General features: G+C 39.3%; 2 protein-coding genes, 2 non-coding genes and 1 pseudogene across 8 annotated transcripts; 3 read left to right on the top strand and 2 right to left on the bottom strand.

Annotated features, from left to right (window-relative positions):
• Positions 1 to 22,081: 22,081 nt before the first annotated feature.
• LOC134213695 (probable G-protein coupled receptor Mth-like 1) lies at positions 22,082 to 423,211 on the top strand. Of its 5 annotated transcripts, none has more exons than XM_062692977.1 (8): positions 22,082 to 22,362; positions 48,697 to 50,198; positions 68,867 to 69,083; positions 319,715 to 319,793; positions 398,268 to 398,443; positions 399,725 to 399,863; positions 410,782 to 410,953; positions 421,279 to 423,211. In XM_062692977.1, the coding sequence occupies exons 2-8, from the start codon at positions 49,383 to 49,385 to the stop codon at positions 421,477 to 421,479; spliced, it is 1,800 nt and encodes a 599-aa protein (XP_062548961.1). In that variant the 5' UTR covers positions 22,082 to 22,362; positions 48,697 to 49,382; the 3' UTR covers positions 421,480 to 423,211. The 5 variants fall into 5 exon arrangements, with proteins under 5 accessions (XP_062548961.1, XP_062548957.1, XP_062548959.1 ...); XM_062692973.1 differs by having other exon boundaries at positions 410,752 to 410,953; XM_062692975.1 differs by lacking the exon at positions 22,082 to 22,362 and adding an exon at positions 22,443 to 22,464 and having other exon boundaries at positions 410,752 to 410,953.
• Trnat-agu (transfer RNA threonine (anticodon AGU)) lies at positions 323,383 to 323,456 on the top strand. The gene has a single exon. It is a non-coding gene; the product is annotated as a tRNA-Thr (tRNA).
• LOC134213698 (tyrosine 3-monooxygenase-like) lies at positions 340,354 to 341,654 on the top strand (annotated as a pseudogene).
• Trnat-agu (transfer RNA threonine (anticodon AGU)) lies at positions 357,052 to 357,125 on the bottom strand. The gene has a single exon. It is a non-coding gene; the product is annotated as a tRNA-Thr (tRNA).
• Positions 423,212 to 447,794: 24,583 nt separating the features above from the next.
• Positions 447,795 to 448,868, bottom strand: LOC134210422 (uncharacterized). Its single transcript, XM_062686471.1, has one exon. It carries the CDS (start codon positions 448,866 to 448,868, stop codon positions 447,795 to 447,797), a length of 1,074 nt encoding a protein of 357 aa, XP_062542455.1.
• Positions 448,869 to 492,190: the final 43,322 nt, after the last annotated feature.

The raw sequence follows: 492,190 nt of genomic DNA, 5'->3' as shown, positions 1-492,190 counted from the left end.
AAATATTTTGAGGTATGGTATTTGTCATTATTTGCATGGTTATTCGTTTAATTGGGTTATTTTTGGTACACATGGTTGAGCATGTTTGATCGTTTGCAAAACTTAGAGCTTGCTGCCAATTAATCATTCTTCTCTTTCAAGCGCACGTGGAGCATATAATTTGTTTTCATCGGGAAACGCTTTGGAAGCGTTGACTCGAGTCAAGTACGAGGCACCGAAGACGGCCTCACAGTCGAGGTCGAAATACGTATTTGCAAAGATAACAAAACGTGGTGTAATTAAATGTAAAGTACTAAACTCGTCTTAGGCAGTTGAAACAAATTGAATTGCTCACATATCCATTGAAATTAAAATTGTCTTGTTAAATTAATCTCGTCCAACTGACTATTCATACAGGGGATGGACAAAATAATTAGGATAGGCAAATTTTAGGTAAAATTAGATGTGTTGTAACTACCTTAGTTATTATCCGATTTTGACAATTCAGGCATGCCTGAACTAGAAAACTAATGCAGTTTGATGGTATGCCCATGGAACCGACTATGGCCACCGGATTCCGGAGATATTCCGGGTTTCTCGGAGGTAGGTTCAAAACCGTAAATTTGAGGTGGATATTAGGAGAAGTTGTAGTTGAAAATTGAATAATATTAGTAACCACAAATGAAGTAGGGCTCTTGCTGATTGGAACCATATATTGAGATTTGGAATCGGACCAGAATCAAGTGAGATATGGCCATTTCTTTAAAATCGGTTCCGATCGATATTTATCAAAGGGGTCAGGCCACAACTTCATTTGAATCTCGCTTTTTGATAGATCGTCCACTATGATTTTATTCTAGAAGGCCTCTAATGTGTCCAGAATGACAAACCAATTGAATAAACGGATCCTGGAGTCACTGAGATGTCCCCGGGGAACCTGTGAATGGGGACATTAAAGTTTTAGCACCAAAATCAGTCATTCGACGGCTCTTTTTTCATGGTTTTCGATCAGGAAGCGAAGTATGAATATAAAATGGTCCATTGGCGGCTCTGACCGCTTCCAGGATCTACGGATTGGCCCCGGGGAACCTGTGGAAGGGGACATTTTAGTTTTACCACCAAAACCAGTCATTCGACGGCTCTTTTCATGGTTTTCGATCAGGAAGCGAAGTATGAATAGAAAATGGTCCACTGACGGCTCTGACCGCTTCCAGGATCTACGGATTGGCCCCAGGGAACCTGTGGAAGGGACATTTAATTTTACCAAAAAACAGTCGTTCGAAGGCTTTTTTTCATGGTTTTCGATCAGGAAGCGAAGTATGAATATAAAATGGTCCATTGATGGCTCTGACCGCTTCCAGGATCTACGGATTGGCCCCAGGGAACCTGTGGAAGGAGTCATTTTAGTTTTAGCACCAAAACCAGTCATTCGAAGGCTCTTTTTTCATGGTTTTCGATCAGGAAGCGAAGCATGAATATAAAATAATCCATTGACGGTCATTGACCAGCCGCTCTCAAGACCTACGGATTGGCGCCGGGGAACCTGTGGAAGGGGACATTTAAGTTTTGCCACCAAAATCAGTCATTCGACGGCTCTTTTTCATGGTTTTCGATCAGGAAGCGAAGTATGAATATAAAGTGGTCCATTGACGGCTCTGATTGCTTCCAGGACCTACGGATTGGCCCCGGGGAGCCTGTTGAAGGGGACATTTTAGTTTTAGTATCAAACCCAGTCATTCGAAGGCTATCTGTTCATGGATTTCGTGTTTAGCAGGGAGGGAGATATGAATTAAAAATGACCATTGACGGCTCTGACCGCTTCCAGGACCTACTGATTGCCTTCGAGGATTCTATGAATTAGGACATTTAGCTCTAAAACCAGTCATTCGATTTTTGATCAGGAAGCGAAGTATGAATATAAAATGGTCCATTGACGGCTCTGACCGCTTCCAAGGCCCACGGATTGCTCCTGGATAATCTGTGTAAGGGGACATCTTATTTTAAGCATCATAACCAGTCATTCGACGTCTCTTTTCTAGTGGTTTCGATTAGGAATCGAGTAATGAATATAAAAGGGACCATTGAGGGCTCTGACCGCTTTCTGGACCTACAGATTGGCCCAGGAAACCTGTGGAAGGAGACATTTTAGTTTTAGCACCAAAACTAGTCATACAACGGCTCTGTTTTCTCAGGGCTTTGGATCAGGAAGCGAAGTATGAAGTAGGCAGGTTCCCCGTGAGCTATCCGTAGGTCTAGAAAACGGTCAGAGCCGTCAATGGTCCATTTCTTGTTCATACTTCACATTCTGATTGAAATCCATGAAAAAAGAGCCGTCCAATGATTGGTTTTTGTGCTAAAACTAAAATGTCCCCTTCCACAGTTCTCCCTGGGCAATCCGTAAGTCTTGGAAGCGGTCAGATCCATTAATGGTCCAATTTATACTCAATATTGGTTTTTGTGCTAAAACTAAAATGTCCCCTTCCACAGTTCTCCGGGGGCAATCCGTAAGTCCTGGAAGCGGTCAGATCCATTAACGCTTCGCTTTCTGATCAAAAATCACGAAAAAAAAGCCGTCGAGATATTGGTTTTGGTGCTGCAACTTAAATGTTCCTTTCCACTGGTTTTCCGGGGAGAATCTGTAGGTCCTGAGTGCGGTCAGAGTCATCAATGGTCAATTTTATATTAATACTTTGCTTATATTAAAGAAGAGCTGTCGAATGATTGATTTTGGTGTAAAAACTAAAATGTCCCCTTCCACAGGTTCCTCGGGGGCAATAAGTAGGTCCTGGAAGCGGTCAAAGCTGTCAATGGTCCTTTTATATTTATACTTTCCTTCCTGATCGAAAACCTATAAAAAGAGCCGTCGAATAACTGATTTTAGTGCTAAAACTTATATGTTCCTTTCCACAGGTTCCCCGGGGGCAATCCTTGGGTCCTGGAAGCGGTAAGAGCCGTCAATGATCCATTTTATTTTCGTACTTCGCTTCCTGATCGATTACCATGAATGAAGAGCTGTCGAATGGCTGGTTTTGGTGCTAAAACTAAAATGTCCCCTTCCACAGGTTCCTCAGAGCCAATCCGTAGATCCTGGAATCGGTCAGAGCCGTCAATGGACCATTTTATATTCATACTTCGCTTCCTGATCGAAAACCATGAAAAAAGAGCCGTCGACGACCGGTTTTGGTGGTAAAACTAAAATGTCCCCTTCCACAGGTTCCTCGGGGGCATTCCTTGGATCATGGAAGCGGTCAGAGCCGTCTATGATCCATTTTATTTTCGTATTTCGCTTCCTGATCGATAACCATGAATGAAGAGCTGTCGAATGGCTGGTTTTGGTTCTAAAACTAAAATGTCCCCTTCCACAGGTTCCTCGGGGCCAATCCGTAGATCCTGGAATCGGTTAGAGCCGTCAATGGACCATTTTATATTCATACTTCGCTTCCTGATCGAAAACCATGAAAAAAGAGCCGTCGAACGACCGGTTTTGGTGGTAAAACTAAAATGTCCCCTTCCACAGGTTCTTCGGAGCCAATCCGTAGATCCTGGAAGCGGTCAGAGCCGCCAATGGACCATTTCATATTCATACTTCGTTTCCTGATCGAAAACCATGAAAAAAGAACCGTCGAACGACTGGTTTTGGTGCTAAAACTAAAATGTCCCCTTCCACAGGTTCCCCGGGGCCAATCCGTAGATCCTGAAAGCGGTCAGAGCCGACAATGGACCATTTTATATTCATACTTCGCTTCCTGATCGAAAACCACGAAAAAGAAGCCGACGAACGACTGGTTTTGGTGGTAAAATAAAATGTCCCCTTCCACAGGTTCCCGGGGCCAATCCGTAGGTCCTGAAAGCGGTCAGAACCGTAAATTGACCATTTTATATTCACACTTCGCTTCCTGATCGAAAACCATGAAAAAAGAGCCGTCGAACGACTTGTTTTGGTGGTAAAACTAAAATGTCCCCTTCAACAGGTTCCCCGGGGCCAATCCGTAGAGCCTGTAAGCGGTCAGAACCGTCAATGGACCATTTTATATTCATACTTCGCTTCCTGATCGAAAACCATGAAAAAAGAGCCGTCGAATGACAGATTTTGGTGCTAAAACTTTAATGTCCCCATTCACAGGTTCCCCGGGGACATCCCAGCGACTCCAGGATCCGTTTATTCAATTGGTTTTTCATTCTGGACACACTAGAGCCCTTCTAGAATAAAATCAAAGTGGCCGATCTATCAAAAAGCGAGATTCAAATGAAGTTGTGGCCTGACCCCTTTGATAAGTATCGATCGGAACCGATTTTTAAAGAAATGGCCATATCTGACTTGATTCTGGTCCGATTCCAAATCTCAATATATGGTTCCAATCAGCAAGAGCCCTACTTCATTTGTGGTTACTAATATTATTCAATTTTTAACCACAACTTCTCCTAATATCCACCTCAAATTTACGGTTTTGAACCTACCTCCGAAAAACCCGGAATATCTCCGGAATCCGGTGGCCATAGTCGGTTCCATGGACATACCGTCAAACTGCATTAATTTTCTAGTTCGGGCATGCCTGAATTGTCAAAATCGGATGATAACTAAGATAGTTACAACACATCTAATTTTACCCAAAATTTGCCTATCCTAATTATTTTGTCCATCCCCTGTACATCCCCTACACGGACATCAGTTTGATGTAAGTTACGGGTATTTTGGTCCACCATTTCTTTTTCTTTGTGAAGTGTTTTTTCTCGTTCGATCGCTGTTTACGTTTTCGCTTCTTCGCGTCTTACCGCACGGCTAAGGAGGGAGTAAAGGTGATGCCTGCTAATCAAGATCACCACAAATGTATCGTGGAGTTCCTACAGGTCCACAAGTATAAGTTTTACACTTATGACCTCCGAGGAACGAAGCCGCTCAAGGCTTTGTTGCGAGGGCTACAGGATATGAAGTAGGAAGTCCTTATCATCGAGCTTGAAAGCAGTGGACTCAAGCCTATCGCCGTGCACAAAATCGCTCGCCACGACAAGGCCAGAAGGTACCGAGATCAGCTTTACCTGGTCATCACTGTCGTCGGCTGGGAGCGATACCGGCCCGTGCACCGGGACGCAGTGCCCCAAATGTTTCAACTTCGGGCATGGCACCCGAAATGGCCACATGGCCGCGCGCTGCAACAAGTGTGTGTGGCGAACTGCACCCGACGGATGAGTGCGACAACATGGAGGTGACCGATCCAAAATCCACCGACTATGGCGAAAAACATCGGGCCACTACGAAAGGCTGTCTGAAACGCGTGGAGTTTCTGGAAATCCGAAGGAAAGCATCAACCAAGGACCACCCGAAGAGGAACCGTGTTCCAGTGATCGACGAGGTGAACCTGCCTGCCATCCCGGCTCTCCGACGAGTGCTTCCACCGTTGCGGCCGCACAAGCGACTGGCCGCAGCAGCTGCATCCATTCAAGCCCCAGCACCACCTGTTCCATCGTCCAGCAAATGGCCCCCCGCTTCCTCCTCCTGGATTCCGTTGGCAGCCGGGGAAATAAACTGTCCCGCCGGATGAATCTGCACCGCTCTACTCCCCGGAGCAGCTTATGCCAATCTTCTCCCAGCTCTCCACTCGGCTGCATGGCTGCAAAACCCGATTCGACCAGGTCTTCACTCTTGGCATGTTCATCATTGAAAGTGGCTGCTAGGGTGAGCCTGGCCAACTGGAACGCTTGCTCGCTAAAGAGAAAAACAATTGAGCTGAAGGATTTCCTTGAGGAGAAGGAAATAGACGTGGCGTTCATCACCGAAACACGCCTAAAACCGGAGGTCAACATCCCGGACTTTCACATCGTGCGACTCGACCGGCCGACCAGGGGAGGTGCTGTGGCCATCGCTATTCGCCACAACATCAACTGTCGTCTGCTTCAATGCTTCCAGCTCAGTGTCATCGAGGCCAGCTGTGTCGGAATCACCACTTCTGTAGGTACAATCGCGCTCGTCGCGGCGTACTGCCCAACACAAGCCAAAGTCGGCTCATCGGCCGCCCTTCGGAGGGACATCGTCATGCTAATGCGGAGACAAGGTCAGTATATCATTGCCGGAGACCTGAATGCCAAGCATCAAGCCTGGGGCAACAGTCGCGACAATCGAAACGGCGCCATCTGCAGCGACGACATGGAGGAAGGCCACTACACGATCCTGAGCCCGGATTCCCCTACTCGGCTGAGTCGGTTCGGAGTCCATGCAACGATAGATCTGTAGATAACCAACATGAACGACCACATCTCCCAGCTGGTGTACCAGGAGTCCAGCTCGGATCACTATCCCGTGGTGGCGGAAGTGGGCTCATCGGTTAATCGGCATCAGCTGTCCCGGTGAAATTATCATCAAGTCGACTGGGGCCGGTTCCAAAGGTGCGTGGACGACGGCATATACTACGAATCGCGTCCGGAGACGCCGGAAAGTATCAACCGCCAGCTGTACGCTATTGAAGAGGCAATCTTGGTGGCCAGAGAGCAGCATGTTCCAACGGTTCGGCAGGTAAGCAACACCCTAACCATTGATACACTCACCAAAGATTTGATCCGTTTACGAAATGTCACGCGAAAGCAGTACCAGCGTACTGGGCCTTAAAATCATCCAGGCCAGAATGGACCTCAGAAATAGTGATTACACCAATAAGATCCGCGCTCTCCAGACTGTGCTAAGCCGTTCTGAAAATTGACCAAAATTCACTTGATCGCTTGATAACTCCTGCAGAGAAGGTCGCCGAAATAGGTCGTCACTTTGTCAGCTCACACAATCTTGGACAGAATTTCGTCAGTCCACATGAAGCAGATGTTAACGACATCTCGGAGGAGTTGGAGATCTCAGCTGGCGAATTGACGGCCTATATCAAATTATTGAAAAACATGAAGGCCCCAGGCTTCGACAGCAAGCTGAATCTCGAACTCAAACATATGAGTACTCCGTTCTTCGTGCACCTTTCGCTGATCTTTAATCATCGTCTTCAGCTCAGCTACTCTCCATCGTCCTGGAAGTCAGCGAAAGTCATCCCCATCCATAAGTTATCGTCCCAACCCAAGTAACATTTTAAGTTTTATTCCGCTCTAAGAATGGTTTTCAAGATCAATTTATAAGATCTAATAATAAAACCGAGTAATACACGGCAACCTTCTGATGACCACTATAAGAGTAAGATATTGCCAAGTGGCCCTTTCCAGATAACCACTATAAACCTATTATAAGAGCATTTAGAAACCCTTTTTAAACCACCCGCAAAAAAAAAGGAATTTGGCTGCGGCAGCTGTCAAAATGTTGCTTTAAAAAAAGAGAAACAAATCTTTGCAGAAAAATAATAACAAAATGGATTGTTGATGAAAATTATGATCATGACAACAAAATAATATTTTATTTCAGCTTGTTTTTTCGATTCAGTACCATTGAAAAGAAGTGCGCTTTCGATTGTATGGTCAAATGTTGTGAAAAAAATAAGGTTGGACACCACGCGCCGGCCATACAACGTAGTTCAGGGAAATAAATCGAAAATATTGATTGCCACAACATATAGGATGGCCACTAAATCGATTAGTATTTTTGCCCAAACTATTAATTAATAAAATTATTTATCGGAAAAAGTAGCGGTTAAAATTTCGTTAAATCATGCATTTCAGTGATATATTTCACTGACTGCGAAATGCTTTTCCGTTTTCAATATGGCCATCATGGAATTTGATCAGAAAAATGTTGCTTTTAAAAAACACCGTCATAAACTCTTGGCAATACAAACATTTCTATGGGGGTAATTCATTTGACCACATTATGACCAAAAATTGTAGCTTTATTCGAGCGTTGAAAATTGGATTTATTACGCTCTTCATCACTACCATAGATCTGTTCATATGGTCAATAGGCATTTGACGTTTGAAGCTTTTTTCAGCAGATTTATGGGAAGTTTAGTGATAGCAATTAGAGCGCCAATAAAACTGAGCAATCAGCTTGGTGATTGCTGTCATAAATCCGCAATAAGAATTAGATAAATCCAAGAAGCATGGAAATTGTTACTTGGGAATAGCCTTCTCTCAGGTTAAGTTCAATCCAAGTTAATTGCCTATATTCCGGGGATTAAACCACCCGACATTTACAATGTTCTGAAAACTCATAGGGACACGAAAGGTATTTCCGTCCATCGTCATAGGGGCTAAAATCAATGAAAGCAACGTCATTTTGCTAGAACTCCACTATAGCAGAACGTTTCGCCTAAGCTTTCGATTGGGTACGGATGAATTTGGCAAAAAAGCTTCTATTTCATTGATATTTGAGACTATGATGATAAGACGAAAATGCCTGCCTTAACGCTATGTACATTATTTGGAAGATAATGATTTGAAAAATGTATAAAAATGTATTGGAGGTAATCACTTTCCCTTCGATGGAACCCTCGACCCTCAGTACTGACGAAGATAAACTGATAATTGCCCATAAGTATCATTGCCCCCAAAAATGACTCCATGCAAAATTTGAGCTCAATTGAGTTCTCCAAAGCCAGAATCACCAACACTAATGGTACTGTGTAGGATGTATAAAATGAAAGTGGGTGGTAATCCAGTTGCAGCAAAACTATCACACACACTTTGAGAGGAATACAGCGGAATCACACATACTTATATGCATTTGGAAAAGTCAATTGGACATGATTTAGGGGTGCCTAAAATTCATCAAAGTTTTGAAATTTTTACCCATGAAAATTTTCCCAAGGGGGGACCAAAGGAAAAGTCGAAAATCGAATTTTAGCTTAATCGTACATGATTTATGGGTGTCTAAAATTCATCAAAGTTTTGTAATTTTTAGCCATGAAAATGCAAGAAGTGTAAACCGAAGAACAAGTTGGAGTTGATGCCAAAGGATAAAAAAAAATGTACCCTTTGATTAATTTTGAGCACCCCTAAAGCATGTCCGATTTAGCTCAAATTTTGCATGGGGGAATATTTTTGGCTACGAAAACGTTTGCGAGGACACTGTCGTAGACCAATTGAACTAAATCTAGTACAATTTGGAGAGCCTAGAACATCTGCATCAAACTAATTTGAACTGCACATTATACGTGAGGTATCTAGGAACTTGTGTAGACATGCTGGTTTGATTCCGATTGGATACCAGGCGTAATTGACCTTGTAGACCAATTGATCGAAATTCGAGACCATTTTAGAGAATCTAGAACACCTGCATCAAACTAATTTGGACTGCATATAATACGCAAGGTCTCTAGGGACTTGTATGGGTATGGATATGCTGAGTTGCAATTAGGTTCAGGATACCCATAATATAAGTTCCGTGCAAATGCTTGCACACTTGTCATTTATTTATTGAAACGGATGTGACGATTGTGTGGCGGCGAAGAATGAACCATGAGCTCGCCCAACTCTACGGCGAACCCAGTATCCAGAAGGTAGCTAAAGCCGGAAGGGTACGATGGGCAGGACATGTTGCAAGAATGCCGGACAGTAACCCTGCAAAGATGGTGTTCGCTTCCGATCCGGCAGGTACGACACGGCGTGGAGTGCAGCGAGCGAGATGGGCAGACCAGGTGCAGAACGACTTGGCGAGCGTGGGGCGTATCCGAGGATGGAGAGATGCTGCCTTGAACCGTGCATTGTGGCGTCAAATTGTTGATTCAGTGTTATCTGTTTAGATGTTAACTAAATAAATGAAATGAAATGGATGGGACGATTTGCATAAAAAGTTTAGTCACAATATAAATCATCGCACAAATATAGGATAACGACTCTATTTTGGACCGGGCTCATATTTTGGACCACCTAGATGAATTTTGCATTTATATCACACAAAACTAAATAAAACATGCAACATTTAAATTTTATTGCAAAAAGAAACTATCCATAAGGTATCTCCTACATTTGTTTCTTATAAAATATAGCAATTATTAAGAATATTTTCACGCATTTACCCATTCCGGCTGGATTAGACCAAAACCAAGACGACATTGTAAAATTGAAGTCAACTTTCAAAAGCTGTAAGTTTATTTGTACATAGATTTAAAACATGTGAATGATGTTGTTGACTTATTAAAACCTAATTGAAGCAGTTTCATATCTCGAGCAAAACATTGTAAGTTTAAAAACAGTATTCTGAGGCATGTCCAAAATAGGTTCATTTTTTATTAAACCGAACATATTTTCGACATATCTTCTTTTTAAGTTCTAGATCTCTTAAACTTTTGCCCTTTTGCTATCAGAGGTGAGCCAGCCAAGGGCTGAAAGCCTCTTAAATACAAACAATAATAATAATTATAACTTTTGTTTTTACCAACAATTTGTTTCTCTAGTATCAAACCATTCATAAATTACTGTTCATACTGCATTTATAAATTACCGTTCATTGATGTTAGCCCTGGAAACATGTCTATAAACCCACATGTACTCTGTTTTCAATATTTCCATACAAAAATAGTTAAGAAAGCTCCATGACAAGCACCATTCTTCACTAGAGCTCTCCGTCCGTGCTGCTTGTCATTGCCACAGAGTTCCGCGTTCTACGTTTATGTTTCGTTTGGAAAAAGAATGTAAGGAGCAAGGAAGAACCGGGCAACCCACTACTATCAATGACGCAAATAGAACAGATCTGGGAAACTACTTAAAAAATATGGCAGGTGCATACATCACGGCCGTGGGTCGCACGTTTGTTTTGCTTTGATGATGCTATACCAAATGGTACTGACATTTATATTAGTTTCAATACCCAGCTAGTAGGTATTGTTCTAAGCTTTTGAGTGCTTATTAAAATGTATTGCTTAACAAGGACTTTAAGGATAAAAAACGCCGAAAATGTTGAAGATCACTAATTCAATCTAATACCTAGTAACATAACATTGCAAGCAATGCAAAATTATTCGAGTGGTCCAAAATATGTTCAATAGGTGGTCCAAAATAAAAACAGGTGGTCCAAAATTAAATCTTATGATAGAACTTATGATAGTTTGGTTCTTTCAGTGGGATTTACAACATTTTTGCCTACAAATCCTACCTAGCGTTCGCCACTTTTTAGTTTCATAGGGAATTGATCAAGCATTATTACAAAATCTAACTTTTATTCGAAAAATTATTCGGCCATCTCCTAAAGTGGTCCAAAATACCTCCCTTACCCTACCATGCGTCTCTATATTCTTTTATGCTGCTGAACAGTTTTTAAAATCCCTACCTATCGTTCCCCTTGGGAGGCCCAGTTTTGTCAGAAAAACACTCAGTCGTTCAGATATCGTAAGAATTTAGATTATCATAATAACTTAGTGTTTTAACATATTTGAGTATGCAATCATGCAAACATGCAAGTGACTTTAACGCCGTTAAAGCAATGATGTCTTCCTACTTTGTGACCAAATAATCTCGGGATTTTCCCAATCAAAAAACAAACTCCAGTAACGAGTCGATTTTAGAAATCGTGAAATATAAATGCAACACATAACACATAAGCGACAAATCGCCATTGTTGATTTTTTTCTCAATAGTTCGTCAGGAGACCTTAACCAGTTGGCTGCGGAAATGGAAGAAAAATGAGATATGGGAAGCAAATGTTGGGTAATGCGTATCTGAAGAAATAAAATAGACCCGATTTCGTGGTCCTTAGCTTTTTACCCAGCAACTCCTATCCCAACCTCCTCGTGGCGCAGACCAGCACGAGGTGTTGTCTTCATGGTGATCGGGAAGTAGATGAAGCGTGTTACCCGGTGGAAATATATCTACGAAGCTGTGACTACAAGGGGGGGCCTCGTAGCGTAGTTGGCTACACGTTCGCCTTACAACCGGATGGTCATGGGTTCGATTCCCAGCCCCTCCACCACCCTCGTCAGTCGCCGAATGCGCAGCCCGTACGGTAGCGTATTGGGGAACGCGTCATACCGTACGGCTGCCTGATGACAACTGAAAAATTGTTCTTCTCGGAGGCATTACTCCAACGGACCCGGCTTAATGGCAATTCAACAATGCAAACGATCATTGGATGCACGACATGGACAAGCGGACACAATGGACTCACTATGAGATGGACTGGAAACGACAACAATAATGAGCAATGGAAATCTAAATATAGATTCTGTGTGGATTCTGTACGGCAGAATACCACATTAGATCTCGGCACAGTAGCGGTTAAGTAACACAGAGTGCCTAACAAATAAAGGAAGGAATAAAAAAAGCTGTGACTACAACAGCACAATAAGTGTTAAGCACTGCACAGCGACGCCAATGAAATGGTTGGTTTGATGAGGAGTGCTAACAAGTGACGGAGGATGCTGCTAGGAGTCGAATGCTAGAGGCCCGTACCCGTTCCAACAGAGAGCGGTACAGTGTAGCAAGGGCAGAAGAGAAACGAATCCACCGAAGACTAAAAAGGCAACTCGAACAGAGTGTGATAGCAGGAGAACATGAATAGAAACGATATGCGGAGGTTTCACGCAACTGTTAATGGCACGCGGCATAAGACTGTCATGCGCAATGTCTGAGAGGGGAATTTGCTGATAGACAACACTATGGTGGCAGCCAGGTGGAAGGAGCACTTCGAAGATTTGTTGAACGGTGAAAATGAAGGTGTATTAAGGAGCAGGATGGGCACATTTGGGGACGGTTAAGCTGTGGAACCACCAACGCTGGACGAGGTAAACAAGTCTTTAAACGTATCTGTCAAAGGTACAATAAAGTAGTGAAATTAAATGGAATAGAATACAAACTCATCGTATGACAAGTGAAGGTGGACGGGCAGGCACAAAACGACTTGGTAAGCGTACATGGGCGCAACCGACGATGGATTGTGCACTATTGCGTCAAATTATTCATTCCGTATAATCGGTTTAAATAGAAGAGAAATAAAAAAAAAACCCAGATTAATCCACCTAGCGGTGATGGCACCTTTCTCGCGGAAATAGGTAATAAATGTAGCCTTTACGCTTACACCTCGATGATGTACAAGAAAGGCAAAACAGTTACACCGTCTAATGTTATGATAGAAAATTTACACTAGTAGACGACAGATGGCGCTGCCAAAAGTTTCTCGAATTTCCTATGTTCGAATTTTGACGTTCGAACAATTTCATAGTACTATGAAACTCAACGAAGAGCATTCTTAAGAGCTGAGCAGAATGGATACGTTTGCGTGCGTTTTGACAGTTTTGCCATGGGAAAACTGTCAAAACGCACGCAAACGTATTCATTCTGCTCCGCTCTTTACGCCTAAATGCGTGGAACACGAGCATCTTTATAGTACGATGAAACTCTTGTTGGTAGCAAGCCACGGACAAACTTTAAAAATATTCATAGATGCAAGGCATTTTTCATAACACATTATTGTTCTATGTGACTATGTCTCATCACTATTTTAATATTATCTATTTTTTGCAATTTGCAATTATTATGAAATTCAATAGTGATCAACAGCGTTTTAGTCTCTGTCGGATGCAACTTGTTGCAAGAAAATCGGTTGAGAGTTTCTATGTGAAAATTTGGCTAATGTTTTTTATGGAATTTGTGCACACACACACGCACACACATACACACACACACGCACACACGGACAGACAGACATTTGTTCAGCTCATCGAGCTGAGTCGAATGGTATATAACACTATGGGTCTCCGGGACTTCTATCAAAAGTTCGAATTTGGAGTGAAATGATAGCCTTTCGGTACAACTTAGTTGTACGAGAAAGGCAAAAACGTATGTAGGTAATCCGATTCGGCTCATTTGTAAAAACCATTTAAATAGGATTTTTCTTAACTATCAAAGGTTAAGGACATGTAAGTTTAGTTTGTACTGCGCATTCTGATTATAGATAACAATGGCCATTGGATCTGACCTATTTTCAATAGAAAATAGTCAAGCATTTTCCACCGAATGACTTGCGAGCAAATCGGTTGAAGATAAGTGCCAAAAATGAGTAACATTTGTTGCAAACACAGAGACATTGATCAATTCGACGAACTCAATCAATTGCAACAAAATGTTTGTTTTTGAACATATAGCCTTTACGTAGGTACATTAAGTTGAGGAAAATGGCAAAAAGGCCAAACACAAAAGTTAGTAAAAGTTAGTAAAAGGCTTACCATCGTTTTCCGATCAAATTCCGAAGCACATACTGCTGTGCTATTTGAAAATATGGGGTAGATATTTTAGTAGACCAACCCCTTCCAATTCTCATCAGCACTCTAATCATTTGAAAACTCCTGCCCATTGATTGCGCCAACAAGTTCGAAGGCGACCAATATTGTTTCCACTCGGCTGTTTGCTGCTTATAGTAATGATGAAGCACATACCCAATCGCCTCCGGCATTGCTATTGTTTTGCGCGTTTTCCGGCGTACGGATTAGAATGCAATGCTTTAATCTCGTCACTACTGTATATTACCCTAATGGCAGATCCTCAATTAAACGCACATGCAACGAAATTGAAATAATACTAAACTGTTTTTATTGTTGAATATTGTTCTACAAGAGAGAGTGATTCAAAACGCACCAAATAGTTCACACATAATTTCATTATTAATATATCATTTTGCAATTACTGAACAAATTTTAGTATATAATCGGTCCTTTTAATATTTAATATTTTATTTATTTTAATATTTTAATATTCAATGTTTTGAACTTAAAATTACCTTTGTTCAGGATTAGAGCATCCATAAGCAGACGAGCACGATTATTCGAATCCCCTTAAAAATGATTGAAAGTTTATCAAATTTTGCGTCGATTTTACCGTTGGATCATTGTGCAATAGTGTCCCCTACGTGTAGGTAACGAACAAATGAGCGCCACTTATACCGGAGCAAACGAATAAAGTGCACTCGGTTTAAAGGCGTCTAGTGCTATTTCACATTTCACCAGATTTCTCTGTCCCTGGGGGAGAACAAACTGGAAAATTCAAAAAATGCAACCTCCGACTAGGGGACGACAGACATTTTTACCCTGTAATTGAGTTAGATAAATTACTGGAGCGGCTGTTCTCCGCCCGGAGGCTGCCCTGATGCAGTGCAGTGACTTTATGCGTGATAGACCGTATTCCGACAGACAGGCGCGTAAATTTTGAGGTAACGACCGTTTCGATTGCCACATGATCTCCCTACAAATTCGTACCATTTAGATTTAGGGCTGCTGACCTGGCGCAATGGTTTAGAGGAGCAGGAGCTGTTATTGAGTGAGAACGCAGGTCGATTCTTGGGGCGTACGAGGGTACAGCCGGTGCAGTTAAAGTCAGATCAGATTTCTGATTCACACACGTTTGAAATCATTTTCCCAGAGCTATGGGAAGGGATTCTATCGGATCGGAGCTGGTAGGAGGTACGATTGGTGCATAGTGGTTGCAGGCGAGGCGTGTTACGCCGTCGTCGGTCGAAAAGTCCGTCAAAATATAGAGGGGGAGCAGAAATACAGGTCTGGCTAGAGTGCCGCACAGCAGCGTTGACAGTCGTTTCCATTATCATCACTCGAGCATTATTTGTTCATAAACATCGTTACAAGAGATTATTTTCCGGAGGGAGTTTTTAAAAGACGATAAACACGTTCATAATATGTGAGTTGGCGAGGAAAAAAGGAGGATTAACGGAACAAGTAGAATATTTCTGCCTAATTCTTCCAAACTTGTAACCTCCGTGACATGGTCTTTTATTCACCGTCCACCGAACTACCCTGGATACATTGTTAAGGGAACTATTTGATCTATACATTGAATTTACTATAAAATAATGATGTTATATCTGTATACAGAAGAGTTTCTAAATTTATTAAGAATTACACACTCTGATTTAAACAAAAATAATAATTATTATAATAAATATCTCGTAATTTTACACCACACTCCTTTTATTGTCGATTTTATAGTATTAAAGTAGGTTTTTTACTCCTACCCCATTTTTCAAAATTGACTTTAAATCGTACAGTAATTAAATTATTTATTTCTTAAGTATTTAAATTATTTAATTCTTAAGTAATAAAATTATTTAATTCTTAAGTAATTAAATTATTTAATTCTCAAGTAATTAAATTATTTAATGGCTTTCAAATTCGTTGATTTCGGTAATTGCTCTCGACTATCCTCGACTACTCACGTCGTAGAGCCCTCCTACGTAATCTTACACCACTGCACTGATGGAAGCAGCGAATCCTCTTCTTTCATAAAATGGCGCTGGATTGTGTGGGCCTGCACAAATAAGCTCAACAGCAGTTTCGTCCTTTCGAAATGTTGGTGTCGAATCATCTAAGAAATTACGTAGGGAAACGGTTCGGCACTCATAGCTTCTATTTCCATCCCATCAAAAACAAAGCAATGAAAAGGAATTTGGTATGTTTCTTATTTTTGTGTTTTTTCACCAGTGAGCACGAGTGTTAGCAAAAAGAAGCGATGAGATTGGTGCTATATTTCTTTTTTCAGTTGGGAAGTGGCCAATCCAGCCCTAGTAACATTTTGGTTTTATACTAGTTTTATAACACTCTTGTAGAGTAAATAATGATCTTCAAGAGCATTATAAAACTTGAAATGATACTTGGGAAGGCCCGCTTAAAAAAACTCCTGCAGGGTCATGTAATGAATCATAAAAGCCCAACCATCACGAATGTAAAATGTACAATTATGTACGAAACCTTTCGTTCGGTAATGTAAGCGTGAGGCAAAAGGAAAACGCTTGCCTTTTTCCAAGCTTACAATCGAAGCTTACACAAACCGTTTCTGCACTTTTCGTCAAAAAGCTTACCAACCAAGCGTTAGCGGTTGAATGAGAACAGACGCTAACGCTAGCCTGACTAAACACGCTGAAATTTACTGTCTCAATGAGTCAGCTTGAACGAATTTTACCAGTCCCAATAAAGGCAAATAAAGGAATCCCAAATTCTCATCGCGCCCGGCCGGGGTGTCACGTTTTAATGCTGAGATTTTTGCCAGTTCATTATTGCACCGGGTTATCCCGGGTGGACCGAATACACGCACATTGATGTTCGAATAGAAACTTCAAACTGAAAAACCAAGCAAATAACACTTATTGTCAGATTTTCTGGATATGATACACTGCGCGGCGTTTGTAATGTTCTCAAATGGGTACTTGCACAAAACTTCACGCGGCGAATGACTGTCAATAGGTACGGCCGCGCCAAACGATACACCGCAATGCCATTCACCCATAAGAATCAAGTATACGGGGTGCAAAAAGCGCGGCGGTACCTTTCATGAAGGGTTCGCCGCGTGCAATTTTGAGAAAATTAGGCAATATTGATTCACCTAGCGACGATGATTCCTTACTCGTGCATTTAAAAATGACATTTATTTACACTTCAATGTAAATTATAAAGCAATCCTGAAATTTTCCGTAAAAAATCGGTGTTACGGAAGTTTTTTTTCTTCGTTAATTCTTCTTAGGGAATGCCTAAAACAAAAAGTGCTCAAATTCCTTTTTTTTTCATTGAACTTCCCGTCTGATTTTTGATTTTTTTGTGATTTTTTTTTAATTATTGAGAGTGCTGCACTGTAGAACTTCTCCAGGAATTCTTCCAAGCAATTCTTCCGGGAATTCCTCCATCAATCCATCCAAGAACTCTTCCAGGAATTCCTCCGCAAATTCTTCCAGTATTTCTTCCGGGAATGCTTCAGAGTTTTTTCTTCGTTAATTCTTCTCAGGGAATGCCTAAAACGAAAAGTGCTCAAATTCCTTTTTTTTTTCATTGAACTTCCCGTCTGATTTTTGATTTTTTTGTGATTTTTTTTTAATTATTGAGAGTGCTGCACTGTAGAACTTCTCCAGGAATTCTTCCAAGCAATTCTTCCGGGAATTCCTCCATCAATCCCTCCAAGAACTCTTCCGGGAATACCTCCAAAAATTTCCCCAAATCCTTCGTGCTTTTCGAAAGTATTCCTGGATGAATTTCCGGAGGAATTCCTGGAAAAATTTCCGGAAGAATTCATGGAAGAATTTCCGGAGGAATTACTGAAAGAATTCGCGGCAGAATTCCTGGAGGAATGCCCAGCGGAATTCTTGGTGGAATGCCTGGAGGAATTCCTGCAAGATTTTTCGAAGGAATTCCTGGAAGAAACTCCGGAAGAATTCCTTGAGGAATTCCCGGAGGAGCTCCTGGAGCAATTCCCAGAGGAATTTCGGGAGTAATTCCCGGATGAATTTCTGGAGGAATTTCCGGAGAAATTCTTGTAAGGAATTCTCGGAGGAGTTCCCGGAGGAATTCCTGGAGGAATTTCCAGAGGAATTCCTTGAGGGATTCTCGGAGGAATTCCTGAAGGTATGCCCAGAGGAATTCCTGAAGGTATTCCCAGAGGAATTCCTGGAGGAAATCTCGGAGGAATTCCTGGAGTAAATCTCGGAGAAATTCCCAGAGGAATTCCTTGACGAATAACTGGAAGCATTCCCGGAAGAAATACTGGAAGAATTTGCGGAGGAATTCCTGGAAGAATTCATTAAGGAATTCTCGGAAGAATTCATTAGGGAAATCCCGGAGGAGATCGTCGGGGAGATCCTGGAGGAATTCTTGGATGGATTCCTGGGTCGATCCCCAGAGGTATTATTGGAGGAATGTTCGGCGGAATTCCTGGAGGAATTGCTGTATTAATTCTAAGAGGTATTGTTGGAAAAGTTCCTGGAAGGATTGCTGGAGGAGCTCCCTTGGAGATTGCTGGAGGAATTGCCAGAGGGATACGAGTCGAAATTTCCGGATGGATTGCTAGAGGAACTTTCGGAGGGTTCCCGAAGGGATTGCTGAACAAATTCCCGGAGTGATTGCTGGAGGAATTTCCAAAGAAATTTCTGGGAAAATTTCTAGAAGAATTCTCGAAAAAAAATCCTGCAGGGATCTCTAGAAGAAATCCCTAAGAACATCTCGTCGAAATCTTTGAAGGATTTGTCGAGTCAAGTACGAGACACTGATGACGGCCTTACTGTAGAGGTCAAAATACCTATCTGTCAAAGGTATAATAAAGTAGTGGAATCAAATGGAATTGTACAAACTCATCTTATGACAAGTTTTTATTTCTGCTTGATGAGATTTTTCTTGGAAGTCTGTTATTGGTTATCATAGATATTATCAATAATTCTTTCTGTGACAGTGAAGGTAAAAGTATTCCTCATTTCTTTCCTCCTGGAATTGCGCAGTAAGGAGATTTCAGAAGATTTCTTGGAGGACATTTCGGAGTTTTTCCTTGGGGATTGTGGTTACCGTTTGATAACAATACGCTTGAAAGTCTGTTAATGAAAGTCGTTATCAATAATTTGTTCTGCAACCGTGAAGCAAGAATGGTTGGCTGGAGGAATTTTTGGATGGATTCCTTGAAAGTCCTGGAGAAATTCCCAGAACGGTTTCTGAACGAAATCCTGGAAGAATTCGTGGATAAGGTTTTGGAACAATTCCTCCGGGAATTCCTTAAAGAGTTTTTTCATGAAGTACTCAGCTTTTCCTGAAACTGCTGCGGGAAAAAATTGCTTTGAAGTGCAAAATTTGAATTGATTTCTTTTTCGTAATCAAGAAATCAGAAAAATGCCTCTGTTAGCATTGTTGAAAATACCGGAAGCTCATGACGAAACGAGTACGACCGGAGTGGCCAAGGACCCAGGACGGTATACATCCGAGAAGGTCACCAAGAACAACATAAAATCTGTTTCTAAGCTGCTACATCATGCGATCAACAAAAATTTGTTCAGTGGCATATGAAACAAAACCAGTGATTATATTAGCTTGTCATAAAACGAGTTAAATGGAATAGTATAAGCTCGTCTTATGACAAGTGTATACATTCCACTAAAAGCTTAAAATAATTTTCGTATTGATTACATTAGATCATTTAAGAACAAAAAAAAATTTTTTCGGATGTTTTGCTGATGCTGGAGTGAAAATGAAAACAAAGACAAACTGTCAAATGTTTGAAAAGCTTTCGTTGTTCACGCATACATTCATTAGCAAAAAATATGCTGCCTGCCGGGCTGCAACCGGAGAAACAACATATCGTCGGAAAGAAATTTGCATGACATCCCCGGTGTCGCCCGCTGGTTCGATATGACCAAATACAAGCAATCAATTGAAAACATAACCCGACCGGGACCCCGACTCGGCGCAATAAGAATAGCGCTTAAAGCCTAGTACGCTGCTCTTACGGAATGCGCTTACGGAATATTTGATCAAATTACCACGGTAAATTTGACAGCTGATTCAGTATGGGAGAAATGTCACTTTTCCGTACGGAATATTTTTCCGTAAGGAAAAGTGACAGCTCCATTTACTTTACTTAGCAGACATTATCAGCGTTACGAAATTTTTTCTACTTATCAGCTCCGTACTGCTCACGGAATTTCAGAGCGGAATCGTTCCGTGAGCATTTCATATCCTATCTATTTGCACAGTACTTTTCAGCAGCGTACTAGCCTTGCACACGAAAAAAAATATAATCTAAATAGATTACACTTTAATCTAAAATCGTATTCAGTCTATCCACTCATTCGAATGATTATTTGTTAGGTAAGCTTTCCAATGCTTAAATTTCCTTTAATCCTTCGTAATGCTTATCCCCTTTTTAGGGTTTGTCTCATCTGGAGAATTAAACTTAAAAGTGACAGTTCGAAAATTAGCAAATAACCCGGTCATAAGAATGACTGGTGCTTCCAATAAGACATCGATGCAAAATGATTCTATATCTGTCAAAAGAAATCTTGCTCTGCCAGCATCAGCAGGGTTATCCGATAATTATTGAAGTGTCACTTTTAAGTTTAATTTCAGTTTAATTCTCCAAATGAGACAGACCCTTAATATTTGCAAGGGTTCTCTTTTGACAGGCTCTTTATTCCGATAGAAAACAAAAACAAAAAATTAGAATTAGTGGAGTTCAGAAAATAATAATTGCATTATTACACATTTATTAGCAAAATACAAGAAAAAGAACATGGGCTTTTAAAACATTTACTTTCCGATAAGTGGGCTAAATGTTCAGGCAAAACATCGCTTCTTTTTGAGCAGCAGATTCGCCTCCTGAAACCAAGGCAAATGTAAGTATTTGTTGCAAATTCCGATGCTTCCATTTCAACCCATGGTAGCAAGCAAAAACGGAAGCTGCAAATACCGATATTTAAGATCCAGTGGATTTGATGCTGATCACTCTTTGTGTGTCTTTTTATTTGAGTATTTTTTTTTTCATTTTCTTCCGCTTTCTTCTGGTTCGAACTAGGGGATAGGGGATCTAAATGTCAATGAAGGAAAAATACATACGATTTGACAGTTAGGTACCACACATGTTTCGGACAGCAGAGAGCGACAATCTTTATCTGGTAACTAAAATATCTTTTGTTCGAGCAGATGTTGTCCGGAATCGGCCGTTGCGTATCATGATCTATAGAAACAATTAATTGGTAAAAGAAATCATATTTTATTGTTTAAACATTATCATTCAAACTTACTCTTTATGTTGCACATTATTGTCACAAAATTTGCAATAACCACTAGCTCAGCGGTTTCAATCTACAATAAACAAATGAACAAGTCCAAATTTGACACATAGAGATTAACCAAAAAATGATTATTTTATCGATAATCTTAACCTATCTTAACTAGTCTAGAAACTAATATTCCAGTGCTTAGCACCATTCGATTTATCGTGGATTTTGCCTAAGGAAAGGTATTTTTCAAGAGCAGCAAGTAGCCGCAATAAATAGGTGCCTTTTTGGGTCAGTTGTCCCAACTGTGCACCGCTAGAATAGAAGAACAAACTCCCGTCATAATTTATTTTTTTGGACCACCCTACTTGTCTATCGATGTGCAGCATGGAGCATATGATTTTCGCAACATAAAAATAACAAAACACAAACGGAGACCGGTTTGTTTCCCATCGTCTGTCCGTACGTCGCGACGTCTCAGCATCTAGCCGCCCGCAACGACCACGGCGAGAATGTGTTTGTGGCAGCGTGATCCCTATTCAGCCGCCTGACCGTGTCGCTATTCGTTTGTTTACGTTCCGTTCGGGCCCGGTGGGGTGATAGTGTGCGTGACAGGATGGTCAATCGGCAAGCGTTCGGTTCAACTGGAAGCCGCCGCCGGCTGCCGGTTGACATCGACGTCGCGCGCGTGTATTGTTGGCGCGTCGTTGCTTTCCTGTTTTACTTCCCAGATCAGTTGCGCTCGCCTGCTTCGCCGTCGCGGATGTGCGTGTGTTTTTCGAACTGTAGGGGTGGTTTGTTTTCAAGCGTGTCGATCGTATTTTTTATAATTCGAAGCCGTCTGACGCTCACTCAGTCAACGGTAAAAGTGGTGGAATTTGTTGACAGTTTCATGCGTGCGGAATTTACAATGTCGACGGTTTTCTGCAAAAGTACATAAATAGTACGGACTGTAAACTAGCGTTGTTTTGGGATTGAATTAAAGAATTACCAGTTGGGTTTCACAGGTGAGGTTTTCCGTTGAGCGAATGTGTGACAGTGTATCGTGTGAGCATTAGAAAGCAGTTGAAATAAAATGTTTCAGTGATGAAAGTTCTGATCAGAAAAAGGTGGCTGATAATCAACGATTTAGTTAGTGAATAAAGAACGATAGAACGACCGAAGGGGCTCAAAGCAGATCAAAATCATTAGCCTTCGGAGGAAACATGAAGAAACTGTGTAGTGTGATCTGATTTTCTGATCATTGTGGGTCTTTTTCTTGGTGTTGTTTGCTGCCGGTTTTTGCCTGAGGCCCACCAATCTGGTGATCGGTTTCTTTCCTCTTGCTTCTGTCATCATCGTGATGCAACCGTAGTCGTAGTCGCCTCCACCTCAGGTACCGGCTGAGAAGCCATCCACAAACTCGATCCTCCAACCGGACACCGCACATTGATACACAGACGGAAAAAGGTGGAAATAAGTAGCCCGAAATATCACTGCGACCTTTTGTAAACAATGTGGGCATGAGTCGTCCGGACATGATACTTGTAAACTTTTAATATAGATTTTTATTAATGGATAAACATATCCGGGATGCTTGAGATATAGCCGTAAAATTCAATTTTCTTTAGAATGTGAACGTTTTTCTCCAAAAATAAAAAAATAAAACTAAGAGAGCTCTTGTTTTGGCAAGAACTTGCTTTCAGTAAACTAATAAATCTTATCTGAATAAAAGGTGTGATTTAAAACAATAACGAACGCCATGAGGATTTTGGCTTTTTATGCAAGTCGACTTAAAGTTTAACCGAATCATAGACATTTCACTATAAAAGCTCTACTTTTTATATGGTTCTATTTGCAATAAGATGGAACGAGTAACTAATTGAAAATTTTCAGGATTGATTTTAATGGTGGACAAAGCTGATAACATTTGTTCATAAATCACTTACTCCTTAGTACTTACTGCTCTGGGATCGTTGATATGAAAACAAAAAAAAATGCACTTTTCTCCGGTGTCCTACGAAATATGGATATCCGTAAAAACATCAATTTACCATAAAAAATTAATCATTTCTGATAAATATAAAAATAAATAACAAAATAATACATCCAGAAAATAATGACCGGATATTCGTGTTGGTAGTCTAAAATTAAATCTTCCATCAAGAAGTAAATTTGTAATCCGACCTCCAATGGACATTCCGTAATCTCCGGACTTAACATGTTGGGGCCTTGCGTGGATTTAATTTTGGGTAAAATCATTAAAAAATGAATTGCTAGATCTAAACACGTTTATAATCAAGTTTATAAATTGCTGTTCTATGTCTGTGCTATGTTTTGTCGACCGTAGCCTTTATTTTCTACAGAAAAATGTTGGTAATAATAAAATTCACGTAGGCTATGCTTACACAATGTTTCAGAAATGTCCATGCTCTTAGGGACATGCACAAATTACGTAACACTTAGGGACACTTCACTTTTGAAGCAAAACGATTTTCCCTTGATGCTTTCTTTGATATAGAGGTAGCTTTTGACAACACTTCTCATATTTCCATAAAAAAGGCAATGTCGAATCGTGGTTTAGATAAATGCATTGCAGATTGGATTAAAGAAATATTAACAAAACGAGAAATTTCCCTAAAGGAGGCTATTATCACCTTTACTGTGGTCTTTAATAGTATATGATCTTCTCAAATACCTGATAGCCCTTCAAAGTACAGTACTGACCCGATTTTGTCACTCCCCGATTTTGTCTACCCCCGATTTTGTCTACCCCCGATTTTATCACGTTTTCGACCCGATTTTATCACGTCCCGATTTTGTCACGTTTTCGACCCGATTTTGTCACCCCAAAAAAAATTGTCATTCTTTTTATTTTCGTAAATAATACCAAAAACAACATTGATTTTCATGAAATAACTTTCACCGCCTGTAGTTTATTACGAACGACTTCTGAGTACCTGGGAAATATTCTGTAAGCAATTTCGACAAGAAATAACGGGTACCGTTCACGCATTTTACCTTTCCAAGGCATAAAATGATTCATATTTGTGGAATGAATTAAAAAAAATGAAAATATTTTTTTTCCAATTTTGTCACATACCCTGTTTTATCACCCCAAAATTCACCAGGGGGGTGACAAAATCGGGATATTACTGTAATTGATTTCACTGACGATATTGTCATAATAGTACGATGCAAATACAATGACATTATCGCCAACAAAATGCAAACTGCTTTGAGCTATGTCTCCACGTGGTACTATAGAGAAGGATTGAGTGTAAACCACTATTGTGCCTTTACTGCCTTTTACACGTAGGTGAAAATTCTCACTAAACAACATCAATGTAAACGTTTGGAACCTTCAAATACAGTCAAATACCTTGGCGTCTTGGCGTAGTTCTTGATAGTGAACTTAAGTGGAACAAGCATTTAGAACATGAACTTGGATATATTCGAAAATGATTCATTGGATATATTCAGCGATAGTAAAACCAAGGAGGCCCTCCTTAGCCGTGCGGTAAGACGCGCGGTTACAAAGCAAGACCATGCTGAGGGTGGCTGGGTTCGATTCCCGGTGCCGGTCTAGGCAATTTTCGGATTCGAAATTGTCTCGACTTCCCTGGGCATAAAAGTATCATCGTGTTAGCCTCACGATATACGAATGCAAAAATGGTAACTTGGCTTAGAAACATCGCAGTTAATAACTGTGCTTAATGAACACTAAGGTGCGAGGCGGCTCTGTCCCAGTGTGGGGATGTAATGCCAATAAGAAGAAGAAGAAGAAGTAAAACCAAGAGTTACCTATGGTTCGTTGTCCTGGTGGCCAAAGACGAAAGAGAAGAATGTTCAGATGAAGCTCAAAAAACTTCAACGATTAACAACCATCTCAATTACAGGTGCAATGAGTAGTACACCATCAAGTGCACTTAATGCTTTACTGTAAATGCTTCCTCTGCATCCGATTGCAAAATTAGAAGCTGAAAAGAGTGCTTTGAGGATCAGAAGATCCGAAAACTTCTTGGGAAGTGCACACTGCACTGCATACAAATCCCGGACAAAATCTGAGATTGCGTTCAAAACCTCACCAAAGAGTAATTTTGAAACGTTGAATTCATTTTGAGGTTAAAATGGTTATCCGACATACTTTATGTTATCCAAGGGCTTCCGCAAGCACAGGCCCTAGGATCTAGAACAAAGACAGCCTCCTCATTCTAACATTGCACTGCATTGCAGTCCATTTTCCGCTTTGACGCAGCTATGCGCAATTTACCACACTAACCACCGGAAAGTAGACAAAAAATAGATTTTAATACATAATACCAGATCTTTCCGAATCTTTCCCAAAAAAGTTTAGCCAAATTTAATTTTCCCATACATATTTGTTCGGGAGACACTTTACGGAATGAACTTCAACAAGACACCAAAAATTTAATATACAAGCTGCAATGGAAATTTTGGAACTAGCTCATTTAATATATGGGTTGAATTGAAAAAATATGGGCTTCACGAAAATCACGAAAAAAAATTTGAGGTTTTGTCCGGATTTCCGCCACTGTGAGGTGATCTTAGGAGTCATCTTAGCATTCTAAAAGTTTAGTATAAAATCCCTAGTACTAAACAATGAAGACTGGATGGAAAAAAAAGAACAATTTAAATCGACTATTCAAAGTAATGCCCAGGATGATGGGCGCAATACATGGTACAATAGAGGACCGAAACTTCGCTCAGGATCAATTACGTTTAACACTGACGGTTCAAAAATGAACAATCAAGTGGGAGAAGTAGTTACTGGCCCTGGGATAGATATATCGATTCCCGTGGGAAGTTGGCCATCCGTATTCCAAGCGGAAGTTCACATGTTTGCGTAGAAACTACAGACACTTAAATAAATGCATAATATTCGACAGTCAAGCAGTTTTGAATGCTCTAAAGTCGGCAACATGCACTTCAAAACAAGTTTGGGAATGCATTCAGTCCCTCCAGAAATTGTCTTGTCGCAACCAAGTAAATCTATATTGGGTTCCAGGACACTGTGGAATAGATGCTGATGAAAAGCCGATATGCTGGCGAGATTCGGATCATCAAGTCGGTTTACAGGACCGGAACCTTTTTGTAGCTTGCCAACTTCTGCTCTTCGTATGGAGCTGAAGGTATGGGAATCTATGAAAATAGAAACCAATTTTAGGAACACAACCAATATCAGGAGATCAAAACGCTTTATCACTCCAAATGTTTCCATGACTCGCAATCTTAATTTTAGAATTATCTAAAAGAGACCTATGCACTTATACGGGTCTCATTACCGGTCATTGTATGAGTCAACAGCATTGTGTTGCTTCTGTGACACAGAAAAAGAAGATTCGGAGCATTTGCTATGCCGTTGTTCGGCATTTTTTTTTCGAACAGGACGAAAGTTCTTTACCAAGAGGCTTATAGAACCACTTGAGGTTGCTAGAACAAATCCCTATTCAGTGATGCATTTTATTCGAAAAGCTGAGCAGCCCTAGTAACATTTTGGTTTTATGCTGGTTTTATAATACTCTTGAAGAGCAAATTATGGTCTTCAAGAGCGTTATAAAACTTAAAATGTTACTTGGGAGTGTTAGGAAGAATTTGGCAGTCAAACAATGTCGCTCACTTCCAACAGCGATACTCCAAAATGACATAGCTAGAAATTGTTTTCCTTGCCTGGATTTTTTTTTATCACTGTGACCTTTTTTTATCTATTGGAATATATTGGAATATGAGAAAAATTCCCGGCAAGGAAAACAATTTCTAAGAGGACTAAAAAGTGTCTAAGATTCTCATAGGCATAGATTCTCCGGACACTACACATCCAAACTCTGACTTAGAGAGAGTTGGAAGACTTTCCTCCAGCGGCACTTGATTTCCGGTGTTGAACTACTCAAAAAAAGTGTCTTATTCCCAGCGCGAGATCAATCTGCAAAAGATTTGGTCCGTCAATCCAACACCAGACAGTCGGTTGATTCGCCGTAACTTTTGGGAGCAACAGGAATTCCATCCTTCATGAGAATCCTGTAGCTCGCGATTTTCTGGTTACTGTGGCCTTCTGGTTCACCTTCATATTTGCTTCTTCAATTCCGCATATTTCTACAACCGCCCTTTGTCTTTGGAAATTCTATTCTTGAGCTATTTATTAAAAGGGCTCTAATCAACAGAATTCCATCTTTCCCTCCCACTAGAACGAAGGCCGTTGCAAGGAGTATCGACGATGCTTTTATTCTGGTGTTCCCCCTTGATGTAATCGACCTTTCAGATTGGATACTATTGTTTACTGCAGGAGTTCCGAGCTTTGGCGATCTGCTTATGCATTAGGGTGATAATGGAATTTCTCCAAATTTCTCCAAAGTAAAAAGTCGAAAACCGAATTTTTGATTTTGATGCCAAATGACTTAAAAATGCATGAAACGTCAAGATCTGATGTTATTTAAAAAAAATGTTTTTGGAAAAAATCGATTTTTTCTCTTAACATTTTTGGGAAATTTTTTCAGATGATGAAATTTTTTTTCATAGAATTTTAACACCGGACGATACGTAAACGTTTTCGAAGCCAAAAATATCCCCTTTTGCAAAATTTGAGGTAAATCGGACATGATTTAGGGGTGCTCAATATTAATCAAAACTTTTTTTTCTCACGAGGGGGAAATGTTTTTGTTTTTGACTCAAAATGCATGAAACTGAGAATAATTTTTTTGAAAAAAAACTCAAAGGTGCAGCCCAATCGGGTTGTACGCAAAGGTGACGTAGGACTACGTAGCTATTCGAAATTGATGGTATTTGCCATAATAATTTGTGTCGTTTTATTAACATTGAGCAAACTGCTCGGACGCCAACTGAAGCAAGAACTTGGATAGTTTTCCCCAGTTGGATGGACTTTGAGTCTCTAACCGTGGAATTAACATGACTCATCGGCCGCTGAAGCCACTCGACTGGCTTTCAGTCGGGGACATCACAATCCTTACTTTGCCACGTACGCTTACTTCGCGGGCGAAAACCAAATGTTGCAAATAAATATATCTGCATTTGGTTTCACGTCACTTCTGATTCTGCTTTTTTCCCCTTATTTTAAGCCATTTTTGAGGAAGGTGTCCACCAATTAGGTCTTTATACAAAAGAAGGTTGATCTGACAATCCGATATGAACTTTCTACAAAGTACAAAACTCAATCGTAATTAGCAAATTTGGTAGCGCGGCGGAGGGAGATGATGCAATTAGTTTGAACGGGTGGAATCACCAACAGTAACCAAGCTACCACGCTAAACCCGATTCCGCCGAAACAATCCATTTTCGCAATTAACTCTTTCTTTCCATAAAATGCTGGTCCTGAGAAGAACCAATTTTCTTTTCTCAATGCATCTTTCCAATAACTAACTGCATCCAAACGCTTGTCAGCACCTTGGGTTGAAATTGTGCGACCGCCACTTGATGGTTTTTCGCTAAGCCTCCACTATTTTTTCAGCATTGCCACTGTTACCCACGCCTTCGTGCTGCTGTGCCCGGCGCTGCATCAAATTTTGTCGAACCGCTCATTCCGCTCTTTCCGCGGAATCCCAATCAAAATGGCTCGCGCGCGCCGAAAGCAGCTTTCTTGTATTCAATAAATTAGGCCCGTTAGCCCCGCCCCTTTGTGATCTGTATGGGTGTAAATATAATGTGCACTCATAACGATTAATGAAGGGGCGGGGCTAATGGAATTACTTCAATAGATATAAGAAAGCTGCTTTTCGGCGCGCTCCAGCCATTTTGATCGGAATTCCGAAGCAGACAACGGACCGTTCGGAGAATGACAAATTCTAAGAATCCTATGAAATTTTCTCGCAAGATTCTGAATTTGGTTATGAGATGTTATTCATCTTAGATGCGTATTGTTGCGAGGAATAACAATAGAAATTTGACTCAAGACGAAGTTTCTTCATATTACAAAACATTATCTCTTGGCATCTGTATGTCCGAGCGACGTTTACCGATGGGTGGTTGCTGTAGATAGTTTCCACTGAGGTGGCGTCTTCATTGATTTTATACAAAAGAATGTTGATCCGATTATCCGAAATAATCTTTCTTCAAAGTACAAATAGCGAATTTGATAGCACGTCGGAGGGAGATGATGCAGTAAATTTGAATGGATGGGATCACTAACAGCAACCAAGCTACCACGCCAAACCCGATGCCACCGAAACAGTCCATTTTCGCAATTAAACTTTTCTATTCAGAAAATGCTAGTCCTGAGAAGAATCAATTTTCTTTCCCCAATGCGCTTTCCAAATAATGTAATAAAAGCATCGCCACTGGCGGGACGGAATCACAACAGTGCTATTTTTATAGTCAACCCTTTCTTCATATTAAATGCTGGTTCGTTGAGGTTTAATGATCTGCAGCAACACACCGAGGACCACCACCAATGCGTTGAATTTCCGTTGAAAATGTTACCAGCGCCTCCGTGATGCTGTGTCCGCTCCGCTGTGATCGCTTTGATGCGTCTACTCTGCATGAAACCTTATTCAAACTGAGGATTAGATCCAAACCCGCAAGTGATTGATTTTTGATGTCTGTGCTAGTGATGCATGTACGTGATTGGTTGGTTTACCTATTTCTAAACTTTTTATCAATTAACGATAATAAATAGTTAAAAATCAATATTTTCAAATAAATACAAAGAAGCGTTGACTCATCCTTGATCGAATGGTCCAAAAAAATTGAAAATCCATTGAGAAACGGCTGAGATATTAAAGTTTAAAGTCTATCATATTTTCGTGACGGTCCCCGATTTTCGCAATCGTAAAGTGTACCCCAATATAGAAAAGACAGACGTAGTCCTACGTCAAAAAACGACTGTTTTGGGACTTCGAAAAAATGTCTTATAGCGAAAACAATTTTTCATCGAATTTAAAAACCGGACGTTACGCAAACATTTCCTTAACCTCAAAATATGCCCCTATGCAAAATTTGAGCTCCATCGGACATGATTTAGGGGTGCTCAAAATCATGCCATCAAAATTTTGAATTGTTTGTAACTTTGAAAACTTTTGAAATCAGATTTACGGAGAAAATTATCAGATTGCTAGGCAATGTTTATTACACTGAGGCTTATTTTTACGCGATTATTATATCGCGGTACCGCATAAGTTTAAAACACAACGTGTAAAGATCAAGCTACAAAAAATTCAAAATTTTGATAGCAAGATTTTGAGCACCCCCAAATCATGTCCGATGGAGTTCAAATTTTGCATAGGGGCATACACTGGATTCTGTTTTCACACGATTTACATTTTCTCTTTTTTGCATTCATCGTAAATGTTTCATGCTTTAAGTCATTTGACATCAAAAAACAAAAATTCGATTTTCGACTTTTCCTTTGGTGGGCTTGGGAAAATTTTCATGGGTAAAAATTTCAAAACTTTGATGAATTTTAGGCACCTCTAAATCATGTCCGATTGAGCTCAAATTTTGCATGGGGTCATATTTTGGGTTAATGAAAGTTGTGAGCAATGTCGTTTTTTGAAATTCGAAAATGTAATTTTCATTGGCACCCTATTCTGCGTCCATCGGATAGTAACTATCAACACTTCATTTGAATAAAAGTGACAAGCAGAGGATTTCTTTGCAGTTTATCACCTCAGAATGCAAGTTCGCATTCTTTTCTATCGTTCTGAGGTGATAAACCACAAAGAAATCAGCTGGTTGTCACTTTTATTTAAAAGAGGGGAAGTCGACGAAGAGAATCCTCTCTTGCGACATTCGCTCTTATTCCAGATAGAGCTTGAGTTTTTGGAAGCATACCAATGTGTGGTGCTAACCTTTACAATTCCGACAGAGCGCTTGGTTTCGAAACAATTTGTCACGATCGGATATTGACACCCGTTGGAATCTTGTTAATTGGTATAAGAAATGGCCTTCTTGGTTTCTATTCCAGCCATTCCATCCTGGGGACAGGGGATTGGGTACTCCAGATTAATCCACCTTGTGGCGATGATGCCTTTCTCGTGCAATGTATTCTAAAATCACATTAGCGAGGTCAAAAAATGCTTGTTTTTGCTTCAATTAATATGCATTGGCACCATCCTTGAAATTTTTTTCTCAACTTTTTTTTTTCAATGGGAAAAAACAATGATTTCAAGCTCTATCTAGAATAAGGGCGAATGTCGCAAGAGAGGATTCTCTTCGTCGACTTCCCCTCTTGATAAACAGCAAAGAAATCATTTGCTTGTCACTTTTATTTAAAGAGGGGAAGTCGACGAAGAGAATTCTCTCTTGCGACATTCGCCCTTTTACCAGATAGAGCTTGATTTTCAAATAGTTGTTCAAAAATACAATGTTCAATCGGGACAATTTTCAATAGCAAGGAGTGGGACTGCAATCCCCGTCGAATGCAACTTAATGCGAGCGAATCGGATAATGCTGAGCTCGATAGTTTATTTTTATTTTTAATAAAATTCTCTGTCTCATTTGGAGAATTTTTCGTATATCATTTTTCTATTCTCTGTTTTATTTTTTTTTGTCTCGTTTTTCCCGTTTTTTCTTCATCCTTTTTTTCCCTTCTTTTCTTCTATTTTTGGGTGAAGGGTGAAGATTAGCAAGAGAAGTTTTTGTTTCACGTTGACCAAAGAAAGTGTTGCTGTGTTGCAATAATATAATCCAGAGGCGTCGCGTGATCAATTCTTCAACCTGTGCACTATTTTAATATTTCGAGAAAAACACATAAACGGTACCTGAAATGATAAACGAGTTATGTTCCAGCGCGTTTCTCAATAAGTTTTGCTTATTTTGTTGCATCTAACTGGTTCTTAGCTACTTCTTATTTTCTGAATTCACTCAAACTAAACTAAGCTTTTAAGATAGTTCGTAAAATTTAAAATTACTATCACCAGAATCGTTTTCAATGTGAAAAATAAGACATACATCTATTCGGAAATTATTGAGCTGGCACTTTCAATTTTAATTTGAGTTATTTCGTAAAATAAGACAAAGTTTTAAATAGAGAAAATAAAAATAAAGTCTATACAATAAACAATGAAGTTCATAGCCTTAACTCTTCTCAATTAATAATTATTTAATTTACAATTTATTTCTCTGATCAATATTCTGGACTGGACAGATGCCGAACAATTTTCCGTCCATCAGCATGGACATTTCCCCATTGAAATTTGATGTACCCCCCTTCCTAACTAAATATATTGGATTTCTCGAAAAAAAAACCTTCAGAAATAAATTTCTTCGAAAATGTCGCGCTAATATTATCGGCTAAGCTAATGTCGCGCTAGTATTATCGAACAGTACATTGTCGCCAGGATTAGTGGATATGTCAAATATCAAAAGCGTTTTTGCTTCGCGGTGCTTATTCAACGCGGAACTTTCGTTATGAAACGCTTTGAGGAAGCAGAAATGCTCGCGCTTTACTCTTCTCTTTCGATTTTGTTCCGTTCGCGCTCTCTTCACCGAATCGCGCATGCGCCCTTTGAAGCGGTTCTCGATAGGCATCAAACCGTGCACTGCCTGCGAGGAACGCTTTGACTACCTATACATCGCCGATTGCGGTTAGAGCAGATGAACCACACATACAAAATAATGCGTGTATGATGCATGACAAAGCGTTTTCGGCTGAAAGTTCCGTGTTGAATCAACATGTGGTGTCGGTGGGTCGGTTCGGTATCGTAAAGAAAAATATAACGCGCCCCCATCGCAGCATTTGGTTGCCTCACATCACATGCCGCCTTAAAAAATCATGCATATTTTCCGTTTATGTATCTAATAGTCAAATTTGCATGAAACGTCTATCAAATGCACATAATTCAAATATATGTTTGGATTAGAAAAACAAGAAATCTATCGAGAGTTCAAATGTTGGGGATAGAATTGCTACATGTGCAGTGCACAGGTTGCACATGCGGACGCGACGCCTCTGATATAATCGGAAACGTCATTACGAGGCCAATCTGAAACAACATTACGAGAACAGTGGATTACCAAACATGGGATCAGAAAACGGGCTAGTTAGTGATGTTTTGGAAAGACGGATGAATCCTTTCTAGGACAGCGAACTTCTTAAGGAATGCATAATATGCATTGCATATCGACAGTTGTTGACATCGTGTGCCCTAAGGGAAAAGCCTTTTTCAGAAGCATTAGTTTGTCGCGGGACACGGTGATGAATAAAAGCTCTCGCAGCAGGCTTGAAAACTACTCTACGTGAAAATGCAGCCTACTTCAGATGCAACTATCTAGCAATCGATGAGAATGTGAAACACATGGCAAGGGTAGCCTTTTTAATTTTATTTATATGTAACTTCGTAAGGGAAATTGATGGTCATCTTCAAATCAAAGAGGAAATGGCAGATTCGATTGGCCATCTTACGGATGTTTCGGATCTTCTGGAGGACCATTTATGGGGCATTTGTAGGACACAGAAGGCTTTAACTATTTGTTGTACCCACGATTTGCCAGAATTAATGATTATAAAAAAATGGCGAAGTTCTGGGCGAACTTTTGGAATTGGCCATTTTACGGATGTTCCGGATCTTCCGGAGAACCATTTCTGGGGCATTTGAAGGTCACAGAAGACATTTACTATTGATTGCACCCACAATTTGCAAGAATGAATATTTAAGAAAAAATCGCGAAGCCCTGGGATTAATTTTTAGAATTGGCCATTTTACGGATGTTGTGGATCTTCTGGAGAACCATTTTTGGGGCATTTGGAGGTCACAGAAGATATTCACTATTGATTTCACCCACAATTTGCCAGAATGAATGATTACCAAAAAATCGCGAAGCCCTGGGATTAACTTTTAGAATTGGCCACTTTTACGAGAGTTCCGGACCTTTCAGAGGGCTTTCCGATGACCGCTAGAGGGATAAATTTCCCCAGAAATAGCATATACAATATGGGAAATATAGTTGGGATCATCAGAGCACATAATTTACAAGCAATTTTATGTTTCATAACACGAAACTCGAAAATTTGGTGCTCAGAGAGAGAAGCTCAAACAGTACCTCTTAGTACAGGTTCCCCCGGGACTAGAGAGGTCAATTTTAAATGAATCGTCCCATGGGCTTATTCTAGGAACCTACAGCTTTCGTTTGATCGAAAATCGGTTGAAATTTGAGTTTTTGTGATCGTGATGAAATCTTGGGTCCAAATGGACCCTAATGCACAATCTGTCACTTTTTTTGTGGCGCCTCTCTTGGATGTAGCTGGAAGCTGATTTTCTCAGGGATCTTAGTTTCCGAATGTTAGGAAAAGTCATAATTTTTCAGATTTTTATCTCTTTGCGTTACAAAGTTACAGCGGTGTTTTGGGTGTGCTTGAGATGCACTAGGAAGGTTAAGACAATCAGCTTTAGCATCCCGATGGTACTCAACCAATCGAAGCCCTTGAGCAGACATTTTCAAGCGCATTGGCTGATTTTCGAGAATACAGTAATGAAATTTCTTATTTCTCCACTGATGTAAAAATGTACCTGATATGTTTCAAATGTAGATTATTGATCACCTTGCACGACAAGCTAAAATCTAATTGTCAGAGAGAGGCATTTCTTATATGTTCTCTCTTCGGAAGCACAAATATGTGTGAACACCTCTTTTCATTAGTTTCGTAAAAAGAAAACGAATGTACACTAATAAGTTGGTTTGAAATAAATTCATGTTTAGTTTGTTTTTGTTTTTAATTCTGAACATTCTGAACAAAAACCATGATTATTTTGAAAATATTTTCCAAATATGACATTTTTTTTTGAAAATTGCCCCGAAGCTTGGATGAACCTGCTCTAAAATATAAATCCTTTTAACCTTTTTTCGGATTAAATATCCCACCATGCATTGTCGGCTCAACTCAGCTGACTGCTGCTGTGGACTGTGGAGACATATCCACCAGTACCGGACACCGGCTTGGCGCGGCGGTCTGTTGCTGTTGCCTTGTCGGTCAATCTTTGGGGTGATCATGATGCAGGCAAGCGACACTGCTGATATTATTGCAACGTTTTTTTTGTTTTCCCATGCTCTGCTGAATGGCGACGATCGAGAAGCAGAGAAAAAGAGGGGTGCACCGGCACAAGGGTAGCAATGCATTTAATTGATCGACATTCATCATTTCAGGAGAAAAAATGAAGTTTGTTCTTAAATACGTTCTAACCGCATAAAGCTGCGCGTTGCAGATAGATTACTCAAGTTTTTATAATCCGACGACCTGGTAATTACTTTTGTAGAATAGCACACCTTAGATTTGATACATGAATCGTTTTCTGCTTTGAAGTTTTTTTCAACATTCATTTAAACATTTTTTATTGAGATAGGCTCAAAGCAGAAGTACTCATTCTTGCAACGAAATTATTGTTTATGACTGGCAAAAAGGAAGGGTTTGAATTTTGGCAGGTAATAAACTGCTCTATCGGCTCCATGGAAACTAGGTTGGATCGTTTAGCATAATATTTCCTTTCGCATTTTTTTCCTCTTGTCTGCAGTTTTATGGATGGTGCAATAAGTTGGACTAATTTGTTCAGATTTTGTCATTTCGTGAGAACGTCTTTTGAAAACTGAATACAATGAGCACAGATGTGAGGCTGTTTTTCCAGATGTCTTGTTACTTTGTAATTTATTTCTCAACGAAGTTAATTGCGTGACCTTGGCTAAAATATCCATCTTCTGAATGAAATTGCTTCTGGCATTTTATGGTGAAGTAACTTTATGATCACCCAGTCAAAAATAGACTCGTACTTGCACAGCTAATAAACCAGCTCCGAAAAAGAATAGAACTGTAAATTGCGTACCGTGAGAGAATAAATCATCTCAATACCTAGAAAAAACTGTCTGAAGAAACGAATTCTCTAATTCTGTCGAAATTGCTGAGTGTCCAAACAAACTTCCTCTTTCGTATCCGGCAGCAGCAGAGTGTGCCAACTGTGATTATAAAATAAACACTCGCACGTAACAACTAAACAGCCAGCGGTTGCTTACAAACACGCGCGCCACTGGTGCTGCTGGTGGCGATGAGTAATCGCGATCGATTACCTCCCACCCTACCTGTCTAAATCCGAATCGGTTGGCAGACGCTAGCTGTACGGCACACAAAAAGGTTATTGTCACTATATTTTAGTAGCGTGTGTCCGGTCGGTCCACCATACTCGACCATCACCACGATCACCATATGTTGTATGTTTGATCGTTAGTGTGGTAGTTGGCTAGCGATCGCCCGTCGTCGACGCTGCGCTGGCTGTGTGATCGATCACCCCGGTTTCTCTGTTAGCTCGAGCACATAATTCAATTAATTAGTATCACGCACAGTCGCGAAGTTTCTCCCTTCCCCGTACTGCAAGCTCAGCCCCCCGTACGAGGCTTGCTGGTTATGTTTTGCCAAATGTCCCGCGAGTCTCAGTTAGAAGGTCGTGTGCGTTTAAAATATGCTTCGCCAGCAACAAACTGAAGCCGAACGAAAGTAAACATGTGTTTCTGTCTTCCACAATCCACGCATCATGCTACTGAACCAACCGACTGGTGCGGTGTCGGTGCGATCGTGATGTTAGCAGGGGCTCGGTCTCATCTAGTAAAAGGGAGATGTTTGCGATGGCCTACAGACTAGGTCGGAAAATACGCAACGCACTGCGCGCGGTGGTTTCCTATTTATTAGATGCAGAGCCCCAACGTACACAAAGGCGGCGCGAAGCAAAGTAGTTTGGTCAGTATTCGGGACCGATCACGGTTTGAGACAAGGGTAACGCAAACTGTGTTTTGATAGTTATTTATTTGTGCTGAATCTACGATCGCTTGGAGTTTATTGCCTTTCCTCATTCCAGGGGTGAGTGTCGTGTTTACTTGAATAAATGCTCTTTCTGAAATCAATTGGTTTGTTTTTGGTTTGATAAGGTGTAGGTTTTCACTGACGTTTGATTTAAACGTCGTACTGCAAGAAATAAAAATAATTGCGATCAGGGTTTGCAGAAATTGATCTCAATAGATAACGAACAACGATAAAAGAGTGGCAAAAACCTCTTCGAATGATAACAAGCCATGAAAACGAAACTATCGCACTTGTATTCAAGTTGGAAAAAAATTGATTCGGATAGGCGGCATCCAGCGATATGGGGTTTGATAAAACGCTTGGTTCTCGCTTATTTTATGTTGGGGACCATATTTTTTTCGCATAGCTATGTAAAACAAGTTGAAATGCAAAATCAGAACCGGTGCCCCCCGCAATTGGGGCTTATTGACAGAAATTTATCATGGGCTGTATCCCCCGAATCATTATCGTAACAGCTACCGAAAAACGTCTCTCACGGTATGCTACCTATCGAGAGTGTATAGAGACATGATAAGTGAGAGATTCTCTTGTTCTCCTTTGAATTCAAACCCTGATTGCGATACCACAATAATTAGGATTTGCTACTTTAACCAAAAATTTGTATCAGAAAAGACTTCTTCTATACGCCTGGACAATTTCCACGGAAGCAGTAAGCTTTTCATAGAAATCACAGAAATCTTGGTAGGTATACAGGGTGTTCAATAAGTTCGAATACACTTTCAAAAAATGTTTAAAAATTGAGATTAAATTATTTCTTTTCCCGGTTGCATTTCATTGGAAGTATTGTTTATAAGGAACGTTTGTAACATTTCTTTAGGAATGACTTCTATTTTGTACTTCTTCACGAGCTTCAAACGTTTCTAAAACCCATCGCAAGCGGCACGCACGGTCTGCATGGGCATTTCGTTCCAGATTTTGAGAATTACGTCTTGAACTGGTCCAAGTTACTGACCTTGTATTCGTACAGCTTTAACATAATAAAGGACCAAACAAAAAAGTTAAGAGGGTTCAAATCCGGGAAGCTGGGAAGTCGCAATGTTTTGTCCAAAAAGTCGATGAAATTATCCCCATATTAGGCTAAAATCGTAATTTCCGCGTATAAAGGGTTATCATCCTATTGGAATACGTAGGGCTTATCTCCGTCTTATAACCGGGCCAAGCGCGGGGGGAAACATACATTTTCAGTGCAAAACGTAAACAAACGAGCATAAATTCCATACAAAAATCCAAGATGGCTGAGTTGGGGATATTGACAAGTCGGATAACCCAGGGGCGTCTCGTGGACTTTTGCTACACCTGTTCTACCATGCTGATAAAAAACATATTCATCAAGCTGTGTGGTTTTGAATGAAAGTTGTACATTTAATCTAATATTACAACCTTTTCTTGTACAACTTAACCAAATATTAGAAGAAAAAAAAACAATTTAAATAGAAAGGATTTACAAAACAATAATTAGGTTATTAATCTCTTTTGTTTCAAAAATGTTTTCAATTTAGATGCACTTAAAATTTTAAACTCTCGCAAATCGTCCAAAATCTAACTTGGTGACAGTTGGCAATAACTGGATATTGCTCAGAATAGAGATCTTTCAAATCGGCTCATTCCACCATTCGGGGTATACGGGTCCCATCGCCGCTAATATTTAAACTCTCACATATTTTTTTGCTATGAAAGAAATGTTATTAACCATTATTAGTATAATAATTATAGTATATAATCAGTATATAATTACGTGACGACCAATGAGTCACATTTAGAAGCTGAAATGTGTTCCAGTTATTTAATTCTTCAAATTTAGTGAAAACTATACCTTTTTCTCTATGTTGATTGATTTTGAGTATTCATAAAAAAGCATTATTTAATGTCTCTTTTTAAAACGCAAACATTAATTTAATATTGTTCTTGATGCATTGCATATTCATCAGGAGAAAAAAGAAAAACAAACTGTTTCCAATCATCGAAGTATGAACGAAAGCATGCGCGATCTAGGTTATCAAATTTTTTATTGTAAATATTAGTGTACATAGTAGTTAGGTTATCAAATTAAAAAAAAACACACCAGCGCCTCCTAAAGGCCGTCATTATATATCATATTAACACTTAAATAACAATGTAAACATAAAAATTTAAAATTGAAGTTGGAGGGCCAAGCCGGCCGAGCACTGTACATGTAGAAAAATAATAATTGTAGAACAGAAAATGATTAAATAAAGAAGAATTTTACTACTACTACGCATGCACGGTGCGCCTTTCGGCAAAGCACAGCCCGACACTACGATGGAGTTTAACCGAAGGTGCGTCGCGTCGTTGATTGTTCTCGCAGCGCGTCGAACGGGTTTGACTCCTGCTACTGCTGCGCGCATAGCAGAACTTGCATCTAAACGTGCTTGCTTCGCATGCGAAAGAGGATGATGTGAGGAAACGGAGAAAGCTGGCAACGCTCACGCTGGTTCTCTTCGCGCGGAGAACGAGTGAACATACCAAGGAGGAAATTAGGGACGATTCAAATATGACTTCCACTACTTTTTGAGATTTCTAGACCCCCCCTCCCCCCCCTGTCACGCTTTTTTGTATACCTAGTATATGCAGTGTCACAAAATCTTAGACCCCCTCCCCCCCTAAAACCTGTGACATCATTGTTGAACGACCCCTTATTTCAAATCATTTGTCATGGCTATTTCAAATTTGACTTCTGGCAGCGCTGCTGTTGGTTCTTCATTATGGATCGTACGACTGGCAAAAGCTTTCTATGTGATTGGGTGTGGTGTGTCGGGGAAACAAACATTTAGCTGCAATTTGACTATACGCCAAGCATGTGGCGTTTACTTGATCTGCCTACGAAATATTTTGTTTGTTTAGATGTTAAAATCATTGGAAATATTACGTGAAACTTTGTTTAAAAAATTTACTGAGTAAATTATTTGCCCTAATAATTAATTGACAAGACATTAATTTCCTACTTCTGACCTAAAAATGGTTACCTGTTCCATGAACAGGTAGAACGTATGGACGAGTCGCCTCTGGGATAACCTGTACATAAAAAAATCTTGATTGAAACGTCGATTTGACGAATCTGAAAGCACTCCCACGCAAACCAACACCATCAACACGTAGGTGAAAGCTACTGCTATCTGTATTGACCTCAAGCTCAATTTTTGCGTTTCTCGTATACTAAGTATACATGTAAAGGCTAAAGGATCACTCAAAACCGTATTTTTGATAGTAGGTTCGGACACACATAGTGTTTTATACCAATCGACTCAGCTCGAGGTGATCGACTCAGCTTGAGGTGATATATCTGTATGTGTGCACGGTGTAAAAAATGGATTATTATCGATGTTTCATGAACCTCTCATTTGATTAGGCAAGGTCATCTGGAAACGGGGTATTTTAAAATATTTTATCGGCGATTTTTTGATAAAAGTGATTTTTATTGTTTTCTTCTCCAATATTCGGTATAAAAAGTCAATTGATAACTCAGCAATAGATGAATCATAGTAATTTACCCTCAAAATTAGAAATATACACATTTGTAACATTTCTTCATAGAAATCCAATTTTTACGGATCAAAAATATTGCAGAATTATTAATTTTTGTATTTAATATGATACTGATAAATGATAAATTATCTGAAATATGAACAAGTTTTAAATGAGTAAAGTAGTTTATCACATAGAATTAAATCCGATTTTCATCCACGAGGCACTTTCAACGGTAAACATCAATATAAACAATGCTAATTATGATAAGAAAATTATTTTGAGCTTTTTAGTGGAATGTCTTCACTTGTCATAAGACGAGTTTATACAATCCCATTGAATTCCACCACTTAATTGTATCTTGACAGATACGTATTTCGACCTCAACAGTAAGGCCGTCTTCAGTGTCTCGTACTTGACTCGACTTCGAGTCGAAGTCGAATCAAGTACGAGACACTGAAAACGGCCTTACTGTTGAGCAGGGTTGTGTTGAATCATTCTCACATGATAATGATTGGAGTTATCATTTGATAACATCTCAGGTGTGAAAAGTAGGCGAGTTTTCCTTGGCGATAACTTTTCAAATTTTGGAATCAATTGATAATAAACACAAAATTATCAATTGAATTTAAACCTTTCCAATACAAGTTTAATGTCAACAATGAAGGTCATTCTGATGCTTGGCATTGTGTTTTATTGTTAGGTAGAGAAATAAGTTCAAAAAGTAACGGTAAGTGCTTAAATCGAGATACAATTGTCGAACGATTCTCACTCGCTAGCGAGTTTTTATCAATTGATAATTTGGATTTGTGATCGCATGAGAGTGTTGCTCATCCTCGATTATTTGAAAATTTGATTTTTCCCATGCCTGCTGTTGAGGTCGAAATACGTATCTGTCAAGATACAATTAAGTGGTGGAATTCAATGGGATTGTATAAACTCGTCTTATGACAAGTGAATGCTAATTATGGTTTTTCCTGCACATAGTAAGCACATTCAGTGACAGCCGAATGAATGAGTTGGTGGAGTAGTCTGACTATGTCATTCTATGTTTTGAATAATCATGCGATGTTTGTCAAAATTCGGACTGAAATTTCTTCATGAAGATGAATATTTTATGCTCTGGTTTTAGAAGTATTTTTTGTGTAATATTTTTATTTATGCATAAATCACAATCTTTTTCCAGCAATTATCATCTTTTTCCAGTTTCCACCCTTCATGCAGTTCTCTACTCAATTTTGTATTTGCTTTTTTTCTTCCAACTTTCGTACTAGATAGCAAGCCCATTGTCAGTCTGCCATATTTTAAAGGATTCATAATATTTTCTCTCTTGATACTGTATCATAGTTTCTGTGGTACACATCACATTTTGCTTGAAAACCACAAAAGTTTTTCATAATTTCCATGTTTCATTTCCGAACATGGCTACCGGATGAACTAAAGTTTTATACAGAGCGAATTGTAACTGAGGGGCGAATATTCTGACTATTAATCAATTCGTTGTTTAAAAAAAAGCTTTTTCTCTTTTCAACTTTCGTAGCCCTACGCAAAACCTTGCGGTTTAGATATTTGCTATAAAGTAACCTGAGGAATTTAGATTTATTATTAATTTGAAGAATCTATAATTTTTGGATGCATATTCGGGAATCCGAAATTGTATACTACGCTCCGCAACGCCACAAATCAGAATGTTGGATGTGGCTGGATGCGATTCCCTATCCGGGCTTGAACACTTGAAATTTTAGTAATAGTTTTTGAATGACTACTGAATCTTTTTCTCACAAAAATTGTTGTGGATTCATCCATGGAACCAGTATTTCTTCCTGGAAAACCATCCACAGATTTTTACCAGAATTTATAGTTTTTTTTTTGAATTCAGTACGTTATAAGCTTCTCAATATTTTCTCCAAAACATGCTATAATAAGTGATTAATATCTCTACTTTTTTACGATAACTTTTTTTGGATTAATTTGGGGTCGGAAATAAAAATTTCTCTGCAAGTTTTTTCCAGAAATTGTTAAAAATGCTTTTAAGGTCTGAGGGAAGCTCTCTCGCGGTAGAGCGTTTTTTTTTTCATACTAAAATGTCTATAACTCGAAATTTGGAACGAATTTCGCTTATCCCAACTGACAATCTCTTTGGAGTATATCAAGGAATGTTTCTAGAAATTTTTTGGACCTACTATTTCCCAAATTTGAATTAAGCTCTACATACTAAACTATTGGGCAGCAAAATAAAATTTCCATAAAAAAATAATAATTAAATAATTAAATAATTAAAAATAAAAAATTAAAAAAAATAAATAAATATAAAACAATGAGTCATAAATAAATATAAAATTTCCACAAATAAAACAAAATTTCCATAAACAATTAAGAATTTTCCACACAACAAAAATGAATAAGTACTTTTAAAAGCAAAAATAGCAATTTATAAAGAAAGATTTTTTTATAAAGAAATCAAAATGTTAAACGAAAAAAAAAATCAAAATTTCCATAAATAAATCAATATTAGCAATAAACAATTACAAAATTTCCCACAACATAATTTTTTTTCCATAAAAATTAAAAATTTAACACAAATTATAAATATAGAGCAATAAAAAAATAAGAAAATTTCTATAAAAAAGTACAATAAAGCAATAAAGCTGATGAAATTTTACATGAACTTTAAACAGTTTTAAAGAAGGGGTCATCTATGGAAAAAAAGCTTGGAAGCTTACTTCAACCAAGTTTTCCAGATTCCATACAAAAATTGCCATTTCGGGAGAGTAGTCAACACCATATTTTCTTGTCGCGCATGGCAGAAAAGGAGTGATGAGAGCGATAGAAAGTCCATCAACTTTGTGTGTAGCGTGGCACTAGAAAAAAAGCAGAATCCCATTTATAAACACGGAGATACCAAATAAATAAATAGTAATCAAATGTTCTTCCAAGAATTCCTGCGGAAGTTGCTACAGGAATTCCTTCGGAAGTTCCTCCAGGGATTCCTCCAGGAAGTTCCTCTAGGGATTCCTCCAGGAAGTTCCTCCAGGAAGTTCCTCCGGAAATTTGTCCGGAAGTTCCACCAGGAATTCTTTCGGAAGTTCCTCCAGGAAGGAACTTTCGCAGGAATTCCTGGAGGAACTTCCGCAGGAATTCTTGGAGGAACTTCCGCAAGAATTCCTGGAAGAACATCCTGGAGGAACTTCCGCAGGAATTCGTGGAGGAACTTCCGCAGGAATTCCTGGAGGAACTTCCTCAGGAATTCCTGGAGGAACTTCCTCGGGAAGTCCTGGAGGAACTTCCGCAGGAATTCCTGGAGAAACTTCCACAGGAATTCCTGGAGGAACTTCCTCCAGGAATTCCTCCAGGAATTCTGGAGGAATTTCCGCAGGATTTTATGGAGGAACTTGAGCAGGAATTCCTGGAATTTGTGGAGGAACTTCCGCAGGAATTCATGGAGGAACTTTTGCAGGAATTCCTGGAGGAACTCCCGCAGGAATTCCTGGAGGAACTTCCGCAGGAATTCCTGGAGAAACTTCCGCAGGAATACCTGAAGGAACTTCCGCAGGAATTTCTGGAGGATTTTCGCAGGATTCCATGGAGGAACTTGAGCAGGAATTCCTGGAGGAACTTCCGAAGGAAATCTTGGAGGAACTTCCGAAGAAATTCTTGGAAGAACTTGCTTCATTTGTCTTCTTTGTCTTATCTATCTCAGGGTTCTTATATCAGGGTTCACTCACTTCGACTGTAGATGGGAGAGACTAGCGCGGGGGTGAAAAATTCATTTTCAGTGCAAAACATAAACAAACTCGGTGGCTGCCCCATATAAAAATCCAAGATGGCTTAATCATGAAATTGGCATACTGCTACACCTGTTTGTATTCACCTTGATCTATCTTATTTGTCTCATTTGTCTTATTTGTTTTATTTGCCTAATTTATCTTATTTTTCTTATTTGTCTCATTTGTCCTAATGTTGTTCTAGAAACAACTCATGCTTTCATTTTCCAAAACCAGCTGGAGTTTGTTTACTTTGATCTCCTCATTGCGTGATTGGTCGGCGCTGCTGCTATTCTCTCGCCGAACCACTGCATGAGTGATAAATTTCTTCCCCATTGTTGCCAATTCCTTTTGTTCTCCGTTTACGGCAAATTCTAAAGCAATTGAAAACTGCATAATGAAGAAATAATTTTGGAGACACTGACTGCGTCATTCTGGCGGGCTGATTTGGGCAATTTTCTCTTTCAGAGAGTGCTACCACGGAAAACCCTTCCCTCAGACCTTAAACCTGCACAAATGTTTTCGAAGTGCTGGCTTAAAACTATTTTAAGGCTTTTTGAGACTAACTGTTCTTACTCATGAAGCTGAACCTTATTTCAAGTTAAGACAAACTTGAAATGTATATTAAAGTAAGTAACGATCCTTTAGATTCTGTGTCCCATATGATAGACGATGGTTACGAATTTCAGTTGATTTGGTGACTGAAGCATACATCAAGATTCTCTTACCTGAACTTAATCTAGAATTAAAAAAACACCTAAATAAAGAATAAAAAAAAAAAAAAAAGATTCTCTTACCTGACTATGTTCTGAGGTATTATTCGGTAAAAGTTCCGCCGTTACCCACTACTATATAGCTACTATTACTAAAATGAACAGTGTAGAGAAAACATTCAAAATGCAACACTAGTTTAGCAAAACGAAGTTTTTCACAATCAAGCACCTCTCGTAGCGCGAACGAACGACACCTGAAGCTATGAGGAGGAAGGCTTTTGCCTGTTTGGGTAATTAATAGAACGAGTTTTATGCCTCTTTTTCAAAAATGCAAATCACCAGTTCTTCAGAGGTTGGCATTTAGGGTGAAGACACCTTGACCTTGAACATTTCGCTTTCGAAGGTGTCATCGCACTTTTAAGCAACCGCATACCGCGGCCTTTGACACATGAACACATGATAAATCGATTACCTGCGCGAACTCGGCCATACAATGGGCCATTTGGAGAGTGTTGGATGTTTTATGGTGGCATCACACCGCGGTGATCGAGCGAGATGCTTTACAAATCACCATACAAGGTGTTCTGCTTATTACACCGGGCGTCGTTTATTAATGAGTTTTCAGGTTCTGCAGGTCTGCTTTTCGGCGCCGTATATACAGTTTAGTGATAAAGTGACTGCTTTTTATGGTCGGGACAGTATCGGTTATTTATGGTAGCGCGAGCAGGTTTTGCATGTGTTAAAATAATGCGACCATTGATTGAAAAATTCCAAATTTAGAAACTTGTTGTGACCTGAAATGGATGACAAAAATACTGATGGATTTTGTTCAACTTTTGACCAGAATGGTTTCTGCACCTATTATGGTGCGGACATACTGAGGAAAATGGCGGGTTTATGTCCAAGGATATTTTTAAAGAATGTTATTGAAAAAAATACTTCTTCTTTCTTTTGTGGAAACTTACATTTCCGCAGCTAATTATTGAACAGCCTGAATTTGCGTGTGACAGGGGATGAAAAACTGTTTCTCACCAGTTGCTTTGCTGTGGTTAATCAACATTTTCTCTATTTCGGTTTGAAATAGTAATATTAATATAAACATGGGCTACTAGTTCCCTCTAATAATATTCTAAAAATGTTCGTTGACGCAACATTATAAATAACAGAGGAGTTTTTGACCAACTGTACACAGATAAAAATATGTTGTGATTTTAAATGTATTTTCATGCACATATTTGGAGCATGCAAATGAACGTAACATTCAATCGATCTCACTATACTTTCAAATCGAAATAAATGTGAACGGTGCTTGCTTGTAAAATTCAATCAAATTTAATAGAATATCGAATATTAATTCGTTTGATGGGATAAACTGCGATTTTACTCGTCGTTGAATTTTCAAAATTATTTGCTGTGTATACAAATAGCTGGGCAAAGCACATAATCCTGACATAGTAGCTTGAATTACAATTTATTCGAATAGTAATTGAATACGTGATCATTTAATAGAGAGAATATATGCATGCATTATTTGAAACATAGGAACTATTAGTATCCATGGTGCAGGTCATTCAGCGTTTTCCAGTGCACAACGAATTGTTTCGTTAAGAATGCTTTTGGAGACTTGATGAGGCGGGCTCGATTCCTCGATCCGGTCGAGGGGATTTTTCGGGTTGGAAATTTTTCGACTTCTCTAGGCATAGAATATTATTGTACTTGGTAGACAATATATAACATTCATGCTGTTGTGAGTCGGCTATAACTTAAATGCCATAGGCAATGAGCTTGCAAATAGCTTACGAGAAGATGAACCATTTCTGAAAAGCAACACTTGAGATAATCATCGTTCTATGGCTCATCCCAAAAAGTTCTACTTTATTTGCTCATCCATTCCATGCATGTCTGCATGCCAAAAACTTATCCGTCAATTTATTCTCGAGAACACTATCACTTCATCAGCCTTCATTCCATCGTCGTTATTCCATCACTAAACTAGAGCAAACAACACCTTCCCTCTGTCCAAAACCGAATGAACAGAAGAGCCAAGTGCCAGAAGTGGCTGTGCCAGAATGCATGGCAACGTCCTTATGCATCATCGCTGTTGTTTGTTCTGTCCCTGCAGCAGCGCCTTTGATGAAAAGTAGTTTATTCATCATCCGAACATCATCGGTTCGCTCGGGCCCCGGATGTTTCGGCAAACACAAAACAAGAACCTGCGCATGACCATCGCTACCGGGAACACTCGCCATACATGCTGCCAGGATCGACCAGGATGCATACACTGCACTGATTGCAGCAGCACGGACGAATTTTTGGGACATAGACTCATGTGCATGCCGAACCACCGGGGCTTGTTGTTTCGGTGACGTTGGGCCGCTTATAAAATGCAATTATTTGTGCAACCGGCGCTTCTGTTCTAGCACACTAGTCGATCGGTTAACATACTGCGCGCCCACGTTGGACGCTCGATTTTCGTTTGTTATGCTGTAATCGTCCGTTGGAACGTTCCGGTTTTTACGAGTGAGCAACACTGGTAAACAAGAGTGGAATTTATTACGACTTTTGTAATACATGGCTAGTGATGATTAGTACTGTCGAATTGAAAAGTGGTTTTAGTGCCTATGTGGATTGAAATAATGATCAATTGTATAGAGGGTATCGTAAAAAAACGTTTGAAAAAGTGGGTCAGAGGTCTTTGAACAGCCTTGGTTTGTGATTTTAACATGGTTGTGTCCAGTTACCTAAAGAGTCAACTCCGAGACATCACGTTCGATTCTCGATTATTCCGAGGACCTTTTCGAATACAAACGATTCTTGATTTCCTGAATATAGTGTCACTATTTTTATTCTAAATACACCTCTTTCGACACGACTTTTCAAGGCAGAGATTAGGGTTTTGTTCCCCACCTACATAATCATGATCAGACGTTTGCTCAAACCGTATGGTAGCTCATATTTAGAGTCAATAATTGTATTTAACTATCCGAGGAAGGCATTTATACCTTAATTTTGTCTTTTGTTGGGTAAAATTCGGCCAATCCAATTTATGGATACTGTTTATTCTAAGATGTATATATCAAATATAAGGATTGTCCAACTTAAGCAGTTGTCAGGTCAAATTTGGTTAGGCAATAATGGTTCTATATCAAAAGGTCTGACATAGGTTACAATGTCTTCCTGCTAGGATCCAATTAAACCCTTGATTGCAGATTTCATTTTCGCTCTTACACATGTTGCGGTATATCCACCTTCACCTTCGCTCTTATGAAGCGAAACTACTTCGTAAAAAGTTTTTAATTAGCTATTTCAATGTAGAAGCCCTTCCCTCAAAGAAATAAAACGTACATAGCTGATAGCTCAAAGACGGATCCAAAAGCAATTCGCAAGTGAGCCGTTCAATAAATTATTTCACTTCGTTCCAGTCATGTCAAGAAATCGCGTTCGCTAGTAGTTCTAACACATCGTGATTAGATCTTTTTTTAATTGCCACAGTTTCCGACAGAGCATCACACTACACTCGTGCTATAACCACTCGGAATCGCTTTTGAATAGATAATTAAAATCAAGCTTTCTTCATTCTTTTCTCCCCAGTTTCATCAAGTTTTTTGCCGCACGAGAGAACCCAAGACTGACCACACAATTTAAACTTGCACTTGGCGAATGGCAAATGTCTAACGGGGGAGACTGGCCACATCGTCGTCGACGCCGTTGTCGTCGTCTTCTGGAATGCACCAAGAAGCCGTACATGGTTGGGCAGCTGATTTATTGTGTTTAATTATCGCCGCTGGATTGCCGCTGCCTAGTTGGCGGAACGTGACGTAGCCGAACCGTCGTCGGGACGGGAGCGAGCCAAGAATCACGATTTCCTTCGGAAGAAAACAACTCTGCAATGGTTGAGAAGAAACCGGCAAAATATTTGCGGCGAGTGCTTGTTTCCGTTTGAGGTGTGTTGTCTAGCGATAGAAGAAAAAAAAGCGGGGAAAATAAGCTACAAGAAGCAATAAGCGTGGCAATGTAGAAAGTAGAAAATGATCAACAAGTGCATTATGGTGAAGGGAATTCTGAAGAAACAGGTGGAAGTCGTGCGGTAACGAGACCGAATGAAGTGTATGGAAGTAAGCAATAAAAGGCTGTAAAACAAAGCAAAAAAGTGCGTATATAGTGAATTAAATGTAGTTAATGAGCGCTGAACAGAAGGGAAGAAAAAAAAGTGCACGAGTAAAAGAAGTCAAGTACGAGAAAGTCTGTCAAACACAACTAAAGGAGTCACAAACGAGATGAAAGAGAAAAGATTGCACTTGTCGATCGTTGTTGCATCGCCAAAAATGCATGCCCTACTTTTGTCGATGGTGGCACTTGTGTGCTTTTTGCCGATCGAAGCCGCTCAACGGCAACCGGTCTACATCAACAAGTGCTGCCGGGTTGGCGAGTATTACGACAATTCTGCGCAACTGTGCGTGGTCGGAGGTATAGAGAAGTGGGTCCCGAAGGTGTTTCTGCCGGCAAAGAATCAACTTTACACCGACGTGGGTAACGCTCCAGTTCACATGAAATTCCTGGAAAACAAAAGGCCCGAGGGCTGTAAAGTGACTGCGTACACCAGCGACCAGATTCTGCTGATGGGCAATGGGTCGCTGTTCCTGAGTCAGAAACATTCGCTCATATCGTCACCGGAGTATTGCGTGGACGAGAAAGTGGCACTGGTTTGCGCCCGAGACAATGGAATGGACTCACTGCAAGCGCCGGAGAAAACGAGTACGGTTTGGCGCTGTTGCGGTCCGAATTTTGCCTACGACCGGGTGAATCAGACCTGCGTCAAGCTGGATCAGTCACACATGAGCTACAGTGCGAAAATTGTTGCATCGACGCATGTGGATCTGAGCTTTCGCTTTCCGGACTGCAAAGAGCACGTGATAGCCGGGATTTTCAAACCAGATAACCTGCAGGAAGATACCGGATCGGTGACGATTGATTCGGGCAAGATTTTTGCGTCGCATGAGTACTGCTTGGAGCAAGCGCTGGATGGGAAAACGGTTTACGTGTTTTCCTGCTCGGAGCACTTGCAGCCGGATTCGGTGCCGATCAAGAATCAGGTAAAGTCAGTTTCTTACCTTAAACAGTTATTAATTATTTCGTGTAATATGTTCAATAGGATTTATTTATATATTTTTATTTGTTTAACATAACAAAGATTCATGGTTTAAAAGACGCTCGCAAATAATTATTAATAACAAAGATTGACCAGAAGGGAGCGAATAGGTAATAAAACATTGTAGATCACTAATGGCTAGTAAATGAAGAAAAACGATCTTACCAACTTTATGTAGCAACTGTAGTGCGTACAAAATGGCTATCACTCTTCAGATGTTTTTCTTTGTCGAAAAGCGATTAAACTCCGAAAACTTTCGTGAGTGACCATCCCGTGCTTCTGAGATTAGTGAGGGTTACTATAACTCGCTGCTGCTGGCAAAGCAATTCTATCCCCAGCCGAGAACTTTTCCAATTCTGCAATTGATCGTCGTTTACCTGATTTCGGACGAAACAGAACAGTCAATGGAAGGATGCAGGTAAACAGCATCTACCCGCAAAAAGTCGTCAGCTGGAACATTTTCGATGCCAGGAATGTGGACCAGGGGCCTCATTGCGCATCTTCTTTCGACAACTCTTTCGTATGACAGTTTACCTGCTTTGTTCGTTTCGATTCGAGATGTGCAATGCCACCCCAGGTTCGTTATGTATGGGCCGATGAAACTCAAGAGTCGTTGCTGTCATGGAGTACATACGTTAACGGCTTATGATCGGTGAAAATTACGGGGTTACATTCATTGGCGTAAGGGGGGCTATACTTCCGTGAATCGCATATTTGTCCCATATGCATAGGAAACCCAGCAAAGATGGGACAGATATGCGATTCACGGCAGTATAGCCCCTCCATATATTTTCTCTATTTTAAGCTGCTTTTAAAAAAATCTCAAACATCTTACTGCCCATGATCGGATATTTGTAACATTTGCATTTTGATTGATTTTGTAAATCGTTTGTTAATCCTCCCCACAAACTCAACCATTTCCATCTTACCACAGATTAGCAAGATAGTAAAGCCTATTTCACTATTGTGGGATGCAGTAAATTGAACTTTCTGAACGATTCACAGGCTTTTTACAAAATGAACAAAAATGCGAGTGTTACAAGTATGCGATCATGGGTAGCTTACCACTCTTATTTTAACGAATGAATCAATCTGAAATTAAACTCGTTTTGATAACCGTGACGGACAATAGTCGCTTTGCTGAAAACCGCTTCTGTAGTTGAGCTCGATGCTGATACTTTATCTCCTACTGTAGACATTCGCAAATTAGGGTTTCTTATGCCCGTTTTTTAATTGGGCCAAAATCCGATATTTGCTAGTTTGTTTGAGGCCATGCTTCAATTAGCAAACGATTGTTGTACTCGTTATCGTTAACGTTAGTACTATCTGCAACGTTATTATTATTAGCAAGTTGGCATGAAGTACTTTTCCATGCTGTGGTTGTTTGTGTTATTGCAATTTCGCTACTAATCGGTATAATAATGTCCAATAAAGCTGTAGCGCGGATTCCTGGCGCCCTTAGCGAAATCTTATTTGGACGCCACTCTCATACTAAAGGAACATGTGGAATATTTTGCATTCCCGTAAAAAATTTCAATCTCAACGTAAGATAAAAAAGTAAGATAAAATTTAGTGGATTGAAGATTCTTCAAATAACAAGCTGTATTGTGCGATTATGGACCAGACAAGTTTTGTAATTTTGTGATATTTCTTTATTTTTTGCAAAATATGGCAACATGTGAAAGGAACTTTGCAAAGTCGAGGGCATTACTGGATTTTTACTTATGATTTCTTTCTGCCCATACAGTCTATACCGGCAATTTCTTGCACTCAATTGAATGGTTTACTTTAAAGTACTTCCACCAGCAATACGCACCATATAGGTTACTGCAACTCATATGTGACCAGATTCAGTTACAATCAAGTTTGCTGATCGGGTCACAGGGAAGGAAGAACTGAAAATCATTACAAATCATAGACAAACTGCAGATAATTGAGACAAGAAAATTCAACTCTGAAGTGGAATGGTCGTTGAGCAAGTGAAGTGGAATGGTCGATCGGATTTCGGATCAAGAAAATTCCACATTTAAAATAGGTCTGTCAAAGGCACTGCTGTAGGACTTTGCTGGGTCAGTTTGGTTTGTTTGGGAAGTTTGGGACAGAGACCCTTGAAGAGGGCATACAACGTATACAACACGTACATAGCCCAAGAGCTAATCAAACGCTTCACCCAACACTTAGATATTGGAATAGCTGGATCAGGACCAATAAAGTCTTGTGATGCTCCAGTGCGAGCTAACTCATCAGCCAATTCGTTTCCAGCTATGGAAGAATGGTCAGGTACCCATATAAGGTGTAAAGTATTAACTGAATTCAATTCCTCAATTTGAGTTCGACATGCGATTACTAACTTCGACCTTGAGTTGGCCGAAGCGAGAGCTTTGATAGCTGTTTTGCCATCTGAACAGATGTATATAACTTTGCCCATTATGTGTTTTTGCAGTGCGGATTGCACTCCACACATAATGGCAAATATTTCCGCTTGAAAGACAGTGCAGTGTCTACCCAGTAAGTGGGACTGTTCCAATCTCAGCTCACGCGAGTACATACATGCACCCGCTCTACCTTCGAAGAGGGAGCCGTCAGTGTAACAAACAATGCTGCCTGACATACTTCTTTCCAAATAGCCAGATGTCCACTCATCCCGCGAGGGGAATTGTGTTGAAAATGTCCTATAAGGAAAACTACTAGCGAGTGTGAGATCACTTGGAGCGAGGACAGTTCTGTCCCAATCAACCATGAGCTGTAACAACGAAGTGTGTGTAGAACTGCGGTTTACAGGATTCTCTTCCATGAAACCGAGAACCCATAATCGGTAAGTACAAGAAAGTGCTTCTTGTTTGAGATGTATGTGTAGTGGGGCCACGTTGAAGAGAACCTCGAGAGCAGCCGTGGGAGTCGAAGAGAACGCACCAGTCATTGCCATTAGGCACATCCTTTGAAGATGGCCTAATTTAGACTGAATTGTCCTCACTTCACCCTTTTGCCATCCATAAGCCAAAATTGGTCGTACAACTGTTGTGTAAACCTATTTCATATATTTGGGCTTAAGACCCCAAGTTTTACCAAAAGTTCGTCGGCATTGGCCGGGGTTCAGGAGAGCTTGGAATCAAGAATTAGTCCCACATACTTTACCTGATCCGTTACATTGATTTCAGAGTCAAAAGATGTAATGGGCGAATACCACTACGGTTACGTTTTCCGTGAAAAGTACAATAGATGTTTTATTCGGATTAACCGAAAGGCAATATTGGCGGCACCTTTTTTCGACTACCTGAAGAGCGTTTTGCATCAGGTCGAATTTCCTAATCGTTGCTTGACGTAATGTCGAGTAGAGATATCGGTTTTTAAGCATCTGGTGAATCCATTTGGTTATTATATTAGACAAGAAAGACACGTTGTCAAAAGCACCCTTAATATCTAAGAACGCACCCAAGCATGATTGCTTTTGAGCAAATGCTTTCTCGATGTCGTAGACAACCTTGTGTAGAAGAGTCACGGTGGACTTTCCAGATTGGTAAGCATGTTGATTAACAAACAGTCATCACGAATGTGGCGATCGATAATACGTTCTAAGCATTTCAGAAGAAATGAGGTCAGACTGATGGGTCTAAAACTCCTCCTTTTGGGATAAACTTTACAGTGATATCCCGCCAGGATATGGGAATATACCCAGTAGCAAAACTGCATACTAAAAGTTTTTGCAATGTTTGCAATGTTTGCACATGTTTGATATGCTCAAAACCCCTCTGAAGAAGAACGGGATAGATCCCATCTTCCCCTGGAGATTTGTAAGGAGCAAAACTGTTAAGAGCCCAATAAAATGCTTTGGAATAGGCATCGGAAGCAGGTGGGCCACGTGTTGAAGTGAGGCGATGAATGTTTTAAAAGCACATACTGTTTTTAGTACGGAATAATTTTGCTAATCTACTTGAAAAATGATAAGCAAAGCATTTTAGCAAGATGTATATTCCCGTTGAACTCATACCTCCGAGTTTCCGATTTGCTGAAATCGGAAATTCTGCCAGGTCACAATGGAAACAATCCGATCCATAGTTTTCAAATAAATTTTTAAATATAATATTTTAAGACTTTCTCTTGGCTACTTGTAACCGGTTCCGGTTCAGAAACCATTTCGGTCAAAGCAGTCAAAACTAAGAGTAAACCATTCGACATGTTTATTTTAGTTGAAAGATGTTTTATCTGTTTGATCTAGGATATTCAAAATATCCTCACCATAGACCTTTGAACTTTGTAGCCGATTTCTCATTTTGGCTAGTCCTTGTAACTAACCTGCCACCACCCCCTGAGGGCTGGCATCCTCAGCGAGAGCAACCCAGCCAACAGTAATCTACGGCCCTGTGTGCTGGACATGTTCATGTTTTGAAAACCGTCTATATGTTTTCAGATACTTCGGATGAGTTTCCCGGCAAACGTCTTTTCCGAATGGGACGAAGGACGATGTACGCTTTTTGAGCCTCATTTGCAGCATTTGTACCCCGTTTGAAATGCCGAGGAAGTAATGTTCCTCACAACAGACTTGTAGTATGAGGAAGAGCAGAATGATCGTGCACTCGATCGTCATTGCTTTCTAATCCTTGTCCACCAGGGAACTTTACCAATTTCTCATTACTGATAAAAATTCAGTTTTTATACTACTACCAACAGAATTTTCAGAGGAGTTCCGAACAACTTTTGGAGGAAATTCGTAAATTTTTTCAAGAAAACTTAGAAAAAAGTTCCAAGGGATTTATGCAGAATTTTTCGAGTTAATTGTGAAGAGATGTTAAAGAATTCCTCGACGAAATTTCGTAGAATATGCAGAAGAAAATATAAAGGTTTTTTGGTTTTTTTTGAAGAAATTTATAAGAAAATTTGAGAGAACTTCCCTTAGAAATTCCGGGGAGTTTTTCGCTAAAATGCCAGAGAATTATCGAAGAAAGAGAGAAGAATTTCTGGATAATTTTCCCGAAGAATCTTCGTAAAATATTGAGAAAATTTTGAAGAATTTTCCTAAGAATTACTTAAATTCCCTTGAATATTCTGAAAAGTTTCTCGAAAAAATTCAGAAAAAATACCGCCGCTGAGTAAAATTGCGACAAACATCGTCGCTCAGCGCACACCTCTAGCCCTTTCATCTTTCATTCATTTCGTTTTGATAGAAAGAATATGGAAGACAACTCTTTTGTCTTCAAACTTTTTCAGTAATTCAAAATACTGCCAATTACTTTTCAAATCCTAGGGGGGCTAATTTTGTTTTAGGGAGGACTTAGCCCCCCTCCCTATTTTCGCCAATGGTTACATCCTTCGATGATTTCGATTCTAAATGATTGACGCCATGGAAAACTGTAAGTAGCTCTCTGTCGTATGTTGAATATCGTTGTTCGCGGTCCCTAAACTTTACAATGAAGTATCCGATAAGCGGCTGTGGAACCATTCAGATTCTTGTAGTCGCCGACGAGTCTGTATTTAACTTAACCATTCTGAGTAGTAATTTATGAATACAGGTATGCGCCGTCAACAGTTTTTAGCATTATTATGGATACTGTTTTGTGAAAATTTTAATGATTTCCTTGAATTTTCTGTTGAAATTTCAAAAGTCTTTGTAAAAACTAAGAAAAACTTCCAATGAAAATCACGAAGAATTTTCTGTTGTTATCCAAGAAATTTTCTTCAGGAAGTCATTTAGTCTAAAGCCACAGGTCGACATATTTTTTTGCCCAATTACTTGTTATTGACCTACAAACCATTAGGTCGAAACCTTTTGGCCGAAGTGGATATACGATCAAAAATGTCGTTTGGCCAAACAGGTGAAAACGCCAAAAAAGTCGTCTAGCCGAATAAGTCATTTGAGTGAAAATAAAGTTTGACCGAAATGGCCGTTCTGCAGAAAGGACCATGTGCCCGTATGTCCTTACGGCCAAAAGTGACGTTTCATCGAACTAGTTATATTGTTGAAAAAGTCGTTAGACCGAATAGGCTATTTAGCCGAAAATGCCATTTGGTCAAAATGATTGTTTAACAAAAAAAAAAGCCAGTCGCCAGGAAGAGTCGACATTTTTGTCCATATGACCAGTTCAGTAAGTGACCTATTCGACTAAACGAAATTTTCGGCTTAATGACCTGTTCGACCAAATGATAAGTTCTGCCGGTTGTACCTTTTGGCCGTTTTTCGCTTTCAGCAAAATGACATTTTTGTTCAAACCATATTCCAGCTAATGATCGTCTTGGCCAAACGATTCGGCCAATTCGGCCAAATAGAATTCGCCTAGAAGACTTTTGGCTTAACGTGTTATTTGGCCAAGTAGCATACGAAAAAATTGCTTGGCGTCGAATTGCAAACAAACCTCCTGCCTTGTAGCAAACGGCCTTTTTTATCGTTCGGCGAATATGTAATTTGGCCTTTAGGATGATTAAGCCACATGGTCTAAATGGACTGGTCATTCGGCCAAAAAAAACGTTCGGCTGAAATGATCGAAAGGGCAATTTGGACGAAAATGTTATTTGTTCTAAATGAGCATACTGCCGGATGTGTCGTTCGGCCAAACTGGTCCTTTGGCCGAAAAGATCATTTGGCCGAGAGAGACATTTTGCCAAACGGGGCGACTTTTCATCCATATCACCCTTCCAGCAAAGGACATTTTTGGCCGTATAATCCGTTCAAATGAAAAACATTTTCAGTCAAATGACCCTCTCTGCCTTACGACAATTTCGGCTAAATGGTTTTTGTCCACTTGACCTATGTGGCCAAACGACCAAACGAGCTGCTAGGGCGAACGGATTTTCTAGCCAAATTCTCTGTTCGGTCCTATATAGGGTTGTGGTACCAGTAGTCTTCTTCTTCTGCTTCAATTGCTCTACAATCCAACTGGAATTTTACTTGTTTTTCAACTTAGTATTATTTTAGCATTTCCTCAGTTACTAATTGAAAGCTTATCCTTGGCCCCATTGCATGAGTATGTATCTTGTGTGGCAAGTACAATGGATAAACTATGCCCAGGGTGTCGAGAGAGTGTCCTGTTCGAATACATCCTAGACCGGACCGAGAATCGAACTCGCCAGCTCCGGATTGGCAATCCTACTCCTTTGCTCGCAAGGCTACGTTGATTGGTGCGTTGATTTACAGAACTGTAAATGCCGGTGCTGAATGCCAATGAGAACTGATAGTTTCTGTACTATTAAAGCAATACAATTTATTTTATTTTGAAAAAAAATGAAGTATAGAGGAAGATGGAAATAAATTCTTAAAAATGACAAATATAGTGTGAAACTACATCACCGTTACGAACTATGTATTTTAGAGCTCTCGGGTATAGTTATTAGAAGTACCGTACAATTTGAACAAAATAATTTGATTTAACCCTCAAACTGCCAGGATGATGGAGCTGGATAACTTAAAACTGTTCGTTCTTGGTAAATTTTCAACTAAAATGGTTTCAACTGTGAACAATGGGAATAGTAATTCCAGGAAGTAGATGGGTAAAATGCTCTTGATGACCCTCCTTCTTTTAGAGGTGGAAATTTTGAAGTGTGGCATAAGTCATTTTTTGTGCAAATGTTCAATATTTTCAAATTTTTAGCATCATAAACAGGTGTTTAAGCATTAGTAATTAATGGTCAATGTGGATGATTGACTACAATAGCAAAATAGACCAAAATTGACCTCCGGAAGACCACCGAACAGTTCCGGAAACCCGAAATATCAGATATAAAAGGCCAACATAGAACCACGGAATAAATCGGTCTTCCGACACCTCAAACTTCTCATAATTTCATGAGTTGCTATGAAAACGCCTTACTTTCTTTGTAGGATAAAATTGGCCATGCGATGACCACGGAATAGGTTCCAGAAACCCGGAACTTCTGATGCAAAAGGCCAACATAAAACTACAATTCGAGTCAATCTTCCGACACTTAGTTTCTTGGTAGGGTAAAACTGGCCGTGCGATGACCACGGAACAGGCTCCGGAAACTTCGAATTTCCTATGCAAAAGGCCAACATAGAACTACAATTCGAGTCAACATAGAACTACAATTCGAGAATCTCATAAGTAACTAGGAAAAAGCCCTCGGTTATTTATAGGGTTGTTAAGATTCGTCCCGGCAGTTTGAGTGTTAACAAAGAAAGATAAGTCTAGGAACTAATCCGGAGACGAGCCAGCCTCGGGCTGAAAGTCTCCTTAATAAAGACAAAAAAAAAAAAAAAAATAGTCTAGGAACTTTTTTCAAGTGGGCGTAATTGATTTTGTCCGCACATAATCTCGGGCATTTGAAGCCTTTTATTTCCTTTGGCGGAAGTGGCTGTGGCCCTGAAAAGAGTTGTTTTGGAGTACCTTTCCGTTCGTCGTCGTTCGTGTTCAGCTGGAGCTGGTCTACATGGTGACAGCTTTGATCCCTTCGTGGCTGACCAACTTATTCGGCAGCAAGAGGCGGTCGCGGATTTGAATCTTGCTTGCAAAAATGCTTTTAATTCGCTTATATGTTTTAAATGGGTAAAATATTGGCCCTTGTTACATTTTTAACTGAGTTGATAACTAATAGGAAGACAAAAATCTGTGATATGGCCGTTTCCGAGAATGTAGTGGGTTGTATGGAAATATTCGATCCGAAATCTAGTGAAATATAATATATTTTTAATTATTTTTTTTTTGCATTTTTCCTGGATATCAAGACATTAAAGGAAGAATCATTTGAATTTCGCATGAAAAATTAAAAAAAAAATGGGAAATATTTTCGGATTTTCCATGGGAACTGCATTGAAGATTCGATACATCTTTGGAATTACCAAGAGAAGCTTTTTAAAATTCCCAATTAAGATTGTTTGGAGTATCAGCAGAAAATTCGTCGTAATTTACGTCGCATTTACTTCAGAATTTTTACGAAAAATTTTTCTCAACTTCTACAGGAAAATCTTCGGAAATTCACGGAAAGTTTCTGTTGAGTATTCTTAGAAAATTGTATTCATAATTGCAGGAGAGTGTGGCTGGTAGAATGGTTGTTTTAGCGTTGACTTCCTCAGTCTAGAATAATTATTAGTTTGGCATGGCCAACGATAAAACAGTAAATTCTTACAAGTTTCCGCGGGAGGCTCTAAGGAGTTTTCAAGGAAAATTCTCTGGAATTTTTACGAGAACTTCTCCGTAAGTTTAACGGAAACTTTAGAATTTCCGCAGAGGATTGTTCAAAATGTAGATTTCAATATAAAAACTCAGATTAATCCACCTAGCGTTGGTGGTGCCTTTCTCGCATTTAGTTGAGACACCAACCTTATATGGAGTATATATGGTCCGATGTACCATTTTCTTCATAACTTTCAAACGCAATGACTGATCGTTATAAAATTCAATAGTGATCAACAAGCTTTGTCCCCTGTCGAATGAAACTTGTTGCGAGAAAATCGGTTAAGGATTACTATACGAAAAGTTGTCTAATGTTTTTCATAGCTTTTGTGCACACACATACGCACACACATACACACACACATACACACGGACAGACAGACATGTGCTCAGCTCGTCGAACTGAGTCGACTGGTATATAATACTATGGGTCTTAGAGGCTTCTATCAAAAGTTCGTTTTCGGAGTGAAATGATAGCCTTTCGGTACAACTTAGTTGTACGAGAAAGGCAAAAATCTTTAGATTTCAACGGAAAATTGTTCCAAATTATTGGAATTCTACCGAAAATTCATTCAAGTCATTCAACTGCAAAATACAATAAACTTACATTGATATATCATAAAATTACAATACACTTTATTGATGAACATTCAATTCTATTGTTCTTCTATTGTATCAATTAAATTGCCTTATTGTTATTCCAACAAACGTACAATAAAATCTATTGATATAAAAATGTTGACAATAGAATTCAATAAATTTTATAGTAATGGCAAAAATTTATTCGAGAAAAAAAGCATTTTTTATTGTTGCGGTAACTAACTACCCCTATTTTCTATTGTAAAACTGCTCTTTACAATAGGATTTATGGTGGAAAACAATATTCTTAATTGTTATTCTATTGTGAGCAATAATCAATAAACAATAGAGTTTATTGTAATTATAATTAAATTTATCGTATTGTTACAATAATTTCTATTGTAATTCTATTGGACTTTTTTATTCGGGAGGCTTTTAACTGCAATTCGATAGTTACATCAGTTTTACAGTTATCGGACAGCTGAACTTCAAAACGATGTCAAGGTCGATGAACTGCATTGTGCTGCACAATCAGGTGCACTTGTATTGCATCTGACGTCGTCTGGCAATCGTTTGACGTCTAGAATGCGTCGCAGTTATCGAACGGCATTCGCCAACTGAAACGAAAACATGTTGCAGTTATTGAACGACTAGTGTATTGTCCAAAAGAAATTCTTGGGAAATTCCATTGGCCGAAAGCGACGTACGGCCAAACTGGTAAATTATCTGCCTCGTCGGCTCGTCGAGTCAAATACAAGACACATAATTGAGGTCGAAATACGTATCTGCAAAGATAACAAAACGTAGTGGAATTAAAAGGAGTGTACTAAACTTGTCTTCTTCTTCTTAGGGGCCCTCCTTAGCTGTGCGGTAAGACAGTTACATCAGTTTTACAGTTATCGGACAGTTGAACTTCAAAACGATGTCAAGGTCGAAACTTGTCTTAGACAGTCGAAAAATTCGTTTGCCCTAATAGGTCGTTTGAACGAATAGGTTATCAGCCCGAAAATACCGTTTGGCTTAAATGGTCGGTTGACAGAATGGGTCATTTGGCCGAAAATATCGTTTGGGCCAACAGGCCATACGGCCAAATACCAATAACTGAACAGGGAATTTGCAGTTGTTAAACACCCATCATACTTAACAAAGAGCAATCAATTTTTTTCTCTGAAGAAGTCACCGATGTAGAAACGTTGGACAAAACTTTAAAATTTGTTCTAATAAATCAGACTGCATAGCCGAAAAATCTCAAAAATGAACGGGTAATTTAGTCAAAAATATCCATCCGTTTGGCCTAATGACATTTACGTTGAAAAGACCTTTTTGTCAAACGAGCATTTAACCGAAATTTCGTAACCTCTACTTTTCAAGTCGATACTAGCCTTTAAGTCAAAAGTCATCTACCCAAATCCCATTTACTCGATTTGAACGTTTATCCGAAACGGTTATCATGTCGAAAATGGTTTGACCAAAAATGTAATTTGACCGAAAGCGATATACGGCCAAAATGGACATTCAGCTGAACTGTTATTTGGCCGAAAAAATCGTTTAACCGAATAGATCATTTAACCGAAAATGTTGTTTGGTAGGAATGATCATTTGGACCGAAAATATCTTTTCTGCAAAACAACCCTTCCGGCCAAACGGAATTTTCTGTCAAATGACCTATTCGGCTGATCGTCTTTTTGGGAAAATGATCAATTGAGCCGAACGACACTTTTCAAAGAAAGTTGCAGAAAGGCAAACGGCTTTTTCTATCAAATGACAATTTTTACCAACCGACATTTTTGGACGAACGTTTTGTTCAGCCGAACTGCATTTTCAGCCAAATGACCTGTTAGGGCAAACAACTTTTTACAAGTCCGGACAAATTTTGCTTTTATCCAAACTACATTTTCGGTCAAACCAGTTTCCGTTAAACGTTTAGTTTTGCTAAATGGTACTTGGCTAGATGTCTTTTGGCCTAAGGATCAGTATCGACTTAAACATAAAGAGGCTACGGGATTTTGTTCAATGGTCAATTGACAAAAAGTCTATTTTGCCAAACGAGTGGCCATTTTTGACCATATTACCCGTTCAGTCCGAGGATCAGTCATTGATATTTGGCCGTTTGACCCGTTGGACTAAATGGCATTTTCGTCCAAATGGACCATTCTGTCAAAAAACCATTTCGGCTAAACGGCATTTTTGGCCAACGATCGTTTTGGCCAGACGACCTGCTAGGGCATACGGCTTTTTTGGCCAAATTACCAGTTCGGCCGTTTGTCGCTTTCGGTCAATGGAATTTCCCAAGAATTTCTTATCGAACGAAAATAAAAAGGATTTTTTTGAAGAAATCCAAAAAAAAAACTCAATAAATCTAAGCATTTTTCCGTTGTTTTAAAGTTGGCTATGCCAAACTAGTCGTTTAGTGATGAACTTCTCCCTACGAAAAAATCACTCTTATAAAGGATAAAAAGAACTAGCCGTCTTAAATATTCTAGATGTCCCTTTTACCAGTCACAATTTTCTGTATAAATTTTAAAGAATACTCAACAGAAACTCAAAAAGAAGTTTCCGTGAATTTTCCGAACATTTTCCTGTAGGAAATTCTCTGAAGGATTTTCCTTGGTAAACCCTAAGAGCTACTCTTGGTAATTCCAAAGATGAGTACTCTCCATTTAATTCCACCAATTAATTTTCGTTATCTTTGCAGATACGTATTTCGACCACAAATGTGTGGTCGAAATACGTATCTAAAGATAACGAAAATTAACGATTAAATGGGAGAAATACTCAATCGTCTTAGACAGTTGAATACATTCCACTATAAAAGAGCTTTATATATATTTTTCTGAATTCCAAAGAGTTATCAAAAGTAGTTCCTGTGGAAAATCTAAAAAAAAAAACAAATGTATATTCTGGAAAAACTAGAAGAATTTTCTAAGAAAGTTCATTAATTTTTTGAGGCGAAACACAAAAGATTTCCCGCATAATGAATAACAGTCTACAGTGCGGTTGATATGATACATGTGAATTAAGGAGTAATGTCACAATCCATGCTATCATCAATTTATAATTTGACTACATAATTTTATTGAATTTATATTATAAACAATTATATATTCAAGTTTCCACATGTAATTAATATACAACAGATCGTCTCTGTACAATATTTATTACTTCATAATAGGTTCTACTTGATCAAAAAACGTTAGTTAACTGAAACAAAACTATAACGGGGATAAACACGTTATGGTCTACCGTTTTTTCATAATTGTGTATCGTTTACGGTAATCATAAATACATCGCGATATCACACGCACATCTCAATATTATACGGTTTCAAGCTAAAAGTAAGATATTTTTTTCAGTTCAGTGACAAATGTGAGTGTGGAAAAAAAAGGCTGCTCTTCGCCATTTGAACGGCAGGCATGTAGAATAGGACACAAGTTTTAATTTATCGGAGAGGAAGATTCGTGTATTAAATTGTTTAGGAAAAAGGGTAAGTATATAAACAAATACCTAATCGATAAAGTCCCAAATTGACTTCAAAATAAAAACTGTGTTGAATATCTAGTTGCAGATCCAGTTAGCAGAACCAGAAAAATTATTTTCTTCATTTTCCAAATGTCAGCAATCACGCGGTCATACACTGTGCACAGGTACGTACTTCTTGAATATTGATTAAACCAAGGATCAAACCCTAATTTTATTCTATCATGTACGCATCCATCATCGAATTTCAGAAAAATGGGCAACAGCCTGCTCAAGTGATTAAATGAATGATAACGATGTGTGGGTGCGAATCTAAACATTTCGGCAAATTCCACTGAAACAAAAAAAACTAAAATGCTTGAATAAAACAGTACTATAAAATGAAAAAAATGTATAATATAATATTTATTTTCGTTCTCCTCTGCTTTGCCCACCACACCTAGAAAAAATCAAAACATCAATGGTAACAGTACAACGGATTCAAAATATATGGTCACATTATATGCGTATGGTATCCCGTATAGTTTTCTCATGGAACATAGATTATTTAACAACCGCATGACATGCTGTACGCCGAAAAAATGTACTGGAAAACGACAAGTTTTAAATGGTAATTATACTTGACCGCCCATTACCCAAATAATTATTTGGTCGATTACATCATACAGCACTGTTGAAACAGTTTATAAAATGGGTAGCTTATCATTTCAGCATTCAGTATACAGAAGAGTGGTGATATCGTTATTTATCATCATGAATGATCTGATTTGTCTTCCGGATATAGTTCAGGATTATGACCAATTCAGCCGAACGACATTCTCGACCGAATGTCCATTTCGGTCAAAGAGCATATTCGACTATTAAGCTAATCTGCCAACCGATTTTTCAGTCAAAGGAACTATTCGACCAAATGACATTCTCGGCCAAATAACATATTTCTATTTTGACATCAAATTGATTCATAATTTGTTTTCAAATATGAATCATCATGGTTGATTACATATTTTGCTGTAGATTACTGAAGCTGTGAACCAATCCACCGATTCGTTTAACTTTTAGTCAAATTTTGACAGTTAAATGATTATTTCTTCGTGGTTAAAAATAATTCTGCTCCGAATCATGGTTAGATTTGACAGTTGGAAAGTTAAACTTTGTTAGCGAGAAAATTGGCGCCAAATAAATTTTGTTTCAAATAACTACCAATCTGTCAAAACTCAAATGGGTCGGCTTCGGGGTAAATTTTTTACCACGATTTGGAAATGACCATCGAACTGCCAAATTTTAACTAAAAGTTAAACGAATCTGTGGAATGGTTCACAGCCTAAATTCTCACCCCCTAGATCCATTGTCACCCCCGATGACGGTACGTTTTGTTCTTTGAACCATTAAAACGATCAAAAAGATACCAAATTAAGTAACCATAATTATTTCACAACATTAAAAAAGTTATTGATTTGCTCTCAAGCTTTGCTCGGGTAGGTTTCTACCAATTTTCATGGAAACCATTGGTATCTTCACGGAACATTTTATGGAGTTTCAACGTGATGTAGAGATCTATAAGGAAATCATATAGAAATTCCACTTAATCTTATAAATTTCCACTGAAAATATTGTGAGTTCAGTGCGTGATCTCTCATGTTTCGGACAGCAGAACGATCGCGCGGTCGGCCGAATTATTGTGTTCTGCATTGCGCGGCCGGTAATAAAATTAATCAGTTCAGTGCGTGATCTCTCATGTTTCGGACAGCAGAACGATCGCGCGGTGGGCCGAATTATTGTGTTCTGCATTGCGCGGCCGGTAATAAAATTAATCAGTTCAGTGCGTGATCTCTCATGTTTCCGGACAGCAGAACGATCGCGCGGTGGGCCAATTATTGTGTTCTGTATTGCGCGGCTGGTAATAAAATTAATCAGTTCAGTGCGTGGTCTCTCTTGTTTCGAAGCGGGCTTTGTAGTCATATGGCTACTACTTCTGCCTCATACGCAGGAGGTCGTGAATTCAATCCCAGGTCCGTTCCATTCTCCTACTTTGTATCTTTCTCTTTATTTCTCATGTTCTAGCAATCGCTAGAACTGGAAATGGACTTCCATACCGTTTCCATTACTATTCCTATACCTTCAACTTGAGTATTCTAACAGTAATCTGCTAGAATTGGAAATGAACTATAGAGCTCGTTTCCTACATCCAATTAGAAATTCCATCAGTTACCTTCTCCTATCTATCACATTGGCAGCTCGTTAACCAAGACGGACCCCTGCCTCAACCTAACCCAGAAATTCCAACAAATTCCGCATGAACTCGTGGCAGAGTGCAGATTATATTGCAGTGGGCGAGTGATTGCATCATCATTTCCTCCCTACATTGACTTGCATTCTGACGTGGCAGGCGCCAGTATGACCTAACAAATCACCAGTACTTGTACATTGAAGATGTGTAGTCCCAAGCAAACATCTGTTGGTTCCTGATGCAAGAACAGCTGATCTGGTCATAATGGAGTAGCAACTACGAGCAGTCAATTTCAAAAAAAGCTAAATTTCCACTGAAAATATTGCGAACTTCTTCAAAATCGGCGTGAAAATTATAGATCAGCGGCGTGACAAATCTTAAACAAATTCGATGCAAAAATGTCGGCGTGCAAAATTCCAAAACTGTCGGCGGCGCAGATCTCTAAGTGAAAACGATTCCTTTTGGCTATTTTTCACATAAGTGCATTTTGGACCATTCTCCAATACCCAAAAACCCCTTCTCTTCACTCCCTTCTACTCAGTCTGAATGTGATTTATAGATAATTCCGGTTTTACTGTCAACCGAATCATTTTAGGTTGAAATTTATTTAAATTGGTAGTTTAATATACCCCCAATGGGAGTGTCATTGGACCAAAATGTGGTATGCTCCAAATAAATGTTACAAAGCTCTAGTAGTTAAAATTGGAATCAAGTTTTAATTAGTTTGGTACAAGCTTGAACAATGAATTTACCACTGTGTGGGAAGAAAATAATAAATGAGGGAAACTCTTCAAAGTTATATGTTGTTTAAAATTGGCCCATTCTCACCTCTCCCAGGGGGTGACATTGGGCCAGGTAAAATAAAGTTCAGCGGTGACGATGCAACGATTCAATCTTTCATCAAAAATAATTGCCTACATTACGGCTCTCACCAACTATGTAAGGCAAATCAACCAAAGGCTTGGCCCAATCTCACCCCTTTTCAGCGTGCATTGCTCGTTGCTACCAAAAACCAGAACCGCTATATAAATATTGATAAAATTCGATAAAACAACAACAGATTATCGTGACATGATAACCAGGTATCCATCGATCTAAAAACTAGTTATGTAATAGATTTGTGGGGCATTACTGACACTATTTTAATACGGGTTCATTCGATCAATCGTTTTACATTCAAATTCCAAGCATTATGGTACGAGCACAATTAGTTCTTGGAATTTGTTTTGTGATTTCCTAGACGTGAATTTTACTATAATTTCGAACCGTTTGAAGTTTCGATCAAAATTCGTAACAGTTTCTGAGATATTAGGAGTTGAAACATTTTTCGTTTTTGGCCTAATCTTACCCCCTAGGCCCAATGTCACCCCTAACGACGGTACCCCCATAGTTACATGTTTTTCGAATCACACCTAAATCAAGAAAAAAAACTATTACACATCATCCAGTACAACTTCATAAGAAATAAAATAAACGATGTAAATGATATTTTGAACCATTTACTCAAAGTTTTTATGCCATTAACTTAAGTTAAAAGTCACATTGCCGTGACAAGGTTACATAAAACTAGCATTTTGGGAGAGCGCGCAGAATATGTCTAAAATCTCGCTGTTAATAGCTGTTTCATGAAATAAAATAGGTCAGAGAGCATGGCATGCTTAAAATTATGGTGTAGCATGAAAAATAATACGAGAAACCCATAGATATGAGATAAACAAGCCGTTGAACACTTTCCGTTACATAATCTCGTGACGTGACGTATCCCAATTTTAGATTCTAATTTGACGCCCAGTAATTTCATTGACGTTGTCCAATGTCAAAATCACAATCGTCTTTGTGAGTTTAATAATACATTGTACAATTGTGAAGACGAGTTCGTACTATCCCATTTAATTCCACCACCTTTGACAGATACGTATTTCGACCTCAACAGTAAGGCCGTTTTCAATGTCTCGTACTTGACTCGACGATTACATTGATTACGGTGATACGTTTTTATTGGGATCGAACATGTGAACAATTTGATCTTGACTGAGTTGAACATAGGTTTTCTCTAACATGGTCGAATATAGCAAAGCAGTTATTTAGTTTGGCTGCGCACCTCAAAATCCTTGTGATAAATTTCATAGATTTTCTAAGCGTCCTTCATTTCTTGTAACATTGATAACAGTTTCAGTGTGTTTCTTTGATTGTGTGACTTGCACTTTTTCTGCTTCAGCTAATTGCCATTGGGCTCCCGAATTGGGTACGGAAGCCCGTTGACATTCTTCCAAAACTGCTGACGCCATTATGCCAATCTAAACAGCTCCCAAGCTAACAATTTGTCGTCCTAACAAAAGCTTCCACAATACGATTTCTCTTCGCTGATCATCGTCTCCAACAATAGCCGGATCTGCTCCAATTGTTGATTTTCTTCGCTTAGCCGCTCGAACCGTGAAGTCACTCGCTCGTGAAATCTCCCAAGTGGATTATGAATGCAAACTGGATCAAATTACCAGATTTTATGCCTCCCGGCCGCGAGCCGCACTTCTCTGTGTCGCTGTCCTGTTTCCGCTAAATTGAACCTTTTAAATATTTTACAGAAATCAATTTCAATTATGGCACCCCTCACTCATCGCGCTCCGTTTTATATGATTACTCCCGTCAACGAGTCCAATGCAACGGGGAGGACAACCGGGGCGCGGCCCGACGAGGAGGTAATGTTTTCTGTTTGTGTCTGGTTTGCAGCGGGAACTCATCCTCAATCATCTGGCACGTCACTCCACGAGAATGAACAACGACGACGATGGATGACGACGGATGGTTCGGTCGGGCAAAACGGTTTGGCGTTTGAAAGTCAACACTTCGACATGATGTTATCTGGGCTCTTACCCGGTCTTTGTTCCGGTTGGATGACGGGATAGGATGGGTTGGAATGGGAACCGCGCGCTCGAACACCCTCGAGGGGTGTCGGGTCTGCTTCTGCTACTGTCGATTTGACATGAGCGGAGATAAATTGAATTAATTTTCTGCACCTTCCAAACATTAATGGAACGATTGGGGGACAGTACTCTCTAGGGATGGTTCTGTTTTGGAATTGTTTATTGCGGAATATGTGTTGTACTTGAACATTTTATTTTCCTCTATTTATACAAATTTTATGAATGTTTATCGGCCTTAAGAGCCAGTTGAGTAGTTTATTAACACGAGTTTTTTTCTTACCATTCACAGGACGTACGATTCGCACTATATGCGGCCGGGTTACTCGTTTCGGTGATTTTTCTTGGAGCGACCCTCGCCACCGGTTACTTGGTCACTTCGCAGCATCACGTTCTGCACTGGCGCTGTCAGACGCACTACGTTGCGTGTCTGCTGATTGGTGATCTTTTCCTGGCCATCGTCCAGCTGTCCGGAAACACGATAACCGGTCCGGCGTGCACAATGATAGGTAAGTGTCTCCGCAAACTTCTTTTTTTAATAATCATGCTTCATGGCTTCGGTTTTCTCAGCAAACCACGGCTCAGAATCGCCAGTGGTAATTATCTATAATTAAGATCTTATTATGGAACATTTCGCATAGCTAAGATGCTTTTGGTGGTCCGCTTGAGGGAAAATCTCGAACCGCTCGCACAGTGGATACATTTTTCAGAATCAAGAACCTCGCAGATAAGTAAATGTTTCGACATTTTCAACCCATTGCATTGCTTACTGAATCGCATTGAGCGGTTCGCTTTTCTACAGTATCTCCTCCTTCCCAGAACCAGTTTAGCTAATTTATAGTTCGAAAAACTGGGCACAACAATCGCTACGAGTTGAACTAAAAAACGAAAAAAAAACCTTACTACGAGTACCGTGCTGCAATAATAGGCTTTTGTCTGCCGAGAAGTAGACCCATAAATTGGGCACCCCGAAGAAAACGAGTTTACCGAGAGTCATTCAAGTGCGAATGGAGATTTGGGCGGGAATCGGAGGAGCAGGCGGGTTGAAGGACCGGACGGTCTTAGTACGGTTGGACGGTAATAATAGGCTTTTCCGAGCCAATTCAGCACGACCGAATAGAGTGTGGTTTGCATCGGGCTTTTCTGGTATAGGCATGCAATCAGGGGCAGATTTAGAGAACAGGGAAATTAGGGAAAGTATGTTTGATGATGGAATATTTGTTACAATTACGGTGTCAGTTTATACAAACGTTATTTCTTAATTTCCTTCAACAAAGTGATTTGTCAAAATTATTGGGAGTTCATCATTAACAATTGTTAGCTTTACGGGGAATGAAAAGTTGGGGTTTAGTATTTTTATCAAACGATCCTCGAAACCGTCACTGTATTGTGGCTCAAGTTGGCGCAAATCCGAACAAGACATAGGCTTCCGTTTTGAATTTAGAACTGCTATTTGATGGGTTTATTTGGAGACTGAAGCATTTCAGTCTTATGGTTTAGTGCATAGTTTTCCCATACTTTGCACTGCAAGACAGACTGAACCAATGAAACGCTTTTTAGTTTACGTCGGTTCGGCTCCAAAAGTGACCATCAAAGTCATGCAAATGCAGGAAATGGTTCGATTTTTCCCCAATTGACCGAGTTACTTTTTAAAGTATTGTACGTGCTGCCGTTAGTTCACTTGGACCTTCTCATCCCCGTAAAACATGAGAATCAGTGCTCGCATGCAGAAAGATGCAATTGTAAAATTAGAGGATTTATGTTCCAACAGTTTTGCTCCAATAAAGCTCTTCACGCAACAACACAGATGGTGTTTGTTTATGTTGGCTGGCCCTGCCTATAGCCTTTCCGCTCTCCCAGCACAACTCGGTACCTGCCTTATTATTGGGTCTGTTTGTACATGTTCATAAATTACTGATCTACTGCGCTGATAGGATTACGGTGTTTCTTCGGCTATAGCGTCGACGCTAGGACGATCTACGGGTGGCTTGGTGAATGGTGTCTGGCAAGGAAATGGACGCTTTTGATGCAGATTGAACAGGAACCAGTAACATTGTTAATTTGCTTTAATGGCTTTTCTTGCGAAACAATAGCCCCCCGGAATGATGGTTTGGGCTGGTCTGGAAGATTGTGGTTGACCGTCGACTATGTCTTTGTGTGCGATAATATATGAGATGTGGTTTGAAAATGTTATGTTTGGCGGAAACAAATTGTTCCCTCTGATTTGCTGATCTTATTGTTCAGCCTTGATACTTGAAAGATGATAATAAGCAATAGTAAATTAAAAGATATAATAATTTAAAAAATTAACTGTTAAAAAATTAATTCCGTTTGGGTTATTATCATTAAGTATGGTATTCCTTTTGAAAATATTTTGATACCCATGGTAACTTGCCATTATTGGACCGTATATCAATTTATAACTGCCATGGAATTAATTTCCTACTTTTGAACTAAAACTGGTTACCTGTTCCATGAACAGGTAGAACGTATTGACGAGGCGCCTCTGATGTATTTATTTTCAAGCTACGTCATCAGCTTAAATGCATATTTGACTCAAACCTTGGGGAATTTTGTTCATTTTTGTACTGTTAGTTCTTTTTATTTTTTCAAGTATTTCGACTGGATCTGTTGCTAAGAATCAGAATTTTTGGCTTTCAGTCCCATGAAAATGTTGATAATCGTTTCGGGGTGTGGATCTTCCTCAGGGCCTCCTTGTACTGCACTGGCCTCACTATTCTTTGTTTTAATTATGGAAATCCCATCTCCGGATCGAAACGTCGGCGATGAAATAAAATTGTGAACGCTATTATTCACGACTTAAGCCACTCCGAAAATTGAAATATGGAAACAAGTTTAATTTGGTCGAGTGAAAATTATTAAGCTCTTTTAGGGGAATGAGACGAGTTTAATACTACTGCATTTAATTCCACAAGATCGTAATCTTTTAAGATACGTTGAAGAGTTCTTGGATTAAAATAAAGTCCGTCATTCGTAACGCAACTTATGCCCTGTGAAACCATAATTTGATGCCTATTTCATTTGTTTGCCCATCGTTTTGTAGGGAATACTAAAATAAAGACAAATTTGTAAAAAAAACACGAAACAAACAATATTTTTTTAAAGCATTCGTTGGCCTAGTAATAAAATGTGCGTCTAGTTGAAAACAAAAAGTAAGTAAAGGTGCGCCGGTCCGAAAAACGTAGGCTGCAGCGTTTGTCATAATTTTGGTCGGCTGTGGCGGCGTTTTCGGCGTCACGTCGAAAGCCATTTTAGCCGGCGGCGGCGGTGTGAATCGGGTGGTAATTTTTGATTGCGTTCGTTTCTGCAAGATTTTTTCTGAATGTTTTCGGGACATTTTCAAGTCAAGAATGTTTTGAATTTCGCCGGAAAAAAATTATGAACTTCATCAAACATTTTTCCAAAATAATAATTTGAAAATTATCCTCAGATTTTCCACGGGAAGCTTTTTTGAATTTCCAAAGAAAATTGTCTGGGAATTCCATGGAAAATTCGCCAGAATTTACATGAGAAATGTTTCAGAATTTTCACTGGAAATTGTTCCAAATTTCTATAACAAAGTGTTCAGAATATTCTCAGAAAAGTCGAGTCAAGTACGAGACACTGAAGACGACCACACAGTTGTGGTCGAAATACGTATCTGCAAAGATAACGAAAATTAACTGGTGGAATTAAATGGAGAGTACTTAATTCGTCTTAGACGGCAGAATATCCTGTTTCATGGAATTTTTCGGAATTTTTGTTGAATGTTGTTCGAAATTTACACAGAAAATTCTTCGAAATATCAACAGGAAACTTTTTGGAGTTATCATGAGAAATTCTCCGGAATTTTCTTCAGAGTTTCTGCGGAAGATTGTTCAAAATGTGGATTTCGAAAAAAAAATCTTTGGGTTTCCGCACTAAATAATTCGGAATTCCCATGGGAAATTATTTGGAATTTCCAAGCGATTTTTTAAATTTTTATTCTGAAGTTCCACTAAAATTCTTCAGAATTTCTACACAATTTTCATGGGGAACTTTTCGAAATTTTAAACGGGAAATATGATCGAAAATGTCAACCCGTTTGTCCAAATGACATTTTCGAGAAAATTTCGGCCTCTTCGGCCAAAGTATAATTTCGGCAAACGGCGAAACCAAACCATTTCGGCAAACGATTTTTTCGACCAAATAACAAGTTCGGCCGAACGACATTTTCGGCCGTATGTCCATTTCGGCTAAATGACATTTTTAGTCAGATGGGTTTCGGCTAAACACCTTTCGACCTTGTGGCCTGAATAACACGTTAAGCCGAAAGTCATCTAGCCGAATTTCATTTGGCTGAATTGAACGTTTGTCCGAAACATTCGGTTATTATGTTGACATTAGGACATTCACCCTAGCAGATAGTTTGGCCGAAACAATTGTTTCCCCTGACAGGAAAGTTGGGTGAAATTGCCATTTGGTCGAGATGGTCGTTTCACCGGAATGGTCATTTGGCCGAAAATGTCTTTCGACCGAATTGATCATTTGGTTGAGATGCATTGCGGTAGAATTGGTCTTTTGACAGGAAGAGCCATTTGGCTCGAAAACACCCTTTCTGCCAAACATCTATTCTGGCAAACAGCATTTCCGGCTAGATTACCTATTCGGCAAACGACTTTTTCGGCAAAATGACCGATTTGTTAGGAATCCGCCGGAGGGTCTACCTACCTATAAGAGAGTTATCCCATTCGCGCTGCCATCTGGCAACCGAAGTCACCCTGATGCGTTCGCGGGCTCCTCTGGTGCCAGCTAGAAAACTCCTCGTCTTCCCGGATGACCAGCCCGACTGGCATCATGCTCGCAATCACGCAGGCTGCGTCGTGTGATATCGTGCGGTAGGCATATTTCACTCTGAGACACATCAAGCGGTACGTGCTCTCCAGTAGAGGTGTGCGCCGGTTCGATATTCGTCGGCGGCGGCGTTTGTCAGAATTTTGGTCGGCGGTGGCGGCGTTTTCGGCGTCACGCCGAAAGCCATTTTAGCCGGCAGCGGCGGCGGCGTGAATCGGCGTGGCGATTTTTTATGTTCGTTTCTCTAAGATTTTTTTTTGTATATTTTCGGAATATTTTCAAGACTTCCGTTTTCAAAGGAAGAATCTTTTGAATTTCGCGTGAAAAATCTAAGAAACTTTTCCTAAATTTGGATTTTTTTTTTGGATTTTCCACGGAAACTACTTTGAATTTTCGAGAAATCTTTGGAATTACCAAGGGAGGCTCTTTTGATTTCCCAAATAAAATTGTTTGGAATTTCAGCATAAAGTTCGTAGCAATTTACATGAGAAACTTCAGAGTTTCTACGAGAAATTGTTCTTAAATGATGATGATGGTGATGATACTACCATCTATTGTAGCAAGGCACCTGCCGATAGCACTGGCCATATCTGACAAACGATTTGATCATGATTATGCTATTGTTTGTATTTCATCAGACTTCTGTATGAAGGGCCAAAAATGGGTGGGGTGGTTCCATAAGCAAAGACGCTTATGCGAATCCACGGGATGAATGGAGAATCTCCTTCCAGAAGAAAGTTACGAGAAATTGTTCTTAAAAGGAAAAAAATCGGAAATTCACGGAAATTCCAGTTTCTGTTCAGTATTCTTCGAAATTCACACAAACAATTCTTCATAATTGTAGGAGAGTGCGGCTGGTAGAATGGGTGTTTTAAGGTTAGCTTTCTCAGTCTAGAATAATTAAGACGGCCCGGAAATTTTCCAGAATTTTAACGGAAACTTCTGTAAAATTTTGTGCGGAGGATTCTTCAAAATGTATATCTCAATAAAAAAAATTAGATTTAAACGAAAAATTGTTCGGAATTGTTGGATTTCTACGGAATTTTTTTCGAACAATAGGGTTCGATAACTGAAAGTCATTTAACTGCAATGCTTTTAACTGCAATTCGATAGTTACATTAGTTTTGCAGTTCTCGGTCAAGTGAACTTCAAAACGATTTAAAAGTCGATGATAGCTGCGTTGCACTGCACAATCAGGTGCACTTCTATTTTATCTGACGTTGTCTGACAATCGTTTAACGTCTAAAATGCATCACAGTTAACAAACGGCATTCGCTAACTGAAACGAAAACACATTGCAGTTATCGAATAACTAGGGCATTTTCCATAGAATTTCTTATTTCTTCAGAAATTCCATTGGCTGAAAGCGACATACGGCCGATCTTATAATTTGGCCGAAAAAGACACTGAAGACGACCTTACTGTTGAGGTCGAAATACGTATCTCTCAAGGTACAATCAAGTGGTGGAATTAAATGGGATGGTACAAACTCGTCGTATGACAAGCGAAAAAGTCGTTTGCCCTAACAGGTCGTTTGGCCGAAATGATCGTTTGGCCGAATAGGTTATCAGCCCTAAAATGCCGTTTGGTCAAAATAGTCGTTTGACAGAATGGGCCATTTGGCCGAAAATATCGATTAGGCCAACAGTTCATACGGCCAAATGTCAATAACTGAAATAACCCGAAGAAAACCCGTCAAAAATATCCATCCGTTTGGCCTAATGACATTTACGACGAAAATGCCTTTTTGTCAAACGACCGTTGAACGAAATTACGTAACCTGTCTACTTTTTAAATCGATACTGGCTTTTAAGCCAAATGTCATCTAACCAAATCCAATTGAGCCGAATTGAACGAAAGAAGGTTGCAGAAAGGACATTTTTGGGCCAAATGACTCTTTCTGCCAAATAACAATTCTTACCGAAAGACATTTTTGGTCAAATGATCTATTCGGTCAAACGATTTTTTCGGCCGAACGGCATTTTCAGCCAAATTACATGTTAGGGCAACAACTTTTTACAACTCCGGCCGAATGTTCCTTTTGGCTGTACGTCGTTTTCGGACATGCTAAATGGCTTAGTTTTGCTAAATGGTACTTGGCTAGATATCTGTTGGTCTAAAGGCCAGTAACGACTTAAAAGTAGGGAGGTTAAGTAATTTTGTTCAATGGTCAATTAACAAAAAGGCCATTTTTGACCATATTTTACCCGTTCAGTCATTGACATTTGGCCAAATCCATTCTGTCAAAAATCCATTTCGGCTAAACGGCATTTTCGGCCAACGATCGATTCGTCCAGACGACCGGTTAGGGCCATCGACTTTTTCGGCCAAAATACTAGTTCGACCGTCTTTCGCTTTCGGTTAATGGAATTTCCCAAGAAGTTCTTATTTCTGAATAAATAAAAAAAATCCTTTCCGAGCATTTTCGTTGTTTTAAAGTTGACTATGCCAAACTAGCCGTCTAGTGACGAATTTATCCCTGCAAACAAATCACTCTAATAAAGGATAAAAAACTAGCCGTGTTATATAATCTAGATTGAGAAAGTCAACGTTAAAGCATCCCTTTTACCAGTCAGAATTTTCTGTGTAAATTTCAAAGAATACTCAACAGAAACTCAATAGGAACTTTCCGTGGATATTCTGAATATTTCCCTGTAGAAATTTGGAACAACTCCTCGTGGAAACTCTTGAAAGATTCTCATGTAAATTCCAAAAAATTTTCCCTTGTAAATCCAAAGAGCTCCTCATGGTAATTCCAAGATTTCTTGAAACTTGAAAGTAGTTCCCGTGGGAAATCTGAAAATAATTTCCAAATGAATATTCTGGAAAAACTTGAAGAATTTTCTGGGGAATTTCATCAAATTTTTATGTGAATTTCAAAAAAATCTCCCGTAATGTCTTGAAAATATTCAAAACGACCGTTTCAGCCGAACGACACTTTCGACCGAATGTCCTTTTCGGCCAAAAGACTCTTTCAACCAAACGACTATTTCGGCCAAAGGGCATTTTCGGCTATTGAGCTATTTTCTCAGCCAAAGGAACTGTTCGACCAAATTACATTTATGGCCAAATAACTTTTGGCTAGTTACCCTAGGAAAGACTGAAAACATAATCAGAACATATAGAAAAACATGCTTTGATTTTGACATCAAATTAATGTTTTCAAATATGAATCATCATGATTGATTACATATTTTTATCTCATTTTGCTGTATATTACAAAACTGAATGATATGACATCAAAATGTGTAAAATAATTATCGGAAACCAATATCAAAATTAGTTCTCGATTTGTTCTCATTGACAGCAGGAATAGTTTTTGTTATTGTTATTTTAATGTTTTGTTATTTTAATGGTTAAAAGATATCAAATTAAGTAAACATAAAACAAGATATGGATTTGCTCTCGAGTTTTGTGCGTGTAGGCTCTACTACATAAATAGCATTTTTGGTTAAATGACATATTCTGTCAAACACCTTTCAGCCTTGTGGTCTTCGGCCAAAAAGATTTCTACCGAGCGGCTCTTTTTCGTTCGAAAATTGAATTTCAATGAGTTTTTTGCCTTTCTCGTACAACGAAGTTGTACCGAAAGGCTATCATTTCACCCCGAAAACGAACTTTTTATAGAAGCCTCTGAGACCCATAGTGTTATATACCAATCGACTCAGCTCGACAAACTGAGCACATGTCTGTCTGTCCGTGTGTATGTATGTGTGTGTGTGTATGTGTGTGCACAAAAGCTATAAAAAACATTAAACAACTTTTCGTATAGTAATCCTTTACCGATTTTCTCGGAACAAGTTTTATTCGACAGGAAACAAAGCCTTGTTGATCACTATTGAATTTGATAATGATCGGTCATTGCGTTTAAAAGTTATTAAGAAAATGGTACATCGGACCATATAAACCCCATATAAGGTTGGTGTCCTAGCTAAATGCGAGAAAGGCACCACCAACGCTAGGTGTATTAATCTGTTTTTTTTTATTTCGCGTGTGCTGTAGTCTAGTCAGTTCTACCTCGGGAATTGACTCCCCGTAGTCCTCCAAGGTTACGTCATCGGCAAAGCCGACGATCTTCACACCAGGAGTGAACTTTAGCATCAGAGCATCGTCATACATAAGGTTCCATAGTACCGTGGCCCAGTATTGAACCTTACGAAACTCCTGCAGTAATAAGAACGCTTCTCTGACCGGCATCGGTTTCGTATAATAGTACACGAATACCTCGCCTTTTCTGTTGGATCGCTATCTCGGCGGCCTTTACCACCGAGTTAATAGCGTCCAACGTGGACCCTTGCGAAAATCGAACTGATGGCTTGACAGGCCGTTCGTACTCTCTGAGTACAGGGTCAGCATGTTTAGGACGATCCTCTCTAGCAACTTGTCCGTCGTGGTCTATGCGCCGCGCCGATGGGTAGCTCGGCGGCTTTCCGGCTTCCGGCAACAACACCAGTTCCTGTCTTTTCCATCTTTCGGGAAATCGACACTCATCTAGGGATTTGGCCGCCGCGAGTAACTCTTCGTTTGTCTCCTGAGCCACCATTTCGGCCGCACCCATATTGCCTTGCGGTGCAGGAGGCCAGGGACTTGTGGATCGGAACGGGAAGAGTATCTCGATAATCCTCGCCAACTTATGCGGGGACCGTTCTAGGGGTGAAAAGCTCCCTTTGGTCTTGGCCATCACTATCCTGTTGGCGTTACCCCACGGATGTGTGTGTGTGTGAAAATTTGTCATATCGTATGTATTAAAAAATTGTCATTGGAATCAAAAGTTATGGCAAAAATATTTTTTTTTAATTGCACGAGAAAGGCACCATCACCGCTAGGTGGATTATTCAGGTTTTTTTTTTGGTTTAATAACAATTCTTCAGATTTGTGGAAATGCTTTTCGTTGTGCTCTCAGACGCTTTATCTTAGCCACAAGTCATTTCTCGGTAGTTTACCTTACTCCTGAGATCTTCCTCTGTTCCAAACCATTTTCTGGTGGTCTTCCAAATTCACTTTTCAGTTAACTCCAATTCCAAACTATTTCTCAATGGTCGTTCGGACACATCGTTTGATTCTCAAGATCTTCAGAGTTTTTCTCATGTTTTAACCATTTTTCTGTGCTTTTCTAGACGTTTTTTGTCTTTTTTTGTTGCTCCTCTTCTTGTACAAATAAGTTGTTTTTACCAAAAACATTTATTCGACAATTTTTTTATATAAAAAAATCGACCCGTGCTTTACATCAAATACATACCATTTTGTGATTTTACATATGTACTTTTTTATGATTCTTTTCAACCATAAGCCATTTTTCGTCAATCTTCCATAGGTACCCACTCTGTGATTACCCTCAATGACAAAAAAAAAGATGTCTTTCGGTTTTTAGAGATTTTCCATATAATTTCATATTAATAGTAACAGTTGCATAATGGAAACAAATTATAGAGAAACTTTTCAATGATTAATAAATAACAGTTCTTCTTCGATGAAATTCATAGAGAACTAAAGAATATATTATATATTATATTAAATATCAAAATTATCACCTTGTTAAGTTGTCCATAACGAGGTTTAACATCTTTATTACTTTGTCCAAAAAAAAAACTACTATGACCGGAATAAATTTAAGGTTGCCAAATTCTGAAAAAAATCTGATAAAATCGGGATATTACTGTATCAATGTACAACAATGGGATACTAAAACAAATTAGAAAAAAAATGAGGAAAATGAAATTATTCCAATTTAAGAAAGATATATTCGGTGATTTCAATAATTGGATAATTTTTACTATGTACACTCAAATTGGCTATCCCGGTATATTTCACAAATGAAAGCCACTCGATAGATGGATATGATCCATGAAAGAAGGGACCAAAAAAGAAGGGGCCCACAACCCATAGCTATGAATAAATGTACCAATAGAATGATACAATTAAATATCTATTCAAAATTTAAATTTGTTGAACGTTACGCTCATGTATGGGCGAGAAACGTACTGTCGATGAAGATAGATTCTCCTTTTGATAACGTTTCAAAATCAATGTTTTTGGGTAATTTACCAATAATGAATGATGATGATGATAATGATGATGATACTACCATCTATTGTAGCAAGGCACCTGCCGATAGCACTGGCCATATCTGACAAACGATTTGATCATGATTATATTATTGTTTGTATTTCATCAAACTCCTGTATGAAGGGCCAAAATGGGTGGGGTGGATCCATAAGCAGATACACTTATGCGAATCCACGGGATGAATAGAGAATCTCCTTCAGGAGAAAGTTAGTACATCCAATAATATAACCTAGCCCTCGTTTCCCAGATTGACCCAATAGATGGGGAGAAGAGCCCGCCCTTTATCCACGAAATGTTAACAATAGGAAGTTGGCGATTCCACTCTTCCTATCCAAATCGCTTCAATCGGGTGCCCTGATGTTTTTTTTTGTATATAATCATATATGTAGTTTCGATGTAAATGAATAATATATGCAATGGAATTCTCTCACCAAATTTCAATTCAATTGTCCTGGATGTGCGAGATCCTTTCTTCAACACTAGTCTGCTTCGAAACTCATTGTCTTCAGAGTTGAAATGGTCAATCGTCCGTCGAGAAATATCCAGGTTAAAACCAGGGAATATGTTTCGTTTTGATTGAAGATTGAACAATAGAATTCACAGTTCCTGAAAAGATGAGAAATGAAGAAAGAAGGCAGTATCAAACATACATGAGTGTTTTTGCCTAAAATCAATATGTCAATATGAGATTTTGGTGATGAGACCATTTAAAAATATTGTTGATTCTAAGAATGCAAATGTAATGTAAGAGGGGGGGACTTTCTTAGCCTTACGGTAAAATGCGCGGCTACAAAGCAAGACCATGCTGATGGTGGCTGGGTTCGATTTCTGGTGCGGTCTGGAAATTTTTGGGTTGGAAATTTTCTCGACTTTCCTGACCATTAATATTATCATATACCGTAATATACCCCGGTAATATGACCGTTTTTAATCTGAACACTTTTTAATTTGAACCCCGTTGGTTTGAACATCGTTCAAATTAAAAATGGTTCAAACGTCATTTACCACGTGGAATCGAGAGAAGAAAAATGGAACATCGTGAAATGGAACGCAGAATCAAAACAAACCAGCAAAGAGAGCAGCCAGAAACCAGTTTTTCTGATGCTTATAGAGTAACCAGAAGTTCAAATTAAAAATGAACCCCGTTAATTTGAATGAGTACCGTTCAAATTATCGGGGGTCCACGGTATTATGATATACGAACTGTAACTTGACTTAGGAACCTCGCATTTAACACTCGAGTTAACAAATATGGAAGTGCTTAATGAATACTAAGCTGCTACAACAAGTGAAAGAATATGAATAAACATTATAAACGGAATATGGACAAACTCATCCAAATAATCTAAAAAACGGAAATTGCAGCCGAGTATTATCATGTTGTAAAAAATCGAGAGAAATACATATGGAAATCGAGATATACAAGAACAAATATGAAATGTTAATACTCATAGAGAAAAAAAAAACCATTTACAACTCTCCTTTCCAATCTGACAGTTCAACAATTCAATAACCAATGTATGATGTCAGAGGATGTCAGTAATGGAAACCAGCAATCATTTTCTTGAAAGGTAAAATTTCAATGTTCTTATAAAAAGAATTCATTTCTTCATCGTCCAGAACCAAATTGGGTTCTGTGACTCTCACCATGTAGCAAGTTATGGGGTAAATGACAATTTTTGGCAATACATATTCAAGAAGAAACAGTGCAAAAGGAACGAACTCACCGAATTTAGTCAATTCAACAACAAGACATTTGTTGAAACAGCCACCAATGACACCAAAGTGACGCGCCCGTGATGCAGCAATAAAGCGTTTATCTAAATATTCTGGTCTATACTTCCTGTCAGTTTTCACTTGAGATGGCTTGGGCTTTTCCACACTACCCATAATAGTCTTAAAGTTCATAGCCCAGTTCCGTCGTGCAAGCAAGCAACAATCGCACTTGTATTTTGTTCTCATCTTCCCAGGCAACATTTTAAAAATAGCCAAAATTGACATGACTGTAAAAAGTTTACAACTGTCGGCTGTGACTGCTTCGATTCCGGTAATTTACCAATAATGAATGAGGGCATAAAATTTATTTCTGTAATATGACATAAATTCAGTCAATAAATGTGCATCAGATCGGTTCAGATTCTTTGAATGGTTGAAACAAAATCTACAAAATACTATGATATACGCCCTAATCCTCTGAATTGGTCTCACTCCCTCAAAAAGTTAATTTTATTAAGAATATTTAATTAGAAACATTTATTACCCATTCCGCCAAATCTGTAGCGTCCACCTTGCGGCACTCTACCATTTGTCCGCATATGTGTCCAAGCGGACCTTTCTGCGGGCGACGAGAACGACGACGCAGCACACTCCATACATTACAACATGATGCTAACAGCATTCAAATTATGAGGGCTTGTCCAGTCCACCTTGTCTCTACCTTCGAGAGGAGATAGAGAACGAGATTGAGTGCTCTAGCAGACGACATACCGTACCGAACCAATGGACATGAACTTGGTCGGTTGGTTGCTTTTCCCTCTATTCTCAAACAGACGTGACCATGACCGACCATTCCGCTGAGAGCTGTGTGTTGCGGTACATCACCGGCTGCTGCTGCTGCAAGTTCCGAAATGCCTACTCGAGTAAGGGATTCAGACCAGACGTCCGCCCGTTCATCCGAATTGAGTCGAGTCATTCTGTGGTTCCATATGTTGAATTTCCTCTCAGTGTCGCTGTGAGCGATGGTGGTGGTGGGTAAATGGGGTGACGAGCGGATTAATTTTATTAGTAATATTAGTTATGATGACAAATATGCACACAAGCTGGAGCAAACTGGGATGCAAGTTATGATTATGAGTCTCTAAAACAAATACACGACACATGTCTTCGCTCCGGCTGCTTTCGGTCGGATCGGCCGTCTAAGGATTGCATCGAAAGGGGAATGAATCGAAATAATACAATCGTCATCGTTATTGTACGATCAGTCGTCATTGTCCGCTCTGGGGTGTGCGGTGAGTGCATTTGAATAATGACTATTAGCTTCAGTTAATGGTGTTATCCGTTGTGTACGATTCCAGGCTGGATTGCCCATTATAATCCGGGTAGGTATACATCTCTCATGCACCATGTGCGACGGACGAAATCGATTGAGCCGGGATCAAATTTCAATCGGATTCCTAAGCGAGTAGGATTTATCGGCCAATACCATTTTTATTAGGCTCACTTGGAAGGATCAACTTGTTCGTCAGGCATGGCCAATTGCCGGATTGGAAGCATGCACGGATGATAAGGACTGTCATGTGGGCTAGTGAAGATTGTAATGGAAAAGATTATCCCCTCGTTCCGGTTTTCAATTTGAATCATTTTCTTAACGCAGTATTTTCCAAACAACGTGGTCCATTTATTTTAGTTTTTTCTCGTATGCGAATTCAGTTTTTTTCGGCTTAATTTCAGTTCATATTTTCAATCAATAGGTAAGTAATTAAATGATTATTCAATCTTATTGTCTATTTGAAACATGAATGTTTTTAAAAGACTTCTGCTCCCTCAAAATAAATCCAAACTTCAATTAAATTTAACGATGCACATTATATTTATTGTTTAAGAATCATTTTCCTTGCAGTTCACCCTCAAACGTCTTCCAGAAACATCTATCCGCCAGCAATTACTGCCCATAATCGACGTCATATCTGCCCTTCTCGAATACCTTCGGGTGCATTTATGTCATCGGCATCACCCTCATTTGACAACCGGAGGAATCTTGATTTTGTCCATCCTCCCCCAATCCCTTTCGTACTACGACAGACAGAAGTCAACCACCGTCCATGAAAGACAGACGAACGTGCGAAACGTGGTTGAAATTATTGCAGATCTCCGATTTATGATTTCGCACTGCATCCATGATGACGACCCCTTATGCATGAAGTCACATTTGATTTCAATTCTGCGTTTGGAGATAAAATTTTCATTACCAACTCACGTTGTCTGCTATTGCGAAGTAGGGGTTCTTACTCCATGCGTCCCAGACAACGACGATAACGATGTGACTATACCGGCACCGAAAAGGTCCATAACACGCTGCAGAGGCCATAAATCGAAAGTGGGTGCAGTCGCAGTTGCGAGCGCATTTAAATCTTACCCCTATATTCATACGAATCGATTTCGACAGGGTTCGGTCAGGGTGCACAGAAAGTTGTAGTAAGTTGCAAACCTACAGGACCGTGTCGCCGGATGGGAGTAAATTTAACTCGACTTGAGCTTATCGAGGGGTCGCACTTTCGTTGTAATCCAGTTGGCATTTACTTTGAAAATCGCATCTTTCGGTTGGAGGAATTTCGTACGGAAAAGTTTTCCTATTCGGATACCGAGCGTAAACAAATCTTCATTTCCTCAGATTGCATCTCGCTCGTAAGCGATGATGGTGATGGTTCCCTATCTGTTTGGGTTGTTTGAAAGCGGACCGAACCATTCGACTTTTGATTCGGAGTCGACTACGATATAAACGGTTTTCGGTTGCTGTGATTGAGCTTGCAGCGAGCGAGTCTTCTTTTGGGTTTCGGGTTTTTTTTGAATCGTCGGGTTTGGGGCGGAAATCAGCACAAGATCCACATCACACAGGAAACGGGGAACAGATTTAAACTACCGCCTCGGAAGGGCAGTTTGGAAATTGAAATGCCATAATCCAGTTCGGGTTCATGGGTTTGGTTGATAGAAATGATTACCCCGGATTTGCGTTTGAGATTTAGTGTTGGAAGAAAACCTTGAATAGTTGATTGTATAGGAATATGAACTTTGATAATTGTATTTTCCAATGCTTTTAGAATAATTGAGAATTTGGAATAATTTATTGATGAATTTGGTATGTGTTGTTGAGTGAGTTATTGAAGTTTATTTTTGTTTAATTTAATTTTGTTTTAATTTCAGTGAATACAAAACCTACAACAGAACAATAATTTGAGTTAGTTTTGATTACATTTTAAAATTGCATAAGACAGAAATCTTCGAAAATTGTTGTTCATGTTGTTCATCGCCGGGTTGCAGCAGTGAACATCTTTCTTTCACCATTTAATTTTTTTACAGGAAAATTATTTTAGTAAAAGTGATACTAAAAACAGCTGCTTTTTACGATTAGCAAATAAAAATATGAGTAATCCAAGGTTATTAGTAACAATTTATTAAAGCATTCGCAAAAAAGTTAAGAATTTTATTCTAAGTAGGGTATATATGGCTCTAACCTTAGCCTAATATGCTGTGGAAGATTTATTGCTGAGAACCTTCATGTATTGGAAATATAACCAAAATTATGTTACCAGACGGTTTGTTTACTTATTTGTACAATGATTGTGCAAAATCTCTTATTCAAGTTATCAAAAGCCTCGAGCAAAATGGACTTTATCGGTAAATTTTCCTAATCTTAGCGCTGGCGATGGATGCGTTATCGGCCCATGAAATGTTGGTGCATTGATCACTACAAATCGTTTGTAAAAGCCGTAAGGTAGACAGTTATAATGTGCTGCATCAAATGAAAATCGTAAGCTGTAATTTGGCAACGAGTGCGTCCTCCCAATATTGATCCAAAAAGTTTTGGTTAATCCTGTCGTTACACTAATGAAAATTGCGAATTTAATATAAATACTAGAATAGTAATATTGTTATCCGTTAATCTAATGCGCTAAATGAATTTCTTTTAAAAAACCAACTTAATTCACCGAGTGGTGATACTGCCTTTCTCGCATTTAGCCAAGACACCAACCTTATATAGCGCTAATAACGTTCGATTCCATTTTCCTAAAAGCTTTTCAACGCAATGGTCGATCGTTATCAAATTCAATAGTGATCAACAAGGCTTTGTCCCTTGTCGAATGCAACTTGTTGCGAGAAAATCGGTTAAGAATTACTATATGACAAAGTGGCTAATTTTTTTTCGGTTTTCATGTGCACACACACACACACATACACGGACTGACAGAAATTTGTTCAGTTCGACGAGCTGAGTCGATTGGTATATAACATCATGGGTCTCCGAGACTTCTATAAAAGTTCGATTTTGGGTGAAATGATAGCCTTTCGGTACAACTTTGTTGAACGAGAAAGGCAAAAATAAAACTTCTTCATTAGACAAAAGAAAAAAAAAACTGCTTGCCTGTTTAAGTGGCTGCTAAAACCAAGTTAAAGTAATTTTTTACGCAAGCGTTATATAACTAAAACGTGCTAAAATTGACAACTCTGGACAAAAATTTGAAATGGGAGTAACAGCAAAAATGGGATCATTCCAGCTTTTTGTCCACATATTTAGCTCACGGCGTGTTTATGGGGGAAGCGGTTGTTTTATGAAGATGTCTCAAGAGTTTGGATTTTTAGTCAGGCATATCATGCGAAAAGGATGAATCTTATTCTAAAAAGACTAAAAAGAGGCATGAATCCGTGCAACAACCATAATTTGAAGTGATCGATGAGCTTTACCTTGATTCATCTATATCTATATAATAAAAATGGAATGTTCTGTGTTCGTATCAGCACATCTCGGAAACGGCTGGATAGATTTTTTTTTATTCCTTCAGCAGTTACGTTCGTTATCATTTCCCATGGTTTTATATGATATTTGCTCATACAAAAATCATGAGTAGAATTTAGTAAATCGTGAAAAACTAAAATTATGGTTCGTATAGAATTTTCGCAGATGCAGAACAACGTCTGCTGGGGTCGACTACTGGGATATATAATCTAGACGAACAGTGATCAGTAGCGTAATTTTAAATGGCTTTACTAATGATTAAGTCACGCTAATATTTGTCAAAACTACATAGAAGAAATGTATTCCTAACTTAAAAAACCAAAAATATCTCTATGAAACCACCCCACATAGGACCCGAGAAGCACATATGTTGAAATTTAGTTGTCGAAACTTATATGTGACCAAATTCGGTCACATTTGAGTGGCTGCATTCATGTCGGTTTCAAGTGTGCTAATTGGGGAATGTCGAAAAATATCTAACCAAAAAATTTCCTGGGCCGAACGGATGCAACTCAGCCACCTCCTGCATGGTCTGGCATGCTTACGGCAAAGGTAAGTAAAATGGTTAGATAATAATTTCCTTGGAAATGTGAAAAAAAAATCGTTAGGTTTTCCGAAATATTTATGTCTTGAATGTCGGAATCCCATCGTTTTTCAAGTTCAAACATTCAATTTGTAATTTCGGATATATTATTCCACTAAGCAATTAAAGGAATGATAATTTTATTTATTTATTTATTTATTTGCTTGATCACCTTCATCTGACCTATGTCTTAATGAAGTAAAAACTAAAACAAATTAAATTACAAAAATATTCGGTACAACCATAAATCATGGAATCAGTCAAAATACATCGTCATTAAAAACAAACAAACAGTTAAGCCAATAATGTTGTCAGAAGGATCATTATACAAATAACACAAAACATTCATGATCAGTATACGGTAACCTAGCCTAGGTAACAAAGTCGAATTGCTGGAACCTTTCGTTGAACCTGGATACCATAAACCTAATGGGGTCATGTTGTCCATATCGGGTGTTGCGAGCGTCCGTCAGCAGGAAGTTTCGCCGTCTCAAGGATCTCTCCGGGACATAAATATTCATCTCAGAGAGAATAGCTGGAGCATCGAGCTCACCTCTCAGCACTTTACCGATAAAAGCGGCTTGCATTACAGATCTCCTGCTTTCCAGCGATGCCAGGCCAATTAAGTTGCATCGATGTTCATAAGGAGGAAGACGCACAGGATCACGCGAGGGAAGGTTCCGAATTTGTTCTTCTGCATCGAACAAATTTTCTCTGAACAGCCTCAATGCATTGTATGGGCACCACACCAGTACAGAAGATTCCAAAATGGCACGAACTAAAGCACAGTAGAGTGATTTGAGGCAGAGAGGATTACGAAAATCATTGGATATCTTGCAGATAAAACCAAGCTGCTTATGCGCCCTCGAAATCACATCTTCATAGTAAGACCGAAATGTCAGCTCCTTATCCATTATTACACCAAGATCTTTAACTTCAGTTTTACGCTGAAGTACTTCATGAGACAGAGAGTAGTCGAATATAATCGGGCGCCGCAATCTACAGAAAGTAATGGTGTTGCACTTTCCCACGCAGAGTTCCAAAACATTCCGTTTGCTCCAGCTCTCAAAAGAATTCAAGGTAGCCTGTAATTCCAGACAATCATCTCTGCTTGTAACGACCATATACATTTTTACATCATCCGCATAAAACACTCGCATACCGCGAGGCAATACAAACGCTGCATCGTTGATGAATAACGAAAAGCAATGGTCCTAAATTACTCCCCTGTGGCACTCCTGAAATCGATATGGAAGGAATCTGAATACTCGAACCAATTCGCACTTTCATACACCGGTCTGATAGGTAAGATTTAAACCAGCTCACAAGTCCAGTCGACATTCCGAGTTTTCCAAGTTTGTGAAGGAGAATGCAGTGATTCACGCGATCAAACGCTGACTTAAAGTCTGTATATACCACGTCAACTTGTTTACCTGCATCCATTGAGCGGATGCACAAAGACGAGAACTCGACAAGGTTAGTAGTCACTGACCGTTTTGGAAAGAATCCATGTTGAGCAGTAGAGATGTAAGCCTTGCAGGTACCGAAGAGAGCTTTGCTCATGATTATTTCGAAAACTTTCGAGCAGGCGCTTAACGATGTTATGCCCCTATAATTCGCAATGTCACATCTGTTTCCCTTCTTGTAGATTGGAGATAGGAATGACGTTTTCCACGCGATGGGAAAGGTCGCCCTCTGAATGGAACGGTTGAATAACTTCGCCAATGGTGCCAGTAAAGCAGCAGAGCACTTTTTAAGCAGAGACGATGGAATGCCATCCGGTCCGGGTGTTGTGGAGTACTTGAGCTTTCGGAGTGCCTGTAGTACTTGTTCTTCGGAAATTTCAAAAATTCCAAAATCGAAACAATCCAATCTGAGGGCTTCGTCTACTTGAGATGGGCCGAGTACTGCATTCGTAAAAGCCTTCTTGAAATGCTGGGCAAATAGTGTGCACTTTTCAGATGCCGTGTCTGCAGATAAGTCACCATAATGCATGCTTGTAGGTAGCCCCTTTTCTTTGCGTTTCGTTTGGACAAAGGACCAAAACTTTTTAGGATGTAACCGCAGACTCCTCTGCGTACGATCAATATACCGTGCATATGATAAACGGTTAAAGCTAGTATATTTGTTGCTAGCCAACATAAAACAACGCTTGGAGTGCGGAGTACGATTACGTCTGTACTTCCGGAGGGCAGACTGCTTACATCTTTTCAGCTTACGGAGATATCTGTTTGTCCATGGAGGTTTCAGCGGCGGTCGCTTGAGTGGTACATGGAGCTCAATCACACGCTGAATTTCGCGGTTGAATATGCCGATAATATCATCCAGATCCCGATCGGAATCTAGGAAGCGCCAATCAATTGATAATAGGACGGATGCTAGAACATCATAATCGGCACGTAGAAAATCAAACTGAACCCTATCAAGAGATTGTTCAAATTGCAGCGGTAAATCCATTACTATACCGACCTCAATTGGTGGATGAGCGATATCGGCAACAACCAGAAGTTCCACTGCTTCAGAAACGCAGCAGACTGGTAACGTCCTGTCATTCACCAGGAGGCCAAATCGAGAGTCCCTATTGTTAGTGTTCTGTATGGGGTTCACTTGTGTCAAACCATTGAAACAAAATCCATCGTAAAAGTGCGTTTCCCAGATCGTGTCATCCTTGATTTACTTACATCAATCTTAAATCCACCATTCTTTCAGAACGTGTCCAATGCGTTTCAGAGTGGTTGTAGTCCCCAGAAGAAGAGCAAAATCGTTTTGGTTTAGTCCAGATAGAATGGATTCGACGGAGTCAACATGCTCTTGGATCATATTGAGGTCATCTCTCCGGTCAGGTGGTAGATAGAGAATTCCAACACTAACGGAACAGTCTGTCAGTGGAACCCACAGTTGTTCCAGGCATCCGCTAACTGAATTCGGATCCACACAGGAACGCAGAGCAGACGAAACAGCAATTAGTACACCTCCTCCTCTAGTTTTCCTGCTGTTAAGCGCATTCCGATCAGTTCTATACACCGTGAAAGAGTCGAAAGTTGTGTAGATAGAATGGAATCATCGACCAAGTCTAGGTTAATACGATGACATCATAATTCGAATCTGAAGCTGAGTCGAGCTTAGTACGGAGACCCCTCACATTTTGGTAATGAACGCGCAACTCGGATAGCGGGACAGTGGACATAATGCTGCGAATAGGTTGTTGGGAGCTGCTTGATCGCATAACAGCACCATCTCGAGTGGAACCTGAGGTCACCGCAGGTGCCAAAAAGGCCATGCTACTGGGTTGAGAAGCAGCTGGACAACTGAAAACAGGTAACTTATCAGGAGGTGACCTGTTCGCATTGAGATCGTACTTGCCTAAGCATGGCTGTTGGAAGGTCCCTTCACCTGCCTCAAACACAGGACCAGGACGGCTGATGAACGCAGGCTGGATTGGCTCGACTGTGATGAGCGGATAGGGACCTTCCACAAGGCTGGAGGCAAGTGTGCGTCCCGGGGTCCGATGAAGAGGATTTCCAGGTAGGTGAGACATCGCTGCACATTGGCTGGAAGCATGAGGCTTGTCGGTGGATGATCTGAGCATATTGAGAGGATACTTGCCTGAGAATGGCTGTTGGAAGGTCCCTTCACCTGCCTCAAACACAGGGCCGGGACGGCTGATGAACGCAGGCTGGATTGGCTCGACTGTGATGAGCGGATAGGGACCTTCCACAAGGCTGGAGGCAAGTGTGCGTCCCGGGGTCCGATGAAGAGGATTTCCAGGTAGGTGAGACATCGCTGCACATTGGCTGGAAGCATGAGGCTTTTCGGTGGATGATCTGAGCATATTGAGAGGATACTTGCCTGAGAATGGCTGTTGGAAGGTCCCTTCACCTGCCTCAAACACAGGGCCGGGACGGCTGATGAACGCAGGCTGGATTGGCTCGACTGTGATGAGCTTTTAGGTGATGAAATTTTAGGGCCTCTGGGCTGCTCGGGTTCAATCTGGCCACATCGGCCATAATTCGGGGACTTCCGGAATGGCCATTTCCTAAATTGAGTCAAAATAAGTCGTGTGACACCTCAAACTTCATGATTTCACAAAGCAATGATGGTAATGATTTTTTTCAGGGTTACGGCCACATGGGTTCAATCCGGACATAATCCGGGTGACCTCCGCAATGGCCATTTCCTGAATTGAGTCAAAATAGGTCGTGCGGAACCTCAAACTTCATGATTTCACTAAAAAATGATGGGAATGATATTTTTAGGGATTAGTCCCAAGTGATGAAAAGGTTGAAATTGAATCAAAATATGTCGTGTGACATTCGAACTTCATAATTAAAAAAAAAAGTTGGAAAAATGTTAAAATGTTTTTAAAAAAATGTTATTCTTAGGATCCCTGGGCCTTTTGGATCCAATCCAATCACATCGACCACAATCCTACGGAATGGCCACTTCTCACATCAATTAGAAATTATTTCACAAACCAGCAATGCTGTAAATTATATTTTAGGTCTCATGGGAAACTTGGGCTCGATCTAATCAAGGATCCGTGGAATGGCCATTTTCTAAATTGAGTCAAAGTTCGTCGGGTGACACCTCAAACTTCATGATTTCACAATGTAACGATGGGATTGATATTTTCAGCGGTCCTGGGCCACTTGGGTTCAATCCGGTCACATTCGCTTCAATTTGAAGAACTTACGGAATGATTATTAATTGAGTCAAAACAGGTCGTGTGACACCGCAACATGCAATGATGGGAATGATATTTTAGGGTTCTTCGGCGACTTGGGTTCAATCTGACTAATCTTGGCAATATTTTGATAACCTGTTTCGATCTAATTGAACAAGTTTTTATCTAGTAGGTTTCACGGATCGTGCCCAAATGGTCTTATATCCAAATGGCCTAAGAGCCTCAAAAACATAATTTATTTTATTGTTTCGTGAAATCATCAAGGTGGCTTACGTCCTATCTTGTTTGAATTTTAATAAATGTATATTTCGTAGGTCTTCGGATTGGGGCCGATGTGACCAGATTGAAGCCAAGCTCAGGTATCCTCAGAATATTATTTCCATCATTGTTTTGAAAAATCATTTTTTTAAATCTTTGCTAGTCTAAAGTCGTGATGGTTGAGATGTGACATAATCTGTTTTTACTCAATTTTGGAAATGGCCATTCTGGAGGTTTCTCGGATTGTGGCTAGTTTGAATCTGACTAACCAAGGAACTCTGAAAATGTCATGGAATGATTGCTTTGTGATATCATGAAGCAAATGGCCATTCCGGAGATCCCCCGGATTGTGACCTGATTGAACCCGAGTGGCTCAGGAACCTTAAAAATATCATTCCGATCATTGTTTTGTGAAATCATGAAGTTTAAGATGTCGCACGACCTGTTTTGACTTAAATTTGTAAATGGTCACTATTTCCGGGGACAACTGATTCCAACAGATTCTGGAATAATTCTGGAACCGTACAAAGGATTGACCCAAGTCCAGTATGAATCAAAAATTGGGATGCATCCGGATCGAATGCAACTTGTTGCGAAAGAATCGGTCAAGAAACGTGTTTTTACAGCAGTTTTTATTTTTGAAATTTTTGAATTTTTCAAATTTTGAAAAACAAACCTCAGGTTAACTTGGAAAATTTTGGCAATAAGCACGTGGTTTCCAAGATGGCTGATTTGTGGCTTTGTTGTATAATCACCTTAAGAAATTCTGTGTTGGTTTTTCGGTTTTGCAATATGTGATATCTTCCAAAATGGACAAATTGATATGAAATTTGCGAAAAAGATTCCACGTGTCTTTCATAACCTGTTATGGTTAGAAGTTTTATGTGGAACAAGGAATTGTTGGCTACTCTGCAATACCTGACGCTTATTGACTGGTGACCGAAATTTGTTTTTACAACTTTCATTCTTGAAAAGAGCTGTTTACGCAGATATGTGCTTCTGAAGAGCGAAAATATCTTATCAGAGATGTTTCTATCTGAAATTTAGATTTGAGTTCGTCGTTGCATTGGAGGTCAACAATCCCCATTTGAAACACATTTCAATTACATTATTCACATCAGTAAACGGTGTTGAAAAAAATGAAAATCTCATTAAATTAATGATTTCGTGTGTGTTACTTCTACAGGGGATGGACAAAATAATTAGGATAGGCAAATTTTGAGTATAATTAGATGTGTTGTAACTATTTTAGTTATTATCCGATTTTGACAATTCAGGCATGCCCGAACTAGAAAATTAATGCAGTTTGACGGTATGTCCATGGAACCGACTATGGTCACCGGATTCCGGAGATATTCCGGGGTTTCGGAGGTAGGTTCAAAACGTTAAATTTGTGGTGGATATTAGGAGAAGTTGTGGTTAAAAATTGAATAATATTAGTAACCACAAATGAAGTTGGAACCATATATTGAGATTTGGAATCGGACCAGAATCAAGTGAGATATGGCCATTTCTTTATAATCGGTTCCGATCGATACTTATCAAAGGAGTCAGGCCACAACTTAATTTGAATCTCGCTTTTTGATAGATTGTCCACTATGATTTTATTCCAGAAGGCTTCTAATGTGTCAAGAATGAAAAACCAATTGAATAAACGGATCGTGGAGTCGCTGGGATGTCCCCGGGGAACCTGTGGAAGGGGACATTTTAGTTTTACCACCAAAACCAATTATTCGAGAGCTCTTTTTTCTTGGTTCTCGACCAAGAAGCGAATTATGAATATATAATGGTCCATTGACGGCTCTGACCACTTCCAGCACCTACGGATTGGCCCCGGGGAACTTGTGGAAGGGGACATTTTAGTTTTAGCACCAAAACCAGTCATTCGACGATTCTTTTTTCATGGTTCGCGATCAAGAATCGAGAAATGAATATAAAATGGTCCATTGACGGCTCTGACCACTTCTAGGATCTACGGATTGGCCCCGAGGAACCTGTGGAAGGGGACATTTTAGTTTTACCACCAAAACCAGCCATTGGACAGCTCTTAATTCATGGTTATCGATCAGGAAGCGAAGTACGAAAATAAAATGGATCATTGACAGCTTTGACCGCTTCCAGGACCTACTGGTTGCCCTCAAGGAACCTGTGGAAGGGCACATTTTAGTTTTAGTATCAAAACCAATCATTAGACGGCTCTTTTTCATGGGTTTCAATCAGAATGTGAAGTATGAACAAGAAATGGACCATTGACGGCTCTGACCGCTTTTTGGACCTACGGATAGCTCACGGGGAACTTGTGGAAGGGATTATTTTAGTTTTAGCATCAAAACTAGTCATTCGACGGCTCTTTTTTACGGTTTTCGATCAGGAAGCGAAATATGGATATAAAAAGGACGGCTCTGACGGCTCTGACTGCTCTCAGGAACTACTGATTGCCCTGGGATTATCTGTGAAAATAAACGTTTTTCGATCAGGAAACGAGGTATAAATATGAAATGCCAGGATCATTTTAAAAATATTACCCGAATCATTTTTTTTCCAGTTTTATTACTGCCTACTTCATACTTCGCTTCCTGATCCAAAGCCATGAAAAAATAGCCGTTGTATGACTAGTTTTGGTGCTAAAACTAAAATGTCCCCTTCCACAGGTTCCTTGGGCCAATCCGTAGTTCCAGAAAGCGGTCAGAGCCCTAAATGGTCACTTTTATATTCATTTCTCGATTCCTAATCGAAACCACTAGAAAAAAACCGTCAAATGACTAGTTATGATGCTTTACATAAAATGTCCCATTCCACGGATTCCCCAGGGGCAATCTAAAATGTCCCCTTCCACAGGTTCCCGGGCCAATCCGTAGGTCTTGAAAGCGGTCAGAGCCGTCAATGGATTACTTTATATTCATGCTTTGCTTCCTGATCGAAAACCATGAAAAAGAGCCGTCAAATGACTGGTTTTGGTGGTAAAAATAAAATGTCCTCTTCCACAGATTCCTCGGATGCAACCGGTAGGTCCTGGAAGCGGTCAGAACCGTCAATGGGCCATTTCATATTCATACTTTGCTTCCTGATCGAAAACCATGAAAAAAGAGCCGTCGACTGACTGGTTTTGGTGCTAAAACTAAAATGTCCCCTTCCACAGGTTCCCGGGCCAATCCGTAGGTCTTGAAAGCGGTCAGAGCCGTCAATGGATTACTTTATAATTCATGCTTCGCTTCCTGATCGAAAACCATGAAAAAAGAGCCGTCGAATGACTGATTTTGGTGCCAAAACTTAAATGTCCCCATTCACAGGTTCCCCGGGGACATCCCAGCGACTCCAGGAGTTTATTCAATTTGTTTTTCATTCTTGACACATTAGAAGCCTTCTGGAATAAAATCATAGTGGACGATCTATCATAAAGCGTGGATTAGTTTATACTCTGCTCAAGGGATCTTGGCGACTGCCTGCCTAATAAACAGGAATCTGAATTATTTTTTTATTACTGAAGCAATGATGACTGTTTTCGAATTATCGAGTCTCGAGAGATATTGATTAGTTATTTTTTATATGACTAAAAACTGCTGAAGTTCAGATGATGCAGTAGACCCAGCTTGGGCAGTAAAGCAGGTGTTATACGTTTCCACATCACAGTTTGGCGGAAAAGAAGTTGAACAAATTCTACATCAAATTCTGGACTTTTGAGACGATATATGGATGAGAGCCAATCTTACATCCCGACGGGTAACATCAAATAGCGAACTTGAGGCATAGGCACTTTTTATGAGAATAAGTGTTAGATTGAATGTAATCATTCCGTCTTAAAGATTACCTGAATCTATCATTGTCAAAATTTTAGCGCTTTATCTAAATCATCCTCAAGCACGTAACCGCAAGAAACACATGTTGCGCGGTTTTGATACATAACCCTGACGCATAAGTTCAAGTAACATCGCCACATTGTTGATTTGAACAACCATTCCGAAACAGGGAAGTGTGTGGTGTGGCTGAAACAAAGACACAGTAGCAGCTGCAGCAGCGCCAACGGAGCTGGTAATTGCTTACAGCAACGCGAATTGTCTGCACACACTTCCAAGGCAAAGAAACTAATGATGACAATCCCCCGCATTCCTTCCACGGACCACAATGGCTGTAAATCGTGAATCCACTTCTGGAGACGCAGTAACTGACTGGCAGTAATTATTCTGCCATCTGGATACATGTCGCGATGCGGATGCTTCCTCCCACTGTCATCCGTTGTTGGTTGCGATCTTGCAAACTCCACTGAAGACATCCACTCCTAATTGCGTAGGAGTCCCCGAGAGCTTCCTGTTTGCGCGAGCCAGTAGATTCCATTATTTTGCCATAACGCTCCGAACCACGCAGCCTACGATAATGGTCTGATGGCAAGCTGTGCGAAACCAATTATCTTGGCGAAATGTAGTTTTACCCTCCCTGGATTGGAATCAGAGCAGGAGCTTTCACCTAATCTTTAATAAAGCGAAATATTTATAACATCGCATTTAAAATTAAAATGAGATCTTGTTTCTTGACGGCAATGGAAGGTAGTAACCATCCGAGGAATATCACCGAAACAACATTCATACAGTCATCACGGTGGAATTACTTTTAATTTAACGCCCTACTGCCACCGAAATTGGTCACGGTTCTGAGAACCGGTGCAGCAATCCAAACTTGTACCTACGGTACTGGTTCCGAGTTTCCCTTCTGTCAAAGGTTGCCAGGGTAAACGTTTTGAATGCGAACCCTTCTCGGGAGCGATGACGAGGACCACTCCGGTGTTGCATCTTCCGACGACAACTGTCTGCGTTACGATGGCGACATATCCCGCCACGGCAACTGATACGCGAATAAGAGGACGACGACATTGAGTCCGTAGCTAGGACACAGTTGAGAGTCTTCGGACGAAATCATGAAATACTGAAGGTTCTTATTTAGATAGTGTTGAAATGTGTTTCGAATGGTCAAGTGGCAAGTCTCCATCGAATAAATTCCCTTCATCTTTTAAAAATATGTTCATACCCCATTCCAGATGTGAATTATCTGTATCGCCATAATTTAACACTCTTATACTAGTTTTTAATTTTCAATTGGATTGCAATATTGCTTGCTTCAGCTGATATTTATTGAGCTCCTTACACTAGCATCATTGCATAAAAATCAAATTACATCTTTATAAAACAAAAACATCGCCCCACTGCGTGACATGGTGGAATGAGAAGTTTTGAATGTACTCCACTCTGAAGAAGCGCAGCGATTTGCAACATCTAGAGCTCAGACGAAGGGATTTGTGGAGGGTAGATTATACTTCCTTTGCCAATTGCGGATGCGTTGAGGCATGGATTCGGGTTTGGCCGAATCGTGGGTTAGAACCATAACCGCTCCGTCTCCGTGTGCAGGATGATAACTCTGCGACGGTGGTGGCTGGCTGGTTGATTTATGAGATCGAATCAAGATGACACGGCTCCGTTCCGAACGCTGGGGTCGGAAGAAATATTATGCTTGTTCATTTTTTTTTTGTAATTTTCAGAGTACATGAGCCGTACAATTTAATGGTAGATATATTTTACGAATAGCTTAGAAGGGTGACGTTTCTTTGCTAACTTTTTAATATTCTTCATCCTGGATAAAATAAAAAGATAAATCCATGTGGTACAATTTTTTTGAAGGTTATTTGCTTCTATTTTCAAATTTCAGCAAACTCTCCTCTACTCAATGTTCTGTAAATCAATTTGTTCTTTAATATTTTCTTCACAATTCCCTTGGAAAAATCTTTCGAACTTATCCACAAAAAAAAAATCAAACTTCAAACTTCCAAGGAAAATTTTTCCGGGACTCTCAGTGAAATTCTTTAAAATCTCTAAGGGAAATATATCCAAGCATTAACGTGATTTTTTTTTTCCAAATTGATGCCAAACCGTCAGCTGCGCTGCACTTATATTTGTATATCAAAGATATTCCACTAAAATATAGTTCCAAACGGATTTTTTATTTCGTGTAAATGCATCTCATGATTATAATTTTATTCACCAACGTTCTGCTTGAAATGTCATCATAACATATCGTCTCTACTTGTGTTGAACGAACATCCCGAATACGGTTAAGACACTTTCAAAGCAATTATTATCGTTCGCTATAATGAGTCACCGTGACACCGCCACCGGTAGCCCCGACATAAAACCATGCATCGTCAACCCACCGCACGCCAAACTCACCAGCATCTAACCGTTGATGGCAGTTCCCGCGAAAAGCGTCATTTTGCATGCCTCACCAAAGACTAAATATTTATGTTTAGTGACCATATTTGCTGACATTTGCCAACCTTCTGGCCCTGGCAGCTGCGGTAATGACTTGGTTGGTCTAAGCGCCCACCCGATGTTTAGTGCGTCCTCTCGATGGTATAGCGAACGAGGTTCCGATGAACAACAACGGAGCGATGTCAGGGCCGGCTAGCGCAAGCCAGCAGATCGACCCCGCGGAGTGCTGATGGTTTCGGTATTAAATTTAATTGCTCACTTACCAATGGCATCCCAAATGCAGCCAACGCAAACGATATCTCGACGACGAGCCACTGGATAACTGCTGTTGTCATCGAAATTGCATTGTTGCGCCGGGCTGGACCCATCCCGACCACCGCACCGCATCGGTGCATTGCACTTTATTTGGACGATGCCGTTGATTGAACCGAGCGAAAGTGACTTCCGCTGCACAGAAGGACATCCGCTCCGTTATGGGGAAACGCATTTCCTGACCGATAGTGGGGTTTTATTTACGGGTAAAAATTGATAAAATTGATGCACTTGCATAAATGGAGCTTCCATCCATTAATTGGTGCTGAATTAAAAACTAAAAGATGTTAAAAGTTTTTCTTATATAGCTTTAATAACTCATAACACAAATATTGCTGTTATTAAAAAATATGAATAATATGAACACCAATTGTACTCTAATTTGGTATGAACATTATTTGTACATCACAGCATCTTACAGCCATCAGCTTTCAATACCATCTTTAAAATCAGCTTGATGCTCCCAAAACGGGGAGTGTTACTCAAATACCATTGTTTTTTTTTCGACGGTTCCACTTCAGTGTCGTGTAAATATTTCGAATATTATTTTATTGATTTGGTTCAATTGCTTCATCAACCTATTAGCGTATTTCGCCTTCACCGCATCTAGGTAATGCCTTTATTTGGGCATCCAATACACAGCAGTCAACGACTTCGCTGGTGGAATAAAGAAATCAATTAACACGATTAACATACTCACATTGCCTCGAGATGCCAACGGTCAGTAGATCTGCGCGGTGTGCACTTACTGTCAGCCATATTTGCGCACATCAGACGGTGGTGGCCTTTCGGCTCCAGTCAGTACCAGCAACCAATCTTCCGCAATGCCCTCTGTCTAGGTCATTCGTTCATACGTTCGTCATCACCATTATTGCGTGTTGCCTCTCGGCTAAGCAACTATAGCGTTTCTCGCCGTGCACGCGGAAATTAATGTCATTGCAGTAAAATTCGCGCCCTCGCCGCCTCATCACTGCTGGTCCTCGCTGGTTCATTTCTTCTCGGTAGCACCCCGCTGCTGCTGTTGCTGCTGTGGCACCTACTATAACTATGTGTTTATTGCATGATCTTCATGTGTGGATTGGTCCACACCGTAATGCAGCAGCAAATCTAAATGTGGTATAGCAAATGTGTCTATGGCGGGCGAGTGTCATTTTCCGTGTATTTGTTCGGGTTGGACTTGAAGTGCCTTGCGATCACTATGCGCTAATTGCAATTTACTATACAAACTGTTTGCACTGTTGGGTAACGGTGGTTCACCAATCGAGGGCAGGAATGTCATTTGGCAAATGGGACACTTTTGAGTGGTTTGTTAATTGGCTATGAGTTTCACCGGACCAGGTACGGTAGACGAGGTGATAATTGAATTGGGTGGGTCATGATCACACTGGTCAACAGCGATGCAATTCTAAGCAAATCACAAGAATAAGCTCTGCAGGATGGAGAATAGATATTTTTTTGTATTGGAGGATTGGGAGAAAATAGAATAATCTGTTTCTCCACCGAGTTAATGCAGATCTTCCAGCTGGTGAAATTGTTTCACGAACCTGAAATTTTGATTTAGGCGTTCAGTAGTTGCTGGTATGATTATGTGCGTATCGAAAATGGCTCTGCTGATTAAAACTAAGTATGTTTTGGACATTGATTTATTGTTAAACGGTTGATCGACCTCATTAAAAAGCAAAGTATTTCCCGAGAAGGTTGTCACTATGTTCGACAGGTTCAAGTAGTCGGATTCACATCGAAAAGCTTGCATAATGCTTAGAAAAGTCTGATGGGTCACTTTTGAGGTGCAGGTCAGGTTTCTTGTTTCGGACCCCGGGTAAAAGCCGTGATATTGATAACAAAACATGATATTAATTTGTTTGAAATAAGAGTAAAAATAACAAGCGAAAATAACAAAAATTTGCACCGAAATATCATAAAAATATCAGATTTTGCTATTAACAAGAACAAACTAATGGCTCAAGATATTAATAAGTTCTTGTTAATGACAAAACCAGATATTTTTATGATATTTCGGTGCAATTTTTTGTTATTTTCGCTTGTTATTTTTACTCTTATTTCAAACAAGTTAATATCATGTTTTGTTATCAATATCACGTTTTACTGTTAATGAACAATTTTCGTCTACTCGGGATTATATTACCTGACTTCCCAGAGAGAAAATATGATACTAATATTTCTACGGATTTTTTTGGCTCCACAGATTCGTTTGAACGTCCAAAGGGATTTATATTGCATTTGCGTGATTTTTTTTATTTTGCGGCAATTTTATGAACTTTAATTAAATTCACGCCCTTTTTTAAGAGACTCGCAAGCCTTATTTCACGAGGCTCGGAAGCCTCCTTCAAAGAGGCTCGGAAGCCTCCTATCAAGAGGGTTCGAAGCATCCGTTCAAGAAGTTCCGAAGCCTCCTTTGAAGAGGCTTAGAAATCTGCTTTGAAGAAGATCGGAGGCCTCTCCTTTGAAGAGATTCAGAATTCTTTCAAGAGCCTTGGAAGCCTTCTCTCAAAATGCTGAGAAGTGTCCTTTCAAAATACGCTGAAGCCTCTATTCAAGAAACTCGGAAGCCTCATTTCAAGAGGCTCGTAAGCCTCTTCCCAAGAGGCTCGTAAGCCTCCTTTCAAGAGGCTCGGAAGCCTACTTTCAAGAGGCTCATAAGCTTCATTTCAAGAGGCTCGTAAGTCTTCTGTCACGGAGACGAGCCAGCCTCGGGCTGAAAGTCACACAAGACACACAAAAAAAGTCTTCTTCCAAGAGGCTCGTAAGCCTCCTTTAAAGAGGCTCGTAAGCCTCCTTTCAAGAGGCTTGTAAGCCTCCTATCAAGAGGCTCGTAAGCCTCCTATCAAGAGGCTCGTAAGCTTAATTTCAAGAGGCTGGTAAGCCTCCTTTCAAGAAACTGGTAAGCCTCCTTTCAAGAAACTGGTAAGCCTCCTTTCAAAAGGCTCGTAAGCCTCCTTTCAAGAGGCTCGTAAGCTTCCTTTCAAGAGGCTCGTAAACCTCATTTGAAGAGGCTCGTGAGTCTCCTTTCTGGTTCTCTGTTGAATATTGTTTTCGCTATTCTTTTTTCCGACATTCACACTAAGTGACCAGCCCACTGAAGTCTGCCGTATTTTATACGATTCACAATATTTTCTTCATTGTATACTTGATACAGTAGTTTCCCTCCGAGTATTGTACGCAGCACTTTTCGCTCGAAAATCCCGAAAGCTCTTCAATCGGCCTCTTTTAACGTCCATGCTTCATGTCCATAAAGGGCCACTGGTAGAATCAGAGTTTTGTATAGAACAAATTTAGTTTCCGTCTGCATGCTGCGGGACCTAAGCTGGTTACGTAATCCGTAAAAGGCCCTATTCGCAGCAGCAATACGTCTTTTCACTTCACGAGAAACGTCATTGTCACATGTCACAAGCGTTCCAAGATAAACAAATTCTTCAACAACTTCAAACACATCCCCATCAAGCACTACCTCAGCACCAACACCACTAGGTCTTCCACTATCTCTACCTGCCAGCATGTACTTTGTCTTGGTAGAGTTAATTTAAGCCTATCATCGCCGTCTCCCTCTTCAGTGGGACAAAAGCCTCCACTACTGCTCTGTGATCGATGCCAATAAGGTCGATGTCGTCCACAAAACCCAGGAGCATATGCGACCGTGTGATGATAGTGCCGTTCCTCCGCACGCCAGATCTCCTAATAGCTCCTTCGAGTGCAATGTTGAACAATAAATTAGAAAGTGCAATCCGTCTAAGGTCACAAACGAAGTTGACACTTCGTCTGCAATCCGAATACTTTATTTCGAGCCATCCAGCGTTGCACGTATCAGTCTAATCAGTTTGAATTCAATGTCTGCAAGTTGTACTCCAATGTATTATAGGAATATATAGGAATTTATCAAGGATCAAACTCATCAAGCGGTCTCAGTCCGTTTAACAGGATACGCGACAGGATTTTGTACGCCGAGTTCAGAAGGGTGATCCCTCTGTAATTGGCACACTCTAGTCTGTGCCCTTTCTTATGGATTGGCCATATTAGGCCATCCAACCAGCCGGCAGGCAGTTCTTCATCCTCCCATATTTTCTGGATAATGTGGTGGATTGATCGATGGAGCTGCTCACTTCCGTGTTTCAGAAGCTCGACCGGGATCTCGTCCTTCCCAGCAGCCTTCTTAACCTCGTCCAGCGTTGGTGGTTCCACAGCTTGACCGTCGCCGACAATGTCCATCCTGCTCCTTAATACACCTTCAATTTCACCGTTCAACAAATCTTTGAAGTGCTCCTTCCACCTGGCTGCCACCATAGAGTCTTATGTCAGCAAATTTCTAGCTCGGTCATTGCACATGGTGGGCACTGGCGCAGTCTTATGCTGCGCTCCATTGACAGTTGCGTAAAACCTCCGCATATCGTTTCTATCCCTGTTTTCCTGCGCTTCAGCTATCACACCCTCTTCGTGTTGCCTTTTTTTCTGCGGTGGATTCGTTTCTCTTCTGCCCTTGCTACACTGTACCGCTCTTTGTTGGAACGGGTACGAGCCACTAGCATTCGACTCCTAGCAATATTTTTCTTGTCCGTCACTCGCTGGCACTCCTCATCAAACCAACCATTTCGTTGACGTCGCTATGCAATGCCTAACACTTCCTGCGCTGTTGTAGTCACAACTTCGTGGATATTTTACCACAATCTGTTGACGTCGCCAGGTCCAGTGGCATCTCCTATCCGCTCGTCCAGCTTCTGGAGGTACTGTTCAGCAACTCCTTCAACTGACAAGCGTTGGATATTGAAGCGCATCATTCTGTTGTTTCGTGAATTCTTGACGCTGGAGAGCCGCAACTACAAGGTAGTGATCCGAGTCGATGTTCGGACCTCTGAAGGACCTTACATCTATGACATCCGAGAAATGTCGTCTGTCGACCAGCCCGTGGTCTATCTGTGAGCAAGTGTCTCCACTCGGATGTTGCCAGGTGTGTTTGCGGATATTCTTACGTGCGAAGTAGGTACTGCTTATTGCCATCCCTCTAGCAGCAGCAAAGGTTACAAGTCACAGACCATTATCGTTGGTAGCGGAATGAAGGCTTTCCGTACCAATGACAGGACGAAAGAAACTTTCTCTTCCGATCTGCGCATTTGCATTCCCGATGACAATCTTTACATCGTGTGTTGGGCACTCTCCGTAGGCCTTATCAAGGCTCTCATAGAACTCATCCTTCACGTCATCAGGCTTATCGTTCGTTGAGGCATAGATGCTGATCAGGCTATAGTTGAAGAATTTGCCCTTTATTCTCAACACACAAATGCGGTCGCTTATCGGCTTACGGCTACCAGGGTTGCGCTACCTACATCGCGTTAAAAGGGCTGCCTTCTCGATGCTGACACGATGCAACATGGTGTGCACAGTTTAGTTTAGAGTCCCTCGCTGGCACTCGAACGATGATCAGCCGCCCCTAACATGGGGAACAGACGCTGTTGTGAGCCGCCCCTAACATGGAGAACAGACGCTAGATCAGATTTGCACCTCCGGAGAGGAGCAAATCCCCCCTTCCCTGTCAGCATACGACCATGGTTCCCACCGGGGTTGGTTACCCGATCTTTCCACAATCTTCCACGAGGAGGTAGGGATAGGAGTTGCTGGGTAAAAGGCTAAGGACCGCAAAATAGGGTCTATTTTATTTTTTTAGGTACGCGAAGTACCAATGGTACGCTTTACCCAGCATTTGCCGTGCCTGGTGATATACAAATTTAAAAATGATAACTTGGCTTAGAAACATTGCTGTTATTAACTGTGTAGGTGCTTAGAGAACGCTAAGCTGCGAGGCGGCAATGTCCCAGTTGGAGGTTTAATGCCAATAAGAAGAAGTAGAAGTCATAAGTCATGACCAAAAAAGGTTATACGCAAATTTCATAAATTGATTTACATTATGTGTGCTGCTCGGGTTTGTTCTTCTCCGACATACTACAAGGGACGCAAGCTATCGAGTAGCGGCAAGTTGTTAACCTCAACCATCAAGTAGTTAGAAGCTTGGACCCTGTGAGTATAATGAGCTTCCATTGGGGTTCTCTATTCTGGGTGACAATCTCTTCGGCTGCTTTCTGGGCATCCTAGCGACACCAACCTGGGTTATAAGTTTCACCAAACCTAGTCCTACTACTGCCAGCATTGCTCCAAATCTAGTCCAGCTCCGTTTGTCGACGCATTCTATGGGTTCAAAGGTCACTCAGGCTTGACTACCGAAGACACACTCGTCAACCAAATTGCTCCAACCTCCATTGATTATTTCCTTGGAGGCACGTAGGTTAGCAAAGGGAATACCATATTGGTATTTTAACTTTAAATTTCTGACGTACTTCAGTTCAGCGATCACCAGTCGTTGGAGTCCGTCTTCATAGCATTCCTATTAGGGTGGTAAATGTCTACCTTCCCTGTGGAACGCTTCCTGACATCAAACCAAAGATGAGCGACATCATCAGTGAGACCCGTTCTCCCTTTTTTCTCTTGGTAGATTTGAACGCCCACTATCCAAGTTGGGAAGGTACAAGGTGGTGGATCCCCGTGATGTTGCCTTATTCGAAGCTTTCGAGGCGGTAGATCTAACAGTTCCTCTAAACGATGTTTCATCTTTTTCATCGGCTATTCAGCTACCAGCATCGACGTGACTAACAGCAGCCATTCCCTTCTCTCCGCGCTAAAGTTGGAGGTTGTTTCCGACCTTTACCGAAACAACCATTTCCCAATTCAGATCACTGCCTCTCCCTTCACTATCTTCAAGAGGCCACGATTGCACAATGGTGTCATTGATCGGGAGTCCTTTGACTACAACATTTAACGTGCATTTGAGAATAGTAAATACCAAGCTAATGCTTCCTGAATTCTCCAATATCGTCTTCGATGACGTTGGTTCATTTATCCCTCCAAACCAGTACTCGGTCCTGATGTAAAGCCCTTCATTGGTGGTCGGACGAAATGTGTCGTGTTGTTAAGGAGCGCTTAGGAGGCATCCGCATGGTCATACGGGAATGACATGGTAATCATAAACAAAATCGCTCGATCTGTAAGATCGTACCAGTCCAGGAATATTTCACATTGCTCGTGTCATTATGTGACTATCCAGTCAATTTATAAAGCGTTACAAAACGTTCGAGTACCAATTAACCTAAGTTTCAACCAGTCAACAAGACCTTTTCGCCTTTCCTTTGCCGAGTTGTCCTTCGTGCTTTCTGGGAGTAGCAAGAAGTCCTTTTGGCCTGGACGCAAAGGGTAGTCGACATTAAAAAATCTTCTCCCACATGCGGATTTTTTTTTCTTGATTTGGGGAATCAAACCCGATTCGACCGAATGATCATTCCCGACAAATGGCTAAGCCACATCATTCATATCCAGAAGAACAGCGTCTCCTTCCGGGATGCTTCTAAATGATGAGAGCTGGCCAATCACGTGAGAAGCCTGAAACAGGCGGAAGATTCGGCTTCCGACAACCTCGCAGACAGGGTTGTTACGATCACGAGGATTTCGCGATTTCCGTGGTTTTTGCGGATTTGGCGTGGATTTGCATAACATTTTTAGGACTTCGTGCGGATTTGGCGCTGACTTTGTTTTAGGTGACAATTTAACAAATAAAATGCTAGACCTAAGAACGTTAAAAAAGTTTCATGTTTTCCTAGAAGGGCTTTTTTTCGTTAGCAAATGTTGTTGGGTACAAAATTTACGTTTGAAGTCAATTACTCACAATATTTTTCGGATATTTATTAGCCCTTATTGAATGCCATGATTACAGTCTTGAGCATTCATAAAACAAATGTTATGCGGAGAATGGGCCATTGTTGTCTTTTTAAACCATTCTGAAAATAAATGTCTACAGTAGGGCAGTTCAAATTTCAAAAATGTTCGAAAAGTCCAACACCCATATGTTTATTAGCATCATTTTGATAATATAGGAGTCCTGGCAAAATTTCAGGCAATTCGGTGGCCATTTAGGGGTGGCGCGAAGTCAATTTATGTTTATATGGAAATTTGTATGGGAAAAACGTAAAATTTATTCAAGTCTCCCTACAGCTGTCAAATCGTGATGAATTCAAATAAACATCCCTAACCTCGTTTTTTGGAATCTATATAAATGAGACCTCCGGATAACACATCAGTTTTGAGTGGATTGAACGGTTCTATTGACAGTGTGAATATGGGATAAATGGCTAAAATGGTGTAATTAGCCTCAACATAGCAGTGGAAATATAAATCTAAACTAATGAGTTACCCACTGGTTGAGCTGAAATAGATTCCAAAAATGGAGGTTGGGGATGTTTATTTGAACTCTCACGATTTAAAAGCTGTAGGGGGATTTGAACAAATTTTTTCCATACAAATTTCCATATAAACATAAATTGACTTCGCGCCACCCCTAAATGGCCACCGAATTGCCTGAAATTTTGCCAGGACTGCTATATTATCTAAATAATGCTAATAGACATATGGGAGTTGGAATTTTCGAACATTTTTGAAATTTGAACTGCCCTAGTCTACAGCCTAAAGAGAATTTCTGCAGCATTTAAAATCCGAAAAATTACAAGAAATTTTTGGAGGAATTTCCACGAAAATTCTTGGAGCGCTGACCACAGGAAATACTGTACATAAAAAAATCCGCATGAATGCCGCCTTGAATTTACGAAATAATTCCCGGAAATTTGTCCACAGGAATTCACTAAAGAATGTCTGCAGAAATTTCCAAAATTTCCAAAGGAATTCTGATTTTTTCCCAAAATTTTTTTGCAGAGAATTCTAGATAAATTACCGCAAGAATTCATGTTGCGATTTCCTTGGAAATTCCTGTAACGATGATCACCGGAATTAAAGAGCTTGAGCTTGATTGACTGGCCGTAGTTGCTACTCCATTATGACCAGATCAACTGTTCTTGCACAGAGAACCAACAGATGTTTGCTTGGGACTAGCACTCATCTTCAATGTACAAGTACTGGTGATCTCATTTGTTAGGTCACACTGGCGCCTGCCACGTCAGAATGCAAGTCAATGTAGGGAAGGAAATGATGATGCAATCATTTGCTTACATATAAACGTACAAACAAACATGGAAAACACAGAAATAAAGTTATAGAAAACAAAAAATAATTACTCAAGTAAATTTGAAAGCTGCTGACTTTTTTCATTGCGGAAGGGAAAGAATACTTCCGCAATGAAGAATTTAAGTTCCATTCAATTGCAGGCTCTATTTGTAGTACGAATTTCAGTAGCGAAATTTTTCCTTGTCCTATATCTTTCTGTACAGTACTTTAGAAGTCCATACCACCCATTTACGTTATATTCTGCTTGGAAGCAGTCAACAACAATGCCTCTCTACTCTACTGTGTCCACCATAATCGAGTTTTCGCAAACAGTCGAAAAGGCACATCCTACCATTCAGAATCAGATTATGCAAAGCCGCTTTCAAAACGTCACTTGGCTGCTTCTGCGCTTCCAAACGAACATCTCGTGACCTATCCAGCTGATAGCTTTCTAAAAGCTCAAAATACACTTTCATCACTGCCCACGGACGGAGCAGTCCGCTAACTAGATTATTCATTGTTTCACTCCAGTTCGAAAAGCCATATTCACGAAAGCTTTCCCCCAATTTAAGCTAGCTAGAGTGCTCCTGTCACTAACGCAACTAAGCGAGTCGCGGGCTATGAAATCCGCTACCCGTCGTCGTCTATCAGAGCGAACGTGGCTGTCACATTAGCGCAGCAAATTTGATCTAATTGGATGGCGATGTCATAAAAGGCGAAATCCATAGTCGAAATCCGTCGCTTAGGACTGGCTGGTTCGGCCAACGATCCAACGATCGATCGGCGATTGCGATTGGGAGAGCCGGCCGCGCGCTCGCTGGGTGCCCATAAATGTGACATCCTTGTCCGGAAAGGGGCACCCATCGAGGAGGTAGCGCACACTTATTATCTTGTAATGTCAATTTATTACTATTAGGCATGATTGCGCCCGGCTGCTGCTGCTGAACTCGTTTTGCAATCGACCGCCGCAGCTGAGCAAACCGGATTCGATTCTTCGCGGCCAAGGAAAGCTGGTTTGCTGGTTTTCACCCATGCGAACCAAACCGGGGCGGCTGCCGTCTAAAGTCTAAGTTGTTGTGCCGTTCGCGGCGGAGAGCGTGTTTCCCCGGCAGACAGCCGGCAGTCGGGGTAGATCACGACTGAACGTCGACGGCTCGTTGGATTGCTTTTACCGGAACGGTTCCGGAAGTTGCGCGGCACATCGCATTGACTGATGACTGTTATTATTAGACTTGTGAAATTAAAGGGCAATGTCGTTTGACTGACTGTCGATTCGAGAGAGGTGATGCTTGGTTCATCAATCATGAAGGGGGTTGTGGCGATACGGACGTATAGTTCATGTTATGTAATCACCTCATCTGTTCGGCTCAATGGCGAATTTAAATTGAACCGGGATTTAAAAGTAATTTTCATGCATCGCAGAAACATCACGGCAGATGGAAACGTGTTGATTGCAGGGGGATGAATTGCGATTGTCGGAAAGGGGAAAGTTCATTTCGTTTCTGCACAGTGTATAATTATGTTGTTCGCTTTGAAGCAGGTGCAAAACTCATCATAAATAAGCTCTCGGTGGACACGAAAATGGTAACTCATTAAGAGCTCATAGGCAGTTGTTTCTGTACTATAAATTTAGTAGTTTTTCTTTAAATTGCAATGTTACACCTCTGTTTGGCTTTAACATTTTAACGTAAATTTCAATCACTTTTATAATCAAACATTTCATTTTTTAATTATATTGAATGGTTTTTGAACAACGCTTGGTCAGCTTTACTGAGGTATGTAAATCAAACTATTAGCCTATAAAAACAGAGTTTAAAACATCCCTTAACTCACTAACTCCGCCAATGACCAGTATACCAGTCACGTAAAAGCTTATGAATTAAATATTTCCATTTTACTCCTAGGGCAAACCTTCCTCCTAGCTCCATACACAATGGACCCAAAACCAAGCAGATCAGCGAAGTGGAAGGGAACCAAATTTGCAAAAACCTTTTTTCCACTGCTCTCAGCTTTAGCTACCGCTCAGATTCCTCGGATAAACTTTCGTTGTTTGTATTTTCCTCAAATTCAGAACTGCTTATTTGCTGAGTTGTTGTTGCAGTTGCTGAATTGGAGCGGACGTGAAAGATATACAGTCGACGCTCTACAAGAGATGAGGCGGCAAAACAAGTGTTCTTGCGCCACCCAACCTCGTGTACGAGTTCTGTAGGTAAAGCTGCAAAGCAAAGTAGAAGGAAGTCATTTAATTTTCTAGCTCCCCAAGGAATACCTACCCTTTACGGAACGAACGGAATCACTTGGAGAAGGGGAGTGTGTACGTGTACCAAGCGAGCATCGGTTGTTAATGTTTATACGCCAAATAAAAGTCTTATTAAATCACGGAGAATGCGACCTTACTCATGGTCTAGAGAGAGCAATGAAACGCCCCGAGGCAAAACAGCAAGCAAAATACACAAATTTTGCGCGACCCGAAGCATGGCAGAAAACGCAAATAGTTATGCACTCTGTACAGTTGTACACAGTAGCTTCTAGCAGCTAGCTCGGTGCATATGTAGCTAACGGTGAGACCCGAGAATATTTATTAAGCCACCGTTCGTTTGTCCCTTGACGGTGGCGGCAAGACGGGAGACCGATAGCGGAAACTGTCGCAAACTTAGCGAAAAATGACTAAGCAATTTTCTTTCGACTAAGCAAGATTGTTGTGCTTAGGTTAGTGTACAGGAATTTTATGTATGTTCACTTTTTTGTTTCTCTAAATATGTGCTGGTCTTTTTGAAGGGTTTTATTTTGCCATATCAAGCTTTATAAAATTTAAGGCTGGTGAATTCGGTAAAGTCTTAAATTTTAGTAAAAAGTGGACAGAAACAGGAGATGACTAAAATCTGAAATAAATAAAAAAGGCTTTGATTAAGTCTTATTGACCTGAGATTTATTATTTATTCTATAGTCGTATTTTTCATTTGGTTGATTTGGTGAAAGTTCAACCATGTAAACAAGTTGTAAAATCTGCGATATATTCTGGTTTAATTTGAATTGAAAAAAAAAGCTAGGATCTTTGGATCTATTCCAAGTTGCTTTTGCAGATGTGCTGCTTTAGAACCGAATAAGCTGTTCCGAATTTGTCAATTTGAGATAGTTTTGTTCATATTCTCAACCAAATGAATTCATTCAGATTACTTTGCCAAGCCTATTATAAAGTCAAACAAAGAACTCCACTTGGACAGTCACACCCTTTATAAGCATGCAAACGATAAAAAATAACAAACATAACAAACAAATTGCCATTGACCGCAACGCTCTTTAACCGCTCGTTGGTCTACTGACACTGCACTGGGGCAGCGAGCGTCCGGGTCCGGACGGAACCAGAATCAGTACATTATCGCGAAAAATGTTAAACTACCCCTCTGGTCCGGTGTATAAATTTACACGTTGCAGAGGTATTTGCCCTGATGGTGGCTTTGGTTAGATGGGTGCCGATAACAACCACATTCATACATATATTACGGTAACAAATAACAGCGAAACATGCATGCGACGAAAAAAAGGTCGGGTTATGAAATTTTAATTGGTGCAATCAGTCAACCAGTCACTGGGGTCCTCAAAGGCTGGAACAAACCTCCATAGGGTGGAATTGGGTGGATCCAGGTGCGATGAATCCATCCTTGTTTGAATTAATTTAGTTAATTTTAATTAACGTGATGTATAGAAATTCAACCACTCGGTTGTTTTCGGTATTGTACATCTTGATGTGAAGTGAAGAATGGTTTATGTGGCAAACTTGAATTTACTGAGGAAAAAGAATTCAAACATAATCTATTTGCTTTGATTAAATATTGGGAATTTAAATTTTTCTAATATGGTTCTTCTTATACCTAGTGTTGCGGAGTGGTGGCAACACATGCGTTCATCCGCTTGCAAAGAGGACAACAGGGGACGCAGATTGCCAACATAAAGTTGCCAGCCACCAACGCCAACAAGGTGATCAAAGTTGATTACCTGAAGGTTGGCTGGTAAGAAGGGTTTCTTACCCCATTCCCGGCACAACTTGCGTAGAGCTGCATTGTTTCATCGGAGCAGCTTTCCCTGAATGTTTTAGGTCATGTTATATTCCATTGGATTCATCATATGTTTGAAAATAAGTTATTTTTACTCATCATAGTTTCAAAACGCTACTTAATGATTTAAAGTATCGAGGGACAGCACTTATTTCAGTCACTATGATTGATTTTCCGGTATATATCAAGTCTCATCGGCAAACCTATCATTCCTTCGGAACGGCAAAATGTGTTGAAAACAAAATGATCACAACATGTTTGATGACGTTTTTAAGACAAAAAATTGCATCGCCAGATTTTCGCATATATTGATTTGAGTTCAAGTAATTTGATAAAATAAGCTCAAGAATCGAAGACCATAACGGGGCCAAATTAAATGTATTTATGTTAAAACTTTAAAAATCGATTAGCCTTTGACGTAAATTTGAGAATTCTTTTCGACATCATTATACATATGAATTTCATACATTCAGTCTCTTCTTAACCCATGCTATATTTTCAACTGGTTATGTGAATGAGTACGTAAAACTAGTGTGCCAACATTTTTGATTAATGTTGTAACAATTATTATGCATGAAAACTTTGAAAGGGTAATCGGTAACACAAAACGACAATGAAAATGGGATCAAATCGTAGCATAGCGTACTAATCAATTCATGGAATATATGACAGGAATATGTAAGAAAACCTGCAAAATTGTAATCGTCGTAAATGTCCTATGAAGTGTTTATTCAGTTCATATTGCTCTTGTCTATTTCGTCAATCATTTTTCAAATATTTTTACAATTTCTTACGGTGTGCTTGTTCAACCATAAGATAGTAGTTTGACAATCGAGCAGTGTTGTGTTACATTTTGGGACACAGGAGCGCGCGAGTGTCTTCACAGGGGGACTACCCCAAATGGCATAATGCATAAGTCCGTTTGGCATACTGCCATTTGGCATAATGAGTTGAATAGCCAGGGGCCATTTGGCATAACAACCGTTTGGCATAATAGAGAAAAATAGTCATAATGATTTTACGGTCATTTGGCATAACGACCATTTGGCATAATGACCATTTGGCATAAAAATTAAAAGAATTATAAAAATTCAAGGAAGAAGTTAAATTAACATTTGTTTTATTGCCTTATTCTGGGCATATGCGTGTTTTAAGGAGTGATTTATTTTTGCCTAATTCCGGGTAAATTTTAATTTAAATGGATTTAAATGAAAGAAATAATGCGCTTATTTGCCTTATTCCTGAAAAATGTGATCTTTTAATTTTTTTTCAAATGCGTGCTTCAAATGGAGGAATGATCTACTCATTAGAATTCTTCCAACCAAATGCATGCATGCTTTCTCGTTATAAGGAGAAATCGAGTGCTTTATAAGATGAAATCACCAGCTCATTTATCTTATTCCGATCGTATGCGTAGAAAAGAAATTATATGCGCTTCGACTCTTCAGAAAAATGGTTTATCTAGTATTCTATCCGGAAAAGGCATACTTTTGAAGAAGGGGTCAATTACTCTGTTGCCTGTTTCCGGGCAAATGCGTACTTTAAAAAAAGAGATCATCTACTTTTTGCCTTATTCCGGGCAAATGTGTACTTCTAAAGGAGTCATCTACTCGTTTGCTTTATTCCGGGCAAATGCGCACTTTAAAAAAAAGTCATTTACTCTTTTGCCTTTTCCGGGCGAATGCATACTTTTAAAGAAGGAATCATCTACTCTTTAGTCATTTACTCTTTTGCCTTTTTCCGGTCAAATGCGTACTTTTAAAGAAGGAGTCATCAACTCTTTTGCTTCATCCCGGGCAAATATGTGCTTTCAAAGAAGGAGTAATCTACTCTTTTGCCTTATTACGGGCAAATGCGTACTTTTAAATAATATGTCATCTACTCGTTTGCTTCAGCCCAGGCAAATGCATACTTTTAAAGAAGGAGTCATCTACTCATTTGCCTTATTCCGGGCAAATGCGTACTTTTAAAGAAGGGGTCATCTACTCTTTTGGCGTATTCCGAGCAAATGCGTGCTTTTAAATAAGAAGTCATTTACTCTTTTGCCTTATTCTAGGTAAATACGTACTTCTAAAAACGGAAATCATTCTCACGATTAACCTTTTTTGTGCCAAATGGTCGTTTTGCCAAACGGCCCATTGTATTTAATACATTTTTTCAAGGGTTATGCCAAACGGTCATTATGCCAAATGGTCGTTATGCCAAATGGCCTCGAGGTATCCAACAAATTATGCCAAATGGCCTTTAGACATTTAAATCATTATGCCAAATGGCATTATGTCATATGGGCTTCCCCCCTTCACAGAAGTGTTTTTTCAGTGCGCGCTTATGTGGTTCTGACGTGCATTTTTTTTACACATTGACATGACATTTAGAAAATTCAAATATCCCTGCATTAGTTGCATAATCGTTTAGATCGTGTAAAATAAGGAAGCAGATTTTTTGCGCAAAGTGTAGTAACACTCGCATCGAGCATGACCTCATTACGCCTCTTTTGCTCTTATTTGAAAGATTTACAAAAGGATGGTTCTTATTATGAACTCGCTGCCCATGAGCGATTTTCTTGTGGTGATTCAATTTTGTTACGCTGTAAAATATTTTCCACATTTCACGTAGTGAATAGTTAAAAGTAAGAGCCAAGAGGTGAGAAATGAGACGTTCAAAATAAGTTCAGCGTATTTTTTTTATTGACTTAAATTTCTTTACGTTTTCCACATTCCACGTACTGCCGTCATACGCATATTTGTCCCATTTTTGTTAGGATTTGTTATGTACATGGGCAGTGTTGTCCTAGTATTTCCACTGGAGTGTATTTTCAGCGCGCGTGCTCCTGTGGCTCTGGAGTGCAGTTTTTTGACAGTTTGCCATGACATTTAGAAAATTCAAATATCCTTCTATTAGTTGAATTTACTTAGTTGAGACTATAAAATCGTTTAGATGGAGTAAAATCAAAGAGCATAATTTTTTGCCTTGACTGTAGGACAACACTGTACATGGGACAGTTATGCGTATAACGGCAGCGTAGTGAATAGTAAAAAGTAAGAGCTAAGAAGTGATAAATGAGACGTTCAAAATAAGTTCAGAGTAGTAAGCAGTGAGTACTGAGAAATGGAAGTTCTGAGTAGTGAGATGTGTGCAGTAATAAGTAAGAAGTGAGTAGTGGGAAGTGAGAAATGAGAAGTGAGAAGTGAAAAAGAGGAGATAATAGTGAGAAAAACAGAAGCATGAAGTTGAGAAGTGAGTAGTGAGATATGATGCAGAAAGAAAAAAGATGAAAGAAGTAAAAAGGAATAATATAATAAGAAAAAATAGAATAAGAATAAAGAAGAAACAGAATAAGAATAAAGAAGGCAAAACAAGAAAAATGGATAAGAAAGGTGAAAGAAATGAGGATTAATTTCACGATTTTCAATTCTTACATCTTACTATATATTTTTGGATTGTTAATTTTTTCGGTTTCTTTCACCGAAAAAAATCAATCCAAAAATATAAAAATTCACGGTGACCAAAACCCTACTAAATCTTACATCTTACGTTTCACGTCTCACTTCTTACTTCTTTTTTCTCACTTCTCATTTCTCATTTTGCACATTTCACGTCTGACTTCTTATTTATCGTCTCATTTCTCGCTTTTCACTTCTTACTTCTCTCTCTTACTTCTCACTTCTCACGTCTCATTTCTCTCATCTCACTTCTTACTTATTACTTCTCACAGACCATCCTTTACTTCTTTCTTCTCATTTCTCGCTTTTCACTTCTCGCTTCCAAAACTCATTTTCCTCTCTTACTTCTCGTTTCTCATATCTTGTTCTCGTGTTCTCTCTTGTCACTTCTTACTTTTCACTCCTCAATCCCACTTTTCTGGTCTCACTTCTCTCTTATCACGTCTCACTTCTTACTTCTCACGTCTCACTTCTTACTTCTCGTTTCTCACTTTTCACTTTTCATTAGGCAAGAACAAATATTAATTTCTTCTTTTCTCCTATTGGCCTTAATTCTTTTGAACAATAAATTTAAAAATATGTGGTTTCTGAAAAAAACTGTAGATTTAGAGTTGGCCTGTATTGCACGAGACGGTCGATATGTAGTATTTTATGAGATGACATCTAAAGCACAAAAAACAGGAATATATTTGTGCTACGCGATTGTTCCAAAATATGCGCTAGTGATCGATCGCTTTGACATTTGTTTTCATTCTAATTTGTTTTTATGCTAGCTCTATATAGCTACAATGATTAAGCACAACAGGAAAACTATTGTCAATAACTGAGAATCCCAAATATAAATTATTATAAAACATAAATTAAATTGGTTCGATCTCAACGAAACAGCAGTACCCTTCCCATGCAGAGATCAGTTTCTGTACTTTCATGAGGACCAACATTGAACCTTATCGATGCATAGGAACTGGCCTTTGTAAACATTTCTTCTGCTTTGTCAGCTCTGTTAAACTAATCAATGTGGTGTGGTACCACGATTTTGACACACAAAAAATCGATAGAACTGAAGGCTTCATTCCCATTCAAACTTTTTACACTCTTGATAGGTAGCATACCATGAGAGACGTTTTTCGAAAGTTATCAAGATAATGGACTGATTTGGGGCCATTGACCCCATGATAAATTTCTTTCTTAAATTAAAAGGGAAGCACGAACAATAATAAAATCATCATTTTCATCCCGAATCACCTTAAAAAGCCCGAATACAAGTGCGATAGACTTGTTTTCACTACAGGTGTCCCACAGGGATCAATACTGGGTCCACTGCTGTGGAACTTGATATACAATGGCGTGCTGATGTTGAAGCTCCGCCCGCCTATGACGAACGATGACCATGTACGGAAAGTCCATCGATGAAGTCGAATGCACAGTAAGAAGCTACAGCTGGCGCATCATAAAATGCAGATGATAGTCGTCAACAACCAGAGATCGGTGAAGGAGGCGTTTATTAGAGTCGGCGGTTGCGACATGACCTCCATGCGAACTCTTGAAGAATTGGGGGTGATGCTGACGATAAGCTGTACTTCAAAAATCTTACGCCTAAAGGCTCGAGTCGAGGGCGTTAGCGGTACTATCTTGGATGATGGCGACCAGCTTTAGGGTGTGCTCCAGCAAGCGCAGGCTGCTGGCAAACGTGGCGATTTTAAAACTGCGTTATGAAGGTCCAATCTGGATGTCGGCGTTGTGCGCAAACTGCAACCCCCGAAAGCTGGAAAGTACTCATAGGATGATGTGCCTGAGAGCCATCAGCACATATCGTACCGTATCTCGCGAAGCAGCATGCCTCGTTTGATGCCCATGAAACTGGTGGAGAAGCAAGACGGAGAGTGCTACGCCCTTAGGGGCAACGATGATGCCCAAAGTAATATTAAGGCAGCAACGGTAGCTAAATGGCAGACAATTCGACTAAAGTCAGGCGGACTTAATTGTCAGGTCCCAAGAGTGTCGGCATGGATTAGTAGATCCCATGGAAAGCTAAACTTGGCTTGACTCAGTTATTAACAAATAAAACACGTATTTTTAAAACAATAGGATGCCTATTAGGGTGGTTCAAAAAATCGATTTTGCTCCACAGTGCTCATCTGATTCTTTACCATGTTCTGAGTGTCCTCTGAAAATTTGAACTCATTTGGATTAAAACTGATTTAGCACAAGCCGTTTCAAGTTTGCATGCAAATTAGTATGGGGAAATTTATTTTTTCATTATACTGTTAATGACGCTTCCCCATTAAGCGCAGGTTAAAAGAAAACCTACATAGCTAAAAGGAATACTCAGCAGCTTTCACCCAACGAAAATCGCATGTTGATTAATCGCCCCAATAATTAGTAATCGAATTTAATCTATACCGTGGTTTTCTGGAGCTAATTGCATAACTCATCAACAGGCAACATTGCTGCTCGTGGCGCGAAAGATAGCACACACAAATTCAGGCTACTATGTTGCACTGCACATTTCAGTGATGCCCTCAAAGAAGTTTAACGATCATGACTAAAGATTCGCAACCTGTCTTAAAATCGATTACTAATTATTGGGGCGATTAATCAACATGCGATTTCCGTTGGGTGAAAGCTGTTGAGTATTCCTTTTAGCTATGTAGGTTTTCTTTTAACCTGCGCTTAATGGGGGAACGTCATTAACAGTATAATGAAAAAATAAATTTCCCCATACTAATTTGCATGCAAACTTGAAACGGCTTGTGCTAAATCAGTTTTAATCCAAATGAGCTCAAATTTTCAGAGGACACTCAGAACATGGTAAAGAATCAGATGAGCACTGTGGAGCAAAATCGATTTTTTGAACCACCCTAAATTGCCTATGTCCTGTCAGAATGTTGGCATTTATATGCTGGCCGCCAAAAATACGGCCGGACTCTAATCTTGAGACTGAACCGTTCCATCGAAGGAGGCCCCTATCAGCACACTTGTTCCACATAGTTACAGCAACTCATATGTAACCAGATTTAGTTACAATCAAGTGGCTGCAATAATTTTTATCTGACTTGTGCTGCTCGGGGCAGGTGTCGTGAAGTTAGACGATCGATGTGTCGCTTCCGTATGCGATCCAACAGAGTCAGACCTTCCTGAATTCCCCCAAGCGCACTTGAAGCTCTTCACGTAGAATCTAGTTCCTGGAGCATTTTTTTCTCTAAAGATCCTGCAGAAGTACCTTGGCTAAAACAATACTAGGTCCAACCAGGCATAGTGGGTTGAATGGCTTCAGATATCGGACAGAATGATCCTCTTAGTGATCTCAGTAGCGAGGTTGCATTTGATTCCAACGATCTTGTTACACGTGGGGTTAGAGACAACGATATCAAAACATGAGCATTCACATCTCGCAGATAAGGTGCAATATGGTCCAGGATTTCTCTAAAACTAGAGTTCCATTTCTTCAAGGTGAGTCCAGCTATGCTCAGCACTTCAATCAAATACTTAGACATTTGTACTGCTTCTTCAAGACGCTCTTCCGCATGTTGTCGACGTAGAATTCTTAGATAAATGTAGGTTCTAGGTACAATGCATGAACAATAGCATTGGCTCGATAGAATCTTCCATCCATAATTCCGAAGGGATGCATCTCAATATCCCAAGTAGCACATTTTGAACATACTTGGTTGCGGCAACTTAAATATTAAATAACTAACTTATTTGGAACTGTAGTGTTATGAAAGTCAGGTCTTCCTGAACTACAGAGCCTCATTTAATGAACCTCCAGACCATCTTGCGCATGATGCATCATACACGACACGCAGTTTGGTACCAGATAGCACCATTATCGGGATTGAATTCAATAAGAAGTATCAGAAATATGCTTAGTTGCGTTCAAAGATGTTCGTTGATGAACTCGATATATGTTTGCCATCCAATCTGCGGTCCAGCGCCATGAAGCGACAAGTACAGGGTGCGGCGAAAAATAATGCGAAAATGTTTAAACTTGAATATTGGGTTAATTCGAGTAGCTATTGATTAATTTCTGTTGAAAGTATATTTGTGTATGTTTACTTTCAAGTGCTATTTGTTTTATTGCAAATTTCTAAAAATGTTTGCAAAATTCTGTGGAAATTTCAATTATTTACTCTTGGACATTCGAATGTATTTCTCTTGGAAATCCATAAAATTGCCTTTGGATATTCGAAATTTTCTTAATTTAAAGAGATAAACACATTTTCAAATTAATCTTTAATCTCATATTTCAAATCAACACAATTTATACCAGCAGTGTTAATTGACGCTAAACAAACTCGTTCAAATAATCATAAAACCTCACTCCCATCACACAGTTCAACCAACCATCTAATCGAAGAATTTATCACACAATTCACAGCTATGAAGTGGAAAACGAGCTTCGACTTCGACAAAAATTGCCCAGTTAAATATCACCGGGCAGCCACATACCAACTGACTGGATGGGTTCTGAAAATTGCCGAAAATCCTCGACACTCAACACGGCATGATAAACCCATCATCCAAACTGATTGCGATAGTTTGGCGGCGGTCGCATAACGGTCCGGGCTCGGTAGTTGGAGCAACAAAAACGTCTGTTTTATTTTCATTTATAATAATCCAATTTATTATCCATTAACTTTTGGACGTGTGCTCGACGCAACCAACTAGTGTGGAGATGCGTTTTTTTTTTCTTGCTCTATTATCCGTTGTGGGCATGCTGGTGTCTAGCTGGCAACTGTGCAACATGAAATTGGAGTTCACTTTTTTGGTGACAGAATTTTCTGAAAGGAAGAAGCTATTCTTGTACCACATTGCCTGATAGGGATTTAACGTAATTACCTATTTTACTGATGGTGAAGGTTTGAGTCATAGATAAAGCGTATTTGTATTTAATTTGAATGTTTTAGTAATCTTCCGGGACTCGCACTGTTGTAAAAAGTACAACAGCTTTGAAAAAAGCTGCGATGGAACTGCGTTGTAATCCAGGACCATGCAAGTCCCGGAAAGTTAACTTAATCATTCTGTTGATTATATCAAACATTCTGCTCCAAAGTGAAAATTAAAATTTGGTTGTAAGTCATTTCTAAAAAAACATATTTTTTACATTTAGTTCCAGAAACGATCTTTCAATCAGTATCTTACAACTAAAACTACACTGCATCATATCTATTTATCCAAACGAATCTAAAACATATTATTCATAAAGAAACAATGAAAACTAATACCACCATTAAATCTCTAAGAGGTTAACGAAGCCCGAAGTCGTAAATACATACCGGATTGGAACATACAAACAACATATAATCGGTAATTGTTCCCACCGTTCAGCAACACTTATCGTCATCGTTTCTAATTTCATTGCGGTTTGCATTCTAGGAACTTTCTAAATCGATCCAACACGTTCGCAAATTGCGATGAGAAAGCCAAAACAGTTGAACGGCGGTGTCGTCGTCATCGGCGGCGAGTAATCCAACTCCACCGGTATTGCTGGTTTTGGTCAAAAAGATGAAAACTGAATAGTCGAATGATGAAAAATTAAGCAATTCCAATGGTTTAAAACGAATTGTCGACAATTTTTGTAAAACCTTGCTAAATATGTTTAAATGAAAGAATAGATTTATTTTGTTTACAACTAAATTCTATGTATAAATCTACAGTTATTTGCGATTTTCGATCAAACGTTATTTCGAACTAATATCATCGTCCCGTTCTCGAAGTGTGTAATTAGAAACTACTTATAGGAGTTCTAAAGCCATATAATTTGGGATCGTTGTAGAGTGGAAAAAAAGCTTTGCGTATGTGCATCGGCAAACGGCTCTCTTAGCCACGGTGTGGGGGAAGAGTTTAATGATGAACGTCGACTGGGCAAAAAAAAATCAACGCAAATGTTCTAGTCCAGTCTATACGGCGAAACCACTGAAAAACGAACCGTGCCTTGAATTGAGCGGTTTGACGATGACGATGAAAAGTGGATCGATGGAGCAGACGAAAAAAGGCATTTTAGAGCGGGTTTGGTTCTGTGAAACGTTGCGTCCCGGTATGAACCGTCGTTGGGAGCACATTAGATGATGCGGTTTTGGGCGGATCCATAAAATAGTTTGTGCTGGCAAGTTTTTGCTGATGTTCAGATGGAAGTTAATGAAGACTGTTTTCCAAATGAACGAGTTCTTGCGCTGCTCAGTAGTTTTAGCTGCAACACGAAATGATAGATTTCGCGGATCTCTAAACATGCAATTATTTGAATTGGGAGTGGTTTTAATCGTTGGGTTTGGAAAGTGGTCTAAAAGGTTCAGCGAATGAGTTAATTTACGAATTCGACTTTTTGATTTATCTCTTGAAATGATTTCGTTATACTATTAAGGTTAGCAATGTCGGCTCAGTCGAAATATAGTGCATAGACGGGTTATTAGGAACATCTTTGGCGGTGTACAGTCGACGGTAGGTAGTGGCGAAGGATGAGTCACGAGCTCGCCTAGCTCTACGGCGAACCCAGTACCTAGACTGTAGCTAAAGCCGGAAGGGTACGATGGGCAAAGCATGTTGCAAGAATGCCGGACAACAACCCTGCGAAGATGGTGTTCGCTTCCGATCCAGCAGGTACAAGTAGGCGAGGTGGACTAGTGGCCTCCGCCTTATAAGCAGGACTACGTTGTTCAATTTTAAACTCGTTCATTTTCCACTTACAAAGTAGCTCATCGAACTCAAATGTCTGTCTGTCGCATATTTGATACCTATCGTTGATTTGTTCAGTATTTTAACAACTGTTTTGTTTTTCCTATCTATTTCAGGTATGCATCAACTGATCTCCAGTGATATCCTTTGGTCTGTTCAGTAAGTCCACGAATATATTTTGATAAGTACGTACTTTAACAAGTTTTGTTAAACCGTCTAAGACGAATTAAGTACTCTCCATTTAATTCCACCAGTTAATTTTCGTTATCTTTGCAGATACGTATTTCGACCACAACTGTGTGGTCGTCTTCAGTGTCTCGTACTTGACTCGACTTAATTCGTCTTAGACGGTTTAATACATTCCACTAAAAGAGCTTAATATATTTTTCTGAAGTTTTGTTAGTTTGTTGTTATCTTCAATTACAATAATATTTATATTAGCCATTTATCTTAAATAAATAAAAATTGGTAAAATTGTAGAAAAAAATATTTTGGATGCGTTATGCTATTATTCACTACAACAACGAACTTTTTATAGGGTAACTGTACCCTTAGTGAAGGTAGCACCAATAGTGGAGGTAGTGGGGTTTTAATGAGATTTATCATATTTATACACTTTACGATGGTTTCAGTTGATGCGTCATGCTTTAAATATCCTGGTAAATGCAACTTATCTTAAGATTTCGTTGAAAAACTATTGAAAACAATGATTTTCCTTAACAAATTAACTCCCTTGCGCCTATAGTGGTGCAACTGTACCAATAGTGGCGAGTCTCATAAGAAACCAATGGATGGCACCACTATGGGAACCAAAATTAATTTTTACCGCCACTAAAGGAACCGTGTACCCATAGTGGTGCAAGCAATATTTGGTAATTGTTGATGTTAAATGACATCTATCTCATTTTTGTTAGCAAATTTATTAGTTTATCTATTGATTAAGATATTAAAGCTGTAAATTCCCCATAATTATCAATTAAAAAAAAATATTTTCTTTTGTCGATCTACTAATACCTTCAGTCCTCCACTATTGGTATCGTTACCCTAGACAAAAAAAAAGAACCGGAGCTACAACAAGCTCATCAAATTTGCTTAGATTTTAAGATGAGTTTAAATTTCCTATTCTTCCTCAAACTACACTCAAAAAGTGACTGGTAAATAGTTGTCTAATAACCCTGCACATGATCATGGGCAGCAAGGTCACTTTTGATAGACATGGGATATTATTTTTATAGATGACCGGATGATTTTCACTATCATTTTAGGTTTTATTTGATCGGAAAATCGGATCGAAAAATGAGACAGAGCCGGCATAAACACCAACCAAAAATATCGACGAATGTTTGAACTACAGTTAGAAACGAATTCAGAAATCAATGCAATGTCTTTTCTCCTGCCTTGTTGAAAAATATAAACATTTTTACTTCGTAATTTGAATTTTGATAATCTAACAAAATTCAAATTACGAAGTAAAAATGTTTATATATAAATAAAAAATAATATCAGAATGATTATGATAGACACGACCGCATGACTACGTAAAACAGTTGAGTGCAAGCAAATATGAAATGCCATAAGTCAATTGAAAATTTGGGCTCCTAAAAGTTATTCTGGCATTCTCCGAATCACGGATCTTTGAATATTGGTTGATACAAGTGGAGTAGCATTATATATTTCACTAAACTTTCACTTCAATGAGTAAATTCGTAAAAAAATAAAAAAAAAACATTTTGTTTTGAACTAAGTATATTTTTTGATATATGAAATGTATTGCGACTGGCATTGTAAATGTTCATATTGTTTTCAATGTTTTGCCATTAAAATGTCAAAAATTTAAAAAAACACACAAATAAAGACATAACAAAAATCAAACGGTGGTAAAGATGTTTAGTATGGCTTTATAGAGTTTTACGTGGTTTATGTCGAAAGGTTGCAATGATTTATCGTCAACTGACGCCATCGGATAAATTTAATGCAGCGTTTCCCTCCAACGCGTGCTTGTGATTCCATGACCGATACCAATTTACTGCCGCAAGTGATGAACTTCTTTTCGTGAAAAAATCACTCAAATAAAGATAAAAAAGCTTTCTGCCGTCGCTAAGCGATTATATTCTGAACTTTGAAGAAAATTCGGTTTGGTTAAATTTTCTCTTGTATGAAATGGTGGCCCTCTTTTGAACCGATTTATTTTCTATAATGCGCATTTCCGAGCAACAAAACCAAAATCGGAATCTTGAGAGAAGCTTTCACGCCATGAATTTTTTTTTCTGCCCACTAGCGGTTGATCTTTGAAAATAAGACTTCTTCGGAGTACGATAGTGGTATTAAAAAGACCCAAATTAATTCCTAATAATGCGCCTTCCCAATATTACTAACAGCAATCACTCAATAATTTGTATCTTGAGAGGCGTCGATGATTCTTTAGACGCCAACGTTGTGAAAAATTGTCTCCACTGCCACAATAGAAGCTCAGACAACTGCTCAGATGTCACAACGGGAAACACTGGTTTTATACACAGAGAAAATGAAGCGGTAGGTTAAATAGCCCGTAACTTGTTTACATCAATCTGATCTCCGTCTTGGGATTTTTTTAACCCTTCCGTTATCAACCCTCCTTTTGAAAACGAAAATAAAAATCTATTCGGCTGTAACTTTTTTTTTTTACTTTCAACATTTTTTTCGCAACTTTCATCAAAAGAAGCGGAATTTTTTCAAGTTTTAGTATTTTTATGGATTTTTTTGATTGGCAACTTGGTTCTGGAGTTATTCCGGATTTGAAATGGGTGTTAGCTTTTGGCCATTTCTCAGGACGCATACTTCGGAACATTGTTTTAAAGAAAAACTGAACACGATTTTATTGCGTTTGAACAATCTTTTAGGATTGGACGTGGAATTATTGGCTTCTTTCTAATACTCGACGCAAATTGATATCACAATCGGTAATTCTTTCTTTATTCTTTATTGTTGCTTCTTATTATTAATTTAAAATGGCAGGAGAAACCGGCATATGGCCAGTAAAAAAACCTGCATCTTTTAGGTAAACAATACAACAATTAACATTCAACGAACACTTAAGTCTAATTGAACGTATACTAAATATTCCTAATTCTATTTCTAAACATTGAGCTAGTATCTGCTAGGTTGAAGAACATTGAATAACTATTAAATCTCTCACAGATTCTGCGTATAGGATCACTTAACCCATAATTAGTTCTTCTAATTTCTCAAGCAAAAAATATGATCAACAATTACTTTTTACTTCTTTAATTCTTGATAAAGAGTTGTTCAAACAGATATGTACTTCTAAAAAAAAAATCTCAAAAAAAGATGTCTTTTTGAAATTTAACCATTCGAAACATTCCATATACATTATTCACATAAGAAATTCTCAAAAATTTGTGAATATCACACTTAAATTATTTCACAGATTTTTGTTAATTTTGCTTCAGTTCACCGAATTCTCAACAGCAGAATTGTTCAGTAATTATTTCACCATATTTTCTTGCGATTTTTCCTTTGTCAAAACCACCGAAAATGTTTAAAATTATTCACCGAACAGTTTTTGAGATTTCAGTGGAATTTCACAAGAATCTACGATTTATTTTAAGTGTGTAGGCTTGAGAATTTCTTTTACAAGGCTTCGACTGTTTGTTACAGGATTAAAAAAATGTATCAGTTTCCGACAATCAATGTGCCAAATTATTTGAAATTTCAGAAAAATATATTAAGCTCGTTTAGTGGAATGCATTAAACCGTCTAAGACGAATTAGTAAATTTGTTTCAATAATTTGCATGTTGGATAATAAAAGTTGTTAATTCCTGATTCGCAGCTATATGTTCAAGTTATTGAGATGTTTGGTGACATCTACTATGAAGGCCGAGTCACTCACCCATTCAGGATCATGCAGCTTGGGCATTGAATTTGCTTTACCTTTATCTTAAGTGATGAACTTTATACCTATTTAAAAATGATTTCCTCTCGGACAGAATAAAATTTTTCATGTAAGGTATCACGGGTTAGCCAACGAACTTCGTTATAACACAGCAAATCATACAGGTCTTAACAGCTTTCCTTAAGTCTACACCTGAGGTAGCCGATTCCTTCATTGAGATCAAAACTGCTAATTCCTCTGTAATTTGAAGATGATCATCAATTCCCCTTATGAAGACAGATACCTGTGCCTTGTTTTTACATTTAGTATTTTCATCGAGGGGCCCTCCTTAGCCGTGCGGTAAGATGCGCGGCTACAAAGCAAGACCATGCTGAGGGTGGCTGGGTTCAATTCCCGGTGCTGGTCTAGGCAATTTTCGAATTGGAAATTGTCTCGACTTCCCTGGGCATAAAAGTATCATCGTGTTAGCCTCATGATATACGAATGCAAAAATGGTAACTTGGCTTAGAAACCTCGCAGTTAATAACTGTGGAAGTGCTTAATGAACACTAAGCTGCGAGGCGGATCTGTCCCAGTGTGGGGATGTAATGCCAATAAGAAGAAGAAGATTTCCATCGATTACGAAAGAGGCTTTTTATTTAGAGGACACGATGTCACCAACAACCGATATGCATTCCTTAACAAGTTCTCCGCCCTGGAAAGGTTTCATCCGTATTGCCAAAATCATTAACAGCGAAAACCTACAGTATTTTATAAAGCTTCTCGAGCCAAATAGAAATGATCTTGGGCCGGTTAAAAGTATTTTTTCTTATACGCCGCGGGCCACTAAAAATGGAGCCAAGGGCCGCATCCGGCCCGCGGGCCGTACGTTGGGCAGCCCTGCGTTAAACAGTATTACCAAGTATCGAGTATCCGCGCAGTCTACGGAGGGTCCGCAAGGAGTCTTATACCTTGTTCGATGTGCACCTCGCCTTCTTGTGCTCGTTGGATCGCTGTCGAGTACAATTTTCACCGGATTACTGTCCCACATTCTGGCTACGTTCCCGGCCAACCACCGGCGTCTGATTTTCGCATTGTGGACGATGGATGATTCTCTCAACAGCTGATGCAACTCGTGGTTCATTCGCCTCCTCCGTGTACCGTCTTCATCTGTACCTTATCATTATCACTCTAATAAAGTATTAAAAAAATGTACCTTATCATAGTCGGTACTTAGCACTTTCCTTCCGAAAACTCCAAGTGCGCGTTGGTCCGTCACGAGCATCGTCCAGGTCTCGGACTACCGGTCTAATGAGCGCTTTGTAGATACACTGACCCCACATATATGGGTCACTTTGTAACAATAATTAGTCACTCCATTTTACATGTTAGTCGAATGGAAATGATTCATATTAGTGTGTGACCCATGATTGTGGGGTCAGTGTACTCACTTTAGAACGTTCGCGAATTCTATTCGATCGGAGCGTTTTGCGGAGTCCAAAGTGTGCACGAAAGGGTCTTTATCCATTTAGGAAAACAGGCAAAAACCTGAATCGATTCTGACGTATCAGTCTAATCAGTTTCGCCGGGAAACGATGTTCGAACATTCTCTGCCACAGCTCATTTCTTTTTACTGAATTGTACGCTGCTTTGAAATCAATGAACAGATGGTGAGTCTGCAAGTTGTACTCCCGGAATTTATCAAGGATTATCCGCAGGCTAAACATCTGATCCGTCGTTGAACGGCCCTCACGAAAATCTGTCTGGTATTTGCCGTCGAAAGACTCCTCAAGCGGTCTCGGTCTGTTGAACAGGATACGCGACAGAATTTTGCACGCCGAGTTGAGAAGGGTTATCCCTCTGTAATTGACAGACTCTAGTCTGTGTCCTTTCTTATAGATTGGGCATATGAAGCCATCCATCCAGCCGGCAGGCAGTTTTTCATCCTTCCATTTTTTCTGGATAATGTGGTGGATTGATTGATGTAGCTGCTCACTTCCGTGTTTGAGAAGCTCGACCGGGATCTCGACCTTCCCAGCAGCTTTACTGTTTTTCAGCTCGTTTAGAGCCTTCTTAACCTCGTCCAGCGTTGGTGGTTCCACAGCTTGACCGATGTTGTGAAAATTGTTTCGAAATCCTTCTACTTCATTTAAACTTTTATTTTGCATTTTTGGTAGGATTTTCCGGAGAATCTGAGACGATATTTGCTTCGTCTCTTCCCGGTTTCGATTTTCCTGCTAGCGCTTTTTCCTCCAGAAAATCAAGTTTTGTCTGAGCCCGCTTGTATCAAGTGGTGTAGGTTGAGGCTATATGTTCGATCAAAAAAGAAACTTTTTATAGTAGGTCCGTAGACCCGTTGATTCGTATACACTATAACGAAATGATCTCTCAGGTTTATCTTCATAATTATCAAATAATTTCATGCGCCACTATGCCTTCAAGCTCTTCACTGTGCCTTAGTGAGGTCAGTACTCGAATAGAATATGCCGTCGTTTGGTGCTCTTATCAATCCACTTCGATAGCTAGGATTGAAGTAATTCAGCACAAAATCATTACATATGCCATGCGTGGGCTTCCTTGGCGCAATCTTTTTAATTTGCTGCGCTATGGAAATCACTGTAGTCTGTTGTCTTTGAGTCTTTGAGCAAAGACGGAAATGCACACAAGTAGCATGTGTTGCCAAAATATTGTTAGGAGAGACAAATTTGCCATTCATTTCGCTCCAGCTAGGCTTGCTTGCTCCCAAGCGGGTTATTCGACAACGAAAGATCCTGCGACGTGGTGTGAGAAACGTGGGTCAAATAACCCAATTATATTTAAGTCAAGTAGGGTGGTCGGTTTTGCCATTTTTGTCAAATACCGGTGTTCGGTATTTGATGGAGTCAATACCGGTAATACCGGTAGAATACCGGTTTTTGTGAAAATTTCAGGTAGTAGAAGAAAAACGTTTGTTTTGGACTTTTGGATGAAAAACAATATTTGTTGACAAACTTTAAATGTTAAAATCATTGCTTGTTGAGCTTGGCAATGCGAAACTTAAGTAGACATTACATACTGAGCGACTTATCTCCTAAACCGCATTGGATTTTGTCAGCAATGTTGTCAACTACTGAGAATGCCCTCTCTCGGTTCAACCGAAGTAGGACGAATTGTTCCAAGACTGTCGAAAATCAGTGTCAAATACTTGCCCTTAATCCCTTCCGATTCATAGTAGGAAAATTCCTTACGGATTGTATGCAAGGATCCTGGCGTCAACGTATTTGCCACCAGCAACGCAAGTGTTTTACTCTGCTACAGTCTCTTCACAAGTTGTTTTTTAACCGATAAACCAGAAAAAAAAATCATAGAGGTATCTTCTTCTCTGTATCAACGATCGTATCAGGAATCATAGGACGCTTCAAGTTCCCATACGCTTGCTTTATCGAAGTAGCTCTGGATGCCTCGAAGAAAATGCCAAAATCGTTTCTGATTAATTGCTTCACGGCATAATTATTCAAAAAGGAAAAAGATCGGCGTATTTGGATCGTCTCTCTTGGATTTATTCCTTAAAAGTTAAAAGCATCGAAATACTGGCAGAAATTTCTGTGTCTTGATATGATAATTGTTCCAACGTAAATTGAAACGCCACGTTGGCTTCATATAGAGTTCAAAACTCACAGAGCAGTAGTTCCACAACAGCTTGAACAGGTTCGAGGGCTTGAATGATTTCAGCGTGCCTTGACATCGTGCCACTAATTCAAATTATTTTCCTAATTCAGAACGGACATATTATTGCAGAAAATCGTTTTTCACAGGTGGTCTCCGGAAAAGAACTACTACGACTCGTACCTTTTTCACAATTTCATACATTGCGGGAAAATTCTCGACGATATCAACTTTGTTCATTGAAGAAAAAGTCATTCGCAGTTTGACAGATGGCTAAGAGAATAAAGCAACAGGTATGAATAATGACGATTTTGATCGATTTTTGACGTAGCGTAAACTTCGTCAATGATGCTTACTTGGGCAAAGTTACTCATGTGCGCATTTAATTGTTGTATTTAATTCTCTTTACTGCTTTACTGCTGGATTTCCTGTTTATATTAAACATATATGCGATTACAGGCAGTTGAGCTGATAAAAGTTGCAGTTGGGCAGTTGAGCTGATAAAAATTATTCGAGATTTTTAGACTGACAGCAAAATTTGAAATACCGAAAATACCGGTATTTTCCGTCTCTAATACCGGTATTTTCGGTACCCAAAATTGGCCGGTAATACCGGTATTACCGGTTTCGGTACTACCGGTTAGACCACCCTAGTCAAGAGGCAACCCAATTATATTTAAGTCAGATCCCACTTACTTATATACTCATGGGTCCGACTGGTGCAAATGGCCGACTTAAAAGATCTCCATCCTGAGCGATGTCCAGCTATCGTGTGGATGCTAGACAATACTTAATACTTATCCCACTCGGTTTGCATTATACATACAAACAAAACGTGTGAAAGAGTTAGTTCGGAGAATGAATTGCAAGAGTTCGGTTATGTGCCTAGTGTTGCGATTTGGTACTCACCAGTACCCCCTAAGCTGCGGAGAACGGTGGAGGAACGGTGTTGCTTGGTAGGGCAAGCACCTGTCTAGAGTACTGGGGCCATGGCCCGCCAAAGGAACTTATTTTTTCAAACCAAATCTTTCACATGTGCATATGCTTAAATAGAATTTCAAGTTTAAGGAATCAATTTCCATTTCGGATGGTCAATACAATACCCCTTTCATTGAACGGATGACCGTTTATCTTGTACGCTTCCTGTAATAGCTCAGTAAAATTATATGCTGCTGTAAAAAAGCCATGATTGAAAGTAGTGAAGAAAGTTCGGGTTTAAAATACACAGAACATAAGATTATTAATGCTAGCCGCAATACGAATGCAAAAATGGTGACTTGGAAACCTCGTAGTAAAACAATGTGGACGTGCTTAATTAATTGCATGGCGGAAATGTCCCAGTTGGAAGATCCGATTCCAACAAGGAAGGATTTTGACTTAATAATGACAAATATCTAAGTAAAGCTGTCAATTAATAACTGTTAAAATGTATCTTCAAATTGAGCACGGGCAATAAGCTAACATAGCATAAGATATAGGACGTCAATTTCTATAAAATGGAAAGAAGATAATGTCTTTTTTCAAATCTCCATCGCTCTGATGCTTGCGTATCTTCTCTATCCAACATCCAAATTTCATTCCAATATCTTCATGAAATTTAAAACCATCACTCAATCCAATCTAGTTATTCCTAAGCACGACAGAACAATGATTCGCTACCAATCACTCCAACTCAGCCAACCATTAAGAATGAAGAAAACGATCGTCGATGCACGGGCCCTTCTACCCCCTCGGCACGGAACCTCCAATTGAGTGATAGCGAGGAAGGCACACCACGCTAGGCGAAGAAATTGGACACGCTGCCGGCCGGAATTTTCACGGTTTGATGCCAAAGTATCCGCACCGCTACGGCTGCTGCTGCTGCTGCTACTGGATGCGGTGGGAAGGAGGCATGATTTGCATCTCTGATTCCATTCGATGAAATTCTACACCCAAACAATGGCGAAATGCTGGTTGGCTTGCGATGATGGGTATCGCGCCGTCCTCACGCCCTTTCAGGTTCTCTGTTTATTGTGTAAACTACCTACACACGGTGTAATGTGGCCGGCGAAAGTAGGCCCTTTTCAATTCCCTTCTCGCAGTCGATCGGCGCGGGGGAAATGTTTAGAATGTTGTTTAGAGATTCCGAGCCCTACGTTGCGTATCGTTCCAATGGGGGAGATTTTCAATTAAATTAAACACAATGAAACAAGCGAAAGCACGCATAGCAAAACATTTAATTTCGTTCGGATGAAGGTGTGGGTTTGGTAGGACCGGTTTGTGGAATCCCCACCAGACATGCTCCGAGGAATGTCTGCCCTTTGTTCTCGATTAATCATCCCACGAAGGTACATAATTCACAACCGGTGGCAGATATTGCTCCCCTGGTAATTATTTCCCATCATCCTTTGTCGGTGATTGTCTGGATGAACTTTTCATTCGTTTCACGAAAAAACATCAAATGTCACCAAATGATAATTAACTCACATTAAAGAAAATGGGGACGCAGTGGTTCATAAAAGTTTGAAGTGAAAGTAGCAATTTGTCAGATGTTCAAAAAAAGAAGGTCGAAAAAAAGTAAGTCCCCTTCTGATTTGAAAAACCGAAGGTACAATATTGCAACATGATTATTAACATTTCCACCATGATTATTACCTGCATCGTCGACCGAGCCGCAGCGCGTTCTGTGTCACGCTTCGACACATAATTTTTCATTTCCGTCAGAGACTTCGGCTTAACGAAGTGCGTTTTTCTCATGTTGCAATTTCCGAGTGGCGAATATTAAGGGGAGAAGAAGGGCATAGGCGATGTCGGGAGAAATGAGGGGGTCTCTCTTTAAATCGGATTTATTCGAACGATTTTTGTGGATCTCAAATCATCAGAAAAATACCACAATCATATTTTTTTCGTTCAAATTCAAAATAACACAGTATTTTATTTATTCTTACTGGTTTACTGGTTTAATAAATATATTAGGCAATTTTTTTTTAAGTCTCACGCGAAAACTCTTTCCTGTTTTTATTTTTGAATTAATTTTAGGATATCTGTCTGGGCCCTGTGATAACTAACCCCTGAACACGCCACTGCTATTTGCCTGCTTCCTGCTTTTGGCAATACATAAATGGGAAGAGGCGAAACAGAAGTCCTAGATCGACTTCAAAAGAAAGCATATGACGCATCAAAGAGAGGGAATGATAAATTCCGAATAACACAGACGCAAACACTAGAAACGATGTGGCGTCATATTGTCGCGCTTTTATTGCTACTTTTTTACCCCTCGTCTTGCTGGCTTCCAAAAGGGCTCCCTCAAAACATCAACTGCTTGGTTGTTTTGTTTTTGTCTTGGACAGGGAGTCGTGGACAGTTTGACTTGCTGCCAGCAGAACGACAAGGATTCACCCAAACCTTGATACCCCTTGAACGGAAAATATGTATTCATAACGCACCCAGCAGGAACGAGGGGTTGATCCTTGGCTTGTAACCGGAAGGTTGCATTTGGTGCTCTGTATCACATGTGCCGTATGTTTCGGTTTGGTCAGTTGATTTGCTTTTATTGAATGACAGCTTGTTTTCTGTTTCCTGTTGGATCTTTGACCCTTTTCTGTTTCACTGAAACTTAGGCTGGAAGTCAAAGTCATTGCGGTTGTGAAACAAGTACGTCTAACAATTGTAATATGAATTTAATGATGCCATAAACCGTATAAATAAAATGTAAACTGGGATAATCGTATTGCATTACCATCGAAAAAATAAAAAGCACACATATGTTATTAAAACAGCACAAAAGGTTAGAATAGTTAAATTTAAATATCTAAATGCAGTGTTCTTGGCATTCTGTTTTATAATGCCTAATATTCGTGCAGTTTCTTTTGCTAAATAATTTATCACTGTTTTTGTAATTCAGATGTGAAAGAACAAAGTCTTCACTTCCAAAGGCTGTATGGCGTTACACTCTTGGAACAAAAACCATGTCTGCTGCATTTTTACTCATATTTATGTCACTCGCCTCGAGGATTCCTCTTATGAAAAACAACAATGCAGTGAGAGAAAAAAAGGCTTAAATCCACCGTGCATAATTATGATGCTAATGCATCACAATTCCTATCCCCGCCTCGCGGCTACTCAGTGCATCGCATCGGAACGTTGTTCCTCTCTTGGTTGCAATTCGACGCTGGGGCTCTGAATGCAGTCGCAGACACAACTACTGAGTAGAAAGCAACTCAGACGGCGCAGTGACTGGTAAGAACAAGTGCATTGAGAAAAAAAGCCCCATGAAATGGGTCTCTTGTTCCGTCCTATAAATTTTGAGACATGTTTGTGTCTCTTTTCAGGTACAGCTCTTCCGCCGCACTGACTGCGGGTCGTCACTAACAGCTGCAACGGAATAATGGTGCCTTGGTTTGTCATATTAGAACTTTATCGTGACCAAGAAATGTCGTGTAATTACTTGTTGTTCAGTGAATTTTATATTATTTTATTTTTAATCAGACATTCTTTTATTCAACTCAATTTTGTAAGTTTAGAAACAATAATACAATTTATTCTCATTTTGTATGTTGTTTTAACACTGTTTTCTGTCTTACTTGAATTCTATATCACAGAACGGGGATTAATCCAACATTTTTTGCCAAGAAATGCATCCCAGAAAATAACATCGCTTCCTTTCATTTAGTACGGTGGTCGTCGTTGTAGCTACCGAGAATCTCTTCTCTTTTTTTGCGACTACATCCGCCACCGCACCGATGCGTCGAATTGTGGTTATTTTCATTTCTTAATTATCATAATTACGTGCATATGTTTGGCGGTGCGTGGTGCCAATGTTTCCCTTCAGCAAAACAGCAGCGCTCGGGCGGGAAACGAACCGCGTGCAAAGACTTCCAGATTGAAGCAATTTCGCTTTCTTCGGAAGCCGCGAAGCGCAGACAAAACGGAAATGCCGACAAATCTGGTAAACCTCGCGGCTTATTTGGATTGAAATCGAAATTGTTTTCGATGTAGATTTTTTTTTCTCTCGCTGTTTCTGGCAATTAATTGCCCAATACAGACACTTTCGTTCTCAGAATTACAACTTTATTTTTGCGTTATGTTTAGGTTCGTTATGGTTATGGTAGTTCATCGAATGAAACGCAGACATGGCATCCGGAATGATTTGCGATTCAGGCTTACATTATTAGTAAACAAATGCTTGGGTTAGTGTTAGTTACAACAGTCGTGGATTTCGCGATTTTCTCGTTTTTCGCGAAGTTCGCAGATTTGTCGGGAATTTGCTCTTCCTTCCAGTCGCGAAAATCGCGATTCCTTGAAATGTTGTCGCGAAAATCGTCGTTTTATATTTACACTCTCTCGAAAATTGCGATTTTTGACATTTTTTAATTAATTGGAAAAATTCGAAATGCTAAAAACATTGGCATTGTCATTGTCAGTGTATAAGGAATAAACAATACACCATACTTCTGAATTTCCGGGATGGTGAATTGTGTTTAGAAGTTAGTTTTTATTTTTTAATATTTTTGACTGTGGTTATTGTAGCGAATGTTGTTGCGAAAATCGTGGATTATTATTACAATTTAAATATTCCAAGGTTGTTTTTGTCCGGACCAAACGCATTGAAATTCGCATCTTTAAACGCCGGAATTGAGCTAAAGCATGCTGATGCTGGTTGTTACACGTAATTATGCTGGTTATTATATATCAACTTTGGTCAGTCGGTTGAGCGATAGAAAGATTCTTCAACTTGATAATCAAATTGTTATTATCACCATTCATGTCTCTTGTTGATAGTTGGATGACAGCTTTTTGTTTCATATTTTGTATTTTTTTCGTTTTTTTTAGCCCCCGCAGTCAAAAGTATGTTCATGATAGCTTCATTAATCACTTTGAGAGCAGCCCACCGTACATTCCGCAGAGTTAATAGTCATTTCTATCTGTCTCTGCATCTATTTATCAGAGAGTTTTCCAAGCTTTGTTGGGTAGGATTTTAGGACTTGTCTCAGTTAAGAAAAATCGAATTCTCAACGATTATGCTCCTCTGGGTTTCTAAATAGTTAACACATGTAAAGTTATTGACTATCATTTACCAATTTGTGGTTCACGTATGACTTAATGCCATCTGAACAAATTACAATGAACCTCGTATCGATATTAGGTCGGGTGTGTAAAATTCAAGCTGGTGGCTTCCTACTTTGGTTCCACTAATAGTTCGAAGTCACCAACTATTCTCGACTTCGGAACCCTTGATTGTGAAATAGCCATCAAGGCTTTTGGCTGATAGTATAGCGATACCAGTGTTTTGCGCTCGATAATGGCGGCCGAGTGAGTGCCTTTTTGACATTCATGAGGTAGAAAATAGAGCTTTGTAATTCTTGGGCCAAAAGTATCTCTTATAAAGCAGAAGATTGCTTGTAAACTTGCAGTTATCCTAAAAATATAATATAATTATTACAAAAAAAATCGTAAGAAAATTACCAAATCCTTTATTGTATTGCTGTTCCAGAGAAAACTTTCCTTTTTCCGGTTCAATTTTCAAACTACCGCAGCTGTCACTTCATACTTTTTCTTTGCTATTTGGCATGGCATACTACGATGACAACCCCAATTACCAGGTTTTTGTTTCAGTGTATTGAAGATTTTCAGGCTGGCGGTAGAACTTTGACAGCTGCGGTAGAACTTTGCGGATTCCGCAGAATGGAATTTTTTTAAAAGATCCGCAATACACAATGGAGAATATTTGACAATCATTTATTTGTTGATACCAGATGAGTGCCAATGTTTTCCAAAGCATCAAGGCCTGCATTGATTAAAAAAAGAAAATATTTTCTACCTCTTGAATGTCAAAAAAGCACTCACTCGGCAGCCATTATCGAGCGCAAAATACTGGATTGACGAGTTTTATTACGGTTTGACGGTTTTGGTTTTGCAGTCGCGGATTTTGCGGATTGGAATTTATTTATTATCAGTTTAAGGCCGGAGTGGCCTGTGCTGCACATAAAAGTCTTCTCCATTCAGCTCGGTCCATGGCTGCATTTCGCCAACCACGCAGTCTGCGGAGGGTCCGCAAATCGTCCTCCACCTGATCGATCCAGCTTGCCCGCTGTGCACCTCGCCTTCCTGTTCCCGTCGGATCATTGTCGAGAACCATTTTCACCGGATTATTGTCCGACATTCTGGCTACGTGCCCGGCCCACCGCAGTCTTCTGATTTTCGTGGTGTGAACGATGGATGGTTCTCCCAACAGCTGATGCAACTCGTGGTTCATTCGCCTCCTCCACGTATCGTCCGCCATCTGCACTCCACCATAGATGGTACGCAACACTTTCCTTTCAAAAACTCCCAGTGCGCGTTGGTCCTCCACGAGCATCGTCCAGGTCTCGTGTCCGTAGAGAACTACCGGTCTTATAAGCGTTTTGTAGATAGTCAGTTTGGTACGGCGGCGAACTCTATTCGATCGGAGCGTCTTACGGAGTCCAAAGTACGTACGATTTCCAGCCACTATGCGCCTCCGAATTTCCCAAGTCCTGGTGTTAGGTGGGACGCTAAACAGCCCGACGAGACAGGAGGTTTGCGCAGGCCCAATAAGCCGCCTTTAAAAACAACTATTACGAACGACATAGAAGATAATACGACTCGATACAATCGGCAACGACCTAGGCGACGAATGAAGGATCACGATTGGAAGCTTGGAACATGGAACTGCAAGTCGCTAGGCTTCGCAGGTTGCGACAGGATAATCTACGGATTGGAATTTGATCAGTTTGAAAAACAGCCCTGGACTGCTATACATAGTCTTTTGAAAACACACTTTTTTATTTGTCATAAGACGAGCTCGTACTATCCCATTTGATTCCACCACTTGATTGTAACTGTACCAGATAATAGTGAAGATTGCTCATATAGCTAGACGAAAAATTAAATAATCATGGTTGTGAGCGACAAAGTACACATAAGTTATGTTCCGCTTCCGAAGAAGAGTGAGATTTTGATGAACATGAAAAGCATTTACATTTCGGATGTAAAAGGTTATTAGGAAATAAAGCAGATGTTGTGCATTTCATATTTATTGGATCTGCTCCATTTTATACTACAAACATTATGCAGGGACTTAGCGATAACAAATTTATATAGTCGAAGTAAACAAACAAAGTACATCTTTTTGAAAAATTTAGTAACTAATTATCAAATAATAAGATTAACATAAGAAATATCATACTCACTCACGGAGCCAGAGGTGGGCACACTGTATTTCTCAAAGTCAGCGTTCTTGTGCGAATTGGTGCTTTATCAAATAACAATAACTGACGCCGCCAGTTTTAGATGTATGCAAAGAGCATATAAAAACAAAAAAAAACCTTTTGCTGTTTATATTGAATGCATTTACAGACGACAAAATGATGAACATTGTTTGATCCACGCTTTTACACTGTCACTGCGTATTCCTATGTGCGTCGTCACTATCGGTAATCTATCATTTTTCCTGTCGATTCTATTTTGTAAAAGTCATTATTATTAGTATTATTATTTATTTTAACAAAAATTTAGGAAGAGGGAAAAGCGCATTGGAGTAAATTCCTTTCGAATTCTTTCTCAAAAAGGCACAAAACCTTTTCATCTTTTCAATAAAACGTTGTAATAATCATTACAATAAATATATATATATATATATATATATATATATATATATATATATATATATATATATATATATATATATATATATATATATATATAAGGTGGATCAAAAACACTTTTCAATTTTTTGATGGGCCGCCCTCTTATTCGGTTCTATTTGATGCCCTGATGCTCTGGACAAAATTTCAGCCAAATCGGTCAACGTTTGGGCAGTGCTAAACTCGTTGGAAGTTTATATGAAAAAATGTTTGCAGAAACATCCCAAAACAGTGATTTGCAGTTGGACGGCACAATTTACGACCAAGAACCATGATACTCATTCAGTTCTTGTAAAATAAAATACAGAATGTTATGCTGAAAACCGCGAGAAGATTAGAGTTTATTACGCAAAGATATTAGCATTTTACTGGAGTGTTGTAGGGGTGAATTTATTTCTTTTCAAAGGTAAAAGAAACGAAATTTGCTCAAACCCCACTGCAGAGAAATGCTAATAACTTAGCCGGGCAAACTCGAATCTTCTCGCGGTTTTCTGCATAACATTCTGTATTAAATTCTCCAAGATCTGAATGAGTATCATAGTTCTTCATCGTAAGTTGTGTAGTCCAGCTGCAATTTACTGTTTTTGGATGTTTCTGCATACATTTTCCATATAAACTTCCAACGAGTTTAGCACTGGCCAAACGTTGACCGATTTGGCTAAAATTTTGTCCAGAGCATCAGGCCATCAAATAGAACCGAATAAGAGGGCGGCCCATCACAAAAATTGAACAAAGTTTTTCCCATACTAATTTGAGCCACCCATATATATATATATATATATATATATATATATAAATAATGAACGGCTCATCCGGAAGAAATCCATATCGGAGCCAAATCACACCAGGATTGTAAAAGTCATGTCACGAAAATCAAATAAAACCAAGTTACTCTAAAAGAGTTTTTTCTGGATAGTCAAGAAAGATTCTCATTAATGTTAGAAGAAATAACTTCATTAAATGATAAGGGAATCTTGGCAGAAATTCCGAACGAGTTTAAAACAACTCTTGTGGGAATTAGGAAGGATCCCTCATGGAAACTCTGGTGAATTTTGCTGGAAACTTCCTACGAACTGTTATTGAAAATACGAAGCTATCTCCAGTTGAAATTCCGAAGACCTGTTTTGACTTTCTTTAGCAAATTATTCTCAAGCTTCATGTGGAATTCCTTCGAACTCTTCTTATTTCCACCAGAAGTTTTTCAAAATTTCAAAATTTTCATTCTTTCAAATATTAAAAGAAATTCTTCGACAATTGCACATAATATATTTTGGAATTTTCAATTGATTTTTTATGAAAGTTTTGTCGCATTTTTGTCTGTATTTTTCATAGAGAGCAACTGGTAATATTTTTGAGATTTTCTCTTTACATTTTTTTTTAATCTCTGCATAACATTCTTTGGAATGTTTATCGGAAATGCTTCAAAAACATAACCGAAATTTCTTCACAATTTCTTTGATAAGGTGGTCGCTTTTGTGTAAGAATAATCTTTGTATTTAGTATTGGAAAGTCTTGTTTCATGTGATGTCGTCTAAACTAACACGGGAAAGTATTTGGAATATCGAAATTCTTAGTTAGTTGATCAGTATTTCCATTGAAAATATTTTGAAGGTTCCACCACTAATTTCTCAGAATTTCAACAGGATTTTTGAAAAAATTCCTTTTCGGAATTTTTGAATAATTTGTCTCGGAAATTATGAAGATTTTTCTGTGAGAATTCTTTGAAAATATAGAAAATGTAGTAATTTAAATGGAATAGAAAACCTAAAAACATACCCTTGAATTATAAATGTTGGGTCTAGTCTAGCTTTTTTTTAATTGATGAGGTATTCCAACTTATCAAATCAATGAGTTTTGCCTTTCTCAGTTTTTTTTATAATTCCGCAATCCCGCACTTAAAAAACTTGCCACGCCGCGGCACGCATCCGAGTTATGCTTCGATTCTGAAGTAAAGAAAATAAATTGTTCCAAATTAATCAATCCAAATAGGAAATTGTATAAATACAGTGAACTGGATGTAACATCCAAAATTTACCTAATTAAATGAGAAAAAAAATGTTGTGTGTTCAAGACAAATCTCGCGAGGGTTTACAAACATAATTCTGCACGCGTAACAAAAGCCTTAAATTCTAGTCACGTAACTTATGGTCTGTTATCTCTTTAAAAATGGTTCAAGCTCTTTCTAATCCGTTGGATACATCTTCATTAACTGTTCCATTCTAGGTGATCCAACTCCCTGGAGTATAGGCGTATCCGAAAGGCCGATATCTCTGGTTCATGCTCTATTTGATGTATTAAACCAAAATGGATACGCCTTCAATAGCTTTTCTTTTCCAGGCCATCCAAGAATTCTCTGGAGCTTAGGCTTTGAGGTCTACACGCGTAACGAAACGGCTGTTATCTCTTTTTAAAAATGGTTCACGCCCTTTCTAATCCGTAGAATCCAATTAGATACACCTTCAATAACTGTTCCGTTTCAGGTCATCCAGTTACTCCCTGGAGTAAAGGCTTTATGGTCTACATTCAAAGGTCTCTCACCATCTTGAAAAATGGTTCATGCTTTTTCAAAACCTTTAGTAACTATTCCGTTTCAGGTCATCCAAAAACTCCCTAGACTATAGCCGTAGGGTGCCAATGGAAATGTCATTTTCGAATTTCAAAAAACGATATTGCTCACAAGTTTCATTGCCCCAAAATTTGACCCCAGGCAAAATTAGAGCTCAATCGGACATGATTTAGGGGTGCCTAAAATTCATCAATGTTTTGAAATGTATACGCATGAAAAATTTTCCAAGGGGGGGCCAAAGGAAAAGTCGAAAATCGAATTTTTGTTTTTGAAGCCAAATGCCAAAAAAATTAAAAAATGCATCTAATTTAGCATTTAGCATTTAGCAGTTCGCACAAATTCGTAGGTGGTACAAGCCAAGACTATTGTATGAGAGTAGCATCACTTTCATCCGTTACCACAGATATTGATTTGGGACTAATCACTAACTCTTAGATGGAAGCAATGCACTCTCCAATAGTCGAGATCTTTCCTGGCCACGTCCTTGCGAATGCTGAGGAAGGGGAAGGATGGTTTGTTGGACACCTACTTAAGAAAGATGCAGAGAACTCTACGACCTCTCATAGGTGCCACGGGAGGTGGAAGGTTATAACAGTAGGAATCGTTTTTGGTATAACGTAAAACACAGAAAGAACTAAGATAGAAATACAAAGTAGGAAAGGGACGAGCCTGGAATTGAACCCTCGACCTCCTGCTTATAAGGCAGAAGCGGTAGCCACTAGACCACCGAGCTCGACAATTAAAAAATGCATCTAATGTCATCAAAAAATTGAAAAATATCGATTTTTTTTCTTAGAACATTGTTGGGATTTTTTTTTTCAGATGATGGACATCTTTTTCATCGAATTTTAAAACCGGACGATACGCAAACGTTTTCGTAGTTAAAAATATCCCCCTATGCAAAATTTGAACTAAATCGGACATGATTTAGGGGAACGAGGGGGAAAATTTTGTTTTTGTTTTTTTATGCCAAAGGACTCAGAATACAGTGACCTGCATAATAAAAAGCCCACTTGCCGTTTTTCATATAAAATGGTCAACTTTGGAGATCTAGATATAACTTGAAAGCTCAGATATAACTTGAATTTTACCACACCTGAATTTCGACCATATTGATTCATAGGGTAAAAAATTATCGCGGTAAAATCAAAACGATTTTTTTGGAAAAATATTGATTTTATAATATCTTGAAAACTACAACTCTTAGTGTACAAGTATATTCCGAAAACTTTTTTGTATTGCCAAAATACGCGTTTTTGCTGAATAAGTCATCAGTTTACAACCTATAGAATTTAAGATATTTAAAAAATAAATTTTTGCCGAAAAATTCATTTTGGTATTACCACAATAATTTTTTACCCTATGAATCAATATGGTCGAAATTCAGGTTTGGTAAAATTCAAGTTATATCTGAGCTCTGGTCAAATTTTCAGCAAAATTGGTTCACACGCAATCGAGATGTAGATCTCCAAAGTTGACCATTTTATATGAAAAACGGCTAGAGGGCTTTTTATTATGCCGGTCACTGTACATGAAACTTTGATAACTATTTTTTGAAAAAATTCTGAAGAAATTGCCTATGGCGAAAACAATTTTTCATCGAATTCAAAAACTGGACGTTAGGCAAACATTTCCCAAGCCCTAAAATATGCCCCTATGCAAAATTTTAGCTCCATCAGACATAATTTATGGGTGCTCAAAATCTTGCTATCAAAATTTAAATTTGGGCATTCTACATATCGATAACCTCCCTGTCTCGATATCTCTATATCTCGATGTATTCTGATTATATTATATTACGTTCTGGATTCATTCTCCTTATGTCGATATGTTCAAGTTTTTAGGCTACTAGACCATCTTTGGACAATAACAAACAGATCAACAACATGAAATAACTTTTGTTTGGTTACCGTTTTTCGTAGCAACGAGCCTTTTTGGACCTAGTACCTAGTACCCATTTCAATTCTTTTTCCATTCCTCGATTTCTCCCTATCTCGATGGTCCCTTCAATATCGATAAGTGAAGAGGCGACTGTAATTCTTGAATTCAAAAATTTGTAAAAATATGACCACGTGGTTCCTGGATGGCACCAAACGGTGTCGGGCCATTTGGCCGAATGCCGTTCGGCCAAACGGCATTCGGCCGAATGCTGTTTGGCCGAACGGGTCGTTTGGGCGAATATTTAGTTAAAAAATTTAACCTCAGATTACGAGAAGCGAATAGTGAGAAATAAAAAGTGAGTAATGAAAAGTAGGAAGTGAGACGTCAGATGTGAAACGTGGGAAAAAAAGTGAACTGAGAATAGAGAACTTCTTCTTTCTTTCTTCTATCTGATTCCCTCTTCCTTCTTAATTCTTTCTTATTCCTACTTCATTATTCCTTCTTTCTTCTTCTTTCTCACTTCTTCTTTATTTTTTCTTCCTTATTCTTCCTTCTTCTTTCTTCCTTCTTCATTCTTGCTCGTTTTTCTTCCTTCCTTCTTCCTTCTTAACTTCTTCTTTCTTCCTTTATTCCTATTTCTTTCTTCTTCCTTCCTCTTTCTTTTTTCTTTTCTCCTTCTCTCTTCTTCCTTCTTTGTTCTTTTTTCTTCTTTATTCTTCCTTCTTCTTTCTTCCATCTTTTTTCTTCCTACTTCCCTCTTCCTTCTTACTTCTTCCTTCTTCCTTGTTCTTCTTGCTTCTTCTTTCTCCTCCTTCCTTTTTCCTTCTTCATTCTTCCTTTTTTCTTCTTCCTTCTCGCTTCTTCACTTATTCCTCCTTCCTTCTTCCTTCTCCCTTCTTCCCTTATTCCTCACTTTCTTCTTCTTTTTTTCTTCTTCTTTGTTTATTCTTCATTCAGAGATGGTCTTGCTTCGTATTGTTTGCTACTCGCTATCTTACCAATAACTCCACACCACTCATTTCTCATTTTTCACTTCTCACTTGCTTCCCACTACAAACACTTCTTACCTTTCAGTACTCACTACTCACTTCTCACTTCATATACAAGGAAACATATTTCAACTATTCGATCAAATGACCCTAAGCCGCACCAAACAGATCTAAGCACCCAGTCCCGCGTTCGATACTAAACATTTTCAAACACGAACTAACTGATTTATTTCCCGACAGCGCGAAATAGGACTAAAAATTCGAATCCACGTTCAGTACGAAACACGTTCAATCGCAAATTCTGTTTAATATTTCTTATAATTGCTACAAAAAAAAATGCTTGCCAAAAAGTTTTGGATATTTTAGCATATCAGGCCATTTTTTACAATTTTCACTAAATTGGTTCAAACTCAGAAGCGATAAAAACAAACTTCCCTAAAATATTTGTTGAACATTTTTTGCTTACCTACCTATTTGGGCAGAGTTTTCTCCAGCTTTGTTTTTTTTCCACCGCTGGGAGCTTAGAAGTTTTTTTTGTAGATTTTTTATGCATACACTCAGTAATTTGTACAATAATTTTCTTCTTCGTTTTCTGTGGCTCTACATTCCAACTGGAACCTGGCCGGGTTTCCAACAATATTCAATATTCATATTTTCTGGTTTGTTGATTTTTATCGGCTTGCTCTGTGGTGTGTTAATTAACCACACTGGTGGAAAGTACACGTTTTTCAATATTTGATGATGGCTGAATGGAGTAAGCCGAAACGTTATTAAAAAACGGAAATTGTGTATTTTTCATCTTTATCTATAACTCGAAAACGGCTGGATGGATTTTCTTTATTCCTTCAGCAGATATGTTTGTTATCGTTTCCGACGGGTTCTTATGATATTTCCTCATGCGTAAGCAACGAGGAGGGTTGAGTAAATCGTAAAAAAACTAAAATTGAGATTTGTATGGAAATTTTTCACTTACCTTTTCGCCTACTATGCAGGACAACGTCTGCCGGGTCAACTAGTTACCGATAAAAATCAACAATCCAGAAAATATAAAGTTTTACGGTGACCGAAACACCACCAAATATTCAATATTCTATTAGCATTTCTTTAGTTATTAAGCTAGAGCTTTTCTATGCCTATGCCTATGAGTATGTACATATCCTTGTGTGGCAAGTACAATGCATACACTATGCTCAGAAAGTCGAGAATGTCTCCCACCAGAAAACATCCTAGACCGGATCGAAAATCGAACTCGCCACCTCCCGATTGGCAATCCTACGTCTCTATTCGCAGGGCTAATTGTACAGTAATAATAAATTCTACAAACATGAAAATGTATTTTTTTTAACCTTTCCGGAAATTTCTCAGACTTTCATATTTGATAGAGCGTACATTTTAGAACAGAAACAATCAAATAAAATTTTTGAAACTCTTAACTTATTATCTAAGAAAACCTGCACGCCGATGTCAGAAGTGGTTTACTTTTTATTTCTTTTCATTTACCTTACATCCCATACTGGACATTTCCATCTCGCCGCTTATCGTTTATTAAACACTTTCACTATTATTAACTGCGAGGTGTCTAAGCCATATTACCATTTTGGCATTCTTATTATCAAGGTCTGGATTCAGCCTTCAGCACCCTTGGTCTTGCTCTGAAGCCTCGCGGGTCTTACCGCACGGCTAGGGAAGGTACCATTAAAAATGATTGCTATATCAAAATACAGTTTTTCGTGAACTTTTTTATCACCATTTGGATTGACTGAAATCTTCGATGTTCATTCGGTATTCTAGCCGTGCTAGTCTGGTTCACGGAACAAAAGTCTAGAATTTGAGGGGAACGGAGCTGATATAATTACAGCGATAAGATCTGCTTCCTTGTCGTCTCATAAGTTTTTTTTTCATTCTCGGTGCGGCTGACGATTGTGGTGTGGTCGGTCAGAAGAACAAGCAGACTGACGGCGCCAGCCACGGAATACAGAACTTTCACCCTCAATCGCTTGTTAGCTTTGACTAGTCCCGTCCATTGAGCAAAAAAAAAAAAAAACTATAGTTCGATGTGTGGTATATGTTCGAGGAAGTCAGGGTAATAACAAGTGGCAGTGCTGGTTGCACATGGAACCAAACACTGAGGAACGAATGGAATACAAAATTTCCAGATGTCTGTTGCACTATGAAGTGCAGAACGGCAAACGTTGAAAGACGAATAAAATAGAGGAAAATTGATGACATATGGTTCGATTATGGAGAAATTACGTGCCAGATCTGAGAAACCTACAGACTTCAATCCTGTAACTCCAAATCAGCGGGGACAGAACTGTAAAGTTTTCGCGAAATTGTGAGCGTTTTTTCTCGCTTTCGGCTAAAATTGATTTGGATCACGCAACTAGCGGCGTTTATGACTGTCAATTTACGGATTATGGGGGGTTTGGTTACTGCGCTCGTCGGTTCCTGGAAGTGAAGCAAAGCAATTTCCACGAATCGTTTATGTATATGACCACAAGTGTGTGTGGGGTGCTGCTTGCTAATCGAGCTAATAATAAACAGTCAGCAGTGCTGTTTTTTTTTCTCGCTCGCGAAATTGCCTTCAAGGTAGTAATTTGCGTACATTCATTTTATGGTTATTAGTTCTCGAAAATAATGTAATTGAAGAAAGTAGCGACGGAACTTAATTTGGGTTTATCATCAATTATCGAGGCATAGGGAGTAGCACTCAGCAGTGCGGTTGCTATCAACGATGAATATTTAACGATTTGACTGTTCAGCCACTGATTGGTACTCGCATAATCGTATAGCTTGTTATAAAAAACAAGCAAGTTTCTTCTCCACTCCGCGAAGATATAAACGAAATATAAATTGCAATATTGAACTGATAGTGCAGTGTTTTCGTACTTCATTTCCTTATTTTATTATTTAATTGAAAAACAAGATAGTTTCACATCATACCGTCATATGTTGAAATTTGACTGCCTTACATATAATCCTTTTATTTTTGTTTTATTTCAGGTGAGTCACCAATTCGTTCGTGGAATCAATGGAGCCTCGGCACCCAGCCCGCGCTTCAATAAATCATCAACAACAGGTCTGGTTCCCCGCTCCAAATTCCACACTCACTCAATTCTAATGGATTTCCCTCGAAAACAATCTCATTACAACTCATCCCATAATCGGTCTCTTTCTGTTTTATAATCTTCATTGCAAGCATCCTTCACACCCACTTCTAAGCTTCTAATGCGCCTACACCGACTAGCTCAGGGAGAGAGAGCCCTATGGCACTAAAAACCAACCAGCGCTCAGCCCTTAGCAACTTTGTAGAGGCCAATAAATTAAGATTCCTTTCAACAGCGCCGGGGCCCATAATCAAGTAAATGCCTGCCTGGAAATGGTTCACTCTGGGCAAGATCATTCTCCCGTTCAATTCGAAGGGCCTATCCAATCCATCCATTCCGGGCTTTAATTTCTCTAAAAGGATCGATTTGTCTCTGCTTAGTTCGGGTTTTCTCGCTCCCCTTCCACCGCGCACATCTCGAGGTGGATATAAGTAGTGTTTTACTCTGCACTTGTCTTGGACAGAAATTTATTACCTCGAGATTTGAATACTGGAATCGAGTTGGTGAAGGTAGGGAACAGGCAGCGTTCATTCATTTGACGGCTGACGGTGTCGGTTGGCGCTCGTTAATGGAACGGTGACCTTTCGCGGTTGTCTCTGGAGCAGCACGAAATTTGATTATGCTGCTTTTCTTTCACTATGGTTAATACTGATATGATTTCTAGTAGTGAAAGGAACTTGAAAGTGGTTAAAGGCCAGGTCCACCAAGTACAGGGGGACTGTGAACTTGGAATGGAACAGTAGTGAGAGTGGCACAAAAGAGAAATCGTGGTCTATGGATTCGGTGGCCCTGCCACGAGATTGATACATTGAAGTATTTTTTCATTTGAATGCGCACTGCGCAATTACTATGACAACAAGTTGTTCTTATGGGTAATAATGCCAGCGGAACGCAGTTTTTGCATAACTTTGGCTTCAAACTCTATGAAAACATATTCTACAAAGCTATTTCTGATTGGACGTCATACCGCTTCACAATTGCGTCCATCAATTTCAATCATTTCAATTTCCCTCCATCATCGATGAATGAGTTTTTTTTATTTCGAGTAGTCTGCACACATATTGTAACTTTTTTTTTGATGACTGAAACATCTCCGCACCGTACGATGTGGGTTTGATGCCCGGATCGCTGCTGCCGAAGGGCAGCCGTAAAGCAGAAAAGCCACTTATCGGGCCTCGCACAGCAGGGATCAGCTGTGTGGTGGTCGCAAGCGGTGAAGCCGATCGTTCGTTTGCCGTTTCTTTTGGGGTTCGGTGATTTGAAGGTTAGGTTGCCGCATTGCAATAAATTGTGTCGATTTTCGGCCGGTTCCCTGTAGAGTGACCGAATCTCTACAGCGCTGTCATCACGGGAGGCCCAGCAGCAGGGTGTTGTGATTTGCCATTGTGGATGTGTCAAAAAAGGTGCAATATTGAGTGTCCTTCCAGCTTGTCCGTTTGATTGCAGGAGGAGGGTGTGATTTTCCATTAGTTCGTCAATGAAATTTCGGAACCATGGTGAGCAGATTTGCAAATCTTTCGTTAATGGGAAATGAAGGAGGGGCATTTTGCGTCTTCTTATTTATTACATGCATTCCAAATACATTTACTATTATATTGACTTAGTCTAGTTTTTCTCTTCCAATACTAACAGCGGACATATTTTAGCAATAGATTTCATAAATTTGCCCAATTATTTTCCGATTTTTTGTCAATTTTAAATATGATAGATCTGTCCTAATTATGTTAATTGTATAACACGACTGATTTTCTCTATTACCAAACTCATCAAATACATTTGGTTAGTCTATTTTATTAATCTCTTTTTTAAATCTCTATTTGTGGTGGAATTATTATTCCTAGACTAGTTCATGTGGTTTTACAAAACATACCTATATTGAAAATTTCACCTTTTTCCACGTTTTGGTATAATTAGTTCAAATTTTATTAGAAAATTATTTTGAGCTTTTAGTGGAATGTCTTTACTTGTCATAAGACGAGTTTGTAAAACATCAATTAATTCCACCACTAGTATGAGACAATAAAGACGGCCTTATTGTTGAAGTCGAAATACGCATTTATCAAAGGTACAATCAAGTGGTGGAATTAAATGGAATTGTACAAACTCGTCAAATTTTTAACTTTTTTTAATTGCTTTATTTGGTTTTTGATATTGCACCTAGAACTATTATTTATTTACTCAGACTAAGCCCGGAGTGGCCATATTACTCACACGAGAATCTGTCCATTTTAATCCACAATAATCATCGTGCTTCTAGAAAAAAAGTTATAAACACTTAGACAAAATAATCCCATTAAACGGAAAATTATATAAGATCTTTTAGTGGAATGTCGTCAACTGTCGTATTTTAAAGATGAATTTGTCCACTTTTGATCTAACTTCTTTCCTTCATCTAATTGGTATAATCCGCACTTTCTACTTGCCTGTTATGCGAATGGCCCGATTGGCTTTTTTACTCGGTTTAGCTAACTTTCTAATTGTTGTCTGACGATGTTGCATTTGCCTGATTTTTAAAGTTTTCATGATTTCATCAATTTGGCCAAATTCTTCACTTTGAAACACGAGCAAAAACATTACTGTTCGTGTTGCATAGAATTTTCCGCTCAAACACTCCGAGAATTCAATAGTTTTGCATCTTTTAACATTCATGCTTCATACAGGGTGACTGGTCGAATCAACGATGTATACTAGAGTGGGGCGCATTTGTATGGAAAAACGCAAACTTCATCCAATCAAGTGAGATTAAGGTTTTCCTGAATTGGTTTGGGATCCCAATCAGCGGAGCAAAATATGGGCTTGATTGGTTGCTTCACCGCTTTCCACATCGTGTTTTAAATTTATATGGGAAAGCGTACTTTTCACATTTTTGCTCTTAGCGACCTTAATTTATCGTCAACTACGTGACTCAACACGACACATAGTCTGATTGATACCAAAAGACGAATATTGATTGTTTAAACCATATGCAAAAAAATCATTCAGAAAACATATTTTAAGCTCTTTTTAGTGGAATGTATTCAACCGTCTAAGACGAGTTTAGAACTTTCCATTTAATTTCAGTAACTCGACTAGTCTTTCCTGTCGGTATTTTTACCTGCAGCATAGTTTCAGCAAAGTTTTTCGACATCTTTTGATTATACTTTAACGCAATGAACCACTTGGTTTACCGTTAGCTTGAACCTCTGTGAGCAAAAATGCAAAAAAAAAAATATGTTTCTTCATACTAATTTCTATACAAACTTCAAACGCGATGCGGAAAGTGAAGAAGCAACCAATTGGGCCTAAAGTCTGCACAGTTGTTTGGGACCTCGAATGGTTTTGATTTGAAAAAAAATGACCATGACGCCCCACTCTAATGTATACAGAGCTAGCCCTTTGTCCGTGTCTGAAAACTGTGATATTTTAGCTGGCTACGCAAACCGTAGCCGCAAATCGTCTTTTCACCTCGTGGCTTACGTCATTATCCCATGTAACGAGTGAAGATTTGTCGGAAAGGGTTTGGGGTCATTTGGCCGAATGCCGTTTCGCCGAATGTCGTTTAGCCGAATGTCATTTGGCCGAAAGGGTCATTTGGCCGAACGCCATCTGGCCGAATGCCGTTTGGCCGAATGCCGATTGGCCGAATAGTTGAAATTCTTTGAATGAAAAACAAATAAAGAAGAAGTAAAGACAAAGAAGAAAGAATCAAGGAAGAAGAAAGAATCAGAAAGAAAAAAGAAGGAAGAAAGAAAAAGGAAGAAGGAAGAGGGAAGAAGGAAGAATGAAGATGGAAGAAGGAAGAAGGAAGATGGAAGATGGAAGAAGGAAGAAGAAAAAAGGAAGAATAATAAGGAAGAAGGAAGAAGGAAGAAGGAAAAAGGAAGAAGGAAGAAGGAAAAAGGAAGAAGGACGAAGGAAGAAGGAAGAGGGAAGAAAGAAGAAGGAAGAAGGGGAAGAAGGTAGAAGGAAGAAGGAAGAAGGAAGAAGGAAAAAGGAAGAAGATAGAAGGAGAAGGAAAAAGATAGAAAGAATAAAGAAAGAAGAAGTAAGAAGGAATAAGGAAGAAGAAAGAAGGAAGAAAGAAGAAGGAAGAAGGAAGAAGGAAGAAGGAAGAAGAAAGATGGAAGAAAGAAGAATATAGAAGAAGAAGGAAGAAGGAAGAGAGAAGAAGGAAGAAGGGGAAGAACGAATAAGGAAGAAGAAAGAAAGAAGAAGGAAGAAGATCAAAGAAGATAGAAGAAGAAGATAGAAGAAAGAAAGAAGAAGGAAGAATGAAGAAGTTAGAAGAAGAAGGAAGGAGGAAGAAGGAAGTAGAAAAAAGGAAACAAGAAGAAGGATGAAGGAAGAAAGAAGAAGGAAGAAGGAAGAAAGAAGAAGGAAGAAGGAAGTAGAAAAAGAAAACAAGAAGAAGGATGAAGGAAGAAGGAAGAAGGAAGAAGGAAGAAGGAAGAAGGAAGAAGTTAGAAGAAGAAGGAAGTAGAAAAAAGGAAACAAGAAGAAGGATGAAGGAAGAAAGAAGAAGGAAGAAGGAAGAAAGAAGAAGGAACAAGGAAGAAAGAAGAAGGATGAAGAAAGAAGGATGAAGGATGAAGGAAGAAGATAGAAGAAGAAGGAAGAAGGAAGCAGGAAGAAGGGGGAAGGAAGAAGGAATAAGAAAGTAGAAAAAAAAAGAAAGAAGAAAGAAAGGGGAATGTAAAATTAAGAAGAGAAAAGAGACAAGGAAGAAGGAAAAAGAAAGAAGGAAGAATGAAGAAAGAGAAGGAAGAAGGAGGAAGAGGGAAGAAGGAAAATAAAGAAGAGAAGGAAGAAGGAGAAGGAAGAAGAAGGAAGAAAGAAGAAGCAAGAAGGAAGAAGGAAGAAGGAAGGAGAAGAAAAGAGGAGGAAGAAGTAAAAGTTCTCTGTTCTCCGTTCACTTTTCTCTTCACACTTTTCACATCTCCTTCTCACATCTTACTTCTCATTACTCACGTTTCATTTCACTCTTCACTACTCGTAATCTGAGGTCAATTTTTTAAACTATTCGGCCAAACGGCATTCGGCCAAACGACCTGTTCGGCCAAACGGCATTCGGCCAAATGGCCTGACACCGTCGGAAAGCTAGTTCTAGCATTATATGCCACGGTTTGTACCGTCTCACTGAGTCGTACGCTGCCTTAAAATCCACGAACAGATGATGAGCCTGCAAGTTATATTCCTGAATTTATCAAGAATTTGATCAGAGTAAACGCCTGATGCTTTGTTGATCGTTCTTCTCGAAAACCTTTTGATATTCGCCATGGTCTCCGCCAATGGGCGCAGTCCGCTAAACAGAATTCAAGAGAGTACCTAGTAGCAGTGTTGGTAAAATCACTCATAAATCTCAATCAACGAGCGCTCCCGTGCGAACGAAATCGTCTGCGATTTTAAAGGATTGCATCACGCTTGAATTTTTCATGCTTAAACGCATCATTTCACTCATTTGCCAAAAAATCATTTTGGTTTAAAAACGCATTTGAAGTCCATTTGGGGGAAATTTATTGCTAATACATAAAAGAGTGTCTAATATTTTATGCGACAAACGTCAATTCATTGTTTTTAACGAAGGAGAACAAAAAAAACCTACGATGATTCAAATGGATGATTCAACTCATCCATGAGTTTTTAGGTGCTGAGTTGGGTGCGTTTCAACTCACGCTTGATTTGAATCATCCATGAGTTTTGAGATTTTGAGCTTTTACCAACACTGCCTAGTAGGCGGTATTCTTCTTCATTGGCATTACACCCCCCACTGGGACATTATCGCCTCGCAGCGGAGTGTTCATTAAACTCTTTCACAGTTATTCGAGGTTTCTAAGCCAAGTTACCATTTTTGCATTGCAGGCTAACACTTATGATGATACTTTTATGAAGACGAGACAATTGGCGATTTGGCATTGCAAGAAAAAGTAGAAACAGAATGTCGGGCATTCGAAAAATTAGTACGGGAAAGGATAGGAAGAACATTTTAAAAGACTTCTCAAAAGTTCTAGAAATAATATATTTAAAACGGTTATCAGTACGGAACTGGAAATGTTTAATACTGTAAATAAAACGAAACATTAAAAATAAAATGTTGAAATCTAAATTATACATCTATTATTAGCATGAGCATCGCCCATCGGTTGCTACTCCGTTATTGCCAGGTCAGCTGTAATTACACAGAGAACCTACAGATGAAGTTTGAGACTAACATCATCTTCAATGTGTAAGAACTTGTGACCCAAAAATATGCAATACCAGCGCCGGCCGTGTCCGAATGCAGGTCCATTAAGGAATAGGTAAGAATCTGTTGACGTGACTTTGATACTCGCTTTGAGAAATCACTGGGATGTTGGATATATGGGGAAGGGAGTGTGGCAGGGTTCGTTTTGGTAATCGGTCTGCCGTGTATAGAGTGTAGTTTGATTTAATACAACAACAAAAATCAAACTATTTTTATAAAACTATTTTTTTAAATTTTCGGCCACACTACACAACTGGATGCGAACTAAATTTTCTCTTTCGGATCAATTCACTCACCCGCACAATGCAGAACAAAATTTCGGTGACCGGCCGATTGTTTTGCTTTTCGCACAAAGCAGAACTGAATTTCGATGACCGGCTGATCGCTCTCCTTACCGGAGAAACACGACTGGACAAGAGACAAAATTTCACTTTCTCTATACATTATACATCTATTGCGCAGTATAAAATAATTCCAACCCCGCGCTGATAACAGTTTTTAATTAAATTACTTCTATAATTTTTGAGAAGTGTTTTAAAACTTTCTTTTTATCCTTTCCCGAGCTAATTTTTCGAATGCACGACATTCTGCTCCTTCTTTTTCTTGCAGTGCCAAATCGCCAATTTCTAACCCAAAAAAATTGCTAGACCGGACCGGGAATCGAACCCAGGCATTTTCAGCATGGTCTTTCTTTGTAGACACACAACTTAACGCTCGGCTAAGGAGGGCCCTAAAACAATTTGCACAATCGAGTGCCCTTTGTTGTAGATAGGACACATAAGGTCATATAGGAATACATGCACCAGTTGTGCCACTATTCTTAATTTTAGTTCCTTATTTGGCGAATCCCATTGTTTTCTTAAGGGATTGGCCAAATTGGGACCACTAGTGCGACAACTGGTGCAGAGGACGTCAAAAATTAAGCAAAACCAATTTTTGCTTGTTTTGGAGAAGATCAAAGGTGTTATCGTATCATGTGAATATCCCAAATATCACATGCAACATCTTCCTAAAAGCACCTTGTTTCTATTCAGTTTCATCAAAGGCATTGGAGAAACATCAAAGCACGAAAAAGTTCCATCAAAGATGTCAAAACCATTCCAACGGTATCAATAGTTCATTAATATTGCAATGCAGTACATGTTTGTCATTTGAAACAAACAAACAAAGAATACTGCACTTCATGTTGCAAACACGAACCAAAAATCATTAAGTTGCATATTTTTACTATGTAACTTCAAAACGTCTTTCAAAATTTAATTGTTTGTCTAAATTAAGTTGCAGATAAGTTGAATGTGTCTTCGTGTTAAATTTAGCATTGTTCAACGTTTTGACATCTCACATTTTTTTTCCTGTCATGGTGCAAGCAAGTAACAGGAAACCCGAGTACAAAACTTCATAATCGTATGGTATGATTTCGTAGTCAACATGCAGTCCTTTTGAAGTGTTGAATGGTGCTGTGGTAGAGTGAAGGACTATCAATCACTTACTTACTTACTTATGGATCCTGTACACCTCCGGTGGTGCAAAGGGCCGACTTGAAAGATCTCCATCCTGAGCGATGCCCGGCTATCGCTTTAACCTGTTGCCAGGTTAGATTTCAGTCGACTTCTTTATTTCTTTATTGAGGCTTCTCCGCCATGAGCCTCTGGGTCTGCCTCTGCTGCGATGTCCCGCTGGGTTCCAGCTCTAATGCTTGCTTACAGATTTCGTTTCCGCCCCTACGTAAAGTGTGGCCGACCCAGCCCCACTTCCGATCCTGAATTTCTGTTGTTATCGGCCTCTGGTGACAACGACGATGGAGCTCGTTGTTTGAGATCCAGTTGTGAGGCCACTCAGGCCCGAATTATATACCGCAGGCATCTGTTAATGAACACCTGCAGCCGTTGAGTGTTCTCCTCTGATACACACCATGTTTCGCTAGCGTATAACAGCACAGATTTCACGTTAGAGTTGAAAATTCGTATTTTGGTGCGTTCACTTATCTGCCTGTTTTCCAGATATTTCTTAAACTCGCAAAAGGCAGCCCTTGCTTTCTTGATCCGTGCGCCTATGTCGATCTTGGTACCGCCGTCCGACGCCATTTGGCTACCAAGATATTGGAAGCTTTCAACATTCTCCACTGGTTGCCCGGCTACTGTGAAACTGGAAGGAGTCGCCGTGTTTACATCCAACGATTAGGTTTTTGTTGACGTTGATGACTAAACCTGCCGAAGGGGAGCGCTCGGCAAGGTCGTTGAGCTTACTCTGCATATCAGAGGCCCGTTGAGCGAGGAGTGCAACGTCATCAGCCAATCCGGAGTCGTTCAGTTGTTTCATGGTTATAGGCTGCCATAGCAGCCCGCGGTTTGGTTCACGGTCAATCGCACCTACCAGAATCTCGTCGATTACGATGAGGAACAGTAACGGTGATAGGATACATCCTTGTCTCACACCAGCTACGACCCGGATAGGGTCGGACAGGACCCAATTGTGCAGCATTCTACACGAAAAGGCCTCGTCCTGTGCTTTGATGAGGCTGATGATTTTCTCAGGAAATCCCTTTGCGTCTCAGGGCGCTCTACATATTCTCGTGATTGAGACGGTCGAAAGTTTTTCGTAGTCAATGAATACCAAGTAAAGGGACTCTTGGAATTCGTTGACCTGCTCCAGAATGATGCGGAGCGTGACAATATGGTCCACAGGATCTTCCGGCACGGAATCCGGCTTGCTGCCGCCGGAGAGTCGCATCGATCTTCTCCTGAATCCAGGCTAGGATAATTTTGCACAGAACTTTGAGAACGGTACACAGCAACATAATGCCTCGCCAATTATCGCATACAGTCAGGTCACCCTTTTTGGGCACCTTCACTAAGATACCTTGCATCCAGTCGACCGGAAAAGTTGCGGTGTCCCAGATATTACGAAATAAACGATGCAGTAGTTGAACGGATGTCATGGGGTCAGCTTTGAGCATCTCGGCTGATATGCGGTCGACCCCTGGGGCTTTATTCGATTTCATGCTTTGGATGGCTGTTTGAATCTCAGTTTGAAGGCAGTGATGGAGCTTCGGTATTGACGCGTGTTATACGTCGGATCCTAAGCAGCCGGCTGGCACTTGAAAAAGTTGTTCGAAGTGCTCGAACCAGCGTTTCAGCTGGTCAGTTGGGTCGGTCAATAACTGATCATTCGCGTCTTTCACAGGCATCGTTGCATTTCATATTCGCCCGCTTAAGCGTCGTGAGATATCGTAGAGGAGGCGAATGTTCCCGGTTGCGGCGGCTCTCTCCTTCGTCGGCCAGAGAGTCTGCCCACGTTTGCTTGTCCCGTCGACATGAGCATTTTACTTCCTTCTCAAGAGCCGAGTATCGTTGATAGGCTAAGACTTTTGCTCCTCTGGTTTTGATCGCTCTATCGCGGCTTTGGCTTCTCTTCGTTCCTCTATCTTCCTCCCGGTCTCATCGGTGATCCATTGTTTTCTCTAGATGCGTAGTTCGCCCAGATTGTTCTCGCTGGTGGCGATGAAGGCATTCTTGATGGCGGTCCATTGGTCTTCCACGCTGCCACCTTCCGGAATATCTGCAGCACGCGTCTCCAGTTCTTCAATGAAGGACCGTTTCACCGTGGCATCTTCCAGTCGGCGTGTGTTGAATCGTCGTCCAAATCTTTCCTCCTGCAGACGAATCCGCGCAATGCGCAGGCGTATTTCGCCGATGAGGAGGTGATGATCAGACGCGATATCGGCACTACGTTTATTCCGGTACATCAAGAAGGCTCCGTTTCCATTTTCGGCTGATGCAGATGTGGTCGATTTGATTTTCTGTAAAGCCGTCACGGAGACCCACGTGACCTTGTGAACTGGTCGATGAGGGAAGAGCGATCCCCGATCACCATGTCGTTATTACCACAAAATTCTGCGAACAACTCTCCGTTTTTCGCTCATTTCTCCCAGACCATGGCGACCCATAATGCGCTCATGGTTCGAGTTGTCGGATCCGATCTTCGCATTGAAGTCGCCCAAACAGATCTTGATATCACCTTCGAATTCTATCTACGACGGCATTGAGTTGACTGTAAAAGTTCTCTTTGTCTTGCAGATCGGCAGCATCGGTTATGCATAACATTGGATTATAGTAAGGTTTCGGACCCGCGTTCTAAATCTGGCACCGATTATCCTTTCATTTATAGATTTCCACTAAGCGCAGAGTGTGCCCTGAGCGCTTAGTAGGAAGCCAACTTCGCGTTGCCGAGGGAGTTCACCTCGTAAACCAGAGTATAGCAGAACTTGTCCCGACGACGTTCTGTCTTCTCCAAAGTTTGGCCAACGGACTTCACTCAGTCCCAGGATCTCAAGCTTCATGCGGCGTGCCTCATTGGCAAGTTGTGCCAATTTACCCTGCTGGGCTAGGGTTAAAACGTTCCATGTTCCTATTCGTGTCCGTTGTTTCGCGCTAAGAGTCGTCGCCGTAAAATCAGTCCGTATTCTTTCATTATCGGATTCTCGAACAAATTGATGTTTTCCGGGAGAATCAAATTGATGTTTTGTTGGCCCAAGGTTCCCTATCCACCGGGATGGGGCTGCCATCTAGGTATAGCTTCGGAATAGCATTTCATACTCAGCTGCTGGATGCCAGAACAGACGCTGTTGGAGCCGCACCTCCTTGGTGGACAGACGCCTGATCAGTCGGGTCAAATTTGTTTAAAGTCCTACCCAACACCAGGACTAGGCTAGTGCGCTTTGAGCGGTTCACGGTTGCTTTCATAGGGCCTGTTTGTGGACACATGCAGTTTTTTGCAGAGGTTCAACAGAGCCCACTGTCGAACCCCACCACATCCTAGGCAGACCCCTTTACCGGGCAGCCAAATCCTTCTTCGCATTATTTCTGAAAAACATGAATTATCCCAACGTTTTGCTTTTTCGCAAAACGGCATATAAATGGTATAAGTGCTCTAATTTCCATTATGCAACTAAAATACTGTTTAACATCTATCACTTCATGATTTGATTGTGTCGGTAAATTGTCAAATATTTTAATTCCTTTAAAAAAAATAATGAGTTCTGTGTTGTTGTCATAGAGATTTTGGGAAGTCTTATATCAGATTCAAACCATATCTAGCATTTTGGTCAAGTAAACTGGGTGATTCCGTTCTTAATTATAAATACCAAAATCATTGTACTGAATAGCACTCTTTGTTTAACTGATAGCCATTGCAAGCATTCTCTCATGAAAGATAATGGCGTCTCAAATGATCGCACTCCAGGGGAGTGAGTCTCATGGCTCTGTGTAGATTTTTTCACATTCAACATTATTTTCTTTTCCTTAAGTCATTCTATGGTCCATCCTGCTCAGTTCTGGTCATTCCTTAGTAAACTATATGGTTCTTTGAATGCTATCAGCAATCACGAACAACATCGTATCTTCCGTGAACAGGTTCACTTAAGCAACGGTTAGCATTTCTTTTATCTCATTCATGTACAATATAAACTATAATAAACCCAAGACACTACCTTTGTGGGACCCCCCAACCCAACTCTACACTAACAGGATTTGACACTACACAATTATATTTGTTTATCATGTGTTGGGTTCTTGGCCATCAGTCTTAACAATATCTCGAACTATATCAGCCGCATTCGATTACTCCGACGTTTCGATTCGGATTTGAAACCTTCTTCAGGGATAAAGAGTCCCAAATCCGGACCGGAAACGTCGGAGTAAGATCATTATAGTTCGTTTGTGTTAATGATAAGACTGCTAAGTCAAGAACCCAAATACATAATAATTAGAATCCAGTCGAACTACCATAGCTTATATTGTCATCTGTTGTCTATACGTTAGAAAGTAAGCTTTCAAACCATTTTTCAGAACTATTCATCAGTAGTTTTACTCTGGCAATCGTCTCGAATGCTTCGTTTGAAATCTAAAATACATTTCTATAAATCGTCTAATTGCTCCTTTCCATTTATACAATAATATATTGAGTGCCATTTCACAAGAGTGTTTCTTACGAGGAAACCTTACGAAAAACTTTTAGGTTATCTACAATCACTTCCAGTGACTTCCAGTGATTTCCAGTGAGTTACCGATTCTGGAATACTATTGTGTATTCTGCAGACACTTCTCCACAAAATATTCAATCAATCTATTTGCAATTATTTTTGTTTGGTAACTTGATGGCTTAATTGCTTTCTTCAAGAGCTTTCTAAAGTTTTTGGATCACCTCCATTGGTTCTGAGTTCATTTCTGTATCTGTCTATCACCCAATCAGCGGATGGCAGATTTAAATAGAGTTCTGCATAAGAATCTAACAGAACGGTACAATAATTTGGCATAATTTCTGGAACAATTTAATACAATATCTGTATGAAAAGCTTACAGAATTGTATATGCGCCAAGATTTTATATGCACAATAATTGTCAGATTCATTTTTTGGTGTACTTGCCTGGGGTTTCAGATAGGTGGTTCAGTGATGAACGCCATGTCCGATTCTTTTGATTGATTTTGTTCTTGAGCAAGCAAGCGTTCCAGTTAACTGACCCACTTTAGCAGTCATTTTCAATGACAAAAGCCCAGAGCAAGATAAAGATATAAGTATAAGAACCCTGGCCCAGAGTGTAGATCTGTGGTCACAAACGGAATTGCAGCTTAGTAGGCAGAGTCGCAAGTTGGCTGAAGATCGGTGCCAGCTGTTCCGGTGTTAAAGGTGTGCGAAATCCTTTGGAGTAAGATGTCGCTCGACGGAGTAAGAGAATCCAGATGAAAGAAGGTTTGCCATTCATCAAGGAATGTGCCAGAAATTGCTGTTTCAATTTGTAGCTTTGGATGAGATTGAGGCTGCGCAAATACCACCCTTTTGTGGCTGAATGAATTTCAGAAGTGACTTCCAAAATATCTTAAAGGAGTATCCGAAGATTTTAAGGAATTTCTAATTAAATTTCCGTTAGAATGTCCGAAGGAATTAAAAAAATCGGATAATTCCTGGATAAAGTTCTGAAAAAAATTCAACAAATCAATAATAGGAATACTAGAAGAATTTTTAAAGAAATTCCTGAAACCTAAAATTTTCTAAAACAAAGTTTGAAGGAATTCCTTAACCAATTTCCGCAGATATTCCTAAAGCCATTTCCTTAAATGAAATCATAAAGAAATTCCCACGGAATTCTCCTAATGGAATTTCGAAATAAAGAAATTCAAGAACTTGTGGAATTCCTGAAAGCAATTCTGCGGAATTACTGGAAAGCTGATGGTCAGGAATTTCCGATGGAATCTACCTAAGAATTTCTGAAGAGTATTACAAATGAATTCCTGAAGGATATTTCTGAGGGGTTGCATCAGGCCTGGTAGCGGGGTCACTTCTTTAGTGGCTTGGTCACTTTTTTCCGGCTAGTCACTTCAAAAGTCTCTTTTTACTAAAGTCACTAAAGTCACTAAAGTCACTAAAGTCACTAAAGTCACTAAAGTCACTTTTTCTCGCAAAAAGTCACTATTTTCAACTATTTTGAAACTATTGACTAAGATTTTTTCAAAAGCTTTATGTATCCTTCGGAAGATGCTTTTCATTGTTGGTGGAAATGAAATTACGGATCTTGGAAAATGATCACATCGCGCTCTTATTGGCATTTCACCAGTAGCTAATTAAAGGCTCCCCCAGACCTAAAGTGATTTTGTCAGCCGCGACGGCGACAACTGAAGTCGCCGTGATTTTTATCGTTGGGTCGCTGCAGGCAACGTTCTATTTATTACGGTTCCATACCTGCGGCGACAGAATCCGCAGTCGTCAAGCGCTAGAATCGCGTCGCGTCGCTAGTCGCGTCGTCACCATTTGTCAAGTAAACAAACCTAAGACGCGTCTTTTCCCTGTCCGGTATAATTGAGTTAATAAAACCCACTACCTTTCCAGGATTTGTAGTCCAAATATCTCCTGGTTGCATAAAGCCACCATTAGAAATTTAGATCTACCCTTGTACAATGTGCATCGCAACTGCAAAGCAGATGTTCCGAGGATTCATGTTCCATGTTACAGAAACGACGGATATCATTCTGAATCTGGTCAATATTTTTCAAGGCGATATCTGCTCGGCAGTGTCCGGTTATTAGGCCACTGAAGTTGTACAAAGAGCTCTCTTTGCTGAGCTCCAAGAGCTTTTCAGTTACTTTAACATTGGGAATTATAAATCTCTTAATGATTGAGCGACACTTTTCGGCAACCAAACCAGTTGTTGTCATCAACCTTTTGTGCTTCCCAGGATTTCAATTCCATTTTATAGTACAAGTATGATATACCGCAGAAAGGTTCTGGGCCAATTAACTGTGTGTTTGAACTCTCCTTTGGCAAGCTTTCCGTTCGTCTTTTTCATTACTCTTTCTAATGCCACAGTGTCCCTGGAACCCAGTACAGATTTACATGGAGTTCTCTTTGGCACACTTTTCGCAACGTTTAGAAAGAATGCAGTCCCAGACAAGTTTTTGATGTACATTTAAAGCTACTCAATGCTTTGAGTGCCGCTTGACTATTCTGGTGAAGATACAAATATTTGCATATCTAAAGAATTTCTTCTCATACACAGATATTAGTGTCATTTCATTGAGTAGCAAAAATCTCCGCTTGGAAACACATGTTGGATAGTTTACCATCAAGCCACTCGAGATCGATATCCCAGGGTCAGAAGATTCCTGCTCCTGTTTTTGTTCCTATTTTTGAGCCATCTGTAGAGCCATCTGTGAGGGGGCCCTCCTTAGCAGTAATGGTAAGACGTGCGCGGCCACAAAGCAAATACCATGCTGAGGGTGGCTGGGTTCGATTCGGAAAAGCCGGTCTAGACAATTTTCGGATTGAAATTGTCCTCGACTTCTTGGGCATACAAAAGTACTCATCGTGTGTTAGCCTCATGATATACAAATGCAAAAATGGTAACTCATGGCTTAGAAACCTCGTGCAGTTAATAACCGTGGAAGTGCTTTAATGAACACTCAAGCTGCGAGGCGGCTCTGTCCCAGTGTGGGGATACGTAATGCCAATAAGAAGAAGAAGTGTAGAATTTTATGGAACTAGTCCCCTGAATAGTGGGACCTGACTTCTCAGTCCATACGTGATGGCTCACAGGTCAATGTAATAAGGAAATGTCATAGTTCTCTCACAGCAGGTTTTGCAACCAGTCTCCACTCTATATTCATCAATAGCCCATACATTGAAAAATTTCAGTAGAGATACTCATGGCTCACTAAATCACCTGGACTTGAATAACTTCAATCGTTTAAGTTTCTTTTTGCATATTCTTTCCGCTTCTAATTGCACGAATTACATTTATGGTAGCAGATTTAGAATTTACCTCTAACGATTTTTGAAGGAGTGCTACGCATCGCTCCTGTTATAGCAGCAATGGACACTAACCTTGCAGTTTTGTTATGGATTGAATTTTATTTATTATCAGTTTAAGGCTTCGAGTGGCCTTCGAAGGGCATAAAGTCTCTTCCATTCAGCTCGTCCATGGCTGCATTTGCAACACGTAGTCTGCGGAGGTCCGCAATCGTCCTCCACCTGATCGATCCAGCTTGCCTCGCGGCACTCATTTCGTTCCCTGTCGGATCATTGTCGAGTTCATTTACCGGATTATTGTCCGAATCTCTACAGTGCCCGGCCCACCGCAGTCTTCTGATTTTCGTGGTGTGAAACGATGGATGGTCTCTCAACACTTGATGAACTTCGGTTCATATCTGCCTTCCACGTATCGTCCGCCATCTGACTCCACCTACAGATGTGCGCAACACTTTCCTTTCAAAACTCCCAGTGCGCGTTGGTCCTCCACGAGCATCGTCCAGGCCCTCTGTCCGTAGAGAATCTACCGGTCTTATAAGTTTTGTAGATAGTCAGTTTGCATACGGCGGCGAACTCTATTCGATCGGAGCGTCTTTACGGAGTCCAAAGTACGCACGATTTCCAGTCATGCGCCTGAATTTCCAAAGTCCTGGTGTTAGGTGGGACGCCAAACAGCCTCGATGAGACAGTTGCAGTGCAGGCCCAATAAGCCGCCTTTAAAACAACTATTACGAACGACAGAAGATAATTACGACTTGACAATCTAACGACCTAGGCGATGAATGAAGGATCCGATTGGAAGCTGAACATGGAAGCAGTCGCTAGGTTCGGTTGCGATAGCAATCTAGGATAATTTGATCGGTGACCAGCCCTGATGCTATATAGCTCTTTTGAAAAATACTTTTTTATTTGTCATAAGACGAGCTCTGTACTATCCCATTTGATTCTACCCACTTGATTGTAACTGTACCAGATAATAGTGAAGATTGCTCGCATAGCTAGACGAAAAACAAACAACGAGCCAGATGATAAAGTATATGTTAATGCCCGAAGAGAAAGTGAGATTTTGATGTTGAAAAGCATTTACATTTCGATGTAAAGGTTATTGGTGACAGATGTTGTATTTCATATTTATTGATCTGTCTTATTACTATAAACATTATGCAGGGACTTAAGGATAAATAAATTTATATAGTCGAATAAAATGCACATCTTTTGAAAATTTAGTAATCAATTATCAAATAATAAGATTAATATAAGAAATATCATACCACTACGGAGCGAGAGGCACACTGTATTTAAAGTCAGTGTTCTTGTGCGAATTGGTGTTTATCAATAACAATAACTGACGCTGCCAGTTTTAGATGCATAAAATATACAAAAAACCTTTTGCTAGTATTGACATTTATTATTTATAGAAAATGATGAACATTGTTTGATCCATTTACACTGTCATGTACCATGTGTCGTCACTACGTAATTCATCATTTTCCCACGATTCTATTTTGTAATATTATTAGTAGTATTATTTATTTAAAATTTAGGAAGAGGAAAGTGCATTGGAGTAAATTCTTTCGAATTCTTTCTCAAAAGGCACAAAACCTTTTATCTTTTCAATAAAACGTTGTAATAATATTACAATAAATATATATATATATATATTATATATATATATATATATATATATATATATATATATAATATATATATATATATATATTAAGTGATCAAAAACACTTTATTTGATGGTTGATGTTTGAAATGGTCAGTAATCTAAGTTTATAGTGTTTGCAGAAAACATGCTAAAATATAAGACTGACTGATGATATTCAGTTCTTGTATTGAGTTTATTACGCAAAGATATTAGCATTTTACTGGAGTGTTGTAGGGGAATTTATTTTCAAAGGTAAAAAGAATGAAATTTGCTCAAACCCTACTGCAGAGAAATGCTATTAACTTAGCTGGGCAAATTTGAATCTTCTCGGTTTTCATTAACATTCTGTATTAAATTCTCCAAGATCTGAAATGAGTATCATAGTTCTTCATCAAGTTGTGTAGTCCATGCTACCATTGTTTTTGATGTTTTGCATAATTTTCCAATAAACTTCCAACGAGTTTAGACATAAACGTTAATTTGATTTTATAAATTTGTCCAGCATCAGGCCATCAAATAGAACTGAATAAGAGGTGGCCCATCAAAAAATTGAACAAGTTTTTCCCATACTAATTTTGAGCGCCACTATATATATATATATATATATATATATATATATAACAATGAACGGCTCATCCGGAAGAAATCTATATCGAGCCAAATCACATCAGGATTGTAAAAGTCATGTCACGAAATCAAATAAAACCAAGTTACTCAAAAGAGTTTTTCTGGATAGTCAAGAAAGATTCCCTAATGTTAGAAGAAAATAATCATTAAATGATAAGGGTAATGGCAGGAAATCGAACGAGTTTAAACAACCTCAGGGAATTAAAGGATCCCTGTGAAACCATGAATTTTGCTGAAACTCTATCGAACTGTTATTGAAAAAATAAGCTATCTCCAGTTGAAATTCCAAGACCTGTTTTGATTTCAGCAAATTATTCTCAAGCTTCGGAATTCCTTCCGTCCTCTTATTTTCCACTAGAAGTTTTCAAATTTCAAAATTTTATTCTTCAAATATTAAAGAAATCTTCGACAATTGCACAATATTTTAATTTCAATTGATTTTTGTTAAAAGTTTTGCATTTTGTCTGTATTTTCATAGAGACAATCTGTACTTTTGGATTTTTACATTTTTTTAATCTCTCACAACATTCTTTTGAATGTTTATCGAAATGCTTCAAAACATAACCGAAATTTCTTCACAATTTTGATAAGGTATCGCTTTGTAGGTAAACTTGTATTTGTATTGAAAGTCTTGTTTCAGTGATGTCGTTCAAACTAAACAGGGCATTTTGAATATCGAAATTTTAGTTATTGATCAATTTCGCATTGAAAATATTTTGAAGGTTCCACCACTACTTCTGAATTTCAATAGATTTTGAAAAATTCTTTCGAATTTTGAATAATTTGGTTCGAAAATTAAATTTTTCTGTGAGAATTTTTGAAAATATGTAGAAATGTAATTTAAATGGAATAGAAAACCTAAACATACCCTTGAATTAGTAAATGTTGGGTCTAGTTCAGCTTTTTTTAATTGATGAGGTTCAACTATCAAATCAATGAGTTTGGTTTTCTCTCAGTTTTTTTAGTAATTCCGTAATCCTCATTAAAAACTTCATCGTCAGGGCACGCATCCGAGTTATGCTTCGATTCTGAAGCAAAATAAATTGTTCCAATTAATCAATCCAAATAGGAATTGTATAATACAGGAACTGATGTAACATCCAAAAATTTGCAATTAAATGGAGAAAAAAATGTGTGTTCAAGACAATCTCGCAGGGTTTTAAACATAATTCTGCACATGTAAAAAGCCTTAAATTCCAGTCACGTAACTTATGGTCTGTTATCTCTTTAAAAATGGTTCAAGTTTCTTCTAAACGTTGGATACATCTTCATTAACTCCGTTCCATTCTAGGTGATCCAACTCCCTGGAGTATAGCGTATCTGAAAGGCCGATATCTCTGTTCATGCTTCATTTGATGTATTAAACCAAAATGGATGTCAATAGCTTTTCTTTCCAGGCCATCCAAGAATTCTCTGAGCTTGGGCATTGAGGTCTACACGCGTAACGAAACTGTGTTATTCTTTAAAAATGGTTCACGCCCTCTAATCCGTAGAATCCAATTAGATACACCTTCAATAACTGTTCCGTTTCAGGTCATCCAGTTACCCTGAGTAAAGGGTTTATGGTCATATTCAGTGGGTCTCACCATCTTGAAAAATGGTTCATGCTTTTCAAAACCTTAGTAACTATTCCGTTTCAGGTCATCCAAAACTCCCTAGACTATAGCAGGTGCCAATGAAATGTCTATTTTGAATTTCAAACGATATTGCCTACAAGTTTCATTGCCCTCTAAATTTCACCTCAGGCAAAATTAGAGCTCAATCGGATGATTTAGGGGTGCCTAAATTCATCAATGTTTTGGAAATGTATACGCGACAAAAAATTTTCCAAGTAAATAAAGAAAAGTCGAAAATCAATTTTGTTTTTGAAGCCAAATGCCAAAAATTAAAATGCATCTAATTTATATTTAGCATTTAGCAGTTCGCACAAATTGTAGGTAGTAGCCAAGATTACATGAGTAGCATCACTCTTAACGTTACCACAGATATTGATTTGGGACTCAATCACTAACTTTAGATGGAAGCGAACACTCCAATAGTCGAGATCTTTCCTGGCCATGTCTCTAAGGGAATGAGGAAGGAAGGATGGTTGTTGACACTACTTTTAAGAAAGATGCAGAGAACTCACAGACTTCATAGGTGCCATGGAGGTAAGGTTATAACAGAGAATCTGCTTTGGTATAAATTAAACACAGAAAGAACTAAGATAGAAATACAGCAGGAAAGGGATGAGCCTTGAATTGAACCCCGACCTTCCTGCTTATATAGCGTAGAAGGGTAGCCACTAGACACCACTGAGCTCGATACAATTAAAAAATGCATCTAATGTCATCAAAAATTGAAAATATCGATTTTTTTCTTAGAACATTGTTGGGATTTTTTTTTCTGATGATGGACATCTTTTCATCGAATTTAAAACCGACGATACGCAAACGTTTTCGTAGTTAAAAATATCCCCTATGCAAAATTTGAACTAAATCGACATGATTTAGGGAACGAGGGAAAATTTTGTTTTTGTTTTTTTTATGCCAAAGGACCAGAATACAGTGACCTGCAATAAAAGCCCACTGCTGTTTTCATATAAATGGTCAATTTGAGAGACTGAAAGTTTAGATAATTTTGCCTATTATGATTTCGATTCATATTGATTCATAGGGTAAAATTATCGCGGTAAAATCAAAACATTTTTTAAAATATTGATTTTATAATATCTTGAAACTAAACTCTTAGTGTACAAGTATATTCAAAACTTTTTGTATTGCAAACATGCGTTTTTGCTGAATAAGTCATCAGTTTACAACCTATAATTTAAGATGGACGAAAATAAATTTCGCCATTCATTTTGGCTATTACACAATTTTTACCCTATGAATCAATACACGAAATTCAGTTTGTAAAATTCAAGTTATATCTGAGCTTTCCAATAAATTTTCAGCAAAATGGTTCACACGCAATCGATGTAGATCTCCAAAGTTGACATTTTATATGAAAAACGGCTAGGGCTTTTTTTATGCTGGTCACGTACATGAAACTTTGATAACTATTTTTGAAAAATTTGAAGAAATTGCCTATGGCGAAAAATAATTTTTCATCGAATTCAAAACTGGACGTTAGCAAACATTTCCAAGCCCTAAAATATGCCCCATGCAAAAATTTTAGTTCCATCAGACATAATTATGGGTGCTCAAAATCTGCTATCAAAATTTAAATTTGGCGTATTCTATATATCGATAACTCTCCTGTCTCGATATCTCGGTATCCTTGGTATTCTGATTATATTATATTACGTTCTGATTCATTCTTATGTCGAATATGTTCGTTTTTAGCTGGCTGACCATCTTTGGACAATAATAAACAGATCAACAAACATGAAATAATCTTTTTGTTTGTTACCGTTTTCAGCAACGAGCCTTTTTGGACCTAGTACCTAGTAACATTTCAATTCTTTCCATTCCTCGATTTCTCCCTTACTCCTGATGGTCCCTTCAATATCGATAAGTGAAGAGGCGATCGTACTTTGAATCAAAAATCTAAAAATATGACAACGTGGTTCCTGGATGGTATCCAACGGTGTCGGGCCATTTGGCTGATCGTGTTCGGTTCGCATTCGGCTCGAATGCTGTTCACGAAGTAAGCAAGGAATATTTAGTTAAAAATCTGACCCTGGATTAGGTAGATTGCGGTGAGAGAAGGGAAGTGAGTAAGGAGTAAGAAGGAGATGTCAGATGTGAAACGTGGGAAAAAAGTGAACTAGAATAGAGAACTCTTCTTTCTTTCTCTATCTGACTCTCTTCTTCTAATTTTTTCTTATTCATTTTCATTATTCCTTTTCTCTTCTTCTCACTTCTTCTTTATTTTTCTTCCTTATTCTTCCTTTCTTTTCTTCTTCTTCTTCACTTCCTTCCTTCTTCCTTTCTTAACTTCCTTCTTTTCCTTTATCTTTTTTCTCTTCTTCCTTCCTATTTCTTTTTCTTCTTCCTTCTTCCTTCTTCCTTTCTTGTTCTTTTCTTTATTCTTCTTCTTCTTTCTTCCATCTTTTTTCTCTATTTCCTCTTTTCCTTTCTTACTTCTTCCTTTCCTTGTTTTCTTGCTTTTTCTTTCTCCTCCTTCCTTTTCCTTCTTCATTCTTCCTTTTTCTTCTTCCTTCTGCTTCTTCACTCATTCCTCCTTCCTTCTTCCTCTCCCTTCTTCCCTTATTCCTACTTCTTCTTCTTTTTTTTTCTTCTCTTGTTTATTCTTCGTTCAGAGATGGTCTTGCTTGCATTGTTTGCTACTCTGCTATCTTACCAATAATCCATGTCACCTTATTTCTATTTTCACTTTCACTTGCTTCCACTCCAAACACTTCTACCTTTCAGTACTCACTCACTACTTCACTTCATTACAAGGGAAACATATTTCAACTATTCGATCAAATGACCTCTAAGCTGCACCAAATAGATCTAAGCACTCCAGTCCCGCGTTCGATACTAAACATTTCAAACACGAACTAACTGATTTATTTCTGACAAAGCGAAATAGACTAAAATTAATCCACGTTCAGCAAACACGTTCAATCGCAAATTTGTTTAATATTTACTATAATTACAAAAAATGCTTGCCAAAAAGTTTTGATATTTATATATGTGTCATTTTCCATCTTCTACTAAATTATTCAACTCAGATAAAAAAACAACTTCCCTAAAAAATATTTGTTGAACATTTTTGCTTACCTACCTATTTGGCAGAGTTTTCCAGTTTGTTTTTTTTCCATTGGAGCTAGAAGTTTTTTGTAGATTTTTCATATACACTCAGTAATTTGTACAACAATTTTCTTCTTTCGTTTTCTGTATTCATTCCAACTGGAACCTGGCCGGTTTCAAATAATATTCAATATCTAATTTTCTGGTTTGTTGATTTTATCGGTTTGTTTGTGGTGTGTTAATTAACCACACTGGTGAAAGTACACGTTTTTCAATATTTGATGATGGCTGAATGGAGTGTTAAATTGCTATAAAAACGGAAATTGTTATTTTATTCTTATTCATAACTCGAAAACGGTTGGATGGATTTTCTTTATTCCTTCAGCAGATATTTGTTATCGTTTCTGACGGTTCCATGATATTTCAGGCAAATTACGAGAGGGTTTATAATCGTAAAAACTAAAATTGAGATTTGTAAGGAAATTTTTCACTTACCTTTCGCCTACTATGCAGGACAAGTCTGTCTGGTCAAAATCTAGTTACCGATAAAAATCAACAATCCAGAAAATATAAAGTTTTACGGTGACCGAAAACCACCAAATATCTATTCTATTAGCATTTCTTTAGTTATTAAGCTAGAGCTTTTCATGCCTATGTCTATGAGTATGTCATATCCTTGTGTGGCAAGTACAATGATACACTATGCTCAGAGTCGAGAATGTCTCCCACTAGAAAACATCCTAGACCGGATCGAAAATCGAACCTCGCCCTCCTGATTGGCAATCCACGTCTCTATTCGCAGGCTAATTGTACAGCTAATAATAAATTCTACAAACATGAAAATGTATTTTTTTAACCTTTCCGAAATTTCATGACTTTCATATTTGTATAGAGCGTACATTTTGAACAGAACAATCAAATAAAATTTTGAAACTCTTTAACTTATTATCTAAGAAACCTGCACGCCGATGTCAGAAGTGGTTTTACTTTTTATTTCTTTTCATTTACTGCATCCCATACTGACATTTCCATCTCGCTATCGTTTATTAAAATTTCATATTATTAACTAGGTGAGGTGTTCAGTTTTTACATTACCATTTAGCATTCTTATTATCAAGGTCTGATTCAGCCTTCAGCACCCTTGGTTCGTTTGAAGCCTGCGGGTCTTACTCGCACGGCTAGGGAAGGTACCATTAAAAAATGATTATTATCAAAATACAGTTTTCGTGAATCTTTTTATCACTATTTGATTTACTACTGAAATCTTCGATGTTCATTCGTATTCGTGCTAGTCTGGTTCACTCATAACAAAAGTCTAGAATTTGAGGGAATGGAGCTGATATAATTAGCGATAAGATCTGCTTCCTTGTCGTCTCTCAAGTTTTTTTTCATTCTCGGTGCGGCTGACGATTGTGGTGTGGTCGGTCGAAGAACAAGCAGACTGACGGCGCCAGCCACGGAATACAGAATCTCACCTCAATCGCTTGTTAGCTTGACTAGTCCCGTCCATTGAGCAAAAAAAAAACTAGTTCGATGGTGGTGTCTGAGGAAGCCAGGTATTAATAAGTGGAGTGCTACGTACATGAACCAAACACTGAGGAACGAATGGAATACAAAATTTACAGATGTCTGTTGCACTCATGAAGTGCAGAACGGCAAACGTTGAAAGACGAATAAAATAGAGGAAATTGATGACATATGGTTCGATTACGAGAAATTACGTGCCGATCTGAGAAACCCACAGACTTCAATCCTGTAACTCCAAATCAGCGGGAAGAGAACAAAAGTTTTCGCGAAATTGTGAGTGTTTTTCTTGCTTTCTCGGCTAAAATTGATTTGGATCACGCAACTAGCGGCGTTTATGACTGTCAATTTACGGATTATGGGGTTTCTATTGCGTCGTTTGGTTCCTGGAAGTACTGTTACCTACGAACTCGTTTATGGGCGCGACATACGTGTGTGTGGGGTGCTGCATGCACGAGCTAATAATCAACAGTCAGCAGCGCTTTTTTTTCTCGCTCGCGAAATTGCTCTTCGGTAGTAATTTTGCGTACATATCATTTATGGTTATAGTTCTCGAAAATAATGTAATTGAAGAAAGAAGACGGAATTTAATTGGTTTATCATCAATTATCGAGGTATAGAGTAGCACTCAGTGCGGTTGCTATCAACGAAATATTTAACGATTTGACTGTTCAGCCACTGATTATATCAGTAATCGTATAGCTTGTTATAAAAAAAAAGAAGTTTTTCTCCACGCCGCTAAGAGAAACGAAATATAAATTGCAATATTGAGCTGATAATGGAGTTTTCGGTTCATTTCCTTATTTTATTATTTAATTGAAAACAAGATAAGTTTCATCATACCGTCATATGTTGAAATTTGATAGTCCTTTATCATATAATCCTTTATTTTTGTTTTTTTCGTCAGAGTACATCAATTCGTTCAGGAATCAATGAGCCTCGGCACCCAGCCCGCGCTCAATAAATCATCAACAACAGGTCTGGTTCTGCTCCAAATTCCATCACTCACCAATTCGTACTGATTTCCTCGAAACAATCTCATTACACCATCCCATAATCGGTCTCTTTTCTGTTTATAATTTCATTGCAAGCATCCTTCATACGCATTCTAAGCTTCTAATGCCTACACCGATCTAGCTTGGAGAGAGAGTGCCCATGCACTAAAAACCAACCAGCGCTCAGCCTTTAGCAAATTTCAGAGGCAGCCAAATTAAGATTCCTTTCAAATAAAGTTGGCCCATAATCAAGTAATGCCTGCCTGAAATGCACACTCAAGATCATTCTCCTGTCAATTCAAGGGTCATCCAATCCATCCTCATTCCAGTTTTAATTTTCAAAAGGATCGATTTGTTCTGCTTAGTTCGGCTTCTTCTGTTCTTCCACCCATATGCACATCTCGAGGTGGATATAAGTAGTGTTTACTCTGCACTTGTCTTGACAGAAATTTATTACCTCGATTTGAATACTGGAATCGAGGTTGGTGAAGTAGGAATATGCGTTCATTCATTTGAGGTTGATGGTGCTTGCTGCGTCACAATGGAACGGTGACCTTCGCTTGTCTCTGAGCAGCACGAAATTTGATTATGCTTCTTCTTCACTATGGTTAATCGATGATGATTTCAGTAGTGAAAGAACTGAAAGGTAAAGGCGATCCACCGCACAGGGGACCGTAACTTGGAATGACAGCAGTAGAGTGGCACAAAAGAGAAACGGGTCTATGGATCTGGTGGCCCCTGCCGAGATTGATACATTAAGTATTTTTCATTTGAATGCGCACACTGCAATTACTAAGACAAGTTGTTCTTATGCGTAATAATGCCAGCGGAACGCAGTTTTGTAATAACTTTGCTTCAAACCTATGAAAACATATTCTACAAAGCTATTTCTGATTGACGCAATGCTTCACAATTGCGTCCATCAATTTATCATTTCAATTCTCCATCATCGATGAATGATTTTTTATTTCGAGTAGTCTGCACATATTGTAATCTTTGATGACTGAAACATCTCGGCACCTATGTGGGTTTGATGTTTGATCTGCCGAAGGGCGGGAAGCGAGCAGAAAAGCCACTTATCGGCCTCGCAGCAGGGATCAGCTGTGTGGTGGTCGCAAGGCGGCTGATCGTTCGTTTGCTGCTCTTTTGGGATTCGGTGCATTTGAAGGTTAGGTTGCTGCATTCGTAATAAATTGTGTCGATTTTTCGGCCGGTTCCTCGTAGAGTGCATTGAATTCTACAGCGCTGTCATCACGGAGGCCCAGCAGGGTGTTGTGGCGCATTGTGGGAGGCCAAAAGGTAATATTGAGTGTCCTTCCAGTTTGTCCGTCGATTGCAGTGGAGGAGGGTGTGATTTTCTCATTAGCTTCGTCAATGAAATTTCGAACCATGTAGAGCAGATTTGCAAATCTTCGTTAATGTATGAATAAGGAGGGCATTTTGCTCTTCTATTTATTACTTGCATTCCAAATACATTTACTATTATATTGACTTAGTCTAGTTTTTCTTCCAATACTAATAGCGGACATATTTTAGCAATAGATTTCTACAATTTGCCCAATTATTTTCCGATTTTTTGTCAATTTAAATATGATAGATCTGTCCTATATGTTAATTGTTAACACGACTGATTTTTCTACATAAACTCATCAAATAATATTGTTGTCTATTTTATTAATCTTTTTAATCTTAGTAGGTGAATTATTATTCTAGACTATTCGTGGTTTTACAAAAATACCTATATTGAAAATTTCACCTTTTTCCACGTTTTGGTAAATTAGTTCAAATTTTATTAGAAAATTATTTTTGAGCTTTAGTGAATGTCTTTATGTTGGAAGAGCTTGTAAACATCAATTAATTCCACCATACTATGAGACATAAAAGGATACCATTGTTGAAGTCGAAATAGCATTTATCAAAGGTACAATCTGCGGTGGAATTAAATGTCTGTACAAACTCGTCAATTTTTTAATCTGTTTTTAATTGGTTATTTGGTTTTTGATATTGCACCGAGAACTATTATTTATTTACCTATTTGTTTGAGTGGCTTTCACTTATCACATGAGAATCTGTCCATTTTAATCCACAATAATCATCGTACTTCAGAAAAAAAGTAAACACTTAGATATAATAATCCCATTAAACGGAAAATTATAAAGACTTTAGTGGAATGTCGTCAACTGCATTCTAAAGATGAATTTGTCCACTTTTGATCTAACTTATATTCAATTGGTATAATCACAATTTCTACTTGTCGTTATGCGGAATCTGATTGGCTTTTTTACCGGTTTATTAACTTTCTAATTGTTGTCTGATGATGTTTATGCTCGATTTTAAAGTTTTCGATTTCACCAATTCAAATTCTACTTTGAAACACGAAAAACATTACTGTTCGTGTTGTAGAATTTCGCTCAAACATCTTGAGAATTCATAGTTTTGCATCTTATAACATTTATGCTCTAGGTGATGCGGAACTAACGATGTATACTAGAGGCGTATTTGTGGAAACGCAAACTTCATCCAATCAAGGAGATTTAAGGTTTTCCTGAATTGGTTTGGGATCCCAATCAGCGATAAAACATATGATTGATTGCTTCACCGCTTCACATCGTGTTTTTAAATTTATATGGAAAGCGCACTTTTCACATTTTTGCTCTTAAGACCAATTTTGATCGTCAATTCACGTGACTCAAACGACACATAGTCTGATTTGATACCAAAGACGAATATTGATTGTTTAAACCATATGAAAAAAATCATTCAGAAAACATATTTTAAGTTTTTAGGAATGATTCAACTCGTCTCAAGAGAGTTTAGAAACTTTCCATTTAATTCTCAGTAACTCGACTAGTCTTTCCTTGTCGGTATTTTACCGCAGCATAGTTTCAGCAAAGCTTTTGACATCTTTGATTATACTTAACGCAATGTCCACTTGGTTTACTGTTGTTTGTAACCTCAGAGCAAAATGCAAAAAAAATTTTTCATACTAATTTCTATACAAACTTCAACAAGCGATGCGGAAAGGAAGAAGCAAACAAGGTTTAGTTCTGAATACAGTTGTTTGGGACCTCGAATGGTTTTGATTTGAAAAAATGAGCATGACGCCCACCCTAATGTATACAGAGCTTGCAGCCCTTGTTCGTGCCTGAAACGAATTTTAGGCTACGAAACTGTAGCGCGCACCTTCACCTCGTTTACGTCATTATCCCATGTAACGAGTGAAGATTGTCGGAAAGGGTTTGGTCATTTCATGAATGCTTTAGCTGAATGTCTTAGCTGAATGAGTCATTGAAAGTCATTTGCTGAACGCCTCTGAATGCGTTTGGCCGAATGCCGATTGGCTGAAGAGTTGAAATTTTGAATGAAAAAACAATAAAGAAGAAGTAAAAGACAAAGAAGAAAATCAAGGAAGAAGAAAGAATCAAGAAAGAAGGAAGAAAGAAAGAAGAAGGAAGAGGAAGAAGGAAGAAAAGATGAAGAAGGAAGAAGGAAGATGAAGATGGAAGAAGGAAGAAGAAAAAGGAAGAATAATACAAGAAGAAAGAACGAAGAAGGAAAGGAAGGAAGAAGGAAAAAGGAAGAAGGACGAAGGAAGAAGAAGAGGGAAGAAGAAGAAGAAAGGGAGCGTAGAAGGAAGAAGGAAGAAGGAAGAAGGAAAAGGAAGAAGATAGAAGGAGGAGTTAGCAAGAATAAAAAGAAGAAGTGAAGAAGGAATAAGGAAGAAGAAAGAAGGGAAGAAAGAAGGGAAGAAGGAAGAAGGAAGAAGAAGAAAGATGGAAGAAAGAAGAATAGAAGAAGAAGAGTAAATAGCTGTGAAGAGAGAAGAAGGAGCAAAGAACGAATAAGAAGAAAGAAAAGAAGTAAGAAGATCAAAGAAGATAGAAGAGAAGAAGAAGAAAGAAAGTAAGAAGAAGAAGGTAGAAGAAGAAAATAAAGAAGGAAGTAGAAAAGAAGGAACAAGAAGAAGATGAAGGAAGAAAAGAAGGAAGGAAGAAGAACAAAGAAGGAAGTAGAAAAGAAACAAGAAGGACTGAAGGAAGAAGGAATGGAAGAAGGAAGAAGGAAGAAAGAAGTTAGAAGAAGAAGGGAAGAAAAAGGAACAAGAAGAAGGATGAAGGAAGAAAGAAGAAGGAAGAAGGAAGAAGGAAGAAAGAAGAAGAAGGAACAAGGAAAAAAGAAGAAGGATGAAGAAAGAAGGAAGGATGAAGAAGAAGGAAGAAAGAAGAGGAAGAAGGAATAAAGAATAGAAGAAGAGAAAAAGAAAGAAGAAAGAAAGGAAGTAAAAGGAAGAAGGAACAGAGACATACAAAGGAAAAAGAAGAAGAAAAGAAGAAGGGGAAGGAAAGGAGGAAGAGAAAGAAGGTAAAAATAAAAGGAAGGAAGGAAGAATAAGGAAGAAGGAAAGAAGAAGAAGGAAGAAGGAAAAGAAGGAGAAGAAGAGAGGGAAGTAAAGTCTCTGTCTCTGTTCACTTTCTCTTACACTTTCACATCTCCTCCTCACATCTTACTTTCATTACCTACGTTTCCATTTCACCTTCGCTACCGTAATTTGAGGTTAACTTTTTAAACTATCTGGCCAAACGGCATTCGGCCAAACGACCTGTTCGGCTAAACGGATTCGGCCAAATGGCCTGACACCGTCGGAAAGCTACCGCATTATATACGGTTATTCCGTTTCTTACTTGTCGTACGCCTTAAAATCCACGAACAGATGATGTCGCAAGTTATATTCCTGAATTTATCAAGAATTTGATCAGAGAAACGCCTGATGCTTTGTTGATCGTTCTTCCGAAAACCTTGATATTCGCCATGGTCTCCGCCAATGGGCGCAGTCCGCTAAACAGAATTCAAGAGTACCTCAGTAAGTGTTGGTAAATCACTCAAACTTAATCAACGAGCGCTCCAAAGGAACGAATCGTCTTCTGCGATTTTAAAGGCGATTGCATCACGCTGAATTTTCATGCTTAAACGCATCATTTCACCCATTTGCCAAAAATCATTTTGGTTTAAAACGCATTTGAAGTCCATTTGGGGTGCTATGTTACATAAAGAGTGTTCATATTTTATGCGACAAACGTCATTCATTGTTTTTAACGAAGGAGAACAAAAAACCTACGATGATTCAATGGATGATTCAACCATCCATGAGTTTTAGGTGCTGAGTTGGTGCGTTTCAACTCACGCTTGATTTGAATCATCCATGAGTTTTGAGATTTTGAGCTTTTACCAACACTGCCTAGTAGGCGGTATTTCTTCTCATGGCATTACACTCCCATGGGACATTTCGCCTGCAGCGGAGTGTTATTAAACTCTTTCACAGTTATTCGAGTTCGAGCGTTCCATTTTGTACGTAACACTTATGATGACATTTATGAAGACGAGAAATTGGGATTTGGCATAAGAGTAGAAACAGAAATCGGGTATCGAAAATTATACGGAGATGATAGGGAAATTTTAAAAGACTTCTAAAAGTTCAGAAATACTACATTAAAATTGTATCGGAACTGGAAATGTTTAATACTGTAAATAAAACGAAATTAAAATAAATGTTGAAATAAATTATACATCTTTATTAGTATGAGCATCGCCCATCGGTTGCTACTCCAGTTATTACAGGTCAGCTGTAATTAAAGAACCATAGAGAAGCTGAGACTAACATCATCTTCAATGTAAGAACTTATGGACCTAAAATATTGCAATACCAGCGTACGTCCGAACGTGGGTCATTAATAACAGGTAAGAATCTGTTGACGACTTTGATAATCTGCTTGAGAAACTACTGATGTTGGATATGGGGGAGTGGCAGGTTCGTTTTGTAATCGGTCTGCTGTATAGAGTGTAGTTTGATTTAACAACAACAAAATCAAACTATTTTTATAAAACTATTTTTAAATTTCCCACACTACAACTGGATGCGAACTCAAATTTCTTTCGGATCAATTCACCTCACCGCACAAATGCAGAGCAAAATTTCGTGACCGGCTGATTGTTTTGCTTTTCAGCAGAAAGTGAACTTAATTGATGACTGGCTGATCGCTCCTCTTACCGGAGAAATTACGACTGACAAGAGACAAAATTTCACTTTCATACATTATACATCTATTGCGCAGTATAAAATAATTCCAACCCCGCGCTGATACAGTTTTAATTAAATTATCTATAATTTTTGAGAAGTTTTTAAACTTTTTATCCTTTCCTCGAGCTAATTTTTCTTGAATGCACGACATTCTGTCTTCTTTTTTCAGAAAATAAATCGCCAATTTCTAACCTAAAAAATTCTAGACTGGACCGGGAATCGAACCCAGGCATTTTCAGTATGGTTCTTTCAGACACACAACTTAACGCTCGGCTAAGGAGGGCCTTAAAACAATTTGCAATCGAGTGCCCTTTGTTGTAGATAGGTACATAAGGTCATAGAATATCAGCACCAGGTGCCACTATTCTAATTTTAGTTCTTATTTGGCAAAACTCATTGTTTTCTAAGGGATTGGCCAATCTGGGACCACTAGTGCGACAACTGGCAGAGGACGTCAAAATTAACAAAACCAATCTTGCTTGTTTTGGAGAAGATCAAGTAAAGTAGCGTATCATGTGAATATCCCAAAATCATCATGCAAAATCTTCCAAAGCACCTTTGTTTCTATTCAGTTTCATCAAAGGCATTGGAGAAACATCAAAGCACGAAAGTTCCATCAAAGATGTCAAAACATTCAATGTGATCAATACTATTAATGTTATGCAACATGTTTGTCATTTGGAAACAAACAAAGAATACGTACTCATGTTGTCAAACACGAACCAAAAATCATTGTTGCATATTTTTACTATGTAAATCAAAACGTCTTTTCAAAATTTAATTGTTTGTCTAAATTGTTGCAGATAAGTTGAATGTGTTCGTGTTAAATTATAGCATTGTTCAACGTTTCTTGATATCTCACATTTTTTCCGTGATGGTGCAATCAAGTAACAAAGTTCCGGAGTACAAAACTTCATAATCGTGGTTTTATTGAGTCAACATGCAGTCCCTCTTCGAAGTGTTGAATGGTGCGTAGAGTACAACTATCAACTTACTTCATTACTTATGGATTCCTCATACCTCCGGTGGTAAAGGGCAGACTGAAAGATCTCCATCCTGAGCGATGCTCCTGCATCGCTTTCTGTTGCCAGGTTAGATTTCGGTCGACTTCTTTATTTCTTTATTGAGGCTTCTGCATGAGCCTCTGTCTTTTCGCGGATGTCTCCGGTTGGTTCCAGTCTAATGCTTGTTAGATTTTTGCTTCGCCCCAAGTGTGGCTGACCCAGCCCCACTTCCTGATCCCGAATTTCTGTTGTTATCGGCCTCTGTGATATGACGATGGAGCCTGTTACCTGAGATCCAGTTGTGAGGCCACCAGGGCCTGAATTATATACCGCAGGCATTAATGAACACCTGCAGCCGTTGGAGTGTTCTCCTGATAATACCGCATGTTTCGCAAGCGTATCCAGCACAGATTTTGCGTTAGAGTTGAAAATTCGTATTTGGTGCGTTCACTTATCTGCCTGTTTTTCCAGATATTTTTAAACTCGCAAAAGGCAGCTCCTTAGCTTTTTGATCCGTGCGCCTATGTCGATCTTGGTACCGCTGTCCGACGCCATTTGGCTACCAAGATATTGAAGCTTTCAACATTCTCCACTGGATGCCCGGCTACGGAACTGGAAGGAGTCGCCGTTATACATCCAACGATTTGGTTTTGTTGACGTTGACGACTAAACTCGGGAGGAGCGTCCTGGCAAGGTCGTTGAGCTTTTATTTCAACAGGAGCGCCGTTGCGGAGGAGTGCAACGTCATCAGCCAATCCAAAGTCTGTTTAGATGCTCCATGGTTATAGGCCGCCATAACAGCCAGCGGTTTGGTTCACGGTCAATCGCACTACTCAGAATCTCATCGATTACAAGGAATAGGAACGGTGATAGGATACATCCTTGCCTCACACCAGCTACGACCGGATAGGGTCGGATGGTGACCCCATTGTGCAGCACGCACACGAAAAGGCCTCCCAGTACTGTGCTTCTGATGAGGCTCTGATGATTTTCTCAGAAACTTTGCGTCTCAGGAGCGCTCCACATATTCTCGTGTGATTGAGAATCGAAAGCTTCAGTCAATGAATCCAAGTAAAGGGAATTTTGAATTAAGCTGACCGTCAGAATGATGCGTGAGCGTGACAATATGGTCCACATAGGATCTTCCGCACGAATCCGCTTGCTGGGAGAGTCGCATCGATCTCTCCTGAATCCGGCTTGATAATTTTGTACAGAACTTTGAGAACGGTACAAGGCAAACAATGCTCGCCAGTTATTCCTGCAGTCAGGTCACCTTTGGGCAACCTTCACTAAGATACCTCCGATCCAGTCGACCGGGAAAGTTGCGGGTGTCCCAGATATTATAAACAAACGATGCAGTAGTTGAGCGGATGTCATGGGGTCAGCTTAGCATCTCGGAATATGCGGTCGACCCCTGGGCTTTATTCGATTTCTGCCGATGGCTGTCTGAATCTCTAGCAGTGATGGAGCTCGGTATTGACGCGTGTTATACGTCGGATCCCAGGCAGATCATGCCGAGGTGGTGATGGCTGGCACTGAAAAGTGGTCGAGTGCTCAAACCAGCGTTTCAGCTGGTCAGTTGGTCGGCTAACCACTGATCATTCGTCTTCAGGCATCGTTTTGCATTATATCGCCCCGCTTGCGTCGTGATATCCGGAGGAGGCGAATGTTCCTGGTTGTGGCTCTTCCTTCGTCGGCCAGAGATCTGCCCACGCCTCGCTTGTCCCGTCGATACGAGCATTTTACTTCTTCTCAAGAGCCGTATCGTTGGCGGGCTAGAACTTTGGCTCCTTCCTTTTGATCGCTCATCGCGGCTTTGGCTTCTCGCTCCTATCTTCCTCCAGGTCACATCGGTGACCATTGTTTTCTCTGGGTGCGCAGTTCGCCCAGATTGTTCTCGCTGGTGGCGATGAAGGCATTCTTTGATGGCGGTCCATTGGCTTCCACGCCACCTTCCGGAATATCGCAGACGCGTCTCCAGTTCTTCTCAATGAAGGACCGTTTCACCGTGGCATCTTCCAGTCGGCGGTGTTGAATTCGTCCAAATCTTTCCTCCAGACGAATCCGCGAACGGTGCAGGCGTATTTCGCTGAGGAGGTGATGATCAGTAGTTATCGGCACTACGTTTATTCCGGTACATCAAGGGCTCCTGTTTCCATTTTCGGCTGATGCAGATTGGTCGATTTGATTTTCGTAAAGTATGTGGAGACCCACGGACTGTAACCGGTCGATGAGGGAAGAGCGATCTCTGATCACCATGTCGTTAGCCATAAAATTCTGCGAACAACTCTCCGTTTTCGCTCATTTCCTAGACCATGGCGACCCATAATGCGCTCATGGTTGGAGTTGTCGGATCCGATCTTCGCATTGAAGTCGCCTCAAACAGATCTTGATATCACCCTTCGAATTCCATCTACGACGGCATTGAGTTGACTGTAAAGTTCTCTTTGTCTTGCAGATCGGCAGCATCGGCTGGCGAGCAAACATTGGATTACAGCGTTTTGACCCGTGTTCAAATCTGGCAACGATTATCCTTTCATTTAGGTTCCCACTTCATAAGCGCAGAGTGTGCCTTTGAGCGCTTAGTAGGAAACTTGCGTTGCCGGGGAGCGTGTTCACCGTAAATCAGAGTATAGCAGAACTTGTCCTGACGACGTTCTGTCTTCTCCAAAGTTTGGCCAACGGACTCACCCAGTCCCAGGATCTCAGTTTTATGCGGCGTGCCCATTGGCAAGTTGTGCCAATTCTACTGCTGGGCTAGGTTAAAAAACGTTCCATGTTCCTATTCGTGTCCGTTGTTTCGCGCTAAGAGTCGTCGCCGTAAAATCAGTCCGTATTCTTCATTATCGGATTTCGAACAAATTGATGTTTCGGGAGAATCAAATTGATGTTTGTTACCGCTCCAAGGTTCCCTATCCACCGGATGGGCTGCCATCTTAGGTATAGCTTGGGAATAGTATTTCATACCAGCCGCTGGATGCCAGAACAGACGCTGTTGGAGCCACCTCCTGGTGGACAGACGCTCGATCAGTCGGGTGCAATTTGTTTAAAGTCCACCTCAATACCAGGACTAGATTAGAAGTGCGCTTGAGCGGCAGTCCCTTTGATAGGGCCTGTTTGGGGACACATGCAGTTTTTTATGAGTTCAACAGAGCCCACGTCGAACCCACCACATCCTAGGCAGACCCCTTTACGCCAACCTTCTTCGCATTATTCTTGAAAACATGATTATCCCAACGCTTTTTGCCACAAACGGCATATAAATGGTAAGTGCGTTTAACCATTATGCAACTAAAATACTGTTTAACATCTATCACTCATGATTTGATTGTGTCGGTAAATTGTCAAATATTTTAATTCCTTTAAAAAATAATGAGTTCTGTGTTGTTGTTCATAGATTTTGAAGTCTATATCAGATCTGCCATATTATCGTATTTTGAGTGCAACTGGGTGATTCTGTTCTTAATTATAAATAAAATCATTGTATTGAAGCTATCTTTAACTGATAGCCATTGCAAGGTATTCTCTCATGAAAGATACATTGGCGTCGTGATCGCACTCTTGGAGTGAGTTCTGCTCATGTGTGAGTTTTTTTCACATTCAACATTATTTCTTTCCTTAAGTCATTCTGCCATCCTGCTCAGTTCTGGTCTTAGTAAACTATGGTTCTGAATGCTATCAGCAATCACGAATAACACTGTATCTTCCAGAACAGGTTCACTTAAGCAACGGTTAGTCTTTTATCTCATTCATGTACAATATAAACTATAATAAACCCAAGACATACCTTTGTGGGACTCAACCCAACCCTCATTAATAACAGGATTTGACACTCACACAATGTGAGAACAATATTGTGTTGTTCTGGCTTATCAGTCTAATAACTCGAACTATATCAGTTTATCTGATGCCTGATTCGACTTGAAACCTTCAGGATAAAGAGTCCCAATCCGACCGAACGTCGGGTAAGATCATTATAGTTCGTTAATGATAGCGACTGCATGTCAAGAACCCAACACATAATAATTAGAATCCAGTCAACTACCATAGCTATATTGTCATCTGTTGTATACGTTAAGTAGCTTTCAAACTACCAGAACTATTCATCAGTAGTTTTACTTGCACCGTCTCAATACCTGTTTAGTCTTAAAACCATTTTTGTCGTCTATTGCTCTTTCCATTTATACAATAATATATTGAGTGCTATTTCACAAGAGTGTTTCACGAAACCTTAGAAAACTTTAGGTTATCTACAATCACTTCCAGTGACTTCCCAGTGATTTCGTGAGTCTACTGATTCTGAACTACTATATGTATCTTGCAGACATCTTCCACAAAATTCTAATCAATCTATTTGCAATTATTTTAATGTAAAATTGATGGTTTAATTGCTTTCTTCAAGCTTGTCTAAAGTTTTTGGATCACCCATTGGTTCGAGATCTGTATCTAGTTCATACACCCAATCAGGGAGAGTAGATTTAATGAGTTCAGCAAGAATCTACAGAACGGTAAATAACACTGTATATAATTTGAGAAAAATCTAATACTAATATCTGTGTGAAAAGCTTTAGCATAGAATTGTAATACCCAAGATTTTATACAATAAGGCTGATTCATTTTTTGGTGATCACTTGATTTCAGATTTAGTGTGGTTCTATGACTGAACAGCCGGTTACTTCTTTGATTGATTTGTTCTGAGCAAAGCAAGGTCCTTGTTAACGACCCACTTTAGCAGTCATTTTCTAAATGACAAAGCTCAGAGCAAGATAAAGATATAAGTATAAGAACCTGCTACAGAGTAGATCTGGTCAAACGGGAATTGCAGCTAGCTAGGCGAGATCGAAGTTGGCTGAAGATCGGTGCCAGCTGTTCCGGTGTGTAGGTGCGGAAATCCTGGAGTGTAAGATGTCGCTCGATTGAGCAAGAGAATCCAGATGAAAGAAGGTTTGCCATTCATCAAGGAATGCCAGAAATTGCTCAATGTTTACAGCTTTGGATGAGATTGAGCTCAACACACCCTTTTGTCTTGAAATGAATTTGGGAAGGATCTTCTAAAGATTTTAAATATAATCATATCACAGAACGGGGATTAATCCAAATATTTTTTTGCCAAGAAATGCATCCCCAGAAAATACACATCGCCTTTTCATTTAAGTACGGTGGTTGCCGTTAGTAGCTACCGAGAATCTCTTTCTCTTTTTTGCGATCATATCCGCCACTGCACCGATGCGTCGAATTGTCGTTATTTTCATTTCTTTAATTATCATAATTACGTGCATATGTCGGCGGTGCGTGGTGCCAATGTTTCTCTTCTCAGCAAAAACAGCAGCGCTCGGGCGGGAAATGAACTGGTGCGCAAAGACTTCCAGATTGAAGCTACCTCGCTTTTCGGAAGCTGCTAAGGCAGACAAAACGGAAATGCCGATAAATCTGGTAAACAGCCTCGTGGCTTATTTGGATTGAAATCGAAATTGTTTTGATGTAGATTTTTTTCTCTCCGCTGTTTCTGGCAATTAATTGCCCAATACAGACACTTTCGTTCTCAGAATTACAACTTTATTTTGCGCGTTAGGCGTTTTAGGTTCATTATGGTTATGGTAGTTCATCAATCGAAGATGGAAACGCAGACATAGTATCCGGAATGATTTATGATTCAGGCTTACATTATTAGTGTAAACAAATGGCAGTTAGTATTAGAAGTTGCACAATAGTCGTGGATTTCTAACGCAGATTTTTCTCGTTTTCGCGAAGTTCGGTGCAGATTTGTCGGGAATTTGCTCCTTCCTTCCAGTCGTGAAAATCAAGTGATTCCTTGAAACGTTGTCGCGAAAATCATCGTTTATATATTTACACTCTCGAAAAATTGTGGGATTTTTGAGATTTTTTAAATTAATTGGAAAAATTCGAAATACTAAAAACATTAGCATATCGACATTATCCAGTGTATAAGGAATAAAACAATACACCATACTTCTGAATTTCCGGATGGTGACCATTGTGTTTAGAAGTTAGTTTTTATTTTTAATAATATTTTGACTGTATATTGTAGCGAATGTTGTTGCGAAAACCGTGGATTATTATTACAATTTAAATATTTGAGGTTGTTTTTCGTCCGGACTTAAAACGTACTTTGAAATTCGCATCTTTAAACGCTTCGAATTGTTAAAGCTAGGCTAATCGCTGATGCTGGGTTGTTACACGTAATTATGCTGGTTATTATGCGTATATCAACTTTTGAGTCAGGCCAGTTGAGTGATAGAAAGAATTTCTAACAACTTGATAAATCAAATTGTTATTATCACCATTCATGCGTCTCTTGTTGATAGTTGGATGACAGCTTTTGTTTACATATTTTTGTATTTTTTCGTTTTTTAGCCCCCTGCAGTCAAAAAGTATGTCTCATGATAGCTTCATTAATTACTTTGAGAGCAGCCCACCGTACATTCCGCAGAGTTAATAGGTCATTTCTATCTGTCTCTGCATCTATTTATCAGAGAGTTTTCCAAGCTTTGTTGGTCAGGATTTTAGGAACTGTTGGGAAACTGGAAGTTAGGGAAAATCGAGTTCTTTAACGAGATTCTGGTCCTCTGGGTTTCTAAATAGTTAACACATGTATGAAAGTTATTGATCATCATTTACCAATTTGTGGTTCACGTATGCATCTTCGAATGCCATCTGAACAAATTACCATAATGAACTCGTATCGATATTAGGTCAGTGTATGTAAAATTCAAGCTGGTGGCTTCCTACTTTGGTTCCATCACTAATCAGATTTCAGAAGTCACCAACTATTCTCGACTTCGAACCCTTGATTGTAAGAAATAGCCATCAAGGCTTTTATTGATAGGTTATGAAGCGATACCAGTGTTTCTGCGCCTGATAATGGCGGGCATTGAGTGAGTGCCTTTTGACATCTCATGAGGTGATGAAAATAGAGCTTTGTAATTCTTTAACAAAAGTATCTCTTATAAAGCAGTAAGATTGCTTGTAAACTCCTGCAGTTATCCTAAAGAATTCAATATACTATTGTTACAAAAAAATCATAAGAAAAATTACCAAATCCTTTTATTGTATATTCAGCACTCAGAGAAAACTTTTCCTTCTTTCTCAAGGTTCAATCTTTTAAACTACTGCAGCTGGTCACTTCATACTTTTTCATATTTGTTGGCATGGCATTACTACGTATGACATACCCCAATTACCAGGTTTTTGTTTCAGTGTAGCTTGAAGATTTCAGGCTGGCGGTAGAACTTTGATAATGCTGCGGTAGAACTCTTTGCGTGATTCCGCATGAATGGAATTTTTTAAAAGTATCCGCAATACACAATGGAGAATATTTGATAATCGTTTATTTGGTATGATACCTAGCATGAGTGCCAATGTCGTTTCCAAAGCATCAAGGCCTGCATTGATTAAAAAAGAAAATACTTTTCTACCTCTTGAATGCTGCAAAAAGCACTCACTCAGCAGCCATAGGCTATCGAAGCTTGCAAAATACTGGATTGACGAGTTTTATTACGGTTTGACGGTTTTGGTTTTGTAGTCGCGGATTTTATGGATTGAGATTTATTTATTATCAGTTTAAGGCTTCGGAGTGGCCTGCAGCGGTACTGTATAAAGTCTTCTCTCCATTCAGCTCGGTCCATGGCTGCATTTCGCACAACCACGTACCCAGTCTGGTGAGGGTCCTGCAAATCGTCCTCCACCTGATCTGATCCAGCTTGCCTACGCTGTGCACCTCATATTCAAGTTCCCTGTCAGATTCATTTATCGAGAACCATTTTTCACCCGGATTATTGTCCGACATTCTGGCTACAGTGCCCGGCTCCCCACCGCAGTCTTCTGATTTTCGGCGTTGTGAATCGATGGATGGTTCCTCCCAACAGCTGATGCAACTTCGCGGTTCATATCTTGCCTTCCACCGCGTATCGTCCGCCATCTGCACTCCACCACAGATGGTGCCAGCAACACTTTCCTTTGCAAAACTCCCAGTGCGCGTTGGTCCTCCCACGAGCATCGTCCAGGTCTCGTGTCCGTAGAGAACTACCGGTCTTATAAGCGTTGCTTCAGGTAGATAGCTCAGTTTGCATACGGCGGCGGAACTCTTCATTCGATCAAGGCGTCTTTACGGAGTCCAAAAGTACGTACGATTTCCAGCTACCATGCGCCTCCGAATTTCCCAAAGTCCTGGTGTTAGGTGGGACGCTTCAAATGTGGTAGCCTCTCGATTGAGACGGAGTTGCCCAGGTTTGCAGGCCCATGTCAGGCGCCTTTACAAAACAACTATTACGAACGACATATGAGAGATAATACGACTCTGATGCAATCGGCAACGACTTAGGCGATTTGAATGAAGGATCCACCGATTGGAAGCTTGGAACATGGAACTCGCAAAGTCCGCCAGTTTAAACTGCCAGGTTGCGACAGGATAATCTACTGGATTGGAATTTGACTGCCAGTTTGAAAAGAAACAGCCCTGGACTGCGCCATGGTCTTTTGAAAACACACTTTTTTATTTGTCCTATAAGACGAGCTCATGTACTATCCCAGACATTTGATTCCACCCACTTGAGGTTGTCACAACTTGTACCAGATAATAGGGAAGGGTGCTCATATAGCTAGACGAAAAATTAAATAATCTTGGTTGTAGAAGAACGACAAAGTACACATAAGTTAAAATCGCTTCTGAAGAAGAAAGTGAGATTTTGATGAATCATGAAAAGCATTTACATTTCGGATGTAAAAGCGTTATTGGTGGAAATAAAGCCAGATGCGTTAGTGCATTTTTATTTATTGGATCTGTCCATTTTAGTACTATAAAACATTATGCAGGGACTTGAAGCGATAAATAAATTTCATTTATAGTCGAAGTAAACAAACAAGTACATCTTTTGAAAAATTTAGTAACTAATTATCGTAAATAATAAAGCATTAATATAAGAAATATCATACTCACTCACGGGAGCCAGAGGTGGGCAGCATCTGTATTTCTCAAAGTCAAAGGTTGTTCTGCTTTAAGAATTGGTACTTTATCAAATAACAATAACGCTGACGCTTACGCCAGTTTTAGATGTGTACAAAGAGCATATAAAGTACAAAAAACCTTTATGCTAGTATTATATTGAATGCATTTACAGACGACAAAATGATGAACATTATTTTGATCCACGCTTTTACACTGTCAATGCGTGTCCCTATATTGCGTCGTCACTATCGGTAATCTATCATTTTTCCTGTCTCGATTCTATTTTGTAAAAAGTCATTATTATTAGTATTATATATTTATTTTAACAAAATTTAGGAAGAAAGGAAAAAGTGCATTGGAGTAAATTCCTTTCGAATTCTTTCTCAAAAGGCACAAAACCTTTTCATCTTTTTCAATAAAACGTTGTAATAATCATTACAATAAATATATATATATAGTATATGTATATATATATATATATATATATATATATATATATATATATATATATATATATATATTAAGGTGATCAAAAACACTTTTTCAGTTTTTGATGGGCCTTACGCCCTCTTATTCAGTTCTGTTGATGCCCTGATGCTCTGGACAAAATTTCAGCCAAATCGGTCAACGTTTGGGCAGTGCTAAACTCGATGGAAGTTTATATGAAAATGTTTGCAGAAACATCCCAAAGCAGTGATTTGCAGTTGGACGGCACAATTTGACCAAGAACCTGATACTCATTCCAGTTCTTGTAAAATAAAATACAGAATGTTATGCTGAAAACCTTGAGGAGATTAGAGTTTATTACGGGAAGATATTAGCATTTTACTTGAGTGTTGTAGGGGTGAATTTATTTTTTTTCAAGGGTAAAAGAAACGAAATTTGCTCAAACCCCACTACAGAGAAATGCTAATAACAACCGGGCAAACTCGAATCTTCTCGCGGTTTTCTCATAACATTCTATTAAATTCTCCAAGATCTGAATGAGTATCATAGTTCTTCATCGTAAGTTGTGTAGTCAACTACAATTTACTGTTTTTGGATGTTTCTGCATCACATTTTCCATATAAACTTCAACGAGTTTAACTTTTAAACGTTGACCGATTTGGCTAAAAATTTGTCCAGAGCATCAGGCCATCAAATAGAACCGAATAAGAGGGCGGCTCATAAAAAAAATTGAAAAAAGTTTTTCCCATACTAATTTGAGCCACCCATATATATATATATATATATATATATATATATAAATAATGAACAGCTCATCCGGAAGAAATCCATATCGGAGCCAAATCACACCAGGATTGTAAAAAGTCATGTCACGAAAATCAAATAAAACCAAGTTACTCTAAAAGAGTTTTTCTGGATAGTCAAGAAAGATTCTCATTAATGTTAGAAGAAATAACTTCATTAAATGATAAGAATCTTGGCAGAAATTCCGAACGAGTTTAAAACAACTCTTGTGGGAATTAGGAAAGGATCCCTCATGGAAACTCTGGTGAATTTTGCTGGAAACTTCCTACGAACTGTTATTGAAAATATGAAGCTATCTCCAGTTGAAATTCCGAAGACCTGTTTTGACTTTCTGTAAATTATTCTCAAGCTTCATGTGGAATTCCTTCGAACTCTTCTTATTTCCACCAAGTTTTCAAAATTTCAAAATTTTCATTCTTTCAAATATTAAAAGAAATTCTTCGACAATTGCATAATATATTTTGATTTTCAATTGATTTTTTATGAAAGTTTTGTCGCATTTTGTCTGTATTTTCATAGAGACAACTGGTAATATTTTGAGATTTTCTCTTTACATTTTTTTAATCTCTACATAACATTCTTTGGAATGTTTATCAAATCTTCAAAAACATAACCGAAATTTCTTCACAATTTCTTTGATAAGGTGGTCGCTTTGTGTAAGAATAATCTTTGTATTTAGTATTGGAAAGTCTTGTTTCATGTGATGTCGTCTAAACTAACTTTGGGAAAGTATTTGGAATATCGAAATTCTTAGTTAGTTGATCAGTATTTCCATTGAAAATATTTTGAGAGGTTCCACCACTAATTTCTCAAATTTCAACAGGATTTTGAAAAAATTCCTTTTCAGAATTTTGAATAATTTATCTCGAAATTATGAAGATTTTTCTGTGAAATTCTTTGAAAATATAGAAATGTAGTAATTTAAATGGAATAGAAACCTAAAACATACCCTTGAATTATAAATGTTGGGTCTAGTCTAGCTTTTTTTAATTGATGAGGTATTCAACTTATCAAATCAATGAGTTTTGCCTTTCTCAGTTTTTTTATAATTCCGCAATCCACTTAAAAAACTTGCCACGCCATGGCACGCATCCGAGTTATGCTTCGATTCTGAAGTAAAAGAAAATAAATTGTTCAAATTAATCAATCCAAATAGGAAATTGTATAAATACAGTGAACTGGATGTAACATCCAAAATTTACCTAATTAAATGAGAAAAAAATGTTGTGTGTTCAAGACAAATCTCATGAGGTTTACAAACATAATTCTGCACATAACAAAAGCCTTAAATTCTAGTCACGTAACTTATGGTCTGTTATCTCTTTAAAAATGGTTCAAGCTCTTTCTAATCCGTTGGATACATCTTCATTAACTGTTCCATTCTAGGTGATCCAACTCCCTGGAGTATGAAGCGTATCCGAAAGGCCGATATCTCTGGTTCATGCTCTATTTGATGAATTAAACCACATTGGATGCGCCTTCAATAACTGTTCCTTTCCAGGTCATCCAAGAACTCCCTGGAGTTTGGGCCTCAAGGTATACACGCGTAACAAAAGGGCTTTTACCTATTCTTAAAAATAGCCTACGTTCGTTCTAATCCGTAGAATCAAATTAGATACACCTTCAATAACTGTTCCGTTTCAGGTCATCCAGTTACTCCCTGGAGTAAAGGCTTTATGGTCTACATTCAAAGGTCTCTCACCATCTTGAAAAATGGTTCATGCTTTTTCAAAACCTTTAGTAACTATTCCGTTTCAGGTCATCCAAAAACTCCCTAGACTATAGCCGTAGGGTGCCAATGGAAATGTCATTTCGAATTTCAAAAACGATATTGCTCACAAGTTTCATTGCCCCAAAATTTGACCTTGAGGCAAAATTAGAGCTCAATCGGACATGATTTAGGGCTGCCTAAAATTCATCCATGTTTTGAAATGTATACGCATGAAAAAAATTTTCCAAAAAGAGGCCAAAAGGAAAAAGTCGAAAATCGAATTTTTGTTTTTGAAGCCAAATGCCAAAAAAATTAAAAAATGCATCTAATTTAGCATTTAGCATTTAGCAGTTCGCACAAATTCGTAGGTGGTACAAGCCAAGACTATTGTATGAGAGTAGCATCACTTTCATCCGTTACCACAGATATTGAGTTGGGACTAATCACTAACTCTTTGATGGAAGTAATGCACTCTCCAATATTCGAGATCTTTCCTGGTCACGTCCTTGCGAATGCTGAGGAAGGGAAGGATGGTTTTGATGGACACCTACTTAAGAAAGATGCAGAGAACTCTACGACCTCTCATAGGTGCCACGGAGGTGGAAGGTTATAACAGTAGGAATCGTTTTTGGTATAACGTAAAACACAGAAAGAACTAAGATAGAAATACAAAGTAGGAAAGGGACGAGCCTGGAATTGAACCCTCGACCTCCTGCTTATAAAGGCAGAAGCGGTAGCCACTAGACCACCGAGCTCGACAATTAAAAAATGCATCTAATGTCATCAAAAATTGAAAAATATCGATTTTTTTCTTAGAACATTGTTGGATTTTTTTCAGATGATGGACATCTTTTCATCGAATTTTAAAACCGGACGATACGCAAACGTTTTCGTAGTTAAAAATATCCCCCTATGCAAAATTTGAACTAAATCGGACATGATTTAGGGGAACGAGGGGGAAAATTTTGTTTTTGTTTTTTTATGCCAAAGGACTCAGAATACAGTGACCTGCATAATAAAAAGCCCACTTGCCGTTTTTCATATAAAATGGTCAACTTTGGAGATCTAGATATAACTTGAAAGCTCAGATATAACTTGAATTTTACCACACCTGAATTTCGACCATATTGATTCATAGGGTAAAAAATTATCGCGGTAAAATCAAAACGATTTTTTTGGAAAAATATTGATTTTATAATATCTTGAAAACTACAACTCTTAGTGTACAAGTATATTCCGAAAACTTTTTTGTATTGCCAAAATACGCGTTTTTGCTGAATAAGTCATCAGTTTACAACCTATAGAATTTAAGATATTTAAAAAATAAATTTTTTCCGAAAAATTCATTTTGGTATTACCGCAATAATTTTACCCTATGAATCAATATGGTCGAAATTCAGGTTTGGTAAAATTCAGAATTATATCTGAAACTCCAATCAAATTTTCAGCAAAATTGGTTCACATGCAATCGAGATGTAGATCTCCAAAGTTGACCATTTTATATGAAAAACAGCTAGAGGGCTTTTTATTATGCCGGTCACTGTACATGAAACTTTGATAACTATTTTTGAAAAATTCTGAAGAAATTGCCTATGGCGAAAACAATTTTCATCGAATTCAAAAACTGGACGTTAGGCAAACATTTCCCAAGCCCTAAAATATGCCCCTATGCAAAATTTTAGCTCCATCAGACATAATTTATGGGTGCTCAAAATCTTGCTATCAAAATTTAAATTTGGGCATTCTACATATCGATAACCTCCTGTCTCGATATCTCTATATCTCGATGTATTCTGATTATATTATATTACGTTCTGGATTCATTCTCCTTATGTCGATATGTTCAAGTTTTTAGGCTACTAGACCATCTTTGGACAATAACAAACAGATCAACAACATGAAATAACTTTTGTTTGGTTACCGTTTTCGTAGCAACGAGCCTTTTTGGACCTAGTACCTAGTACCCATTTCAATTCTTTTTCCATTCCTCGATTTCTCCCTATCTCGATGGTCCCTTCAATATCGATAAGTGAAGAGGCGACTGTACTTCTTGAATTCAAAAATTTGTAAAAATATGACCGCGTGGTTCCTGGATAGCACCAAACGGTGTCGGGCCATTTGGCCGAATGCCGTTCGGCCAAACGGCATTCAGCCGAATGCTGTTTGGCCGAACAGGTCGTTTAGACGAATATTTAGTTAAAAACTTGACCTCAGATTACGAGAAGCGAAGGGAGAAATGAAAAGTGAGTAATGAGAAGTAGGAAGTGAGATGTCAGATGTGAAACGTGGGAAAAAGAGTGAACTGAGAATAGAGAACTTCTTCTCTTTCTTCTATCTGATTCCCTCTTCCTTCTTAATTCTTTCTTATTCCTACTTCATTATTCCTTCTTTCTTCTTCTTTCTCACTTCTTCTTTATTTTTCTTCCTGTATTCTTCCTTCTTCTTTCTTCCTTCTTCATTCTTGCTCGTTTTCTTCCTTCCTTCTTCCTTCTTAACTTCTTCTTTCTTCCTTTATTCCTATTTTCTTTCTTCTTCCTTCCTTTTTCTTTTTCTTTCTTCCTTTTTCCTTCTTCCTTCTTTGTTCTTTTTCTTCTTTATTCTTCTTCTTCTTTCTTCCATCTTTTTCTTCCTACTTCCTCTTCCTTCTTACTTCTTCCTTCTTCCTTGTTCTTCTTGCTTCTTCTTTCTCCTCCTTCCTTTTCCTTCTTCATTCTTCCTTTTTCTTCTTCCTTCTCCTTCTTCACTTATTCCTCCTTCCTTCTTCCTTCTCCCTTCTTCCCTTATTCCTCACTTTCTTCTTTCTTTTTCTTCTTCTTTGTTTATTCTTCATTCAGAGATGATATTGCTTCGTATTGTTTGCTACTCGCTATCTTACCAATAACTCCACACCACTCATTTCTCATTTTCACTTCTCACTTGCTTCCCTACAAACACTTCTTACCTTTCAGTACTCACTACTCACTTCTCACTTCATATACAAGGAAACATATTTCAACTATTCGATCAAATGACCCTAAGCCGCACCAAACAGATCTAAGCACCCAGTCCCGCGTTCGATACTAAACATTTTCAAACACGAACTAACTGATTTATTTCCCGACAGCGCGAAATAGGACTAAAAATTCGAATCCACGTTCAGTACAGAAACACGTTCAATCGCAAATTCTGTTTAATATTTCTTATAATTGCTACAAAAAATGCTTGCCAAAAAGTTTTGGATATTTTAGCATATCAGGCCATTTTTTACAATTTTCACTAAATTGGTTTCAAACTCAGAAGCGATAAAACAAACTTCCCTAAAATATTTGTTGAACATTTTTGCTTACCTACCTATTTGGGCAGAGTTTTCTCCAGCTTTGTTTTTTTTCCACCGCTGGGAGCTTAGAAGTTTTTTGTAGATTTTTATGCATACACTCAGTAATTTGTACAATAATTTTCTTCTTCGTTTCTGTGGCTCTACATTCCAACTGGAACCTGGCCGGGTTTCCAACAATATTCAATATTCATATTTTCTGGTTTGTTGATTTTATCGGCTTGCTCTGTGGTGTGTTAATTAACCACACTGGTGGAAAGTACACGTTTTTCAATATTTGATGATGGCTGAATGGAGTAAGCCGAAACGTTATTAAAAACGGAAATTGTGTATTTTTCATCTTTATCTATAACTCGAAAACGGCTGGATGGATTTTCTTTATTCCTTCAGCAGATATGTTTGTTATCGTTTCCGACGGGTTCTTATGATATTTCCTCATGCGTAAGCAACGAGGAGGGTTGAGTAAATCGTGAAAAAACTGAAATTGAGATTTGTATGGAAATTTTTCACTTACCTTTTCGCCTACTATGCAGGACAACGTCTGCCGGGTCAACTAGTTACCGATAAAAATCAACAATCCAGAAAATATAAAGTTTTACGGTGACCGAAACACCACCAAATATTCAATATTCTATTAGCATTTCTTTAGTTATTAAGCTAGAGCTTTTCTATGCCTATGCCTATGAGTATGTACATATCCTTGTGTGGGATGTACAATGGATACACTATGCTCAGGGAGTCGAGAATGTCTCCCACCCGAAAACATCCTAAACCGAACCGAGAATCGAACTCGCCAACTCCCGATTGACAATCCTACGTCTCTACTCGCAAGGCTAATTGTACAGTAATAATAAATTCTAAAATCATAAAAATGTATTTTTTTAACCTTGCCGGAAATTTCTCAGACTTTAATATTTTTTTATAGAGCAAACATTTTATAACAGAAACAATCAAATTTTTTTTTTTGAAAACTCTAAACTTATTATCTAAGCAAACCTGCAAGCCGATGTCAGAAATGGTTTTCTTCTTATTTTTTTCATTGACCTTACATCCCATACTGGACATTGCCGTCTCGCCGCTTATCGTTTATTAACACTTTCACTATTATTAACTGTGAGGTGTCTAAGCCATATTACCATTTTTGCATTCTTATTATCATGGTCTTGATTCAGCCTTCAGCACCCTTGGTCTTGCTCTGAAGCCTCGCGGGTCTTACCGCGAGGTTGCTATATCAAAACACTGTTTTTCGTGAACAATTTTTTCGCCATTTGGATTGACTGAAATCTTCGATGTGCATTCGGTATTCTAGCCGTGCTAGTCTGGTTCACGGAACAGAAGTCTAGAATTTGAAGGCACGGAGCTGATATAATTACAGCGATAAGATCTGCTTCCTTGTCGTCTCATAAGTTTTTTTTTCATTCTCGGTGCGGCTAACGATTGTGGTGTGGTCGGTCAGAAGAACAAGCAGACTGACGGCGCCAGCCACGGAATACAGAACTTTCACCCTCAATCGCTTGTTAGCTTTGACTAGTCCCGTCCATTGAGCAAAAAAAGAAAAACTATAGCTCGATGTGTGGTATATGTTCGAGGAAGTCAGGGTAATAACAAGTGGCAGTGGCAGTTGCACATGGAACCAAACACTGAGGAACGAATGGAATACAAAATTTCCAGATGTCTGTTGCACTATGAAGTGCAGAACGGCAAACGTTGAAAGACGAATGAAATAGAGGAAAATTGATGACATATGGTTCGATTATGGAGAAATTACGTGCCAGATCTGAGAAACCTACAGACTTCAATCCTGTAACTCCAAATCAGCGGGGACAGAACTGTAAAGTTTTCGCGAAATTGTGAGCGTTTCTTCTTGCTTTCGGCTAAAATTGATTTGGATCACGCAACTAGCGGCGTTTATGACTGTCAATTTACGGATTATGGGGGGTTTGGTTACTGCGCTCGTCGGTTCCTGGAAGTGAAGCAAAGCAATTTCCACGAATCGTTTATGTATATGACCACAAGTGTGTGTGGGGTGCTGCTTGCTAATCGAGCTAATAATCAACAGTCAGCAGTGCTGTTTTTTTTCTCGCTCGCGAAATTGCCTTCAAGGTAGTAATTTGCGTACATTCATTTTATGGTTATTAGTTCTCGAAAATAATGTAATTGAAGAAAGTAGCGACGGAACTTAATTTGGGTTTATCATCAATTATCGAGGCATCAGGGAGTAGCACTCGTGCAGTGCGGTTGCTATCAACGATGAATATTTAACGATTTGACTGTTCAGCCACTGATTGGTACTCGCATAATCGTATAGCTTGTTATAAAAAAAACAAGCAAGTTTCTTCTCTCCACTCCGCGAAGATATAAACGAAATATAAATTGCAATATTGAGCTGATAATGCAGTGTTTTCGTACTTCATTTCCTTATTTTATTATTTAATTGAAAAACAAGATAGTTTCACATCATACCGTCATATGTTGAAATTTGACTGCCTTACATATAATCCTTTTTATTTTTGTTTTATTTCAGGTGAGTCACCAATTCGTTCGTGGAATCAATGGAGCCTCGGCACCCAGCCCGCGCTTCAATAAATCATCAACAACAGGTCTGGTTCCCCGCTCCAAATTCCACACTCACTCAATTCTAATGGATTTCCCTCGAAAACAATCTCATTACAACTCATCCCATAATCGGTCTCTTTCTGTTTTATAATCTTCATTGCAAGCATCCTTCACACCCACTTCTAAGCTTCTAATGCGCCTACACCGACTAGCTCAGGGAGAGAGAGCCCTATGGCACTAAAAACCAACCAGCGCTCAGCCCTTAGCAACTTTGTAGAGGCCAATAAATTAAGATTCCTTTCAACAGCGCCGGGGCCCATAATCAAGTAAATGCCTGCCTGGAAATGGTTCACTCTGGGCAAGATCATTCTCCCGTTCAATTCGAAGGGCCTATCCAATCCATCCATTCCGGGCTTTAATTTCTCTAAAAGGATCGATTTGTCTCTGCTTAGTTCGGGTTTTCTCGCTCCCCTTCCACCGCGCACATCTCGAGGTGGATATAAGTAGTGTTTTACTCTGCACTTGTCTTGGACAGAAATTTATTACCTCGAGATTTGAATACTGGAATCGAGTTGGTGAAGGTAGGGAACAGACAGCGTTCATTCATTTGACGGCTGACGGTGTCGGTTGGCGCTCGTTAATGGAACGGTGACCTTTCGCGGTTGTCTCTGGAGCAGCACGAAATTTGATTATGCTGCTTTTCTTTCACTATGGTTAATACTGATATGATTTCTAGTAGTGAAAGGAACTTGAAAGTGGTTAAAGGCCAGGTCCACCAAGTACAAGGGGACTGTGAACTTGGAATGGAACAGTAGTGAGTGGCACAAAAGAGAAATCGTGGTCTATGGATTCGGTGGCCCTGCCACGAGATTGATACATTGAAGTATTTTTTTCATTTGAATGCGCACTGCGCAATTACTATGACAACAAGTTGTTCTTATGGGTAATAATGCCAGCGGAACGCAGTTTTTGCATAACTTTGGCTTCAAATCCTATAAAAACATATTCTACAAAGCTATTTCTGATTGGACGTCATACCGCTTCACAATTGCGTCCATCAATTTCAATCATTTCAATTTCCCTCCATCATCGATGAATGAGTTTTTTTTTCATTTCGAGTAGTCTGCACACATTGTAACTTTTTGATGACTGAAACATCTCCGCACCGTACGATGTGGGTTTGATGCGGATCGCTGCTGCCGAAGGGCAGCCGTAAAGCAGAAAAGCCACTTATCGGGCCTCGCACAGCAGGGATCAGCTGTGTGGTGGTCGCAAGCGGTGAAGCCGATCGTTCGTTTGCCGTTTCTTTTGGGATTCGGTGATTTGAAGGTTAGGTTGCCGCATTGCAATAAATTGTGTCGATTTTCGGCCGGTTCCCTGTAGAGTGACCGAATCTCTACAGCGCTGTCATCACGGGAGGCCCAGCAGCAGGGTGTTGTGGATTTGCCATTGTGGATGTGTCAAAAAGGTGCAATATTGAGTGTCCTTCCAGCTTGTCCGTTTGATTGCAGGAGGAGGGTGTGATTTTCCATTAGTTCGTCAATGAAATTTCGAACCATGGTGAGCAGATTTGCAAATCTTTCGTTAATGGGAAATGAAGGAGGGCATTTTGCGTCTTCTTATTTATTACTTGCATTCCAAATACATTTACTATTATATTGACTTAGTCTAGTTTTCTCTTCCAATACTAACAGCGGACATATTTTAGCAATAGATTTCATAAATTTGCCCAATTATTTTCCGATTTTTTGTCAATTTTAAATATGATAGATCTGTCCTAATTATGTTAATTGTATAACACGACTGATTTTCTCTATTACTAAACTCATCAAATACATTTGGTTAGTCTATTTTATTAATCTCTTTTTTAAATCTCTATTTGTGGTGGAATTATTATTCCTAGACTAGTTCATTTGGTTTTACAAAACATACCTATATTGCAAATTTCATCTTTTTCCACGTCTCGGTATAATTATTTCAAATTTTCATTAGAAAATTATTTTGAGCTTTTAATGGAATGTCTTTACTATCCATAAGACGAGTTTGTATAACATCAATTAATTCCACCACTAGTATGAGGCATTGAAGACGGCCTTATTGTTGAAGTCGAAATACGTTTCTATCAAAGGTACAATCAAGTGGTGGAATTAAATGGAATTGTACAAACTCGTCAAATTTTTAACTTTTTTTAATTGCTTTATTTGGTTTTTGATATTGCACCGAGAACTATTATTTATTTACTCAGACTAAGCCCGGAGTGACGAGAGGGTCGAGAATTTATCCATTTTAACCCACAATAATCATCGTACTTCTAGAAAAAAAAGTTATAAACACTTAGACATAATAATCCCATGAAACCGAAAATTATTTAAGATCTTTTAGTGGGATGTCGTCAACTGTCGTATTTTAAAGATGAATTTGTCCACTTTTGATCTAACTTCTTTCCTTTATCTAATTAGTATAATCCGCACTTTCTACTCTCCCGTTATGCGAATGGCCCGATTGGCTTTTTTACTCGGTTTAGCTAACTTTCTAATTGTTGTCTGACGATGTTGCATTTGCCCGATTTTTAAAGTTTTCATCAATTTGGCCAAATTCTTCACTTTGCAACGCGACAAAAAACACTACTGTGCGTGTTGCATAGAATTTTCCGCTCAAACACTCCGAGAAATCAATAGTTTTGCATCTTATAACATTTATGCTTCATACAGGGGGTGACTGATCGAATCAACGATGTATACTAGAGTGGGGCGCATTTGTATGGAAAAACGCAAACTTCATCCAATCAAGTGAGATTAAGGTTTTCCTGAATTGGTTTGGGATCCCAATCAGCGGAGCAAAATATGGGCTTGATTGGTTGCTTCACCGCTTTCCACATCGTGTTTTAAATTTATATGGGAAAGCGTACTTTTCACATTTTTGCTCTTAGCGACCTTAATTTATCGTCAACTACGTGACTCAACACGACACATAGTCTGATTGATACCAAAAGACGAATATTGATTGTTTAAACCATATGCAAAAAAATCATTCAGAAAACATATTTTAAGCTCTTTTAGTGGAATGTATTCAACCGTCTAAGACGAGTTTAGAACTTTCCATTTAATCTCAGTAACTCGACTAGTCTTTCCTGTCGGTATTTTTACCTGCAGCATAGTTTCAGCAAAGTTTTTCGACATCTTTTGATTATACTTTAACGCAATGAGCCACTTGGTTTACGATTAACTTGAACCTCTGTGAGCAAACATGGAAAAAAAATATGTTTCTCCATACTAATTTCTCTACAAACTTCAAGCGCGATGCGGATAGTGAAGAAGCAACCTGGCAAACTCTGCCCAGTTGTTTGGGACCTCGAATGGTTTTGATTTGAAAAAAAAATGACCATGACGCCCACTCTAATGTATACAGAGCTAGCCCTTTGTCCGTGTCTGAAAACTGTGATATTTTATCTGGCCACGCAAATCGTCTTTTCACCTCACGGCTTACGTCATTATCACAAGTAACGAGTGAAGATTTGTCGGAAAGGGTTTGGGGTCATTTGGCCGAATGCCGTTTGGCCGAATGTCGTTTAGCCGAATGTCATTTGGCCGAAAGGGTCATTTGGCCGAACGCCATCTGGCCGAATGCCGTTTGGCCGAATGCCGATTGGCCGAATAGTTGAAATTCTTTGAATGAAAAACAAATAAAGAAGAAGTAAAGACAAAGAAGAAAGAATCAAGGAAGAAGAAAGAATCAGAAAGAAAAAAGAAGGAAGAAAGAAAAAGGAAGAAGGAAGAGGGAAGAAGGAAGAATGAAGATGGAAGAAGGAAGAAGGAAGATGGAAGAAGGAAGAAGAAGAAAGAAGAAGAAGGAAGAGGGAAGAAGGAAGAATGAAGATGGAAGAAGGAAGAAGGAAGATGGAAAAAGGAAGAAGGACGAAGGAAGAAGGAAGAGGGAAGAAAGAAGAAGGAAGAAGGGGAAGAAGGTAGAAGGAAGAAGGAAGAAGGAAGAAGGAAAAAGGAAGAAGATAGAAGGAGAAGGAAAAAGATAGAAAGAATAAAGAAAGAAGAAGTAAGAAGGAATAAGGAAGAAGGAAGAAGGAAGAAAGAAGAAGGAAGAAGGAAGAAGGAAGAAGAAAGAAGAAAGAAGGAAGAAGGAAGAATATAGAAGAAGAAGGAAGAAGGAAGAGAGAAGAAGGAAGAAGGGGAAGAATGAAGAAGGAAGAAGGAAGAAGAAAGAAAGAAGAAGGAAGAAGATAAAAGAAGATAGAAGAAGAAGATAGAAGAAAGAAAGAAGAAGGAAGAATGAAGAAGTTAGAAGAAGAAGGAAGGAGGAAGAAGGAAGTAGAAAAAAGGAAACAAGAAGAAGGATGAAGGAAGAAAGAAGAAGGAAGAAGGAAGAAAGAAGAAGGAAGAAGGAAGTAGAAAAAGAAAACAAGAAGAAGGATGAAGGAAGAAGGAATAAGGAAGAAGGAAGAAGGAAGAAGGAAGAAGTTAGAAGAAGAAGGAAGTAGAAAAAAGGAAACAAGAAGAAGGATGAAGGAAGAAAGAAGAAGGAAGAAGGAAGAAGGAAGAAAGAAGAAGGAAGAAGGAACAAGGAAAAAAAAGAAGAAGGATGAAGAAAGAAGGATGAAGGATGAAGGAAGAAGGAAGAAAGAAGCAGGAAGAAGGTGGAAGGAAGAAGGAATAAGAAAGAAGAAAAAAAAAGAAAGAAGAAAGAAAGGGGAATGTAAAAGGAAGAAGGGAAAAGAGACAAGTACAAAGGAAAAAGAAAGAAGCAAAAATGAAGAAGGGGAAGGAAGAAGGAGGAAGAAAGAAGAAGGTAAAAAATAAAGTAGGAAGGAGGAAGAAGGAGAAGGAAGAATAAGGAAGAAGGAAAAGGAAGAAGAAGGAAGAAGGAAAAGGAAGGAGAAGAAAAGAGGAGGAAGAAGTAAAAAGTTCTCTGTTCTCCGTTCACTTTTCTCTTCACACTTTTCACATCTCCCTTCTCACATCTTACTTCTCATTACTCACGTTTCATTTCTCACTCTTCGCTACTCGTAATTTGAGGTTAATTTTTTTAAACTATTCGGCCAAACGGCATTCGGCCAAACGACCCGTTCGGCCAAACGGCATTCGGCCAAATGGCCTGACACCGTCGGAAAGCTAGTTCTAGCATTATATGCCACGGTTCATTCCGTTTCACTGAGTCGTACGCTGCCTTAAAATCCACGAACAGATGATAAGCCTGCAAGTTATATTCCTGGAATTTATCAAGAATTTGATCAGAGTAAACGCCTGATGCTTTGTTGATCGTTCTTCTCGAAAACCTTTTTGATATTCGCCATGGTCTCCGCCAACGGGCGCAGTCCGCTAAACAGAATTCAAGAGAGTACCTAGTAGCAGTGTTGGTAAAATCACTCATAAATCTCAATCAACGAGCGCTCCCGTGCGAACGAAATCGTCTGCGATTTTAAAGGATTGCATCACGCTTGAATTTTTCATGCTTAAACGCATCATTTCACTCATTTGCCAAAAAATCATTTTGGTTTAAAAACGCATTTGAAGTCCATTTGGGGAAATTTATTGCTAATACATAAAGAGTGTCTAATATTTTATGCGTCAAACGTCAATTCATTGTTTTTAACGAAGGAGAACAAAAAAAAACCTACGATGATTCAAATGGATGATTCAACTCATCCATGAGTTTTTAGGTGCTGAGTTGGGTGCGTTTCAACTCACGCTTGATTTGAATCATCCATGAGTTTTGAGATTTTGAGCTTTTACCAACACTGCCTAGTAGGCGGTATTCTTCTTCATTGGCATTACATCCCCCACTGGGACATTATCGCCTTGCAGCGGAGTGTTCATTAAACTCTTTCACAGTTATCCGAGGTTTCTAAGCCAAGTTACCATTTTTGCATTGCAGGCTAACACTTTTGATGATACTTTTATGAAGACGAGACAATTGGCGATTTGGCATTGCAAGAAAAAGAAGAAGCAGAATGTCGCGCATTCGAAAAATTAGCACGGGAAAGGATAGGAAGAACATTTTAAAAGACTTCTCAAAAGTTCTAGAAATAAACGGTTATCAGTACGGACTGGAAATGTTTAATACTGTGAATAAAACGAAGCATCAAAAATAAAATTTTGAAATCTAAATTATATATCTATTACGAGCATGAGCATGATTGATCGTCCACGGTTGCTACTCCGTTATTGCCAGGTCAGCTGTAATTACACAGAGAACCTACAGATGAAGTTTGAGACTAACATCATCTTCAATGTGTAAGAACTTGTGACCCAAAAATATGCAATACCAGCGCCGGCCGTGTCCGAATGCAGGTCCATTAAGGAATAGGTAAGAATCTGTTGACGTGACTTTGATACTCGCTTTGAGAAATCACTGGGATGTTGGATATATGGGGAAGGGAGTGTGGCAGGGTTCGTTTTGGTAAACGGTCTGCCGTGTATAGAGTGTAGTTTGATTTAAAACAACAACAAAAATCGAACGAAAGCTAATTTTTTAAATTTTCGACCACACTACACAACTGGATGCGAACTAAATTTTCTCTTTCGGATCAATTCACTCACCCGCACAATGCAGAGCAAAATTTCGGTGACCGGCCGATTGTTTTGCTTTTCGCACAAAGCAGAACTGAATTTCGATGACCGGCTGATCGCTCTCCTTACCGGAGAAACACGACTGGACAAGAGACAAAATTTCACTTTCTCTATACATTATACATCTATTGCGCAGTATAAAATAATTCCAACCCCGCGCTGATAACAGTTTTTAATTAAATTACTTCTATAATTTTTGAGAAGTTTTTTAAAACTTTCTTTTTATCCTTTCCCGAGCTAATTTTTCGAATGCACGACATTCTGCTCCTTCTTTTTCTTGCAGTGCCAAATCGCCAATTTCTAACCCAAAAAAATTGCTAGACCGGACCGGGAATCGAACCCAGGCATTTTCAGCATGGTCTTTCTTTGTAGACACACAACTTAACGCTCGGCTAAGGAGGGCCCTAAAACAATTTGCACAATCGAGTGCCCTTTGTTGTAGATAGGACACATAAGGTCATATAGGAATACATGCACCAGTTGTGCCACTATTCTTAATTTTAGTTCCTTATTTGGCAAATCCCATTGTTTTCTTAAGGGATTGGCCAAATTGGGACCACTAGTGCGACAACTGGTGCAGAGGACGTCAAAAATTAAGCAAAACCAATTTTTGCTTGTTTTGGAGAAGATCAAAGGTGTTATCGTATCATGTGAATATCCCAAGTAGCACATGCAACATCTTCCTAAAAGCACCTTGTTTCTATTCAGTTTCATCAAAGGCATTGGAGAAACATCAAAGCACGAAAAAGTTCCATCAAAGATGTCAAAAACATTCAAATGTGATCAATGTTTCATTAATATTGCAATGCAGTACATGTTTGTCATTTGGAAACAAACAAACAAAGAATACTGCACTTCATGTTGCAAACACGAACCAAAATCATTAAGTTGCATATTTTTTACTATGTAACTTCAAAACGTCTTTCAAAATTTAATTGTTTGTCTAAATTAAGTTGCAGATAAGTTGAATGTGTCTTCGTGTTAAATTTAGCATTGTTCAACGTTTTGACAACTCACATTTTTTTTCCTGTGATGGTGCAATCAAGTAACAGGAAACCCGAGTACAAAACTTCATAATCGTATGGTTTTTATTGTGAGTCAACATGCAGTCCCTTCGAAGTGTTGAATGGTGCTGTGGTAGAGTGAAGGACTATCAATCACTTACTTACTTACTTATGGATCCTGTACACCTCCGGTGGTGCAAAGGGCCGACTTGAAAGATCTCCATCCTGAGCGATGCCCGGCTATCGCTTTAACCTGTTGCCAGGTTAGATTTCGGTCGACTTCTTTTATTTCTTTATTGAGGCTTCTCCGCCATGAGCCTCTGGGTCTGCCTCTGCTGCGATGTCCCGCTGGGTTCCAGTCTAATGCTTGCTTACAGATTTCGTTTCCGCCCCTACGTAAAGTGTGGCCGACCCAGCCCCACTTCCGATCCCGAATTTCTGTTGTTATCGGCCTCTGGTGACAACGACGATGGAGCTCGTTGTTTGAGGTCCAGTTGTGAGGCCACCAGGCCTGAATTATATACCGCAGGCATCTGTTAATGAACACCTGCAGCCGTTGAGTGTTCTCCTCTGATACACCATGTTTCGCTAGCGTATAACAGCACAGATTTCACGTTAGAGTTGAAAATTCGTATTTTGGTGCGTTCACTTATCTGCCTGTTTTTCCAGATATTTCTTAAACTCGCAAAGGCAGCCCTTGCTTTCTTGATCCGTGCGCCTATGTCGATCTTGGTACCGCCGTCCGACGCCATTTGGCTACCAAGATATTGGAAGCTTTCAACATTCTCCACTGGTTGCCCGGCTACTGTGAAACTGGAAGGAGTCGCCGTGTTTACATCCAACGATTTGGTTTTGTTGACGTTGATGACTAAACCTGCCGAAGAGGAGCGCTCGGCAAGGTCGTTGAGCTTACTCTGCATATCAGAGCGCCGTTGCGCGAGGAGTGCAACGTCATCAGCCAATCCGAAGTCGTTTAGATGCTCCATGGTTATAGGCTGCCATAACAGCCCGCGGTTTGGTTCACGGTCAATCGCACCTACCAGAATCTCATCGATTACGATGAGGAACAGTAACGGTGATAGGATACATCCTTGCCTCACACCAGCTACGACCCGGATAGGGTCGGACAGGACCCCATTGTGCAGCACTCTACACGAAAAGGCCTCGTACTGTGCTTCGATGAGGCCGATGATTTTCTCAGGAAATCCCTTGCGTCTCAGGGCGCTCCACATATTCTCGTGATTGAGACGGTCGAAAGCTTTTTCGTAGTCAATGAATACCAAGTAAAGGGACTCTTGGAATTCGTTGACCTGCTCCAGAATGATGCGGAGCGTGACAATATGGTCCACACAGGATCTTCCGGCACGGAATCCGGCTTGCTGCCGCCGGAGAGTCGCATCGATCTTCTCCTGAATCCGGGCTAGGATAATTTTGCACAGAACTTTGAGAACGGTACACAGCAACATAATGCCTCGCCAGTTATCGCATACAGTCAGGTCACCCTTTTCGGGCACCTTCACTAAGATACCTTGCATCCAGTCGACCGGGAAAGTTGCGGTGTCCCAGATATTATGAAATAAACGATGCAGTAGTTGAGCGGATGTCATGGGGTCAGCTTTGAGCATCTCGGCTGATATGCGGTCGACCCCTGGGGCTTTATTCGATTTCATGCTTTGGATGGCTGTTTGAATCTCTAGCAGTGATGGAGCTTCGGTATTGACGCGTGTTATACGTCGGATCCTAGGCAGATCATGCCGAGGTGGTGATGGCCTGGCTGGCACTTGAAAAAGTTGGTCGAAGTGCTCAAACCAGCGTTTCAGCTGGTCAGTTGGGTCGGTCAATAATTGATCATTCGCGTCTTTCACAGGCATCGTTGCATTCATATTCGCCCCGCTTAAGCGTCGTGAGATATCGTAGAGGAGGCGAATGTTCCCGGTTGCGGCGGCTCTCTCTCCTTCGTCGGCCAGAGAGTCTGCCCACGCTCGCTTGTCCCGTCGACATGAGCATTTTACTTCCTTCTCAAGAGCCGCGTATCGTTGGCGGGCTAGAACTTTGGCTCCTCTGGTTTTTGATCGCTCTATCGCGGCTTTGGCTTCTCTTCGCTCCTCTATCTTCCTCCAGGTCTCATCGGTGATCCATTGTTTTCTCTGGGTGCGTAGTTCGCCCAGATTGTTCTCGCTGGTGGCGATGAAGGCATTCTTGATGGCGGTCCATTGGTCTTCCACGCTGCCACCTTCCGGAATATCTGCAGCACGCGTCTCCAGTTCTTCAATGAAGGACCGTTTCACCGTGGCATCTTCCAGTCGGCGTGTGTTGAATCGTCGTCCAAATCTTTCCTCCTGCAGACGAATCCGCGCAATGCGCAGGCGTATTTCGCCGATGAGGAGGTGATGATCAGACGCGATATCGGCACTACGTTTATTCCGTACATCAAGAAGGCTCCGTTTCCATTTTCGGCTGATGCAGATGTGGTCGATTTGATTTTCTGTAAAGCCGTCACGGGAGACCCACGTGACCTTGTGAACCGGTCGATGAGGGAAGAGCGATCCCCCGATCACCATGTCGTTATTACCACAAAATTCTGCGAACAACTCTCCGTTTTCGCTCATTTCTCCCAGACCATGGCGACCCATAATGCGCTCATGGTTCGAGTTGTCGGATCCGATCTTCGCATTGAAGTCGCCCAAACAGATCTTGATATCACCCTTCGGAATTCTATCTACGACGGCATTGAGTTGACTGTAAAAGTTCTCTTTGTCTTGCAGATCGGCAGCATCGGTTGGCGCATAACATTGGATTATAGTAAGGTTTCGGACCCGCGTTCTAAATCTGGCAACGATTATCCTTTCATTTATAGGTTCCCACTTCATAAGCGCAGAGTGTGCCTGAGCGCTTAGTAGGAAGCCAACTTCGCGTTGCCGGGGAGCGTGTTCACCTCGTAAACCAGAGTATAGCAGAACTTGTCCCGACGACGTTCTGTCTTCTCCAAAGTTTGGCCAACGGACTTCACTCAGTCCCAGGATCTCAAGCTTCATGCGGCGTGCCTCATTGGCAAGTTGTGCCAATTTACCCTGCTGGGCTAGGGTTAAAACGTTCCATGTTCCTATTCGTGTCCGTTGTTTCGCGCTAAGAGTCGTCGCCGTAAAATCAGTCCGTATTCTTTCATTATCGGATTCTCGAACAAATTGATGTTTCGGGAGAATCAAATTGATGTTTGTTGGCCCAAGGTTCCCTATCCACCGGGATGGGGCTGCCATCTTAGGTATAGCTTCCGGGGAATAGCATTTCATACTCAGCCGCTGGATGCCAGAACAGACGCTGTTGGAGCCGCACCTCCTTGGTGGACAGACGCTCGATCAGTCGGGTCAAATTTGTTTAAAGTCCTACCCAACACCAGGACTAGGCTAGTGCGCTTTGAGCGGCACACGGTCCCTTTGATAGGGCCTGTTTGGGGACACATGCAGCTTTTTATAGAAGTTCAACAGAGCCCACTGTCGAACCCCACCACATCCTAGGCAGACCCCTTACCGGGCAGCTAAATCCCTTCTTCGCATTATTTCTGAAAAACATGAATTATCCCAACGTTTTGCTTTTTCGCAAAACGGCATATAAATGGTATAAGTGCTCTAATTTCCATTATGCAACTAAAATACTGTTTAACATCTATCACTTCATGATTTGATTGTGTCGGTAAATTGTCAAATATTTTAATTCCTTTAAAAAAAATAATGAGTTCTGTGTTGTTGTCATAGAGATTTTGGGAAGTCTTATATCAGATTCAAGCCATATCTAGCATTTTGGTCAAGTAAACTGGGGTGATTCCGTTCTTAATTATAAATACCAAAATCATTGTACTGAATAGCACTCTTTGTTTAACTGATAGCCATTGCAAGCATTCTCTCATGAAAGATACTGGCGTCAGCCGATCGCACTCAGGAGTGAGTCTCATGGCTCTGTGTAGTTTTTTTTCACATTCAACATTATTTTCTTTTCCTTAAGTCATTCTGCCATCCTGCTCTGTTCTGGTCTTAGTAAACTATATGGTTCTTGAATGCTATCAGCAATCACGAACAACACTGTATCTTCCGTGAACAGGTTCACTTAAGCAACGGTTAGCATTTCTTTTATCTCATTCATGTACAATATAAACTATAATAAACCCAAGACACTACCTTGTGGGACCCCCCCAACCCAACTCTACACTAACAGGATTTGACACTACACAATTATATCGTCATCATGTGTTGGGTTCTTGGCTTATCAGTCTTAACAATAACTCGAACTATAACGTTCTTACTCCGACGTTTCGATTCGGATTTGAAACCTTCTTCAGGGATAAAGAGTCCCAAATCCGGACCGAAACGTCGGAGTAAGATCATTATAGTTCGTTTGTGTTAATGATAAGACTGCTAAGTCAAGAACCCAACACATAATAATTAGAATCCAGTCGAACTACCATAGCTTATATTGTCATCTGTTGTCTATACGTTAAGTAGCTTTCAAACCATTTCAGAACTATTCATCAGTAGTTTTACTCTGGCAATCGTCTCGAATGCTCGTTTGAAATCTAAAATACATTTTTGTCGTCTATTGCTCCTTTCCATTTATACAATAATATATTGAGTGCCATTTCACAAGAGTGTTTCTTACGAAAACCTTACGAAAAACTTTTAGGTTATCTACAATCACTTCCAGTGACTTCCAGTGATTTCCAGTGAGTTACCGATTCTGGAATACTATTGTGTATCTCGCAGACACTTTCCACAAAATATTCAATCAATCTATTTGCAATTATTTTGTTTGGTAACTTGATGGCTTAATTGTTTTCTTCAAGGCTTTCTAAAGTTTTTTGGATCACCTCCATTGGTTCTGAGTTCATTCTGTATCTGTCTATCACCCAATCAGCGGATGGCAGATTTAAATAGAGTTCTGCATAAGAATCTAACAGAAACGGTACAATAATTTGGCATATACAATTTCGGAACAATTTAATACAATATCTGTATGAAAAGCTTACAGAATTGTATATGCCCAAGATTTTATACAATAATTGTCAGATTCATTTTTTTGGGTGTACTTACCTGGGGTTTCAGATAGGTGGTTCAGTGATGAACGCCATGTCGATTCTTTGATTGATTTTGTTCTTGAGCAAGCAAGCGTTCCAGTTAACCGGACCCACCTTAGCAGTCATTTTCAATGACAAAAGCCCAGAGCAAGATAAAGATATAAGTATAAGAACCCTGGCCCAGAGTGTAGATCTGGTCAAAACGGGAATTGCAGCTTAGTAGGCGAGTCGCAAGTTGGCTGAAGATCGGTGCCAGCTGTTCCGGTGTGTAAAGGTGTGCGAAATCCTTTGGAGTAAGATGTCGCTCGACGGAGTAAGAGAATCCAGATGAAAGAAGCGTTTGCCATTCACTGGCGAATGTGCCAGAAATTGCTCAATTTGTAGCTTTGGATGAGATTGAGGCTGCGGCAAATACCACCCTTTTTGTGGCTGAATGAATTTCAGAAGTGACTCCCAAAATATCTTAAAGGAGTATCCGAAGATTTTAAGGAATTTCTAATTAAATTTCCGTTAGAATGTCCGAAGGAATTAAAAAAAATCGGGATAATTCCTGGATAAAGTTCTGAAAAAAATTCGCAACAAATCAATAATAGGAATACTAGAAGAATTTTTTAAAGAAATTCCTGAAACCTAAATTTCTAAAACAAAGTTTGAAGGAATTCCTTAACCAATTTCCGCAGATATTCCTAAAGCCATTTCCAAATGAAATCATAAAGAAATTCCCACGGAATTCTCCTAATGGAATTTCGGAAATAAAGAAATTCAAGAACTTGTGGAATTCCTGAAAGCAATTCTGCGGAATTACTGGAGCCGATGGTCAGGAATTTCCGATGGAATACCTGAAAGAATTTCTGAAAGTATTGCTAAATGAATTCCTGAAGGATATTTCGGAGGGGTTGCATCAGGCCTGGTAGCGGGTCACTTCTTAGTGGCTTGGTCACTTTTTTCCGGCTAGTCACTAAAAAGTCTCTTTTTACTAAAGTCACTAAAGTCACTAAAGTCACTAAAGTCACTAAAGTCACTAAAGTCACTTTTTCTCGCAAAAAGTCACTATTTTCAACTATTTTGAAACTATTGACTAAGATTTTTTTCAAAAAGCTTTATGTATCCTTCGGAAGATGCTTTATTGTTGGTGGAAATGAAATTACGGATCTTGGAAAAATGATCACATCGCGCTCTTATTGGCATTTCACCAGTAGCTAATTAAAGGCTCCCCCAGACCTAAGTGATTTTATCGCCGCGACGGCGACAACTAGTCGCCGTGATTTTATCGTTGGGTCGCTGCAGGCAATGTTCTATTTACGGTTCCATACCTACGGCGACAGAATCGCAGTCGTCAAGCGCTAGAATCGCGTCGCGTCGCTAGTCGCGTCGTACCATTTGTCAAGTAAACAACCTAAGACGCGTCTTTTCCCAGTCCGGTATAATTGAGTTAATAAAACCCACTACCTTTCCAGGATTTGCAGTCCAAATATCTCCTGGTTGCATAAAGCCACTATTAGAAATTTAGATCTACCCTTGTACAATGCATCGCAACTGCAAAGCAGATGTTCCGAGGATTCACGTTCCATGTTACAGAAACGACGGATATCATTCTGAATCTGGTCAATATTTTTCAAGTGATATCTGCTCGGGCAGTGTCCGGTTATTAGGCCACTGAAGGTACAAAGAGCTCTCTTGCTGAGCTCCAAGAGCTTTTCGGTTACTTTAACATTGGGAATTATAAATCTCTATGATTGAGCACACTTTTCGGCAACCAACCAGTTGGTCATCAACCTTTGTGCTTCCCAGGATTTCAATTCCATTTTTATAGTACAGTATGATATACCGCAGAAAGGTTCTGGGCCAATTAACTGTGTGTTTGAACCTCCTTTTGCAAGCTCGTCTGCCTTTTCATTACCTTCAATGCCACAGTGTCCTGGAACCCAGTACAGATTTACGGAGTTCTCTTGGCACACTTTTCGCAATGAAAGAATGCAGTCCCAGACAAGTTTTGATGTACATTTAAAGCTACTCAATGCTTTGAGTGCCGCTTGACTATCTGTGAAGATACAAATATTTGCATATCTATATTTCTTCTCTACACAGATATTAGCACATTTCATTATAGCAAAAATCTCCGCTTGGAACACAGTTGGATAGTTTACCATTGCCACTGAGATCGATATCCCAGGGCCGAAGATTCCTGCTCCCGTTTTTGTTCCTATTTTTGAGCCATCTGTGTAGAGCCATCTGTGAGGGGCCCTCCTTAGCCGTACGGTAAGACGCGCGGCTACAAAGCAATACCATGCTGAGGGTGGCTGGGTTCGATTCCCGGTGCCGGTCTAGACAATTTTCGGATTGGAAATTGTCTCGACTTCCCTGGGCATAAAAGTATCATCGTGTTAGCCTCATGATATACAAATGCAAAAATGGTAACCTGGCTTAGAAACCTCGCAGTTAATAACTGTGGAAGTGCTTAATGAACACTAAGCTGCGAGGCGGCTCTGTCCCAGTGTGGGGATGTAATGCCAATAAGAAGAAGAAGTGTAGAATTTTATGGAACCGTCCCGAACAGTGGGACCTCCGACTTCCCAGTCCATACGTGATGGCTCACGTATGTAATAAGGAATGTCATAGTTCTCCACAGGTTTCAACCAGTCTCCACTCATATTCATCACTAGCCCATATTGAAAATTTTGTGAGATACTCAAGTGGCCCACTAAATCACCTGACTTGAATAACTTCAATCGTTTAAGTTTTTGCATATTCTTTTCCGCTTCTAACTGCACGAATTCATACTATGGTAGCAGATTTAGAATTGCATCTAACGATTTTGAAGGAGTGCTACGCATCGCTCCCGTTATAGCAATGGACACTAACCTTTGCAGTTTTGTCAGCTTCTTCTGTGCAGTAGCCTCTTTTGTTTTTGGCCACCATACAAGAGTAGCATATGTCAGTTTTGGACGAATAATGGAAGTATAAATCCACTTTATCATTTTTGGTCTTAAGCCCCATTTTCTTCCAAATGTTTTAGAGTATATCCAGAAGGCACTAGTTGCCTTTCCGATCGCACACTCGTCACAATTTATATATTGGTATACAGTTATGCAAGCAAGAGACCTGTCGGTTTCGATTTTTTTTAAACTCAAACTTTATGCAGTAGGGGAAGGTGGGGAGACTTGTTTCCTTGGGAGACTTGATTCTCCCCTGTTTTACCAAGAAGTAAACTGCCCATGATCGCATGTTTGTAACACTCGCATTCTTGTTCAGTTTGTAAAAAACCTGTGAATCGTTTTACTATCTTGCTTATCTGTGGTAAGCTGGAAATGATTGAGTTTCTGGGGAGGATTGACAAACGATTTACAAAATCAACCAAAATACATATGTCACAAATATGCGATCATGGGCAGTAAAGTAGTATTGTTATAGCGTATTTTTATAATAGATCTTCTAGATAAATGTTTGTTATGTGGCGAGTTATTTTTTAATTGACAACTTTATTTACTATATTATTTAATGTGTTTTGTTCCTTCTGAAGATGTTTTTTAGTGGCCACGCAAAATTAGAACAACTTCTCCCAATAATGACCAAATGCTATCATTTTTTCACAGCACACATCCATAAATATGCTAAATGATCGCGATAAAACGCGAGTACTTTCAAATTTTGATTCCGTGAGGAGTGTCCTTAAGAGTGATAACCATATTTCGCTCACTTCCACTGGCGTAAAAATTTGATTTGCTTGAAGACTACTCATAGTTTTGAGTTGTCTTGCTTTTTACTGATATTGATTAAATTTTCCGTGGGGTTAAAAGAGAGGGCAATAATTTTACTTAGTCACTAAGTAGATAAAAGTTAGCGAGTACGATTTTCGTTTCTCTTCTGAGTTCGTTCTAAGAGAAAAGAGTGGTGAGTGAAAGGTGTTTTCCGCCACAAATTACGAAAAAAATATTCTCCTTCGACCCAAAAACGCTTGATTTCGTCTCATCGAACTTGCAATTGAAATTGGAAGTCACTATTTGGTCACTTTTTCTGCAACTGAAAGTCACTATTTGGTCCCTTTTTTCGTCGGCTTTGGTCACTAAAGTCACTATTTTGAGTGGCTTCGGTCGCTACCAGCCCTGGGTTGCTAAAATAATTCTTAGACAATTTTTCGAAAGAATTCCTTAAGGTACTTTTGAAGGTATTTCTAAATTTCTAGATTTATTTGTGGAGGATTTTTGGAGATACTTATTTGATGAAGGAATTTTCGAAAGCATACCTGAAAGAATTTCTGGGTGACTAATCGAATTAATTCAAGGAAGAGGATTTTACGAACGAATTTTTGAATAAATTCATGGTATTATGATGGATCGACTTAAATCCCGATATTTTTATTTTTTTGCTAAGTTAGGGTATATATTCCAGATTCAAAATAGGGTTATGTTTTGCTGCTGTCCGAATTTCCGAAGGACTTCCCGGTATAATTCCGGGCGAAACTCCAGAAAGAATTCCTTCAGATATTCCAAAAGGAATTCTTCTAGAAATCTAAAAATTTATATGAATATTACATAAAAAAAATTGTTTGAAAATTCAATTGGAAATTGTTCCGAGGATGCTTAAATTAATTACTTAGGAAATTTCTTCAATAATTCCTTCAGAAATTCGTTTAGAAATTCTTGTCCCAAATCTATTCAGGTTGTTCTTCGGAAATTCTTCCTGAAATACATTTGGAAAGGTCCCCTGGACTTTCTACCAAAAATTAAAAAAAATCTACGGAAATTTCAATGTAAGATTCTTTCCAAAATTCATGTTGGAATTATTCTGGAAAAAAAAATCATCAAAATAAATTATGAAAGAATGAAATAGGATTTTGAAGGATTACCTGAAAAAGCTTCGTAAGGAATTTCTAAAGAATTCTCAAAGAAATTTTCAAAATAATTTTCAAATGAGATTTACGAAGGGTTCTTAAAAAAATTCTTAAAGATTTTAAAGAGATTCGCGAAAGAATGCTCAAAGGAAACTACAAATTCTTCCAGTAATTTCTTAAGAAATCCCTTTCGAAACTCTAGGAAGAAACTCTTGGAATTCCTTCAAAATTGCTCTTGGGAATATCTCCATAACTTCATTCATGAATTCTTGAGAAAATTAATTAAAAATTCATCCGGAAGTTTTTCGTTCCGTCGGATATTTCATCTCTATTTTTAATAAATTCCAGAAACAAATCTTCTAACAAAATTTGCGGAATAATTTCTGCACAAATTTAAAAAGAATTTTTTATGGTTTTACTAAAAGCTAGTGGAAGTTACGAAGAAATATCCGGATGAATTTACAAAGGTCTCTGCAGAGGGTTTTCCGAAGGAATCCCTAGAGCAATGACAAAAGGAGTTAATTGTGTAATTTTTTAAATTATTCCTGAAGGGAGTTCCTGGAGTGGACAGAATTTTTGAAGGTTTTCAAAAGAAATTATCGAAGAAATTCCTGGATAAATTTCAGAATAAATTCTCAAGTAAATTTCCCAAACAAAACCATGAAAATTTCGGAGAGATTTTGCAAAGAAATTTCTTAAGGATTGTTAAATTTATTTTCTTTTTATTTTTTTTTTAAATTGTTAAATTTATTTGAAGGAATTACCGTCAGGTCGCCATTCACCGTGGGTGCACCATTCACCGTGAGGTTCAAAGCAATTTTGATTATGTATAAAAACATATTGAAAAATACTTTATTTCTTTATCAGCACCATTAAAGAAGTTCAAAAGAATCCTCTCCGAGTAATTACTGTGGAATATAACTGTTCCAACAGCTGTTTTGACGTTAGAGTTTGTTAACATCCTGCGGCTGTCTGGTTCCACCTTTGTTTTCAGCCATCAAGTATAATCTACGCTCGTTCAACATCAGTAGAAAAAGTAAATGTTTTATTGTTCTTTACCTCTTAATGTCCATGCAATTGAAGTGTCAGGTTTGTATTTTGATTTTAAATTAAGCCGAAAATGTCGGTCACACTTTATTCTCCACCAAATAAAAATGCACGGCGAATTGATCCCCCAGAAAATAACTGTGTCCTTTCATCGGCCATCAAGTACTATGAATGATACCGCCATAATTTTGTACAGGTTGAGCAGAAGCAATGGTTTTACGGGGATGACTTGTTGGTCATAAGAGTTATGTGACGCTAATGAGCATTGATTTCTGTATCTGCCAGGCTATTGACATCCTATTGTTAAGCCCATCGCCAGATCGTAGCCAGGATGTCCCGGGCTATAATTTTTTTTCATACTGCGTTTCAATGATGACAGCGGTCTATGTCTATTGATGATGATGACACCACGCTTGTCACCGGCTCGGTATCTGCAATATAATAATTGTTTTGATTTTTATTTACAATTATTGTTTTGATTGATTATGTTTTTTCTGTGTTACACTAAAACACATAAACTTCACATGTTTATGCTTAACTAAATGAAAACTCGAATAACATTTTAAAATCAATGTTTTAATTAATATTTTAATTAATTTAAATGAAAAATTCTTATGCACGGTGAATGGGTACCTTCCCACACGGTGAATGGTGCCCTAACACGGCGAAAGGATACCCTAATATATCACTGAAAAATTATCTACATCCATCTATCTTGTCAAAAACCGATAGTTTCTGATGTCCATTCGAATTAAAACAATTATTTAAGGTTCGTGAAGGTCTTCAAGAGTAGAATTTTCAATTGAAGTTATTTGGAGAGCTCTAAGATTTGCTAAATTGCCTAAAATGCACGGTGAATGGCGACTTGACGGTATCTGAAGGATTTCTTACAGGAATTTACGAAATAATCTTCAATAGAATTTTCGAATAGGTATCAGAATTTCCAAAGAAATTCCAAGATTTATCCAAAAATTCTTTCTGAAATAACCCTAAGAAATTCTAAAAAAATCAGTTTTTTCTCAGAACATTTTTTTTACAATAAAGTTTTAGGGAAAATATTCGATTTAATGGATCACGTGCCCCATCTTAGCTCCGCCAGTGTGTAAGGGCCTCTAGCTAGTTCTAGATAATTTATCAGCTATCACGGCTGGGATACGTTTTCTTTTTCCGAATTGCCTATCGAAGTAGCAAACTCTTTCAATAGCTAGTAGTTGAATATTTTTACTAGATGAAATTAGTCATAAAAAGAGTAGAAACTGATTAAAATTGTGTGGATAAAAGCAAAAGACAGGAGAGAAAAAAGTTGTGAAAACCCATTCCAAATTCACTGAAAGACTGCATTCGTCGCCTTAACACCATCTGAAACGCATGAATCTCAACCTATCGGAGTCGATAAAATTGTTGCTCTTTTCCCACATCCGAATGCGTCAGCACTCATCACAACGCATCCAGGCCAATGAAAACTGCCGCTGACGATCGATAGTTCTGTTTATTTGTACATTTTATAATTTCACATAATTTATTAATGACGAAACGGAACACGAACATGGCCCACCGAAAAAAAACAGTCCAAGATCAAGAGCAGCCACTCCTTTACACGGCCTCAGCCATGAAGAAGTTTGCCAGCCAGACTAGCGAGAGCACGCTGAAAGGCAGAACATAAACAACTCGTAGACTCGATGGTGCAACATGAAAGAATTAGGGGATCCGAAGGGACAGGAGTCAGTAAATAAACACCGATTCGTTATTCCTAAACTTGGTTGAGTTGGGATTTTTAGCGCTTTCTTTCGAAAGTGCGTAACAGAGCGTGGTTTGGGTTTGCCTTCGGTCGGTACTCGCTAATCGCCGAGGGCTACGCTTTCCATACCAATGCTGTTTATTTTTCTATGCGTTTTTGGTACTCTGGATTCTGCTGGAAGACGATGGATGGTGGCGCACACTTACTTGTGATGCTCGGTTGGCACTTGACACGCGGGGAAAGGGGTAGGCACTCTCTGGTTTCCGTAGCAAAGCTGGAAGCGTGGAAAAGAAAAATACTTCAACCTAGACCCTTACTGCCAGTTATTATCATCCGAGCAGCATGTTGTTCCACAGCGCAAAGAGCCACGAAGGAATAAGAAGTTGTTGATACTCTCGGCAGAACATTTTAATCCTCTTGTAACAAAGCGTGTTAAGGCTACTTAAGATCTTCCCTCTATTTTATTTTTCTTTCGACAAGTACTTGTTTCGCTGTATGTATTTTTTTTTTGCAAGGTAAGCCAGATTTTGTTAAACCCCATGTAGCAGAGAAGGCAACAACGGCAATGACCCCGCGCTCGAGTCAATCCGCAGGTAGCGTTAAACGCTCTCTCGGTTTGATCTGCTTTGTATTAACCATTATCGTAAATTGGCAAGAAAATTGCGCACCTCGCCTCTCAATTTTCATTATTTTCAGTTCCATGCCGACTGTTGGCAATAATTTCCCTTTCATTTTTTTCCAGCACCCGGTGCGTTAAATGCGCAGTAGCGCGGTTTAATTTCCTCACTCTCGCAGTGATTATACCATTTTGCTCATTATTTCGATCGCGAAAAATTGAAATAATTATCTTTCTTTCCAATCGAGCACGAGGTCTGCCCCCTTGAAGTCGAATCAAATCGTTAGGGTTTTAATGGTTTCACTTTTAATAAAGCGCAAGGGTGAGCAGAACACCGAGATCGTTGCGGATGATATCAGTCAGGGCAGTGAGCAGTGCCATGGCAGCAGCGCGGAGTCATTATATGACTGCCATCGCAAAACGCATCCGATGATCCCGCAGATGATGCAAGCAAATCGTCCAAAGCGGCGAACGCCAGCATAGACTTTTGCTTTCACTGGGCAAAATCTCTGTCCACGAGATTTAGTATTCCGAACACACTACTTCTTCAATTTATTGCTAGTTATGACAAATCTGTTTTCATGTATATATTGAGTAACTTTGATGCTTATTTTTAAAATCTAGATTTTCTTTTGCTACAGTATTTTTTCCAACGCGCATTTTGTCCAACGTAGTCATTTTGTCCCGGTGTGCGACGACAGGGGCGGTGTCGGCTCCATGGATCTGAGAACTGGTCAACGCGCTGTGCATCATCGGAGATCAATTTGACTCTCAGTGCCAATTTACAATCCATTAGCGTAGATCATGACGGGATTACAAATGTGTGCGGGCTCGAACGAGTGGCCGGCGCACTACCAACTAATGAAATGGACACTGATCCCGTTGTCGCCGGTTGCATCAATCGGGGGTACTGTTGGAGATACGTACTTTCGCTCGGCCGGACGACCATCAAATGTGAAGGCCAATATTGCGATACGACTTAAATGATGCGCGGATAGTTGACTTTGATGATGCGTGTTTGAATGCCGGAACGCATGATGGTGACGTTGCGCAGTAGGGCTGGTGGTGGAATGTTTGGAACAAATGTGTATTTGAGAACTGAAACAGGAAATTCCGACGAATTTCCCATGGAAATTCCGAAAAATTTCCCTAAGAAATTCCGAAAATTTTCCAAGGAAATTCTGAGAAATTTCCTAAAAAAATTCTGAAGAATTTTCCAAGACAAATCCGAAGAATTTCCTAAGGAAATTCCAACGAATTCCCCAAAAAAATTCCAACGAATTTCCCAAGAAAATTCCAACTAATTTTCCATGGAAATTCCTACAAATTTTCCAAAGAAATTCCGACGAATTTCCCAAGATAAATTCCGACGAATTTCCCAAAGAAATTCCGACGAATTTCCTAAGGAAATTCCGAAGAATTTCCCAAGGAAATGCCGAAGAATTTCTCAAGGAAATTCCGAAGAATTTCCCAAGGAAATTCCGAAGAATTTTCCAAGGAAATTCCGAAGAATTTTTCAAGGAAATTTCGAAGATATTTCCCAAGGAAATTCTGTAGAATTTCCTAAGGATTTTCCGAAGAATTTCCTAAGGAATTTTCGAAGAATTTCCTAAGAATTTCCGACGAATTTCCCAAGGAAATTCCGACGAATTTCCCAAGCAATTTCCGACGAATTTCCCAAGGAATTTCCGACGAATTTCCCAAGGAAATTCCAACGAATTTCCCAAGGAAATTCCAACTAATTTCCCAAGGAAATTTCGACTAATTTCCCAAGGAAATTCCGACGAGTTTCCTAAGGAAATCCCGACGAATTTCCCAAGGAAATTCCGACGAATTTCCCAAGGAATTTCCGACGAATTTCCCAAAGAAATTCCGACGAATTTTCCAAGGAATGTTCCAAGGAAATTCCGACGAATTTCCCAAGGAAATTTCGATGAATTTCCCAAGGAAGTTCCGACGAATTTCCCAATTCCGAAGAATTTCCAAACGAAATTCCGAAGAATTTTCCAAGGATATTCCGACAAATTTCCCAAGGAAATTCCGACAAATTTCCCAAGGAAATTCCGACAAATTTCCCAAAGAACTTCTGACGAATTTCTCAATTCCGACGAATTTCCCAAGGAAATTTCGACGAATTTCCCAAGGAATTTCCGTTGAATTTCCCAAGGAAATTCCGAAAAATTTCCCAAGAAAATTCTGACAAATTTCCCAAGGAAATTCCGAAGAATTTCCCAAAGAAATGCCGAAGAATTTCCCAAAGAAATGCCGAAGAATTTCCCAAGGAAATTCCAACGAATTTCCCAAAGAAATTCCAACGAATTTCCCAAGGAAATTCCAACGAATTTTCCAAGGAAATTCCTACGAATTTCCGAAGGAAATTCCGACGAATTTCCCAAAGAAATTCCGACGAATTTCCCAAAGAAATTCCGACGAATTTCCCAAGGAAATTCCGACGAATTTCCCAAGGAAATTCCGACGAATTTCCCAAGGAAATTCCGACGAATTTCCCAAGGAAATTCCGACGAATTTCCCAAGGAAATTCCGACGAATTTCCCAAGGAAATTCCGACGAATTTCCCAAGGAAATTCCGACGAATTTCCCAAGGAAATTCCGACGAATTTGCAGAGGAAATTCAAACGAATTTCCAAGGAAATTCCGACGAATTTCCCAAGGAAATTCCGACGAATTTCCCAAGGAAATTCCGACGAATTTCCCAAGGAAATTCCGACGAATTTGCCATGGAAATTCCGACGAATTTCCCAAGGAAATTCCGACGAACTTCCCAAGGAAATTCCGACGAATTTCCCAAGGAAATTCCAACGAATTTCCCAAGGAAATTCCAACGAATTTCCCAAGGAAATTCCAACAAATTTCCCAAGGAAATTTCAACAAATTTCCCAAGGAAATTCCGACGATTTTCCCAAGGAAATTCCGACGAATTTCCCAAGGAAATTCCGACGAATTTCTCAAGGAAATTCACGAATTTCCCAAGAAAATTCCGACGAATTTCCCAAGGATATTCCGACGAATTTCCCAAGGAAATTCCGACGAATTTCCCAAGGAAATTCCGACGAATTTGCCATGGAAATTCCGACGATTTTCCCAAGGAAATTCCGACGAATTTCCCAAGGAAATTCCGACGAACTTCCCAAGGAAATTTCGACAAATTTCCCAAGGAAATTCCAACGAATTTCCCAAGGAAATTCCAACAAATTTCCCAAGGAAATTCCGACGATTTTCCCAAGGAAATTCCGACGAATTTCCCAAGGAAATTCCAACGAGTTTCCCAAGGAAAATCCGACGAATTTCCCTAGGTGGTTTCGACGAAATTCCGACGAATTCCCCAATGAAATTCCGACGAATTCCCCAAGGAAATTCCGACGAATTTCCCAAGGAAATTCCGACGAATTTCCCAAGGAAATTCCGACGAATTTCCCAAGGAAATTCCGACGAATTTCCCAAAAAAATTCCGACGATTTTCCCAAAAAAAGTCCGACGATTTTCCCAAGGAAATTCCGACGAATTTCCCAAAAAAATTCCGACGATTTTCCCAAGAAAATTCCGACGAATTTCCCAAAGAAATTCCGACGAATTTCTCAAGGAAATTCCGAAGAATTTCCCAAGGAAATTCCGACGACTAATTTTCCATGGAAATTCCTACAAATTTTCCAAAGAAATTCCGACGAATTTCCCAAGAAAAATTCCGACGAATTTCCCAAAGAAATTCCGACGAATTTCCTAAGGAAATTCCGAAGAATTTCCCAAGGAAATGCCGAAGAATTTCTCAAGGAAATTCCGACGAATTTCCCAAGGAAATTCCGACGAATTTCCCAAGGAAATTCCGACGAATTTGCCATGGAAATTCCGACGAATTTCCCAAGGAAATTCCGACGAACTTCCCATGGAAATTCCGACGAATTTCCTAAGGAAATTCCAATGAATTTCCCAAGGAAATTCCAACGAATTTCCCAAGGAAATTCCAACGAATTTCCCAAGGAAATTCCAACGAATTTCCCAAGGAAATTCCAACGAATTTCCCAAGGAAATTCCAACGAATTTCCCAAGGAAATTCCGACGAATTTCCCAAGGAAATTCCGACGAATTTCTCAAGGAAATTCACGAATTTCCCAAGAAAATTCCGACGAATTTCCCAAGGAAATTCCGACGAATTTCCCAAGGAAATTCCGACGAATTTCCCAAGGAAATTCCAACGAGTTTCCCAAGGAAAATCCGACGAATTTCCCTAGGAAATTCCGACGAATTTCCCAAGGTGGTTTCGACGAAATTCCGACGAATTCCCCAAGAAAATTCCGACGAATTTCCCAAGGAAATTCCGACGAATTTCCCAAGGAAATTCCGACGATTTTCTCAAAAAAATTCCGACGATTTTCCCAAAAAATTCCGACGAATTTCCCAAGGAAATTCCGACGAATTTCCCAAGGAAACTCCGACGAATTTCCCAAGGAAATTCCGACGAATTTCCCAAGGAAATTTCGACGAATTTCCCAAGGAAATTCCGACGAATTTCCCAAGGAAATTCCGACGAATTTCCCAAGGGAATTCCGACGAATTTGCCAAGGAAATTCCGACGAATTTCCCAAGGAAATTCCGACGAATTTCCCAAGGAAATTCCGACGAATTTCCCAAGGAAATTCCGACGAATTTCCCAAGGAAATTCCGACGAATTTTCCAAGGAAATTCCGACGAATTTCCCAAAAAAATTCCGACGATTTTCCCAAAAAAAAGTCCGACGATTTTCCCAAGGAAATTCCGACGAATTTCCCAAAAAAATTCCGACGATTTTCCCAAGAAAATTCCGACGAATTTCCCAAAGAAATTCCGACGAATTTCTCAAGGAAATTCCGAAGAATTTCCCAAGGAAATTCCGACGAATTTCCCAAGGAAATTCTGACGAATTTCCCAAGGAAATTCTGACGAATTTCCCAAGGAAATTCTGACGAATTTCCCAAGGAAATTCTGACGAATTTCCCAAGGAAATTCTGACGAATTTCCCATGGAAATTCCGACGAATTTTCCAAGGAAATTCCGACGAATTTTCCAAGGAAATTCCGACGAATTTCCCAAGGAAATTCCGACGAATTTCCCAAGGAAATTCCGACGAATTTCCCAAGGAAACTCCGACGAATTTCTCAAGGAAATTCCGACGAATTTCCTAAGGAAATTTCAACGAATTTCCCAAGGAAATTCCGACGAATTTCCGACGAATTTCCCAAGGAAATTCCAACGAATTTCCCAAGGAAATTCCAACGATTTTCCCAAGGAAATTTCGACTAATTTCCCAAGGAATTTCCGACGAATTTCCCAAAGAAATTCCGACGAATTTCCCAAGGAAATTCCGACGAATTTCCCAAGGAATTTCCGACGAATTTCCCAAGGAATTTCCGACGAGTTTCCCAATTAAATTCCGACGAATTTCTCGTTGAAATTCTGATGATTTTCTCGAGGAATTTTTTGAAGAATTTCCATAGGAATTGGAGTAGAATTTTCCGAGGAAATGTTTAAGAATTTCTTAAGGGATTTTCGAAGGATTTTCCGGGGATTCTTTGAATAATCTTGCAAGGAAATTCCGAAGAATTTCCTCAGCTTTTTCCGAAGAATTTGCCTGATAAAATTCCGTAGACTGCGGAAATTTTGATGGTTTTACTGAGGAAATTCTGACAGATGCAATTCTCGAGAAAATTTTGATGTCTTTTCCGAATAAATTTTTAAAATTTCTCTTACAAAATCACAAAAAAAATTGTCAGGAAATTGCGAAACACTTTCCGATGAAATTCAGCAATTTCTGAAGAATTTTCCGAGGAAATTTTGAAAAATTTCTAAAGGAAATTCCTGAAAATGTCTCATGGTTTTAGGTTTTCCAATTAATGAAAGTGGTACTAAAAAAACGGAATGGATACGTTAGTGAAAAGATCAGCTCCAGGGTGGAAGGTGAAAGAGTATTCTTTTAGCATGCTGTCAATGAAAAAACCACGGCTACCGCAGCCCGGAAGAATCATTATTCCGTGCTCATTGTAGAGGTTAGATTAGTAAAGAATTCATCTGAAATTCCAATGAGCTTACAAACATTTGCGATCAATTGAGAAAACATACGGGATAAACTTTGATCGATCATTCTTGAAGCAAGCAACCTTCGAGATCACATCAATTTACTGAAATTTCTGACCCGATCGTACTCATACAACGACCTTGGCTTACATTGCCATACGCATCCAGACAACATATGACTCAGATCAGATCCGGCTTCGCATCTCCTCTCCAACGCGTCGCCCGAAACGGAATCCACGATGACGTTTCTCACATTGATACCGCGTGGCGTGCGGTATGGCATAATGGCGACGTCCGCCGATGACGACGGCGTATGGATGCTGCCGAGTCTGACTCTTGTCTTGTAAGCGATCATGACGAACATCAGCCGTCATCCGAACAAGCATGATGAAAGCGATCTGCGTTTCCTCCCACCGCGACCCGAGGGAACGACGGTGATGATGGAGGGAAGTCTTGTCTCGTCTTCTCGTAAAAGAACCGATTGAGGGTTGTTGCGATGCTCGCTGGTTGCGTTGCGTTTCGTTGCGAGGCTGATGCGCGGATGAGGTAATAAATTTCCGAGACACTTTTTTGGTCGTAAAATTAGCGGATGCCACGCAAGCAAGCAGCACCTCTAATGGCTATGGCGTGATTGCCGACAATGATGCTGCGGATGACTCGAAGAGTGAAAGTTGACGATTCTGAGATTTAATTGCACAGATTGGGTAACAGAGCTACATCTTCGTCGAACCTAAGGTTGAAAACGGGACGGCAAAGTCGGTCAATGTCGGCTTCTCAGTTCATAAATATTGTATTTCATGATCATAATATTCAAGGGCTTACATTTCGTTAGCAGATATTTTTCTTGCTTGTAGTGCTTTCAACAGATTATAAAATTCAATCTGATTCGATGAAAGATTTGTTGTCATAAATCGTAGACCACTCCACTCGCAGCGAAAGTGAAAAATTGAATTACGAAATCTGTTCTTCGTCGAGTTAAATCTATGTTGAAAGCAAAATTCTCCGTCTAAGGTAAGCAACACATCACGATCCGCTTTGCCACATAATCCCACTCCAACATATGCGAGCTGTAAATATGAATTAATCATATAAATATAGCAGACGGCCGCCCATGGTTGGAGGAACTGAGCCGTTCGTCCGGTACGGGAGCACAAATCCCAGTGAAATGTGTGTAGCAAACTGGGAATGGCACCTGCTAGACGATAACTTTTCCACCTTTCCATAGTATGTGGAGTGCCGCCTCGCTTGCAGGGATTACCTCCCATGGTAACGGGAAATAAATCACCAGTTGGAACCTCCAGGAGGAAATGTTTTGACGCTTCGGCTCATGAATGAATTAGTAAAGGAACATTTCGAAATTTTAAAGCACTTAAACCTCCAACATTAATGGGAATATGGGGCGTTTGAGACATTCGATGAAACCCAATTCACAACCGTGGTCATTCATCAACGGAGAAAATGTGAATGCTTAACACATTCCCACGACTGCCATCGGTTTCGCAATCATCTCATCACCTTCCATCACAGCAAAGGAAACAACGTATCGGAATTCAACATTCATCCGACGCAGAAAAATAAATGTCTTCGCGCTGGAATCGATGATACGCCTTTGTCGAAGAGTTTTGTTATCCCAACACCGGCTGTATCGACAATCCATTTGACCTACTTAATGGGGGACGACAAAGGAAAGTAAAAACTGCGCTCGTGAAAGGAAGATCCAAGATGTTCGATAAAATCCCGCACTTCTCGATAGGACCGGCATCGGGTGTTGAACCAAATTCGAAGAAGTGCGATCATTTCGCCACATTCCGCACCGACCAGCAGACGCAAGATCAATTCTGCTGATTGGTGTGCTGCAGGTTTTATTTCTTTTGCGCACTGCCCCCATTGCAGGATTGATCACTTGGCGGGCTGGTTTGGTTTGGTTCGGTGGGATTGTTTACATTGCGATCGAATGAAAATTATCATCGGGGCTGTTTGATTGGAAATGGAGAAGGTGGCTGATAGACGATAGCAGCTGCCTTCCGTGGGAATAGGCTAAACTGCGTCAGCACTTGAGCAGCGAAATGCATGGGTTGGAAATGTAAACGATTGGAAATGTCGAAGGAAGATGAAGCGCTGGCGGTTTTGATTTCCTGGAAATAGTAGCACTGATGCAAGCTTCGATTGTGATTAAAATTTTCAATATCGGTGGCATATAATGTTTGAAAACTCGACGAGCATATGCACAACATGTTGATAATTTAATTTGAAAAATGGTTGGAGGCTTTCAATATTCTTCACTGTTTGCCCCAACAATTTGTGGCACTAGAAGAGGTAGCCGTGTTCACATCCAACTATTTGGTTTAGTCTGGTGAGGTCGTTGAGATTACATTACATATCAGTTTGCCATTGGAATTTTTCATCAACTAATTTAAAGTCATTTTGGTGATGCTCTTAGGCACAATTAATGCATTAAAATTTATTGACATCAAGCGATTTTCGAGTCGAAGGAAAATCATGGTGAGAGACAAAATTCAAGTTTTTTGAATATTTATTATACAAATATTACTTACATGGTTGTTGCGTAGCAAACTGCGATGGTAGAGCGATGTGCTCAGATGTCATCAGCGGGCTCGCGGTTCACGAGCGATGATCTATCGGAAGCACGCAGATTTTGGAAATCGCGTGCTGCCGCTCTTTATCCTTCGCCTTCACTTCGAATATGATAATGTTCTCGTCATCTTTCCTGAAGATAGGAATCGTTCTGCCGTAGCGCAATTAAGGATGTGAAAGTCCAAGTCTTTCACCAGAACTAAGGATTCGATGATGATTATGTTGTTCTTCTCGCTGGTCCATTTGATTCTAAACGGAAGCCCGGACAGATATTCTGTTGCCCAGCGCACCCAAAGCTGACAGAGGATCTCGTGGCCTTCCTGTCATTTGTCGAGTCGATCCGCACCCTAGCAGCACAATTGTTCCACATAACATACAGCTCCTATGTGACCAGATTTGATCACAGTGAAGTTGCTGCAACCGTTTTTGTCTGAAGTGTGCTGCTCGGGGAGGTTCATCTTCCAAGGAAGGTCCCACAATGGCTGTTAGCGGACGGTGTATCAAAAAATACACTGCAGTTGAAACTAAATTGTAGTGCTAGTTCTGCCGACTTCTGAGACGCTCCGTGAAAAAATGTTGCGTTATCTCGCTGGATCAGTTTAGGTTTTCCTCTTCGAGGCACAAAATGTCGGAGGGCTGCTAATATAAACGACCCCGTTGAAAGATTCTCAACGAGCTCGATATGAAAGGCAAACAGACAAGGTGACTTACGCTTTGATGGAAGAGCTCGGGATATCGATAATCCACACAAATCTACTTCGGTTCTCAAGAAAGGGATTGTTGGCGAGATACATTCGACTGGCAAGTCGCCCATGATTTGATCCGTGATGAGAGGGCGGCAACGGCAACCGTTGGTACATAAATACACTATCTTTCGCGCTAGGTTTTGGGTACGTAATGGCCTAAAAGAACTTCTCCCTGAGGCTTAAGATAAGCTGCTGGGGATCATTTTATTCAAATAAAGTTAAAAAAAATGTTCGTCCATTCCCCGCGAAATTTAAGCCGCTGAGTTTTCATAGACAGGAACATAAGTAGGTTGTCCGTCACTCGATTGGTAACAAAGTTCTCCAACAAGAGGGAATAGCGAATAATCAATGCAATGGCGGAGTCCAGAAAAACACTATTCTGGAAGAGATAAGCGAGGAATAATGCCACCCAGAGTCTTAGACAAGGTAATCAAACTCTTTTCGGTTTTCGAGGAACTGCGAAAGGAGCCAATTTTGATACCCACTTATAGTTCCGTCGTTAACAACCGCACGGGCATAGAAGTAAACATCATTTTCTTTTAGTGAAGCATTGCATAATCCGTAAATTTGAACCGAGGAGGCTTCGACGAAAGTTCAAGCAAAGCACTGAATGATTCAGGAGAGCGAGAAGGTTTTGCCGGTATGTATGCCACCCTTCCAGGGTTTGACCCCTTTTGGTTCGGGTCCGCGACGTTAGGCATAAGAACGTTTGGCATAATTCTGCATTCTTTGTGTCATGGGCTGGGTAATTTTATGCCTAACGTACTTATGCCTAACGGGGTATATCCTTTTGGTTCTCCAAATAGCCTGGAAGAAAGTTTTGGCCTGCACGTTTACATGACCAACTAATTTCAACGGATCAATCCGCAATGCAAGCCGTTTGGTGATAGTGAGAGATTCGTTACATTCGGGAAAGTCCAAGAGAATTTCTTCTATAGTTCCCTGCTATTTAAACCGAAGTGTTTAGATAGGAGCCGAGGAGTCCAGATCGAAGTTGGTTCTCTCGTTGCGCATATCGAGAGGCGGCATAGAGCAAGAATACATAGCTTGACAGTTCGACGATCACTTCCGAAGGCAAAATCCAGCTAAATAAAGAAGATCCTTCATCTGTACACTGCTGCGGAGTTTGGTAGTCGATAATATGAGATAGCGTGCGATTCTGTGTCTTCCGAGTGATGTCTTCCATGTGACCAAGTCCATGGTACTCCTCAATTACTTTCGTATACTGCTTCAACTGCGAAATGAATGCCAGGCACTGCTCCAAAGCGAGAAAACGACGAGACGCGATTTCTTTGGAAGAACTGCAGATCTTTTCAGAAACTGAACGATGGATCGGCCTGTCTCATTAAGGCTGATTTAGTTTTAGTTTTTTTTTTCATTATCGGATTCTGGAACAAATTGATGTTTCGGGAACAGTAGGTTGTTGGCCCAAGGTTCCCTATTCACCGGGATGGGGCTGCCATCTTAGGTATAGCTTCCGGGGAATAGCATTTCATACTTAGCCGCTGGATGCTAGAACAGACGCTGTTGGAGCCGCACCTCCTTGGTGAACAGACGCTCGATCAGTCGGGTCAAATTTGTTTAAAGTCCCACCCAACACCAGGACTTGGCTAGTGCGCTTTAAGTCGGTCGCTTTGATAGGGCCTGCTTGGGGACACATGCAGCTTTTTATAGAAGTTCAACAGAGCCCACTGTCGAACCCCACCACGTCCTAGGCAGACCCCACATGACGCACCCTCTTACTCTAGCTGATGTCAGAAGGACAACAGTGCCCAGGCTACACTACTAGCTAAGTACGCAACCCTTAGCTGGCGGTCATTTGTCATCGGAAGACCCGTGGAAGCGTGAGTATTGGAACTTGTGAGGATCAGAGCTATGTTAGGCGCCCCTTCCCGGATGTCAGCTCACCATTTCGTAGCCCCATCACGGCTGATGGTTGGAACGAAATCAGCACCAACATGAGCTTTTCTTCCACGAAAAAAACTGAAATACTGAAAAAACAAGACTCCAATTAAATTAATGATTTCGTGTGTGTTACTTCTACGTGAAGTTAAACGATTTACAATGATATGGAAATGCTAATATCATCTTCCAAACTTGGACGTACATGTTCATGATAGCATTAGAGGCGAAAGTATAGAATTGATAGTTCCGTTAGGATACGGCAGGCATGAAGAATGTTTTTATAGAAGTCGATTTGAAAGCGAGCGGAGGGCAATATTTGTGATGGCACATATCGCACGACCTTCCTTCTGCCAAGCTCCCGTATGAAGGGGGAGGGAAGAATATCAGTGTGGAAGCTGATATATCTCCACTGGCAAAAGGAAGGTGGTTTGACTTGCTCATATGCCATCGCGTGCGGAAGGATTTGCTATCGACGAGTACTGTCTCCAAATTTCTAATATGACATCAGCATTTAGTCGAATAGGATTTTTATTGCACAGTTCTGTTTTCTCATTGCGTCCGTCTCGTCGCAACCATCAATTCAGCTGTTATTGGTCGACGGTACAGCAGCAGTGCCTTTCTCTGCTTTGTTCTCTCCGAGGCAGCCAAGTTGGTTGCGACGAGACGGACGCAATGAGAAAACAGAACTGTGCAATAAAAATCCTATTCGACTAAATGCTGATGTCATATTAGAAATTTGGAGACAGTACTCGTCGATAGCAAATCCTTCCGCACGCGATGGCATATGAGCAAGTCAAACCACCTTCCTTTTGCCAGTGGAGATATATCAGCTTCCACACTGATATTCTTCCTCCCCCTTCATACGGGAGCTTGGCAGAAGGAAGGTCGTGCGATATGTGCCATCACAAATATTGCCCTCCGCTCGCTTTCAAATCGACTTTTATAAAAACATTCTTCATGCCTGCCGTATCCTAACGGAACTATCAATTCTATACTTTCGCCTCTAATGCTATCATGAACATGTACGTCCAAGTTTGGAAGATGATATTAGCATTTCCATATCAAGACTCCAATTCCCAAACCGCACAACTGCTGGTCGAGTGAACTGATACTACAGACATGGACGAAACTGATTTCTGGCGACGGTATCGTTCCAACTTTACCGAACACGACCCATATGAGAAAGGTTTTCTTCAGCACTGGTAGATTGGATCCTGGACGAATTAAACCTTCTTCGACGAGCTCGTAGTAGACTTCCATTCCTAGAAACAGACAGATTGAGTTTGAACGAGGTCAGAGATGGTTGGGTTTCACATTTTGCAAACCAGAACACGATTTATAAATATTCTTCAAATCCGGGAACCCGCAAAGGTAAATTTTATCAAACCTGAACCGGACCTGAGCCCGAAAATTTTTACATTCGTAAGCCCGTACCCAACCCAAACCCGAGATATTTTAAATATTTGAACCCGAACTAAATTTTTGGCCGGTAGATTTAAATAAAATATTGTCAGTTTCTTTTTACATCAAATAGGATGTAAGCTCAGCAACGAACTTGCTTCAGGGATTGAATCCGAAAGAGAATAAAACAGTCACTCACTCATCCCCTCTGTATATATATGAGTACGATGTGTAGTAGGGTGGTTCAAAAAATCGATTTTGCTCCACAGTGCTCATCTGATTCTTTACCATGTTCTGAGTGTCCTCTAAAAATTTGAGCTCATTTGGATTAAAACTGATTTAGCACAAGCCGTTTCAAGTTTGCATGCAAATTAGTATAGAGAAATTTATTTTTTCATTATACTGTTAATGACGCTTCCCCATCAAGTGCATGTTAAAAGAAAACCTACATAGCTAAAAGGAATACTCAACAGCTTTCACTCAGTGAAAACCGCATCTCAATTAATCGTTCCAATAATTAGTAATCGAATTTAATCTATACCGTGGTTATCTGGAGCTAATTGCATAACTCATCAACAGGCAACATTGCTGCTCGTGGCGCGAAAGATAGCACACACAAATTCAGGCTACTATGTTGCACTGCACATTTCAGTGATGCCCTCAAAGAAGTTTAACGATCATGACTAAAGATTCGCAACCTGTCTTAAAATCGATTACTAATTATTGGGACGATTAATCAACATGCGGTTTTCGTTGGGTGAAAGCTGTTGAGTATCGCTTCTAGCTATGTAGGTTTTCTTTTAACCTGCGCTTAATGGGGAAACGTCATTAACAGTATAATGAAAAATCATATACTAATTTGCATGCAAACTTGAAACGGCTTAAAGCAAATCAGTTTTAATCCATATGAGCTTAAATTTTCAGAGGACACTCAGAACATGGTAAAGAATCAGATGAGCACTGTGGAGCAAAATCGATTTTTTGAACCACCCTAATGTGTAGTGTACCGTGAAAGACTTTTTTTTTGCATGCTGCCATGATAAAGAACTGATTCGGGAGGCTATGCTTCATGATAAATTTCTTTTAAAATGCTCCAAACGCGGGGAGCACTGGTTCTGATGTTGCATTTCAACTTGCTCTACACAGCTGTGTGGTTAGCAACTCAAAATGAGCGATAATAAAGCTAGAATCATCACTTTTCTGTGGGGGCTGCCTATCCGATTTTGTTTTTTCGCACTTATATACAAGTTTGATAAATTTGTTATCATGGCTTGTTATAATTCGGAACAGTTTTTGCCTTTCTTTTATCGTTGTTCGTTATCCATTGAGAGCGATTTCTGCAAACCCTGACTACCCTTAAAATTATCAAAACCAATTAAATACATATTCAGTGTTTTATTTCTCAACCTAGAACCTGACTTTTTTTTTACAATTTACAAACTCGTACTCGACCCGAACCCGGTACTGTACCAACTTTAAAACCAGAACCCGTTGGGTTTGGGTATGCGTCTGGTTTCGGGTTTGAAAACCCGTAATCCGACCATCTCTTCCTTTCATCGATGAGGTACGATGAAACGGCAGTCGCACTTCCAACTCCTTCGATCTGTCGGCGAAGCTTCAGTTTCAGCTGCTCCGTCATCAAATTTATCAGCGACGCACGGTCCAACAATGCATGAGTAACGTGCTTTACATGGTATTCTGCTTTCTGAGTGCTTGGACCCGCTCCGCATCGCTCGACGCGTCAGCATGTCGCCACCCTTAAAATCAGCAATCTTCACCATTGCGGTTTGCAATAAAACGGTCAAGAGGACACTGCAAACAATCTCAAGGAGAACGTCGATACGTAGCTGTTAGATGGGTTTGGTGTCATTTGGCCGAATGTCGTTTGGCCGAAAAGTAGAAGTTGGATTCCTTGCTTGTGAATTGTGTAAAAAGAGATGATCAAAGTGAGAAGTGAAAGTGAGAAATGTGATGTTCGAAATAATTACTGAGGAATGAGAAGCGAGTTCTGAGAAACGAGATGTGAGCAGTAACAAGCGAGAAGGGAGTAGTGAGAAATAAATTATTTGGAGTAAAACGCAAATAGTGAAAGGTAAAAATGAGAAGTTGATCGTAAGTCTTGAAAAGTGTGATGTGGTAAGGACTGTTCAGTTTATTGAGAGGACACTTTTACATGACGATATAAAACAGATGGATTGGTCAATGTTGATGGAGTTTGTCCTATCGTATATATTATAATACACTGTAAATCAACTGTAATTTTTGTAAAAAGATAAAACAGTTTCAATTCAACAAAATGGCGCTTATTGTCAAAGTCTTTTGAAGGAAAAAACCAAAGACGTCAGAAAAAAGAAGTTAGAAGAAAGGAAGGGAAAGGTAGAAGAAAGAAGATAGAATGTAGCAGGAAGAAGGAAGTAGAATGAATAAATAACGTTTGAAGGAATATGAACGTAGTTAAAAGGAATTCAGAAGTAGTCAAAATTATGAAGAGCATGAGCATGAGCATGATTGACCGCCCACGGTTGCTAGGTCAGCTGTTTAACTATGTGATTTACACAGAGAACCAACAGATGATGTTTGGGACTAACATCATCCTCAATGTGTAAGAACTGGTGACCCAAAATTAAGCAATACCAGCGCCGGCCGTGTCCGAATGCAGGTCAATTAGGGATTAGGAAGGAAAATGTTGACGTGATACTCGCTTTGATGGAAGCCGACGAGAAATCACTGGGATTTTGGATATGTGGGGAGGGAGTGTAGCAGGGTTCGTTTTGGTAAACGGCATGCCGAGTGTAGCGTGTAATTTGATCTAGGTTAAACAAAAACACAATCGTACGAACGTGCGCTAACTAATTGATTTACCGACCGCACTAAGCAGAACAGAATTTTCCAATGATCGCGCGATCGTTCTGTCTGATAAATGAAATACGATGGGACACGCACACGCCATATAATCAAATCAACCGCACAACGCAGAACAAAACATTTCGATGATCGCGCGATCGTTCTGCGACTAGAGAATACACGATCAGACGCACAGTTTACTATTACTTTACTATAATTCCACGTCGTTCTGCTCTCTTAAACACATTTGGTCACGCACTAATTAATATATTTTCAACGACACAGAATATAACAAAATAATACGGATCTCGAAATTGTTCTGCGCTCTAAAAACTCGTTCGATCAAGAAACTCACAACTCACTCACAAAACTCAAGAATAAGCATAAGCATAATCTCAGAGCAAGGATTTTTTCTTCTCTTCGCGAACTTTTTTTTGTAACATACAGCCGAACACTACATTTCACTAAGATATGCTTAACAAAGACATGTAGAAAACACTAATTTAAAACAACAGTGAAGCAGAAGATAGTTTTCCTAAAATAACACGATATTAGTTAGCCATTCTGACGGATTTTCAAACGGGTAGTAGAACCTGGAACAACTAATACTTCCATCATTGAGGGCTTTAAGTTACAGTTGTAGTACAGAAACGAGTATGTATATGATAGATGTCATACTTAGAATACTACTTACACTACGTTTGAAAATTATAAAGAAAGAAATGTTAAACAGAAAAAAAATGATATATGAAACATGTAGGGTAAGACGGTATAATATGCCCCCCCTAAGGCAACTCCTTGATAACTTTTTACTTTTCAACGCTATTTTTGCAAACTTTGTGTTATTTGGTAGTGCAGGAAGTCACAAATGTATTGCCCGTGAGTAGTCACATAAAAATATTACAGATAACACGTAATAAAGTTTTTTTGAAAAGTCGTGAAAAAATGAAATTTAAAAAGTGCCTGGGCAATACGCCCCACCTCAACAAAAATCATTTAATAGCCCTTCATTAGTATTTTATCAATCCCATAATAAAAAAGGCTACAAATCCTTATGCGCTTGACATTAAAAAACCAACAAAGGTCCATCCAAGCAGGTATGAACTACATTTCAATATTTTCCATACAATTTGGAAGCAACTGCTGCAGGCTCGCTGCGCTTGTGTCTAGTTGGTAAGGGCATATCGTCCTGCCTACACTGGGGCGTTTTGGCCAGTGAAACATGTTTTCGAAAATCTTTACATTTTTGAAGATGGAAGCAATTTTATATCATATTAACCACTGAGAAAAGTAATTTTGTTGCCCAACTGAGTGTTCCAGTGCAAGTTTTGCGGACAGTATGCTAGCTTCGCTCCAGAATGTTCAGCAAACAAACATTGAAAGTTACATCAAAACTGTGACTTTTTGTATTTTGCAAATATTTTCATTAAGTAATACAAAAATATACCCATATTCACATAGGATGATGGTTTTACAAATATTTATAGGTACCAACTGAATTTGACCCTAGTGTCTAAGTTTAATGACTAATAGCATGCCTAATTATATTCGCGAAAGAGCATTTCCTCATAATTTGAGTCGATTCTATTGTTATTACGCGTGTAGTAATGAACAATTCAGTTTTTTTTAATCAAACTCCATCACGCCCGAAAAATGCTAATTTGTTCGGATTTATGGAAGGCAAATTGCAATGTTAAAGAAATCTCTTTTTTTTAATTTCTTTATTTATGTGTTTTTTAAATAGATGTTAGGTTTCCATTTATCATTTTATTTTATGCCTAATACAAGATATCCAATTACACGCAAAATTATATATTTTTGTTTACAGTTAGGCGCCAATAAATTAGAATTAAAATTAGACAATTATTTGATTGCAATGCGTGTATAAAATTTCTAAATGATAATTGATCTAGATTTCGCATAATAAAACTTGATCAAACCAAAATAACTTAACAAGATGTCATTATTTAGGTATAACTATATAAAAGACTCTGATTATATGATAAAAAAATCAATTTAATTTCAAATTGAGATTATCATTCATGTAAGTATTATCGGAATAAAAAAAAGCAGATAGCTCGATAACATATTAATTTTTATATCCATTAAATCCGTGATGTGCCCTAATTTTATTAAAAAAAAATAATGATTAGGTACCGTGACAACTAGAAATTCTAAAGAATTACAAAATAATGTTGTCATCGCATGGTTTTGACGAAGCAATTCGAAAAACGGACACATAGTGTGATATAGAGGGATAGGGGGGTTGAAAATAGCCAATTTTCGCGTTAGGTTATTAATGGATCTTCTCTTACAGGAAGAAAAAAAAATTAAATGTTACTTGTATGAGTCATGTTACTCAGTACAATTAATTTACGATGGACCTATATTAGAGCAGGGCGCAACTGAAAAAAAAACATTAAATCATCTAATCAAGTAAAATCAAGATTCTGGGATCCCGACCATGCGGAATTGGCCCAGCCAGCCGCGCCCATAATCTGAATGCGAATTAGTATGGAAAACTATGTATTTCTGAATTTTTGCTCTTGGAGGTTAGAGCTGTTCGGGACCCCGAAAGGCTTTGAAAAAACAACTGCAAAAACACATTACATATTGGGTTGATCTCACCAAATTTGATTCCTTTCCAAAATCAGTCATTTTATGGTCCGACCACCAAGATCCAGGAAACTTATAGTAGTATACACTTCACAGTAGCAGCACATACATTTATTCTAATCATCGTCAAATCGCACGACACTTGAATACTATATGGTTTACCGGAATAATCGCAATCAGAAACGACAAAATATTTGCAAAACACAAATAAATGAAAAATGTAGGATTCTGAGACAGCCAAATGTTCCGAAACGACGGATTCGAACGTCTTCATTCGCGCGCGGCACACTACGATCTCTCAGAAGTAGTCAAAATGATGAAGACTAGAGAAAAAAGAAAAAAAGGAAGAAGAAGGAAAAATATGGGTGAGGAAAAAATAAAACGGGAGAATACAAAAAAAACAAAGGAAGAAGAAACAAAAGACAAAGAGAAATGAGACAAAACAAAGAAGGACGAAGAAAGAAGGACAAAGAAATAGTGGAATACGGAAAAGGAATAAGAAAAAGGAAGAACGGAGAAGTATAGAAGAAATAAGAAGGAACAAGGGACAAGACAATAAAGAAGGAATATTGGGTTAGAAAAAAGGAATATGGAAGAAGACAAAAGGATAAAGAAAGAAGGAAGAAAAAAGAGAAGTAGATGGAAGGAGGAAGAAAGAAGGAGTACAGAAGAAGAAGAAGAAGGAAGAAAAAAAAAGAAGTAGGATAAAGACGAAGGAAAATGGACGGAGGAAAAAGAAATACGACGAAAGAAAAGGAAAGAAGAATAAAAATAGAAGATGGATGAACAACTAAAAAAGAAAGAAGATGAAAAAAGGAAAAAGAAGAAAGAAGGATTAACTTCTCAATTTTCGATTCTTACATTTTATTTACATCTTACATCTCACTTGTCACTTTTCACTTCTCATTTCATTCCTTTCATTTCTCATATCTTTATTCACTTCCTGCTTATAACGTCTTATTTCTTTTGTGAAGTTAGAAATGTCTCATTCCTGTCTTGGCTCACACTTCGCAATTCTCATTACTCAATCTCATTTCTCTCTTTTTGCCTTTCTCGTACAACAAAGTTGTACTGAAAGGCTATAGGACTACTCCAAAAAATAACTTTTGATAGAACGCCCGGAGACCTATAGTGTTATATACGATCGACTCAGTTCGACGAAACGAGGTGATGTCTGTATGTGCGTATGTATATGTGTGTGTATGTGTGTATGTGTACAAAATTTGTAGACACACTTTTTGGAACTTTCGGAATTATTGAAAAATCATTGTTTTTCCCCAAGGTCCCCCTTGGAAAAAAAAATGTCAAAATCGAAAAAAAAAATGTTTTCAAGAATGGTGGGAATGCATAGTAATTAATGCAAAAACATGCAAAATGATAGAAAATATGCGATCTATTCCCCTAAAGTGCTTTTTTGATCTTCCTTTTGTGATTTTTTCAGTACATTTTACGATGCATGAGAAAGGCAGCAATGGCATTCGGTTTAACAACCCAACGCCGTTAGATCCATCACTACTGGTGGACGGATCAGCTGCGGATGAGGGAGATCGAGGTTGAGACGTGGAGGGCTCAGACTGAACTGTAGTACTTCGAATGGTTGGGAGATGATCGGGAGGAGCAGGAGACATTTAAGTCGAATCGATAACTATCCGACAACCGGTGCATTGCCAGTGCACACTTTTTTGCGTGGTGTGTTTTATAATTTCTGGTCTTGGGGTTCATTGAAAAATTAAGTTGACCCTACGAAAAAAATCCGCAAAAAAATAAGAAAAACCATGTGGTATTGGAAAGGTTGTGGGAATTGAGGTAGACTTGATTGAGAATTGATTAAAATTTAACTGCGTAAAAAGCGATCCCTTTGTATTTTGGCGCAATATTGTATGATGTTTTTGTCCACATATTTCACAACGGCTTTAATGACACTCATTCACGATTTGAGAAGGCGGAATTGCAGAATATCTTATGTCCAATTGGAACACGTCCTCGTACTCTGATACTTATTTCTGTGGTTGCGGGATGCTACTCCCATTATATCAACACCCATACAGCGATTGTTAGATTTGTTTGATTCTTTTACAAAGAAAAATGTAAATGTAGGTTATTAAATGAATTATAAGAGAATCTAACAATCGCCGGGTGGGTAAAATAAGTAGCATTCAACCACGCGCAACGTATGCGCTAGCAATACACTCCAGCCATTTGTTCCATCTTTTGAATCATAAGTAGGGGAAATATGTATAAAACTAGCTGACCCGGCGAACTTTGTCTCGCCCAAAACGGATCAGTTTGGTGATACATTTTTTTTTACGTACACAATTTATCTAGGGGAAATCACGGCTTTGGCAGGTTTTGTTCTATTATTGCCAGGGAGTTTTCTATAATTAATTATGATCAAATTTGATCTTAACATTCTTTGCACATTAAAGAATATTGTGATCAAATTTCATAAAACAAACCAACAAAAACCCCCTGACAGCAATAGAACAAAACCTGCCAAAGCCGTCATTTCCCTTAAAAACAATATCGATGAATTCTTTTGTTAGCCACCAGTGCAGCAAGAAGGCCATCAACTCAAAACGCGGCAAAAGGAAGAATTGAATTTTAGGGACCAATAATCAAATTATAGTGTCCTGAAACCGCTGTGCTAACACAGAGAACAGACGTTCATCTTTTGTTGCGAAGTTGTGTAAAACTTTGTACTAGTCATTTTGAACTATGTCCCTAGTGTGCTAAGAATGTTGGTGAAAATTTCCCGTATTTTACTCGGTTAAAAGACTATTATTCTTCCACTTACTTCGACTAATTAAGTTTTATGTATCAAACAGATACGTATTTCGTTTTCTACTTGAAAACTTCTTCAGTGTTTTGTTATCGTCGAATTATTACACGTTCTAACAAAAAGTTTTTTGTTATCGAACCTATTTTTAAGCTACTGCTACTTAGCAATTCACCAATGTGAGTGCTATCAATTCGTCTCTGTGGTTAGCCACGAAACGAAGTAGAAAAATTTGTCAATTAACCAATAAAGATAAAAAGCGGCAAATGTCAGTCTCTGTGTTAAGGTACTGTTAAAGGTAGAATGTTTGACCTCCAGTAGCCTTATCCAAGTGAACGTCGAATCTACATGCGTGCACGGTTGCCCAACAACGACCAAAATGGCGTTGTTCCAGTACACATTTAAGAGATACTAAATTGTAAAATTTTGACAAAATTGATCATAACATAATTGATCAGGAGCGAACGAGAAGTACCTACGACTAAAAAATGTAAGGATAAAAGGTTATTAAATTGTCTTTCTAAAATTTTAAGTAGTTTGATCTTAATAATTGATAGCTACATCATTTTCCAAATAAATTAACATTTTTTCCATACAACGATTAGAGCAACTTTATTGCCAACAAGCATCATCCCAATAGCGAATCTACTCTTCATCTCAAGTATGTAGACCAGATGTACTCCAACCGCATGACTAGCACTCGTGGTGAAATGTTTACTATTGCCGTCACCAATCCTGTCAGGATCAGATAGTCCCCACACAGGTGCTGCTATCACTAAAATACGAACATATTGAAACATAGTAAACCAAACACAACCGCCTGGTTCAGATCGGTCAGCTCGCAAGCGAAGCATCGACTATTACTGCTGATGGGTGGTGGTAAAGATCCTCAGCCTCGTCAGCCCGAAGTGGTTGTTTATGTAGGTGTCAAATAAATTTGAGGTTAGCGTTTTCGATAGCGGTTCGATTGCATTTCGCTCTTTACGTGTCCGCGTTGGAATACCACACTTTTGCTGTTTCCCTGGCCGCACTTATCTGATGGAAAATTAACACCGACTGAGGCCGGTCTAGTGGCAGTGACGATGACAACGACCCTGCCTGTCAATATCCCATCTATGGGTTCAAGTGTGCAGTTCACCCAACTGGACTGAGGGAATGAACGAAACGAAGGGTGGACGATTGTGATGGGCTGCAGTGATATCCGTTAAGGTGACAAACACCTCGCCGTATATGGTCTGATGAACCGATCCAGGCCAATTCGAGGAGCGTCCGACTTGATTAAAATGCCATTCTTCCATATAAGTATGTAATAGTGTACAGCAGATAGCAGAAAGTAGTAGGTGAAGCAGGCGAAAACTTTCTTCGTCGGTCGATGAAACTTCGAGCCGGGGGTGATAATGGATCCCACTCACTATAGACGTCCGATAATATTGCGTGTGCAGGTGCAAGAATGTGTGATCCGACGTTATACGGCCGGTGTCAATGGAAAAGTAGCAGATTGCGAAGAATCCAGTTCAGCCCTCAAGCTGTTTGGCCAGAGAAGGAACAAAATTGTCATTTCAAAATTTGGAATAATTTCAAGTTGGATTAAATTCTGAAAATATGTGCCTTACTTCCATTTTTTCTATGTATTATCTTTTATTTTCTTATTAGAAGTTTGATTAAGTGTTACGGATTTTTTTAACTTCCTGAACGTTTGGTGGTTGAAGTACCAATCGCCATTGAACTAAACATTTTTTGTTATGAATAATTTGCAGTACAAGCGTGACTAGAATTAAATATAAGTATTTAATTTTACGTATGTTTATGAACCTAACCAAGATTATACACAAGATAATTTTGACACTGAATAGACATATTTGATACTTCGTTACATAATGATTATCTTTAAAATTGATTCTATCTAAGCGTCAATATAATTATAATTATAATTTCAATATATCTCCAAGCGAAGTTAATTTACTTCCAATCAGATGAAGTATATCGGTTTATGATATGTATCGCAGTAATTGCCACAATCCAAGTAATAACCATCACAAATTACTCCACTTCATATTCTATTCGAAAAACAACTCCCTCCAAGAGCGTTCCTCCTCTCTTAAAAAGCGATCCATCAAACATCTGCCCATTGGATCGCCCAGGTGAACAACTTTCTAACTAATGACCAGCCAATTTTCGAATGATTTATTAGTGCCATACCGACACACAACCGAGCAAATCCAATCGGCACAGCTGCCATACTCGAAATCCGAAGCCGATGAACCCCCACAGGTTCTGCACCAGGTTGGCAAACAAACCTGAACTCTTTCGGTATCACCTTTCAACAACATTACATGCAACGTCCAATTGATGCTGTACCGCGAGGACACTGAGTGGGTAAGACGCGTTCAACAACCAATTGAGCTTGACACAAACGGTTCGGTGCCAGCCGTCCACCACACAAGCTAATGATTCTGTGTAAGCCACTTCTTCGATGTCTCTGGCTCACGAGCCCTCGGAAAGAGAAAGGGTGAAAATTGAATTCGAAATCGATATCCCTTGTCCCAATCCCGTCTTACCATACACTCGAAGCATGGACCGGCCTTTGACTTTTCGAAGCCGTGTTTGATTGGCACCACCTGCTGGTTACATTCATGCGGAGCGTCGGCATCGGGTCATCACGAAGAAGAGCCCTTAAATAATTCGCCTCCGATTGATTATTATTCTATCGACGGACGTGTCTGACATAGTGACACCGATCCGCGCGCGGCGGCTCTTCTTGGCTTAACTTGCTTTCAAATAACCAGCTACTGCACTTATCATCGAAGTGCTGCTGGTACGATGGAACCCAAGTCATGTCGCAGAAAACGCAGGGCTGGTGACTACTAATAAGCGTTAGATGATACTATTCCTTCAATTCGTAATTACTTCTTCGATGTTTTGTCAATGCATACTTGAAAACGTCTTCTGTTTACTTTTAACTCTGAACCTCACTCTAAACAGTAATTCGTTGCCAGCCCTAAAGGAGGAGAAAATCGCATTCTCATTTTGGGTGATTGAACAGCAATTACCGCAGTTGGTGTGTTGGAAATCCATAATTGCCTCCACAGGCTATTCACAAAGACACAACTAGTAAGTAATACTTTGGACGAAATTGCGGCTTACAGTTAGAAATAGTGTTTTAGCGCTTCGACACGGTGGCAATTTAAAACATACGAAAAGTGTCAGATTTGCCTGCCTTCGGGGCATAATTATTTCGCATACCCACCGTTGTTGTTTTGCAGCAAACCAAGCAGACATCACGACGTCTCTACTTGTCTCTAGGAGGAGCTCCTCACATTTTAATCTTCTCTGCAGACAGTCGTCCCATCCCATCCATAGCTTTTGTACACTCAGACTCTCTTTACAAAGGAATGGCACTGACTTTACGATGACGAGTGCACACGGTCGGTCGGTTGGATCGGCCCAAGTGTGAGGAAATGCCAACAGATGAAAAGTCACGTTCAACCGGCGGCGGCGGCAGCTACGACGAGGACGTCGTCGTCGTCATTTCTTTACGGCCTCATATATGCAACAAAGATGCTGAATCAGAATGAGGCGATGTGTGACTGTTTCGAGTAAGCCGGCCGGGGTGTTGTGAGATTCGATCGATAAAACTCGGATTCTATTGTTCTAGGGAAGATTAACTGGCAGATTCGGTGGTGGTAATGAGTTTCCGGGGAAAACAACAAAATAAGCCACAATCTAAGGTTTGCGAAACTGCTTCTCTTTTCAAATCTTACATAGTTTGTACTATAAATACTTAGAGTTGATCGCTCGATTCGCAGACATTTTTTTAATTTACAAATTTTTCATTGTTTTTAACGCTGGGAATTTGTTCTTAACATTCTAATAAATCACAATTCTTGAGGCAAAATCAGATGCTTTAAGACAATCAGGTAAATATTTATCGAGGTTTTTATTTACATTTTGGTGATGGAAATCTCAGAACTCATTTATTTTGAAAGGTTTTAAAATACTTTGTTGAATCTCGACCGAAACAAATTAAAATTGTAAGTGTATTAAAATGGTATATCAAATGCATAACTCGATTTGTCAAACATTTTTAAGTATATAGTTAATCACTTGAACTCAAACAAGTCTTCAACGGCCATAAACGTACGATTTCACTGAGATTAGCCAAAAGATTAGTTGTGTCAAAACCGCAAATCAGTATTTTTGCAACGGCTAAGGAATTTTCTTCGTTTCTCTAATATTTCAATTTCCTGAAACTAAATTTGCACTCGTATGGTGCAAGGTTCTAAGAATCGGTTGGCCTCCAAAATATGCCAGTAATACATACAAGAATTGAAATGCACGAGAATCACCAGACCTCAAATTTATGTAGGAAAGGAAACCGAGTTAGCAACGAGCTTTTCCGATAATTTTTTGAAGCGATCAATTGTATTTAAGTATACGCGCAATCTCAAATAATTCCTCGATCTCGTACAGAGTGTACTCCCCTAACTTTCTGCCACAGACATACGATGAAACTAATCCGGCAGGAACTCCCAACTTGTGAAGTATTGCCGAAAGATTTTGTTTACTTACCCGATCAATTTAAACTACATCGACTTGACTACCACGTCCAATCTGTAAACATAGTGAATAAAACCCAACTAGGATACACCTCGTCCTGGAAAGGCCCAATGTTGCTTATGACTGATGAAGTGTTTAACGATAGAAAACAATTGCCATATTTCGACGATATCCCTGTGCATCAGACGTGATTTAATGGTGTCAAAGTTTTGTTATACTGACCCCTGAAAATTTAATTAGGGTTTCCCCTGTGGAAAAATTAAAATAGCTTTAAATACACGAATATCGAGATCCGATGCCACGAAAATATGGTTGTTCTGGAAATATTGATTTTTTTCCTTGGAAAATTTGCTGGGACTTTCAAACGATGAAAATGTTTTCATCGAAATTTGAATACCGACATTTCGCAAAGGTTTCATCAGCCCAACATTCGACACTTTACCAAATTTTGGCATAATCAAACGTGAATAAGAGAAATATCTAATCGACTACAATTTGGACAGTTTTTTCTTTGAATAGAAGAAAATGAGAATAGAAAATTGATTTCGACACCGAATTACTTAACCTTCTTCGGATATTAGAAAAAACTTACGAATAAGATGTTGGGGTCATATTGACCCAGAAATGTAAATGCTTATAAAACAGTCAAATTATAACCGAACTACAAAGTTTATATACCGTTCGAAAGATGAACTCATCAATTTTGTGGCTATGTGGTGATATGCTGGTTCTGGAGACAATGGCCACTGGGAAACGACTTCCACGGGGACCTTGTCGGTCATATAAGGGAAGCATAAAAATCGCTCCATATATGCCATTCGATCGCTAATTCTTCATATATTCTCTTAAAACGGTAATGTACGGTCCATGAAAGGGCTTCCGACGAAAGTGGCCATTCCTGGTACATGCAAGGTGCCCCCGGGGAACCCGCAGGAGAGGACATTTCCGTTTTAGCACCAAAATATGCCGTGCGGCGGCTCGTTTGTCATGATTTTCCAAACAGATGGTTATGCGCTTGAAATCGATAAGTGACCACATTGGCCACACCTGGTACATGCAAGGTGCCCCCGGGGAACCCGCAGGAGGGGACATTTCCGTTTTAGCACCAAAATATGCCGTGCGGCGGCTCTTTTGTCATGATTTTCCACCAAACAGATGGTTATGCGCTTGAAATCGATAAGTGACCACATTGGCCACTCCCCGGTTAACCCGCAGGAAGGGACATTTCCGTTTTAGCACCAAAATATACCGTGCGGCGGTTCTGTCGTCATGATTTTCCATAAAATAGATGATAATGCGCTCGAAATCGCTAAGTGACCACATTGGCCACTCTTGGAGCCTATGAGGTGCCCTAGGGGAACCCGTAAAAGGGGACATTTCCGTTTTAACACCAAAATATGCCGTGTGGCGGCTCTTTCATCATGATTTTCCATCAAACAGATGGTCATGCGCTTGATATCGATTATTATATGCTCGAAATCGATAATTGACCACATTGGCCACTCTTAGAACCTCTGAGGTGCCCTAGGGGAACCCGTAAAAGGGGACATTTCCGTTTTAACACCAAAATATGCCGTGTGGCGGCTCTTTCATCATGATTTTCCATCAAACAGATGGTCATGCGCTTGATATCGATAAATGATCACATTGGCCACTCCTTTTATATGCAAGGTACCCCGGGGAACCCGTAGGAAAGGACATTTCAGTTCTGGCACCAAAATGTGCGGTGCTGCGGCTCTTTCGTCATGATTTTCCACAAAATAGATGATTATGCGCTCGAAATCGATAAGTGACCTCATTGGCTACTCTTGGAGCCAATGAGATGCCCTCGGGGAATCCGTAAAAAAGGACATTTCCGTTTTAACACCAAAATATGCCGTGCGGCAGCTTTTTTTTTAACTTTATTATCGTGATTTTTATTCTACAGATAAGTACCGTGTGGCAGCTCTTTTGTCATGATTTTCCACAAAATAAATGATTATGCGCTTGAAATCGATAATTGACCACATTGGCCGTTCTTGGAGTCTACCAGGGGCCCCCAGGGAACCCATAGTATGGGATATTTCCGTTTTAACACCGAAATATGCCGAGCGGTGACTCTTTCGGTGTGTTTTCCCACCAAAGAGATGGTTATTCTCTCGAAATCAATAAGTGACCCCATTGGCCACTCTTGAACCCGGCTCTTTCACTATAATTTTCCATGAAATAGTTGGTTATGCTCTTGAAATCTAATATCAACCCGGGGGAACAGTTTCGGTAATTATGGAGTGCCGTGAAGAATTCATTGAAAGTGTCTGTGCACACAAAATCTCACTCACTTTTTAGAAACTTGTCCTCATTCGAATTGCTCGCAGTAAATAGCATTCGACGAAAATCCTGCCCTTATGTTTCCTATTGAAAATTGGCCAGATCGGACTATGGGCTCCGAAGTTATGGCCAACTAATTTGAGCAGCTGAATGGGAAAATCACTTTTCTGGCACTTATGCTCATCCGATTGGCTTGCAATAAGTTGCGTTCAGCAGAAAATTTTAGAATGCAAATAAACAAATATGGAAAATAAGAGCTATCTACCTATTAGTGTTATATTAGACTTTTCTTATATATTTCTCAACCCTTTTGAACGAACGATAAAGGCACCATCACCACTAGGTAGATTAATCTTGTTTTTTTTTTCTATAAAATAGGTCATTCATTCTGAACCTCATATCTACAACCTACAAGGTACCCGCAGGAGTCTCACAGAAGGAGAGATTTTTTTTATATCGAAATGTTGCGTTTTCATATCATTGTCCACGGCGATCGGTGAAAACCTCAAACTTCTATGAGTCGATATTGAAGGGACCATCGACTAATGGTAATATCGAGATGCGGAATAGAAAATCCTTGGAGAGCTGTTCGAAGGAATCATCACAGTAGCCCAGAAACTATTTTTTAATTTGACTCAGTACTCAATTTCAAATGAAGAGCAATTTCAAGCGCATAAGCAACTTTTTGAAGACTTGGGAGCAGGGTAGACAATGATAGACGAAGATAGAGCTGCCGCAAGCGGCACAGTACATTTGATATAACCATGAAAATGTCCTCTCCTACGGGTTCGCAGGGCATCTCAAAGGTTCCAAGAGTAGACAATATCACTAATCAACTCCAAGCACATGACCATCTGTTTGGTAGAAAATAACAAAGAAAGAGCCACCGCACGGCATATTTTGGTGTTAAAATGGAAATGTACTCTTCTACGGGCTCCCGGGGCACCTCATAGCTTCTAAGGGTGGACAATATGTCAATAATCAATTTCGAGGGCACCTATTTGGAGGTAAATCACGACGAAAGAGCTGCCGCATGACATATGTTGGTGTAAAAATGGAAATGTCATGTCCTGCGTGTTCTCCGAGGAAACCTCATAGGTTCCAAATGTAGCCAATGTGGTCACTTATCGATTTCGAGCGCATGACCATCTGTTTGATGGGAAAACACCAAAAGAGCCGCCGCACGGCTTATATTGGTGTAAAAATGGAAATGTCCTCTTGTACGGGTTCCCTGGGGCCCCTCATAGGTTCCAGGCGTTGCCAATGTGGTCACTTATCGATTTCAAGCGCATTATCATCTATTTTGTGGAAAATCATGACGAAAACGACGCCGCACGGCATATTTTCGTGCTAAAACGGAAATGTCCTCTCATACGGGTTCCCCAGGGGCACCTTGCATGTACCAGGAGTGGCCAATGTGGTCTTTTATCGATTTCAAGCGCATAATCATTTATTTTGTGGAAAATCATGACGACAGAGCCGCCGCACGGTATATTTTGGTAATAAAACGGAAATGTCCCCTCCTGCGGATTCCCCGGGGGCACCTTGCATGTACCAGGAGTGGCCAATGTGGTCTTTTATCGATTTTTAGCGCATTATCATCTATTTTGTGGAAAATCATGACGACAGAGCCGCCACACGGCATATTTTGGTGTTAAAACGGAAATGTCCCCTCCTGCGGATTTCCCGGGGGCACCTTGCATGTACCAGGAGTGGCCAATGTGGTCACTTATCGATTTCAAGCGCATAACCATCTGTTTGGTGGAAAATCATGACAAAAGAGCCGCCGCACGGCATGTTTTGGTACTAAAACGGAAATGTCCCCTCCTGCGGGTTCCCCGGGGGCACCTTGCATGTACCAGGAGTGGCCAATGTAGTCTTTTATCGATTTCAAGCGCATTATCATCTATTTTGTGGAAAATCATGACGACAGAGCCGCCGCATCAGTTTGGTGGAAAATCATGACAAAAGAGCCGCCGCACGGCATATTTTGGTGCTAAAACGGAAATGTCCCCTCCTGCGGGTTTCCCGGGGGCACCTTGCATATACCAGGAGTGGCCACTTTCGTCGGAAGCCCTTTCATGGACCGTACATTACCGTTTTAAGAGAATATATGAAGAATTAGCGATCGAATGGCATATATGGAGCGATTTTTATGCTCCCCTTATATGACCGACAAGGTCCCCGTGGAAGTCGTTTCCCGGTGGCCATTGGCTCTAGAACCTGCATATCACCACATAGCCACAAAATTGATGAGTTTATCTTTCGAACGGTATATAAACTTTGTAATTCGGTCATAATTTGACTGTTTTATAAGCATTTACATTTCTGGGTCAATATGACCCTAACATCTTATTCGTAACTTTTTTTGTGGGGTCGTTCCTGTTGCACCTTAAAATACTTTTTTCATGTCAGATGCTTCATTTCCACAAAATATTAAAAGTCAAGAAATTTCAGAACGATCGGATTATTAGGTAAAAAGTTATTCTACTTTGAAGTTTCGTTTTGGGTCATATTGACCCCAACATCTTATTAAGGTTAAAAACGCACGTTTCGTCAAGATCTAATATCATTGAAAAAACAAGTTTTACGAAATCGATTTTCTCTCTGGTTATCTCAAAACCAACATTGCGTGCGCAAACGAATCATTCGTTTAGTGCCTCTAATGGATCATAGTTTTAACATTTACTAAGAATAAAAAAATGTTCCTTCATCTTCGCAAAGTTGCATTCACAATATGGTCGGGATTCTCCAAAACCGCATCAAGCGGACTTGTAATACTTTGTTCGTAAAAGGAAAATGCAAATTATTTCCTATTAGAGAGTCCTTTCCCCGGCAGAACAGGCGTGGTGGTCTTATGGCTACGACCTCATACGCAGGAAGTCGAGGGTTCAATCCCAAGTCCGTTCTATTCCACTTTCTATCTTTTTTTATATTTCTCATGTTCGCTAAAGCTGGAAGAGCAATCGCTAGAGCTGAAAATGGATTCCCATACCGTTTCCATCTTTCATCCTACAACTTGACTAATCTTAGCTGGTAACTGTTAGAATTCGAAATGAGCGAAAAGCTCTTTACAGCATTGAATTAGAATATAATCACCCGTTCATTGCTATTACATTGGCAATCCGTTAACCAAGACGAACCTCTGCCATAGAACCTAACCCCCAGATTAAAAAGTCCGCATGAACTCGTGGCAAGTACAGAGGTGTTCTTGGCTTGCAGTGGGCGAGTGATTGCATCATCAATTCCTTCCCACCCTCGATAGACTGTGAGAACATGGCCAGCGCTGTTATCTACTATATAAAATTCATATTGAGGTTAGAAAGCGAATCCCATGCTCCCATCCATTGATCCCCTGTGGAATTGCGATTGTTCTGGTCAATCACGGGGTAGCATCTACGAAATCATCACACCCATGCTCATTAGAGAGTCCTTTTCCCGCCACGTTTTCTTGTGCGGAGATTTCATAAACAAACAAATGATTCCACACTGTAACTCAAAAATCGTCACTGCGGCTGCCTGAATTACATATTCCAAATCGTGCACGTTTCTTGAAGGAGGTGTGGGCGTGGAATTTTTTTTGCGTTAATTTCTAAAAGCTATTTTTCCGGATTTTTTCAGGATATATTTTAGAAATTAAGGGGAGAATAATTCGAATGCCGCCGGATAAATCTAATGAATTTCCCTAAAACATTCTCTAGGCTTATCAAAAAGATTAATTTGGAAAAAAAATTCGGATTTTCCACGGGTAGGTCCTAATTTAAAGTTTTCACGAGAATTTCTATGGAATTTCCAAATGAAGCTCTTTCGTGGAAAATTCTTAGGAATTCTCATGAAAAATTATTCAGATTTTTTTTTACGGGAAATTGTTTCAAATTTCTACAGTAAATTGTTTAGAATATCCACGGAAAGTTGAAATTTCTGTTTAGAATTATAGAGAAATTAACACAAAGAATACTCTAAACAACCGCAAGAATTATTAAGGAGTTTTTACGGCAAACTTTCTGAAATTTTAAGAAGAAATTTTTCTGAATTTCCACGGAAAAATCTTCTGAGTTTCTGCGGGAGATTGGTCAGAATTTAGATTTCAACAAAAATTTCTTCGGATTTTAACAATAAATTGTTCTAAATTTTCATAGAAAATTATTCAGAACTTGCACGCGATTTAAAAAAAAAAAGAGAAATTCTTCGGACTTTCCACGGGGAATTTCTGAAATTTTCACTAAATCTCTTAAGAATTCCTACATATTTTTCAAAATTTTAGCGATAAACTTTTCGGTATTCAAACGGAGATTTTGAAGGAATTTCTATCATCAATACGACCATAACATTTTTTCGTAAATTCTACTGGAAATTATTAGCTACTGGTCTTGAGGCTTCCGGGCTCAAAAGTTGTTCGGCGGAAAGTCATTCGTTCGAATGCCACTTAGCCGAATATTGCGTAAAGCCAAAACATATCTGGACGAATTTCATTTGGCTGAATAATACATTTGTCCGAAAATATTAGATCAAAATGGTTGGGTCGAAAATGTTCAGCCAAAGTGTGACCAAAATGGTCATTCGATCGCAAATATCGTTTAACCGAATAGATCATTTGGCCGAAAATCCCGTTTGGTAGGAATGCTATTTTGGCAGAAAGAGCCACTTGGCCCGAAAAAGTTGTTGAACACTAAGCTGCGAGGCGGCTCTGTCCCAGTGTGGGGATGTAATGCCAATAAGAAGAAGAAGAAGTGAAAAATTATAGATCAGTGGCGTGACAAATTTTGAACGGTGGCGTGCCGATGTAAAAATGTGGGTGGCGGCGTGCCAAAATCCGCCGGTGGCGGCGGCGCACACCTCTACTTATGCTATTTTTGATTTCATCACTTGAGTAGCTTCTTCTGAATTGAGGACGATCCGGGTTGCTTGAATCACTGCATTATTTATTAAAATTTTTTAACTGAGGAACACGCTCCTTCTCTATTTTTTTAAAGGTTTTAATTCAACATTCATAGAAATGGTAGTATTCAACAAAACGTGAAGAATCTTGTCATAAATGGTTTTCTTATAAACTTTCAATTCAATACAAGAAACTTTACATTCCATCATTACCTCTGAAAATATTCCTTCCGATATGCAATATTTCTGAGAAGTATTTTCTCCACAGACATGTAACAGTACTAAATGTATTGAAAAATCTTTCATCTTCTCTTTATAATAAAAATCAAATGATCTGTGTTCGTATCCGCATAACACGAAAATGGCTGGATGGATTTTTTTTTCATTCCTTCAGCAAAGATATTCGTAATCATTTCCGACGGGTTTATATAATATTTCCTAATAAGAAAATCATGGGTAAAGTTGACTAAACCATAAAAACCTTGATAAAAACTCAAATTAAGATTCGTATGGGAAACGCGTATTTTCGCCTACTATGCAGGACAACGTCTGCCGGGTCGACTAGTTTCCGAATATTTTACATTTTGTGAGGAAATATGTTTTCCAGATTCTAGCATATATTTCCATGACGCATGAAAAAGAGGCACTTTTTCGCAGGCATTGCAATATCATCTGAGCACAGGATATTATCTTTGCTTCTGGAAAAGTATTATCCCAAATCAAAGAGCACTCTGAAAAGATATTAGGGGTATACACTTAACAGCGTAGGTTGCTGTGTATCTGATTATAGAAATGTTTCACACTCAATCACAAGGGACATATTTCAAATCGCCTGTGAAACATTTCCATAAACAGATACACAGCAACCTACGTCGTTAAGTGAATCCCCCTATAATCATTTGAGCGTATGATGATGATCCGGATAGCCAGCGCAGTTCGAGGTTTCTTCGCGTTGCGAAGATGTTGCTACAACAAAAGCTGTTTCTCCATGACGAACATTGCACTTTGTTTACTGAGCGGATAGATAACTAAGATCGATATCCCATCATTTCATCAGTATCTTTGCTCAAAAGATCGAATGATGAGATAGTTTGCAATGCCTGCTTTTTCGTGACAATGGCCACAGGATTTCTAAGCTTCTTCAGTAATAAAAGTTATATCTTGAATTTGTTTGATTTTTTCTTGTCCCGCGTATTCCGGGATTCTTGGGATTTCATAAAATATTTCTCGTGATTCGGAAATCACGAAGCTTGACTAATCCGGGTTTGTTTCGGGATGGACTCTCCATTAGCAACTAGAGCAAATTTTTTATTGGCGCTTAGCACGATTTAGTAGAATCCGGCCAAATCAATGTCGCAAATGCTGTTTTGGTTTTTCCTACCGTCCTGACGGACACAAAAAGGCCGGGTGTTCAGCCAGCAGCAAAGTATGTCGATCAGATGGAAGACGGTTTGCGTAGAATAATGAATAATAAATGAATAAAAAAACGTCGTGACGCCTAGTGGCTGACCTGGTGAAAACTATACCAGACGTGTCAATCCTTGCTCTCCGTATTTCCTCCTCCAAAACTATGCTGAAGCAGATACGTAATCTACTCTGCATTCTGAAGGAACTCGGAAGCGTTCCTAAAATTCAAACTACACACATCACCCAATCGCCTTACCGAATCGTGTCAGTTTAACCGTAAAACTAAATTCATGCATTGTCTATCGTAGATGTAGAACCGTTAGAACCATCTCGTCATAGTAATTACCTAGTAGAACACTCTAGCTAATGTCTTACTACCACGCTAATAGCTTTTCTGTTGATCAAACGCAGAATATTATTGTGAATATTGGGATTCTTGGAGATTTTGATTGTGTCCTAAGTGGATACTATCAGGTTCGTCGTCAAAGCTTTTGGATGTTCTTCTTAGTGCAGCAACCACCACTGGATCATCTTTTTGACAGCCGCACATATGATGTAACAGATGTCCAACCACCGATATGCTGCCGCTAATCGCAAGTCAAGCACATCTGTATAGGCCGAAATCCATCTATTCGAGCTCCATTTGGCTGAATTGTACGCCAAACGCGTTTGGCCGAAACCTAGTTGGCCGAATATTTCCTCGTTTGGCAGTACTATTCAACAGGGGCATTCGGTTTAATTGCTATTTTACCAACCGGGTCATACGGCCGAAAATGATGTTGGCCGAATGGGTAATGTGGCTCACAATGTCATTTGGTTGAACAATATTCGACCAAACAGATCGTTCAACGAAATAAACTATTTCAGATTAAGTCAATTTGGTTGTTTGGTCGAAATAATTACTTAGCCGTTTAGGTCCAGTCAACATTTCAAAATGATGAAAAACCAATTAGTGGATTATTTTTCTAGTGCAAAGTGTTAACTACTTTCTAGTTCCTGGTCACTTTAAAGAGTTGTCGTCATATCCCCGTTGCGGGTTCTAGTGTGCTAAAAATGATGATAAATATTTGCCACTTTTTACTGTCAGTCAAATAATTTCTCATTTATCATTTTTGATTTTTTTACTTTTCGGTTCTCACTTCTCAAATCATTTTTCTCACTTGTAGCTTCTGATTTCTCTTGTCATAAGACGAGTTAATACAATCCCATTGAATTCCACCACTTAATTGTATCTTGACAGATACGTATTTCGACCTCAACAGTAAGGCCGTCTTCAGTGTCTCGTACTTGACTCGTTTCTCTCATTTCTCAATTCTGATAGTGAGAGGTAAAAAGTAAGAAGTGAGATATAAAACTTATGGAGCGAGACGTCCCACTTCTAAAATTCTTATTTCTAACTTTTCACTTCTAGTTCTAACCTCTTCCGGTAAAAAGTGAGAAGTGTGAAGTGATTAGTGAGAGATAAGCAGTGAGACGTTAGAAATGGAACGCCCTGCTTCTTAATTCTCATTTTCCACTTCCCATTGTGAGAAGCAAGATATGGAAAATGAGAAGCGAGAATGGCGACTCAGACTCGAAAACATGCTAGTAAGCGTTACTTCTACATCGAGCCGCGTGGGGGAAGAAAAAATCTCTCAACGATGGAGGCATAAAAAATCCGTGCCAACATAAATCGATAACTGAAATCCAATCCGTCTGGACTTTTTATCATTTGAAAATAGCTGCTATTCAAATAATCGCATTCCATGGCACACAATTTTCCGATAGGCCCGTGCATAAAACTACATATTGCACTAAAACACAACTCGATGTCTACAGTTTTCGTAATAATGTGTTTCGTATCGTTGTCAGGCATGTTCAAAGTCTCACCCGGGGCTAGGAATGAACTATAAAAGTTTAACAGAGTCCTCCTTCATAACCACCTTCATCCTTGGCAAGCACAGGGAGAGGGTTCGTCAAGCCTCTTCGCTGCCCCTGCTGATCTACAACACGATATCATGTTCACATTACAAATCCTGGGGACACGATAAGAGCTAGAGTCGATCATATATGAATATATTCTACCAACATTTTCAAAGGGATGTGCTTAATTCATTGTCTGTTTTTCTTATCAACTTAACCATTTTATCTTGGAACACGAAATTCCCAAAGTTCATTAAGGTGATTATACAATCAAGCCATGTGGTGAATTTCAAATTCACCACACGATTTTCTACTCCTATTGTCAAAAGCTCAAATCTAACGTAATAATTGTCGTACAATGCTGAAATTAAAGTCGATTGTTAAGCATGAGTAAGCAAACGATCTACGGATGTTTCATACCCATGGACATTGAGGTTTTCTAAATTCGTGCTCTTGAAAAATCACTAGAAAAAACACGTGGTTTCCAAGATGGCCGATTTGTGGCTTTGTTGTATAACCACCTTAAACTTTAACTGTAAAACTACTACACATAATAAAGAAATCACTTTGCTGTTGAAAATAATTATGAAATATTTTCTTTGCTGCCTTGACTAATGTATTGATAATATCTCAATACCAAGATAAGAAAACAATTTCCATCAAATATTAAAAGAGCGACCTTGCTCATTAGTTGCTCATTACCAATAAAAGAATTATATGTACAATTTAAGCTGAATCGGGCAGCTTGGCGCAGATAAACATACATAACATAATCTCCATCGCATACTGACTTACTGGTTGATTTAAACATACAACCACTCGGGGCGCGCGGATCGGTTTTATTCGAGTTTGACGTTTGCTCACTATCGCTTCTTCGTAATTTACCCAAATTGATGAAAACCACAGAGGTGTTTGTGCAACGATGACTATGAATTCATGATAAAATGTTAAGTTACAATAAGAGGCGCTCCCATAGACACCCATAACATCACTTCCACTTTTTACCACTTAGAGATTGATTTGGGACTAATCACTACATCTTTTAGAGGAAGGCAATCTCTAAAAGTCGAGACCTGCCTGGCCACGTTCTTGCGAATGCTGGAAAATGGGAAGGATAGTTGAACTTTTCCTTTCCTAGGAAAGATGCAGTGAACTCTACGACCTCTTATGGGTGCCACGGGAAGTTTAATTTTGAAGGTGTAACAGTAGGAATCGTTTTTGTGAAACGTGAAACACGACCTCTTGCTTATGAGGCACTTGCCTGGCACTTCTAAATCATATCCGATTGAGTACACATTTGAAATAGTGTTGGTTTGCGCAATGTCGGTTTTTGAAATCACAAAATTGGTCCCAAAAATCTGAGGGAGAGGAGCGAATAAAAAATTGAGATATCTTCAGATCTCGACGTTTCATCTAATATTCAAGTCATTGATCATCGAACTAGAAATTTCAATTTTTGAGTTTTTCTGAGGGAAAATTTCTAGGAATGGATTCCTGACGAGCTCGGTGATCTAGTGGCTACCCCTTCTGCCTAATAAGCAGGAGGTCGTGTGTTCCATTCCACGACCTTTCCCACTTTCTATTGCTTCCTTAGAGCCCACTGTGTTTCACATTCTACCAAAATGATTCCTAATGTTATAACCTTCCACACTAACAATTCCAACAACCCCCCGTGGCACCTATGAGAGATCGTAGAGTTCTTTGAATTTTTCTTAAGTAGGTGTCCAACTAAACATCCGTCCCCTTTCTCAGCATTTAGCATTGGGTATAGGATAATGAAATTCGTCAGCAATGTCATTTTTTGAAACTCGAAACTATCATTTTCATTGGCACCCTAATGTCCAACACAATGATCCGATGTATAGTTTAGATGCCTATTTTTTATCAGTAACGGAAATTCGCCATCATTAAGTACTTGCAAAATATGAGTAAATGGGCCTATCTATAGTAATAGTTTAGACCGTTCTGGTTTCAATAACTCGAATATGACTTATTGAAGTTGTACAACAATCCAAAAATCTTTTTTAAAACATGTTTGTTCCTCCGTATCGTTTTGGAATTACCGCAAAAATAGTTCAATATTTTTATAGATTGATTTGTTTATTGGCTTTGTCGATAAGTAGGCAAAAAGATTCACGCTTCGATTGCGTGCTGTTCAATAGATAATCACATTCTTTCGCTTCATAGATAATCACCTTAGTGCCTAATTTGGCCAACCCTGAAAAATATATATTTTCCAAAACCTATCGATCATTTTCCACAGCAAAGAATCTACTGTAACAGCTAATAAAAACTTTGGAAATTGCTTTATTTTTGGAGTTATTGGCTGTACCAGTTTTGGCCAAATTAGGAACATGGCCAAAACAGTTACCCTACTTGTTCGCGCCCTAGCGAACGGCTTAAAATCTGTTGATTTCAAATTATTACAAATAATTACTCATCCTTTGAGTTGGACTGACCGATTAGGCCGATGAATAAATCAATCAATATAATCATAGTCGTAAAATCTGTTCCTAATATGACATCACGTCTGGAATGATTGATACTAAAGTGGATCGAGCGATCATTCTGTTAATGTTATTCGAACCTTGGATTAGAAATATGGAATAGTATCAGTCTTTAGAAAATTATACAGACAGTGTAAGAAATAAATAAAATTTTACTATTAAATCAACAATGTTACGCCCCGGTGCCCGGCTGAACCAATTCCCAACCTTTATCGTATTTCCGGTCCATCGGATCCGTCTGTCGTGATGTTTGATTTATCCATAGTTGATAATGGAAAACAAATAACAAAATCTGCGCTGGTGGAATGGACAGCGATGACGACGACGACGGAACCGCATTGCAAACGAGTATTTAAATTTTCAAAACTGCTGGTACCGTCCGTTTGCCAACAACTAGGAATCCGTGTATTATACAGTTACAGCGCAACCTTTGTCCGCTGTTCGCTCGTTCGTTCATCGAAAAAATTGCCCAATAATTTAAAAAATCACGTCCGTATTGCTTCTGGAGCTGCTAAAGCTCGGTCCGCTGCCGCTTGGTTTCGCCCTGGCCAAGTGTTGATTTATGGTCCTCAGCAGGACGCAGCAGTTGGTCCGTCTCCCGATTCGCGCGCGGTGCGGACCAGGAAGCGCGATTGGTCAATTTTCGATCCCGCTATTTTGTTTTTCTTTCTCTCTGTCCTTGGTTGTTTTTTTCCCGTGCTTTCAACCGGGATGGTGGCGCTCACGTTCCAGCGCGTCCTGCCTGGCTGCCTTTATTTATTTGCTCGGTAATAATTCATCTCTATTTGTTTGACAAACACGCCAGAAAATCAGGAGCATGTCTGCGGCCCTACCGCTTCTGATGTTCGGTAACAAGTGCAGTGAAAATATTGGACGGTAAATAAATTAAAAAATTGAACGAAATAATTGCAGCGAAACAATAATAAAAATTGAAACGCACGAAAAGAGCAGCGATAGTAAAACAAAAGTGTCGCGGAGACTAAAATAAGAGGGAAGGATAGCGTAGTTAGGGTTATGTGCCATTTTCTGTGATGTTCATATAATTCTAATTTCTGTGAAATCACTTACGGCTGGAATTAGAGTCAAGCATTTAGAGGAATCTAAAAGCTACTTAGCGTAGTTTTCAATCTGCAGTTTAATGTGTACTGTTATTGTATAGAGTTACTAATCACTTATAGAGATGTGAAAATCTCTCATATCTGTAAAATAATTATTAAATAGTTCTACGTGGCTCTACTATAATAAAAGCATTTTGTTTTATTATCACATAACCCTATCACATGGAAAGTTGAAGTTGAAATGAGTTCCACTATGATGATGATGACATTTGTTTGTATTCAATTTGGAATTTCAGCACAAAATCCGGTACCCATTAATCGAAATCTGTGCGTTTATTGTTGTGCAAGTATCATTTACAAGTTTCAACCGGTGTCAAACGGGACACATTTAAAAATGGTGTCCGACAAGCATACCTACGGGCCATTCCGACAAGCGAACAAACAAACAATCGCGCGAATACTACTTGCGCTGCTGTAAATAATTGCGCCCCCGCTGGTTCACGGATTGCTGTAATCTTTCGGTATTTAAAACAATAATGGACCAATTAATTACTGTTTAATCGCATACAATGGCCGGCGACGTGGTCTGGCAGTAATAAATCATTAAAGAGCACGGATTTTTCCTTTTGTGTTGAGATTAACGCAGCAGGGTTACCCACTCTAAGGTGGCCGAAGGCGTTGTTGAGATGAGATACCGGTCCGTGACGTGACACAAAATTACTATTTATGTTGCAATATGCCGCAACTAGCGCACATAATATATAACGTGACGAAGATGTTTTGCCATTTCAAATAGCAACTTGCTGTTACAAAATATCAAAATTGTAAATTGTGGGAATTTCAGACACGTCGCATTGCAAGTAACAAACTTAAATGGACTTCTATATTTTATACTCTTCTCACTGAGCGCCTGACGAGGAATAAATAACTATTCAAATTCCATTGCGTCTGATGCTGGCGGAATGTTAAACGTGAAAAGCGAAGAGAAAATATTTCACATAGCAGATCAAAATGCAGTGGTTCTTGTAGCATGAATGCTCTCAGTACTGTATGAAGATTTTATGTCTTCTTGGCTGGCTATATTTTTCTAAAACCTTCTCATGGATGTGTTTTTACGCGGTATGATCAATAGATTGAAATGAAATTCACCTTCCGAAGATGTTTTCCGAAAAACAAAATGTGAACTGGTTTGGTGATTGAAATGCAACCTGCTTTGAAAGCAAACATTTTTGGTTTACTGTCAAGAACGTTTTTGCCTTTATATATTTCAAATTAAATCAAAAAAAATTTCATACACAATTTTTGCAAAGTTGCTCCATTTTGCATGATTTGTCGAGAAAACATAAAACTTTTTTTACTTGGATTTTCAAATTTTGAACTGTGCATCCCCCGTGTAAAAAAAAGAATCGGGTATAAAAGGAAACGCTGTACAATCACCCCAAACCTAGCTTTCGATGGAAAGCTAAGAGACCCATAGTGTTATATATAGAGATGATAGTACCGACTCCTTTTCCGAGAATCGATACTTCGGTATTGGAAGGGATAGTCCTGGTAGTACCGCTACTGGCACCTTTTCCCAAGAACTTTTTGAAGTTTACAGAAGAGTTAGTTAGAGAAGAATAACAACCGAATTGATAGAAACAAAAAAATATTAAGTGACGTTTTTATCCTTACTACTAGCTGTATGTACCCGGCCTTGCTCGGAATTACCACACAGATAAAAATATGTTGTGATTTTAAATGTATTTTCATGCACATATTTGGAGCATGCAAATAAACGTAACATTCAATCGATCTCACTATACTTTCAAATCGAAATGAATGTGAACGGTGCTTGTTTGTAAAATTCAATCAAATTTAATAGAATATCGAATGTTAATTCGTTTGATGGGATAAACTGCAATTTTAAACGTCGTTCAATTTTCAAAATTATTTGCTGTGCAGTTTGATTCACAGTTTTTTTTTTACAATTGGAAAATGATACAGTATTATCCCGATTTTATCACCGCCTGTTGGGGTGATAGAACAGGGTATGTGACAAAATCGGAAAAAAATTGAATGTTTTTAATTCATTTAGGGTAAACGATCCGATAGTTGTGGGTGTTCCTATAGTTGCGGTACTATAGTTTTTAGAGGAAATACGAATTTAACGCAGCAACCCGCATGGTCAGTCAATTAGTTGACATGTCACAACACGAAAGAAAAGAAAACGGCTTGCAAATTCCCTCAATATCGGTAAAGTATTCCTAAAAACCTTATTTTTGTTTTACCTTTGCACCAATAGTTGCGGTAGTGTTCCAATAGTTGCGAATACCGTATGAAACCAATGATATTCGTAACTATAGGAACATGAATTACAAAATACCGCAACTATTGGAACAAAGCATCAATTATTGGAGGAACGTTTTTAGGAAGCAAAACTGGATTCTGTTGCAACTTAAACACTCTTCGTGCAAGGAAAAATTAAAGAGCTTTCGGATACACCCCCAAGGTAAGCAAAATGAAGTATAAAGTTGGTGCAATCGATCAAATTACATTGGAAGGTGCTTAGCTCCTCCACTATTGGATCTTTTGCCCTAACAAATATTGCCATGGAAAGGCAAAATGCGTGAACGGTACCCGTTATTTCTTGTCGAAAATTCTTACAGAATCCTTCTCAGGTACTCAGAAGTCATTTATAATAAGTTACAGGCTATGAAAGTTATTTCAGGGGAATCAACGTTGTTTGCGGTATTATTTACGAAAATAAAAAGAATGACTAAAATTTACAAAAATTTTTGGGGTGACAAAAACGGTTTGAAAACGTGATAAAATCGGCGGTAGACAAAATCGGGGGTAGACAAAATCAGGGGTAGACAAAATCAATACTGTTATAACCAATTGACCAACTGGGTGATTGTATTTTGTTATTGATACTTTATAATTTGATTAAAAAATCAGAAGGGTTGTGTACAAGACACGACCGCAAGGTAGACGTTGGACAACGTAAGGACATCGTTGCGATTGATTCTTTAGCGTTTCTAAGCGACTGTGTTTTGAGCAAGACGGATCAGCTTTTGTTTGTATAGAAAGTTGGTCTTGAAAAGAACTGAATTATTTTCAATAATACGCCTTCCTAATCACAAACAGCAGCAAAACCAAATCTTGAGAGAAAGTTTCACTTGACTGCATGCGGATAATTTTTGTAGCGTTTTGCTCTAACGCGCACTCGTGATTCTGCTACCGACGGAAAAGCTGCTATACCGCGCGCACGAGCCATTCCGTTCGAGATGTCACGGAAAGTGAAGAGCGGTTCCAGCACCAGGAAGGAAGGAAATTTAAATTCCACCGATGGTGTGGGTCGAATAGTCGCCGTCTTCAGCATCAGCAGCTCTCAAGTGGAGCTTTCTCGCAACGTTCAGTTGCTTTGATGGCGTCTGTTGCGGTCGTGGCGGTGGAGTACATTTCTGCAACGGGGGCATCTGAAGTACCCTCGGCTGGTGATCTTCTGACGGAAACTTTCTGCCGTCACCAAGCACTTGAAGAAAATATATTGTGATTTTAAATGTATTTTGATGCACATATTTGGAACATGCAAAAACACGTAACATTCAATTGATCTTACTGTTCTTTTAAATCGAAATAAATTTAAACCGAGCTTGCTTGTAAAACTCAGTCAACTTCAATTGAATATCAAATGTTTATCCGTTTGTTGGGATGCACTGCAATTTTACACGTAGTTGAATTTTCAAAATTATTTGCTGTGTGTCTCGGTTTAACCTTTTCTTCTATAAAATTGTGGTTCTGGAAAGAGCCGAATTATTTTCCGCCTTACAAGTCTAACAACAACTAAACCAAATCAGAAACTTAAGATCAAATTTCACATGTTGTGATCCATGTGAATTATTTTTTTCAGCTTCTATATCTACGACGCGCGCTTTTAATTTGGCTATGGACGGCAACTTTCTGTGGTCGCCAAGCGATTAATTTTCACTTTGAACCAAATTCGTCCAGGCTTAACCTCTCCTTGTATAGAATCGACTAATTTTCAATAATGCGCCTTCCTAATCACTAACAGCAAACACTCAATAGTCAGACGGCTGCTGCCGATGATTAATTTCTGATGTCGCCAAGAGATGATGATTTGCACTATGATGAAAATTTGTTTCGTCCTAACCTTTGCTTTTATAAAGCTGAGGTTCTGAAAAGAACCGATTTATTTTCAGTCCACTGGAGTGCCGCTGACGCCAACGATAGCCACTCGATAGTTTTCCGTTGAACCGCTACAGATACAGAAACCACCGTCATCGATGCTGGGACCGCTACAAACGCCATCGTTCTGTCCGCTTTCCGTTCCTGCTCTCTGTGACCACTTACCGTGGATCATCGGACAGAAATGACGCGTGAGCGTGAAACATGGATCTTTTTGTACCCGGAGAAAATGAAACGGTGGGTCAAAAGGCCCGTAACTTACATCATTCTAAAGTCCGTGTTGGGAATGCCTGAACGGGATTGGTTGGTTCTGATATTTTAGTGGGTATGACAAGTATTGAAATTTTCAATAGTTCATCGTGAATAATCAAAAATTGATAGATTGCTGGAGAGTTTCCGAGTCGATTGATATATAAATCTTGAAAATCCATCAATAGATAAAGGCTATTCACGTTCAAAATCATACATGATTTCTTGATGGTCACAATTTTTAGATTCTGATCCAATGTCTAAAGGCAGACATCACATTTGAAAACATTGACTTAATCGGTGACGGGAAAGGTCATTTCGATATCATGGATCTAATGTGTTAATAACTTTTCTCACAATGTATACACATTTGTATTTTTATATAAACATGTTGCCCTTAAAGGATCCTATTTTTTCCTTTTCACCACACCCACTCCATTTTCCAAAGATCATACCACCACCCCCACCCCCCCCCCTCCTATCGTGGTCTCCTTAAGATAAAAAATGTGCGTCCCAAAATTTGGTTGAAATCCGTAAATACATACAAACATTTATATAAATAGATATCAGTGTTTGTACTTTTCGTTTTGGTGAGACGAAAACAAGCGATTTAGGGGCCAACTAATAATCTTTTTTCGGTGTCTGTGGCGAGAATCATCTTTCACTCCCTACTTTTTACCTAGAACGAGCCTGAAAGATAAACGAAAATCGTGCCTACTTGATGAAATTCTTTTCTTGCTTACGCCTCACTAATTTTACGCAAAAATTTTCAGTGTGCGTTTATAAAAAAAAAATATTACCGCAACGGGATTCGAACCCAAAACACCAACAAAAATGGTACTGGGTTGCGCTCACTCTAGTCAGACCACCACTTCGACTAGTTACTAGGGATGGATTTTTTGTTTCATAAAAGATAATCTTGTTTGCATTGGTAAAGGCAAGCAAAGGATAAAAAAGTGAGAAAACGAGCAAATCAATTTTACGCGGCACTGACAGTGACAGAGAAATAGTTATCTCTCATCAGGCATTTTGTCTTTCCCGCAAAATGATTTCTCGGTGAAAGTCTACGTGAGTGAGCATCCTCTACTCGTGAGAATGGGGAGCATTACGATCCCTGATAGATATAGATTGACACATTTCTTGGTTACAGAAGTTGGTTGTCAAATTTGGCCAAAGGTTTCCTTCAAACCTATAAACAAACACCCAGTTCATGGTTCAGTAGAAACATAGATTTTAAAAACAATGATCGAGTCAATTTTCAGCAAGGTATCCATACTTGCACTTGGTAGGAGGAAGTTTTGCCGCAGGAGTGGATGGAAGGTGTCGTGTGTCCCATCTACAAAAAGGGCGATAAGCTGGATTGTAGCAACTACCGCGTAATCACATTGATGAACGCCCCCTACAAGGTACTCTCCCAAATTTTATGCCGTCGACTAGCACCAACTGCAAGGTAGTTCGTGGGGCAGTTCCAGGCGGGTTTTATGGGCGAACGCTCCACCACGGACCAGGTGTTCGCCATTCGCCAAGTACTGCAGAAATGCCGCGAATACAACGTTCCCACACATCATCTATTCATCGACTTCAAAGCCGCATATGATACAATCGATCGGGACATGCCATGGCAGCTAATGCACGAAAACGGATTTCCGGATAAACTGACACGGTTGATCAAAGCGACGCTGGACCGGGTGATGTGCGTAGTTCGAGTTTCAGGGGCATTCTCGAGTCCCTTCGAAACCCGCAGAGGGTTACGGCAAGGTGATGGTCTTTCGTGTCTGCCATTCAACATCGCTTTGGAAGGGGTAATACGAAGAGCAGGGATTAACACGAGTGGTACAATTTTAAATAAGTCCGTCCAGCTATTTGGCTTCGCCGATGACATAGGCATATGGCACGTAACTTTGAGAAGATGGAGAAAGCTTACATCAGACTGAAGAGGGAAGCTAAGCGGATCGGACTAGTCATCAACACGTCGAAGACAAAGTACATGATAGGAAGAGGTTCAAGAGACGACAATGTGAGCCACCCATCGCGAGTTTGCATCGGTGGTGACGAAATCGAGGTGGTAGAAGAATTTGTGTACTTGGGCTCACTGGTGACTGCCGAAAATGATACCAGCAGAGAAATTCGGAGACGGATAGTGGCTGGAAATCGTACGTACTTTGGACTCCGCAAGACGCTCCGATCGAATAGAGTTCGCCGCCGTACCAAACTGGCAATCTACAAAACGCTCATTAGACCGGTAGTCCTCTACGGACACGAGACCTGGACGATGCTCGTGGAGGACCAACGTGCACTTAGAGTTTTCGAAAGGAAAGTTCTGTGTACCATCTATGGTGGGGTGCAGATGGCGGACGGTACGTGGAGGAGGCGAATGAACCACGAGTTGCACCAGCTGCTGGGAGAACCATCCATCGTTCACACCGCGAAAATCGGAAGACTGCGATGGGCCGGGCACGTAGCCAGAATGTCGGTCAGTAACCCGGTGAAAATGGTTCGCGACAACGATCCGACGGGCACAAGAAGGCGAGGTGCGCAGCGGGCAAGGTGGATCGATCAGGTGGAAGATGACTTGCGTACCCTCCGTAGACTGCGTGGTTGGCGACGTATAGCCATGGACCGAGCCGAATGGAGAAGACTCTTATATACCGCACAGGCCACTTCGGCCTTAGTCTGAATAAATAAATAATAATAATAAATATCCAATCCATACTTGCACAGTGCTATTTGGGCGTATGTAGCGAGAATGAGTACCGAGTGGGGAATGGGAGATTTTGCTCTGTAGAAAAGTTGGAAGCGACAAAGGAAGTGAGGGATTGATTAGTTGTGTGTTAGTTGGGGCAACTATCGGCCGCCATCCAGTCGCTTTCAAGTCTGTTGCGGACCGCGACGCCACCGCCGCGTTGCTTTACGGCAGTTTTTCCTCACCTAAACCGTTCGTCAACCGTGGGGTTTTCCATCGTCCCCGTCGTTTGGCATCAAGCCAGTTCCGAACAACGCACTGCTTGCTTTCCTGAAGCCATTTCACTCGGCCAGAAACTGTCGACTGGCCAACTCTACACCATTTCTAAGCTCGCTTCTATTGACGCCATATTCGCCACCAGTGCCGCCCCCAAAAGGCCATCAATCGCCCGTCATCAAGCCGCCATTCAATCCTTGCAAAGCCCACATCACAGCGCATCGTCGTCGCCGCTTCAACGTTATCGGCTTTCGAAAGGCCACCACTCGACTCCCACTCAGTTAGTCACTCACCGTTGCTATCTTTCCGCTGGTATCTCGCCAGCGCAGTGTTTGGAAGCTCATTGTCACTCGCTGCTACCGAATAAAAGGCTTGAAAGTTAAATCAATATATTTGTCTATTATGACCATCCCACCGAAAAATCTCACTTCTAAACAACGCCCTGGGACCCGGGAGAAAAGAGATCTTTTGTGCCTACCCCGGAAACAGCCGTTGGCTGTAGACCAGCAGCTTGGGGCTTAGACACGTCTCTTCCTGGGACGTAGCAGGGCTCCCGGGGTCACATACAGTTTCAGGGGTTCCGAGTCTTCTATCAGCTATTACGTATATTTTGTATATAAAAAAGGCATCAATAGTAACGGTTTTTCCTTTCTCGTACAACAATGTTGAACCGAAAGGCTATCATTTCACTGCATTTTTGTGTGTGCACAAAAGATTATGAAAACATTAGCCAACGTTTCATATAGTAATCCTTAACCGATTTTCTCGCAGTAAGTTGCGACAGGAAGCAGAGCCTTGTAGATCACTTATGAATTTAATAACGATCGATCATTGCGTTTACAGTTTTGAATAAAATGTCGAAAAAATAATCGAACCTTACAGGTTGGTGTACAGGTTGGTGGCTAAATGCGAGAGGGCATAATCATTAATGTTTAAAAATCTCTGACTTAACAAATCTGTAAATCCAGACACAAAGATACTTACCCATTAATATTGATCTGCCCTGTGATTTTTGTGGAGAAGCAGAGGTATACACGGTCTCTAAATAAAAAAAAAACACCTTCTTATGTTCCTTACTTACGACTGTACTGCGCTGAATAAAGATTGAATATTTCCTAATCGAAGTCAGTTCTGTAAAAGCATTTACTCGAGCAAGCAGCTTAATTTAGTAGTCAGAAAAAGTAATAAACAGCAACTCTTACACGTCGGGTATATAACATACTCGTTTTACTAAAATAAAGGCTGAGGAAGAATCGTTTTAGTTTATCACTAAAATGTTGAAATGCTAAATTGAGCATGAGCATGAGTATGATGACCGTGTATTTCGAAGTTGACCAGAACAATCGCAATTGCACGGGTACCCAATGGATGGAAGCATGGGATTTGAGCATGAGCATTATGACCGCACAATTCGTAGTTGCTACTCCGTGATTGACTAGAACTTGCGAAATTGTACAGAGAACACAATAAATGGGGCTTGGGACTAGCTACCCATTCTCAATGTACACGTTTCGGAAGCTCAAATATCTAAAGCCAATAACGGCGCCGGCCACGTCCTTACGGTCATATAGGAAGGGAAGGATTGTTAGTCCGACTCTCGTTGCTACTAGAGACCGAGAACACCTCTGCATCTCCACGATTGTCTTGGGATAGGATATCGTTTTAGTTACAAAGGATAATTTATCTGGATTCACTTCGGTAAGTGATGCGATTTATGGGATGGGAAATAACACTCTCGCTGTCTGAAACTTTCACTTTCTGATTTATTCACTCACCCGCGAAAAGCAGAACAAAATTACGACGACCGGCCGATCGTTTTGCCTTCCGCACAAAGCAAAACTAAACTTCGACGACCGGCCGATCCGCTTACTGGAGAAACACGACCGGATAAGAAACAAACTTTCACTTTCTGATTTATTTACTCACCCGCACAAAGCAAAACTAAACTTTGACGACCGGTTGATCCGCTGACTGGAGAAACACGACCGGACAAGAAGCAAACTTTCACTTTCTGATTCATTTACTCACCCGCGCAAAACAGTACAAAATTACGACGACCGGCCGATCGTTTTGCCTTCCGCACCATGCAAAACTCCCAATGGATGGAAGCATGGGATTTACTCTCAAACCTCTATGGGCACAGTCCGAGAGCTGTAGTATTTTAAACGGTCGAAAACGGCGCTGGTCACATCCTCACGGTCTATCGGATGGGAAGGAATTGATGATGTAATCAAATCATGTATGCTTTGTTTTATAATCATTTTTTGCCTTTCTCGTGCAACAAACTTGTACCGAAAGGCTATATGATCACTCGAAAAAGGATTTTTTGATAAGAGCCCCAAGGACCCATATTGTTATATACCAATCGACTCAGCTGGATGAACTAAGGTTATGTCTGTATGCGTGTATGTACGTTTGTGTGTATGTGTACAATTTTTGTAGTCACACTTTTAGAAACTTAGCATTGTCCGAATAACTCGCAACAGGTTCTAATCGACAGGCTATACTGTCCCATAGTTTGATATTGATAAATGGCCAGATCTGACTATGGAATCAGAGTAGGGCTTCCATTCTTCCCGGGAATCAATAATTTCCCGGGATTTACCGGGATCCCGGGAAATAAAAAAACTCTCGAAACTAATTCAAAATCGTAGTTTAAATTTTGTCGTAAAATATGATTTTGAAAATATACATTCGACAGCAGGGAGGCTTGCTATTTTGTCCTCAAATGATGAAAGAGTTGTTGAAAGCCTGAGAAAGTTTTTGTTCAGTTCGAAAAGCGTTAACTCCTTCTACAAAACGTTCGCCATGTCATAAGTATCAGCATCTGCTCTAGCTCAAGAGTAAGATCTGCAGTGTCCTGATGAGCTCCACTATGTGCTACTTTTCCATCATTTTTTCAAAAACTGTTTCGTTTCTGGACAACGACGGCTTCGAGAGATTCTCTTCTATTATCGCCAAAATATTCCTAACATGAACTATTCTTATACTCGACGATGTTTTTTTAGTGCATAGAATCTTCTGGTCATATAATAATAGGTCATAGGATAAACCATTTTTATTCATGTACGTCCACTTGAACACATTTTATATTTAGAGCAGATAAATGAAATATTTGAAATGAAAATTCTACCATTCGAAATAAAAAAGAGCTTTCAGGCGAGTGCCCGATTGTCGTACTTTAATGATCCTGACTAAAACTTTTTTTTTTAAGTCAAACTTTGTTTGAAATGCCGAACAGCACCTGAAACGCCTCAAATTGCAAAGGTTTTGCGAGTATTTGTTGTAAGACAGTTGTAATGATCGCATACTAAAGACCTAAAATCTGTTTTCCATCAAGATCTGTTAGCCCACCAATATTATAAAATTTTCATATGAAATATCGCAAAACACAAACGAGTCTTCGGAATATGAGTCTGTTAATTGAATCAAAAAGGATTGAAAGTCTTAAAAACCTTCGACAATAATAGGACAAACCTCAACCGTCTAAGTACTCTCCATTTAATTCCACCAATTAATTTTCGATATCTTTGCAGATACGTATTTCGACCACAACTGTGTGGTCGTCTTCAGTGTCTCGTACTTGACTCGACTAGGAATTAAATGAAGAGTACTTAATTCGTCTTAGACGGTTGAATACATTCCACTGAAAGAGCTTTATATATATATTTTTCTGAGGACAAACCTGCCAAAGCGGTCACTGCTATTGCCTGAATATGTATCTGCGAACATTGGTAGCTCTGCTGTTTCACCACAGACACTAAATTTTTAATTCGACTTCAGAACGCTTACCGACGTTTGAACCTACTGAATAAACGAACGATAGATACAAACTAGTTCTTTGTCTCGCCTCTCTTCAACACGTGTTGGAATGCACCTTATGATTCTTTAACATTTTCAGTTATAACTTGAATTCTTAGACTTCAAAAGTGAAATAAATAGTGAGATGATGCTAGTAAAAAATGTAATTGATACCCAAAATCCGTTATAATCAAATTTAAAAAAATAAGACAATTATTACAAAAAAATAGTATGTTCCTTTTCCGGGAAATTCGGGAAACTGTGATTGTATGAAATAGAATATGCCATCTATCAACAACAATAATCAACAATTCATATACTTCACAAAGCAATACCAAAGTTGTTGAGTCCTTAACTTTACTTTCTCTTCACAACCCTTCCCTTTTCCTAACTTACCATAAACAACAAGTTCAATGCACAAAAACTACGAAAATTTTCCCGGATTGAAACCAATCTCGTGTTCTGTTCCGCTGTTGCAGTGGTACAGGATTGAGCCAGAACTTTTCTCGGAACAGAGCACCACCGCCACAACTTATTCACCCATCGGGCACTGTTTAGATTAAAACAAACAGGCACAAACATTATTCGCTCCCGTAACCGCAGCAAACCCGAGCAACAGCACCACCATTCGAATAAATCGAGTCTAGCAGCAGAGCAGAGCAGCACTTTTCGATATAAATTTTACGACGCGAAAGAGTTATTAGGCGTATGCGATAATCACGTATAAACAACTTTACACTTTTTACGACTCGCGCGCTGCTGTCAGCCTCCGCCCGGTTCGTCCGGCGGCACTGGGAACGGGAACCAGGACCAGAGGGACGGCGACTTGCTCTTGTTTGTTGGTTAGGAGAAATCTATTCGATTTGGTGGGCGATGAGCGGAAGAGGGAGGCACCAGGGCGACTCCCGCGAGATTTTTCTCGCTACTATTTATTATTCTTTTGGCGATCGGTGCCGGAACCGCGTCTCCAATCCGTAGAGAACTTAAGTGAGTGCAGGATTACCTACACCGAATTCAAATGCGAATTCTACCGTTGCGAATCTGGATGGTGGGCGAGTTGTAGGTGGGTAAGGAGCTGGATAGGTGCACGATTTATGTTGTTCAAAGGTGTGGAAGCACTTTATCTTGCCAACGCAAAAGGGATGTGAGAATTCAGTATCTTTACGGGAGGCTTCTAGCATGTAACGAGAACATCAGGGGCAATTATACGACGAATAACGAGCATGGAAAATGCTTCAAACGAATAAGTTAATTAAATCTCTGTTCAGTGCAGTAATCGTTATGGGAGCGAAATCGATAATTTCTTTGATTCATTATTACGATGTTCGAATTTCATTTCAGTCATTTTTTTTCAATTCTGTGCCGCATACGTATACATTTTTTTCTTTATTATAGTGATTTTTTATTAAATTGAAATTCATCACATTAAAGATTTTTGAAAGATACAACACTTCACTCTTATTTGATTATATCTAAAGATTTCTTTTACTTACTTTCAGGTATGAAGCGATAATGCGTACTGGGAAAAGCTATAAAATCGGAGTAAGTAATGAAATTCAAGAACGCCTTCATGGATATTTCGGTGTTTAAGGGACGCAAATATCCCAGAACCATCAGACCTGCTCTGCATTTAACAATCCAATCATTTCTTAGAAAAATATATTAAAAATAACGAAAAATGAGTCCTTGGTTCGATCCCTGGCATCGCCTATTATTAGGATGTGAATATGCTTCTTTGTAATTTTGTTAAGTTCTATCCTTTTACAGAGTTTGATATGTAATAACGAATTTTAAGTCATTAAATATTCAACTTTTCTGTCAATAAATCGTAAAAAAAATGCTGTTTCTGGTAGAACATACTTGGTTCAAGGCTTTTGCCTAAAAAATAATAAATTTTCAAAATCAAATCATTCGTAATGAAAAGAACATTCAGCTTGTTTTGTGGAATGTCATCATTCATAAATCGAGTACGTTTCGGCAGTAAAATAAATGTTGCGTTTTTTTTTGCTAACCTTGTACCTTCGTACAAGAACGTGAACACTTGTTAACATTTTCTATGAAGCAACTATAACCTAGCCTACATCTAGTTTCATTCTCTTTCTGCATTGTGAATCCGTTAATATTTATAAACATTTTCATAATACATTCTGCCCGATCCCTGGGACAACAAACAGCTGAAAACGCGTGGCCCATTTTCCCTCTGTCTCAAAGTTGTTGTGTTTCACAACATCCCGAAAAGCGTAACGAAAACAATGTTTAATTCAGCTGTTCTCTTGCCGTTCATTCAGTAGATCTAGAGCGCGCCGGATTGCGCGTCCTCTCATCAGCACAAATCTTGAGAGATTGCTTCTTTAATCCAGAAAATCCCACCGGTGTGTGTGTTGTCGTCATCGTCGTCTTCGTCGACGACTGCCGTACTGCTCTGTTCAGTTTCGGCCCAAAGACAAATTGCATCGAAGAATTTATTGACCAATATTTTCCCAAGACAAGAAAAATCCCCGGGAAAGCGGAAAATCGCTTCTTTCGGAAACTAGATTTTCCCACCCTCCCGGTGGGACGATTCAGACGCCGTTTGTCGTTCTGTCCCAATAGCCTAATTGAAATGTCGCAATTTGGTCATTGTTCTTGTTCGGTCGGTTCCGTTGTTGTTCCACTTTCGGTGGCTTCCGCCAGCGCCCCGGCTGCGGTGTAGGTTCTCGAAATTGAAGCAGCTTCGCTTCGGTTATTTTATTTAGTTAGATTCGGACTGAAAAATATGCGTTCCTTGTCGAAATGGATTCACTTTTAAATAATTATTGTACTATTTTATTTTTATTTTCAAAATAATTGGAAATATTTCAAACATTGTTTCGAGTTCCTAAATGAAATTATTCTGAATTACACTTAGAACAGCACATATTCTTCAATTTTCATTTTTTTTTTATTTTCACAACCAAAATTCTTTAAATTTCCACGGAAGATTCTTCTCAATTGCCACAAACATTGTCTAGAAAAATTGTTAAAATTTTCCACAGGATTTCCAATGGTAATTGTACTGATTCGACGGAAGAAAATTCTTCCAATTATATGGAAGATGATTGTTTTGCATTTTTACGAAAAATTCTGAATTTCTGAATTTCCAAGAAACTAAATTGATTAAACAAAATTTTCTAATTTATTCCGAGGCGCTCATTCAGCCACCAATTCTTCATTGTTTATCTTCACCCAAGTGCACTTTTTCAATTTTTCATAAAAACAATACCGGAGAATGCACACAGTTTCTGGCTTAGAAGCGCTTCTTTCGTCGTCGGAACCGTAGAAGAGGATTTAATTTCTCCTCCAGGCCGTATGTGGCAACAGAGGGAACCGGCAAGCGAACTTCTCTTCCGGTTTCGGAAAAATCCCATTACCGAGAAAAGAGTTTTTTCCTTGTCTTTTTTTTTCTGAACGTTGCCGACATCGTTGTCGTCGTCTTCTAGTCACATGGCAATATCTCCATTCGAGAGGAAGAAATTTTCCTCCCAGGGACGCACCTTAAATGAATTCCTAGCTTAACGTCATAGTCGTCTTCGTTGGTGGCGTGGTATAGTTCCAGCGTCTTCTATGTTTTTACAGTTGCTTCCTCTAATTCTTGGAGAAGAATGTGTTTTCGGCACCAAAAAACATTGAGAAATCTTCTCATTCGTGTTTTAGTGGAGAAAGACCGATCATAAGAAGTGAAAAAATGGTTGTCTGTTGGTAATTTAACATTGGTATTTGACAAAACTTGACAGCTTATAAGGAAGGGGTTGGAAACAATTTGATCATAGACTCACTACAGGAAAAAATGTGTAGAGAAATAAGTTGAAATTAGAAGAGACATATTTCTTCACCATGACAGAATTCTGAAACAATAGATAACATGTATGATGAATTTGTCTCAATTCATATGATTTCATGATATTTAATTATTTAAAAATTCATGTTACTGTTACCATATTGCAGTATGGTTCCAAGCGTATCATAATTATGAAGAAACGAGTTGTGTTTATGAGTGTGTTGTATTGTGCATTTAGTGTGCCACACAATTTCGTAGGTAATATAATAGTCCTGAGTCGTTGTATATGTGGTACCGCCTTCTAGCTAGTGTTGCCAGATATTTCAGAACATGTTTAATTGTTTATGTATCTTGCAAGTATGATGGTTTCTTCTATAGCCAAGAATTGTTTTACCATTTTGAAGATATTAGTCTTCAATTAATTACTATGTGACAAAGTTGAGCATGAGCATGAGCTTGATTTACCGCCCACGGTTGCTACTCCGTTATTGACAGGTCAGCTGTAATTACACAGAGAACCAACAGATGATGTTTGGGACATCATCCTCAATGTGTAAAAACTGGTGACCCAAAGTCAAGCAATACCAGCGCCGGCCGTGTCAGAATGCAGGTCAATTAGGGAATATGAAGGAAATTGTTGGCGTGATACTCGCTTTGATGACGTGATACTCGCGACGAGTCATCTGCACTTCCACGAAAAATCACTGGGATGTTGGATATATGGGATAGGAAGTGTAGCAGGGTTCGTTTTGGTAAACAGCCGTGTGTAGCGTGTAGTTTAATGAAGTTACCACAAAAACACAACCGAACGCGCACTAATTAATCGACTTATCGACCGCACTCATCAGAACAAAATATTTCGATGATCGCGCGATCGCTTAGCGTACTCATAGAAACAAGATAGTACACGCACCAAATTTTATTTGTTAATTAATTTATTTACCCGCATAACGCAAAGCCTAATATCTCTATGACCGCGCGATCGTTCTGCTTATTAAAGGAAACACGATCGAACGCGAATTAATATTTCATTTGCTTATTAATTCAAGCAGAAACAAAATATTTCTCGCGCTTAGCCCCACAGGGGCGCAACTGTACTAACCGACCCCTCCTAATCGATTTTATATTTTGTTAATAACTCAATTGTTTCAAAAGCCACAACCATGATTATAGATTCTGGTGCACAATACAATCATCCTTTATCACACAGAACCATTAAATCAACGATAAACTAGCGCAATTTGGTACAATAATAAAAAGAAAACATCGACGAAGTGGAATCGATCCACACAGCCACGCCCCCATGAAACTAAGCGCGATATTTCGAAGATCGCGTGATTGTTCTGTATTTGTTAATTAATTTACTCATTTGCTCAACGTAGAACAAAATATTTTGGTGATCGTGGGATCGTTCTACGCGCAAGAAGAGAAAAGAAAAACTGGCCCGCAATATTTTCAACATATGTATAGCTAAATCTCGGTATGAAAACGAATACTCGATTTTTTAGCACGGAAAAGTAGTAAGACGGCAGTACACTTTATGTTCAAAATGATTAGCTTACCGTATATTTGACATATAATGTTCTACTCTTTCTACTGTTTCTCACAAAACAATTTGATATATAGGTTTAATTAATTACTATGTGACAAAGTTGTAGAAAAAATACATACAATTACCTGTTTCAGCATTTTGGTGTTCAGAATCAGCTTACCTACCTATGTATACTTATGATGGTCGTACACTACGTATTTTCCAGTGCAAAACCAAATATAATCTCAAATTCCAGGTCGCTAGTTCTTGGGCCGCCATTCGCCAGTCTCCCTGCACATTGCACCGGCCACACGCACATCTTCCTCGATTGCACACAGCCAGCGAGTGTGGCGTCTACTCCGGAGCCGACGTCATCTTCCAGATTCTCTGCTAAACATCACATTTGCTGGCCTCTCTTCCGTCATACGCACTATATGTCCAGCTCATTGTAATCTGCCGTATTTTATCAGCATGCCGATGTCTGCATTTTTGAACACTTGGTACAACTCGGGATTTATGCGTCTGCGCATTTAACCAGTTTCCTCCATGCCGCCAAGTATTGAGCGCAATATTTTCCGCTAAAAAGCTCCAACAATTCGATAGTCTACATTTACACATCTACATTTACAGGGCGACTGGACAAATAAACGATGTGTTCAGAGCTAATTTTGTCCGTGGCTGTCATATTAGTTGGCTACGCAAACCGTAGAAAGCCCTACTTGCAGCTGCACCACGTCTTTCCACCTCGCGTCTAAAGTCATTACCAAATGTATCGAGTGTTCCAAGATATATGAACTCGTCGACAACTTCAAACAGCATCCCATCCAATTCCACCTCGGGAGCAACACCGTTTGGATTACCGCGTTCTCTGCCAGCCATCAGGTACTTAGTTTTAACAGAGCTTATGATCTGTCCTATTCTTTCAGTATCCCGTTTAAAAGACAAGAAAGCCTCCTAAACTGCTCTCCTATCTACATCAATGATGTTGAGGTCATCCGCAAAACAAAGGGCCATGTAAGATTTGTTGACGATGGTTTCGGTTCTCTGCACTCCAGATCTTTGAATTGCATATTCCAGAGCTATGTCAATAGCAGGTTAGAGAGCGCATCGCCCTGCCTCAATCCATTTAACGTCACGAGCGAATCGGATGTCTCACCAGATATTGTGACGCTTGATTTGGACCCATCCAGTGTCGCACGAATCAGCCTAATAAGCTTTGCCGGAAATGATGTTCTAGCCACAGTTCGTTCCATTTCAATGAGTCGTACGCAATATCTAGTCTGTTGATGATCGTCCTCCTCGGAAACCACTTTGATATTCGCCGACAAAAGTCCACGCAAACGGATGCAGTCTGCTAAACAGAATTCGGAAGATTACCTTGTATGCGATATGGACGGGTTTTATACCTCGATAATTAGCAAATCGAGTCTGTACCCTTTCTTGTCTCTTCTTCGTTGGCACTACATCCCCCACTGGGACATTGCCGCCTCGCAGCTTAGTGTTCATTAAGCACTTCCACAGTTATTAACCGCGAGGTTTCTAAGCCAAGTTACCATTTCTGCATTCGTATATCATGAGGCTAGCACGATGATACTTTTATGCCCAGGGAGGTCGAGACAATTTCCAAGCCGAAAATGATCTAGACCAGCACCGGGAATCATACCCAGCCACCCTCAGCATGGTCTTGCTTTGTAGCCGCGCATCTTACCGCACGACTAAGGAGAGCCCCCTTTCTTGTAGACGGGATATATGATGCCATCAAGTCAGCTCGAAGGCATTCTCCTCCCTCCCAAATCATATCAATCATTTGATGGATTTTTTTTTCGTTCAGGCGGTCACACCCAACTTTTAGAAGCTCGGCTGGGATTCCGTCCTTCCCAGCGGCCTTGCCGTTCTTCTGCTATCGAACAGTTATTTTTAATTCATCTATCGTTGGTAGCTGCACCGCTTGTCCATCATCATCAATCCTGATTTTGTGTGTGCCCTCTCTGTCCGATTGTCTATTTAATAATAACTCAAAGTACTCGGTAGGTCAACAGATCTGCGGAGCTGTCGTTGATCATGACTGGCGCCGGGGCGCTTTTCTTGCGCATGTTGTTGATCTTCGTGGGTCGTTTCCGATAAAGCTTCCCTCTGCCTTTTAGAGTACTTTTTCGTCGTACCCCCGTTTCTAACGCCGGTGAAATTTTTTTCTCCTCTCTCGCTCTTTAGCACTCCACATTAAACCAGCCTCTCCGTTGGTTTACTTGTGTGGTATCAAGTACCTCTGTGGCTGTTGAATCGACCGCCATGTGGACTTGTTGCCACAATGCGTTCACTTTTTCTCAGTTGCGGCTGTAGTTGCAGAACTTGCCCTCAATTCTGAACACGTCTCCATCTAATGATTCGACGCTGCTGCCTACCAAGCGCTACGAAACCAACTCCATGCTCCGCCTTCCCGTCGCCACTGTAGTAGATGTGATACTTAAATGAAGTACCCGCAATTGGACCAACTGCGCGGAATTCTATGAAGTGCTACATCCGCCACATTCACCATATGCAGCTCTCGAGCGAGGAGGGCAATTTGTGTAGGTTCCAACAGGGTCCTAAAGTTCCAAGTACCGAGTTTCCAATCAGTTCCTGTAAACATTGCCGCGTACTTTATCGTTTGCTCAATCCTGTATTTTTGATAACTTTTTTTTGGCGTAGATTGTTGGTTTTTCGGTATGCCGCATCACCAGGGTTGCGACGTGACACCGCATTTCTCGTTCAGCCACCCGTTACGGGGTTTGCACCACCTTTAGCTACCTTATAGGTATACTAAATTAGCTGAACAAGTATATCAGGAAAATCATTCGATTACGATTACGTGGAAACTTGATGTTGCCTAGAGTTTGGAAATCTACCGACTGGTACAAACGCGGTTGTTGAATAAAGATCAAGGGAATGATAGCTGTGGTGATTTGGGAATTTCGAGCTCATTCAGTAGCTGCTAAGTTGCGAAGGCCCACAAAGATCTAACTTAGTTGGTGAAAAGCACTAGTCTAGCGTACTGAGGAGAATGAGTTGACACCGTCTCGTATCTGTCGGATCGGAAGCGAACACCATCTTTGCAGGGTTGCTGTCCGGTATTCTTGCAACATGCCCTGCCCATCGTTTATTTCCGGCTTTAGCTACCTTCTGGATACTGGGTTCGCCGTAGAGCTGGGCGCTCTAGTGGTTCATTTTTCGCCGCCACACACCGTCTTCTTGCACACCGCCAAATATGGTCCGTCTCTCGAATGCTCCGAGTGCTTGCAAGTCCTCCTCGAGTATTGTCCGTGTTTCATGTCCGTAGAGAACATGAAACCGGTCTTATTAGCGTCTTGTACATGACACATTTGGTGCGGTGGCGAATCTTTTTTGACCGCAGTTTCTTCTGGAGCCCGTAGTAGGCCCGACTTCCACAGATGATGTCGTATCAGTCGTTAGCAAGGACGAATTCCTCGACCACCTCGAAGGTATCCCCGTCTATAGTAAGAACTGCTTCCCTTCTGCGGGCCCTGTCGCGCTCGGTTCCGCCCACAAGCATGTACTTTGTGTTTGAGGCATTCACCACCAATCCAACTTTTGTTGCTTCACGTTTCAGGCGGGTGTACAGTTCTGCCACCTTTGCAAATGTTCGGCCGACAATGCCCATGTCATCCTCGAAACAAATAAATTGACTGGATCTGTTGAAAATCGTACCCTTGCTGTTACACCCGGCTCTCAGCATGACACCTTCTAGCGCAATGTTGAACAACAGGCACGAAAGTCCATCACCTTGTCTTAGTCCCCGGCGCGATTCGAACGAACTGGAGTGTTCGCCCGAAATCTTCACACAGTTTTGCACACCATCCACCGTTGCTTTGATCAGTCTGGTAAGCTTCCCAGGAAAGCTGTTCTCGTCCATACTTTTCCATAGCTCTACGCGGTCTATACTGTCGTATGCCGCCTTGAAATCAACGAATAGATGGTGCGTTGGGACCTGGTATTCACGGCATTTTTGAAGGATTTGCCGTACTATAAAGATCTGATCCGTTGTCGAGCGGCCGTCAACGAAGCCGGCTTGATAACTTCTCACGAACTCATTCACTAATGGTGACAAACGTCGGAAGATGATCTGGGATATCACTTTGTAGGCGGCATTAAGGATGGTGATCGCTCGAAAGTTCTCACACTCCAGTTTGTCGCCTTTCTTGTAGATGGGGCATATAACCCCTTCCTTCCACTCCTCCCCGGTAGCTGTTCAGTTTCCCAGATTCTGACTATCAGTTTGTGCAGGCAAGTGGCTAGCTTTTCCGGGCCCATCTTGATGAGCTCAGCTCCGATACCATCCTGCTTTGTTGGTCTTTAGCTGTAGGATGGCATCCTTAACTCCCCTCAAGGTGGTGGCTGGTTGGCTTCCATCGTCCGCTGAACTGACGCAGTCATCTCCGCCGCTGCCTTGACTTTCACTGCCTGTACTCTCAGCGCCATTCAAATGTTCCTCGTAGTGCTGCTTCCACCTTTCGATCACCTCACGTTCGTCCGTCAAGATGCTCCCATCCTTATCCCGACACATTTCGGCTCGCGGCACGAAACGTTGAACTTCTAATAGAACTTGTGTGTTTCTTGAGAACGACACAGCCGTTCCATCTTCTCGAACTCCGCTTCTTCCAGGCGGCGTTTCTTCTCTTGAAAAAGGCGGGTCTGCTGTCTCCGCTTCCGTCTATAACGTTCCACGTTCTGTCAAGTGCCTTGCTGCAGCGCGACCGCCCGCGCTGCGGCCTTCTCCTTCAGAATCTGTCTGCACTCTTCGTCGAACCAATCGTTCCGCCGACTCCGTCCCATATACCCGATGTTGTTCTCCGCTGCGTCGTTAATGCCTGCTTTGACTGCATTCCAGCAGTCCTCGAGAGGGGCCCCATCGAGCTCACCCTCTTCCGATAACGCTGCCTCGAGATGCTGCGCGTATGCAGTGGCGACATCAATTTGCTTCAGTCGCTCTAGGTCGTACCGCGGCGGTCGTCGGTACCGAACATTGTTGATGACGGATAGTTTTTGGGCGCAGTTTAACCATCACCAGATAGTGGTCAGAGTCGATGTTAGCGCCACGATATGTCCTGACGTCGATAATGTCGGAGATGTGCCGTCCATCAATCAGAACGTGATCGATTTGTGATTCTGTCTGCAGTGGTGATCTCCAGGTGTACCGATACGGGAAGCTGTATTGGAAGTAGGTGCTCTGCGAATGGCCATATTCTTGGAGGCGGCGAAATCAATTAGTCGTAAGCCGTTTTCGTTCGTCAGCCGGTGAGCGCTGATCTTCCCAATAGTCGGTCTAAACTCTTCCAGTTGGCCAACCTGAGCGTTCAAATCTCCTATGATGATTTTGACGTCGTAGCTTGGGTAGCTGTCGTACTCACATTCATCAGTGCTTCCGGAGTGTGGTCTATGGACGTTGATTATGCTGAAGTTGAAGAACCGGCCTTTGATCCTCAACCTGCACATTCTTTCATTGATCGGCCACCACCCGATCACGCGCCTTTGCATGTCGCCCATCACTATGAAAGCTGTTCCCAGTTCGTGTGTGTAGTCGCAGCTCTGGTAGATGGCATGATTACCTCTAAACGTTCTCACCATTGATCCTTTCCAACAATCCTTCTGCAGCGCTACAATGCCGAATCCACGGTCCTTGAGCTCATCGGCGAGTATGCGTGTGCTCCCAATGAAGTTGAGAGATTTCCATTTCCTCGAACCGAGTTTCCAATCGCTAGTTCCTTTTAGTCGCGGTGGTCTTCGCCGATGGTTCCGGTCCGTACTCTCTTGTTGATTGTTCGTTGATTATGTTTTTTTTAAGGCTGGCTCGGAGGGCCTGACACCAAACCCCCTAAATTTCTGGAGGAGCATTCCTCCTACTTCCCGGTGGACCATGGTGCACAGTTTCACTTAGAGTCTCTCGCTAGCACTCGGACGATAATCAGCCGCCCCTAACATGGAGAACAGACGCTGTTGTGAGCCGATCCTGACATGGAGGACAGATGCTCAGTAAGATTTGCACCTCCGGAGAGGAACAACCTGTCAGCATACGACCATAGTTCCCTCCGGGGTTGGTTACCCGATCTTCCTTAAGGTTGCTCGTATCCCGGCCAGCACCATGGGGAGGTAGGGATATGAGTAGCTGGGTAAGAGGCCAAGGACCGCGAGATGGGGGCATATACTTTATTATAATTAATATATATTTAATATTAAAGTGAATTTGTTCCAAATACCATACATTTTATTTCATAATTCAACAGATTTATTGATATATTATTACGTAATAGGTCTGCGTAACGCACTCAAAGTAAAATTATAGACACCGAAGGAAGGGTCAAAAACGTACGAGAAAGGCAAAAAGCTGACAAACACCTTCGTTTTCAACAATAATCTTGCTTTACGAACTTGAAAAAAAAATCTTGCTTTTAGATGTTTTGGGGAGTATACCCCGTTAGGCATAAGTACGTTAGGCATAAGGACGTAAGGCATAAGTACGATAGGCATAGCGGACGTAGGCATAATGTACGTTAGGCATAAAATAACCCAAAGAACAGCCTATGACATAAAGAAGGCAGAATTATGCCAAACGTACATTATGCCTATCGTACATTAATGGACGGCATAATGGACGATTTATGCCTAATGTCCATTATGCCTAACGTACTTATGCCTAACGTCCTTGTGCCTAACGTACTTATGCCTAACGTAGCGGACCCTGTTTTGGGGTTTCAAGACGCGTGGCTACAAAGCAAGACCATGCTGAGGGTGGCTGGGTTCGATTCCCGGTGCTGGTCTAGGCAATTTTCGGATTGGAAATTTGTCTCGACTTCCCTGGGCATAAAAGTATCATCGTATTAGCCTCATGGTATTCGAATGCAAAAATGGTAACATGGCTCGCAGTTAATAACTGTGGAAGTGTGTAATGAACACTAAGCTGCGAGGCGGCTCTGTCCCAGTGTGGGGATGTTATGTCAATAAGAAGAAGAAATTTTAAAATTTCATCCGTATTCTTCTTGTTTACGGACAAACTATACTTTATAACATAAACAAAATTATGGATGTTTATCTACTAATAGAACATTGTTCATATGTTCTTAGAAAATAATGTTCAATATTAAATTGTCGAATAGTTTGAATAAATGCTTTACTGAATGCGATACAGGTGAGATGTTTATAAGTCATATAATTGTTGTTACGTAATAAACGAACTCGATTGCACCTTTGCAAGGTCTTGTATACAATTCCTTCCAGAAATTTTGCAATGATAGATAAGTTCCGGATTGAAATATGTTCACAAGTTGTATAGCAAATTCTGTCTTGAAAAGCCCTGTTTCTTATAGCGTATTGGTGGACACAAATAAGTATGAATTTCTTAGACAAAATAAGAAGCATCACTTAGTTTTTACCTGCGGATAGAAGATTTTTGTGCTCAACCGAGTAATTTTGGGCTTTCGCTTTGTGGATTTTTGAGGGGGAAGAAAGTGCTGGTCTATGACTTCCTACCATATGCTCCAACAATAGTTCTATATCTATCCGTTTTAAAATCACTGCTAACTTCATTCCTCGAAACATCATGTCTTACTTATATCACGTAATGGTTACTAGTGCTTCAAATCCAAGAAAAAAAAAACATCATCATAAACAAGCCTCTTGAAATCTGCCTTGACATAGTGCATCGAATTTCAACCGATCTAGTTTACATCTATCAAACGCAACCAACTTCATCTCCGCGCGCCACCCACGTCAATTGAAAACGAGACATCACACTACGCATTCTCGTATTTCATAATCCGTTTGGTATGGAGCGGTGGTTTACAACTAATTCTATAGATGTAATTCATAATCTAATTTTGAAGTTGCAAACAATAGTAACAATTATGTAGTAGAAATCTATATTGAGCATTCAATTCTGAGGCGGTAGTGTCGCTGTTCCAGAAATTCCAGCATATGAATAGGATGTGAAAGATTGAGTTCAAAAATGTTCAAGAGGAAACCACTCTCCTTCGATTCGAGTCCACCTCATATATTTTTCGACATTAAAGCTCTCGCATACTGTGCATATATGCACATCCAGGTTTCAGTTATTTTTATGTCCATGCTCGGTGATCAATACCAGAAAAATAGGCAACTTTGATTGCATCATGCTCGTAAATATCAGAGGTCCTGTCGAAGGTTCCTCAGAATACGAACTACGTGGGTCTCTGCATTAGGGAACCTCTGTTCCACAGCAAAGACAACTCCAGCAACGCCGATGACAAGGTTTAGATTACAACTAGCAGCTCCCCCACCATCCAACCAGATCACAAACTACACAAGGCAAAAAATGATTGTAATTAAATCTGCGTTGAATCATCAACTCGACTGTCCTGACGATTGCCCCGATAGTTTCTCGTTCGTTGACGATGTTCTGCGTCTCTATGCCAATCCAACGCGACGCCGGAGATTGCTGTTGAGTATAGTGGCTGACGCTGGCGGTCGGTCGTCGCGCAATCAAACCCCCATATCCGTAATTACGAACGACATATGCGGTGTCGGGAGAAGTCAAGTAATTGGCACCGCACACTACACTTGGATTATGTAAAACAGTCCCATACTCCATGGGTACTTGAAGCCGCGGAATGTGGCGGCCGGCGAACAGAGTTATTGTGAAAAAGCTGAATCGGTCTTGAGTTGCGATACCAATACCAGCATGGTTTCGAACTTCAAGTGCAATAAAACTGCGAAGGAGAACTTTTTCCCATTGTAGCTATCCGTCGTTTTTGTTCTCGATAGATTAGGAATTGTCGGAGTACAATTGGCTGGTGTTTATTGTTCAGAATGCGCCTTTTGTCTGCGCTGCTCACGCAGTTGGGACGGGAGTCCAAAAAGTTTTAACTTCCGCGAATGATATTGGCATGGATGGTTGGTGAAAACAATTTCCCGATTGTTTGGCAGCTTTTGGTGCATTTTAATGACAACAACAGTTATTAGGGAGGGAATTACGAGTGGAATATTTGGCGGAGATTTATTTTTCGGTTCTCATTGAGTGGGGTAATTTATTGTCGAGATATACTGAGGTGGAAGAAAAGTTAGCTGTGTGAAATTTGAAACAATGCCATGAGTACTTCTGCATTACTCATGGTTTGAAAAATAACGTGATCACCGTACTTCATTCTATTTGATTTGTAACTAACTGAAATACTATGATATCGTCATCTAAGTTTTCAGGAACATGTGAACTAGAAAATATATGTGAATTTCCTGTCTTTGTAATGCTGTGTCCAATGCACAAAAATGGTCCGTCATCGCTAAGTGGATTTGACTGATTTCAATTTGATTATAAACGCTGACACATTGTAGGTTAATAAAAATACAAAGATTTGTTAATCATCGAGATTATGATCCTTCTACAAATAATGAACGATGAAGCATCCGCTGTCATTCAAAGTGTTCCTCTATAAACTTTCCCGTTATAAAAATTTTCCCATGCCGAGTACTGCGAATTTGCATTCCTGATCTAATTTTCCCGCACGTGGAGAGCAAACTGTTCGGACAAAGTTAAACCCATCAACTCGAGCCCTGCAAATGGGCCCTGGTAATCTTCGTCATAAGCCCTTAATTTGTACTCAGCTGCCGTTGGTTGCTACCGTTGTTGCGCAGAAAATAAAAGCTGCAAAATACCGACCACCTTCCTCACGATTTACACTCCTGACTGAGAGCAAAAACCGAATCCGCCCAACCAACCGATCACTCGCCGAGCCGAGTGCCGGCAAAGTGCAAACCGTTATAAAATAAATTCTACGCTAAATACCATAAATTACGATGCAAATTTATTCCGCACACAGCCAGAGCGTTCTACCGCGCTTCTGCCGGGCTGTGGGTTGCCTGCCATCGACGTCGTCAGCTGGTACACATGAGCCAGCAACCATCAAACCCAACTCCAGTCCAGCCCCATAACCGCCTTCCCGATGACGGGCGGTATGAATTTCAATTTTTTGCGCACAATTCCTCTCTATTAAAATGAAATCGTTCGGATCATCATAAACGGTTTTCCATCCCCGCATGACCAGGCCCGACCTGCGAAGTCCGAGATACGCGTAGATATTTACATCTCCACAAACGATTCTATGTACAGACCTTCCGTTTGTTGGTGGAAGACGGGATCCAAGAGAAGAACCGATAATTCCAACGAATTGAATTAACTCTAATTGCTTATCATTGTTTTGATTTAATAAACTGCCTGAAATATGCTTCATTTGTGGCCGGCTCCCCGGCGTCTTCGTTCTGTTCGAGTAGCCTCTCCGCCCGCAGCGCACGATTCTGCTACTTACCACTTCGTTAATAGCTGGCGAGATAGATGATGCGATCTGCTTTCGAATGGTTTGCTATTGGCCAACGAATGCAATGGAAGCATATCAGCAAATAGAAAATGAACTGCGAAGCTGCCATCCAATGCCAAGTACCAACTATAATATTAACTCCGGATCGAGAAGCGGGACCTAGATCGAAAGGAACATCGGCAAATATTACTGTCAAAACCGTCATCACTCGTCCGGTTAGTGGCTCTGGTAGCGAACTTGCATTGCAATCTTCAGACATGGAAAGGGTCAGTCTAAGCGATGTAATGTTCTGCTGATGATTGAACTGATCACCGCTTGGCACGATTCTTGGCCAACATTATAATAGTTCCGTTTGTTTTTGCTCTGACGACTGCGACCGGGATGGGCAATTTCCACGAAAGTGTTCCCTTTTGCCGATGGTGAGCGCCGTGGCGGGTCATCGCCTAATAGTTCGACGAAATTTGACATTGTTGTTTAATAAGGGCGAAAGTGCCAAACGTAAACATTGTCTTTTTTCCGCAAATTTCCTCTTAAGCGCATTTTAAGCGCATTTTACACCTCCCGTGAACGTGAACGTGAACAAACTGTTTTTTGATAATAACTTCTTGATACATACTCAAATCGTGAGGGAATCATGTTCAAATGAAAGGCAGATGCTGCATTTAGTAGTGAGATGCATAAAAACATGAAAAACATCAATAATATCAGATTTATGAGCATTCCACGGTCATGCCTGTGAAATCATCGTGAAATCGTATCTGCGGTGAACTCATCGCAAGTGTAAACGCGACGGTGAACATGAACGTGGAGCTGTGGTGAATTCAAAAATACAAGGAGAATAGATTGATTTGGATTGGGAGTTCACACCGACCGAGAGTGTTTACTGTTCTCGTTGAATCGGTTTCGGTGGGTTCCTGCTTTGTGTGTCGCTGTCGCTCATTTTAACACTCGTATCGGTTTGGTCGGAAGGAAACTAACTCAGTAGTTTCTCATAAATGAATTGTGTTTCTTTTTTATTATTTGGTAATATTTATAATATTTTTAATAATATTTTTTCTTTTTAAATATTTTTTATTTTAATACTTCAATCATTCGTATATTCAATCGAAAAATTTATATTTTCATAAATAGATTACTTCATTCATAAAAAAATAATTCATTCTTTTTCTTCTTCTTCTACCTCTTCAATGGCTCTATATTACCACTGATTCTTGGCCTGCTTCTTTACTCAATATTTCATTAACATTTCCACAGTTATTATTTGATGTTTCTATTCTGTACCCGTCCATTGCATGGATATGTGTCTTATGTTGCAAGTACAAAGATACCCTATGGCCAGTGAGTCGAGATTGCTGAAAACCCGAAAAAAATCTTTTAGACCGCAACGAAAATCGAGAATACTCCGCCTTTGCCGACAAGGCTAACTAGAAACCATTGTATTTATTCATATTTTTTATTTTATGATTTATAGTTGATGTAATAGTTAATTTATATACAAAAGAAATACGACTGGAAGATTTGGTTTTTTATTGGTGTTCTATTTTTATTAAATTATATTAATTTATACGGGTCTCCAGTTAGCCTTGCGAGCAAAGGCGTAGGATTCCCAACACAAATGGCGATTCTCGGTCCGGCCTAGAATGTTTGCGGGTTGGAAACATTATCGGCTCCCTTCCAGTGTATAGTGTATCCATTTTACTTGCCACACATACATACTTATGCGATTGACAGCTTTCAAATTATTACTCTAGAAGGTAACCCAAGTTTCAGTGGAATGTAGAGCCAATGCATAATGGGAAAATCCGATTTCGAAGGAGGAAATTTTTTTTAAGTTTCTTTACGAGCGATTTACAGAAGAAATCAAGGGCTTATTCGAAAGAGAATTTTCCAAGAAAATTCAGTGAGTGCTGTTTCATTGGACGTGGAACACTTCTGTATGTAGATATTGAGCATGTTTTGCCCCAATGTTCCATATATCACGAGTTTTCATATTTTTTCTATATTTTATCTTTAGCAAATTTCTCTAAAATTGTGTTCATCTCTTCACTGTGGATCCATAGAGGTGCACTAAATATGGTAATAGTTAGAAATTTAAGGGATTTAGGGGTCAAATAGGCATCAAAGTGCATTTTATGTGAATTTTTCATGTATTCTGTAAAAATAAAAAATATTTACAGATAATTGTTGATATTATTGTCCAAAAATCTTGTACAGACATTGATAAATGTTTGTGAAACAATAACTAATGAAGTAAATCATTTCGCAAATGTTTTGTGTTTTATTGGATAAAACACGATTTTAAAATAATTCTCGATAGAGCCGATGCCGAACATTTCCAAACCATACCCGATCGCACAACTAGACAAGAGTTATCATATTATTTGAGAGTCGATGTGACAATAGATAGGATGAGATCGGAAATATTCTTTTCTCATGACTTTTCGCCCAAATTCCACTATGCAATTATATAGCTCAATAATTGTGAGTTAATAGATGATGGAGTAATATTAATTTAATGATAATTTGTCAATTATACTATGAAAATAAAAAATACTCGTATATTGCATTGAAAAAAATGATTCGAGGGGTTTTGAGGTCAACAAGCTCAGAAGATTATTTTATATTAAAAATAAATTCACAAAAATGATTATTTTACCCCAAAAACACTTTAATTTTCAACTTTTGCCAACAAAATATGTATAGTGCTTTTTGAGGATCCACAATGAAAAGGAAAACGCAATTTTGGTACAATATTTTAAAGATAAAAGGACGAAAAATATGAAAAAATTGATTTATGGGACATTGGAGTAAAACGAGCTCAATAACTACATACAGTAGTATCCCGCGTCTATAAAAAATCACTCACTGAATTTCTTTGAAAATTTTCTTTTGAATAAGCTCTTATTCTCCTCTGTCGTCCGTGAAAAAAGTTATCCTATTTTGTAAAAAAATATATATATTTAATGAGCTTTTAGACTTGTATGAAATATATGATTATTTGTTATTTTCATTATATTATTGGCAAATATCATTTAAATTAATAGTATTTTTAGTTTCGCTGGTAACAAATCGCGTCGATCACTTTTTATTAACCTTTAAAATCGTCGCCAATATCTTTAATTTAAATCTGTGTTAATGCAAAGCCAAACCATTAAAACATGCAAAAAAAGTACTCAACTTCTGGAAATAATCTGATTATTGAAATCAAACAATTTTGTTCGTAGTTGATCTGACAGATCTTATGACCATGTTTGCTGGCGACAATTTGCTTTGCGACGATTTTAAATTGACGCGGCCGGAAAATTCAAATAAAATGCATTTTGACGCTTATTAAACACCAAAATCCCTGAAATTTTCAACTTTTTCCAGCAAAATATATGTAGTGCCCTTCTGTCGATCCACAGTGAAGAGATAAACACAATTTTAGAGCAATGTCCTAAAGATAAAATGACAAAAAATATGTAAACTCGTGATGTATGGGACATTGGGGCAAAACGAGTCTCATAACTACATACAGAAGTGTTTCACGTCCTTGATTCTTAAATTCTTTGGAAAATTCTCTTTTGAATAAGCCCTTAATCTCTTCTGTAAGTTGTCCGTAAAGAAAGTTATTATTTTTTCCTCTTTTGAAAGCGGATTACCTAGTGTGCAATGAAGGAAAAAATATAATTTGTTTTTGTGTATTTTTTACAACACCATCATTATTGTTCATTAATTATAATTTGTTCATTCGCTTATTTATTGAGTCACTGATTTACTAGGTTTCAAAATAAATTTATTGATTTATCATTTTTTGTTGTTGATATATAAGATTTTTGAGTGATTAGTTTATTAATTTCTTTTTAATTTATTAGTTTACTGTTAATAAAAGCATAACTTTTCCATATAGATAGCAAATCATGAAAATATTAGACAGTTATGCTTGCAGCGGCAGTTTAGTAATTTATTAATTATAAATTGATTAATTTATCATTTTTTTTATTCATCAATTTATTAATTTATTATTTTATTGATTTATAAATTTATAAATTTGTTTATTTATCAATTTGGTAATTTAATAATTTATTAACATACCTTTATAAACTTATTATGAAATATTTTTTATTATTTAACTATTTTATTTTTGATTATTTTATTATATTTATTTTTTCTTATTCAATAATTTATAAATTCATTCATTTCTGAATTTATTAATCTAAAATATTATCTATTTATTAGTTTTTCAAATCAATAATTTTGTAATTTAATCGATTGTTCATTTTTTTAATTTATAAACCCATTAATTTTAAGTCATTCATTTATTTATTTATTAATTCTTTTGTTTATTCAAAGTCTTAGCTATATTAGTTATAAATGCTTGGCATACTTTTTCTGCTTTGCTACTACTGAATCATTTGATATGCTTCCGATATGCTTGTGCATCGTCTCTGTCGTTCACGGTGAACAGATTTTCAGAATGCTTTTGCCATTCGAACGTGAACGAGCTCCGTGGAATTTTTTTACCTGATTTACCAGAGAAAGCTTCTCTCCTCTCTGATATATACACCATATACGCCATATATCCACCACAGCAATACAGGGAGAATGAAGAATCTAACAAGATGTGTAGATTGCCTCTCTGTCGTTTTCATCCTGCCTGTCTGTCTGCCCTTGTTTTTTGGTACACACATGCTCGTATGCTCTTTGCGTTATGACCATCCACGAGGTACAGATATTAATAATAATTATCATTCAGAATGTTTGAGATTAGGCATACCTATATGAGTTTATTCAATAAAGTTGTTTATTTGAAACAGTTTATGTGAGTAATTTACATAATTTGGATAATGACTATCAACAAAATCTTAGCACAGCAAAAATTATTGAATACATATTAAGACTTTTAATAGTAAACACAACAATTAAATACGGTACGGATATACGATACGTGATCAATTGAATTTTATACACTAAAACTTGAGCAAAAATTGGGATTTTTTATTGGCGAACTGGTCAAATATTCAAACATTAATTAACACTATTCGAACAAATGAATAATAAATTTAAAAAGATGAGATGAAGAAAAGTATTAAACAAATGTAAGCCAAAAGAGAAAGTCAAAAATTATATCTAGCAAAAGTAAAAAAAAATTAAATAACTCCTCATCAAATTAAACTTGTTACTACATGTCAAAATCAATCGTTCAAATGGGATAGAAGTCACTAGATAGAAAATTAGAAGAAATTACTTCTCTTTTCGTAAATTCGTATTTTCTTAACTATAATTGCATAATTGAACATTATTGTATTAATGTGTGGAACAGAATGAATCATGTGAATTACATGCTTCGTGGGTAGTTTTGCCAGAACTCCTTTGAAGCGAACCAGTCGAAAGATAATATTTGGATTCAGGTCAATTGATCACCGGAACTTGTTAATTCAGCTTTGAACGGTGCAAAATGTATACATTTGGTAGCACAGTTGAAAATTTGCCATTCAGAAATCTTTAAGTATATGTACCTACTGGCTTTTCATAACAAAATTCCCGAACATTTAAACGAAAAGATGATTAAAATTAAACAACTTGATCAACATCGTTCCGTAGATTACCCACTCAAATAATTCATATACATATATGCGACAATATGTTTCATTTTTATTTTCTTCGTTTACTACTGCACACTTACTTGCTGCCTGCATTCGTGGGCAATAATTCAACACTTCCAACTAGACTCGATTGTCCACGACGATGTTCACTGTGAAATTATCGCTCTTTCTCACCTCTTGTTCATGTTCATGTTCACGGGAGGTGTACAGAGGGCTTTACACCTCCCGTGAACGTGAACGTGAACAAACTGTTTTTTGATAATAACTTCTTGATACATACTCAAATCGTGAGGGAATCATGTTCAAATGAAAGGCAGATGCTGCATTTAGTAGTGAGATGCATAAAAACATGAAAAACATCAATAATATCAGATTTATGAGCATTCCACGGTCATGCCTGTGAAATCATCGTGAAATCGTATCTGCGGTGAACTCATCGCAAGTGTAAACGCGACGGTGAACATGAACGTGGAGCTGTGGTGAATTCAAAAATACAAGGAGAATAGATTGATTTGGATTGGGAGTTCACACCGACCGAGAGTGCTTACTGTTCTCGTTGAATCGGTTTCGGTGGGTTCCTGCTTTGTGTGTCGCTGTCGCTCATTTTAACACTCGTATCGGTTTGGTCGGAAGGAAACTAACTCAGTAGTTTCTCATAAATGAATTGTGTTTTTTGATTATTTGATGTTTCTATTCTGTACCCGTCCATTGCATGGATATGTGTCTTATGTTGCAAGTACAAAGATACGCTATGGCCAGTGAGTCGAGATTGCTGAAAACCCGAAAAAAATCTTTTAGACCGCAACGAAAATCGAGAATACTCCGCCTTTGCTAACAAGGCTAACTAGAAACCATTGTATTTATTAATTTTTTTTTAATGATTTCTATTTGATGTAACAGTTTATTTATATACAAAAAAAATACGACTGGAAGATTTGGTTTTTTATTGGTGTTCTATTTTTATTAAATTATATTAATTTATACGGGTCTCCAGTTAGCCTTGCGAGCAAAGGCGTAGGATTCCCAACACAAATGGCGAGTTCGATTCTCGGTCCGGCCTAGAATGTTTGCGGGTTGGAAACATTATCGGCTCCCTTCCAGTGTATAGTGTATCCATTTTACTTGCCACACATACATACTTATGCGATTGACAGCTTTCAAATTATTACTCTAGAAGGTAAGCCAAGTTTCAGTGGAATGTAGAGCCAATGCACAATGGGAAAATCCGATTTCGAAGGAGGAATTTTTTTTTAAGTTTCTTTACGAGCGATTTACAGAAGAAATCAAGGGCTTATTCGAAAGAGAATTTTCCAAGAAAAGTTCAGTGAGTGCTGTTTCATTGGACGTGGAACACTTCTGTATGTAGATATTGAGCATGTTTTGCCCCAATGTTCCATATATCACGAGTTTTCATATTTTTTCTATATTTTATCTTTAGGAAATTTCTCTAAAATTGTGTTCATCTCTTCACTGTGGATCCATAGAGGTGCACTAATGGTAATAGTTAGAAATTTAAGGGATTTAGGGGTCAAACTGGCATCAAAGTGCATTTTATGTGAATTTTTCATGTATTCTGTAAAAATAAAAAATATTTACAGATAATTGTTGATATTATTGTCCAAAAATGTTGTATAGACATTGATAAATGTTTGTGAAACAATGACTAATGAAGTAAATCATTTCGCAAATGTTTTGTTTTGTGATTTATTGGATAAAACACGATTTTAAAATACTTCTCGATAGAGCCGATGCCGAACATTTCCAAACCATACCCGATCGCACAACTAGACAAGAGTTATCATATTATTTGAGAGTCGATGTGACAATAGATAGGATGAGATCGGTAATATTCTTTTCTCATGCCTTTTCGCCCAAATTCCTCTATGCAATTATATAGCTTAATAATTGTGAGTTAATAGATGATGGAGTAATATTAATTTAATGATAATTTGTCAATTATACTATGAAAATAACAAATACTCGTATATTGCATTGAAAAAATTGATTCGAGGGGTTTTTGACAAGCTTAGAAGATTATTTTATATTAAAAATAAATTCACAAAAATCCGCTTTGATGATTATTTTACCCCAAAAACACTTTTTATTTTCAACTTTTTCCAGCAAAATATATGTAGTGCCCTTCTGTCGATCCATAGTGAAGAGATAAACACAATTTTAGAGCAATGTCCTAAAGATAAAATGACAAAAAATATGTAAACTCGTGATGTATGGGACATTGGGGCAAAACGAGCCTCATAACTACATACAGAAGTGCTCCACGTCCTTGATTCTTAAATTCTTTGGAAAATTCCTTTTTGAATAAGCCCTTAATCTTTTCTGTAAGTTGTCCGTAAAGAAAGTTATTATTTTTTCCTCCTTTGAAAGCGGATTACCTAGTGTGCAATGAAGGAAAAAATATAATTATTTTTGTGTATTTTTTACAACACCATCATTATTGTTCATTAATTATAATTTGTTCATTCGCTTATTTATTAAGTCACTGATTTACTAGGTTTCAAAATAAATTTATTGATTTATCATTTTTTGTTGTTGATATATTAGATTTTTGGTGATTAGTTTATTAATTTCTTTTTAATTTATTAGTTTACTGTTAATAAAAGCATAACTTTTCCATATAGATATCAAATCATGAAAATATTAGACAGTTATGCTTGCAGCGGCAGTTTAGTAATTTATTTATTATAAATTGATTAATTTAACTTTTTTTTTATTCATCAATTTATTAATTTATTATTTCATTGATTTATAAATTTATAAATTTGTTTATTCATCAATTTGGTAATTTAATAATTTATTAACATACCTTTATAAACTTATTATGAAATATTTTTTATTATTTTACTATTTTATTTTTGATTATTTTATCAAATTTTTTTTTTTTATTCAATAATTTATAAATTCATTCATTTCTGAATTTATTAATCTAAAAAATTATCCATTTATTAGTTTTTCAAATCAATAATTTTGTAATTTAATCGATTGTTCATTTTTTTAATTTATCAACCCATTAATTTTAAGTCATTCATTTATTTATTTATTAATTCTTTTGTTTATTCAAAGTCTTAGCTATATTAGTTATAAATGCTTGGCATACTTTTTCTGCTTTGCTACCACTGAATCATTTGATATGCTTCCGATATGCTTGTGTATAGTCTCTGTCGTTCACGGTGAACAGATTTTCAGAATGCTTTTGCCATTCGAACGTGAACGAGCTTCGTGGATTTTTTTTACCTGATTTACCAGAGGAAGCTTCTCTCCTCTCTGATATATACACCATATACGCCATATATCCACCTCAGCAATTCAGGGAGAATGAAGAATCTAACAAGATGTGTAGCTTGTCTCTCTGTCGTTTCCATCCTGCCTGTCTGTCTGCCCTTGTTTTTTGGTACACACATGCTCGTATGCTCTTTGCGTTATGACCATCCACGTGGTACAGATATTAATAATAATTATCATTCAGAATGTTTGTGTTTATTCAATAAAGTTGTTTATTTGAAACAGTTTATGTGAGTAATTTACATAATTTGGATAATGACTATCAACAAAATCTTAGCACAGCAAAAATTATTGAATACATATTAAGACTTTCAATAGTAAACACAACAATTAAATACGGTACGGATATACGATACGTGATCAATTGAATTTTATGCACTAAAACTTGAGCAAAAATTGGGATGTTTTATTGGCGAACTGGTCAAATATTCAAACATTAATTAACACTATTCGAACAAATGAATAATAAATTTTAAAAAAATGAGATGAAGAAAAGTATTAAACAAGAGAAAGTCAAAAATTATATCTAGCAAAAGTAAAAAAAAAATTAAATAACTCCTCATCAAATTAAACTTGTTACTACATGTCAAAATCAATCGTTCAAATGGGATAGAAATCACTAGATAGAAAATTAGAAGAAATTACTTCTCTTTTCGTAAATTCGTATTTTCTTAACTATAATTGCATAATTGAACATTATTGTATAATTGTGTGGAACAGAATGAATCATGTGAATTGCATGCTTCGTGGGTAGTTTTGCCAGAACTCCTTTGATGCCAACCAGTCGAAAGATAATATTTGGATTCAGGTCAATTGATCACCGGAACTTGTTAATTCAGCTTTGAACGGTGCAAAATGTATACATTTGATAGCACAGTTGAAAATTTGCCATTCAGAAATCTTTAAGTATATGTACCTACTGGCTTTTCATAACAAAATTCCCGAACATTGAAAAGAATAGATGATTAAAATTAAACAACTTGATCAACATCGTTCCGTAGATTACCCACTCAAATAATTCATATACATATATGCGACAATATGTTTCATTTTTATTTTCTTCGTTTACTACTGCACACTTACTTGCTGCCTGCATTCGTGGGCAATAATTCAACACTTCCAACTAGACTCGATTGTCCACGACGATGTTCACTGTGAAATTATCGCTCTTTCTCACCTCTTGTTCATGTTCATGTTCACGGGAGGTGTACAGAGGGCTTTAAATAAGAACTACTATCAGTCTACCACAGGGGCTACTGGCGCCCCGCGCCTTCTAAGAAGTGGAAAATACCGTGAGTAGACCGCGACATTTATGGAATCAGCAGAAAAAGTCATTGTTTACGTTTGCGACTTATGAAACAACAATGTCGAATTTAGAAATGTTGATACATACGTCAAAAGTCGATTCATGCTGTGATTTTGTGAGGCAGTTCACTTTGGTATTCAGATAGGAGACGCTAACGGGACAATAATAATCCACTCAGAATAGCTCCAAATAAAGCAAACTCATAGCAAACAGATACAATACGATCATATGAGTACATATCTCGCGTAACATATGATTACGGCTTATAAACCAAAACCACGATTTTTAATTTTCTAGCGTAAACGATTGCTTTGAAAATGATTCTTTATCGTAGGTAAAACTCCGTACTTAATATTTCTTAAGAAACACATTTATTGCTATTTTGAGTGAACGTCTCATGAACCATTTGCACTATAGTGGTTTTTAAGTCCTTTGTTGGCGCCCTTAACTACCATGCGGAATGTTTGCTTTGGTTTTCAGGCCGTTCACTTTATATTGTTTATTTAGAAAAACTAGCTTCAAATTATTTCAAAATGTATATTCTTACTTGGTTTTTGATATATCGCTTAGCAGAACTGCTCTGGCTAACAAATCTAAACAAATCCGATGATATTACTAGCTTTGAGCAAACGGCTTAAAAACCAGACGTGTTGCGGGTAATGCGAGTAAACGGCGCAATTTTTGTTTTAGTTGAAATTTTGTAGATTTCGAATGGTTTTTCAATTAATCTTAATCTGCTGTTATAATATAACCATTTACTTATAGCATTGACATGGTTTCGGCCATGAAATGAGTTTCAAATTCAATAAATGAATTAAATTAGTCATAGAAAACTTGAACCTCATTTTTCTCGGTTCAGCATTGTTGGTTTTTCGGCCCTAATCATATGTTGCTCGAGATATAGTACATATGAAAAGCTGTTCCAGCGAACAGCCAATAAAAATAAATACTGATAAAATTCATTGATCTTGTTCATTCGTTGTAGAAGAGAGACATCTGTGAACATCGGTCTTTGAAGACTATAATTTACTCCACAAAACCACTTTGAATACAATTATACCTCAATGTAAATGGCGATGGTGATTTTTGCTCAGCCAAGTTAAAGAAAATAAAGACATAAACAGGATTGATTTTCCCCAGATTAAAACCAATTTATCATTATTGAGTGTTAGACCTCAATCTGAGCATTACTGTGAGATAAGATTCAAGCCATCTAAGAAGTCATAGCTGAATTCCATTTTTTTTTACAATTTGAAGAGTAACATCATAGAACAAAATTACATTGGAATATCAATACGTTCAAACGCCTTGCAGTCAGTGTATAGAGCTACCACGTAGTTATCATTATCCATCGGATTGAGAGAATAAACAATAAAGTCTATTACATTTGTAACGGTACACCGACCTTAGAAGAATCCGTTCTGATTATTTGTTATTTTGTTTTTAAATTGTTAATTTAATTAAGTTTTAAAATATATTTTCATTGATAATAGATTCAAAAAGATTGGATATGCAATGGCTATTCCACAATATTTACGAATGTCCGATTTTTTTGGCCTGATCTGAAGATGAGCACAAGGTTTTAAAGCGTTTAGAATATTGTTTACCATGATCTGATTAACCCCGCTATCCCCAGCACCTTGTATGTGAACAAAATCTTGGAGGCTGTTCTGAGTGTGAGTGTGAGTGAGTGACGTACCACAAGAGAAAGATGAACAGATAGACTCGCTCTTGTTTTGCGACGCACAAGCTTGGGTTTAATGATGCACAATGTTGTGAGTTTTGATCTTGCTCAATTTTTACTCCGCGAGGAGTTTTCGACAAGCCTATGAATACATGGCCCTCCTTAGCCGTGCGGTAAGACGCGCGGCTACAAAGCAAGACCATGCTGAGGGTGGCTGGGTTCGATTCCCGGTGCCGGTCTAGGCAATTTTCGGATTGGAAATTGTCTCGACTTCCCTGGGCATAAAAGTATCATCGTGTTAGCCTCATGATATACGAATGCAAAAATGGTAACCTGGCTTAGAAACCTCGCAGTTAATAACTGTGGAAGTGCTTAATGAACACTACGCTGCGAGGCGGCTCTGTCCCAGTGTGGGGATGTAATGCCAATAAGAAGAAGAAGAAGATGAATACATGGATGACGGAAAACTGTCTACAATTACGTAGACTTTATTTTGTTTTTTGTTTTCGTATAATGTTCTTCAAATGATGAATCAATTACTAGTTTTAATTGATCGCAAGCGTCTAAATACTTTTCCAAATTTTCATTCGTATTGTCTAGCTTGACAGTTTTATTTAATTTTTGTGATTCTTTAAATTTTGTATCTGCCTTCTTTACCAAATGAAAATTTTCAATCTCTGTTCCGTCGTGTTCTTTTTTTGAAACCTCGTCGGTAATAATATCAAAAATGGTGTTACAGAAGACATCAACGAAAGATTCAATATTCCCTTCATTCTCTAAAATTTGCTTCCAGTTAAATCTATTTAGCTTATGTCTTATGTTGTCATAGTTTGCTTTATGCTATAGAAGAACTTCTTCAAAGTCACACTCGCAGAGTGTTTGATATTCATGAACGAACAGAGAGTATTCGATTTCCGTGTGGAATGTTTTTTCTTAAGGAATTTAATTATTCAGGTACACCGAAATCTTCTTGAATGTTCGTTTGTAGGAGATCAACACAAGGGGCTGTCCATATACCACGTGGACGGGTTTTGGTCAGTTTAATAGACCCCCCTCCCCCAGCATGGACAACTGCTCATATAAATTCTCAAAAATTTGTATGAACCGTGGACATTCGCCATACACCTCCTCCCCCCTAAACTGTCCACGTGGTATATGGACAGCCCCCAAGACGATTTAACGAATCTGATAGCTCACCCACGCAAACCAACACCTTCAATAGGGAGGGGAAGGATGCCGCTACCTGTTGATGGTGTTGGTTTGCGTGGGAGAGCTATCAGATTCGTCAAATCGTCGTTTGAATCTTTGTTTACAAAAGCAGATAAGCCGTTTTGAAAATTTTGTCTTGAACACACTCACTTCAGCTCAGCATATTTTGATTCTTTTGTCGAGATCCGTACAGCCGAGCGCTCGGTTCGTGATATTTCAGCTGAAAAATTAGTTTGTTTACTGCTGCACTCAAAGGAGCCACCGTAAACATTTCTGTCAAAAAACATTAGTGTTTCATTCTCCCCAATGACTGGAAGTAGGATTTGTTCGTTCTATGAATCTATCTTCTATCTTCTTCTTCTATCTTCTTCTTCTATCTTCTATCTTCTATCTTCTATCTTCTATATATTATTATTATATTATATATTATATATATTATATATATATATATTTTATTTTTATTTTTATTTTTATATATATATAAAACTCAATGTTTGTATGTTTGTATGTATGTTTGTATGTATGTTCCAGCATAACTTCTGAACGCATTGACCGATTTCAACCAAATTTGGAACACACATTCTTTATCTTAAGGAGACGACGATAGGGGGGTTATGGATACTGTTTGGAAAAGGGGGAGGGTGTGGGGGGAGGGGTATTGCTTAGTCATCGATCATCTCAGTGTACCTTTTGAACCCTTTGGCTGATCTCAACCAAATTTGGAACACACATTCTTTATCTTAAGGAGCCGACGACAAGGGGTGACGAATGCTCTTTGGAAAAGGGGGTGGGTAAGGGGGAGGGGTATTGCTTAGTCATCGATCAACTCAGTGTACCTTCTGAACCCCTTGGCCGATCTCAACCAAATTAGGAATACACATTCTTTATCTTAAGGAGACGACGATAGGGGGGTTATGGATGCTGTTCGGAAAAGGAGGAGGGTGGGGGGGGGAGGTGTATTGCTTAGTCATCGATCAACTCAGTGTACCTTCTGATCCCTTGGCCGATCTCAAAAAAATTTTGGAACTCACATTCTTTATCTTAAGGAGACGACGACAGGGTGATTACGGATGCTCTTTGGAAAAGGGGGAGGGGTATTGCTAAGTTATCGATCAACTCAGTATAACTTCTGAACCCCTTGGCCGATTTCAACCAAATTTGGGACACACATTCTTTATCTTAAGGAGACGACGATAGGGAGGTTAGGCATGCTCTTTGGAAATAAGAGATGGTATGTGGGAGGGGTATTGCTTAGCAATCGATCAACTCAATGTAAGTCTTGAGCCCCATGACCGATTTGAACCAAATTTGTATCAAATATTGTCTGTCCTAAGGAAACGATTTTAGTGGATATTGGTAGGTCCTTTTAAAATGGGGAGGTTGTGAGAGAGGGGTATTGTTTAGTTAGCGATCAATTCAGCATAACTTCTGAACCCATTTACCGATGTCCACCAAATTTAGAACCCATATTCTCTGTCTAAGGAAGACTATATCAGACTGGTAGGACTGTCATAGCTGAACGAGAGAGGGTATATTTATTAAACGAACAGTTTAGTATACCTTTTTATCGCATGGGTGAATTCAAACCATATATTTAAACACGTATTGTTTACCCAAAGGAAATTATTTTAGAGAGGCTGGGAAGAGTTTTTGAAATGCGGGAGGATGTTGAGGTTGGGTATTGTTTAGAAAACGCCTTAATTTAAAATCCCTTTTATTTAGTTCATCCGAGGTTCTTTGACATTGTACAATGCTCCGAAAACAATTCCTAAAAAATAACAAATCCTCGACAATAACATTTCCCTGAAAATGACATATCCCTGAATGAAGCAGGCCATTAACATAACACTATTTGGCCTAAGGTCATTCAACATGAAGTGAATTTGGGATAATACTGAACATCATCAGAAAAATCTTTCATAGAAAGCATTTGCTGGGTATAAAGCAATGATAATTGTTACCCTTTATCGGAATCATAGTTTGCCCAGTGCAAAGCAATGAATAATGTGTTTCCTTCTGGATGGTGGATGTGATTGCTCCTTTAAAAGTAGGCATTTTCTCGGAATAAGGCAATGGTGGGTGTGATCCCTTCTTTAAAAATATGCGTTTGCCCGGAATAAGACATCGGTGGATGTTTTCCCTTCTTTAGAAATAGACGTTTGCCCAGAATAAGGCTATTCAATTCTCTTCTTCAAAATCAGTCAATATTTCCAAAAGCCTTCTTTTAATCAAATGATGAAGTATCAACAAGTAAACACAATTACCCTGTTAACCAATTGGTTTTATTATTTTCCGATTGTGAAAAAAAAAACTGCGAACCAAACTGGCAACTCCGAGCACCCCGAGCAGCACATATGTTGCACATAGCTAACAATAACTTATGTGTGACCAGATTCAGTCACAATAAGGTTGCTGCAACCAGTTTTGCTTGACTTGTGCTGCTTGGGAAGGCCGGGTACATAAAGCTAGTTCAGAATAAAGTCAGCATAACTGTTGAAATAATGTCGTTTTCGTATATTCGCACCGCTTGCACCGGTGTAGGTAAACTTGCACTGGAATCGTTCGTTTTTAAAAACGGTGCAGTTCCATTCTTGCACCATTTTGCCATTGTTGCAGAAAAATCTACACCCTGCCCGAAGCGAGTGTAGCGGGTAGGCACCGCGTTGCACCAATACTTGTACGATACGGAGCTGTCATAAGTTTCGTATTAGGTTTCTTATTAGTTTTTTCGGGCAGCTTTGTTTTTATTTTATTATATGCTGATATCTATGCCTCATTGAAATTATATTTAATAATTTGTATCAATATTGTTTAATTAGAATCAAAAACTACAAAGAATCTTTATCCAGAAACTTTCTATAAATGTACAATTTGTTATAATGTTTATGAATTATTGCAAGTATCACTGATTAAAATTTGCGATTTTAATAGTTTTCAAATAAATATAAACAAATAATATGATTGGAGTTTAGTAACTTTCTCACGGTTAGATTTTATAAATTTCTACCATTCACAATTTATCAAATCCTACAAGGGCCCTTTGTTTTTTTTAGAAGATTTTTCTATATACAAACATGTTATTAACGATAAACCATACGCATAAGAAACTACTTTTTACGTTTTCAATTTGCCAAATTAAATTACAAAATTTGTAATATGTGCAATATGAAGTAAAGGGTGTACGGAATCAAATTGTTTCAAAAGTTGATAACATTTTGCCTCCTGGGCTGATTTTAACAAATTTTTGTGGAAGACGGCTTCAGCATGTGTTATTCACACTGCGTGAATTGCATTACGAAATTTCCAGTAGTTTCGAAAATACAGCCGAAGGAATAGGACGTGTGCAAATAAATCTTGCGCATTCACCTCCATATTCCACATCTCATAAAAATATGTTAGTAATCCAATTATGTACCTCTGACCCCAAAATCACCAGAATTGCGGCCGATCTAAAGATACTGGTCTGAAATGAAAACACGAGCTTCGGAAGCCTCCGAAATTGATCATTACGGAACACAAAATGTCGATTTACCTTTTCGCGTCAACATTTCGTATTGGTTTCTAACTCCAACGTCAACATTTTCGATTATCCGACTAATACAAGTAAACTTTCCAAAAAACTTTCTGTTTTGTCGCTTCTACAGTAAAAAACCTAAATCACAAAAATAGGAAAAGCGCTGAAATCTAGTTTTGGACTAATATTTGTCAGATTTTTGGAGAGCATCAATCTCATTGTTCAGGCCGGTTCACAGTGCAGCACTTTTTTGATGTTTTGTTTTCGATTTTTGTAATAGTTAGAGGCGTTAAAAAATATGGTTTCTTTGGGAAAGTTGACTTTAATTAAGTTAAATAATCGACTGAGACAATAAAATTAGTTAATTTTTTTGTTGAGATAGATTTAAGGATGAAAAACGTTAGTTAAGGACATGTACAAAATCTTATGAGCTCGTTCAAGATAAAAACCTTCAGAATTTGGATGTAATTAAGAATTACAGTGAAACAGTTATACGTAGTCAAAGCTTGCATATTGTATTTCAGTCCCTGAAAATTTCATGACAATCGGTTGATAGACTAATTTTTGGCGAGTATTTCAAAGTGATGCAATTTGATTCCGTACACCCTTTAGATATTAAAAAACCCAGATTAATCCACCTAGCGGTGATGGTGCCTTTCTCGACCTTCGTAAAATGTGTGTGCTTGAAAAAAGATGAGCTAGTGGCTAGGAGTAAAAAAGACAAATTTCTTTGTCCGTTCTATGAAAATCAGATTATTTATGGCAAAGATATTGTAGATCCAGTTGAAAACCGAAAATCATATTTTGTCCCATTTCCGGATGTCGCAACTGCATCGCTAGTGGTGCCCGACTATGGCACAGTTGCGCACTACTCGCGATGCAGTTGCAACATCCGGAAATGCGAGAAAATGCGATTTCGCGGGACCTCGGTTCGGTTTTCAGCTTGATCTACAATATGCTAATAAGAATTTCGACATTTTGTTTCCTTTTCCAATCTTTTGACGTACATAACCCTGTTTTATTCCACCCAGTCATATATTTTAAGGATATCACTTTTGGATGTTAGTTGAACTGAAGCTCTGACTACACAAAAGAAAACGAAAATGTCATTCCCACCACGCGAGCGGAGGGCAATATTTGTTATGATATAAATCTCATGACCGTCTTTCTGCCAAACTCCCGTATGAAGTGGGAGAGACAGAGACATCATCTCAGTTCGTCGAGCTGAATCGATTGGTATATAACACTATGGGTCTCCAGGCCTTCTGTAAAAGTTTGGTTTTTGGAGCGAACATACAGCCTTTTCGTATAAAAAGGCTAAAATGGTGTTTCGGCCATAACTTCCGATCCCATAGTCCAGTGGTGCTCAGCATTTTGTGTGTTTTTTGCCTTAATTTGCTTATCACACAATAAAAATGAGCTTTCATCTTACAAGTTAGTACTTGGACGAAAGCTTTCAAATATATCTATCAGCAGAGGATCTTCTTCTTCTTCTTCTTCATTGGCATTACATCCCCCACTGGGACATTGCCGCCTCGCAGCTTAGTGTTCAATTAGCACTTCCACAGTTATTAACTGCGAGGTTTCTAAGCCAAGTTACCATTTCTGCATTCGTATATCATGAGGCTAACACGATGATACTTCTATGCCCAAGGAAGTCGAGACAATTTCCAATCCGAAAATTGTCTAGACCGGCACCGGGAATCGAACCCAGCCACCCTCAGCATGGTCTTGCTTTGTAGCCGCGCATCTTACCGCACGGCTAAGGAGGGCCCTTAGGATATTAAAACGAATATTGGTGGTAAAATCATTCCGTACGACTTGATCAAAGTAAAATTACCCTGCGGCCCGCGGTCCGCACTTTTGTTTTGCTTTGATCGTTTCGTACGGAGTGAATTTAACACCAACATCCGTTTTATTACCCTCAGCAGATAGATATATTTGGAAGCTTTCGACCAAGTGCTAATTTGTATGGTTAAGGTTCATTTTTATTGTGAGAAGTAAATTAAGGGAAAAAACGCTCAAAGTGCTGAGCACCACTGCCATAGTCCGATCTAGCCAATTTTCAATAGGAAACAATGGGACAGGATTCTGCGTCGAATGCAACTTGTTGCGTGTGAATCGATTAAGGTTAGGTGGCCGAAAAATAGGTGACATTTTTTGTGATTTTTATGAAAAAAGGTATTTTGGTCATAACTTCAGATCCCATAGTCCGACCTGTCCAATTTACAATAGGAAACAATGGGAAAGGATTTTGCGTCGAATGCAATTTGTTGCGAGCAAATCGGTTGAGAATAAGTGCCTGAAAAATGAGTGACATTTCTTACGCAATATTTTTGTATGAATTTGTATTTTGGCCATAACGATAAATTGATAGTAATTTTTTCTGACATCTACACTGCCGCCCCATAGCATAGTTGTCGCATAGCATTTTCAGTCGATAGCCTTTTTTCAGCCATAGCGGCCAACAAAAGAATCCATCAATGAATATAAGAACTAGAATGGATTATTGGCATATTCAGCAATGATGTCTGGTAAGGAAATAGCTTTTTTTTAGGCAAATGCATCATCGCCTAGCACAGTAAGAATATCATCGTAAAGAAACGACATGAGAATGCTATGCTTAGCACGACAATACATCTCTTAAACACAACAATATATAATTAACATAAAATCAACTAAATGACATATTTTAAGCAAAGCGAATACAAATGCGGACATTTTTTTTAAGAAAAAGAGACAATAATAAATTTATTTAAAAAACGCACACTTTAATACACTTTTTTAACTCTCAACATTTGGTACAATCGATGTATTTCTATTCGAAATTCCAGATTCAAGGCCAAATCTACCATCGGACAGGTGCGTTTTACCTGAGCCCGATGCAGAGCATAAGTTTTTGCAAATTTATTTCATGGGAAATACTGACGAGGAAGTAAGACGAGCTCGGTGGCCTAGTGGCTATCGCTTCTGCCTTATAAGCAGGAGGTCGTGGGTTCAATTCCAGGCTCGTCCCTTTCTTACTTTGTATTTCTATCTTAGTTCTTTCTGTGTTTCACGTTGTACCAAAACGATTCCTACCGTTATAACCTTCCACACAATCCCAAAACCTCCCGTGGCACCTATGAGAGGTCGTAGAGTTCTCTGCATCTTTCTTAAGTAGGTGTCCAACAAACCATCCTTCCCCTTCCTCAGCATTCGCAAGGACGTGGCCAGGACAGATCTCGACTATTGGAGAGTGCATTGCTTCCATCTAAGAGTTAGTGATTAGTCCCAAATCAATATCTGTGGTAACGGATGAAAGTGATACTACTCTCATACAATAGTCTTGGCTTGTACCACCTACGAATTTGTGCGAACTGCTAAATGCTAATGCTAATGCTAATGCTAATTTGTATTTTGGCCATAACTTTTGATCCCATAGTCCGATCTGGCCAATTTCAAACAGGAAACAATGGGACAGGATTCTGCGTCGAATGCAACTTGTTGCGAGCAAATCGGTTGAGGATAAGTGCCCGAAAAATGAGTGACATTTTTTACACGATTTTTTCGTATGATTTTGTATTTTGGCCATAACTTTTGATCCCATAGTCCGATCTGGCCAATTTCAAATAGGAAACAATGGGACAGGATTCTGCGGCGAATGCAACTTGTTGCGAGCAAATCGGTTGAGGATAAGTGCCCGAAAAATGAGTGACATTTTTTACACGATTTTTTCGAATGATTTTGTATTTTGGCCATAACTTTCGATCTCATAGTCCGATCTGGCCAATTTCAAATAGGAATCAATGGGACAGGATTCTGCGTCGAATGCAACTTGTTGCGAGCAAATCGGTTGAGGATAAGTGCCCGAAAAATGAGTGACATTTTTTACGCGGTTCGTTGGGATGGGTATGTATTTTGACCATAACTTTCGATCTCATAGTCCGATCTGGCCAATTTCAAATAGGAATCAATGGGACAGGATTCTGCGTCGAATGCAACTTGTTGCGAGCAAATCGGTTGAGGATAAGTGCCCGAAAAATGAGTGACATTTTTTACACGATTTTTTCGAATGATTTTGTATTTTGGCCATAACTTTCGATCTCATAGTCCGATCTGGCCAATTTCAAATAGGAATCAATGGGACAGGATTCTGCGTCGAATGCAACTTGTTGCGAGCAAATCGGTTGAGGATAAGTGCCCGAAAAATGAGTGACATTTTTTACACGATTTTTTCGTATGATTTTGTATTTTGGCCATAACTTTCGATCCCATAGTCCGATCTGGCCAATTTCAAACAGGAAACAATGGGACAGGATTCTGCGTCGAATGCAACTTGTTGCGAGCAAATCGGTTGAGGATAAGTGCCCGAAAAATGAGTGACATTTTTTACACGATTTTTTCGTATGATTTTGTATTTTGGCCATAACTTTTGATCCCATAGTCCGATCTGGCCAATTTCAAATAGGAAACAATGGGACAGGATTCTGCGGCGAATGCAACTTGTTGCGAGCAAATCGGTTGAGGATAAGTGCCCGAAAAATGAGTGACATTTTTTACACGATTTTTTCGAATGATTTTGTATTTTGGCCATAACTTTCGATCTCATAGTCCGATCTGGCCAATTTCAAATAGGAATCAATGGGACAGGATTCTGCGTCGAATGCAACTTGTTGCGAGCAAATCAGTTGAGGATAAGTGCCCGAAAAATGAGTGACATTTTTTACGCGATTTTTTCGTAGGATTTTGTATTTTGGCCATAACTTTCGACCCCATAGTCCGATCTGGCCTATTTCAAATAGGAAACAATGGGACATGATTCTGCGTCGAATGCAACTTGTTGCGAGCAAATCGGTTGAGGATAAGTGCCCGAAAAATGAGTGACATTTTTTACGCGATTTTTTCGTATAATTTTGTATTTTGGCCATAACTTTCGATCCCATAGTCCGATCTGGCCAATTTCAAATAGGAAACAATGGGACAGGATTCTGCGTCGAATGCAACTTGTTGCGAGCAAATCGGTTGAGGATAAGTGTCCGAAAAATGAGTGACATTTTTTACGTGATTTTTTCAAATGAATTTGTATTTTGGCCATAACTCTCGATCCCATAGTTCGATCTGGCCAATTTCAAATAGGAAACAATGGGACAGGATTCTGCGTCGAATGCAACTTGTTGCGAGCAAATCGGTTGAGGATAAGTGCCCGAAAAATGAGTGACATTTTGTTGAGTAGTTTTGCGCACACACACACACACACACATACACACACACACACACACACACACACACACACACACACACACACACACACACACACAGACATCACCTCGATTCGTCGAACTGAGTCGATTGGTATATAACACTATGGGTCTCCGGGCCTTCTATAAAAAGTTTGTTTTTGGAGCGATCATATAGCCTTTACCGTATACTTAGTATACGAGAAAGGCAAAAACATTAAAAACGAGACAAAACTGTAATCCTAATTCGTAGGATTTTGTATTTTGGCCATAACTTTCGACCCCATAGTCCGATCTGGCCTATTTCAAATAGGAAACAATGGGACATGATTCTGCGTCGAATGCAACTTGTTGCGAGCAAATCGGTTGAGGATAAGTGCCCGAAAAATGAGTGACATTTTTTACGCGATTTTTTCGTATAATTTTGTATTTTGGCCATAACTTTCGATCCCATAGTCCGATCTGGCCAATTTCAAATAGGAAACAATGGGACAGGATTCTGCGTCGAATGCAACTTGTTGCGAGCAAATCGGTTGAGGATAAGTGTCCGAAAATGAGTGACACTTTTTACGCGATTTTTTCGTATAATTTTGTATTTTGGCCATAACTTTCGATCCCATAGTCCGATCTGGCCAATTTCAAATAGGAAACAATGGGACAGGATTCTGCGTCGAATGCAACTTGTTGCGAGCAAATCGGTTGAGGATAAGTGTCCGAAAAATGAGTGACATTTTTTACGTGATTTTTTCAAATGAATTTGTATTTTGGCCATAACTCTCGATCCCATAGTTCGATCTGGCCAATTTCAAATAGGAACCAATGGGACAGGATTCTGCGTCGAATGCAACTTGTTGCGAGCAAATCGGTTGAGGATAAGTGCCCGAAAAATGAGTGACATTTTGTTGAGTAGTTTTGCACACACACACACACACACATACACACACACATACACACACACACACACACACACACAGACATCACCTCGATTCGTCGAACTGAGTCGATTGGTATATAACACTATGGGTCTCCGGGCCTTCTATAAAAAGTTTGTTTTTGGAGCGATCATATAGCCTTTACCGTATACTTAGTATACGAGAAAGGCAAAAAAACATTAAAAACGAGACAAAACTGTAATCCTTGCATAAATCTTAATAATATTTACAGATATTTACTTGCTATTTGATACTCGATAAATTTGATTGACGACATCACCAACACCACCGAAAACATGTCTTGGCAGTCAAAAAGTTGCACCCAATCCGTTCGTATTTGCGGTAAATATAAATACTTCAGGTGGAAGTTGCGATAAAATTTCTTCTGCTGTTTTTTAAAATCTTTCATAAGTTGTTTGTGCATGTTCCGGAGGAAAATACACAGAGGAGAAAACATGGGTTTCTCCTGCAAAATTAGATTTCAACCAGACATGCTCACAGTTCTTATATTTGTTGGTAGTTTTTATGCTAGAAGAAGATGCTGCTTCAAAAAAGTACTTCACTTCATGGTTTCATCCCAGCTGGTTTTAGATGTCAAAATAACCGAGAAGGACGAGTTTAAAATGTTGTTATAAATTACTTTCTCTCTAGCTGGGCTTTTCATGCGATTTTAATGTAAACATTTTGCTAGGAAATTCCATTGGGAGAACCAACCTTACAGTCCTATGATTTGATTACATACATTGCAAATGCTATGGAAAGTAAAACAAGATGATTTTTTACAATTCTTCAAAAAATTTAATTTAAAAATCATGAGAGTGTCAATTATAGGAATATTTTGGGGGTCAATAATAGGGAAGAAGAACGTCCCGAAACGGAATATAAAAATCAAATGAAATGTCGACTATAGGGAAGCAATTTCCTATTATGAACCCCCAGGGGGTCTACTATAGGGCACATTCAGTCAGACTTTGAAATGTTAATTTCAACGAATAACGTCGTATATTTGAGTGTTTCATGTATGTATCATGAAGCCGAACTTGGTAATAGATATCAACCAGAATCAATATGTTGATAATGTCTATTCGTTATGACCGGAAGACCGGAAGACCGTTAAACCCCTAGTCCCCCTGTGTACTATAGGGCATTGTACCCTATTTTGTGGATTTTTTTTTTAAACAGTTTTTGCTTTTAAAAGTGCTAATAAATTTTTGTTATTTGCATTATTTTTTTAATAGAAATTTTTTATTTTTTTTATAGAAATTTCATAGTGTTTTGTTACTTGTGTCCTGATTTCTTTATTGGCAAATTCCCAATTTTTTATGAAAAATTTCTAATTTTCTAGGGGGAGTTTTTATTTTAGTCGTAATATTTACCTTCTTTTTCCTCAGGCATATTTGGCAGCCCGTTAGGCGATAAAATAGTGTCCTTACTTACGAAAATTTCCGGGGAAGGAGAGTGGAACCTCGTTGTGCTCTCCTGTAGTAGCTGTGGGCGATGTGTCTGCTCGCTCGACAGGTATTTGCGATATGACGTAGATCAGCTGCAGCTTCAGCTGGCCAAATTCTGTATACCTGATGCACTTGACTGAACATTTGATGTAGGTGTTCTGGTGCCGTCGGTAGTTTTCGTTTTGCTTTGAATTATGTAGTCTAGTCTAATCTACACAGATACGGCCATTTCGTGATTGAATCTTGGAATGTGATAGATTTGACTATATCTATCACTTTTCCTTCCAATATTTATGTTTGAAGCACATCATAATTGTAGTTCAATCATAAAAGTGGTTAGGCCTACCACGCAGCGTAGTTGGAAGCAGCTGTGAGAATCAATTCCTTACTTGATTTTATAATTATGCCATAGAACGGGGAATTCTCGCATCAACTGCTCCGTTTTTATTATTTGGTGATGACTAATGGTTGTTGAATCGTTGGATGTGACTTTACTCCTTTGCTCCTCAATGTTAAGTGCACACTTAAATCTAGATTCAAGCGCCATTACTCAGCCTCTTGATTGGAAGGAAAAGAAACAAAAGCTGTAAGAACCAAGCAAAAACCCAAACACGATAAAATGTACCATATTTATTTACAGTTGCTCTATATTTAATATTATGTGTAGACTATCAGCGATGACTCACTTACCACAATTTCCAAAAATGGCTACCACAATGGCCGTCCTAGCCCTTACCTTGCATTTTTGGCTGCGTTTTACGTCCGCGTAGGCCATAGACGGAACGAACAGTAGCTTCAAAACTACGATGCAGCTACTGCTTCAGTGTTGCTGTTAGATCTGCAGTAAACATAGTGCTGTATACTTCGTTGACTTGAGGTACCCAGTTGAGACTACTGTCCATAACGAGTCCTATGATAGTGACTTTGTCCGAGAGTTGGATGTTTTCTCCACAAAAATATATCGTCCGGCGGGGTAAGACTCTCTTTACAGAAAACGACGGCTTGAGTCATTTCATCGAGTCTTCAATTGACTTGAGGTCTTTGTTAAAGGAATCGATTAACCTATCAAATTGATCGACAGGTCCAAAGATATAGATCTGGAGATCGTCTGCGTATAATTGATATTTGCAGTGGAGAACGGTCGGAAGATTGTTGACATATAGGCTGAACAGTGAACAGCAAAGCACTCGAACATGAGCTTTGTGATGTATCATTCTTCAGTCGAAGTACCATTGCGTCTATTGAGCGCCACAAAAAATTGAGGAGCACCATAACTGTGCAACGTTTGTTGTTGAAATTGGTGTAGAAGTTGTGCTCGACATTTGTAAGAGTGGTTGTAGTGCAGAATCTTTTCGAAGATTTCCGAGATAGCTGGAAGCACATGTGACTCATCGCTTCATAGTCATAGCTTCATAATATTGAACGAGAAGCACAGCAGATGTAGTTTTGAGAGCTTCTGGACAGATAGTACAGGGACAGATTCAGAAATCTACCGGTTCACTTAGGCAGTGGACAAATTTCGACTAGCTCCAAAACCCATTTTGCCCAAATTCACTACACAAACACATTGAACACATTCGGAAAATAATTGGACACAAATGTCGTAAACATAACCTATTTAGCGACGTAGCAAACTTTATGATTTTGAAAGACGATTCGCGGAAACTAATCTTTTCATAACCATAAATCTAATCATGGCCATAACTCATGATTTGATGATCAATAATTATTGATTGATTGAGATTGGAGCTGTATATCTTTGTTTTGCGATGAGATTAATATATGTTTAGTGAGATGGAAAACGAAACAGTTCCCCCACATATCAATACATTGCAAAAGAAATTTATCTTTGATCAAATTTATGGTCTGCGTAAAAATATGGGTAGAGGATCCTAGGGTAGAGGCTGCTGTGCATCAATATTTTTTTTAAATCTAAAAATCAAATCAAAGCTGTCTATTTCGTTTGTTGTTTGACACTAAAGCTCTCGAATTAAACACCGATAGGGATCGACTAATTACTTGCATTTTCTTACATTCTAGCTAAATCAATCAAATTATGGATTAAGAAATGGTTGAAATGCCTCAAGTAATTAATGTTTTATCTCTCTAGGTGCATAAATAAAATAACATCCACTTTTTGTTGGAATTCGTTCACTGTACATCGTCCGTCGTCGGTGATGGATTCACGCTGCTCGACTGTGGAAAACAAAGGCGCACCAGACAGAGAACCTACGATAGCTAATATTAAGCGTTTTGTACCGTGATTCCATAACGAGCGCTATTCTCGTCTGGAAGCGCTCGAGTGGTCACCATCATCCAACCAGAGCCAGAGCAAAAAATATGTGAAGAATAGTGTTGCTAATCAGCCGGCGAATCAGAGTGCAGCACCGTTAGTTAGGTCGCGTGAAGTTTTCCTCGATAATAACGACGATAGTCCCCAATGGAAAAACGCTTGGCTGGGTATTGGGTTGATTGGGCCAGCTGCAGTGCAATAATTACAGATGACTGGTTTGGAGAAGTGCTCTATTTCAGGAAACTTATAGTGAATTATAAAAATAATTAGTTTGACACAGAAATCGAAAATAATTCGTTGTCAATCATTTAGTAATTTTCTGTAACTTGATGTCTGTGACATACTCTAAATGCAATTAAAAACTCGTTACTTTTCAAAGATTGCTAAAGTGGAAAGAATTGTCCAAGGCATTCGCTGGTTGAGCTTACAAGGCGTACGAATATTTCAATATTATTTATAAACTATTCTGCCTAATAGAGTAGCTTCGACCTACCTAAAAAAACAAATCGAATTATGGATGTATCTTAGTGAAAACCCACTTCCATCTGAAATTTGTCACTAAAGTACATCATCTGCTTCTCGGAACTCAATTATACGCTTGGTGAACTTGCAAGCGCGACTCCATAGTCGCAACGCATTGATTTATCATCCCTCACCGAGCACCGCTCGAGTCCTCCCGAGAGAGAGACACACATAAAAGAACCACACGCACGTACGACCGTACTGGTCGAAAATCGTCACCAACCAGCACTCGCCACTGACTGCCACTTCCGCCGATAGGAGCCGGAAACTTCAAAAGACTTCGGCCACCATTCATACGTACTTCGTATCTTCTACCGGCGTCGGGCAAATTGATTCAATTATGAGCTTTTTCCGTTCGGCCGTTTCACTTTCATTTCGCATCGAAGCGATTGCTCCCATTTCGTTTTATGCGTTCGTGATTTCTCACACCATTTCCGCACTAGACCCGGGACAAACGGGACTAATTTTTCGGTGCTATCGACTCCACGCAGGATTCGTTGATGTGAACTGTTTTGTTTCTTGGAAAAAGGAAACAATCTTTATTATAATAGGAGATGGCCAATTATACTTAATCTCCTTGTCCAGATGTTATCAAAATTTGTACAGTTAGTATGAATGTTAAGGTTTTTTATATTACATGTCACGGTTCCAAACCCAGATTCATCCATTTTCAACTTTGCATCTAAAACAATATATTATTCATATTCATACGTTTTAAGCTTGTGAAGAATATTTCATCAAAATTTAAATGAGAAGAATGTTTTCTTTCGACGAACAACATCAAAATCAGCCATAGGTGAATAAATCTAGATTTTTTTCTCTACTGGCTGCAAACTCTCATGAATCCATATTATTCCGTCAGCAGAGTGTGTTTCACGTTCTGCTCCCCGGCCATGTCCACCCACAGTCCTTACCATTCTCGTGTTGACCATTTTTCCACTTCCGCCCATCTCCCATCTCATTGGCAGCAATTTGTGCAACGGAAAGACCAGGGATAGAGGGCAAAGAGCATCCAACAACCCCGGAAGAGAATAATTTGTTTGTATTGTTATGTCTCTGTTTGTTGTTGGCTACTGTTCCTTCGGAAGCCCTTCTGCTTCTGGAAAAAGAAAAACTTTCCCAGCAGGAGCAGGGAAATTTCCAGGCGAACGAACGCTTCCATAGCGTTGAAGTCCTTTTTTTGTCCTCCTCGCAACCAGCAATGGCATCATCGTCGTACCTACCGGGGTCTTCAGGAGTCAGGACGTTTATGCCGGAGACAGTTTCGCTTTCATTTCCTCCCATTTTCCTTACACTTCCTCCCCCACTTTCTCCGTGTGCACGATGTCACTTGAATGGGTATCCATAGCGGCAACATTTGCTGCAGCGGGTGGGTGGTGGCAAGGCAAACATAACCGAACCCAGCCAGCTCACTTACTCGAGGAAGGATGGTAAAATTGCAGAAGCATATGAAAGTTGTGGCGAAACTACATTTCCTCGCCCAAATAATGAATTTAATTTTAGGATACTCTCAGGAGCAGAGTTTGGTTCTTCTGGGGGCCTTTAATGGAGTGTGCTATTTTGCACTTGAAGCATTGTGGTGTGGTCAACGGGGCGGGGGGGTACGACAACGTAACGTAGCGACGTCGGGAACGATGATGTTCATGATGATGGGTTGATTTAATGTAATTTGGGAGAAATTGTACACACTTTGTTAGGATAATAGCTCTAGGTGGGGGTACACAAGACAGGAAATTGCGCAATTTTATAATCCTGATAGTAAAAACTTTCTTTTTGGGTTGGATAACTTATTGAAGAATGGCATGAGTTAATTCGTAATGCTGGGTCCGATCCAACCAAAACCTTCCCATATGTTGCATTCCTTGTTACTTTGAGGGTGAATTATATCAACAATTATTTTTTACTTCCCAGCTTTGGCACGCAACTTCCATTCAATGCTTTTGTCAGTTTTGTCCTTCGCTTGATTTCTTCTGTCACGGATTACTTTAAGTGATGATTTAGCACGGGGATCATTGTTAACGCCATCGTTTAGAAACAATTCTCAAAAGCTTTTTACCACTTATTTATATTCCGCTGAAACTGCTCATCCTGGAAACTCCATATCTGCATGTTCCTCCAAATTTCGAAAGAAAAATTCCTCCGGAGAAAGATTTCCCTTCGGAAATTCAGAGGATTTGTCTGTCATTTGTGTGGAATCGGTAATAAGGTTTTGTCAACTTAACTTTGTTTTCACTGTGAAGTGGAATCTGTTATACGGCCCTCGAAAGAATTTCCATTCAAACATCAGGAAGTATTTCCTTTCAGAAATTCGGAAGAATACTGTTTGTGTGAAAACTGTTTCTTCTGTATTTTACTAAAAAAAAATTGCTGCTCAGTCTTAATCTACACACCAAAAAATTATGAATATTACAGGTGACGTATGTGAATAAAACGACACAAAACCACATGACATAAACTGAATCGTATATTTTTCAACGTTAGATGATTTAAAATTACATGTCTAAACACAGCACCCGTGCGACGCAACTAACGCTTTAGCAGTCGATGACTTGATGCAGTGAAATACTTGTTCTGTGCAAATTGTGGAACCTGCTTTACTTCGATCCCCCCTCTTTCAAGAGACGAAGCTAGCTGAGTGGTGACGTTTGGGCTTTCACTCAGCTGGCTTATGTTCGATTCTCATTCTAATACTTCAGTTTTTTTGTCAATAAAGTTGTGATGTAAAATTAAAGTAGAGGAATTGCACCGGTTATGTTCGGCTTATGTTTCCCTTCGGAAGTTCGAAGGAATTTCCCTTCGGAATTTCGAAGGAATTTCCCTTCGGAAATTCGGATGAATTTCCCTCGGGAAGTCGGATGAATTTTCCCTCGGAAATTCGGATGAATTTCCCGTCACAAATTCTCTGAATTTCTCTTCGGGAATTCGGATGAATTTCCCTTCGGTAATTCGGACGAATTTCCATTCGGAAATTCGGATGAATTTCCTTTCGAAAATTCGGATGATTTTCCCTTCGGAAATTCGGATGAATTTTCCTTCGGAAATTCGGATGAATTTCCCTTCGGAAATTCGGATGAATTTCCCTTCGGAAATTCGGATGAATTTCCCTTCGGAAATTCGGATGAATTTCCTTTCGGAAATTCGGATGAATTTCCCTTCGGAAATTCGGATGAATTTTCCTTCGGAAATTCGGATGAATTTTCCTTCGGAAATTCGGATGAATTTCCCTTTGGAAATTCGGATGAATTTCCCTTTGGAAATTCGGATGAATTTCCCTTCGGAAATTGGGATGAATTTCCCTTTGGAAATTCGGATGAATTTTCCTTCGGAATTTAGGATGAATTTCCCTTCGGAATTTAGGATGAATTTCCCTTCGGAAATTCGGATGAATTTCCCTCGGAAATTCGGATGAATTTCCCTCGGAAATTCGGATGAATTTTCCTCGGAAATTCGGATGATTTTCCCTCGGAAATTCGGATGAGTTTTCCTCGGAAATTCGGATGAATTTCCCTCGGAAATTCGGATGAAATTCCCATTGGAAATTCGGATGAATTTCTCTTGGAAATTCGGATGAATTTCCCTTGGAAATTCGGATGAATTTCCTTCGGAAATTCGGATGAATTTCCTTCGAAATTCGGATGAATTTCCTTCGGAATTCGGATGAATTTCCTTCGGAATTCGGATGAATTTCCTTCGAAGAATCGGATGAATTTCCCTTCGGAAAATCGGATGAATTTCCTTCGGAAATTCGGATGAATTTCCTTCGGAAATTCGGATGAATTTCCTTCGGAAATCGGATGAATTTCCTTCGAAATTCGGATGAATTTCCTTCGAAATCGGATGAATTTCCCTTCGGAAATTCGGATGAATTTCCCTTCGGAAATTCGGAGGAATTTCCGTTCGGAAATTCGGAGGAATTTCCCTTCGGAAATTCGGAGGAATAACCCTTCGGAAATTCGGAGGAATTTCCCTTCGGAAATTCGGAGGAATTTCCCTCGGAAATTCGGATGAATTTCCCTCGGAAATTCGGATGAATTTCCCTCGGAAATTCGGATGAATTTCCCTCGGAAATTCGGATGAATTTCCCTCGGAAATTCGGATGAATTTCCCTCGGAAATTCGGATGAATTTCCCTCGGAAATTCGGATGAATTTCCCTTGGAAATTCGGAGGAATTTCCCTTCGGAAATTCGGAGGAATTTCCCTTCGGAAATTCGGAGGAATTTCCCTTCGGAAATTCGGAGGAATTTCCCTTCGGAAATTCGGAGGAATTTCCCTTCGGAAATTCGGAGGAATTTCCCTTCGGAAATTCGGAGGAATTTCCCTTCGGAAATTCGGATGAATTTCCCTTCGGGGCCATCCAGAAACCACGTGGTCATATTTTTGAACATTTTCAACCCCCCCCTCCCCCCATGTGGTCTATCGTGGTCATTTGGCAGACCCCCCCTCCCCCCCTTTGACCACGTGGTTTTTTTTTCAAGTACAAAAATTAAAAAAAAACCTATGTAACTAAAACATATGGTTAATCCGATCAATTTTGAAGATGGACAATTTCAACTGATTCAAAATCAAACTAAAACCCAGCATGCAAATTATAAATTTTCATTATTTCGAAAATGTTGATGATGTTATCATGTTGTAATATGTATTAGGTATTAGGTTATCTAGAACTCGCATACCTTCGATGCATCAGGAGGATACAAAAAAATGCAGACTCGTGAATATGTTAAAAAAATTTCGAGAAAAATTTGTTATGGTTTACAAATTTTCCAAAATATCCCTATATTTTTTAATTTCCTTTATTCGTGATTGTTTTAAATACATAATTGCAATTTTTGCTTTTGCAAGTGCTAATTTATTATTGTTTTGTGGAAAATTTTGCATTATTTGCAGTAATTCTATATTTATTTAATACTCATACCCTGATTTCTTTATTGGCAATTTCCTATTCTATTATGGAAAATTTCTATTTTTTCTCTAATAAATAGATTTTCAATCTAGAGCTCTTAAATCTCATCTCATCTCATAAATCAATCTCTTAAAATTTCTAATTCTTCATTGAAATTTTATTATGATATTGACTCGTGGAATCCAATGATGCCATACTAAAAATATTTTCTCGGTCACTCCGATGTCTTTCGAATAATTTCCCAAGGAACTTCTATTCCACATCTCGAATATGCTTCAGTCAATGGTCCTTTCATAGGCGACTCATAGAGGAATGAATGTATTATAGATCAATTATCATTTTGGAGTTCGGATCATTCGATTTATCCAATTAACCAAATTATGAATGATGTATGATATAATATCACATTAGGTCCATTGGGTTGATATGACAATTGTTATTTCTACAAGCTACTACAGACTTTTTAGTTAAGAAAATTATTTTGAGCTTTTTAATGGAATGTCTTTACTTGTCATAAGACGAGTTTGTACCTTCCCATTTAATTCCACCACTTGATTGTACCTTGACAGATACGTATTTCGACCTCAACAGTAAGGTGCTTCAGGGCCTCTAAGGCCCTTCAGTGCTTCTAAGGCCCTACAAAAAAAGTCATAGACATTGTGCAACTTGATGTTGACTCAAGATAATTTTGGGTATCTTGTCTCTTGGATCTCATGTTAATGGAAATTAGGATCATATGCTTATTTCATCGGATTGGGTACATACCGATGATGAGGACATTACAAATGTCGTGGACTGAACTTGAGAGCATTTCGTATTCCTGAATATTAATCACTGGCTCAACGTAACCCATCTTATCTGAGTGTTCAGAATGATTCAAACATTTCAACCTCATTTGCATGCTCTTAGAATCGAAATCTTCCCAAGGTTTCGGATAAATGAGTTTTCAGGGTCAGTCAAATTTGAGCTCCCATATTTTTTCTGTAAAGCCAATATCTAGATGAACAATTTTACTGAAGAAAATTGTGGCCTAGCTTTTTTTAGTGATTTAATAGACAATCTAAAACGCTGGGCATATATGACCCATCCGTCCTGAAAGGGTTGAGATTTGTTTTGGAATTCAATTTCAATCGTTATTATAACACTATTTATTACCCTAGATTGTTTTAGGAATATTAGTGTTTTTTTCTGGAACACTGCCACTTTTTTTCATATCGCAAGACTCTTCTTAGTACTAAGACCCTTTTATGAATTTAAAAAGCATTTTATTTAGAATTTCATGTTGATTTTTTAAATGCAAACTTCTCTATGTCATAACCTTTTTCATACGCACTACTAGAATTTTGTGCATTATTGATCGAAAAATTTAATAATGCACCTAAATGTTCTAATTAGGTGCATTATTAAATTTTTCGATCAATTATCCTAATTATCATAAAAACTAGGCTTCTTAATCCTAAATCATTGCCTACATTTATTGCTTGGATTAATTTTAAATTCCAAGATCTTCCTAATTTTCAAGAATAATTATTCTGGAGTTGCAAGGGAAACCCTTCAGAATATTTAGAAGAAATTCTTCGGAGTCTCCACGGAAAAATCTTCAGTATTTCAACGACTTTTTTTTTCGAAATTCTGTGGAAGAGTTCCTAAGAAAGGTTCGGTAGAAATTTTGAAGAACTAGAAGAATCCGTAGAAGGATCCGAAATGCATATTTACGATGAAAATTCCAATAAACATCAAATTCCGAAGAATTTCCAGTATAAATTATTAAAAAAAATCCAGCTTACTTTTTTACAGAATCTCTAAAGATTTTTTTTTCAAAATCCTGGGCAACTTTAATGAATCTTCAAAGGAAATTCTTCTAAATTTCCAATGGAAATTTTTTTCGTTTTTCAAAAAAAAATCTTAGAAATTTTCAGCAGTTTTTTTAATTTCCAAAAGAAATTATTCGGAATATGCCAAAATATTTCCGATGGAAATTCCTAAGATTTTCCAGTAGAAAATCGAAAAAAGTTCATCTAAAACACCAATAATGAATTTCCCGAGGATATTCCGATGTTTTTACAAGTGGAAATAAAGAAAAAATTGTACTTTTGTAGTACTTGTGAAGGTTGTACTTTAGAAGCAATTCCAATAGGAATTCCTTAGAAAATTAAATCAAAATTTTAAAGATTTTCTGATGTGAAAATTCCTTAAAATTTTTAAATTATTTCTTGTGCTTCTTTGCATGGTGAAGATTTAAAGCAATGTTTAGCTAAACCTACAAAGAAATCAAAATGACTTTCCAAAGAAGAATGAATTTCCCATGAAATTTTGGAAGAATTTATGGTGCAAATTCAAAAAAACATGAACCTTGAGAATTCTAAAGATTTATTCTTTGAAAATCCAAAGTATTTTTTGAAGATAATCCATAGACTTTTCCGTGGAAATTCTAAATAATACCTCAAATAAAAAAATACTTGGAAAATTTAAAAAAGTGATAGAATTCACAAATAGCCTAAAAATTTTCATTTCAAAATTCCAAATTTGAAAAAAAAAATCCAAAAACAAAAAATCAACGGTAATATCAAAGTGTTTCATGTGGCATTGGCTATTTAATTTCTCATGAAAATTCAGAAGATGTTTTTTTGAAAATTTAGAAGTCTTCTTCTTCTTCTATGGCTCCATATTCCAACTGGAAGTTGGTCTGCTTTTCAACTTAGTTTATTTTATTAGCATTTCCTTAGTTATAAATTGAAAGTTTTAAATGCCAGCTATTGTACGATTATATATCTTGTGTAGCAAGTACGATGGATACATTATACCTAGGGTGTCGACAATGTTTGACACCCGAAAACATCCTAGACAGGAACGAGTATCGAACTCGTCATCTCCGGATTGGCAATCCTACGCTTTTGCTCGTCAGGCTAACTGGAGAATGAACATTTTGAAGTGCACTCCTAAAATGTTCGAAAAACTTATTTTGGAAATGAAAAAGAATTTCTGGTGAAGATTCGGAAGAACTTGTCGAAGAATTTCATTAGAATGTAAAAAAAATATGAAAATATGAACATTTTTTTCCACCGAAAATTATATGTATTTCCCACAAGACTGTTTTGAATTTTCAGACAGAATTCACATGGATTTTTTTTCGGCATTTACACTGAAGATGTTTTGTTTTTTAACTCATGACCAATTTGTAGCAAAATTTACAAGCAAAATTTTCCAGAGAGAATTGTTCAAAAAACATTCTGAATGCTAGCACTTTATCAGGATTGTATGAAGTAAGGTCAAAGTTTTTACAGCAAATTTCTTCACTGGATTTTTCCTGAATATCCACAAGAAATTCTTTTGAAGATTTTTTTTTTTTTATTATTGTAAAAACATGAACAGTTTTCAAAATTGTAGCTGTAGTCCGCTGATGCAAAAGTGTCGGCGGCGTGATGCCAAAAACCATCCGCGGCGTAATTTAAAAAAAATATTTTTTCATTTTTCTTTCCCAAATTTTTTTGTGGAAATTGAGACTGAAACGCAACCTGTTTTTTCGTTTTTTTATGGAAATAGGATCTAAGGCTAATTTGGTCAAATAACTCAGATATGCATCGGCGTTGCGACCAACGCTGCGTTACCGGGTTTTCTCGATGCTTAATGCTAAATTCTTTTAAACACTGAGTTGAAAAGACGCTACGTGGGCAATCATTAAATTTTGATGATTTATATTTTTTTACACCGCTATTGTTATTCACCAAAAGTTTTTCGTGTAAAAAAAACCACGTGGTTCAAGAGCAACACCCCCCTCCCCCCATGTGGCTTATCGTGGTCATTTTCCAAACCCCTCCCTCCCCCCATATATGACCACGTGTTTTCTGGACGGCCCCTTCGGAAATTCGGATGAATTTCCCTTTGGAAATTCGGATGAATTTTTGCTTCGGCAATTCGGATGAATTTCCCTTCTGAACTTCGAATGAATTTCCCTTCGGCAATTCGAATGAATTTTTGCTTCGGCATTTCGAATGAATTTCCCTTCGGAAATTCGAATGAATTTTCCTTCGGAAATTCGGAAGTGTTTCACTTCGATAATTCGGAGAAATTTCCTTCCGAGACTCGGAGGAATTTCATTTCGTAAATTCGGAGAAATTTCTCTTCGGAAATTTGGAGGAATTTCTCTTCGTGAATTCGTCGGAGAAAAGTCGGGAAAAGAAATTCCTCCGAATTCCCTCCGATGTGAAATTCCTTCGAATTTCCGAAGGGCGGTCACATCGGGTTGCATGAATATGGCAAAATACTGTCGTCGGGGTTGACAATGGGTCAAATGGGGGTGAGAATGGGTCACTGTTTGAACCACTTAGAATGCTTGTAGAATATATTGAATGTATCTAAGGGCAAGAAGACTAAATTGTAAGAGATCTTTTTGAACGATTTTGCTCTACGACCTCCAGACTGCCGGTGAGAGCGATGACCCATTCTCACCCCCCAGATCCATTTTCACCCCCGATGGTGGTATTCGAGGAACGACATACCGGGAACTCAGTTTGAGCGCAAGTGATCTTACAGAACGTTGTTGACAATAAAACATCACAGCATGTTAAAGCCGACGTTAGTAACAGTTTATCTCCGTTTTATCATTACAGCTATCATCGTTCACTTCTTCTTCCTGGCGGCCTTTTTCTGGCTCAATACAATGTGCTTCAACATTTGGTGGACTTTCCGGTAAGTACATAAATCAGGAAAGGGTATTAATCAATCATAATTTAATATTAGAGATAGAGAAATTATTATTAGAAAAAGGAAGTCCATAATATTAAAATTTGTATTTGTACGGAGGAAATATTCGATAAATTTAATCTTAAATGACTGTTTGTGTCCAGTATTCGGAAAATGAGTCCTGTTCTAGAAACTAGAACAGTATAAACTCGAAAGCGATAGGAATTCAATTCTCTTAAACCCTTATCGAAATACTAAAGTAGTTGATGATACCTCTAATATTGGTTCTGAATAATATGAACTTTTCCATTCATCATCCTTCGCAAAATTTATCCAGAATTTGCAATTCATATATTAAAATGATATGGTTGGCACTTAATTTATTGTTTACATTATTATGCGACTATTTGATGCAAATCCCATGGAGGCTGGCCCTCTCATCTTCCCGTTCGATTTGGTCCAACCCTAGGCTAAGTACAGCGAACTGTTTGTCTGCATCACTCGACCAACGTTGGGCGACCACCATCGTGCTGTTGAGTACCGATTCGGAGAGCCTGACGGAGAGGTAGGCGGTTGTAAACAAACCGTTTGCGTCGGACCATATTTGACCACCGGACCCATCCCCGGCACCGCAGCATCGGATCAGGCTCGGCCGACGGTTGCAGTTTCAATCGTATCATGGCCCATTAAATGGGAATTCTTGATGAGCGGTTTATCCAACGATTTCGATCCGATCCGGGGTAATCCAATCCCTGCCGTCATCATGTGGAGCCCATTATGGAACCACTTTGGCGCTCGTCGGTCAGTCCGGTTGGTGAATGCAAGTGCATCGCTGCTGTTGCATAATGAATGCGAAAGAGAGCGAGCGCGCCCATAACAAATGCACTTTTATGTTTGCCTTCGTGGTGGTTCTGGAAACCCCTGGCACACATATGGGTGCGATGCAACCGCACTTTGTGGACTCTGGACACACTCGGTGTGGTGAATGAAACCCGTTTATGAAACAATTTCATTGCTAAAAATAACCCAACAGGAGTCGGTGGCGTGCTGGTGGAGCCCCAAAGTCTACCGTGGCCAGTAATTAGCGAAATTTTCCAGTCAGAGAAAGAGTCCACAAAAATCTGCATTCGGGTTACGGGCAACGTTGGTGAACCCCAAATGGTCAACCGATGGAGTGCAAGATAACTTCAATCCGGTGTTCCGCTTTCGACAACGGCGGAAAGTAACCCTCCAGCGAATGTTTATGATGCAATTTAGATTTAAATATGGACCAATTAATCACCGTCGTTGCATATTTACTGCCCAGTCGAGTTGGTCAACCAGCCACGGAACAAGCGTTTGAGGACGGTTGTTATTTGTTCCACGGACATTGTTGAAATCGGTAACCGATTTGTAAATAACGTGCTCCGTGCCAACCAGTAGTCTGCTAATCGGAGTACTGTTTGAACGGAACGGCTCTCGACTCGTCTAAATTATAGCCTCTCGAGTCGGGTCGTTCGGTGGATGTTCGTTACGTTGTCATTGAACCACACAGCAATGCAATCATTATAAACTGTTTAGCAAATGTAGACTTTGTTTCTACATGGGATGTCCCTCTGCGTGCCTGTCGTGTACTTATTTGGTTTGAGTAGCATAGCGTTAAAATGTTGCAGCAGCATTGCTATGTTTATGTCAAATGCAATTATCACTGACTTGGCTGCAGTGTGTTCAACAGTCATCACAGCTTGTAGTTGCAAATGGTTGCCAATGCTTCCCGCACTGTGTATTATATGCTGGCACTGCGAAAAAGCTAGTCACGTTTATCATAACTTTTAATAGAGTTGATAGAATTCACCCGGGAAGAATGCTTTCCAAAGCGGGACGTTCTTGACTATGCGCGAACGGTGCAAAATGCACTTCTACCAATATGCAATGTGACATCAATGAGACTGCCGCTGCAGTGTCTGCCAACATCAGAACGAGACCATTTCAATTTTTATGCGAGTAAGGTAGAATCTTCTAAACATTTCCATTCCGCTGCGGAATGGTTTCTCGTTAGCTAGCTCCTTGAAGTGGCTGCTCTCATCGTCGCCGGATCTGTTCCGAGTCAGTATACTGTGAAGTATAAAGATATCCTCTGACACGACAAGCATATCGAGGTGAAGACGTGAGTGCAGAGAAAATCGTGACAAAACTGCTGCTGTTGGGAAACTTTCTGAAATATATGCCAAGAGAGGCAATCACATAAAGACCCATTTTCACAAATCGTAGATGCAGCAGTGGTGAGAGGGTTTGGTTGATTTATAAAAGCTGCTGCGATGTGCCATATTTTTGAATAAAATATAGGTTTTTAGTTTGATGTGGTTTCTGATTCATTCGAATTTTCATACGAAAGGGAGAACTGCACATCTGCAGGTCTTGATGACGAATTTACAAATGTATCAGGAGCTCCAGAGGAATAATAAATTTCAAAAAATGAAAGTTTTGAATAAATATGCTCAAAACTTTGAAATCTGTTCCATCTTTACTCCCGTGTAGTTGCTTCTTTTCGCATGATTTAGCGAAACACATAACTCATTCCTCGTGTAAAGGGATTCGGGTTTTATTTTTTTTTCTAGATAAAACGCATAATACGTAATTGTTTATTTCAATTTGATAATTGTTGCTGAGAACATATAACGAATTCTCGAGAGTCCCTGAGAGATTTAAATTTTAAGTCCCATTTCATCTCAGAACAGGTTCGTAAACACGTAAACAAAGTGATCATCAACGAAGACAATGCAATGTCAATAGGCGTAGGTGGAAAAATCATCGTTGAAGGTTTGAGAAGATGGAAAATAAAATACTGTCTAAGTGAAATTTACTTTTTTTTTAAATCCATAGCTCAATTCAAACACAATGTCATTAAATCAGTTGTAATCTTCAATAATTAGACAATTTTCAACGTTTTGGCTTCCCCCCTGGCCGCAACGTCGTCGCCGAGAAAGCAAAACAACTCGGGCAATGGCAGTGCTATACTCGAGAAAATTTATGCACCCACTACAACACCGGGCGAGGTCCACCTGTTGTTATTGGTTGTTGCCGCCGATGTTGTTCTTCGAAAAAACGTGCATAAATTTGTTCGGAAAGTCTCGTGACTAAGCGACCCATAAGTTACCGGGACATTTTTTTTACTTCTTCTCTTCACTTCTCGAGCTAAGAAAAGGAAAAGTCAGCAGCGGGAGAGAGCGAGCAAATGAAACGAATGGAATAATCTCCATTGCGCTCGGAGTCAAGATTCCGCCTCGCATCATTAATCATCGGCTCGTAAAATGTTGGCTATCTTTCTTTCCGTTAATTACATTCATTAATTTTGCTGGTGTAGTTAGTCACCGTACAATGGTGACAACGGTTCCCCCGGCACCGGTCGCTCGCCTGTTGAGCGTTGTAGGCGTTGAGGAGGAGATTTTTACTTTTGTGAGCTCCTACCGGTTTGGGTTCATATGTCCGTGATCCCAGTTGTCATTATGGTGCGGTGTTTAACCTGTGAGTAGGGTCATAATTGCATAAACGTTTGGGAATACTTCTGGTAACAGAAGTGTTAATGATGCGTTTACAGTCACTGTTATTCAACGAAGGCGCCGTGGCTTAGTTGGTTAAAGCGCCTGTCTAGTAAACAGGAGATCGTGAGTTCGAATCTCGCCGGAGCCTCTCAGTGTATATTTTTTTGTCGATTTTATATAATGGCTTCGTCGTAAAACTAAAGGGTCTGTTCATAAATGATTAAATCATTTGTATAAACCGCAACGTGAGGCTTTATGTTTATTGGTGAATTAGGTGGGATTAGTTTCATTCCTAATAACATGCTTGTATGTCAATAATATTTGCTTCCCTTGGTTCATCGAATTTCGTGAACTTGTTCTCAAAAATACCTTAAAAAAGGGTAATGTAAATGTTTTTTCTTAATCTCAAATAAACTTCAATTTAAATGCGCAAGACAAAGAGGAAGACAAACAAAATGGGTACAAAAATTTGAACTGTAATAGCGCTTAGTTTTAGATTCTGCAGATTTGAAATAAGAATACATCACGAGATTTTTTTTCATTTATGTATTATTGCGTTATTTTATAATTAGTGTATTACTCCGTTATTTTTTCCACGAATCAATCCAATTTTCAATTACGACGCCTTTCTCAACAGTCACATTATCATTTTAATCATTTCAACAAATTTTAAACTCGAAAAGAACACTGCTGGGGAAACCAGCGACTTTATTCTACTTTGCTTCGGATTCAAACTAGAATAGTGTTCGAAAATTCGCAATTACTACAGATTTTAATTTTACTTACTGTTTTCTCGAACCCTTCAAAGCTATAGTTTTCAATTTCTTGAAGCTCCGAAGAGTGAGGTGGCCCCGTGGGTTAACATTCTTTGGTATAAAAACAACACCAACGTAGTTGCAAGATTCAAATCCGGCAAAAATAGTGTCGTGCAGGTATTTTAGGAGGCGTTTCCGAAGATAGCTGTTGCTTAAGATGTATTGCTTAATTGCGGGCCCGGGGATACAGACTGGCGAAAGGGTTTTGGTTTAAGTGGGTCGGGTGAGCCCATCCCCACACTACCCGAGTTAAACTCCTCAGGTGTCTGTTTGCAGATTTCCGTTTACCCTTGCTCAAGAAAAAAATGTTCTGAAAGATAAGTGTGTTCCCATATATAGTCAGTTTAATTTTGAAACATGTTCAAAGGTTCCATATCTATCGGCATCTAAAGCTGCCATATCTCGAACATTTCTCAACCGATCTTATATGTAGACAGTTAGAAAGAGGAACAATGTGGCCTCAGTTTGCATGTATAAAACATCAAGGCGGCCATATTGAATTTAGGCTCCATCCTAGATCATTTTTTCTCAAGATTCGCAACCACCGATTTTAAAAGTTAATAAATAGTTGGAAAGCTTGGCCTATATTGAGTTTTCTGTCCAAAAATCTCAGTTGTATATTTTTTCAATCAAAAGTTTTGTAAAGGGAGAGCCCCCAGCGCCAGACACCTCCCAATACCGAACACTTTTAAAAAGGGCACTTGCAGAGATGTCTCCATCATCTTAGGTAGTACAAAAGAAAGCTATTGAAAAGTCCTTTACCTGCATGGAATATAAGATCCTCATGTTGTAAACTTTGTACAAAATTTGAAATTGAACGAAAAAGTTAAAAATTTTCATGTTTTGCCTTATTTTAGAAGGTTTGATTCAACAATATTAAAATCAATCGAATGCATTCTGATTATGTCAAGATGGTCAATATGAGTCATATTTCGAATAGTGATCATGATTTGTTAGATATACATATAATGTATCTATGATGAAAATCAATTTCTGTATCTGGTAGCTATCCCCCGGTCAACGCAACGCAACGCAGCTGTCCGGTAGCTGTCCCCCGGGTCTGGACAGGCAAATTTTTCATGTGATCAAATAGCCAATCTTTACACCTGTTTTATTAAACATACTTCAATTCAATTGTTTCGTCTTGCCACGGTATCAGAAAGCCTCAGAAATAAGCAAAATCTTGGTCAAATTTGAACATGGTGCAATAGTATCCAGTACTTGGAGACACTTTTCTAAACTCTTATTTTTTTTTTCACCAAAGTTGGGTGTTTAGCGGTATTAAGATTATTACATATCTTGAATCTATCATACAAACTGAGCCCAAATCCAATATTTCATGAATTTTGGAGCAAAGAAACTATTTTAAATCAATTTCGAAAAACATAATAATTTCGCATTTTGAACACTCCTAACTTGATTTTTCTATGGGCCGAGCTGTCAACCTGTGAGCTAACTGCCAAGCAGTCAAATTTCCAAAGACGTTTAAAATGGTTATAAGTAAAGTAAACATAATCCGGATAATTGGAATTTTTTTCGTTAAATGGCTTATGTGTCCGGCACTGGGGGATCTCTCCCTACAATTGACCAAAAAATGTTAGGTGCCATGTGTCCAACGAATATTATTTTTAAGGCTCAAATGGTTTTAAGGCTACGAAGTTAGTTTCTTTATTCCATACACTGTTCTACATCATATATCATTATTACATAGAGCATGCCTAAAACAGTATTTTGTTTTGAAGGCTTAAGCTTATAGAGCATTACGGAGCTGAATTCAAGTTATAGGATGTAATAAATCATGGATTTTGGTATTGGCGATATAAAGGAAAAATATTATTATTCTGATCTTATTTTTTCAACATGTCCATCAATGAAAAAGGCGAGAATATTGAAAAGGAGTTTCTCTGATTCGATTTTATTAGCATGAAAGATTAAGGAACAATCTTTTCCATAGTTAGGGTTTTTGTTTGCCGCGAGATGAATCATACAATAATGAGTGAAACTGTCTATAATGGAAATAAATCCCGGGATATCATGAGTAAAAAGGCAACAATCGAAATATTTCTTTCAGTCTTGTTATTATATTGATAGAATAAAAAAAATCTTGTTCGTTAAATTGTCTGTTTGATTGTGTTAGAATTCATAACCAGGGTTCGTAATGCTCACTCAATCTCAGGAGCACAGGATGCTCCCTCACAAAAACTTTCGGGGAAAATCGCTTTTCGGGAAAGAAAAACAGTCTGGAGAGTGATAACCATTTTTCGCTCACTTCGATTGCCGCGGGAAGTTGGTTTGCTCGTTTTCTTTCATACCCGAGCTTTTTCGGTGACATCAGCAATGCAAACGGTAGTAGTCTTTGTGGTACAAATAACCGGTTACCAACATGCAGATAGCGTGGTTGTGTGGCTAGAGTGAGCGCATCCCTTTGGATATTATTGTTGATATTCTGGGTTCGAGTCCCCGCCGTGGCCATACAATTTTTATAATTGTTCTGCGATAATTCTCACGAGAACTGAGTGAGAGGTTAAAGTAAAGTGGTGAAATGAAAAAGGAATTTCATCTAATAGGCATGATTTTCGTTTATCTTCCAAGGCTAGCTTCAGAGAAAAGATTGGTAGGTGAATGACGTTCCTCGCTATAAACAAACGAACATAGATTCTCTCTGGGCCCGAAAAATGCTTGCTTTGTTCTCTTCGAAACGAAAAGCCGAAACTCTGCTCATAACTATATAATTTTAACTCCATGAATACTCTTATATTCTAATCCAGAATAAAAAGCGAAAAATAAAATGCAAAACGCTTTTTGCTTACATTTATCATAAGATTACAATTCAATACAACAATACCTTACAAAAGTTTTTTTTTATTCAATTTCAAATGTGTTGAAAATAAGTTAAGCAGCATCTTTTCACCATAAAGAGAATATTATTTTAGATTCAACAAATATGTATCGAGCTGAGATACACTGAACTGAAATTAAATAACTGAAGTAAACAATTTAGCTTATCTTTATTGTTTATTTTTAGTTCTTGTCAGTTTCATATCCCAGCGACAATGGAAAAGATGTTTTTTGTTTTTTCATTTTTTATACCAATATAAACAAACAGTATTGCCCTACACTTGGTACAAAAATGTCTACACTTTGATTTTTCAACGTCTAAATATACACGAGCGCAAACATTGACAATTCACTGGAGTGTTTTAACTCCAAACAAGCAAGGATCATGTCTGATCATTCTGATTTATTCAATCCAACAGCTTGAATACGGCTCCGTTATGCTCAAAAATTTTGAGCCTTCAAAACAAAATACTATTTTAGGCTTGCTCTACAAATTTAGGCATTTTTGAGAACCTCGTGCAAATAGTTGGAAAGTGAGAAATGAGAAACGGGAAACGAACAATGAGAAATAAGAAGTGAGACATCCCACTCCTCACTTTTAATTTTTTACAGTTCGTCCGAAAGTTGTCACTTCTCACTGTGAAAAGTGAGAAATGCGAAGCACGATGTGAGAAATGAGAAGTTTAAAAAATGAAAGTGAGAATTGCGAAGTGAAACGTCTCACATCTAATTTTTCACTTGTTACTTTTCACTTCTCATCTCAGGCAGCATACTTGTCATAAACGAGTTACTGTGACCTATGTACGACCAAATCCTGTCATATATGAGTTGCTGCAACCAAATTGGTCAAAATTGTGATACTCGGGATTCAAACTGGGAAGTAAGCAAATAGAATTTCTAAGCAACAATTGAGAAAACAAGTTCGATGACCACATTTCTCACTTCTTACTTTTCATTTCTCACTTCTCATTTTTCACTTCGCACTTCTAACTTTTCGCATAAAGAAGCTAGAAATAAAGAGAGAGAAGTGCGACGTGTAACTTCTCACTTATCGTTGATCATTTCACACTTTTCACATTCATTATTGTTTGACCAAACAATATTTTCGGCCATATGACCCGTTCAACAAATTACATTTTCAATAATTTACGATGGTCAGAAAGACTTCGATGTGAACATGTACTTTATGTGGAAGAATTTGATTTGAAAAATGTTTTTATGACAAATAACCAGTTCGGCCGTATGTCACTTTCGGCCAGATGAACGATTTCCTGCTCCTTTTTGAATAATTTCCCGTTTAATTTCCAAAGAATTTTTGATGGATAATTCAAAAAAATAATATTTCATCAAAGTTCCAAAAAAAAACCTGTTGAAATCCCGAACAACTCCCGACTAGTTAGTCATAACAAAATTTTATCACAATTATATCAATATGTGTTACAAATAACAAATCTTGCAATAATTTTGTTATAAATTCTCTGCCACAGATGGAGGAAAGAAAATTTCAAGATCGTCATTTTTGGTAGATGGGATAGGAATTGGAAAAAAGTAAGGTACTACCTACAGCAGGCCTGCCCAACCTTTTCAAGCCTCGGGCAAATTTTCAGAATGACCAATTGCTGGCGGGCCAGAAAATATTTGGTACATATTTTTTATACATTTTTAAAATAACCAAAGCAAAATAGGGGGAAAGACGGCTTTGGCAGGTTTTGTTCTATTATTGGCAGGGGGGTTTTCGTCGACCGAATTTTATGAAATTTGGTCACAATATTCTTTGATATGCAAAGAATGTTTAGGCCAAATTTGAGCCTAGTCAGTCATAAAAAACCCCTGCCAATAATAGAACAAAACCTGCCAAAGCCGTCATTCCCCCTACATTTATTTCAGAATGGCATTTAGTTTTACAGAATGGCCAAAATTGTTTCAAAGAAAAACTAAACACGATTTAATTGCGTTTGAACAAGCTTTCTTTCAGTTCAATCAAAGTTTATCCCCTATTTCCGGGGATTAAATTGAACAATCGGTGTTGGAAATGATTTTTCGGCTGCACCCAGTCACACTCACCACGGCGGCGATGAAGGCGACTGCAGATTATACTGAGATCCATGTTTTTCACTGCATTGACTGTGAAATATTTCTACCCTGCCCATGACCCTTTTTGTGCTTTCTTTTACATTAGCAGGACATTTTATTGTTGGCTTTTTTCTAATCACTTGTCATAAGACGAGTTTGTACAATCCCATTAAATTCCACCACTTAATTGTATCTTGACAGATACGTATTTCGACCTCAACAGTAAGGCCGTCTTCAGTGTCTCGTACTTGATTCGACTTTCTCTCGACTCGACTCTTCCTAATACTCGACGCAAATTGATTTCACAATCGGTGAACGAATTTCTCAAGCAGATAATGAAGAGATGTTCACGCAGATATGTACTTCTCAAGAGAAAATATCTTACAAAAGATGTCTTTCGGAAATTAGAGAAATGTATTAGTGTTCGACAATCCTTGCGCCAAATTATTTTAATTTTGTATAGTTTGCATGTGCATAATAAAAGTTTGACATGTTGATTCCTGACTTTCAGCTTTATGTTCAAGTCATTGAGATGTTTGGTGACAACTAATATAAAGGACAAGCCACTCAGCCATCAGGATCATGCAATTTAAGCATTGAAAATGCTTTATCTTGTAAAAACAGTGTAATTTCTTTCGAAAAAAATAAAATCTCTCAAGCAAGGTATCATGGGCTAGCCAACAAACTTCGTAATAACACAGCGAATCATACAGGTCTCAACAGCTTTCCTTAGGTTCATACCTGAGGTAGTCGATTCCTTCGTTGAGATCAAAACTGCTAATTCCTCTGTAATTTGAAGATGATCATCAATTTCCCCTATGAAGACAGCTACAAGTGCCTTTTTTACATTCAGTATTTTCATCGATTGCAAGCAGATATATTCAGAAGCAGGTGGTTTTTTCACGTAACGTAGTTTTCAAATCTTCTGTGAGAACTTTAACTCTTCACCGTGCTTTATGAGAAACTAATGCTACTGAAGAAGGCTTTTTCTTTAGAGCCCACCCCTACCAGTAGATAGTAACGGATTTATATCAGACCTTGTTATTTTGTTACAGTAGTTTTTCATAACAGCGGTTATTATAAAACATGAACCATTAGTAGTTAAAATAACAAAAATTGTAACAAAATCTCTTCTAGTTTTAACAAAAATATTACTAAATATGTTATTTATTGAACAAAAAAATTACTCGTTGTGTTACATAAGAAGTGGTGAAAATAGCTTGTACTATAACAAATTATGTTCTTGAAAAGATTATGATTACCCATAATGTAGGCAATTAACTTTGTCCAGCTGGCTCAACTTTGAATGTAGGTTCGAGTTATACTGTAGGTGGTACCTTCGTTTTTTTCCAATTCTTATCTACCAAAAAGGTAGGCAATTTTTTGTTCGGTAGAAATAAACATAACACATTATGTTATAATCATGTTATGACGATCATGAAACTTTCTTTCCTTCATCTTTGGCAGAAAATTTTTAACAAAATTATTGCAAGTTTTGTTATTTGTAACACATATTGATATAATTGTGATAAAATTTTGTTATGACTAACTGGTCGGGACGATATCACCAAAAGCCGATATGCATCCCTTTACAAGTTCTCCGTCCTGGAGAGGGTTCATCCGTATTTCCAAAATCTCATTAACAGCAAAACTGGTCCGTGCTTGCCCAGATTTAAGTCTTTCAATTAGTATTAACCTACACAGTATTTATTAATTAAACTTTTTGAGCCAGATGGAAAAGCTTACTGGCCGGTTATGAAGTATTTTTTCTTATATGCCACGAGCCACAAAAAATGGCCCGCGGGCCGTACGTTGGGCAGCCCTGACCTACAGTATAACTTGAATCTATATTCAAAGTTGAACCAGCTGGACGAAGTTAATTGCCTACATTATGGATAATCATATTCTTTTCAAGTACTTAATTTGTTATAGTATAAGCTATTTTCACCACTTTTTATGTAACACAACGAGTTATATTTTTGTTCAATTAATAACATATTTAGTAATATTTTTGTTAAAGCTAGAAGAGATTTTGTTACAATTTTTGTTATTTTAACTACTAATGGTACAAGTTTTATAACAATTGATGTTATAAAAAACTGCTGTAACTGATTAACAAGGTATGATATAAATCTGTTACTATCTACTGGTCGGGTTTTATTTTATTTCTTATGGAATTTAAAAAGAAACTATTTTAACTAGGGGAAATGACGGCTTCGGCAGGTTTTGTTCTATTATTGTCAGGTGGTTACTACAAATTTATGTTCAAATTTGACCTTAACATTCTTTGCATATCAAAGAAATTTGTGGCCAAATTTCATAAAATGTGGTCAACAAAAACCCCCTTAACAATAACAGAACAAAACCTGCGAAAGCCGTCATTTCCCCTAATTTAAAAAAAATCCTTTGAAACTTCCGAAGAATTTTTCTTGGAAATTCTGAATTTTTTTAACTGTAATCCGAATTATAAATAAGCCGTCTTGCCTGATTTTCAGAAATTCAAATCATCTGCCCGAAGTTCAAACAAATAAACATTGCAGAACCTTTTACAAAACTTTTAAGATCAGTTAGAAGGCAGCAGATTGTAAAGTCTGCTTGAATAATCACGGTTATAGACGCTGTTATTTGATGATCCAGTGAATTGTATACAGGTGTAAGAGAGATCATCATTTCCATCGAGTGGAACATTCGGTCCAGCTGCAAATGGCCATTGAGCGAAATTATTAAGTCCTATTTAAGACAATATCTATTATGCTGTACGTGGGCTTTTTACAAATGCATTCTCAAATGAAGGGACTTCCGCTAGAATAATGGACAAGCCGTTAGCTGCACAGATAAAGGCCTAAAGTGATTATTTGTGCGAACGAGTCCAAAGGATTTCTCCGAAAATTACAGTTGTTCTTTAGGAATTCTAGGAACTCCTTGGAAAGTTCCTCCTACTCGCGCTCCTAGGAAAATTCCTTATGGAATTCAAGCAGAAGTTTTTCTGAGAATTGCTGCGGGAATCCTTTTAGGATACCGGAATAATTTATTCTTTATTAAATATTTATTCCTGCCAGAATTCCTCCAGAAATTCTTGAGGAAATTCTTTTTGTAATCTCTACCCTCAGAAACTTTCTCCAAGATCTGAATGATGATTTAGTTGGGCAGTTCAGATCCTAATTTGTAAGATTTTCTACCCGAGCAGGAGCGACGACCTCTATAATAGAAATTCGTATGAACTTGCTTTGCTTGGTAAAATACCAAAAATGAATATACAAAAGACTCCACCCAGGCATAACATACTCTGTTATTACAATAACAAACGAAATATACTAAACGTCAACTGTCCAATTAACCCATCATTCAGTGAACTGGACTATCGAAATTCGTAATTGATGTCTAATGAATCCTCGACTGATTATTCCACCAACAATTCTTCATATACGCAGTTTGCCTTACCAAATTTACAAGCGTAGATGGGCGTGTGGTCTACATACGCCGGTTCGGTCTACATACGCGACGTCTCTGGTTCAAACTCAGCAGCACTTATCAGTTTTAAATTAAACAACATTTTTTAAAGGCAGACATTTTTGTCTTTTACTTCAGTGATTAAATGCCTCTTTCTGTAGCATGTAGGAGAAAATCCCATATAATGTTAGGTTACAAAATCATCGATAGTAGAAAAAAATCTATTCCAAAAATCAAGACCAAATTACAGCAGAATTAAGAAAAATTGTGTTCTAGATGAAATATATAAAGTTTGGTTTTCATTACTGAAACTTTTTATTAATAGAGTGATGATTTTTTCAACTCAATTATTGGAATGGATATTCGTCACATAGATTATCTGGAAGGCACACGTTTTTTCCTTTATTCTATTGTAGATTCTCTTCTTGTGGTAGACTCTGGAAATCTTATGATAACGATGTAATTCCGAAATTTCAATCTATAGATTGATACCTCATTGATTTGTTATGGATGTCTAAATCTGTTACTCTCAGTTATCTTTGAAAATTATTAAAATAAGCAATGCAAATTCCAAATAAAATATGAATCCGATTAGCTTTAGAATAACTCAAATAAATCTATCCTCATTCTTGTAACCACCTGTTTACCGGCCAACAGATTCAGCTCGCACCCGCAAGTCATCGATCGAGGCGTATCTCCGCTCAAGTGATCTGCCAAGGTCGCCTAGTTCTCGTCTCACGTCACCGTTCCTCCGGTCAACTTCCCCACTCGCAACACTCGAAGAATTCGCTCAATTAGCAATGCTCTCACCACCGCACCAGCAACAACGACGACTGTGTGCCACAAAAACAGCTACTCAACGGAGCTCTATTCAATTCTTTTCATCTTTAGTTCACCTCCAGGCCACCCGCACCCGCCCTCAACCTTATTCACTGCGCTGGATCGCATCTGAACTATGGGCGCTTGTGTGTGAAACGGGGCACACGCGGGAACTAGTTTGAATTTTAAATAGCCTCTGACTTCTGCTCTTTCCGACGGTTCTGTTTGCCTTGTCGTCGTTGTTTGTATGTTTGCTTGCCTTTCAATGCAGATCGGTGCACTTGTTCATCGAACGTGAATTGCCTTTTAACTCGTCTCTTCTGAATCAATAAAGCTACAGCTGCGTTCCATTTGCATATTTGCAGCCCCTAGTCTCAAGATTATTCAGGAACTATCCACAGCCTACAACTAGATTCCTCTCAAGTCGATACCCAATGGTCCATGACCACTCAAAGTGGTAGAATCATAATATCTTCAGTTGAGACCTTTTCAATATCCCATCAACTCAACGACGTTCAAGTTTTCATTTCCAAGCATGTGGCAGATGAGTACCTTTAAGTCAACGAACTTAAATTTTGACAGCATTCTTCCCCGTATTTGCGCCTTCTACGCCTCTATTACGGTTCGCAGCGTGAGATTAAACGCGTGTCCACAAAACTCCTGCCCTAACAAGCCGGGGCCACACGTCATCGCACAAATCTCAAATTAGCTTCGCTCTTGTGGCTTTTCGCCGATGATTAGTTGCGTGTCTGTTTGCGTAACATTTCCATTCAAAAATTAGCCGAGATTATTATGTTGCCATTCTGTATCAACTTTGTATTTATTTGAGACCAAGTTGTGCGCTGCTCGATTCTGATACTGGCAGCTGCTGATCAGAGTGCCAACCAGCGGGAATTCCCGCTGGTTGCGTTTGATCTCGGCGGAGTGGCCCCTGCACGAGTCGCGGAAATCTTCATTTACGGTTGACGACCCCCTCCTGGCCCGGCGCGCAACAGGTTTCTAAAACAAACTCTTTTCGAGCTGTGTGCGAAAATGGGAGACAAAATCTAGCGAATTAGATTGGAACTGGCAATACTTTTAAGAAGGAATGATGATCGCAGAGCAAGATTATTGGCATCTATGGTCGTTTCGAAACGGTCAAGGTCATTCACGCGGGAGATAACGAGCTGGTTTAATGGTTTTCATCTTCGTTTTTTTTGCTTTGGCGGCAATTTTTACAACGCTGCCAAAGGAAGAAAAGCAATTTCCGGACATTTCGGCGCATCGATAGTAATGCTTGGGATGGTTTCGGTTGAGTTGTTTTGATGATTTTCGTTTTTTTTTATTATTTCAGAAGATTAGATTCGGGTTTTATTACCGAATTCTTTCGAATCACGTCAATTATTGAAGAGCTGGTTTACACTAAGAGGCTATTGAGAAGCAATAATAAAATAACATCATATGTTCGGATTATTGTAATGCTAATGTACGTACATACACCAAACTAAGAGACAATAACTTATTGAAAGTATTCCCTGCAAATATTTGAATGTTGATTTCCGCATAGCATTCCAACCGTTTTTTTCATCTTAAGCTTAAGCTTAATTTTTTAAAGTAAATGCGTAGGTATCCAACAAAATAAGCTTTCTTCTGTCAGACATATATAAATCAATTTAGCAGCAAAACGTTCACTTTTTGCGAGATTGATAAAGCAATGCTCGTTTATTAAATCATGTACGCCCGTATCGCAAAGTGATCCCGAAATGGCATAGCAATATAGGGTGAGGCGCCCCCTAAGGCAATACGCTGCAAACGTATGCGAACTTTGTGTTATTTTGTAGTCAAAAGAGTCACAAATGCATTACTAGTGAGTATTCATATGAAAATATTACAGAGAACACGCTGAAAATTCATGAAAAATGGATTTCAACAAGTGTCAGGGCAAAACGCCCCACCTCAAGCAAGACGTTTTAAACCCCTTCATAAGTATTCTATCTACCAAATTATGCATCGTGAAACCCTTCTCACAGAGCCATGTGATTCCAACTCCCTTTGAAATATGTTTTTCAAATGGCGCCATATCGGAAACAACAAGATTTCAACAAACAAACGAGTCGTGATATGAATTTTGACAGATGCAGATAACAAAAATTAATATCTATACCAATATCAAATCGAAAACTGGCTTTGTCTTATATGAGCAAGTAAACTTGTATATAATGCACTGAATCGCTATATACCTACTAAAGTGGAGGTCATATGTGTACTAAACAACGATTTTCTTTAGTTTTCGTAAGCATTATTACGATCTAGCAAACACAAAAAAAATATTGTAAACAAACATGTCTCGAACATTTGACCTTTGAATCCAACGCCTAATGCTCTACCGATGTGCTAAACAGCAACTGTTGAAAAGCAGCAACTTTTTGACAAGCATAATCTAGATGAAACTCTAGTGTTGACTACGATATTACAGTATACGATGTCTATCACATCTATACGATTCAAGTACTATGTTGTTGTATGTATAAATGTAGCTTGAGTCTTATATGGAAACTTTTTGTAATTGTTCCGATAATGTTTATACATAAAACGATTGCACAGCATCCCAAACGATTCTAACAACATATTAACGATGAGGAAATATCAACATTTCGCCGTGCTGAGTTATTTTCATTTGTTTGAAGTTAAGTTGTTTTTTCAATATTTGGCAGGGATACGGAGCACAAATCGGCAGGATTTATAATACGGAAAATAACATCATTTATGCTATGGAATTAAATCACATCGGATAGATTGAAGTAAGTAGAAATGAAATTTATTTTATCGCTGAGATACAGTGGGCTTTGGTCAACGTGCAGAAGTAAAAACTATTTACGCACAACGCACATCCGTATACGATTTTTATGACAACACGTATGTGCTTATACGATATTTGCGATTCAATCTGATCAACTGGATATTGTTTATATCATTTTACGATTTTGTTTAACACAATCGTTAAGGTCTGAGGGAAGCTCTCTCGCGGTAGAGCGCTATTTTCGTACTAAAATGTCTATAACTCGGAATTGGGAACGAATTTCGCTTATCCCAACTGACAATCTCTTTGAAATTTATCAAGGAATGTTCCTACAAAATTTCATGGACCTACTATTTCCCAAATTTGAATTAAGCTCTAAATACTGAACTATTGTACAACTGAAATTTTCGCTTCTCAGTACCTCTTCTCGATGATTTGAGACACAAAGGAACCGAATTTCGCAAAACCCAAACTTTTGTCAGAGTTTTGAATTTTTCCAACGATCATTTTGATGTAATAAAAAGTATATGTCACCACAATCAATTTTGCAGGAAGCTCTTTTTACTTCAACCAAGTTTTTTAAATTCCATACAAAAGTTACCATTTCGGGAGAGCAGCCAAAAGCATATTTTCTTGTGGCGCACGGCAGGAAAGAAGCGATGAGAGCGATAGAAAGTCCGTCAACTTTGTATCTAGCGTGACACTAGAAAAAAAAACGTATTCCTATTTGCGAACACGAGGTCGAGGATACCAAATATATAAATTGAAATCTCATATAGGAATGAGAGGAGATAAATAATTGAAAATAAATAAGACAAATAAAATATATAAAACAAATAAGCAAAATAAAACAAATAAGACAAATAAAGCAAATATAACAAATAGGACAAATAAGACAGACATGACAAATTCCTACGGAAGTCCCTCCAGGTATTCCTCCAGAAGTGCCTCCAGAACTGCCTCCAGGAGTTCCTCCGGGAATTCCTCTGGAAGTTCCTCCGAGAATTCCTTCGGAAGTTCCTCCGGGAATTCCTTCAGAAGTTCCTCCAGGAATTCCTCCGGAAATTCCTCCAGGAATTCCTTCGGAATTTCTTTCTGGAATTCCTCCGGAAGTTCCTCCAAGAATTCCTCCGGAAGTTCCTCCAGGAATTCCTCCGGAAGTTCCTCCAGGAATTCCTCCGGAAGTTCCTCCCGGAATTCCTCCGGAAGTTCCTCCAGGAATTCCTCCGGAAGTTCCTCCAGGAATTCCTCCGGAAGTTCCTCCAGGAATTCCTCCGGAAGTTCCTCCAGGAATTCCTCCGGAAGTTCCTCCAGGAATTCCTCCGGAAGTTCCTCCAGGAATTCCTCCGGAAGTTCCTCCAGGAATTCCTCCGGAAGTTCCTCCAGAAGTTCCTTCGGAAGCTCCTCCAGAAGTTCCTCCGGAAGTTCCTCCAGGAATTCCTCCGGAAGTTCCTCCAGAAGTTCCTCCGGAAGTTCCTCCAGAAGTTCCTCCGGAAGTTCCTCCAGAAGTTCCTCCGGAAGTTCCTCCAGAAGTTCCTCCGGAAGTTCCTCCAAAAGTTCCTCCGGAAGTTCCTCCAGAGATTCCTCCGGAAGTTCCTTCAGGGATTCCTCCGGAAGTTCCTTCAGGAATTCCTCCGGAAGTTCCTCCAGGAATTCATCCGGAAGATCCTCCGGAAAATCCTCCAGAAATTCCTGGAGGAACTTCCGGATGAATTCCTAGGGGAACTTCCAGAGGAATTCCTGAAGGAACTTCCGGAGGAATTCCCGGAGAAACTTCCGAAGGAACTTCCGAAGGAATTCCTGGAGGAACTTCCGAAGGAATTCCTGGAGGAACTTCCGAAGGAATTCCTGGAGGAACTTCCGAAGGAATTCCTGGAGGAACTTCCGAAGGAATTCCTGGAGTAACTTCCGAAGGAATTCCTGGAGGAACTTCCGAAGGAATTCCTGGAGGAACTTCCGAATGAGTTCTGGAGGGACTTCCGAATGAATTCCTGGAGGAACTTCCAAGGAATTCCTGGAGGAACTTCCGAAGGAATTCCTGGAGGAACTTCCGAAGGAATTCCTGGAGGAACTTCCGAAGGGATTCCTGGAGGAACTTCCGAAGGAATTCCTGGAGGAACTTCCGAAGGAATTCCTGGAGGAACTTTCGAAGGAATTCCTGGAGGAATTTCCGAAGGAATTCCTGGAGGAATTTCCGAAGGAATTCTTGGAGGAACTTCCGAAGGAATTCCTGGAGGAACTTCCGAAGGAATTCCTGGAGGAACTTCCGAAGGAATTCCTGGAGAAACTTCCGAAGGAATTCCTGGAGGAACTTCCGGAGGAATTCCTGGAGGAACTTCCGAAGGAATTCCTGGAGGAACTTCCGAAGGAATTCCTGGAGGAACTTCCGAAGGAATTCCTGGAGCAACTTCCGAAGGAATTCCTGGAGGAACTTCCGAAGGAATTCCTGGAGAAACTTCCGAAGGAATTCCTGGAGGAACTTCCGAAGGAATTCCTGGAGGAACTTCCGAAGGAATTCCTGGAGGAACTTCTGAAGGAGTTCCTGGAGGATCTTCCGAAGGAATTTCTGGAGGAACTTACTTTATTTTTCTTCTTAGTCTTATCTATCTTATTTGTCTTATTTGTCTTATTTGTCATATTTGTCTTATTTGTCTTATTTGTCTTACTTACACCAGCACCACTGTTATCATACAAATACTTTTCAAAGCTTGTGTGGAAACCTTGTACAGAAATCCTCTGACGATATTTTCTAATGTTGTTCTAGAAACGGCTCATGTTTTCATTTTTCAAACCAGCTGGAGTTTGTTTATTTTGATTTCCTCATTGCGTGATTGGTCGGCGCTGCTGCTGTTCTCTCGCCGAACCACTGCATGAGTGCACGCTTAAAATCAATAACACAGAGATGTGTTTGCATCACACAAAACGGACCTAATGCGGAACATCCCCTAGATGAGCGATAGTTACACAGCCACAAAAATAGCTCGTGTGGTTTTATTGAAGCTTGGATTTCAATATTTTCAACAATATTTGGTTCCTCATGAAACAAGGAATCTGTACAAACGTTTACATGTTGAAATGGACCGTTATCACGACCGTACGAGGCATTTTTGTGCCTGTGTAACTGTCGCTCATCTAGGGGATGTTCCACATTAGGTCCGTTTTGTGTGATGCAAACACATCTCTGTGTTATTGATTTTAAGCGTGTGATAAATTTCTTCCCCATTGTTGCCAATTCCTTTTGTTCTCCGTTTACGGCAAATTCTCAAGCAATTGTAAACTGCATAATGATGAAATAATTTTTGCGACACTGACAGCGTCATTCTGGCGGGCTGAATTGGGCAATTTTCTCTCTCAGAGAGTGCTACCACGTGCTTTTTTAACGGAAAACCCTTCCCTCAGACCTTAATATTCCATATGCAGGTATTACATACGAAAGTAATCATATTTGAGCTATTTTTATAAGTAATCATTTACGAGTGTGATAAAAAACTGCAGTATATGCGATCAAGATCAAATATATACTTTCATATACGGTCTGTGGTTTATTGGGTAATTTTAAACATAAAAATATTTATTTTTGAGTCAAAATGATGAAACTTATATCTGTGCTTAATACTGCAGTGAAATTCAGAAGCGGTAATCTAATTATGTAAGTGATCTCCTCACAGCTTTTTTTTATATTTGTTCTGAATGCAGATAAGAAGATGAGAGTTTCGATCTTGAGAATTTTCCAAAAGCTGTTCTGTTGAGGATTTGGACATTTGAGATTGCATAATCTTCTGAGATTCATATAAAAAGAATTGTGGAAAAATGATTTCGATAATTATGATTTTGACTCACCGTTTGGGATTCTGAAAAACACTTTTTGTTAAGACATTTTTTTAATCCTGATATAAATATTTAAGTCTCGAAATGATTTTTTGGTTATCGGCAAGAATCTGGGCTCTGGTTAGTTCTGAATTGAAATACTTCCGGTGCAAACATTAAGGTTGTGTTTAAATAAACCTTATAATTGAAAAATGAGTGTGGCAAAATTTGTCGCAAAAGAATTCTCGTAAAAGCAAACTCCAATGTAATTGAAAACTTTTTGTTTGAAATAATATTCCTAAATATCACATTTTTAAGAGATTCTGCCCTTAAAAAAATGAAAGTATGTATAAAGAACTAATGTGGATGACTAAAAGATAACTCATACGATATGAATTTGCCTTGAACTCAAGATTGTCTGACATTTAAGTCATAAAAAATGTTTAATGGAGTTGTTGAACCCAGCTACAAGCTGGTGAAGTTCCATACCAAATGGAAGAAAATCAAGCCACATCTCAGGATGAAGTAGATGACGCTGGCCTAACGGAGGAGGAAGTCGTTCTGCAGAACGCCGCGACGACATGAGTTCCCTGGGACGTATCCTGAAGGCAATCGAAACGTTTCACGGAACCGTCGTGCACCTGGAATCGCGTCAATCGAGCAGCGAAGTTGTTTGATGTGCTAATTAAGGTCGACATAGCCCACTCCAATCTGTTGCAGTTGATCCGCTCGCTGCACCAGGCCTCGTCCTTTGGGAGCATAAGCCTGTTGGCCGAGAACAATGTCAGCGCGAATGCCCCGTGGCCACCCTCGGAACTGGACAACTGTAACCATCTGATGACCAAGTACGAACCATCCCGGTTTTGCTGATCAGATCTACCATGCCCGCAGGAAGGAAATCGCTGAAATCGTCTTTGCCCACAAGTAGGTACGGAGACCTAATCCCGCACATCAACTTCACCGAAACCGAGAACAAGACTTGGTCGGCGGCGGTCAACCGCGTCAAGAAACTGATGACCAAGCACGCCTGAGTCCCGAGTACATTGGCGTGTTCAAGAAGCTGGAGGATGAAAAAAACCTTCGTCAAGGAACGCCTACCCCATCTGCAGGAAATGAGCGATTTCCTGCGAAAGAACAACACTACTAACCGCTCGGGACTTCATGGCGTCGCTGGCGTTCCGCATCTTCCAAAGCATGCAGTACGTCCGACACATCAACTCGCCTTACCACACACCCGAACACGATTGTTTCCACGAACTGCTGAGCCACATGCCACTGCTCGCCGATACAAGTTTCGCCAAGTTCTCCCAAGAGATCGGTCTTGCCTCGTTGGGTGCGTCAGATGAGGAAATCGAAAAACTGTCAACGGTTTACTGGTTCACTGTAGAATTCGGGCTCTGCAAGGAGAACGTCGAAGTCAAGGTCTACGGTGCCGGTTTGCTATCAGCATACGTTGAACTGCTGCATGGCATCAGTGACAAGCCAGAACACCGCCCATTTCAGCCCTATGAGGACCAGGAGTACCAGCCAATTTACCACGTCGCGGAAAGCTTCGAGGATGCCAAGGAAAAAAATCCGAAGCTGGGTCTCGACCATGTCCCAGCCGTTCGAGGTCCGCATCAATCCACACACCGAGCGCGTTGAAGTGCTCGACTCCGTTGACAAACTCGACGCCCTGGTATCACAGCTCAACATCGAAATCCTTCATCTGACGAACGTAATAGCCAAATTGCGACAACCGTTCTGCTAAGGAGCTGCACAAAGCATCTGCAAATCATGTGACGTCCATTCGTATCACTAGACTGACAGCATTTGGAAACGCATTGGGCCGGTCCCGTCAAACCCATAATGCTCTCGGAAACAAAGCTAGCGCATACGAAGATCAGCAGGACTTCCCGGATGGTTTTATTTTAATCAACTACACACGATCAACAGCCAATAACTGCAATAATATTCTCACACCTCTCTATGGAACCCGCCCCTGGGACGCTAGGGAACGGCCCTTCAATGCACAACGTACGGATCCCAAACCCATCCCGTTCCATGCGACGCAGCAGATCAAAAAATTTTCGGGAGAATATGAACGACCTCACAAGCAGGAGATCTACCGTGACCTCACCACTGGATGACGGTAGACGAAACACTTTCAGGCCTAACTTTTGGAGTTCGCTCAAAATTTCGCGATCTGAGTGTTCAACGAAATCACAAAAAACCCTTTACCAATCCAAAAGATCCACATGAAAACATCATCCCTGATAGACACAATGGTCCCTGCTGCGACCCAAACCCCGCTCCCCTGCCATTTATTTTACATTTTTTTAAATAAAATATCCCTATTGTACATCGATCACTGTAGAGTAGAGATGCTTAGTAGGAACCTATCTTTTATTTCAAGATTCGTAATTTAAGATTAATTTCCTAATTTAATTATAATTAGTTCCAATATTTGAGCAAGAACGTGTTGCAGTTTCTTCTCTAAGACAACGTGGAGGGCCACTCTCGTTTCGGGCTTCTCAACTAGGGGGGAAGCCAGTCCCGTTAAGACTTCCCGAAAGCTACTCCACGACCAGCGGACGCTCCCCGATTCCAAGGCCGGCGAAAGAGTGACTGCTTTTGTGGCTGAAACGCCATCCGGAATCCAGGGGAGGGGTTGCTGGTTCAACCGCCTCCGATAAAACCTTGCCGGTGACCATCCGGTCCAGACTCGCAAAAGAGCCGTAGAGAGTTTTTCCGAAACTGAAAGTTATTTTTTGATCACTTTTGTCGTCAGCGTTGGTCACTAAAGCCATTATTTTAAGCAGCACAGTTCACTACCAGTCCTGGGTTGGACAGAAAGGGCCATTCGGTCGAAAATGTCATATGGCCGAACATGTTTCTTAGCCGTAAACGTCGTTTGCTCAAAGGGTCAATTATCCAAAAGTATCGTTTGGCCGAACAATATGTAAAAAGTGAAGTATTTAATGGTAATTAAGAAGTGGAAGTAAGAAGACAGACTTACCCCTCAATTCTCACTAATCACTGTGAAAAGTTAGAAGCATGAAGTTGGATTTCAGAAGTGAGACGTCTTACTTCTCACTAAACATTTCTGACTTCCCGACAAGTAACCGTGGAGAGGATGGGTAGATAGTATTAAATATTTATAAAGAAAATACTCAGATAATACTTACTTCACCAATTGTGTTATCAATTATTGTGTTTTTTTTTCATATTCAATCAACTCTGTATGTGTCCTGGCGAAAATCTTTTCCATAGATGCAATGAAAATTGGTTTGCTTTCGAAGGCACTCGATATTAATTTTGAGCCGATGAACTATATTTCTAAGTTTTATGGTTCACAAAAACCAAAAGACAAAATTGGTTGCTATTCATTAATTTTTTGCCTCTGAAAAATCGAGATATGTATGTATCGCGAATTATTGTTATAGGTTCTGAACAGTTTCTCCTTAATACATAATACAGTCAACTTTCTCACATACACCTTTTGGACAAGCTTCACAAGTGTACTGTTTGCCAACAAGACAACAACATAAACTTTGTTTGCGAATGTTTCTACTTTTGCACCTTCTGTGTTACAAAAGTCTCTGTGTAGCCTACACAGCAAAAAAAAAATAGTATCACGGTAATGTTGCTGCCTACATCTGAAGTTGATAATTTTGTAGACAACTATAAAACAGAACAAAAATCAATTTGAATCATCATCATGGAAACTTATTTAGAGCTTTTAAAAAGCTCTCACTGTAATCTTCTCTTTTGTGCTGTGGAAAAACTGCATCTAAATATTTCCGATAGATTTTCGTGCAAATACGAAAATGTCACTGGTGGATTGTCATTTTTTTTGCTGTGTAGCTCTGATTCCGTGTTGTGTTCTGATGTTTGCTACCACTCATGCTGCTGTGTGTGTGGCACAAACACTCACTAGCAGGTACTCATCCATGCCTGGGATTGGCTGGCTGATGCCGTCGGGTATTTTGGCAGTGTCACTTTCATGTCGCAATGTTTTCCAACTTTCGTTTCACTTTTGATACATGTCCACATGCGGGATGGGACCTCTTGTTTGCCCTCCGCCGGTCCCTTCCGCCCTTCTTCTCTCCTACGCTAATAGGCACTTCAGCGAGCATTTCTTTTTCGGTTGTCGATGCCGTTCTGGCGCTGGCTGTTGTCGTTATCCAGCGATGCGTTCCAACCAGTCGGTGGCTCAATATTGCAATTTCTCTGACAAGGGATTATTGCTGTTTGATCTTTTCCCCAACTGATGCTGCCCCCGCTGGGTGTTGTCATCCGCCAGTGCCGAGCGGTGGGCGGGCGGCCAGTTGTTTATCGGAACAGAGCAGAAATTGTTTGCTATAAAGTGGACCAAGTCATGCGAAGGCTCGTTTCGGTTGAACGCTTCCTGTCGATATAAATCGACGTGATTCCGTATCGCTGGGATTGGTTACCGTAGTTGCAATCGGATAGTGTAACATGTCATTTTTAGCTAGATTTGTCAGATAATCCTACATGAAGAATGACACACTTAATATTTATATCTTAATCGTAATGATATTTATTATGATTGTTTAAATGATAAACATCAAAATGTATGGGATAAATCTTTACAGCATTTTTAGTTAGTACATTTTCAAATATTCATCTCGATTAGTTCAATGTCTAATTCACAATTATCCCGTTGGACAATTACAATTGTTGACGCTCTCCCTGTTCAGCGGACGGCGTCTAACGAGCTTCCATCCATGCCGCACTGGACCAATCAAAGCGTATAAATACCATTCTCCATCGCCGTTGCCGGTTAGTTGAAGAGGTCATTAATTATCCCAGATGGTCTCTAAATCCGGACAGTGCAAGTGGTGAGCTCATCCATTTTGCATCATCCGTCCATCCGTCAAAGCGACCAACCGACGACGGGACGGGAGTCACTTTTTCCCGGGTGCCAATTCAGGATAATTAATAGCTTTCAACGCCCTCGAGCTTTGGAGTGTGTGCCAGCCAGAGTGCTGCCTGGAACGTGTGGCCAATCTAGTTTCCTGTTTGCTGTCCTCCTGACTGAGTGACGCAGTTACGTTCTATGCTAAAAAAAAGATGCCTTCTGGTTGAAACGTGTACCTACTATAAATTACAGACCGTCAAAATTAAACAAATAGATACTCCCTTAACTTGGATCCGTTTTGTTGGTACCAGCTTGGTCATTTCCGTTGTTTGGGATGTCCATTTTCATCACATGAGTGCCTCACATTTTTATTTTTGCTAGAGAGGTACTGTGGCTTTAGATGGTACAAAATTGGCAACATATTACGAATTTCTGTATAAGTAATGTATCGAAATGTTTGTAAATGTTTGGGCTTTAGAACTGAGAATCCTTATTTTGGAATTGTTAAGACAATTATTAGTTTAAAATCCGTTGAAGAGCTAAACACTTGATCAACAAAAGTTAGAAATGTTTACATATTTCTATCTAAATTACAAATTTTAATTTTATTTTCACTGAAGATAACTGAAAACAATTTTTTTTATATACCTACTGTAGCTTTTAAACTTCTGCTTGTGCTTGAATCCAATTCCATGCATGTCGTGGGATTGATGTGGATATAATTTATTCCCTTTTTTGATTTCAATTGAACCACTGTGCTCTACGATGTGTTTGTCATTATTTGAGCAGCGCACAATTGTAACAAATGGCCAAATAGAGGAGGGTTCGCACCAACGAGGTAGGCAATGCAGAGATGACAGTGCAAATTTTTACGTTTTTCATCGGAATATCCGATGGGGCGATACCTCTACTCAATAGAGAGTGCCATAAATTTTGGGATAAATGACGTGAAAATATAGAAATAAATCAGCAACTCATCGACACTGAGCTATCCAGGCGGTAATGTTCGTTATCGAGAGAGAAAAAAGTAGTTTGCAAGGGTGGCGAAACTGGTGAGTAATAATGACTGTCCGATGAGTGAAGCATGATCATGAGTAAATGTGTTGCGTGATTCAGAAAATTCAGATTTATGGATTGTAGTCGAAATGAAATCATTTGGTCCATACAGTGATGTGGGATACTCACTCCTGAGAAAATTACCCATTTATGGAAAAGAAACTGTATCCCGAAGAGCTGGGAAAACAGCTTGGTTGTCCCATCCAATGAAAAAAACAGCCGTGATGCATTCCTACTAATTCGCAAACGAATTTACTCGCGCGGAAAGTTTTGATGATTGAGATTTGTGAATTTTACCAACACTACTGGTTCGGATGAAGTATGGTAAGTAAGTATTTCAAAACCTTCCAAAGGAAATTACGTATATTTGTATACGCAGCTGACATCGTCTTGCTCGTTGTAGGATGTAAAAGCTCTCCGAAATAAACTTAAGAGGCGGCCTTGAACGCAGTCTTGCGGTGGATCACCTCTGCAGGCCTGGTAGCGGGTCACTTTTTAGTGACTTGGTCACTTTTTTCGGGCAAGTCACTGAAGTCACTAAAGTCACTTTTTTTTTTCGCAAAAAGTCACTGTTTTCAACTATTTTGAAACTATTGATTAAGATTTTTTAAATAAAGATGATGCTTTAATCATGGCGGAAATGAAATTACGGATCTTGGAAAAATGATCGCTCAGAAACTTTGCCATTTAACTCGTTGCTTCTGGCATTGGCATTTCGCCAGTAGCTACATGAAGGTGTTTTATGTCACAATTTATAAATTGGTATACAGTCATGCAAACAGGAGACTTGGCCATTCCAATTTTGTTTTAAAGCTTAAACTTTATACAGTAGACGAAGGTGGAAAGACTTGATTCCTTAGGAGACTTGATCCCTTGGGAGACTTAATTCTCCGCTATTTTACCGAGAGCTATATTGCCGTGAATTGCATATCTGTCCCATCTTTGCTGGGTTTTTTATTCATATGGGACAAACATGCGATTCATGGCAGTATAATAGTATTCCTATAGCGTATTTTTATTATAGATCCTCTAGAGTCTAGACAAATGATCGTTTTGTGGCGAGCTATTTTTTGATTGACAATCTTATTTACTCGATTATTTACTGTGTTTTGTCGCTCCAAAAGATGTTTTTAAGTGGCCACGCAAATTTTGAACATTTTCTCGTAATAATGACAAAATGCTATCATTTTTTCACAGCACAAATCCGTAAATATGCTAAATGATCTTCACTGATAAAAATGTCATCATTCCACCACATTTTCCGGATAATTGGATTTTGATTTGTTGCTTGAGGAGACTTGATCCTTAAGACTTGAGATGTTTGGCAAAACAAATTCAATAAAATATAAATTGTTCTCAAGCGGCTATTTTTTGTAGATGTGACAAGTATAATGAAGGGTTTGCTCTAAAAAAATATTTATTGAGTAGATATTATAGAGAGCTATCGAATTCCATAGCAAAAATTGTTCATGAATACGCACAGCAAGTTGGAAAATCTGCGTATTTTGGAGGAAAAATATTTAAAAATTCAGAGAGCATGATCCTGCAGGTCGTGCGTTCAATCCCAGGCTCGTTGTACCTGAATCTTCATAATTTTTGTTTCGTTTTCTACCAAAACGATCCGTACTATTATTATTTTTGCACTTGCACTTTAAATTCCAATAACTTCCGTGGCACATATGACAAATTGTAGAGTTCTCTGCACCTTTCTTAAGTAGGTGTTCAGCTAATCCAGGGAACGTCATTTTCACTCATTCTCACAAGAAGAGTGCCGTGCCGAATAATCAGTGAAAATATTGAAGAAAAGTTTGATGAGAAGTATTTTCAATATATCTCTCGTCTGGGGTCTGCTTAAGAGAAAATAGTGGTAAGTGAAAGAAGTTTTCCGCCAAAAATTACGAAAAAAAAGCTTCTCATTCGACTCAAAAACACTTGATTTCGTCTCATCGAACTTGCAACTGAAACTGAAAGTCACTAATTGGTCACTTTTTCGGCAACTGGAAGTCACTATTTGGTCCCTATTTTCGTCAGCTTTGGTCACTAAAGTCACTATTTTGACCTGCATGGGTCGCTACCAGCCCTGCCTCTGCAGGCTTTCTCCTGAGTATGGAAAAACGTGCCTACACACATATTTCCATCCAATTATCGCATTCTTTATTCTCCTATTAAGTTATTGAAAAATCATTGTTTTTTCTAATAGTTTCCCCTTTTAAGAATAGTGGCAATGCACATTAATTAATGGAAAAACATGCAAAACAATTAAAAACATGCAATCTATTCCATAAAAGGGCTTTTGTGACCTTTCTAACGTGATTTTTTCAATACATTTTATGATGCACGAGAAAGGCAACATCGCCGCTAGGTTGATTAATTTGGGATTTTCAAATTAGGTACAAACATGGGTGAAGTTATTGCTTACAATCATTTAAAAAAGTGGTATTAGTAATATCATATAAAATGAACTTGAGGAGTGACATTTGAAAAAAATATTAATAACAAAAATGAATAATAACAAAAAATTAATATACCCAATCGCTGCAAAAACGGTCCCGATATTGATTCAGAATCGCGCGTATTTCAGGCTAGAGTTGAGGGGCAACACTTTCGAAATTTTTAAAATAATTAATAACTTTAAACATATGTATGTATAAAAGGGAAAACTGATCTCTGTATCAAAATTCACAGGAATAAATATTTTAAAAAACTTTTAAAATTAAAAAAAATCTTAAAAAGTTAACCTTGACTATGTGAAGGAACGATTGAAGCTATAATTGAATTTGACGGGAAAATAACATGAAAAAACCATGATGGCAATAACTGACCTAAAGTATAGAATATAACAAGACAAAGTTTTCAAAACGACTTATCTGCTTTTGTAAACAAAGATTCAAACGACGATTTGACGAATCTGATAGCTCTCCCACGCAAACGAACACCATCAACAGGTAACGGAATCCTTCATCTACCTATTGATGGTGTTGGTTTGCGTGGGAGAGCTATCAGATTCGTCAAATCGTCGTTTGAATCTTTGTTTACAAAAGCAGATAAGTCGTTTTGATAATTTTGTCTTGATAAGATGTATTATAGATTAGTCATACTAGAGGCCTTGATAAGAAAAACGCGGATAAGTATGTAGCTCCAATCGAACCACCAAAAAACAGCAGCGAATCGAGCAACAGACGTGTCAAGTAGAGGTATGCGCCGCGGTCCGATATTCGTCGTCGGCGGCGTTGGTCAGGATTTTGGTCGGCAGTGGTGGCGTTTTCGCCGTCACGCCGAAAGCCATTCTAGCCGGCGGCGGCGTGAATCGGCGTGGCGATTTGTTTATTACGTTTCCTTAAGATTTTTGACTTTTTTTTCAAGGCATTAACGAAAGAATCTTTCGAATTTCGCCTGAAAAATCTGATGAACTTCTTCAAAAAAATCTTTAGGATTTTCCAAAATATTCATTTGGAAATTATTTTCCGATTTTCCACGGGAACTATTTAAAAGTTTCGAGATTTTTTTTTTGAATTACCAACAGAAGCTCTTTGGACATTCCAAAGAAAATTATTTGGAATTTCAGCAAGAGATTCTTCGGAATTTACATGAGAAATTGTTCCAAACTTCTACAGGAATATTCACGGAAAGTTCCTGTTGAGTTTCTGTTGAATATTTTCAGAAATGTACACAGCAAATTATTTATAATTGTATAAGAGTATGGCTAGTAGAATGGGTGTTGGCTATCTTTAGCTTGCTTAGTCTAGCTAGAATAATTAAGACAGAAAATTTGGCATGGTCATCGTTAAAACAGAATATTCTTCACACTATCCGCGGAAGAATATAGGAGTTTTCAAAAGAAATTCTCTGAAATTTTCACAAGAAATTCTCCGGAATTTCAACGAAAAATTCTCCGGAATTTCAACGGAAAATTCTTTAGAATTTCCGCGGAAAGTTGTTCGAATTGTAGATTTCAACAATAAAATCTTTGGATTTGAACGGAAAATTGCTCGGAATTTTTAAGAAATTTCTTTGGATTTCTAAGAGAAATTCTTTGTGCAGTCAATAACTGTAAGTCATTTAACTGCAGTGCTTTTTAACTACAATTTGATAGTTGTAACAGTTTTACAGTTATCGGACCTTCAAAACGATGCCAAAGTCGATTATAGCTGCATTGCGCTGCACAATCAGGTGCACTTCTATTGTATCTGACGTCGACTAATACAAGGCGTTGTAGTTATTGAACGGCATTCGCTAACTAAAACGTAAGCATGTTGCAGCTATCTTACACAGAAAAACCCTGATCAATCCACCTAACGGTGTTAATGCCTTTCTTGTGAAAAACTAAAACTAAAAAATATGAGTGAGTGCTTTTTAGCGTGTTTTGCGCATAGAAAATAGTATTTTGGCCATAACTGTTGATCCCATAGTCCAATTTGGCCAATTTTCAATAGCAAACAATGGGACAGGATTCTCAGTCGAATGGAACTGCGATTTATTCGGCCAATGCTAAGTTCCAAAAAGTGTGTCTACAAAATTTTGTACACATACACACAAACAGACATCACCTCAATTCGTCGAGTGACTGAGTCGATTGGTATATAACACTATGGGTCTCCGAGCCTTCTATCAAAAGTTTGGTTTTGGAGTGATCATATAGCCTTTACGTATACTTAGTATACGAGAAAGGCGAAAAAATAGTGGAAAAACTATTCTGGGCGTACATTGATCGTTTCCAACAAGTTCGCCCTAAATGTATGCAATTTCTATAGCATTATGACGCTAAATCGTATATATGCTTTAGAAACTGCATACATTTAGGGGATAATATCGTTTAAATTTACACTTTTTTGGCATTCCTTTTATGTGCATTATTTTCGTGTAAATTTAAACAACTTTTTCTCTATGTGAACGACTAGAGTATTGTCCATTGACAATTTTTGGGAAATTTCATAGGCTGAAATCCAATACGGCCGAACTTGTAGTTTGGCCGAGAAAGTCGTTTTCTCTAACAGGTCGTTTGACCGAAATGTCGTTTCGCCGAAATGGTCGTTTGATAGAATGGGCCATTTGGCCGTTTGGTAGGAATGGTTATTTGGCAAAAATAGCCATTTAGACCGAAAATGTCCTTTCTGCAAAACAACCCTTTTGGCCAAACGGCATTTCCTGCCAAATGATCTATTCGGCTAAACGACTTCTTAGCAAAATGATCAATTCAGTCGAACGACCCTTTTCGCAGAAAATGCCATTTGGCCGAAATGGTTGTTTTGCAGAAAGGACATTTTCGGGCCAAATGACTCTTTCTGCCAAATAACCAGTAGTAGTGGGAGCCGGGGTTGAGACGTTGATCTGTGATTTCTTCAATTGTACATGTTCAGAGCTGGACGGTTGATGAGCGACGATTTGGACCCTTTTGTTTGACCGCACAACAATTTTTCCCGGAATGTGAGCGATAGAACTATTGATCTCATCTAGGACTTCGAAAAAAGAAGTTTCTTCACAGGATCTGGTTCTGTTAATCGGGTCGTCCGTGACGTCGTCTATGTTGAGCTCATCGATACTTTGTTGAAATGTGATTTGATTTATTGGTTTGGAGAGCAGCTGAGATCCGGAGATCGTGTTATTGATTCTAAGTAGATTTTCACCGTAGTTGCTAAGCCGGGTATCCATCGAATCGGTACGAATAAGCAATTCTCGCAAGGCTCTCATGATTGTTATTTTACGATCGTAGACAGCGGAATCGAAGTTTAGGCGGCATGATTCACAAAACCAGATTAGTGCACATTTTGCTGCAAATGTTGAATAGTGCAATTTTATCATTCCGCGCAGGTATAATGAAAAGCCATGCCGCAAGAACTATTGCATGTGATTGTTCTACCAACATCCAGAACATTTGAACATACATAATATAATACATAATAGTTGGGTAGAGAGAGAAGAGTGTGAAATGTTGCCAAAGCAGATTCGATGGATACGGGGAATTGACTGATATCATTTACTTGTAGAGGATGGTTAATTTTTACCAAAGTTTTAAAGCTGGAGCTGAACTAAGTTGAACAGATTTGACTGCGGAAGCCACAACAGCCGCAACGGCTACAGAAACTTCCATAGCTACGAACTCCAATCGAACCTTTGAAGCTGCTGAATCGGCCACAGTTGGTTATATGAACCCACTTCCGATAGAAGGAAAGAGGGATGAGAAGTGCTAAACCGCATTGTTATCAAGACATCGTCTCGGATATTCCTGAGGCGTCCTGTTCAATCTGGAGCTATTTTAATAATGGATAAACTGGTGAGCACGTTCCAATTCTTTCCTTTCTTGGGAGGATTGTGGGAGTCCCAGGTATCCGGTTCACGCTTTAGTTAGCAACGGTGGCTCTTCTCGACCTTCTTTTCCCTGAGTAGTTAGTACGAATAAGGGTGTCCTTGTGAAGTTTTGCTGTACCTGTTATGAATAACTAGTACCGTTCCCTACACTTCCTGAAGAAATTTCTTGTTTCAGGGATGAATCCTTTTTGTATTACTAGTCTTCGTAACATAAAGGACACCATTACGGAGCATGAAATATGATCAAATTAATCGTAGTACTACTTGACCAACACCCCCGGTAAGATGAGGGATAGAGGATGACACACACAAATGAACAATTCAGCCGATAGACACTATCGGCTGAAGTCCATTTCGGCTAAATGGCGCTTTCTGTCAAACGACCAAAGGGCATATTCGGCCAATTGAGCTAGTCGGCCAACCGTTATTTTCAGGTAAATGAATTGTTCGACCAAATGACATTTTCGACTTAGTCTTCTATCAAATGGTCTATTCGGTCAAACGATATATTCGGCCAAACAACTTTCAGCTTTGTGGTCTTCGGCCAAATGAGTTTCTGCCAAACGCCCCTTTTTCGTTCAAAAATCCAATTTCAACGAGTTTTTCGAAATTTCATTTAGAAATTGTATGGAGTTTTCAAGAAAAACATTGGCATCTTCACGAAAAATTCTCTGGAGTTTAATCACGTGACATTGGAGGGATCCATCAGGAAATTCTACGGAGATTCCACTGAATCTAAACGGCGGCGCGGTGATGCAGAAATGTTAGCGGTGGTGACGTGTCAAAAACTGTCATCGGCGGCTGCGTGGCGCGGCGACACACACCGCTAGTGTCAAGCAGCCAAAATTTCGACTCAAATACTGAAAACGACTAAATTTGATGTAATACCATTTATGGATGAACAAATTTTGAATGGATTTTACATTTGTCTTCAGTAATATATGCAAATCAATGATAGATTATGAAAATTAATTGCTTTGTTTATTGGTTTCTTTCATAAATAAAGTTAAAAAATATTGGTTTCTTTTGTCATGTGATATGAAGATATTAAATAGCGGAATGTGAATTATTACCTTGATAAACCATTTCTTCCTTTTAATGTGTTGTTCTTTAATGAAGAAGATTGACTGCAGTTTTGGCAGAGGTACATTTTCTATCCGCGTTTCTTTTATCAAGGCCTCTAAATCATACCACTCATTGGTTAACTCGACAAATAATCATAGCCACTGTACTTACAGAACACTGAGATGTTTAAATTACTAATTTCTCTTCATAGGGTACTGCACGCGCGGGCTGCTATAGCAGCCTATCTATATATATAAAAATGAAATGGTCTGTGTTCGTATCCGCATAACTCGAAAACGGCTGGATGGATTTTCTTCATTCCTTCAGCAGATATGTTAGTTATCGCTTCCGACGGGTTTATATGATATTTCCTCATGCGAAAGTCAAGGGTAAGGTTGATTAAATAGTGAAAAACTAAAATTAAGATTCATATGGATATTTCGCATTTCACAACGCGCATTTTCGCCTACTATGCAGGACAACGTCTGCCGGGTCGACTAGTAGAGAATATATATCTCTATAGAGAAAATTCTTCTAAGTCTTGAAGTTTACTGGCACTGTTATCTACGATTTGGACTAGGAGATGAACCGGCCAAGGGCCGAAAGTCTCGTAAATAAAAACAATAATAATCATAGGAGTTCTTTTGGAAATTTATCCAGGAGTTCCATCGAAAATTCATCGAATAAATTCATTCAAGAGTTCCTACATCAATTCCTCTGGGAATTTCTTGAACGTATCTCCTACAGATATTTTCATTAAAATTCTTGAAGAAATTTCAGAAGGAACTTTTGGAGGAGTTTCCGAAGAAACTCATTGAGGATTCTCCGAAATTCCTGTAGAACATTCAGAACGATTTTCAATTTTTCTTAAACATTTCTAGAGGAAGTCGCCATGCGAATTGAAAAGGAGATTTTTAGCGAATTAAGACGTCGTTCAAACTGATTGAATTCCTTGATGAATTTTTGAAGATATTCCGGGAATCTGTAAAAAAAGGGAGGAATTCGAAAGGAATCTCAGTAGAAATTTTCGAAGGAATATACAGATGAATTTCCTAAATAAATTCTTGGAAATTCCTCTGCAGGACATTATAACATTATAGCATTATTTATAACTTTCGATTTTAAGGACGGCTACGCTAATAAAAATATACAGTCGATTTTTCAATAGTTCATTATTTATAACGTTCTAGAACCAGTTCAATTCTCTTTTCCTATGTTATGTTATGTCAAATTTCCATGATTCTATTATTTCCCGAAGTTTTTCCAGGTGGCAGCACTGACGGAAGAACCGCTCCTATTCGTAAACAACAAGGCCAGTAAATGTCGAGACTTAAAAAAAAATCCCTAGCAACCCGCGCGTGAATTGCTCTACACGGCACTGCACGGACAAATCTTTTTCCTTTTCGTTCTTCATGAAATTCGACATTTACTGGCCTTGTTGTTTTCTAATTTCCTTGCAGTGAGAAAGAGACAAAGCAGTCCATGCAGTGCTAGGCATTGCAATAGGGCACTGCACGGAAACATATCTTTCTCTTTCGTTCTTTATAAAATTTGACGTTTACTGGCCTTGTTGTTTTTTAATTTCTTTACAGCGAGAAAGAGACAAAGCAGTCCGTGCAGTGCCCTACACTCAGAATAAACTGCATATTGTATTTATATGCCCCGCACTTATATTTTGACCAGTGTACTTTGCATTTGCAAAGTATGTGCGGCGCTAATGGATATTTACCGATTCAATCATCATAGGTTTTATGTGCAGATGTATTGATTTTTCCATTAGATCCGCACATATAATTCATGACAAAAATAATTCGTCCCTATTTATTACGTTTGAAAATGTTTCTGATAATCATAAATTTTGGTTTGAAACAAAGATGAAATAATTGCACAGTAATTGAATGATTTATTAGAACTAAATATTGTTACATTTATGCATAATCGTATATGTATATTAATTAAAGAATTTCCGCATCGAAAAAAACAGCGCTCTAACGTCTAGAACTCCTGCAAAGAAATAATTAATAATAAATTAATGAAGTATACGTTAATAAAATTAAAAACAATGCTACAAACCTGTAAGCGAGCCTGTAAGTGTATTATGCACAAATTCGGTGATAGGTGTGGTTGAATCCACGGCTTGGAGCCTAGCAAATGATGGAGCCGCATAAACTTTTACCATATTGAGCAGCAAGTTTTGTTTTTAACCTCGTTTCTAACCCAGCTACCCAAAGTCTTTCTCAAAAGATATGCCTCGGGGTGTTTGTTGGGAGACAATACCAAATATCCCATGTATTTCAGCCGACATCTCTCAAAATCTGCTATATAACACAGATAATACTTTTAGCAGATTATGTGGATACATCTCAATTCTGAAATTAAAGAAATTTGTTTTAGAATGCGCGAAAAAGAAAAAAGCTTTACTTACTTTGTTCAATTACTAAGGGTAAAATCAGCAGTGATTCAAATCGTTCGGGGCTGTCAGTTTGAATATGAATCTGAAACATTCATTTTCCCAGCAGCTGTTCTAGATTCATTTTTTATACCAGTCAAATGTCAAAAAAATAAAACTGGTATAACGCTCCGTTCTATTTTCTGCAGATTTGAACCACGATTGAATCACGAGATTCAAATATTTTCCAATTGTTTTGGTGTACGAATGCGTCATTTTATCTATACGGATCAATCCACTTTGCAATTACGGCGCCTTTCTTGGCGCCAACATGATGATTTAATTTAATTGAAAATTTGAAAAACATGAATAGAACACTGCTGGGGAAACCAGCGAGTTTGTTCTATTTGGCTTCAAACTAGAATAGTGGTCGAAAATTTGGAATGAAACTGAATCACTCCTGATTTCACTCTAACGATGTTGACTTCAGTTTTTAGTCTTGTTGACAACAGACGTGGTGCGTTCATAATCAATGTTATAAATTTTATGTGCGCAAGTCGTAAAATTATTTCGATTATGTTTTGCAATGCAATAAGCCCGCATATATTTCACATAAGACGCTCATAATTTTGAAAATCAGTGCTACAAGTGACTTCTATGCGAGTTTTGCGCATAGAATTTATCAGTAGAATAATTTGAGTGTATATCATCTGAGCACAGGATATCATCTTTGCTTGTGCAAAGATATTATTCCTAATCAAAGAGCACTCTGGAAAGATAATATCATTTGGGCATTTGATGATGATCCTGATAGCCAGCGCGGTTCGGGCACAGACAAACAGTAATGTTTACAGTTACATTGAACATTGACTCATCAAATTCTTCGTCGTTCAAACACTAACGACATCTGTTGATTTCAGTTACTTGGGCGAATCACGAACCAGATGGTGGTGGTGAGCAAACGTCAAATGCGAGCAATAACGATGCGTGCGCTACGAGTGATCGATTGACTTACTAATGATTATTTGAATTGACCAGTACATCAGTGAACGATGGAAATTTGACAAGTGTTATGTCTGTTTGTGGTTCGGGGTTTGTACACAAAAGCAGTTATAATACTTTTCTCCGTGGCGAACATTGCACTTTGTTTACTGAGCAGATAGATAATTAATATCGATATCCCAGCATATCATCAGTATCTTTGCTCAGAAGACCGAATGATGGGATAAATTGCAATGCCTGTGCAGTACCCTATTGATGACCCAAAACACGTTCCTGAGGGTCATCAAGAGGATTTTGTGCACTGATTCTTATATAGTTCGGTGTTTATTTGGTCAAAGTAAACTAATCCTTCCACGTTAAGTCAACTTGTAACTTTCAAAATCCCACCCACTTCAATCATAGGAATGGCAATCTTATGGAGCAGATAAACATAATTTGAAAACATTAGGACAACTTACATAAAAAAAAAGTATTCCATCAAGGCTCCGGCGAGATTCGAACTCACGATCTCCTGTTTACTAGACAGGCGCTTTAACCAACTAAGCCACGGCGCCAACACGTTTGCTACATTAATCTTTGCAGATTAATTACCGCCCGCGGATAAAATAGAGCACGCATAAGTTGAAAACGAAAAACCCGATTCAATCCGCCTCATTTATTAATTCTTATTTATTATGAGGCTGAGCAAAGCTAGTCCGACTTGCGTATAGTAGTCTACTGGCGACATGAGCGCGAACGAAGGTCATTAACAGCAGTTTCGGAAAAATGGGGTCTATTTTTAATCGTTCAATCTGTCGAACGAACGGTGTTCAGCCACGAACGCGGCATTTGTATCAAAGCGCTCTGATAACTTCGCTGCTGTCGTCGAACATTTTCAGGTACCACAGTCAGTGTTCCTAATCGGGCGTGTTCGTAGCGACTGCAGCAGCAACATACGGTTACCGGTTTCCACCAGATCACCTTCAGTCGGGTTGACGGCTATCACTTTCTTCGTCGAAACATTTAGCCATTATGCAACAGTTGCTTCCATAGGCATGATAAGGAGCGGCTCAAGGGTGTTCATAAATGTGACAAATACAAATGATGGAAATTTTATTTTGCACATACATATTTCATAATTTACGACAAAGTCTGAACCTGTTCATGGAGGGGCATCCATTTCCTTATTCACGTCATCGATTATCTCCGCAAAACCGTGACTGTGTCGTAATGATCACGGAAGTGGAACCTTTTCATCTTCACATCGTCGCCGTCGTGACCGATGCCAAATTTCACGGTTCAGGTTTGAAATTGGCAGTTTCGTACAGGGCGTTTCTTGCTAAATGAACAACGTCAAAAATCGACCTGAAGTGGTTTTGTATCAGCCATGAAATTTCGTGGAAAGCTTGCATAACCTATAATTCGGGACGGCAATATTTGCTTTGCTCTCTTGCGTTCACTGTGCACTCTTCTCAAATTGATGTTTGGTAAATGTTTACTCATCGCTTAGGGAAACATTCTTCTCCTTCGGTTCGATTGACTGCAAGACGTTGGATTAACAAACGATCCGACGAATAGGATGATTTATTTTAGATTTCGTTGTTTGGTTGACAAACAAACAGTTGAAGCTTTCTTTCGCTGTCCATGCTAGCCATGAACAGTTACTTTAGATAAGTCGGGCTCGTAATCCATGTTAAGCCTCTTCCACTTTCGAACCATGATTCAAATTGTGCTTAACGGTCAACCACGATGCCAACAAATTATTGAACAGTAACTTTCTCAAGTCTTTAAGACGAGTTTGTACTGTTCCTTTGTTAATTCATCCACCTTTTTCTCACCGGTTAGCAAAGCATAAATCACAAAAATGCCTATGTATCAACCGAATGTGCCAACCGTACCCTATCAATCATCCGCAAACAGTGTTAAACAAAGATCAATGACCTGCTCCCTTCCAAACTCTTAAGGCTGCGTTGTGGCGACCCACGGCTTCGACGTGTGCGGCTTTACTGCCCGGGCCCGTCTTTATCGATGAGCGGGCCACCGGACACTGATCCGCAAGCGAGGACCGGTTTTTGGGCAGTCTGCACCGTCCGGGAACGCTGGCTTGGCTTGTTTGGTGAGTTGAATTTTTACCCGGTTATGACGGCGATACAATCGGTGTGTGACGTGATTGATTTCGTCCAACGGAATGGCTCTCGTTGCGTAAGAGGAGTTGGTTCGATCGTGACCGAACTATGATCGATTACAATCTAGCCATAGGGCGCCTAATTTTTTCGGGGGGATAAGATTGTGAGGTGTCGGATTTGATAACAATGCTTAATTTGATGTCTACATGGTACCATCTCCATTCGAGAAGTCAAGTAACCCCAATTAGTCATATTTGGAAATCTCTACATCTGCTTTGAAGAGAAATTACTTAGAGTAGAGTGGGGCAAGAGTACGCACTTAGTTTTCAATCGATCATGTGGCCCTTATGAAGCAAGCTTCTGCATATCAAATCAGTGTCGATGATTCATATACTCTTCCTTTATGTTTCCCAGTGGAAAAAATATTGAAATTATGGAGATTCGTTTTAAGTAGAACCCTTTTTGCAAGACAAGTGAAAAACGCACTCTTACCCCACCGGTGGGGTAAAAGTGCGCATCAGGTGGGGTAAGAGTACGCATTTATCCAATCATGTGCTTTAAGTATATATTACCACAAATAAGAGTTAATAACATTTAATTGATGTTTAATTAGCATATATTAGGGAATGTTTAAAGATTACGCAACTCTTAAAGGGGGAGGGGGTCCTAAAAATGTGCACTTTCATACCATTGCATTGTTTTTTGTATATACAAAAAACTACAGAGGTAAAAATATATATCAGGCTTCGCGTGGCGTATACAAAGGCATTTTCCCTAAAGAAAGTCCACCAATCACGTAACGTTAAATTTGGCTATTTCATCACAGCCCCCCCCCCCCCTCCTTTACACTATTTGTATGAATCCTCTAAAAATATATGCATCGTCACACATCTCGCAACCCCTCCCAGCTAAACGTTGCGTAATTTATGAATGTTTCTTTTGATTAAATGAAATTATCATTTATATGAAATTGTGTTTTCGTACTATGTTTAGGTGTACAACAAGTCCTAATACAATTTCATTATTTCGCTTCAGTGCTTTGTTCGCTAACTCCTTTCTAACACCGAATTACTTCAACTTATCCTAAAAACTTGTGATAATTTCGAATTCTGTCCCTTTTTTCTTAGTTGTGGATCTTTACGCTTTGGAAGAAGTCTTATTTCGGCCGAAGATACGGGTTTGACATCATAACTTGAAGATTCATATGCGTACTCTTGCCCCACCGGTTCCTGCGTACTTTTTCCCCACAGTCCCAAAAATTATTCAAGTAATGGTTTTGACTTCTTGGAAAACTAACCGGATTGGTGTTCGGTACCATAAAGTACTCTATACAATAGGTTATCGAAATGGTATAATGTTCACCTGATTGAACGTATATATGGTAATGAAATACTAGTTGCGGAAATCCAATTATTTTTAGCAAAATGACCAAAAAGTTATCTAACTCCATATCTCCCTTGTGGGCTGCGAAATGGTGAGTTGACACCCGGGAAGGGGCGCCTAACATAGCTCTGGTCCTCACAAGTTCCAATACTCACGCTTCCACGGGTCTTCCGATGACAATTGACCGCCAGCTAAGGGTTGCGTACTTAGCTGGTAGTGCAGCCTGGGCACTGTTGTCCTTCTGACATCAGTTAGAGTGAGAGGGTGCGTACTGTGGGGTCTGCCTAGGATGTGGTGGGGTTCGACAGTGGGCTCTGTTGAACTTCTATAAAAAGCTGCATGTGTCCCCAAGCAGGCCCTATCAAAGCGACCGTGTGCCGCTCAAAGCGCACTAGCCTAGTCCCGGTGTTGGGTGGGACTTTAAACAAATTTGACCCGACTGATCGAGCGTCTGTCCACCAAGGAGGTGCGGCTCCAACAGCGTCTGTTCTGGCATCCAGCGGCTGAGTATGAAATGCTATTCCCCGGAAGCTATACCTAAGATGGCAGCCCCATCCCGGTGGATAGGGAACCTTGGGCCAACAACCTACTGTTCCCGAAACATCAATTTGTTCGAGAATCCGATAATGAAAGAATACGGACTGATTTTACGGCAACGACTCTTAGCGCGAAACAACGGACACGAATAGGAACATGGAACGTTTTAACCCTAGCCCAGCAGGGTAAATTGGCACAACTTGCCAATGAGGCACGCCGCATGAAGCTTGAGATCCTGGGACTGAGTGAAGTCCGTTGGCCAAACTTTGGAGAACACAGAACGCCATCGGGACAAGTTCTGCTATACTCTGGTTTACGAGGTGAACACGCTCCCCGGCATCGCGGAGTTGGCTTCCTACTAAGCGCTCAGGCACACTCTGCGCTTATGAAGTGGGAACCTATAAGTGAAAGGATAATCGTTGCCAGATTTAGAACACGGGTCCGCAACCTTACTATAATCCAATGTTATGCGCCAACCGATGCTGCCGATCTGCAAGACAAAGAGAACTTCTACAGTCAACTCAATGCCGTCGTAGATAGAATTCCGAAGGGTGATATCAAGATCTGTTTGGGCGACTTCAATGCGAAGATCGGATCCGACAACTCGAACCATGAGCGCATTATGGGACGCCATGGTCTCGGAGAAATGAGCGAAAACGGAGAGCTGTTCGCAGAATTTTGTGGTAATAACGACATGGTGATCGGGGGATCGCTCTTCCCTCATCGACCGGTTCACAAGGTCACGTGGGTCTCCCGTGACGGCTTTACAGAAAATCAAATCGACCACATCTGCATCAGCCGAAAATGGAAACGGAGCCTTCTTGATGTACGGAATAAACGTAGTGCCGATATCGCGTCTGATCATCACCTCCTCGTCGGCGAAATACGCCTGTGCATTGCGCGGATTCGTCGGCAGGAGGAAAGAGTTGGACGACGATTCAACACACGCCGACTGGAAGATGCCACGGTGAAACGGTCCTTCGTTGAAGAACTGGAGACGCGTGCTGCAGATATTCCGGAAGGTGGCAGCGTGGAAGACCAATGGACCGCCATCAAGAATGCCTTCATCGCCACCAGCGAGAACAATCTGGGCGAACTACGCACCCAGAGAAAACAATGGATCACCGATGAGACCTGGAGGAAGATAGAGGAGCGAAGAGAAGCCAAAGCCGCGATAGAGCGATCGAAAACCAGAGGAGCCAAAGTCTTAGCCCGTCAACGATACACGGCTCTTGAGAAGGAAGTAAAACGCTCATGTCGACGGGACAAGCGAGCGTGGGCAGACTCTCTGGCCGACGAAGGAGAGAGAGCCGCCGCAACCGGGGACATTCGCCTCCTCTACGATATCTCACGACGCTTAAGCGGGGCGAAGATGAATGCAACGATGCCTGTGAAAAACGCGAATGATCAGTTATTGACCGACCCAACTGACCAGCTGAAACGCTGGTTCGAGCACTTCGAACAACTTTTTCAAGTGCCAACCAGGCCATCACCACCTCGGCATGATCTGCCTAGGATCCGACGTATAACACGTGTCAATACCGAAGCTCCATCACTGCTAGAGATTCAAACAGCCATCCAAAGCATGAAATCGAATAAAGCCCCAGGGGTCGACCGCATATCAGCCGAGATGCTCAAAGCTGACCCCATGACATCCGCTCAACTACTGCATCGTTTATTTCGTAATATCTGGGACACCGCAACTTTCCCGGTCGACTGGATGCAAGGTATCTTAGTGAAGGTGCCCAAAAAGGGTGACCTGACTGTATGCGATAACTGGCGAGGCATTATGTTGCTGTGTACCGTTCTCAAAGTTCTGTGCAAAATTATCCTAGCCCGGATTCGGGAGAAGATCGATGCGACTCTCCGGCGGCAGCAAGCCGGATTCCGTGCCGGAAGATCCTGTGTGGACCATATTGTCACGCTCCGCATCATTTTGGAGCAGGTTAACGAATTCCAAGAGTCCCTTTACTTGGTATTCATTGACTACGAAAAAGCTTTCGACCGTCTCAATCACGAGAATATGTGGGGCGCCCTGAGACGCAAGGGGGTTCCTGAGAAAATCATCGGCCTCATCGAAGCACAGTACGAGGCCTTTTCGTGTAGAGTGCTGCACAATGGGGTCCTGTCCGACCCTATCCGGTCGTAGCTGGTGTGAGGCAAGGATGTATTCTATCACCGTTACTGTTCCTCATCGTAATCGATGAGATTCTGGTAGATGCGATTGACCGTGAACCAAACCGCGGGCTGTTATGGCAGCCTATAACCATGGAGCACCTAAACGACTTCGAATTGGCGGATGACGTTGCACTCCTCGCGCAACGGCGCTCTGATATGCAGAGTAAGCTCAACGACCTTGCCGATCGCTCCTCCTCGGCAGGTTTAGTCATCAACGTCAACAAAACCAAATCGTTGGATGTAAACACGGTGACTCCTTCCAGTTTCACAGTAGCCGGGCAACCAGTGGAGAATGTTGAAAGCTTCCAATATCTTGGTAGCCAAATGGCGTCAGACGGCGGTACCAAGATAGACATAGGCGCACGGATCAAGAAAGCAAGGGCTGCCTTTGCGAGTTTAAGAAATATCTGGAAAAACAGGCAGATAAGTGAACGCACCAAAATACGAATTTTCAACTCTAACGTGAAATCTGTGCTGTTATACGCTAGCGAAACATGGTGTGTATCAGTGGAGAACACTCAACGGCTGCAGGTGTTCATTAACAGATGCCTACGGTATATAATTCGGGCCTGGTGGCCTCACAACTGGATCTCAAACAACGAGCTCCATCGTCGTTGTCACCAGAGGCCGATAACAACAGAAATTCGGGATCGGAAGTGGGGCTGGGTCGGCCACACTCTACGTAGGGGCGGAAACGAAATCTGTAAGCAAGCATTAGACTGGAACCCAGCGGGACATCGCAGCAGAGGCAGACCCAGAGGCTCATGGCGGCGAAGCCTCAATAAAGAAATAAAAGAAGTCGACCGAAATCTAACCTGGCAACAGGTTAAAGCGATAGCCGGGCATCGCTCAGGATGGAGATCTTTCAAGTCGGCCCTTTGCACCACCGGAGGTGTACAGGATCCATAAGTAAGTAAGTAATATCTCCCTTGTTGTTTGTTCAAATCGTTTACAATTACACATGATAATAGTTGGCCAGAATACCTGTCAAACTGATGCAGTGCTGTTAGTTTATCTTTTTTTATTACTTCAAAAAATCGAAAACGTACTCTTACCCCACGCGCACTCTTGCCCCACTCTACTCTACACGGTGAAACGTTAATAAAAATCAGAAGACGTCTAACAATTGATTTATTCGTTTGTATTAGAATGTAAGGTATAAATTGGTTGTTGAACATATTTTACTGTTTTTTGAAATCCACTGAGAAGGCATTCATTATAAATTCATTTAGTTGCTATTGTATGGATGTTCCATTGAGTAATTCAACGAAAAAGAAAAATCCAATCTCTTCATCGTTCGTTTCTTTCCCTTTCTTTTCAGGTGAGTACACAAACATCCTACACCAGAGTGACAAAACTCACTTTCCCAGCATGCATAACTATTGTGGTAGGTAAAACGTCCACCATCGATCTGTCTGGCTGCTGCTACTCTGTTTTCGTTTTCTCTTGTAAGTACTAAATGCGCCCACGACGATGATGGCACCGACGACTCGCAAACAAATTTAAAACAATCGAACAGTACCATTGTTGTGTGACGATTAGATACCGCGTGCTGTGAACCTGTGCTTTTTTTTATAATAGGGTGTTTCAAATAATAACTATTATAGATTTCTACGTTCAATGGGAAAGGGTTTACATTTAAATGATGAAAATCACCAAGGAAGCACGTTTATGTTTATGTTAAGACGGTATCAAAATAGTGTCAGTAATGCCCCACAAATCTATTATATAACTTGTTTTTAGATCAATGGATCCCTGGTTTTCATGTTACGATAATCTGTAGTTGTTTTATCGAATTTTATGGATATTTTGTATAGCGGTTCTGGTTTTTCGTAGCAACGAGCAATGCACGCTGAAAAGGGGTGAGATTGGGTCAAGCCTTTGGTTGATTTGCCTTACATAGTTGGTAAGACCCGTAATGTAGGCAATTATTTTTGATGAACGATTGAATCGTTGCATCGTCATCGCTGAACTTTATTTGAACCAATTTTAAACAACATATAACTTTAGAGAATTTCCCTCATTTATTATTTTTTCCCCACACAGGGGTAAATTTATTATTCAAGCTTGTACCAAACTAATTAAAACTTGATTCCAATGTTAACTAATAGAGCTTTGTAACATTCACTTGGAGCATACCACATTTTGGCCCAATGACACCCCCGTTGACGGTAGTCCAAAAATGCATTGCTGTGAGTAGTCAAATAAAAATATTACTGAGAACATGTAATAAGCTTTTTCGAAAAGACATGAAAAATGGAATTCAAAAAATGCATGGGCAAAACGCCGCACAGTAACCAAAGGCATTTCATAGCCCTTCGTTAGTATTTTATCTATCCCATTATTACAAATCCTTATTTGCTTGAAATTAAAAACCCAACAAAAGTCCATTTAAGCAGGTTTGAATTACATTCCAATAATTTCCATATCAGGCTCGAAGCAGGCTCGCCGGGCTTGGTAATGTCATAACGTCCTGCCTACACTGGGGTGTTTTGCCCATTAAAACATATTTTCGAAAAAAGTTAAACTTGAAGATGTAAACAATTTTATATCAGAAAAGAAAATTGAGAAAAGTTATTTTGTAGCCCAATTGAGTGTTCCATTGCAAGTTTTGCGGACAGTATGCTAGCGTCGCTCCAGAATGTTGTGCAAATAAACATTGAAAGTTACATCAAAACAGAAACTTTAGTATTTTGCTATTATTTTCATTGTGTAATACAAAAATACTTCCACATTCGCATAGTATGATGGTTTTACAAATATTTAAAGGTGCCAACTGATGTTTACCCTTACTGAGTTATAGTTTTCTAGGGAGCGTTTTGGCCAGGTGGAGCGCATTATACCGTCTTACCCTAAATCATTCACATGTTGTGCAAATCAAGTGATCGAATTAGCTTAGCTTTGACTGACTACACATATCTATGGTTGCTACTCCGTGATTGACCAGAATCAGTGAAATTGCACAAAGAATCAACTGAATGATTGACTGGGATTGTTCAAGCATTCTCAGTGTGCAAGTTTCAGTGACTCTAAAATTCAAATGATCAATAACGGCGCCGGCCACGTCCTTGTAGTCAGTTAGGAAGAAGGAAGGAATATTAGTAGGTGGTTTTTGCTATTTGAAGACCGTGTTTACCTCTGCGTCTCCACAAAAACCACAGAAAGGATTATCAGTTAATTGGTAGGCATCGTTGGATCTGGATTCACTCTGATAAGCGATACGACCGTGCCATTCTTTATACACAGTGATTTTACCTAGCCATGAATCGGGCGCGAAAAGTAGTACAAACTAACTACCGGCCTACCGGGCGCGCAATGCAGAACACAATATTTCGGCCGATCGCGCGATCGTTCTGCTGTCCGAAACAAGAGAAATCACGCACTGAATTGAATTTTATTACTGGCCGCGCAAAGCAGAACACAATATTTCGGCCGATCGCGCCATCGTTCTGCTGTCCGAAACATGAGAAATCTCGCACTGAACTGATTTTTATTACCGGCCGCGCAATGCAGAACACAATATTTCGGTCGATCGCGCCATCGTTCTGCTGTCCGAAACAAGAGAAATCTCGCACTGAACTCACGAATGGAAATTTGATCGAATGTACATTTAGTCGAAAGGACATTGAGGCGAATGGAAATTTAGTCAAATGTTGAAAGTGTTTATTCGGTAATAGGTAAATAGTAAAATGGATAATTCGTCAATATATTTTTGGTTAAATTTGAATAAATAATCCACAGGATACATGAATAAACTGATTAAAGGAATTCAGCGGAGGGGAGGTAGTTCAATCAACAGCGGATGAAACGAAGGTGGAAGCCAATGAGGATTTTTCACCTGAGCTAACAGAAACGTCTGAATACCCTTGTGGATTATAGCAAAGCTAAACACCTACAGAACTAGCAAAATATTAGTTACTGATGGTGAAATACTCTTTATTCTATTTATCGGCACATGCTCAAAAACCAATGATATCAATGTTTTTTGCCAATACTTCATCGTAATCAGCTTTGGAACATTTCGTTTATTGACATTTAGACGAATGACATTCGGTCAAATGACATTTCTTCGAAAAGACGTTTAGTTGAAGGGATATTTAGTCGAATAGAACTGGTTTGCTTATTCTTTTCATTGTTACTTTTTTCTTTACTAAATATTTATAAAATAATTAGTTCAGTATAAAATTCTCTTCCAACCATAATTCGTTTATTATTGGTCGAAAATTTAATTTCGACCAAATAGTCATCTGACCTAATATCTATTCGACGTCATGTCTAATGACGAAACATTATTCGATTAAAATTCTTTTGACCATGGTATAGATTCATCGTAGTCGGTTAGAAGGGTTCGTCAAAGTCAATATCCAGTCGGGAATATTCTCGGAATATTCACCGTTCTCGTATTATTCATTCTTTTTATGAACCCTTTTTTTGGACAATATTGGAGAAATAATTATGCGACTTTTAGAATCACCGCAATAAATCATTTATATTTTAATTGTTATTGACTAAAGTTATTAGACTAAATGTATCAAGATTATTAATTAGAAAATCCGCTTCTGATCAAATGTTCTTCCAACCAAACGTCATTCGACCGAATGTACGAATATTCTCCATTCTAAAATCTGATTTCGACTAAATGTCCCTTCGACCAAATATCATTCAACTAAATATCATTCGACGAAGTGACATAGATTCCTTCTGGATACTGGGTTCGCCGTAGAGTTGGGCGAGCTCGTGGTTCATCCCCGTGGGTATACCCTGTTAGGCATAACGACGATAAGCATAAGTACGTTAGAAATAATGGACGTTAGGCATAATGGACGTTAGGTATAATGGACGTTAGACATAAAATTACCCAAATAACAGCCCATGACATAAAGAAGGCAGAATTATGCCAAACGTCCATTACGCCTAACGTACTTATGCCTAACATCCTTATGCCTAACGTACTCATGCCTAACGTCGTGGACCCACGCCACACACCGTCCTCTCGCACACCGCCAAAGATAGTCTTATGCACCCGTCTCATAAATATGTACTCCGAATGCTTGCAAATCCTCTTCAAGCAGGGTCCAAGTTTCATGTCCGTAGAAGAATCTGTTTTGACCGTCCTTTGGGAGTAGTAGACTCGACGTCCCCAGATGATGTGACATCGCATTTCGCGGCTAACATTATTATCAGCCATTAGCAAGGATCCAAGGTAGACGATATCTTCAACCATCTCAAAACCGTCAATCGTAACACTGTTTTCCAGGCGGGCCTTGTCGCGCTCGGTTCCGCTTACTAGCATATAGTTTGATTTATTCTCTGATTAGTTCTCAAGTTAAGCAGAAATGTGTGTTCCATTTGTATGGGAGCCCCCCTTTCCAAAAGGGGGAGGGGTCTCAAACCATCTTAAGAACCTTCCCCAACCCTAAAAACCTCTGCATGTAAATTTTCACGCCGATCGGTTCAGTAGTTTCCGAGTCTATAAGGGTCAGACAGACAGAAATTCATTTTTATGTATATAGAAGATATGTATATAGATATGTATATAGATTATCCATGAATTCGATCTTACATTCCCGAAGAGGGAGAGAAAAACAAACAACAAAACTTACTTGACATAAGACGAGTTTCATAAGACTATTCCATTTTATTCCTATATTTTATTGTACCTTTGACAGATACGTATTTCGACCTGAATAGTAAGGCCGTCTTGTTGAGGTCGAAACAGGACTCGTCAAGATTGGTTCAATCGGAATCATCTTCTAGTGCGCGTAAAAAACGGAAAATTAGTAATAAGGATGAAATTGTAGTTAATTCAAATGACGATATTTTTGATGACGATGCTCCATTCGTTACGGTTGTCAGAAAAAGAAATAAAAAAATTACTAGTAAAGTGCCTGAAATTGTGAAGCCAAAAGATTGTAGGACTCGTCCTGTCATTGTGGTTAAACCGAAGCAGTCAGATCAGAGTAGTGATGATACTCGAAAGTTTTTGAATAACACCTTAGATCCAAAGGTACACAAGATTAGTAACTTTAGGAACGGGAAAGATGGCTCCATTATCGTTGAGTGTGCAACTGGTTATAATATAGATGAAGTGAAAAATGGCATGCAAAACGAATTGGGTGAAAACTATACTGCTGTTGTCCCAACATCGGTACCAAGATTAAAAGTGTTGGGTATGAGCGATAAATATTCCTCTGATGACTTCATTGACTTTCTCAAAAGTCATAATGAGACATCGCTATTAATGATGTGAAAGTAATTAATGTTTACGAAAATCCTCGCTTCAAATACAAGCAGTTCAATGCCGTGATTGAAGTAGATAAGGATACATATAGTTGTTTGTTGACCGCGAGAAAAGTAAATGTAAGGTTTGATCGGTGTCTTGTTAAACCCGCGATTAATGTTTTGAGATGCTTCCAATGTGGAGAATTCGGGCACATGAGTACAGAATGTAAAAACCACATTGCGTGCTCTAAGTGCAGCGATAGTCACAAAACTTCTGAGTGCACGTCAACTGTATTGAAATGCGTTAATTGTTTAAAAATGAACCGGGAGCGTAATATGAAGTTGGACGTCAATCATCCAGCATTTAGTACTGAGTGTAAGATCTACAAGAAATTGTTTGATCAAAAGAAAAGCGGCTTGCATTTCAATGAATAGCAACCAAGTTCCAGTAGTAATGTGAACCAATTAGATGTTTTGTATTTAAATATTGCTGGTTTGTCTACAAACTACGTAGCTCTACGTACGATTGTAGAAGAAAAACGTCCATTTTTGGTATTATTAGCAGAAACACATATTGTAGAGTATGAAGCATTCGATCAGTACAGCATTCCAGGATATAAAGTCGCTGCTTGTTTATCACATTCAAGACACACTGGTGGAGTTGCTATTTATGTCAAAGAATCGGTTCACTTCATGCTTTAATTGAACGAGGCTTGTGAAGGAAATTGGTTCTTGGGCATTACAGTTGTACGTGGCATGAAGAATGGTAATTATGGTGTTTTATATCATTCGCCAAGTTCAAGTGACCAGCGTTTTATTGAAATTTTAGAGAACTGGTTTGAAATGTTTGTCGATTTAAGTAAACTAAATGTAATAGCTGGTGATTTTAATATCAATTGGTGTGACGACAATTCGAATCATTTGAAGCGTCTGACTGAGTTTTATAATTTGAAACAAAAGGTTGTGGATTACACGCGAATTTCCCGACACAGCAGAACTATAATTGATCATGTTTATTCTAATGTTGACTAGGGTGGCTCAAATTAGTATGGGAAAAACTTTTTTCAATTTTTTTTGATGGGCCGCCTCCTTATTCGGTTCTATTTGATGCCCTGATGCTCTGGACAAAATTTCAGCCAAATCGGTCAACGTTTGGACGGTGCTAAACTCGTTGGAAGTTTATATGCAAAAATGTATGCAGAAATATCCAAAAACAGTGAATTGCAGTTGAACGGCACAACTTAGGAAGAAACACTATGATACTCATCCAGATCTTGAAGAATTTAATACAGAATGTTATGCAGAAAACCGCGAGAAGATTAGAGTTTGCCCGGCTAAGTTATTAGCATTTCTCTGTAGTGGGGTTTGAGCAAATTTCGTTTCTTTTACCTTTGAAAAGAAATAAATTCACCCCTATAACGCTCCAGTAAAATGCTAATATCTTTGCCTAATAAACTCTAATCTTCTCGCGGTTTTCAGCATTACATTCTATATTTAATTCTACAAGAACTGAATGAGTATCATTGTTCTTGATCGTAAATTGTACCGTCCAACTGTAAATCACTGTTTTTGGATGTTTCTGCATACAGTTTTCCATATAAACTTCCGACGAGTTTAGCACCGCCCAAACGTTGACCGATTTGGCTGAAATTTTGTCCAGAGCATCAGGGCATCAAATAGAACCGAATAAGAGGGCGGCCCATCAAATTTTTTGAAAAAGTGTTTTTTGAGCCACCCTAATGTTGACTCTGTAAACTCAGTTACAGATACTTGCTTTAAAGTAACCGATCATGAAACTTTAGTGATAAATGTAGAAACTATTAATAGACTTGATGATTTTGTTAAATTAAAGTGTTGGAGGAAATATTGGAAACAAGCTGTTTCGAATCTTGTTGCGAGAAACGAGGATTTTCAAGTTATTTCCGGGAACTTAGATCAGAAAGCAGCTGTTCTAACGAACGTTCTGAAATCGAGTACCAATAAGTTAATTGAAGAAAAATTTGTATCTTTGAATAACTCGAACAGCTGGTACAATTCAGACCTGTTGCGTCTCAAACGCAAAAGAGATAAATTGTACAAGAGATTTTTGCGAAGACGTAGTCATAATAATTGGAATAGGTACAAGATCGCGCGGAACACATATTCACAATCGTTGAAAACAACACGTTGTGAATATATTCAGAGGAAAATTGATCAGCATCAGAATAACAGCAGGGAGTTATGGAAAATTTTAAAATCTTTGTTAAAACCCAATTGTTCCAAGCCGCGGTCCATAACTTTCAATGGCACAATAGAACAGTCGGAACAAACAATTGCTTGTAATTTCAATAGATATTTCATCGATAGTGTTTTGTCAATCAATCAATCTATTGATTTGGTTGATGAACCCGATGAAATTAAACAGCCGGCTAATAGTAGATGTAGGTTCGAGTGTTTTCGCCCAATTACAATTGATGAACTTAAAAACATTGCTTTTCATTAGGTAAAACGGCTGGAGTTGATAACGTTAACGCTAGAGTTCTACAAGATTGTTTTCATGTCATTGGACACCAACTGCTGGACCTCATAAATGAATCACTGAGAACCGGGCACGTGCCACAGGTATGGAAGGAATCTCTTGTGATTCCTATTCAAAAAGTTGCTGGAACGATTAAAGCCGAAGAGTTTCGTCCCATCAATATGTTGCACACATTAGAAAAAATATTAGAACTTGTTGTCAAAGGCCAGTTAGTTACATATTTGAATAGTAATAACTTGCTAATACAAGAACAATCGGGATATCGAGAAGGACATTCTTGTGAAACCGCATTGAACTTGGTATTAGCCAAATGGAAAGAGAACATGGAGCGTAAAGATACTATCATTGCTGTATTTTTGGATCTTAAACGCGCATTTGAGACAATTTCTAGGCCCTTATTGTTGGAAAAAATAAAGCGCTTTGGAATTTCGGGTTCTGCATATGAATGGTTTAGAAGCTATTTGTCTGACAGAACTCAAAAGACTGCTTTTAGACTGCTTTTAATGATTGTGTTTCAAATCCTATGGAAAATAATCTTGGTGTTCCACAAGGAAGTGTATTAGGGCCCGTTTTATTTATTATGTATATTAATGACATGGGACGGGTTTTACGATTTTGTAATATTAATCTATTCGCGGATGACACCGTATTATTCATTGCAGCTAGAACTATCGAAGATGCAGTTTCACGCTTGAATACAGATTTGCGTTCTTTAAGTAGATGGTTGAAGTACAAACAGTTGAAATTGAATGTAAGCAAAACTAAATACATGGTAATTTCGCGAAATCGAGTCATTGGTAATGTTTCCGTTCAAATTGATGATGAAACACTTGATCGCGTTCGAGAAATTAAATATCTTGGCGTGATTATTGATGATAAATTGAAATTTGATTCTCATATCAACAATGCCTTCAAGAAAATAGCCAAGAAGTATGGAATTTTATGTCGATTAAAAAACGAATTAACTGTTGCGAGTAAAATACAGTTGTACAAGTCAATCATCTCTCCTCACTTGGACTTTTGTGCTTCCATTTTATTTCTAGCTAATGAAACACAAATATCGAGGTTACAGCGTTTGCAGAATAAAGTAATGCGTTTGATTTTGAGATGTAATAGATTCACTTCCTCCTCCTTTTTGTTGGACGCTTTGCAATGGTTATCAGTGGAGCAGAGAATTGTTTTGTTGACTATGGTGTTCATTTTTAAAATAATAAATAGATTGCTGCCACGATATTTGTGTAATCGAATTGAAAGAGGAAGTGACATTCATGGATATAATACTAGAAACGCGGAAGAAATAAGAACACCTTATTTTTTGCATGGTGCTTCACAAAATTCATTGTTTTATGAAGGAATAAATGTTTTCAATTCGATGCCTGCACACATCAAGCGAGCAAGTACACTATCCCAGTTCAAGAGACTTTGCATTTCACACGTGAAAGCTGTTTTTTAAACAGCTATTTGTTTAAGTTTTTATTATTGACTAATTGTGTATCTTGACGAAGTTTGTGATAACGGATATTTTTGTTTGGACGAATGTAAATGATTTGTTATTTCATTAGGGCGCTTATAGACTATATTGTTCGTAAAACAACTTGGGAAGCGATTTGGATAGGAAGAGTGGAATCGCCAACTTCCTATTGTTAACATCTCGTGGATAAAGGGCGGGCTCTTCTCCCCATCTATTGGGTCAATCTGGGAAACGAGGGCTAGATTATAATTTTGTGTGTACGAACTTTCTTCTGGAAGGAGATTCTCCATTCATCCCGTGGATTCGCATAAGTGTCTTTGCTTATGGAACCACCCCACCCATTTTTGGCCCTTCATACGGGAGTTTGATGAAATACATACAATAGTATAATCATGATCAAATCGTTTGTCAGATATGGCCAGTGCTATCGGCAGGTGCCTTGCTACAATAGATGGCAGTATCATCATCATCATCATCATCATCAAAACAACTTGGGCGGGAATTTTTCATTCAATAATATCATCGCCTAAGTAACGCCAGCTATGCATTCCTAGCGCATGAGATGAGTCTCATGAGACGTACTTGAGACACGCTCACTAAATTATTTTTTGCGCGCTAGCTTCTCTCGCCACACCGAATCGATGATACGTGAGCTTGTGTAGCTCATGGCACACTGTCTCATCCATGTATACACGATAATTAAGAGACTCTGCTTATGGACTTAACCACGAGCGTCTTCTTTTTCCACGATTCTTCTTCTTTTCGCTCGAAAAAATGACAACCGCTGCGAGCCGATGAACATTTGAGTGAATTCGGAGCTTTTAGTTCACCGGATGTTCACGTTGATGTTCATTTTTTGTAAACTTTGTCCTCAGATGAGGTTTTCTTCTTACTGAAAATCGACGCGTGACGTCATCGTCATCGTCAATTTTCGTAACAAAACTCACATCATCCAGTGCGCCACGAATATGAAATTCACCACAGTAGAATGTACACATTCACCCAGCAAATAACAAATTCACCACGCGTTCAAATGGGCCACTCACATTCATGCGGTAATTGAATGAATGAATGAATTGAGAAGTCTGTCAGAGCGACTTGTGTTAGGTTGAATGCTAAATTGAGTGGTTGGTGCTGAAATGATTTTTTGGCTGCCCTACAGTCGCACTCACGACGACGGCGATGATATTGACCGGAGAATATGCTGAGATCCGTGTTTTTCACTGCATTGACTTTAATCTATTTCAACCCTGATAACAGGTACAAAAGTCCACCACCTTAGTCCTCAGTGGGATTCGAACGAACTGCAGTATTCGCCCAAAATCTTCACACATTTTTGCACAGCACCCACCGTTGCTTGTCTGGTAAGCTTCTCAGGAAAGCTGTTCTCATGCATAATTTTGCATGACTCTACGCGGTCTATACTGTCATATGCCGCCTTGAATTCAATGAACAGATGGTGCGTTGGGAACTGATATTCACGCCATTTTTGAAAGATTTGTCGTACAGTGAAGATCAGGTCCGTTGCCGAGCGGCCGTCATCGACTTCCCACGAACTCATTTACTATTGGTGACAGACAACGGAAGATGACCTGGGGCATCATTTTTAAGGCGCCATTAAGGATAGTGATCGCACTTCCCTGGTAGCTATTCAATTTCCCTGATTCTGACTATCAGCTTGTGCAGGAAAGTGGCCAGCTTTTCTGGGCCCATCTTGATGAGCTCAGCTCCGATATCATTTTTACCAGCTGCTTTGTTGGTCTTTAGCTGTAGGATGACATCCTCAACTTTCCTCAAGGTAGAGGCTGTATGCGACTCCTCCTCTTTGCAAACCTGAGCTTTCAAATCTCCCATGATGATATTAACGTTGTGACTTGGTCAGCTGCGCGTAGAATGCGTCATTATTATCATTAGTGCTTCCGGAATGTGGAATATGGATGTTGATTATGCTAAAGTTGAAGAACCGGCCTTTGATCCTCATTGAGGATTCCTCAACCTGCATATTCTCTCGGCCACCACCCAATCATGCGCCTTGGCATATCGCCATGAAAGCTCGTGTTGCTCGTCATGACGTCGTCATGACCCCGGAATCGTTCATAATTCAACTCGTGATTTGCTCGCGTTTTGTTCTTCAATGGCGCTCCATTCCACCTGGAGTTTGATCTGATTTTCAACAAAGTATTGTTATTAGCTCTAAATCTGAAAACGGCGGCCTGAGAGCCATATGTCATATGGTAAAGCGTCCTATCGTTGTGGTATGTCCTAATGTTGCGGTAGTGTTAAAATAGTTCATTCTGGACGTAATAGCATCAAAATCAATTGTGGATCCGCTAATACTCTTTGAATCAATCATTAGAACACCGTTTGTTTGACAGAATTCCGTTCAAAATGATGAAAAATTAACATTTTCATTAAAAAATTGCGTTATTTGAGCCTATTATTGTGGTAGTGCTAAGTTGCTATTGTTGTGGTATCGTACTCCATAAGAAATACAGGCAATAGTGCAACAATAGGACTGACCTTCAAAAAAATATCGCAACGATTGGCAATGGCGTCCTATTATTGCGGTAGATTGTTATTATTGAGATAAAAAAAAACAACATAAGTTTGGCACGATTAATGTTAAATTCACAAAACTGACTACTGCAATGTGGAAAAAAATAATCAGTTAATTTTTAAAGAATTTTTGAAATCAATTTTGTTTTTACGCGGTGCTTAACCCCTCTATAATAGGTAGTTTTACCCTAGTGTCAAACTAACAAACATTTATAGACATGTTTGTAGTTTCGCTCGCAGGTCCTAACTTTTAGTATTTTGAACAATTACCTATTATACAAAGTTCTAGGATCATTTAAGCGTTTTTTGTACATATTTTGTCCGAATTAAGATTCAAGCCAGGTTGGTAAATAACCACATACATACATACATACGTACATACAAACATAAAAAAATGCGAATTGTAGATCCCTTTAAAAAACAGTTATTAGCAATAGTAATCGCATGACATTTCGGTGACATCTCTCAACATTGTTCAGAGTTCTTCTCACTCCAAAACATTCAAGCAGGATAAGCAATGTCTATAAGAAGTGATGCGATTTCTCTTTTTCATTGAGAGATCTCACGCGATACTTACATATTGCTCACTCTCACTCTCTTGGAAAACATAAACGAATGTCACCAAATTAACATCGGCTTCTATTGAATCTACAGTATGGCCCATAAAAAATGCGAATATTTTTATAGCTTATATTTGTGTTGCAACCGTTCGTAGCTTCAGCTCGAGATTTAATTATAACCTGTGGCTTATGCATTACTTCCGGAATCCACAAAACTACCGGAAGAGTTGTTTTGACAGACTACTTCTTGACTCCTCAGGGGTCACTCGAACTGTCGCTGGCTGAAACCTAAAATTACGCTTTGCGCCAGGTGTTCTAACCAACTTGGCCACCTCCCAATTGATTTTACTCCCAATTGGAACTCTCAAACTCTTCCAACTCACTAACAAATCCCGGCAGACAGGGAATCAATATTCGAGCAACGCCCTTACAATATACCCTTTGTCGTCAACAGAGTTTGTTACTGACAAACGCCTCGCAACAAGCCTTTGTCAGAACAGAACCCAAACACAATATGACAAGAATCATTTGGCTTGCATGCTCTGCTATTTCCGAGAATACGATGGTAATTTTGTAATCATAGTTAGATTTTCGAATATTTCCATGAAAGCAGTAACTATGATAGCTTAAAACCGAGATTTGCTGTAGAGATAATGCATAATAACGGGATGAAAATTTTGGAACAAAATTGTCTTTATTTTATTGCTAACAAAAAATTTCGGATCTTTCGGATGCGAAGCGAATGATCGACGTAGACAACGTAACGGAACGGAAAACACACGGAATGGTCTCTCAGCGATTACCCCAACTAAAATTTTTCAAACGAAACTCCTCGATCTTCTTTCCTTCCTTCGAGAATGCAAGCCCGTTTCAAAAACAGTCGTCGTTCAGGAAATTACAAAATTATCTCGGAGTCACTCAGGCTCCGTAGTCAAACAATACATTATAAATGCTTCCTCCATTTTTTTTTTCGCTGTGAAGTAAATTTAAATAATCCGAAGTCCTTTTCCCACTGGAAATTTAAAAAAAAAAACCTTGGGAGTTATTCTCGCCAGTTTTAGTGTCTCATACTTGACTCGATTGACTTAGTCGAGTCAATTACGAGACACTGAAGACGGCCTCACAGTTGAGGTCGAAATACGTATCTGTCAAGGTACAATCAAGTGGTGGAATTAAATAGGATAGTACGAACTCGTCTTATTGCAAGTTATTTTTTCATGTCAGCAACTCTAAACGTTATTGCTAAGTTTATACTCCTCGTACGAAAAGTTGTACTGAAAGGCTATCTTTTCTCTCTAAAAAAGAGCTTATTGTAGAAGGGTCTCAAAATGTACCAAGCTCGGAATCATGAAGAGCATTTTGCGGCTGAAGTGTCGAATTTCATACGAATCGGATTAGTCTCAAATGATTATTATTATATCCAGCAATCACCCTTCTGTATTACAGTCCGCTCTGAGTTTTTTTGTTTTGCAACACCCTAACATGGGTCACTTAAAGAATGACAAAGACGACGATGATTCCGACAGAGATGTGGGAAAGTGCAAAACCAACAATAATGGCACGGTGCTCTGAACATTCACACCTTTTCCCCAGTTTGGAGCGACAAGCAGCTATTCCATTTGTTGTTATGTTTTATGCCACGACGATGGACCACTTGAAACATTCCGCCACTACTACAGTTCCTACTTACTCAACGGCGGATTATGAAAACGGTTCTCACACACAAAAGTATAAGCTTCCCATATCCAGTTTCACTTTCCTTACAATTGGACATCGGATTGCCATTTTGGGAATGACACAACAACGTTTATGCGATCCGATCGGGGAACCATTGTATGTAAACGCTAAATGCGATCACGGATTCAAGATCGTGGATTCTATTCATAGTCGCAGATGGAATTCACCGCAACAGATGGGGTAGGTCAATGAACCTCAGGTGTGAGGATTTTTCGTCGTCTATCGTCTAGATCTAGCTGACGTTTGAGAGCACACCTGCCTTGGCGGCTCAATGCATCATAATCACCATCATCATCATCATCATCATCTGTGTGCATGTGCAAGATTCACAGACGACGACCGCGACGCTGGGGAATGTCGCAACGACAGGCATCTATCATCACAAACTGGTGTGCTTTTTTCTCCTTTTCTCGTCTGTCTTTTGATGAGATGTCTAGTCCGATGTGAGAAATAGAAGGAATCCACACAAATGAGCAATCGTTCTCTGAAGGTAGTTGACAACCATGGCATAATCAGAAGAATGCTGTGCTGGACTGTTGGATAAATTCTAAACCCCAGCCAGTTCAGCATGATATTCTTTTCATTTGGATGTGAAAAGATTTTATCTTTGCGCGGTTGAATTATGTATTTAGTTTTATTCAGGAAGGCGCAATTGTAAAGGTGGTAGATTTGACTGGGAACGTTTACCATTGAATGGAGATCCTTGTTACTAGGCGAATGTGTATTCACAATTTTACAACAAAAGATTGCGCTTGATTTATCGTCATGCTTCGAGGCATGTTACCTCCATAGCTACATACATTGATTGTTAAAAAAAAGCTTTTCGTGTATTAATTAAATGTAAGACGTGCAGCAGGTTTTCGGGGCTTATATGCAAATTGTGTTTTCTATCTCCTTGTAGATCCTTCTCTAAGCTATTTCGCCTAATGTTGAGCGAAAACATGTTTTCCGATGTCGCGACCTGTCAACAAGGTTTTCAATCATTCGACAACCGTATATTATTGCATACCCTATCTAATACACAATGTATTACACATATCTTCCCACGAGAATAAATTAACTCAATTCCAAAGCACACGAGGTTCACTATTTCACCAACTTTACAGCTTTACACTACGTAGTTGGACAAAAACGTGAAAGTACTACACAGCTCTGATGCTAGCCGATCATGGTGGGCCCAGCTGCAACAAAGTCCGTGCAACTAGCTCCCGGTCATGCGCCGGCTTTGATTAATCAATCCTAATTGAGTTAGAGAGTTGCACCATCTGATCGGCGAAAGCATTGTGAGGGACGTACGCGAACTGGAATCAGACCTGCCAGCTGCTGGGAAATGATGTATGACTCTTTCGGAGATACTTTTATGATATCGCTTCTGCTGAAAAGATAACGGATCATAACTCACAAGGCGAATTTTAGAAGGGGATCCGCTGATTGCCACCACTTATAACCAGAACCACCTTTCACAAGTGATGCAAATTCCAATTTAGCCCGCATTATCGCTTATTGCTCCATCAACACGTCGTCGTCGTCGCGTCGCCTCAGTCGCTGCTGGAACTTGTGGCACGTGCCTGAAGTCGCAGTCAGATAGACAGGCGAAGGAAAACAACTTCTGACATTTGGTTTTGATTTATTACTCACTCGAACTCACGCCTTCCCTGCCTGCCTGCCTGCCGGTCGTGGTTAAGGTTGGCTTGGCCCTCCGCAGCATTGGCTGCTTTTCATGTAAGTATTTGCCATTTTTGCCTTGGTGCAGCGAATGATATCAAAGGGACGTGATCCTTTCCTTACCGAAAGGAAGGTGTGGTGAGATACATATTTCAACAAGTTGCTTCTATGAATTTTGACTCCAAAATGGTTAGACAGATTGCTAGGCTGATGACGATGGTACGTGATGGAATGGGGTAAAAGTTTATCACGTATGTAAGAAAAGACTGACACTTGGGTTTAGATAAGCAATGGATGTGGTATTTTCTTCCTGCAATATCTGATGAATAATGGTGCTGTTTTTTGTAATAAAAGTATCTGAATAAATGGAAACAATAACAGCTATATCCCTAAGTATTATATACTTTTTGTTACATGTTATAAATCCGATTATGGCACTAACACTGCTAGATGATATAATCTTTTTAATCTCTAATATCTCTAATCCTTGTTAGACCTTGTACGATATCCTAGCAGCGAATGAACGCAAATTGCTGAACATGTTCTCTTTGATCCTAAATAATACTCCCAAGCTCATTCCGGTCCAGTGCATAAATCGACACCTGCCCGATGTGCAGCATTGTAAAACCGCACGACTGCACTCGAATAAACTCTCGTTCGACATTATTGATCGATTCATTCGGCGCGCGAATTGAGCTCTCTCCATTCACTATGTAGTGTCGACAGATTTTCACACCATACACAGCACTTCCGCGGGTTAAGGTGGCCAGAGTGTTCCGCAGTGCAAGGAACTATGGGGTTGAATTATTTCCGGAATGGCCACCGTCATCCGTGCACGGTAGCTAAGCAAATGCCACATAATAAAAAAACGGAATTGATTACGGAAAAAATACGACAGAAAACGGGTATGCCCCGTTAGGCATAAGTGCGTAAGGCATAATGACGTTAGGCATAAGTACAGGATAATGGACGTGAGGCATAACGGACGATAGGCATAAAATGACCCAAAGAACAGCCCATGACATGAAGAAGGCAGAATAATGCCAAACGTCCATTATGCCCAACGTACATTATACCTAACGTCGCGTACCCATGGAAAACATTGTGAAAACAATTAGTATCTTGAATCGAATTGAAGTCGCAAAAAAAAATCTCGTGATAAGCTCTTTTGTATTTAATTAAATAATTGAAAATTGAACTTGCTTGTAAAAAAATAACATGAAACTTATTTTTATAGATTCTATTTTGAAAAATTACAAATTATTGATTGTGTTTGTGTCTTCAATATGCTTGTTATTGATATTCCAGCAAATATACAAATTTTCTTTGTCCATTTTTTATTGCATTCGCGATTTGCGACTACGCAAATTAATTCACATCCAGTGGTTGTGTACCCACAGTTGTTTTAAAAATAATCCAATCAAATGAAGCGGCGAAGAGTATTTTCCGTTTGCGGTTGAATCGGACTCCGGTCCTCATCGTCGTCCGTCGTTGGCAGCGGCGGTGGTCGGTCGGTTTTTGAGTTCACTCTTCCATGGATTATGCAGTTTATTTTTGGATTTAAAATATTTGCGGAATGTCAATTGGTTTGAAGGAGAGAGATCGAGTTCATTTTTTTTCTCAATTTGCTGAGGGTGAAATGCAGAAAGATTCAAGTGTACAAGGGATCGTGGCGCCAGTCAACTGTTTGCTAACATAGTTACTACGCTGAGTGATGAGATTTTTGGCTGAATATCAATTTGGAGCGGGCAGTGTTGTTTGAATAGTAACTGGGGCGGGTCATTACAAGATGAGTGGTCGTTTGGCACATCTCTTGAACAAATGTTTATTAATATCCCTTTCAAGTGTAAACTGTTTTGCAAGCTGCTTTCAAATATGTTTTGATAGCGAATGATGTGTTCTTGTTTTATTGAGCCATAGGTTTGTTGTTCTTAGGTTTGATGAGTTTCAAACAAATTTCAATATACATAGTCTGTGACCCCTTTTCTTGAATAAACTTAGAGTTGCTCGTTAGAGCTATTACATCTTTCAGTATTGTACAGACGAGATGTTTACTCGAATTATATGAATTGAGGGTTCACTTATTTTAACCGTCACTATTTTCCACTACTGCTGCACGCAGGCTTCAAAAATTCTAGGAAAAGATTTTACATAGGAATTCTATAAAAATGATTATCCGATTATTTTTCCATATTTTCTAGAACAAAATATTAACAATAATAATAATATTAAAGTCGATACGGGGTCTTGTTATGCCCTTTCTTGAAATCCGTGAAAAATTGATATAGCAAATTTTTTCACTGTTTATAATTACCAAGATTGTGATAGTGTGTCCCATCCTTAAGAAATAATTGTATAATTGTTCATTCAAACGGTCATGAAATATTCAGGCATTTCAATGTGGCTCGTAAAATTTAACAAGCAATTTGACATTTCCACTAATGAAGCAATGCTAATTTCAAAGCTATTTGCAAAAGTCACAAAGCCCTTGGACCCTAACCCGCAGTTCGAACCAATCAAACGCTGAAACTAATGGTCTTCCATTCTTGGTTGCGCCAATCGAGCCGTGACCAAGATCGCTAACGATCGAGTGGGACCGAACCCTTCGAAATAGTAATCGCACCTACCATCACCCAACATACCAACCTCTTGGTATGGGAACCGGCCAGCGAAAAGTTCTAACCTGTGCACCAACAACCATTAGCGGCGAAGAGAATCGATCATAATAATTTGATTGCACATTCAATGGTAATAACACATAATAAGGCGTTCCACGAGTGAGCTTCGCCCATGTTGCAAGGTGGTTTGCGATCGATCACACCGTCGTAATCGCCGTTGCTGTCGTCACCATCAGGAGTATGATCGTGGGACTCTTGGCTTCATGTTGCTTATGAGAAAGGATTGGTTGCCGTGGTAAAAGGCATTCTGTGCATTTTCCAAATACCTATCAGTTGATGTTCCAATCCAAATTGTTTGAAAATTGTAGGAAAATTGGAATTAAATACACAGGATTTTGTTTTTACCCGATTTTTTTTCGTTCGTATTTTTGATCGTGTGATTTCAATTTACCACCAAAATCCTCGCAACATGCTTAAAAAAATCCAGGATAAATCAAAGAAAAATCACATGATAATTAATATGCGGTAAACCTTTAGGACGAGTGGAAAATTGAGAAAATGTAAATCACGTAAAACAGAATCCAGTGTAATCGAAAATTTTTAAACGTCTGCAAATGAAGTATGTCAACAGTGCCATTGTAAATAAACATGATTATATTTGATTTGTGCTGATTTCTGATAATAGAATTAGAATATTACTAATTTATAGTTCATAACAGATAAGATAAACATATTCTATTCTATTAACACAAATTGTTTATTTATCTCAGGTGCCATTTATAAAGCCTATTTGTTTGAAACTTGCATGCACTCTAGCCATGCGATACCTCCTATATTAGATTACCGAAAAGTCGTTAACTCTATTCCAATTCATTCTACACAGTTCAAAGGGCGGCACCACACATTTGTTCATATCCGACCGCAACTGCTTGGCAGCCAGCCGGAAATTCATTCGGGTGCAAACTCAATCACACGCAATGACACGCTCCCCGGTTCGGTTGGGGTGTGCCGCCGCCGCCGCCGTTCGATATCGCTTTTATCTTCCGGTTCCCGTACACGTTGAATGCTCCGGGCGGGTGTAGAACGTGTAGAATAGTCAGACAGGCTTGCATAAGCCAATAATGAAATTTTCGGCTTTTTCAAATCGGAACCTGCTGTTCCGACAACCACGCAAACGGGTTCAGTGGAATAGCTATTCGCACTAAATAGTATTTCGGCAAATGTTTACAGTAAAGCATCGATTTTTTGTTCCTTCAGGGAATTGGGTACTTATAAAAAATCGCATTACGATACTCTTAATTGCAAACGATAATTCATAAATCGTTAAGTTAAAAATAAAGAAGTTAAAAATCTCAAGTTTTAGAATTCAAGTAATTTCCGTACACAAATATACAAAGTGAGAATATGAAAAGCTGTCACGAGTGTTAAGTTTCTGCGGTTTAAAAAAGAAGCCAAAGAAGAAACGAAATCGGGCTACAACTGTTTCATAAGCCAACCCAATACTTGCCTGAGCACCTGGAACAGAAATAGGCTATCAAATGAATCATCATTGTTCGTTATCCGATTGGAAATTATGTGAACTATGAATTAGAGCGGGAGGATGGTTTAGGATTTAGATTAATTCCTTCGGGTGAACTTTAGTTCAGAGGTATGCTATTTTCACTACTGATCTAGAACTTAAAACCAGGCACTATTTAAACTCCGTATTTTAAAATTTAAAAGATTTGTCATTCGCGTGAACTTCAAATTCATGCACACTTACTCGCGGTAGTATGACCAATGCTTTAAATTGCATTGGGACAAGCATTTGAGACTTAATGTAGAATATGAGAATATGTTTCAGAAAACCCCACTCTTTAAAAAAAATTGAATTACTCTAAAATGTGCTTTACTGCTCAGTTCTTCACTACGCAAATTTGAAACTTGTTAATTCAAATAAACTTCTCGTAGACATTCAAAATAATTCTTTGTGTTTGCAAACAAATTATTTCAAGTTTGTTCTTGTTTTCTGTAGAACTTCGCATTAAAAAATCAGTACTTTTTCCAGTTGAAATGCTTAGGAGTGGACACTTGTAACAATCCAATAGTTTTCCAGTGGATATTCCAAAGAATTTCCCTTGGAAATTCGTAAATCGTGGTTCGTGGATTGCGATCTGGTAGATGGAATCATTTTCCGGTTCTTCTTCTTCTTCTTCTTATTGGCATTACGTCCCCACACTGGGACAGAGCCGCCTCGCAGCTTAGTGTTCATTAAGCACTTCCACAGTTATTAACTGCGAGGTTTCTAAGCTAGGTTACCATTTTTGCATTCGTATATCATGATGCTAACACGATGATACTTTTATGCCCAGTGAAGTCGAGACAATTTCCAATCCGAAAATTGCCTAGACCGGCACCGGGAATCGAACCCAGCCACCCTCAGCATGGTCTTGCTTTGTAGCCGCGCGTCTTACCGCACGGCTAAGGAGGGCCCCGGTACTCAATGTAAATTGGGATTCCTCGGAAACTTGAACGCCCACCATCCTGAATGGGGCGGTTCTAGGACTGATTCTCGCGGTGTTGCTCTTCTCGAAACCTTTGAAAATGAAGACCTGGTCATCCTTAATGATGACTCCGCCACATTCTTCAACGGACATTTTGCTATTTCCATCGATGTCACCTCAACCAGCAGGCCCCATATTGGTCTCTGCCTATGGGTCTTCCCCCACCTCCTCCGAATGACTTTGATAACGCTTCAACGACGTTGACTGGGGGCTTACTTTCTTCTCCTACGTAACTAGGTAGATACTCACATTCAGCCTCCTTTCTCGAGTTCAATCGTGCCATCTTGGACGCTACCCAGGATTCCATCCCGCTAACCAGCTGATGTCTCAGATGGTGGTCTGAATAGACTCGAGCTGTGCAGAGCTATGAAAGCCATGGGAAAGGATCTCCGTGCATATAGGAGGCTTCCATCTTTCCATCTCCTTAAAGTAAGTGCCCTGGAAACCAACAAGGAGAAGCACCATCAGTGTCTAATCACCGTATGAGAGGTCAAAAAAGACAATGGGAAGAATTCCTCGACACAGTTAATCCCTAACAAACAACCTCGGAACCATATGGAGGAAAGTTAATGCAAGCAGCGGGAAGAAACGTCCCTTCAGCATTCATCTCGACATCGATGAAAGTATAGTCTTCGATCCTCCAGTGATGGCCAATGCCCTTGGGAAATATTGCGCAACGCTAATCTCCCCAAACGGGTTTCCCCCAGACTTCAGAAGGTCCATTGATTCAGGAAACCTAACCGTATTCCATCGGATCGTCAAAGCCAGATTTTCATTCAAAGAGTTTTCGTTTGCTCTCTCTTGGAGAAATGAGAAATTCTCAGGGTCTGACGAGATGAGTTATCCCATGCTAAAGCACCATTCCTTCACCGGAAAACATTTCTCAACCAACAAAACAATATTTCTCAATTAGCAAAATATGGAATAAGCAAACCTTCCCGGAAAACTGGAGAAAGAGTACAGCAACACTGACCCTGTAAAACCAAGTCTCAGGCTGGGATTCCTCCAGCTTTAGACTGATCTCCCTTACCTCATGCCTTTCCAAACAAAGTGCGTTTGTGTTTGTGTCTAGTGAATGTATTCATGAAAAAAATGTAACTATGTCTCTCAACTATGTAACTACGTAACTGTGCTTTTGATATTTTTTGCATTTTTTTATGGGCCATACTGTAGTTGAAAGATTTGTCGACCGGCGTTTTAGAGAAAAGTGGCAGGGTGACGGAAGATTGGCAACTTTGTATCCAAAACCTAACTGAAGAAACTGGGGTTCCGAATAGTTCCATCCTGTCGACGTTCTTATTTTTAGTCGCTATGAACGGGTTCTTTAATAGTCTCCCGGAAGGCATTTTTATTTTTGTTTACGCTGACAGCATCCTGCTCGTAGTCGCGCCTTGTTGGTTGGCTCTATTATGTACGCAAGTAAAAGTATCCGGGGACACGTGTACAATGAATGATCCAGATTCTGGCAGTCTCCATCGATCGAGAACTGATCTTCATCCTTCATTTCAGTGAGATTAAAACCGGATATAGGTTCAAGATTAGCCTGATAGAAAACCTTTTTAAAATCGCATAGAACGAACAACAGGGCCTTTACCAAATTGGAGAGGCGCTGATCGAATGCAGGCTGTTATACGGGTTAGAACTGACATGCCCAGCACGATAAACGGGTTAGCCTCAACACCCGCCGAGGCCGCTTGTGCGTTGCATTCCCAGCCCTAGAGAACGACAACTTCAAACACTCCTGGATTCCACTACCACTATTTCTAGATCCCGGGGTATTGCGGAATTCCGGAGGACACGGCCACCGGTCTACTGGCTGGAAAGAATTCCGTTTCTCCGTAGACGACATAAAAAACTGGAGCCATTTAACTTAATTAGAATTCCAAATGGTTTAGGTCTTCTTCTACTCAGCTTTGGAAAGTTAAGGGCTGGAAAACCTTAGCTGGGAAACCTTAAGGAACAACTAGTGAACAACAGGCTTCGGACCGGGAGGCGGCCCTCTCCGGTCTTCTTTCGAAATCTGTAATGTCCACAATAGTGTGGAGCACTTCATATTCTGGTGCCCTAGATATTGGGCGCCGTGCATCAACTACAACATCTCGACCAAAATACGCGGCGCCTTAGCTGATGACGAAGCCACTTTGAGAGTGCATCTTTGCTTCTTGAAGGACGCCGATCTATGATGTGCCATTTGAAGTGGTTTTTACCGTGATCCATTGGGTCAAACCTACCGAAGAAAATCCCCAGCAGAGGAGAACGGTCTTCCTTGGAGTATATAGGATGAACATAAGTCCACAGACAAACAGACATAACACATTGAACATTTACTCATCAAATTCATCGTCGTGCAAACACCAACGACATCTGTTGATTTCAGTTAGTTGGGCAAATCACGAACCAGATGGCGGTAGTGAGCAAACGTCAAACTAGAGCAAATCCGATGCGCGCGCCACGCGTGATCGATTGGCCAACTAATGATTATTTGAAATGATCATTAAATCAGTGGACGATGGAAATTTGACGAGTGTTATGTCTGTTTGTCTGTGATAAGTCCCTCTTTACCATAAATCGAAAGGCTAGCAAGTGAGTTGCTTTCTTCATTTTTCTGTGGTTTGACACTAAGCGAACTAAATTATTTATTATTTTGACGTATTTCTTTTCTATGTTATTGGCTGCCGTTTTTGCAATCAGCATTATTGGTAACCTTCTTTTTCGCAGCCGTTCAATTGAGAACTGTCAACGCCGAAATTCTAGAATTTCATTATCCAACTTCAATCAAAACACTTCTTCTTCTTATTGGTATAACATCCCCACACTGGGACAGAGCCGCCTCGCAGCTTAGTGCTCAAAGCACTTTCACAGTTATTAACTGCGAGGTTTCTAAGCTAGGTTACCATTTTTGCATTCGTATATCATGAGGCTAGCACGATGATACTTTTATACCCAGGGAATTCGAGACAATTTCCAATCGGAGAATTGCCTAGACCGGAACCGGGAATCGAACCCAGCCACCCTTAGCATGGTATGGCTTTGTAGCCGCGCGTTTTAAGGAGGGCCCAATCAAACACACACAACATTGTAATTCATACATCAAGCCTACCAGAAAATATGTTTACAAACTATGATTTTTATATGGTTCTTCGATGGGGGGAAGGGTCATTTGGCCGAAATCCATTCGGCCGATTGCTATGACCCTTTCGGCCAAATGATCCTTTCGACCAAATGACCCTTTCGGCCAAATCACCTTTTGCACTTGGTGATGGTTGACCACATGTCTTTGACTGCTGGCATAGTATCACGTTTGCTTTGATTGATATTTTAGTATAAATCCGTTTTTGTTCATATTAAGCTTACTTTGATGCTTTAAGTCAATTGGATATTGCTTTTCCATAATCATCAACAAGTGCAATTACACTGCCACACAGGAATCTTTCTCTGAAATTAAAAAAAGCTTATTTGTCTTTCATGAAAACAAATCCTATCCTTTCCGTGCGCGTGCAAGAGAAAGATGATTAAACGTCAGATAGCCTTATGGTAGGCTGAATATGTTTTCAAACTTTTTCAGTAATTCATTATGCTATATGTTGAAAATTTATATCACTGCTAATTATCTTTTCAAATACGGGGAGGCTAACTTTTTTCTAGGAAGGAGTAAGCCCCCACCCTCACCCCGATTTGGCAAGTGTCGCACGGCTGAATTGGTCACTTTGCCAAAAAAGCCGTTTAGCTGAATAGGTTATTTGGCAGAAAAAGCCGTTTGGCTGCAATGTTTGTTTTGCAGAGCCAAATGACCATTTCTTCCAAACAGCATTTTCGGCCAAATTACAATTTCAGCCAAATAAACTGTTAGGGCAAACGAAATTTTCGGTCAAATTACCAATTCGGCCAAATGAGCCTGTTTGGCTGTTTATCGCTCAACGCCAATTGTTATTTTCGGTCAAACCATTTCGACCTAATACCGTTTCAGACGAACGTTTACTTCGGCCTAATGGAATTTGGCTAGATGACTTTTGGCCTAACCTGTTATTCTTGACTTTCGGCCAAATGACAGATAGGGCCATTTGGCCGATAGACATAAGGCCAAAAGGTGTTTGGCCGAACAAACCATTAGGCCAAAATTCATTTGGCCGACAATTTTATTTAGATGAAATGGACATAAGGCCAAAAATGTCATTCGGCCGACTGGCCATTTGGCCACAAAAGTCGTTTGGTCAAAAAGTTGTTTGGCCGAAATTTTTGTTTGTCAGAAAGGCCATTTGACCGAAAATGTTATTTGGTGGATATTTTTGACCATATTACCCGTTCAGTAATCAACATTAGGTTGTTAGACCAAATGACATTTTCGATTTTACCAGTTCGCCAGTATGTCGCTTTAGTCAAATGAAATTTTTGGCCAAACTGTTTTCCGTTGTATAACCGTTTCCGAAGATTTTTTTCATAGAAAATTTTAAAAATCCCGTGCAATTTGCCGTTGAAATTCAATTTTTATGTGAATGTCCATATTTTGACCAATCTACCGCGTAAAATTTGAGGAATTTTCTGTGTAAATTTCGAAGAACACTTAACAGTATCTTTCCGTGGATTTTCCAAACATTCCCCTGTGGAAACTTGAAACAATTTTCCTTACAAATTCCAAAGTGCTTCCTTGAAAATTCCAAAGAATTCTCAAAACTTCAAAGTAGTAGCCATGGAAAATAATTTTCAAATGAATATTTTGTAGAATTTCCGGGAGAAGTTAATCAAATTTTTCCGTCGAAATTCTTCCGTTGAAGTCTTTGAAACATCCTGAAAAAATGCAGAAAAAAACCTTCAAGAAACGGACGTAAAACAACTCCACGCCGATTGACGCCGCCGCCGCCGGCTAAAATGGCTTTAGGCGTAACGCCGAGAACGCCGCCGCCGCCGACCATAATTCTGGCAAACGCCGCCGCCGCCGATTTTCGGACCGGCGCACACCTCTATTACAACTGCTTGAAACAAGCCATTTGGACTTTTACTTTTACGATTCACATAGACATTCATTCGCACTGATAAAGGCTATTATAAAGTCATTACGAGTTTTTCTTCACACAATTACGAGTGATTTTAACTACGGCGTTGCATTGCGATTTCAATTTTTGATGGACGCAAATCCGACTTTATTTGCTGTTTGTTATACGATATGTGGTTTACTGGGCTATATGTTTGTTTTCCTTCTGCAGCTCTTGAAGATATTAACTCTGCCACACAGGCGCCAAAATTTGTTGAACTCGATGACAGACTCCGATAGTGCTCTAGAAGATTGATGGGTATTCGTCTTCTGAAAGAGTGCACATTGTAGTACCTGTTAGGAAATGGCGTGGTGTAAGGGTGGCGAAGTCATTCGGGTCCTCATATAGTGGTGTCAGCGGACGGGAATTCACTTTTGCTTCACTTTTCGCCAAAGCTGTTGTCAACTCTTTGAAGCCTTCCGTCAAGCCTTGAACCGCCGAATTGCCAAAGTAAATGTTTCTTTGCGTATTTTACTGCTGCCTTCCCAAGTACCTTAATACCTTCGCAAAACAATCGGGTTGAGTTAATCGGATCGTAAGTATTCGGGCTGCTGACATTTTTTACCACCGTTTGTGATCTTGTAAATTGATTTCAAACTCCGAATGGGGCTGTGAAGACGATGTCGTTTTGCTGTCACCAGTAGCAACGATTGTAGGATGAAGACAAAATTGAATTCCTTCCGATTTTGTTTTGGATTGCCGCTAACATTGTCCGTCATTCTAACATCTCATCCGATATTTTCTTGGATCACATGATATTATCTATTATGTTTCTTTCTAGCCATTATGGTCCCCGGTGAGATAATCGATAACTTTTATCCGTCAAGTGACGAAGACCACAGAATTTAGTTTTCCTGCTTTTTAATTCCAACTAGATCCCTGTGTTGTGTTCTTAATTTGAAAAATGCTATTCCCAACGGAGGTGCTGCAAGTGTATGGAGGGGAACGCAACCTTTGAGGCCTGGCCGTGGAATTTCGGTGATTCGGTCAATTTCTTGTGCTACTTCAAAGCGGTGGACAACTCCAGTCGGGGAATAGACAGTCTTTCTAGAGGGGCGATTTTTGACTTAAATGCGACCAGTTGCATTTTCGTCCTTTCCCGGGGATCGATGGAACGAACATAAACGCATCACCGTTGGCTTACTGGGTTACGTCTGCAAAAGTAGGCAATCGGTCGACACGGTAGGAACTGATCCTCGGTATATCAATACTGTGGCTGTCCCAGTTCGCAAGGATGACGCCAGGAATTGCTTCGTCCCGTTGGCAAGGTTGCAACGCGAGCTCCTGTAGTAGCATTTTCGAGCGTATAATAACTAGTGCTGTTAGGCTAAGCGGGTCACAGCGTTTAACGCCCAGTGGACCGGTGGAGAATTTTTCGATCACGAAAAGTTTTCTGCTTACCGCACAGTGGCGGCTCCCCATACAAATGCCGGACAAAAGCTAATATTTTGCTCGAATTTTTCACTAGAGAGTAATTAGGGAATGCTTAATTCATTTTGAGGTTAGAATTGTTATCCAACATATACTATGCTACTCGAGTACTTCTGCAGGAGCAAGCCTTAAGGTCTGTATCATTACCAGGATCCTCATTCTAACATTGAAACAGTCAATTTTCAGCTTTGGAGCAACTCTGAGCAAAATACCACCGGAAAGTAGACAAGAAATAGGGTTTAATACATAATAAATTTTGCCAGAAAAAAAAATGTCAAATTTTCTTTTGCCACACAAATTTGTTCGGGAGATGCTTTACAGTATTAACAAGCCAACATTGAATTTACAAGCTACAATCATCAAATGAAATGTATGTAAAATTAAAAAAAAAAATACGAGCTTCGCGTACCGGGGTGGGAATCGAACCCACGTGCCATAGTTCATGTGTCTAGACGATTGACGTCGCTAACCGCACGGCCACGAAGAGACAGCCGATAATATTGATCGCTTGTTTGATGGGAGGATTACTTCTTTGATCGAAATTAGGGTTGAAGCTACGATGATTGCATGCGGGTTATCAACAAACTCCTAATACCTTTATGGGTTCGATGTGCTCAACCTTCAGGCTTGGTTACGTTCCAATTAGAGACGAGTCAAATCTTTCCAGCACATTAGAGTTGTTTGACGCCCACTTTCTCAGCTGAAAATCTCCTTTAGCCAACGGCTCGTCGAATTTATGTTTAATAACATTAGCGGGGGCTCTGAGGTAATTTTACTATGGCACTGAATCACATTATGATCCTGGACGTAGGCGTTTATACGAATGCTGCCTGGGGACACAATAGTTCGAAATGATGGCGCCAGGTAGCGTCAGTGCCCGTTACGGCATAAAGATGATAGGTAAGGATCGTAGTTTTCGACTGGTTTCTGGATTCGCAAATTTCATCTGGTGATTCTGGTCTGCCACTGGGCCCAACAATATTTGAACTTCAAAACTTCCCAAGAATGTACGGGTGCTTCATTTGTCAATTTGATTCTAAAAGAAATTAATTCTTTATTATTTCGTCCTATTCCTAGCTTAAGCTGTGTGAATTTTTTTCAGTTCGAATTTGTTATATTTTTGAAATAAAAAATGCTGTCTTGCTGTCAGCATCATTGGTAACCTTCTGTTTAGCAGCAGTTAAGAATTTATTATGAAGTATTTCTTCAAAATTCAAAAGATTTTCTTTTGTAAATACAAAACAGTTGTTTTTGTTTGAAAGAATTTGAAAGAATTTTCCAGAATATTTAGAAAAGCTTGTCGTAGTTCAAAAGTATATTTAACTAGTCGAACCTGCCCGATCTTGCTCGGGTTGTTTTTTCTTCGACCTTAGATTACTGTCAATCGTTTAGTTGATGGCAGTTCGGCCCTCTAGATCGATTTCGGTTCGAGCTTAATAGTTTTCTTCAAAACTCATGAAAACGTAGTATTTTTACATTTATTCAACTATCTTTTCACATTATTAAGACGAATCGATCAGTGAGGAAATCTCGAAAATCAGCCCACCCGTTCGTGAGTTATATTGTCTCAAGGGAAATGTAAACTCATTTGTATATATGAAGATTGCCAAACCGGATTTCTTCCTAACTTCCTAACTAACCTAACTTCTAAAAAAGAGGCGCCTTTAATATTTTAAAAACAGTTTAAACACGTTTTGCTATAAGGATGAATCTGCAAGAGGTTCTTAGTGCGAGCTATTTGGTGCGGAGTCAGTGGACGGTTGAATAACCACAAAAATAAAACAGGTTTAAAAAATAAGACCACAATAGTCAGCAAAATATAAAAATACACATTAATGGTCAATATTCGTTTTTTTTTTGTTCAAGTTATAAATGTGTGCTCGGATTATAAACAAATAGGTGTCATGTAAGAACCATCAAGACACCCCACCCCGTGAGAGCAATAAAAGTTGTTGAAATAGTTTTAATTGATAAAATTCCTGTCTGCTTCCGAGCTGCCCAGAAAACTCATCCTTCTGTCACCGCTCAAGTTCCAAGTCAAAGTTCCTTAAATCCCGATCCCGATTACATCCGCCACGCTACTTACTGCCAAAACGTCGCGTCGGTAAGAGGTACGAACGGTACGTGCAGTTTTGCTGTAAACTTTCTTTCCGCCACATCGTTTTGCACAAAATAACCTCTATGTCACGCTGCTTATACTTTGTACGGAACGCGGGGGTACCAACAAAGAAGCGGCGCGTCATGTCGTTTGCTGGGCGGTGCAGCATGTTTTCTCTTCCTGTTTCGCGCGTTATGTCGCCGTTGTTGTCGAGCAGACAAAAATTATCTTTCGAATTTCGCGCCAGACCAGACGAAGCTGCGCCAAAAGGGAAGCGAAGGGATTTTGCCAGGGAAAGTAATCGCCCCGCGACACGACACCATAGTTTGCGTGGTGGGTACTGTACGGTGGAACGCCGCCCTAGCGGACCGTAAAGTTAAATTAATTAATTCGTTTATTTGAGCAGCTGTGTTGCATTTCTTGAGACGGCTGCAGGAAGGAGGTGCATTGACGTCGAGGTCGGTGGAACGAAAGCGAAAGTTGGAATTACCGAGACGGACAGATGAACTTCTGAGTTGCGAGCAGACGACTTCAGTTAGTGTCTGTTGATCAAGTAGTTAAAACAGACTGATGAATGATGGAAAGATTGAGTTTAATTTAGCAAGGCAGTCAAATTGACTTTATCTTTCGAATGTAACGTAAGGCGTCGTTTGATCGCTTAAACCTCAGAAAAATATATTAAGCTCTTTTAGTGAATCAGGTTTGTATTAAATGTATTTCATTTAATATCTTTCCTGAAGTCACTGCAACTTCCTTCCTGGTACTCTTCTCCTGATTTCATCATTTGCTTCCTGTGGTCCTTCCCAAACCTTCAGCTCCTTCTGATCTCACCTGTTTCCTGATCTGCTCGGTTTGACGACGTTCATCTCGTGTCTGTCCTTCTTTCATCCTTCAACTTCTGTTCTTGTCATTCTTTATGTTTATTGTTCCGCTTAAGCCTTTGATTGTTCGTTGATTGTCCACGATGATCTGTTCCAGACAGATCATCGTGGACATGGAGACAGCGATTTCCCGAAACATCGAGCAACAGGATCAAAATACAGCGAGGAACATCGTGGCAGACGCCATCAAAGAAGGACGGCACGGGACAACGAACCATGACGAAAGGAGGATTCTAAAGGAGCTTAAGGAAAAACCAGTATACTACGTAAAAGCCGATAAGGGAAACGCAGTAGTGGTAATGGATAAAGAGGACTACGACGAACAGATGACGACGAAAATCAACGGAGGACCTTATAGACATTTGAGAGTGGATCCGCTACCAGGATTAATACGACTCACGGACAAAACAATAAAGGAGTGTAAGGCGATCATCGGAGAAGCCCGAGTGAAGACAGTAAACCCGGTTCTACCTAGGATTAAAGGACTACCAAAATCCATAAACCCGGCAAGGAGATGCGAGAGATAGTTTCATCAGTGGGTTCCCTACCCAAAACATAGCCAAATGGTTGGTAAAGGAGTTCCAAAGTATGCCGAAACCATTCCCCAGCAGGTCAGTCATCAACACCCAGGAGTTCGCCCAGAAGCTGTTGGAATCAGGACACATCGAAGAAGAGGACATAATGGTATCATTCGACGTAGCGGCATTGTTCCCAGCGTTCCAGTGAAAGATGCTCTGGATCTTCTAGAGGATTGGCTGCTAACACAAAGGACGGAAACAACATGGCGAGGAAAGGTGAAGATGTACCTAAATCTGGCAAGGCTATGCATGACGGAGAACTACTTCACATTTCGTGGCAACTACTATAAACAGACGAAAGGAGCACTGATGGGAAATCCGCTATCACCGTTTTGTGCGAACTGTTCGTGGCGAATCTGGAGAACAACCTACAAGAACAAGGAATACTACCCCAGAAGTGGTGGAGATACGTCGACGACATTTTCAGCATCATCAACCGAAAAGATCTACCCAGGATTTTGGAAGGATAAACAACGTGCATAAGGACATCAAATTTACCTTCGAAGAGGAAAAGAAGGTGAACTACCTTTTCTTGGATCTACTAGTCATCAGGGAAGCAAATACAACATTGAGCCTCGAAATCTACAGGAAGCCCACGAACACCATGAGAGTCATCCCATATACATCGAACCATTCGTATCAACATAAAATGGCAGCATTTCATCACATGATCCATAGGATGCAGACGATACCCTGAGCGAAGAAGGAAAACGAAGGAACAACAATACATCTTGGAAACATCGAAGATCAACGGATACCAGGAGAGGACTATACCAGCGATCATCAACAAGAAGGAAAGGACCCTACGACGAAATGGACATACAACGCTGACACTGATAGAGGAGCCGCTGAAAAGAGTTTCTGGTCCCATATGATAAACACATCACCAACCAGCTCCGCCTCGACTAAGGAAATTCGGCATCGATCTAGTATTCTCCAGTAGAAGCAACCAACTCAAGTCTCTATTGGGTTCAACGAAGGATAAAGTAGAAATGTTGAATAAGGCAGGCGTTTATAAGATAAGTTGTTCCCAATGTGAAAAATCTATGTAGGCCAAACAAAAGATCATTAGATATAAGGTTCAAGGAACATATGGCGGAAGTGAGTAAGGCGAAGAGAAAACGATAAGGATTACATTACGAATTTAGATCTAAGGTAGCAGAGCATGTGTATAAGGAAAATCACCCAATTACGGCATCAAATATTAAAATCTTAAGAAATGTCTCTACCCCATGGGATGTAGCTGAGAGTTTGGAAATCCACCGACAGGTACAAACAGCGCTGTTGAATAAGGATCAGGAAATGGCAGCTCTTGGCTCTTCAAGTTTCTACCTAAACAATAAAGTAATTTACCGTATAGGTAAATAAAGTAGGCAAATAAGATAGATTAGAGTACTAGGTACTCTAATAGGTAGATTAGGTACCTAGCGTAGTATAAATAGTGTAAGTTGCGATTGTTTTCTTCAAGTCGAGTCAAGTACAAGACACTGAAGACGACCACACAGTTGTGGTCGAAATACGTATCTGCAAAGATTACGAAAATTAACTAGTGGAATTAAATGGACAGTACTTAATTCGTCTTAGACGGTTCGCTTAAACCTGCCAACACTGTTTCGAGACTTGTGTCAATTCCGAAATTGTCTAAAGTCAATCTTAATTTGTAGAGAACTTTGTGCTTGATTGATTACGGCTGTTGCAAGCATGAGATCTTCTTCGTATTTTACGGTTGTCCGCACAAGTCTGCTTGACACAAGAGGCTAAGATAATTAAACTTTGAAAAGACGGTGGCTACTCTTGATGTTCTGCAGTTTCGTTATTCTCTTTGATCTTTTCTTAGTTTAATTATTTTATTCCCCTAACTATTTTATATCAATTCGCCCATAAAAACATCATGACTGAAATATGACAAAAATGTTCCAAAAGTGGGAACCTACAAGGATAGAAAGTGGGAATCTATAGATCCCTTCTGTGTGATTTTTCACAGCCAATCCAAAACGCTGGACATATATGACCCAACCGTCCCGAAAGGGTTAAATTGAATGTGCAATAGGGTGTCCCAAAATTGGACCAAGTCTGGGATTTTGGGGGCTCAACCTTCAAATGAAAGCTTTGTACCAAAAGAAAAATTGTTCTACGACAACTCTGGGAAATGACGTTTAGGGGTGGCCCCGACGCGTTTTATGAAAAAAGTGCATTTTTTATAGGTAACATCGAAAATACCGGTATATCGGAAAGAAATTCGATGAAACCCATCCATTTTATATTTTTTACATTTAACTTAGGGTCTATACTTTATGGTAAAACTTTGATACCGCATGTTTTAGGTCTATATATTTTTCACTGATGCTTTAAATGCCCAAAAATGATGAATTTTTCCTAATATTTTTTTATTAATGCATCCAAAACGGGTATCCATCATAATGCTTTCAAAACTAGATATACATAGAAAGATGGGGAATTTTATAACGAATATTTTGCTAAAAATTTGCAACCTCCTATCTCTATCCGTTTAAAAGTTATTCACGATTTACTGCAGCTTGGAAAAAGACTTTTTGAAATTTCGGATCATAATACCTGGATCATGTTTAAGTAAAGAAACGCCTACTTTTCCATACCAACCAAATGAGTGCTTTAATAACCAATATAGCATTCATATGAGTTGCATAAAATTGATTTTAATACTTATTTGAGTGTTATAATGGAAACCCAACGATGGACCAGCAGTAACATGACTGACTACAAATTGTTCAGTTAGTCTGGGTGAGTACTCAAATAGATTGATGAATATGGTTTCAAAACTACCCATAGGTAGGTTCAGCTATCGTTTCATGGTTTGGTGAGCTGTGCAATGTTTCTCGATAACATGGAAATTAGTTGTTTTGTGACCATCTTGATTTTTTGCAAGAACGATCATGATTGATACCCGTTTTGGATGCATTAATCAAAAAATATTAAGAAAAATTCATCATTTTTTGCATTTAAAGCATCAGTGAAAAATATATAGACCTAAAACATGCGGTATCAAAGTTTTACCATAAAGTATAGTCCCTAAGTTAAATGTAAAAAATATAAAATGGATGGGTTTCATCGAATTTCTTTCCGATATACCGGTATTTTCGATGTTACCTATAAAAAATGCACTTTTTTCATAAAACGCGTCGGGGCCACCCCTAAACGTCATTTCCCAGAGTTGTCGTAGAACAATTTTTCTTTTGTTTTACCCTAAGCTTTCATTTGAAGGTTGAGCCCCCGAAATCCCAGACTTTGTCCAATTTTGGGACACCCTAATGTGCAACCTTGAAATTGCTTAATAGCAGCATTCGTCTCTGCGTGCTGTCGCATTTGTCTAGACTATCCTCTGTTTTGTTTAGCTATCCAGATTTCGCAGCATAATATTTCACTAAATTGCAGAAGCATACTGTAGCATTCAACAAACTATTTATTTCGTCATGCATGTGTTGACGCTGGGCACTTGTTTATCTATGGCAAACTCAGTCGACGACATTTCCATTTTCAGCCGTCCAGTTCGAAATCCCAGCAGCAAAGTTATAATCTGTGCCTTTTTTCTTGTTTTCCATTTTTCAGTGATTTACGCCCGACGTCGCTGGAAAAGAGCCAGGAGATTTGCCGGCTGCGCATCTACGAAGTGTACGCCTGGGGTGTGCCGCTGGTCATCGCCGGAGTCGCAGCAATTTTGGACAACCTGCCGGACACTGTATATCTGAGGCCGAGATTTGGCGAACGGACGTGCTGGTTCTACGGTGAGTGGTTTGTGGTGTTTCGCGATGGATTACTTTGCATGGATGGTTTTCGGGACATATTGTGGCAATGATGGTCCAGCCGGTATCCATCAGGGTATGTCTCGCTGTGAATAAAAATTGTCGTATTGTTTGAAGCTCAAAATTGTTCAAACTAAATTGTATGTAAAGTTGATTATGATTATATTATTGAAACAACTTTCATTTTTACATCTTACTGGCTTTGCCCCACACAATTATCAAGTGCAAGATTTCTAGCCCGTTGCTTAGGTCGGAATGACATGAAAACGACTGTTAAAGCATTTGCTTATTACCCATTTCTCCATTTTGTACAGATTTTATCTAATAAGTTGATTAATTAACATCTCCCTTCAAAAGCTCCCCTAAACTTTCACCAAATGTACCGCATGTACTTTCTTTCGTCAACGAAAGATAAAAACTCGTTTTCCAGAACACCCATTTGACCCGTAAACCTAGTGACTCGTATAAATGTCCACCAGCACTAAACCTACTTACCGATTTACCTCATCATTTGAAGACGCTGTACTTAAACAGCAGCAGCAGCAAATAGGTCGAGGTCAGGAAGCGAACGCCCAAATTGTCGTCTCTCGAAGCTGCCATCACCATCGTCATAGTATTAACATCTAGCGATGATGCGGTGCGCAATCATTTCCCCCAATTTGGCCAGTTCCGTAGATAAACAACTGACTCCGTCGGAGATTGGTTCGTTTGTAGGTACATGGGGCGTAGAAAAAGGTTAATGAAGACGTTTTATTTGACCAGCACTTTTGTCGTTGCTGGCACAATCTTAGATGAGGCACAATCTTAGATGAACAGCTGGGATTGAAAGTAATTACTTGCTGTTTCTTCTCCGTCATCTTCGTGTCGCAAGCACTTGTAGCTCAATACACTCAACTTCTAGAATATGGTGAAGTTTACACATCGTATTTTTTGTTTCGGCTAACCAAACATCTGCACTAAACACCTAACGAATGCATGTTCATGCATACAGAAGGAAGAGCGCTGCCATCAGCATTTGAAAATCAATGCAATGTTGAACTTTTCCATTATTTCAAAATCAATATTGTATCAGCACTTCAACCGCTACCATAACCTGAGATCAAGTTGATCAGCGTGGTGAAGATGATCGATCACTCTTGTACCCAAATTGAACCGCAATGAGGCTCAAGGGTGATCAACTTCACCGATGCTGATCATCTGGTCCGCCTTGCGGTACTAATTTGATTACCTTTCCCCTAATTTGTACATCGTTTCTTTGTGCAGGTGATCTGGAGATACTGACCTACTTCTTCGGACCGGTGGGCATCTTACTGTGCATCAATTTGCTGCTGTTCGCCTCCACTGCGCGCCAGTTGACCTGTGGCCTGTGGAAGCGAGACGACGTCAAGTCCACAACGGAACGGTAAGTTAATGGAATGGAGGATATTGAATTATTGGCAAAAGATGCACGTTGTTGAATTTGATTTATTTCGTCCAAACATTTTTTTTTCAAATCCAATAATAAGTTATTCACTGCATTGTATATTACACTTTATAAATCCAATCCTAACTGAAACCAGTCCTAACAACATATCCTAATCAAAATCCCTATACGACATTTTTATTGAATCTCGATGTGGTCAAAATGGTTTGCAATTGAATTCGAATTTATTATTTCTTAAGTATGACCGATGCAGTAACTCTTTTTCAATATTCATATAATAGAGAACTCTAAACTAATTAAAATAAACGCTTACATATTTACATTCACTAAACGAAAAACACGTTACTACATTGCGTCACTTGGATTATTATTCAAGCTTCAAATAATTATTTTAAATGGCACCGTTTTCTGGAATGAATAAAAATTGGATGCCAAAAATCAGATTATACTTTTTTTTCTAATTAAAACTGTTAATAACGAAAATTCCTGTCTTTCATTCAGAATGTGATTACTATAGTAACATCGTATAGGTATACCTATGCTTGAAGTGCAAGTTCCAACAATACTTAAGGCGAGATGAATACAGTACTAGGTGCTCCAATCTGCCAGTTTTGTGGAAGAGAAGAAGGCAGAGGTGAAAAATTCATTTTTGCAATTCCTGATAATAATATCTGGTTTACAGTTCGTCTTTGAGTGATAAAAGGGCCTACTTTTCCATACCAACGAAATTGATCCTTTAATGAACATTATGCAACTCAAATGGGTTGCATAATATTCATTACAACACTAATTTGGGTGCTATAATGAGAAACCAACACCAGAACAGTCGTTACGTGACTACATTTTGCTAAATTAGCTTGGGTAAGTGCTCCAATAGTGTATTCTATGCGCCCCGCAAGGATGTTATCGATCATTTAGTAATCTGCCTTCGATCATTTAGTAGTTTGTCAATAACTCATTCCAGAGGCTTAATTTCAAAATGTGTTGTATGGTGGACTTCTAATTCAAATGTTTATCTACAACTCTACCTAACAGTTCGTTGTTTGAATTTCACTAATAACGGAGCTACAGCGCTAGTAGCAGTAACTTAGACTAAATTATTGCATATTTTGTTATCATTTAGTATAAGTATGGCAACTAGCACCGTAACTTTTTTAATAGTGGAATTCAAACATCGACCTGTTAAGGAGAGTTGTAGAAAAACCTTCGCACTAAAAGACCACCATACAATACATTTTGAAATTCGGCCTCTGGAATAAGTTATTGACAAACTACTAAATGATCGAGCGCAGATTACTAAAAGATCGATAACATCCTTGGCGCCCCGTAATAAATTAAATAGTTTGGCGGTCATGACATCCAAAATTTCCAAAGGCATTTCCTACATCTATCGCTTCACGGCTCATTGAGCTTTGCAATGTGGCACGGTAACATGGAATCTGATTCTTCTCCGCAGCAACATAATTTATTGGCAAGAATGATCATGTGGAGAAAATTAGACTACAATTTTGGAACAGATTTATCAAATTAAAGCCCATTTTTCGTCATTGCAAAAAATAGCGTGTCAAACTCGTTGCAAAACTCGACTTTTTCAGCACTCGTAGTATTTATCCAACTCGGCAAGCCTCGTTGGATAAACGTACAACTCGTGCTGAAAAAATCATCTTTTTGCAACTTGTTGCACAAACTACTATTTCAGTGCTAAACGAAAACAAACCGGCTGGCTCTCCTATATTAAAAACTAAGATGGCTGAATCGTGAGTTTGGCAGATTGGAACATCTGTATTCATCTTGCATTCGACTATCGTGGTGTGGTGAAGTTGGATGGTTCTCCCAATAATTGATGCAATTCATGAATTATTAGTGTTCATAAACCATCTTCCATTTGAACTCCACCATTATACTCAGCTATACTCAGCAATTTCCTGTCGAAAACTGCAATCGTTGTTCTTCCACGAGCATTGTCAAAGTTTCGTAGCCATATAATACCGATATACCGATATAATGAGCATAATGTAGAGTAGATAGCCCGTTTGGTACGGCTACAAACTCTATTTAATCAAAGTGTCGGCGATGTTCGAAGCAGCAAAGCTAAATCAACAAATATGACAGTTGTGCGCTGCCTCCGTATCAAGTGGTGTGCCCCCGAAACGCGAGCACTTTGAAACTTGGATTCAAGCATCAAAACACCTAACGTGTTCTGCTTCATTCACTCTGCTTTCAAGTTACTGGGATGGAGGAGAGAAAGTATCAAAGTTCTATTCTCATAGCGGACTACATTTTCTTAATGTCTGAAAAGATTTTTCGAACAACGTGTGGTAACATTGTTCGGTAACCAAGTGATTTCCTTCGCTCAGTTGTCTCTCATTGGCGAGCGACAAAATTCAACGATCTAAAAAGCATCATCGATTAGGGCGCAGTACAGCATCAAGCTGGCATGAATTTAGTCGATTTTTACTTATGATATGATCTGATGTTTGTAGCATACACGAAAGACAATCACTTTGCCGTTATCCTCTGCGCATTCCAAAAGAAGCGTCTCTGAAACTGGGAACTATGCATATTACACTACCCATATTCGCCTTAGTCAGTTGTATTAGTTGTATTAGTTTATCAGGATATAGCTGGTCTCGATCGATTGTGTCATATGAGACTTTTAAGTAGAGTAGATGTAGATGATATTCAGGCACAGAGTGTGAATTACACCTGGTTCTGTCTGGAAGTTGTGTTAGTAGAAAACATACAATTTGCGAGGGTTCTTTGAACATATCTTCAGCAATATGATCGAGCAGTAACTGCTACAATTTTCTAAGGGTATTTAAAAAAAACGATTTTTTCCTCTGCTTGTCCTTTTATGTGGCGTTTACTTTCATCATGTTTTATGCTTTCCACGGAAACTAGAATTTATTTTCTGACCAATGCACAGTGGTGCGTTTGGCTAAAATCGTGAACTTTTTTATTTTACCACTTCAGGGTGTTATTTTTTGGCATCGGTGTCTTTGGGAATAAATTTTAGAAAAATATGGCGCATCGAATGACGAAAAGTTGTAGTTCCAATTTTTGCCACAGGTGGCGCTGCAAAATGTAACTTCTTTAATACACGATTTTTAAATATGGTGTCTTTGGCAAAGTTGTAGTGTAATTTATTATGAATTTTATTGCTGAAGACACCGAGTGTCCATCTATCATCGTTTTTGAAATACGGGCGTTTTTTATGGACAGACCCTAAAAAACAGTATTTAAAGATATTTTCGAAACTACCAGTTTCAGGTCAATACAATGTTCTACAAAAATGTATATATAATCAAAATAGACCACTTTCTGGAAGAAACCAGGGATGTTTTTTGCAAACATGACTTGTTATCGGCGATTTAGGGTCGAAAATAGTGATACAGTCGACTCTCCACATCTCGATGTTCTATATCTCGATATCTCTCCCTATGTCGATGATTTCCTCAGTCCCTTCGATCTACATATATTTGGGCTTTCTACATCTCGATAACCTCCCTATCTCGATGGGTTCTGATCATATTTTGTTCAGGATTCACTTTCCTTATGTCGATATGGTCAGATTTTTAGGCTACTAGACCATCTTTGGGCAATAACAAACACATCAACAACAGGAAACGACATTTGTTTTGTTGTCGTTTTTCATAGCAACGAGCTTTTTTGGATCTAGTACCCATTTCAATTTTCCTTCCATTCCTCGATCTCTCCTTATCTCGATGGTCCCTTCAATATCGAGATGTGGAGAGGCGACTGTATTTGAAGACTTCATATGCAACAGAGGGGCAAATTGGGGCAAGGAAATCCCCACTGGATTTAAAATATCTGGTCTGTAGTTTCATATGCATATAATTATGTCTGTCTCCACGTGTATCCAAACAAGTATTTCTAAATTTCATAAATCGACATTTTCAACTGATATTTATATAATAATTGAGATTTCACCACACTGCATACCACGCTGTTGAATGTTAATGTTAAAAGAAGTGCAGCGTGAAGCTGGTTTTCTGTTCTCTTCATCCAATCATTTCACAAAATGCAAATCTGACGTCATACGCTACTAGGGATGTCGTAAAATCCCGAATAATCGATTACTCTTTATTCTTATTGAATCGATTCATCGCTGGGTAATAATCGTTTTAAAATTAATCGATTATCACAACGATGAATCGAATAATCGAAGTAATCGAATAATTTGCGACATCTCTTTAACGCTAAGCGAGAGAATGAATGGGTTGACACTTTAACATTATACACTTAACAATGAATCCCAAGCAGTAGCTGGTTTTCTACACACCAACTGCCAGCATTCAGGTGCTATCATATATATATACATTTCAATTAATCGATTAATCGTTGAGATAATCGAATTATTTTGAATCGATTACTTACCAAAGGTTAATCGATTCAATAATCGACAAGAATCGAGAATAATTGATGAGTTACTAATAGATTAATCGGGAATTAACGACATCTCTAAAAAGTCGCAAATTAATCGATTAACCGATTCATCGTTGTGATAATCGATTAATTTTAAATCGATTACTGCCCAACGATGGATCGATTCAATAATCGACAAGAATAAAGAGTAATCGATTATTCGGGATTTTACGACATCTCTAGGAGCGTATGACGTCAGATTTGCATTTTGTGAAATGATTGGATGAAGAGAACAGAAAACCAGCTTCACGCTGCACTTCTTTTAACATTAACATTCAACAGCGTGGTATGCAGTGTGGTGAAATCTCAATTATTATATAAATATCAGTTGAAAATGTCGATTTATGAAATTTAGAAATACTTGTTTGGATACACGTGGAGACAGACATAATTATATGCATATGAAACTACAGACCAGATATTTTAAATCCTGTGGGAATTTCCTTGCCCCAATTTGCCCCTCTGTTGCATATGAAGTCTTCAAATATCACTATTTTCGACCCTAAATCGCCGATAACAAGTCATGTTTGCAAAAAACATCCCTGGTTTCTTCCAGAAAGTGGTCTATTTTGATTATATATACATTTTTGTAGAACATTGTATTGACCTGAAACTTTTAGTCTCGAAAATATCTTTAAATACTGTTTTTTTAGGGTCTGTCCATAAAAAACACCCCTATTGCAAAAACGATGATAGACACTCGGTGTCGTCAGCAATAAAATTCATAATAAATTACACTACAACTTTTCCAAAGACACCATGTTTTAAAATCGTGTATTAAAGAAGCTACATTTTGCAGCGCCACCTGTGGCAAAAATTACTTCCGTCATTCGATGCGCCATATTTTTGTGAAATTTATTCCCGAAGACACCGATGCAAAAAAATAACACCCTGAAGTGGTAAAATAAAAAGTTCACGATTTTAGCCAAACGCACCACTTTGCAATGCTGGCTGCAGATTAAGAATCCGGCAGGAATACCCACAGATATGACCATTTCCCCAAAAACGGTCAGGAATTTGGCCATACGTCCTGGACCGATGTTACTTTCTAAAAGCACCCGGAACCTGCTATAAATTGCCATAGAATCTTTCAGTCCTCAAAATGTATCTTAAAAAACAAGTGAGACGTCTCACTATTCACTTCTCACTTTTTACAATGAGCAGTTAGAAATGAAAAGTGAGTAGTGAGACGTCTCACTTCGCACTCCTCATTTATCACTTTTAAACTGATCTATTCGCCCAAATGTCCTTCTCGGTCAAATGACCTATTCGCCAAATGTCTTTTTCGGCTAAATGTCCTATTCGGCAAAATGTCCTATTCGGTCAAATTCCCTATTCGGCCAAACGTCCCTTTTTCCTGAAAAACTATATTTCTGTCATTATTTATGTTTGAAGCGCATTATGTCTGCAGCTCGAACATAAAAGTGGCAAGGCCTACTGCCCAGTAATGAATCGCGTATTGGCTTTTCCGTCATTTGCTTAGTTTCGAACTTTCTTGAAGGATTTTTAAAAATTGTTTGTGGGGAATGAAGTGAGCCTGAATAAATCATTCGCATTTTTTGATTAAATTGATATATATAATGTATTTCTTATTTCATAATAAAGGGTGTACGGAATCAAATTGCATCACTTCCAAAAGTCGATAACATTTCGCTTCCTGGGCTGATTTTAGCGAAATTTTGTGGAAGACGGCTTCAGCATGTGTTATTCACACTGCGTGAATTTCATTATGAATTTTCCAGTAGTTTCGAAAATACAGCCGAAGGAACAGGATGTGTGTAAATAAATCTTGCGCATTCACCTCCATATTCCACATCTTATAAAAAGATGTTAGTAATCCAATTTTGTGCCTTTGACCCCAACATCACCAGAATTGCGGCCGATCGAAAGATACTGGTCTGGAATGAAAACACAAGCTTCGGAAGCCTCGGAAATTGATCATTACGGAACATAAAGTGTTGATTTGGCCTTTCGCGTCAACATTTCGTATTGGTTTCTAACTCCAACGTCAACATTTTCGATCATCCGACTATTACAGGTAAACTTTCCAAAAAACTTTCTGTTTTGTTGCTTTTATAGTAAAAAACCAAAATCAGAAAAGCGCTGAAATCCGATTTTGGACTTATATTTGTCAGATTTTGGGAGAGCCTCAATCTCATTGTTCAGGCCGGTTCACACTACAGCACTTTTTTGAGTTTTTGTTTTCGATTTTTGTAATAGTTATAGGCGTCAAAAAATATGGTTTCTTTGGTAAAGTTGACTTTTTTAAAGTTAAACAATCGACTGAGACAATAAAATTAGTTATTTTTTTTAGTTGGGCTGGATTGCAGGATGAAAAATGTTAGTTAAGAACATGTACAAAATCTTATGAGTTCATTTAAGGAAAAAGCTTCAACATTTGGATGTATTTAAGGATTAAAGTGAAACAGTTATACGCTTATAGCGTCAAAGCTTATATATTGTATTTCGGTCCCTGAAAAATTCATTACAATTGGTTGATAGACTAGTTGTTGGCGAGTAGATCAAAGTGATGCAATTTGATTCCGTACACCCTTTAAAATGAATAAACAAACTAAAATATTTTCAAATCACAATAATGAAAAAAAGATAACAAATTTGAAATTCAATCGTAGTAGGTATTTGAAATGCCAGCATATATAAGAAGCTAATGAAAAGAAATTTGAAATTCAATTGCAGTAGGCTGACAGCAAATTCTAAATTGTGCGAAGGGTGACATAGGGTGAAGGGTAGGTATTCTATCACCCTTCGCACAATTTAGAATTTCCTGTCAGCCTACTACGATTGAATTTCAAATTTCTGTTCAATAGCTTCTTATATGCTTCTTCTACGATTGAATTTCGAATTTGTTATCTTTTTTTTATTATTGTGATTTGAAAATATTTTAGTTTGTTTATTTATTTTTATTATGAAATAAGAAATACATTTTACTTTATCTATCAATTTAATCAAAAAATGCGAATGATTTATTCAGGCTTACTTCATTCCCACATTGTGTTCTAAAGCAAGACCTAATAAAAATCAAAGCAACACTTCAATGAAACACATTTTAAAGTACTACAAGATAATTAATGACATGAGTGTATTACTTTTGCATGAAATGGCTGAAAAAATATCAGCAAAATTTAATCATTTTGATGTTGGATATATATTCGATTCTTGAAATTGTAATCGGAATGTCAAAACTTTACCCAGAAATTCAGAAAAAAATTGGAAAGTTACGATAGTCTACGTGGGTGAAGAAAAAAAAAGCGTGGGTAATCTACACTTTGTGTCATTACAAGATTTATGACAAATAACTTGAACGCAGCAACTGCCTAATTATTGTTCTACAAACTTGGTTATTTTGTCTTGAAATGATTTGCGATATCATTCCAATTCATGGCAGTATTCTCCGTTTGCCGGAATGAAACTGTTAACCAAAGAACTTTTTTCAAAACGTGACATTCACCTGAAAAATAATTCTCAAACTTATATCATTCATCGACTAAGACATGAATGTGGATATTTTTTTATCAGTCTAATCGTAGATGGCTCATTCTGAGGCAAGTTATTTCGCAAAACAAGTCAAAAGTGTAAATGATAATTGTATAGGGGAAGGTGGTCGGTTGCCAGCACTGGTCAGTTGTCGGCACCCCGTCGTAACTTTTGACAGAAAACAGATGTGGTCATTTTGACATTTTCCATACGTGTGCTATGTAAGCACGATCTTGTTGTGTCCATTTCCGAAGCATATAGAAACTTTTGTTTAGTTTTACAGAGAAAACATTTTTTTGTCAAGTGAAAACCCACTCCAAAATTTTTTTGGTCATTTGCTTAGTGCTATAAACCATACTATAACGATCGAAATGGTATTACGTATTTACAAATCAAATTTACTCTATTTTGTGGTTCAATATTGAATGCCACCAATCGACCACCTTTTTCGAAAGAATAGAATAGAATAGAATAGAAAACAAACAAATCTCTCCACTAATTATTAGCTTATGCCTATATGCTTCCATTAGTATGCAAATATCACCACTTTGTGCAATTGGACGATATTTAAGGACAAAAACAAAAGGGTGCCGACAACCGACCACCTTCCCCTACCATTTTGCTAATGCGACATTTCGCGAAATGTGCCAATTACCGAATGAACTTTCGCCGAGGTCCATATGACGGAATTCTGTTAGGATGGCTTAAAATCCTACTTCATCACACTTCATGATGAATTACACTCAATCCGGTCTACTGAAGGATCCAGAAATTCTTTCGAAAAATCTGTCAGAACTTCTTTCGTAAATACCTTAAGAAATTCTCTAAAAACACACTCATTCCAAAATTACCTTTGGACATTTTTCCAGGAATTCCTTCGGGAATTCCTTCAGAAATCCTCTTGAAATTGCTCGGGAAATAAATCCAAAAATTCTTTTGCTGAATAATTTTCAGAATTTCTTAGGAGTCTCTCAAGAATTCCTTCAGAACTTCCTCCAGGAATTCCTCTCTCTTGGAAAACTTTAGAAAACTCCCTGAGGCATTGTTCTGAAAACTTCTTTGGGATTTTCTTCGGAAATTTCTTCAAAATTTCTCCATTTTTGAAAACGTCGTAAGTCCAAAAGAGTGGCTCTCTTTGTTTACTTTCTCTTTCGATTATTACGAAGCCATACTAACATTTACTTTGTCTAGCGTGCTGAGGTGGAAATGTTGTAAAATATGCAAAATTAGCTTTGATATTAGTGAAAGAGAGCGTAATGAAAGAGTCTCTCTTTTGGACATACGACGTTTTAAAAAATCATGCTAGAATTCGTTTAAAATTCATTTGTAAACTCCATCGGAAATTCTGTTAGGCATATCTTTAGGAATTCTGTGAACAATTTTTTAAGAATTCCTTTGGAAATTTTGGAATTAGGAAGGTTTTCGTTCGGAAATTTCTTTAGGAGTTCCATAAGCTATTTCTTCAAAAATTCTTGAGGAATTTCACCAGAAATTTCTTTGATAATTCTTTCAGTAATTACTTCTGAAATATTCCAGGAATTTATGACGGAAATTGCTCCAGAAATTTCTGTGGAAGTTCCTTAAGACATTTCATGGGTGTGTCTTTTAGCAACTCATCCAGAAAATCCTTCGGAAATATATTTAGAATTTTCATAGTAATTCCTTATTGTTCCGGAAATCTCCTGAGATTATAAGAACTCATCCAGGAAGCTCTTCCAGCAATAATCTGGAAAATTTTGCATAGAATTACATAGAATTAATTACGGGATACTCCCTGAGTGATTCCTTCGTAAAATACTCTGAAAATTCCTTTCTATATTTTACCAAAAATGCATTCGGGAGTTTCTCCAGAAATTCCTACGAAAGTTCCTAGGCAAAAAAAAAACAAAAACAACATTAAAAGAATTTCCTAAGGATTTTTCATCGGAATTTTCAAAGAAATCTATGAAGGAATTCCTAATGGAAATCTCGAAAAATTCATCTAGCTTCCCAGTATTTAAAAATTCCTCCAGGAATTCTTTCAGGATTCATCGAAAATAGTTGAAAATCAGTTTTTTAGACCAATTTTGGCGTATGTATTCAAATTTCCGGAAAATTGTGGGTCACGTGCCCCTCGTTTTGAGTCCCCGGTACAGTCAAATTTTCATGAGTCGATGCTCTATGACTCCATATCGGCTCATGCAAGCAAAATATGCCATATTAAAAAAATAGGGTTACTGTGATGGTCCCTCCAAACAGATTTCCAAAAAAAAATATTTAACTCTTTTTTTAGTGGAATGTTTTCACTGTCATAAGACGAGTTTAGAACAATTCCATTAAAAACTTCGAATTAAATTTTAATTCCAACACTTCGTATTACTTTTACAAATACGAAGTTTCGACCTCAACTGTACGGTCGTCTTCAGAGTCTCGTACTTGACTCGACTCGTTATTTCCAAAGATTTCCACATTTCGATATTTCCCTGATCCCTTCCGTATCGACTCATGGAGGACTGACTGTATAGGGGAAAGAAAGGCGGTAATAGCATTCCTTATTTATTTATTTCTTCGTTGTTCAAATGTTTTTACATAATAAAATTGCCGAATCTAGTAAATGCTCGTACCCAGATCCTAACCTCACAATACCTAACTGTACATCCTTGCATCCAACCCAACACCGGTCTAATTCCTGTCAACCCGTCCCTTCCATCACTCAAACCTGACAACACTTATCCCGCATGTTAGCATGAGCTTAGCTACTAATCGCCGTTTCTGTTCTGTTGCCTTCTGTTCTTTTCTCCCTCTTTTTTTATGCGTTTTTATGTTTCTCCTGCCTGATAACGTGTAACAACGCAATGGCGGACGGATGGTGGACATCACTCACCCTCCATCCTCAACCAACCAACCAACCACCAACCCACGCACACGGTCCTCTTCTCACAACTAGCCGCGGTCTGGTTTCTTCTCCCTCTTACAGCGCTGCCCTGGGTCGTGTCTGCATGAAGCTGGTCGTCGTCATGGGGGTCACCTGGGTCGCCGATGTGGCCAGCTGGGTGTTCGGCGGACCGGACTACATCTGGCTGGTGACGGATCTGATCAACGCACTGCAGGGGGTGTTCATCTTCATCGTCGTGGGCTGTCAACCGCAGGTGAGTGAGGTTTTACTCCTAAGTCTATGTCATTATTTCAAGTTTGATCCGACATATGTATTTTTTTGACTGTTTTGTAGTCGGAATCTAGAAAACTTTATTTGCTTCGCTTTGAGGGACATCAGGTGGCTAAAATAAGCCTCAAGAAGCTGTATTTTGCTATCAAGTAACTGTATCTCGTTCCACTTTACCGACCGTAAACATTTAAAATCTAAACGCCATTTAGATAACTTTATGTAACCCCCAAGTTATAACTCTCATTTGGGTCATATTCAATAACCAAGCCAGAACTACTCCCCGAATAGTGATGACAATTTTCCGACAAACTTGCGCTGGATCCGTTTCGCTAAGCTAGCAGCGGGAGTGGAATAAACTCTGTAAAATCCCCAAATGATTCCCCCAGGACACATAATAATTAACTGGTGCCGGCTCCCGGTTGTGCCGTTCGTGCAAGTTTTTATTTTTCTTTCAACTATGAAAATTGACATGAGTATGAGTTGATTGTTTAGTATGTTTTTAATAGTTATAAAGTACGAATACGTACAATTTTATTCTGAATACCAAGTTATGTATTGTGAATTTGGCCTTTAATATTAACACATTGTGAAGTAGGTCATCCTTTCAATAGCAATTAGAGATATTCTTAATCACCCATAACAGTCTGTGTTAAACAGAATGTCCTCAGAATTGAATGCTTAATTGAACTAATTTTATTGAGAGGCTCATCGAGATTGAAATACTATAAGATGCATCAGATGTTGGGAATACACTAAATCATTAAGGATTTTATATAACAAATGAGGTTAGTTTTGAGGTATTTGTCTTGTTTCCTTGAATCAAGTCATCGCTCATAGAGAATCAATCAAGATCGCTCATAGTTACAACTATTATTGGCATTTGCATTATTAGTTAAACAGCCCCTTGTTAAGTGATGAAACAAATTGTAGCTCTTCCAAAAAATATATTTGCCGAACAGCAGAGACAGGTACCATCACCGTTTTGGGTGAATAAATAGATTTTTTTCTATTCCAAGCACACCTCTTATCTTTTGACTGCAACCGTATATAAACTAGTGTGCAAATTTATATCCATTCCCATTCCTGGCTGCTGCAGACCGAAACCTGGAACCCTTCTCTTATTAGACAAAGCCGACCGCCCGCAACCGCAAAATCTCATTTAGTCAGGTCCCAATGAGGGAATTGTATTTTGGTCTTTTTTTCGTTGTTGCGCTGGGGAGTGTCAGTAAGGCGAAATTGTGCTCTTTTTTAGAGTTGTAATTTGGTGGCTGTGGGGCTGGAGTCCGATGGGGTTAAAGGTGCTGACCAACGAGGATTTGTCGCAGTACATATTGTGCTGTTACCACACCACTAGACTGAAACGATTAATATTTTTTGGGGCAGTGGCATTGTTAAATCCGAGAGATTTTTTTATAGAGTGTTTGATGCCAATTCAGCAGCAAATAATAATTATCACAGAATTAACATCTACTCACGATTTTAGTATAGCCTTGCTATGGATTGTTGAGATAAATCGTGTCACAGCCTGTTGGTTAGTGGTTTACAAATCGTGGTTCACATTTGGCAATCATATTACACTGGATTCTGTTTTTACACGATTTACACTTTTTCAATTTTGCACCCATCCTAAATGATTAACGCATATTAATTACCATGTGATTTTTCTTTGAATTATTTAGGATTTTTTTAAACATGTTGCAAAGATTTTGGTGGCAAATTGAAGTCACACGATCAAAAATACGAGGGAAAAAAATCATGTAAAAACAGAATCCTGTGTATTTTTCATTTAGTGAAATTGAGTTCCAGCCGTAGTACGACTAGTTGAGGTAGAATAGGATTCCGCTTTACATTAGGTATAATCCGGAATGTCGTTTTGGTCGTTTTGGAAGTTCGTCCTATAGCAGCGCAATTTTTTTAAACTATTTCTGATTGTGGTTTTGGAGTTAGTTCGCAGTACTTATCAAACTATGGTGGCCTCCAGACGACCTTCCAGATGATCCGGAAGTCCGTAAAAATTGTCATTTCGTACGGGTCTGCGACGTTAGCCATAAGTAGGGGAGGAGGTTCGGTTAAGGGCACCGTTCGGTTATGGGCACCCCTATGTATCTTTTGACAGATAAGAGATGCTGTCATTCTGACAACCGTCATTTGTTTGCTATAATAGCATGATATTTTGTGCTCAATATCAAACCGGATGGGCATCTCTACTTTGAACTAGAAACAAATAAATTTTTCGTACAAGAAAAACAACACGAAAGTTTTTTTTGGCCTTTTTCAAAGTGTCATAAATTAAAGGATTTAATTCAAAAAGTGAGTTCTAATGCGTATTTACACAGTAAATTTAATCTATTTTGAGGCCCAATGTCGATGGCCATCAAAATTTAAGCACGAATTTTTTTTTCTTCTTGTTCCAAAAAGGCTGCGAAATTCGGTTGTGGGCACCTTTATTGGTTCGGTTATGGGCACCCTTATTTTATTGATAAATCATTCAATATCGTTTTACTTGTCCCTTAACTTATTTTTAATAACGTTTTAAGGCAGTTTTTATAATTAGTTTGACATAATTGTTCGAAATAATGAGTTTATTTAATATTTTTGTTCTTTGGGCATGTCTAGTCATTATACACACACTTCTTGGAACAAAGCGTTGACCGATTTGCTTGCAATAAGTTGCATTCGACGGGGAATGCTTTCCCATTGTTTCCTATTGAAAATTGAACAAGAAACGCGTTTTTCCTGCATCTCCAATTGGGTTTTTGGAGATATTGAGATTATTACTTACTAGCGAAAGAAACCCAGCTTTGCCCGGGTGTTGCAAACGTCACAATGAACTATTTGCAGCACCGCACTCTAGATCAATTTCCATGCGTTTGTTTTGTTTTCCTCAACAGCTGGCCCAAAATTGTATTCTAATGATTTTTTTACATTTCCCCATTAAATCCACCAACTTTTTGTATATACAAACCTTGCGGACCCAAAAACGAATCAATTAGGGAAAAAATCTTACAAATCGGTCAACCCGTTCGCGAGTTAAATCGTCAGGAAGGAAATTTCAACTCATTTTTATTATATAGAAGAAGATTTTGAATTTATTATTAGACTCAGTTTAAGTCTAAAATTTCATAAATTTTGGTTCACGGGAACTATTTTAAATCAATTTCGAAAACCTAATAATTTCGCGTATTGAGCACCCCCAACTTGATTCGGTCAAATGGTCCATTCGGGTGTTTGGTCTTTTCGGACATCTGGTCTACTCGGGTGTTTATTATTCAGGCAAATGGAGCTCGGGTTTAGGTCATTCAGACGTTTGTGATAGAACCAGCCTTCCGGATGAATTCAAAACTAGACTGTTTCTCATCTAGATGGTTTATCATCTCCGAACTACTTCGCAGAAGTCGGAATCTTTCTGTATACCACTTCCACAGACCTCGAGATATCAAACCAATCTGAAAATTAATATACGTTAGTGCCGTCTTGCGGATGAATCATAAACTTAACAGTTTTTGAACATATTGGTTTCAAATTCACGAACAACTTTGTGGAAGACGTCAACTTTCTAATTCACATAGATCCCGAGATATCGCATCAGACTGATTTCTCATATAAACTAGCGCTGCCTCGCGGATGAACTCTGAACTAAACAGTTTCTCAACATATTGATTTCCAATCCTCGAACAGCTTTGTAGAAGATGGTAACTTTCTAAATCCAAAAGATCCCGAGATATCCTATCAAACTGATTTGTCATATACATTTGCGCCACCTTGCGGATGAGTTCAAAACTTAGCAGTTTATCAACATATTGGTTTTTCACCCCCGAACACCTTCGTAAAAAACGGCAACTTTCTAAATCCTATAGATACCGAGATATCGAACCAAACTTGTGGTTTCATAGGGCAACGGTTCGGCACTTCATCCCATAGCTCCTATTTTCATCCCATCAAAAACAAAGCAATGAAAAGCAATTTGGTTTGTTTCTTGTTTTTGTGATTTTTCTTTTACCAAAAAGAAGCGAGCCAGGACACCAACCTTTAATATGAAGCTAATATAGCTCGATTTACCATTTTCTTAATAACTTTTAAACGAAACGGTTGATCGTTATAAAATTCAATAGTTATCAACTAGGCTTTACCACCTTTCAAATGCAACTTGTTGCGAGAAAATCGGTTAAGGATTACTATATGAAAAGTTGTCTGATGTTTTTCTTAGCTTTTGTGTACACACATACATACACACGGACAGACAGACATTTGATCAGCTCGTCGAGCTGAGTCGATTGGTATATAGCACTATGGGTCTCCGACGCTTATATAAAAAGTTCGTTTTCGGAGTGAAATGATAGCCTTTCGGTACAACTTTGTTGTACGAGAAAGACAAAAAGTCGTTTTCAATATCTTTTCAAGCGAAATCTTGGGATAAGTTGCATTTAACAGGATATTTAAAGCTCGACGCATCAACTGAAACCATCGTAAAGTGTATAATTATGAAAAATCGCAATAAAACCAACCCTACTACCTCCACTAAGGGTTCGGTTGCCCTATACCCGCTATGATTTTCCAAACAAAAATCACGTCGATATCATTTCAATTGGTTTCAATATAACGGACTGGGTTTGCAGAAATCGCGCTTAATAGATAACGAATAACGATAAGAGAAAGGCAAAAACTGTTCCGAATCATAACAATCCATGATAACAAGTGCGAAAAAAGCAGAATCGGATAGGCAGCTCCCACAGAGAAGTGATGATTCTTGCCGAGGCCTTCAATAAAGGCATCCTGATTCTCGCTTTGTTTTCGCTCATTTTGTGTAGAACAATTTGAAATGCGTCATCAGAACCAGTGCTCCCCGCGTTTGGAGCTTTTTAAAAGAAATTTATCATGAGGTATATATAGCCTTCTGAATCAGAATCAGTAACAGTAAAGAACTGTTCTTTATCATGACAGCTTGCAAAAAACTGTCTCTCGTTTGGATTCAATCCCTGATCATTTAATTTCTGACTGTTGTACTTTTTACAACATGCAAGTTCTCGTGTTTGGCCGGCTGAAGAACAACAAAGCCCCTGGGGTTGACCAACTACCAGGAGAGCTATTTAAACACGGTGGTGAGGCACTGGCTAGAGCGCTGCACTGGGTCATTACCAAGATTTGGGAGGAGGAAGTTTTGCCGCAGGAGTGGATGGAAGGTGTCGTGTGTCCCATCTACAAAAAGGGCGATAAGCTGGATTGTAGCAACTACCGCGCAATCACATTGCTGAACGCCGCCTACAAGGTACTCTCCCAAATTTTATGCCGTCGACTAGCACCAACTGCAAGGGAGTTCGTGGGGCAGTACCAGGCGGGTTTTATGGGCGAACGCTCCACCACGGACCAGGTGTTCGCCATTCGCCAAGTACTGCAGAAATGCCGCGAATACAACGTGCCCACACATCATCTATTCATCGACTTCAAAGCCGCATATGATACAATCGATCGGGACCAGCTATGGCAGCTAATGCACGAACACGGTTTTCCGGATAAACTGACACGATTGATCAAAGCGACGATGGATCGGGTGATGTGCGTAGTTCGAGTTTCAGGGCATTCTCGAGTCCCTTCGAAACCCGCAGAGGGTTACGGCAAGGTGATGGTCTTTCGTGTTTGCTATTCAACATCGCTTTGGAAGGGGTAATACGAAGAGCAGGGATTAACACGAGTGGTACAATTTTCAATAAGTCCGTCCAGCTATTTGGTTTCGCCGACGACATAGATATTATGGCACGTAACTTTGAGAAGATGGAGGAAGCCTACATCAGACTGAAGAGGGAAGCTAAGCGGATCGGACTAGTCATCAACACGTCGAAGACGAAGTACATGATAGGCAGAGGTTCAAGAGAAGACAATGTGAGCCACCCACCGCGAGTTTGCATCGGTGGTGACGAAATCGAGGTGGTAGAAGAATTTGTGTACTTGGGCTCACTGGTGACTGCCGAAAATGACACCAGCAGAGAAATTCGGAGACGCATAGTGGCTGGAAATCGTACGTACTTTGGACTCCGCAAGACGCTCCGATCGAATAGAGTTCGCCGCCGTACCAAACTGACAATCTACAAAACGCTAATTAGACCGGTAGTCCTCTACGGACACGAGACCTGGACGATGCTCGTGGAGGACCAACGCGCACTTGAGTTTTCGAAAGGAAAGTGCTGCGTACCATCTATGGTGGGGTGCAGATGGCGGACGGTACGTGGAGGAGGCGAATGAACCACGAATTGCATCAGCTGTTGGGAGAACCATCCATCGTTCACACCGCGAAAATCGGACGACTGCGATGGGCCGGGCACGTAGCCAGAATGTCGGACAGTAACCCGGTGAAAATGGTTCTCGACAACGATCCGACGGGCACAAGAAGGCGAGGTGCGCAGCGGGCAAGGTGGATCGATCAGGTGGAAGATGACTTGCGGACCCTCCGTAGACTGCGTGGTTGGCGACGTGTAGCCATGGACCGAGCCGAATGGAGAAGACTCTTATATACCGCACAGGCCACTTCGGCCTTAGTCTGAATAAATAAATAAAATAATAAGTTCTCGTGTTATGAAACTTGATGAAAGTTTATGTGGTCAATGACACCGGCTTGAAATAGATACATCCAGTGTTCGTGTTTTCCTTATTCAGCATTGAACCATTCTGCTAACGACTTTCTGAGTGCCTCCGAATTATCCTCCCCTCTGAAACGTAGGGCTATGGAGCTGTTGATAGTGGCTGTAGAGGAGTGCCAACTCTTCGCTCCGTGGTATAGATGGAAACAATTCAGAAGCAAACCAGCCCGAGCAGGAGTGGCAACCTCGATAACAGAAGTTGAATATCAGAATTAGGTATGATTGAGTTGTTTTTCTCCTGCTCAGGAGACGTATTCGTTGAAGGTCGGTAATAAAATTTCGGTTAGGTATCAAATTAGGGTCAAGCCGTATAGCAGACTACTGTCACTAATGGACTGCCCGTTTCGCCGACGCACATAGGAGAACGCAGTGTAAAAGCGTGGCCAAAACTATGTCAATCATATCGTCGTCTGTAAATGCATTCAATAAACAACAAAGCATTTTTTTTTGTTTTTTGTGCTTTTTGTGTTTATCTAGTAGTGACGTATGACTATTGGCGGCGTCAGTTATTGTTATTCGATAGAGCACCTTTTGGGGGCAATAACGCTGCCTTTGAGAACTACAGCGTGCTTGCAACGATTCGTGCCCTCTCTGACTCCGCCATTGAGTATACTCATATATGATTTCAATGTTAATCTTAATTCTTTAATTATTAGGTACTTACTAAATATTCCGAAAAGATGTGTTTTGTTTTTTTCACTTCGACTACATAAATTTGTCATCGGATCATGCTAAAGCCCCTGGATATTGTATTGATATTACAATCAATGGAGCAGATAAAATAGATACGAAGTGTAAATCCACAGCTTCATTTCTTAACATCGTTTTGCATCCGAAAAATGCGTATGCTTTTTATGGATCGGTGTGGTCATCTAACTCTTCTTTGGAAGCGAACTATTTATGTAAGCTTTGTCGCTAAAAATCATATATATTTGTTTTTTGCTGGGCTTTTGTATCAAACTTTACTATATTAAAACAAAAACAAGTCACGATTGCGTGAGGATGCGTGAAATGTTTTTCGTGGAATTTATTAAGTAAACTCCAATCTTTCCAACACTGACAATTTTGTTGCTTGATCTGGTTTGTAACCTGATCAAAATTTTTGTTTTGTAAGACATATTATTGTAAAAAAAGCTAGCAATTATAGCAATTTTGAATCGAATCTTGCTTAAAAACGTTTTACATACCCTCGCTATTGGTACCTATAAAAATTTTCATCATAAAAATCTTCAAAAATCTAGAAAAACACGATAAAACGTAAACATTTTTACATGGACAATTGCGATAAAACTAGCATGTAAATGTTGGTAAATTTTTGGCAGCCAGCATTGCTTACAAGTAATCAATATTGTTTCAAAAATCCCATGGCAAATTAGTATTACTATTTAAGAGTACAAAAACGAAAAATAATAAGCAAATATCTTAAAATTTTGTGTTTGACTTTTGGCCAGGATTTGGACTGAAATGCTCCTCAGTGCGACGGAGTCTTGATTAGATTTGTTTTCGATTTACAGCTCGGATGTGAGGCGAAAGGGTCCGCGACGTTAGGCATAAAGTCGTTAGGCTTAAGTACGATAAGCATAATGGACGTTAGGCCTAACGGACGTTAGGCATAATGTACGTTAGGCATAATGGACGTTTGGCATAATTCTGCCTTCTTTATGTTATGGGCTGTTCTTTGGGTCATTTTATGCCTGACGTCCATTATGCCTAACGTCCATTATGCCTATCGTAATTATGCCTAACGTCTTTATGCCTAACGTACTTATGCCTAACGGGGTATACCCGAGGCGAAAGGTTAGACCCCAGTCGTTTCTTATATCCAGAACTCGCCTCGATTGAAGAGATTGTGGGTGAAGGCTCTTGGGATAGCTGACCCGCGTGCTGGCTCTGCTGAAAGGCGTCCTGTAAGATGTGTCCTAGGCCAGCTAAATTAGTGCTGTATCCAGAGCGAAACGTGTGCTGTAAGGAGCCCAGTCTCCCACCTGCTTCTAGATTATCTCAAAGGCGGCGATTCACCAACTTCTCCTCGACCTTAGGAATTTCATCATTGTTATCACGACGTAAGCGTGATCTCCCAGTGGTGTGAGGGGTCGTATGGGATTGTTGAAGGATTTTCTGAAGGAATTTTTAAACGACTCTCCGAGTTCCATAAGGAGTTTATTAAAGGGTTACACGCTCAAAGTCATTTACAAATCGCATGAACCATTTTTAACAGCGATGCCACGACAGAATCTCAATCTGTGTGAAAATGTTGTATAAGAAACGCACAGTCGCTGTGTACCTACTGATATGTGTAAGTGATTTCGCCTCGAAATGTCAAAGTCCCTTCGGGTTGCTATGATAGCGAATGCGTCCAGAATATAATATGGCAAGAAAATATACTTTTTGCTGCTCGCACTTTGTTTTGTTCATCGAAACAATTGGAAATATAAAAAAGCTAGCGAATTTTAGTTCAACCAAAAATATATTACTATCTGAAATGCACTCATTAAAATTCGTTATCTGTTGGTCACACCAAAATAAAAATTACTGAAAAAATATCGATCGAATTCCAAGAAAAATCTCTGAAGGAATTTACCAATGGGATTCAAAATGAAACTTCCAGAAAATATACGATAGATTTTTATAAACAATTATGAAAGATTTCCTGGGAAGAATCCATGAACCAACAAATTTTCGAAAGAATTTTGGCGGGGTGAATTTTGGTGGCGGGTAAGACGAAATTTGTCGGAATTGTCGGAATATTGATTATTGATATTTTCGAATAGAATGAAAAAGTAATATTTATATGAAGGACATGCTAATAAAATTCGCGTAGGAAAATCCGGTTACAATTTGTAGCAATATTAACAAAAAAAAACTTAGAAGTTTTAGAATAAGAAGTTTTTGATGATTTACGTAAGAGTTTACTATTGAGTGACATATGAGTAGAATTTGTGATTAAACACATTTCTCAACTGATCACTATCTCGCTTACATTAATCATCAAACGTTTTTGAATGTTTAATCTAACTAACTTAACTAGTAAATAGAAATAATATTCAAAAATCTTATGAAGGCGATACGAATCTTTCAAATTGTACAATTATCAACATTAGAAAATATAATTTTCGTTTAAAACATCTACTTTCGATTTATTTACATTATAATTAAATAATTTTACAAGCACCCTTTCTGTCCTCCATTAAGATTTCAGCAAGTTCGATTGTATGTCGCGTTTATATGGCAATATGTGCATACTTTTGAAATTGCCATACATTTTAACTGTGTAGCATTACAGGGACACTACTCATAGACAAGAACTTTGAGTAATATTCGAGACAAAGCACACAGCTTTTGCTCAATTAGCATCAATTGCAAACCGCTCAGGAAATTTCAAAACCTCTTTCGCCATAACTCCGGTGACGGGCACCTAACCCTTAACCAACGGCCATTATTTCCAATTATTCTAATTTTTCGCACATGAAAAACCCATTTTTATTAAATAATGCATAACAAGAGCACACATGTTGCTTCCTTGCCTGCCATAATGTGACACTGTTGCCCGTCTACAGTGTAACCACACCCAAGCAAGCACGATTGCAGCATCCGAATTGAAATTTATTACAAAATCTCATCCCTCGTTTTTTTTTTCGCTCTTGTCCATTTCTCTTCCGGAATCATCCACCCACAGGTCTGGTCCGCGATGAAGCGCCTCTGGAACTCGAAGACGGGCCGCTCGTTCACCAACACCACCCACGGTCCGCAGCACTCGAGCTCTTCCCATGGGCTGCCATCTATGGGAGAGTCCATTACGAATAACACCTGCACCAACAATACGACCACGACGACCAACTCCCAGACCAACCGGGTGCCCATGGAAACGGTCTGCTAGGTCCCCGATGATCACAGCGAAGCGGTCACGCACAAGGTAACGCAGTTTGGTCGTTCGACCGAAGAAGGCCTGGGATGTCTTTCGACGTTGGAATAGATTGGAATTTTAAAAGGAATCGAACTTTGACTGGTAGGCTAGATGCTTCCACTAATGTCAGCAGTTTTTTTTTTTGAGAAATTTAGAACGCATTTACAACAATACTGCCAATATGAGTATAGCTTCATGTATGTAAACAAGAAAGATTGATGATTGGATTAAAGAATTGCAATCCGATGAAGAAAAACTTGACAAAATTGGTAATATCCTATGTTAACTTATCTTGTACATATTTGTTTTATTAAAGCACCTGCTTCGTTTCCTACAGCGCTTTCTGTATATTTCTGAAATGTGATCGCTTACGTTAAACAACTATTAGTTTTCTATCAGCAAAATTTAAAGCTTTAATTAGTAGGTTAATATTTTTCCTTCTTCGCTCACTGATGAGTTTGTGAATACAAACTCATTGCAGTTGTCCTTTCCTTACTTACCTCTACCGTTGCATATGTTAATCTTTCTTCTATGTACATATTGTAATATTTATTCATTGTTTTCTGTTTAAGTTAAGGATGTCTCTGCCAATGATGCATGAATTGCTATGATAACCGACTGAACATGTAGCAAACACTACACTTAGTATAGACCAAACGAGAACAAATAGAATCAGCTATTCGCAAACTTAGTAGGGTCGTAATATTTTGAGATGTAGCTATTGTGTAGGACGAAAGTCAGATCATTCTTCGGACGTGTTTTGGAACCATTTTAAACAGTCGTTAGTATTTCGGGATTTTAGGTGTTTTAGAGAAATATATTAATATAATGTCGAAATTAACAAACAGCAGCTAGCAGCGCCAGCAAACCGATTTGTAATTCTTTGGCAGCGATCAATAATGTAAGGGCCCACCGGTGACGTCAGTCGTATGGATAACATAATTGAAGGCATATTCTCAGCCAATGATCCTGCAGTAGTCGAAACAAGTACAATACATTTAGAAGCTGTAACAAAACACCACTGTCTCTTCACTAGTCGTGAAAACGAAACTCTTATCAGTATATACTCACTACGCGAAATCAACTCCTTCAGTAGTTATTTCAATCTTTCCACTATACGCCTTTTTCTCTTGGAACTTAGATGAATTTAAATCCCTTCACTATCGATAATCTTCACGCTTCACTTAGAAACGATTTTCATTGAAAGAATCAACTGAACGCATCTTCAATCAATTCATACATATACAGTATTTGCAGTCCCTGGACGAAATAATTAGTGTAGGACTAATATGAGCGGAACAGAAAGTATATAATCATGAAGAACAAATGTAACACGTGCTATGACTAACTTTTAAACGTCCGGAAAATGAAAATAAAAACAAAGAATGTCGCTAAAAATGTATTCATAAACAGCATGGTTATAAACGCGTATATACAAACAAACTAGATTGTAGATCATGTGAACATTAACAACCTTCGAATTAGTGCGCTACAATACACAATAATAACAGTTTTACACACCAACACCTAACTAGACGCTCTAAGCACCTTCTAAGCAGTAGACCAAAATTGAAGCAGACTCGAATGCATACAAACGAACAATAATGATTAATAATTATTAGTATAGGGTACCTTATGTAGTGGAAATGGAAACGCTACTGTCGTTGTCCAAATAAATTCTACAATTCAAAACAAACAGAACAAACCCGGTGAAGCGCAATTGTTTGGGCCCACGTTTTGAAGAATCTCCGTTTCTTTCAAATTCAATTGTAAGTATTGCTGGATTAATGTAAGTACACAATCAATTTGGCACGTGGTGTAACTTATTATTCTCGAAGTCGATGAATCACTCTGTTCTTTCGTACTGTATGTAATTTAATTATTATAGATGTTGATGTTTGGCAATTTCATGTTGTAGTGAAATTTGAACTACACTACAGTAACATCGAAAAAGTTCCTATAACTCTTAGTGACAACAACCTCATTCTCAGTGCATGATAACTATTCATGTGTGTATGAATACGTTTTTAACTCACTTTTGTTTTATGCTAGCTTCTATGCAACATGCCACAATAAATTTGCAAACTAACCTAATCACGAAACATATAACACAGAAAGCCAATTTCTCGAATGCATTCAACCAGAAATCGCAGCTGTCGCTTGTTTTGGCAACCGGAAAGTCAAACTTCTTCCTAAGATGTTCAACAGTGGAACCAAATGCATTTCTGATTCGACAAATCAATTCCGAATTCACATTTCAGATGTTCTACTTCCTCGATGAGGGTAGAACATGAACACGTTCTGGTTTCTAACCAAATTCAAATTCCACCCTTGCATAGACGGTACCTTCTTCGCATGGCTCTTGACGGTTTGATATAGTTGTTATAGTCGAGTAATAGCATCGAATTGCATCCTCGGTATCTGACGAGCAGTGCTTGCTACCAGGAAGAGATGCATCTCGTTCTTCATTTGCTACGGTTTGATGATTTCGGTCTATTCCAATGAAAAGTTTCCACTAGAGGAAATCGATCGATAAAGCAAGCGCGCAACCATTTGTTCGCATACCTACTCTGTATAGTGTAGGATGCAGTTTGCTTCCCACGCAGGCATGCAAAGAGAAACTTTACCATTCGCGAATTGGATTCCTGCCTCCAATGTTTTGGCAATCAGATGTGAATGTTGCTACATTTTCAAATGCTCGTTGCTTTAGAATCGGGTGGATGAACGTGGAAAGCAGCAGCGGGATCTCCATACGATTTGAGAAAGGTAATTTAGCTCGATACTGTGATCCACGGTGCCGTCGCACTTTTATGGAACAACACAAGACCAATGTTGTTGGCAAACAATTTCGGAAATGGACAAAGACTTCGTTGTGTTGCTGAATACGATTGTGGAACATTGTTTCTGAATTGTGAGAGGAAAACGATAGTAGAAGCTGTGAAAACGTGTTGCAATTTTTCCGAAAAAAAAAAGAAACGACAGGAATAGGACTTTGTCGCAAACAGCTGAATGAGGGTAAATTGTTTCGCCGATTCGTTTGTCGTCTGCTTGACTGAAATGTTTGCAAATTTTCACCATTCTACTTCCAACAAGTCGCGATAGTGTAGGAAGGTTTTGTCCAGCTGGACTCACTAAAGAATGGAAAACTAATCGACAGGAAAAATACCAACATGCAAACATGAGTTTTTCAGTCTCTGGTAGGGAACGACAAAATGATACAAAATCGCCACAATTTAGTTTTCAGAATATCAGATAAATTACTTCAGTAGATAAGTATGGAATTGGGCAATAAAATATTTGGCCCGGCAATTGCTACATAACTGCTACATAAGTGAGTAATAATATTATTATACAAAATACGTATTGCGAACTAGTTCTAACGTGGTCGAATCGTGGCACAATGGTCGGAACCCGTGATTTGATGAACTTAATTGTTTTGTGCCCAAACGGCTGATGTGATCTAAATAGTGTCTTCAGAGAAAAAAATCACAAAAATATTGCCCATATTTGAGTGGATTTTATTTTTCAATAGTACCTACTATTGAAAAAGTTGAAAATCTAACTTTTTTCACGAACGTGATAAAAAAAAAGTTTCTTCGGTAAAATTGTAGATCTAGCAAAAATATGACATTTTGCCATAAAAACTTTTTTCCTACGATGAATACTTTTGGAGATATGAGCGTTTTTTATGGAAACTCCCTTAAATTTAGAATTTTTGGTATAACTTTTTTTCTAAACAAAACTCAGATTTGTGATGTTCTACAAAAATGTGAGCACTAAAAAACTACGCGTTTTGATAAATATAAAGCTTTGCTACGACAATTATGAAACTTTTAAAGTCAATTTCACACTGATTTCAATTGCGTATAGGGGAGAAGGTGGCAAACCGAATCACAATGTCAAGTACTCTTCTGAAAGTTCAGACTTCATACTATAAAGTAGTGAAAGTTTCGTGAGTGCCAATTCATAAACGAAGAATCGGCGTAATTCAAAAGTATGGAGTTTTCTTTAGAAAAATACACTATTTTTTAATAAGATGCGTATAAGGGAGAGGGTGGCACACCGGGACACAATGTCAGGCACATTTTAGAAAGTTTTGACTTTATGGTTTGAAGGTGGGATGGTTTAGTGAGTGCCAATTCACACACAAACCACTAGGGTCGGCTTCGACAGTACCTGAGAGAAGCTCTCGAAACGCATAAAATTAAATAAATACTGTCGTCAGACAACAATTAAAACTAAAAAAAAAAAAAAAAAAAAAATTAAAACAAGAAAATAACAATCAAAGTGTGCGCCACCTGAAAGGCCAAATTTTGTTCTGCGTTGTTATGTTGCCTTAGAGAATTGGCTTGGACTGTCAGCTAGATCTCGGCTCAGCTTAACACGCACATTTTTTAAACCTTTTCTCCCTCACAGGACATTATTATACTCTTCTCCGTAATTTTATATGCATATATGGAAGCAGGGCCAGATTTAGAAGGGGGCCGGGGGGGGGGGGGGGTATGGACCCGGGCCCCCACAAATATTATGTATCAAAACTAACTTTTTTTGTACATTTTGGAGCCCCCACAAGCTGTCGGCCCCGGGGCCCCCTTCCGGCTAAATCCGGCCCTGGAAGATGGGATGTTGTTGATCTCCCATTCCAGGCATTGACTAAAAAATCAATGATATCAATATTATTTTCCCAAGAAAGTTGAAGCGCCATCTGTCTTCTAATTGACAATTTAATAAATGTGGCTTAAAAATATATAAATATTTAACTTAATTAGCACCCTTAATTATTCACTTAATTAGCACCCACGAAATAACTATCACTACTGCAGCACAAGCTATCACATAACTATTCGACAATGTTTGCCATCTCTCTCCCTGTCTTCTTCTGTGACATCCGCTACTACACATAACTACTTATTCAATGTTTATTAAGTAATTTCATATTTACCAATTTCCAGGATTCTATACCATTCTACTATTTATGCATTTGTATATCCAGGAAACTAGCTTAATAGTACTCTTATGCCATGAGAAAATTTATTTGACCAGACCGACAAATGAACCCAGCCATATCGACATTGCAGTCAAACATCTAACCGCTATAGGTCGAGAAAGGTCATAACTTCTTCGATATACGCATATACGCATATACGCATATGAAATTAACGAAGTAGATGTGCTTGTTCTGAGTCTCGAATGACCCGTGAATTGTCGATTTCGACACAACTCACTTAAAACGACAGTGTATTTCAGATGGGAGGTATCGACAATTGTCACTTCATTCGAAACGCTTCACCTCATACGAGACGCAGAATAAGCACAAGTTGTCAAAGGTGAGACACTGTTATTACATTTCTAGTTTTTTATGTGTAAATAGGCACTCACCAAACCTTCACACCTATAAACTATAGAATGAAAACTTTCTAAAATGTGCCTAATATTGTGTCCCGGTGTGCCACCCTCTCCCCTATACGCATCTTATTGAAAAATAGTGTATTTTTCTAAAGAAAACTCCATACTTTTGAATTACGCCAATTCTTCGTTTATGAAATGGCACTCACGAAACTTTCACTACTTTATAGTATGAAGTCTGAACTTTCAGAAGAGTACTTGACATTGTGATTCGGTTTGCCACCTTCTCCCCTATACGCAATTGAAATCAGTGTGAAATTGACTTTAAAAGCTTCATAACTTTTGATATAGTTGTCGTAGTAAAGTTTTATATTTATCAAAACGCGTAGTTTTTTAGTGCTCACATTTTTGTAGAACATCACAAATCTGAGTTTTGTTTAGAAAAAAAGTTATACATACTAAAAATTCTAAATTTAAGGGAGTTTCCATAAAAAACGCTTATATCTCCAAAAGTATTTATCGTAGGAAAAAAGTTTTTATGGCAAAATTTTATATTTTTGCTAGATCTACAACTTTGCCGAAGAAACTTTTTTTTTATCACGTTCGTGAAAAAAGTTAGATTTTCAACTTTTTCAATAGTAGGTACTATTGAAAAATAAAATCCACTCAAATATGGGCAATATTTTTGTGATTTTTTTCTCTGAAGACACTATTTAGATCACATCAGCCGTTTGGGCACAAAACAATTAAGTTCATCAAATCACGGGTTCCGACCATTGTGCGTGGGCACGTCGTTATTTTGATACCAGGAGCTGGCTCTTACGACAGGACGCCGGCTCAAAAAGTGAAGAAAACTCAATTAGGTTTATTTTGAGCTAAGAGCGAGTTCGCCGGACCTGAACCTCATGAATTTTAGCGCGTGTATTTAATAGTATTTTTATTATGCGAATTAGGGCAATAGAGTCTTCCAGACATTTTATCAGTAAGTTAATGCGCTTTTTTGTGGTATAATGTTCAATGATCAATCCCTCTAAATGTGAGATAAATAATTTATTTTCTCCATTTTACAACATACGAAGTTTGTGTATTTACAAAAGTTGTAGCAAAAGTTCTCCAAAAAAATTGTCAGGGAAGCCAATTTTTATAATTTTATTACCTTTGGAGATTTGTCACGTTTTATGAGGATAACCCTAAACAGTTTTTTATTCTATCTTTTTTCTATATCTTTGCATGTTCTAGAAAGTTCTAGATAATATTAAAATACAGCATTTGGTAACTGTTGCGACTTAAAACTTGAAGATAGAACAGTTTTCATGGAGTTTTTATTTTAGTCACAGTATTTAATATAACTGCAACTTGACGAGAAGCAAATTATGGCAGACAACCACATGCGCATAACAAAGTACAAGTAGGCCTGGTAGCGGGTCACTTTTTAGTGACTTGGTCACTTTTTTCGAGCTCAAGTCACTAAAGTTACTTTTTCTCGGAAAAAGTCACTATTATCAACTTTTTTGCAACCTTTTACTATGTTTGGTTAGGAGCATCGTCGTGGAATGAGAAAGAATGTTGAAAAGATGCTTTATTCATGACGGAGTGAGGAAAAATGACCACTTAGGACTTGGGTCGTTACTTGGGATGTGTGGATCCTATGGTTCCGAAACACTTTTCAGTGGCTCATCGATCGGTGTCAGCGTTGTTAGGTCCTTTCCTTCATATCGATAATCGCTCGTATCAATTGTTTCATTTGCGGCTTTGAAGTCGATGATTAGATGATGTGTAGGCACGTTGTACTTATTCGCGGCATTGCCACAATATCTGGCGTACGGCGAACACCTGGTCCGTGGTAGAGCGATCGCCCATGAATCCAGGCTGATACTGCTCGCGAACTTTCTTGCAATTGGTGCTTTTTTATCTTCCCTGTTTGGGTGTGCCACTGCGACCAGTTATTAGATCTATTGTAGCGTTACCCGTATCCTTAATGTTTAAGTGCATGTCGAATTGAAACCTGTGACATCATTTTTGAACGACCCCTTTTTGAAGATAATCACCCAGTGCAGCGCTTTAGCCAGTGTTTCACCACCGTGCTCTCTGGTCGTTGGTCAACTCCAGGGGCTTTGCTGTTTTTCAGACGGCCAATCTCCTCCTAGATTTCCTGGAGATCCGGAGCTGGAAAACGGGTGTGTTGCGAGCGTGCTCTCAGGTTCGTCACCATATCTTTCTCGTTTCTTGTCACATCGCTATTCAGGTGCTCTTTGTAGTGCTGATTTCCCTTGGGAGCGCTACTTCCAGCTACTGTGCGTAGTCTAGGGGTTGGACTAGTCTACCCCAAAGAATGTCAACGATCATTCAGTAATTTGCGTTCGATCAGGATTCTCTTAGTACTCGTCAAGAGCTTTCTTTTCGTGTATTAAGATCCAAAATCGGACCATTTTCCATGAAGTTACACTAGGTACAAAAATATGGTGTCGCGTTACGCGAATTGAATGTGCTTCTGTAATAAGGGATAAAATGCTTTCGGTTAATTGATACAGTTTCACAATGGTTTCTTTCAAGTAATTTAGGGCTTGTACATGAATAGCGTAACAAAATTGGTGGTGTAACGGGGTGTGTCATTTGGTAACTCTCCATACTACAAAAAATAGGTTACCATACAAAAATGTTACGGAGTGGTGGGAAATTACAAATATTTGGTGTTTGGTGACCCCTTTGGGGTCGTCCGTTAAGGTGACTTACGGCGGCGTCCAAAAATGGCAGGCACAATGGCCGTGCTATCCCACACCTCACGTTTTTGCTCGCACAAATGTGAATATTTAGGCGGTTAGCACATCTGTAAACCATTTTTTCGTGTGTGCTGCAAGTGAGCAAAGGTGAAAAACTACTTCCCGCTTTTGCCTGTCGTTTACTTTTCGAGTTATGTGCCCTTTAAAGCGCTATGTCGATTTTTAATTGGACTCCAACGCGATTCACCTTAATAAGTCACGTGAAACTGAGTTTTTTTTTCGAATAAATTGTGAGGCTTTTTTAATCCTCTTTCTTTTCCACGCAATATCATCATGCCACTCATATGAGTAAACGTAACTAACAGTTTGCTGACGAACACGGTTTCCTTCTACCATGTCACGAACCGTCAAACTTGTTTGTGGATGCCAAGTATGATTATATTTTTTTTAATGGTTCGTTTATTAGAAAGACTCATCTGACGTGAAGCGTTACGGAGCCGCAGCTATATTTTTTTAATACAAGTTTTAGCTTGATTTTTAAACATATTTTTAGCTTTGAGAAACCGAAAGACTCGTGTTTTCTTTTCTCCATTTAATTTGATGATTTTTAATATTTTAGTTAATTTTCCTTTCGTTCGCTCTCACTAGCTCGGCATTTTTTATTCTTTGACCAAGATCGTCACAGCCGAGTTCGTCAGCGCTCAAAGAAGATGCCGTGAACATACGTCAATTTAGTCGATATTTCATCTTAAAAACGTTAACAGAGATTTTCACAGTCAATATCGGTGAAATAATTTAAGAGTGTTGGTCACCGGTAGTCGAAAATATAATGAATAGCGCCAGGCAAAAAACTTCAGTATTTAAGTTACCAACCAACCCACCACGTCACATCAAGTTGGCAACGATAAAACACCAAACATCCTACAAACACTATTTGGCCCGAATCATCAAAAAGCATCAACCCCAACAACCACGTGAGCGACCGGCAAACGCATAACAGCCTACAGCACATTTACCTTTTGACGATAAACTGCGGCATCAACAAAATAACATCCGGACAACGACGACAACAGTGATCGACCCTTGGACAGGCTTCGGAAAGTGTAGGTCAGCTAGTATTCAGTTACATAGGTTAGCTCTAAGTAGAATTGAATATAATTATCATTCTTGGTTTAACAGTGATTTAGAGTAGACGTTCTTTTTTAAAACTCATGTTCGAATCCCCGTGATTTAACTGGCGCAGTCGGTAGGATCCGCGTCCGAGTTCTTAGTTCGCGAGTGAGTGTGTTCGTCGAAAAGACATCTTCGAGGGAATATCGAAGACTTGCAGCACATCCCAGAGAAGAAAAGGCCAACGCGGATAATCATAAAGAACCAGAATCTGTCGAAGGAATATCGACATCCCGAGAGAGACCAGCATCGACGGATAATCGGACACGTCCTCTCTACTATCGAAGGAACATCGATAACAAACTTAGGTAAGTGAATTTTTAATTTCTTAAAGATACAAGTGTAAGATAAAAAGTGATTCAGTGCTTAACAGTGTTAAAATAGTGCGAAAATTGCCCGAAGAAGTAATAATCGGTTTGATATGGCGAGAAATTTGCAAGACCAACAAATTGAGGAGCTGCAACGGCAACTCCAAGAGTTAGCTCAACACGTGTCTAATCGCGACGAAGAGCTAGCGCACGTTCGAGCTCAAGCCGAACAAGCGCTCCACCAACATGCGAATGTGCCCCCAGCACCAACCGTTGGTAATATTGGGAGAACAGAGAGCATTTTAAAATCTCTCCAAACCCCACAAATTATACGGGATCTTCCCTGTTTCGATGGGAACCCAGTGAAATTAAACTCATTTATCAGGGCAATCGACAACATAATGCCTTTACTAAATGAAGCGGAGGGAAGTAACGTGCACAATGTGTGGATCCAAGCGGTTCGCACAAAAATTATTGGTGACGCAGACAACATACTCAGTTGTATGGCACCAATTTAAATTGGAACGAGATGAAACAAAATCTAATTACTCATTATAGCGATCGACGAGACGAAGTGTCTCTAACTCGTGATCTTTTCAAAATTTATCAAACAAACAACGTCGAAGAGTTTTACAGCAAGGTGTCCCACACCATTTCATTACTGATCAATAATTTAAACATTATTGAAAATAATGCAGCAGTTATTGCCTCGAAAAGGAGTTCTATCAACAGATGGGGCTAAAAGTCTTTTGGCTGGGTTAAAAGAACCCTTAGGTCCAATAATTAGGGCACGCGGACCAGATACAATGAAGGATGCCCTTCGATTGTGTCTGGAGGAACAAAATTATAATTATGCGAAACCAAATTTCAAGCCGTTACCACCAGCCCCAGCTAAACCAACATTTGCTCCGCGCCATCAAACACATACTCATTTCAACTCATCTCAAAGATTTCCACCGTCACCAGGACCACGTCCACAACGACCACCTTTATCCCAATAATTACATGCCTCAAAGATTTCCTCCTAGAAATGTTTTTCCACCAGCGATGGCCCCAAGACCATTCCCAAAACCAATTCCAAAGGCCGTCCCGATGGATGTCGACCCTCTACTATGAGCAAACATGTCAATTACATGAATCGACCCTACCTAATTACAACCAATTTCCCCACGAAATCATTTTTCACCTCAAGCTAACAGATTTCATGTTGAAGAATTAAGAAACATCGAATTAGCCAACCACTACTATCCATATGAACAATATCAGTACCCAGAAGAATATTACCTAGAAACAAATCCATTTTATTCTAACGATGTTAGCAACCATCTCCACAGTGATAATGAACAAGGAAACACCATTGATAACTCTGCTTGTGTAACCAATGAATCATCAGAATCCCTTGCACCCAATGAATCGTCGGAAACCCCTGTTGACGACGTAAATTTTCGAATAACTTCCGACTTAATAGAAGAAAATAGGAAGCAACAACTTTCTGCCTTATATCGAACTTAAAACAGAATTTGGTAATCTTAAACTCCTCATTGACACGGGAGCCAACAAAAATTATATTGATCCATCATTAGTAGGTACATCATGGATAAAATGTCAAACCCATCGGTAGTAAAGAGCATCAACGGACATCATAAGATAGACAAATACATAAAATTCTCTCCTTTCAAAGGAGACTTCCACTAACTTTTCACCTCCACAAATTTCACTCCTTTTGACGGACTTATAGGGTATGAATCTTTGGCCGATCTAAAAGCTAATATTATCACTCACTCCAACAAACTACAGTTTCCAAATTGCACTATACCCTTGAAAAAGAAATATCCTGATTCATACACAGTTTGCGTTAATTCCAACGAACAAATAGGTATTACATTGTCCACTGATGTTACAAACGGGGATTTTTTCATTGACAACGAACTACCTCTGACTGATGAGATAGTTGTACTCCCGGGAATTTACCACGCGAAAAATAACAAAACGACAGTGATAATAGAGAACAAAACGGAGGACATTGTTAAAATAAATCCAAACAGGCTTGTGTTTGGAGAATTGAATAATTTTGATACAAAACCCATTGGGACTAAGTTAGTCAGGAAAAGACAGAGATACAGTTATCTAATCAACTACGATTAGACCATCTCAATACTGAAGAGCGTGAAAAACTTCTAAAGATTATTCGTAATTTCGAAGATATTTTTCACAAAGAAGATAAAACTCTTACGTTCACTAATGGCATTAAACACTCTATCAAAACCAAAGATGACGTACCCGTACATTCTAAATCATACCGGTATCCTTTCTGTCACAAAGAAGAGGTACAACGGCAGATCATGAAAATGCTTGAGCAGGGTATTATCAGACATTCAAATAGTCCTTGGTCCAGCCCAGTGTGGGTAGTGCCATAAAAGATGGATGCCTCGGGTCAAAAGAAATGGCGTTTAGTAATCGAATATCGAAAACTGAACGAGAAAACGGTTGAAAACAGAGACCCTATTCCTAATATCAACGATATATTAGATAAGCTAGGGAAATGTCTCTACTTCACCACCTCGACTTAGCCTCTGGATTCCATCAAATTGAAGTCCAAAAAGAGGACATTGCAAAGACAGCATTCAGTGTCGAACATGGGCATTATGAATTTTTACGTATGCCCTTTGGATTGCGAAACGCTCCATCCACCTTTCAGAGGGTAATGGACAATATACTTAGAGAATACATTGGCAAAATATGTCTAGTTTACATGGACGACATAATTGTGTATTCTACTAGTCTCCAAGAACACTTGGAAAACTTAACAAAGATCTTCATTTGTTTGCAAAAGTATAACATGAAGATTCAATTAGATAAAAGCGAATTCCTACGCAAAGAAGTCGCTTTTCTTGGACATGTCGTAACACCAGAGGGTGTTAAACCAAATCCAAGCAAGATTAGTGCAATCAAAACATGGCCCATACCCAAGACCGATAAGGAACTTCGCGGGTTCTTAGGTATTCTAGGTTACTACCGCAAATTTATTCAAGATTTTGCTAAAATTGCAAAACCACTCACCAACTGCCTACGAAAAGGTGAAAAATTAAGCACACTGCTGAGTTTGTTAATGCATTCGAGAGATGCAAAAACATTTTGACTAGTAGTAGTATCTTGCAATACCCAGATTTCAACAAAAATTTCATACTAACAACCGATGCTTCTAACCACGCAATTGGTGCAGTAATCTCCCAAGGTACTATTGGAAATGACAAGCCAATAGCGTTCGCAAAAAGAACCCAAACAAAGTCAGAAGAAAACTATTCCACCATCGAAAAGAGTTATTGGCTATTCGATGGGGATGCAAGTACTTTAGGCCATACCTTTTGGTAGAAAATTTGTGTTATACACAGACCATCAACCTTTAACGTATGGACTAAACCTCAAAACTCCAAATAGTAAACTTATCAAATGGAGACTCGAACTTGAGGAATATGATTATGAAATTAAGTATAGACCAGGCAAACAGAATATTGTCGCAGATGGTTTATCTCGAATTCCGCATGAAGTAAACTTAAACGAAGAAGACGAGTCAGATGACGAAACCGTTCATTCGGCAGATACAGATGATAGCGAATTCGTTCCAATGACTATACGCCCTCTCAATGTACATTCTAATCAAATAATACTCCGTATTAGTGACCATGATGAAAATAAGGTAGAAGAAATCTTTCCACGCATTTTTAGGCGAACAATTTCGAGAATCACGTTTGGCGTACCTACTCTAATCAACATCTTCAAAGAATACATGAACCCCAAACAGGTGAACTGCATTATGTGTCCAGAGTCAGTCATTCCTACCATTCAAGTCGTGTACAAAAACTATTTCAGCAGGAATAAAATTCTTAAAGTCAGGATTTCTCAAATTTTACTGGAAGACGTACAAACCTTGGAAGAGCAAAACGAGTTGGTTAGAAAAACTCACGAACTTTCACATAGAGGAATTTGGGAAAATTTTAAGGAACTGGCAGGAAAATATTACTTTCCTAAAATGAAGCAAAATATTAGAAAATTCATTTTACTTTGTGAAACGTGCAACAAAAATAAATATGAGCGTAAACCATACAAGATTAAACATGGGGAATCGCCCATTCCAAAAGCACCTTTAGAAATCATTCATCTAGACATACTAATATCCCAACCAAACATGTTTCTATCAATAGTAGACAAATTCTCCAGATTTGCAGTCATATTGCCATTAGCTAGTAGGAATATCCAGGACATCAGGAAAACGCTTTTAAAATATTTCAGCACCCACGGTAAGCCACAGCTAATCATCTCAGACAACGAACCAGCAATGAAATCCATTGAGGTTCGGGGACTGTTAGAAGATTTACGGATTCAAATTTATTTCACACCAGTAAATCGTAGCGAGACTAACGGTATAGTCGAAAGATTTCATAGTACTCTCGCTGAGATTTACAGGTGCATCAAGGATAAGTATAATGACTTAAGTAGCAAAGAAGTTTACATGATTGCTTGCACTCTGTATAACGGAACAATCCACACGGCAACAAAATTAAAGCCCAGAGAGATTTTCTTTGGTATAAAAGATGGTGAAGAACGCCCACTCGATATGGATCAAATTTTGGCAAATAGAAACAAGATATACGATGACGTTGTCATGCAATTGGAACGAACCCAGAAAAAGGATCTAGATCAACACAATCAAAATAGAGAAGAGGAACCTGAATTGCAGGAGAACGAGAAAGTGTTCCACAAAGTGCAAGGAATCAAATGTAAAACCAAGAAAAAATTTGACGCGGTTCAAGTTATCCAGAATAGAAACAAAACATTCATAGATAACTCGAATCGCAAATTACATAAAAATAATTTAAAAAGAATTCGTAAATAATGCTTACTATTTCTATTTTTAGGAAAACCATGCTGATCTTAACCATCATAATTCCACTGTCCATTATGAAGACCACGCAGACGCAGACTATACAAATACAGGACCTTTCGAACAATCCAGGACTACTGACAATAACAACAGGACATTGTTTCATAACCAAAGGACAAGACAGACTATATCATGAAATAGATCTCGACCAATACCAAAAGTTGTTGGATAACATCGACAAGATTATACGAGGACTCACGCATTTCGACACCTTCAAAGATTTGACTATTTTGCTATCCAACAAATTTGATGACATTTTGAGGCTCTACGAAAACTTACTGCCCCATAGGAGATTAAAAGAGGAGCATTTAACTTGTTAGGGTCAAGTATTAAATTGTTAACAGGTAACCTTGATGATAATGACCTTGTAAAATAGACCAAGAAATCCAGAATCTGAAAGTTAGTGGAAATAGTTTAATATCTCAAAACAATCTTCAGATTAGGTTAAACAGGAAATTCGAGAATCAGATAAATAAAATGATAAAACATTTAATGACCAACAAACTATTATAACCAGAGAACTTATAAATATTAAACGGGGCATCAATAATAACACAGGAATTAATCACGTATCTTTTCTCATCCAAACATTCAAAACAACTTACCAATTAGAGCAAATAGAAAAAGAGCTAGAGTCTATTTTTGAAACTTCTCAATTAGCAAACCTTAACGTAATTTCTAAAAACATTTTAGGAAAATCAGAACTCAGCCTTATTAGAGAAAAACTCGAGAGTCATAACATTACCTTTCAAAGCACTGATCAAATTTATGAAATGTTAGGGATTAGCTCAGTATTTAGGAACCAAAAGTTATACTTCATAATCTTTATTCCACAGTTAGAATCTACTGTTTTCAATCGAATCCTTATGGAGCCTATACCAATCGACGGAAGAATCATCGAATTGCCCTCATCATCTGCACTCATCGGACTCAACAAGACTTTTCTACTCAAATCGGAATGCCGTACTGTAGGACAAAACGCTTTATGCGATAAGGATAACTTAGCGGATGTATCTCAAGATGATTGCTTTTCCAAGATACTCAGAGGAATCCCAGGTAATTGCTCATTTACCAAACCCACCAAAAACTACAAGGATCTTAAAAGGCTTACTGAAAACTACATTGTTGTGAAAAACTCATCGTTAACCGAAATGTCAACAAATTGCAACGTTTCCAACAGAACCTTGAAGGGCACATTTTTGATATATTTCTCCAACTGCTCAGTGACCCTAAATAACTGTACATACAGCAATTCAGCGTACAGCTATAAACCACACCAAACTATTATCCCATTGGATGGAATCAAAATCGAGCAATTTACCCTCGAGCCAGATATGACTATCAAAAAGCTACATGAGTTGCATATCCATAATCGTCAGAAACTTTCTGACTTAGAAAACGGGAATATCAAATACACCTACACCAGTGTAGGCCTTTCAACTTTTAGTATCCTTTCAGTGCTCCTTGTTACCTCATACATCATTATCAGGAGACGTTCAACAACCATTCCAATAATCGTATCGGGACGATACGATCTTAAAGGGGGAGCAGTTACCAACCAACCCACCACGTCACATCAAGTTGGCAACGATAAAACACCAAACATCCTACAAACACTATTTGGCCCGAATCATCAAAAAGCATCAACCCCAACAACCACGTGAGCGACCGGCAAACGCATAACAGCCTACAGCACATTTACCTTTTGACGATAAACTGCGGCATCAACAAAATAACATCCGGACAACGACGACAACAGTGATCGACCCTTGGACAGGCTTCGGAAAGTGTAGGTCAGCTAGTATTCAGTTACATAGGTTAGCTCTAAGTAGAATTGAATATAATTATCATTCTTGGTTTAACAGTGATTTAGAGTAGACGTTCTTTTTTTAAAAACTCATGTTCGAATCCCCGTGATTTAACTTTTATTTTCTGAGTAGTGTTGATGATAACGTAAAGATTGAAAATGTAGTTAAAAGTAGTGCACTCAGGGCACGACGCATACGTTCTTGTGATAAACATTGGTTGAGACATGAGACGTATTCCAATCTTTTCTGAAATAAATGAAAAGTTGAAAACAGACAACGTTCCAGTAGAAACGTAGAATAAAAAACGACAGAAATATTCCTCTTCAACATTGCTGAGCTTCTTGGGCCATCATCACCTTTCAAAAAGGTTAACGTAGAAAATAGGCAATATAGAACTTTTCAGTGTAAAAAAAACTCACTACTAGGGGGATCGATCGTCTGACCACGTACTTAAAAACCGATCCGGGTCATACTTGGGTGTGACTAATATGAAAATAGGAAAACCCATTACCATTTAATTTGTTTCTTAAACTGAATATATGATACGAATAGAATTGGTTCAGTTCTATATTTGTGCCGGTTAGTCCCTCAAACTTTAATAACTGAAACTCCAGATCGTAACCGCCAACTCGAACTACATTCAACGATAGATAATGTGATAATATTCTGTGTCGAATATAACATGTCGCATCGAAATCGGCTGAAATTACGTATTCTATCAACGATAAACACGTTTGCGTAACGCGACACCATTTGCAGGAGACTGTTTGTCGATCAACGTAACGCGGCGGTGTTCATATCAATTCAGTTATTTTCATTATAATTTTCGTGTTTTCCTGCGATTTTTATTCACAGCCTCATTTCTGTTGATATATACGAGAAATGCTTAGAATAAATTGAGACTCCAAACCGTATACCAGAGCTGAAAAACGCAATTGCATTTCAAAATGCGAAAAAGTGCAATTCAGCGATGGTGTCGCGTTACGAAATGCAGCGCGCTATATTTATCATATTCAAAGCGAAAAATCTCAAAATGAATATTCTATCAGAAAAGAAATTTAGTGAGGATATTTTTACACCTGTTTAATCATATGTCCCCGAGGCTAATTTTCGAATGCAGACCTAATTTCTCGCTGAAAGTCGGCTCCTCATGGTGTCGCGTTACGCTGGAATGTGTCTATTACTTGTCAGACTTTTGTTTTTGGCAAAAGAAAGGGATATAAAATCAAGACAACAGCCGGTTTACCGTTTAATTGTTTGTTGTCTGGCTTTACATTAGCTTACTTTCTTACCGAATGTGTTAGATAAAAGAGATAAGCAAATCTTTGTTCACTTTTCGAATGAATGTTTCTCTGTTTAACACAAATTATTACATAAATTAGAACCTCAAAAGGAACGTTTTTATTCAGGCAGTGTTGTAAATTTGTAATAGAATGAAATTACCAATTTATGTCTTAACCACTTTATTTATCTTAAAATCTGTTAATCTGATGCGAAGTTTAAAAATAACAAAACACAAGACAAAACCTGTTGATCTATTGTAGAATAAGTAGATTGTGTGCACTGTAAACGGAAAATTTTGCATAGGTATAACTATTGCTCTTTTCCATGACGGAGATAATTTTCAGAAAGTATAATACACATTTGGTAAATTAACTGTACACTACTTCTTTACAACTAAACCAACGATATCAACTGCATTTGATTCAGATCCATATGATATATGAGTGTCGAAGTTATTTTTCACTAGACAACAGTCTAAAAACAGGTAAAATGGCTCTATCAAAAATGTTGTTCAAATATGTCCCACTTGCCCCATGTATGTTAAAAATCAAGGGAAAGTGAAAATCGCAGATTTTGGCTTTAATCAAAACTTTTAAATCGTTTTTGATGTCACACAATTATTTAATTGCTCAAAATATTCACTTTCCACGTCAATGATTTCAGGAACGACTATTTTGTTAGAAATCCATTGAATTAAAATAAAAGTGATAGATTTTGCCGGTAGTTTAAAGTCATGATTAAACAATACCATTAGTATAGTGCCGCAAATGGTTTTGATTCCAATTTTTTTGCGTCAGGCGATTTCGTTGATAATTCTGCTTCATCTTTCTAGATCATTGTTACCATTAACCTTTCCGTCCCCAACGTCTGTTTTTAAGGGCTTTCAAAAATCTAAACTGCTGTAAAAAACGCATTTCTTGACCGATTCTTTCGCAACAAGTTGCATTCCATCCGGAAGGATCCCAATTTTTGATTTATACTAGTTTCGAGGCTATCCACAGTACGGTTCCAGAATTATTCCAGATTCCGTTGGGGTCAGTTGTCCCCGGAATAAGTGGCCATTTACAATTTTAAGTCAAAACAGGTCGTGCGACACCTCAAACTTCATGATTTCACAAAGCTATGATGCAAATGATATTTTTAGGGTTCCTGGCCCACTCGGACTCAATCTGGCCACATTGGTCACAATCCGGGGACCAACGGAATGGCCATTTTTTAAATTGTTTCAAAATAGGTCGTGCGACACCTCAAATTTCATGATTTTACAACGCAATGATGAGAATGATATTTTTAGGGTTCCTGGCCAACTCGAATCCATTCCGGCCACAATTCGGAGGACCTACGGAATGGCCATTTTCTAAATAGATGAAAAATAGGTCGTGCGACACCTCAAACTTCATGGTTTTACAAAACAATGATGGGAATGATATTTTTGGGGTTCCTGGCCCACTCGGATTCAATCCGGCCACATCGGTCACAATCCGGGGACCAACGGAATGGCCATTTTCTAAATTGATTCAAAATAGGTCGTGCGACACCTCAAACTTCATGATTTTACAAAGCAATGATGAGAATGATATTTTTAGGGTTCCTGGCCCACTCGGATCCATTCCGGCCACAATCCGGAGGACCTACGGAATGGCCATTTTCTAAATTGATTCAAAATAGGTCGTGCGACACCTCAAACTTCATGATTTTACAAAGCAATGATGGGAATGATATTTTTGGGGTTCCTGGCCCACTCGGATTCAATCCGGCCACATCGGTCACAATCCGGGGACCAACGGAATGGCCATTTTCTAAATTGATTCAAAATAGGTCGTGCGACACCTCAAACTTCATGATTTTCCAAGCAGTGATGGGAATGATATTTTTAGGGTTCCTGACCCACTCGGATACAATCCGGCCACATCGGTCACAATCCGGGGACCAACGGAATGGCTATTTTCAAAATTGATTCAAAATAGGTCGTGCGACACCTCAAACTTCATTATTTTACAAAGCAATGATGGGAATTATGTTTTTAGGGTTCCTGACCCACTCGGGTACAATTCGGCCACATCGGTCACAATCCGGGGACCAACGGAATGGCCATTTTCTAAATTGATTCAAAATAGGTCGTGCGACACCTCAAACTTCATGATTTCCCAAGCAATGATGGGAATGATATTTTTAGGGTTCCTGACCCACTCGGATACAATCCGGCCACATCGGTCACAATCCGAGGACCAACGGAATAGCTATTTTCAAAATTGATTTAAAATAGGTCGTGCGACAACTCAAACTTCATTATTTTACAAAGCAATGATGGGAATGATGTTTTTAGGGTTCCTGACCCACTCAGGTACAATTCGGCCACATCGGTCACAATCCGGGGACCAACGGAATGGCCATTTTCTAAATTGATTCAAAATAGGTCGTGCGACACCTCAAACTTCATGATTTTACAAAGCAATGATGAGAATGATATTTTTGGGGTTCCTGGCCAACTCGGATCCATTCCGGCCACAATCCGGAGGACCTACGGAATGGCCATTTTCTAAATAGATGAAAAATAGGTCGTGCGACACCTCAAACTTCATGATTTTACAAAGCAATGATGGGAATGATATTTTTGGGGTTCCTGGCCCACTCGGATTCAATCCGGCCACATTGGTCACAATCCGGAAACCAACGGAATGGCCATTTTCTAAATTGATTCAAAATAGGTCGTGCGACACCTCAAACTTCATGATTTTACAAGGCAATGATGGGAATGATATTTTTAGGGTTCCTGGCCCACTCGGATTCAATCCGGCCACATCGGTCCCAATCCGGGGACGAACGGAATGGCTATTTTCAAAATTGATTCAAAATAGGTCGTGCGACACCTCAAACTTCATGATTTTACAAAGCAATGATGAGAATGATATTTTTAGGGTTCCTGGCCCACTCGGATCCATTCCGACCAAAATCCGGAGGACCTACGGAATGGCCATTTTCTAAATTGATGCAAAATAGGTCGTGCGACACCTCAAACTTCATGATTTCACAAAGCAATGATGAGAATGATATTTTCAGGGTTCCTGGCTCACTCGGATTCAATCCGGCCACATTGGTCACAATCCGGGGACCTACGGAATGGCCATTTTCTAATTTGATTCAAAATAGGTCGTGCGACACCTCAAACTTCATGATTTCACAAAGCAATGATGAGAATGATATTTTTAGGGTTCCTGGCCCACTCGGATTCAATCCGGCCACATTGGTCACAATCCGGGGACCTACGGAATGGCCATTTTCTAATTTGATTCAAAATAGGTCGTGCGACACCTCAAACTTCATGATTTCACAAAGCAATGATGATATTTTTAGGGTTCCTGGCCCACTCGGATTCAATCCGGCCACATTGGTCCCAATCCGGGGACCAACGGAATGGCTATTTTCAAAATTGATTCAAAATAGGTCGTGCGACACCTCAAACTTCATTATTTTACAAAGCAATGATGGGAATGATGTTTTTAGGGTTCCTGACCCACTCGGGTACAATTCGGCCACATCGGTCACAATCCGGGGACCAACGGAATGGCCATTTTCTAAATTGATTCAAAATAGGTCGTGCGACACCTCAAACTTCATGATTTCACAAAGCAATGATGAGAATGATATTTTTAGGGTTTCTGACTCAGATTCAATCCGGCCACATCGGTCACAATCCGGGGACCTACGGAATGGCCATTTTCTAAATTGATTCAAAATAGGTCGTGCGACACCTCAAACTTCATGATTTCACAAAGCAATGATGAGAATGATATTTTTAGGGTTCCTGGCCCACTCGGATTCAATCCGACCACATTGGTCACAATCCGGGGACCTACGGAATGGCCATTTTCTAAATTGATTCAAAATAAATCGTGCGACACCTCAAACTTCATGATTTCACAAAGCAATGATGAGAATGATATTTTTAGGGTTCCTGGCCCACTCGGATTCAATCCGACCACATCGGTCACAATCCAGACACCCAGGGTTTCCACCGAAAATTTATACAGAAATTATACCGTAAATGAAATCAATAATGGAATTTTCGGAGGAATTCCTAGATTAATTCCCAAAGAAATCCTGTTAGAATTCCGGTGGAAACTTCAAGATTTCTACTGGGACATCCTCCAGGAGTTTTTCTGAAAATTCCCCCCGGAGTTCCTCCTGGGATTCCACCGGCAGTTCCTCAAAGAGTTCCTGCAGGATTTTCTCCGAGAATTATACCTGTAGTTCTATCGGCAGATCCTACGGGGGTTCCTCTTCCGAGTATTTCTCCAGAATTTCCTCCGGGAATTCATTCAAGCTTTCTTTATGGAATTCATTTAGGCTTCTTCAAGAATTTATATAGAAAATCCTCCAGAAGCTCCACCGAGAATTTCTCTGGCAGCTCCTGAAGGTAATCTCCGGGAGGTCCTCTGATGAAGATGATGATCCAGCTCAGCTATATACCCCTAAAAAGTTTCAGCTAGACGAGATTTGTGTATAAGATGAATTATCCAAGATTTTTTTCGAGTATTCTTCTGGTAGTTTCACTGGCAGTTCCTTCGGGGGTTCATTTGAAAATTCTCCCGGGAGTTTTTTCAGAAATTCCTCCGGAAGTTATTTCAAGAATGCCTCCGGGAGTTCCACCAGTAGCTCTTCCAGGAAATCATGCAGTCTTTTTTCAGGAAATCATTTAGTCCTTTTTCAGAAATTTAGCTGGAATTTCCTCCCAAAGTTCTTCCAATAGTTTCACTGGGAGTCCCTCTAGGAATTCTGCTAGGAGCTCCTCCTGAAATTCCTCCGGGAGCTCTTTCGGCAGCTACTATGAGAATTCCTCCAGGAGATCCACCGGCAGTTTCTATGAGCATTCCTGCGAATATTTCTACGGCAATTCCCCCGAGTGTTCCTCTAAGAAGGAACTCCTGGAGTAATTTCCGGAGGAGCTCCTGGATGAATTTCTGGAGGAATTTCCGGGGAAATTATCAGAGGATTTTTCGGAGGAACTTCCGATGGAACTTCTGGAGGAATTTCTTAAAGGACTACAGGAAGAGTTTTTAGAGTAGCTTTCGTAAGAACTCTTGGATGAACTCCCAAATGAACTTCCGTAAGAATTCCAGGAGGAACTCCTGGAAGAGTTCTCAAAAGATCTTCCAGAGCAACTCCCAGAGAAATTCTCCGAATGAATTCCCGGAGGAGCTACTGCTGGAACTCCCGGAGAAATTTTCAGAGGAACAGTCTTTGGAATACCCGGAGCTGAATTTCTAGAGGAACTTCCGAAATTCCATTTCCCATGAAATTCCTGCCATATATCCTCCCCGATTTCCCGAGTTCTTGGAGGGATTCAGAGAGGAACTCTTGGAAAAACTCCTGGTGGAGGTCCCACAAGCACTTCCGGAAGAATTCTCACAAGAAAGTCCCGAACTAATTCTTGGAGAAGTTCATGAAGGAATTTCTGGATAAATATATGAAGGAATTCCCGGAAAAATACCAGGTGAAATTATTGCAGAAATTCCCAGATGAAATGCTGAAGAAATTACCGGATGAATTCCCAGAGATAGTTCTGAAGAAATACTTGGAAGAACTCTTGAAAGATATCTTGGAGGAACTCTCAAATTAATATCCGAATGAAATTCTGGAGTGAATTGTGAAGTCCGGAAAGCATTCCAGGACAATTCCACGGAAAAATTTCGGGAGAAATTCCTGAAGGAATTTCTGGAGAAGTACCTGAAGCAATTCCCGGGAAAATACCTGGAAGAATTTCCGAGGAAATATATGGACGAATTCCTGGATAAATTTCTAAAGAAATTTTTAGATGAATTCTTGAAAGATATTCTGAAGTAATAGCGGTAAGAATTCCAGAATGAAATCCTAGAGGATATCGCTATGAAATTTATGGAGGTATTAAAGGAAAAACTCCTGAAAGTTATCCTCAAGGAATTAAAGGAAGAGTTCCTGGAGGAATACCCGGAGAAGTTCCTAGAAGAATTTCCGAAGGAATTTCTTATAGATTTACAAGTGAAATTGTGGAGCGAAATTGGAGGATTTCCGTCATAAATTTCTGAAGAAACTTCTAGCGGAATTTTGAAAGGAAATTCCGTTTGTATTCTTGAAGGAACTCACGAATGTATTCCTGAAGGAAATGCCGGAGGTTTTTTCTGGAATAATAGCCAAAGAAATGTCTAGAAGGAAAAATTGGAGAAGAAAAGAAATCTTCAAGGAATTTCCTCATGAATTTCCTAAAAAACAAATTTAGTGAGGGGTTTCTAGATAAGGAGAAATTACAATTACATGAGAAAGATTTTCGAACGATTTTCAGAGGAATTTGTGGATTACTTTCCGGAGGAATTTGGAAGTTCCCAGGGGGACTTCAAGGATTTCAAGGAAAATTCTTGAGCCCAACCTGCCCACTCTGGCCACGCCCTTGTATTATTCCCATCATACCTTTGTAAAATCATGAAGTTTGAGGTGTCACATGACCTATTTTGAATTAAATTAGAAAAAGGCCATCCCGTAGGTCCCCGGATTGTGACCGATGTGGCCAGATTGAATCCGAGTGGGCCAGGAACCCTAAAAATATCATTCCCATCATTGCTTTGTGAAATCATGAATTGAATCAATTTTGAAAATGGCCATTCCGTAGGTCCTCCGGATTGTGGCCGGAATATATCCGAGTGGGCCAGGAACCCTAAAAATATCATTCCCATCATTGCTTGGAAAATCATTAAGTTTGAGGTGTCGCACGACCTATTTTGAATCAATTTAGAAAATGGCCATTCCGTAAGTCCTCCGGATTTTGGCCGGAATGGATCCGAGTGGGCCAGGAACCCTAAAAATATCATTCTCATCATTGCTTTGTAAAATCATGAAGTTTGAGGTGCCGCACGACCTATTTTGAATCAATTTAGTAAATGTCCATTCCGTTGGTCCCCGGATTGGGACCAATGTGGCCGGATTGAGTCCGAGTGGGCTAGGAACCCTTAAAATATCATTCTCATCATTGCTTTGTGAAATCATGAAGTTTGAGGTGTCGCACGACCTATTTTGAATCAATTTTGAAAATGGCCATTCCGTTGGTCCCCGGATTGTGACCGATGTGGCCGGATTGAATCCGAGTAGGCCAGGAACCCCAAAAATATCATTCCCATCATTGCTTTGTAAAATCATGAAGTTTGAGGTGTCGCACGACCTATTTTTCATCTATTTAGAAAATGGCCATTCCGTAGGTCCTCCGGATTGTGGCCGGAATGGATCCGAGTGGGCCAGGAACCCTAAAAATATCATTCTCATCATTGCTTTGTAAAATCATGAAATTTGAGGTGTCGCACGACCTATTTTGAAACAATTTAAAAAATGGCCATTCCGTTGGTCCCCGGATTGTGACCGATGTGGCCAGATTGAGTCCGAGTGGGCCAGGAACCCTAAAAATATCATTCGCATCATAGCTTTGTGAAATCATGAAGTTTGAGGTGTCGCACGACCTGTTTTGACTTAAAATTGTAAATGGCCACTTATTCCGGGGACAACTGACCCCAACGGAATCTGGAATAATTCTGGAACCATAGTGTGGATAGCCTCGAAACTAGTATAAATCAGAAATTGGGATCCTTCCGGATGGAATGCAACTTGTTGCGAAAGAATCGGTCAAGAAATGCGTTTTTTACAGCAGTTTATATTTTTGAAAGCCCTTAAAAACAGACGTTGGGGACGGAAAGGTTAAAAATGTTCACCGATTAATCGGCAGCCATAGTACCCACTTACCCCGTATTTTCACTTGCCCCGGGGTACCTTACATAATATTTTCAACCATAACGCTCCCAGTTCATATTTTGTCGTTTTTATGGGTTTTAGGGTGCCGACAACCGACCACCTTGCCCTAATATTTCTCAACTGAACTTCCTTGCATGATCTCGCTTGCTATGTCATTTTCTGTGGTACGAACTCTCATTCATTGCCATATCTAAGTACCTGTTGGGGAGATTTTCGGGGTCTTTTGAGCCTCACACACCTGTGCTTTCTGGTGGAGATATGCTAAAAGCTAAACATATTTTATTAGCATCATTCAAGAAAAATAACTTTAAATCTACTCACATTGGTCACCCTATTACTACCAATATGTTCTTCCAATGCCTCGCCGTGAGCGTAATAATACAAATCGTAGCCCTACATAAATATCCAAATTTAGTACATATCACTATAATCGAATTCAATACTCACGGATAATGGGATACAAATTCAATTTAACGCAATAAACTACTTCACACTTCCTAAACCGTATAATTTAAATTTCGTGTTAATTTCGTCTCTTCTTTCTATCTCCTTTCAATCTCCTTTCAATCAAAACAAATCTGATTATTGTTTCCCTCTCATAAGTACATACACTAACCACCGCGGTGACCGGGTTGCCAAAAATCCATCCCGTTACACCGCCTAGATGGGTTCGGCATTATCCACCGTAACACTTCCCCAACCCATAAGGCTGGTTCAGCTGCTAAACAGCTACTAATCAGCTTTACCACCTTCTACATCCAGTCGCGCAATCTTCGCCACCGGTCGCCGCATAAGACCGGCTGTCGTCTGCACTACCGCGTCACTTACTCTTCCATCACGTCCTTCGCTGACCTCCACTACTCTTCCACGTAGCCGTCCGTTACGTACCTTCTCTTCAACTACGATCACTAAATCCCCTACTCCTATCGGCTTCACTTCTTCAAACCACTTGGTCCGCCGTGCAATAGTCGACAGGTACTCCCGTATCCATCTTCTCCAAAACTGGTCTACCATGGACCGGCAGAGTTGCCAGTCTGCTCTGCTGACCTCTAGTAATCTCTGGATCTGCCGGCATCTTCGGTGGTTGCACCACTCCAGTAGAACTCAACAGGATAAAATGGTTCGGCGTAAGGGCCTCCTGCTGTTCGCTTTCCAAAGGAATGAACGTCAGTGTCCTGGAATTAGCCACGCTCTCGGCCTCTACGACAAATGTAGCTAACGCCTCTTCCTTCGGGATTTCAGTAGTTTTGATTGCTGCCATCGCCGTTTTAACAGACCTAACGAATCGTTCCCAAGAACCACCAATGTGTGGCGCAGCCGGCAGATTGAACACCCAGCGTGTAGTCGTGTTCGTAAACGTTTCGGCAAGCCGCCCGTTCATCGCGGACATCTCCATACGCAGTTCATTATTCGCCCCCACAAAGCTCGTTCCTCTATCGCTGCGGATCTCTACCGGCGAGCCCCTGCGACCGATAAACCGTCGCACAACTTGCATGCAAGACTCGGTAGAAAGCGAATGGGCTATCTCCAGATGATCGGCACGCGTGGTAAGGCAAGTAAACAATGCTATCCATCTCTTCACCGTATTCCTGTTTACCCGAACTGCGAAGTAGTCGAGGCCCACGTAAGAAAATGGACGCTCGTACGGTTTTAGTCTCGCCGCAGGAAGTGGAGCCATTCGGGGAACTTCTGGAACCGCCTTCTTCACTTTGCACTCATGACAAGATTTGGCCGCCTTGCGCACCTGAGCACGGAGGGCCGGCACATGGAAGCGTTGTCTCACTTCATACACAACCGTCTCACCGTTTGCGTGTAGGAATCTCCGATGATACCATTGTAGTAGCAGTCGGGTCACTAAGTGTTCCTTCGGAAAGATGATCGGAAATCTGGTATCATGTGACACGAACGTCGCAGCGAAGATTCTGGATTCCGACCGAAGCACTCCGTCGTCGTCTATGTACGGTGTCAAATTTCGGATCTTACTCGTACGCTCCAAACTTGCTGAATTCGGCATCATCTGCTAATTTCGCTCCTTGTGTAAGACGGCTACTTCGTCGGAATATTGCTCGCTTTGCACCATGCGGAATATAACCAGCTCCGCTAGCACTATCTCTTGCTGTGTCAACGGTCCAGCCGTCGTCGCCTGCTTTTTCACCTTTTTCCGTAGATTCTGGGAAAATCGGAGAGCAAATGCCACAGAACGTAGTAAACGTGTCCAATTGGAGAAGCGCGCCCAGTCGATCACCAAATCCACAGTCGTCTCCGTATGCACGAGACATGGCGGCAACTCTTCCTCCGTCGTCTGTTTTGACGGCTTCACTTCATTGGGCCATTTGTCTTCCGGCAAACACAAGAGAGCTGGTCCTCTAAACCATAAGCCACTAGGATATAAGCAGGGACCTTTTCCCCACCTAGTGGCCAAATCGGCCGGGTTTTCCTTAGTCGGCACCCATCGCCATTGCTCAACGTCCGACTTAGATAGTATTTCACCCACGCGACATGCGACGAACTGTCGATAGTTCCTATGATCTGCATTTATCCATGCCAGCACAGTCTTGGAGTCACTCCATAAAACTGCTTTGTCGATTTTTAGCGAATGCCCTTTCCGAGTGGATTTCAGGAACCGTACTCCAATCGTTGCAGCCATCAGTTCGAGTCGTGGGATCGATACTGTATTCAGAGGTGCTACTTTTGATTTCCCTCCAACTAACGCTAGCTCTACTCCACCTGGAAACTCCGCCCGGAAATACGCTACGCATGCGTACGCTTCTTCACTGGCATCGACGAAAATGTGCAGTTGTAGCTTAATAAGATCTTCGAGCGCATGATGCGGAAAATAACAGCGAGGTACTCGAACTTCTTCAGGTGTTGAAACAAGTCTGTCCAGCGCGTCCAATTTTCTTTTAGTGCTATCGGTATCTGATGATCCCAATCGGTCTTCGCTCTCCATAGCTTCAGGATTAGAATTTTCCCGTGAACAAGGTAGAAGCATAATAACCCGGCTGGGTCGAACGGACTCATCACGACGCGCAATGCTTGCCGCTTCGTAGGATGCTGCGTTTCAATCGCTAGCTTCGTCGAAAAGGTGAACACATCTTTCTCCGGTTTCCAAAACATGCCTAGCACTCGTTCTGTAGCGCTTCTGCTGTCTAACTGGAGACTCTTTTGAATTGCTGTATCGTTCTCCCCGACCCGTTCAAGAACCTTTTTGGAATTTGACAGCCAGTTTCGCAAGTGGAATCCCCCGAGAGAGTGAACATGCCTGACTTCCAATGCTATCTTCACTGCTTCCTCGATCGTGTCCGCGCTATCGAGATAATCATCCACATAGTGCTTCCGTACTATGGCATCAGCCGCTTTCGGATACTTCAACGAATGCTCCTTGGCGTTTCGGTTCTTAACAAACTGTGCCGAACAGGGTGAACATGCCGCTCCGAACGTCGCGACATCCATAAGGTACACGTCCGGTGATTTAGTTGAATCTTCTTTCCATAGCAAACGTTGAGAGTGGCGATCTTCCGGCCGAATCTGAATTTGATGGAACATTTCCTTCAGATCGACGCAGAGAGCGATTCTTTTTTCTCGAAATCCGAAGAGGACATCCAATAGCGTGTTCAGTAGGTTCGGTCCTTTTAAGAGTATCGTGTTTAGCGAGATGCCGTCTACTTTAGCCGCTGCGTCGCAAAATATTCGAATTTTCGAAGGCTTTTTAGGATTAATAGCGATTCCTAGCGGTAGATACCACGTCCGCTTCGGATCTGCTCCCTCGAGCTCCCTCGGGGTCGCTTTATGGATGTAACCCTTTGCCTGATATTCGGACCACTGCTGCAGAACACTCTCGCCAACCACTGGGTCTCTACTAATACGCCGCTCCAAACATTTCAGCCGTCGAACCGCCATTGCGTAACTGTCCGGGAACTCAAAACATTCGTACTTCCATAACAGTCCGGTCTCGAACCGTTGCCTCGTTTCGTGGTATTTTCCAGTATCTGCTTCGCTCGTCGCACTTCCTCCGACTCCGGATATGTCACAATGTCGACCCCCAGGCTTTCTACGCAAAGTACTGCTTCAATAGATCCTGCAGCGTCTTCTTGTCATCCCGGCATTCACAAACATGGAAGCTGTGCGCGTGAGTAACACCTCCGATTTGGGATCCGTGGACGGTCCACCCGAGTCGCGATTTAGCTGCGATTGGTTCTCCTGGCTGGCCTTCCCGAACCTTCAGCATCGCTGTAACATGCGCGTTGTCGTTTCCGATGAGGATTCGAGGCAGAGCGTTTTCGTATCCTTTAATCGGCAATCCCTGTAGGTACGGAAATACTTGCGCTAACTCCGAGTAACGCAATGATTGTCGTGGCAGATCCAGCTTGCGTACCGTCCGTACGTCTCTCAAGGGAAATCTAGCTTCGCCGCCTTCGCCTGATATTTCTAATGCAACTTGCTGTGAATTCGCTTCGACTCGTTTTACGTTGGCAGTCCACTGCAGACACAGCGGCAGCGTTTCACCAGTCACTCCCAGCTGCTTCGCGATCTCCTCGTCCACCGTCTTTGCCGATCCGTCGTCCAGAAACGCGTAGGCTGTCACAGACCGATCATTGCCTTGCAGCTCCACCGGAATAATACGAAATAGTGCCGCTTTCCCAACAAAGTGGTGGTTTGTAATCGCGCTAGACGGGCCTGGTTTCGATTCCATTTCCTCTTGCTTACTTTCGCTTATCCCCTGCTTCGAATGCAAGAGGGAATGATGCCGAAGCTGACATCCATCGATCTCGCACTTCTGCCGAATTCTGCACGGACGCTTGCCATGCAAACCCAAGCAGATACGACACAATCCCAGAAGTTCCGTGAGTTTCCAACGCTCGTCCAACCTTTTCCACGGTACAAACACGGTACAGTTTTTCACTCGATGATTAGGGTCCTTACAGATTAGGCAGAGGGGGCACGGTGACTCCGTCTTGTCTTTGCAGATGACATCTTCTTTCCGCGGCACTTTAGTTGCCTCTTCAGTGGAATGCGCGCCACAGAAATTCCTATCTTTGTTACCCTTCTCTCCGCGTTGCTGCAACTGTTGTGGCTGCTTCGGTTCGCAGTGTAGAGTTACGTCCGTCGCTGCTCTCACCAAGGTTGCCATGTATTGCGAGAATGACAGTATATTCACGACCGTACACCGTTGTTTATACAGTGACCAGTCTAGCTTCATGCTAGCGGCAGCTTGTCCACTAAATCGAACAGCAGCATCGGGTTATCGAGGTGGGTTTGGTGCCCTCCTGCCTCTAGGTGATCGCTGAGGCTTTGCACCGCCATCCCATATCCAATCAAAGTCTCCAACCGATCCTGCTTCGGAGCCGGAGTTCCACGTACTTTTTGCAGCAGCGTGTATATTAGTAGCTCTGGTCTACCGTAAAGAGTCTCTAGTGTAGCAATAACACTGAGCACCGAAGACGGGAGCAGTAAACGACTGAGCACCGCCTCAAGAGCATTTCCTTTCAAGCTCCTTTGCAACCTAGCCAGATTCTCCGCGTCTGAGTACCCACACGCGTCGGTAGAGTTGATAAACAAGCTGATGAAAAGAGGCCAGTCTTCCGGGTTTCCAGTGAATGTCAACAGATCCTTGGATATTACCTGCCTGGCTGCGATTTGTTGTGGACTTGGACCCCAGCCATTCGGCCTGCCGCTCGATGCAGGGCCCATATTTGGATCCAGGATTGGTTGCCTTGCTATGGTTGACATCCTCTCCCCATGGTATCGCTCCGACTGAAGAACCGCCGGCGGCAGTTCTTGATGACTACTGGACAATGGCTCGAACCGTTTTGACAAAAGCCTTTCCCTAACGGGCGGATTTGCAGCCACTGTGTTAGAAGTACCATCATGATTTACACTATCAATCGCGATTAAATCGTTTCGCGCATGGTTCGACATCGTAAGTCCACTGATAATTTGACTGGAGATAGGCCGGGAATTCGTAATGTTATTGTTGAGATTATTCAGAGCACTATCAAGAAGGGGAGGTGGAGAAACGAATTCAAGAGAGTATCTTTTGTTCCCGCTCACAATAGGTGATGAAGACACAGGGGGAGCAACGGGCAATATTGACTTTCTAATAGCGCCTGTATGTTTAACGACCTCTGATGTTCTCCCTATCATACCTCCTAACGGAACTGCCCTAGCACTATCTTCAAGATTAATACCTGCTAACGCCCTGTCCAAAATGACTCCAGTCGGCTGCAAATCGCCGCCCTGATTTTCTTCTATTCTGGACGTCGTCGTGGTTTCAATCGGAATGCCGGTATCCGTTTTGTTCGGTGTAGTCACACCGATCGTCGAGCTTAGAACATCATTCTGCTTCCTCTGCCAATCCTCCACTTTCCTGCGAGAGTTGCGCTCCGAGAGCTCGCTCCGTGTATCGCTTCCATCGTCCGACACCATCTCTTCCCGCAACTGAAACTGCTTCTCAAGCATTTCTTCTTCCAACTGCAGCTTCTTGTTCTCTAATTCCAAACGCTTCAGAGCTAGAGCTTTCTGTGTCTCCAGCTTGTCTATTTGTAGTTGTGCTCTCTTCGCTCGAGCACTGGAACTGGTCCTGCCGGATGAACTAACCGATTTATACGACCTGCTGTCGGGATTTTCCACGACCCACTAAGGGGTAACTAGACCAAAATCTTGGCCAAAATTATATTTCGGCGTTTTCTGGTAGGTTTTGCATATATGATGCAAAAACATATTAACAATCGATTTTCGAACATTTTTACAGGTGCAAATTCACCTACCAGTGATAAATTACCTTTCTTGATACGTTCAAAAAATGAGCAGCGTTATTATAAACTGATACAGAAGCGACAGCTCCATGACAGTTCATCTGTTTACTCACTTTTGTCCTTAATTCGCATGGGAAACGTGAAAAATGAAAAAATCTCGCGTGGCATTTGATAAGGGCCTATGACAGAAAGGTAAACATTAATCGATTCAAAACAAAACATTAGATTTTTAGCTCCTATTTCACAAGTTTATTATATTTTTAGCAGCGAAAGCTACCCAGAACGTACAATCACCACTGATCACTCACGCATAACATCAGCTGCATCGGAAACTTTGAAATTGATTAAACAAAAGTCTGGCAATTGTTTTTGCACCCTTATGGGTCGTTCTTAAATTTTTTGCTTAAATCATCTTCATCTTACAAATAACATAGTATCGATTATTTTTGGAGAGGAAATGTTTCTTTCTATTTCCTGTTTTGGTCGTATGTACAAGGTTGCCTCAAGTGGTTACTTCACTTAAGACCAAATTCGAATTGCTTCTATTTAGCTTGAGATGGCACTTGCCTGTTTTATCCCCTACCCCATATTATTTCTATGCTTCAACTTGTATATATAATATTAACTATGATGTATTTAAGTTATATCGAGATTTACATATCTGTTGTCAATGCAATCGCCAAATTCAATACACTTGATTTTTTGATTTTTCATAAGATTGGTTAGTGGAAAGGAGATAAAAGATAATGAAGCATGCGCCATGCTTTGTAGAGATTTAAATGAGTAGCAGATACTCCAAACTAACATAATTATCTGAGCGTTAGGTTACAAAATTGTATTAAAAAGTTTTTCTTTAATCGGCTCCGTAACGCCCTACAGCATTTGAGCCTACCAAATGAACGAATGAATAACAAAAAACAGAGTATGTTACTATTGTATTCAATCATGTCTATGTGTCAAATGCCTCAAAGACCAGAAAAAGTTATCCGCGGAATTTTTTTGCCTATATACTGTTGAAAACAATGGCGGAAAATATGAAAACAACCTATTTTGAAGTTACTCGCAAATTCGTTTGCGGACGAGTGCGGATGATCTTTAACCCGCAATAGAAAGATGAAAGCCTATATTTTCATGTGTGTACAATCTCGTAGCGGAATACGAGGGAGTACTTCTACTTTTTTTTAATAATGAAGTTTGTTAAAAAATGTCAAAAACTCCATGTTGTTTATGTTTATGAAAAAATATTTTAATGTTAAATATAATTCATTTAAACTCATGGAGGTCCTAGGGCAGTGCATAAATGATGTTTTGTGTACTATAAACCTAATATTATGTGTGTTTTTTAGATTAGTCAGCAGTGGTAACTAATCTTTGTCTTACGGCACGCTAAAAACCATCAAAGTAACATGATTTTTGATAGGTTGTCATTAATACTAATAAGGAACAAACGTAAAAATTTCAATGATACATAATGGATATAATATTTAAGAATATTCTGATAATGTAATACCATGCAAAAGTTCGAAAAACGAGAAAGGGTTTTTGCCCAGCCATTTATTCTAGCTACTCCACCGTGCGACCGTAGGAATCATTCAAGAAAAATAACTTTAAATCTACTCACATTGGTCACCCTATTACTAACAATATGTTCTTCCAATGCCTCGCCGTGAGCGTAATAATACAAATCGTAGCCCTACATAAATATCCAAATTTAGTACATATCACTATAATCGAATTCAATACTCACGGATAATGGGATACAAATCCAATTTAACGCAATAAACTACTTCACACTTCCTAAACCGTATAATTTAAATTTCGTGTTAATTTCGTCTCTTCTTTCTATCTCCTTTCAATCTCCTTTCAATCAAAACAAATCTGATTATTGTTTCCCTCTCATAAGTACATACACTAACCACCGCGGTGACCGGGTTGTCAAAAATCCATCCCGTTACACCGCCTAGATGGGTTCGGCATTATCCACCGTAACAGTACCTTTCGGAAGGTTTCAACAATTTGCCATAATGTATTGGTCAGCAATCCATCATAGGTATATGAAGACAGTAATATTGAATGACAGCTACACAACGGTGCAATTTTGCATAAAATGCTTCTGACATAAAATGATTGACGCGTGACATAGAATAGCGACATAACATATCTAGACCAACATTTGAAAAGGGCGGATCAGCCAAAATGTAAACATTGCAGATTTTCTTTGAATACATAGAATATGGTGCAAACTAGCCCATAGTAATGAAAAAATAAAATTTTCTATCAGTAAAAGTTATTTTGAGATACTTGAAAAATGGCGGATTTCCATCCTGGTTATATTCACCAAACATGGTTCTTACGCTATTCTTTCAAAAGCATAGGAACTTAGCGAAATTTGTGTGAATAAGGTAGGGTTTACTCTATCCTTTATATTGAGTCAATATTTACTGCATTTTCACTTATATTTGCTGTAATAATGAATATTTTAATGAGAAATACGAAACAAGGATTTCCTACCTTTTGCTGGAGCTGTTGCTGTTACGGCGCGTACATCAGCCTGTTGAAAGGTTTATAGTGGAAATACGCCTTTCGAAAATAATTAGATGCAGGCTCCCGCGAGAGCTCTGTACCTTTAAATTTTTGTTCAATGTGTACACTGGAATAGCATAGAAGTGATTAGATACCACGTTTGTTTCTATTAAACCCTAATAATGCATAAAAATCATAATTAAATAGATTTTATTAATTTCTTTTTTGGTTCCTTACTGGAAACCTAACAAAAGCGCATTTTCGTTATGAAACCTAAAAAATGTATATTAATAGCAGTTTTGCGCATATGTAACATGAAACTATTTGGAAGCAAATCTACTTCAGTCAGGTCATGTAAAATGAAACATTAGCATCATTACTAATGCCTTTCAGTGAGTGGATCAGTACTAGCCGAGTTGAGGCAAGCTTTAAGACCAATTATTTGAGAGACGTTCTTTAAGAATCAGTCACCCCCAGAAGTGATTTACCATATGCTGTTTATATTAGTTTAATTTGAATTAGTAAAATCGATTGTAAAACGATATAAAAACTTAAAGGTGCAGCCCAATGGGGTTGTACGCAAAGGTGATGGAGAACCATGTATGTAATGAGTATTATTTGTTTGTGTGTCTTTAGTACAATGATATTTTACTCTTCTCAAAGTCTCAGGATTAACCCTCGGTATCGTTGCGTTTGAATTTTCTACAGCAACCGCTTCCAACAACCGTAATCAATGCTGAAGGTTTACGGCTGCAGACTGAGGATTAGAACTAAACTTATTGTTGCATTAATTTGACTTCAAGGCGATGCACTTATAGGTTTGGTTAATTCAACGAAACCCATTGCGAAACTGTTAGAAAATTATCAATAGTAAATAATTATCAATATATTTTATTTAATACATTGGATATGATGAATTGACTCTTCCTTGATCGAATGGTCCAAGAAAATAGAGAATCCATAGAGAAATGGCTGAGATATTAACGTTCAAGTCCATCATATTTTCGTGAAGTTTTTCAATTTTTCGCAATCGTAAAATGTACCCCAATATAGAAAATACATACGTGGCCCCCTGTTTTTCTCCTAATCTATGATGAAAAGCTTAAAAATTAATGTTTTAATTGATTTATTTCTTGGTACGTGCTACGCAATTCAAGCTGTAGAGAAATAACCTAAAAGTAGGCAATTTATCGGTGAAACGTTGGGCGGAACAACACAGGCAGTTGGTAACAAGACTAATTTCCATGGCGTATTTCCAGTAAGACTTTGATTTTGGGCGTAGTGCATGTAATTTTCATTTCTGAAGCTAATATACACTTAGCTGCATATTTTGGCATAGCACATCGAAGAGAAAGGTAGTTTTCATCTATATTATGCAAAAAGTTCAATTTTTATTGAGTATTCACTAAATAGGAATTGATTTACAAGCTCGAAACTTGGAGAGCAATTTTCTCGGTTTCATGTTAATGGAATTCCGCCCTTTTCAAATGTTGGTCTAGATATGTAGTTATTGAACTGTTGCTATGGTTGCTACTGACAAATCGAAGTTGTAACATCATTTGTCGAGAGAATGATTGTGTGTGTGTGCTTCATCCTCTATCCCTCACCCAGCCGGGGGCGTTGATCAAGCAGTACTACGAATAATTTGATCAGATCTCATGCTCCGTTATGGTGCCCTTTTTGTTAAGAAGACTAGTACTACAAAAAGGATTCACTTCTGAAGCAAGAAATGTTGCTTCAGAAAGTGTAGGGGATGGGATGTACTAGTTGATCATAACAGGTACAGCAAAACTTCACAAGGACGCCCTTATTCGTACTAACTACTCAGGGAGTAGAAGGTCGAGAAGAGCCACCGTTGCTAACTAAAGCTTGAACAGGATATCTGAGACTCCAACAATATCCGCAGCAATAGCAGCAAACTATGCCATATACGTATTTAGTGCTCAATTTTTAAAATTCATATATTGGTGAAGCAATAAGAAAAGTGAAGAATTGGAACGTGCTCACCAATTTAGTTTATCCAGAGTTTTGCACCTATGATCCCCCTTTGCTTCCGTTTAGTCTTTGGCCCAACTGTGGCTTGGCTGCTGCGAAAGTTCTCGTTGGGTTAGTGCCTTTTGAAGTCCTGGTTGCTGTTACTGTAATGGCTACTGCCGCATTGAAATTGATTCTAGTGCGTTCACAGTATTGAGTCAATATCCTCGAGCATTTGAAAGTAGGAAGTGTTCAAATATTGGAAAACATAATTCTTGAATTCTGAAAAGATGAGATAAAAAGACAGAAGGCAGCATCACACATTACAACATGAGTGATTTTGTTTAAAAATCAATATGTTATTTGGTTTTCCTCATTATCAACGGGTGACCATGATTAATTTAAACTAAAGTATCCCTTATTTTCTTAAAGTTTGAGTCAAGCCATTTATTGAAAGAAACGCTTGTCGAAAACGAAAGGCTTGAAAACGCTTGTCGGGGAAATGTACAAACTCGATTTAAATTTTAGGACCTGCAAAATTTGAAAGGTATAGTTGAATATAGGAAATCAGAAGAAAATCCTCACTTTATGTGAAAAGAGAAAATGAAGAAAAACTATTGAATAAATAGGAAATAAGAACATACACTGAAGTCGCTTATTAAGCGATGGTCTGGATAACTTAACCTGCAATATAGATTGGCAATTTTGACATGCGCTAGAGTAGGGTGATGTTTCAAATGTTTGCATGTGTTCACTACCTCACAGATAGACGCGACAGAGAAATAACGTTTGTCATTCTTATTTGCACGCTAAGGCCTTTGTAATCTATGAAACAATGAGACAAGAAATTACTTCACGTTAAAAGCAACCTCGCTGTACAGAAAACAAATGAAACATATAGTAATATAATGAGAATATGAAAATAAGATGATACTTAGAACTCCACTTCACAGCATTAACATGGCAAACTTGTCGTTCGGAAGAAATACTTCTACAAAATCTTCAACCTTCGAATAATGTAATCGTGATTTCATGCATCTATTTCTACATGTTACAGGTCGGCAACCGTGATAATATCTAGCGGCAACATCCGCCACATTAGCCATCTTGATTATTGCGGCCGCTTGAAGCCTTCGTTCTCTTTCCTAGCTAGGAAAGGGACTTGTACCTTGTTCCGGTTTCGATGCCACTGCCACCGTCGCAATCATTTCTTCTATAGCAGAAATAGTATCTTCTTCTCTGCTGCTGATAAGAGCTGGTTCATGGTACTGTGTCCGGTGCTAGTATGGTTGATGAAGAGGTCCTGGGTTACCGTTGGGGTAGGAGTCGAGCCGGACATGTGAGATTTGCACTGCAGATAGGTCCAGAGTCGGCATCATCATATGAGGTGGTTGACTCAATATTAAGTTCGCCGAATATTAAAATTTTCACAAACTTTGAATTCGAAAAGAACGAAAAAAATGACAGAGGCAAAAAAAATAAACTGTCTTGCTTAGCCGAAGCCTACTTTTACCTCCATTTGTCGAGAGAATGATTACATGAATATTATTTCGAAGTGCCAGCACTTCTAACGTGGTATAGTTACCTACCAGTCAGTGGTTGGTTGAAGCTCAGAACATTTCCATAAAAGGTGCAAAGCTCATTTCCTTTGTTGCGTCTTATTCCCCATAACACCTGCTAAATAAGCACCAGTTCAGTTCCCACTTTTCCTTCACTCAGACTGAAATGCATTAGGTGAAAGGATCATCGATTTTGTGTAAAATCAGAACGGACTGCCTTCTTCGCCGTCAGCATCCTCCCACACAACCAGTAAGTCATAATCGCTAATAGCCAAGTCATTCAGCATCGTCGGTCGCCGGTACCGGTAATGACGGTGTTAAGTGAAAAGTTTCGCACCGACTGGCGATGCAATTTGATGGAATCAGGTGCTAACAAGTGCAGCACCTACCTTCCTGAGATGATTTTTTTTCTTCTGCTGCTTAACATCCATGAAGAACTTAGGGTGAGAGTGCTTGTTCATTTGCTTGAGAGTTCTTTGAACCTTTTTTCTTTGCAAACATTCTTTCAACCTAACGGAAAACCAAGTTGGTCACAGGTAATTTGATGTCAGTCATGTGCCCACTGCACCACTATCCCGTCAGTCAGTAAAGCTGTAGCTTCTTCTTCTTCTTCTTCTTATTGGCATTACGTCCCCACACTGGGACAGAGCCGCCTCGCAGCTTAGTGTTCATTAAGCACTTCCACAGTTATTAACTGCGAGGTTTCTAAGCCAGGTTACCATTTTTGCATTCGTATATCATGAGGCTAACACGATGATACTTTTATGCCCAGGGAAGTCGAGACAATTTCCAATCCGAAAATTGCCTAGACCGGCACCGGGAATCGAACCCAGCCACCCTCAGCATGGTCTTGCTTTGTACCCGCGCGTCTTACCACACGGCTAAGGAGGGCCCCTAAAGCTGTAGCTACATGTTTTAATTGACTTCAAATGAGTGGGAAAAAGTACTTTTGCTTCTGGATTTGATTGCCTTGTCAGGGGGATCAAGTCGACATCTCCTCAAATGGCGTGATTCGAATTAAGCAATTCAAGAATGATAGAAGTCACACCACCTAATAGCAAGTGTCTGCAGTTGACTGCGGTTTTCTAAAAAGTGGTTGTTTTTTGGATGGGATGTGGTTTGTTTGGGGTGCACCAGAAGGTATCTTCCTAGAAAAGCAAACCATTTCCCTATTCGGGAGCAGTAAAACGGATCTCGGTCTAGCTGCCTTCGGCTGGCAAAAGGTGTGTGCAAGTATGTTTACTGTTAAACACTTGAGGTTGACCTGTCGTCCGCAACATGACAGACAGCAAATGACTCGACTCGGCACATCGAAGAAAGGTTCCCTTCACCCAATTTGGGTGTTCTTGCTAGACATGGCGCACCTGTTCGAAATAAAGAGAAAGGATGCTCGTTTTGGTTTGATAAAGTACTATTCAAATTTCCTTTTCCGGGGGCTCATCTAACAACTGTTCATGAATGTTGCATAAGTTTGACTTAATTAGAAAACTTTGATTGAACTATTAGTTATATACGGCTTGGAAAAACATTAGTTTTCCTCTTCCGTCATATCATCATCATGCGTACTCCTTTGCATAATTAATTAAATGAGGATGGAGTGTCCAATTTAGATTTCGGAAATATTTTGTTGAACATTGAACAGTTGAGTTTTGCAATTTGCGATCATTTTAAATTAAAATCGTTTTTGTAACAGATGCACTGTTAATCATAACATTTGAGTAGTTTTAACCTTAGAATGTTTAAACCACGGTGCAAGATAATCACTGTGACCGACAGTAAAGTGGATTGTTTTTTTATATGGCATTTAGTTGCAATCTGTTCATTGTTCAATATTATATTGCTATTTAAGTCTATAGTTGTATGAAAGCTCTGAGCTACAAAAATATCAAATATTTAACGAATTTCGGCCCTACTCCTGAGTTGCAGTGTTACAACATCATGAAAAGAGAATAAATTAAACATCAAGTGTAAACGGATATTGAGCCCTGCAAAGCTCCAGCAAAATAATTGAAGCGACGAGTCTCTGCAACTTCAAAGGCGAACTCTGACACTTTTCCTGACAACAAAGGCCGGCACCAAAAGAGCATGGTCCTGTCTTTGCACGCTTAATTTACCCTCTGTCGGGCTCGTCTTTGTCCCGTTTGGCAGTTCAATTTTCCCATCGTCACTTCATATACCGGCGACGACCTTTTGCAACATCAATGACATCGACATAAAAGCCCACCCGACCGACAGTCAGTGGAGTTTGAAGTTTGGATCCACCACCATCCCGGAACACTCCGGTGCGGTGGCTGCCGCTGCCCATCCTTGCCTGATTCACCTTCCGCAGTTAATAGAATAACTGTCAATTGCAGTGCTGCGGTTGGTGGCGAGACCACGATTCCCTGAAAAGGATATTTTTTGCAGTTCCTCTCCCTATCACACAGTTTCCGAAAATCAATTTATTTATCTTGCGGATTTTGGACGTTAGATTTATCGGGAAGTGGAGATAGAATCCCGCTTTTCCCAATCGTCCATGGGTGGGTCGGCTGTCCTTTCCGTTTGGAATTCACTTGCACACATGCTGAGACTGAGCCCACGTGGACCAAGAAGGTTGAGGTAATAATAGGTTATTTATGTCTCGACGATTTGTTCGGAATGGCATTTTCGAAGCACAGGAGACGGTGCGGCGAATTGCGGGCCGTCAGTCGCTGCGGGAGATAGAAGAAGATTAGCTTTCCACACATGGAATGGACGTTGGGCATCCGCAATTGATGGGGTGGACAAACAATTTGCTTGGCTAGCAATTACTTGGGTTGCAGTGTTATAGCTGCTTCAGTTGGAGAGCGAGAGGAGAAAAAAAATGGATCGTCCATCATCGCCAGACGTAACCAAAGCCTAGAACACGATGTTTACGGAATGATCTGGGTATTGGACTGACATGTTTGTGGCTTATTCCACTCGATGCTCAACAGAGCTTCTCATGGAATAGTTCCAAATTTGTTGTTTTTTAGTCTTTTTGTCTTCTAGTCTTCTTGTCTTAGAAATCACGTCCTCAATTTCACAAGCTACGATGGGGGATATCAAACATTTTACAACTAAACACGTTATGGAACGTACACACAGTCAAGCAGTTTGACCAACATTGACTCCACTTCTCGTTTATTCCAACATCCATCAAGTTTTACCAACAGCGGCACGAACAATCAATTTATTCGACCAACAATATCACACACGAACGACCGAAGCGCCAACTTGAGCACCAACCATCAAAAAATATATGGGGGTTTGTGCAACTTCACTACAAATGCTCAAACATGATCTGGGAACCTTGACTCCACCCCCGACAACTCAAACCAAAATCAAACCGTTTTAATTTTTTCCAACCGAGCCGCCAACTGTCAAATGGTTGTTCGAACAACTTCACACACGTTCCAACAAAGCAGCAACCGAAGCGTTTTCTTGGGAGTGGAGTCAATGTTCGTCAAACTGCTTGACTGGTGTGTACGTTGCATTAAAACCGTAACGAAATTCAAGCCAACCGAGTCAGTTTTCAATTAAAAAAAAACAATGTAACCTTGTATTGTAAGGCTATAAACAATTATCATACTTCTACGCTATTGGTTATGCAGCTTTTATGTCACTATTTTCTGCAAAAATCAGATGTCAAATCATTGCCCACTAGAAAGGAACTTCACGTTCATGTGCTTTATCCGCCCAAATGAAAACCAATCAAAGCTAAATGGTTGAATGATAATGAAGGGGAAAACAGCTTTGCCTGTCTTTCAGAGCGATCTACATCATCGGCCGCATTGTTCAAATTATTCTCAATCCATAACCACACCGACAAAATTCCACTCCACCCCCAAGTGAAAGTCCATCTGGCCCCGATCGACCCCAATAAGTCAATTTCTTCTATGTAGTACCCGAGCAGTATACGCAGCACAATTGACGCCGTCTGCCAACGCAAACAAACGCTTTCGGCCTCAGCTGAGCGGCAGAAGCGTGCGGCAACGGAACGACGCATTTCGGTCACGACTTACATCTTGAGGTCGGATAAGGGCGTCACGCATTGCAACGCGAGAAATGCCACCACCGCAGACTGTAACGTGAGTAAACGAAGGACCATAGTGTTTGCTGTCAGCCAAACCGATTTGATATACGGAACCCACTCACTGTGCACATGGAAGCAATCATCTTAATTTAATTTGATTTTTCTCCTATGCCTCACCCGACTCAACATATTTGCAGTTCGGTACAGTTCAATGTGAAAGGGTGCACCCTCTGTGCTTGATTATGATATGTACCATCATAGCTGATCCAGTGAAACGAAGTCCAAGTCCAGGTATCACCTTTCCCAGATGTCGAGCGTAGTTGCACATCGATGAAAGAGAATTTAACATCAGCTGACAGGACGGGCACACTGGTCAGCAGGAGATAGATATTCAAATTATGGGCGATGGTTGATTATGGCATGTAGGACCACGAGCTGAGCATGGTTCCATGCTATTAACAGATTGAAGAGTGAGGTAAGATGAAGATATTTTTCAGATTGAAAGGTGACCTTTCAAAATCATGAGAAAAAAACTGTTGAAGACTTTTAATACAGTTGCAAACCTTATCTCCATATTCGATCTATGCATCCTTTCTGCTCATTTAATGGAAATTCCTTTTGTCCTACTTCCTTGATTAAGATTAAAAAAGTGTCTTGAAATCCAATCTTCATATTATTTTGATTCCAATAACGAAAGGAATTTATCAAGTTCTTTTAGAGGAATGTTTTCAAATGTGGCCTTCCGGAAATGCTGCGCTCCAATGAGCAATGAAGACGATTTTAGTGTTTCCATTCTATTCCACCACGTTGTAATATTTACAAAGACATATTTCGATCTCAAATGTAAGGCCGTTTTAAGTGTCTCGTATTTGACCCGACTTACAGTTGAGGTTGAAAAATGTATTTGTAAAGATTATAACGTGGTGGATTTTTTTTTATTAAGGAGATTTTCAGCCCATGAACGATTCCCCGTACGTGGTGGAATTAAATGAAATAGTACTAAACTCGTCTTATGATTGGTGAACCCCAATATAATAATTTGATTTTCAAAGAGTTTATTGTGGTGTTTCTATGTACTTTTTTTCTGAACGAAATTCTTGATGAAGCCTACGTAAATAAATCATTCATGAGTTTTCCTACTCTTGTTCATGATACACTTTTTGCCTTTCAATGCTGTCGCCAGAACAACTGAAGTGAATGCGACATATTGCATTGCTTTATTTCGAAAACATGACCATGTTTCGGTAGTCCCTCACACCAAGCATGTGCTCCATATAGTACGAACGACTCATGTTGTATGTAGGTAGATGCTGTTCGTTCATGCAAGCAGCATGTGTACAAAAATACCAAACACAGCATTTAAAAAAATTAAATTCCGGTGACGAGAAATTTATGAAAATTCGCGTTCCAGTAGGCACAGTCGGAGCTTCTGTTCTGTATTCGTTGAAGCACCTAGCCTACTGCCATTGGATCGTACGTCCAGTGGTGGCGCTGCGAGTTGTTTTTGCATCTGGATCTGGATGTCCATTTTTTGTGTGTCGTTATCGTGTGGGACCGAAATCCGTCCACATCATGATAATATACTATATACTAATATAATATAAAGTTTCAGTAATAGATAACTCATATGTTAGATAAAATAGTTTCTATAATAGCACTTATGCTTCTACTAATAAAATATTTTTGCCTTTCTTGTACAACAAAGTTGTACCGAAAGGCTATATGATTACTCCAAAAACCAACTTTTGATAGAAGGCCCGGAGAGCCATAGTGTTATACACCGATCGACTCAGCTCGACGAACCGAGGTGATGTCTGTACGTGTGTATGTGTACAAATTTTGTAGACACACTTTTTGGAACTTAGCATTACCCGATTTACTCGCACAAGTTGCATTCGACGGGAAATGCGGTCCCATTGTTTGCTATTGATAATTTGCCCAATCGGACGGTCCTTGGAAAAAAATTCTAAATCGATTTTTTTTCATGGATGGAATCAATACTTATTAATTAATGCAAAATGATAGAAAACATGCGATCTATTTCCCTAAAATGCTTTTCTGACCTTTCTAATGTGATTTTTTCAATAAATTGTATGATACACGACAAAGGCAACATCATCGCTAGGTGGATTAATCTGGGTTTTTATAAGTGAACTAGGAAAAAAATCAAAAACATAGGGTGCTCTTTAAATTAATTACATGTACCCAAATCAATAACAATCGAAAACTTAAAATTGGTGCGCAAATAGGGTAATTCGTCAAATGTTGAACGGTTAACTTCTTCGCACGTGCATTTCTTATGGAAGTTCAACAATAGGCGACAATATTAGCCGTTCAACATTGGGCGGTTTCCCCTAGCTTTGTATCTCTTTTTGAGCTTTTTTCAATGGTGAGACGCATGATATCAATAAAAATAGCAAAGATTGAGTGGAAGTCGTCACTGTGTCCATTACATTGAACTTTTGTAGTATACCCGTGTCATTTGTTTAGTGCATGTCTTTCTGCTCCATTTCTTTTGAGAAGAGATAAAATAGTCGTTTTTAATTCAGATATTAGAAGTTAAACATATTTTTGCTTCTTCTTATGAGTTCCGAATTGAACCGTTTGTTTGAGAAACTGCATATGTAACATTCTTGGCCAAAATGAGATTTTCATATATTCTGAATCCTCGTCCAAAAATACGTATTCTGGCAAAAAATACGAAAAAAATTTTTGTTCGGAAATGTATGAAGATTTTTTCGTTTGTTTGAGAATCTACGTACATCCACTTTGAAGAACAATTATGAAATACTGCTTGCAGTTTTCAAACTGGAAGTGCCTCAGGATGCTGAGTTTTGCCAAAAACTTTTGATCTGTATCGAAGAAATCAAAAGATTCGGGCCAATTTGTTTTTGTTAATGATATGGAAATGCTAATATCATCTTCCAAACCTAGCCGTACATGTTCATGATAGAATTAGAAGCGAAAGTATAGAATTGATAGTTCCGTTAGAATACGGCAGGCATGAAGAATGTTTTTATAGAAGTCGATTTGAAAGCGAGCGGAGGGCAATATTATGTGATGGCACATATCGCACGACCTTCCTTCTGCCAAGCTCTCGTGTATGAAGGGAGAGGGAAGAATATCAGTGTGGAAGCTGATATATCTTCACTCCACCGCACAAAAGGAAGGTGGTTTGATTTGCTCATATGCCATCGCGTGCGGAAGGATTTTCTATCGACGAGTACTGACTCCAAATTTCTAATGTGACATTACCATCTAATCGAATAGGATTTTCGAATAGCTCGAGGCGAAAGTCCTCTAATTCTATCATGAACATGTACGTCTAAGTTTGGAAGATGATATATTAGCATTTCCATATCCATTGTAAATCGTTTAACTTCACGTAGAAGTAACACACACAAAATCATTAATTAGTTTTTTGTTGTTTTCTCAGAATTGTGAAGAATGGATATTAACAGTTTCCCAAACAAATGATTCAATTCGAGTTTGTACAGAGATCTGATTCCATGTTTTTATAGCCAACATCTCCAAGTAAAAATTATAGTAGAGTAATTCTCGCTGAGACCTTGCCACCGAGGTGCTTAAAAATGCATAAATTTATATTCACTCAAAAGCTTTCGGCTAGTATATTAAGGATCCTAGTTAAATTCTTCAGAAAGATGAATTCCTCGTTAGTTATACAGGAATTCATTTTTATGGACCCCTCGATTTTTGTCAATTCTTGTCTCACCAAAACTGTCATAACTCCAACATTTCTCAACGGATCATAGAGATCAGCATATCGTTGGAAAGAGGAAGAGTGTATCCTCAATTTTCAAAAATAAAAATAGAGGCGGACATATTGAATTGGATTTATTTTTGAAAACTATTTTGCCGCCTGGGTGGCAACCACCGTTTTTGAATATTAATGTATCGATGGAAACCCAAGTAGCACACGCAACATCTTTCTAGCACCTTGTTTCTATTTAGTTTCATTAACCCTTTCCCGCTCACGACTTTTTTCAAGGATTTCAATAGGTAGGAATCATCTTTGAAAAAAATGCTAGAACAAAATTTATTTGGCATAGCTTAAATTAGTGGAAAACGAAAAAAAAAGTTTTTGATTGTAAATCAATAGTTAATTGACTGTTTCAATAGTTTAACTATTTGTTCTCCAAATTGATTATATTTGATAAGAAAATTATTTTGAGCTTTTTAGTGGAATGTTTTCACCTGTCATAAGACGAGTTTATACAATCCCATTGAATTCCACCACTTAATTGTATCTTGACAGATACAATTACGATACGATTTTTTCAGATACGACAGTTACGATTTTTTCAAAGCACAAATCAGGAGTACTCATATGATACGGGTAGGTATCGATACTTTTCATTCGATATTTAGTGGTATCGATACTTTTATACGATACAACTTGGAAGTAAAAAAACTTCGCTTTTTGGGGGGGGGGGGGAGTGGTGCGATTTGTTTTATAATTATGTTATTTTTTATTCCAGAGCCTACTTTTCATTTCAATAGCCAGAATGCTTACTGTCAAGTATAAGGGCATCTTTAGTAATGTTACAGTTATAGTTATTTCAAATGTCAAATTCTGAAGTGAGCATGAGCACAAAAAAACAGTATTTTTTGTAGCTGATGGCGTCATCTTCTATTGTTTTGAATGAAATAAAACTCGTGTAAATTCTGTTGCAGATTCGTGCCAGAATACAACTGAGCAGTATTCCAGTTATAAATTTCCCAACGAAACTGTTCGATATTTTAAAACTATAACGTCTGTTGAAGATGGCATTTTTACAGTTTCAATTTCATTCTTGCGTTGAGTGCGCAGTACTGGGTGATAGGGCGATCGTACTGGGAGATTTTAACCTGCCGAATTTAACATGGAATAAGCGTTTTAATGAGGGAAAAGATTGTTTTCTCTTACCTGATCGTATTTCGTCATCCTCTGAAATCGCCATTGTTGATGGTTTCTTGTCAGCTGGACTTATGCAAGTGTGCGATTTAACCGATTTAACAAATCAAAACAGCAAATATTTGGACCTCGTTTTCACCACTGATACTGAGTCCTGCCAACTCGCCGTGACTGAACCGTTAGTAAAGCATGAAGTTCACCACTATGCTATGCAACTGACGATCGCAACTGATGCATTACGAGAGTTAGAAGTAGGGGTGCCCAGAAAGCATGTCAATCTTGGATTAATTGATGTCACTTCGGTTAAAGCTGCTTTGATAGATGTTTTATGGAGCAACATCTTCATCTCAAAAACTGAATTTGAACACGAACCGGACTCATACAAGCAGCGGGCGGTGTCGATGATGCAATTTCTTCATTCGATTGATATTTTGAATTGCGGACAAGTGACTGTGACGAATAGCATAGACTATAATGTTGTATCGTTCTACTACACATTATTTAGTATTTTCACAAGGTTCGCTCCATTGTCAAAAGATCGTCCATTTCGAAAGAATCCATACCCAGAATGGTTCTCTCCTACTCTTATCCAAGTCCTCAAAGATAAACGAAAAGCATGTAAGAAAAAGCGGAGAAACCCTACTCCAGAGAATATTGCCTCCTATAAAGAGCTTCTAGCTACTTTCAAAGTATTGCACAGAGAAGCGTACCAGGTGTACATTGCTAGCGTTCAAAATGGAATTAAGGAGAATCCTAAATCTTTCTGGAAATTTGTCAATAGTAGGCGGAAGAATGCCGGCATCCCGGAGGAGATGAAGTATGGAAACAAATCTTCAACCAATGGACAGGACACCGCAGAGCTTTTCGCTGACTACTTCAAGAGTGTTTATCGAAGCGATCCCGTGAATGAAATTAATCCTCCAGACGCCGCTGCCACGGACTCTATGGATTTATCACGCGATGAAGTGGAACAAGGATTTTTGGAGCTAGACATAAGCAAGTCGGCGGGGCCCGACAAAATCCCATCTAAGCTCTTGAAGGAACTCAAGGATGAACTCACAGGACCCCTCTCTTTTCTCTTCAATTCTTCGTTGTCATCTGGTTACATCCCGCAACTATGGAAAATCTCGCACATAACTCCTATACATAAGAAAGGATCTCGTTGTAATGCGGAAAACTACCGTGGTGTCGCAATTCAATCCGCGATGCCGAAATTGTTTGAACGACTAGTTTGTTCCCATCTCAACGAACAGGTCTCGACAGCTCAGCATGGATTCTTGAAAGGTAAGTCTGTTGTGACAAACCTGTGTGAATTCAGTTCCATCAGTCTTCCCACGAACCTGAACTGAGTTCAACTTGAGTATATTTTTCTTCAGTTGCGTTCAATACCAAACCCGCTTCGCTACGGTACTCAGGTTCGGGTGTATACCGTGTACCGAGCGATACATGTATAAACTGAAGTACAAAACTTCGGTTCGAACTGTGGTACACCAAACACAGACGAGCTATATCCGAACAAAAGACGAAGTATGACTGTAAACTTCGACGAAAAGAAGCGAAAGGAGAATGGGAGAGGCTGTAAAGATAAGAGCTGAATGCTAGTGTTCTGATCCAGCATTCTTTTTATATGTCGGAAGAAATTTTTTTTTTTTTGTATTTGTTTTATTTTCAGCAGAGAATCAAAAAGAATAATGTCGTTTTCGTTTATTCGCACCGGTGTAGGTAAACTTGCACTGGAATCGTTCATTTTTAAAAAGTGCAGTTGCATTCTTGCTTCATTTTGGTTTTAACTTCAATCAGTTTTACGCAAGTTTCCAGAGACCGACTTTGAAGTAAATCCTGCAACGTGATATATTTTTTTAAATTACCCACGTAGAAATGAAATAATAAATTAATAAATTATTTATGTTGAAGTCCACAAACTCATTATTTTTGGATAAAACTCAAACTCTACGATCATTTTGATACAGTTATCGAGGGGTGACAATGGGTCAAATGGGGTTGAGAATAGGTTACTGTTTCAGCAGCTTAGAATGTTTTTAGTGCAAGAAGGCTAATTAACTATGAAAGTCCTTTTTGAACGATTTTGTTATCGACCTCTTGGTGTCATCCCCGATGGCAGTATTTGAATTAATCTCCATTTACAATAATTTTTAAATAAATATAAACATATAATATGATTGGAATCCAGTAACTTTTCCACGGCTAGATTCCATAAATTTCTAGCTAGATTTTTCTACATTTACATATATTATTAACAATAAACAAAACCTTATGCCTAACTATATTTTACGTCTTCAATTTGCAAAATTAAATTGCAAAAATTGTGTAATAATTTGTGCAATATAAAGTAGATATGCAAAAACATTAAAAACAAGACAAAAATGTAATATAAATCCTTGCATAAATCTCAATAATATTTACTTGCTGTTTGATATTGACGGCATCACCAACTTGTTCGTAGGGGAAGTGGGGGTAGCACGCCCATAGGGGTTAAAACGCGCCACCCCTGAATAAGGTTAAATATCCCCATTTTGATTATTTTCAATAGTCTATACGATAAAGCAATGAAAAATATTGCCATTGGATACATATATTTCATGATTTTTCTCTAGTTATACATGAAAAACTCGAAAAAACGATTTTTGCGTGTTTTGATGCAATTCTAGCTCGGTGGAATTTAGTCTTTCTGTCGCTGTTATACATTGATAAATTAATAATTGAGCCATGAGCCATGCTGCTTACTCGTGTTCTTTATGTTCCACACGAAATCGTCGTCAAAAATGGTTTTAAAACGATTTTATGGGCCTTCAAACTTCTGAGGTCGGTGTGGGGCATTACGCCCATGCTCATTTCGTATGACCGAAGCAGCTGAAACATTCGGTTAATTGCCTTAATGTAGGCAATTAAAATGAAAATCAGTACGATAAGCACATGCGCGTTTTAACCCATCCACTGGCGCATCTCACCCGCATGGTTTCAAAATCATTTTTTTTCGGGTGCTTTTTAAAAATCAAATTTCTGTGCAATAAAATGGACAATTAGATATCTGTTATCGGTAGTCAGTCGCAGATATGCTGTTCTTCAGTATGCGCTGATGAAAACTGGCTGAAATGGTGGTTTTCATTGATAAAAATGGCATTTTCCTTAACGTGGGCGTCCTACCCCCAGTTCCCCTATTTGCGGTGGCAAATGTTGCATCTTCTGTCCCGTGTATACCGTTCGGAATAAACGAACATAAGTGTGAAACACAACACGTCAGCTGTACCCATACCGTACCGAAGTTTGAACTTGGGTTTGAAAATGAACTCGAACGCAAGTTCGGGTTTGAGTTCATTATTGTGCGTTGCGGTTCGAACGAAAGGAGAGAGTACAAAAAGAGGACGCGTACTCTTGTACCGAGCGGGTTTGATGTTCGTTGGGAAGACTGTTCCATGGTTACGGACTATATGTCCAAAGGCTATCAAGTTGACTGTGTCTATACGGATATGAGTAAGGCATTCGATGTTGTTGGGATAGACACACGCAGAAAAAACTACGTTAAAAACAAACATATTCTAGGTAAATCCAAACATAAATTCAGTTTCTTCTGGCATCAAAAATAAATCTGTTTGGAACAAACATATTTTGGCATTTGAAGCGAACAAAAACTTTTTATTGAAACAAATGTGCGTTTCAAGTTGTTTTAACCAGTTAAATGTTTGAAGCAAACATGGATATTATTGTTTTGGTTCGACCCCTCATAAAATTTTCTTATCAATTCTACCAATTTTCATATTCCGGTAGCATTTGACTACCAGATTTCACAATTCCAAACGTTCATATTTCATTTACTTACCTTTCTGTACCTGAAAAACATCCCTATCATCAATTTGGAAGCAAGAAAGCATGCTTCTACTTTTGCTCCTGCTCCTCTGCTGACTTCAAATCGGATCCGATCCGAACTCGAGTTTTTGTTTACTTTTGCAAGAGCGAGCGAGGGGCTGTCCACTAGTGTATGTATAAAACAAACAGGAATTAAATTTGGTTTTAAAAATAAATATGTTTGATTCAAACATATTACCATTTTGAAAATAAACATGTATATTTTTGAAGCAAATGGATGAAATTTGTATCCGTGCAGTATAATGCGCGCGGTAGCCGATTTTGGCATCGGAGAAATGTTGTTCGAATGGATTAAAACATATTTGTTGAGCAGAATTCAGTATGTGAGAGTTTGCAACAATACGTCGGCTGCCTTCGATGTTAATTCAGGAGTTCCACAGGGTAGCCATTTGGGCCCGCTGCTTTTTGTCATGGTCATGAATAAACTCCCGTCATTTATGACCAACGGGATAGTGTTGATTTATGCCGATTGCCGACGACGTAAAAATTTGTATGCCAGTAAAAGTCCTTGATGACTGTGTCTTGCTGTAAAAAGATCTTTGCAATTTTGAAAGATTTGTTTCCCACTGGACTTAGCGTCAATGCAAGCAAATGCTCGGTCATTACCTACACCAGAAGAGTTCGGCCGATATCATTTACCTACAGTTTAGGTCATGCAATCCTGCAACGAGTAGATAGTGTTCGAGATTTGGGCGTAACAATGGATCAGTCACTGACATTTAACGAATACATAAACATACTCATTAAGGACACAACAACTTTTGCTCTCACCCGACGGTTTGGACGTGAGCTTACTGATCCACATGCAATTCTCACAATTTATGTTAGCCTCGTTAGGACTAAACTGGAGTTTGCGAGTGTGGTGTGGCGGCCACAATATAAAGTTCATATTCAACGGTTGGAGGCAGTACAGCGAAAGTTTTTAAGATTTGCTGTGAGAAACCTTGGATGGAGAGAAGAGTTACCGGTGTATGAGAATCTCTGCTCGTTATTTTTCCTCGACACCATCAGTAGCAGACACAAGATTGCTGACATCGTCTTTTTCTGTAACATCTTGAGAGGGCGAATTAGTAGCCCATATCTCTATAACCGGCTCAACTTCAACACTAGCCCGGTTACTGTTCGTCGTCGGAGGTTCTTCGATCCTCCATTTAGATCAAGGAACTACACGCAGCACGAGCCCACCAGCAGGTTCATGACTGAATTTAACAGACTACAAGATGTAATTTCTACAAACATGACAACAGAAGTAATTCGTGATAGATTAAGATTATTTTTAAGAGGACAATTGTATATGTGACAATAATTATGTGTATAATGTATAAGTAGGGTAACGGGCTTACAGCCTATAGTCCAATAAATCAAATCAAATCTATACCTCTCATACAATTTATAGCTACACTAAAGTTGCCCTAAGATCATGATAACATAAATAATTTATAAATTAATTCCCCTAAACCCCCTTTAATTTGATGATATCTCACGAAGTGGACGGATTTCAGTGCTGTACGGATTTCGGTCCCCCACGGTAATTCATTTGTTGGTAAATCATAGTGCATAGCGCTACTAGAGGTAGAATATTATGATAACGGAGGGAGTATAAAAAGAAAGTTAGATAGGGTATCTGTTCCCATATTAATAACAGCCCGTATATTAATCTCAACCGTCGATGAACCAAATAAAAAATCAATTTAATTACAATCTCTCACATCGCATGTACACAATAATGAATGGAACACATTCTTCAATGTTTGGAATATTATTCAAAATTTTGTTTATGTAATGTTCTAATTCACAAGAATCAAATTATTAAAAAATAAAATTAAAAAGCACTTTTTTCATTTTCCTACCTCTGAACTGATGGTTTGATGAACTGCTCGATTGCTACTAGCAGATTCATCGGTTTTCATGCCGTTGTTTTCCACTTAATTTCAAGTCAACACAAATGTATTCTTCCAAAATTCACTACACAACACATAAAGCACATCACATTCTAACTATAAATATAATTATACTTGAAAAACCAACGCGATTTCCTATAGTTTGATATAGGTTTATTACGAACAACGTCTAAATTATCCTTGTCCGTATTCCAAACTGTTTACATGGCTTGCAGTACTTTCAAGGGTTGCCGACCTAGATTTTTATTTCAAAAATGCTTGAATGAACTTTCACTGTGAAATTCAACTCTTATGTTTGTAAAATAAGGTATATCGAAAAAAAATATCTATTAAAAACATTAAATTAAACTGATAAGTTGAAAAACTACAACAAAAACTGCAATTTTGTAATTATATTTCAACTCAAATACAAAACATTGACGAATTCGGCATCACTGCAATCATATCGTTACGTATACACACAAGTAATAGTGTGCGTATTTTATGTTGGAAACAGTATTATTGATATAGGTACAAGCATAGGATTAACTGTTTTTGAATGTTATTGAAATAGGTACATGGCGGTGATGATGTTTTTTAGCTAAATACTTCTAGAATGTGATAATAATTTCATTTTTGAAGTTGCCAAATTGTTCTCAATTAAAAATTACGTGAGGTGAGCATAATTATTCTCATGTTTCTTGATTATTGGGTGAGAAATCAATGCATTTCATATGCGCATTGCCTTATTGTTATTGATATAGGAACAGATACCCTATTTGAGAATTGGAAATTTTAAGTCATTTTGGCAAACCGGTAGTCGGTCAACTTGAGTTACGAAATGGCAGTACGTATACCCGCGTAAAAATAAACCTGGGTGTAGAAATTTATCAATCTTTTTTTTATTTTGTCTTTTTAATATAGGCCTCAAATGCGTCCGGATGGAGTGTGCTTTTGACTTTTGAGTTGTTTTTCGAGAGCCATTCATCGAAGATGTGCAAAAGCCACGTAGCATGGATGCGTTTGCATATGTTTTGACAATTTTCCATAGAAAAACTATCCATTCTGATAGGCTCCAAGCCCAAGGTGCACGGATTTCGATGTCACACGGTAAAGTTTCACTTTTGCATCTTTCCAAAGAACGAATAAGCTGTTCATGGAATATATTTAAGCCATGCTTTATACGTGTTCATATTTTCATTAAATCTTCTTCTTCTTCTTCTATATACATAAAAATCAATTTTTGTCTGTCTGAACATTATAGACTCGGAAACTACTGAACCGATCGGCGAGAAAATTTGTATGCAGAGGTTTTTGGGGCCGGGGATGGTTCTTAAGATGGTTTGAGACCCCTTCCCGCTTTGGGAATAGGGGCTCCCATACAAATGAAACTCCAATTTATTTTTTACTCGAGAGCTAATCAGAGAATAAATCAATTTTAGACAAAACGAAGTTCGTCGGATCTGCTAGTGTTTAATAAACATAATGTGAACATCCTTGAAAATTGGAGTGTTTCGTTGTGATTTATATAACGGTTGATTCGATTACTTAAATGTCCTATCTGTGATATTCGTGATCGTCATTCATTTTATCTTGCATCTAAATAATAAGATATTATTCGTTTTTTTTTCTTGTCGCGGAAACACTTTTCATCGTTTTATGTTTGATACGAAGAATGTGGGATTGATGAGAATCTTGCAATTAGTAATAGATAATTGGTTATAGGTAAAAAAAAGCATTATTGAAAATTATAAAAAAAAATACTTTGGTCATAACTTTGAGTCCATAGTCCGATCTGGCCAATTTTCAATAGCAATGGACAGGATTCCACGTTGAATGCTTATTGCGAGCAAATCGGTTTAGTATAAGAGCATTACAAGCGAGTAAGTTTGTTCGCACAGACATCACCTTGATTCGTCGAGTTGAGTTTTTTAAACTTTATTATAGTGATTTTAAAAAGTTACATAAGTTCACATAAAGGGCTTTCTTTAGCCCTGCGGTAAGATGCGAACCTACAAACCTTGAAGGTTGGGGGATTCGGTTCCAGGTCCCGTCTAGGAAGTTTTCGGGTTGGAAATTTTCTCGACTTCCCTGGGCATAAAAGTATCATCGTATTGGCCTCATGATATACGAATGCAAAAATGGTAACTCGACTTAAAAACCTCGCAGTTAACAACTGTAGAAGTGCTTAAGGAACACTGCAAGCTACATAGCGATGTACACATTGATGTACGAAAAAAGGCAAAAAGCTGACTGCCTGAATGCTTCACTTTTTTTAAATTTTTACCCAGTTCAGCATGCGGATCGAACGATGAGAATTTTTTAAATAATTAAACCGTTTTTTCATCGAGAATAAAAGCCAAATCCCGGTATAATCTGCGTGGCATGGCAGCAACTGACCATTCTGCCTAGTTGGAATGCATAAAGCTCTGACAGCATCGGCTAAAACATAAATACTCATTAACTATTGAAAGGTTGGTTCTCATAGGAAAGGCATTCACACAAACAATCTTCAATAAAGTAGAAACTCATCATAGAAATGCAAAACTGAGTGGCTCAACATTTTCTTTATATATTGCTTACTATGTGTTTACGAAATGTTGTGTGGAAATCTGGCATTCACTTTAAACAAGCCAAATGAAGAGGAATATGTGGCCGGCGATTATAATTTTCGACAATTCAATATTATGTATTATGGAACATATATCCTAAAAGCTCTCCCATCTTCCCTCTGATCCGTCGGTTTTAGCTCTGATCCTACCGTGGCAGCCAGCCAGCCAGCCAACAGAGGTGAAAGTGTATGAAAAGTGGAAATTGCGCGCTTTATTAAAACAGCAGTTTACCACATCAAACAAATATATGCTAATGTGGCGGGCCGGTAGACGGTTCATACACCGGCGAGGAATGAACTTCCCCATCTGAACATTGATAGGCCATGTAGAACGTAGGGCACGAAAAAATAAATCTCGGCCAAAAAACCATTTCAAATTAGTTTAGCTACTGACCGGGACCCTCTTCCGCATAGTTTTAGAATATAGCAATGGAGTGTTAACAAAAATGTGTATTGCGTTTGATGCAAACAATTGGCAGAACAATATTTGCACCCAACCGTGAATGTTTGTGCGGCGCTGCATTGAACTAGTGCGGGTGGGTTCCAAGTCAATGCACGAGTTACAAATGGGTATAACATATTCTGAAAATTTGTATTACGAGCATGTTTTGATAGGGAGCATGTGCCTTCGCCGCAGGATATTAAAACAATTATCGATGAAATTTGCTTACGTTTTCAATTATTAATGGGCGATGCCATCCCGCGGAATCCGTTGGAAACGGTAATGGAATTTATTCGAAGTGATACCTAGTGGAAAAATAAATCTTTAAAATCAAGGAGGGTTTGCAGCAGTTGGATGGTATCCATGTTGGAATTTCGTAACAAAATAACAGGATATTATTTATTTAATTGTTAACATAATTTATGTATTCCTAAAATAGGCTATAGTTTTAATTAGAAAGACGCACATACCGGAGTATAAATATATCTAGTAGTAACGGTGGTTAACATTATTAGTACATAATTTATAAGTCTTCTGCTCTTCATATTTTACGTGTGTATTGTTATGTTCTCTAATTACTGTAATTTGGACTGTAACGGTGGAAGTGCTTAATGAACACTAAGCTGCGAGGCGGCTCTGTCCCAGTGTGGGGATGTAATGCCAATAGAAAGAAAGAAAAGAAATTCAACCAAAGGAATTTTCCACAATCAAAGAATATGTTCAACCAAAACTTTAACAGAAGCAAACATGCTAAAACCGTACTGTTAGAGATTCTGTCTATCCAATTAAATTTTCTAGTGTTAAGAAAATTATTTTGAGCTTTATAGTGGAATGTCTTCACTTGTCATAAGACGAGTTTGTACAGTCCCATTTAATTCCACCACTTAATTGTACCTTGACAGATACGTATTTCGACCTCAACAGTAAGGTCGTCTTCAGTGTCTCGTCCTTGACTCGACTAATTTTCTAGTCCTAGACCTAATCCTTTTGAGTATGCTAAAATGAAAGTCTTGCAATTGTCCCTTAAGAAGTCGGAATGTCGTTCATTAATGTGACCAGTGATCTACATACCGTGCACGGAAAACGATTCTAAACATTCAGTCCATATATTACATTGGAACGCAAACACATTAGTCACGCGCCCGCACCTACCCTCATGTTGAAAGAATTTCTTCTCCCTTCCGAATTTCCTTCCTTTGAACTTGTTGGTCCCGATTTGTAAATTGCTTGCCATGTTGCGTTTGATTAAGCCCAAGAACAAACAAATGCCAACAGCACTTCCTTCTGCTATTAAATCATCTGGTCTGGCAGAAACACTGATTGTGCCTAAACGTACAGAACATCAGACCTGATTTGACTAAGTACACAAAACCTTTCCTGGAGGGGAGGAACTCTCGACAATTTGAATTTTAGACAATAGATTGAGGAAGCGGTTGGAATTAACTAAATATTACTGCCATCTCACATTCTCCTTGGCATTCACGCATTATGCTCCATCTACTGTCGAAAGCATAAATCACAAACATCATCTTTGGGCTCTTTAGGGAATGAATGTTCACTGACGCAGCACGAATCTCCCGAAAGTGTAATTTAATGCGGATTACAAAAGGTTATTATTACCTTCCTCGCAAGTCGTCATTGTCGACTGAAATGAGAATTTCCCTTTCCAAGCAGCTCGGGTTTGATAATTACCACATGAGAAGAGATAGTTGAAGTTATGTCTCAAGGGGATGCGGTATACGTTACGTAGTGTCGCAACGCATTTTGTTGTTCCTTAACATCACTCGATTGATGATGGATTATTTTTACAGATGTATTGTTTCTGCGAACGGATATTTGGAGTTTTCCGATTCGACCGCAGTTAAATTAAACTTATATCTTTTCAGTTACATTCCTCTCTACCATCAACCAGTTTTTACTGCGCTGTAACAGCAAGTCATTGCCTCATGACATAACCGTGCAGATTCACACGACTTAAACAGCTCAATAATTGCACTTTCTTCGCAACGAGTTGCACATACTTTCATTGCGTGCATGGCATGCGGCCATAATTGCATTCAAAACGCACCGACAATCGATTCGATGGGCAACGGAGATTTACGACCAGCTAAATGGCCCCTTTTGTAGCAGATAAATCTCTGCGCGGCGCGTACGCACGAGGAGCTGGCAAAAATGCGAAGGACTTTCGGTTTCCAACTGGCCGCCCCACGCCGCCGCCGCCGCGCTGCGCATATGACTCGTGGCGGTTTTGTCTCGTTTCCAAGTGCTGCTCGTTTCTGCATGGCGCCAGACTTTAATCTGTAGCAAATTTTTCATCCCGACTTATAGCTGGTAGCCGGTGCAGCCAATGCATTCACAGAGGCAATATGCACCCCTCTTGAAAATTTCGTTGCAGTTCATTTGCGCCTTCGATTGCTCGGTCATAAATCTCCGGTACAATCGTCGTTTAAGCCGAAGGTAATCGACGCTGTGGAAGCTGGGACTGGGAGTGAGCAAGTCAAGGCAGTTACGCCATGCCGTAACCTCGGAGAAAACTGCATGTGGAAATATGGCGTGCCTTTGTGAAAAGTGAAACCTGTCTGTCTGTTTGACGGACCGAACAGAGCGTTATCCAAGCAATAGCATGAACCCGGAGCCACTAAAGGTTGAGTAATTGCGGCAACAGTTGTGAGGGGATGCGGTATTTGTGTTAAATCGAAATTCATGGAGTTTGAAAAATTAGATTAATTCAAACTAGGTAAACTAGTAGTAGGATGTATTTATATGTTTGAAACGAGACCCTTTAAGGGGCATCAACTAAAGGAGCTACATGGCATTTATCATTTGTCCATAGCTCATTTCATAGGCTTAATTTTCAAATGTGCTGGATGATATGAAAAAACCGGCGAAGTTTGTCTGATAGTACGTTGTTTGAAGTCTAATATTTGCAATGTGAGAATCTTACTTTACTTGACATAGGCGTAAGGTCGTTTTTAATGTTTTATATCCTATAAGAGTCTTTACAATGATTTATAATTACTTTAACACTGTGAACTCCGAGCCATGATTTGTTACGTAAAGTATCAACGACACAAAAAACCTGGAACGCCAACTTTGAGCCGTTTTTCAATCCAACCCCTTGATTTTATCAATAGAATCTGTGGGATGTCTGAAAATTGGATGCTGAAGGCAGATTGTATTTTTATTGTGAATCAGCTGGATGGTTCCATTCAACGTTTTTTGCAGTCTGTTTGTGGCCATCTTGCATATTGCAGGCAAGTCGTACCGCAATTGCTCCAGGCCATCTTCTTGAAGATGATCTAAGAATTATCATTGAGTTTCTCCAGGAATTCCTCCAAGAGTTCTTCCAGAAATTCCTCTTGCTGTTCCTTCAGGAATTCATGCTGTAGATCAAAACGTCGGCTGGAGATACTGGATAGAGTTAGAGTTAGGTTCCTGGAGTTAGGTCAGGAAATCCACCAGCAGTTGCTCCAGGGATTTCTCTTGGAGTTCCTCCGGAAATTCCTGTTCATGTCCCTCCCGGAATTTATTCGGGACTTCCCTCAAGAATTTCTTCTGGGGATTTTCCAAATATTACTCATGGGATTTGATCACAAGTTTCTTCAGGAATTCCTCCAGGAGCTCCTCCTAGAATTCTTCCATAAATTTCTTCTAGAGTTACTTCAATTGTATCTCTTTGAATTTCTCCAAAAGTTCTTCCATAAATTGTTGGCGAGATTCTTACAGCAGTTCGTCCAAACATTTCTCCTGCAATTTTCCAAATATCACTCATGGGATTTGATCAGAAGTTTCTTCGGGAATTCCTCCAGCAGCTCCTCCTAGAATTCTTCCATAAATTTCTTCTAGAGTTCCTTCATTTGTTTCTCTTTGAATGTCTTCAAAAGTTCTTCCACAAATTGTTCTCGAGATTCTTACAGCAGTTCCTCCAAACAATTCTCCTGCAATTTTTCCAGGAATTTATTTCGGCACCAATGGCACCCGCACCTACCCGTTGGCGGGCCACCTTTTAATCCTTTCAGGTTCAAATATTTCTGAACGGTAATACCCAGTAAACACTAGCGACAGTAGCTTTTTCGCCATTCCTAGCTTGGATATGTATTAAAATATGTTCATAACATATTTGTAAAGATCAAAAGATTTGATCAAATGGTTTTGGGGTATCCTTAGTCATCCAAACCGTCCTTGAGTTGAAAACTTGCTACGGCACTAGCTTTTTTCGTCACTAGAAGCTTGGATACGTAATCAACCATGTCCAAAACATATTCCAGAAGACCAGAAGACATGCTAAGATGGTTTTGGGATATCCTAGGTCATCCAAACCGTCCTTGAGTCCAGAACTTGCGATCTACAGCCACAGCAGTAGATTTCCTAGATAACCGTAAGCATTCAAGAAAGCCGTTCGTGTGACTATATAACACTGTCACAGTGCACACACTTTATACTGGCTCTGTAAAAGCTTTCTATGTCAAAAAGGCGAAATATGGTGCTAACGGTTACTTAAGGTTTTCGTCATTCAAAGCTCCAATATATATTCACATACATATGGCAACTTTGATAAAATATGTCTTAGCAACTGTAGATTTGTAGACCCGAAGAAAAGTGTAGTTTTGATGACCCAGAATATCCGAAACTATCTTACGATGTTTGTTGATTTCCAAGGGACGCAATGGATATAGTTCTTCTTCTGCTTATTGGCATTACATCCCCACACTGGGACAGAGCCGCCTCGCAGCTTAGTGTTCATTAAGCACTTCCACAGTTATTAACTGCGAGTTTTCTAAGCCAGGTTACCATTTTTGCATTCGTATATCACGAGGCTAACACGATGATCCTTTATGCCCAGGGAAGTCGAGACAATTTCTTATACGAAAATTGCCTCAATAATCATTGGTGCTGTTGATTAAAATCTAATAAACAAATAAACAAAAAAAAAACCTCCTGGAGTAGCTTTAGGAATGTCTTCTGAAGTTATTCTAGGAATCCATCCTGAAAATTCACAAGCAAATCCTTTTGGAGTTCCTGCAGGAAATTATCCTAGAGTTCCATCCTCCAGGCTCCAAGAATTCTTCCTGGACATTTAATTTTACTTGTCGTTTCTCCAGAAATTCCTTCTAGAGTTATTCCAGGAATTCATCCTGAAGTATTCGAATCCTTCCTGTAGTTCCTCTAGAAATTGCTCCAGATGCTTTTTCTTCTAGAATTCTTTCAGAACTACTAATGGAGTTTATCAAGGAATTCCAACGCTTTCTACAGGAATACCTCCTGCATTAACCACAGGAAATTATCGTGAAGTTTCTTCAGGAATCCCTTTCGGAATTACTTTAGAAATTTCATCTAGAGTTCCTCCAAGACATTCTCCCGGAGTTCTTTCTGAAGTTTTCCTTGGAGCTACATCAGGAATTACTGTTGGAGTTTTCCTGGAGCTCCTCCAATTAGTTTTTCAGGAGCTCCTGCTAGTTTCTCCAGGAATTCCTCCCCGAGTTCTTCAAATAATTTCTCCTGGAGTTCTTACAGGAATTCCTTTTAGATTTCATTTCCTCCTGGAATTACTTCTAGAGTTCCTTCAAATATTTATCCTCGGATTCTTTCTGGTTTTCCTTCAGGAATTCCTCCTTGAGTTTTTCCAGGAAATTAACTTGAAATTCTTCGGTAGTTTATTCAGGAAGTAACCATGGAGTTCCTCCAGCAATTCGTTCCATAATAATAAAATATAAGGACTTCCTGCAGGAATTCCTCCTGAAGTTCACCCAGAAGTTCCTTAAAGTTTTTTAGAGTTCCCCCAAATATTGGTCCCCATGTAACACAGTTTGTTGTTTGGGAGTAAAAATTACGGTATGCTTATTTAGTAATAAAAACTTGTTTCAGTACTCTCCAGCTAGCCTTGCAAGCAAAGACATAGGATTGCAAATCCAGAGAAGGCAAAACGTGAAACAACAAAACCTCTAGAAAGAGAATTTCTTGGAGGAGCTCCAAGAAGAATTTCTGATGAAACTCTAGGAGAAGCTCCATGTAACAACTCCCAAACATCTGAATTCCTAAAGCAGATTCCTGGAGAATCTCAAGGAGGAACTACTGAGCTTACTACATGATGAATTTCTGGAGGAATTCCAAGAGGGAGATTCCTGGAGAAACTTCAGGATGAATTGTTGGAGTAACTCAAAGATGAATCACTGAAGGAACTCCTTATTGAATTCTTGGAATAACTATAGGAGGAGTTCCAAGGTAAATATTCCTGTCCAAACTACAAGATGTATTCCTGAAGGAACTCAAAAAGAATAACATTAGAAATATTTTAAGGAACTTTAGAATAAATTACTGGGTAAACTCCCTGGGGAACTCTAGGAGGAATTCTCGAAGGAACACCAGGAGAAGTCCTTCGATGAAATCTTGAAGGAATTCCAGAAGAAAATTCTAGAGGAACTTCAGGAGAAATTCCTGAAAAGTTTCAGGAGGAATTTCTAGAGCAACTCCAGGAGGAAGTCTTAGAAGAACTGTAGAAGGAATTTCTGGAGCAACTTCAGATGAAACTTTCTTGCAGAACTTGGGTTAACTTTCAGAGGAATTCCCGGGGGAAGTCCAGGATAAATTCCTGGAGAAACTCCAAGATGAACTTTTGGAGGCAATGCTGAAGGAATCTTAGGGGAATAACTTTGAGAAGCTCTTGAAAAAAATCCTGGGGCAACTTTAAGATGAATTCCTGGAAGAACTCTAAAATGAATTCTAGGAGAAGATCCGGGAGAAATTTCTGGATGGAACTTCTGACGGAGTTCAAGGAGTAATATTTGGAAGAACTCCATAGAAGGAATATTTGGGGGAACTCCGGGATAAACGCCTAAAGGAATTTCTGGAGGAATCTCAAGAAGAATTTCTGGAGAAATTTCTGAAGAAATTAAATGAGAAATATTTGGAAGAACCCTGGATGAAATTCTTGAAGGAAGTCAAGAATAAAATTTTGGTAGAACTCCAAGAACAGCTTTAGAAGGTATTCCTTCTATTCAGGATAAATTGTTGGAGTAACTCCAAGTTGAATTCCTGAAGGAACTCTAGAAAAAGCTCCAAGATGAATTCCTAGAGGAACCCCAGAAAGAATCTCTTCAGAAATATTTGAAGGAACTCTAGGAGGAATCGCTGGACGAACTTCTGGATGAACTCTAAGAGGAATTCCCGAAGGAACACCAGGAGAAGTCCCTCGATGAATTCTTGAAGGAATTCACGGCTGTTCGGCCACATTGAGAGTTGACGTAAAGTCGATGTCAACTTCTCTCCACGAACAGCCTAGATAGCCGTGTGGTGTCGGCAGCTGGTTATCTGGCTAAGAATAACATTACGGATTGCCTGTTCCAGTGGTAAAAGTTCACCATACAGGTGACCCCTAATTCTCGGTGTGATGCGGCTTTATGCTTACCGTGCCTACGAATGAATGGTTAGGGGGGTCTATTAAGAACCTAACCGCAAACGGAGCCTGTGAAGCACCAGGGCCCTCTTCACAGTATTTTAGCTCTCGCTGCGCTAACCGGAGCTATGGCATAGTTGACTTTTTACTTCTCCGAGATAATCGGCTACTCTTGTTCAATCTCAACGTGAGGTTAAATAAGAGTGGGGTTATGGATATGTGTTTTACTTAGTTTTCAACAAATTGTCACCTATATGGATTCGCATTATGCGTTTTTCATAGTGTACTCTGTGTCTCGTCTTTGACGTTCGGCTTTGGCTACTCTTGTTCAATCTCAACGTGAGTGTGGGGTTATGAATTTGTGTTTTACTTAGTTTTTCAACAAACTTCCATATGGATTCGCAATATGCATTTTTTTTTACAATGTGCTTTGTGTTTGTCACCTATATGGATTAGCATTATGCGTTTTTCACAGTGTATTCTGTGTTTCGTTCTTGACGTTCGGGATCGGCTACTTTTGTTCAATCTCAACGTGAGATTCAATAAGAATAGGGTTATGAATATGTGTTTTACTTAGTTTTCAACAAATTGCCTCCGATATGGATTCGCATTATGCGATTTTTACAATGTACTTTGTGATTGTCACCTATATGGATTCGCATTATGCGTTTTTCACAGTGCACTCTGTGTGACACCTCTCTTTAATCCCTAGCTAAATGCGTGTGAGTCTACATAATTGGCTTTCCTATAAATGGTTCCATTCTCCTTTACAACTTCACTTCCTCTATCTCTCCCCTTTTCACTTCCTTTTCCGTCAGGTAAATGATGAGAAAGGCCAGTGAAGGCGATGGCACAAATCTCCCAAATTGAGGAGAACGTGCCTCCTGAGCCAACGTTCTGATACCTGATACCCTTGATGAATTCTTGAAGGAATTCCTGGAGGAACTTCAAGAGAAATTCCTGCAAAAGTTTCAGGAGAAATTTCTGGAGGAATTCCAGCAGGAAATCTTTGAAGAATTGCAGAAGGAATTCCTGCAGCAACTCTAGAAGAAATTGTCGGACGAACTTTAGAAGTAATTTCTTGTGGAACTTCGAGGAGGAATTCCTGGAGTAATTTCGGTAGGAATTCTTGGATAAACTTTTAAAGAAATTCCCTGCGGAAGTCCAGAGTTCCTGGAGTAATTCTAAGATGGATTTTTGGAGAAACTGCTGAAGAAACCCCAGGGGAATTACTTTGAGAAACTCAAAGCAATTCCTGGGGAAACTCCAAGATAAATTCCTGGAGAATAGAATTTCGGACGGAATTCCAGAAGTACGGGAGTGTCTCCGGTTGTGGGCCACCCAGCATAACTTTCAACGCTTAACAGGAACAACAAATCTGAGCAGTATCAAAGTTGTAGTTTGACATCGCACATGATCAGAGACAATACCGAAGCGACCACACGCATAAGGTGCTGCGAGCAAAAACAAATTTTGGTGGAAGCTTCCCCCAGTATGGTATTGCTTTATAGCCACGCATTTCACCGCACGGCTAAGGAGGGCCCAATTTTTATTATCAATATCGCGATTATTAAATCATCTTAATCAGTTCAGATTACGGTTTTCCGTGCATGCGCCGCGATTCAACTTTGTTCCTCCAGTGCAGTGACCATAATCTTATCAACTACACACATTATTTCCAAACCCGTTTTCTTGGTACACGAAAATTGTTTATTATTTGCTCATGTTTTTTTCGGAACTGGATTTTTAGACACCTATAATCATAAAGCATATTATTGATTTTTATGTAGCATTTGAACGGCATTCATACAAGCAGTGCAGTACGACTGGCAAGCAATATTCTGGCTGGTTCTCAATGACCAATGCTTGCATTTATAATCTGTTACCCTAACGGAATCCTGCAATGCCACAGATTGTAACTTGAACGGATCATGACAATTGGACTAAATCAGCTAAGATATATCGGAGCAAAGTTTCCGTTACACGTTTTTTGGTACTAGTAGTGTTATAAAAATATTCACTAGTAATATGTTTTGTATGTTACCCTTGTGCAACTATTATTTCCAAATTAACCCATTTCAGGATTGGAACATAATGTATTTGATTTAGAAATTTCTTGACCCCTCTAGGAATAACTTGCGTTAGCCTTTGAAGATCTAAAATATGCTCAAATCAATCCTCTTGCAAAAACCAACAGCTGCAAGCTTTCTCTTCTCAAAAGGTTAACTTTCTTGTTACACCTTCCATCCGATAAGATCATCCAGCCCATTGCCGTTCTGTACAAGTGAACCGATTGCTTCAATCCTGTTCATCGTCAACATGTCAACAAAACTAGCAAAACCCAACCATGGATGGCGGCGGTTGGTGGTTGACTGACTGACGACAACGCACGCCGCACCACCGCAGCGGGGAATCACGACGAGCAATTGCCGCTATATACGAGGAACTAAGACTTGAAACAATTTCGCCACAATCATTGCGGGACCATCGCAAACTTGTCACGTTTCTTGCGCGACCGCCCTTCGATAACATTTACAACCCTTGACGGGTATAAAAGTTCATGTTGTGGTTTTTTTTCTCTCTTACAAATGGTTCAACTTACTTTGGATAGGAGGTGTCAAGAGTATAAAATAGAAAAACTTGGCTCGAGTAGTTCGGGCGGATCCAATGCACCTTGCGGATTTGGTTTTCTGAGTTTATCAAAGTGGTGAAATCTTATAGGAAAAGGCAATTTTATTGTACTCTGCAGCTGAGTAAAAGTTTCACCCGGCTTTTTGCATTTCCCCATAGGTCAGTGGAAAAGCCAAGGAACATTGTCTTCCTAACGTTGTTTCATCGTCTTTGTTGAGTGTAGGGTTACCAAACGGTTGTTTAAATTGTCGTTCATCAAACTAGTGTTACTAATAATTCTGTGCCTTAAAAAATTCAATTCGCAATCCGATTGGCTTCACCTCTGTGTGGTGACAAGAGATGATGGCGCTGGGTACTCAACGAAGAAAACGAACACTAGCAACTCCTCGAGCAGTCAGACAGCATTCGACGGGATTGATGTTGATGGACGGTTCGCTGGTTGCATGCTTGACTGGTGGCCAGACTTTGTTCCGGAAGTCGGTGGCTGACAGCCACAGCGAAAGCACACCGTTCATCGTCTTCCTCGTCGGCAGCGTAGGCAGACCAAGAGAGCGGCATGCCTGAAGGAAAGAACTTTCAAGAAAGGTTTATAAACAACTTCATGAAACAGTCAGAGCGCCGGCTAGTGCTTCCGCAGGGGTGTTTTTCAACTTCAAAGTTTCAGTATCGTTGGGGCCAAAGGTGGGAAAGATGATTATGCACTTGTCAGAATAGCGTGGGTAGACTACTGCAAGAATGATGGATGGTGATTTGTCTGTCTGTTCTGTACTCTTAATACGTGCAGTTAAAATTAGGGCTTTATTTCCGGCGATACAGCAAGCTATTATTTGTTATATTAGATAGGTTTATTGAAATTTATGAATACTTATTTGGAGATTACGATCGATATTAGACGCAAGCCTTGATGGGTATGACACAACCTAAAATCACGTGGAAATAACATTTGGTGCTATTGACAGTCTTTCAGAAACCAGCGATGTTTAGGGCATCAAGTGGAATGAAAAGCCAGGAGATCTCCTTCGGTTGACAGTATTACATATAAAATGTATTAAATAGCTTCACTATTTTTAAACAATAGGTACGATTCGTGTAGCTCGGATTTGGCACCCTTAACCTCAACAGTAAGGCCGTCTTCAGTGTCTCGTACTTGACTCGACTCGAATCGAGTCAAGTACGAGACACTGAAGACGGCCTTACTGTTGAGGTCGAAATATGTATGTGTCAAGATACAATTAAGTGGTGGAATTCAAGGGGATTGTACAAACTCGTCTTATGACAAGTAAACATATTAGCTAAAAGTTACAAGTTAATAGTTAATAAATTACAAGTACTGTGTTGCATATAAAAATTTGCCAACTAATAATACTAGTACTTGTATTATCAGTAAGGTGGAAAATACTAGTCCTGTTAGTGCAGAGATAACGATTCTGCCTATGGTGTTTGCAAGAAATTAATAAATCCGTACAGCACCAAATCCGTCCACGTCATGAATAATCAATAACTGAAAGGTGAACGCTCTTTTATTTGGTTTGATGTTTTTATGGTATTTTTTATAATTGATTTATATCATCCTGTTCATATAGGGGAAACCGCCAAATGTTGAACGGCTGAAATTCTTGCCTATTGCTGAACGCCCATAAGAAATGCACGAAGAAGAAATTAGCCGTTCAACATTTGGCAACACTTGACAATAAGATTTTTGGCCATTGAAGTGAAAAGTAGGCTTTGGAAACAACAAAAATCGGAAACGAAAAATATGTTCGCGTGTTGACCATAATTCTGCCAAAAGTGACTATATGCAAATCATAATAAATAAAATTAGATCAGTAGAATATAAATCAGAGAGATCGCTTTCTAAGGTGCGTATTGAACTATATACAGTGGAAGTCTATTCTATTGATTAAATATTAGGCCAAAAAAACAGGTGTGCACATTTTGATCCTTCGATTCAAAATCCGTCCACGATGGACATATTTCGATTCAGAAGGTGTTGATTCCGTTAATCATGGCCAGAATGGTGGACCTCAGAAATAGTGATTTTTTCAATAAGATCTGCGCTCTCCCAGACTGCGCTAAGCCGTTCTGGAAGATGACCAAAATTCTAAAATCCACGCCTCGAGCTATTCCACCTTTGATCCCATTAGACAGCAATAGCTCTAAGGATCGCTTGATAACTCCTGCAGAGAAGGTCACTTTGTCAGCTCGTACAATCTTGGACAGAACACCGTTAGTCCACACGAAGCAGCCGTTATCGAGCATGCTAACAACATCCATCTTATTCCAAACGACTCTCGGAGGAGTTCGAGCCCTCTGCTGGCGAATTGGCGGCCTATATCAATGTCTCCGTCTCAGCTACTTCCCATCGTCCTGGAAGTCAGCCAAAGTCATCCCCATCAAGCTTTTTGAAAAGGCGATTCACAGCCGATTACTTGAGTCCACAACATCTTGCTAGAAGAACAGTTTGTTTTCCGACGTGGTCGGTCAACCGTACACCAACTGACCCGAGTTACCAACGTCCTCAGACAGAACAAGTTTGTCTCAAAAACATCCGCCATGGCCTTACTCGATGTCGAGAAGGCGTTCGATAATGTATAACATGATGGCCTGGTGTACAAACTACATCGCTACAATCTTTTCAGCTACCTGGAGAAAATCATCAACAATTACCTGTCTGCAAGGATATTCCGGGTCTCAATCAGCGGAACGAGTTCCAATGTGGCCGACATCGTCGCAGGCGTCCTCCAGAGCAGTATCCTCGGGCCCCTGCTGTTTAATCTGTTCACCTCCGACATGCCACAACCTCCAGAAAGCGGCATTCTGTCGCTGTTCGCAGATGACACCTACATCGTCTACAACGGTAGAGTGATCAGAGCGCTAGTGGCAAAACTCCAACGAGGCCTGGATGCCCTGACCAGCTGAAAGATTTGTATCAACGCGGCGAAGACCCAGGTCATCATTTCCCCCACTCAAAATCCCCTAAACATGTTCCGCCTGGGGACTGTAAAATCATCCTCAATGGCACGACTGTCGAATGGGCAAATGAGGCCGACTACCTTGGCTTGACCCTCGACAGCAAGTTTATTTTTAGGCAACAGGTTGGCAAAACGGTGACAAAGTGTAACACTGTACCCTTTGATCAATCGTCGGTCGTCGTTGTCCCTGAAAAATAAGCTTGCTGTCTACAAGCAAATCAGCCACCCCGTGTTCGAATACGGCATGCCGGTCTGGGAGAGCTGGGCTTGAGCTCATCATCTGAGGCTCTAACGAATGCAAAACAAGTTCCTGAGGATGATCCTGAACACTCCTCCCAGGACACAAAATTCTGAGGTGGTGGCTGGGGCAAAAACATTACATGAACGCTTTGGTGAGTGTAAAGATCGGTTTAGGGCCCGGTGCTTAGTCTCGGACCAGGCCGATATTAAGGAGCTAGCTCCAATCTAGGATCAAATTTTCATTGTAAGTATTAGTGTACATAGTATTTATGTTATCAAATTTAAAGCAAAAATCCAATGCCTCCCCGGATAAAAATATACCATTGACTATTATGTGGGAACAATCCAATTACATTACATTATATAGTAAACAATAGGTTATACAGTTATTGAATGGGTACATCAGATGTTCTAGAATATTAAATTCAACACTAAAACTTTGTTTTCTATTGTAACATTTTCAATATATTGTTTTTCTTTTGTTTGGGCAAATTTTTATTAGGAATGAGAAAAATGAACAGGAAAACATTTTTTTAAATCATACATCATGATAACCTTACATTTTTAATGTTATGTGCCATCCAGACTAAGAGCTATACCACTTGATATAGAGTAGCTTGACATCAAAGTTCACATATCTTATTTTCACTGCAAATAATGCATATGACATCTCATGTCAAGATTCTATATATCAAGTGATATAGCTCGTAGTCTGGATGGCACATTAATCGACCCATTGTACAAATTTAACCATCCTTATAAACAGTCTGTTAGAAATAAAAATTTTGGGTTCATACACTAAACTCCCGATTTGAGTGAAAAGTTCCTAATATTAGGTACTTTTTTCTAACCGTGTATGTTTTCTGACGAAGTTCATTTTTTGTTGTGACATCCTCAACCATAGTTGCGTGAAAATATTTTTTTTCAAAATGCCTCCGAAGAAAAAAATAATGCCTCCAAGAACGGTGAGTAAATACCCGCAGTTTGAAATTAGATAGAAAACAAATCCCTCATATTTATTTTCAGCGGGAGCAGCAAATAAATCCGCCCGTGATCTTGCCCGAGACGCTCGTAAACGTGCAAAGCTCTGCAACCAGGGATATTTATTGGAAGCTGTAAGTTTAATGAATAACGTTTGTAGATTACCTCACGTGTTCAAAGGTTGAAAATGAACGATTTTTACGTGACGTAACATTTTTTTAATGAAATTAATTAATAATAAATTCCTACTCCTAATTCTTTCCAGCTCGATGAAGGAATGGTGCCGGTTTCACCTACAGTGGCCTTGTATTTGTAGCGACAAACACCGCTAAAAGCTCGACAGAGGACAATGGGCAAAGATATTCCGATCCGCTGAATTTAAGCCAAAAGGCAGTTCAGGTAGACAAAAATCAGTATGCCGAAAAACGTTCGACTGCTGGCAAAAACATCGGGCAGGTTTTGAACTCAAACCAATTTCACAATGACAAAACTAATTCTCACCGTAGTCAGAAAAATCGTCAATTGATTCAATCGTTGACATT

This window comes from Armigeres subalbatus, chromosome 2, assembly GCF_024139115.2.
Source record: "Armigeres subalbatus isolate Guangzhou_Male chromosome 2, GZ_Asu_2, whole genome shotgun sequence".
NCBI classification, from domain to species: domain Eukaryota; kingdom Metazoa; phylum Arthropoda; class Insecta; order Diptera; family Culicidae; genus Armigeres; species Armigeres subalbatus.
Note: the sequence above shows the minus strand (reverse complement) of the source record. Positions and strands in the feature narration are given on the sequence as shown.

What these genes read in the sequence shown, in the direction of transcription:
- LOC134213695 (XM_062692973.1), top strand. Translation starts at nt 49,383, where the DNA reads ATGAAAGAGAAAAGATTGCACTTGTCGATCGTTGTTGCATCGCCAAAA. An exon ending in CGGTGCCGATCAAGAATCAG is followed by an intron (nt 50,199 to 68,866) that starts GTAAAGTCAGTT and finishes TACCATTCACAG; the next exon opens with GACGTACGATTCGCACTATA. An exon ending in ACGGACGTGCTGGTTCTACG is followed by an intron (nt 398,444 to 399,724) that starts GTGAGTGGTTTG and finishes TTCTTTGTGCAG; the next exon opens with GTGATCTGGAGATACTGACC.
- LOC134210422 (XM_062686471.1), bottom strand. Translation starts at nt 448,868, where the DNA reads ATGCCGAATTCAGCAAGTTTGGAGCGTACGAGTAAGATCCGAAATTTG.